The sequence below is a fragment of the Eulemur rufifrons genome, chromosome 18 (assembly GCF_041146395.1).
Source record: "Eulemur rufifrons isolate Redbay chromosome 18, OSU_ERuf_1, whole genome shotgun sequence".
NCBI lineage: Eukaryota > Metazoa > Chordata > Mammalia > Primates > Lemuridae > Eulemur > Eulemur rufifrons.
Window position 1 is genome coordinate 1,045,811 of NC_091000.1, and position 576,716 is coordinate 1,622,526.

Here is a 576,716-nt window from a genome sequence, read left to right on the forward strand (position 1 = left end):
ATTTAGCTGAAAGTGGTTTACCTCACAGTTTCCCTTTAATTAAAGCTGATCTCTTTGTAAAAAGAGATTACTTTTTAATTTTATATTTTCTATCTAAAATAGGGAGCTTGGAGCATTTGCATGGTTGCCTCAAAGTTAGCCCTTTAAGAATAAGGTCTGTGATTTATCCACCTCGTAACAAAAGACCTGTCAGATTGGACTTTTACGTGAAAAATAGAGCTGTTTCCCTCGTCACCAGGGGTCCCTAGAACACAAATCACCTTTAAGTCTGAGACTCCCAAGCCAATGCAGCTTTTGAAAAGGTTTCCTTTCTTCTCTGGCCAGTCTGTTAAAGCAGCTAAGGACTGCAGGCTTCATACACGACTGTGGCCGTCTTAGGTGCCAACGCTGCATTTAAATCACAGGACCGTAATTGGCCTCCAACCATTTATTTTGAAGAGATTGATACGTTTTGTGGGTCTGAGTTTCCTGGGGCTGGAATACCTGATCACTCTGGTAAGAGTCAAAATTACACCCAGTGGGACAATAAAAGAACCAATAAAAGAACCGAATGCCTGCTTTCTGGGCAAACAGAAGACAAGTTATGTTTGTAGTTACCGATGCACTCGTGGAGACTCATTACCATGCGGATTATTTTTCTTATCTGAGCGAGGAAGCACCTACCTATTGTTGGAAACAGACAGTTCCCCTGCGCTGCAGCCTCACTCCCAAAACACACGTTCTCTCTCCACGTTCAACGCACAGCCCTGCCCGTGTGGGGACGGAAGACTGAAATCTCTGTGCTTTGTGTTCCTGTCTCACGGGGCCCCCTCGTTCTTCTCCCTTTGGGTTGGAGAGGACAGAAGCTGGTGTCAAAGTTTACCCACGTCCTACTCTTGCTAGTCTTTTTTCCTGGCATAAAATGCCGCTCGGAGGAACGGAAATGATGACATTTCCAGCTCTACGTGTAGTAACATCATTGTCATCTGGGCCATTAGGCACTACAACGAAAAGATCAGGCCCACATCCCTAAAGAAAGAGAAAGGAGTATTTTGCAGCGTGTTTTCCCTCCCAGTCTGCGCTTCACAAACACCTGTTGCCATTTGAGTGCAGCCAGAACACACGTTACCCACCACTGTTTACATGCTCTCCAGAAACGCCTTTGCTTATCCAGGGAGAAAATCAAATACCAAAAGGCAGGACTTTGATAAAAACACTAAATTTTTGAAAAGTGTGCAAAAAAAATTAGAGGCATAAGACAGATTGGATTCAAGGCACGGCGAACATTTTTTCTTTTTTCCTAGAGATTAAAGAGTGCTGGGAGTAGTTGGTCTGCTTTCTAGAAGGGTCTGAAATGAAGCCTGCATGGGGCGTCTGAGCCTGTGTGGCAGCTGTTTTCCGCCAGCCGCCCTGAGGGTGCAATCCTGGACCCGGAGGGTGAGAGGGGACATCCACGCGGGGCGCGGCCTTCTGCTCTGTGCGAGGTGGAGGCGGGGGCAGGCGCTGAGCCAGAGGCACCTGAGCAGGGAGGTGGGGATTCGGGAGAAGGGAGCCAAGAAGGGCCGAGGTCCTGGGTTCCGGAAAACTTTGTGACTCAAGACACTGATAAGGCTCAGTGAGGAAAAGCAGTGTCTGCTCCTCTTTGTGGTTTGATCCTCTAGAAGTTAGTTCCTTTAGTCTCTTACACAGATGGTTTCCGGCTTATGATGGTTTGACCTAATGAGTTTTCAAGTTTACGGTGGGCTTGCTGGGGGGAGAGCCCACGGGAAGTCCAGGCGAGCTGCACTTCCTATGCTGTGCTGTGTTTTTGCAGATAGTGGAAAACCTCCAGTGGAGGGCGAGCGAGGATTAGTGTTTGCCCACAAACCCCCCTAATATTGCTAGAACTTTCTTGGCCTATTTATAAATTGACATAAAATAATGCTGGAGACCCTTTTCCTAAACACATACCACCTTCAAGTAAGAATTAATGCCCACAAGTTCCTTAAAGAGATCAAATTATTTCATTCCACGACGATTCACGTGTGAGGACAAGTTGACCAAGCCTTATTCACGCCGGTTCTATAATTAGGCCCACGACGCCAGGCAAGGTAACCTCGACCTCAGGAGCGGAGTGAGTGGCTACAGGCCGAAGATACCACAGGTGAGGGTGGGCAGGGGAGGTGGGGAAAGAACGTGCAATTCACCAGCTTGAAACTATTTTTTCTGATGTGTTAGATAGTTTAGAAATACGCATTGTTTTAAAATAGTTACAGAGAGTATGTCATTCCTAGAATTTCTTTTAGCATGGTAATCAGGATGTGGATTGATTTCGGTGAATCACCTGAAAAATATATCTGAGAAAGTAGAAAAAGATGCACAAATGCTCCTTAATGCATGGGGTTAACCTGATAGAGCCATTGCAAATGTGTAAGTCAAAACTGCATTTAATGCACCTGAGCCCCTGCACATCCCAGCTTGGCCTGGTCTACCTCAGACGTGCTCAGAACACTCACATTAGCTACAGCTGACCACAGTCAGCTAACACGAATCCTGTTTTAAACAAAGCGTTGAATATTTCATCTCATTTATTGAGTACCATGCTGAAAGTGAAAACCTGAATGTGTATTGCTTTCACATCATCATAGTGTTGAAAAATTGTTAGGTCAAACAATCATAAGTTGGGGACTGTCTGTCGTTGAGGAATCCAATTTTTGATGCTTTCATATTTTTGGAAAAAAATGTGTATACTGTATTGCTTGAAGAAATGATTTTCTGGTGTATGCTTCTTAGTATAATATTTGTTTTATGTTATTGTCTGATGAAGGATTTTAGATCTTTAAATAATTTCTGATGGTCAGTTTTAATTAATATATTTGTTTTTGGCATGTTAGTCGTCAGTAGTGGGTTCAGTCTCATCCGTAGAACACCATTTCTTCAGCTCACACGCAAAGAATTAGCGAACGTGGTTGCAGGTGTGATATAGTTGCCTACAAACTCCACCGCTCAGTTCTACCGGCATCGTTATATCAGTTCGTAAAGCCAATTAAAGTGCATATGTTGAGAATTTTCTCTAGAGATAGGGAAATATCTGCTGGTGTGAAGAACAATTATAGTTGTTGCCTCTGGACGTTGGTTTCTGGAACTATTGCAACATGTGTCATTTTGATCTGTTTCAGTGTCACGCTGTGAATACACTGGTCAGCTTCTAGCAATATTCAGTGGGATTTAAATTAATAACCAGCTGATGAGCTGATATTTAAAAACAGATGGGACTCATATCTAACACAACAGAAAATTCTCAGCACAAGTCAAGAGAGGCAGTGAAAATATATTTTAACTGAGAGCACCCTATTTTAACCAATCTTAAAAATCAGATTTATAACCCCTAATTAAAATGACATGAAAAATAATATTATTAACAAAGCTAAGCATCCAATGGTAAAGCATTTCAAATTTCTGGACAGTAAAATGTTCACCTCTCCTCAAATAGGAACTAAGAAAATATTTTTCTACTCATGAATAAAAAATTATCAAAAGAAAATTGTTGACTATGTAAATATGTCACAATTTTTAATAGTTTCCAAAGCATGTTATATGTTATGAACTAATCAAAATTATTAGCTTCCTAAATGCAATCCATGTTTTCCTGATTTTATAGCAATACAATAGACTCCTTGAGGCTAAGATACTTGAAACCTTTTTCAAATATATGTATCTGTGCATACTTGGATTAAAATTTTCTGCTAGTTATTCTCAGATAAAATTAATAGAAATATACATGTTAAGACAAATAATTCACTTGGTCATCTTTTTTTTAAACATGCTTCCTGGGCAGTTACTATAGTAAAGGCATCATGGTAGAGGAAAACACAATAAACATGCTATAAAGTATTCTTATCAAACGCCAAAGAAATCAAAACAAAACTCCTAGAATTAACGTAAATGTTTTGTCTTCTGCCATCTTTTGACAAACACTTTGGAAGGTCCAATAGCACTATTTGAGAGCAGTGTTAACTTACGGAGGAGGCGTTTATGGGCAGTGTTACGGGGGTGTGGAATAGATGACCGGCCCTGCAGCAGGGACTAGGCAGGGGGTTTCATGTGACTTCTTGGAAGGGCGGCGAGTTCCTGGAGCTGGAAGGCCTGTCCTTGCCTACCTTACACCGTCCCTCCCGGAGCCGCGGGTGTGGTGGGAGTTTCCTTAGCCCGCTGGTGTGTTGTCACCAGGTTAACGTAACTAGCTGCCGGGTCAAGCAGCGGTAATGTCCTCGCTGTCTCGGTCGTGACGGCCTTAACTTAGTCGTCACCACATCCTGGTTTTGAGCAGGTGGTGGGGGCTGCTGGTTTGTGTTAAGAAGGGCGTGCTGGTTCCCTGCTTCACAGCTGTCTCAAAATGTGTCGAAGAAATGCATTTTAGGGTAAAATGTTTCTTAATTCCTTCGGCTCTATGAAACCCCCCTTTAAGATATTCAGTGCCTATAAAATGGGTACGTGTCAGGTGTAAGGTTAGGACTGCAGCCCAAACCAGCTCTAAATTTCTATCGCAAGTTCCAACTCGCAGATGCGACCGAGGAAGAGCTGTGGTCCCTCCTCTGCCCACCCTGGGAGACCACAGCGTTGTCCGCTCTGCCCTGGCTTTGGACGTTCATCTTACGTAGATCTACTGAGCACCAAAGAGAACTTCACAAAAACACCACAAACTGCCTCGCTGCCCACCTGCTCCCCCCTTTCCTGTGCACCCCCCTTTCCTGTGCACCCCCCTTCCCCGTGCACCCCTTCCCCGTGCACCCCCTTCCTGTGCACCCCTTTCCCTGTGCACCCCTTTCCTGTGCACCCCTTTTCCTGTGTACCCCCTTCCTGTGCACCCCCTTCCTGTGCACCCCCTTCCCCGTGCACCCCCTTCCTGTGCACCCCTTTCCTGCACACCCCCTTCCTGTGCACCCCCTTTCCTGTGCACCCCTTTCCTGTGCACCCCCTTCCTGTGCACCCCTTTCCTGTGTGCCCCCTTTCCCTGTGCACCCCCTTTCCTGTGCACCCCTTTCCTGTGCACCCCCTTTCCTGTGCACCCCCTTTTCCTGTGCACCCCTTTCTTTCAATGCAGACTCCCAGCCGCCTCTGTGGAGCCCGTGCACGGCAGGTACCTGCGGGCGGGCTCTGCTTTCCTGCACGTCTTCGAGTCTTGGCTTTAGAAACTTCCCTGAATGTGACTGTCACGTTCTGTCATCTACTATTTAAGTTAACGATCCCTGTGTCCCAAACGACAGGCTTTCGCTGTTTTCATGGCTGAGTAATATTCCGAGGCATAAACACGACGTGCTTCCTTCATTCTTCCATCCACTGTGGAGCTGTAGCCGGACACCCCACGTGTTTTGTAAGAACCCTCTCCCTTAACCAACTGCTTGAACTTGTGAGCTGTTGCCCAGAAACGGTGGACCTTCTGCAAGACAGAGCTGAGATTCTGAAGGCCCTGGGCAGACTCAGGACACCCAGACTCACTGTCCCCAGGCCCGTCCCCGCTGTAGCCCCTCGCTAGCTACACACGACCTGCCCCGGGCTGTGGCCCTCCTGGAAAAGCCCACGAGCCCCCCAGCCAGAGGGAGGTTTGAGGCAGCCTCTGCAGCTCTCCTGACAAGGCGCTGGTCGCACTAAACATCCTCTTCCTTGGCAATCCTGTTATCTCAGTAACTGGAGTTTCGTGCCACAAGCAGCTGAACCTTGGCCAACGTCCCCTCGCAGTTTCCGGGACAGAATCATTTATATAATTCCTAATTTTTGTGCACACTTTGCTCTTGTCCTTTTATGCCTTTTATTTACATTGGTGACCTCTACCCCCGTGACGTGGGTATTTCCAGCGGTGACAGTGTGAGGGCCAACACGAAGGAACAGAGTCATTTTCACCTATTTCCAGGTGTGACATAAACAGTATTTAATAAGACGTGATTTTATTTAATCTGTTTCACAGCACACTTTGGCCGATTTACTTTTGGTGACACTATTTTATGAAACCTACTGGTGACATAGTGAAGAAAACGTTCGATTTCATACGAAGCGAGGCTATTTTGTGTGGAAGAGTCCTGCACTGCCGTGCTGTGCTCCCATCTAAATACGTCTGCGCTAGTTTACTTGAGAATTATTATTAGAGCTTTTAATACTGAACAAGAAATAATAGCAAAAAATCTTGTCCCTGGAGACATCTGAATGCAAATGAGCAAATCTTTACACAAAAGAACCTGGCACAGGAGAACACAGCGTAAGACTCCCTCTATAGCACACATTAGCTTTTTCCAAAAATAACATTTTAACTCATTTTCTTCAGCTTCAATTATTTGTGGATTAACATAAATATTTTCAAATGAAATATTCTCCTTGGTAATTACGAGAGCTTTTCTAAATGACCAATTTCTTAGCCATAACTCATGCCTTATTGCTTGATGGACAGGATTTTTTTCTACAAATTTCTGCCAGGCAGAGCAAACAGTCTTCAAGCTTAGTTCCAGCTCCGGGTTATGTTTTCTTAATAGTGAGATGAGTGTGTTGATATGGAAAATGTCTCTTTAAGTCAACTGAATTCATTAAAAATTCAGTGTTTCATAATCTCTATTCCATTCATCATTTCAAAGAAGAGTTAAGTTCTTCACATGAAGCAATCAAAATCAATAAGAAGTCACGCCTGAAATCATGACTTTAAAAATTAAATATTTCTTCTAATCAAGAATGCTTATCTTTATCCATTCAAATGAAATTAAAAATCACCAGAAATCTCAATTTGGAGGCATGTTATGACAGAAACGGTTGGACAAAGTAAATCAATTTCTCTATTACACTGACTGAGAGGACGGAAAGGTTTTCTTGCTAAACTCAACACGGCGGCATCTTGTGATACCAGAGTCCCATGAACACAAGCGTAGGCGTCAAAATTATGTTTTGCTCACCCGAACTTTGCACATTTGCTCACATGTAACAATTATTTTTCTTTTTCTTCTTAAGCTATTTACTATAAACTATTTACTTAAACTATTTACTATTTACACTGATCTGCCTTTTTCTTATAAAAATATTTAAATATCATTAACATCATATAGTTACAACTTTTACTACCCTGCAGGTCACCTCTATTATTATTTACTTAATACTTTTTGGTATTAAAATTTCTTTTTTAAAAACTGAATTAATCTATTTACATAGAAAAATTTATAGCATGTCCATAAGAAAACTTAAAATGATTTGCAATAAACAAAAATAACTATTAAATAATGAAATAATGAAGACGAGATAGTATTATATTATTTCACTGAGGCATATTAAAAATCAGACCTATTTTTCTATTAAAAAGAAAATTAACAAGCAGTAGATATTTTAGGCTTGAAACAAATTGAGACTTTCTCTGTGAACAAAAGAAATAACAAATTTTAAAAGGAAAAAAATTTCTTCTTTATCTTTAATGTTACATCAATGTTGATTTATCCTTTGCATGTTAATCCAACAATTATGGAAACAGAAATTAAATAAAATGTTTGGAATAACAAGATCATCAGAAACATCAGAAGATTAATGTTCTTTATAAATGTCAGACATTCAAAACTGTAGACCTAAATGAAATATTCTCATGATCAGTTTTGTGTTGATTATAAATGAGTCAAAATTCATGTCTGAATCTTTTCAAGTTTTAGCAAAATAATCCCATATTTTATCTGGAAAATAGAACGCCAGGCTTCCAGAACTACTCTTCTTAGTTGAACATTATGCTTTATACGAAAAAGTTTAATGGAAACGATTTTTCCAATGGCAGTCTATGTAAAGTAAGCGTGTCGTGAATCTTGGAATGTTATAGTGGAAAAAGTGTGTTGAACTTATAAGACAACAAATACGGTGATTACATTTTAAATCTGAATTCAATGAAAAATAAACATGAACTCTTCCAAGAAATGAAAAGCAGATTTTTAGTGAAGTGGGTTTGGAAGAATGTTTGTTGGTGTTCTTTGTGTCACTGTGATATCGTTGACTGCTGTCGCTGATGGCAGCAAAAACGACGGTAATAGCTGTTTCTTTGTAGCTAATGTGAAGGGTAGTGAGTCTTTGATTAAGTTCTCAGCTTGACTGTGGTTGGTATATAGGAATGCTACTGATTTGCGTACGTTGATTTTGTAACCTGAGACTTTGCTGAATTTATTTATTAATTCCAGGAGTCTCTTGACAGAATATTTGTGGTTTTCTAGATATAAGATCATATCATCAGCAAAGAGTAACAGTCTGAACTCTTCTTTCCCCACTTGGAGACCCTTGATTTCCTTCTCTTGCCTGACTGCTCTGGCTGGGACTTCCAGCACTATGTTGAATAGATGTGGTGACAGTGGGCACCCTTGTCTGGTCCAGTTCTGAGTAGGGATGCTTTCAACTTTGCACAGGATGATGTTGGCTGTGTGTTTACATTTTTTTTGACAATTACAAGCATTTTGCACATTGGTTGGATAGAAATGAAATGCCAAAACACATTCTAAAACCGAATATTCATTAAAAAATGCTACTAGTGTCTGTTTGGTGTCCAGCACTGGTATTATCCACTACAGCTTCATGAAACCTGCTCAATCGATTACAGCGATGTCTACTGCAACCAACTGGACGAAATGATGAGGATGCTTGAGATTAAGCAGCTGAGATTGATCAATAGAGACAGGCCAATCCTCTTGCAAGAAAATTCTCGACCGCAGGTCACACAAACAATGCTGTTCAAACTACAGAGGCTGGACTTGGAAACTCTCTGTCATCCACCACGTTCACCAGACCTTGCATCAAATGACTACCGCTTCTTCCAGGCCAGTTCTTGCAAGGAAAAATATTCAATTCTCAACAAGCTGTGGAAAACACCTTTCCCGATTTCATTGCCACTCGCTCTCCAGGCTTCTTTGCTGCTGGAATTAGCAAGCTACTGTTAAGATGGCAAAACTGTGTGGACAGTTTAGGCGCACACTTAGATTAATTGTACTGCTTCTTGTTTGAGATATAATAAACTATAGTTTTGATTTGAAGTTGGACATTTCCTATTTATTGTCCTAAGTATACATAGCATGCTGTATGCATTCCCTCCAGTCCCCGCAGGGAAGAGGCCTGGGTGACATCAGCTTTCACTCTGCGGATCTTTGTCGTTTCACACGTTCCTCTGCACGCGTCAGCACTGGACACTCTGAATGCTTTGAAAGTGCATTAACTGTGTCGTTCCAAGTGCTGACCTGAAACCGAAGCGAGTCTCAGTTACCTATTCTCCAGCGTGAGCCGGGTTACTGCTCCCTTGCGGTGAAACCGGAGTGTTGACGGCTGAGAACGGGGCAATAACAATAAAACCAAAAGGTCATGCTAAGGCCAGAAATAATGAATTGAAATGAAAGTATATGATCCTGGCATTCATATAAAATAAAATCAACCATGAAAATTCACAGTGAGCCCGAGGCTGTGCCAAAGGTATAATGGAGAGAAGGCGCCCTAAACAAATCCCCCGGAGACCGGGCCAGGCCTCTCCGGATGCAGAATGAGTCATAAACGTCTCATGTTTGCTGAAATTACGTAAAATGATTGAAACAGCAAGTGACTCTCGCATATATTTAGTATTCAGTGATAATACCAGGGGGCACGTTTGTACAAAAATCTTCTTTCTGTTTCCAGTGTTGCAAACGCAGCGCTGTTCCCAGCACACATCCCGCTCCAGGCGTAAGGAACGATTTGTCCCCTGGCAGGTGCACGCAGGCATTGTTGGGTTGAACGTGCGATTGTTTCTTTTCCAAGAAATGTAAATTGGATGTTTTAAAGCATTTTAAGCTCACCTCTGCGTAGGCTAGGAAGTGGATGTTGTGTGATTCGACCCCTTTGCCAGGATAATGCAAAGTAAATCTCATTCTGCACCGATGTACGATTTTATCTCCGGAGATCTAGATTCAGCATTTCGGAATGTCCTGCGTTTTAGTCACTGTGACGTCATAATGAGTCTTGAGAAAGATAAAGGCAAATGCACACCGTGACATGTTGTACCAAAATAACAAAACTCAACAGCAAAGACAATATTTTAAAAGCAATCAGAAGGAAAAGACAGATTATTATACTTAGGAGTTAACAATCATGACAATTAGACCTGGCTTCTCACCTGAAAAAGTCTAAGCTATTATATAATCAAATATCTTCTACATGTGAGTTAGAATAACTGGCCATACAGAATTGCGTGTCTAAGTGTACCATCACGCGAGAAGGGTGAAATGAAATTGTTTGCAGATATAGGCCAAGAGGGGAAAAATCCCTTGCTGAAAGGAGCTGTACTACTAAAATAATATACTTCACAAAATAAGAACAGGGACCCAGAAATTAAGGGTGAAATTCCAAAGGGCACAGTTAGAGCAGGGACTGACGTGCGCGCTGGGGGACCTAAACACGAACTCGCAGCGCAGAAGGAAGACTGTGAGGACGGCCGTGAGGGTGAGGACAGCAAGAAATCGTCCCGGAAGCACAATAGATGTGACGTGTGTGTGGATGACAAAGTCCGGGACTGACAATGGGCATTCACATTCACAGAGATTTGTACTGTCAATAAATGGATAAAAGGGACTGTTAAACTATAGACTTGATTTAATCTGTAAATGTAAAAATCAAACAAAAAATTTAAGGATGCAGAATTTTCTTCTTCATTTTGACTTTGGCCAGGTTAATTACCATGTGCCTTGGAGATGAACAGAACAGCATAGACAAATGGCCAACAAACATATGAAAAAATGCTCAACGTCACTAATCATCAGGGAAATGCAAATTAAAGCCACAATGAGATCTTACCTTACCCCAGTTAGAATGGCTTTTATTAAAAAGTCTAAAAACAATAGATGCTGGCATGGATGCAGAGAGAAATGAATGCTTATACTCTTTTGGGGGAGGGGAGGGGCCTGCAAATTAGTACAACCTCTAGGGAAAACAGTATGGAGATTCCTCAGAGAACTAAAAGTGGAACTACAATTCAATCCAGCAAACCCACCACTGGGTATCTACCCAAAGAAAAAGAAGTCATTTTATGAAAAGGACAACTGCACTTGAATGTTTCTTGCAGCACAATTCACAATTGCAAAGGTGTTGAATCAACCCTAGTGCCCATCAATTCATGAGTAGATTAACAAAATACGATGTATGTACACCATGGAGTACTACTCAGCCACAGAAAAGGATGAATTAATGTCTTTTGCAGCAATTTGGATGGAACTGGACACCATTATCCTAAGTGAAGTATCAAGAATGGAAAAGCAAGCACCACATGTACTTGCTATTAAATTGGAACTAGCCGGTGGGCACACATGTGCATAGAGGGAAGTAAAAGTCATTGGGAATCGAGTCGGGGGTGGGAGGAAGGAAGGGGCAAAACTTACCCAACGGGGACCATGAACACTATTTGGGCGACGGGCACAGTTAGAACCCTGAGTCAGGCATCGCGGAAGCCATCCAGGTAACAAGAACATGTGTACCACCTCCCGCTCACCTCCCACTGTTCGGCCCCGTTCCTAACAGACCACGGACCTGTCTGCGGCCTGGGGTTGGGGACCACAGTTCTAAATGACACTGGGGAACAGTTATTTCTAAACTTCCAGTGAACTCCAAAATTAAGAATACTCAGGAATATCAACATGTACAGTACGAGGAATAAAAATTATAGCTATATTTCAATCAGTACATTGAACAGAATAATCTTACAAATTTAGGTAATATATGCATGTATGTGTTTGTATGTATTTTTTGCCAAAGATAAAAGATGGTATAAGATTAGAGAAGCTATTAATATTACCCACATTAGCAGATTAATGGAAAAACATCATATGTTTCTCATAGTATATGAATAAAATACCATTCAATGAAATTAAAAATCTTTTCATGATCGCACAAAACAAATTCACAGGTAAAATAATTAAGGATCTCAAGAAAGTTGGCAAAGCACCTTGAGCCAAGCGCTGGCCATTTTGCGCAAACGTCACGTGCCTGAGAAGCAGCCCTGTGTGTAAAGCACACGGCTCCTCATGCTACTTACTGTCTATTTGAAGTGATTTACACTAGCAGAGAAAAGACATTTCTGTCAATGTGGTTTTTCTGCCCATAATTTTTTCCATGGGCATAAAACTCACTAAAATCCAAACTATTGAGGAATAATAAAAGTGTTCATTATGTAACAAATTATCAAGATGTCCTTCAATACTAAGAATTTACCCAAGATAGTAATTTTGCATTCTCAACCCATTTTGCAAATATTTAATCTTGTGTCTTTACACAATGATCTATTATTCTATATAACTCAAAGATGCACGTATAAAAAGTTAGTTTCTCTAGTTAATCATGCCTTTTAAAATAAGACAGATGTTGAATTTTAAAATTGATAGGAAATTTAATTTGAATGTTGGTGACATCTTAGTAAATTTTCTGTCCTTTTTATCTGACCATGAAAAAAAGTTTATATTTTCTTCAAATATTATTTTATTTTTTGGGAAAGCTTTCATAATATGCCACTACTTTCTGATCATTTTCAGTTCCTTTTTTCAAATTCTTGTTTTAACCTGTGATGATTTCTTCCTTGGAACTTCCCTTTACTTTGATAATTTTGTAGAAAAGTTTCTGTCACATTGCTGAGAGACAAACTCCCCAGTGAATCTGTGAAATAAGGTAGCATTTTAAAAATACAGGAGTTTGGAAGCCAGTTCTCCTCTTTCATCTGCAGTTACATTTTCCACTTCTATTTTATATTAAATTAATATTCTTTGTTTTCTTACTTGATTTAAATCCTTTCTGTAAACCAAGTGTCACAAATGGCATGAAATTAAATTTATTTAACAAATATTTACTAAGAGTGGAGAGGAACCACTGCTTATTCCAAGAATGCTTAATTAAATCATTATCCTATAGCAAGAGTCAGATGTTACAAAGAAAAGAAAAAATAGAGAAAAGAAAAAAAGGAATAAAACTAGCATATAAGCTTACAACAGAGTGAGTCAATCAAATATAATTCCCTAATGATTCCTTTCCTAACATACCATTTCAGAGCAAGAATTTGTTTTGAGAAAATTGTTTTTACCCATCATTATATTTTCTCATATTCTTGTGCTATTCTTTCTGATAGCATGCAGTAGATATGAGTTCTTGAAATATTGATATAGTTTTCTGAATACATAAAAGTATATTAATAAAAATAGCGGGCTGAGTTTTAGCTTTCTTCCTGTGACTTTTAAATTTAATAATCCCAGTTGACTCTATGAAACTTAAACAAATCAGCTCAGTTGAATCTTAACTGTCATATGTATGTAAATATTCTTTGCATTCAATTTGCAAAAGGATCAGGAACTGAAGTGACCAAAAGTTGAATTTTCTATCCCCAAGGGACCTGTTAGAATAAACAAGATGTACGATGAGTATTTGTGAAACACATCAAAGATCCGGCACCCTGAGTGCCTTGCATTTCACTGGGTGGGAAAAAACACACACCTTTGTCTCTGCAGGGTGACATGCAATAATGTCAGTCATCTTCCTACGGTCAAAACTGTATACTATATATAACAGGGCTGTATTTTGAAAATTAAATATTATAATGTTTTTGGCCATTCATAATGTACATATGTCCTCAGAATCTGATAACATTAAAGTGTTCTAAATAAATGGGTTTTTTTTTTTGTTCTGTCTCTGCCATTCACAGAGAGAGTGACCTGGTCTTCACGTTCAACGGATAAAGAGAGGAGAAGAGAAAAAAAACAGTTGCTGCCCTCACAAGTGCTGGGAAGATGGACTCCGCTTACCACGTAGGTAGCAGAATAGATGCGTAATCATTTCAACAGAGAAATTCATTTCCACACCATTTAAATAGGTATGCCTCTCGACTGATACATTTCACTTGCAATAGTTTATTATTGAAAAATGTCACAGTCTTGCACACTTTTCTCTTTTATATAGAATGCTCAGAATTCTATATAATTCGATATAATACTTATATTGCAAAAACCATTAAAAAGGAGATTGAATAAATAAATCTGCATGACAGGGAATTCAGAGCAACAAAAACATTGGTTGTAGATTAATACGTAATACAAAATAGCATGTATTATATTAAAGATAGCATATTAGAATATATAGCAAATGAAATTAGTGACAAAATTATAATAAAATAATTATAACTAATGTTTAATAACCAAGGAAATAGACATATGTTGAGAAACTATTAAATGAGAAGATAACTACAAAATATTATTTTACCGTGTTCCAGTGCCAGTGGAGACGGGTCTGGGTGTTGCGAGTGTCGTAGTGAAGAGAGACGGATGGGGACAAAGGCCCCTGCAGTGTCTGCCACAGAGTCAGTGGGGACAAAGGCCCCTGCAGTGTCTGCCACAAAGTCAGTGGGGACAAAGGCCCCTGCAGTGTCTGCCACAAAGTCAGTGGGGACAAAGGCCGCTGCAGTGTCTGCCACAAAGTCAATGGGGACAAAGGCCCCTGCAGTGTGTGCCACAGAGTCAGTGGGGACAAAGGCCCCTGCAGTGTCTGCCACAGAGTCAGTGGGGACAAAGGCCCCTGCAGTGTCTGCCACAAAGTCAGTGGGGACAAAGGCCCCTGCAGTGTCTGCCACAAAGTCAGTGGGGACAAAGGCCCTGCAGTGTCTGTCACAAAGTCAATGGGGACAAAGGCCCCTGCAGTGTCTGCCACAAAGTCAGTGGGGACAAAGGCCCTGCAGTGTCTGCCACAAAGTCAATGGGGACAAAGGCCCTGCAGTGTCTGCCACAAAGTCAATGGGGACAAAGGCCCTGCAGTGTCTGCCACAAAGTCAGTGGGGACAAAGGCCCTGCAGTGTCTGCCACAAAGTCAGTGGGGGACAAAGGCCCTGCAGTGTCTGCCACAAAGTCAGTGGGGACAAAGGCCCTGCAGTGTCTGCCACAAAGTCAATGGGAACAAAGGCCCTGCAGTGTCTGCCACAAAGTCAGTGGGGACAAAGGCCCTGCAGTGTCTGCCACAAAGTCAGTGGGGACAAAGGCCCTGCAGTGTCTGCCACAAAGTCAGTGGGGACAAAGGCCCTGCAGTGTCTGCCACAAAGTCAGTGGGGACAAAGGCCCCTGCAGTGTCTGCCACAAAGTCAGTGGGGACAAAGGCCCTGCAGTGTCTGCCACAATGTCAGTGGGGACAAAGGCCCTGCAGTGTCTGCCACAAAGTCAGTGGGGACAAAGGCCCCTGCAGTGTCTGCCACAAAGTCAGTGGGGGACAAAGGCCCCTGCAGTGTCTGCCACAAAGTCAATGGGGACAAAGGCCCCTGCAGTGTCTGCCACAAAGTCAGTGGGGACAAAGGCCCTGCAGTGTCTGCCACAAAGTCAGTGGGGACAAAGGCCCTGCAGTGTCTGTCACAAAGTCAGTGGGGACAAAGGCCCCTGCAGTGTCTGCCACAGAGTCAGTGGGGACAAAGGCCCCTGCAGTGTCTGCCACAAAGTCAATGGGGACAAAGGCCCCTGCAGTGTCTGCCACAAAGTCAGTGGGGACAAAGGCCCCTGCAGTGTCTGTCACAGAGTCAGTGGGGACAAAGGCCCTGCAGTGTCTGCCACAGAGTCAATGGGGGACAAAGGCCCCTGCAGTGTCTGCCACAGAGTCAGTGGGGACAAAGGCCCCTGCAGTGTCTGTCACAAAGTCAGTGGGGACAAAGGCCCCTGCAGTGTCTGCCACAAAGTCAATGGGGACAAAGGCCCCTGCAGTGTCTGTCACAAAGTCAGTGGGGACAAAGGCCCTGCAGTGTCTGCCACAAAGTCAGTGGGGACAAAGGCCCCTGCAGTGTCTGCCACAGAGTCAGTGGGGACAAAGGCCCCTGCAGTGTCTGTCACAGAGTCAGTGGGGACAAAGGCCCCTGCAGTGTCTGCCACAAAGTCAATGGGGACAAAGGCCCCTGCAGTGTCTGCCACAGAGTCAGTGGGGACAAAGGCCCTGCAGTGTCTGCCACAAAGTCAGTGGGGACAAAGGCCCCTGCAGTGTCTGTCACAAAGTCAGTGGGGACAAAGGCCCTGCAGTGTCTGCCACAAAGTCAGTGGGGACAAAGGCCCTGCAGTGTCTGCCACAAAGTCAGTGGGGACAAAGGCCCCTGCAGTGTCTGTCACAGAGTCAGTGGGGACAAAGGCCCCTGCAGTGTCTGCCACAAAGTCAATGGGGACAAAGGCCCCTGCAGTGTCTGCCACAGAGTCAGTGGGGACAAAGGCCCTGCAGTGTCTGCCACAAAGTCAGTGGGGACAAAGGCCCCTGCAGTGTCTGCCACAAAGTCAGTGGGGACAAAGGCCCCTGCAGTGTCTGCCACAAAGTCAGTGGGGACAAAGGCCCCTGCAGTGTCTGTCACAAAGTCAGTGGGGACAAAGGCCCCTGCAGTGTCTGCCACAAAGTCAGTGGGGACAAAGGCCCCTGCAGTGTCTGCCACAGAGTCAGTGGGGACAAAGGCCCCTGCAGTGTCTGCCACAGAGTCAGTGGGGACAAAGGCCCTGCAGTGTCTGCCACAAAGTCAATGGGGACAAAGGCCCCTGCAGTGTCTGCCACAAAGTCAGTGGGGACAAAGGCCCCTGCAGTGTCTGCCACAAAGTCAGTGGGGACAAAGGCCCCTGCAGTGTCTGCCACAGAGTCAGTGGGGACAAAGTCCCCTGCAGTGTCTGCCACAAAGTCAGTGGGGACAAAGGCCCCTGCAGTGTCTGCCACAAAATCAGTGGGGGACAAAGGCCACTGCAGTGTCTGTCACAAAGTCAGTGGGGACAAAGGCCCTGCAGTGTCTGTCACAAAGTCAGTGGGGACAAAGGCCCCTGCAGTGTCTGCCACAGAGTCAGTGGGGACAAAGTCCCCTGCAGTGTCTGCCACAAAGTCAGTGGGGACAAAGGCCCCTGCAGTGTCTGCCACAAAGTCAGTGGGGACAAAGGCCCTGCAGTGTCTGTCACAAAGTCAGTGGGGACAAAGGCCCCTGCAGTGTCTGCCACAGAGTCAGTGGGGACAAAGGCCCCTGCAGTGTCTTCCACAAAGTCAGTGGGGACAAAGGCCCCTGCAGTGTCTGCCACAGAGTCAGTGGGGACAAAGGCCCCTGCAGTGTCTGCCACAGAGTCAGTGGGGACAAAGGCCCCTGCAGTGTCTGCCACAAAGTCAGTGGGGACAAAGGCCACTGCAGTGTCTGCCACAAAGTCAGTGGGGGACAAAGGCCACTGCAGTGTCTGTCACAAAGTCAGTGGGGACAAAGGCCCTGCAGTGTCTGTCACAAAGTCAGTGGGGACAAAGGCCCCTGCAGTGTCTGCCACAGAGTCAGTGGGGACAAAGGCCCCTGCAGTGTCTGCCACAGAGTCAGTGGGGACAAAGGCCCCTGCAGTGTCTGCCACAAAGTCAGTGGGGACAAAGGCCCTGCAGTGTCTGTCACAGAGTCAGTGGGGACAAAGGCCCCTGCAGTGTCTGTTCACAAAGTCAGTGGGGACAAAGGCCCCTGCAGTGTCTGCCACAAAGTCAGTGTGGACAAAGGCCCTGCAGTGTCTGTCACAGAGTCAGTGGGGACAAAGGCCCCTGCAGTGTCTGTCACAAAGTCAGTGGGGGACAAAGGCCCTGCAGTGTCTGCCACAAAGTCAGTGGGGACAAAGGCCCCTGCAGTGTCTGCCACAAAGTCAGTGGTCGTGTCTGTGCTTTGTCGGGGGCACAGAGCTTTAGATTTTCATATATTATATTATTTCTTATTTTTTACTTTCCAAACATTCTATTATAAATGTATTAAAGATCCAACTAGCAAACATTATTTGTACAAAGAAGGAAGAATACTGTGACATAAATGAATTTAGGAATAGAAATTACTAGTTTGTTTTCTCTGCATTAAATGGCCCATAGAATAACCCAGCTTAACACTGACCCAATTCCTGTTTCTTATGTTGCTATTTCTGTAAGTTTGTTATAGAAATAACTGGTTTGTCCAAGATAAATACATGTTACTAAGTAGTCCAGTGTATGGCTGATAGGTTCAAACAAATTTTAAAAAATCCATGAGAAACCATGAGATAGGAAATATAAATGAAAATATATAAAGTGAGTCCTTGTAAAATATGTCATTTTATTATTTTTTCACAGAATATGTCCAATAAGTCAAGCTCATTTTCTTTTAATTTTAATGTTATATGATTCAGTAAAATATTAAACATTGTTTCCAACTGAATGTTGTAATCTAATACAAATGTTGCTGAAAGGGATTTGGAGGACTCTTTGCTCACCTCGTTTCCTCAATAAGCACAAACAAGGGCAGGGGCTGGCTGGCGCCTGTAACCCTGGCACCTGGGGAGGCCCAGGTGGGAGGATTGTTTGAGGCCAGGAGGTCAGAGACCAGCCTGAGCAACACAGAGAGATCCCTTCTCTACCAAAAAGTTAAAAATCAGCTGGGCGTGGCGCGCGCACCTGTACTCCCAGACCCTTTGGAGGCTGAGGTGGGAGGATCGTTTGGGCCCAGAGTTTGAGGCTGTAGTGAGCTGTGACTGGGCCACAGGGAGACCCTATCTCTCAAAGGCAAAACAAAACAAAACAAACAAAAAACAGCACGAATAAAACCATAAAGAAAAAACTATGGACACTTACTGGCAGGAATAGCAAGAGATGTCCACATTGATTAATTTCATAACCAATTTCCATATTCTAGTCTCTCGTTTTAATCTCTCATTTATTTTTTTGTTTCATTATTTTCTTTATAGCCTGTCTTTTCTGACTAGTGAAGGAAATAAAATCAAACATAAAAATTCACTGAGGAGCTACCATTAACTTTGACTGTATGCTAACGTGAGTGTTACTCTGTGGGCGTGAAGGCAGTTGGACAAGTGAAATCTAGGAAACGCTCTCAGAGATGAGCCAGGCTCAGATCTGCACGGCCGCTGGGACTATTCCGGGGGCTGGAGCGAGACTCGCAGCCACCAAAGATGGTAAATCTACGTTATGGTAAGAACTGCGCTGAGAACGGGAATCTCCACCCCACGCGGTCAGTCGGCCGAGAGAAAACCGCAGGTGGTTGAAAGCATCCGGGAGACAGACAGCTGCTGGACACGCCGGGGAGACAGCTGCCGGGACACGCCGGGGAGACAGCTGCCGGGACACGCCGGGGAGACAGCTGCGGGACACGCCAGGGAGACAGCTGCCGGGACACGCCGGGGAGACAGCTGCCGGGACACGCCAGGGAGACAGCTGCCGGGACACGCCGGGGAGACAGCTGCCGGACACGCCGGGGAGACAGCTGCCGGACACGCCGGGGAGACAGCTGCCGGGACACGCCGGGGAGACAGCTGCCGGACACGCCGGGGAGACAGCTGCGGGACACGCCGGGGAGACAGCTGCCGGGACACGCCGGGGAGACAGCTGCGGGACACGCCGGGGAGACAGCTGCTGGACAGACAGCTGCCGGGACACGCCGGGGAGACAGCTGCCGGGACACGCCGGGGAGACAGCTGCTGGACACGCCGGGGAGACAGCTGCTGGACACGCCGGGGAGACAGCTGCTGGGACACGCCGGGGAGACAGCTGCTGGACACGCCAGGAAACTAATTAAAAAGTTCCGGGATGAGCGAGGGGCTGGGAGGCCGAGCTGCGCTGGCCGTGCAGGACCACGGCCGGCTCGTTCTCCGCCAGGGAGAGGTCCCCGCTGTGACCAGGGCAACGACAGCCGTGCGGGAGCCCCGGCCACCAGGCGACCGACGCGGAGTGTCCCCGAGGAGCACCGAGCTGTGTCTTCCGGGCAGACACAGCGTGGATCATCGTCGTGACGGGTCAGCTCCCTGGAACCGTCTGGCGACAGCTTGCCGGTTAATGAAGGTTTGCTAATAGGACAGCTGAGAGCTGCGTGTTGACGCTGAGTCAAAGGTCGCATCTGTCCATCTGCTTGTCCTGAAACTACTTTGTCCTTCATGGCGCTGCGACGAGTTTTCCTCCAGGAGAAGACGCAGAAAGTGCACACCCGCGTTCGCAGCGGAGACGAGCGGAGGAGTTTCCCTCTGAGCAAGGCCTGGAGCCGGGCAGCACCATGTACGCCGTCCCGTACCAACCTGCGCGTTTCCCAGCAACGTCCAGGTCAGACGCGCAAGGAAACAGCGTCCTTTGACATACTTCATCTGCTCAGCCGGCCGACGTCGTAATGACCAGGGATAAGTTTCCTAAGCGGTCGGAGCCTTGAAAGTGTTCCCCACCAGGAGGTGAGCCACGGAAGCGGGATTTTTGATGAGCTTTAATTGGTGGTTGAGCTCGAGGAGTTATTTGAACTGAAGTTAAATAAGCAATTTCAAACATTTTAAGTCCAAAATGACCATCCATATCCACAAGGTCATTGAGCAAATTTACTCTCCTAGAAGCTTGGAGAAATGCAAACGCGCGGCGCGGTGCGGGGAGGCGGCCCGCGGCCGTCCCGGGTCAGTGAGCCCGGCTGCTACAAACCAGCGCGTGCCGCCTCCTGCCTCTCCGGAAAACCAGGCTTTGTTCGGCTGCTGGGCCAACCGGGCTGAAGAGACGCACAGCAGAACGTCGGGTAAAGACGGCGGAGAAAAAGGAGTCGCCCGCAGACACGTCCAAAAGGAACCTGTAGCCGAGACGCTGCGGACTCAGCGCGGGTCCGCATCAGAGAAGGCAACGGGCCCCGCACGGCTGCACCTGCCGCCGCCGAGAGCTGCTCTGCGCCGCCACGCGTTTTTCATTGCACAAATATGACTATCTTTTACGTCAATTGTAATCCACAGATTGTGAAATTTGTTTTAAATTAATGTGAAACAGCTAAGCAATGGGTATTACATTTTCAAGTGCAAAATGGGGCTACATCTGAAATCCCCAAGTTTGATTAGTGCTTTCCTAAAAATAGTAAATGTGGACCCGTCTTTGCTATTGATGGGAATGTTAGAGGCAATCGTGTGTTCTTCCTGCTGCGTTATATGGTAGAATAACTCGTTTTGCCCGTCTTTTGCCAGTTTTAATTGAGGCACGAAGCAGATACAATACTTAGGAAACATTGCTGGGTATGAGATTATTTTATGACGTAAACATTCTACCAGTCAGGATGGTTTGGCCCCGTAGTTGGAAAATCACAGGTGGTCTTCAAACTAGCCTTGACCTACACGACTCCAGTTAGCGTCATTGGCTTCCCACCTGCAGGCAGTGGACAGGGGCCAAAACCTGCCAGGCAGAAGCAGAGCTGAGGTTCTGCTGACCCTGCGGGAGGACGCACGGTGGACACTGTCGTGGCGGGGTATAACTGAAACACTTACGGATGGTCTGTGTCGCGTGTCTACAGGACTGACACCTGCAGGAGCATCCACTGTCTCTCTCTTGGAGCAGGTGGGGAAATCACAGACGACCTTCGCAGTCAGTGTGAGCAATCAGTCAGGTGACGCTGAGATACTCAGTTTAAAAGAACATTCAACATTTTAACCAGGGCTTTCCCATTCCTTTTGTCACAATACTAATAAAGACATAAACATGGATCTCTTTTAACAAAGTGCACACACCCGTGTACACAATCCTGAAAAGGAAATGAGGCCCAGGAGCGGGAAGTTCCTGGCTGATACGTCTCCGAGCAGGATCTTAAACGGTGTGTGACGGGCTCTGACGTCCCCAGCCTTACCCTGTCATACATCTAAACAGTTACCACCTTCCCTCCCGCTCGGACGCGCCTGCCCTGGTGGGACGCCCTCCACGTGTGCCGGCCGGTCTGCCAGCCGCCCTGCGGGCCGGGCGGTGCTGTCCTTTCTGAACAGAGGGCGAGAAGTGGAAATATTCACTGTGGCGAGTCATTTTACAACGAGTTTGTAACAGCAATGCCCAGGCAGCAGGCGCACCTGTTCTGCGGTTCCCACCACGCGACAGCAAGGTGTGCCAACTCGACCACCCGAAACAGCCTGTCACGATGCCTCTTATTTCTGTGGCCTTTGCATTTTTACCTTTAAGACAAGAGTAGAACAAATGGAACAATTCGAACAAATGAAAGGTTGTAACACTGCTGTGAATAGGAAAGCTTAATATCAGAATGTTAACTCTACTAAAGAAAATTTATAGATTTGCTGAATACCAACACAAATATTATAACAACTTATTTTTCTGAAATAAGACAGGTTGATTTTCTTTTACTTAATGTGTACATTTTGTTTATTGCTGAACGGGATGTTGTTTTGTATGCATGCATTTTTTTATGTAAATGAAATTTTCTTAGATATTGCATTGTTCGTCTTTCTTTTTTTTAAACGAAGCACGGCATTTTTAACACCCACCCCTGTCTTGCTTTGTAGGCATCTGATCCTCTGCTCATAACTGTGCTGCACGGTGGACACGTGCAGCATCTTCCCTGTCTGCGCTGCCAAGCAGAGCCGGCCACGCTGCCTGGAGCGCCCGTCCGCCGGGCGAGATGCTGTGACCACGCGGTCACGTAGGTAAGCATGTCTATGTCGATATACACCCAGGAGCACAACTGCTGACCTATAAATGTGCCAGAATGGTCTTCCGAATGGCTCCGTCGGTCTGCGTTCCTGTCGCTGGAATATTTGTGCAGTCCACACCGTTTCCATGCCGCTGCTGTTCGCTGTGCGTAGGTCCTGAATCGCAGTCGCCGGCCGCTCCGAGCTGGTCCTCTGGTGACCAACTGTCTCTCCTAATATTCCCCAGCAGTGCCAGAGTCATCATCCCAACACATCTGATTGTCCTACCTTCTCTCGCTTTCTCTTTCTATGAATCTTTTTCAAGACCTTTATAAATAACCCTGTAAAACTTTCCACTATCCTCCCTAGCTACTCGTCACCCACAGCCCCCGCCAAGCGCGAGTGGGCAGGTACGAAGGGCTGTTAACCAAGTCCTCGCAAACCTCTTGTATTCACAGTTCCGTGGATATTTATTACTTTGTTTAATAATTTATTGCTAATATTATTGGCACGTCCCAGGGAATATGCAGGTCAGAGCTAGCATGATGGAGAGCTAGCTGGAGATGGCCTCTTTCCCCATAAAACTTGCATTTTAGTTTGGGAGACAGGCAGTCAACAAGTAACCAGCCAAATCAGACAGAATTACAGTGCTCAGAATGCTCATGTCTATACATACAATATATTCACATTCTCTTCTTAATGTTTTGTACACAGTACCTTCTTCTAGGAGACTCCATTCCCTTTCCACGCAGTAATTCTCCTACCACACTGAAATTGTTTTCGTTTTATTTCTCAACTGCTGACTATTTCAGAGATTATAAAAGGGATGCTCACATTCTAATATATATGTCATAAAAATGATTCAATACATTTTTGCTGAAGTATTAATAAATAGTATATAAAATTTTCTATTAGGGCATAATTATATCTTTTATTAATTATTTATTTTATGCTTAAAGCTCTGCTAGACATTAGAGTGAACATATCAAAAAATTAGTTGTCCTTTTAGGACGGTTGTAATCTACTTGTAGATTCAACAGTAATCTACTTATAGACAGTTCATGATACAATATTCTAAATGCAAGAATATTGTAGAGAAAAGACATAGCCACGTATAAGAGTAGCAGAAGTGTCATAGATAAGCTAGAAACTGCAAGCTTCAAAGGCTGAGCAGAAATTACGCAGGTGGGAGATACAAGAGTACATTCCAGGGACGAGAATGGACAGGGGTTCCTTAAGCAAGGTATTTGAGAAACACAGTGAGCTTAGTTTAACACACTTGGACCGAGTGCCCAGTATGCTCTAGGTCTTGGCTTAATCTCTGTCCGTAAAATGACACACAGAATGTCTAGTTGTGAGACCACTGTGACTTCAATGCGTAATTCAGCATGGAGAGTAGAAGATAAGAAGTAGATCTGATTAAGTGTCCTGGGGTGTGTGTCTGTGTATGCGTGTTTGTGTGTGTCTGTGTGTGTGTGTTTGTGTTCTCCAAAAGCTGAGGAACAAAGCTGAGCCTGTCCTTTGTAGGTGACATGTTTGAAGCCAAGATGTGATAAAATCAATGAAAGAAAAGTGAGCTTTGTTTAAGCTGTGCACAAAGACTATTCAGTGTGGACAATTAAAGTGAGAGCTACCAGGTAGGCTACTGTTTTCAGTGGTAGAAACTTTTTACTTGATGGTGACAGTGGAAATAGAAAGAAAGGAACAGATGCCAGAGATATTTTTTTAAATGATATTTCCTGCCTGATAGGAAATTCAGACCTAAGCAAAGAGATGAGCTAAAAAGGCCTCAAGATTTGCATTTTTAGGGTCTAGAAATTGGTTACCAAAATCATATATACATAGATAACATTTTTTTCTGGGAGAAATGGTGTGTTTATTTTTATACCCACTGCATTGAAATGGAAATGTTCTGTAGTTAACTGAACATATGTGAAAAAAAGAGTTACAATAAAAGCAAAACGCCGATAAAAATCAAGGAAAAGAGTGGAGGGAAATCAGTGTATCTTACGCATCACTAGGCTGAAAGCATTTGTGAGCGCATCAGGGTTTTACGATCCTGTATAGACACATGTGCTGCTTACTGTGATATATTTAGTGCTCAGTTTCTAAAATTTATATATATTATTAGCAAAATTTCTTTCAGTAAAACTATTTTTAAGATTTAACCTAATCAAAAATTTAATTTATTAAATTAACTTAAAATGTAAATTTGCAGTCACCTTTATTTTGTCTGATTTTTTTAAATTTCCCAAATATTTTGAGTAATAATAAAACTTATATTAAGTAAAAATTAATAAAAATTAAATTTAAATCTGTTCTAAACTATAATGTCACTGGTTTAATTCATGTCATCATTTTTTTTTCTATTCAGTTTTGTACCTTCTTAGAATTATAGCAATATTTACTATGATACTTTGCAGGTAATCTTAAAAACATTCCTACCTCTGGAAAAAAAAAAAAAACCTTCAGGGCAGATTATATTATTTGTATGAATTATCAGTCAACTGATTCTGTATATCATTCACCCTAAATGTTTGACAGCTAATTGACGTCCCCTAGCTCAGCCTCCTTTGCAGAGTGCGCGACCCTCGGTGGTCAGTGAGACCCCTAACCCCAATCCTTCCCTCTGTGCCTCACGTTGTCCCATCTCCTTGCCCTCCCGACCCCACTAAATGTTGTGTTTTTTAATGGGCATACGCCATTTCCTTGTCATAATAATGTACTTAGCTGATTTATTACCAATATGTCAAAAATTACGAATGCTTTATTATTAACACCACGCGTGTCCTCGGAGATGAGGACCGGGACCAGGGGTGGGAGCCTGTTCGTGTTGGAAGCTGCATAACTTCGCTGGAATCAAATCAGGCCACATGCAAGAAACTTCAATTAGATATACTTAAAAAGGTACATTACTTTGGAAACATCTAACTACTACGTACATTATAGTTTCAAAAAATGAAAACTATTTGTTACTTTTAAGGTTAATTAGCCTTTTAATGGCTTTGTTGTGTCTGCTTTGTGTTGGAAAGCATTTGAATATTTGGTTGCAGCATGGAGGTCTGCAGTTTCAGTTGATCCGCTAGATGGGTGTCGGTCATTTGTGACTTTAAGGGCATCTTGATTTGGGTGAGGTAGGAGAATGTAGCTTCTCAGCAATGAGTGGCTGAAAAGCAAGAAAGCATTTTCCAGGCATGTTGCCAAAGGCGTGGGTATTCTACTATATTTTTCCATATTTCAGTTGGATCTTTCCTAGCATCAAACAATGACTTTAAAATGTCATCTACTGAGAGATCAATCAATTCCATCTGTAATTCTCTAGGTGTCTTGGTGATACTGAGTAAGTGAGGCTGAAATGCTAATTTGAGTGTGATGCCATGATCTGTAAAGTCAGTGAACCTTTCACTGTATTCTCCAATGGGTAGGTCTCTAACAGCCGCCCGTTCTTCAGATGATTCACATGTGTCCTCCTGCTCATCCATGACCTTTGCTACCTGGGGAAAATGTTCATCTGAAATTTCCTTTTGAAGAAGAAGTGTTTTGAAAAAAGATAACTTTTTTCAAAATGCTTGAATTTTTTTTCTCATATCATATATAGATTTAGTTTTACCTGGCAAAGAAATATTCAAGTTGTTTTGATTTGACATGGTTTGACACACAGAAATGCTGTATTCCTATAGAAATCTTCTTTCAATAATTCACATTGCTGATTCTGTTCTTGATAAAATTTATCTGTTCTTGTAGAGATAAAATTTGGGCTAACAACTGTCCCTGCGATAGTGAACGTACTGTAGAATGATATGGTAAACCCACACTGAATACCTCATCTTTCAACGTTAGCATGTTATGAAACTGATGATGCCATGTCGCATTTGCACAAATATAGTGAAAAATGCTTACAACTTGTTGCAAAGTGTCACTTAAAATAGTAGCTTTATTTATTTATTTTTTTATTTCAGCTTATTATGGGGGTACAAAAGTTCAGGTTACATACGTTGCCCATGTAATGCCCATCCCCCCGAGTCAGAGCTCCAAGCGTACCCATTCCCCAGACAGTGCACATCACACTCATCATGTAGCTATACCCCATCCCCTCCCCCCACCCCCCACCTCAGTCTGGTATCCAATTGGTGTCATTCCCAAATGTGCATTTAGGTGATGATCAGGGAAACCAATTTGCTGGTGAGTACATGTGATGCTTGTTTTTCCATTCTTAGGATACTTCACTTAATATAATGGATTCCAGCTCTCTCCAGGAGAACCAAAGAGATGTCATATCACCATTATTTCTTATAGCTGAGTAATGCTCCATGGTATACATATACCACAAAAAAAAAAAAAATAAATAAAGTAATAGTAGCTTTAGCACAGGGATTTTGCTGATGCAAGATACAATGAAAAGAAATGAAAGTATCTTGATCTGTTAATATTTTTTTAACTGTGCAATAAACCCTTCATGTTTTCCTGTCATGGAAGGTGTATTGTCTATACATACACTCACTAAATTTACCAAATTCAGTCCAACTTCACAACATTTATCTTGAAAATTGTTGAAGATATCTATTCCGCTGTTCTGTCCACAAGACTGTCCAAAGTGAGTAACTCTTTGTAGCAAAGAATATCTTGTGTTATGACCCAAATGAAGTATAAAACCTGTGCTGAGTCAGTAGTCTCAGTTGATTCATCCAAAGCGACTGAATAATATATATTTTCTTTTGAAGTGTTGCATGAAGTTGTTCTGTGAAGTTGAAAGCTAATTCATGCTGCCGATCACTTATCGTTCTCCTTGAAAGAGGCAGCTGTTTGTACTTTGAAACGTTATTGGGGTCTAAGCATCCTACAACTTCGAAAATGCACTTTCACAATTTCTACATCACTGAATGGCTTCTCTTTTTTCCAGAGTATATAAGCTAAGTTACAAGTCACTTCAGTGGCATTATTTCCAGGTCTTATTGCTACTTTAAAGAATTTTCTTTGCTTTTGCTTTTCATCTTTTAATTTCTGTAATATAAACTTTCGTGCCTCTCCCTCTAATTTAAAACATTTGTGGTCCTTGTGAGTATTGTAATGCTGATGACCACTGAACTACTTTAAAGTTGATATTGTAGTATCACAAAGCAAGCAAATCATCTTATCTTTAGCAGGAACAAGATGGTATTGCAATTACCAATCCTCATTGAAAAAATCTGTTTTCTTCCTTCAGTGTTCTCTTGGTCTTTGACATGATGGGCTGTTAAGCAGACAGAATTAAAAAATACTGTTGAGCTGTGCAACTATTCACAAACTCCACTTCAAACTGAAACACAGGCATGGTTGTCAACAGCTGCTAACAGACAGACTGGTGCACTCGACCCCCATAAGCCCTCGCCCGCCAGCCTCGTGCGTGGTGGCACCAGTCAGGTGGGGACGTTAGGACCAAGTCGTGAGTGTAGCAGCCGTCAGCTTAGCCCTCATGGCTTTGTAATGTTCCCCTTGTGCCACCCAATCTTGGGGGATCATTTTGTTGAAACTTATTTTATTCTTTGGTATTTTAAATACATTCATTTTAAAAATAAAATAAAAATGCAAAAGGCAAACAAAATGCATTAATAAAAATAAAAGGATTTGTTCTGTACAATTTGGATTCAGTCAAAAGGCTGCACTAAAGGACCTAGAGGCCACATGTGGCCTTAAGCCTGAGGGTTCCCCACCCCCGACCTAGGCTGTTCCCTTTGTCCCACTCGTTAGGACATTTAATTAATGCATCATCTTGAAACACACAGTGGAATACTCTTTTTCACTAACGTGTGGAAAAATCGGTTCCTGACTCAAGACATGGCAAGAGCTACCTTGCAAGGAGTCCAGGGGCTGTGGCTGGACAATAGTATAAACATCTGGACATGGGGTACACCTGTGCACTGCAGGCCACGAGGTAGGAGCCGTGTTGCCACCTCTGGGACCTTGTACGGTCGTAACGGGGAGACCGCGTGCTCCTCACACCGTGAGTCTCATTAAGTTTCCAGTCCCACAGGTAGTGCCGACCTCGACTATTGCCGGGTTTCGTCCACAGTGAGGTTTTCTGCCCATGCTGACAGTCGCAGTTCGATGGACCATCCGAATAAACATCGAGAACAGCGTCCATGACTATCATAAAACTAGACAATGAGAACTGTTTCTTCCATTTACTAGTCATCAGTATTAAACAGGAAGACACCAGTTGTGCTACAGACTAGTACTCTTTGGAGACAAAATGAAGTGATGGAAGGATTGAATAGAGAAGAAATGAATGAAGCGGAGTCTCGCCGCGCATCCCAGCGGTGTGAACTCCTGCGTGCTGGAAGGCAGAGGGAAGGGCCCGGTACAGAGATCAGGGTGTAAAATCCCAGAAGGGGGTGGCCAAAATCTAAGAAATGGGGATAGAATGAGATCTAGAGAAAAATAAGAAGTAACTAGCTTTATAGAATAGGGGAGAACAACATTTTTATATAGAGATAGAGGGATAGGAGACTAAGATGGAGATAAAATACTATTCTCTTTGAAAAATCCACTGGGATTTTATAAAAGAGGAGGTTAAGAAAAGATCTGGGAAACAAATCTTTTGCTTACTAAGTTTTTAAATTAGAAAAAAATGGAGAAAAATATTGTTAGGAAGAAGAGCTTATTTAAGACAGAATGAAGGTACTTTTTAAAAGGTCAAGTTTTTGGATTTGCCTCTTTAATCAACAATAACTGATCAAAAACAGTCACAGAAAAAAGTACAAGATGGAACGATCTAGAATGGGGGTTAGAAACAGAGTGTGTCATTAAAGCCCAGAGATTACAAATGCTGGATACCCCTTCATTGGGTTGAAATCCAGTAAACGGATTTATCTTAATGTATGAATAATAACTTTACCATTTAAACTGATTTTTAATCGGATTCTCCCAGTTTAAGACATGGAAAGAGATCAGCCGGGGGCAACAGTCGGAGTCGTTCTGTTCCGGAAGGCCTGCTGAGGGAGTGTTGTGTTGGGCTGATTGCATCAGAACCACACTGGGCTCTGTTGTTAATTTTAATGGACAAAAGGGCTAATCCCCAAAGAAACTTTGAATTTTTTTTTTGAGCTCTCTGATTTTAAGAAAAGTTGAATAGATCAAGATGGTGAATTCACTTTCTAAATTTGTTCCATTAAGTTAGTTGTTGGAGAAATCTGACTCAACAAATGATTTATTGCTGCTACTGATACAATAAAAACGTGAGATAAAATAATTCTTTTTTTTTTAATCTTTGAGATGGGGCTTTGGTTTGTCACCTAGGCTGGGGTGCGTGATGATAGGTCATTGCAGCCTTGAACTCCTGGGCTCAAGCGATCCTCCTAGCCCAGCCTCCCAAGTAGCTGGGATACAGGTGCATGCAGCCATGCACAGGTAATTTTTAAATTTTTTTTGGTAGACATGGAGTCTGTCTATGTGGCCCAGGGTGATTTGAACTTTTGGCCTCAAGTTATCCTCCTGCCTCTGCCTCTTAAAGTGCTGGGATCCGGGTGTGAGCCACCACGCCTGCTGAGATACAATATTCTACATATGTCAGTGTAGTCAGAGACACTGCTTCATAGCCCTCAGTTGCATTTTCTATAAAGTTGCATGACACACAGAAGATACTCATCAATATTTGCTTAATGAACGAACACTTCCCATACCAAATTCTGTGCTAGTCTTCTGTAACACACAATAGCTTTATGGTTTCCAGCTTCTCATTTCTTTTCTTTTCTTTTTCTAAACTGTGTAGTTTATAAATAATACAGGAGCAATTAAGGTGCACAGTGTTTCTGGCAATGACATTTTACATTAATTTGTACACTCTGTGATAGCTAAATTAATGATAACATTTTCTTGGGCAAAGAAAGTGTGACCTCGTACCGGAGCTTTTCTCTGCTGTTGTCATATATTATGGGAAGCTAAAGCAACGAAAATAATTAATTTTCCAATCTTTCTCTTTCACAAACACAGTTCTACTTTAGCCAAATTAGTAATTTTTAAGTAGTGTTAAAGTTATATAATTTAAGCTGCAGTTATTTTGCCTATAGCTGCTTTACAAGATGACTTGTGCTAGGAGAAAAGTCTAGAAGCACACATCACCTTAAGGAGTGATATGCTGACCTCGTTCATCCCTCCTCCACTAATTCCTTGTATGTGGAATTAAACTTGACTGATTTTAGAACATTGTTTTGGCCCTTATTACTTCAAACATTTCTTCTGCACTTCTCTCTTTCTTTAGCTTCTGGTATTTCAAATACATGTGTTATACCTTCTGAAATTGACCATGACTCTTGGGCATTCTGGGGTTTTTTATTTACTATAATTTTTATTTTCCTTTTTCTCTTTGCATTGAAGTTAGAGAAGTTCCTGTTGGCATATTCTCCAGTTCATTGGTTTGTTCCTAACCCATGGACAGCCTACTGATGAGTGGATCAGAGACATTCTTCATTTCTGTTGCATTGGTTTTGGTCTGTCGTCTGTCCTTGTACCCTTTCAGCTGTAATCTATGATACTATGCCAGAGCCCTGTTGGTTTGGGGGCACGGTGTTGAGGAGAGAAGTGCTCCATCGTCCCATAGAATGTCAATACTTTAGTCGGCTCATGTCTGGACTGTGACGTTCACGAGTCCACAAATGACTATGCAAAGACGTAGCTTCCCCTTCACCTGCGCGAGGTGTAGCCTCCCCTCTCTGACCCCCCTTTGGTAAGACAGGAGAGGTGGAGAGGACCCGAGTGGGAACAGCACCCCAACTCCAGCCCAGATGGAGATCTGGGAGGTCTTTTTGCTGGAGAATAGGACTTTGTTCTGGAAAACGATCATTGTGAGCCCAGTGGCCTCTGTTCTAGATGAAATCTCACGACAGCCCTCTGGATGTGCCTGTCTCTCCAGACTCAGGACAGGGTTTGCTTTGGGACATCAGTTCTCAGATGGGAACTGAAAAAAGCGTTGATTTTCAATTTTTTCAAACTTTTCTTATTGTAAGGTTGTGAATGATGACTTTCCATTCTCTATAAGACAGACCTCTGTACTTGTTACAAAAAATCTTATCTCTCTCTAATGCCCAAAACTGAATCATTAGGATCAGAGCTAGAAAAAAATGAATTAAAATTACAACCAAAAAAAAAAAACAAAAAACAAACATTGGTTATACTCAGTACATTTCCTTTTCTATTTTCCCTTCTCCTTTGTTAAGTGATATTTTGTTCGTGAATCAACCCTTTTGTTTCTGACTCCTGCTTCCTCCGAGGCTGCCAAGTACTTCATGGAAATGTATTTCTGAGGAAATGTATTCCCATCCTGCCTTCACATTTCAGACCAGCTTGGACTGAAGCAGGGTGTATGTCTAGAATGGACAATAAAAATTTGCTCATCGCACTTGCTATGAAAAATAGGCAAATATTTGAAACTTGGTTTTAAAACTTTGTTTTAAATTGTGCACATTCTATTATGTGATCATCTTAAAGCAGTTTTTCAAATTTTTTATATTTAAACAACGGTAATGTCCAAGGAATATGACATTTGAAAGTAGGAGATTAAATACCAGCAAAGCTAAACATCTCCCAACAGAGCTATGATATTTGACAGTTGTGAAATCTCTAAAGACATCTCAGTTCTATTTATTAGGTACAGCCGTCACGGTTTATATACACCGTGAAACTCCAAAGTGACTATTAACTAATGACAGCACAGCTTGACATGTGTGAAGGTAGTTACACAAGCATATAAGAATTAATAAATCTTATTTACATAAAGAAGAATGAATGTGAAGCTATGATCAATAAATAAATCTTAAAACACTGGGAAGAGGAACAATCTCTTTGGGGCACAGTGTGGAAATATTGCCACAATGAAATTATGCTAAATAAATTGTCTATTAAACAATTAGTCTCCCCTTCTATATATTAAAAAGGGATTGAATTGATAAAAAGAAAACTGTTATCGTAATATAGATCCAGCTGTATCAAAGGTAGTAACTGCTCACATTTAGAGAGTATGATGGGATAACTGGATATTCATATGCAAAGGAGTCAAGTTGCACATTTACCTTGTATTATATATAAAATTAACTCAAAACAGATCCAAGACCTAAATGGAAAGGCTAAACTATGAACCTCTTAGAAGAAAATATAGGAGGACATCTTTGTAACTTTGGATTTGCTAATATTTTCTTAGATACAACACAAAAGCACAAGAAACAACAACAACAACAAATATACATCAAGCTTCTTCAAAATTAACTTTTGTGCTGCAAATGATATCATCAAGAAAGTGAGAAAACAAACCTAAAAGCAGAGAAAATATTCAGAAATTTTATGTCCAATAAAGCTGATTAAATAAAGAACTATTACAACTCAATAATAAAAAGAAAAATGATCCGATTTTAAAATGAGCAAAGGGTTAGATTGGACATTTCTCCAAAGAAGCTATACTCAAAAACTCTTTCACAGGAAGCAGCAAAATCATGCAACCAATAAACTAAAATACAAACCTCAGCAGAGAAAGGACATAAAATACTGCACGAAAGGACTTCTGGGAGGAGCTATTTAGTAAATTGGAGTTGAAGGAGACCTGTTCATTTTAATCACAGATGTGCTCTGTCCACGGCTTAGACTAAGCTTGAATATTGATAGATTTAATGTTTCATGGTGAAACCCAGTGAAACTAAGAATAATTTTAATTTGATGGGTTTTTAGTTTGTTGAAACTATTGGTCATTTGAAGTGAGTTAACACATCCATTTTCTCATTAAGATCTCGTTGACCTGTGCTCACAGCTTGCTAAGAGCGGGCAGCCCAGATCAACTTGAGTGATTGTTGTTGGGAGCGTCAAGGGTGTAATTTTACAGCTGCTCTTACTCCTGACTCACAATCAAAGTAAGGTTCACTTCAAAGACTTGGGGGCAACAGCTTTGTCTCTAATTAAAACTCTAGACCTAAAAGTTTATAGATGTTAAAGGAAGCTGTTTACATTTACAAGGGTATTTTTCTGAACCAAATTAGTATCCGTGTAACCAGAAAATGGTTAGTCCAGCAACGATGCCCGAGGATTTTTAAAAATTGTTAGTATTGCTTCTTTTTCAAATTGCTTTAAAAAGATGTTTATCAGATTGCAGGGAGCAATTAGAACTATCTCATCTTCCTGAAAGCTGCTCTTTTTGGATAATGACTTCAGTATTGGTGGGCTCTGTGGGAAGAGGTGCACGACCTTTATGTATTTATGCAACTTATACATAATTTAATTGGAATAGTAAATATGAGCTACTTGGTAAAGCTATTTTTGAAGGGACAATTTTAAGAGATATTTTTCTGTGTATGGAAATTGAAGTGGGTGCTTATTTTATTTCCAGGGATTGAAAATGTGAGTGCTTATCATTCAAGGACTGCAACCGTTGTTTGTATCTGTAATGCAGAAGACACAACATATAACTCTCAAGGCTCCTGTGCCTTTGTGCACAAAAAGAATAGAGCATTTTGAGCATAATTCAACTATTGCCAGTCCTATTTCATTTCCAAGGCTTCTGAAAAAATTAGAGTCGGCCAAGTTTAAAGCCCATGATTTTACTTTCCAGGTTAAAAATAGCCGAGACATTTAATAAGGTATTATGTTCTACGATTTAAATTGTTGTCTTTTGTGACTTTTTTCTTACAATAATATGATGTAATATGTATGTATAAATGCAAAATTCTGAGACTACAAAATTCAGTATATCTTTCTCCTTTCCTGCATTTTACATTTTATGATGATATTAAAGGTATTGCCATATCACTATTTATTTTGTATATAGTTTTAATATTCATTTATTGCTTTCAGTTTTTATATTTCACTATTTGGTTTTGCAATATTCTGACATCAAGCCACTGTATTACAAATAACCCAATTCATACAATAAAAACGAGGTTTGTTTTACCTTAATAAATTTGACACCAACTGACAAGTGTCATAGAGCTACCCCTCCCATTAGCTCCCGGTGGGAGTCATATCAGTCTTCCCTCTGATTTTTTTCTTTAATGCCTGATCTTCTTGGAGGCCTCGGGGACAGGTCGTGGGGATGCGAGTCATGGGGACGAGAGTCCGCCCGGGGCCTGCAGCCTCTCAGCTCCTCTGTCTTGCAGAAAAGCCGCCGTTTCTGGGAAACAACTCAAAAGGTGCAGCAGTTAGTGAGAGAGAGGATAAGACAGCATACAGGGCCACTGACGCTTGTTCGTAGAGCCTGTCACGGCACTGTCACTGTCACTGGTGCTCTTTTCCAACAGACCCCTCTTTCTTAGTCTCTTTGTGAGATATTCTGTAACTATGGTGTTTTCTACAGTTTTCACCCTTGGACTGCTACACTCTAGGCGCCAACCTGCACAATATCACCTAGGTCTCTGCTCTGATCTCCCCAAACCTGATGACACACGCACACACCCACATCTCCAGCCCAACTCCCCTTACTGGCTTCAGATTCATGTTTATAACTTTTTCCTGAACATTTTCCACCGATGTGGCACACGCGTCTCAAACTCAGCAGGTCCACATCCAAGTGCCGTGTTCGCGCAATCTCCCTTCTCTGCAGCAGGATGCGAGGCTCGTGCCCCTACAGTGTCCTTCTCAAGAAACGACACCCCCTTTCCTGTGGTCACTCTGGACACCTGGGGTTTTTTTTCCCCGAGTTTCCTCATCTCTTTGACCTTCCCAGATCAAAAAGATGACCCGACCTTTCCCCTTGCATTTCCCTAACGTCATGTAAATACCATTCCTACGCGTCCTATGTCACTGCCCTAGTTCACGTTTTCATTATCTTTTACCTAAAATCTTCCAGATTGTCTGTCTCTAATCCTGCCACTCTATTTGTATTCAAAATGTCCACTCATTAATTTTTCTTTTCTTTTTTTTTTTTTTTTTTGAGACAGAGTCTCACTTTGTTGCCCGGGCTAGAGTGAGTGCCGTGGCGTCAGCCTCGCTCACAGCAACCTCAGACTCCTCGGCTTAAGCCATCCTCCTGCCTCAGCCTCCCGAGTAGCTGGGACTACAGGCATGCACCACCATGCCCGGCTAATTTTTTCTATATATATTTTAGTTGGCCAGATAATTTCTTTCTATTTTTAGTAGAGACGGGGTCTCGCTCTTGCTCAGGCTGGTCTCAAACTCCTGACCTTGAGCGATCCACCCGCCTCGGCCTCCCAGAGTGCTAGGATTACAGGCGTGAGCCACCACGCCCGGCCTAATTTTTCTAAAGTAAAAAAAAAAATGGATCATGTCAGTCTCATTCTTAAAATTCTTTCACGGATTAAGAAAAATGTATTTAAGACGACAACACAAATCGCTCTCTACCCTGTGCCAGGTTTGGGAACAGAGTGGTTGACCGCTCCGTACTTTCATAGTTCTCAATCCAGTGCTTATTCCCTGGGATTTCAGTCTGATGACCATGAAGTAGCATTCGGGGTGCGGTCCCCTGTGAGGACTCCATCACTGGGTCATCTGATCATGTCCTATTGGAAGCCGCTCCCCCACGTGGGTGCTCAGGCGGTGAGGACTCAGGAAACACGTGTGTCGTGGCCTTGCTTTCTGTGTCACATCCTCGAGTGCTTCTTTAGACCGATGGTCTAAGCTATAACGACTCAATTTTAGAAAGCTTTTACACCAGTTTAACATAACTGAAATCGAAGTGCTTTACATTTTCTAACTGAAAATAAATGATTAGTCCACTTTATATAAAGCGGTTTTAACTATTCCTTTTTGGGGGGAAAAAAAAGCTTGCAAATATTCTTGCATATTCATAGCTCTCCTATAATTATGGGAAAGACAAATTCTTTCATTTGTCTTTATTAGGTTGAATAAAGGTTGTTTTGCTTATAATTATTTTAAAATATGGCAAGAATTTATTTGCATATCAATAATTGCATTTTAATTTTAAACAAAAGTACAGATTTCTCATGCTATGTATTTGACATCTTAATGTTGTCTTAACCTGTGGTCCAGGATTCCTGTGAGTGTAGCTATGCCAAGAAGTTCTTTTAGTCTTTGCTAAGGCATGTTGTTAAGTTTAAGTTTATATTTTTGGTGGAAAAATATGAAGTGATAACAAGAACTAAGGGATCATTTTTCTAATATTTTGACTCGAATTTCAGATTTAGTTTTGAATTTAGAGAAAAGGATCACACACATTAACTGTAACTTTTTATAAAAGCAAAGACTGGGTGTCAATCTACTGTACCGGGACAAAGGAAACTGAGTTTCTGGCATCTGAGTCTCCTTTTATGTCTCTGTATTAGGGAAGTTAGAACTTTGTAGTCTATCTACTCTAACATTCTACTTGATGCATATATTCTCTTTAAATCTTTGCTAAAATTTAATCTCCTAGGCTGTACAGGTGTAACTTTGGTGATAGAGACCATCTAATGCTAGCTATATTTGTCCATATTTAATTGATAGAAAATTATTTTTGAAAGGAATTACAAATGCACCCTGTGGTCACATTCGTTCCATGGTACTAGTCTAATCCATATTTTTCCTCAGAAATTGAATAGCATCCCTGTTCTACATCAAAAGTATTCGAAACTTTTATAACAGCTATAATTTCTGTCTTGATATTCTTTTTCTTATCCAAACAGCTCCAATCACATCAGGTTATTTTACACATAAAGCATTTTAATCTCTTTAACTATCCAACCTATTCTCCATTTTATGTGCTTTTGATTGGCAAAGACACTCTTAAATTATAACACCTGCAAATGAACGTACTTTTTAGGGTCTGGTTTAACCAGTAAAGATTAGAGTTTATATAACATTTTTCTCTTTCTGTATCATATATTAAAAATATGATTACATCCTCACTCTGAGTTCAAAAGAGTTATCCTCTAATATTCTTCCATATCCATTTTTATTTATTTTAATGGCCTTTCTCCACATCTATGATTCTTAAAATGGTCCATTTGTAAATTGACTTAATATAATTTAGATTGCCACGCAGAGAATTACTTGACTCAGTTCCAAATTAAAGTGCTGGGGAGAAAATGGAAGCTCTGGTAATTTTACATTGCTCTACCCTGAACCTAGCAATTAAAAATAATTGCCGCGTTTTCTATTTTTTAAGTTACTCAGTCTGGATGTGTCTGAGTTTCTGGCCTGCTAAAATAAAAAGGAGAAAAAATACATTACTTCTAATTTTTACAAAGATTTAAAGTAATAAAAGTGACCTAATTTGGGTAATATCAAGTTTCCTGCCTTTTAAAGTTTTGTTCAACATATGCTTTTACATGCTTCAAAAGGCCTTCATTTTAACTAATTTAGTTTCAACTAGAAATCAGTGGTGGTTTATGTGTCACTACAAACATTCCAGCAGCGATAGGCCGGTCGGCCGTGCTGCCGGCGGGGTTTCAGCACCGAGCGAGGGAGTGTGGGAGCCACTGGGCCCCGACAAGCCGGGCTCATTGATAACTGTTACCCACTAACACGGTCCCTGTCCCCACACAAGATAGCCAGTAAAATAAGTCACCTTCCTCTAACAAATCGGTAAGGCTCCCATTTGAAGTCACCAAAAAGCAAAAAGTAAACTAAAAACCAACTATTTGGGCATAACCTGAGCCAGGTATCCTCTTCAGGTCTGGGATTTTCCTGAGGCGTGAGATTTAGTGGAAGCTCAGCCCGTGGGAGCGTTTAGATTTTCCTGTAAAGCACAAACAGCGTGAGTAGGAAAGGACGCTATCATGCAATCTTGAGCGTAACCATTAGTAATAACCTGTAAATATTAGCCTGGGTCCTGATGCATATTTCTATTTCTTTTAAAAATCTTTCATAAGAAAGAATGTCTATAAATAATCCACATACCTTAATTATATCCATATGTGTTGCATGGCGTTTTCATGTGTTGAAATTTTCTTTATATTTCGATTTCCTTTAAAAAGCTTTGATAATACCATTCCTAAACTACCTACTGCCAATTCTTGCATTTTTTAAACTTCATATGTATGCAGAGGGTGGAAATAAGTGCCTATAGCTGAAATGAAAGAACACAAAGTTCTAGAAATAAATGTTTGAAATGCAAAATAGTCTGGTCCTTTAATCAAACATTTATTAAGTTCCAACATAGGCCTGGCACTCAGTGGGACTCTAGGTCACAGTGCGTACAGCCAGTGTCCACGCCAAGAAACGTGGGTGACTCGTGTGTGATTGGTCTGAAATATTTTAAAAAATGCTTTTGACTTGGCTTTTTTATTCCAATCAAACTGATGATTATTATTCTATCCATATCTATTTTTGGAGCTGAAGAAAAGATTGAAGTAGTATTGTTTTACATATTTTTAAAAGAACAGAAAGAAGTCTGTTAAAAATGAATGGCATGTTTGATTATAATAATAATGACAAATAATTATAACAATAATAAAACAATATGTATTATCTCCTTTAAACTTCCAAACAAATCTATAAATTTGGTACTGTTGTTATCCCAGCTTTTGTAGATGATGAGAGTGACATGGAGAATTTAAAAACACACTCAACATTTCCCAGCTAAGAGGTAGAAAAGGCTTCGAGTCAGCCTGTCTCGCTCAAGAGTCTCAGCGTTTAGTCACTATGCTATGCCCAGTCCTTATTATAGTAAATATGCTAAGGTACTTGTTATTAGTATTAGTTGTCTTTTTATATTTATTGTAAATGTTCCCTCATTTGTTGTCTTTGATGAAACAGATATTAAAAAAATACTTAGGAAGGCAGTGAATAAAAATTTGAAAGTTGTAGACAAAAGGTAACAATTTCAAGTTCAGACTATGAAATCATTATATGTATATTATTTTACTTTGATGAAAGAAATATCAAAGATTATGATTAAAAAGAAACTTCAGTTTAGTCGTGCTTTGGGTGGATCTATGAGATTTTAGGTGGAACTTCTCATTTTCTAGTTTTACTCCACAATCATGTATTTTTCTGAAATTCATCTATGTTGCATTTTACATAAAACATTTAACTTCATGTAGCTAGCATGGGGAAATCATGCAAGTGCTGGAAATAGCAGGCAAATTGAAGATTTAAATTGTAGCTTTATTTTTCACATCTTAAGCTAACTTATAGAATGTGAACCCAATCACTTGCTTAGATTTGCTTTGAACTTGGATTAAATACATTTCTAAAATGTCTTTCCTGCTCTAAATGTAATTATGTTTCTTAATGTAGGCTGTTACTTTTTATTAATGAACAAAAAGATATCCTTAATAAATGAGCCAAAACCTTAAGAGACACCTCACCAAAGAAGATACACAGATGATAAATAAGCATGTCAACAATACTGATTTGTCTTCAGGGAAACGCAAATTAAAACAATGAGATGTCACTGAACACCTCATAAAAGGGCCAAACTCCAGAACAATGACAACAACAAATGCTGGTGAGCATGTGGAGAAACAGACATCTCAGCATTGCTGGTGGAAACGCAAGATGGTAGCGCCACCTTGGAAGACAGTTTGATGGTTTCCTAAAAAAATAAACCTACTCTGACCACACAATGTAGCAATCACGCTCTTTAGTATTCCCTAAGAGAAGCTGAAACCTTAGGTCCACACAGAGCCTGTGCACAGAGGTTTAGAGCAGCTTTATTCACAATTGCCGGGTCTGGGAAACAACCGAGACGTCCTTCGGCAGGTGAATGGATAAATAAACCGTGGTGCAGCCAGACAATGGATTATTCATCAACACGAAAAAGAAATGGGCTATCAAGCCATGAGGAGACGTGGAGGAAATTCAAATGCATATTAACAAGTAAATAAGTCAATCTGAAAAGGCAGCGTACTGTGTGCCTCCAACTGTGTGACATTCTGGAAAAGGTAAAACTAGAGAGTAAGAGGATCGGTGCTTGCCAGGGGTTAGAGGAAAGGGGCCGGATAGTCAGTGAACAGAGGACTTTTAGGCCAGAGACGCTGCTCTGTGTGACGCTCTGATGCAGTGGTGGTGCAGGTCATTGCCAATGTTCCCGAATGGAACAGGCGCCATGGAAAGTCACCCCTGCTGTAAGCTACAAACTGAGTGACAGTGACGTGTCAATGCAGGTCTGTCGGCTGTGACAGAACGTCCACTCCTCGGAGGACGCTGGGAAGGGGGGCTGCGTGTGTGGGGACCAGGCGTGTTCGGGAAATCTCCACACCTGCTGCTCAAGTTTCCCCGGAACCTCAAACTGCTTTGAAAAATAAAGTCCATTAAAGTGAAAAACAAAGATGATTAAAAATATATTTTTAAAAAGATATTGAATCTATTGTAAAGTTAAAAAAAGTGGCTGAACAAAATTGGGTAGGAAAAGCAATTAAACCTTCATGAGAAATGGGACGAGGGTGTCAAATGTGAGAGAGGCAAGCTGGAAGCCGCCGGAGGCACACGCTGACACAGCCACCCTTTCCCGCTCCTGGCTGACTGTTGACAGAAATAAGGTCACACAGAACGTTTAATCAGCTGTTTGCTATTGTCATTTACTGTATACGCAATTGAGATTTATTATCTTTTGTGTAAAAACATGATATAGTATACCTATTGTCATTGTAATTATTTTTTTAATATTTTAAATTTTTAATTATAAATCAAGGTCTACAGCTGCTGTAAGATTTGAATTTAAATATTATTTATGTTATGAATGTGAAAAATTTATACAGAGTCAAACTATTCATATATAAAGAAAACAGAATGGTTAAGAAAGAACAGACAGTTAATGTCCATGTCATCTGGTGTTGATATCTATTGATTTCATCCTTGCACTTAATTGCTCAATGAAAGATTTGAAGAGGATGAGAAAAACACTTAAAATAAATTGCTTTGAAAAACATAAAGTGTTTGAGGCAAAAAATAAAATAATATAGTATATTATTAGGTCTGTATTCAGTCTTCAAAATCATTAAAAGCTAGTTGAAAATGAGGCTACATAGAGATTTTCCATCTTCATGTGTTTACTCAGAGTTATTGCCTCTATCTTTAGATTGATTATTTTATATTTTACAATGCCTCTAGCCTACTAAGATTATTATATAAGCATTTTATAAAAATATTTTCTGAACAAAATTTGTCTAGCTCCATGGAGAAAAAAATTTAATAATCATGAATAACTAATCTTTTTAAAAATTATAATTATGCATGAGAGAAACATTTTTGCATTGGAAAAATTATGAGGCAGCATTAATTTAGAATATAAAGATAAAGAAACCAACTTGAATGACAACATATTGAACTATTTTCTCCAATTACATTTTGGGAGTTATATAAAGTGCTGTGCATTTGCCTATTTTTATACACCAATCATACAGAGAGGATGCTCAGGAGAGGAGAGGAGAGAGTAGAACAATAGAGGAGTTCACATTTAAAATTAGAGAATCCATGAGATTTTGGAAATACAGATCCAAGATGGCACAGTAACCAATTAACTATGAATCTCCTCAAAACATGCAGACATAATTTCTAAGAATTTGTTTAAGGCAGATAATATTAATAATGGAAACTGTACATGCATAAAACAAGAAATAAAACTGTGCAGAAAATTCATAAAATGGTTTAAACTTAGTACTACATAAAGTGCTCAGCGTATGATGTGGGCATGTCAAAATTATGTGGAGCCACTTTAAAGATGATCCCAGGCCGGGCGCGGTGGCTCACGCCTGTAATCCTAGCACTCTGGGAGGCCGAGGTGGGCGGATCGTTTGAGCTCAGGAGTTCGAGACCAGCCTGAGCAAGAGCGAGACCCCATCTCTACTAAAAATAGAAAGAAATTATATGGACAGCTAAAAATATATATATAGAAAAAATTAGCCGGGCATGGTGGTGCATGCCTGTAGTCCCAGCTACTCGGGAGGCTGAGACAGGAGGATCGCTTGAGCTCAGGAGTTTGAGGTTGCTGTGAGCTAGGCTAACGCCACGGCACTCACTCTAGCCTGGGCAACAGAGTGAGACTCTGTCTCAAAAAAAAAAAAAAAAAAAAAATTATAAAGATGATCCCAATGATCGAATCTGAAAAGAATTGAGGAAAAATAATGATAATAATGGATTATAACCTTAGGAAAAATAAATAAGTACCCATGAGTGAGTCTGTGCTGATATAAAGAAATAATTAAGTGAATAAATGGGGGTGAAGGAACGTTCTTCCTTGCAGTAGAATTCCCATCAATAAATGAAGAGGGAATATGAAAATATACAATCATATGGCTCAAGGGACATCATTTAAAAAAACACAAGATATAAAATCAGCATTTAGTGAACATCACCCTTATGTTTGCTGTAGGCAAGAATTATCAATAGATGCTAAAATTAAGGAATGAAAGTATGATAAGAAATAGGTTAATTGCATAGTTTCAAATGATCTCCTAAGAAAGTACTTATTAATTACAAAGGGAAAAATCACAGTAGAGAAACCTGTTAGATTCCGCCTTGACTAAATGATCAATGCTAACTTCACTGATGACGGGAACTATTCATGTAATACAGTGCTTGATGTCATGCTCTGAGGACACAACATTACATGTGTGGTATCTGCACAATCGCAATTTATTCATGAAAATGAGCACAAATTTAGGGACGTCTACAAAATAACTGGACAGTGTTACTCAAACATGTTAAGATCGTGAGAGCCAAGTCTCCCCCTGGTTGGAGCAGGTTAAGGAGCCATGAACCTGGTCTCAACGTGGGACTTGGCCCTGAACAAGGACATTAGCAGAACAGCCGGTAGGATGAAGAAAGTCTGTAGATTAGCTAATAGTACTATATTAATGTTAGTGTCCTGATTCTGATAAATGAATTAAGGCTTTATAAAATATTAACATTTGGGGAAGCTGAGTGGAGTATACAGGGAAACTTCTTTTATGGCTTCTGAAACTTTTTATGATTTTGTAATTATTTCAAAATGTAAAGTTAAATATTAAACAGATTTTAAAAGCAAATAATTTCTTAGTAATTTTGGCTTTGAGAGTCCAATATTCTTATTCTTTCTTTTTGAGGTATTATCGACACTAGATTTTTTCTAAGCTACCACAAAAACTGTTAATTTATTCTGCTAACTAGCCAATATAGGACAAAACAATCAAATGAATAAACATATTTTTGAACAGTTATTTCTAGACATTTCAGTATGTGCTGTGAAAATAAAAAAATAGAGGCTAGTCTTCTGTCCTAGAAAAGCTTACAATTCAACCAGGAATATATAGGGTATGTATGTTTGCAAAGCCTAATGATGCCAGAATGTAATATTTCAAAAAGTGCTTTTGGTGCACAGAGAAAGAAGAGGTTGCTACGCTGTGATAATTGAGGGGAGCGTCAGGTTCAAGTTGATTTTAGGGAGGCAGGATTGGCATTAAGCTAAACGTGAATGCAGGCTCATAAGGTTTGGAGCAGGGCGTCACAGACTCCGACAGGTTCGGAAAACTGAGTAGTCCACTGCCGTCGGAATGAATATGCTTTTAACATAACAATTACAATGACTACATGTATAATTTATTATGTAATGACTATATCTATCCTTAGAAAATAATTTCATCATCACAATAATCTTATGAGGCATTTTTAACCATTCCATTCACTTTTACAAATGAGAAACAGGCCAGAAAGACGGAGCGAGTGGTCGGAGATGAGCGGTGGAAACGCGGTCTGACCCCGGGACGCGCGTTTCCTGGGGACGAGAGAAGCCGCCGAGATTAGACTTGTCCCTGATCTGGGAGACGTGTCCCCGAGAGGATGAGTGTCCTCAGAGGCAGGAGGGAATTCGTGTGCTGGATGCTTGGTAAGCAATCACGCTCTTTTGTCTGAGCTGCGTGGCAATCTCGCGCTGGTGTCGGTGGGTCGTTCAGAAAAGAGCGACCCGGTCTCTCCAACGCCCCTGGCTGCTGTGGCCCGAGCCACGTGGACGCCATCACCCCGAGCACCGTGGGCAGACAGGCCGTCGGCCCCGGTGCCTGAGGACCCGGGATGAGGCGGCCCCTGCGACTGGGCAGGAATGGAGGGCTGGGGAGTGCTGAATCTGGGGAGAGTCTGGACCCTCTCCGGGCCCTTCTGACTCTCAGGAAAACTCCGGGAACCGCGGTCACAGGCGTCTCCAGTGGAGGGACAAGGTTTGTGAGTTCAGTTCTAGACATCTGGGTGCGAGATTCACTTAAGACAGGTGTAGGAGCCAGGTCAACTGTTTCATCGCGAGAACGTGGTCTGGGCGTCCGCGAGCAGCGCGCACAGCAGCCCGGGCGCCGCCGGACACGATCCAGTTCCTGCAACCCGGTCCGAGAGCCCCACGGGGTCCTGGCCATCTGCCCAGTTGTCACCCGCGAACATTCACGTAGCAGTGAAACGGGGTCGGATGACCGAAGGACGCCAGGGCGGGAACTCAGGGGACTCACGGAGCGTCTGCAACAAAGTCTGAGACCGGGACGACCGCGCGGCAGGGGCAGGACACGCAGCCCCCGCAGAGACGCGCACCCCGCGCCGGTCTCGGGCTGTCGCTCAGTCACGCGGACTGACTCTGTCCTTAGCCTGTTGCACACCGAGACATGGTGACGCCACTTGGTTTCCGGGCGACCAACGTAGACGCCGGCTGAGGACTTGTCCTCCGTGAGTAGCTCTCGCCTTGCAGGTTGTGTTTCGTGGACACTCGCTGGGTGGACGGCGAGGGACGCCCCCCGCCAAGGGGTTCTCGGAGAGGCTCAGGGGACACCCGCATGCCGGGGAGACTCAGGTCATGCGTCTTCCCACTGTCCAGCCACAGCGGGTCCGTGGTGACGTCGGAGCCACAGGAAGGTCCCACCCGGGCACTGTAAGACCAGCCGCAAACGGTGACCCGGCCCTCTCCCTTTGCGCCCGTCCTTTGCTCTCCCTTTGCTGCGACGCTGGGTCCACTGTCACCTGTGCGCAAGTTCTTGCTCTGTGACCTGTATCTTGCTCTTGCTCTGCAATCCCATCCTTCTCTCCCCAGTGAACCTGGTTTTCGTGCTTGCCTCACTTTGGCGTGTGTGGTCATTCTGCAGCCATGAGTGCGCCAAGAGCCGATATTTTCAGCTGAGCCCCGACACTTCCCGCAACCTCCCTGGCTGCCATCGACCCGTCCGTCCTCACGTGACCCTCTGAGGTCTCCTGCCCTGCGCAGCTGGACATTCCGAAACCTTCGCTCGGCTCCTGCGTCCTCCTGAAGTCCAGCGACTCCCTGTGCGATCTGCCCTTCTGTGTCGCCTCTGTGGACATCACGCTCCACTGGAGCCTGCAGAGGACGGTCCCCTTCTCTGTCACTGGGTCTGACTGCACCACCTCAGTCAGGGTAGAGCCCGGATCTCCCTACAGGTGAGGCGCGTTGGTTATTTCTGGGCTCTGCGCTTGTGGCACCCGCCGTTTCCGTCCATCACCGCTTCTCCACTGACTCTAAAGCCCTCTGTTCCCGCTGTCTTTGGAGTGACTTGCCACCTCCAACCCACGTTTTCGGGAGGATTTCTGGCCACCACATTTTGTGTAAGATGCCATCCAAGTTTGCCTGTTATCCTGGTTGTTTTACCTGGCGTTTAGTAGGAGAAGATTGAAAAGAAGACTTCTGTGTTCTGCTGCTATAATGGGATGGCCTGGAAAAAAAAAATGTCAAAAATACTTTTGTCTCTTTAAAACTCCCCCCACTATTTTTGGGAACTGCAGCCTGGCCTGCATTCCCGAGGTAGGTCAAGTGCTTTGTTATAAGAGGTAACTCAGACATCCCAGGCTGGTGCCAGCCCCCAGGTGGGCCCCGGTGGTGCTTTGTCTTTGGCAGGGAAACACAAACACAAATTAGAATAGTTGCCCACAGCAGCCTAGAGCTGAGGGCATTCCTTCAAAAGCTCTGTATTTCTGCTTATGGGGTGGGGGAGGATTTGGATTTTGAGATGAGAAGGTCTGTCGTTTTTCCTCCTGTGCTGGCAAAGTAATACACCTCTCTTTCCTTTTCCTCGAACCATTTGTTCTCGTTCTTCCAATGTGGCCTCGAGGACAAGTGCCGAGTTTTCGTTAACACTGCCAGAACCTGAATCTCCACCTGAGTGAAATTTAGTGATACATATTGTCCTGGGAAGTTACACTTGCAGCAAGGTGTTCAGGATTATTTGATAAAATTGTACATCAGTAAAAAGAATTTTTAATCTATAATCATATTGTATTTCTATAGGACTTTATTTTATTAATATAAATTGGACTTTTAACAAACTATGTTTTTAATGAAGATGAAAATTTTGAAACAAAGTCAAAGTGCTTCTCTATAAGTGTGTATAGGATGGCGGGAATTCATTCATGCGAGTATTCTACGCGTGCTTGTTTATCAGTAGGTGCTGAAGGAGCTCAGGAAATTTCACCCGAAAATATGACAACTTGGTATGAAGAGTATTTTGAATCCCAGGCCCTTCGAGATCTAAAAGCATTGGAAGGGTGTTTCCCTCTACCTGCGTAAACTGGACTAATCCATCAAAAGAACAATTGACTTACCTTCCTCTACCTGTTTTCTCAACATATTGCAGGAAAGAAGATCAAGAATGAAACCAGCTCTGGCCCAAATCATTTTAAACACGATACCTGTCTCTCATATACTGCTTACCTGTCCTACTCATCGCTCCTCCCCTCTAAAAGGTGTGTGTAAAGTATCTGGATTGCACTGGGATATGAAGTAATCACTCTGTGATTCTCCCCATGCACATGGCAAATAAATGAACCTCTCTCTCTGTCATTAATCTGCCTAATTGGGTGTTGATCTTTCAGTGAAGCTTTGGGGGAGAGAGTGTCCCCTCACCCCTAAGATGAACACAGGAATGACAGTAAAGGAAACTTAGCAACACATACCAAGTCAGTATTTGACAAATAAAAACTTTCCTACCACTTTTTCAAATATACCTTATTAAATGGAGCTATAAGGTATAAAAAAAACCAATTTGCTTTTACAGAGTGCTGAAGATACACTCTAGCTTTGCTAATGAGCTGACATCATTTTAACTAAATATTAAAAGCATATATGTACTTAGAGAAATCTGTGTCTTTTATCATACTGCCTGTTTCATTTTTTAAAGGAAAATCACAGTTCAGCTTCACCAGTTCTTTAAAAATAATTGCAACAAGAGGAAGATTGCAGACCAGCATGAAAAAAAAAAAAAAAAAAAAAACGCAACAAAGAACAATATCTTTTATCTCCTGTCAGGAAGCAGTTTTGAAAACAAATCATCAGCCTAGTACAACTTCAGAGGAGAAATTGCTTCAGCAGGAAAAACCCGAAAGCACATTGTATGACTATGTGCCAGAGCATTATGTCTAAAAAACATGTGAGGTGTACGTATGCACCTTAATTAGAAAATACTTTATTACTAAAAATTTCTAACAATCATCTAAGCCTTCAGAGACTCATAATCTTTTTTGCTGGTGGAGGGTCTTGCTTCGATGCTGCTGATAGTGCTCTGACCTTACAGCTGGGCCAGCAGAAAGTAGAGATTTTTTATGCTTACTCCATTCAGAGTGGAAACTCCGACTCCAGAACATCTGCTTTGAAGAGGCAGGAAGAATTCATGCCATACTTTTTCATGAAGATTTGTAGATGGTTAACTTCAATCTGTAAATGCTTATTATATATTATTCTCATTTGACCCGTTCAGGTAACCATTGTATTCTGGTTCTAAAAGTAATACATTTTCGCCATAGAAAATTCTGAATGCAGATCTAATCTGTATTACAAACAACTGTGGTGCAGGTCACCATCAGACGTGTGAGAGGGAGGGGGAGGAGGAGGCAGGGGGTGGAGGGAGGAACGGGAAGGGAAGGGGGAGAGAGTGATGTAAGTGGTGACGTCAGAATTCTTCTCAAGGTAAGAAAGGCACCTCTTTGCTTCGTATTAATAATAACAGATCGTAATGTGATAATCATGACAGGGACAGGTAAAAACCACCACAGAACTATAACAAATGCTGATATAAATTCAGCACTTAATATGTATCAAGACTTTCTTAGCAGAGTAAAATAAAATCTTAAAAGAAACAGAAATGGAAAGGATTCATTGAGATACCATGGCTCCATTAACACGATTGAAGGCAAGATTCCCCACCCCCCAAAAAAAAGATTCCCTGGAGGAGGTAAGGAATGATGAATTTTAAGAATTTGATGTCCAGCACTCAACATTTAGCTTTCGGCTATGTTGCACAGCCATGTAGCCACCTTTCCCCCCTCAAATTAAATACCTTACCTCTAGCAGTTAGTCCAGATTAACTTGAAGAAAGAAGGACTTTGGGCAATGTCCAAAAAGTGAAATATAGAGATCCAAAGGTCACAAGAAAATTAAGAATGCCTTCCAGAGACAACCTGTGGTTACCGAGTAGGATGCCGAATTTTTCAGTAAACATTTAATCCTTAAATCACCTCAATTACCTAAGTCAGTGGGGAGAATTGGAGATCATAATTGGAGACAATCTAGAGACTGGTGTTCAAGTTATCATTTACGGTTGACTTTGAGCAGAGGGACGTTCCCACAGGTGCCAAACAGAACCAACAGGATTCACTGTGACATGCAGCAATTTGCTCCCTCTCCTCATCAAGCTCAAGCCTGCTGTAGGCAGAGGTCTACGATCATGGAATGGAACTATCATTGGTTCCTTTTTTCTCCTTCACCTTCTGCTACTGTTGCCTAACTGAATTCAATAATAAGAAGATAAAATTAAAATTTGAGCAAAGGATCTGAATAAATATTTCTACGAAGGAGATCTACAAATCTCCCGTAAACACACCTGAGAAAATGCCTGGTGTCATCAGTCAGGGAAACTAAATTCAAAGCCCTGTGAGATACCACTGCACGCCCGCCAGGGTGGCGAGAATCAGTGTCAGATGGCGGCAAGTGCTGAGGGCGTGGAGAATGTGCCCCCCCATCTCAGGGCGGATGTAAAATGGTACAGCCACTTTGGAACATATTCTGGCAGATCCTCAAATGATTAAACGCTGAGTTACCACGGTACCCAGCAGTTCCACTCCTAGGCATCTAACCCCCCAAAATGAAAATATGTCTCTACAGGGAAACTTGTACCCAGATGTTTATGGCATCCTTATCGTAATAGCCGATAGCTGAAGACAACCTAAATATTCACCAACAGTGAATGGGTGAACAAAATACGATATAACTATACAGTGGAATGTTATTTAGCCATAACACGAATAAATTATTAAAACATGCTACAACATGGATAAACCTTGACTACATTATGCTAAGTGAAAGAAGCCAATCACAAAAACCATATACTGTTTTGATATGTATGACGCATAGTGATCCGATTAGGGTAATTAGTAAATCCATCATCTCACCAATGCTTTGTGTTGACAACATTCAGTATCTTTTTTCTAGCCATTCGAAACTACCTTATAAATATATGTAACTATTATGTATCAATTACAAAATAAAATAAAAAGTTATGTACTCTATGATTCCATTTATATAAACGTCCAGAACTGGTAAATCTGTGAAGACAGAATGTAGTTCAGTAGCGGCTGGGCTGGGTGGTGCATGGCCTGGGGACCAGGGAGTGGCAGTGAGCTGGGACAGGATTTCTTCCTGAGATGGTGACCTGCTCTGCAGCTGGCTGTGGTTCTGGTTTCACATCCCTGTAAATACACTAAAACCATTGAATTGTATGCTATAAATGGGGGAATTGTATGGTGTATGAATTATTATCTTAATAAAGGTGTTTTTTTAAAGGTTTCTGTGAACTGTGCAACTTCTGCCTTTTTTAAAAACAAGAAAACTGGAGTGTGATCATAGACTCATCGCAGCTCAAGGCCACGTGTCAGTGCTCCGGTGGCGGCAGGAGCTGGAGAGCAGGGAGGAGACGCAAAGTCTCACCAGACCGAGAGTCTGTTCTTGGGACTCAAGGACCAGGACCCGCCATATCAAAGCAGCAACTCATCATTCCAGCAAAAATGAAGCAAATTGATAGTCAGAACTAGAATTAAAACAGAAAAATAAAAATATTAATAAATAAAAGCAGTCTCATAAGGGATGTGAGGGAGACGGAAAAAGTTAAGGAACAACTTTAAATTAGATAATTTTAAAAAGCTGAAGCCTGAGAATACTCTTTCATTTTGATGTTTTCACTAAAAACGTTAATAAATCCATATTTGAATGATCCCAATGAGTCACTTACTTTGTTTTAATTACTACTTGTCATTTTTAATAAATATAAACTAAATGACTGGAGGACTAGTCAGGTGCAGTGATACTGAGCACTCGCCCTCGGTGATGTGATTTCACTTTCAACAGAGCAGAAACCTCACTCAAAATGAGTTTAAAGGGGAAAAAAGGCCTCAATTGATGGAGTCAGACCCTCAGTCTAGTCTCGCGAATTCCAGGAAGAGCGATGTGCGCCCCACAAAGCGAAATGGGAAACGTGAGGCGCTCACTCGGTCTGTGTTGCCTTCTGTTCCCCGCTCTTCTGTTTCAGCCAGTCGTGGTGTCGTCCAGCGACGACCCGTCTAAACCCTGAGAAGCGCCGTTGCGTTGCCACACAAGGAAGTGAGAAGGAACAAGAATAGATGCGCACTGCAGATTTCGGAGTCTGTGGATGTTTGGATTTTGCCTGGGCAACGAACGTAGCAACAGACGCCAGAGCCGCTGATGAAAGAGCAGAAGTCACCGGCTGCTCTCTGGTGCCCGCTGTTGCCACGGCAACAGCATCCTGCGCTGGAACGGAGCTGGGATCCCGGCTGCGCTCTGTTGCTGCGTCTCCGTCTCCGGGAGGGCACGAGGCCGCTGGGGTGGAAGCACCATAGACGGTCTTAAATTGAAGAAATTCGGAAGAGGATCATAACGCTTATTACAGTGGAGGGGTCTTTAAAATATGGACTCAATAGGAAGAAAATGGAATTTAAACACATTTAATCAGTGAGGCAAGATAAGTAAGAGAAAAGAAATTTGCAGATCATGTGTCATCTATTTCTACGCCTATGACTGCTCGATGGAATCCTCATCACTTGAACGACAGTAAGGGATTCTCTAACCCCGCAGGGGAAACCGACGCAGGGTGCCTGTTTTGACCTTCCAGAACATGTTCTACAGCTCCCTTCTGTGGCCGGCCGTCTGCTGAATGGAATTACAGTGCTGCACAATACACTCTCGAGGGAATTTTCTATTTGTTCCAAACGCTTTTTTGGAATAATACGTATAATTATGAGCTGTATACTGCCTTTAGAATACTATATTATTTTCTCAATTTTCAACGGTAGCCTAATTTCTGCCACTTTCAGCTCAGTGGATTTTGAATAAGAAACAGAAAGCACACAGCTTGGGTCACAGTGAAATGCCTTTTACCACTTCTCAGATATCTGCACCTCACCACACTGATGGCAGCTGCTGTTCTCGAATATATGTTCATTTGCCTCGTCATTTGATAAGTGAGCTGTGAGACTGGGTCAGATGGGGGGACGACACTAAGTGGTCTTTACTCCATACAATATGGACATGGCTACTCTCCCCCTGGAACCTCAGTTAAACCCAAATCTTCATCTACTGCAGATCTTTGCTGAATGTGGCTTGAGACAAACACAAGATGGTGCCAATCAGTCCCATTTTTAATTCAGGACCATGAATACTGACTGAGCAATAATGTTGCCTGGCAATTTGGCCATATTTCCTTTTCTAGACAATTATTTCACTTCCTCCCTTCTGCCTCTGGAACCCCTAAAATACCCTAGAACATGGTGTGAAATTCATTCAACCTCTACTGAAATTCGATCTAGCTATAAAAACTCTGGTTCCCATTGACTTTATTCTAAGACTGCATTTATGCATGGCCATGTATATATGAAAATATATGTTAATGCTGGTTTTCAAATTTATTTACTTAGGACCTATTTTGTTAGGTACTCAGTAAATGAATGGTGGTGATATAAATATAAGTAAATCACAATATTGCACAAGTGTTTCTCTTTGGATAAAACCGCTACCATTATAGTTCAGTTGGGGATAGCAATGTAGAAACACACATATAATTACAATAAAATATGGAGAATATGGCAAAGAATAAGTAAATATATTTTTAATAGAAGCCTTTTAAAGTCTGTATTTAGAAAAAAAAGAGATGGAGAATTAGAGGCAAGACATCTGGAAGGTTTTTGTTTGAATACTATGTATAGTTTAATCATAATTCAAGATATGGCATGCCAACATTTCATAGTTTATAACTTTAATTTTACTCGGAATTTAATAAAGAATGACTTACTTAAAAAGTAGAAGTTAAAAAATTTATAAACACAAAAACTTTGTTCATTATGTTACTCAAATTCTTTATCTTGAATATCCATGTACACAGTAACTTCCACCTGAATCTAGTGACATATAATGAAATAGAAATTCAATTTTTTCCTTGTAGTTGATAATAAAAATTATATATGTGATAGTTTAATTTTTTCTTGGCCACTGGAAAAGTCATTTTTATTACATAAAACTTATGTGGTGTCTTTATTATAGAATGTCTTTTGCTCTTCTGGGTAGATGCCTAAGAGTGCTATTGCTGGATCAAATGGTATTTCTATTTTTAGCTCTTTGAGGTAGCTCCAAATTCTTTTCCACAGAGGTTGCACCAATTTTCAGTCCCACCAGCAGAGTAAGAGTGTTCCCATGTCTCCACATCCTTGCCAGCATTTGTCATTTTGGAATTTTTGATAGAGGCCAATCTCACTGGGGTTAGGTGATACCTCATTGTGGTTTTGATTTGCATTTCTCTAATGATTAGAGATGTTGAACATTTTTTCATATGTTTGCTGGCCATTATTCTGTCTTTTTTGAAAAGTTTCTGTTCATTTCCTTTGCCCATTTATTGATGGGGTTGTTTGATTTTTTTCTTGTTGACTTTTTAAAGTTCTAGATAGATTCTTGTTATCAGCCCTTTATCGTATATGTAGAGAGTAAATATTTTCTCCCATTCTACAGCTGTGAGGTCATGGGCCTGCAGTGAGGGCCCTGAACTCAGTGTCAGTACCTGTCAATACCTGATGCTTTGCACCAACTATGCAAACCTCGCCCTTGGAGGGGTGGAGTAATAAGAGTAGCCACTTCCTGGGCTGAGATGCCCGGTGGCCCCAGGAAGTGCCCATCCCCCAGCCCGGCAGCTTATCTTCCCCTCTGGCAGGGCAGACCCCACCCTTGGGGGAGGGTAGAAATGAGAGAAGACGTTTTCTGGGCTGGGACTTGTGGCAGTCTCAGCCAATGCCCCTCCCCCAGCCCCACCAGGACAGACTCAGCCCTCGAAGGCAGGCAGGAAGGAGAAAATATCACTTTCCCTGTGTGACTTGCTTGAATCTGTGGGACTTTGGAACTAAGCAAAAGGGGACAGATTGCTGACTTAGTACAGTGGGTTGGTTTTGATCATCTGATAAGATCATAACACAAGGGCTTATCCTCGGCGCCCAGGCTGTTACCAGCTTAGGGGCTTGTGGTCTGGGAAGGGAATTCTTGACCAGAGTCCTTAGCAATTTCACCAGTTGACACCTCCCATCAGGAGCTGCTTCCCAAGTGTGGGGAAAGAGCCCTGAATAGCATATTAGCAGCTCTCCCCCAGCTGTAGATCAAGCAACCTCTGAAGTACACGCTCTTAGGCTCCCCGGTACCTGTTGCTCTTCTCACCCCACCTAAAGTGGCAACAAGGGCTCACGTAACCCCTGGGAGTGGCCTGACATTCCCCAAAGACTGAGGCACCTGTATATCCCATTCGGGGGTTTAGAGCTCAACACAAAGGTATCGGAATACCTTGATAATTAACCCCTCTACGCAAACTACAAGCAACAAGAGAGAGGGGAACCTCATAGCCCAACACACTATCTTCCACCTCAAACTAGTGGTCGGCAGTGGAGTCACACACACAAGAGTGATCCCACTCCTGGGAGTCTAAGCAAGGGATCCAAACTCACTAATCTCCTGTAGCAGGAGGGGAAGACAACAGGTCAGAGATAACCCAACAGGCTAAAACACCTCTACAGCAATAGAGGTCTCCAGACACAAAGTCAATACACACAAATCAGAGGCATTCTTATAAGCCAATAACAGTCAGGCCAAAATTCAAACAAAAAAACACAATACCTTTTACAATAACCTCAAAGAAAATTAAATATCTAGGAATATATTTAAAGAAAGATGTGAGAGACATATACAGGGAGAACTATGAAGCACTAATTTGCAGTCCCACCAGCAGTGTAAGAGTTGGGCAACCTCAGTGGAAAAGAATTTGGAGATGCCTCAAAGAGCTAAAAATAGAAATACCATTCGATCCAGCAAGAGCACTATTAGGCATCTACCCAAAAGAGCAAAAGATATTCTATAATAAAGACATCTGCACCCAAATGTTTATAGCAGCACAATTCACTATTGCAAAGACGTGGAAACAGCCCAAGTGCCCGTCGATTCATGAGTGGATTATTAAAATTTGGTATATGTATACAATGGAATATTACTCCATTATAAGAAACAACAGTGGTCTAGCACCTCTTATATTTTCCTGGATAGAGCTTGAGCCCACTATCCGCAGTGAGGCATCACAAGATCAGAAGAAGAGGCTCCACATGTTCTCACCATCAAATTGGCACTGACTGGTCAACACTACGGTGCTCACAGGGTAGTAATTTCTCCAGGGATTACGGGGGTGGGGGATACACTCACAACTGATAGACACGGGGAGCATTGCAGAGCGAAGGGCACGCCTCTAAACCTCGCCTGGGTGAGGCCGACGTAAAATGTAAACAAAATGTTTATACTCTCATGATATCCTGAAATTAAAAAAAAACTTATGTGGTGTTAAATGTATTTATTTTTTCACACTAGTTTCTGATTTATTTCTAAGTTTTGTATAATGAAATAAGCATTTATATATGTATACATATATACATTACCATATTCAAGAAGATTATCTGTATTATTTCGGATAACTTCTGAAATTGAATTCACATTTTTCCTTCTGAAAAATCCTAGGTGTGAAAGCGGCAACCAAAAGGTTAAATACGCTGCCCTAGTTGTTTTATGTATAGACAGAAAGAAAAATGCTAAGGTAGATGATAGATAGACAGATGTTGCATTTGCTGGTGTTTTGTTTTATTCATCACCCACAGTAAGAATTATGTTTTATATCAGGATTCAAACACACACGCACACACATACACACACAGGGACACTTACACATATAACAAAGGTAAGAATACCTTTATTTATTTAACCAATTAGTTGGTTAAATTATTTATCACTGTAGACAGGGTCTCGCGCTGTCTCCCAGGCTGGAGTGCCGTGGGGCCAGCGCCGCTCACCACAGTCTCAACACCCTGGGCTCAGGCCGTGCTCCTGCCTTTGCCTCCCGAGTATGTGGGACGACAGGCACGTGCCACCACCTCCCAATAAGTTTCCTTATGTTTTGTAACAACGCGGTCTCACTACGTTCATTGCCCAGGCTGGTCTGGAACGCCTGGCCTCAGGCAATGTTCCTCCCGCCTTGGCCTCTCCCAGTGCTGGGATCACAGGTGAGAGCCACACACCTGTCCTTCACCCCCTTTAAAGGAGTGTAGTGGGCAGAGCAGTGGCCACCAAACACTTCCACATCCTAATCATCCGAACCCGCGAGAAGGTTACGTGGCAAAGGAGAACCACATTTGCAGACGGAAACAAATTTGCTCATCAGTTGACTTGGAAATAGTGAGATTGCCCTGGATGACCCAGGTGGGTTCAATGTAGTCACAAGTCTTTAAAAGTGGAAGAGGGAGGCCCGGGAGTCGGAGTCAGAGAAGAAACTGTGACGGAAGTCCCGATCGGACGTGGTTCCCACGGCAGCACTGACACTTAACCCTCGCAGGACTCAGCCACGGGGACAGAGTGCAGCTCCACCCAGCAGCGAGTCCGTCCCGGAATCACCTGCCGGCTTCCAACAGCCCAGATTTCCAGCCTCGACTCCAGAGACTCAAGCCTAGTAGATCACGGTGAGCCTAAGCATTACTTGGGTCTTTGTGTTTTCCATTTTTTTTTAACTCTTCATGCGATTTTGATGCAATGAAGTCTGGGAACTAGTGGACTAGAACAGCGCAATTCCCCACGGATGCTGGCAGGAGGGTGGGGTGTGACAAAGTCACCAAATTTCCTCCGATTCTTCATCTGCATCTTGGGAACCGTCTGTCTAATCTAGTGACACCCTTTCAGAAATTTGGGAAGCGTCTAAAAAATTTGTGCATTTGGATCAAGATCCCCAGGTGAGATTTACTTTCTTTCCCTGATTTTACAAACACTGAACCAAAGCTTTGGTACAGGGAAGGTGAGAACCCCTGGGGAAAATAAGTTCTAGCCAAGGTTAAAAATAAAATCACACACTGGCCATCAGCCAAAGCAAAATGGGAAGCTGGCACGGGGGAGCTGGGAGGGTTCTGAGAAGGGAGCCAGCAAAGAAGGAGAAGAGCCCAGTTCAGCCTGCCGGTCTGTGCGGGGTCGTATCTAGGGCAGGAGTCGGGAGGCCTTTCAGGGCACCTTGGTGATTTCTTCTGAAACGGAGCAAGGCCTGCAACACCCCTACCCGATCATTCTAAAGTTGCAAGGGCTGGGCTGACACAGGAACGGCAGGCGCCAGACGGATTTCAGGTTTCTGTGGGAGAAAGTGGTCTTGGAGGCCGGCAGGGGAGCGATCGTTGAGGCTTGTCTTGACCGGAGGTGAGCAGTGCACTGAAGTCTGTTCCGTGCAGTAGGCTTCTTGCTGCAAAGGCATCATGATAACTTAAGCAAAATCTCATCTTGTGCCTCGTTCCAAGGTGCTGTGGAAAGAAAACCAAGGTTATATCATTTATTCATAAAATTTTACTCAAGCTGGGATTGCAGTGTAAAGCCCTTTATGAGAATAACTTTTTATCTGCGTAAAAAGATCTTGTAAGTTGTCATTGTTATTTCTAGTTCTCAGTTACGTAACAAGGAGAAAGATGTGTGAATAGGTGAGAGATGAGGGGCCACGCTGCCAGGCAGCCTCTGAGCCAATTTTGGAAAGATCATTTCCTCCTAATCGGAAATTTTAACCTGAGCCTGTCACTGCCAGGCGGGCAGGCTGCCCCGGGACACTCCGTCGGGTTGTAGAGACTGTCTGTGCGTTGGAGTGGTGAATTATGGGGTGGAAAGACACCACCCCACAGACAGTGGCTTGCAACAAAAGCTTAGCCCTTGCTCACAACACAGTCCACGGTCACTGTGGTCCCACTGCATGTCCCTTCACTTGGGGACCACGGATTTTCAGCAGCTTCTTCCTACAATGTAACCTTTCGTCATGTCACTGTGGGAGAAGAAAAGGATGGGAAACACACACACACAGAATCATACACACATACATGGAGACACAAACTGGTTTGGTTGTGTGTGCGTGTTGTATGTATATAATTAAAAAGTCATTTTAAGAATCTAACAAAATGATATTAATAGTTTCACATCAGGCCACTGTCCCTCCAGCTGTCACCTGTCACAGGAGACGGGAGCAGGAAGCCTGAGTCCTTCAGGACAAAGGTCTGGGGATGCCACCTGGTTAGCTGCAAACACAAATCAAATAACTGTTTACTTTTGTAGCTCCTTGAGCACAATATTTACACAGGAACCTCAGTGGACTCACATATTTCAAGAGGTTTCTTCTTGATATATGGGGCTCCTGTCCACACACCACCTGCTCAAACTCTGCAATGCAGCTAATGAGCCTTTTAAATCCACAGTAGAGTGGAGAGCAGACATAAACTTATGGCACAATTGTTTTTGAAATTTTTTATTTTTAAAAATGCCAACGATCTTTCTCAGAGTGTTTTTTTTTAGGTAAAGCTTATTTATAGAGTTTACTAATATTAAATAATAAGTATTTTTAATAACTGCTTTGAAATTCATGTTGAGTGGATTTACATTCATAACTGTATAGGTTTAGGTCCTGTTCTCATGTGTAGCATCAGCAGCAGCAGAAAGGAAATATATTAAAATTCTAAATTTTACATTATTAAAATTTTACATAAATTATATAATTTATCATAATTTTCTCCAAATATATCCACACCAAAAATTTCTGAGAGATAACCACATTAAGAGCTGTTATGCATCTAGGACTTCTGTCCTAGATGATTGATGATTTCAAAATCGTACGGTGGAGGTCCCTCGAGGCCGCTTGCTAAGTCCCACAGGGTGGCACCGGGTTACGGGTCACCCACGTATGTGGGAAACGCCATAGTTTCAGGGAAGTCGAGGCACAAATTTACCGAGGGATCTGTCGTGTTCTGTTGGTGCTGGTACTAACCCAGGTTTCGCCTCTGCTTACACCACATGCAAAATAAGTAAATAACATAAAATAGGTATATGGACAAATTGATTTTAGAAATTGAATTGTAAAGAAGGTTTAAAAATTCACTAAAATTTAGAAACTGGAGTGCAATCAACTCGAATTCGGTGATCTTGTTTCATAATTCTTTTGAACTTCCAAGGTTCTTGGCAACGGCTCTCACTACTTAATCAATACACTAATTGGCCAAGAGAACACAGACTGATTGGGGGAAAGTGGGAGTCCCGCACCAAACACAGGGCTCTGGGTTTGACTAGACTCTCACATTTTCATTCTTGCAGAAGACATATTAATAATTTTACTCGTGGCATCTCTATTTGCATTGCTACCAGCACTTTTCTGTGAAAAAATACTCCTTCTGTTTCTGCCCTATATAGGATATTTGATTCTTCAACACAATATTGATTCTAAACATCTAAAAGAATTATAATTTGTGGCTATTGATTGAAAAGAATTGATTTGTCAACTTATTTTTAGTAAGATGCTAAAATTCACACTGCTATCTTTCTTTTCTCTTTGGTGTCTTTAAAAATAGTTAGTTTTTTAAAAAGGCTATTGAGTTGATTTTTGCCTGCATATACAGTGCATTGCTAATGCATCACAATTTACATATGGAATTATTTGTAAAAATTCTCTAAATATCCAAGTGGATAATTTAATTTTAGCTGTTATGTAAAATCACTTTAAGATTTAGTGATTACTTTTGCTAATGCACACAGCGAAAGTCTTAGTTAAATTCATAACTCTTGTAAATTAACTACTTGAAAGTATTAAATGTATACATTCTTGCACCTCCTTGTTTCTCACTTCTTCATGGCCTGCAGTGATTTATGTATATGATGCCCACTCAGTAAATGTTTGTTACCTGAATGGATACAACGGTTTAATTCAAAGTATAAATTGCCACATTCTGTCTGTGTGGAACACACGCATGTCTCCAACTGTAACATATTCCAGGCTTGCTTTCCTGTAGGTCTCTCTCCCATGTGTTAGTGCATGAGGGAAAAAATCCCTGGCAGCTACTTCGTTAGTGATATAATATGTGCAGAGGTAGCAATTCCATTTTAAATTAAATACTAGTTGCATTAAAATCGTTTAAGAGAAAAATGCGATGTCTTTACAAATGTTATTTTATTTATTGCTATATGCTTAAGAGGCATTTAGGAAGGCTTTATTTTCTCTATTTAGAAAGGTTTGCATTCTCTTATTCATCTGTTGTATCCAAGAAATCCATCGTAATTATCCTTTCTTGAATCACATCAAAGAATATGGTTTTTGGCTCTTTCTCTTAACTCCTTTGCTTTCTATACCCGCTGCTTGCTTGTAAAACACTGCCTTTCATTGTCAATATGTACCAATGTGTGTGGTCTCAAAATGAATTTTAAACTCTTTGGGCAGAGGTAAAAATCACGTCTGTCCACCAGTAATCTAGCATAATATTTTTAACACAGCAGATGTTCAATTAAAATAACTTGATTCATTGATTACAAAAGATTGATCAATCTCCCTAAGAACTAAGACGTAGAACAAATCTTCAAATATTGGCAGTAACCTCTCTTGAAGCTAGAGTAAAAAGCTATATTTAACTTCCAAAGAATGGAGGTCAAAAGGAGTTTTGAAGAACAAAAATAAAATCTACTGGAAAATAAAATAAAATTTCTCACTAATCTTTCAGAGACTGTAAACTGCTAAGATACTGTAAACACTCTAAGCCACTCCATGTAGTTGCTGATGTTTTCTGAAGGGAGAGAGAGACATCAGTCTGGTAGATTTCATCAACCACATAGTTGCTAAGCAACTGATCAATAAGATGAAAATAAAGTACCTGTTCACAGGCATTAATATGATGGCCCTTAAATTATTCCAGTAATACAATTATATAGAAATACAAAATACAGAAGAGGAAAATACCCATTATATTTAAATGGTTTGAAGAGGCAGAGGAAGTGCAAGGAAAGGCGGCTGAAGAACCTGTTCCCACCCACTGAAACGGGATGATGGCTGTGTTTCATGGTACTCAGTTTATAACTGGAGTGATCTGTCTTTGTAACTACATCGAACGTACAGTTTTTCTGACCATAAAAGTGTTAAGAAGTATAATGGTTCTCCACTAAATCACACACAGGTATTCACACTGAAGCAGATTCTCTGAGCACATAAATAATTCCCTCTGAGACGTTTTAGTCTCTTCTGAAGAACTGTCCTAACTGACACATGGTTTCAGAAAGAGCCAACCACGTGCATTAAGAAATGGACAAGTGAACATGAAATTTTATATCGGCAGTGGAGATGTCCAGAATCGCAGAGAACGTTTAGCTTATAAGGTAGACGACGCTTTTCTGGGATTTGGGCAGTGTGAAGAAGCGGCGTTCGGCTGCGTCCTTTGTTCGAGCCCAGATGTGACGCCGCGAGCTCAGGTCTCGAGACCCCAGAGTTAGCTTTACTGTCTGTGACGTCTGGAACAGTTTGTGAAAGGTAAATAATAACACAACTGTCTCGTTAGATTATTGTGAGAGCTACATTTTAAAACATACGTTAAATTCTTTTCACAGAACTAAACATGCAATAAACGCTAACGAATATTAGTTATGGTGGCGAGACATACCAAACCTTCACTCCCTACTGTGTTTTATGTGTTCATCTCAGTAGTTTGACCTATTGTGAATTGTGTTAGTTTTTTGGTATATGTCTGCCTGTAAACTAAAAAAAGAAAAAAAAAACCCTGAAAATACCTGATACCCACATTATTTATCAGAACAACACTTAGAGCAATACAATGCACTTAGTTTGGTGTTACGGCAGAACTTAACTGAACCTGCACTTTTTAACCACGCCAATGACATAACCCCATAGTAACTAAAAGTATGCTTCCCTCTTTCTACTGGAAAATTTCCCTTTTTATAATAGTAAATACTATAATACTATTAAAAGAAATCATAAGTAATCATTTGTTTTAAAAATAAAGTCTAGGCACACAGCCACTACTCCCATGGAAAGCCAACAAGACTGTCACATTGAACACTGAAGAAAGCGCCGCAATAATAAAAAAACTTTGCCTGTCACATGTGATCCCCGTTTTGTGTCTATTTAATGCATCCTTAGGCTGAAGCCGTAAATTCTTTGACTTCCTGTAGCAACTTCCTCCTGAGAAAAATCAAAGATCTCAGAATGATTAGATAATTAATATGTATAGTGTGCTAGAAGCCATCAAGGATTCCAAAAAATCATTAGTATCTATTTTTAACTGTGCTTTAGTGAAGTGCAAAAATTAGCTAATCCATCAGGAGAACGCTTACTTTTACAGCTATTCTGACCTGGAAATATGTAGGGCAGAAGCTCTGAAACCTTTGGAAGTGATTCATCTCTACACGAGGACTTTCAAAATAGGCCAACATGTAATTCTGTCAGCATTCTCCGCTCTCAGAGTTCAGGAGTGGCGTGTGTTCTACCAAGTTAAGGCTCTGTCACTCATCGCTCGGCCTGGACGGAAGGACGGGGCGGTGGCAGGTGAAGCGCAGAGGCAGGGCGTGTGCTGTGAATCCTCTGTGTAGGCGCCCCGTCTGTGTTGCAGTTGCCGGTAGCAACCACCCTTTCCAGGGGTAAGACCTCCAGAGCCAAAGTCAACTTTCACTCTGTCCCCGTGATAGGAAAACTAGGGCTACGGAAAGGTGCGTCCTGGTCGAGAAGGAATTGCTAACATTACCCTCTAAATGAGTAAGCGGCACCCATTCAAAAGAAGCATGACTGGGGTCCTCAATGTGTGAATTTTCCCCATAATTGTCCAATTTTAAAGTATTTTAAGTTGAATTGAATCTTGCAAACAAGTGTGATAGGGAAAATTAAGATAAAAGGAATGGGGGAAAAAGAGTAGATCTTATAAACAAATTCAGGGGAAAAATAAAATCCAAAAAAAAAAAAAAATGCTTGGACATATCACAATCATTTTAAAAAAGGAAGAAAACAATATGTATGAAAGGGAATGGATTAGAAACTTCCATTAAACTACAGAGCTTCGTAAAATTGTTAACCAATGAAAGTACTTAAAATGAAAAAACAAAGGATTGAAAGTAAAGAATTTAGCACAGCTAGATGTCAGCTAAAGTCAATAAACTGAATGTCAGTAGATAGTATCTAATAATAAGGGTACAATGACACAAGAAATAGCCATGACAAAAGTACGTACATGAACGTAGCAGCCAAGAGCATGAAGCAAAAACTATTATATCACAGAGGAGACTTGACAAAAAATTTCATAAATAGTGGGAGGCTCTGATATGCCTCTTTAAAAATTAAACAGATAAAAATAAACAAAAGGTAAGAAACACATAAGAAAAAATAAATTCTATGTTTAATCAAGCTGAATTATTATTTATTTACAGAATCAGCCTCATATATCTTTTCTTTCCTATGTACATAGGGTTAGTAACAAAAACAAAGAAAACTAGCCAGATTCCAAATTGTTTTAATTAATTAATTAATTTGAAAGTAGACAGCAAGATAAATTATTAGCTCAATATATAATAAAATGAGAAATATGTAATAATAATTCACAGACAAAAATATTGACTGCTTCTCAATTAAGAAATTCACAGCTAGAAAAATCTTGGATCAAAGAGGATGATCAAGGTGAATGGGAAATAGATTCAAAGAGGAAATAGACAAACCTCGCAACTCAAGGAGCTTAAGCTCGAGTCAGCTTCGTGCGTGGAATCCCTGGTAACAGGAATGTTGCTCTGGACACGTCCCCGCCTGCGTCACACGTCACTTCAACACCCGGGTGGTGCAGGGTGGTCTTGGTGCTGCGTTCTGCCCGCACCGCCTGTCACGCAGGGAGGACTAACAGAATCAGCCGACAGCACGGCGTGCGGAAAACGAAGTGGCTGAGAGGCCACATGGATTCCATAATCCAGGAACGGGCTCCCAGTTGGTCTGAGTTTTCCATTTAACTTAGAATTTCAGTTATCTTTCCATAAAGTAATGGACTAATACAAATCACATGCAGAGAGGTCAACACGTATGGTGATATAGAAACTAAACGAGTTCTAAATCGGTCATGATCAGTTTGACTCTTGACAAGCCTTAGCTTCATCTTGAAGGACATAGAAATGTGCTAAACAAAACTCAGGAAAACTTCTACGGGTTCAGTCTAACGTAAATCAAGTGTGAATTGGGCATTTTGATATAACCTGAGCTATACTGATTATCTTGTAGATTATGCAAAACCACTAAGTTTTAAGCAGAGGAGTCATTGAATGGATTCACAATTTGGAGTTTCTGTGCCTAAAGGATGTGGAATCCGCCCAGCAAGGCACAAGCCTGGGGCCAGGCGGGAATTGTCACCCGACGCTCACAGCAGATGTGGGGAAGGCCCGGCCAAGGCAGCGAGGAGCAGGTGTCAGAAACACCTGCTACAAGTACCTTTATACACAGGGTGGCCCTGAAGACCTTGTAAAACAAAGAGGAATCTATTTTTCCAGCACTGTAATAATCTGATGATCAGGTTGGAGAGTATGCCTGTTACCCTTTAATGATCCTCAAATTGATCTGTATTCCACGCCCCGGTTACATTTATGTTTGAGTTTTATGGAAACTATCAGTGATTTCATAGGCCCAGAAATTCTTACCGAGCATGAGTGACTATATGGCAATATCATTAACCAATTTCAATTTAAACTTAGTATGTAAGAGTTGAAGGTTGTTAAAATATGAATAAACATGCAAAAATCCTTGAAAACTAGATCCTTTTTAATGATATATGAGAGATGGAAACAAATTGATCCACATCAGAACTTGTGTAAAACCCACCATTATTACCAAAATAATTATCAATTTTACCATTAATACATTTTAAAATATTCAGTGTTAACATCATATTTTCAAATATTTATCTGTGAAAAATCTGAACTTCAAATACTATCTCATCCGTGATAGGACTGACTTGTGCAAATGTCTTGGATGTGAGTCTCAAATTTCTCTCTGAGGGTGGCATAATCTTATTAAAAATTAATCTAGGAACATATTTAAAATTCAAATGTGTTTATGTAATACATCTAGAATTTATATACTTCTGCATCTGAAACAGGGGGAGGGAAATGCTGTATGAAGTATAAGGAACCGGCTTTTGGACTCTGCTGTCTGTGCGACCCCAAATCAACGATGCAGGTATCACTGCTTCCTCTGATGTTTCATTTCTTCAGGTGTTTCCTGCCTTTATCACAGGAAAGCTGACACGTGCAGAGATGGGAAAGCTCTCTCTGTGTGTGCGAGGAAAGGTCTGCGGTGCTGTGAGGAAATGGCCGTGTCCTCTGCAGCGCTGAGCACGATCGAGGGGAACACGCTTGTTCCTTGCAAACCTGTGTCACTGTGAAGTGCAGGTCGTGACTGACGCCTGAGCGATCGCCACCACCAAGGCGCATGTCAGAGTAACTCAGAACCTTTCCTGTGCATTGTCATCTACAGATAGACTTCTCACGGCAATCTGGCTGACAGTGCGGACGTCCGTGGCGCGGAGCTGCGCGTCAGACACGGCCAGGAGACTCGGTGCAGGGACTGGTTCTCGGGAAAGGGCCCCTGGCGTGAAAATTCGGCGGGTGAGATTCCAAAACCTAGGTCTGGTTCTCACCTTAACGCTTAATTCTCTGTTTTTCTTTTTCCCCCTCTCCTTTTTTAAATTTTTTTTTAGAAACAAATCAACTGTCCTCAAATTTCTGGGTGTACGGTGGTTTTCTGAGTGGATCCTTTAATGTTCTCTTTTATGCACCATTTTCATTTAAAACGTCAAGCTAATTAAAACATCTGAGCAAATAGTTTCTGGCTCCAAGACCATGCAAGGACTTCTGGAAGGTTGGATGAAATGTGAATACATTCATGTCATCGGTTTGGGAGAAACGTGCTTGTCCTTTTTCTGGCCTTGATATTAATGTGTTTCTGTGCTCAACAACCTTACGGTTTCCGCTCCCCTCTCTGAGAAGTCATGTGCTATGAGCTTGGTGTTTATTTCTCCATTTACAAGAAATGTGGGATTCATGATTCTCAACGTTTATGATTATGCAGAAGGTGTAGTTTATGCGTGTTTTTATTTGCTCTCCTTTGATTTTGATTTTTTTTTTTTTTTTCTCATTTGGAAATAGGAAGAGAAACTCAGATTTCTTCAGTTGCTGTTGCTTCTCAGGCTGTGCAGGAAGCCAGACGATGCTTCGTCTTTCTATATGTATTAAACAAATTGTGAAATACGTGACTTTTGTTTTCTCTGCTCTGAGCCCTGTCTTCCTACACTGCACACCTCTCAGATGATCTTAAATTCTGGTTTTCCCTCCACTAAGATAGATCAGTTCTCAAGGAAGGTGTGAAGCACCGCAGAGTGTTTACGATTAAGGCGCTTTTTCTTCTGTGGGTGGGCTGTGACGTTTAATCCTTTTCATTTTAATTATAGAGGTAAAGCCAAGGACCTGTGTTAAAATAATTTGGTGGGTCAGCAAGTAAATGAAGAAAGTGTCATTTGGGGCAGGTGAGGTTCCCGAAACTCCTGCATCACATCAGCTGCAACTACCGAGGCTCAGCTGGGAGCGGGTGGAGGTGATGGGCCAGGACGCCCTGTCTCACCTGCCCGCCTCCCTCCTCCCGCCTCCCTCCTCCTTCCTCCCTCCTCCCTCCTCCCTCCTCCCGGGACGACTCGCGACTCGGCTGCGGAAGGACCTGGCCCGGTCCCCGAGCTGTGACTGCTGCGGGATCTCTCGGGAATCTCCCGAAATGGGGAGAAACTTCCCGGCTGTGAAAGATCGTGAGCTCCGTGAGCAGCAGAGGCAGCCACTTTTCCTGTTTGCCCCTTTTTGGTTCTTGTTCTCCTGCCTCGGACGTCGCGTCCACCTGCAGTTTCAGCCGCGCCTGGTTTCCCTTTCCCGCGAGTCTGGCTTCAGTCCGCGAGGGCTGTCCCTGTCCTGCCACCGCGGCCGGGGACGAGGTGACCGAGCGACCGTCCTGGGCACGCGCCGCCGCCTTCCCAGTCCTGCATGCGGGTCGCGGCGTCCCCGGCCCACGGCTGGTGGCAGGCGGGACCCCCGCGTGGCCCCCTGACTGGGACTCGGGCGAGGTGAGGGTGGCCGGGGCCGAACAGGCGGACAGGAGCCTGCGCGCGGGGAGGAGGAGGAGCGTTTCCACTGCGGGAAGCCCTTTGTCACCAACACGACCTAAGGCAGGTTTAACTGCACTTATAATAATTTAGAAAAAGTAACTACTGACCAAATGTCATTTACAGATGGAAAATAAACAAGAATAAAAACTAAGCATTTATTTAAATTATTTATGTATATGTGTTACACGAAATACATAATTATAATTACACTTGCAGTTATATTTGTGATATCAATATTTAAGAAAGTTCACTTCTGCCTAATTACCATTCTGCACAATAATCATTAAGAATCTCTGCCGTATATATCAGCTTGGCTCTTTCGTAAATTTTACTGAATTACAAAAATGAACACAGTTGCTTAGTTTTTGTAACTTATGGCTTTTATTTTATCACTGCTTGAGAAGTAAAATACGTAGGTCTCTTCCAACTCATGATGGCTTGTTTTACACGCTTTTACAATGTTTCTCCCAATAAATATTTCAAATATAATCATGACATCACTACTTAATTTGTTGAGACACAATTTTTTTTTAAATGCAACTATATTTTTTCTTACCTAGAATTGTAGAAAATATATGATCAGAAAAAAAAATTGCGACTGGTCCCGGCAGAGGGCAGAACCAAGGAGACACGACCGTCTTCGCAGCGTCCCCGACGCCGTGGGCGTTGGCAGCGCCCAGACGAAGCTCTCAGAGCTCTTTCACAAAGATGCTGCGAGCACTGGAATCGCGCTGGACCCCACCTCCCGGCCGCCCCTCCGCACGCCCACCGCAGTCACGCCGCGTTTGGCACGCAGGAGCGGGCGGGCGTGCTCACTGTTAGGAAGCTCCAACCTTTGCTGTGTTGTCCCCTGTGGGCTCCAGTTCCCTCCTTTGAGAGAGAAAAAAGCAGCCCCTGTGGTTTTCACCTGGGACTTGGACTGAGAGCTCAGCCAGGCCTTTTCCTCTTACACATACGCGGTTTCATGACGGCATCAGAGCAGACCCTGTGGGACAGGGATGCAGGGAGACCCCTGTCACCATCACTGAGCACAGATAGAAGCAAGAAACTTTGCAAACCACACGTGTGACCCATCCCCCTCTCCCCCGTGTCACCTTAGTGACGCTGCTTCTTTGCGGACCATGCATGGCTTTAGTTCCCACCGTGACTCTCCCTTCTCAGTTACAGAAATTACTAACGATGCTCGTGTACAGAACGGCCCCTGCCTCCTGAAAGCACGCGGCACCCAGCAAACCTCTGCTTCCCTCAGCCCTCTGAACCGCCGCCCAACGCCAGCCGTAATCCTTCGACAAGTCCCACCCGACACGTCTCTGCAGCCACGTCTTGACCGCTGCCCTGGAGGGTGTTCCTGCTGTTAGCCAGATTTTGCCCCACGCATTTCAGGAACGTCAGCATTCCCTCGTAAACTCTGCAAAAGGCGAGCCTGGTGACAGAATGTGTCCTGAGGCAAACGCCCAAACTCCAGAGCTTAATATTTTCCCTATAACACCGTTATATTTGCAGGTCTTGATAAATAAATCTGCAGACACATGTCTTTAAAGGAGCTTTTTATTTATTTTTATTCGATTATCAGGGAGGGAATAAAGGAGAGGGGCCACCGAGACTCAGCTGTAGGCAAAAGGCAAAGGGAGAGATTTGCTTCAGGTGTTAGAGGTTTTTATAAGGAAGGGTGCGGTTCACAGACTGCAATGCGGGGGTGTGGAGCCCGAGAGGGAGAGGAATTGTCTCAGGGCAGCCTCGCAAACCGGGCGGCGGTGTCTGCGTCCTTCCACGGCCACGCAAACGGCGACAGTGGGCTGGGAGGGGCGTGATGAGTTCTGCGTTTTTTAAAGCGGCTCTTCAGGCCCGCGTCGGAATGACATTGGAGGGAGGCAGGGACCTGCTGCACCTGTGCAGGGACACGGGGGGGGGGGGGGTTGGGGGGAGGGAAGGGATGGGGACGCCAGACAGAGGGGCTGACCGAGTGTCTGGGGCTGGAGGAATGAAGAGTCCTGTCAAACGTTATATATTAGGGGACAGGGACGATGACGCTGACACCCACTCCGCAGAGGTACAAAAGCAGTAGCTCCGAGGTGAGGAGCTCAGTTTTAGACGTGAGAGAGGACGAGCCCGAGGCAGGTGGAGGGTCCGGCCCGCGGACCCAGAACCCAGCGGAGACGTCGGGCTGAGGGTCAGGATCCGGGGCTGGCAGCGCGGAGACAGTCACGAGGTCACAGCAGCGACTGTGGCTGCCCAGGGAAGGAGCTTCCCCAGGTGCTTGGACCCTGATGCTGTAGGAACCGGGAAAAATAAACGTGTAAGCCCAGTCCCCGCGGAAATACGCACGGAGCGGAAGAGAAACTGCACGTGCCCTGCCAGGAGGCGGTGAAAGTATATAAATTACATAAATCCTGGGAGAAGACCAGGAAAGAGCCCAGAGGAAAGGACGGGAGGGTTTCTAGAGCTCGGCTCCGAGAAGGGTCACGCTGGGAAGCGGAGCGCGGAGAAACCACGAGCGCGGCGCGCAGAGAACAGCGGAGCCGGAGCGTGAAGCAGGAAAGGCCGTGCCCCGTGCGGGGCCTGTCACCAGGTCGCGGTTTTGGGTCCCCTTCGCCTTGGCGACCACAGCAGGGTTGGGCTGACTCCCGCAAGACGCTTCTGAGGAGTGTGGCTAAGATCTGGTAGTTGTCGGGTTGGGGACTTAAAGGGGTAAATGACTCAAAGATAGCAAATGTGGACCATCCGTTATTGTGACTAATAGAATATAGCATATAATAATCTACAGAGATTTTCAGCAATAGAATTTATGGTATATATTTCAATAAGAGTGTGCATGATAATGGTCTCTACCATAAAATAAATAATAGTATATGAAGACATATAGCATATACAAATAGCATCTCTAGCACATACACGCACGGTATGAACATACACGTGTGCACATGGTGTGTGCATGTGTGTGATGCCTGGGTGGCCACAGAGGATGTCAGTCGTTTCCCGTCTTCACTTAGGTGTTCTGTTTTCTCCCGCACATTTGTAAGAAGTCTTCTGTCAGCCAACTTCCATTCCTTTTTCTGGAAATTTCATTTGTCCCTGATTGCTTTAAAGGTCGTCTATGTCCTTGGGTTTCAAAGTTTCGCAATGTGAGCGGGTGTGGAATTAGCATGGAACATTCTGGACTCGAGTGTCACATATCATGAATGTCCTGTCTTGCAACAGGTCTGAGAAGGGTCCATTCGCTGCTGCTTTGAAAGCCGCCTGTATCCTTTTGTCTTTACTCCTTTTATAACTTCTATGGGATATGCTCAATCTTATTCTACTCTCCACGTCCCAGTCTCTTTCCCACACATCCATTTCAGTCCTCTGTGTTTCATTCTAAACAAATCACTGATTGTCAGCTACACTGACTCTCAGTCGTGTTTAAACTGTTATTTAAACCATCCACTTAATTTTATCATTTCAATGGCTTTTTTTTTTAGTATCAAGATGTTTTATTTTTCTTTACAAATCTGGCCTTTTTGAAATATTGTCTTATCCTTTCCTTATATCTTACATTTTTACAATTTTGTCCTTATCATCATACATATTACTTTAATAACCTTGATTTAATTACTCTGTTATATGAAGTTCATATCATATAATAATTCATTATATGTGATGCCTTTTGTTTACCAGAGATTATTTTTTGTTATTTTCTGGTTCTAAATCATCCTCTTTTTGAATCTTGTATAACCTGGATTGAGGGTGAATCTGTCCAAATCAATTTTGCATTTGCTCTTGCCAGTGTCTAAAGCTCTTTCTGCCTTAGGACGACCTAATGTGTTATTTATTCAGCGTAGAGTTTCCCGAGCAAGTTGGTAGCATATATTCACATCACAGACTGACTGAGGGCACAGCTATAGTTCTGGAATTTCAAGGATCTCATGTAGGAAAGACACGCTTCCCCTGCATCTGCCTCCTCCAGGACACTGATTTATTTATATTCTCCTAGACCGTCTTTTACTGAGAGTGTATCCAATTTCATACAGAAAACTCAATCACAATTTCCCACCAACATTGCTCTGTGGGCGATGGGTTGGGATTTTCCTTATTTTCTTCTGAACTCATCTATGCACTCAGAGATGTAATAGTTTACCCAGCATTTTAAACTATTTTTTTAGTGAGAGCATTTCGGGGTTGTACAGTTCATGGAATAAGCAGAATTTTCTTGACTTAATTGTTGAAGTTGTCCTTTTTTTTCACCCAATGCTTGCAATTCAAAGCAATCTACGCTGCATAAGTTTAGTGTTCTACTCTCTGCTTGCTGAGCCTTCTTCAGTGATTTTTTTTTTTCCTTTATCCATGGTTTTATATTCCCTTTGATCCTCTACAGACATACATTTATGAGACTTTCTAGAACAGAGCGGACAGGAGTAAGCAGCAGTTTCTGCCGTCTGATGCTGAGTCCTGCTATGGGAGAGTTGACAATCGTCATCCGCCTTGTGCTGAAGAACACAGGCTTTCTCTCTGCCTCCGGAACCTACCGTGTTAGTAAGTCCTTTCCTCTCCCTACGTGCTGAAATGAGCCTCAATCCACCGCTGCAGTCTCCCTCCAGGCCCGCCATGGCGGGTGCCACTGGACCAGCTTTCCATAACTGCGAGCAGAATGTGGAAGATAGTTGTCAAGATGACTCGCAAACCAGTGCAGAGTTTGCTTTGAAGAGGGAGCTGTGAGGCAGAAAGAGTCAGGGCTGTTCAAACTGCTGACTCTACAGAAACGGAATGCTTTTTAATAGTAAAAAATATTGCATTCTTTTGGCTTTGCCATACAGACACCGTCAGAGTCAACGCCCACCGCAGATACAGCGCCACCTACAAATGGGAATGGAGGAACGGCAAGCTAAGACACAAAGTTATTTAAAAGTAGCTATGTAGCTACTCTTGTGTTAGTCATACTGGAAATGAGGAGGACAAAGGGCAAGCTAAATAGTCCTGCAGGAAGCAGAGAATCCCAGCGGCACAATGCCACGCTACTTGTGTCATGGGAATGCTACAGCCAACGACCCCAAAACGTCGTCCAAGAAGAAGCTGGTGGTGGCGTGGAGGGGCATGTTGCAGGAATGCTCCGGAGAGCTCAAATGTGAATCCCTGTTTGGGCCAAGGTTGCTCGCCGGGCCCTGACGGTCACTGCACACGGCCCGCCGTGGTTTGGCCATGTGACACCATGTGATTGTCTCCTCCTCAGTCACCCATCAGCACCATCCCTTGGAAAACTGTTTTTCTATCGAAACCCTTGAACAGGCCATTTTAGCGTGTTCTGTTTAAATCAAGTGCCAAAAGCACTGTGCACCTTCACTAAAATAGAAATATAATTGTTTGAATGTTAACAAACATAAAACAAATTGCTTCTTTCAGCAAATGAAAACACCAGCACCACCGTGGCGCTACCGAGGATTGTCATCGATTGCTATTAACGAGCTCCCTCTTCCGCCCTTTCCACTCCACTTAATCGGTTAGGAAAGGCAGGTCTGCTTATTTTCAAAACCCTCATTTCCCAACGGTAAATTGAAAACCCAGAAAACAATTATGGAAGAAGTGGCAGAGTAAGATGCAATAGTCACTCACGCCATTTAAAGTTGCTCTGAATATCCATTTTCAGTCGCCTCTTCCTCATTTCAATGCTTTGTACAGACGCCCTCAAAAACCTGGAGTCTAGAATTTGAAACTTGTTTTGACTAATGTACAAAGTTCCTGCTCAAAATACCACACAAAGGAGCAGAGTTCCAAAGCGTACCTTAAAATGTCTTCTCTTGTTTGGTTTTTCAATTTTTGCAATCTGATATTTGGATCAAAATCAGAGATCATTTATATTATCTAGAATTGTAAATCAAATTTGACCCATAGTTTTTATTTTACGTATCTCAGGAGAAATTTCAGCAAGTGATTCATAAATAGAGCAGTGAACTAGAGTTTTATCGTGCACGTATTTGGAAAAAATAAAGTCATCTCCATTTAATCATATTGCAGCTTTATTTTGAGAAAGATTTGTTGTGCTTGTTTGAAATTAGGACGCAGTGGAGCAGGGTGCAACGATGCCTTTCAGGTCAGTAGGAAGAACCTGCGTTCTTGTGTTGCCATCTCCACTTAGCATCAGGGAAGACACGGCCCCGCAGCGGAGAGCAACTGTCTCTTTAAGAGCTAAATCTTGTTTGTGCGCAACACTAGCAACAGCCCCCAGGCAACAATGAAGACGTTTTGGCAGGATTGCTTGGGAATTTGTCAGTGATTCTCATTGACATTAATGGGAGTTTTATAGGCGGTTTTACTCCCTTCACTTTGAAATGTGTTAGCGAGAGTTTCTGCAAGAGTGCTTTCCGCAGGCTTCCTGCAAATTCCATGAAGAAATACTTTCAACTACGGCTGCGTCTAAAAAATGTTGAAATAACTGTTGGTCTGGTGAATATAATCAAATATAAATCTAGGCATCTACACTAATCAAGCTGGTTATTTCAGTTTTTAGAAGTGGACTTTTCATCCTTCTCTCCCCTTCATTTCTTGGCTTTTGAAAATGGATGACGCATCCGAGGTCTGTAGGAGCTAATGGAACAGATGCACCTGCGCCGCAGAACTGGACGTAACACAGCAAAATGCAGCGCTGAAAGTTTTTGTAGTATTGAGCCTTGGCATTAGCCATCCACTGACCTATTCACGGTGCCCAGCGCCTCACCGGACACAGAGAACAGACTGGCACAAACCCAGAGGTCACTGTCACTCGTGGGGATATTAATCGAGCACTCACAGCACAGGCACATGCGAGATCACAGTGCGAAACGCGCCGTGGAGAGACAGAGGTGCAGCCAGAGGAGGAACAGGGAGGTCCGGCGAGGCCCTGGGAAGAGCCATCCCTGCGCTGGGTTTGACAGGTGAATTCGTGTTACTCTGGCAATGAAGGGAAAGAAGAAAACGTTTCGCAGAGAGGGGGTGATGCGTGAGAGGGGGCCGCAGACGACGACTGGGGCTAGCAAGGCCACTGCGGCTGGTGGGCAACGGTAGGAAGTCAGGACCGTGTGGAGGCCGGGACGGGGCAGAGACCAGACCACAGACGTCCCGTAGACGCTGCCAGGGAGGTCAGTGATTGGGATGCTGGAACAGTTCATTTGCTTCATAACAAAACTGAGTGGCTTAAAGAAGAAACATTTTTTTTTTTCCACAATTTTTGTTAATGAGGAATATGTGAATCAGCTTCTGGCTCAGAGTCTCTTGTGTGTTTGCCCTCAGGACGTGGCTGGGGCTGCCGTGGCTGCCAGGCTGGACTGAGAACGCAGGGCCTGCTTCCCCCGAGATTCCCCGGCACGACCACCGCCAGCAGGTCCCGCTGTGTCACCGCAGGGACTTTCCGGAAGCTGCTTGGGTTGGTCATGTAAATTAAGGCTGTGGTTTTGCACGAAAGCATCTAAGTGTGACGAGAGAACCGCGAGAGGAGAGGGTCTGGGGCTGAGTGTGAACAGGAGATGGATGTAAGTTTCAGATACAAAAGCATAAACAGACTTAGAGATTATCCACCCATTTATCCATTTTCTGATAAAGTAAACGCCAGCAACTGAGCACTTACTACGTGCTAAGCCAAGACGAGCGCCATGCCCATCGTTCACCACCGTGAGCAGCCTGGCACGTCTCGTTCCCCGTCTTCACGTGCCCTAACTTATGGAATATGCGGACAACAAAACTTGAAAATATAAATGTAAAAAGTGTTAAAATTGAGGTTGATGGAAGTGATCATATGAACAGACAAGGTATTTAATCACACCGCAGCTCTCAGAGAACAGTTCTGGAGGACGCAGGGAGACAGGCGCTCATTCGGGGTGCAGAGGCCGAGACAGGATCGTGTGGACGTCGTGGTGAGAATCGACTGTTTCCTTCAAGGGCCTTTGATGCCTCTGGAAATGGGGCAATGAAACTTTATGTTACGGTTCTAGCGAGGCTGTCGTCGCCTCTGCCCCCTGGAACTCCCAGGGACGGGCGTCTGGGCCGTGGTTGTCACGCTGGAACAGTCACCCAGACAGAGCCCCCATCTGGGACTCGAGGGGAAAGGGAGGCCCCTCTCTGGACGAGCAGGAAAAGGCATCTGGGCAGGTGCAGCCCGTCTCTCACCGGGTGAGAAGATGAAGGATTTTCACGTGAAGGAGGAGGCGCAACGTCACGGGGTGTGGGGAGGAGGGAGGATGGAAAAGCTGAGGCTGCCGGGGTGAACGCAGGTCTGTATCGTCAGCACAGATTGTTTGGAGACCGAACGACTGCCGTGATTTCGGTGAGTAGCTACTGGTGATGCTGGCAGAGGGGTCTGACGCTACTGAGTATCGTCAGGGCTAACTAATCACCGAGCGATAAAAGGGTAAACGCACATGTAGACATAGGTGGACAGACAGCTACAGATACACATGTATATAGAATTTAGCAAAAGGGAGAGAGCAGTGTGATACTGTAAAGAGAACTTACATCTAGCTGTAAGGTGGGAAAACCACCTCAGTAACTGGCCATGAATTCGGGGAGAGAAGCAGGTTGGGCAGGGCAGAGCGTCTAAGGGGAAGGGCTGCGTTGGCTCAGAGGAGAGAGGTTGGAGTGGACGCAAGTGCTGACTATCACGATTCAGTACAGAAGGTGATGGAAGGTTTAGAGAGTCCGGGGATTGTGGTCAGAGCAAGTCACGGGGAAGGGAGGGGGGTTACCTTTGAAAGGAAGAGGGAAACTGACCTCCACAACGGTTCGTTGCAGGGAGGAGGGAGTGTAGGAGACAGGAAAACCGACAGTTTGTCAGAGGAAAAGTCCTGTCCCAAACGTAACAGATAAGCAGATTTTTTATCCTGCATTTTGCAGCCTAAGACAAATCCTTAAATTTAACAGTGGCTTGTTTAAAATTAGACTTTAACTGCTTGGTGCTCTGCTTCCAATTTCTGTCTGATTCCATTTCATGCTTTCCCGCTAGTTGGCTCCACTGTGCACCAATGCTGGGGTGAAACTTCATGATTCTAACTTCATACACAGACGTGTCCTTTACATGTTTTTTCCTATGTGCTCTTTTCCTTCTGATAGAAGATATACTGCTAACTCAATCCCTCTTGCCAGTCATTCTTTATAATAACTTTTATGTGTGTGCGCGCACATATATAAAATGTGCACACTCTCTCTCACACAGTTTTAAATTTGTGAAATAAAACTTTCTTATTAAAAAAACCTAGCTGCTTATAAAAGTAAAATGTTTCATACCCTCTCTGACATGGCATCCTATTTTTCATACTCTCTCTCAAATGGTGTAATTTTGGTCATGTTTCTGTTTCCCTTGCTGCAAGTTAATAATGTTTGATAAGCACTTCCAATAAAATTGTCAATGAAATGCTGTTTTTAACGGATTCTGTGATTGAAGAGTAAGGGAGATGCTGTCCAATATCAGCTATGACGCTTGGATGGCAGGTCATTGACTGTGGAGTGTAGAGTTGATGTTTTAAAAAAGTAAAAGATACTTGAAATGATCCTGGGAAAATGAACTGGCCAGAGAAAAGTGGAGAGGAAAACTGTGGGTTTGCGTGAAGGGGCACTGGATGTTGGAGACCAGAGAAAAGTGGAGAGGAAAACTGTGGGTTTGCGTGAAGGGGCACTGGATGTTGGAGACCATAAATCTCGTCTTATTCTACTACCCAACCTCTGAAAATATTACGATTGTGCAACCCCTAGTCTATGGAAAACTTTAAAAGTCCAAATGCACTGTGAGCTTCTCCTGTGTTTAAAATGAAATGTTCCTACTGGGATAGCAACATATTTTTGCCTGTTTCTCCTTTGATGAACAGTAATATATTTCCACCTGTCTTCCAATGATAGATTTTTATTTGCACTCTAAAAACGAGATTGTTAGCATTCAAATTTCTCCCCTTTGGATAAAATGCTTTTTCTCCTTTGTCTTCTCCTTTAATCTCAGCATCAAATTGTGGCTGGGTAATTTAAATGGCAAAATTAAACTACCTTTCCATGAGCTTTCTCCTCTTTTAAGTTTTGTTAATAGCTGTCCCCTTTTTCCCCCTTTCCACTCTCTGTGAACAGAAGTTTTGTGAGTTCTAACTTATAAGAACCAGGAGAAATAAAACATCAGGTAAGGCCGGGCGCGGTGGCTCACGCCTGTAATCCTAGCACTCTGGGAGGCCGAGGTGGGTGGATCGCTCGAGGTCAGGAGTTCGAGACCAGCCTGAGCAAAAGCGAGACCCTGTCTGTACTAAAAAATAGAAAGAAATTATCTGGCCAACTAAAAATACATATAGAAAAAATTAGCTGGGCATGGTGGCGCATGCCTGTAGTCCCAGCTACTCGGGAGGCTGAGGCAGGAGGACCGCTTAAGCCCAGAAGTCTGAGGTTGCTGTGAGCTAGGCTGACGCCACGGCACTCACTCTAGCCCGGGCAACAAAGCGAGACTCTGTCTCAAAAAAAAAAAAAAAAATCAGAACAAATTTTCTAAAGATACTACAGACATTTTAAGGACTGTTATGAAATAAGCAAAATATTTTAAGGTGAGGAACATTTTTGAAAGACAATATGCATGGATTATAAAGGGAAAATCTTAACAATAAGCTAGAACAATGGGAAATCAAACTCTATTATGACTGTTTCATCCAAAGGAAATAAAGGTAGAACTTTTTTTCTGAAATAATTATATACAAATATCAGAAAACAATAGCATCCCAGCCATGGTGTAATTTGTGACTCTATTTTCTCGTGACTGCAAGATTTCAATTATTCTTATTATCATTATGTTCCCAGCGTCATGGCAACTGAAGTTCATCAAGTGAGTCTCCAAGAGAATATCAGATGAAAGAAGACCGGCATGTATTAGATCATTAAGTATGGACTATTCGCTTTCCTCAAGTACTAAGTTTGGCAGTTGCATCTCTCTGACATTTCACTTTGACACTTGTTTTATTTTTTTATTGTGAAGACACATCCTCATTCTTTCTTTTTTTCATTTCAGGATATTATGGGGGTACAAACATTTTGGTTACATGTAACGACTTTGCCTCACCCAAATCATGATTTGAGGCATGGCTTTCCTCCCTACAACGCTCACCGCGTCCATTAGTTGTGAGTTTACCCGTCCTCATTCTTTCAAACACACAGTTTGGCTTGTGATTATTGATCAATTTTTTTTTTAGAGCAATTTTTGTGAAACCATGGATAAGTCAAAAGTTCCTGTTATTTTCTAATATGAGTTCCATCGTGGAACAAATGCAGGGCAGACAGCTTGAAATATCAACAAAGTGTGTGGGAGGGATATGGCTAATGAACACACAGTACGTGGATGGTTTGAGAAGTTGTTTTGGTGATTTGAATCTTGAAAATGAGACCAAGGTGGATAATGATGAGCTGAGAGCTGTAGTGGAAGCGAATCCCTCTCAACCTATGTGTGAATTAGCAGCAAGGTTTGATGTTACTATTCCAACAATATTGGACCATTTGAAACAAATGGGCAAGGTAAAGAAGCTGGGTAGATGGGTTCCACATGAATTAAATGAGCATCAGAAGAGAAATTGTCTTGAAGCTTGCCTTTCTTTGCTGTCATGACGTAAAGGTGAACCATTTCTATACCCTATTGTTATGTGTGATGAAAAATGGATTCTTTTTGACAATTGCAAGTGTCCAGCACAATGGTTGGATAAAGATGAAGGGCCGAAACACACTCCAAAACTGAATATTCATCGAAAAAAGCTCCTGAAGTCTGTTTGGTGGTTCAGTGCTGGTATTATCCACCACAGCTTCATGAAACCTGGTCAGTCAATTACAGTGGCTCTCAAGGACGGAAGGATAGAAAGCAAAGGCACAAATATCATTTAGGAATCATATGTCTCACAGTAACATTTCTTCTTGGAAAGTAACACTAGGTATCATTTATGAAATGATTACTGTGCCTAAATACAGGGATATGTGAAATAGATTTTTTTCATTCCCTTTTGTAAATTGAAACCTAATCCTAAAAAAGCTCAAGTTGCTCCAAGCCACAGAGCTAATAAGCCTGAGAATAAACACTTGACTACGTAGTCACTACGTCTGAGCCCAGGAGATCTGGCTCCAAACGCTCTCAGCCATTAAGTCACGTGCTGCTTCCTCACCTGACCTCGAGCTTGTAAACCGGAAGTAACTACGCAGATTTAGAGGTGTTTTATTATTGTTGTTGAAATTTTATTTTGTGAGATATCCTTCTAAAACCAACTCCGTTATGAGTATTTGATCCTTAAGAAAAGACTTGGAGAATAAGGAAAGGTGTCTGAGGCAACAAGCTATTTTTGAGTTTTCACCAGGTATTGAATTTTAAGAAGACACTTGGATGTGCTTTCAGTTTTCATGAAGCTATTCTAAAGTCCAGCTTTTGTGCATGGGACGATGCCACCAAATCAAACTGAAATACAGAAAGCATGTAGATGTCTGTCAACTATTCGAACAGCTCATCAACGCAGCTGATCGTTTCTCAGACTGAACTTGAGCACCTGCTCTATCGACGGGCGGAGACCTGGGCTGGAAGCTCGTGGCGTGCGGGCTCCTCCTCCCACCTGCGTCTCCTGGGCTGTTCCACTCTTATTAACATTCGGAGCAAAGAAACTCAGGTGAGCTCAGTAAGATATAATTAATTAGAGAGGAGAGGGCTGCTGTCAATTTTTATGACTGCAACAAGTATTCGTACGGTACATGACAAAGTAAATCAGATTGGTCTATTGGCATTTCAAAATTTTGTCCTTACATACCTTAATCACATAAAAATTGCCAACACTGTTGACTTTAAAACTTCTTGGTAGGATGTTTCAAGAAGCCTGAAGCAAGCCTAGCGAGGCTCGGAGCAGCAGCCGCACGGTTCGGGGAGGAGGCTGATGCCGGATGGGGCTGCCGGCCAACGTCAAGAGCTAATAACGTGGATGGTATAATTTAGGAGTTTTTTCCTTTCTAAACATTATTTTGCTTGTTTACATCTTTCAAATAAATAAGATTATCTAACCCTATTAAGTAACAATATTTCTATTTGAAAATAGTTTCTGTTAAAGTAGTACATTGTAATTTTCTGAAAGTAGTTCAAAGCAAGTTCAGTAATACTGCACATGTGATTTGCCTACCTGTGCCATTGATGGATTGCGACGGAAAGGAAAATTTGAAAACAAAAACAATAAAAGAACAGCAGCTCATTTACATAGAATCTCTGAGTTGTTCAAGTCAATTTTCTTTTGCCTTTTGGCGAATGTTTTTGATGGGCTTCAGACGCAGACTGCATTTCTATTGGCCAAGACAGCGGGCTAACAGCTGAAGATACAGCGTGAGGGCGAACACTAATAGCAACCTTGAAATCAATCACTTTTACGCCTGCAATAAGGCAAAGCCATTTTACTAACGGATCACAAAGAGGGTAAGAACACGACATAAATGTGAGTCTAAATTGAATGTAGTGAACACAATTAGCTCTTCAGACTGCACTGTTAATGCTTATATAAGCTCTTCAACAGATTGGAATATCTGACTGTGCTTTTAATGTTTAAAATGGATACTTTTAAGTGGCGTAATTTAAATTGTAGAACTCAAAATGTTTGTGTCCAAAAAGGCATAGTTCCTATTAAAGATCCCTTTGTTTATAGTTCCCTTGTCTTCTGCATTTTTCTAAGGATATTTCTGAATAGAGCCTTTCATTAGAAGTCTTTATTGATTGCAAAATAAAAACCCAGAAGACACACACATCTACCCAAAAACCAATTCCAGAGGCCCAGACAATGCCTGGTGGCGTATAAATGACACTCTTGAAAATGCTTATGTGCACCGACATAAACAGGGCACTCAGTAGATGTAATTACAACTTTTACAACCGTCTAATTAAACAGCACATCCATCATATGCATTGTGTGCGTTGCTGAGAGTTGTACAAATCGACGTGGAGCAAAGCAGCCGCGAGTCCTTGCTTCCTCCCACCTGCTGCTCCTGACTGTAAACAGGAAGCAGCCTACGGAGAAAAAAAAATCTTTCATATCAGAAAGTGATAAATGATATGATTTCCTGTTCTCAGCGCTTGTTGGCCAAGACCAAAAAATCGATATGTGCATTGTAATTATCGTGCATTATTTCCCTGGAACTGATTATCCTGTGACGTGAATCAACACCATTATTTTCCAATTTAGACAAAAGAGAAGGATGACTTTTCTTAAGATGATAAAGAAATGAGTATGTTGAATAGGTGTGCAAGACGGAAAAACTAATTTAAAATGATAACTTCCATCACAATCATGGTCGGCTCTTTCTCTGCGGCACAATTTTCCTATAATTTAAATAAAAGGAAAAGAATGAGTTTAGTATTCACATGTTTTGACCAGTAAGGTCTCAGTTTTGATTTGGGATTTATTCAGATGTTGGAAATTTGAAAAGAAATGCGTCCCAGCATTATGAAGAGCCAGCAAATCGACGAGTGACTTGCAAACTGTAAGTCAGCGCTGTGGGCTGACTTACACGACGGTCCCTGCGTGCACCGTCCCAGGTGTCCGGTTGTCCGGAACTCCGGGGTGGGGGAGGGAGACTGGGGTGGGTGGGGAGGACGGGGGCAGGGACGTGACTCCCAGAGGAATTCCAAAGCTATCACCCTCGTAGGGAGCTGTGGAAAAGCAGAGGTGGGGAGATAGGGCTTTTCTTACCTGTGGAAGGTAAACCATGATTCTTTCTTTCCTCTCTAGAGAAAAAACAAGAAACAAACAAAAACGAACGTAGCCTTTCGCGTCAGTGCCACCGTGGACAGGACCGTGGAGGCAAACACGGAAAGGTTGTCGCCGCTGGCTCCACCGAAACGCCTCCCTCGGCCGCCCCGGGGGAGGAAATGTAGGCTTCTCTGCTCACTGACTTCTCTTTTTTATTGTTTTTAATTTTTAAGGAAACATCGTTGAACATTTTTATGGGGTACATGTAATATTTTGACAGAAGGGTACAACATGTAATAGTCAAATCAGGGTAACTGGGGTGTCCATCACTTCTAACGCTTATCATTTCTTTGTGTAGGGACATGTCAGTTCCATGCTCTGGCTCTTTCGAAGTGCACAATGAATTATTGTGAACCGAGTCCCCCTACCGTGCCACTAAACACTGACTTTTCACTGAATTTATCCAGTTTGTTGAGAACCCAGCAGTATTACTAGTCAACCATGGCTTTACACATTACTTACAATGCCCTAAAAGGTCATCTCTCAACGCTCTCCTTGGAGCAAACATCTGAGAAGATTCAACTCCGCCAGGCCAGGCAACCCCAGGGGCGGCAGGTGACTCGGTGACTTCTCCAGGCTCCCGAGCTCTGGGTAGGGGCCCCTCTGGTGTCACCCGTGGACGGGAAGCCCAGGCAGGACCACACATCAGCGGGAAAGCTTTAGGACAAAGCTGGGATTCTGCCGGTAGATTTGTTCATTTATTCCTTGAGACATGGAAAGATACAGGAAAAAACAAGATGGTCAAGAATCATTGAGTTCTGCAAACTTGTTCACCTAAATTCCTGAAATTCTTTCCTGGCTCAGACAAGAGGTCAGCAATTTTTTACCTCCGTTTTTTCTGCCCCACATTGTGCAGCTGGAGTGAAAAGTCGGAGAAAAGTCAGGAGAAATTCAGCAATCCGAGCCGCGTACATGCTCTTCAGACGGGAACGTACACTGTGAGGTTTCACGCTCTGAACACTGATTTCCACAAACACTTTTGTGATCGAAGATGTGTTTCATAGAGACATATGCCGAATCCAAAGAGTAGGAAAATGGATTTTTAAAAATAATTTCTGCTCTTACATTCTTTTCAAGTTTAGTGACACCCTGGCACATTGCCAGCTATTCTTAAAATTTTGTTTGGCCCTATTATTACAGATGTTTGCATACCTGAAATTCTTGTATATTATCCGTATCTGTGTTTACCATACAAATCTCAATACTTCTCGCAAAGAATTTAGAGATTATTCTTGAAAATGTAGTATGCTTGAGTGAGTCACAGTGAAATCATAAGAGGAACGCCTGGTAAGAGCAACCCGAAGAGGTTGCCAATTCCAGTAATTCTTCTTGGCAGAAAATACATATAAAATTGGGCAAAATTTGTCCAAAACAACATTCAGGATACTGGAAATTGACCAAAATTAGAAAACAAATTGAGAAGCTTTTATCCTGAAAAACATAAAAGCTGCAGCCTGTGTTCCTCTTGCTGGGGGCTGACCTATCACCCCACGCCCCACCCCCAGTTCACCGTGTAAGTTTTTAGTTTTATCAGATTGGAGCTGGCTGGAAAACACAGCCACCTGGGCGCCAGAGATGGAAAATTCAGTCCGGAACCAGAAATGTGAAAAACGATGGCTTTGCTAACTACAAGTGGCAGGTTTTGTGGCAAACGTCAGGAAACACTAAGTTTGTGGTCCTGGTTCAGGGCCACAAAAATAGCCCAACTGGGTATTTAACACGGAGATTCTGAAAACTGAGGGGCCCATTGAAGGGGAGAGACATGCTTGTCCCCTGTCCCCGTCTCATGGCCAAGCTGCACCTGTCTCCTGGACGCACAAGTGAGTGTCCACACACTGAGATGCGAAAGCCACCTCGGAGCAGCCCGCGGCACGCCCCTGCTCCCAGCCCCCACGCCGCTCAGGGGCACCGGGGACGCCGGGGTTCGTGGGGTCTCTGTGCAGCCTCTGCCTCGGCAGCAGCCGATGACGGGACCCTGCGAGGGGGTGACCACGGGAGGTCCCCACTGCACCGAGAGAGAAAGAAAACGTAACCCCGAGTCGTCAAACACCACCTGCGTGTCCGGCTGTCATAATGGAACTATACCTGCCACGCAGAGAAACGGAAGATTCTTACCAGTGTCCAGGATAAAGTGCCGTCGGTTCAACCTGACTCGAAATGGACTTAGAAGTGAGATCTGGCAAAGATTTTAAAGCAGCTGTTATAAACCTCGTCAAACAACACCCAAAAGGAGGGAGATCATAAAGATCAGAGCAGAAATCCAGGAAATAAAAAAAGATAATTAATGAAACCAAAAGTCGATTTTTCAGAAAGTTCAATGACATGGACAAATTCTTAACGACACTGACGACTGACCAAAGAAAAGGGAGAAGCAATAATCGCAAAGATCAAGAATGAAAGAGGGCGTCTCATCTCAGCCTCACAGTGACTCCGTGCGGTGTGCTATTTTCCTGTTCTGCATATGAAAACACTGGGTCCTAGGGCCTGCCAAAAAATTACCCAAACTGACGCTAAATTAGAAAGAAACGGTGGGAAAACTGTGCAACTATTATATGCCTGTTACTATTCCAAGCACTAGAAATGGAACAGAGAATGAAAGAGCCAAAAATTGCTGTTCTCATGGAACTTACATTCTCGTCAGGGAAACAAGAGAAAGAATGTAATTCTCTCTCTGCTCTCTCTAATACAGCAGATTAAAAAGGAACGAGTGGGACAAAAACCGACGGAGCAGAAAAGACAGATGCCAGGGGGTGGAAGGAGGGAGCGCTGGCCGCTCAGACAGGAGGTCGGCGGAGTATCTAGCGGGGACCGGCGGGAGTGAGCCTGGACTCGGGAAAGCAGCTTCCAGCAGGGCCAGGGGCAGGCTGGGCTTGTTCTTGGCAACTTCTAGGAGAGAGAAGAGCACGGAGGAGACAGCGCAGCCATAGACAGTCAGGGACGGATCATGTCAAGGAGTCACGGGAGGGAACCGATGACGTTGAGCCTCGTAAGCTAGTGGGACGCTCCTAAGACCAGCCAGACAGTCTGACCCGAATCCGAGTAGAATGACACGGAGTCCTCTGTTGCACAGACTGAGGAACACCACAGGGGTGGGGCTGTGTGTCCCCAACGTAACTCAGGAAACCATCCGGAAAGCTGTTGTGACAACTTACGTGAGAGATCACTGTGGCTTGAACCAGGGCCATAGGCTGGGAGAGACAAGAAGTGACAAGATTCTGGAGGATAATTTTATGCTAGAGACAAAGGGATTTCTGGTGGATTAGATACAGGATGTGAAAGAAAAGGACAGTCAGGAAACTCACTAAGGATTTTGGTCTGAGGAACTGGATAATGGAGTTGCCAATCACTGAGATAAGCAAGATTCTTGGAGGAGCCAACCCAGAGAGGAAACCCAGGCACATGGTCTTGGAAATGTGAAGTTTGGGTGTCTGTTAGGTATCTAAGTAGAGATAAGTAGAATTTGATATATGAATCTAGAGTTTAGGAGAGAGGTCTCTTAAATATATAAACTCAGTAGTTGTCAGCATGTTGATGGTATTTAAGACCATTTGACTAAATGAGTTTATAAAGACAGTGGGAAACAGAAGTCCTTCTCATCCAAAAGAGACAGACAGAGAAGGAATGATTAAAAAAAGAGACGAAGAAGCAATCGCTACAGAGTCATGAGGAAAACTAGCCATGCTGTCCTGAAAGACAAATGCATTAGGTATCTATTGGTGTATAGCAAACTGTTGTAAATCTCATTGGCTTAAAAACAGACAAACACGCACATTTCCTGTTCCTGGTTCAGGGGATTGACGAGTTGGGCTGGACTCTGCAGAACGGCCTGTCTCTACTCCAAGCAGAATCACCTGCACACAGTCACACACGGGACATCACCTGGGAAGGGGGCATGGCTGAGGCATCCGCTCACGAGGCCGCCCGTCTTTCCAGAAGCCAGACTGGTCTTGTGCCCGTGGGGGAGTTGCCAACACAGAGAGTGGACACTCTGCGATGTTTCTTGAGGCTTTTGCTCAGAACTCACACAATGTCTCTTTGTGGTCAAAATGAGTGTGAAGCACAGTTCAGAAAAAAGGACTGGAATGAAAACCGTTTTGCAGAGAGCCACAAAAAATGTGTGACAATTCTTTGTGATCCAGCAAGTGAAGGAAATGGCAAACTGTCTAGTGTTATATCAGGTGAGAGGAAGGCCAAGAGTGGACCTCGCATTAACAAAATTAAAAGCTCGGCCAAAATCCTCTAGGAAGAGAATTAGACCAAGAGGAATGAGTGAGGACTGGGTGTTTAATTATTTCTTGTGTGTCAGTAATGCATATCACCTGAGAACTTTCACAGCTTGGAGAAATTCTATGCAGAACCAGGGGCTTTTAATGATATTCCATTTAAAGACAACAGTGACTTGCTCACATTTTTATAGGATTTTTGTGTTCAACTCCCACGGGTTCCTTTGTTAATTCACCAGGTAGCAATTTGGTATTTTTTAAGTGAAAGAATGTTACTGAGAAGTATATTTTTAAACAAGTCAAGGGCAACACCATGACAACTAATGTCTTATGCTCTAAAATGAAAAGCTTAATGGTAATTTGAAAAACATAAGTGCTTGATACACTATACATGTGTTATAACGGAGGGCTTAAAATTTTAAAACCGAGAGAAATATAAAACGTTTGAATATATAAAATTGCATCCTTTTTTTTTTTTATTTAAAAAAGTGCTTGTATATGACCTGAAGAGTAGCGAGAAGTTCACTTAAAAGAACACTAAGTAATTTTTTCCATTAAAGTAAAATATAAAGAAACTGCTTTTAACACTATTTTTCAATTGAGTGAAATTTAGTGTATGATAATGAGGGGCTCTTAGATGGCAGTTGCTACAAAAAAAGAAGAAAAAAAAAACCCTTCCTTTTAGAAAAACTATATCCTTCCTTACATTTGGGATAACTAGAGGCAAATGATATTTTGAGGCAAGACTAAGTACCAGGAGAAGGCTACTGTGTATAAGTTGTGCAAAGCAGTCACTATTAAAGCATTATCATGTTTTAAATTACATAGTTAATATTTGCAATTACATAACCAATACTGATTAATGGCAGAAATACAAATTAAACAATGCAGACAATAAAAAAACTTTTACAAAAATCCCACTATTGCCAGATAATCAGTGATAACATTTTAAGTAAATCACTTGAAACATGTTCCCATTCAAATATAAAGTATGTCTGATTATATATGAAGTATATATAATTAATGTTAAAATTAATGTGCTTGCCCTATAATAATTTGGATTTTTCACCCAAACATATATCTTGAATATACAGTCATTATATTATTATAACATACTTTTCACTTAATTGATATATAATAAATTATTTTAAAATCTGTTATTAGTTTTGGTTTTTGAATTTGATATTTTTATCATTTTTCATTTTTTCAAATAATATAACAAACAACTTGCATATAAATATCTTCATAGGATATTGAAGTCTCTTATAAGAATAAACGTCTATATCTGTGATAAGATGTGCTCAAGTTTTTGATAAGTACTGCCAATTTGCTGTTACTTTTACTTCCAAAAACAATTTGAGAAAAATTTTTACGAAATGCAAGAGAAGATTTGATTTTATAATCAATAAAAATGTAATCTATGCCAAGTTCATTTAAATGTACTGTAAATTTAAACATATTTAGTGTTTCACTCGTGTTGGTTTTATGAATTTCTAAATCATGATTTGGTAGTTCATGTCCTTAACCCATTTTCCTCTTGAGGTGTTTGGTTTTCCTTTTGACTTATTTTAAAAATATAAAGTAAGAATCTTATCCTGACATAGTAACTTGTAGATTAATTTTTCAGCCTTTTCTTTGGTTTTGAGTTTGGGCATATTTTTCTAAGCAGAAGCTTTTAGCAATCTTACCACTCCAGTCTTCCGCGTCTCCTCTGCAGTCTGCTGAGCGCTCGTCGTCCACCTTCTCCCCCTGCAATTCGAGATTTGCACATTCTGTTCCACTCACAGATCGTGCTTCCCTTAAAACTTGTGTGGCTAGTGTCTTCTCACCTTTTAGTTCCAGCTTAGAAATCACCTCACGTTCGAGCTCCCACTCATTATTTCCAAAGTGGGGAATCCTACAGTCACAAAATCATCTATCTTCATTCTACTTCTGTTCTCATTTATAGGCTCGTTTTAATTCATAATGATTTTATTCTGTGTTAAAACTTCGCTGTCCCAGGTAAATGCTCGCTCTGAGAGGGCAGAGATCACGTCTGTGTCAGTCACTATCAGACGGCAAGGGTTCAGCGGTTTTGCTACATAGCACATGTTCAACAATATTTATTACCGCAGGAAAATATTTTTCACTACAAAACTATTTATGTATCCTCTTACATTAAAATCTAATCATTTTATAATTTTCTTTTGACATTTAAATCATGAATCTTTTTATATTTTACTTTGCTAGAAGTCGTAAGTAGGGCCATAACTTTCTTAGTCAAAATTTAAGAAAAATATCACATACTTTACATATTTCTTTCTTCATTGATGTAAAATGGCAACATGGTTCATCTGCTGTGTTCCCTGGGATTGGTGCCATTTCTGGACTTTTATATTTTGTTCCGTTGTTCATTCCATGGGCAGCGGCTCTCAGAAAGATAAAACCAAGGGAATTATAACCAGGAAATGTTCAAAAGAATTATGTTTGTGGACCACTCAAATAGTCTGAGACTGTAATCACCTGAATATCTGGAGCAAACGGTCACCCCGTGGCATCAGGAGAGAGTGGAGCATCCTCACCGGTCGCCCGGTCCAACCTACTGCCTTCTTGCGTCTTAGGTAATCCCTGTCCCTCGACGCCGGGGCTTGCTCAGTAAGCTCTTGAACAAAGTGACCACGTGTTGGGAGCAGTTACCCACCATCACCATGAGCCTAAACAATCCGCAGAAATGAAAGACACCCGAGAAAGTTAATCTTCCTAGGTTGTCCCGGGCACAGATCTTAAGCCGCAGCAGACAGGCACCCACACGCCATGGGGCTGTCATCACAGACTGGACCCACCAGCGTGTCTCCGAACCTCATCACCAGGTCATCGGTCTTGGGGCAGTTGGCTGCTACCTGCCCCAGACTCAAGCCACAAGGGTCACCACCTACATTAGGTTATTCTGGGAGATACCTCTCACATGGATTTAAGCAGTATCTATCAGACACAAGAAGGTGCTCATTAAATCTTAGTAAATACTGTTACTAGTATGAGTCTTACGAATAAATAAATGTTTGTTATTTTGAAAAATCTTAATAAAATGTTTCCATTGGAAAAATTAATTCATTCAAACATTCAACAGATGAACTTTCTTTGCAGTATAGATAGACTGTAATAAGCCCAAGATCCTAAATACGCCACCTGGGCGGCAGTTACCCATGTTAATTTACGAGAGCTAGGCTTCCAATTGCATCTGCTTTTTCTGTTTCCATAATAAAGGAAAATGTTTATTCAACAGGGTTTTCATACAGGCAAACGCTCTCTTCAGTGTAGAAACTATAGATCCAGTTAATATTCTATGGATAGTTATGGACATTCTCACTTTAGTTATTCTATTACTTCATTACCAGAGAGCAGCAGGGTCTTGTAATATTTTATCTTTGCTTCTATAGCACAAGTGAGCTTCCGTTTGGCTATGGTTATAAATGCAACTCTGCTTTGGATTAACGGTCGATGCTCTGTGCCAGGCATTCTGCAATATCTGAGCCGTTACCTTAGGAGGCCTGGCCTGGGCGTAACCACACACTCTACGGTGCAGAAGGAAAGACGAATGAACTTGAAATCATAGAAATAAAATCTGTACAAACTGAAACATAGAGAGAAAATAATTAAAACTTATGAACAGATCATGAACAACCGTAGAATGATATACAGTGTTTTAACAATGGGTTATTGGCGCTTTAGAGAAAAAGAAAAGAGAGAATGAGGTAGAAAGTATATTCAAAGAAATAATGAATGAAGTTTTTCCAGATTTGATAAAAACATCATCCAAAAATCTTAAAGTCAAGCAGAATCAATACATAGAAAATCACAACTAGGCATACAATACAAGAGCCATGCTACTAAACACAAAATCAAAGAGAAAGTCTTAAACGCAGTCAGGGAAAATAAATATATAATCTTTCTACAGAAATAATGACACAAACAATGTCTGATTTCTTAGCAGAAACAGTGCAAAGCAAATGATAATAAAACAATATATTTGGAGTGTTGAAAGCGGAAAAAACCCTGTAAAAACAAAATTCTATGTCTGATAAAAGTATTCTTTAAAAATATTCTTCATTTTCAGATAAATGAAAACTGAAAGAACTCCCTGATGTCATACCTGAATTATAAGAAATGTCAACCATCGCTGTTCATGGCGAAGGGAAGGGCCCCCACGCGGGGGTCCCGGTCTCCACGAGGGGAGGGCACTGTCGGGTGAGACTTTCCCCTTCCGTGAGGAACCAGGAGACACACGAACCCTGAACTGCAGACCTACAGGGGATGGGAGCTGAGTACTTGGGAAGTTAAAACCAACTTGCCAAAATCTAGGGGTTATGCAGTGTTAAATGGCAAAATTATGACTTTCTGAAAACAAATAAGTGAACTGGCTGCAATTAACTGCTCTAAGGAGTGATTTTGTAACTGAATGAATTTAATTGTTTTTGGTTAATCTTTATCTGCTTTTTTAGAATAATTTTCCATTGAACACAATATTTTCCTATAATAATCAATAAAATATGTTATTACTAAATTTAGCTTTGTACAGCAGAAAACATATATATATATTAAAATGTAAAAGGTGAGAATTACCCTCTTGAGAGCAACATGGTTACAGAAACATTTCTTGGTTTAAGAGAGTAACAGAGCAAATGCGGAGCGTCAGTTGCTAGGCTGTTTTTACCTCCACAAGACACACATAGTATCTCATTCTGCAGTTTCCACCGTTCCTCCGGGAATTTCCAATTTTTCCTTCATTTGACCTGCTTCCTTTAATTAATAATAAATTACGAGGTGGCCATTAGTGTGAGTAAAATTCCTATGGAATTGGTAACGCAAGCATCATAGTGACGTGGAGTGGCTCCTGGCAACACGGTCACGCACAGGTGTGTACACCCTTGGCGTGTGAGGCACACCGCACACGGCAACGCGATAACACGGTGCGATCTTTAATCCTCGCCCTCAATAAATAGCTTAATAGTAACGGTGCCCCAGAGACAGGAACTGGAAATTGGGTAAACATGTTAAGATCCATACAGGCTAGAGTAAACTTAATCAAAATATTGACACTATTTATTATTCAGCATGTCACTTTTCAGCAACACTAAACAATTTGCTTTAAGATTCTGTCAGAAACTTATGACAAAATCCCTGTCTAATGGAATTGCCAAATAGAATTCTAAAGGCTGTTCACACTAAGTGAGATAACAACTCTCTCCCAACTCTTCCGAGACTTCCTCTGTCGCTTCTGAGCCTGCCACTGTCCTTACGAAAACCTGTGTCACCTGTCAGACCTTAAATTTTCTCTCTCCCAACCCACTGGGCTCCAGCCACGTGGCTTCCTTGATGTGCACTTGCTCCTACCTTAGGGTCTTTGTGTTTGTTCTTCCCTCTTCCAAATGCATCTCTCTCTCTCTCTCTCTCTCTCTCTCTCTCCACCCCACACATACCCAGCGCCTTCATTCTCAGACCATTATCCGAATATTATCTTCTCAGAGAGAGAAATTTCTTAGTCATTTAAAAAAAAAAAAACCTGTTTCTTCACACTAATATTTCTCTGCTTATTTTATTCATAGAATTTATCATTCTATAATGTACTAGGTAGTTTACTTTATTGATATGTTTATTAATTCCCTGTCATTTTCTTTCTCCTGACTAGAACTCGAGCTCCGTAACGATAGAGATTTTGACTGCTTGTTCATTGCTCACATCCCTACAGCCCACAGGAGTACCTGGTATGTAATCAGTGCTCAATAAACATTGTGTGAGTGATTGAATATTAACACGCTGAATTTAGCTTACTCATTTCTTCGATACACTTGAGAAATACACTGCATTAAAAAATATATATCAAAAAATTCTGCTTGTTTACAACTCAAGAAAATATCAAGTGGCAATGCAATAGCATGTGAAATGTAATGAATTTAAATAATGAGAGGATATTGAAAAAGTATTGACGGTCAAAAGTTGCCCTCCTCAAACAGCTGATCAGAAACAGAGCAGAGATAGAATGAGAAGGAAATCAGAATGTGCTTTTGTGTTGAGGAGAGCAGACCTCCTATGGGATTGGTTATACAAGCGTCATAGTAATGTGTAGTGGCTCCTGGCAATACAGTTATGAACATCACATATTCCTATAGAATATGAAGATGTTATAGGATAAAAAAGGGGGATGACTTATATTTGAATTTGGAAGAAAATAAATTTGAATAACAACACAGAAATCACAGGTGGGAGGAGGAGGAGGGGATGGGTATATTCGCACCTAATGGGTGCGGTGCGCACCGTCTGGGAGACGGACACGCTTGAAGCTCTGACTCAGGTGGGGCAAAGGCAATATGTGTAACTTAAACATTTGTATCCCTGTAATATGCTGAAATAAAAATAAATTAAAAAGAAATAGTATATAAGGTAGCAGACTGTCAACTCAAGATCATGAGGCCACAAGCCCCTGTGCCCAGTAACCGTCCCTTGTTTCTGTACATGGTTAGGCTCCCAGGACAGTCTCAGCAAGTCTTTAAAGAGTTGCACAGATCGACTTTGTAACCTTAGTCTTATCTGCAACAAAAAAACTAGGGAGTGGTGAAACATTTAGTCAACAATGTACTGTTCACGTCCATGTGCGGCAAAAAAAAAAAAAAAAAAAAAAATATCAGACATTTTGTGTTCACTTTCTTCTATCTTAAATAGCTGACAATTATTCAATCAATTATGTAACTATCAGAATTGAACAGTGAAAGGCTTTAAGAAAATTGTCACAATTTTGGTTCATAAAAATTACTGAACAAGACAGAGAAGCAGGATGGATTATGGGCTACATTGTCTTTTCGATCCAGAACATACTATCAATATCAGAAAAACGAGACACAGAAGAGTGTGCTCAGGCCCCCAGGGAGGTGGCAGGGCGGGGGGAGAAGTCTTAGTGCAGCCTGAGCTCTCCGGCCCCCACAGGAGGATGAAATTCCGAGGCTCAGCTGCAGCCTAGTCAAAGGATTCATTTTAAGGAAAACTACCAAATCTCTGAAGTTCGGTGTTTTAAATGCTTCCTCTGGCATGGGCAATATCTTGAGATTTTCTACAGGTTATAATGATAGTAGTCATGCATTCAAGTCCACGGGAGGTCCTTAGTTCTGTTAACATTTCTTTTCAAAGGAATTATATTTAGCTTTCAGGTGGAATGAAAAATCAGGAAGAATTGAAAACTGAGTGCTTCCATGAGGCCACTTTCTAACTTTGTGGCAACGTGAACAATTTTTGCTTTGCTATCAGGCAAAAGTATCCTGGGGGAAAATCCACGTGCTTCAGCGTGGAAAACTGAATAGTCGCTTGCGCTTGGGTACTGTAAGTTCTTCCAAGCACAGAGAAGTAAATATTCGCTGAATTAATCTCAGCAGGATTTGCAGAGTCTAAATAGAACTATTCAAGTAAAAGTTTATAAAGAAAAATTATTTAACACCATAAGTTAGCATAAATTTATGTGGTGAGTATATTTATATAAATTAGTAGACTTAGTCATTTACTGAAAAAACTCCTTAAACAAACGGAAAATTTTTATATTTGTTTCAATAAGAGTATGGTGTTTGTATTTTATGCCCTCAGAAATCTTTCCCTAAATAATTCCAACAGGGAAAAAGTAGTTAAGATAACATGTAACAAATTACTAAAGCTCTGGGACTCTTTGATTACCACGTTAAGGAAAATGTTTGATATTATTAAAGGTTTCCTAGTATTTTCCCACACTGTGTTTGGGGTCTGATGGAATTTTGTGATTATACATTTCAGTGCTGAATAACTTCTTTTATTATTTAACCTTTTATTTGGAATAATTTTAGATTACCAAAAAGTTGCAAAGATTGTACAGAAACTTCCTGTCTACCTAGCTCAGCCAGCTTCCCCAAATATTAGCATTTCATGTAGCTGTCCTCTACATTTAATAGTATGTTGGTCACAGCTAAGAAATTAACACTGGTGAAATACTGTTAACTAAACTACAGATTTTATTTGCATTTCATCAGTTTTTTTCCCCGGACATCCTCTCATTAGACCCCAGACTCATTCCAGCAAGTCCTGTCTGTTCGGTCCTTGCCAACCTGTGAGTTTGTCCGTCTTTCCCTGCTTTGGGGGCCGTGACATTCTGAGGAGCCCTGTGTGGACACTTGGCAGAATGTCCCCTCAGTCTGGGCCTGACCGACGTTTTCCCACACGAGCCTGCGTCACAGGTTTGGGGAGGACACCAGGCAGGTGCAGGGCCCTGGTCACCGCGTCACGTGAAGGTGCACGGCGATGTTACGTGTCCCTGGAGACGGTAACATGGATCACTTGTCTCAGTCTGTCTGTGCTAACAAAATACTTAAGAATGGGTAATTTATAAAGAACAGAACTTTCATTTCCTCACAGTTCTGGAGGCTGCGGTGGTCAGGGTCTGGTGGCCACTTCCTCGTAGATTGCTCCGTCTCCTCGTCCTGACAAGGGGGAAGGGACAAAGGACAGCAAGAGCACGGATGCCATGTGCTCATGTGGCAGAAGAGCGGATGTACAAAAGGGGACTAGGCCGGGCCCCTCCAGCCCTGTCGTAAGGCACCAACCGGGCGGGACCCTCACATCTAAGCCATTTCCCAGCAGCCTCGCCTCCCGGCACCACCGCAATGGGAACACACTTCATGGGAACACACTTCCACTGACGTAGTTTCAGGTTTCCTCACCTTAAAGGGACTATGTTATCCTTTCCATCCTCTAACTAAATCTAGAGAAAGGAATTAAACTCTAAAATCCTGGAGGAGCAAGTAACTGCATAGCTCACTTAGAAATCTTCCATAAGGAAGATTTGCCTACTTTTCCCCATTTATTCATTTATTCAATCATTTAAAAAAATTCTTTGGGCCAGACTCCTGTATCATCGTTATTCATCTTGTTGCTTAAATCACTTTGGCTTTGGCCACTGGGGCTCTTTCAGACTGACACACGTGTCTTTTTGACACACTCATCCCTGTTCCTTACCTTTTCTTCTTTGTTTCTTTGAGAAAATCTTTATTTTCTAGCACAAAAAACACTCCAGGGTCATCTTGTGATTTTCTTGCCCCAACCTGAGGACCAGCCAGTGCTCCCAGGTGTCTGTACCTGAGCACGGTCTCTACCAACCGAGATCTGGGCTGACGAAGGACCGTGGTTCCGTGCCCTCACGGCCAACAGAGCAAGGGGACATGCGTGGCGGACAAAACCCAGCTTACACACACGTCTGCGTTTGTATCTCTCTGTCTACATGTGTGATGCGTGCTTTCCTCCCACCTCACCTTCTCCGCCTTTGACCGTCCGCAGCTCTCTTCCGAGGATCTTGTCATCGCGGTAATCTTGTAATCTTGTCATCTCGGCCCCCGGAGAGCCCAGCTAGTCCTCCCACCTCAAAATCCTAACGTGGTCATACCTGCAAATTCTTTCTTGCCACATACAGCATCATTCTTAGGTTCTGGAGACTGGAACATGGACATTCTGGCGGGAAAGGGAAGAGAGCGATTATTCAGCCTACTCCATACCTTTCAATTCTGCAAATACCCAGGAATGTCTTCTTCATGAAAACAGATGAATGAGGATTTAAGTGAAGTATTATGTACCAGTGAATAGCTGAAAACACTGAGACATCGGTAAATGAAATATCTTATATTAAACGTATAATATGGAATACAACATTTAAAAAACTATAATAGATTCCTATTTACTCTGTACTGAGAGATGCCGACAGTTTGTTATTGAATGAAAAAAAATCAAATTAAAGAAGGCTATTTATACTAAGACAATTTTTCTGGAAAAATATATGTTTATGTGTGATTTGTGCATATATAGAAAAATGTCAAGAAATAGACACGTCAGCCATTAGGATCAGTTGCCGCTGCGGGACTCAATTTGATGTGCGGGGGGCGGGGGGGAAGTTTCATGTTTGATTCTGTACTCTTGACTTGCTTGACTTTTAAAAATGTATTTGGTAATGACATAGAATTGTCATCTGCTTTTTATTGAAAATAGTCACATAGAACAATAGCAGCCGGTGCTCATAAAACAGTTTTCTTATCTAATACAAAGGGGAATGGCCTTTGCATTTCTTCCAATTGTCGTTACAAGAGAACAAAACCAAACAAACCATTTCAATGTTTTTTTCTTAATGGCTTAAAAGCCTCGCTCAATTTCCTCTAATGCTCTCCAGTAATTGCTACCTGATATTCTGTGACATTTTTGAAAGCATTGAATCTGTAGTTGTATATATGCTTCCTTTTGTCTCTCAAAGGAACAGAGGGTGAAATCCAGGGAACGGTGGTCTGTGGGGACAGCAGGTCACCGCAGCGGCTTCCGTGGTGCTGAGGTCGCTGGGACATAGAGAGAAACGTCAGCTCAGTCTCAGTCTCAGCCTCTGGCTGCCACGTCTTCAATCTCCATCTCAAAGCATCTGCCAAAGCAGCTCCCAGGCGCCACCGATCAGCTTACAATGACATGTTTGCATTTTGAGGGGCGACTCCTCAGAACACCCTCCCGTCCGTTCAGCTCCTTTTCTGGTCATCTGGCGGACGACCCCCTGCTCCAAGGCGCAGCCGGGAGCCGAGAGCAGGAAACGTCTCGGCCCCTCTCACCTCCTCAGTCGGGCGCCTGTCCCAGCTTGGTGGCCACACCCGGCACAACCACACCTGGCAATTCTGAGCAGCACCAGGACCTACGTGTCACGGAGAAGCTGTGATGAAGAGGAGATAGTGACCCAATGATTCAAGATTTGGGGACTGATGGATGAAATGTTTAAATTTCTAGGACTTTGAGACCTAAAATTAAAACCATAAATCTGGCTGATGTAGTGATGATTCATACCCCGGTTATTAAATTACCGGAGAGGGGCCAGATACGTGCGTGTGCACATTTTGGCCTGAGAGAGAGGTTTATGTTTTGCATGGAAACGTGAGCTGTCGGCTGGGGTCATCTCTGACACGTTCCCTCCATGTGACGACATGCGTGCGTGCTCGCCGACGTACATCTTTGAAGTGCATTTGACTATGGGGTCATCTAAGAGTTAGAAAATGTAAACTTATCAGAAAACAAATAGTGCTGCTATGAATTCTGTATACAAATATTTGTTTGAATATGGTTTTCAATACTTCTGTGCAGATACATAGGGGTGGAATTGCTGGGGGACACGGTGAGTCTCTGTGTAATTTTCTGAGGAGCTGTCAAACTGTTTGCACGATGGCTGCACACCGTTCTGCATTCGCCCCAGCAGCGTGTGGGGTTCCGGGTTCCCTGGATCCTCACCCATGCTTGTTACTGTCTGTCTTTAGATGACAGTCAGCCTGGTGGCTGTGAAATGGTGTCTCGTGGCTTTGATTTGCGTTTCTCCGATGACTCATGTTGCGGAGCATCGTTTCACGTATTTGTTGGGCATCTGTATGTCTTCTCTGGGGAAATATCTATTCAAATCATTTGCTTACTTTTTAATTGGGTTATTTTTCTTTTTATTATCCAATTGTAAGCTTTCTTTATATATTCTGGATGCAGGTACCTTATCACATGCATGCACATATTTTCTTCTGTTTTTTGAGCTATCTTTGCACTTTCTTGATGTTATCATTTGTAGAACAAAAGTTTGTAATTTTGAGGAAGTCCAAGAAAAAGACTAAGAGTCTGTTGCCCAAACTGGGTTCAAGACCTCATCTCACAATGGCCGTGAATCTGAAGTTATCCTGTCACGCACCCGCCCAGTCTCACGCAGTTCCCACCTTGCAAGACTTGTCTAAAAATCAGTTACCCAGTCCTTACCCTAGAACCCCACCCGTCTCTGCTTTCCCTCTTCAAGGTGCTGTTAAGAATCAACCAAGATTATTTTTCTTTCTTCTTTCAGCAAATCCAACAAAGTAAGCTTTGCTTGCTCAACAGTATTTCTGATAGTGTTTTGCTAAGCAGAAAGTTGACAAAAGCTGTAATTACACAGATCAATAGTGTATCTGTAGGATACCAAGATAGAAATAGAATTGAGAAGCAATCCCTTCCACAACAGATACAGTAACAATAAAATGCTTAGAAGCAATGTCCACCAGAAAGGCACAGAACCTGTATAAGTAAAGCAATAAAATCCTATTGAAAGACAGAAATGAAAATCTCAACAAAAGCAAAAGTATGCCACCTGCTTGGATGGAAATACTTCATGGAATAAAAAGACAGTATTACTTTCTCCCAGCTTATCACAGAAGTTATATAAGTTTAAAGGAGCACAATAGTTTTTTTTTCTTTTTAATTCAGGAAATCTGGCTGGAAATTAGTTTGAAAAATAAAAACTGGGAGGTGCATTTGTCCTGCCAGATACCAGCATCCACTGTGAAGGCACCGCAATTAGATCCAGGTCCGTGATGCTGGGAGTGGGGAGGAAGAGCAATTCCCAAATTGCTGGTGGGTGCATGTGCTGTGGCAGGCTGTCTGGAAAGCAATTTGGTAACATTATTAAATTAAAAATACATGTACACTTGGGCTCAGCAGTCTTACTCCTGGGAACCTTTCTCACAGAGGTAAAAGCACAGTGGCCACAAGGACATATTTACTGCAGAAATCCCCACAGTGGGAACACTAGAAAACTTCGGAAATGAACAAGGAGAAATGCCTGAAGGAAAGAAGGCAAATCCACTCCAAGAATACCAGGCAGTCCCTAAAAAGAATCCGCCAGAACAGCACTTCTCAGAGAAGTTTCATCCAGGAAACCTGCATATATACACACGTGTTCATTTATGTAAATATATATAAAGTATACATGTGAAATATAAAGATACGTGTGTTATATAGGTCTATAAACATACACTTATATATATAAAGCACAAAGACATATATTATATAATTCTATGGTATAACGGCCAAATTAGCCTGTTATGTGTGTTTTGATACATGCATATGCACCAATACGCCTGTGTAAGTCGTGGTCTGTGAGCACGATCAGTTGCACCCTCGCTGCACCTGCCCAGCTGTGGACACGTGACAGGGATCTGCCGGTGCCTTTGCAACAGCTCTCAGCCTCGGATTCTTTACCTGTTGGAACAATGTCTATCACACAGTTTCAGACTCTGGAGGTGACACCTTCGAGCACACAGCACAAAAATACTGAGAGAAGGAGGGATTCAGGGTTTGTAGTCACATTTTGCACAGAAGCTAAGAGTGAAGACGCTCTGTTTCCGTGAGGGTTTGGCTTCCGCGACTGTCAATTTCAGGACTGCTTGCCGAGTGTCACCACCGAAACAGACACTTCCACATCTAAGTGTAATTTGACAGTGTTTTTATATTTCTGACAAAAAGTCGTTTGATGCTTGAGTCTAATTACGCAGAAAATCATCTTTCTCGTTGTGCGTTCCAGTGTCAGAAGCAGCTGCCACCCAAACAAGCGCAGGCACTGATATAAACACAGTAATTGCGTAGGGTGCACATTTTAATCAAAAGGCAGATATTGGACACATAACAGGGAGTGACTAAAGGTTCCAAAAACAAAAGTAAGAAGAGAACATTTACAGGCATTATATGTAAGAGGTTAAGGAATCTGTTAATAGTCTAAATTTAATAATGAGTAAATGAGTAAGAAAGAAAACAACCGTGAAAGAACAGAACGGACGCAGGCAGGGTAAACATGGCGATCGGCCCCTCTGGTCACTCGGAGGGTCTCTGGGTCTCGTGCAGAAGTCGTCCCCTTCTGCAGTGACTGTCTGGACCAATGTTCTGGGTAAAAGGCTACATCCTCCCAAAAAATTGACTAGAAGCTTCTTAAGGGCTCTGGTCTGAGGTCTTCAGCAAAGACAGTTCAAATTCATATTTCTACCTTTAGTTGCAAATTTTTAAGTTTTAAGAGGAAAAGGTTTTAATTTTCTTCCAGTGGGTTAAGAAGGGAAAGCAGATATTTTTCATGGGCTTAATGAATAGTGTGTTAATGCTAAATAATGATACAAAAATTGTGAGATATTTTATTCAGGGTCATTTTATTATCATGGCCTTTTCCTGGAAATTTAAAACAGTTACCTTGAGTGCTAATTTTTGGAGTATTGGAGCCATATATCATAATGACAGGAAAATGTACCCTCTCGGAGTATCTAAGTAAAATCTATTCAACCATTTCTGTTATGAGAACAAGTCCTGAAGAATATTACTTTACACTATTGTAGACAATTACAAGTCTATTTTTATAGCTTTCTCATCAAGAATAAACTAAATTGACTGCCTTGTTCAAATAAAGGAAAATAGCCATAGTCACTATAATTAAAATATGACTAATTTGAACATCTCCTTACAAATAGGGTGAATGTTTCTTGTGAAAAATTGCATATTAATAATATACAATTTCCATGTTTTAGTATGTAAATTAACTCACTTAGCTATATTGTACTAACACAAACTACTTACCAAATCTACCCTCTCACTGATAGTTTCAGATATTGTCGAGATCCTCTGAAAGCGTTTGTACTATTTCTATACAGTTGACTATTTTTCCTATAATACTAGAAGAGCTGTTAGCAAATGGACACATGTTTTCTGGTTCAGAAGAGCTAATTCTCTGTATCAAGATTTCCCTATGTTCTTTTTTGCACTAGAAAAGCACACCTTGGGCTGGGTGTGGGGGTGCACGCCCGCAGTCCCAGACACCCGGGAGGCTGAAAGGGGAGAACCCCTTGAGCTCAGGAGTCTGAGGGGCTCAGTAGTGCACCATAATCACACCTGTGAATAGTCACTGCAGACCTGCCGGGACAGCATAGTGAGACCCTCACTGTAAAAACACGAGAGTACCTTGGGCAGTTTTCTAATAGTCTTCATTTTCAGACAAAGAAAGTGTTAAAAAGTCAGAAAAAAAGACTATAGGACTCCTCTGGGACAGGCACTCACCAGATGGGCTTTATCAGGGCTCAGTTCTTCAATCCTGCCCCGCCCCAGGCCCACCTGGGCCCTACCTGGCGACTGCGCGAAGGTCCCGCCCTCGGAGCGTTAGGGGCCCGGGGACCCGCCCCAGCGTCATCGGCACCGTCTGTTTCCCCTTGTCAGCGCCTGGCCCCACGGGGGCTAGAGCCACATGGAAAAGAAATGACATTTTCCGCAGGACACTGACGTGTGGCTGCGTCTCCTGCTGCTGCCGTCTCGAGAGAAGCCACAACTCGCCCACGGTCCCCTTTGCGACGTCGACTCAAAGTCTCCTCCTAACCCAGCTGCTGTGCGACACGGAAACGCCACATTCGACTGAAAGGCGTCACCATGAAGGGCACCGCGGCAAGGTTCACCGTGAACGATCCCTTCGCCTGTGCTGAGCACTCTCCAATGGACGCATTCGTTTATCCAAGCCACTGTTTGCAGGATGCGAATTCTCCACTCCATCAGGGGCAGAGAATGGCACTCCCAGAGAGCTCTGTATCCATTTAGATCTGCCACTTATTGAAATACGATGTTCTTTTACATAGGACCGATTCAACCCGTGAAGGTTTCTGAAGAACGTCGCACGACGCGGTGTGAGCCAAGTCCCCGGTGGTCACCCGCGACCTCAGCGCCGGAAACGCGAGCAGGCGACTCGCACCTGCCGCTCACCGTGCGGGAATCTCCGCGTCTCGCTCTGTGCTCTCGGGATATCCGTCAAGTTACAAGTTCAATGTTTTTTTCTTCTTTTCTCTCTCTCTCTTTTTTTCATTATTTTTTTTATCCTTAATTAAATCTCATCTATATTCCATGTCTCAGTGCACTGGTCAGACCTGGATGAACAATATTTAAGACATAATTCCAGGACCAGAATCATTTTATTCCTGATTTTAATGAAAATATTATGTGAATTTTTCTTAATAATATATTTAATTTGACATATAAATACATTTACATATTATAAAATATCTCTACTTCTATTATTTTAACTTCGAAAAGGGAACTGAGCTTTTAAAAGTGTTTTTAGCAGCTCATTTAATCTATTAAGAACATAACATTTTAAATGCTGTCATTTAATGATGCCAGGCATTGTGTTTATTTTTCTGTAGTTATATTCCTCAAATTATATTTTAATTAAATTTGGGATACTCTTTGCTTTTTTTTAATTTTGAGATTTTCCATTGTGAGAACAGATAGAATATTGATTTTAATATCATTGCAATTTCCTGTGTTTTCAAAAAGTTATTGAAATCTTTACTGTAAATTTCTCATTACTCAAAAGCTTCCAAGTAATTAGAAATATTTTGAAAAGTTGGACACAATTTTCAGTGATAATATGCAAATACTACATTTACTACTATCACAAATCTTGTGCCAGAACACCAGATTTGTAGAGATCTTGTAGCTTTTTATTTTTTTAATGTGCACATGGAGATGGGCTGATAAACGCTGTTTATCAGCCATGGAAGCAGAGGCGTATTGGACTGTTTTATTGTCATTAACATTTCTGAACATGCTAATTTTATGTTAGACAACTGGCTAGCAGATGGATAACAGAAAGACAAAACTTCAAAATTATGCATAAATATTGTCACAAGATAGAATGGGACAGGATAAAATAGCAGAGATAAGTAATGGAGACAGACCCCAAGGGATAAGTCAATTTATTTACCCTAGAAAATTCCTTTAGTTGTTTACTATTTCCAGAAAATATCGTTTTGATTTATTATTTCTGAGCCAAAATTTCAAATATTAGATTTTAAATAGTACCTTACTGTAAAATAGCATGTATGTCATAGGACAATCACAGAGAAATAGATTCCCAGTTAAGGGCCTGTCATTGAAATTAAACAGTATTTTCCTGAACTTTTGCTTTCACATCAAACAGAGATTTTACATTTATTTTTTCATTCACCTAAACTTGTGAATCACATTATGATAAATTTTACCAAAAAAAATTTACAGTGGCGACTGTCATGTGACGGCAGAGTAGGAGTTCTCTGGCTTCACTCTCTTCGCCCTGCTGCCCCCTCCCCCATCCAACTGTCAACTGTTCAAAGGCAACAATCCCACCCTGAATATTCCAGAGCTTGGGAGGGAGGGTGAGACACCCCCTTGAACCACGAAACTGAGCCTCGACCAAACAGTGAGATGACAGTTGCCTTTGACTGTGCCACCACCTCCCCAGGACAACACAGCACCACGGACAGACACTTCCCTGGACCTGTTTTTTCCAGGGGAAAAGTGAGCTTTTCAGCCTCCCCAGAATTCTGAGACTATTCACAGGATGCTCACTTTTGACACATCCTACAGGAAACGCTGGGAATACTGGCGGGCTATATCACCTGAGGTCACTTAAAAACAAAGAACAGGGGTGGGACCCACAGTGACAAGCACACAGATCTTGGTGGCTGCTCTGCATTCCTGCCAATGGAGGTGACACGCCAGAGAAGCCATCCTACACCGTCACAGTGCAACAACATGCCACGGTCCACAGGTCTCCCAGACCCTCATCCCTGGCCTGCTTCCCTGCAAAGTCCGGGTGCTCTCATTGATTACTTCCAGCCACCCACTGTGCCAGCCATTGAAGCCACAAGATTTCAGTGGGCTGCACCGGCTGCAGCAGTTCTTTATTCTTTAGAGACTAAAGAGGCCTCGTATAAAACTGAGCTCAATTCTAAATACAATAAGAACAAGTGGGTATTTGTAGCCAGGCAGCAGCGTGGGGGTGTCATAGGATGAAAAAGTACTAGGAGGAAACACGGGGGCATAAGGGGAGATTCTGGCTGAGCCGACCTGTTAGCAACAGGCTCTTGCAGAAAGCAGCCATGACCAGACACCCCTGTGGGAGGGTGGGGGCGGGAGGGGGAAGAATTTGATCAGATGACAGTGATCAGATGTCAAGAGTGGGGTTTTTCCAAACTGCCTTACCAGAATTTTTGCTAAAACTGAGCGATGAGACCCAGCAAGGACAGACATGGAAGGTCTAGTCCTGTGAGGCTCAGAGGAGTCTGACCAGAGTCAGAGCAAGGAGAGAATCTTTGCCCCCTGGCATGGCCATAGATCAGACTGCAACCCTACAGGTGAGTGTGTGATCTCCATGAAAGAACGGAAAATGATGCTCTGAGAAACCTCTTTCTATGGCCCAGTGCCTCTCCACCTTAACCCCATAAAACCCATATGACAGTATGATTTCAGGAAAAGCTCCCCTATGAATCCCCACTTGTTCTAGGAATTGGCTTAGCCACAAACACCTTCCACCCCAAGCACTAAAAACCTGCTTCTTTTGAAATGTCTCCTTGCAGCCAATCAAGGACTGCCAATATACCCTTAAAACCAACTTGATAGAGCACTCACCAAATACTCTTTCACTGTTTCCTCCTTTGACTCTGTGACACGTCCCTTCCTTTGAAATACCTTTAACCACTGCTGCAACCAAGTGATCAACTGAAGTCTAAACCATCGTTGTTAATTTTGTCTGCACAACAGTGCTATTTTTAACAGTCGACACCTAGAACAACCATATGTCTCTCAACTGGGCAATGGATAAATAACGGGAAGATAAATCAGTATCCACACAATAAATACGTGGTTAAAGGAAATTCACACACTAAACTCTACCAAGCAACGTGGATGCCTGGGATACTATGTTGGATCTCACAAACACAACGCCAAGCAAAGTAAGCCAGACACAAAACAACGCACACTGTATGGTTCCATTGAGATAAAAATTCACACACGGTGAATTCAAAGTCAGGATTGTGGCTACATAACCGAGGGGCAATGGTTGAGAGACAGCAAGGGGTGGGCTTCTGGTAATACATTTCTAGGTCTGTGTGCTGGAGGGACAGTGTTCATTTCATGAAAATTCAGTAAGACAGAAATCAACTATAAGTGCGTATTTCTGTTTACATGTGCATATTATAACTCTACAAAGATATTTTGAAATGCTATCTTCTCCTATTGCCATAGGCTAGAGAGTTCTGCATGCCTCCCAGGACATTCTAATGTGAAATAAAAATATTTATTTTAGGAAATAATTTAAGCAGTACTAGTTTCCTCCACTCACAGAAAAGGGGACTTGGATTTCTTTGGAAGATTATCAATGTTAACATTAGTGTGTTCATGGCCAAGAGAGGTGCATATTCAAAATATTCTAGTCTCAGTTCATATTTCCACCCCACCATAAAAATATCAATACCTTCGAGAAGAACGAGTCAGATGAAAATAGAAGTGTCCTTCAATCTACTAACATTTCAAAATACTAACATATTTTTTTCCTCTAGCCACAATTACTATAACATTTCTGTTGAATAAAAGCAACATATTGAAATTGCAGGTTCAAGATTTTGGGCCAAAACAGGTTACACAAACAGAATTCAATAAAGGGACACTCATAGCTGTCACCAATAGACTATTGTTTCACAGATCTGTGTTACGTTGGAACAGCGTTGTTGAAAGGCCTTGCTAAGCAACGGGCCTGAATTGTCCCCCTGTGTGTTCCTGAATATCTCATCTCCCAGACAACCAGTGGCTGACGCACGCTGGTCTACCGCGGAGGTCAGAACATGGCGCCCACACAATTAGCATTTCAAGGTTTCCTGAGTTATTTGTACAGATTTACATTCAGCTTTTATTTACTAGATATAGTTCCTGGGCATAAAGAGGATAAAGTTATAGCTAACTCTAAACAAAACTATATTTTAAAACTTTAGAGCTTATTATTATAAAAACGCCATCGAAGAACTCAACCCAGTTGGCAACACCTTGCTCCACTGAATAATGTAATAAGTAAAAATGATCAACAAGTCAAGTTAAAATTTAATGTACTCATTTTTATTAGTACCAAGAAGTGTTACTTTTACTTGTGCTCCTTCCTAGACTCCTCAGTCATTCGCATGTGTGTCTGGGCTCTTTATTTTGGATGTCGTTATTGTACAGCGATGCTCTCCTGCTCCGACGAGAACTGGAGCAGCTGAGATACCGTCACAGCCACTTACTGTTTTGAAAAGGAGGAGTAAGTTCTGGACCTCGGCATTGTTAGAGAATATGTTGACAGCGGATGTCACTTGATTATATTAAAGACTGGGGACCCAGGAAGACACAAATCCTGTGCGAACAGCTGCCCAAACACTGCTCTAGAGACATTGCTGAGAGAAATCTATGTAAGCAAATGATCAGAGTATAGAAATAAAAGTAGCTCTTTTAGTCTTATAACAATTCAAACTTTAGAACTCAAAAACTATATAAACATCTAGAAAACTGAAATAATTATTGACTAAAGTTAAGGTGAGAGTTACGAGTATCTGGCACTCCTAAGAAAGGTCGTTTCACTAAAGTCAGGTTAAAGGGACCAAACATGACAGCCATCAGGAGAGCGAGGGCGTGCAGTGGGGAACACGTCCAAGTATCAATGAGCTTCTTAAATTCAAGGGCAAGATTGGATGCACATAAACACGGGAAAGAGAAAAAAACGCAGAGCACACCCCTTTGTCAGTCCCTGTCACCCAGAGCCCTCGTTCAGCTCCGTCAGCCCTGGGCAAGCAGATTTCCTCTCTAGTAAAGATTTCCCTGAATCCAGCTAGTTTAGTTCTGGCTATATTGGGGTTCTGATAAGAACCACAGCTTGAAACACTAAAGGGTTCATCACCAAGGAGAGATACAATACAGCATATTAAATGGTTCAGAGCTTGTGCTTTGGATCGAGGGACTTTTTCTCTATGTTAAAAATCCCGTAGGCATTTATTATAATTTTCTAGATGGAACATTTTTAATTAGGATTCTGGATGTTATTACTACTAGCTTATTCATAGACCTAAGACTCACAGCAAAAAACAGAATTAAGCTTGGGTTTATAGGAACTTCTAAAGCTACATGTGAACAAAGAAACAATTGCATGTTACTACTTCTTTCTCTAGGTATAGAGCCCTATTGGACTTAGATGCATAACATCTGAGTATCGTTTTATGCAATCACAAAAGACAGGAGACGGAAAGATCAACTCCTTCTCTTTTATATACTGTTTATTGAAATTATCTAATCTTAGCTGGTTTCACCACGTAATGGTCAACATTCTGGACTCTGTAATAGTCTGATCTAGAAAAATAATACTTTAAAATATGAGCATGCCTGCATTTGGTCATCAATTTTGCAATTAAAAATCCCATGGAAACTGGTTCATTTCCCTCTCTCATTGACTATACAAAATGTTTTAATATATTCTTGTGTGTCTTGTCGTAGATTGCAGTAATAAACCATTGTCAAAGCAAAGCACGTGTTCAAGAGCAGCTGGCGCTAGTGCGCGGCAGACAGCACCCTCCACACCTCCGCCATGTGCTCTGGCGGCTGCTCTGACCACAGAGGAGCCTACAGAGGGCTGGGCGGCCGTCACTGCTGCAAGACGCTTCACCCCAGCACGAGTGCTTGTGCTCAGTGTCCGCACAGACCAGCCACCCGGCACCCGGCACCCGGCCACCCGGCACCCGGCACCCGGCCACCCGGCACCCGGCACCCGGCCACCCGGCCACCCGGCCACCCGGCACCCGGCCACCCGGCCACCCGGCCACCCGGCCACCCGGCACCCGGCACCGGCCACCCGGCCACCCGGCACCCGGCACCCGGCACCCGGCCACCTGGCACCCGGCCACCCGGCCTCCCGGCCACCCGGCACCCGGCCACCTGGCACCCGGCACCCGGCACCCGCCACCCGGCCACCCGGCCACCCGGCCACCTGGCACCTGGCCACCCGGCACCCGGCCACCCGGCACCCGGCACCCGGCCACCCGGCACCCGGCCACCAGACCTCATCCTGTGCAACAATTCTGTCCCGCACTCTCCTTATCCAGTCATTCCTACAGTTATTTCATAGGTCCCCTTATTGCCAGAAAATCCACCACTTCCAAAATCTCTATTTCGAATATCCCAGCCTCACTTACACTTTTCATGTTCCTGCTCATTTTCTCTGCGTTACCATCCCAGCAGTCTTGGACTCGGCTGGATTTGCAATCCTTCGATTGAACCCCTTGGCCACACGTCCCCATGCCTTGTGTCCCCCCTTTCCCAGCCCTGTCTCCGGGGCCCACAGCCACCTGAGCACACTGGTGCTGCGTGGCCCACGTCTTCCTAGGCGACCAAAACACTGTCACCAGGCACAGCCGTCCAAGGGCTCAGACGCTGTCTCCCAGGCACTGGCCGAGGCCGGCGCTGGAGACGGGTCCTCACGGCTAACGCGCGGGATTCGCACCCAGGCCGGCGGGCTAGCCCTCCCCGGCACACGGTTTGTGTGGAGAACTGCTCAAGGTTACCTGTCCATTATGTACAATTCTTTCTTCAACTTATTCCAATGTAGCTTAAAGTAGTAGACAATATTCAAAAGTTAAAATAAATAATAAAACCTTCTATTAAAAGGGGCAGCATGAGAAATGCACGTAGCAATGCGTGAAACCCAGGGTGAGCTTAGTGCTAGAAAGCAAATACAATTTGAAGCTAAAAAGTAAAATTGAACAACAGTTTAAGTCTAGCTTGCTGTGCCTTTTCAATGTTTGTACATAGGGGTGAAGGAAAATCCGGTTAAAAATAACAAAAACAAAACCAAAAATAACATGTACGGAATAAACCAGCAGCGCAGAGACAGGTGCTGGGACCACGCGCTACTCATGTTTGTCCACAGGCTCTGGTTTGCCCGGGAAGGTCTAAGTTCTCAGTTCTTTAAACACCGTTACTAATACTTCCCCCTTTCACTCTTAGAAACAGCGTGTTCCAGTTGATAAGTCACAGGGCCACCGCGGGAGCTGCCGTCTCCGTGAGACACAGGGACGGCGACCAGACCAGCTACGCCACCGAGCACGGGGACAGGCGGGCCCCCCGCTGCGGAAGAAGCCTGGGGGAAGCCGCTGTGGGCCACGTCCTAAGGGGCAGCCCATCCTCATCACAAACGTGACTCAGCCGTCAGCGAGAAGACACAGACGGAGTCCGGGCAGCAGACACAAAACCAGCCGTCTGATGAGATCAGTGCACGGCTCCAAAATCCCTCCAACCGATGCGTGTTGGAACGTGGAAATAGCAGCCAGACCAGGCAACTACAAAACCAGAATATTGCAAAAATACGAAAATAAATCATTTCCCACAAAATGAGTTTGAAAGCCAAAATTCCATAATAAATAAGGTAATACTAAGAAATATAAAACTATGACAATTTAAAACCCATCAGGAAACTGTCCAGACTGAATCTCCCTTCCGTGAGCTAAAGCATACAGTTGGTGCTACGCAGTGTTCCTAGACAGCCCTCAGTGACATAAAGCAGAAACCCTTGGCCAAATGGATCTGAGAAACTACACAAACTGGATTTAGTACAACACCCTTTTACTTCCAATTTTATTATAGCCTAATATTTAAGGTGCATTTAATAATTAAAATAGATTTGTGTATTATTTGTATAGTGTATGAAACAAATTACCTCAACATTTTTCAGCTTGAAATACCCACCACTTACTATTATGAAGTGCCGGGAATGGAGGCTTGGCATAGCCGTGTGCTCTGACTCGCGGCGGCAGTCTAGCTGTTGACGGGTGGGTAGACACATATCTGTGATATTGAACTTGTATTTCAATCCATAGGTTCCTAAGCTGTCTGAGAATCTGGGATGACACTAAGGCTGGCAAATCCTAATTATTACCACCAAGTCTTTGAGCCATAATAGTAGCCAAAATTTTAATCTTCCATTTAAATTTTTCTACCCCAAAACCTCATTAAATAACAAAGAAATCTTTCTTATACAGGTGTATCTCAGATGTGTGTTTTCGCCTATACTATATACATACCTATGATAAGATTTAATTTATAAATTAGATGCAGTAAGAAATCAGTAATAACTAATATAAAATAGAACAATATAACAATATACTGTTTACAATTTCATGGATAGATTTATTCTTATTGTAGATCTTAGAAACCTCACGATATTTTTCTTCCTTTCCTTATTGAGAACTCTTTCCTTTTTCACTTAAAGGAAGCGCTTTAGGATTTCTCTTTGTTATATCCACAGTACCAGCATCACGACTTTTGCACTGACAAATGCAATATCAATGTCAATTGATACTGACAATATCAATGTCATTGTCCACTATTATACATCTGAAGGGAAGTATGGGTTGTCTTTGAATAATGGGGAAAAATAAAAACGGCAAAACATTTCGGGTTTTGTGGCAGCACTTTTTTCTCACATATGACAGAACAAGGTCGTTGGTGAGTGAACCTCTCATTAACATGCAACTACACAGCTTGCGCAACACAAACTATCAGAATAAATGAGCTTCAAATACATTCGTAGAAAATAATTTATGTAGAAAGATATTTTATATAGAAAGATATTTCCTAAATGCCCATGGTGGGATCATGGAATATAATTTATTTATTAATATTATATATGGAGGATAAGAGGAAATACCTGATATTTTTATATTCATATGGTGTGGAACTATAAGATGAAGGATTTCTTAAGCTCATTAGTTTGAAATCTAGGTGGTAGGAAAGCAAAAGAAAATAGTAACAGTGCCTAAACAAGAATTTTGTATTGCTGGAATCTGAACTCTGGTCCCTTACAGATACTGTAAGCGGGTTTGTGGATTTTGGGGGTTTTGTTTGTTTGTTTGTTTTTACATAACTCACTGAAATTGTCTTGAAAAAAGAGATTTGGCAGTAGCCAAGGCTCACAGTTTTTTCAATGATAACATCACCTCAGGTAGATGACCAAAAAGTATAAAAAGAAACATAAAGAATGAAAAGAGTTAAATAAATATTTTCATGGAGTACCTCAGAGTTTAAAATAATTTTTAAAAAGCTCCTCATATGTTTTTTCCCAAAGCACTTTCCTGTAACTACTCCCAGTGATAATATGTGTCGTAGACAGAATAATGGCCCTCCAAAGAGGTCCACATCCTAATCCCTTGACCCTGCAAACATTTTGCCCGTCTGCCATGAAGACTAATGTGCAGATAGAATTAGGATGGCTACTGCGGTCTACATAGGGCATCCTCCTGAACTATGCAGGTGGACATAGCGCTACCACAAGGAAAAAGAGGGCGGATCGCCGAGGCCTGAGAATGAGTAGACTCCCTGCTGCTGTCTTGGAGGTTGGAGGACAGGGGTCCTGGCAGAGTGAATGTGCTTAGCCTCGAGAAATAGTAAAAAACAGGACAACAGATTCTCCGCAGAACCTCCGGAAAGCAGGGCGGCATTGGCAACACTTTCGTTTTAGCTCAGAGAGACCCGAGCCAGGTTTCTAACCTACAGAACTGTACGACAGTCATTTACATGGTTTAAGCCACTTAGTTATTTAGTTCGTTAGCAATAAAATCAGAAAGCACTAATACTAACCTGTTGACTTCCCCTTAAATAATTCAGATCGCAAACTGTGGTCTAAGAAAAGCCAAATTTTGATTTAAGAAATAAGTAAATATTACAACCAGATCTTGTCCTCTTTGGGGATAAAGTTACTAATGAGGTCTTTAGAACAGCCCTTGATATGCATCATTAATCTTGTAGGACTTTCATCTTTCAAATATACTATTTTCTACCCCCTTTAATGCTAACTCACATGGGTTCACATCAAGTAAAATCTGTGTTTATCATTGAACTTTAAAAGTTTTTTTTGAAGTATTACATTTTCTTTCATGTTTATTTATCATTTAAAAATATGAAGAATGTTCTCACTATATGATTATTCCAGTAGGAGAAAATACTCCCAAGAAACCAGCGTATGTCCCCAAACATATTAAAATTAAGAGAATTACTTGAAAGGCATACATTTTATTATAAAAATGTTTATAGAAGGAATTAATAAAGATGCTATTTGACTGTTATCTGAAAAAATATCTTTTCTCTAAAATGTATATTTCTAAGGCAACATTAAAGCCAATTCTGTATCACAGGCCTGCCCGTGTTCCTGCAGCTTGTCCATGGACTCAGCCATGCATGGAACAGCGTTATCCGCGACGGCCGACGTCTGAAACAGTGACTATTGAGTGACTATTCTCCAGCTCATAGCAGTTGACCTAACTTGCTGAATATTTATGCTACACTGATATAGGGTAGATTAAATCTTTCATTTTTTATCTTTTTGTCAAACCTTGGCTATACTTAGCCTTTTACATTTCTATATAAATGTTAGAAGCTCCATGTCACTTTCAAAACTTTCTGAGATTTCAATTGAAGTTGCAATGACTCTGAGGTCCCTAGCCAGTCTGTCTAACTTGTTTTTAATTGTTATTAGGAGTCTTCTGATAGTCACTTTATACATTTTGTTCCGAGTATTTAGTTGTAACTAACAGGAGGAATAGAATAGAATGCAGTTGTTCCATCTTGTCTTGATCCAGGATTACTATCAGTTAATATTTTTAAATATCACTACACAGAAAGTCTTTCAAAGAAAGGCATAGCATATAACTAAATGACTGGCCGTATAATTCCATAAAAGTCTTTAAATATCCATGGCTGAAGTTTACATAAACAAATGAAAGGACAAATGGTAAATTGGAGCCAGTTAACATATATAATAAACAATAGATGTCTATAATATCTCAAGAGCAATGTAAAATAAATAAGAAATACATGATATAATTTTAAAATAGAATAAATTATATTCATAAAAGTAAATAAAATTAGCAATATCGCTAAAATATAAGTCACAAAGAAATTGAAAGCATTAATGACACACCACTTGTCACCTGTAAGACTGATAATGAAATATTTTATAACACTGAATCCTGGAAAAGGAGTGGAGAAACGACTACACTCACAGAATGTTAGTAAACATGAAAATGTCTAGAGGGCATTTACACAGGGCAGTTGGGACTGTTCTGACTTTCAGGTAATTTTTAAGCCAGCAGTTCTCCTTCCAGGAATTTATCCTGCAGATATGTACATACATGTAGAAATAAAATGAATAATGTTATGCACCATAGTATTCTTTGTGATAAAGAAAAACTAACAATAACATTTATGTCCATTAATAGATAAATATTTTATAATTTATTTGTTATATATCGCCCCTGTATAGAAACTCTGTCAAGGCAGAAAGAGTATTCCGTCTTGCTACTGTATCTTTGCTGTTTGCGGCCATGTCTTTGTTTGCTACTGTGTCGTCAGTGTGTACATATCGACTACACGAAAGGAACAACCAATAGGGAAGGTACAAACCACCGTCGCACCCTGCAAAGTATATGCAGTGATTTAAAAGAAGGTAGACATAATCCCACAATATAATATAGCATAAAATTTTCAGTTGAAGAAGAAAATTATATATCCCATTCTAAGCCAGAAAATTCGTTAACAGACACGTACATATTTATGTGTTATAAAATTCCGTATACTGACACACATGAAATTTGTAATAGCGACTACTCCTAGAGGCAGTTGGGGCAGTATTATGAGGTTTCCTCCTTACCATGTATTTCTATACAGTTTGAAGACTTGTAAGTTAAGTATTATTAGTTGTGATAATGAATCTGTGACTGATGTCACTGTGTTTAGACAAACTACACAGTGAATCTTGCTTCCTGCTACAGACCCAGCATCCCCGATCACATTTGAAAATCTCTCAACTTTCTGTTTTCTAGACTAAGAAAATCTCACTTTGAAAAGAGTCAATCACTTCAACCAGAATGTTTTCAAAATACAGTTTCATCATCTCTAAGCAGAGGCAGTTTTAGAATAGACACATCCATGAGTCACGTAAGATGACTCTAGAAGTGTATTTCTCTTTGCTGTTTCCAGCATTCATTCACAATAAGCCAAGAAGACAAATTAAATAAAATCATTTCAAATTTGGGGCAATATCAAAAAAGCAAAATAATTTGGTTGGTACTATACATAAAGATTAAATACACCTTTCAAATGTCCAAGTGCAGGACTCTAGAGTAATCTTTAGGTATCCCTGCCTGAGGATATATAAAATGTGCAACTGAGCACACAATTGCTGAGACTGAACACAATCGCTCTCTTTTCATGCAGTAACAGCTGCAGCAAAACCAGCAGGACGTTCTATCACAGCACAGGCGGAGGAGGAACCCAGCCAGGTATTCAAGTGCAGTAAAACAGAGAGGAGTTGCTGCCACAGCAAAGTGTGATTCCTGAAAACAATGACTTGCAAACCGAGCTGCACATAACGTCTTGCCCATTTTTTATTAAGAATAAAAATCTATCAGGTCAGCATGATCGTCTTAACGACACAGAAAAAATATAAGGGGAAAAATGGGGTTAGAAAGAATATGTGACTTTTAAAATAAAATGAGTACCTTTAGAATACATGAATATAAAGCTATAAAGTAACTAATACAACCACTAGAAAATTCTCATGCTAGTTGTCATCACATCTTTTTATTAATATTAAGCAAAAAAGTGTCATCAGTATACGCAGGGCTTTTATTCATTGTTAAATCTATTTTATCCCAAATTAAGCTCCACTGTAACTAAAATAGTTGTGATACCCACACGAATGCTGATTTCGGGATGAATTGTGTAGGACTGTGCTGGTCACGCTCAACAAATACTCGTTGAATAGACAGAACTATTGTGTATCTAGTAAGCTTTGTTTTTCTTATTTAATACAAACTGAAGATCCTTTTTCTGTTATTCCAGCAAACCTCCTAAAATGAAGATAAATACAAACTGAGGATCCTTTCTCGATTATTCAAGAAGAACTTCCTAAAATGAGGACAACGCATTGCAGTGGCTCCTACGGTTTGCTCCAGATGTCCCCAAGCACTTACCCTCCGGCTGCTACAGTGTGGGGTGCTCAGCGCTCACCACTGAGTCCGACCCTTAAGTCGCCAGCGGTTGGAGGACATCGCCGCCCCGAGTTAACTCCTCAGAGGCTGCCAGCGCCCAACACTTGTCATTGTGGAGGCTCAAAACCCCGAGCCCTGCCTTAATGCAAGACCGCGGTGAAGAGCCTTGCCAGCTCCTGAGGCCTCGGTCTCTAGCGCACCAGAGTCGCCCTTCCCCTCCCCGGGCCCGCCGTCCTTCCCTGGCAGGTGCAGGTGAGCTTTCCAGAAGCGCACGAAATTAAAGCCTTGCACCCTCATTTTGCGCACAGACCCTCTTTTCTGAGGAACCAGACTCAGACCGTGGGTCTAGAGTGGTCTGAGGAATGCTCTAAACTGAGACTGGGAGCTGGAGCGCTCTCCTACCTGTGGACGCTGAGCAATCTGCCGCCTGTGACACCTGGCGGGTGGCAGCCGTGCAGATGTGAAACGGGAGGAGACAGCAGCTGAGCAAGCGCCCTGGAGGATGGAACTCGGGCAGCTGCAAGGGGTTGAGAAAGTCGTAATCAGGACAACGGAACCAGAGAGCTGCTGCGGAGTAAAACTGATGCCTTAGCGGAAAACAGTGGAGGGCTCCATGGCAACTCAGGAAAAGAAAGTAATTTCCTGCAGCTGGGAGCAAAGCCATCTGAAGAACAGGCCAGGACATTACCTGGGAAGAGAAGACCGCAGCCTGGTAACTTTGCCACGCAGGGCTCGGCCCGGGAAGCGAAGGACCAGCACCTGGGAACTTCCCATGCGGCCGTAGGACTCAGTGCCCTGGCAAGCCTTGAATCCCCAGACGCCCCGGAGTTCTCGGGCCAGCAGAAGTGGCCCTTCCCTCCCTGGTAAAGGCTGTGAGGATTCCAGCTTGCAAGTCACGCGTGGCCTTTGCCCACCAGGACACACACTCCACTCACTCTCCTCGGTGCCAGACCGTGACTGGTTTGCATCCGTAGCAGAGCTGTGCTTTCTCGGGCCGCCAGGAAAGGGAAGCACCTAAATCCCACAGTGATTCCAGGATCGAGCCGACACGTACCGGCTGCGTAAGCGGAGAAACGACGTGAAGGACCCGACTCCTCTACAAACTCGAGGGGACACAGAGCTGCACAAAGGACAGTTTATGTGCGTGAGGGCACACTCGTGGTGCGGGACTCAGCATCCCAGGATGCACCTGGAAGTGGGTGCTGAGAAGCTTCTGGGATGGTTGTTGGAAGATAACAGAAAGCAGCTGAGTAGCCTCCAGGAGCAAAGCAAAGGAGGATCACAGCCCACAACCACGGTTCTGCCAACCTGAACCAGCCTGAAAGCCCACTCTGAGCCTCACAGAAGAGGGAGCCCTGGGGGACACCTTGATTTCTGATGGTTGAGACTTGATCAGAGAATGCGGCTGCACCACGCTTGGACATGACCTACAGAAACCAGGAGATAATACATGGGTATTATGTTAAGCTGCCAAATTTGTGGTACTTTGTTATGTAGCTATAGAAACATTACACAGTCACTCCAGGGCTTCCTGTCCCTTTCACTATGAGACCTGAATGTTTAGAGTTTAAGGTGGAATCTTCAACTATGGACACAGCAAGGTTCCCATTAAACTTCAAGCTATAGATGCCAAGGAATCCCACGTGGAAGGAAGGGAGTCACCAGTGGTTAGTTTCCACGATCAGGAGAAGACAGAGCTGTCACTGCACAATAGGGGTTGGGAGGCCACACCGGGTCCTGTCACTGCACAATAGGGGTTGGGAGGCCATACCGGGTCCTGTCACTGCACAGCAGGGGTTGGGAGGCCACACCGGGTCCTGTCACTGCACAGCAGGGGTAGGGAGGCCACACCGGGTACCAAGGTTGCCCAGGTGTATATCTTATCTCTTGGTTCTCCTGTGTCCAGTCTTGTTGGCAAAGGATCCAGTAGAGCAGCCATGGTTTGCTACTACTATTTTGAACAAATTATTATCTATTAGATCAATTGAAATAATAAAATGCAATTTGTTTATAATTTAATTATATTTTCTGTCACACTCTTCCTTGTTTATGGAGGTTTGAGTTTCTGAGGTATATCATTTTCCTTCTCTCTGAAAAACTACTTTTAATAATTCTTGCAAGGCAGGTTCATTGACAAATTTTTGTTTGAGAAAGTTTTTATTTCTCTTTTACTTTTGAAGGATAATTTCACTGGGTTTATAATTCTAGGTCAGTGTTCTTATTTTCTTTCAATGCTTTCAATATTTTACTCCAGTTTCTTCTTGCTTGTATGGTGTTTGAACAAAAGTCCGATTTCATTCCTTTTGTTTTGTTTTGTTTTAGAGACGGGGTCTGGCTGTGGTGCCCAGGTGGACAGCGGTGGGAGGTCACAGCTCCTGCAGCTTCAAACTCGTGGGCTCAGCAGGCCCCTGTCACCAGGCCCAGCTAACTCACTGTGTTGTGTCATCTTCTGAGATCCCTGGACCTGTGGTTTGGTCATTAATTTTGAAAAATAAGTAGCCATTATTACGACAAATATTGATTTTGCTCTGGTCTCTTCTGCTTCTGGGTCCCCACTCATTGCACACGTCACAGCTTCTGTAACCTTTCTGCAGTTATTTCACTTCTTTTTTGTCTTTTTTTTTCTTTTCAGTTTGGGAAGCTTCGTTTTCAAGCACACAGATTCTTTCTTTGTCCATATATGATCTGATAGGCCCATAAAAGGCATTCTTCACTTAAGTTACAGGTTTGCTGTTATTTTGGTTTTCTTTTTAATTCTAGGAGTTCGCTTTAATTGTTTCTAGAACCCATTTCTCAGCCTACATTGCTCATCTGCTCTGCATGTTGTGTAGTTTTTCTATTCGTGCTCCTGGCATGTTACTCATAATGGCTTTAAATTTCTGGTCTTATAATTCCAAAATCTCAGCCATATTTGTGTCTGGTCCTGGCATTTACTTTGTCTCGTCAGCCTGCATTTTTCTGTCGTTCAATACACCTTCCATGTGTGTTTGCTGTGCCGGAAGGTCTGAGGCACCGGGTGAGAGAAACTGAGATAAACAGGCCTGAGCCCCCGGTGTCCTCTCCTCGGGTTGGCAGTGTTTCTGTCCACAGCAGCTGTGTGTGTCCCTGGCTACTGTGTCCTCCAGCGTCCTTGTTTTGTGTCCCTGTGGTCTCTGGGTCTCCTCAGAGCCTGTGCTGTCTCCACTGTAGCCCCTGCCAGCGCCCGGGGCTGTGGCTGTGGTGGTGACGCCAGGAGCAGCTCTGCGGCCCTGCTGGGAGGACTCGGCCCTTTAGGGAGTCTGTGCCCCAGGGCTGAGTCCCCGAGTGTCTCTCGGGGCTTTCTCACCCCTTAGGTGAGGCAGAGATTCCAGAAGGTGCTGGAGCTGGGTGTTTCCCTTCTCCCAGGTAGGCTGTGAAAAACCCAAGTGCTGTAGGCTCTTGCCAAGGGTTTCCCTTGTGGGCGTGTTTTGGTTAAGAAGTAGAGAATATTCTGGGTTTGTCTCAAAAGGGTCCCTCCGACGGAGCCGCCTACCTTTTACCGTCGAGCTTGCGCACACCGGGGTCCCCATTCCCGAGTTCCTGTTCCCTCCGCTCCGGCCCCGGGGACCGTTGCTGCTCCCAGGCTTGTTTCAAACACGTGGTTCCCCACTTGTTCCAGCACCTTCTCCCCGTTTACCCGCCTCTCCAATTTCCACGGCGGCACTTTCCCCTGTGACCTCAATTTTCTGACAGATCTAGTAAGAGCGGTTGATCTTCAGTTTGTTCAGCGTTTTTCTTGTTGTGAAGACAGAGATGACGGCTTCTGTGCTGTTTACATGTCAGACAGAAGCCACCGTGTCCAGATTTCCTTTCACTACAATGCGACACGTGCAGCGGCGGCTCCCCGGTGCCCTTCTGTGACCCGGCGCCAGCTCTGCCTGGCCGTGGTGTCGTCTTAGTCAGGGCAGCGTCTGGAACAAACTGCCCTGGACGTGAGGTTTAAATGACACAGACGAATTCCTCACAGTTCTGGAGGCCGGAAGGCTGAGACCCGGCCCGGAAGGATCAGTGCCGAGAGCCTGTCCCGCAGCACACTGCCGTCCCCGCACCAGGGTGCCAAGGCCACGCACCGGCTCCACCCTGTCATCTCACTCCTCCCAAGGACTCCACTTCCTGACGCGGTCACTCCGGGAGTTGGGGTTTCAACACATAAACCTTAGGAGGACATAACATTCAGTCCAGTGCACTCTGCCCCAGCCCTTCAAAATTCATGTTTTTCTCGCATGCAAAACACATTTATTTCATCCCAACACGCCTTGATGTTTTAACTCATTCTGCATCAACTCTGGAGGCCGAAGTCTCACGTAGATACCGTCTCAGTTAGATCCGGAGGAGACTCCAGGTGCTTCATCCTGAGGCAAAAGGTCTCTCCAGCTGAGAACTGTGAAACCAAGCCAGTTATGTGCTTCCAAAATACAGCCACGGGACACGCGTGGGACACACGTGGGACAGGCGTGCCTCCTCCCAGCGGGACGCCGGGAAGGATGAACGGGCCGTGTGCTCTGAGCAGGTCCAAAACCCAGCACCGCAAACTGCATGAGACCTTAAGGCTCAAGAATAATCCTCTTTGGTTGGAAACTCTGCTTCCAGCCCCTGCAGGTGGCTGTCCCACCTCAGAGCAGGTGGGACTGGGTCCACTTATGGCAATCGGTTCTTTCTAGTGTGCACCTCCTAACTCTTCCAGCCTCGACCCTTCAGAACCTTCACCGAGATCCAAAGCTGATCCACATTTGTAGGTCATGGTTACATCGGCACCCTCACTGCTGGGTACCAGTCTCTCTCTCAGTCAGCCCAAACTGCTCCAAGAAGCTACCATAGACCAGAAGGCTTAGGAAATAGAATTTCGTTTCATGCATTTCTGTAGGCTGGAAGTCCAAGGCCAAGTGCCAGCGGGATCTGGCTCTGGTGAGGGCCCCTCCTGGTTCCAACTGCCTTCTCCTCGCTTTCCCCGGTGGGAGAACAAGGACGAGAACGCTCTCTGGGGCCGTGTTACCGGGGCACCAATCCCATTCACGGGGGATTCTGCTCTCAGGACCTAATCTCCTCCTGAGGCCCCACCTCCTCACACCACATTGGAGGGCAGCATCTCAACATATTAATTTTAGAGGACACAAAACAAGCCATCCGACCGGGCGCAGTGGCTCACGCCTGTCATCCTAGCACTCTGGGAGGCCGAGGTGGGTGGATCACTCGAGGTCAGGAGTTCCAGACCAGCCTGAGAAAGAGCGAGACCTCGTCTCTACTAAAAATAGAAAAATTAGCTGGGTGTCGTGGCATGTGCCAGAACTTTAGTCCCAGCTACTCAGGAGGCTGAGGCAGGAGGATCACTTGAGCCCAGGAGTTAGAGGTTGCAGTGAGCTACAATGACACCCCTGCACCCTACCCAGGGTGACAGAGTAAGACTCTGTCTCAAAAAAAAAAAAAAATATACAAAACAAAAAAACCCCCCTAAGCATTAATTATATACATACATTTATTATGTATGTATCCATATAAAACATATATCATAAATTTTTATACATTTAAAAACTTTATGTAAGCAATTTTATTGTGTATAATTGGCTTCTTTCATGTCACCTTGTATTTTGTAGGTTTCTAACATGTTGCTGCAATTTTTGTTTTCTTTTATTAAGAATTATGAAAAATCTGAGATGTTATACTACTTGCAAACTTTTGAATCAGTATGCCACAGTTTTATAAAATAGTTGCCAGAGACAGGATCTTACTATTCTCAACAGTAGCAGAGATCAGAGTATACGACACACTTTCTGTACCTGTTTCTTAGGCCCTGACACTCACAGGGCAATTCTGAAGTCCAGGTGACCTTTGCACGTGCAGTAGCTGTGCCGCAGGGAGGGACCCTGAACCCAGGGAACCCGACTGTTTTCTAACGGACAGTAATTATGCCTCACCTGTGTTCCGAAGGGACATTATCTCTATCTTCTAAGACCGTTTACTACACAAAAATCCTTGAAAAAAATTATGACACAATGACAGTCAATGTCTGCTCAGAAACAGGTAGAAATATGAGAAACCCATGGAGAACTCTCTCCTCAGGATTATTGTTTGCATGATAAATTTTGATTATTCATTAAAGCTATTGCTAATTTTTATTAGCAATTTATGACTTATTATTTTCATATAGAACGCTGCAACTAACAGTCTCGTATAAATCATGAACATACTTACACACATCTCCGCAGGGGTCTGCCTCCTTAGTAGGACTTTGGCTGTTCTATGTGCTTTTTATTGATATATAGACATGCTATTATATTGTTTAGTTTTGGTTTTCTTTTTATATATTGAAATCATATCCACGACTTGGTTGATCTCTCATAGGATATCGGTTATTTTGTCAATAGACATTTTTGTTATCATCACGTGCCCTGAGCCCTGGAGCAGGGTGGCTCAGCAGGCTTGTGCCCACCAGTGGTCGTGAAAGTGCTTCCTGATCGAAGAATTTCATTGTCAGGTAAGACAAGAACAGGTGGTATTATTTACTTTGTGAAGTTTACAATGCATATAAGCATATGAAGCTTTGAGAAACTTTGTTTAAGAATCTACTTCAATTCTGTTTTTCTCATTATTTGCCAAGTTCTCTGAATGAATTGTTTCCTCCAGAATGACTACAAGCTTTTGGTGCAACCAATTTTTCATGCTACATATTTTGGAAAATAGTACATTAAATAATTTTGTATTGAGATTTTTGCTATTAAAGGCCGTCTTCTGGGGAGAGGGTGTGTGTGTGTGTGTGTGTGTGTGTGTAGCTATGTGCGTACACACATCCCCTGATATGTGTGTGTGTGTGTGTGTGTGTGGTATGTTACCTCCGAGAGAAGTTACACTTTTCAAGTCTCTCATTTTAGCTTCAATAGGGAAGAAAATCTAAACTCTTTTACTAAGTAGCCATTTATAGAACTTCAGTTTCAATCAAGGAAAATGAAAAGAAACAGAGCAAAGTCCTAGAACAAGAGAGCCGGTATTTCCTTTACCTCGGATCCCAAACACATTGGCCAAGATAAAAACAGCCTCCTGCCCCTGCTATTACCTGTGATAGCGAATCCGTCCCTGCACAATGCCACAATGCGTCCAGAACAGTCTGTCCCAGGGCGGCGGAGGCGATAAAACACGGGCAGGTGAAGCATTTCAGCTTTAGGACAAGAAACGGCAGAGACGGGCTGGGCAATCTCAGACAACAAAAGGACTAAAGAGAAAAATTTCATCGCTTGTGTTTGTTCCAACTTCGCCGGTGCTTTCTCTATTTTCTTAGAGTTCCCATAGAGATGAGAGAGGCACACAAAATGATCCTTTTCTAAGCCACACAGAAACAAAACAGTTATGGAAACAAAGAAACAAAAAGAAGAAAGAATTTAATGTAAACTTGTGATGATGGGAAGCCAAAGAAAATTCCTTTTCTTTTGCTCATGTGATTACTTGGAATGGCAGTAATTTTGTTAAACGCACTTTTCTTCTGATAGCTTCTAGGAAATAGCCTTGTACTTAATGTTTTGTTCTAAGCTTTGAATAATGAAATTTTCTAAAATAAAAAAATTCTGTGGAGAGCTATCTAAGTGCTATTTTAGAGTGAAAACACTGATTTTTTTTTTTACTGAGTAATCTCTTTTTTAATTATAAAATTATATATATTTGGCAGAAAATTTATAACTTACTTCAAGACACATAGAAAATGTTTTAAATTTCCTGTGAGTACCACTGAGAGAAAAATTCACCATAAATATCTCTGATCAGTGTGCACGCGTGTGTGTGTAGACGTGTACATAGATACTTATTGTTTCTCTATGATATTCTACTATTCTACCATATCAAATTCCTGCTTGGAGGCATTCATCTTGTTCCAATTTTTAAAAAACTATTTAAAATTCCTATGCAAGTATAAGTTTAAATATAAATGAAAAGACTATGTGCTCATTATTTCCTCCCCCAGAATACCAAAAACTGGAATTTTCTGGATGTATAGGTAAGGTAAATGTATGACTTTTGATGCAGCAAAATTGAGGGTAAAATATTTAAATTTATTTTCTTTTGTAGTGAAGAAAATAATAGGTTGAATTATCAAACATAATGATTATAGATAGCTTGAATACTAACAGTCAAATATATCATTATAATCTTTTCATATACTTTTATTTATTAATTAGAAAAATAATTTTAACATATGTGCAATCATTTGGGGTATTACAATAATCTTATATTATAATAAACAGTAAGAAAGGGAAAAACAAAGTGCGTAATGAAAAGGCCCTTCCTTTTTTCCTACTTAATGTAAAAGGAGTGAAAACGCATATTTTGATATCACTTTAGACTATGTAAACAGCTGAATTAAAGGACTTAGTCCAAGCTCCAGAGTGCACGTCGATGACTTAGAATTCCCATAGAATTCCCAGATTGCATTCTCTGATCTCGTCGCTGGACATTCACTATTTTAAATACTTTCTCACAGTTTCGTAGGAATCCTAGTTCTACTTCCGAAGCTTTAACACTCAACCTTTGGCTACTACTTGATCTTCCGACTATAACCTAAGCAGTTATCTCTCGCTCTCAGCAAGCCCTCGAAAAGCCTAAATTCTGTGCACAACAGTGGATAATTCACAGACATGGTGCATCCCAGCGTGGAGGAACGTGGGCCGCAGAAGCAACCCTGCCACCTGGACACCTTCGTGACTTACAAACTGCAGTGGAAGGCCTGGCTTGGAACATTGTCACTATCGTTCATTATATTCTGTAATTGTTAACCACTAATTATCCACAGCAACCTTCAATTTCTACACCTAAAGAAATGGAGATAATTTACCCTTGAAAATGCGTGTATGTGTGTGTCTAACATGAGTCGTTGCTGACTAAATATGGTTTCCCTAAAATTCTCTTATGTGTAATTTGCTCAATTTGATTCTTAAAGACAATCTCGTGAGGTAGTTAGGCCTCCTCTTACTCTCATTAAAACTGTGTTGTGAAGAGGAGTACACTGAGGCTCAGAAGTGACTGACCCCAAGGATCCAAACTCTTGGATGGAAGCCACGCTCAGAACTTAGCTCTATAACCTCAGATTCTATACGTTTTTCACTACAGCATTTGTGAAAGGTGCATCTGGAAAGCATGATTCATTCGTGCATTTGTGATAAATTGACAGATATCATGTCAAATTATTATGTCGCAGGCATGCTGGGCGCGCAGTTCCCCTTGGTTGGCCACAGATGCCGTGGTGCCAGGCTGCAGGCTGGAGACACGAGGAGGCTCCTGAAGCAGAGGTTTTTACAAAACCACCATGTAGAACCACTTTAAATGATTACACTTCTTCCTCCCCTGCTGTCCCGTTTTCCAATTAGTTTCGCTGGATACGTGCCCTTTCCCTCTAGACCAATCTGTCCCTGGCCACTGGGCAAGGAGTAGACAGAGTGAGAAGCTAATCTATTTTAGCTAACAAATCCATATTTACAAACCTTTACTCTCAATTAGCTTTGAGTTTATGGGAATGGGTAAATATAAGCCTGACAAATGTGCATGAATAGCAATAAATCAGTGTTACATTTTACCAGTGATAAATCTGAATCTTTAAATGACCAGATGGTTAAAGAGAAACATGAGGTTAGTAAAGGAAGTTTCAGTTGGCACAAAGCACATGAAGCATTGACAACATGCTCAGCATAAAGCCAAACAGAGGTCACATTTTAAAAAGTCTAACGCTTTTATATTTTTTTCCAATCATTCTATGGAACTAAAGGAAAAAGTTCATAGACATTTAAGATTTAGTATAAAGGCAGCTAAGAGATTACCAAATCAAGAGACGTCTATTCAAAGGTAGGTATTTATTTAATACTAAAATAATTCCTAGGATTATCATTGTGGAAAATGCCAAAGTGGTAAGCTTTTACAAGTCAAATATTTTAGGAAGGCAGTTTTCATTATTATTACACAGGAATTAAGCTTAACCTTGTGGAAAAGCTATGAGTGTGGGGTCAGAAATGTCTCCAGTCTGGGGCTTGACATGAACTAGTGGATCAGACATCTCACCTAAAATTTCTGAGTTCGGATTTTTGTCATTGGAAATGGAAATTACACATTCTGCTTCACATATGGATTATTTTTTATAAGCTTTAGATCCCACTGGTATGTACAAGTGATTGATCCTAACATATTTTCACTGCTCCCTCATGTTCCCACTCTCCTCTGCAAATAAGTTCCCAAAGTCCTCTCATATACCCTTAGCTCTTTTGCCTTCGGTTCTCTGTCTAATGCCTGCCTGTTGGACAAAGCAGTGCTTCAAGTTCAGTCTCCTCCTAGCCCATGCCTACACCTGTGCAACCCAATATAACAAAGCTATGCTGACTATCTCACTTTAAATGCAGGACTTCTAACTTCAAATTGGCTATAATTGCTCACCAGTAATTTTGCCACAAGCCACAGTTCATGCACTCTCCTCACATAAATGATAATTTCACATGTCTCTCTTCCCAAACCTCTTAAACTTCTAAGCCCATCTTCACTCTTAGGTGATGAGCTGACATCCAGTTGAGTCAGAAAACAAAAAAAGCAATTCCCACAGCCTCCTACTACGCATCTACACACCACCACTACCTGTGCCCGTATGACCTGCCTTCTATTCCTCTGCTCCCTGTTGAACCTCACATGTCTCTCTAGCTGTTCTTTCTATTCTATTCTCTTCCTTAAAAGAGTTGTTATCACTCACTGGCCCCAATTACATTTCACTCCTTATTTATTCTTGAACATTTCCTTGTTAGATATTGCCCCTGAACCAGCTCTTGCAAAATCACCAAGAATTTTGAACTCCTGGCCTTAAGCAATCCTTCCACCTTGGCCTCCCGAAGTACTAGGATTATAGGCATAAGCCACCATGCACAGCAGAAGAAAAAACAAAAAGCATGGAAAACATGTTCAAGAGAATAATGGAGGAAAATTTGTTTGGTCTTGTTAAAGATTTAGACATCAAGATACAAGGAGGTCATCAAACTCCTGGAAGATTAATTGTAAAAAAGACATATCCAAGACACATAGTCATCAGACTGGTGAAAGTCAAAATGAAGGAGAAAATCCTGCAAGCTAGAAGATAAAAGCATCAAGTAACTTACAAAGGAAAACCCATCAGACTAACAGCATAATTCTCAGAGGGACCCTTACAAGCTAGAATGGAATGGGGTCCTAGCTTTAGTCTTCTTAGACAAAATAACTGTCAGCCAAAACTTTTATATCCTGCAAAACTAAGCTTCATAAATGAAGAAGAAGTAAAGTCTTTCCCAGACAAGCAAACACTAAGGGAATTTGTCACCACTAGACTTTCCCTTCAAGAAACCCTTAAAAGTGTTCTATAAATAGAACAGGACAATTAATACCCACCAGTGCAAAAACACCTGAATGGAAAACTCACAGCTCTTACAAAACAGTAACAAAAGGGAGAAAATAAAGCAACTAGGTAGCAATCAACATGATGACTGGTATAGTATCTCACATATCAAAATAACATTGAATGTAATCAGTCTAAATGCTACACTTAAAAGATACAGTTTGTCAAAATGGATAAAAAACACAACCAAATATATGCTATTTCCAAGAAACCTATTTAACTTGTAAAGATTCTCATAGATTTAAGGTAAAGGGGTGGAAATAAATATTCCACAAAAATGGAAACCAAATGTGAGCAGGAGTAGCTATACTTACAGCAGCTATAAATCAATAGCTGTACTGATATCAGATATAAATCAACAATGATATAAAAAGTCAAAGATGGTCATTATATAATGATAAAGGGGTCAATTCAACAAGAAGACATAACAATCCTAAATACATATGAACCTAACACAGGAGTTCCCACATTCATTAAAAAAAAAAAAATGCCGCTAGACTTAAGGAAAGAAATAAACAGCAACACCAATAACAGCCAGTGATTTCAACACTCCACTGACAGAACTAGACAGATCAGTGGGTCAGAAAATAAACAAAGAAACCTCAGACTTAAACAGGACACTAGAATAAAGGGACTCGACAGACATTTACAGACTATCCTACACAAAAGCGGAAGAATACACACTCTTCTCACCAGTACATGAAACAACAGATCATATATTAGGCCACAAAACAAGCCTCGCTAAATTTTAAAACATTGAACTCATACCATGTACTTTCTCAGGCTACAGTGGAATAAAACTAGAAATCAAGTCCAAGAACTCTCAACATTACACAAGTTCATAGAAATTAAACAACCTGTTGCTGAATGATCCTTGGATCAATGATAAAATAAAGATGAAAAAAAAAAAATCTTTGAATTGAATGACAAAGCTGACACATGCTACTAAAATCTCTGGGATATGGCAAAGTAGTGCTAGGAGAGATGTTCATAGCACTAAATGCCTAAATCACAAAGACAGAAAGATCACAAATCAGAAAGATCACAAATTAACATCCTAATGTCACACCTCAAGGAACTAGAAAAATAGAACAAACCAAACTCAAAGCTAGCAAAAGACAAGAAATAACAAGGAACAGAGCAGAACTAAGGAAAATGGAAACCAAAAAAAAAAAAAAAAAAAAAAACCTAATACAAAGGATCAATGAAAAATACTAGTTATTTGAAAAGATAACATAATCGATAGACCACTAGCTAGATTAGAAATAGAAGAAAAAGATTCAGATAAGCTCAATAAGAAATGAGAAAGGAGACATTACAACAGATACCACAGAAATACAAAATATCATTCATGATTACTATGAAAACTTCTATGAACATAAATTACAAAGTGTAGAGGAAATGGACAAAATTTTAGAAACATACAACTTCCCAAGCTTTAATCAGGGAACCTGAACAGAACTATAATGAGCACTGAGATTGAAACAGTAATAAAAAACTCCCCTCTCCCATACACCAAAAAAAAAACAAACAAAACAAAACAAAACAAAAAAAAAAACCAAAGCCCTGGACCAGATGGATTCACAGCCAAATTCTACCAGACCTACAAAGAAGAATTGGCACCTATCCTACTGAAACTGTTCCATAGCATTGAAAAGAAGGGAATCCTCCCTAATTCATTCTATGAAGCCATTATCACCCTGATATCAGAGCCAGGAGAGAACACAGCAAAAAATAAAACTACAGAACAATATTCCCCATGAACATAAATGCAAAAATCCTCAAAAAAATATTAGTAAACTGAATCCAACAGCACATCAAAAAGATAATTCATCAGGATGAAGTGGGTTTCATCCCAGTGATGCAGGGTGGTTCAACACATGCAAATCAATAAATGTGATTCACCACATAAACAGAATTATTAATAAAAACAAAAACAATATGACCATCTTAATAGATGCAGAAAAAGCATTTGATAAAATCCAGCACCCCTTCATGATAAAAAACTTCAACAAACTAGGCCTAGAAGGAACATACCTAAAAATAATAAAAGCCATATATGACAAACCCACAGCCAACATCATGCCAATGGGAAAAAATTGAAAGCATTCCTTCTAAGAACTGGAGCAAAACAAGAATGCCCACTTTCATCACTTCTATTAAACATAGTTCTGGGAGTCCTAGCCAGACCAATTAGGCATGAGAAAGAAATAAAGGGCTTCCAAATTGAAAAAGAGGAGGTCAAACTAACCCTGTTTACTGATGATATGATCTTATATCTATACATCTGACAAAGGACTAATATCCATAATCTACAAAGAACTCAAACAAATCAGCAACAAAAAAGAGATAACCCCATCAATAAATGGGGGGCAAAAGATATAATCAGATTTTTTTTCCAAAAGAAAATATACAGATGGCCGATAAACATGAAAAGATGCTCAACATTTACTAATCATGAGGACAGAGTGCAGTGGTGTCACTGTAGCTCACAGCAACCTCAAATTCCTGGGCTCACATGATGCTCCAGCCTCAGTCTCCCGAGTAGCTGGGACTACAGGCACCTGCCATGACATCCACCTAATTTTTCTATTTTTATTAGAGACAAGCGTCTCACTCTTGCTCAGGCTGGTCTCGAACTCTTGAGCTCAAGCGATCCTCCCACCTCATCCTCCCAGACTGCTAGGATTACAGGTGTGAGCCACCTCTCCCCACCTGAAAAAAAACTTTTGATTAAAGAAAAAATGACTAGTTGTGTCAGATTATGAAAGAAGATAATAAAAGATAAACTTTTAGTCTAGTGAACTATAGATAGCTAGAAGAGAAATGAATTTTATTTTCCTTGATTTGGTAGAGCCATTCAAGTATTGATAGTTTCTTACTGTCCTATGTCCTTTCCAGAATTCCAAACTCTGATGTTTTGGCTGAAGCCAAATGATCAATGAATTATAATATTTCTTTATTCTCAGTGACATATTACTGCAAATATAATGTGTAAGATCTCTTTTCACAGAAAATATACTGCAATCTAGGAATGATAAGACCATAATGGACCTAGACATCATTATACTTGCGGTATTTGTGAGTTGATTAGCTACTTTTTATAGCTATAGCCCCAGAATCCTGTGGGCAAAAGACTACTGTTGTAGGCAGATTAATTGAAGCAGAGCATGTAGGAGTTCAGATTATCAACAAATCTTTTGAGCAAACATTAAGAGGTTAAGGCATGTACTAGGAGTGTTATCCCAACAATTTGACACACATCAAAAACCTATCTGAACACTAGAACTTATTCCTTCTAACTGTATTTTTGTACTCATTAACAAGTTTTTTTCATTCTTCCTCCCCCCTCTATAAATATGCAGTATTATTATGTATCAATAAAAATGATCCAGCCCTAAAAAAAAAATCATAGGCTAACTTTGAGTCAGTGGCCCAAGTTTGACCTCCTTGCCTTCTAAAAATTCAGACTTTAATTAAATTAGTCAAAACATCTTTAGATTTTATAATAGGATCACCTTTAAACCAGATGTTGCTACGATTAGTAAAATTGTATATTCCTAACAAAACCACTAAATATTTTTCCCCTAAAAAATTATCAACCATTATGACTGTCTCCTTCTTATATTATATCTCTTGGTGTAACACTCTTAACACAACAACTCTGTAACACCCAATGAAGGAAAATCTCATGATTGTGTATCTATGATTAAAGAATTGTCCATGCTCAGTACGCATTTTTTGTACATTCCAAAACTCAAATATGACCTAACATATTTGATTTGGTGGCTTTTATATTAAGCATAAAAAGGAAAACCAGGGTTCACTAAAATAAGTAGTATAATCACACCTTTAGAGTCCAGTTTCTTACCAGAAGCTAAATTGACTGAACTGCTAAACTTGGGGGCATGTGAAACTGCCCAAATAAAATAGATCTACACCTCAGTAACAAGTATGATTTTAGGGCAATTCACTGCCTTGAAATGATATAGAAACAAAGAAATTGCTCAAACTCCTCAGGTACCATTTAAAAATGAACAAGTACACAAATTACTTGACATTCTGATGCTTCCTAAAATAATTGTTATCATAAAGGTAATGTCTCACAGTAAGTAAGGGACTATAGGAGCCTCTATCTTACGCAGTACCCAGTGTAGACTTACTTTACAAATACTGTAAAAATTATATAAATACTGTAGAAAGTACTTTAGCAGATTTTTATCTTAAACTGCCTGCTCCAGCTAACCTGCATATAAAATACTTTCTTACAGATCAACAAAACAAGTAGCAAGTCTGTGGAAATTTGTATTAATAGATACACGAAATCTAGACTGCCAAAGTCAGAAAAATGCCACACGGAATGACTGAGTTGGAAAAACTCAATTCAAGAGGACAAGATCTGGCAAGACCAGAATGGTTAATTTATAGCATCAGATAAAGCCTCAAAGTGTCTTTTGCCAAAATATGTCTACAAAGAAACATTTAGAAACAAATTTGTATGGAAATCACCCCAATAAAACAGAGCTTCAGGTAGCGCACATGATCAGCCACAGTGAAAATTAGAGAGATCTACTGGGGGGCGTGCACGCGCGCGCGTGTGTGTGTGTGTGTGTGTCTGTGTGCATATGTGTATGTGTGTTGGATTCTGGACAGATTTTGAAGATAAACCCCACAGAATAGACGGAGAAAGAGAAGAGAAGTTTTGCTCTGAGCTACAGGCTGAAGGTTGTTGCCGTGTACTGAGTTTGAAAGACTGTGAGAGTAACAGGGCTGCAATGAGCCACCAGAAGTTTACTTTAGGATATGATAGTCTTGAGAAATACTAGACTTAGATGATTTTTAATTAGACAATTCATGAGAAGATTTTAACACCAAGTCAGTGGCTGATACACCGTCTTGGCATCCAGGAAAGCAGAGCTGGCCGGTGGTGTCCATTTGGGGGTGTCGACATGTATTTGACATCAAGGGGCTGGACGTGGTCACCAAGGGAGGGAGTGTAGTCAGGGAGGTCTAAGAAGGGCGCCCTGGGGACCTCCACTATTTAGAAAACACAGGGGAGACCTGGCAAGTAGGACCAAGACAAAGCGGCTACAGAGGTAAAGCAGAAACACAGGTGAGAACGTTGCCCCGGGAACAAAGGGAAGAAATGGTTTGGAGGCGCAGAGAGACCCCCGTGCCGGCCACAGCTAGTCCATCACACACGGCAGCAAACGTCCTTCGCAGACCAAATTTTGATACATAATTTTAATCTTATTATTCAGTCATACGTAATTTCTAAGTCTCATCATCTTTTTTCTGTGAATCGTGAGTTATTTAGAAGTGTTTGTGAGTTTCCAAACATATAAGTATTTTCTTTAATATTTTTCACTTAATTGCCTGATAGTCAAAAGACTGAGCCTATGTTCCAGACCGACATTCGGCCAGTACCACACGACAGCAGTACGTCCAGTTCTCCTTCACGTCCGAGGGTCCAGACTCCTTGAATTACGAACGCGGAGCCCCCTGGTAAGGGCGTGCTTCTGACTGTGTTGTTACGAGTCTAGTATTCAATCTAATAGGTCAGGCGTCTGTTTCAATTGTTACAGTTGATAATTGTCACAATTATCAAATTGTGACACAATTATCAATATCACAAATATTCAATATTTGTGAATATTACCTTTGTCTGTATGAAAATTCTTCTTTAAATTTTGTTGGGATTTGCTTAGTGGTATGGTGCATGTTTAATTTTTGTAAATAACCTAAATGTTCTTAAGAAGAAGTATACTCTACAATTATTTACATTCATACTTTATATGCGTTCATTAGATCAAGCTTGTGAAATGTATCCAGATCTTCTGTAACAGTTGACAGTTTTTGTCTCTGACCTATCAAGAATAGAAAGAGTTGTGGTGAAATATCCCACTCTCAGTTGCTCTCTCCAGTTTGTGCCCTAGAAAAATAACACAATGGTTTTAACTATGGATTAGACAAAACCGGAGGGAGAGTTAGCGACACGGGCATAGTATATTCAATAAGCTCTAGGTTTCCTTCCCATGAACCATGCAAGTATTTCATGACAGCGAAGATAGTCCTGGCCACACTGAGATCAACCTAGAAAATCCCACATTCCCTTCAGGGGTGATGCGGAAACGTGGGAAGAGGAGAGCCAAGAGCCGGGGCTCAGGGTGCTGGTGCACAGAGGTGCTGTCGGACTCTGCGGGTGTCGGGATTTGGCCTTTGGCTTTGAGCGAGTTAAAAATACTTTAGCTGCACCTTGTGAAGATGAAAGATTAATTGAAAAATGCTCAGACACAGATAATACGCCTCTCGTATTATCCATCATGATATAGAAGCTGAGAGACAAGATTTATTCTGTCCTACTATAAAAATTATTGGCTTTGGCCAGGATAATAGAAGGTAACCGACACTAGTGTCTTAATGCTAAACCGAAAGCTCTGCCTGTGGTTTTAATTCCGTGACGACGAACTCCACAGAACGCCTCTCTCCGGCAGGACGCATGGGGCAGATTGTATCTCAAAATGTTTCTCTGTCTAAATATCCAAAATAAACATTCAATAATGTCACCATTATTATGCAAAATCAGAATGATGTGGAGATTCAGGTATAGGAAAGTACGGCAACATGGTACTTACAAAAGCTTTTACCGAGCCAATTTTCATTCCTACAACATGAAAACAAAATCAATTCTGCTTAAGATAACATAAGCGATGCTATAATTGAGACAATCTTTATAATACGGCTGGTGCAGTGGCAAGAGAAAATGCAAGCCATTTTTATTTTGTTAGAAAATGGCTCAAAGGCAAAGAGATTCCAGCCCTCGGAGACGTGCAGTGACCTATAATGAGGGCAGCAGCCACGGAACAAGAAATATACCAGATGGCAGCGCTGTTGCCTGTTCAGACACAGGTCACAGAACAGATGATCTGGGACTGTCACATTTAGGATGCATGGAGGGGTGGCTCTTAGGAGATAAAACTAACAGTCATATAGCACCAAGAATATCAAAACTATAAGTAATCTTTCCTCTTAATATATAGTACTCCACTTGGGATTAGAGTTTCTTATAAATATGACTCAAACCATCACTAGAGTTTAAAGTTCTTAAAGAAAGGGAACAGATTTTTTTCCAATGTTATAAAAATGACAGTTATAAAGTAAGTATTCAAAAATATATATTTATATTTGAATAGAATTAAAATACATTAGAAAATATCAGAGTACATTCATTAATAGAAATCAATTTTCCATTGTGTCAAATGGAGGTTTCCCAAAGAGGCTTGAAGAGAATTGTATCTATAGCTCACCAAAAAGTATAAAAACTGAGTAAAATTTGAAAACTGCTCTTTCATTACATTGCTAAGCAAACGAGGCAGCTAAGACAGGGTGTGGGGGTAAGAACCAAGAGGCAGGAGGAAAGGGAAACTCACTTACGCGGGTTAGGGTTAGGGTTAGGGTTAGGGTAGGTTTATGGTTATGGTTAGGGTTATTAACTGCCACTTTCCCCTGCATCATTTTCCATAATTTCCCTGGAAGTTCAGTGGAAACTGGCACACAGCTGTAGGCACGGAAGGCAAAGGCTGAAACTGAGGACTACCAAGACGGCAGGACTTGGAGAAAATGCCGGACAAGATGGATCATTGGAGGAGTGAGTCGCGCAGTCTACTCAGGCTCATTTTCAAGGCGTTTGATAAATCTTAAATTGCTCCGGTCAGAAGAAACATCACAGAAACATGCTGCTCAGAGGCCAAACAAGAAGCCTGACCTTGTGGCTGTCTCACAGACCCAAGAAAACACACACACACACACACACACTCTCTCACACACACAGTCTCTCTCTCTCTCTCTCTCTCTCACACACACACACAGTCTCTCTCTCTCTCTCACACACACACACACACACACTCACACACACACAGTCTCTCTCTCTCACACATACACACTCTCACACACACACACACTCTCTCACACACTCTCACACATACACTTTCTCACACACACACAAGATGGCGTTCAGGGTAAAGGAAGAGGGTGTGCAGAAAACACTCCAGAGACGTGAACTACGATGACGATGACACAGCAACACAAGCGAAGCTCGAAGCCGTCAGGCCGAGACACAGACCCCAGGCCCAGAGGAACCCATTCAGTGTGGTCCGATGTGAGACTCAGAAAAGACAAGGGAACCTGCAGTGGCAGCCGCTGGCTGCCTGGGGCCAGATGTGTGTGTCGTTGACTGGGAAAAACCATAAAAAAAATCTGAGGTTCATGGAAATACGATGTGTACTGATTTTTCTAGCAGTTACTGAGGCACATAAATTTTCAAATCTCATTGAAATTTACACTTAGAGTAGTTTATTTTGTTAAATGTAAATTATACCTCAGTAAAGTTGATTTTTAAATGTATATAAATGTATTTATATGTAAGTTATACATGAGTGTAAATATATGAATAAAAACTGAGTAAAATGACTTTTAAAAATAAGGTTTACAGTGTAGAAGAAAAAATAACCCTTAAATTCATCGTAGTTACAACCCTTTTGCTTTGCTAAAAGGCAGTCTACTAAATATACTGCTAGTTTTCATCTTTTAATCCATAGTTGTTTTGCATGCCAGGAAAAACAAAAGGTACAAGGCTAAGATTTCTATCAGTTAAAGCCAATAATGGCAAAACATCAACTGAGAGAAAACATGTGGTTATAATAAATATTAATACAGATAATAACCCGAGGGAAGGAATGATGTGTAGTTCACATGGCAACCAGCTGGGATGTTGGGTTTTTGACCCTTCCAGCCACAAAGCCATGTTCGTTTCCCAAGGAGACCCACACGTCGAGGCAGACTGACAGCTTTCTTTTGCAAAGTGAGAGTGTTCCAAGGCAGTCTCGTGAGGGCACAGTGAACAAGCAACATTGTCGGACCGTGATTCAATTCAACTTTGTCCTGCTATGCAGAAAGAAGTGAGTAAAGCAACATAATTCCACTTTACTCTCTAAAATCTTGCAGTAGAATTCCCCCTTCCACCAAGCATTTTGAAATCAACTCATCCAACGGTATCCGCCTAATGTCAATCAACAGTAAGCAAAGTTTAATAAAACATTCTCCCCAGCATCAGCTCCTACTCCAAATAATACTCAATGTCAAATATTTTCTTGATATTGGATTTTATTTCAAGTCTTTCGGGCTGACCCACACCCTTGCCTTTACTTGGTAGTGGGAGACACGCTCTGTTCTCCATAACCGAAGCCCGATGGATACGGTGGGTGGGAGTTCCTCCCCGCACGCTCAGATGGCTCCGAATCTGGCAGCCAGTGTATTCAGCACGCGCGAGGTCTCAGGGGAGAAGGAGGAAGGAATCTTGGTGGGTAAAGAAAATGAAGGTAACCACAATTCGAAATGGCAGCAGGTGGGTAAGCTAAGTATAGCCGGGAAGCTTTTCTGTCTTGTCTCATTTATTTTCTCGCTTTTAGTCAAGTTGACAATGTCACCACGAAGAATGAGAAGGGAAGAAATTGAAGTATATTAAAATAGACACACTAAATTCACCCAGAGTAATAAAAATAATATTTCCTATTCAGTTAATGAAATCTGAAAGAAACATAGTTCCTCTACTGAATAGAAAACACAGCACTTCCACTCTTTGCTCGTCAACCCAGAAGACTTCTCCTCCTGCCGCAGCTGTACAATAACAAGGATGACGAGCATTTGCTGGGAAATCTTCCCGCGGACCATTCTCGGCCCGTGTTCTCGGCCTGACCGTGATGCAAAATCACAGCTTCGGAGCATCGTGCAGCAAACAGTCTGCAAGGCTGGCAGGGCCGGCGCCTGACGTGTCACTCCGGACAGGTGAAGGGGAGTGGCCGCAGCAGCCAAGAGAACTCTCTGGAAAAGCCGTCCAGAGACTCAGGTCATCCGATGGGACAAGCATAAGGAGGCCACAACCACAGCGTCCCCGCGGGGCTGCGCCAGCCGGGTCCTCTGCCTGGGAAACCTGTGGGTCCTGGGGGGGAGGGGACGAGTGGCCTGGCCGGCTCCCTCTCGTGCTGTGGGCCCCCTGGGGACAGTATTTCCACAGCCGTCAGCGATGAGCCACGTCCTTTTAGGACCTGAAACTTAGGAAATTTGAGAGCCTTGCTCAAAAAGTACTATTTAGTATCATAGATACTAAGGGCACATGTAAGTAAACCTGAAGCTTAAGTTGCATTAACATGTCACCAGATCTATCTGTGACAGCCGGTCCTGGGTTCTGTACCTGTGTGGAGTTCTCCGGAGCGGGTGCCCGGGGCGGAACAGCGTGCTGGGCACCACTGAGATCGCCCTGCTCCCCCGCCACGCGCAGCCCGGGACGACGAGTCAGTGTCGTGATGGGTTAGAAGTCAAGGTCACTGCCTGAGAGGGACACTTCAAGGAATTCAGGGAAGCCTGGAAATTCTCCCAGAAGGTTCCAGGACAGAAACCACCACATACATCGTCCCTGTCCCACGTCATATGTCACATGTTCCCTTCCTAACAGCAGGAGTCTCCTCCTGGAGATACGCACGCCATCGCCCCACGTCCCCTGCCAGCTCCTCAGGAAATGTCCGGCCACCGCACGCTCCCCCACGCCCTGTCCCCCGGTGGGTGAGCCACCTGCACCTTCCCTGAAGAGAGGACAGCTGGGAAAGGGTCCCTGTGGCAAGAAATTCAGTATGATGTTGCATAGGGCAGAGGAAATAAATGTGGCCCTATTCAGTGTGCCCTTGTCAGACAGCTGGGGACAGACGTGTGCCCTTGTTGGCGTCCCCCCACCCCGAGCACAGGCGCAGATGGCGCAGCACCCCCCACCCAGACCACGCGGCAGCGTTACCGAGGGAGTCACAGGACAGGAGCAGCAGTGACAGGTGTCGGGGCCCTGGGTTTCCGGAGCGTTCCAGGGTAGTGCAGGGGCTCAGTTCCAGGCGTGGGTTTTGAGCTACAGGACTGGAAACGCACTGACTCGACTTTGTGTGCGATCAGGGTCCAAGATATAATCACAATATGACACTGCGGAACCTTCCGGCCTCACGGTTAAAGGCAGCTGGCAGCGCCTCATCTGCAAGCATCGGAGGGCCTGGCAGGAGCACCGCGTAGCAGCCGCGCTGTGCTGGGATCCACTCCCGGGTTTGTGCGCCAACCTCCCCTGGCAGGACTGACGGTGAACCCCAAGCTTTATCTTCGGTTGGTATTTTATTTTATTTTATTTTTTGAAGACAGGGACTCGCTGTTGCCCAGGTATGTGTGTAGTGGTGACATGGCTCACTGCAACCTCAGACTCCTGGGCTCAAACCATCCTCCTGCCTCAGCCTCCCAAGTAGCTGGGACTACAGGCGTGCGCCACCACACCCGGCTAATTTTTCTAATTTTTGTAGATAAGGAGTCTCATTATGTTGCTCAGGTTGGTCTCAAACCCCTGGCCTCAAGCCATCCTCCTGGCTCGGCCTCCCAGAGTGCTGGCATTACAGGGGTGAGCCCCCGCGCAGGGCCTGTGTTTGATGAATACTGGTTACTGTAGCCACTCCACCACGGCTGATGCATGAGAGCTTTGCAGGGGGTGACCCGTCTCCAGGGACCGAATCCTACGTGTGTTCATGCCACCATTCAGTCTCGCAGCTGCTATGGCAACATCACCCATCCTTCAAATACGCTGATTTTTTTCCTAACTGATCATATCTCCATATCATAGTACAATGATAATTTCAATTATATTTTAAAATATTACATATAAACATAAAATAAAATTGAATCAATTTTACATAATCAATCTACTATTTGTACTTGGTAGAAACTAACCTTAAATGCTGAAAGTCTCACGTGCAAAGCACGTTTAGCCGCAGAGTTGGTTCTATCTCCCGTCCTCGCCGGGAACAGGGGAGGCGGGCGCTGGCCGGGATGGAGCTCCCAGGGCCCGAGGCCGGGAGTGTGACGGGCACAGCGAGCGAACAGCTCCCCTGGGTGGGGAGCGGGAGGTCTGCACTGCGAGTTCCAGGGAAGGGGGCTGAGGAAGCAATACGAACTGAAGTTTGCAGTCGCTAAGCACGTGGAGAGACTAAGCCCTAAGTGAAGTGTTTCCAACAGGCAACGGCCCGCAGGTGAAAACACAGCAGGGAGTTCGCCAAATTAAGTCAGGCACGAGGGCCAGAGTCTACGAGGGCTGCCGGTCTTTCCTGGGGTGTCTGTGGCAGAACCTGTGGGCCGAGCAAGAGCCACAGGAGCTTCCGTGGACAGAACCGAGTCATCTAAAGCAGCGACTGTGGCCTCTTGCGATCGCGGATCCCGGCAGCGACCCAGACAGAGCCCTGGGCCGACCCGCCTGCTGCACACTCGGAACTCGCGGGGACCAGAGCGGCCCGTTACCGTGGAGCTGATTTCTGCCTGGCCTTTCCGCTTTACTCCTTGATCAGAAAAGAAGCAGTAAAACGAAATTGTAAATTTGTCCCTTCGCTTGAGGAAAACGTTTTGGTTTTCTGAGTTTAGGGTTTCCAACTGTTGCAATCTTCAAAGGAGAATTAAGTTAAACTGTTTCAGAAGAGGAGAGAAGGGAGGTGTGTGTTGAATTTAGAGAATAGTCTGACACGACCACGTGGAAGGAGCGAGGGCTCGGGAGACGGGAAGGCAGCTGACTGTCTTCTGACCGTGGTGAGCACGCCCCGCGATGGCAGGTAAACTGAGGACAGCTGCGCGTGTATTTGGCACCAGAAAGCGAAGCCTGCTGGGGATTCGGGACTCAACGTCGACGTGAAGGAGCATCGATAGCCCAGGAAACAGGCATTTCATCAGCGACTGCGAAAAGGACGCAGTTCGTGTGTCCCAGCTCCGAGTGTCGCCCCTGCCCCGCACCGGGGAGGCGTCCACTGCGCTGCCCGGACAGCTCAGATCTGTTGCCAATCAGGCACACGTGAGGAGGAGAAACTGAGGCAGGAGTCGTGCTCCCACAGTTCCTGTTCCTTACTGTGCAAGTCTGGTCTTACAGGCATGTAACCACCCACTGCAGTCTTGGCAGAAACCCGTTTTTCTGATTTATAAGGTAGTGGCTGTACAGCGGGGAACAGGGGCAAAAGCTCCGGAACGGCAGGACTCCTGCGGGCAGCAGCCTGTGGCTCCAAAGCCAGCGGCGGGGCCGGTTCTGTCTGGGGGCAGCAGCGCCTGGTGAGCCGCGGGGACCGGACTGGAAGTCTCTCCCGAAGTCTCCGTCTCCGGCCCTGGCAGTCACTCCACACAACATTGACATCCGGAAACAAAGCCCTTGCAAGGACTCCACTCTCGGCCATTTACCTTGAACCACGATGAAAAGGAATCCCCAAGTGGCCGAATCGGGTGTTTCACCAGGTGGGTAACCGGGATTGAGTCCGCGTTTGCTTGGATTTTGTGCGGCGAGTCTGCCGTTTCCGGAGCCCAGGTGTGGTGGACGGGGTCACCTCCGCGTGAGATCAGAGCTTTGCACGCGGCCAAGGCCTGCACAGATTCCTCTCCAGCCTTGTGCAGAGACCCTCGGGTGAGAATTACATGCTACAAGGAAAAATCCTGTAGAACAAAACACGAACAAATTAAAACCTTTCTTGTTGGACGCTGCCTTAGGACAGCCACCACCGGGAGAGTCCGTGCGCAGCCGTGCGATACTGCAGACAGAGGCATGACCTAGTGGGAGCGGAGCGACCGTTTCCTGCAGTCACAGCCCGGGGGGACCCGGAGGACGGAGTGGGGCGGGTGGGCCACGCGTGCAGATATCAGAGCGCAAAATCTGAAACAAACGCTCCGTCCCGCTGAAGAGCTCAGCTTTCTGACGCCACGCCGGGAGCTTTGCCTCCGCCGATGCCGAGTGGCCCCCGGTCCCACGGCCCCGTCCCCGGCTGCGTCCCCGCGCTTGGTGCTGACCCTAACCCAGCTGCCGTTCGGTCCCTGCGCAGGTGCCTGAACGCGACTCCAGCCCTGCGGGGTCGAGGGGGCCGCCCACCGTCCCGGGCCCACCGTCCCGGGCCCACCGTCCCGGGCGCACCTGTCCCGGGCGCACCTGTCCTCCCCGGGAGTGGGGGAGGGGCAGAGGCTGGCGCGAGCCTTGTGTCACCTTCTTGATTTGCGGGGTTTATTCTTAAATTACTGAAACCCACGAGCGCGTTCATTTCCGAGCTGAGGGTCCCACCGTAGCCGGAGCGTCCCGGGGTCCCGCTGGTGCGTCACTCGCAACCTGCGATCCGGGGACAAAGCGCGACGCGCAGCGTTTCCCAGGACGGCGGTGAAAATGCTCCAACTGTGACCCGTTAAACCCCGGCGCCCACACTGATGTCGCTCAAGTCCAAGTAGGAAAGAAATTTGATGAATAAATGAAAAAAAAATGAATTTCAAATCATTTTGAATTAATAAATCCACAGACTCATGGGGTAAAAAATAAACAAAACTAAAAAAATTTTTATTGTTCTGCTAAAAATGCCCAATGTTACATAAACTGTTAGAAGACAGGTTATCCTTTTGAAATGGAAAAGGTGTAAATTTTAGCACAAATTGATGTTTTGTGACTATGCAGAGACGGGTTTCGATATCCTTCTCGATTTTCTTCTAATGACCACAAGAACCTTGATTCACTTACTGTATTTGTACCGCATTTTCTCTGTATAATGCTGGGAAATATTATCCAGCACTCAGATAATATCGATCATTGAGGAATCTTAAAAAGAACTGGAGTTCTGACCGCATTTCTATGACTAATGCTACTAAACATTCACGAGTTCGCCAGGACTTACCTGCTGTCCACACATGGAGCTTAACTTCTCCTGTACCTTGTTACGTGTAATATTTATAATTTTATTGATGCTCCTAATCCATTTACTTTCTCTTGTTGTGGGAAGATTTTCCCAATATAACATTCCAATTATTATGTATACTTTTGATTTTATAAATTAATTAATTATAAAAAATGTTTTGTTCAGCATTACACAATATGTCGAAAGATCAATCCACGGCATGGAGGAAATGGTAAGAACAACAAAGATATCTGATCTATAAAGTTTATGAGCAGAGCAAGTGTTGCCCAATGGAAATATGATGAGAACTACATGTTTAATTTTTAAGTTTTTAGTAGCCACTTTTTTAAAAAATTCATAAAACAGCAGATGAAATTAATTTCACTATATCTTATATAATTCCAATATCCAAAATATTGTCATCTTAATATGTAATCAATATAACATTTTATTGAGATATTTTACCTTTTCTCAATTCAAATTTTAAAATATGTATTTTGCACTTATAGCATATTCCAATTTAATGTCAATTTTTTTCAGAAATACTCAATTCTTATTTACATTTCCTGAAACTTACAGTTGAAAATTTAGCTTCTGGGTACCCACTAACCTGTTCTAACCATTAAAGGTTTTCTCATAATGGACCGAGATACAAAGTTTCACTTTATTAATTTCACACACACTGACAAACTTCCTTAATCATTGTAAAAGAATTGATTTAACTTTGAAGCTGTCTTATACTTTAAAATTCCAATAAGTCTAGATATTTGATCTAACATAGCTACAACACTATTCATCATGATAGAAATGATTATTTCTAGCTGAAATTATTTTTAACATATGTAGAAGATTCAAAACATCCATGCCATGAGCTTGATTATTTAGTCTGCAAATTGACATTTCTTTGTAAATTTGGAAGCCCTTTTTATTGGAGACTAAACACAACAATATATTAATTGGGCAGTGTTTCTTGTATCACTTATCTAAGGTTAAGTCTTTTGAATTTTCAAATTTTGAATCAATTAACCTTTGATTTTGTTAAAAAGGTTTCATATGCTACAGACAATTATTTGATGACTTAATTAAAAATATCTCAATTTTTGTAAAATACCTTTTTTAGTCTTTTCATTGTAATTTTTTAAAAATTCATAACTGAAACCATTTTTTACCATATCTCTACCTAAAAATGATTTTCATTTTTGTACAAGAACTGCAGCTTTATTTTAGCTGGCCAAAGTTACAAACTGTTCATATAATTCTGATTTTAGACAACTTATTTTGTTGATAGTTTTTTTAATGTTGAGAGGAAAATCCTTATCAAATTCATGATCTATTTGCTCTCTTAATGTCTCAGAATGTCTCTTAATATTTTTCCTTATGTCAACTTTAACATATAGATTTCACACAACACACACCTCTTCAATTTTGCTTTGTTGCACTAGATTATAATTATCTTTATAATAAAATATGCAAAGTACATTCTCTCTCTCTCTCTCTCTCTCTCAACTTTGCTGGTAATAGTTCCAGCTTTTGCATCTCCATTTGATTTTTGCATCAGTTATTTCTTTGTTTAAAAACTAGTTCGCCACACTTAATCATACAAGCTGAATCCACATATGTTTACACATGTATGGTGTTACAAATGACACATGTCCCTAATATGCACTAGAAGGCTTCAAAAATATCTTATGCAGTGACGCAATGCTGACAGTGAGATGTAGTCCATGGAAACAATAAAGTCATGTTTAACAGAGAGAGATTTTACACCGTGTAATAGAGTTCTCCGGAAAGACAGAACCGGTAGATGCACGTGTGTGTAGACGGGCTCAAGCAATTACGGAGCCTGGGCGGTCCCAGGACAGGCCGTCCGCAAGCCGGAGCCCCTGGGACGACGCTGGCAGCACCGCCCAGGCCAGGACTGAAGGCCTCAGAGCCGGGGAAGCCAACGCTGTTAACTCCACACCTGAGGCCAAAGGCCGAGAACTCGGGGGTGGGGCTCGGGGCTGCTGGGTTGGCGTAAGTGCTGGAGGCCAAAGGCTGGGAGCCTGGAGCTCTTGCCCAAGGACGGGACGAGAAGAGTGTACCCCAGTTCCAGCAGGCAGAGACACACACTTGCCTTTCCTCTGGTTCTGATCTTTCTGGATCCAGCAGACTGGACGGAGCCCACCCACAACGCAGGCGGACCTCCCCATGAGTCCCCTCGACCCCCCAGGCACACCCACAGAAAGGCTTTCCCAGATTTCTGGGTATCCCTTAATCTAGCCAGGTCGGCCCCCGAAGTTAACCATCACACACGGCTCCAGTATCACGATTCAATCAAAATTAAAGACGCAGTTGTTTCTCAGATGCATCATCTCAGTCCGAGTCCTCAGCAGGCGCCTGGGCTAGTGATGGCTGTACTGGACAGTAAAGATTCCAGAACAAACCACAAAAAGACAAGGTATTCTAATTTTAAAGCAAGTTTTTAAACTTTTTTTTTTTTTTTTTGAGACAGAGTCTCACTCTGTTGCCCAGGCTAGAGTGAGTGCCGTGGCGTCAGCCTAGCTCACAGCAACCTCAGACTCCTGGGCTCAAGCGATCCTCCTGTCTCAGCCTCCCGAGTAGCTGGGACTACAGGCATGCACCACCATGCCCAGCTAATTTTTTCTATATATATATTTTAGCTGTCCATATAATTTCTTTCTATTTTTAGTAGAGACAGGGTCTCGCTCTTGCTCAGGCTGGTCTCGAACTCCTGAGCTCAAACGATCCTCCCACCTCGGCCTCCCAGAGTGCTAGGATTACAGGCGTGAGCCACCGCGCCCGGCCAAGTTTTTAAACTTTTAAAGCCAGATTCTTTTTCTTGGGTTGTTTGAATGTTATTTTACTTGAGGCAAGATAAAAAACCAGAACTCGCGATATCTGTATCCCAGCTGTGAGGAGAGACACCCTCCGTGGAGATGGAAGGGATGTGAACACCCTTTTGCCAAACATGTTGACAGAACTATCGTTCCAGAGAGTGTGCCAGTCAGTGAGGGCGACCAAGGAGGATGTTGGCAGTGTCCATTTCAAATACCTTCCAGAACAGTTCTAACTTGGGTCTGCGAATATTTTCCAGGAGTCACAATTTCTCCACTAAAATTTTATTTCCCTTCGTATCAAGTTATAAGAAATGATCCATTAAAATCAATATAACACTAATTGAAATACCTTATTTATCATTTCCATGATAATCGTGTACATAACCCTCTTTAGAACCTAAGTAATCAATAATCACTGCACATTTTCAGTTTTTATTTACTGTACAATTTCAGTTTTTATTTTTTCATTTGTATTAAGAATTATGTTTTGACAAGGAATCCCCTGAAGCCAGAGCCAGGAACTGAAGCTGTAGTATTTTGTGATCAAGGTCTGGCGTATGCTGTCAAATGTCCCTGGGAGAGCCGCTGCCCGCTTAACGCAGGGCCTTGCACAGCTGTCGCAGTGACATCCGCGTGCCAGCTCTTGGCGCTGTGCGGTGGCTCCACCCACAGCCGTAACACTCCCCGTGGTGCGGAAGAAGCACTTTGGCATAACTCGGAAGATGCGGGAACCAAGGATGAGCGTTGAGACCAAGGGTGTGAACAGATGTCCTCGTTTCGATTGTGATGCTCAACCTCCGGACCACGCTGTCCTTGGAGAGAACGGCCACTGTGACTGCCACAGCCGGACCCAGACCACAAACCTGCACAGCAAACACCCCCTGCTCTCAGCCTGGCACCCTCGTCACATCCTTCAACCCACGTCACCACAGCGCACAGCGCCGCAGCCGCACTGCCCGGGGACCTGGGGCTGCTCTGCCGACACCGTCGCTCCGCCAGGAATCGCATCATCACAGCTTCACTTGCAGCGGATCCCCGTGGGACACAGACTGCAAGAAGATTGTCAAATACTTCAATTTGTCATTCTGTCACCCAAGTCTCCTTTTCCCTCAGGCCCAAAACCACCGTGTGGACGGGCCCTCGAAGGAGCCGGAACGGGGAACAGGAGCTCGACGCACATCCAGACACTTGGCCACGTGTCACAGAGTGTCATCGCCCTAAAGCGGGTAAACTTACTAAAAGAGAAATGTGTGACACCAGAGGGTGAAAACCGCCTTTTATATTAAGATGCCGTCTCTCATCTGGAAACATCCCGAGGTGCTTTTTCAAGATGTGCGGTTTGCGTTACTCCCCCGCACTGAAATACACGGACACAGTGATGGTCACCTCTCGGCAGCTGAAGCATGTGTTTGTTTTAGGACAGGTAACACTGTTTTTATAACTTCCTGCTCCTTCAAGGTCATCCCACCCTCCGTACTCTGCCATTGCTCCTCCTGAAATGACGGCTTACATGAAGTTCACGTGAGTCATTGATGACATCTCGCTATTAATCTACCACTTGTTTTAAGACCTTTTGTCTGTAAAGACCAGAAACTGTCTTAAGTTCCAGAAGGGACAGATTGTCTTAAAGACACGTGGGCATCTATACGGAGGACAGGTGTGTGGCTGAGGTCACGGAGGGAAGCCGTGGCGGGGACGGAGCTCGTGGGCGTTGCGGGCGGGGCTGGGGCCGAGCCGGGCGTGTGTCACTCTGAAGCTCCACCACGGACGTGAGTCACTCACTTCCACTGACTGTCGCCAGCTTCTCTTCCCTCCGACAGGTGTGTATTTGTGCCTGATCTTCACTGAGTCTCGTTCCCGGTGACTCACGACCATCACGACCTCACGTCACCTGCTTGGAGTACAGGCGGTAGCTTCCCGTAGCTTCCCAAATTCACGAGCAAGATTTGCCTGCCCTAGTCCATTTATTTTTACAAAAGGCCCCCGCTTGACGGAACCTTTGTCCCTCGTTCCCTTCCACCACCCCAGCCGCCTCCATCTGGTCTCCTCATGCCCACAAAATGCAATCTGCAGGTCACAAACTTGGTCTGGTCACTTCTTTAATGAAAACTTCCCAGTGCTTTCCTCAGAACTTTCATGGTAAAGTCCCAACTGCTCAGGGGACTTGCTAGTGCCTGGTGACCCGGCCTGATGCCTTCTCCAGCGTCCCCCCCCAAGCTCCCCCTGGCAGCCTCCCCGCACCACGCCCCCCACCGTCCCCGCTGGTCCCTCGTCCTGGGCCTTCACGCCAGCTGCTCCATCTACCCGAAACGCCTCCGCTCTCTGCCCCTGAGCGGATCTTGCTGATTCTTGAGTGCCTTTGGTGACTTTCTGTTACTGCAGTGATCACACCCTTTTCAATGACTCATCGTGCTGCCCGGTCTTCCCTCCGAGAGCCACCACTGTGCTCCTCTAGGGCAGTGTCTGCAGCTGCCACCACGGCCCGTCAGAGGCCTGGCGCGTGACGGACACACAGATGATTGTTGAAGAAATGGGCACAGACGTGTGTGCGCAGCTCGTCACCAGAGTGAGACCAAAGGGAGGACAGGTCTCGGAACAACCAAAACCGAGGGCCACCGGGAGCAGGAAGCTGGATCAGGTAGTGGCATGGGAGTGTGGCCCGGGCACGGAGCTGGGAGCACGCGAGTCAGCACAGGGACAGACCGAGTCGGGGAGGACCAGCCCCGAGACATCACACGGGAAAACCTCGCTTCCCGGTGTTAGGACATCCAGCTCGTTTTTGGTTATCTGTATTATAAATAGCACAGTGTTGCTCTTATTGTAGATACATTCTTCACATCTAAGTCATTTTTTAGACACATATTTAAGACGTTAGATGAAACATATCATCTATCCTAGAAATACTCCATGTGTACTTAAGCAGAACGTGTAGTCTTTTGCTGCTGGGTGGAATGATCTTAATGTCAGTATAGGTTTATTTGCTCTAAAGTGTAATTTCAACGTTTCCTTTTTGATCTTCTGTCTGGGTGATCTATCCAATATTGAAAGTGGGGTATTGAAAATTTCCTATTATTTTTGTGTTTCAGTCTCTGTCTCCCTTTGGATCTTTTAATGCCTGCTTTAAGGGGACGTAAGCTCACAGCAAGAATTCCTAGCGCTGCTGATGCCGTATTTCCAAGGACACAAGACAGCCTCACAGTAGCTTGAGGGAAACACAGACGAAAGTAGAACAAGTGAAGTGGAGAGAGAGAGTGCCCGGAGAGACGGGAAAATGTTTATAAAATGCGGCGATTTTTTTTTTGTTCATATTATTGATGGTTTGCGTTTGGTTTCTTTCATTTGTAGCCTAAAGAAATTAATAGAATTTGCTTTCAGAAATTATTTTGGCCTTAAGATGACTCTTTAGTTTGTGAGAATAATAACGTTTCCTTGAAATAAATGGTTTGCTTCAGTTCAGTTTCTGTCCGTTAGGTTTCAAAGTGCAAGAGCGAGTCTCTCGCACTCATACAAACGACGAGCAGACTCTGGCGTTGAGCTGCGCAATGAACGAAAACTGTTGTAGCTGTCGGGACGCTGAAGCTTCCACAGGGGACCGACGATCGACTTTCCAGTGACGGAGCACTGGGACCCATTTGAGGACATCAGAACATTTCCGCGTAGACCTCGCCGGGGTTTAGCGTGTTCCGCAGAGTAAATACTATCGTATTTCTCAATCTCTGCTGATGGAATGGATCATTAATGCTCCTCATGTTTTAAAACACGCTCACATTTTAACGAATTCTGTTTTCTGTAACATTTTTTGTAACTCTCCAAACTTGAACCATTGTGACACAGCTCTCCGCGAAAGCGTTTCCAGAGCCCGGCGCTGTCGGCCGTGTGCCTGTCTGCAGCGGGTCACCTGCCGGCCGCTGTCCCCAAGCGGGCTCCTCCCGTCGGCTGTCCCTTTGGCAGTTTGCATCAGCCTCGTCTCACTCCTTCACGGGCTGCATCAGCTTCATCCAGCGTTTGTATTAATATTTATCATTGGGGTTAAAAAAAGCAGCAAGGCATTTGCAGGTCTTTGGGATTTAAATTCCCGTATTGTAAGTTCCGTGAGGCGGGTGCTGTAACTTGCTGTGGAGACACGGAAGAGGAGGACAAAAACTCTGTAAACCGGGTGGTGGTTCTTGGAAAAGGCTTGCTGGCTAACGTGAGAACTGAGCTGAGGCTTCATCTTTTGTTGGCTTGAAAATTTTCTCTCTTCCTGATATATCCAGGGCTTCCCTAAGAAACTGGATTAAATACTATTTTTTATAAATTTGCCAAATGCTCTTCTCCATGAAAATATACTTCAACATCACTATTGCTTTGTAGTTAAGAACAGTGAGGATTTCAGTTAACATTTGTTTTTATAAAATTATATTATAGAAGTCAGCTGGGTGCAGTGGCTCACGCCTGTAATCCCAGCACTCTGGGAGGCCGAGGAGGGGGCATAACTTGGGACCAGGAGTTCAAGACTAATCTGGGCAACAGCAAAATCCTGTCTCTACAGAAAGTTAAAACAAAAACATTATAGGCACATGCCAGGTGTGGTAGCTGTGCCTATAATCCCAGCTACTCGGGAGGCTGAGGCAGGAGGATGCCTTGAGCCCAGCAGTTGGAGGCTGCAGTGGGCTGTGATAACACAGCTGCACTCCTGCTGGGGTGACAAAATGAGACTGTCTTAAAAAAAAAATCAAACAAATAGACAAAAGGAGTCAGACAATTCAAATTATTATACTAGAACCACTGCCATGTAGGTTTGGTACATCATTTACCAACAGTTTCACTTCATAGGCATCTATATAGAAATATAAAATAATCACTCAGTATTTTATTTTAATAACCAATCACTTATTCACTCATTAATTTATGAAAGAGTTAACTCAGAACTCAATGACATCACAGCACATGCGGTTAGGATTAAGCAGGTGGCACCACTGGCACCGCCAGCTCGGTCTGTCGACCATCAGGAATCAACGTGCTCGTCAGGCAGCGGCGACCTGGTCACAACCTGGTCACGGCCCGTCCGTGGGAAATGATTAACAGAGATGCTGTATTTTTAACTGGGTACTACAGCACCTATTACAGCATGCAGCATCTATTATATGAATTTAATTTTCATTTTGGGATTTATTATTTGTCATTGTTTTCTTCAGCATGAAGAATTAAAACGGAGACTGATATTTATAAATGTTCAACAGGTCTCCCTTACAGCCTGTCCTAGACCATGTTCCCAATGAACAGCACTTGGCATGGGTCCCGCCAAAGCCAGACATCGTCAGCCTGAGCTGCTACGCGGACAGAGTGAGGACCACGTCTTCGCTGGCATTAAGGAGGCTCAGGCTGCGGCCGCCCTGGGAAGACCGCAGAGCTGCGGCGTCACTGTGTTTCCATCTCGCACGACTCCCGCCAGACCCCGCACAGCTGTTCCCAGAACCACGCTAGAGGGCTCGTTATTATCCAGCTACAACCAGTCATGAAGTCCCTTCTATTAGGGACAATTATTGACACAGCCAGAAACTATCGGCAGTCGTTTGGTGCCCACGGAACATTCTTCAGGGGTATTTGCCAAGGTTTTCCTGACACCCTACGGTTTGCAATTTTCTTCAAAAATAGGATTAAAAGACAAATGAGAGTTCCTCTCTAGTCAAGAAAGAGGAAACTGCTCAGTAAAGCTGTTTCCAGACTGGGTGCTGGGCGAAGGGCCGGCTTCCCTCACGAGCCAAGGGACCCGGTCAGCCTCACCCGCCCAGACGCACGAGCGACGCCACTTACCGTGCACGCGTGGCGCGGGAATCCTTTACGTGTGTCCAGTGACAAGTGTGTACAATAATTACTGTAAACATACTTAATGTTATTAGCCCTCTTCTATTTCGCCTCACTCTAAATTGCCAGGATGAAACTGCAATACATAAAATTGCAGTTTTATTACAAATAATGATCCTTGTAGGAAACCCCAGTGAAAGGTAAGACCAGAAGATTCACAGACACCGACATGGAAACAAAAACTTATTCACATTATCGCAAATTTTCGAGACTCAGCTGAGACTGACACGGACAGTCATCGCTCCTGTAACTGTGACGCTGGTGACAGACGCACGTTTCAGTTAATAAATCAACGGTCCCAACAGCGCGTGGCTCACGCGGCTGGACCAGGTCTCTGGTCTCGCTCACGGGGGGAAATGTGACATGTGCAGCAACTACTTTGCTGTCGTGTTATTTTATAAGAAGAATGTGAGGTCTGAATTAGAGCCTTCTTTTTCTTAATTTTCCCACAAAGATAACTCACAGGGAAGGGCACTTTCCCCTTATCTTTTACCTGCATTCCTCCACATGGTCGGATTAGTTCTCAAGCAGTATCGGTTGTCTGCAGTGAAAAGGAGCAAGTGGAACACATTATCCTAAAAGAAAAAAATGTTAAATATTTACATGTCATATTACGAAAAAGCTGTACCTGGCTGAATTAAACTGAAAAGCAGTTTACCAATAATGGCCTGTTATTATGCTAATATTTACTTATATGTGAAAATAAAAGTTTTCAAATTTGTTACAGATGTAACATGATTCCTAACCTATTTAATTGCACTCTTTCTGCGTCTACTTGAGAATGTCAACTTGTCCTCGCCACACTTCTCATTGTTCCATCTCTATGTTTTCTCCACCCAAAAATGATAAATTATTTTTAAAGTATAAATACCATTTTTCATAAATTTACGGGTTTTTTAAATCTAATAAATTTTAAATGACACTTGGATTTATGGTATTTAATTATTGTTTTTATTTCAACTCTGGCACTTGTACATCTTACCCCCCAAGAGACAGAAAAACAGTAATGAAATGTGGCAGTATTTAACATCCCAATCAAAAAGACACACTGGAAATTGCAATTATGGAAAAATTATATTAAGAAGTTTTTATTAACCACTGTTTTGGATAAGACATTGAGGGTAGTCAATGCTTTGGCAGGGTTAGCCATTAGATAGAAAGTACATTTCAAGAGAGAATATTTATGATACCTCAAAAGAAAGTATGATAAAGTATTAACTGTATTTAGTCAGTGCTACCTGGGCTTGTGCTTTAGTTTCTATACTTATGTCCCTGGTGACATTCAGAGGTCACCTAATTTCCCTGGACTAGAGGTTTCCTAACAGACAAAAAACCATACCAGGCTCATGGGTCGGCAGAATCAACATTGTTAAAATGTCTATATTACCCAAGTGATCTACAGATTCAATGCAATCACTATTAAAATGCCAACATCATTTTTTGCAGATCTAGAAAAAATAATTCGATGCTTTCTATGGAACCAGAGAAGACCCCGTATAGCAAAAGAAATTTGAAGCAAAAAGAACAAATTGGGAGGCATCAATTTACCAGACTTCAAGCAATAGTACAAGGCTATAGTAACTAAAACAGCATGGTACTGGCACAAGAACAGGGACATAGACGAATGGAACAGAACTGAGAACCCAGATATAAAACCATCCTCATATAGACATCTAATCTTTGACAAAGCAGACAAAAACATATACTGGGGAAAATAAATGGTGCTGGGGAAACTGGATAGCCACACGTAGAAGACTGAAGCAGGACCCACACCTTTCACCTCTCACAAAAATCAAATCACAGTGGATAACAGACTTAAACCTAAGGCATGAAACTATGAGAATTCTAGGAGAACATGTTGGAAAAACTCTTATAGACATTGCCCTAGGCAAAGAATTTATGAAGAGACCCCACAGGCAATCACAGGAACAACAAAAATAAATAAATGGGACCTGATCAAATTAAAAAGCTTCTGTACAGTGAAGGAAACTATCATGAGAACAAACATACAACCTACAGAATGGGAGAAAATATTCGCATGCTACACATCCAATAAAGGGCTGATAACTAGAATCTATATAGAACTCAGGAAAATAAGCAAGAAAAAAATCAAATAACCCTATCAAAAAGTGGAAAAAGGACATTAACAGAAACTTTTCAAAAGAAGATAGACTAGTGGCTGAGAAACATGAAAAAGTGCTCAACATCTCTAATCTTCAGGGAAATGCAAATCAAAACCACAATGAGATATTACTTATCTCCAGTGAGAATGGCCTTTATGAAAAAGTCCGAAAACAATAAATGTTGGAGTGGATGTGGAGAGATAGGAACACTCATGCACTGCTGGTGGGACTGCAAACTAGTGCAACCTCTGTGGAAAACAATATGGAGATAGCTCAAAGAGCTACAAGTAGAACTACCATTTGATCCAGCAATCCCACTACTGGGTATCTACCCAAAACAACAAAAGACATTCTATAAAAAAGATATCTGCACTTGAATGTTTACAGCAGCACAATTCACAATTGCAAAGATGTGGAAACAACTCAAGTGCCCATCAATACATGAGTGGATTAATAAAATGTGGTATATGTATACGATGGATTACTACTCAGCCACAAAAACAATGGTGATCTGGCACCTCTTGTATCATCCTGGATAGAGCTGGAACCCATTCTACTAAGTGAAGTATCACAAGAATGGAAAAATAAGCACCACATGTACTCACCATCAAATTCGTATTAACTGATTAACACTGAAGTGCACGTATAGTAGTGATATTCATCGGGTGTCAGGCAGGTGGGAGGGGGAGGAGGGGATGGGTATATTCACACCTAATGGGTGCGATGCGCACCTTCTGGGGGATGGACACACTTGAAGCTCTGACTCTGGTGGGGCAAGGGCAATATACGTAACCTAAACATTTGTACCCCCATAATATGCTAAAATAAAAAAAAAATTAAAAAAGATAAGCAGAGGAAAAATAAATAGAAGTAAAATAAAATATTTTAATTTTTTTGTTCCAAACTGATCTAAAAGATAAATATTTGTTTGAAGTAATAACAGTGGGTTGGGCCATCAAGACCATAGGAATAAGTGAAATGAGAGAGAGCAATAATACAAAAAGTAGCCAGGAGAAATTGAAACTGTTTAGTTATCAGATAGCCGCATTACACATGAAGTGTTACAGTGTCATTTGAAGATGGACTTATATTTAGTTAAAAGTGTTTACTGTAAAATTTAGGGCAAGCACCAAAATTTTTTTAAAGGAAGTGTAATTAACATTGTATGAAGAAATAAAACGTAATCATATAAAATGTTCAATAAAAACAAGAGATGACAAAAAAAGAATGGAAAAAAAAAAGAATTAAGAATAAGAACGCTGCATGCTACTATGTGCACTCTGGAAAAACCACAGAGGACCAGTTTAATTTGGTTACAAGATACTTTATTTTGTAAATTATACATAAACAGTAAAAAAGAAAATGCATTATACTTGTAGTATTACGTAAAGTCAACATTAAAGTTTTTATTTAGTGTGTATAAATTAAATGGAAAGAATCCACCAAGTTTGCTTCCAATAAACTGTATACCAAGAAACCAGCTGACCCACTATTGAAATTAAAGATACCAACGTGTAACATCCAACAGGTTTTTCCGTTTTTATTATGGGCACAAAACCATTGGTCTGATATACTGAAAAGTGACAGTGTGCCAAAATGTATACACAAGTAATTAACATGCTAACTTAAACACAAGGATTAAAGTAATTTCTACTACAGTTAAATTTTAAATGCTACTCTACACAATAATCATAAACAAGTCCACATGGCAATTATGTAACAATAAAAAAGAAAGAAACATATTCCATGTTCTCCATTCCAGCAGCAGTACCTTTACTGATAGTTAACTTGTTAATTAGGTGTGCTTATGTATTGTCTATTATCCTATATTGGTATGCATGCTAAAACCTCTCTATTTCTATTTTTGCAAGGCACCATACAATACGATCTCTAAGTTTTAGCACTACTAACAAAAATGGCATAATGCTAAGATTAAATGCAAACTTTAATCTAAAATGGTAAATAAAATGAGAATTAAGAATTGAAAATTTCACCTTGGGGCAAATGACACACTTTTTGTGAAAATATAGTTTAAATAAATTCTCTTTATCTTCCTAATTTAAATTTTTTACCCTAAGTTGCTGGTCAGAAAGATAAAAAAAAAAAAAAATCTCAAAAGGTAAAGAAATCATGCTGTTAAAGAATATCAAAAACATTTACATGAGACTTCCATCAAAATTAAAATACATATGAGAAAGGAAAACTAAATTTTTAGCTTTCAGAATCCATGGTTTTCCATGCTTGCCACTTTGTAAAATATCCCATCATATCCCTAATAATTTCATAACTGGAAACTCCGAGATCGATGTAAACACAGCGGAGGAACCTGCAGCTGTCACTCTGCTTTCCGAGCGTGTGGTCTCTCTCAGCCACCCTGACTCGCTCTGGGCTGTGAAGATGCTACTCTGGAAATGCAATTAAGGTCATGCATGATTTTACAAAATCCTTGCGGCCAAGGTCACTAACAAGTTATTGTAAATATAACTTAGACTATTTTTCATGAAAAATAACACATACAATCCCAAGCACTGGCTGTCATTTTGTTTGTGTGAGATTTACAAAGTTTTTCTTATGAAAAATTTATTTCAGTAGATCTTCAAAACTTTCTTTTGTCTGGCTAGACTCCATATGCGTTTTCTTTTCCTGTAAGGCATATAAAAACTCAAAGCAAATGATTCTTATTTAAACATAAAGTTCTACGACTTTAGCTTCAACATTTGAAATAATTATACAAAATATACGTGAGGTTTAGAATCATTTTGTTTTGGGGGCAAGAAGGTAATTCTTAGCAGGCTGTCACTTTGTAAATACTAGAAATGTAGAATTTATGGATCTCGTCCGCCATCGATCAAATGTACCCATCGTGGTCGTCACCACCATCATCATCGTCCCCTTCATCCTCATCATCATCTTCAATTTCATCTTCATCGTTCATAAGATCGTCTTCAGCATCCTCATCATCCGTCCATTCATGGAAATCTCCACTCGCAAAATCTCCAGAGATCTCAAGATCGATAGCTTAGAGAAAAGTAGACATTACCTTTATTTGACAGAGTAGTGGGACAATTTCTGAGAGAGGCAAAATTCTGATGAAAATTGAGAAAATTAAAAAAAAAACTAATTTGTTCTTCAGCTTATTTAACAAAGATAAGGAAATATCCATTCTCTGGAAAACTTTCATATGTTAAAACACTCGTATTTTAAAATGTGTGAGCCCGCGGTGGGACCCCGCTGAGGAATGCTACGTAAGTTTTCCGTCCAGTGACAGTTTTTATAGAAGTTCATGTCGGACTTTAAATCTTACAAAGTATTTGAAATTTCTTCTACAAGTGTGGTAGGAGGAATAATTTTCTCCCCAGATGTTCATTTCCGATTAACAGAAGCTGTAACTATGTCACTTTACCCATAAAAGGGCTTTTGCAAATGTGACCAAGGCCAGGACGTCAAGCTGGAGAGATTATCTGGGTGGATCCAAATTGTCGCTTGGGTCCCTGAACTCAAAGAGCATCTCCCAGGTAGCGTCAGAGGGGGACACGCCACAGAGGAACGGCCAGAGATGCGGTCTGGTTAGTTTGAGTTTGGAGGAAGGGTCCCTGGCCAAGGCAGGCACGGAAGGCAAGAAACAGGTTCCCTCTGAAGCTTCCAGAAAGAATCAGCCTGCCTGGCCCTGTGGTGTCTGGTTAGTGACACCCGTGTTAACCTCTGACGTGCAGGACTGAGAGATAATAAATTGGTGTTGTTTAAGCCATCAAGCGGGCATCTGTTACTATGACGGCAGACAACTGAATAATGCAGCTAGTCAACATTTTAAAACATATTATTAAATTTTTTAAATAGCTATTCATAGTCACTGAGGCAATAGTGCACATATATCTCAGCACGTGTTGACTGCCATCTCCTCAAATGCTAGTTGGTGTTTATTTTCTACTCTGATATCTTCATCTATAACTCTTTGGTAGTTATAATATACCCTATTAATGCCTATTAATGTAATTGAATGTTTACACATTAGCTAATCTCACAATACCACACAGTGAAATTCCTTTCTTATGTTAAGAAATGGTGTTTCTATTTTCTAAATTCATATATTTTCTTAATTGCAACATGCTAAGAATATTCAGAAGTTCATGTTTCCCAAATAATTTATGGTTCACTTATTGAACTTATTTCCATATAATTTTCATTTACAACATAAAAAATAAAATTCCTCATCCATCACTGACATCACCGATAACTGAAGTAATTAGCAACGCAACTACGTATTACAAAGACATGTTTAAACTACATTTAAACTACATACTACAGAGACTATTCACGACCTCTTCCTACTTAAGACTATAGGTCAGAAAACCCAAACCAAGCTATTAAAAATGTTTTCGAATAAATGAAGCAGAGCAGGCATTGAAGCATTAAATGAGATCACTTTTTATTCTGTACTGTTTCTCTTTTCCTAAATAATTTTAGTCTACCATCCTGAAAATTGCACGAAGGAGATATCTAAACATTTTCTAAAATGCAGGACTAAGTACTTTATTTTCATTTGTGATCATTTTTTGTATTATTTGAAAAGCAACCCATTAATTCCCGGTGTGTGTGGGGGTATGTGTAAAGCTAAGCGGCTTTTGCTGTGAAACTCTCCACAGCACAGACAAAAATGCTGATTGGAAACTTGCATTCCGGAAAAATATTTGATGAAGGGCAAAAGATACCACTTTTAAAACTTGAAAATGCATGTATGTGATGCTCAACTTGTTACATTATTTTTTAGGTTTATAGATAAAGTTTACGTTCATACTAAAAAACTAGAATATTAGTTATAATATAATTATCCTTTAAACAATTAAACCACATTTTTCTCACCCAAACATAAGGAAACATGCTCACATAGCTGCCATTTATGGAACTTCTTTAAAAAGCTTCATTTTTCTTTAGTTGGTGAAGCCTCCTATTCCCTAAGTCGCCCTCTCCAGAGGTGCCATCTGGGGACGGGGACAGGGACGGGGACGGGGCATGCACCGGGGTTCGCTGACTGGAGTGGAAAGAATGAAAAAGTTCTTCCCTTCCTGAGAGGAAAAGAGGTATCTAGCAGCTTTCTGAATCTGAAGTAGGAAGGAACCCAGCCTTTAATCATCGGCCCTAAGATACACCCATTGTCAATACCATCTATTGTCTCCGCAAGTCCTAACGCGGGGAGCACGACTTTCCTCCCTCGCTCCCTCCTGCGTGACCTGCGGTCCCTGCACGCGGCAGGTGCTCATCAGATGCCGGATCAACCGAGTGAGGCTCTGAAGTACCTAATCCGGAGCCCGGGATGCCGTGGAATAACTTCCTCTTACCACAGTCCGCGACCCCGTTGATCCTGGACCCCACGACTTCGTTTCCGTATCTGTCGACGCACCAGCACTGCCCAGCGCTGCCGTGGCACTGCGTGGGCTTGTAGTAGCCGTCGCCGTCACACACGGGGACGTACTGCCCTGCGGGACACAGACACACACGCGTTCCGTGAGTCACCTGTGCTGGTGCCTGTCTGGACGGGCATCCGTCACGCACCCGCTACCCACTCGAGACGCACACATGGAGTGTCCACGCTGTTCCAGGCCTGGCGCCAGCGACGCCCCAGGAGAGGACAGGCAGGGTCTGGGCTGTCACCAAGCTGGCCATTGCCGTGATGAACTGCTTACACTCCATGGATCTGTCTCTCCTGTTAAGCAGGTCACTGTCCTACTATTCCTCACTCTGGGAAAGGCAGTGTGTTCAGAGGCGCAGCAGGAACTGAGATCTGGTCGACCCCACGCTCATACTAAACCACCCAGGTCACTCAGCCTGCAGGGTCGTCACCACCGTGTCACCGCCAACTTTCTTTTGAATTCCCCAAATTTCCCTCCTGACACTCCAAGCCCTTTCCACATCAGTCTGTGTCTCCCCCAAATCCAGGGGTCCCTCTCTCCACGCGCTGTCCCCCTCCCCTCTCTCCTCCACGTGGGGACTAGACTTCAACATGATGCCCAACATACAGCCTGCTCTTCAGCTGAAGGAGTCCCGTGACTTCTCTAACGCGCATGTGTGTGTGTGTGTGTGTGTGTGGTCATTGCACGCTTTCACCACAGCACTGTGGTTGTCTCAGTGTTTGGAAATATTTACTTTCTCCTTATTTTGACTGTTGTATAAACAACATCCCTTAAACCCAGTGGGATACTGGGAAAGACAGACACACACTTTCATATCTATAAGAACTAGCATAGGGCATGGCACATTGCTACAGAAAAATGCTTAATTAGTAATTTAAAAGTGAAGTCACATCCTTCAATAAACGCTCCAACACTAGAATGTAAGCTCGGGGAGAATAGAAAATTTTGTTTTCTTTTTTGACCATTTTTTTTTTTTCTGTGACCAGAAGCATTATAGTTATTTGGTGAAATAAAATAAATGAACAAATGGATAAAGTATGAAACTCATTCAGCCTTGCGACCACATGAGATCATAATTTTACTCTCTCAAAAAGCTTAAAATTTTTATATAGAGATGATTAATTTAGTTTTAAAATTATCATTCCTTTGAAAACTTTGAACAGCTGCTCTTTCAGTGAAGTAGATAGATAGACTATCGCCAATATTGAAAACTCAAGAATAGCTTCTGTGGATTTAAGGCCAGCAAAAACAGGGGAAAAATTCAACTTTGCTACACCTACATCTTTAAAAACTGCCATGATTTGACTTATTCAACATAAAAATATTATGATGTGTGGGTAGTGGGACGATATAATTTCTTCTTTATGTCAGTATACTTTAAAGTAAAAGAGGACACCATGAAAAATTATTCTAGAACTGCAGACATCAACCAAGACTTAATTTGCAAACGGAACATGTGGCATCTACTTCTGTATAACTACTGACCATTATCCCACCCAAATTAGAAGAAATATTTACGGCATTTAGTACTCTCTAATAATGATTTTCATTTATATTAGGACAGAAGAATGAAGATGACGCCTTCCTAATGGGTGCTAAGCGTGTTTTTTTTGTTTTTGGTAGTTTCAAGTAATCAAAGCCTGCATTCTAGTAGATTTTTGTTACTAATAGACTTTGATCAAGTGTAAAATATTTTTCAGTTGAATTCGAATGGCTTTTCCCATTTTACATGGCTAAATTTTGATTTGCTGAGTCAAACTTATATAAGAATGTATTATTTCTACTTGTCAGCTGTGATAGCTCATGCACCTTGTAACAGAGTTAAAACAAACATGACACATTGTAGCATTTGTCATCAGTAATTTTTCATATCTAAAAATGTCTTATTACAAATGATTATGCTTTCTATTTTGTTGCTAGACAAACATTTAAATATTTCAAGGTTTGGGGGAAATTTGAAATACCTCTATCTACCTACCTATCTGGTCATACAATTTACTTACTGAGAGTAAGGTAGTAAAAAATACTCATGAAAAACACTAAAAAGTCTGTTCAAATTTCCCTGAGGTACTCATAGCATTTTTTTATCCAATTTATATAAGTACTTGCCTTAAATAACATGTACATTTATATATATTTATATATATGCACACATATATGTATGTAAATGTATTTGCTATCAATTGTTAACCATAGGATTGGAATTGAATTTTCTGCTGATGTTTTCACTTTAGTGTTGCTCAAATCTCCTTTTTTACTTAATAACTTTCGAAATGAACATTATATTAGGGTAATAAAATAGACATAATATCTTTCAATAGGTAAGGTAATAAAAGTAAGTTTAATGGCTTTCAAAAAGTTCATAAATTTTGCTGCTGAAATTTAGTGCAGTCTGCCTTTGTTGGACTAACATTGATTTGATGTCGCCGTGTCCCCGGGGCTGTGTGTGAGCGGTGAGGCCGGGAGCGAGATGGTTACTCACCCGGGGGCTGCCGTGCCCCCTGCCGCTTCCGGATGCTGCCGAGCTCCGTGTGGCAGGGCGGGTCTGCGGGACGGCACAAGTGTTACTCCAGGGATTGCGGTTAAACTATTGCTAAGTATCAAAAAGTAACTGAGGTCGTTAACTGCCTTACATAACGCGTTAGTTTTCCATATCAAAGACTGAGAATCATTGCTATAGTTTAAAGCAGCTTCTTCATTCTCTTAGAGGTCAAGGATTTTAAAAAAAGCATTGACAACAGCAGGCGTTACCACGTTAACCTAATTCCTAGTGTTTTTCTTCCTTCTAAATTTGCATGAAAATTATACTTTTCATCGTTTCCTTAGATTCTCAAAACTTTATTATACTATGAGATTTTTGGCTCCCTGTACACACTTCATATAATGATCATCTGATTGATTCTGTAAGTGTGATTCCAATTACAGGTTACATTTGCATTTCCCAGCACACAAGGCCGCACTGAGGCCTTAGCATCCTTCTGACTCTTCACTCTTCCAGAGGATTAAGACACCTTTTCCGCTGGTGAATTTCTAACAAGCTAAGCCATTTTGAAAAGTCTGAAAGACTAAGTCATTTTAACACCAAATGAGTGAAAATAACTTTATGGTGAATGCCCTGGTTCATTCAGCTCATCTTATAAGATCACAAAATAGAACATTAAAACTCCACAGTCTAGTGATAAAAAACCCATTTATTTTACACTGTGGGCAAAGCAGATAGCAAATTAATTTTAATGATTACTTCTAATATCTTTGTTCTTATATCTCTGTGTGCTTCTTGGTGGTTAATAATGGAAACTATAATGAAGTGCATTAATATGAAATATTAATTACTATTTTCCATCTGATTTAGCATGTTCTGCATGTCTAGTAGAGTCATTTTGTTCAACATGCTGCTTATTTGCTCTGTTATGAAACACTTGAATTAGAAAAAATCTACTAAAATAATTGGGGCATACTGTACTTTTTTTTTAATCCTGAAGGAATCGATACTATAAAACGTGACCCTCAGGTCGACCTTGTGCACCTGTAGGCGTGTCGCCTTACCCTGCTGCCTCTGGAAGCAGTAGCACCACTCGTTGTTGGACACCAGGCCGTCCTTGTAGGTGTCGCAGGAGTTGAAGAAGGCCCTGGTGCACTGCTCGCTCTTGTCCAGGTAGATGCTGCCCAGCTCCGACTGGTCCAGCAGCAGGTCATAGTTGGTGTCGAGTCTGTTAAACATCCAGCCCAGTGAATCCTTGCAAATCGGCAGGATGCTGGTATCAAACCCTAAAGGCAAAGGCAGAAAATGGCTAGTTAAGTATGAAAGCCGTCATAAGCAGAAAGCAAAACAAATGAGCATGGTAGGCGGTCAGTTAGGGCACCTGCTGACTCGTCAGAGACGCGGGGCTTCAAATTCATCGTGAGTGAATTGTTTCAAAGTCAAGTGGATTTATTGATATCTGCCTTCCAGAGTAGTTATGAGAATTAATTAAGTAGAAAGTACCTGGTACTAATTATTCATTCAATGGCAGTTACTATTTCAATTATACATTATTTCTGTTATTTTATTGTTCAAGCTTCTTCCTGAAAAAACAGTGCATCATGATAAATGTCTTATTAGACATATGTCAATATTTTTAAACAATATCCTATTAAAAAAAACTGAAATTAATTTTCATTCCAGGAAATGAAAATACCGTTTTAGCAAGAGCATAGTTAACACATCGTAAGTGATAACTTTAATAATGCCCTCTGTCTTGGTAGAAATATGATAAATGTGATATTTCACATGAACCTGATGATCACAGAAAGGAAAATTGTCGTGAGTTACAGAGCTCCTGTGTCTTCTACCCTGCTCACGGCAATTTTGACAGTGCCCGTGTGTTGCAACGGGAGCACGGGTGCACCGGACGGGGGCATAGAGCGATGGATCCACGCCACCCACTGTCAAAGACGCTTTACCCAGGCTACGGGACTCGGTAAGGCTCACCCTAAATACCATCAGATGCAAGATCGGTGTTTTGAATGATTTAAAAATATTTGCTTTCAGCAGTTTTTACTTTTCAGGTTTCAGCAGGCTTTAAACATTTTTGCCAATGTAGTTTTCGTCTCATTTGCTATTTTCCACTCACTACGAGTGACAGCAAACTAATAACTCAGTTGACTAGCATAGAAGAAAGGCTGTGTGTGAAGACACGGAGACTCTGAAAGCTGAGGACCAAAAGGATTTAATCTTTCGCAGCAGGGGCAGAAGAGTAGTTTAAATGTTTAGAGTGGAATTCTCTCTCTCATGTAGTAAGATTTTATGTTCAGAATAATCATGAGAATTAATTAATTTTCAGAAAGCATCTGGTACCAATCTAGTTACACAAAATCTATTTTGATAGTTTTAGTTTGTTATACTGTGAGTTACCAAAATACTTGCAAATAAAGATATAGATACTGAGGATTAATAAGTACATACGTACAGACTCTAGGAGATTTGGGGGCTTGGGAAATTTATAATTTCACCACCTGTTGGAATTTGTTTTATTAAAATAATTTATTCAGAACCTATTTAGTGCTTTATATCTGTGCCTCACAATAGTTGACAATGGGGATAAAAGGTATAAGAGGTGTGACATTATCATACAAATATAGAGAAAGAATTTTACGGATTTTTTCCTGGCCTGGTATTTTCTTTGTAAAATTGTAAATATTTGTAAATCTTTGTAGAATTGTAAAATTCTCTGTTATGTCTTACTTTCTGCAGATATCTTTTCTTAACCTCTTTGATGTTGTCTTCTTTCCTGATAGTTCAGATTACTGGTCAAAACTGGTTCAACATTCTATATTATTTTGAAATCAAGGTATTCATTTATTGAAAACAGAATGTAATAAAAATGACAACATTTCACTCACTCAGTGAGAAGCAACCTACTTGTTCATGATTCCAAAATTGCCAACGCTAATAGTAATTCCCATTGTTTAGAATAATATGGTTCCTAAAGAATACAGCACCTATAACCAAAACTACTAACCAAACCATAGTTCCTAAAGAAAGAAGCTAACCAAAGTTTGGTATCCAGCGGATCCAACTGAGTAACTGCCCAGGACACAATGCGATGAACAATTTCATCACAGTACATCATTGACTTAGTACATTTACTTTACAATTATACTTTTAATCTACATAGGATTACATTAATTTTATAAAATATAAAAATATATAATTTCTGAAAAATTCAAATATCTAAATCTTAAGATAATACCTTCATAAGACTAACGTGTATAATTACATTTTATTATACAGAATTATAAAATAAAAGAAGAAAATGCCAGATGTCTCAATAATTAGAACCAAATAAGCAATAATCTGGATCTTTCATTTTATTACTTGAAATGAGAAAAGAAAATTTATCTACTCTTTCTAAATCTTTTGTTTTCAAAACGTGAAGTTCTCTGCTATACCTCGGAGGAGGCTCCTAATTGCATTAAAATGGGGCATTGTTTTGAGCCCTCTGATCCGAATTCAATCTTCCCTGGATGTGAAGACAGCAGGACACAAAGTGAGCAATATCTTGGTGAGAAATTGGAATGGATCCACTTACCCTGGAGGCTCAAGTAATTCTATCACTTTCTCTGAGTCAAGAGAACATTTGGTGTAAAGCAAAAAATAAGACATTATTTTAATCCTAGTCAGGCCGTTAATCTGAAGATTTTGTGTATGTCCTAACACCTCTCAAGTTGATGAAGGAAAGGTTAATACACTATCACTTCCAAAGAAATATATATTCTTGATTACAACTATATTTTTGAAAAGCCTGACTGGGTATAATATTTTTGTTATGTCATTTTTGAAGATTTAAATAAGCCAAAATCAAGGTATATAGATTATAATAGGCACAACAGATACTTACTGAAAAAAGTATCAAACCAGTATTTTCATGGTAATGATAATAGGATCAGGCTAAATAGCTTCATTTCCGTCAACTTCTTATTATAAAACACACTTTAAGATTTCTGCCATCTTACTTTCTTTTCTATGGCCATTCGTTTAGTTTTCAATGGTAGCTCTAAAATATATTCAAACAGATAATATTCAAGAAGCCTGATTTTTTATAACAGTAGACTTAAGTTGTTAAAAAAAATGAAAAACTTTGTCAATTTGCTTAATTTCTTCAAAATCTATGACATTCTTGGCCTTTTTTGTCAAATCATTTAACTATGAAATATTTACACTATCCAAGATTCAAATAAAAACCAGTTCTTCTTGAGTAATGACTGTCCAATTCTTTATGCAAAAGATTGTGATAAAAATTAGCTGATTAAAATCTCAGGTTAATATCATATTGTGTTTGAGAGTTAAGAATAATCACTAAAATAACTAGTAGGAAAAAACCCTACTATTTTCACCATATTTTAGAGTTTTGGTGGGACAGTAAGATACTGACACTTAACTAAGGTGAGACGCAGAGCAATGTTCATTTGACACCCCGCCTGTGAGCCTGCAAGTCCCCTTTCTTTATAGAACTATATTCCACCTTTAAAGTTCACTGTCTTTTAAAAAGAAGCAAAGTGTCTTTCTATTTGAGCTTCACGAGTCTTCGCCCCTTACTCCAACCCTGCGACTGTCAGAATCTCGCCCTCCTGGAAACCGCGGAGCATTGGGCAATGGCCAGCAGGCAGCCACAGACCGCGTTGCCACTCTGACACTAGGACGTCGTCTAGATGGTCTGTGACCAGATAGTAACCTGCTCATTAAACACATTCTTATTTACACCCTCCTATGTGCCAAGACTTCTAACAGCTGGGGGTTCCACAGGGGAAAGTTCCTGGCCCCGTAAAGCTTGCCTTTCGTTTGGAAGAGAGGGACAATAACCTGGCAAACGTCTGTATCTGTCCATGTCAGGCAGCAGCACGTGCTGCGAGGAAGCCCCAGCGGCGTGGGCAGCGAGAGCGCCCTGGAGTCGCCTGCGGACGTGACCCACAGAGTCTGACGGGAGCCTGCTCCCGGAGCGGACTCCGGGCTGGCATCGCTTTCAGCAGCATAAGCAAGCCTGCGGCCGCGTTCTCCGTGCTCTCCAAGTCCATTCAACTCCAGAGAAACTCTTGCCATCAGTCTACTATCTTAAGAGCGTTTCACAGCATTTCTTAGAGAAAAGCTAGAAAGGGCAATAACATTTACGAGTCTGCACAACCAGCCGGGCACCTGCCGAGCGCGGGGCACGTCCCTTTCACGCCCCTCCAGGTCTGGGAGGGACCAGAGCCCGAGCTCCAGCCCCAGCAGAAACTGGACAGCAGGAAGTAAAAACATTCCAGAGTGAGTATTGGGAGGACGGGTGTGAACATGAATCATTTTTAAAAAACTTAATGTGTAAGGGTCTGGAAGAAACCTTTTCCGTACCCTAGACCTATTGTATTTATAAACATAGAGGCAAATATACCTAATTATTGTTCTATTAAAGAAGTTCAGTTTGAAAGCATCAAAAAAAATTACATCTAGCAAAAATGTAACTAATCCAAAAATGAACCTGAAAAACTCCCCTACAGAATAGGGAAAATACTATAATTTCTTTCTGAAATTCCCAAGAAGAGGTATATGAACAGTCATCACACATTCAAAGATAATTATTATTTCTAAAGGTAATAGCTTAATTATACTTTTATATTAAATTCCTTAAGAACATACATAACATTCACAACTGCAGCAGGTTGAGCCTGCAGACAATCCTTTACTGGGCAGAGAGCAAGCCGGCGTTTCAGGACACAGACCATGGGTGGCTGTGTCATCTCACTACGTGACGCTGAGAGAAACTGCACTTTGAGGACGACGTGAGAGAGAGGACGGGCCACGTCACCACAAGCCACGAAGGTCACACCTGGCACTTCTCTGTCAGCTGACATGTGCTCATCATGGCGGCCCTTCCGCTTTTCTCGTATTTTACAGCAAAGACTCCAATCTTTGAACGATTCAGCTCATGTTTCAATATCCTTCTTATATGCATTAAATGCAAAAAATAATTTATGCGAATGAAAATAATATAAAGTGAAAAGTTGATAAAATTATGTAACAAGTGCCCTATTTCAATTTTTATGTCCTATTTTCAAGGAATTTTAAAAAAGACTTTGGAAAATTATACAGGTGATGAAAAAATTCTGTAATGATCACATGGATCTTATTTTTTCTTCTGTGTTTTGTTTCCTTGGCTAGTTCACACAGGGTCAAATTCGAGACTTCAGCAAAGCAGTCTTTAAAAAGCTACAATTTGGGGGAGTCCCACTGTGTTCTCTAAAAATCTAAGTATTCCAAAGTTCTTTCCTTTATTTCCTGTATATTCTACTCTTTGCCACTTTGATGAAACACTGAAACATATTCCTATTCTTTTTGTTCTTCTGCAGGCAAAATACTCTCTGAGATGACATTTCTTTTTTGACCATCATAGTTGGTCCAAATGCTTTATTTCCATGACAAATAGTGCAGGTGTGTGATTTTTGTTCCACATCTCCATAGTGGGTAAACATTGAAACGTGTGTTCTGCTCTAAGTGGCCCATTGGGAATAAAACCTCATGTCAAAGACAACATCAGCTATTAAATTTAGAAGTCTTACTGCTTCTCTCCGGCCGCAGTAATGCTTTTGCCTTCTTGCTTTGGCTGCCACTTTCGTGAAGGGCCTTGAACCAGTCCCGCAGCCTGTTTGCCACTTCCCTGAACTCCAGGTCGCTGCACGCTAAAAACGGAGAGAAAACACACAGATCTTGAATAATAACTTGGTACAGCACCAGTGCTATTTCTCCGATTATTCCAACGAACTGAAAGATAACAATGACTTAAAGTAAAAAATGTAATATAATGACTGATTGTGTCGCAGCTTTTTCAAAACTAAAAGTAAATACTTGCTTCAAAGATAGCAAGATGTGATATGGTGATCGCATTCTGTTTAATAAAGGGATATGATTAGCAGAAGCCCACTTCCCGTCTGCAGTAGAATATGACACGTGGTTGCGGATTCTTATTGTTAACGTCACACATATCGGGGCAGGATATTTATGTGATCAACACTTTTGACATGGTAAGGCAGTGGGACATCTGAGAAGATAAAGGGTTGAAAATCCAAAATGAATAGTATACATTTGTTGTTGGCCATACCTATCATAGTATGCGGTGATCTAGAATCCCTCAGTGGTACACTCCCAATATGTACAAGAAGGCACATGTATATGTACACACTGTTGCTCTTTATTTAGTTTTATCCTATATATTTGTTAAGCACAGAAAAGGAAGGGCTGTATTATTTGCCATTTGGAAAGACTGTAAAATATTTAAGAAAATAATATCATTAAAATATGTAACATATTTAAGAAAATGTCATGTTTCTGTTGTAAAAAGTGAAATATTAGGAAACTGACATTTTGAACTATTAACTTCCTATTTTTAAAAATATTGTTATTTACCAATTATTATATTCTTTAAAATAGTCTATACAATAAACAGTAGCAGAATGCATTAAGTGTGAGTCACTAACGTTAAAATATGGCATTCGATTTCAGTAATCTTCTGTGAAAATATTTTGAAAATATGAAAAAATCACTTATTCACATTGTTTAGAGAACATTTTTACTGCAGACCTGTTTCCTGTGCACATTGCAAATATGCAGTTTCCTCAGCTGACAATCATACCATGATAATGCTCTTCTGGCTCATCTTGTTAAAAGTAATAACTTATGGAATGATACAATGTTATATCTAATACACAGCACACAGGTTACAATATGTATCATATATCAGCAGTGTGGCCTGGGGCTCCAGCACCCCTTCACGGGGTGTGCCGAAGAAAACCGAAAACCTACTTGAAGAAGAGAGACTTTTCTACATACATGCACACACACATCCATGTTTATGTGCATCACGTATCTTGAGAAGGATGTATATGAACATAGCAAAACAATCTTCGGATAGGGGAACTGGAAGGGGAAGTGGTGTGAGGGAATCTCACTTGTACCAGTCACCTCTTTTTCCTTTTAAGTTGTGTGCTATATAGCTGTATTAATATTTAAAAATAAATAAAAATTTAAAATTTCTTTAAAGAAATAATTACAAATGCATCCAACCCTTGACCCAGCAACTCTCTTTCTTCAGAGTGACCGTGCAGGTGTACAACACGTACACAGTTAAATTGTGCTGTGTTATTCACTCATCACTGTTTAAATAGCAAGTGTGTTAGCAATATAGCCGTCCATCATGTGTGTTATGGGGATGAGACCTGAAGGAGGACAATTAACACTTATTGATCGTATTCATTAAATCAAACGCTCGAGGATCAGCTTCTTTCATGACACGTATCAGCTTAGGGATTTGTTCTGTTGCCCAAGTCACCGGGCTGTGGCAACCTGATACCCTTAATTCAGAACATGTTCTGTTATATTAAACTGGAATCTTTTCCTACAAGAAAAGCAGCATTTCAGCAATATATCTACACAAGAGTACTGTGTATCCACATCCCAGATTCTTAACATTTATTACTCAGAGAGCATCACGCACAGTTAGAATTGACGGAGAGATGTCAGGAACAACTCAGCGGCTTCCGTAAGCCCAGGACACCTTAGTTATGGAGGTCCCAACCTGCAGCAGTCATTAAGAACAACATCTTTGTATAAAACTTTTAAAGACATTTTTATACTTTTTCAAGTTAACTTTCTTTTGCCAACAATTAACTCATTTAATATAAAATTGACAACGATTTATCTGAAATCAGTATCCAAAGCAGGGATTCTGATCAGAAACTTTAAACCATACCCTTCCTGAAATTAATTAAAGCTGATAAACATAAAATTAAAAAATTCAGAAAGCTGATACATTTTATAATTATTAAATTGTGTTCATTAATTTTGATTATTCATTTTTCTTTTCATTGTGTATCTTAAAGTGGACATTTTTTTCAAGTCTCAAGTATTTACATAAGTTCGTACATTTTAACAGGTACCAAATATTCTGCTTATTACAAAAAACTGTTAAAATGCCCCTGATTCACTCACACCGTCCTAACGGAATGTTTGTGTCCCCCAAATTCACATGTTAAAACCTAGTCCCCGTGCGATGGTATTAGGAGGTGAGGACTTGGGGAGGGGGTTAGTCTTGAGGGCAGAAGCTTCACGAGCGGGTTTAGTGCCCTCAAAAGTGGTGGCAGTGAGCTCGCGCTCCTCTCCACCTGTGAGGACACACGCGAGGAGGGCCACCCACGCACCAGGACAGGACACACGCGAGGAGGGCCACCCATGCACCAGGACAGGACACACGCGAGGAAGGCCACGCACGCACCAGGACAGGACACACGCGAGGAAGGCCACGCACGCACCAGGACAGGACACACACGAGGAAGGCCACGCACGCACCAGGACAGGACACACGCGAGGAAGGCCACGCACGCACCAGGACAGGACACACATGAGGAAGGCCACGCACGCACCAGGACAGGACACACGCGAGGAGGGCCACGCACACACCAGGACAGGACACACGCGAGGAGGGCCACGCACGCACCAGGACAGGACACACACGAGGAAGGCCACGCACGCACCAGGACAGGACACACGCGAGGAGGGCCACGCACACACCAGGACAGGACACACGCGAGGAAGGCCACGCACACACCAGGACAGGACACACGCGAGGAGGGCCACGCACGCACCAGGACAGGACACACGCGAGGAGGGCCACGCACGCACTAGGACAGGACATACACGAGGAAGGCCACGCACGCACCAGGACAGGACACACACGAGGAGGGCCACGCACGCACCAGGACAGGACACACGCGAGGAAGGCCACGCACACACCAGGACAGGACACACGCGAGGAAGGCCACGCACACACCAGGACAGGACACACGCGAGGAGGGCCACGCACGCACCAGGACAGGACACACGCGAGGAGGGCCACGCACGCACCAGGACAGGACACACGCGAGGAGGGCCACGCACGCACCAGGACAGGACACACGCGAGGAGGGCCACGCACGCACCAGGACAGGACACACGCGAGGAGGGCCACGCACGCACCAGGACAGGACACACGCGAGGAGGGCCACGCACGCACCAGGACAGGACACACACGAGGAGGGCCACGCACGCACCAGGACAGGACACACACGAGGAAGGCCACGCACACACCAGGACAGGACACACACGAGGAGGGCCACACACGCACCAGGACAGGACACACGCGAGGAAGGCCACGCACGCACCAGGACAGGACACACGCGAGGAGGGCCACGCACACACCAGGACAGGACACACGCGAGGAGGGCCACGCACGCACCAGGACAGGACACACGCGAGGAGGGCCACGCACGCACCAGGACAGGACACACGCGAGGAGGGCCACGCACGCACCAGGACAGGACACACACGAGGAGGGCCACGCACGCACCAGGACAGGACACACACGAGGAGGGCCACGCACGCACCAGGACAGGACACACACGAGGAAGGCCACGCACGCACCAGGACAGGACACACGCGAGGAAGGCCACGCACGCACTAGGACAGGACACACATGAGGAGGGCCACGCACACACCAGGACAGGACACACGCGAGGAGGGCCACGCACGCACCAGGACAGGACACACGCGAGGAGGGCCACGCACGCACCAGGACAGGACACACGCGAGGAGGGCCACGCACGCACCAGGACAGGACACACGCGAGGAGGGCCACGCACACACCAGGACAGGACACACGCGAGGAGGGCCACGCACGCACCAGGACAGGACACACGCGAGGAAGGCCACGCACGCACCAGGACAGGACACACACGAGGAGGGCCACGCACACACCAGGACAGGACACACACGAGGAAGGCCACGCACGCACCAGGACAGGACACACGCGAGGAAGGCCACGCACGCACCCGGACAGGACACACGCGAGGAGGGCCACGCACGCACCAGGACAGGACACACGCGAGGAGGGCCACGCACGCACCAGGACAGGACACACGCGAGGAGGGCCACGCACACACCAGGACAGGACACACGCGAGGAAGGCCACGCACGCACCAGGACAGGACACACACGAGGAGGGCCACGCACGCACCAGGACAGGACACACGCGAGGAAGGCCACGCACGCACCCGGACAGGACACACGCGAGGAGGGCCACGCACGCACCAGGACAGGACACACACGAGGAGGGCCACGCACGCACCAGGACAGGACACACGCGAGGAAGGCCACGCACGCACCCGGACAGGACACACGCGAGGAGGGCCACGCACGCACCAGGACAGGACACACGCGAGGAGGGCCACGCACACACCAGGACAGGACACACGCGAGGAAGGCCACGCACACACCAGGACAGGACACACACGAGGAGGGCCACGCACGCACCAGGACAGGACACACGCGAGGAAGGCCACGCACGCACCCGGACAGGACACACGCGAGGAGGGCCACGCACGCACCAGGACAGGACACACGCGAGGAGGGCCACGCACACACCAGGACAGGACACACGCGAGGAGGGCCACGCACGCACCCGGACAGGACACACGCGAGGAGGGCCACGCACGCACCAGGACAGGACACACACGAGGAGGGCCACGCACGCACCAGGACAGGACACACGCGAGGAGGGCCACGCACGCACCAGGACAGGACACACACGAGGAGGGCCACGCACGCACCAGGACAGGACACACGCGAGGAAGGCCACGCACGCACCAGGACAGGACACACACGAGGAAGGCCACGCACGCACCAGGACAGGACACACACGAGGAGGGCCACGCACGCACCAGGACAGGACACACGCGAGGAAGGCCACCCACGCACCAGGACAGGACACACGCGAGGAAGGCCACGCACGCACCAGGACAGGACACACACGAGGAGGGCCACGCACGCACCAGGACAGGACACACGCGAGGAGGGCCACGCACGCACCAGGACAGGACACACATGAGGAGGGCCACGCACACACCAGGACAGGACACACACGAGGAGGGCCACGCACGCACCCGGACAGGACACACACGAGGAGGGCCACGCACGCACCAGGACAGGACACACGCGAGGAGGGCCACGCACGCACCAGGACAGGACACACACGAGGAGGGCCACGCACGCACCAGGACAGGACACACGCGAGGAGGGCCACGCACGCACCAGGACAGGACACACACGAGGAGGGCCACGCACGCACCAGGACAGGACACACACGAGGAGGGCCACGCACGCACCAGGACAGGACACACGCGAGGAGGGCCACGCACGCACCAGGACAGGACACACACGAGGAAGGCCACGCACGCACCAGGACAGGACACACACGAGGAAGGCCACGCACGCACCAGGACAGGACACACGCGAGGAGGGCCACGCACGCACCAGGACAGGACACACACGAGGAAGGCCACGCACGCACCAGGACAGGACACACGCGAGGAGGGCCACGCACGCACCAGGACAGGACACACACGAGGAAGGCCACGCACGCACCAGGACAGGACACACGCGAGGAGGGCCACGCACGCACCAGGACAGGACACACACGAGGAGGGCCACGCACACACCAGGACAGGACACACGCGAGGAAGGCCACGCACGCACCAGGACAGGACACACGCGAGGAAGGCCACGCACACACCAGGACAGGACACACGCGAGGAGGGCCACGCACACACCAGGACAGGACACACACGAGGAAGGCCACGCACGCACCAGGACAGGACACACGCGAGGAAGGCCACGCACGCACCAGGACAGGACACACGCGAGGAAGGCCACCCACGCACCAGGACGCGGCCTGCATCAGTCCCTGACTCTGCTGGCGCCGCCTCGATCCCGGACTTCCGTTCTCCAGAACCGTGAGAAATGAATTTTTGTTGTTTATAAGCCACCCAGTCTGTGGGATTCTGGAACAGCAGCTCAAATGGACTAAGATGCACTGTATCGTACTGAAATCTGGAGGGCGGGGCACAAACATTCAGATGACAGTGCTCTTCTAGAAGTTTGCCTGGAAAATGAAGATGAACTGGAAATTTAAAACAGAAGGTGTATGTGAATGCATATGTACACACTTATACACACACATATGTTTGTGTGTACACGAACTTACACACACATAACTGTTTTATGACAGAATAAAACGCACATAAGTCTCGTTCTGGAGAAGGTTGGAGCTATTTTAAACTTTTTTTCTTAAAAAATTCAGTTTAAAAATTCCTCCAGGCATTGTTATAGCGAGACAGATAGATTTGGAGTGGACCCTGTTATAATGCAATAGTCACGTTTCTTCTGCACAAAAGTGCAAAATCAGGTAAGCTGCTCTCTGAATCCTCTCTGACAAATAAAATACACACACGCACAAACACGCATATATATCTTAGAGAATTATTCCTTACCTAGGCTTAGTTCAGTCTGAGCATGCTCTATATTAAAGTTACACTAAAAATTTTAAGTAATAAATTATTAAAGTGAAAGCATGAGTCCTCAGCATGCTATAAATCACAGTTTTATTAAAACATGAGCTACAATTTCTATGGCCATTAAAGAATATTGATGTTCACAAGTGCATTTCAAACTTTGCCATTCATAAATAATTTGCTTTTTGAGGATCAGCGTAAGGATGGGGGTGCACTGTACTGAGGGCCTTTTATGCAGACGTTAGACAGAACACGTGGCGTGGCTGAGTCTCTAAGCAGGCGTTTGGGCAGCAGTAATACATGATTCATTATACTCTGACAGCCAGTGGCATCTGGGTTATAAAAAGGTCTCTCAGAAAAGCAGGAGCAACCAGGGACAGGCCCAAGTGACAAAGTGGCATTCTAGGAAAACATCTTAAAGATGACAAACTTTGTTGGAATATTTAATGTCCTGCAAAACACAGATAAATCCATTTCTGTCCTGAGGATAGGGCGAGAATGAGTATTAGGCTGTGCCAACACTTTTTAAACTGAAACATCTGAGTCAATGTATTTGAGCCTTCAAATATCTGCTGATCTTTTCTGCTGATGGAACATGGTACTGAAAGCTTAGACTTGTCTATGGCATTTAATAACAACATAACCTAAGTGCTATTAAAATTCCATGTCTGGAGTTATTACTAATTTGCATTTCTGGAAAGAGCAATGAGACATACTTACCTAATTTGTCTGAGTGTATACAGGATTGTTTACACCTTTTGTTAAATGCAGATTCACTGCAGCGTGGATCAGAGACGCAGGCTTCCTCTAATTTTAATATCTACCCTCTATTCTCAAGGAAACCACAGGACATTAAGTCATCAATAAAACCGAAAGGAAGGGGGCTCACTCACAGCTTCTGTGGGACGAAGGGGGGATTAAGGTCGCTTTTATCAGCATATGGGTGAATGCAGCATCGCACTGTGACCTTCTGCGGGGTTTGGGGACACCGCTGGCCCGTGGTATCCAAAGATACTGATTAACTTTCTGGGGCTGCCATAGCAACGTCCCACAGACTGGCTGGACTAGAGGATGGGAAGTTATTTTATCACAATTTTGGAGGATGGAGTCCAAGGTCAAGGTGCCCACAGCTTGGCTTCCTCTGCAGCTTCTCTTTTATTACATATTTTTTACTGTTATGAAAAATATTGATTTTTTTATGTTAAAACTCTCTTTAATTCCTAGAATTCACCCAACTTTGTTGTGATTCCTTTTTTAAAATAGTGTTGGACTAATTTATTATTTATTTGTTGTTTTTATAAGCATAATTATGAATGAGAAGAGCCTATTGATTTTTTAAAAACATATTTTGTAATCAAGATAATGGAGCACATAAAATAAACTGAAAAGTGTGACTTTTTTGTTATCCAAAGATGTACGAATAAAATTAGTGTTTTCTTTAAACATCTGGGCCTAGAGTATCATTTGTAGAAAAATATAAATTTAAAATTCTACTTCCACAATAGGATTGAATTATTTAAATTTCATATTTCTTCTTTTGTCAACTGAAGTAAGATTTTTTTCCAAGATTTGTCCAGTTCCACTTTATATTTGAACATTGAGAACGGTTCACTGTGTCACACTCTTACTTCTGATGACCCTATGACATTGTCCCTTCTTCGTTCGTGACAGTATTTTCATGCTCTTCATTCTTTCTGCTTCACTGTCAGGTTATCAATTATTTTAAAATTATCAAATATGCAACTTTTGTCTGTTGTAATCCTTTCCATTGCATTTTTACTTGATATTTTTATTATTTATGTTCTTATCTCTATTATTTCCTTCCTTCTTATTTGTTTGGCTTTCACTTGCCCTTTTCTTTTAATTTCTGAGATAAATGGTTTGATTACTGACATTCTGATTTTATTTTATTTTTTTACATCTATGGTTTTCAGTCTAAATATTAATATTTCTTCTTAACTTCTGACTGAATTCCATCCCATAAACTATGATATTTATTATTTTTCCTATCATCTAGTTTCATGTTTTAACTTCCGTTGGGATTTCTTCTTTGACTGGTGCACTATGTGGTAGCGTACATTTCTTCATGTGCACACACGGAGGACTTTAGTATTATCCTTGTTATTAATTTCTAGCTTAATTGCACCAATAAAGAGAACACGAAGTGAGTTCGGTAGGAGAGAGATGGGGTTACTTGTATAGAATTATACTCAGGTAAGAGATTTATGATCATTAAATTTATTAATATGGGGCATAATGTTGACCTTGAAGCAGCCATCCCAGGGCAATGATGGAAAATGATTGCCATTATTTGCAACACACTATCCTTATTCATAGTAATAAAATTACCTTGCTAATTTTCAAAAGTATATTTTATCATATTTCAAAAAATCTCACTTTTAAAATGTACCAGTTCTCAAGGATCTCTGAACCTTTTTATTATTACTTGGAAACAGAGTAATTTAGGAAAATTCTTTCATGTTGTTAGTATCATTTAGATTGAGATCAACTAGATTGGAATATAAGAATATCTAATTCTTAGTTGTTTCAGAACACACAAAGCTAGTAAGCCATAGTCAACTCTTTAAAGATTCATGTTTTGCCTATTTTGTTTTATACCTTTAAAAATATTTAATTGGATGATTTAAAAAATCTAGAAATGTTAGTTTCTTAATTAGGGGTCCTAAGCAATGTTTTCTTATATTAATCATTATTCTAAGTTATGAAGACTTTTAATGTGGAGCAATATTCTTGAACTTTGTCAATTATAAAAATGTGTATTTTCTCTGAATTGTTATTCTATTATAAGTGGATTAACCTTTAAATTTTTTTATTTTTGGTGATGATCAGAGAAACCAATTTGCTGGTGAGTACATGTGGTACTTATTTTTCCATTCTTGGGATACTTCACTTAATAGAATGGGTTCCAGCTCTCTCCAGGAGAACAAAAGAGATTCTGTATCCCCGTTATTTCTTATAGCTGAGTACTACTCCATGGTATACATATGCCACAATTTACTAATCCACTCGTGTATTGATGGGCATTATTATGGGTACGTAATAGGCATATATATATTTAGGGGGTGCATGTGATATTTTGATACAGGCATATAATGTGTAATGATAAAATCAGGGTAACTGGGGTATACGTCACCCTATCATTTATCACTTCTTTGTGTTAGTAACATTCCAGTTCCACTCTTATAGTTATTTTGAGATATACAGCAAATTACTATGAACGAAAGTCACCCTATTGTGCTGCCAGACACTGGCTCTTATTCCTTCCATCTAACTGTATTTTTGTGCCCATTAACCATCCTCTCCTCATCCCCGCATCCCCACTACCCTCCCGGCCTCTGAGAAGCATCACTCTGTTCCCTGTCTCCATGAGTTTGATTTTCCTTGACCCACTGTACGAGATGTAGCATTTAATATATGCTTCACTTTCAACTAGGTCTTCAATATTCTGATAAATACTATTAAAATCAAATTTAAATTCAAACTAATCAGCCTTATAGTATACGTAACGTTAATATTTGTATTTCATTCACAGAAACATAAAATAAAAGTGGTACATGTGATTTTTCCCTAAAAGAAGTATGCAGATAACTAGAGATCTCACTCACTTGATAGAAATTGTCACACTCAGATAAATTCATTTTAAACATTTTCACTTTAAATGCAGGAAGAGATTCCAACTGAATGATCTTAGAGAATTTTGGTGAAATGTTGTATTTTTAGAAATAGTGTTTTTATTTATAGTGCATTCCTATTTTTATTAGTTTAACTAAAATATTCAGAATATATTAACAGTATGATATTGAACTTTTGTGTGGGGGATATTCTCATACTGAATCATAATTCTTCACTGAGATGAATTAAATTTATTATTTAAAAATATTAAAAGGATATATATATTCAAAGCTCACACATACACACATATGGCCCAGCACAAATGCATGTAGAGTAACAATACATCATGTTTGCTCTAAGCTCATTGGACACAGGCTGCTATGAAGGTACTGTGGGTTTGGCGGGTGTGGGGGGCAGAGTAAACTTTAAAATTAATAAATATCAGCATTTTGATTTCCTCTCTCCTTAATGTAGCATAATGAATTTTCTATTCCAATGATCCCATTTCATGAGATAATTAACACAAGTACTATAGTTATCATATCAGGGAAACCAGCTGCTTATCCTCACTGCTTCAAATTAATGTCCCATACACACGCTCTGCCCATGATTAATGTATCATAAACCCCAAAATCATTTAAATTAAAATACATTTTCATCAAGTAAATCTGATCTCATTGTCTCATCACAATTGGGAAGACCACTACTCAGCCTACAGGACCAAGACTGGGGGACCGCACAGACAGAAGGAGCCGTCAGTGTCCGGGGCGGGTGACAGCCGCGTCCGCAGCACATCCTCACACGGCACCCCCGCCACACCTGCGACCCCAACCCGAGACGGACCGGGCAGCCGGCGAGGGGAGATCCAAGGACAAGGTGGGCTCTGAGGGACGTGTCTGCACTGACATCAATGTTCCATTTACTTCAAATTGAAGAACAGAAACTCTAATAACAGTATGTGGCAACTAGAAGTTTATTCTCAACTATTTATTCATTTAAATGATCATTCATTTCGATGAGGAATTATCATCAGAAGAAGGAATACTCAAAAATATAATTAGGATAAATTAGGGTAATATATGTAGTTACAGGTGTTATATTTTATAATATATTACATATTATATATCAATTATATTAGGGGAAATAAAAATAATCATATGGATATATTTTAATTGCATATATATATGTAGCTTGGTAAAAAGTGGCTGCCACAATGAGTATGGAAAGACTTCTAAAATTTCATTATGCGTTTTTTCCCCTCAGAATTCCTAAGCTATAGCTCATGTTGGGGCAAATATTTTCCATATTTGGGAATTATTTCCATACTGTCGGAGTGTAGCTTAGATACTGATCTTATTAGTAATGAAAAATTACGCATTTATCTTCTGTGATTATTAACTTCCAGATAAATTCTCTGGTCTTCCTTAAAATACCTACATGTGTTGAAAATGACCTTCTAAAAAGCTGTGCACATTTTTAAGTTTTTAATATGTGTTAAGTCTTATAATAGTCTTTTAAGATAATCATCCCCTACAATCAACTCTCTAAGGCATTATTCCCATTTTAAAGATGAGTAAACTGAGGCTCAGAGTATTTACATGTTAACCTAAATCCACACATTCAGCTAAACTGCCTTACAATGTATCATATCTTATATTAAACGCTTTGCATTTCATGTTGTTCTTACTATTATGCATAGTTACAATAACAGGTGTTAAAAAAATAACAGCATAATCTGGTAGAAACTATTGAATAATTCCTCTAAGTTAAAGTAATTATCTAGAAAATCAATTTAAACAATCCGTTTTAATTGCAGCTCATCTTTTCCTTTTCTCTCTTCTTTGGAAATGAAAGTAATTCATTTCAAAGTCATTTGAAGTCATTTTCATATAAATAGCCCACATTTTTCTAAGATTTTTTATCGTTCAATCTCTTTTTCAGCTTTACAAAATGAATTGGCTTTGTTCATAGATGCTATTTCAACTGGGAACGTGTAGGTGATTTTTAGTATGTGTTGTTCGTCTAGTCTGTCTTAAGTTTCTTTACATATCCTGGATAATTGGTGCCATAAGCTTTATTATTCATGGTTCATTTATGCCAAAATGACTCAGGTGTGTGGACGTGTTGACCCTGGGGATTTTTAATTAATTTCCCTGCCGTCCAGTCCCACGCGCACAAAGCACCCCGCATGCATCGCAAGGCTGCGATCCCCGTCCGCTAAGTGCGTGTGTCCCCCGCAGCCGCGGCATGGCGCGTGCACTGCAAGGACACGTGTCCACGCAAACACTGCGTGCTCAGGCCGGTGCGTAACGAATTTTAAGCCACAGAAATGCCGGGCGGTCCGACAGGACGTGGAGGAAGCGCGTGGTCCACACTCTCCTCCCAGCCTGAACCCAGGAAAACCACAGAAATACAGACGGACGGAAGCAGCTAAGGAAAAGCCATCACAGGTCTCCCGGCGTCCCGGCCTTTCTGGCACCAGGGACGGACCCCACGGAAGACACTTTCCCACGGACCGGGACGGGGAAGGGGCGGGGTGGCGGGCGGGGGAGGGGTGCGGGGCTCGGGCGGCCACGCGGACGGTCCCCGATAGCCGCGGATGGTCCGGTCACCCTTGCGCGCCACCGCGAGCAGAGACACCTGGCTCGCAGGTGTGAGCGGGACCCGGCCCCGCCCGGATCCCACCCCAGCCTTGCCCACCTCACGGCGAAAGTGTAGGGTCCAGAACTCGAGGGTCCAGAACACGGGGGTCCACAACATGGGGATCGGAACGTGCGGGGGCTCACACGGCACCTGCCGCGGTTCTGTGCACACAGACAGGGGACCCAGACTCAGGGCCAAGGACAAAGGTCACTCTATTGCTCACAGCAATGGGAGCAGCCAGGGCATAATCACGGTCTTACCATTTCCCTGAGACCCGAGTCACACGGTGTGACAGGGCCCAGGTGACACGAGAACGGGTGGCGCCTGTGGCCGCACCGCAGGGAGCGACTCTGCGCAGGAACCCGCGACTGCGTGACTGTGCGCAGCTGCCCCTTTCATGGGGCCAGAGCCAGCTCTTGTCTACCTGAAAACCGGCGCTGTCTCAGGTGCTGTTAAGAACCGATAGGGCCAAATCACACAGACCGATTCTAAGTGAAGGCTGCCTTCAATACTGAATCTTCTAGAAATTATTTCATTGCTACCAGCTTCCTAAGACCACCTCCTGCCTTTGGAAGGAGACAACAAGAGGTGATTAAGATTTGCTGTGTTTACCTGAGCTAAGGTGTGTACCTGCCCGGCAGGAGACAGGCACCAAAACAATGGCCGTCAGTATAATTGTTGATGGCATTAATAAATGTAGTGACATTTAATAAGCACCCATGTTGTGCCATGTGCTTGGACTCTCTAGTAGCAGGTTACATTGTTTACGGTGACACAGAACTGCCCTTGGTTACCACTAGGCTTTCCCAGGGGAAAAATAAAAGGCTCAAGTCAGTATTCAAGAAAATAACAGCAAAAACAGCTAAAACAGCACCATTTTAAATAAGAAAAACAGGACCATACATTCCGACCAGCTTGACCCTTGGGCGGTTACCTGCTCCGATTAGCAGTAAATCTATAGTTTGTTGAACCAACTGTGTTCCCCACAGACTACACGCCTGACACACGCTTCTAATCTGACAGTGAAAATAATGGCCCTTTTACACACTCCACTTCTCATGGAAAAAAAAACCAGAAACAAAAACAAAAACACTATGGCAGATTGTGAATAGATTCAAGACCCCATTACGAGAAACATATGCCAAACACATCTATTTCAGAACCTCTCTCCTTTTAAAAAAAAACTTTTGGTAGTCCATAAATGTAAAGTTTAAATTTCCCCAAACCATTGAATTTGAAATTTTATTATTAAAAAAAAATACTTTAGAAAAATACATAAGCAGCATAATTCTCAACAGTCCAATTATTACCCCTCATTTTGTTTTTTATAATCAGAAGCTTAATTAGTTTTAGTAAAATATCTTCAGCCTTTCAAAATGTATTCGTTGATATGTCCAATAGTCTTTTCCTTACATATATTCTAAATGCTATAGAACTCGACTGAATATTGTTTAATATCTTACAAACTGAAAAATACAGAGTGATTAGTCACAGGTTATAAATTTAGTGCCATAATATATGATTTTTTCTATAGTTTCATATGTAAATAATTAATTTTTAGATGCCAAATTTTTCAAAATTTCCTTTGTATTCAATTAGAAAATCACATCTTTTTCTAAACATAATTTACCTTGGATTTATACATTTTTGTCTGTCTCTTTCCAGAGAAGAAAAATATTTATTGTCAGCAATACATAGGAATTAGATAATATTGTGTAGCTTATCACATTACGTGAGCAACAATTTTTCCCAGTTATTGCTTTACACCAGGAGTTCGCTAATAGTATCATAGTACTTATCTCCCAAGGCACACAGATTATTATTCTCATAGGGTTTAATCATATTTCTAGGATAAAGAGCTTCCTCTTTGACATTGTGGTGGTGGCGGGAAAATGATTGTTTTTCATCATGGAAGTGCAGAATAAGCATTTATATAGATGGATTCGTTTTTCACTTTAATGCATTAAGAACAAAAATGCCTACAGAACATGAGACCCCACATACACAGTGACTCTTACTCCTGGACTTCCAAATGATACGTTTCAACAAAGCAAGTATTTCTTTTGACCATTGATCTTTTATTTTACTCAAGCTTTTCCAAAAGGCTGGAATCCTCCAGGAGAAATAGATCTCGCTTTTAATAGGGAGCGACAATGTCAGACTAACACAGCCGCTGAGAAGATGGAGGGTACACTGACTGCCTCCCTAGTAAAGAACTTTATCTGAAATATTGAAAATCTTGTAAGGCTGTTTACACAGGATGATCTTAATGAGCCAATTTAAATGATTTACATAACTGACACCACATGTCTGCTTTTTAATGCAACCAGTTTCCAAAGAACTTTAAAGGAATAATGTGATCTCACCACACACACATAGACATGCACCAAACACAAAGGCATGGATTATATTAGATACTGTTGATGCATTATATATTATGTATCAGATTAGCATGGCTCAATAGAATCAAAATTGTTGCAATTTTAACTGGAGATTACACCATTTCGAGGTCAGCAGGAAATTCTAAAGATCACCTTTGTAAAGAATACAGCTTTCATAACTGGACAGATGACAAAAATATTTGTACTCACTGACATATTTCCTTTTGTAAATAGGGATGACAAATTTTTTATATATTTGAGGCAAAATGACTTTTATAAATATCCTTTTATTTTTTCTAACTTTCTACCTTTGGGATTTGAAAGATTTCTTTAAAGGGAACTATGAATCACTGAGGAAGGAAATTGGATATGATGCAAACAAATGGAAAAATACATCATGCTCATGGATAGGCAGAATCAACATTGTTAAAATGTCCATGATACCCAAAGTGATTTACACATTCAATGCAATCCCCATCAAAATACCAACACCATTTTTCACAGATTTGGAAAAAATAATCCTACATTTCGTTTGGAACCAGAAAAAAGCCTGAATAGCCAAAGCAACCTTAAACAAAAGGAATAAATCTGGAGGCATCGCTTTATCAGACATCAAGCTATACTACAAGGCTACTGTAACCAAAACAGCATGGTACTGGCACAAATATAGAGACACAGACCAATGGAACAGGACAAAGAACCCAGATATAAAACCATCACACATTTCCATCTGCTCTTTTATAAAGTATACAGCAGTATACACTGGGGAAAAGAATCCCTATTCAATAACTGGTGCTGGAAAAATTGCATAGCCACATGTAGAAGACTGAAACAGGATCCATATCTCTCACCACTCACAATGATTAATTAAAGAGTGATAAAGCTAGGGCATGAAACCATAAGACTTCTAGTAGAAAATGTTGGAAAAACTCTTCTAGATATTGGCCTAGGAAAAGAATTTATGGATAAGACCCCAAGGGCAATCAGAGCAACAACAAAAATAAATAAATAGGACTTGATTAAATTAAAAAGCTTCTGCACAGCCAAGGAAAAAATCAACAGAGCAGATAGACAACCTGTAGAATGAAAGAAAATATTCGCACCCTATGTATCCTATAAAGGGCCAATAACCAGAATCTACAAAAAAACTCAAGCAAATCAGCAAGGAAAAACCAAACAACCCCGTGAAACAGTGGGCAAAAGACATGAACAGATGCTTTTCAAAGGAAGATAGACTAATGGCCAATGAAGACATAAAAAAATGCTCAACATCACTAATTATCAGAGAAATGAAACTCAAAACAACAATGAGCTATCACCTAAACCCAGTGAGAATGGCTTTTATCAAAAAGTCTCAAAACAGTAGATGCTGGTATAGATGGAGAGAGAAAGGAACATTTATACTCTGTTGATGGGACTGCAAACTAGTACAACCTCTATGGAAAACAGTATGGAGATTTCTCAACGATCTAAAAGTTGACCTACAATTTGATCCAGCAATCCCACTACTGGGTATTTACCCAAAGGAAAAAAAAGTCATTTTTATCAAAAAGACATTTTCACTCGAATGTTTACTGCAGCAAAATTCACAATTACAAAGATGTGGAATCAACCCAAATGCCCATCAATTCATGAGTGGATTAATAAAATGTGACATATGTACACCATGGAGTATACTCAGACATAAAAAAAAATGAATAGTACCTTTTTCTACATACAATCTGGATGGAACTGGAGACCATTCTCCTAAGTGAGGTATTGGAAGAATGGAAAAACAAACACCATATGTACTCACTACTAAATTGGAACTAACTGATCAGCACTCATGTGCAGAGATGGAAGTAAAACTCAACAGAAATCAAGCAGGTGGCGCGGAGGAGAGAATAGATGAAATCGTATGTAATGGATACAATGTATACTAGCTGCTTGATGGGCACAGTTACATCTTTGACACAAGCAATACAAGAGGAACCCATGTAACCAAAACATTTGTACTCCCATAATATTCTGAAATAAAATAAATATTAAAAAAATTTAAAAATTCAAAACACATTGTTTAAATGGTAATTGTTAACTTTTATAGCTGGTTTCAAAATACTAATATAACTATTAAAGCAGAAGTGTATAAACTGCCTCTAACAGTCTGAATTAGTGGAACTATCTTGGGACTAGATGCAGTGAATTTTGATTTTTAATCTCAGTCTCTGAACTGGTTATTTACCTTTTACTTTTATGGCTTCATCCTTTTTTCTTTAAAGAGCTAAGCTCCTATCCAAAGTCCCTAAATCTCAAAGTAAAAGTCTCAAATTATATGAAACATTTAAAATGTTATCTATTTAAATGTTGAAATTGGTTGCTGGTATTCCTAAAAATTAAATTGTATGTTTTTATTTATTCAACACACAAAACAGTAATAAAGGAGGTACTAAAATAAAACTGGCAACATGTGAAATTAAAGATCAAATGTAATATAAACAAAGAAATATTTTATTATAAGAATGAGGCCATTTTCTAAGTTGTTTCCTTTAATTTTATATCATAATATTTCAAATACTAAGTCATGTAAAATTTTTCCTATGTGTCCATCTCCTTGTATTTTATAAACTGTTTTCCTAGAGACCATATATTTTTTGAAGCTGAAACAATAACCGTTCAAGGCCACAAGAACACTATTTAATTTGCAATGCAAAAAAACACTAAAAATATCCCTCAAGTTTTCACTCACAAGTTTCCAAAGCATTTCACAAGGTGGGTAAGGGAAGGAAACAGAAGTTGTGCAGACCCCTAAAGTCAGCCATAGACAGGATCACTAACACAATTAGCCACAAGTGAAGCACAGTATTTCACAAAATGTAAAGCAGCCTTTTAAAATAATGTTAGGTTGATAAATATGACACTGCTGATATTCTATGACTTTTATCTACAAAAACCAACTTCATATATATCAACTCAATATATTTAGTATTTTTCACTGGCATTCTAACCATTGTGGATACACTGAACTCATACCTAAATAACCCCTTCCCAAAACAAAGATAGAACCGTCCTACATTAGCCAAGCATAGAACGTTAGAATTTTCAGTGTACTGGAGTTCATGTCTTGTGCAAATTCTCAGGGTCAAAAGAGGTTTCTGATGCTCATATGTTTCCTAACAGCACTTCAACATGGTGATCTGTGCACAGTACACTCTGAATAAATATGTGATTGGATTTGGAAGACAAATATATTCTACTTTCAATTGTCCAAATCCTGATTTAACTAACAGATTATGTTTGCTACTATTTGCTCAGCTCTGTTCACTGAGCAGAATAATTAAGAAATACCTAAGTAGTTTCAATAAATTGGATTCTTTGACTCTATTAGGAAAAGTTATAAAAATGCATGGCCTCAACATCAACTATAATTCATTTCAAGATTTCTGTCAATAATATTTTTTTTCTTTTTGGAGACAGAGTCTCACTCTGTTGCCCGGGCTAGAGTGAGTGCCGTGGCGTCAGCCTAGCTCACAGCAACCTCCAACTCCTGGGCTCAAGCCATCCTCCTGCCTCAGCCTCCCGAGTAGCTGGGACTGCAGGTGGCACCACCACACCTGGCTAATTTTTTCTATTTTTAGTAGAAATGGGGTCTCGCTCTTGCTCAGGCTGGTCTTGAACTCCTGAGTTCAAACGATCCTCCCGCCTCGGCCTCCCAGAGTGCTGGGATGACAGGCGTGAGCCACCGCGCCTGGCCTCTGTCAGCAATATTTACAGGCTATCCTTTATGTATAAAACATTATGTGCTATTTGGGTATAACTTTAAATGTGATTCCTAACACAACTATGTCATCAATAGCATACTGCTGAAGCAACCATTTAAACGGAGAGGAGCTGAAGATGGGGCTGAGAGCATCGGGCAGGGCAGATGTGGTCCCTACTCTCCTGGTTGCCACCACCCGTATCTAACCTTCCTTTGTTCCTTCACTGCGTGCATTACGCACCTACTATGTGCCAGGGAAATCTTGCGTCAGAATCACTTGGAGGGTATTTAAAATACAAAATTTGGGGTTCCCATTTCCTGAGTTTCTTTTTTGTAGAGGTAGGAAGGGCCTGAGAATTTGCATTTCTAATCCTAACCAGTTCCTGAAGCTTTCCCGGGCGACGCTGACCCTGCAGGTGCGGAGACCACACTCTGACAAGCTCCGGCAGGGCCAGACTTGGAGCGTCAAGGAAGACAAAGAACCTTCTCAGCGTTTACCTTCCGTGGAAAGGTCTAGGCAAGTAACATGTCGAACGGGCGAAGCTGGAGGACATCGCGTAAGTGGAATAAGCCGGGCACGGAGAGCTGGCTGACAGCCGGACTCCCCGGAGTTCCGAGCGGGGCGGCGGCCGGAGCCGGGCGGACCGGGCAGGCGGGACCGCGCGCAGCGGCCCGAGTCTCGGTGGGACAGGGGGGACGCCCTGTGATCCGCCGCACAGCACGCCGGCTGCAGGTAACAGCGATGTGCTGTGTATGTCAAAATAGCTAAGGCAGTGGATTCTTAACGTTCTCACCACCAAGTGAGACATATTTGAGGATTTGCTAATTGGCTTGATTGATCATTCCATAATGATATATCATACCCCATAAATATATGTAATAATTTGTCAATTAAAAATAGAATAAAACAAAAAATATATAATAGAATGGAAAAAAGAGTGCCTTGCCCATTAGTATGTCAATAAAAGTTAACTCAGTTGAATTCATATACACTCTAAAGCAGTATTTCTCCTGGGCAGTTTGATTTTCTAATGCTGCGAGTCCGCGGTTGGGCTCCCGGGCGCTGCGCTAACCAAACACGAGGCACTGAATCATCTGGGAGTCACATCTGGGCAGGTTTCCAAGGTAAAATGAATCAGTCATGCACACGGATTTCTCCTTCCAACTCTAAAATGGGTAAATTATATCATCTATACATACAGAAGAGTTATCTTTTACCATTTTAAGAATTAGTTTCTCTCCTGTTTTTTGAGCTCACTCAGCAGTCAACAGGGGTGACCCGAGCTCCTCAGGGGACAGGCCTCCCTCTCACGGGCCCCAGGGCCCCCCAGCGAGGGCCGAGCTGCATTCACACTGGGGGGTCGGAACATACCAAACAGGGGGCACCGCCGCGGAGAAGTGGGTGCTTTGGACAGAGACCTTCAGAGAACAACCCCCTGGGAAGTCCTGCTGCTCCAGCCTGAATGTTTCGCATGGATAGGGTGAGGCTTTCCCTTCCCCGTCACTGAGGTCCCAGGACGCCCCGGACACAACGCCTTCAAGATATCACCAGAGACTGGAGTCCTGGAGTCCTCATCTTTCCTGCAACTGAGGTAAAACTTGGGAGAAAATTTAAAAGTTAAATCACCACAGGTGATTTGAACATAACTTAAAAAAAAAAAATTTCTGGGGCTGTGTCACAGTTACAATTTCTACCTTTTCATCTTTCCATCTCCAAACAGAAAATTATTCTAATAACGTGTTCACGTTCAGAGGAAATAGCACAGGAATTGTCTGCCAGAAAAGATAATCACAGTTCTTCAGGAAATTGTTTATACAGTTAGGCTTTAGCCCTTTTTGCTCAGGAAAAAAAAAAAAAAATAAAAAAAAAAAAGGAAAGAAAAGAAAAGAAAAAAGTGATCTGTATCACTATTTTGTTGGAATTATCTTCTCTTACATTTTCTTGGGAGTGGCATTACAATGGAATGAATTGGCTCCAACCTATACTCTGGAAATAGAACCCACCCGGAATAACAGTTCTTTTGGCCAGCATATTTGAATTCTAGTATTAGCAAAGTTGGCTTCCTAACCTAACTGTGTAGCACATAGAAACGTGTTTATGTGTGTTCCCGCAGCAGAGCACCTGTGTGTGGAAGGCACTCGGCAGATTCTTCTAGTCGGGCGTGTTCCTTCCATGAGTCCCACTGGCTGCTACAGACCCACCCTCGTATAGGATAGACAGGAGTTGGCATCTGGGAGCACCGAGTGGGACCGCTCTGCTCAGGATTTGGAAGGATCGCTGCTGTACCAAACTCCTCGTGGGCTCCCAGAGCTGTGAATTTGGTCCTCGCTCTGTCTGCATGCCCCACGCTTCTATCCCCACGGGCAATTCCTGCTCCTGTGTCAGACGGAACTTTCCACATGCCCCTCGGATTTCCTCTGAACTCCAACAGAATTTAATCTCCATGTTCTTATAATACTTATTTGCCTTTCCTTCATATCACAGGATTTATGGACAGATTGACTAGCTTATGAATTTTTGGAAGAGAAAAAAATCTACACCTTTCTTAAAACTGTAACTGCCAAGGTTACCTAGCTTTCAAATATAGATTTTTAATGAATATAAAAGAGGTAAATTTGAACTCCCTGCAAATATTTTGTATTGAACATCAAGTATAATATATGTGAAAATATATGTGAGATGAATAGTCATTTATTAAAATAAAAAATAGAACTATTCAGAAATTTTATTAGAAGATAGCGCAGAACTACCAGCTGAGATGCTGCATAAGAAAAAATTTAATATCTTTTAAATAAAACAGATATATATATAAAAGCACTTTATTTCCTTCCTGTTCACTGTGGCCTCTTTTTACTGCGTGTATAAAATTCATAAATTGTGGGTGTATATTATATATATTTATTATATGTATACATATAGTCACAAGCCACATAACACTGCAGTCAATGGCAGATTGTACATATGATGATGGTCCCATAAGATTACGATAGAGCTAAATATTTCTGTTGCCTAGTGATGCTGAAGCACAATGCACTGCCATGTCTATGTTAATGTATGTTTAGATGCACAAATACGCATCATCCTGTTACGGGTCACACAGTATACACCGCAGTGACGTTCTGTGCAAGTCTGCAGCCCAGAAGCAACAGGCTGTGCCACATGGCCTGGGTGTGTGGCTGTCCACTGTACCATCCAGGCTCGTGTGAGGACATTCTACGATGTTCATACAACAATGAAATGACCTAACGACACGTCTCCCAGACTGCATCCCCATCAGTGAGTATTACACAGATGCACATCCACATACATGTACATACAGAAGGCCTGGGTTGGTATATAGGCATAAATAAATAAATAAAATAAACACCAATATTATTTATTTATTTATTTATTTTTGAGACAGAGTCTCGCTCTGTTGCTCAGGCTAGAGTGCCGTGGCGTCAGCCTAGCTCACAGCAACCTCAGACTCCTGGGCTCAAGCAGTCCTACTGCCTCAGCCTCCCGAGTAGCTGGGACTACAGGCATGCGCCACCATGCCCGGCTAATTTTTTTCTATAAATATTTTTAGTTGGCCAGATAATTTCTTTCTATTTTTAGTAGAGACGGGGTCTCGCTCTTGCTCAGGCTGGTCTCGAACTCCTGACCTCAAGCGATCCTCCTGCCTCGGCCTCCCAGAGTGCTGGGATTACAGGCATGAGCCACCACGCCCAGCCCAGTATTATTTCTAACAGAGATTTATATCTTAACTATATTTATTCCGTGGGAGCAATTACATTCTATAAAGTCAACTTGAATTTAAAATTGCACAAATGTATTTACCCTTCTTTAGTAATCAATTATGAAGAAAACAGACTAGTCTGGAATATTTCAATGAATACTTTACAAACAATAGATACATCACATGACAAATAGTAACTATTTTTAGTGCCATAGCATTTTACCCTTAATTATACACATATTCCAGTAATATGAGCTCTTTAAAAATTCATGCCTCTTAGAACCAAGTAGAATAAAATGGTTAATATGAATTGGGTAATTTACCCATTGTGCCTTGGGAATATAGTTAAACTATAACTTTTCTTTGTAAAGAAAGATGGCAAGGGGAATGTTTTAAGTATAATTAGCACCCAGGGGGGTTCTTTGTACTAAATAGGATACATCTTCAGAAACAAAGCATCACATTTGAAAATAGTACTTTTCAAAGACCCTTACTCTAGCAAAAACCTACACTGTCAACAATAGCAGAACTATCCTATTTTTGTAAGTAATATGCAAAGGAAGTTTATAAATGTATTAGTGACAAGAACAAAGTATTTACTAGTCTCTATCAAGAAGAGCAAAACCTATTTAGGCTAAGCAAAGTGGCTAGCATTTATCTTATAGAAAATGCCAATGAGATATAAGAGAATCTATTAATAATCTAATAATAATAATTAATAATCTGTCTAATAATAAAACTAGAAGCGATTAAACTAGTTAGCAATGACTGACAAACTTCTGGTATTCTCACAAATTTGGCATGGTAGGTGGCATATCAGCTAAAAAGTGGTAAGTCAAATAAAAACAATATATTGGCAATGAATTTCTAGGACTCTGCAGGGAAGATTATGCTTGGAGTGACTCACCCTGGCACGGATGCTCAAGTGGCCAGTATGGTACTGTTTGCTTTAAAATCTTTCTTTGATATCATAGTACCAATCACTTCTTCCCTGTGGTGGATGCATTTTCAAATATAATCAGTCAGGAAATTTCTCCATTACTGAAAAATTTTAGCAGGCATAGATTTTTTTTTTTTTCACACTACCACCAGGGGGAAACATGGAACACAGTTTTAAAAAAAAGGAAGAGCGAAAGAGAGTTGAAGAGAGCCCTGGCTTAGATAGTTAATGAGACTACTATTAAAGTTTAAGTGCTGCAAATAGAAATAGTGAGATATCTATTCACATTGTGCAAAAGCTTTCATAGAAGAGTGCAAGCAATCTATAAACAACCTGGTATAAATAAAGTAAACTCATTCAATAATAAAGAATCAGGAAGACAGAAGATGAGGACCAGCACAGAGATATTTCCCAGCACACATATTACTGAGGGTTAATAAGCACATGATGGGAAGAGACCGGAGATTTCCAGAGCCTCCCATTATATCCCTTGCTTAGGATACATACACACACGCACGCACACACACACACACTCATTCCTATGCATACAGGAAATAGAGCCTCATGTTGAATTGTTTTATAAACCTCATAGAATTCTCATTGTAATATGGGCTTGGTGATTCTCAATCCTTTCTGGGGACAGTATAAAGTCTGAAATAAGACTATTATTTTGGAAACTATTACACATATTTCATTGGTAATTATTGGTTTTGGTTCTCTGGGCAAATAGCTGGAGCATTAGTTCTCCTGTCTGAGAATGAAAACCAACTGAGATCATCCAAAAGCCATAGCTCTGACTCAATGTCTCCTAGGATAGTGTCTACAGACAGACCTTTCCATAAGACAAATGCAGTAAGCACTGAGCTTGATTGGTTTGACTTAGTACCAGAGAGCCCAATCATTTAAAGGTAATTATAAGAATTTGTCCATTTCCTCCACATTTTCCAGTTTGTGTGCATAAAGGTTTTTGTAGTATTCATAGATGACATCTTGTATCTCCGTGGCATCAGTTGTAATTTCTCCTTTTTTTTCCTGATGGAGCTTATTAAAGTTTTTTTCTTTTCTGCTTTTTGTTAGTGTAGCCAAAGGCTTGCCAATTTTGTTTATTTTTTCAAAGAACCAACTTTTTGTTTTATTAATCTTCTGTATAGTTTTCTTGTTATCGATTTCATCTAGTTCTAATTTGATCTTATTGATTGCACTTCTTCTGCTGGGTTTGGGGTCAGTCTGTTCATCTTTTTCCAGCTCTTTGAGTCGACACAGCCTCCCTAGGCTCAACCAAGAAAAAATAGAATTCCTGAACAGACCAATATCAACTACTGAAATTGAAACAGCAATAAAAAACCTTCCTAAAAAGAAAAGGCCTGGACCAGATGGTTTCACACCTGAATTTTACCACACCTACAAAGAAAAACTGGTGCCTATCCTGGAGAAATTATTCCACAACATCAAGAAAAATGGAACTCTCCCCAACACAGTTTATGAAGCCAACATAACCCTGATACCAAAATCTGAAGAGGACGCAACAAAAAAAGAAAACTACAGACCAATATCCCTTGTGAAGATAGATGTAAAAATTCTCAACAAAATCCTAGAAAACCGAATCCAGGTGCTTATCAAGAAAATAATCCATCATGACCAAGTGGGCTTCATCCCAGAGATGCAGAGATGATTCAACATACACAAATCTATAAATGTAATTCGGCACATAAATAGAAGCAAAAACAAAGACCATATGGTCCTCTCAATAGATGCAGAAAAAGTATTTGACAAAATTCAACACCGTTTTATGATAAGAATGCTTAACAAAATAGGCATAGACGGGGCTTACCTTAAAATGATACAAGCCTTTTATGACAAACCCACAGCCAACATCATACTGAATGGGGAAAAATTGAAAGCATTCCCACTTAGAACTGGAACCAGACAAGGCTGCCCACTTTATCCACTTTTATTCAACATAGTGCTGGAAGTCCTTGCTAGAGCAATTAGACATGCGAGTGGAATTAAGGGCATCCAAATGGGGGCAGAAGAGATCAAACTCTCACTTTTTGCTGCTGATATGACATTATATCTAGGAAACCCCAAGGATTCAACCAAGAGACTCCTGGAATTGATAAATGAATTCAGTAAAGTCTCAGGATACAAAATCAATACACACAAATCAGCGGCATTCATGTATGCCAATAACAGTCAAACTGAGAACCAAATCAAAGACTCAATACCCTTCACAATAGCAACAAAGAAAATAAAGTACCTAGGAATATATTTAACTAAAAAGGTAAAAGACCACTACAGGGAGAACTATGAAACACTGAGGAAGGAAATAGCAGAGGACGTAAACAGGTGGAAAACCATACCATGCTCATGGATCGGCAGAATCAACATTGCTAAAATGTCTATACTACCCAAAGTGATCTACAGATTCAATGCAATCCCTATTAAAATACCACCATAATTTTTCACAGATATAGAAAAAACAATTTTATGCTTTGTGTGGAACCAGAGAAGACCCTGTATAGCAAAAGCAATGCTAGGCAATAAGAGCAAAATGGGAGGCATCAATTTACCAGATTTCAAACTATACCACAAGGCTATAGTAATTAAAACAGCTTGGTATTGGCACAAGAATAGGGACATTGACCAGTGCAACAGAACTGAGAACCCAGATATAAAACCATCCTCATACAGCCATCTAATCTTTGACAAAGCAGACAAAAACATACTAGGGAAAATAATCCTTATTCATTAAATGATGCTGGGAAAACTGGATAGCCACATGTAGAAGACTGAAACAGGACACACCTTTCACCTCTCACAAAAATCAACTCACGGTGGGTAACAGACTTAAACTTAAGGCGTGAAACTATTAGAATTCTAGAAGAAAATGTTGGAAAAACTCTTATAGACATTGGCATAGGCAAAGAATTTATAAAGAAGACCCCAAAGACAATCACAGAAACAACAAAAATAAATAAATGGGACCTGATCAAATTAAAAAGCTTCTGCACAGCCACAGAAACTGTCACGAGAGCAAACAGACAACCTACAGAATGGGAGAAAATTTTCTCATGCTACACATCCGATAAAGGGCTGATAACTAGAAATGTACTTAGAACTCAGGAAAATCAGCAAGGAAAAAATCAAACAACCCTATCAAAAAGTGGGCAAAGGACATGAACAGAAACTTTTCAAAGGAAGATAGACTAATGGCCAACAAACATATGAAAAAATTCTTAACATCTCTAATCATCAGGGAAATGCAAATCAAAACCACAATGAGGTATCACTTATCTGCAATGAGAATGGCCTTTATGAAAAAGTCCCAAAACAATACATGTTGGCGTGGATACGGAGAGATAGGAATACTCATACACTGCTGGTGGGACTGCAAATTAGTACAGCCTCTGTGGAAAGCAATATGGAGATATGTCAAAGAGATACAAGTAGATCTACCATTTGATCCAGCAATCCCATTACTGGGCATCTACCCAAAAGAACAAAAGACATTCTGTAAAAAAGACATCTGCACTAGAATGTTTATAGCAGCACAATTCACAATTGCAAAGATGTGGAAACAACCCAAGTGCCCATCAATACATGAGTGGATTAATAAAATGTGGTATATGTATACCACGGAGTACTATTCAGCTATAAGAAACAATGGTGATCTAGCATCTCTTGTATTATCCTGGATAGAGTTGGAAGCCATTCTACTAAGTGAAGTATTACAAGAATGGAAAAACAAGCACCAATTTGATGTACTCACCATCAAATTGGTTTCACTGATCAACACCTACGTGCACATATAGTAATAACATTCATCGGGCGTCGGGCAGATGGGAGGGGGTAGGAGGGCATGGGTATATACACACATAATGAGTGCGATGCTCACCGTCTGGGGGATGCACACGCTTGAAGAGAGCTCTGACTTGGGGGGAAGGAGGGGGCAAGGGCAATATAATATGCTGAAATAAAAAAAATAAAGGTAAGGATAAAATTAAATACCTGGATAAGAGAGTGTCCTGAAGGTAACTCTATCAAAGAATAAAAGAAAGTCTCTGTCTCTATCTCTCTCCTCTTCCTGTTTCTGTATCTTTCTCAATGTCCTTTATTTGCAACACTAGAGACATTTTTGCTTAGACATACTTCAATAAAAGCACATCCTACTTTATTTATTGAATTCCACCTTAAAATTCTAGGTCAGCACTTCTTAAAATGGCAAAAGAACCTATTTCAGTAGACATTTACATATAATGCGAGTGAGCATTATATTTAATGCCTTGAGCAGTGTGTTTGTTCAAGATTAATGTTAGAGGAATTTCCTTTGTGCTGCAGGACCCATTGCCGGCTGTGCCATTTACGTGGGCTCTCTCCAGCCTGGAGCGACACTTTGCCAGAGAACTGGCCTCTGAACTCAAGCTGGCCGTCTACGACATCCTGGACTTTCTGAGAAGCTGGCTGGACATTTCTCCTCCTGATTGGACATTCTCACTGCATTGAAACCGCCAGAAAGTCCTTACACAAAGGCGAGCGTTTGGCAGCAGCTGAAAATCTTTCAGCACTTGTCTGCTGTGGGACTGGCCTGGACACGCCTCTCTCTGTTATTGTAATAATCTGCCTTTACATCTGCGGATTCATTGGCTCCACCTTGGTCATCCCCAGGTAATATTTTGTGCCCTTTCGCCTGTCTAGACTCATACAAGGTATCCTAGCCGGCCTGAATGATGGCATTTGTTTAATAGATACTCTACTTAATCAAATTAACTTTTTCCTTGGTTCTGTAACTCAGCCGTGTTTTTCAGCACAGCAACTTAAACCCGGTGAATGTGTATACATTCAGGAGTTCATGCAGTAGGGAGGTTGAAATTGGATCAAAAGACAGAAATAGAAGCCTAGACAGTAAGTGCAGTGATTAAATTTAGAAAACGCAGGTGGGAGGCAGGCTTCCTGTTCGATGCACTTGATATGCCTTTCGTGGCTTGGGATATTTGAAGGTAACCAAGTTAGGATTCTTAGACAGGAAAAAACAAATATATTTAAAAATAGGAAGGCAGTAAAACTGTTAAAAAAGACTTGAATGTAGCAAATTAAGTAGAAAATAACAGAATACATTTGTCAAGTTCATGAGCTCATATACAAGTAACATGACATTGGGAAAGTAAGAGAAAATAACCAATTTTGGGTTATAAGTTAATTTGGGTATTAATTTTATGATCATATATTACAATATAACTTGAACTTTAAACATTTTAAAAAATTCTCTTTTAAAATCATTTGTTATGTTTGCTACATACTTAAAAATTGGGATAATCACTTAATCTTCCTGAGTAGCCGTAAGAAAATCTGTAAAATGTTTATATTAATACTACACAAATCATTTTAAATATATATTGATACTGATGTCCCCTTTTCCAGCAGATAAGGCGTGTGGAAATGAGCACTGAACCAGATCTTTACCATTTCTTCACTTTTCTTTTAAGGGGTTTCAATAGACGTCTACTACCTACCACATGATTTCCATGTGGACCTACTGGTTTCATTTCTATTATCATTTATAATTTGTGGTCACAAATCATATTTTTGCATAGATGGAACTGTTCCTTTCAGCGTATTTCTGTGGCTAGGCATCAGACACCCTACTTAAATTTATTTTACTGAGTTATGTAGTAGTAGCCAATTTGTATAAATTATTTGGGCTTTTGTTCCTTTAATTAAAAAACAAAAAAAACCTTGGTTATAATATTTATCTCCTAACTCATAAGATTGCAAGGAGTATCAAATTATAAAATGTAGTAAAGTATTACCTCTAAATCACTAAAAAACACATTTGTTCAATTATTAAAATCTCTGGTCACAATTTTCCTTTATTAATTAATAAAATCAATAATTGCAGCTAAGTTAGACAAAGGTAGAGTATCATAAACATAGGACAAATTTCTAGGAGAATCAGTCTATTGAAAAAGTTGTTTCAAATACATCTGTGCAGTGTTTTTTAAAAAGTGTGACCACTTTACTGTAATACTTAATTAGATGTGCTGGTTACTCAGAATTATAATATTTACAGTGAACCATATGATATTTTGATTTCACTTTTACTTAAAAAATCAGAAACATTTATAATAACTTCCTCTTCTTTTGATCAAAGAATGCATGTCTACTCTGAAAACATAATATTAGAAGTCCAATGTTCAGCTTATTAACTCATTATTATTAACTTATTAACTTATTAAATAGAAGACTCTTTACCCCTTTTTGTCCAAATTAAATATACATGGTGAATCAGAAAATGTAGACAAAATATAAATACATGAGAAGAAAATTCTAAAGTTCTGGAGAAGAAAATCTAGTGAATAATATGTGTAATATTCTGGAAATTTAGGTTTTCCTGCAGGGATGACTAAAATCACTGAGATCTTCCCTGTCTTTGTTGAACACACAGCATTTAATATTACTAGAACATAATTTAATGGCTTCATTCAAATCCACATATGCTTTATTTGGCCACTTCTAAGTTACTGGACGTTAAGTTTTCTCCAGATTCCTACCTCAAAAACCTTTTTTCTCCAGTGGCTACCTGTGTTCAATAATCATTTTGTGATTTTATGCTGACCATTTAAAATATAGGCTCAGAAATGGTAATACTGGGTCAAAGATTCTTAATGTTTCCAGCCTTCTGATGAAAGTCAGTTTCAGAATTTTTACATATTTATACAACTTTTTCAGTTCTCTTTTCGCCACACCTTCCCAAGACCAGGTATTATTATTTTATAACAAATTTTACTGTTAAAAAATTTTATTATTTATTAGTAAATCATTATTTTCTTAATTTGAATGTTTTTAAATATGTATTATTTTCTCTTAAAGTTCTTGTGCATTTTTTGTTAATGCACAAGAGATTTTTCTTTCTTGAGAAAGAAAGAAAGATTGAGAGCTAAAACTTGCATTTGCTTATGATGTCAAGCTGGTTATAGCCGGTATAGAGAAATCGCACTCATTTCATAAATTATTACCTCCCTGATCTTCCATGCAGATCTTCCTGAAGTTTTTTTTTTTTTTCCTTAAAGTCTGTTGGGGTTTACAAAAAAGATTATATTATTTGCTAGTAGCAATGGGATTTTATCTTCCTTCTAATCTTATTTATTCTTGTTTCTTAAATTATCTGCCAGGATTTCCAATAGGAATTTGAGTAAGGATATTCTTTTATATATTTCCTCATCTTAAAAAGAATTCACCTAAGTGATGATAAGCATTATATTTGTTATAAGATTTGGTCTAAATAGGTTTTTTTTTTTGAAAATTCAGAAAATCTAAAACAAATCCAGAAATCAGTCTCCAGTGAGTACCCAGAGAGAGCTCATGATATAAAATAATTAGCATTGTCAGTGAGTTGACATATAACAAGTTCACAAAAAGTTCTCAAGTCTATTAATGAGTCAGAACATCACAACTGAAACAATTATTTAAATGCAACAATTTCAGTATGGAAAACAGATACATATTCAACAGAATATAACAGAAAATGTTCCTCTAACAAAAAATGTTTATAAAAATCCAATAAAATAATGTAAGAGAATAATCACTTTCTCCCCATCATTATCACTATTATTATTATTACAACCACTAGTAATGTTACCATCATAACAATCTTGTCTCTCAGCTGAACCCTGTACAGCTATTGCTTACCGGTTGGTTCAGAGGGCATCCTGTGCCCATTTCCTGGGGGAAAAGTATTTCAAGCTCCCTAGCAGGACAGAATATAGTATTAATTTATGGTCAAACGAGGAGTATAGTTGACAATTTTTATGAAAACTGAGTATTTTGGAAGACTATATTACTGAGAAGCATTATATATCCAATCAGAAATGAGCTAACGAAACATCCGCAGAAATAAATAGCTTTCTCTGTAGGAAAAGGTTTTAATGCTCATTAACACATTATTACACTGCTAACCCCATATCGCATGCCCACATCATTTCTAGATTGATCACACCTTGAGGTAAATATAATTAAACACATGATCCTGCCATTAAAACAAGTCACTTACCACACACAAAACTGAGCTTTGGATAAAGACAGTGATGAGCACTGAAGTTCTAACTAAATTAGACCATGATGATGGAGCTATAGAGAGTGAACAAGTTGAACCTCACTCTTCACAATCTTTTTTTTTTTAAATTTCAGACTATTGTGGGGCTACAAACACTTTGGTTGCATATATTGCCTTTGCACAGAAGCCCCTTATGAGAACAATAAAAGGAGATGCCTGGTGAAGGTATCTTTTTAATGCACAGTTTGCAGAATCTAGAGTGAAATTATTTAATGAGATTCTGTAGAATAACATAGTCTACATCCCTATTTCAAATTACTGTGTCCTCTGACATTCTGGATGAAGGTTACAAAAAACTATAATGATGAGAACAACAATAGTTGTTCAGATGTACTGCTACAAGTGATTGTCCTGTCTTCTGCCCGCCCCCACAGGCTTTAGTATGCACGAGAAAGAGGTAGAGAAGAAAAGACAATTCTATACTGGGGAGGAAAAGGAAGTATTAATTAAATCTATAAGTTATAAAGGACAGGTTTGTTCTAAAACAGTAAAAAGGAAGTCTGAGTGGCAATGTTTAAGTTACTGTAATTATCATAAAAGTCACTGCTATTATTTAATAGATAACTTAATGTTGAGATGGCTTATATGGATAGTATATTGGGAATAAATTTCATAATTTTGGAAAAGTTATTTGGATAATGGTTAAGGTATTGATTAATGGACTGTATTAAATAAGTTGAAATCATTAATTAAAGGTAAAGAAAACTGCTTAATGGTTTTAAAGATTAAACAAATGAGTAGTATATGCTAATATAAAGGTAAAAGAAGGTAAAATAATTATATTTAGGCACAGTTACAAAATATTAATAGTAGGCATATAAATTAGGGCATAAAAGTATTATAATTTTTTTCTTTTCATTAGTATGGGTATATAATAACTGCATATATTTATAGGATACATGTGATGTTTTTATACAGGCATGTATTTGAATTAATCAAATCAGGGTTAGTGGGGACCTCCGGCATTTATCATTTCTTTGTGTTAGGAACATTCTAATCCCACTCTTTCAGTTATTTTAAAGTACGCACTAACTTGTTGATTACGGTCACTTTGTTGTGCTATCAGAGACTGCCATTCTAGCTAATTATCCAGCTATGTTTTCGCACCTCTTAACCAGCCCCACTCTATCCTCCCCTCCCAGCTACACCACCCTGAATGAGCCCGATCTCCTCCTACCATGTTTTCAATGGTAATGGCAACAATCTTAAGCACCACATACTCATTTATGAAAGGAAAAACTGAAATTGAGAAAGACTTTGTGTTGAAGCAAAAATATCCCTAATTGCCAAAATATATGTGTGTGTACATATATATAAACATATATACACACATACCAGAAGTCTGTTTTAAATTGAACTACTTTTATATGTATATGATATACACATATGGTATACATACCATATGATTTGGTGGATTAAGAAATAAATGGCATTATTTAAAAAGTAATTCTTGAGGAATTGAACAGCTTTATTCGCATTTAAGTTGTAATTTTAAGAAAATAAAACTACACATTATCACATGATATTGAGTTTTTGTTTATATTTTTGTTTCTGAATGCTTTAGTTACACGTTATGGAAACAAAATGTTTAAATTAAATCTTACACAAAATATACATCTTACACTGAGTGTCATCTGGAATAACCTGAGGTTATAAAGTTAAATTTTCTTAAAACCTATATCTAGATACTCTCAGGGGAATGATCATAATATTCAAGGGCAGACCATAAAATAAATCTAGGAAAACTCAAATTCCTCTGGGAAAGAGTTAATCTAGTTTATAAGCTTACTCATCCTTTCTTCTATTTATACATCAGAAAAAAACGAACCAATTTGTTAAAAAAGTCAAACTACATCCATATAATTTTATTCCTTTAATCCCACAAACAGCAGCAAAACAGTGACTACGTTCTACGTGTAAATTCCCAAACTATTGGGAATTAGGACCTACCTAAAGCAAATACAATGGTCTCTGGCCCAAAAAACACAAACTGTCTCCATTATCTCATTTTCTGTGCTCTAATGCCCTGGCAGGATTTCATGTTTTCACATTAGCGGCTTTAATGAAATTTATCGTTTCAGTAATTGAGCCTAATTTTTTATAAATAAAGTTTTTAAGAATGCTATGCTAAGAAAATCAATTAAAACAAAAGTTCTCATTAGAAGGGAGAACTGTGAGTTGGTGTTTCATTAATTATTCAGGAAACCACAAAGCTGCTCCCAGGCTAACGGAGCGGAGCTCCCACCTGACCCAGGAGCAGTCCCGCGGACGCCGGGGCCTCGCTGGGCCTCGCTGGGCCTCGCTGGGCCTCGCTGGGTCGGCAGGAACAGTTACAAGGACAGCCCCGTCAGTTTTGCAAAATATAATCTGCAGATAGTTTGGTCTTTTGAGGCAAAGCAATCAGAGTTGAACACTTGCCAAATTACATAGCCAAAAATCTTAAAATAGTAAGCGTCAGGCCATCCAAGCGAGCCAGTAAAAGTAAGATCCTTGGCTCTCTTCTCTCTTTCAGAGCTGCAACCCAAGCCCTCCAGGAGAGCAGCAACTCTGTGCATTTCCAGGAAATCTGGGTCAGGAGATAACCACATTAAAACACTTGCGGTGTCCACAGAAAGGAAACGCTGCCTCATCCCTGTAAAGGTTTACTACTGCATCTCAGCCTCACCTTTCTGTGCAGAAGACGCTGGTCACATTACACGTCAATAATTGCACGGTGATAATGAATACGTTTCTGTGGTGTTTTATATTTTAAAAATATTCTCAGAGGCTTCCAGTTTCAGGTCCAACATGTAAAAAGCTTAAAAGTCACTCCCGTACTTTTAAGAAAACTTCAAGAAATTGAAAGATACTGACTTTTCGTTGCAGGCAAACCACACGGAGTCTGGAGTCGGCGATCCACGGACACAGCGCCTGGGATTTGCCTACTCAAGGCGGAAGCTGGTGCACCTGTGTCAGGTGAGCACTTCCAGGTGCGCACTTCCTTCCAGGCGCGCTCCCGGCTGAGCGTGGAAGCTCCCGGCGCAGCCACGCGGAGGGGCTCGCACTTCCACAGCTTCTCCCCCGGGACCCTCCCAATGTCCTCTTTAAGATTCACGGCTACTGCTAATTTTCTTTAGATTCTTGACCAATAATTTCTATACTCACTCATGTCCAATAATTATTACCATTTGTTAATATTTCCTGACCACCTTCCGTAGGCGAGGCACTGCAGAAGTTGCTGGGAGCGAGGGCTGGTGGCCGGGGCGTGTGTGGAGCCAGGAGCCAGGGGACAGATGCTCGAGGGAGGGCACAGAGGAGGCCGAGCGGCGCCGAGAGCGAGAGCCCGGTGTGCTCACTCAGGCCGGGAGAGCTGGGTACCGTTGGCCGAGCGATTCCCGAGTGTCTCCTGTGTGCAGGCACATCTGGTAATAGCTTTCGTTCCAGACTATCGTTTCAACGATGTTTGTGCATCACACGACCTTGGGAGGTCGCGACAGTGTCTCCCTGCAGGGCAGAGGACACACCTCTCGCTGTCCAGGATGGCAAGTCAAGGTTGGACACATTTGCTACGGTCTCCTTACGTGAATGGGGCTCCCCAGCGGGGACCCGACCCCGCCGTGTGGACACGTTCTCCCCGGCTGCTCTGCCCCACCGTGCGGCCTGTGGTCACGGAGCACGGATGCAGACGCGACGTGTTGTGCGTAACAGCGTCCCTGCCCCTGACGCAGGCGTCTCCTGCAGGCTGCCAGCACCACGGCACATGGCCACATGGCAGGCCAGCTCGCTGGGGTCCCGGTAGGGAGCGTCCCAGGTCCCTTAAAAACACAGGTCCCTGACAAAGTTACCATGTAGATACTGTACCAAGAACACAGTGTTCACTTATTCCATTTAATCTTCACAGGTGCCCAGCGGATTTCATCTTGCCCGTATTGCAGAAGCAACTGGAAAGTAGAGCATCTCACTGACCTCCTCAAGGTCAAACGCAAGCCAGCGTCCCCAGCGTGAGCACCGCGTGTGGGACAACTGTGAGTTCACCTGCTAGAATTAACTCACTCCCTGGATATTTGGGTTTTAAAAAGACGGCTTTATAACGATCACAATTTTTAGAAAAGTAAATTGTGGAACTTGATCTGGTAAATGCCATATATGCAAAATGACAGAGAACTAGGCCAGATACAAATTTAATATCTTATTGGAATAACTAATCCCTAAAGTAGTAGAATTTCAATAAAAAGTATTTTGCCTGACCTAGTTAAGTAATTGTATAAATATCTATGAACAGACTGAAACATCAGAGGGTTGTGCTATTGTGTCCAAATGGTAAAGCATTTTTCCTTAAACTAATAATTGCAAACCTTTATTTTTGTGGTGCTTAAATGTGGCCAAAAGCTATAAGAAAATGTTCTGATAGAGAAGTGGCTGATATACAAAGTTTTATTAAAAACATACATAGATATTTGTCGTATTTATAATATGTAAATCACTAATAATATAAAAGGATTTATGATATGTTGTCATGACTTTTGGTAATTAATGTCACTTTTCTGTGATATCCTTGCACATTTAAAAGAATAAGAAGCTGAAACCATGTGTTATTAAAATATTTACTTTTGGAAAAAGTTAAATCTTAAGTCAGTTTTATATATAGTCTTGTATTTTCTAATAGGTACAATTTTTCAGTCTATAAGTATACCATTAATTTTATTGGGCAATAGTTTATGATATTATTTTTAGTTATTCACACAGCATTTGATATAATGTAAAAGGTATTATTTCTAGCAACAACACTAGAAGTTAGAAGAAAAAAGATCAATGCCTTCAAATAGTGAGGGAATAGGACATTTTATCTGGTATTGAATTCTTAGCCATGCTATTTACCAATCCTATAATAAAAATAAAGAATTTCTGATACTGAGGTTCTCAAAAAGTCTATAGTCCACAAACCTTTTTAGAAAATATTAAGGGGTATAAACATAGTTAAGAAAACCAAAGAGACAGTCTAAGAAAGTGGAAGATACTTAATCCTGAACACTGTGGACATGGAGCAGGAGTGGGATTGATGAGCCTGACAGATGAGCCTGCTGCCAGCTGAGACACAGCTCTGGCCTGGAGCGGGAGAGTAGAAAGGTCCAGAACAGACATGACACGTGGAGGGCAGGTGGTTTCTAAGCAGCAGGAAGCTAGAATGTTGCTTGTCACAGTTCCATAAATTTGGTTGGTAGAGAAAACACTTCCAAAAGAATTTAAGCAGTCTGCTCGTGGCCCAGTGGGCGGCAGGGACTCCTTGCTACGTGGGATCCCATTGCCTCGTTGGCCCCACAGGGCGATGCGGGTGCCCAGTGGCATGCTGAGCGCTCCGTGGACATGGCATCACGGAGATGCTGAGCTGGGGACAAGCCCACTCCTGCAGGGACTGGTGGCAAGATGCCCTGCAGGAAGGCATCACCCTAATCGCCGTGGAATGTGAACAGACCTCCTCCCGGGAGCCAGGGCCTTCACTGGAATCAACGTGCCCCAGCCTGAAGGGAAGCCCATTCCAAGAGTGTTGGCTTGAAGAGACAGCCCAAGACTCGCAGAACACCGTGGAGAAATGCCTCTCTGCCTACTACTGGGAATGTGGGTGCATTTTCTTACCATTTAAGAGACTAAAGAAGGTTGAAAATATGGTAATGGCATTTTGTTCTTTCATCTTGATGAAAAAAGAAAGCTACTTAGAAACTCCATGGAAGAAAGTTAGGAAACTAAAGAAACAAAAACTTATGGCCCAGAGAAAAAATCAGCATAGAATAAATACATATACAAGTAAAAGCAGAAAAAATATATAAAGTTAACTAAAATTTAGCATGATTTTAAGTGACAGTGCTGAAAAGATAATCTATTTGATCTTGATGTTCTCATTTTATCAGCACAGGATTTAGGGCCTTAGTGGTGATGTGCAGATATCCACAGCACAGCACATTACAGCGTGGAAAAAGTATCTACAAACAAAATATTAATAGTATTTGTTGCAATAGTATTTGCTGATTAACATTTGCAGTGAATCTCCAGACAAATCCTGAAAGACCTGTTTTAGTTAAACAATAGCATTTAGGTGTGATAAACATAAAACACATCGTAGGCAGAGAGGTCAAGATGAATGAGCCGAGGTGTCATGGGACCACAGTTGTCTGGTGACACTTTTCTGAACTTGATGGAACAAGAAGAAATTTTTACATTTATTATTTGAAGTTAAAAACTTACCACAGCTTTAATAGCAGTTGACTATCATCATTGGGAGGTTGAAGTTGAAGTAGAGAAATAAGCTATATCTTATTTTTCAAAATAGGCAGTCAGTAGATATTGTCTGTACCTGACATATCATCAGTGAGGGACACACGAGGGCAAGTTGTGACAGAACCAGCCAAAGGAGCTGAGCACAAGGGGGTTAAAGTGGTCGTCTGCAGTCGATGCAATGGATGTTAAGGGCTGGTGCGAGGAGCGGCTGATCTCACGATACCTTGATTTGTACTAGTTACTATTCTACCATGTGCACAAATTATATTAAAGTGTCAAATCTCCTAATAAAAACTGAAATTCTAAAACTTTCAGAGGCATTTTAGACTTATTTATTGTGATTCCAAAATAGATTACTCTGTGGCTATTTTCTCTTGTATTATTAAACCTCCTTTGATAATTTATTACTGTTTTGGGTGAATTCTACTATTAGGGTTGAAATATTTCCTTTATGGTGATAGAACTGTCACATTTTCAGTAAAGATTTTCATTATAAAATAAAAGAAATTAGAGCTCTCACCTTCAGAAAACCCTAAGCTAAGAATAAATAAATATAAATATATTCCTAGGTAAATGTAATGTAAATTTAAATGAAGTTAAGTGCTATCAAATCCTGGATCTTTGGTGAGGACAGACAGAAGGACAGACATAGAAAAAACTATGAAAAATGTAAGTACAGCAAGCAGGAGGTGAGATGGGTCCACATCCCATTTGATTGCACATTATAAAGTAAAATTCCTCATCATCTCGTCATTTTTATTCAGAGATAAACCCTACTTCCATTATTAGAGTTTATTTGGAACAAAGAATATATTAAAATTCTTGAACAGATTTTTTGTTTCTGGCATTAACTTCATTACAAGCGATTTTACATTTAACTGATGTTAGTAATTTCATAAAAATAACAGAAATAGTAATCATTTTGCCAATAGGTGGAAATTTGGCATGAATATACTTGAAAGAAAATGTATAAAAGAGATTAATTAGTAATATATTAAGTAAATTATCTATTGCTACCGTAACTATCTTCCTCTATTACCATGGAAACATGAAAAATGCTACCGGGGCAGATACAAAGAAAACATCTAAAGAGAGAAAATGAAAAGATGCACGTTTCCTTGTTGGCATCTCAGAATGTTTATTATGTAATATTTTATGAAAATTTGGCTGCAGAAGATATACACTATCCGAAGTTGGCCAAAAGTGTAGGCGACATAATCCAATAAATTTTTAGACTTTCAAGATGCAACCCAAAATGATTTAACATTGCTTCTTTTAAATGTGTATATAACTCAGTTTGCACCCAGCTTGTTCTTAAAATGCAACGCCATTCTTTATCTATCTCTGCTTGGTAAGTAACATTATACAAATACTGTAAGTTATTGACACATGTCACCAACACTGTATGTTGTTATTGAGCGAACGTGTGACATGCGACCGCGATGGAAAGAGGCCCCGAGGAGCTGGTGTGGCAGTGTGACCCAGGGGCAGTGAGCACCGCTCCAAACCCTGCTCTGACACTTGCCAGCCGTGGAGTGGAGGCTGGTTACTCAGCTCCACTGCGGTTCAGGACAGGCATCTCGACACTGAGGACACAGACAGAACCCACAGCACGGGGTGTTGTGAGGACGGATGGAACAACACGTGCAGACACCGGGAGAGGCGTCAAGCGTGTACTCACAAGGGCTAAATATGTCAGTCCAGCCCTTTTCCCCTGACATTTCTAAAAATTTAAGTCCAAAAAATTTAAGAGATTTAACCAAAATTTACAAAAGTGGCAAACCTGGGTGAAATTCAGTCTCTTGATTCTGAGAAATAACCATGCGAGTGTGCGGTTAGAAGACAGGGGGCGGACCTGCACTGTGTCCTCCACCAACGTCCCCGGTGTCCCAGCACCCATGGACACGATGGAACACGTGGTTTCCCTGCACGTGCCCAGCCCTTGGGGTTTCACGTTCCCTTTCTGTTTTGTCCTCTTTCGTCCAGCGTTACCTGTTGAAATCTTTACCCGTGTTTTCCTTCTCCATAGCTATCCCTGCTCAAACTCAACATCTCGAACAGCCAAGGGATGTGAGTGTGTGTTTGGATGCATGCTGGAGTTGAAAATATTCAAAATGATGCCATTTAAAATTAATACAATTTAAAGAGATTAGGTATATAAAACTATAATAGGTACATATTAACAAAACCCCAAATCATAAGCAAAGTAGCTTGGACTTTGGAATACCCAAATTTGAAATAAAAACAAAATGCCAATTAAAATAATCTTTTAACTCTAACCAGTCAAATGAATGACCAAATGGAGCCCTTTTGATATGTCATATGCCACTGTCTACTGTGCTTACGCGCCACAGCTGGTAGACAATTCACGATTTGTCTAGGGCAGACAAATCCTCTGAGTTTGGACTTACCAACTGCAAAACAAATGCTTTCCACAATTCTACGATCTTTTCCAATGCTCTTAATCTTCAGTTCTATAACTCCCTCCTAATATTTAGGGTTGCATTATGCATATATTTACGTACACAAACACATATACACACACACATATATCCACACATGTATTCCACAGATTTTATATACACACATATATTTGAAATAAAATCTGTGGAAAATGATCTATTCATAGCCCATACTCACAACTATGAATCTCGTATTTTCCTGCCCATGTAAATTATCAGGGGCCTTTAAAAATCAGCTGAAATGTTAATATCCTTTGAATGAAGGTGATCTACCTTCCAAATAATACTTCTTTATTTGTAGTTGAGCAAGAAATTGAAAAAAACAGGGGGGAGGAAGAAAAGGAAGAGATCCATTAAAGGGACCTAAAAGTACTAAAGTACTTTGCCATTTTAAATTGATGAGGTAGAAAAGTAAGATCTGTACAGCTAAGTTACTGACTGAAAAGGTACACTTACCTACTTATTTAAAGTCAGAATCCAAGGTTTTAAAATATGCAAATTATCTGTTTTTCTTGACTGTATACTTGGACCAATTTACACACATTTGTTACTGAATACATTAGGGAAATACAGGAGGACTTTATTCATACTTAATGAAGGAATTCTGTTTTTATTAGTTTTAATACATTTCAAGTAGATTTAAAGGATTCATTCTGCTCTTAATAGTGAAAACATACTAGGATGCCCATTTGACCTCAAATCTTGGAAGTCGGAAAGATTTAAAAAATGTTGCATTGTTGGTAGTTTCTCATTCACTTTTTCCAGGACAGAGATGATAGTAAGTAGAATTTCCTGCCCTGCTCAGTCTACCTAAGGCATGCTTCTAATGTAAATGACAGCTGCAAGATTAGAAGGGACAGTGAGCTCGGTTTTACAAGACTCTCGGCCTTTGGCACTGCGTGGAAATGACATTCAAAATTCCCTGTGTCGCTTCTCCACAGCAGCTAGCAAAGTCCCGCACTTCACCCCGACAGTTTGTCAGAGCGGGATTAGTTTAAATGCTTCTTGCCTCTCTTTCTGCGCACAACTGAACACAAATGATCTTTATCCCGTGATGATACGACTTTTTAAAAAGTTACTTTCTTGATATGTTGATATAAACACTGTCCAGAAAATCTGAGTAGCATGAAGCATAATTATTGTTTATCCACAAGAGATCCACTTCTCACAGTGCTACCTTGCTACGTAATGCACACTGAGTTCCTCCTGCAGTTGGTGGGACATTCTGGTAAACTGACACTCCATCAACATACCTTTCATTCAGAAGGCGTCTAAAACAGGCAATCTCACTGAACAGAAAACCCTGTTAAAAGTCTGGGATGTATTAGAATTATGCACTTATTAGGACCTATTTCTCAAATGTTTGTCTTAATAGCCTCCAGTGAAAAGAATGACACATGGATATTGAATCCGGTAGGATTTGTTTCACACCTGAGTGATTTTCAGAGAAAGGTGTGCCTTCACATTCAGTTGTGTCTTCAATCTAGCTGAGAAAATGGATCCATTTACAGTAGGAGTAAGGAAGGAACAAACATCAAAGAACCTCAGTTAAAAGAAAACCATGATTAGCTTTTGATTATTTGGGGGCTGCCTAAGCTATTCAAGGTGGGGCCGGAAGTGCTCGTGTGGGCCGTGGTGAGGGGAGTGGACCGGGGAGACGAGGGTTTGGACGACAGAAGGAACAAGCTCTGAAGCCGGCCCTGGGCTGGGCTGGGGCTTAGAAATCAGGACTGGGAGGCAGCTGAGCATCTCTCTCTACCAGCCGGTGGCATTCTGTTCATGGCCTAGTGTTTGGGCATGAATTTGGCATTAATTTTCAAATCAATTAATTCATTTTTGATAACCTGACTAATTGCATTACTAAAGACAATGCTATAACATATGGTTTTACTGTAAATTTTTTATCTTAAGTTATATTTAATGTGTTGAAACCAATAAAAGGGGCGCAACTGAAGTTCACAAGTTGTATGTAAAATAAAAATATTCATTATGAGATGGTAAGATGAAATTAGAAGTCTACATGTTCATGAAAATACACAGATTATATTCAATACATTTCATACTAACTACATATTTTTTCCTATCCACACATCCATTCTTCATATTTTTCAGGGAACAAAAGGCAAAAACTAATTCTCCACATTCATAAGGGTGCTCAGTAATAATTCTTACATCACGAGGGTCGAACAGTCATACAATATATGGTAACTGTTGATTGACAGTGCTCTGTAAAACAGGTTTTGACTTAAAGAAAAATCTATTCCCCACACTTTCTTCTTATATATAATAACGCCATTCAAATGACCATAAATAATCTTAAGAAAAGTCAAATTATATATTACAATGCATATCAGATTAAATGCATTTTATTATTTTATTATATATCAAACCAATAAACATAAAGATTTAAAGACTTCATCTGATTAAAAGAAATTTTCATTTGTGAAATACATCCACAGGAAATTATGCCCCCATGAAAACACACTGTAAATGGGGTAGACATGTTTATTTAAAAGGATTAGTAATAATTGACTGAGCAGTTTCTCACCTGATTAAACTATTTTATCACTTACTACCATATCATCGATCAGTTTGTTGCTGTAAAAAAAATCTAAAACACATATTTGAGACACAATAATTTACAGAAGGCGCTGTGTTAGGTTTCTTATATACGATGAGCACAGGAAAGAAGTACCTAGCTGTCGCTATGAAAACAAATGGAAATCTATAGAAAACCATCACTTACTATAATAAAGGATGCTAAAGGGAAAAATCAACAACAATATAATTACTATTGGGTATTGTACAAAAGCAAACTTTATTGTATATTTAATGACAACATTTATTGCAACACATTTTAATAGAGAGGGATGAATGTAAAACTATAAATAAATTTTCATCACTTACCTCTCTTAACGTTTCTGCTCGTACTGGTGGGCTTGTCCGAGGGACATGGGCAATGCCCTTCGCATTTGACTGAGATCTGCTTTCCCAAGACACACACCTGATACTCTAGTTTGCACTGTATGAAAGAGAGAGAGAAAAAACAAATCAAAGGTATTTAGTTATTTCAGTAGAAAGTCAGGAAATATTGAGAGAGAAAGATAAGTTGTTATGCATATAACTTGGACAATTTTCCACTAGATACCAAACCTCCAATACTAAGAGACAGTGTTACTCATTCACGTGCAGCATCACCACTCCGTACGGGAAGCAGGGACACAGCTGCTTTGGCTGTCACTTTGGTGAGCAGTTATCGAGAAATATAATAGACTTAAAACTTATTTTTAATTCATCAGCTCTGAGACACGAACTGAGTAGAGAATTAGAATCAAATGGACAGAGAGATGATATAGAGCTTGAAAATGCATTTCTTGAACCTCCTTTTAAATATATGCTTGATTTTTAGTTGCTTGAGGAAGCATGCCTTGTCTCTCTCACTGGACTCTAAGTTTCGGTACAGAGACCTCACGTTGTCTTCAGCCAGTGGCCTGCACGGCATCCGGTGGCCTGCACGGCATCCGGTGGCCTGCATGGCATCCGGTGGCCTGCACGGCACTCCGGGCCAACCACTGTACAGTATGAGTTTAGGAAACGCTTGTGTGGTTACTGTAGTTTCCCACAATAGCCCAACACACACACAAGCACACACAGAGCAAACATACATCTTTATATATAAAATAAATAAACTCAATATTTACATACAACCTTTATATAAGATACTATATGTGTGTATACATTTCATATATGTTTGTGGTATGATAATCCTTTTAGTGCCTGTCTAATCCTCTCATGCAAATGATTTTTCACCTGAGTTCCCCACAGGTCCTACATGTGGAACTTGTACAGTCATAACCCCGTAATGTCACAGAAGACTACGTCTACGAGTCCCTGCGATTATTTGTTTTACTGAAAAGAGCACAGCACGCCTCTCCTCAGTGCTTGCATGGCCACAGGACTAGAAGCAGTTAAGGCAGTGACAACAGTGCACTTGTGACTATGTCACACCTGTTATGGAAAAAGACAAATAATATAGAACAAAGAGGGCTATTACCTGAGTTTGAATCTTACGAGCGCCACCTCCTAAAAGTGACATACGGAGCTAGCTTGCCAAATGTTCTTAGCCTCGATTTTCCCGTAAAATAATTGGATAGTAACTCCTAACCTACAGGGATTTAAGGATCAAATAGCCAGTTTCTCCCAGCGCAGTAGCTATCATGAACTAGGCTCTCAGTAAATGTGAATAAAAGCTAAATGTAATTAAACAATCAAAAATATTATGGCACATGAGTTTTATATTTGTTTATTCTTCAGTTTTAGTTTGGTTTGGCTTGATTTCCTTTGTAAACATTAATCTTTGTAGAATTTTAAGGCTGAATTTAATTTATTTTTAAGATAATATTTTATTATGACATGATTAAAAAATTATAAACCTACTCCATCTTTTAAGGGTCAATAATTATCTTCCTACTCTAAAAGAAATTGGTCTTGCTAATTCTAAAGTAATATGATTTCTTTAGTGGCTACTTCCATAATTTACTCAGAGCAAATTATTTTAAAATTAAATAGGGTAGACTTTCTGGCTCCAATCGACAAATGCACCAGTGACTAATTTAATTTAGCTTCAGCTGATACCAAAAAGAACTGAATGCACCCAGTAACTAATTAGATTATTCAAATCTCTACAACAGTTTATTTTTCCTTGTCAGATAACTCTTTAATGGACAGGCAAAATCCTAACTGGCCCTGCAACAAATCATTAAAAATGATTGAGCACTTTGAACTTGCTTGTACTATCGTGTTGGCTCTTTTGGAGGAAAAAAAACTCTTTCAAAAGTGACATTAATTTTCACTATTCAATGTTTCAATAATTGAAAAAAATGATTTTGTCATGTAAAATCACAGTGGATTTTAAATATAATTTAAAAGTCCAATATCTAATCAAAAGTAGAAATAGTTAAAGCAATTATGAGTGCTTTGATAAAAACCTAATGAATTATATGAAACTTTGAGACTTCAAATTTAATATTCTGTATTGTAACTTCTGTTAATATTTCAGAACTCTGAACCAGCTCATAGGAAAATTCTGACTCATGAAATAATTTAAGAAAAGTTCTAGAACTGTAAGTGGTATATGAACAAAGCCAAAAATAAATATTAATTATAGCTAATATTGGATTTTACCATTTGAAAATATGTTAGCTCCCTTCACAGATATGTTATGCCGCACTCATTTACTTTGTAAATGTGGTTTATTTTAGCAGTTTTTTTTTAATATAAAGAATATTAAAGTCTGGGTAAAAATGTGAATGAACAAAAATATAAGAGCTATTAGTTTATTAAAAATGAGAATCATATTTTCTTCTCAAAACTTGATGATACATATTTTTATATTGTTAGGCACTGAGAAAATAATTTGCAAGAAAAGTACATAATCTTTATAAAAATTTGATTAAGTTTTCATCATATGTTTCTTTTTGCTATCTTTGGCAAAATTACAATCTAAAAATTTCAAAGCTGTCTTTAGGATTTGCATGATATGATAAAATTATAGCTTTACAAAATATTACTTTATAAATGAAATAATTTCTCTTTCAGAATGATTCTACTGAACATCTTTTTTCTCTATGCTTTTCTATAAAAAGCAACAGAATCAGATGCGTTGCAAATAAACTCCATGTATATAATCATATGAATCTATCTTCCTGTAATCAGAAAACTATTTAGTTTTATTTACTTAAAGACTGATTTTGGAAAAAAAACTTCATGAAGAATTTTACTCAAAGGATATCAGGGCATTAAAACTGCTAGTTTTAAACACTTTTTACATATACACACTGATTGCATTTCTAATTAATAATGTCCAATTTTCTTAATTATCACAAAGCTGAAATATTTATAAAGGTATATGTGAACTAAAATATCACATAAAGGGCATGCTTATTAGTCTATAATTACCAAAAATGCAAATAATGTAGAGAAAGACATGATTAACGCACTCCTGATTCTCTAAGCACCCTGAGTGTTGAGAACACTTAAGTTACGAGTTACTGTGAAAAGCCAGGCTGCAGAGCGATTCTGACATGCATCACAGAAAGCTGTTTCACAGTCGTCTGTTTAGTAACAGGATCCAAGAGGAAAATATGATCCTACCATAGGAGAGATATGCAGCACGCAGAGGAGACCCCAGCCATCTGGGTCAGCAAACACTGGGCTGGACTATTACCACTTTTCAAAATGATTCTGTCACTGTGGCCATGGCACGCGGCTTGGGCCAGAGGTTCTCAGCTAGGGGTAAGCCCCCTCCCCTTGCCCATGGACCTCTAGAGACATTTTTGGTTGTCACAGCTAGGGGTAGAGCGTGGAGAGCTTGCTGCCAGCAGCTACTCGTTAGAGGCCAGAAATGCGCTAAACACCTCACAATGCACAGGACGGCTGCCTGTGCCCCAGCAAAGGATCACCTGGCCAGACGTCAGTAGCGCCCACTTGGAGAAGCTCTGGGTAGGCCGCGGCTGCTGAAAGACAATGTGAGGCTTGACTAGACTCCCAAGATCCCTTCCATATTTCCCTGAGGGATTTTTCCCCTTGGGCATTCACTAAAGTAATCCATATAAAACAAGAATATTTCTATAAACAAACGACCAGCGACAAATACTTTAATTATCCAGAGAAACCAGAAAATGTAAATAAACTAAAACAACAAAATACACACTGACGATGGCCTACTTTCATTGAGGCTCTGTTATATATCAAGCACTGAGTTACTCTTTTGATCATCAAAATAGGAGGTATATTTTTTGCAATAAATTTTACAAGCAAAGCTTAGAGAGCTTATATAATTGACCAAAAACATATGGATGAAATGTGATCCAAGCGCTACTTTATAGTTCTTCTAACATAGAACAAGTATATAGTAAGCAGTAGAAATAGCAATAACATTCTTTTTCTTATTGTAGCAATACTAATTTTTATTCAACTGAAAAGTATCATTTATTCTCTGTTTTAATCTATCCTGGATTGACTAATGTATTGCATCTCTTTAATGCCCTACCCAATCAGTATCAAAGACATGATCTGGACTCTAATGAAAGTAATTCCTCATACTCAGCTGTAGTTAATGCTTTTCCAAGCACACACAGTCCACTTCGGTTCAGGTCCCCACTGTGGTGTTTCTTGTGCAAAAAAGAAAGAAAGAAACAAACAAACAAACAAAAAACCAGGAAGAAACTAAGACTTCATTCAGCCTTAAATCCATCCACTCATTCATTCCTTCAGTCTGGACATAGCATTTATACAGACTATCAGTGTTTGGGAGAGAAGTCTGCAGAACAGACACAGAAGCACCGACTTTTCATTTTCCTAAGGACATATGTTACAATAATTAAGGAAATTCATAAAGTTACATAAACCCTTTAATATCACTGTATTTTTGTAAAAGACAATTTTAACATTGATCAAATGAAAGAATGTTATAGTCTCAAAATACATCAACATGAAAATTTAGAAATTAGTATCACAGAAACTGTCCCAAACTCTTAGAGAGGCAACCACCGACGTGCATGACTCAGGCGTCTGCAACAGGCCAAGAAGACAAGCGCGTGTCCGTGCCGAGGCTGACGCCAGAGAGGCGCGGCGCGGACAGAGACTGCTGTCATCGTCACCGCGGATACTCGCCTCCTGGAGCAGGCTCAGGCACTCAGAACATGATGGAGATTAGAGCACCAACCCTCAAAAACACAGTGTGCTCACTTAACTTCAGCACGCCATCTTCCAAAGGTAATCATGATTCTTAAGTACAGTATACTTCTTAGTATAACATAAATCATGACTATAAATCATTAACATGAAATTAAATTTTTTCAATATAATAGAAGTTGAGGAAAAATGATTTAGGCAATGCAATAACTCAGAAGCAAAGCAAAGGGCCCATGTCATAGCAATGTGACGTTGCACACCTGTTTCTGACAGTCTATCTTCCAAAATAAAATTATGTCAGCTCAAAGTGTCCAGAGGAAGGTAGGACACCTACATGCTAGGTACTAACAGATACAGCATATCAAACTTCTAGTGATTAGATGTCAGAAATCATCTCCCTTTCACCTGTACATATAGTTACTGGAATTAAATAATAGGCCGAAAATATGAAAAAAACGAATGACAGGAAATTAGAACACTAGAGTGTTGAAACTTAAAATGGAATTTTCTCAAATTGCAACAAAGATAAACGCTTCCTCTTTTAATACTGACATTGCTCTAACGCACACCTCGTGTTCAAGCCTTCAAAGGCAGCGATTTGGAAGGATGCCACTGTGGTTCCCAGCCGTGGCTACACGTAAAAACCACCTGGAGAGCTTTGAAGCTTCAGATTTGTGAGGCTCAGTCTCCAATCAATTTAAGCAGCATCTCTGCGGCGAGATTTGGGAACTCCGGTATGAAACGGATAAGCTTTCTACTTGCCTTCCCTTGAAACACACACACACACACACACACACACACACAGTGTTATAAACACTGCTCACTCCTAAGGAATTCACCATCGTTTAGTTTGATCGCCAAGCACTGCATGACTGACTACGACAGAAAAGCGTTCAGTACCATCCACTGCTGTCCTCAGGGGATTTATATTATCCCTGCCCTGCTCGGCTCTAAAACATTAGTATTATTTATTGACTTGTGCTCATGGCAAATGTAATATACATTGCACATAAGAAAGGGGAAAAACATCCCTGGTCTAACACAGCTGCTGTATTGGAGAACGATTCCGGGTTCTTCCTGAAGCTTGACCACACATTTTTTTATGTCTTTCTCTACAAATAAAGCATTTGTGACACTTATGCAAGTAAATATTAAAATAACAAGTCAAATATGGATTATTTAGAAGATTGACTTTGTTACCAATATTAGTAAGATTATATAATTTATAAACTATGCCTTTACAGTGTCCCTGGTACACAAGGAGAACAGCGAGGAAATCACACGAAAATGGAAATAGGCGTGAACTAATCTGCCGAGGATTGGTGTGTTGTTTCGTCGTGGGTAAGAATACAACCACGGTGTTTCTGAAATGCTAAGTAGCTCTAATATCATCAAACAAGGCCTCCCAGATAGTCTCAGCAGGTAGAAATCACTTATGATTGTGACTTGGTGTCCCATGAAATTAAATTGGGAAAGAAAGAATCACCTGCTAGGAGCATCCAAAAAAGAGTCCCAAAGAGTCAGTGGTCGATACCGTCAAGTTAGCACTCTTTGGGGACGATGACACCCTAGGCACAAATGCATCAGTCCTTCCTGCATATATTTTTCTAATGGAGAGAAAGACATAAGTCTACCTTAGCTGGACGCCATTCAAAATTCCAATCTCTCCACCACTGACTCAGCGTGTTCAACCATCAGTGCTCATTTAACAAAATTAGGGTTGCAATTTGCTTCCCCCATAGCTCTACCTACCAGTCTGAGATTACCATCTGCATCCTTCACTGTAACTCAATAACAGAGTACAATGATTTACATGTCATTGTGTGGGGTGTGATAATAAGAGATAGAGTTCTCTTCCTTGTGCTGACAACATGAATTCTCTAACTTGCAAAGCTGAGGTCCTGGACCACAGTAAAGTCACCAAGACAAAGGCCCTGTGGAGAAGACCCTGACACGCTCCCTCCTGTCCTCGCGGTAACTCCAGTTCTACACGTATCTTTAAAACTTCAGCAGATGGACGAACAGCAGCTTCACGAAGGACACACAGTTGTCCCACCTCGTATGTGGCGTGTGTATATTTAATGACTGACTTTATCTGCCTTGTTATTAGAATGCTTTCATCAAGATGTGTCATTATAAAATGCAAATGGAGGTTATAGGAAAATATTTTCTCGGACAAAGTACAGTTTACAAGCAGGCATCTAGAAAACCAAAGCATTCAGAAAGTTAAAAAAATCTTTGGGATTAACTTTGCAGTAAGACAAACCAGATATGAACTTAGGCAAGGTTATTTTATAGATCTTGTGTACATTTGCCGATGAGAATATCCAAAGTGTTCCTCGGAGAGACGTCAGCATGTTTGATTATAGGGAGGCTCCCACGGGGGACACTTCAGAGTGTGCCATTTTACTTCTCTAAAGCCTATTTTTAAAAAATCTAAATCCATAAATGTATCTGGCCCCAAGGGTTTCAGATAAGAGGCTGTGAGCCTGTACGTTTTTTCCATTACATAATCAAAGAAAAGTCATCAATGCCTTATTTAGGCAAAGTCCTTAAAAATTTCTAAATATTTTACAATAAGTGACACCCAGTTGGGAGGCAGAACATGCAGAGGAGGAAGCAACAGCATGGAGTCAGAGACGACAGCAAAGTGCGGCTTCAGTGTCAACTAAACATGCGAAATCTGCCAAGCTCCTACACCTTTCGGAGCCTCAGTTTTCTCATCTGTTAAAAGGGCTTTTTGGAGGCTTAAATGAGATAATATAGGAAATAACATATGAGATAAAAAATAACCCTAGTGACAGATAGTAACAGCTATTGTTACAATAATGACTATTGATGCTATCACACAGCACGCTGACATTTCTGACCCCTGTCACAGTAGTGACAAAGGAAATGTTGGCTTTAATATCTGAAGGCTCAGAGTGTTTACAGCTTTTGTATTTCAAACTGATACAGAAAAAACAAATATGCATTGAATCATATTCCAAACCAGTGAGATTATTCATATTATCTTAAAAGTTAAATAAATTATTTGGATGACCACATGAGATAGCTAATAGTTTAATAATTTACTAATAAGTATATATGACTTATTTCATACTGAATGTCTCCAATTGTCTTTACCTGGGAGGAGTAGGTGTGGCCGTCTGAGCCACAGACAGGGCTGGTGTAGACGGCCGGGCACTGCTTGCAGGCAGAGGACAGGGGACCCCTCCGTTGCTTATGGCCGACTCCTGCTTCCTTCATGCTGTTGAAGAAATAAGCACACTTATTTAAAAATATACATTTACAAAAAAAAAAATATATATATATATATATATACACATTTACATTAGCACATTCCTTTTCCCCACTGTCTTTCCAACTCCTGGAGATACAGTCGGTAAACTGTATTCTCATCTTCAAGGCATTAATCCGTACAATGTTCTTTATTACAATCCTTTGTTTCGTTATCTCAAGGTTTGCTTCTAATAAAACAGGAATAAATTCCTTAAATACATTCTGCTAGTGACAGATAGACTGTAGCTATAGTTCATCATGTGGACCCTTCTGTTTTAATCGCGGTTGAGAAGTGTGTGTCCGACAGCCCCAGAAACAGGCACAACACGTGCTTGGCAGTGAAGGATTTAGGTATCTGGCGTCTCCTAAGAGTCACCTCTTATTCCATTAGGAACAGTATCAAAAATAGACACCGAATTCACGACGGGGTGTCTGAAAATAAGAGCAGCTTACTTTTAGAGAAAACAACAATAAAGAATGACAATTTTCCAGCATCTACCAGTATTTAGCGAGGCAAATTACTAGGCTTAGCGAGAGAAAATTCCCTTTTATTTTGTAGAAGTGTCTCAAAATAGATCCATTTGGCTTTGATATAGAATAACTTGGGAAAACGCATTCTCTTTTGCTACCTACACTTAGCATTGTTTCCCAACTTTGATTAAACTGCTTTATTTCTCTATTTGTGTGAACAATTCACAGAGATATGGGAAAAGGGCTTAAAAACAAGGAAAAAAGCAGTAAGGAATTTATACAAAAACATTTAATATTTAGAAGTCCTCTAGTAAATCAACTTTCATTCACTAGAATTGTTGATGGAGAGAGTGATTTGATGTCTCTGTCAGAATGAGAATAGATATGTTGCTAGAAACATTTGTTTCCTTTTAGCTTTTTATATTCTCTTCCTGAACAACAAAAACACAAAACCAGTGGTCCCAAAAGACTATTAACAAGCATTGTAAGGACTTTCATTCTAGGGGAAGAAGTTCAAATTATGTGTTTCAAGTTTTGGATGGGCATTAGACAGCTATTATCCCCTCTCTCTCAGAAAGATTTTAATGAAGACTTTCTTAGTTCCAAACATTTTCTCTTTATTTCAGTGTTGTACATTCTGCCAAAAGACCACATTAAAAACTGGCCTTGCTACAGAGTTCATCTCATAACAAATACAATGAGAAAAAAAAACCATGGAGTTTTTCCTGATTAAATAATTGGCATAAGAACCTGAGGGGAAGTAAAAAGAATGACTGAAATATCTGGAAGATTATTCTACACCACTTCAAGATGTATAAATTACAGAAATGCAGCAGAAAGAAATTTAAAAAATTAGAACATTCTACTTGTTCTGTACTTTCACTTTGTGTAATTAAAACAAGACAAAAAATTATGCAAAATTATTTGTTCTTCAGATACATTTGGAGAAAGTATTACCAAGTTTGGCTTCTAATCCATGAAAAATATTTTATTAGAACAGACTAGAACTGTAGTGAGAAGTATGATGTGCACATTCCTTTTGCTCATGTCTATCTGTGCACACAGCTCTGTCTCCTTTTCTCTTCACCTGGCTCCTGTTTTCTAACATACAAGACCTTAAAAATCCTAATGAAATATGGCATCTAAAAATTTTTATGTAAATGAATTTCTTTAATGAATATAAATTTTTATGACTTATTAGAAAACCTTCCACATTTAATTCTGAGTAAATAAATCTAGAAATTAAATCTTTAAACAATTTGAAGATTTATTAAAACCCCTGAAATTGAAACGAGCTCTTAAAAAGTAAAATTATATCGTGCTTGTAAAATAAGTTTGTTTTGAGGTAAAACAAGTTTAGTCATGCTTATTTCCTTCAAATTGAACCTTGCTGAACACTAAATAAACCTTTTTGGGTCCCTAAAGTATACTAATAAAAATAGCGTTTTTTGATGCTGGTCAGGATTTCCTGAAGCGAAACATGACCCTCCTGGTAGCGTCATGCACATCTGCGTCTCCACTGCAACTCGGGGCTGATGCCAAGCTACACAGTTTCCTAAACAGATAGAACATTTAACTACACTTAATTTAAATAAACAGAATATTAGATGAATATAAATTAGCCAGAATTCATGTTTTAATACATGCTCTTCATACCATATAGAGAGAGAACAGTGAATCATGCATTTTTTACTATACCTAATAAATCCAAATGAAAGCACTTAACCCTTTGTCATCATAGGACAGTTTTTAAAAAACATACTTTATATTAAGCAAAATGCAAAATGGTTTAGAAAATTTGGGCCTAAAATTTTTTTTTTTTGAGTCTCAATTTTATTTTATTTTATTGTTTATCTATTTTAATTTTTTATTTTTAATTATTATGGGTACATAATAAATGTATACATTTACATTTTAAAAATAACAGTGACAAATACGCTGCTCAAAAAGAGAAATATTTTACCTAAAAGAAAATGACTAACAGTGCAGCATTTCTCAAAAGACATGAGAAAATATCCTGTTTGAACATTCAAAATGTACTTTATACATCAAAATATGTCTTGATGATGAAAATCCTTTTGATTTTTGTTTGATTATCTTAACAGACGCAAATATTTCTAGCTGTTATTCAAAAAAAATAGGCCTGACAGCATGAGCAGAACCACTTAACAATTAAATTCTGCATTTTATTCAAGAAAACAGTCATTAAAGGCCATCCAAAGTTCAGGGAAACAAACATAACTTTTCCTCCATACATTGTCTTATGTAAGTCATTCCTGTTGGCTTCCTCCTTGCTTACTGCTTTGTTGGAAGAAGAAAACTAGATAAATAAGAAAGAAGCTTCCCTATTTTGCTTGAGTCTGATTTATAGGATGAAACAAGGGCTTAAGAGTATAAAACCTTCACTATGCATTGGCTCTGACGGTATTTTTCAAGCCAACAACTAATTAATAAAAATACAAAGCTACATTTTTTTATCCCATCGCACTTTTCCCCCATCAGACTATTTGTTCCCTGAAAGAGCATACTTTCAAGCGTGTGTTGACTCTTTATAGTGTAATCCAAAGCAGGGCCAGACTCCTAGACAAGGATCTGTTCCCCAGAAAACATTAGCTCAGTAACTTGTACCATATGTAAAATACTCTCCAAAAAGACTTTCAAAAAAGTTTTATTATTGTTATTTATAATATATTGTTACTTACAGTTACAAGTACTTACCAAGTTCTAGGAACTGAATTAGGCACTGTTAAAACTCCCAGTCTAGCTTTCCCAATAACTTCTCATCCTCTAACACACAAATGGTACTTAGGCATCTTCTAGATACTGTTCGTTTTTTTACTCATGAATGTACCCTACAGTATGTTCAGAAACCATCTTAAAATCTAGGAGCATCAGAGGGACAGAGGAACTCATGGAGTTCAGATTTTATTTGTAGACACAAAGATAAGAACAGCTTGACGTAGGGTTTTCCTATGGTCTGGGAAGTGATAGCGACTACCTAGGGACTATCTTGTCACCTTACACCCATGGCACCATTTTGGTCCCACATACGCCCTTTGTAATCACACCCCTCAATATTACTCACGAATTCTAACCATCACCCTTTGACCCCACCTTGTATTCAGATTTCCCTAATACAGGGTCTCTTTCTTGTTTGCACGACATCTGCTAAACCAGGAGGAGACAGGCCTGTGCCTAACACCTACTCCTTCCTTGCTTGTGCTGTTTCTCCCAGTTCTGAAGGTTGAGGGATGATGGAGCCACTCAAAGTGAAGGCCACCTTCTGCAGCTTAAAAATGTCCCTAACCTCTGCTGAGCCTCTCCATTCACGTGCAAGCAGAAAGCAGCTGGGCAGTGACAGATGTCATCTAAGCACAGCATGGGACTGCGTACAAACTGGATTTAATCACAGCGTCCTCTGGAGCCACCACACCAGACATTCCAACTCTGTGCAGTCTGCCCAACCACGTGCCTGAGTCTCCTTTGGCTAGGCCCTACCCCGAGAAATAGGGTGTCTGAGATTGGAGAATATGTCCGTTCCCCACGTTTGCTGTGATAACACACCAAAAACCTGCTGGCCTAAACAACAGACGTTTAACCTCTCACAGTTACAGAGGTCAAAATTCTGAAATCAGTGTCACTGGGCTGAAATGAGACGTCAAAGCCGTGCAGCCCCAGATGCTCCGGGTGACAATCTGCTCCTGCCTCTCCCGGCTCCGTCTGCTGCTGGTGTCCCTGTCCCTGGCATGTGGCAGCATCTCTCTCTGCTCCGTCTGTGTCACCTTCTCCTCTTTACGTCAAAACTCCCTCCGCTTCTCTCTGGTGAGTACACGTGTGACTGCGTTCCAGGCTCACCGTGGTAACCCAGGACACAGTCCTCCTCTGACGGTCCTTGCCCACAGTCCTTGCCACTAAGGTAACATTTGCCCGGATGCCACATGGTGTTCACAGATTCTAGGAACTAGGTGTGGACTTGTCTTCGGGGTCGTCATCTAGCTCACTACAAAGAGGATACTTGGGAAAGAAAGATTATAAATTTCTGACAGTGAAGGAGCTTCACTGTCCCTAGTTTGGAGAGAGGCCTTAATCAGCCCTGTGCATAAATTCACAGAGAGAGTGTATTTTGCCCTCTGCCCACTCTACTCAACTCCTACACATCTGAAGGAAGAATTACGGTCCGGAGCAGTACCTTGGGACTCAGACACTGTCCATCAGCAGCCACAAGACTGTCCTCCGCTGCAAGTGTGCCCTTTGTCCTAACCATGAGCCACGGCCAGACCTGTTCTTCTCTCCGCAGAAACCACTGCAGGCTGTCCAACAAAATGTGCTCAAATCCATCTCCTTCCTCACCAAACTGAAGCACTGTTTTTACTTCTTCACTTTACTGATTTTCAGGGAGCCTATACGAGTGTCACAGCTATGGAGAATGGAAAACAATAGTACCCATTTTATGGGTTAAAAAATAAAAATAGCAGTCGTATCAACATGTCTCATCTGATGTCCAACTTTATTGGAAGAACAGAGGCCAAAGACGGGCCGTTTGCTTCTCTGTGGTCCTCTGCATGTGGCACTCGTGGGCCCCGGGGCAAGGGTGAAAGGGAGCAGTGGGAGGACTGGCCTAGGTCACGGACAGGGGAGGCAAAGGCTTCACGGCTCGCGGGGCTGGCACGGGAGGAGCCAGGAGAGGCCAAAGGAATCTGTTTCCGGAAGTGCCATCCACAGGCCTTGCTCATGCCCAGCTTATCCTGCTTCTGAACTCGGCCGACCGGCCTCTCCAGTCTGACGTGCCCTCCGCCCTCTCCACAACGTCTGGGCACTGTTTAGTCCCAGTCCACGGTTCTCTCCCCAATATCTTTCCTTGAGCCTGACACACAGCAAGTACTGAATAAATGTCATTAAATTAGTAAGTAAAAGAAGGAAGGATGTAAGGAAGGAAGCACTATGGATGATTTCCACTTTTTTATCTTAGCTTTATGTCTACTCAAAAAGTAGAAATTCTATAGCATTATTTTTCCTCATTGAATAAACTTTTTATAAATGATTTAAGTTCTTGGTAAAATTCATTAGCTTGCCATTTTAAAAGCCATTCAATTAGAACAGAATAAAAATAATAAACTTGCCTCTCAATTCCAACAAGAGACATTTTTCCTGAAATTTATTTTATGCCATCACGTAAAGGAACATGAGAAAGCATTTTATGTAATTACCTGCAGGGGGTTCAGTCTATCAAGGACACTTCCAGCCTTCTGTGTTAGAATTTCTAGTGTGCTCTCCATTACTCACTTAGGAAGCAAGCACTCAGGAAATTAAAGACTTGGCTCTTTGCAACCGTGAGTGGAAGAGTGATTTATATAGGCTTCCTCCTTTTAATCCTTTAATCCTTTAAGAACACGGTTAATTTACTGCATTTTTTTGGTTTCTCACATGACTTTTTAGAATAGTAAATTCCACTTAATCTAGAAGTTCATGCTAATTTCCCTCTGGAAAATACTTACCACGGTCTCTCTTGCTCTACTGACGGCTTTTCCCTGACCGACTGGAGGCAGTAAGTGTGCTGTACACTGAGAGCACCCCCCGTCTCCCAGCTCCCCCCACAGCCTGCGAGGGGTGGGAAGACGGCTGATGATTTATTATGTTTGCTGAATGAATGGCTGGCCAGTGCAATTACTAAACTGAGTAAGGTTAGTTGGTCCCAAGGGGAGGCCCCGTGGCTAAATTAAACTGACCTGGAAAACGCTCTCCAAGGAGGTAGTCCCAGCCTTCCCCTGCTGAAGGGAAGTGCAAGTGGGTAAACTAACCCAGGGCAACTCTGTTACAGAGTTTACATCAAACAATCACATGTGTTCTAATCTCTAGTTTGTGTTTCCTCTTAGAAGTTTGTTGTTGTTGTTTTAACATTGATTTGATACAACTAATGTTTGGATTATTTAGGATTATTTTATTCACTTCCCAACAGCAGATTAAAGACAATTTAATGGTAATCTTGACCCTGAAACCTCAGTGGATACGCATGACTATGCATCCCTGTGGCACGTGTAGAGAAGAAACTCTTTGAGCGGTTACGGAACCGACAGTACACAAAGGAGTCACCGCAGCTGCGTAACAAGCACATCATGTGGACACTGGAACTGGACTTCATATATTGCTCTTCCTTATTATTTACCCAACCACTTGAAAGCGAGAAACGATTCTTAGCTCTCAGGCCCTACAGAAATAGACTATCAACAGGATTTTGTCCACAGCCCTAGTTTTGTGATCCTCCTCTAGGAAATAGTACGGCTACAACATAGAGGGAGCCTGTCCCCAAATCTGCGAGGAGGGAGACCCCTCCCCTGCCCCTAGGAACACACTTACTGGTTTAACATGTGTATAAGAAAATTGTTTTTTGTTGAGCCCTACTACTGAAATTTGGGGGTAAATATGTTACAACATAACATTACCATACATAATACAAATATCTGAAGCAATCTAGACGTATTAATATCTAAAATGCATCTTAACAGAGTCAAAAAATGAAATAGTAGAAAATAATTTCTAATATTCTTGGTTTCAAGTCAGATATTAATTTAATCATTCCAAGTAAATTTATACTTTTTAAAAAAATTGTGAGCTTCCCAAATTTCCAAGCATAGAACCTCAATATTGAATTTGAAAGTGTGAAGAAATTAAAAAAGGAAAAATATAATTCTGACCAAAATATACCTTGAAGTCAACATTGTGCTTGTGAATTTCCTAAGGTGAAAGGTGAAAGAATTCTGACATCCATTCTTCTTAACGGGAACCACGTGAAGGCATTAAACTTATGTTCCAGTTATTTCATTTCATTTCATAACTCACTTTAAAAGAGTATGCAGAGATATCTATGTCCCACTGAAAAATAAAATAACCTTTTTCTTCTTGAACTTACATACATAAATTTATACAACTACTTGAGTGAATGATTATTAGACAGATTTCTTCAAAGCTCAGAGAATTTTTATAGGAGGATTATTGTGTGAATAGCATACTCATCACAAGAAAATAAATTATGACATAATAATCCCTTTGGTGAAACTAAATTTTACAAACTCTTAGACTGGGATGAAACGCAGATGTTGAATAAACGGTAAAGCTTTACTAAATATAGAACATGAGAAGAAATTAAAATGCAGCGTATGAATTATTCATTGAGTTTCACATTCAATAGCTACGTGAACCCGGTAGGTTCTTAGGAATGTGTCAGCATACGCAGAGCCACAGAGCACATACGGTAAACCTATGGAACTTCCGCTTTCTTGAAGATACGAGGAAAATTACACATCTTTTAACAGAAAATGGCCACTTTTGGGATTTCCTTTAGGTTATGCTATCCAGATCCCATTTGAAATAATTTTGTGGGGAAGTTTGAGATCTGTTCTCTCTGATGACTCTTTGAACTTAGTTTTTAAGCTTCTATCTTTGACGGAATGTAGAAATGCCACCTCTATCCCCTGCAACCCAGCTGTGGCAGAAGGGACTTCAGCTCCCACCCTTCCCTACGAAGCCTGCCCTCTCCCTCTGTGGGGATCCAGAGACACGGGCACAGGTATGGACGCTGCAGTCATTGTGGACAAGAGTATCCCTAGGTTCTAGTTTAGCAAGTTAGTAACTAATAAACTCTTAACCCAAACTCTGCAATCATTCTCTGTAATATGGGGACACACTTAAAGGAACAATAGTCATATTTTTGAACATAGAAAAACAACAGAGGGAGTCTCTCTCTCAAGTCAACATTTTCATCAGGTATAAAAAGGAAAAATGCAGTGATTTCATTTCAAGATTTACAGTGCTTAAATTCCCAAAAAGAGCTGTGAGGTGTTCAATGGCAGTGGCAGAAAGTTCCCTAAAGAAATACCCACATATATATTTCATAATTGCAAGTTATGACAGAAAATCTAATAGAGGTCAGGTAGACAATGTGGGTCTAACTGTGTGCAGATGTAACGCAGCATAATGCCAGAGAATTTCCCCAATGGTAGCACTTTACAACCTTGAGTAGTAAAAATAACTCATAAATTACAAAGAAAAAGCACCCTGGACTTCCATTTGATTTGATAGGTGTTCTACTTTTACTTTTACTCATTAAGATATTATATAATGATAAAAAGTGACCTTTTACTTTGCTACACATAATATTTTTGAAAAATGATGCAAATAATGCCTACCTTGTATGCAATATGTGCATGTCTTGAAGTAACTCTATAGCCTCCAAAGCACTTGTGGCCAACAGATCACAAAATTCCAAAGGCAGAGGTTCTTATGGCATGAAATAATTTTTGACAGCGAACTAAAATTCTCTCCACACTCTCACATTTATTTCTAATCTATATTTAGATATTACAAATTTTAATGAAAAAGTTTTACCATCAGCATTTGAATGGTAAATGATCTTATACAATTAGATTTTTTAAAAGATTTGTTAATTTATCAGTGAAAATAGTATAGCATTGTATCACACATTGTTGTGATTATCAATGAAATCAAATATCTTTTAAAGATAATTTTTATCATCTTTCCTCCTATTATTAATTTATATTTTTGTCCATTATCCATTTTTTTTCTATTTGGGTTGAACAGAACTTTTAAAAAATATTTCCAAAATCAATATAAAAGGAGATAAGCAAGAAATATAAATATAAAGAAATATATGCCAAGGAACTAAGTTACATTCTCAGGTTACATTCTTCTTGAGACTTATATGCTACAGAATAAATATACAAACTTCTGTTAAAGACCCACTTATCCCAATAATGATGTTCAATTGTTTTTATTATGTCTAATCTTTTATTAAAATAAAAGTAAATGTTACCGTGTCATCACTTCTTTTCAACATTGTACTGGAATTCCTACCTAATACACTAAGATGAGAGAAAAAAATAAAGGTAAATAGGTTGAGAAGAAAGAAACTGATAACATAAGTGTCCTTGTTCACTGAAAACATAATTTTCCATGTAGAAAATCCAAAAGAATCAACAAAGAAACTTCTAGAACTAATAAGCAATTATAGCAAGGTTGTAGGATACAGGGTTAACATACAAAAGTCAATCATTATCCTATATGCCTGATATGAGCAAGTGGAATTTGAAATTTAAAATATGGTACTATATATGTAAGCATCCACCAAAATGAAATACTTCAGCATAAATATACCAAAACGTGTGCAAGATCTATATGAGATAAACAGAAAATTTTGGTCAAAGAAATCAAAGAAGAGCTAAATTAATGGAGACATATGCTATGTTCATGGACACGAAGACTCAATATTGTCAAGATATGAGTTCTTTCCAATTTGATCTAGGCATTCAGTGAAATCCCAGTCAAAATCCCAGCAAGTTATTTTGTAGACATTGATGAACTTATTCTAAAGTTTAATTGAATTGAAGAGACAAAGACCCAGAATAATCAACAAAATATTCAAAGAGAGAACAAAGTTGGAGGATTGACACTACCAGATGTCAAAATATACTACAAAGCTACAGTAATATCGACAATGTGGTGCCGGTGAAGGATTGATGACCTTGGGTTTGGCAATGATTTTATAGGTACAATATCAAAGGCACATCCATGAAAAGAACTGATAACCTGTATTTCATTAAAACTACAAATGTCTGCTGTGTGAAAGATGCTGTCAAGAGAATAATGAGAAGACAAGCTATAGACTGGGAGAAAATATTTTCAAGAGAAATATCTGAGATGTGGAAGCCTAGCTGGTGGACTAAAAGCAGCCTGCACAACACGATGAAGAGATAGCCATCTTCGGATCAGTGGTCGGAGTGGACACACTTTGAATCCGCGGAGAGGAGATGGGAGTGAAGCAAAGAAGGCGGAAGTGGGAAGAGCTGCTCGGCAGGACCGAGGTAGTTAGGAAGGGCACCGAACCAAAGGGACAGAGGAGAAAGTCCCGTGCTCCATGCGTGCCCTGAGGATGCTGCAGCCAGAGCAGCGGGGGTCCATCCACCACAGCAGACTCTGGGCTGACACAGAGGCTGACCGCAGCCCGTGCAGCTGTGATGCTCCAGAGAGAAGCTACTGCTGGCTTGCAAGCCCTGGGCAGGCACCACGGCTGGTGCTGTTGTAAGATCCCAACCTCAGAACACTACTTCTGCCCAGGGATCATATCTGTGACTGCTGTAGCCACCTTGTCTCTGTGTCAGGGGAGAGCAGGGGGTCCTGGTGCCCGTGCAGCTGTGGGCAGGTGATGTGCCCCCAGCTGCCATCACTGGGGAATCTGGGCAGAGCGGGAGGCCATGGCTCGGTGCCCTCTGTTGTGGTCTGGGCAGTCCCACTCAACCGCTCTTCCTGAGCAATCCAGGTGGAGCACGTGCCTGTAGCTCTCGGCACCCACCGCCCACTGTCTGGGCTGCTGGGCTGCTGCCACCACTGCCACTGGCTGGGAGGCCCTGACCAGGGCGAGAGCCAACACAGCCACTGCCTTTGGATCTGGGCAGACTGCATGCTGCAGACTCATGCTGGCCCATGCAGGGTGCAGTACTCAGGGTGCATGCCCTGCCCCGCAGTTGCCCTCAGCAGCATGCTTGGGCACTGTGCCCTGCAGACCTGCTGTTTTGTTTTGATTGTGGTTGCTGCTTTTAGTTTTATTATTAGTAAACAGAGAACGTTGACTAGATCCTGTTGCTTGCAATTTTCTAGGGTGAAAGAGGAAAGTTGGAAAGACTTTAATTCTTTATTTCTTTCAAGCTCCCTTTCGATATCCTTGGTATGCTTTATTTCCTTACTATCACTGGGTTGGTAACATGGAGGTTCTGCTCTGCCAGTCTGTTCTGGGACACAGAATGGAGTTAAGAGATGGTAAATTTTGTCGACATGACAGTTAGTTTGAGCCCGATGCTAGATGCACAAGAGTGTGGCCCACCGATGCCTGTTCAGAGATCTGGATCTGGAGTCTGCAGGGGCCACGTAATTGTCCTGGGCTGTTTTTAAGACTAAATCCTGTAACAATGATAGAAGCAGTAACAGTGGTGGAATAATCTGACTCTTCAGTGTCTTCACCTCATGGCCTTAGTGACCCTTTTGCTTGAGTGAAATTGCAATGTTCTTTGAAAGTTTAAGGGTAGACAGCTGAGGTTGGAAACATCAGACTCAACACTGTGGCGTATCAGCTCTTGAATCAGTAACAAAATAAATATAGATTTTATTTTATTTATTAGTCAAGTTGGTGAGGAAGTTCCTATTGATAATATTAGCAATGTACACATACAACTCTTTCTAAAGAACAGGAGAATCTGCAGGGAAGTTTACTGATAACATGACAGAATTTTAGACCATAAAAAATGTTAGTAGTATGAAGCTGCAGGAGATGCCAGACAGGTGAAGAATGAATGATATCGTTAAAGCAAAGACTTTCAGAGCAGCCTAACTAATGGTCATCGCCCCCTGTGCTGAGGCCTGCTGGTCTACCTTAACATTTCCAAATGCATGCTGCTAAATTAATATGTTTTAAAGTTAGATACCAGAGTGTATGTTACAAGAATGCAAAATAATGAAAGTCTTGCTGAAATTTATGCTGGGCTTCATATAGAAGATATGAACTTTTCCATCTAATAGTAAAACCAGGAGAGATCCCATGGTCACAGGGGTGTGTGATGTTAATTCACTAGTACATACAAAATACAGTTGGGCAGCAAACAGCTCTTACATATTAATGTAAAGCTGAAGAGCAGTTGTATGATTGAGATACAAACCAGATGGACATGAGACATTTCACAATGGAAGGCCTATATTGCTCATAGCAGTTGTGTAGTAGTAATGACAGTGGCCCCAGTGAAGTGCTAGGAGCGTGCACTCTCGCGATGCTCACGGGGTGTGCGGAGCGGGATGCGTCGTGACTCCCCGTTCTCTGTTGGAGATGCTCAGGTTCGGAGGAGCTTATAAGTGAAGCAGATGACGTTGAACAGTCTTTCTTCCTCCAGGGCTTATTTTAATTGTTTTTAAACAATCATAGCATACTTGTTAAAGTACTTGTGGGGTGTTTTATTTATTTTTTTTTATTTTTAACTTTTTTTTTTTGGAATTACCAGTATAGAAACACCCTGGAACTACCTTTTGAAAGGTTTGGGGAAGATTTTTCTTTTATAAGGATTGTGGAATATCTCACAGAACTCCAAGAGAATAATTTATTCAGGCACCAGGAATAAAATTGAGCCAGGAACTTGAATGCCATCAGAACTCCTTATATCTGCATATTTTTCCAATTTTCTCTCTCAAAAGGAAATGGCATCTCAGTTTCTCTGCCCTTGATGACCAAGTTTATATATCTCCACTGTCCAGAGACAAGCTGAGCAGGTCAAGTGAAGGACCCATGTTTTATTTTTATGATTCCTGCTAAGTTATCCTGCAAAAGTTTTCTTCAGTTAATACTTTAATATTCAAATTTTGAGAGTGGCCAATTCTGCACATTCTCATGTAGACCCTGTGTATAGAATTTTTGTACATTTCTATGGGTGCAAATGTTTTCTAGGAAACCATGTTTAAAAATTTTGCAGTTTTTTTTTTAAATTTCATGGGTGAGATTCACATATTTAAAAGTTTTTTTGGCCGGGCGCGGTGGCTCACGCCTGTAATCCTAGCACTCTGGGAGGCCGAGGTGGGCGGATCGTTTGAGCTCAGGAGTTCGAGACCAGCCTGAGCAAGAGCGAGACCCCATCTCTACTAAAAATAGAAAGAAATTATATGGACAGCTAAAAATATATATATAGAAAAAATTAGCCGGGCATGGTGGTGCATGCCTGTAGTCCCAACTACTCGGGAGGCTGAGACAGGAGGATCGCTTGAGCTCAGGAGTTTGAGGTTGCTGTGAGCTAGGCAGACGCCAGGGCACTCACTCTAGCCTGGGCAACAAAGTGAGACTCTGTCTCAAAAAAAAAAAAAAAAAAAAAAGTTTTTTTATTTAAAATAATGATGTTTTAAAATTTTGTGAATTTCATGGGTACGAATGCAATTAGATTACTTTTACTTGACCAAGGGTGAATTTTTTAAATTTTTTTCTTCTCCTTTTGGCTATTACTATTTCTTTTATTGTATGATTGTATCATTTGCCCATCTTTCCATTTTTATCAAATTTTTTTATGTTACGGATATATTCATTTCAGCAAATGTAAAACTCTAAACCTACAACTGCCAGAGTATCCACCCTTTGGACTGATCCTAGCCATGCCCGTCCCAGTTCTCCAGCTTTCGTGGGATCTAGTTACCTGACATGAGACGCGTGCCCCGCCCGGCCCTGGGTCTGTCTGCAGCGCCATCTCCACCTTCCTCCAGCTATGCGGTTCACGTTCCTCTAAAAGATCCACCAGGTCGGGTTTCCTAAAACCCAGTCACTCCTGTGCCTTTCACTGCAGTTGTTTTCCTCCTGCCGTCCCTTACACGTCAATATTCTCACACGTCCCTCCATCACCGGTGTTCACCCTACTCTGGACACAAGCGCAGTGTGTCCCCGTCTGGTCCCAGCGTGATTTAACTGAGCTGACTGAACTGGGCAGGACCTCTGTTGTCTCTGCAGTTCCAGACGAAAGTGTCATCCTCAGGGAGGGGCTGACCTGCCAGGTGAGTTCTGCTCCTTCCGCGGCCTTGCTTGAGTGGCTGTGTCCTCCACTGTCGGACTCTGCCAGGGCTGCTGCGATGGATTGTTCTATGTTCTGGGGCAATGAATATTCTGAGACAGCAGACACGTACATCCATCCCTCAGGGTAAATTCCAAGTGCTTTATGTTCTGTGAATTGTTTACGACGCTCCCCACCTGAAGTTATTTCTCCCTCTTCTATGTCTCATAGAAATTTATGCCCCGCCCTGTGGCCTTTCACTGTGATGAGTGATGCCCACCACCTGCGAGGGTCCGCAGCTCTCCTCGGCTTGTTCTATCTTTGCATTCGCCGTATTAGCCCGCACCGAGCCTCACTTTGATGTTAAAGTATAAAAGTTCTGAATTAATATAAGCAGAATTGTTAGAAGAGTAATCCTTGAGTCATCGAGGGATTTCACTTCTCACATCAAATATTTCTGTATTGCTTGATATTTTCACAATGGGTAACACTACGTTCATAATCAGAAAAATAAAAATTTATATGTGCTTTATAAGGTTTGCACTCTGAGTAACATTATGAAGGAGTTCCAAAAGTCATTAAATCTCATTAGACTAAATGTTTCAATTATTAGTCTAATATGCTTTTATTGTGATTCATTTTGAAAATGACCATAGAGGGAAAATCGAAAAATGTTAGTGTTTTTATGCCTACTCCCTTAATTAAATTCTATGTTTACTTTCTTATCATGACTATTTCCTTTATTCTTTTGGCATATATTATATACAGTGCACATAAAACACTCTTATTGTCTTTGTAATAGCATTATTGCTCATTAATAAATAATATCTCAGACACAGCTCTAAAAGGTCTAAAAAGTACGGTTCTATTGTTAAATGAAGATGGCATTTTACATTTTTTCCAATTCCGTTTTTCTTGCTTACTCCTCCATAGTCCTTGGCAATTTAGTCTTTTCACTCACTTCCCCAGTTAGCTCATTTTTCTCAGTTCTCTCATAAGCGTTAATTAGTTGGAAAAAAGTCATAGGCTCTATTCTCTAACTTATTCACATATTCCTTGATCACTGCCTATTCCCTTCTCTATTTTTTGCTTCATTAACTTAACAGGGGCCAGGTAAACAATGTCAAATGAGCAAATCATATTTGCAATGAATACACAACACTTCACACATTCTCAAATCATTAAAAAATAATTAATACTACGCCTAAAGCATCAACTGGATGCTTGTTAACTTTTATAAATAAAATTAATCTCTTTGCAACTGGTTGTGATTGAATATAAGACATTATCAAAGATATACGTAACATTTTTTAAACTTGTCACTCTCCTCCCATCCCCAGCACCTCCACTGGCTTCTGTTGGAGGCAGGAGAGGTGGCCCGTCTCTGCTGTCCCCTCCATGCGCAGGCAAGTGTCCTTCCTACACATCTGGGGGAGGAATGCAATTCTCCGTTATGGGCATACAGCAGTAAACACAACAGAAATCTCAGCTATTGAAGATTTTATTTTCCAGTAGAGGACAAAGAAATTAAGCAAAATAAATAATTTTCTACTTAACTATTACCTTCCCAATTTGGACTTTCATAATCGCCTTATTTAAAGCTGGAGTCTTTCCCCACCCACTCTGCCTTTGCCTGTCACTGGTGATTCTCCATAGCACTTTGTCACCTTCTGTGTACTTTATTAATGTCACGTAGTTAAGGTAATAGGGGAAATGATCACTCTCATTTTGGGGGGTTTTGTTTTTTGGCGTTTTTTGAAAAAGCACCGCGTGGCCAAGGACCAGAGCTGGGTCAGGGAGGCCCATCGCAAGCGACTGCAGGACCCGTGCAGGTCCCAGCTCTCTCTCAGCCTGTGGTGCACACGTCAGCTACCCCGGCAACCTGAGTTCTGAGCTTGGAGCCAGGGCTCTTGCTCTGTCTTCTGCCCATCTGCTGATGCCTGATGCCCACCTGATGTGTGATGCCCACCCGATGTGAGGCCCACCTGATGTGTGATGCCCACCTGATGTGTGATGCCCTCCTGTGACGCCCACCTGATGTGAGGCCCACCTGATGTGTGATTGCCCACCTAATGTTGCATCATTAAATCAAATAATCTATTAATTGACAAGTAAAATCTGTAAAAATGTAAATCAACTAAGGGATATTTACCTTACGTATTTCCAGTTCTTTTACTTCATCCTACACCACACGTAACCCGTCAGCAAATTCTGTGAGTTCCGCCGCCAGACGTGCTGGAATGCAGCCCACCTCGTCACCGCCACCCACGCAGCTTTGCTCAGACCCCATGGTGTCTTGCCTGCCTTGGTGGAGCTGCTCCCAACGTATGGCTTTCTGTTTCACACCTGTCTTATGGCAGTCTTGTTTCAGTCTACACAGCTGAAAGAGTGATCCTTTAACTCCTCACAGTAACCCTGTGTTCAAACTCTCTAATGATTATTCTTGTCACTCAGGGTAAAAGCAAAAACCTTTGCAGTGATAAACATGGCCTTGTTGAGAGCTGTGCGAGGTCTGGGATTTTACCCAGACAAGCGAGCCTGTCACTCTTTCACGGATGCTGGCAGAGGACATGTGATCCCTGGGTTAGTTAACTGGGACTTTACCACCGACAGCAAAGGCAATCGCCAGAGCTTCGTATGTGTGCGGTTCTCCACGTCCCTAAGTTCCGTGGGCACCGTAGGACACCAGCTCACGAAGTGGCTCAGTGCAAGAGAGGAACGTTGAGTTTGGGGTCTTATTACTTTCATAGTAAGTGGAAGCAAGCCTGCTCTTTGTTGAGGGCAATATCATCTCATACCTCAAGGTTGTTTGCTGGAAATACAACACTACGGAATAGTTAAGGTAAGGAGGAGTCAAGGCCTAACTTTTTATTATATGGCTCACATTTTCCCTTTCTTTCTATGCATTATTAAGTCCTATGAATAGTATGCACTTTTACCAAACTTGTATGCTGACAAATTAGCCTGTTTCTATTCCGTGGATACAGGCAAAAGACTCCCAGATCAAAGACAAAGGACTTAATCACCCCTGACACACAGAGCAGCACAGAGCAGTGGCCTGTTTATTAGTTCCTGTTGCTCCTGCTCCCGTGGGGCAACGTGGATGAGCCCAGCCCGATACCTACAGGAGACAGAGTCTGAACTGCACGGAGGAGGCACGTCCTAAATTGGCATGGGGTAGTTGCGTTCAGCTGACACTGTAAATGAGCCAGGCTTCGGCATCAGGGCTAATTTAGCACTTTGACAATATTCTAGAAGTGTGATCCGTAAATTCCTGGAGATTTCCAAGACCCTTCCAGGGGTTCAGCAAGGTCAAAATTCTTAAATAATTTAATAATAATGTGTTCACATTTTTTCAATGTGTTAAAATTTTCAGTGATGTTGCCAAAGCAAAGTGAATGAAATTTCCAGTTCTTTAGTACAAAGTAAGGCGGTGACAACAAACCACCATAGTGGCCATTTTATTCTTCACTGCTGGGGAACTGTGCATAAAATAGCAGTGTCACTTCAGAATGTTTTTGAGAAAGTAGGAAAATACATTAATTCTATTATCCCCAGCCCTTGAGTATGCTTCCATCTGTGTGGTGACGCTGGAAGATGCATCAGCAAACCTTCCACTGCAGAATGAAACCAAATGGTTGTCACCAGGGGGACACTGTGTGATGGAGTCACAAACGGAACTAGCCAGTGTTTGTCATAGAGTAACAATTTTTAATGAAATAATGACCAACAGGAAACGGCGACTGTTCAGACTTGGCATTTGGAGGACGTATGTCCAATAATGAATGAAGTGACTCTGCCGCTTCAAAGGAAACACCTGGGCAGAAATGATGGACGGCATGGACAGGTAAACCGAGATACATCCCGACGGACTATCGTTCAGTCCCCGAAGGAAATGAGCCGTGACGCCACGCAGAGGCAGGCAGGGGACTCAAATGCATGACAGTGACAGAAGCTAATGTGAACGAGCCACACATCGTGTCATTCCAGCCGTTTGACGCGCTGCAAATGGCAGAACTGTGGAGACAGTGGAGAGATGGGTGGTTGCCCGGGGACGAGAGAAGGAGGGGTGGACGGGTGGAGCGCAGAGGACCCCAGGGCAGTGACACCGTGCGGTATGATACATGTCCTGGCACACGTGTCCAAAGCCCACGGAGCGCACAGCACCAGGGAGAACCCTCATGTAAACTGAGGATTTGGGATTGTGACGTGTCAGCGTAGGTTCATCAGTTGGGACAAAGACCCCCTCTGGGGTGGGGTGTCGACAAGAGGAGGCTGTACATTTGTGGGGACGGCCGGTGTGCGAGTAATCTCAGTACCTTCTGCTAATATTGCTGTGAATACAAACTGCTTTAAAAAATAAAGTCCATTTAAAAAATTGGCAGAAAAAGATGTTTGAGTTAATCGTGGCAAACATTTTCCAAAACTGGTGAAATACACAACTTACAGATCCAAGAAGTCCAGTCAAAGTCCAGAGAAAAATTACACATTCCATAAAGGAGAATGATGACAGAAATAATGACTAAGTTGTCATCAGAAACAATGGAGGCATGAAGACAATGGAATGACATATTTAAAATGCTCAAAAGAAAAAAAAATGTCGAACCAGAAATATTCTGCAAAATTAACTTTTAAAATTGAAGGCAGAATAAAGACATTTCAGAAAAAGAACACAAAATTCCTTGCCAGCAGAGCTTCCACTACAAAAAAACCCTACAGGGAGAGAGAAAGGGATGGGGAGAGGGACAGAAAGAGAGAGACAAAGAAAAACAGAGACGTGGCAACAATAGCGAAAGGTCGAGTGTCGGTGTGTGGAGATGCACTATTGCATGGCTCTTACATTGCTCCGAAATCGCTATAATATCACCTCTAACTGGTCTGTTTATATTTTAGGTATTTCAAATTTTTAGTAATAAAAATGCATGTTCTTGTAACGCATAATTAACTTTGCAATTCTCTCAAGTTTTCCAGAAAAACGGACAATTCTTTAGCCCACTAAAATGCATTAGGGCTTCTTCAAAAAGGTGTTGAGGGCTCAAAATGTCTTCCTTATCATTTTGCCTTGTGCAAATTAAAAACGACGCCTTGAAACACATCGTGAGCACAGGCATTTTCTGGCCTCTAATTTCAATGTGTAAGTTACACAATTAAGGAGAAAGTTCTAGAAGTGTCTGCAAGACATCACATTGAGAAGGGAGAAAGGTCCAGCTTTCTAATACAACACACGTGGGCATGATGTAGCATCTCCAGATTTTTCACCAACATGTCAACAATTTTACTAACATGGACTTTTATTTTGCCCTCTGGGTCTCTTTGCCTCAGTGGCATGTTGGGGGTGTGTGACTATTAATAAGAGATTTCCTTTTGAAAGTGATTGACTACTTTAGAAGGCAAATGTGAGAAAAAGGAGAAAAAAATCTTTAACCGGATTTGGGGATTGCCTGACACCTTGTACTTACATTCATTTCTGTGTTTAATGTGTCCCTATTTCTCCCAATTAGCACAAAACACAGCGTCAGGTTTCCCTTTTCTCCTCAATTAATAATGACAGATATCTTAAAGTATTCAGTGACGATAAATTTTTCATCTTAATTTTTTAAGAATACCTTTTAATTCCTCAAAACTAAGTATTGGATTTGAATCTGAAAAATGACATAAACCAAAACATGAAATGCTTAAGAATATAACTCCTGTAATTCAGCTAATACTCCAATAATGCAATAAAGTAATGTATTTTGTAGGTAGGTATTTTCCTGAAACACACAAGACGTCGGTAGCTTCATCTTAAAACTGACCTCAAATATTAGAGCAATTTTCGATAATGGCAGCAGCAGAATTTTCGTGTGAAATTACTAGTAGCAGGTACGTACTACTGAAGAAACATTCCAAAATGTTAAGGGCCAGTATCTTTAGAATAAAGGAATACAAGCAAGGCACAAGGTACAATTTACTTTCATTTTGCAAGAAAACCGGCGATTCCCACTGGTCTTGACTTGGTGCGAGAGGGAATTACGATGGGTAGGACACCAGCATTGTGCTAACCCAGGTTACAGGACAGTGACGGCACAGGAAAGGGGCCCGTCGGCCCACTGCAAGTCACGGCTGTAGATCCAGCCTCTGTGGCCCCTCACTTCCTGGGCAAACACACACTGATAATACAGCAATTTTTCCGAACTAGCAGATTGATGGCACAAATGACTCAGCGAAACAGAAAGCCTTCAGCAGCCCCAGAAGGGCTCGGCACGGAAGCATGATTGAGTGCTTCTGCACAAAACCACAAATCACAATAATGAATCAGATGAAAATCTTCAATAAGGAACTTAAATGCACCATCTGGCCGCCATCGCTCAGCAGTGTCACAATGAGAGATGATGACACGCAAACAGCGCTCTGGCAGCCTCAGCGCAGCAGCCTCAAGTTAGCTCCCTGTTTTGACAGCACATCAGAAGGAAGAACTGACAAATCAAAAGAACATCACCCACTTTTTAACACTCTCAGAGGGGAGGAAAAACAATGATTTTCACATCAATAGCTCTCAAGATGATAAAAAGTATTAAAAAGAACTTCTGTAACCCTATGTTGAAAAATTTATAACCTATTGAATACATGGCAAAATGTGCTTAGTAATGCCTGACATTGTTTAGAAGGTGTTTATTTTAAGGTAAGTACACGTGGGTTATTTTTTAAATTTTTGATCAACTATGGAGCCAATTACACTGCAATCCAAGTGATACATTAAATGATATAAAATACTTGGAAATATATAACAATGAGCAGAGTAGTTTTAACATATAGAATAACTATGTGCATGACATATTAATAACTGATTCAAATTACACTTGATTTCCATCATACCAGAATTAATCTTGTAGCTTGAGTAAACTGTACTGGAAAGAGTGTGCTTTTCTCATTTTAAAGTACAAAGAACAGCTTAGGCACCTTCAGACATATGATAGATATGTCATTATTTCCATGATGCAAGACCCATAATTATTAAGATATGTCTCCAAAATATACTCAACACAGCCACAATGCAGAGCAAAGGATTTCCTAACTGTGGAGGGGTCACCCCTTAGCTAGGTGGAAAGTACTGCTTTACTGCATTACCAGCTGTTGTCACTGCAACAAGATGAGGTTCTGCAATTAAAATTCTTAAGCATTATCAAATGACTTAATAAAAAGAAATACAATTAGTATGCAATGTAAAAGAAAACATTTTTCCACTATTCCTGGATTAAATTTCATGCTAAATAAATTTTCTCTAAATACACTGTCTGGAGACAATGTGAGTGGTTTGATCACCAGTTGATTTAATCACCACTGGAAAAGATGGATTCAAGACTGAAAAAGGATAACTTCAATGGAAATGCAAGTTATTTTTGAATTTTGAAGGAAAATAAAATACCTTTTACCAAGGAAAATTATGATGTGAGCCTTTGGAATACATAATGTATGTATACATTTTTAAGGATACTTCAATTATGGAAATCAGTTGGCTACAGCTAAGAAATGTATCTGATGAACAAATATCACCTATTTATATGTCTGAATTTAACAGTACTTTAAAATATGGAACTAATGCCTAAGAAGTATTCATCAGCTAAAGAGTAAATTGAAAAATATTACCAGTGGCAGAGCCCACCAGTTTATCTGCTTCATGAGATAAATCGGAAAAGTCATTGCAAGATCTTCCATCAAAGCCCCAGCAGTCCTTTTAGGAAAATTTTAAAACAAGTGAGAATATTATTTTTTACATTGATCATGCAAAATCCACTGAAAACAGTAATCAAATATCCACCAGTGTCTACTCTTCAGGTTAGAAGAGTTTTTTTAAGCATATGAGAATTGTGAAATTTGGAATTTGAGACAGGCATTGGAATTGTATTTCTAGCTTTCAAAATTTATTAATGCTAAAACAACATGATAATAGTTAAAACAATTTGCAAATAAACATAAAATTCATTAACGGTCAAATCATCCGTATCTATGTGCGTATTATTTTTTGTAATGATTATAATGTGTACAAACTAATTCCATAACAGATGTCTGTAATACCTAATAATAATCTGTAACATGTATGTACCATTTCTTTTTTCTTTACTACAGAATTTCTCTCTCTCCCCCCTTCCCTCTCTCTCTCTCTCTCTATACACACACACACACACACACACACACACACTCTCATGGTCTCTAATTTCTCTTCTACCAAGTTTCTTCAACCCTCACCACACCAAAACCACTTTTGTCCAGGGTACAGATGATGATCGCATTTCACATGACTAAAAGCCAAATGATAAACTCTCAGTCCTTGATCTGACCTCCGGGCAGCGTCCGACACCACCCAGTGCTGACTGAAACATCGCCTGGCTGAGCTTCCGGCCCCGGTCTACGTGCTCCTCTAATGACCACCCCTTCCCAGGATCCTTGATTTGTTCAACTTTCCCCTGTCTATTAGTATCAGACTGTCCCACTGCTCAGCTGGGGCTCTTGTCCACACACACTGCCTTGCTATCACTACTCAGTTACATACGTGTCTGTGTTGGAGTTTGAATGCTCGTCCTCTCTGACACTCACGTTGGAAACCAGTCCCCAATGCAATAGTATTAAGCAGTAAGGCCTTTAAGAGGTGGCTGTGTCACAAGGGCTCTGCCTTCTTGAATTGTCTAGTCCATTCATGGATTAATGGATTAATAGGTTAGAAATTAATGAGGTATCTCTGGAGTCGGTTCACTATCTAGAGAGCAGGTCTGTTGTGACATGGCAGTGCGGTTCGCAGTGTGGCTCAGCGCACCCCCCTGGCCGGGGATGCCTGAGGCCACGCTACGGCACAGCGTGGTGCTCTCCACAGACGCACACCAGATGCAGTATTTAATTTAAGAAGTCGGAGCCAGGAGCGGTGGTGCACAGCTATAGTCCCAGCTACTCAGGAGGCTGAGGTGGGAGGATCCCTTGAGCCCCAGAGTTTGAACCAGCCTGGGGATAGCAAGAGCTCAGCTCTAAACAGAACACACCAAAAAAAAAAAAAAAAAATTTATTTAAGAAGTCATTTGACTGGAGTTGGGACTATACTAAATGACCTTGATATATTGCATGGGTTTAGGATTATGTAACTTTACACTATGAGTTGTCAAGCACTATAGTACTCTATGTTTGAAATTCTGTTTCTGGAATTTTCAGTTATCTGTATGGCAAGAAATGTGTGATAATTATCAAACAGGGAAGAGAGGACTAGTTGTAAAAATTTATAATCAGAGCATTTTCTGATAATACTGCAGCTTTCGCCAATCTTATAATGAAATTGCAGAAATTCCAGAGATATTTTGTCTATTACTTTCACAGTTATGTGTAATATGCACTGATAATGAATACTTGCATTTTCAATTTCAAAATATGTATTTTCAAGGATATTTGGAGGGTTTTGGAATCAGATAAGTCTGAATGAGAGTTCTAGAGTAAGTCATTTAAACCTAACGCTTCTTGAGCGATCGTTCCATTGATAGTGAAGCCAGATCGCCCAGCCGCTGCCTCCTCCTCCGGAAATCGTCCGGTAGCCGGGAAGGCTGCCAACGCTCTCTCTCCTCTTTTAAGAAGAAGGATGTAAAACGGATTTGAATCAGTATAGCATTACATCAATTTTCTCTCTTCACAAAACTGCAAATGCATATGCTCAAAGATTTTAAATTCCTTTTAGTAACACAAGCTTTTGACTCAAGTCTAGCCATGATTCAAAGTATTGCTGCGAACTGCTAAAAAGTCTCCATTGACTCTTTAGAAACAAAGGACGAGTCATCTGTACAGAGGAAGCAGATATCGATCCAGGGTTGGTTTCTGATTCATCTGCCATCAAGTAATCACAGGGATGTTTTCACCAGTGTTGGGCCAAGAACCATATTAGCAATATAAGGAGTGGCAATTTAACAGGTTAAGACAGCTGAACTCTTATACTCCAAAAGTCTTACCCTCTTTCCAATTCCTTTTTAATTTTCTTTCTTTTTTTATGTTAGACGGAAGGATTCCTGGGACCTATTTCAACCCAGGAGCCCTACCTAAGGCTCAGACTGGGACATGGCAAGCAAGAGGTCCAGTCCAGGTGCAGAGAAAGGACAATGACCAGCTACCAAAGCGAGGCCTTCTGAGTCCCACAGGAAGAGGGTTAACAGAGCCAGAACAGGACTTGGTGCTGGAACAGCACCCAAGCTCAGTTGTGAGGACAAGGTATAAGGTCAGAGTTGGATAAACAACACAGAGGAATTTATTTTGTGGTCTTTGTTTTGGGCTAGAGTCTCCTGATATCTCAAAGATATGGGGAAAAAGAAAAGAGATTAACACTTATGTGCACATATAATAGTAACATTCATCAGGTGTCGGGCAGGTGGGAGGAAGAGGGAGGGAATGGGTATATTCACACCTAATGGGTGTGGTGTGCACCGTCTGGGGGATGGACATGCTTGAAGCTCTGACTTGGGCGAGGCAAAGGCAATATATGTAACCTAAACATGTGTACCCCCCTAATATTCTGGAAAAAAAAAACCTAAAAAAAAAAAAAAACACTTATTGTATACTCACCATATGCTGAGCTCAGTGTAATGCATTGTGTACAAATGACCACACATGTTGACAGTTTAAAAACAGTAATAAACCATGTAATGTAGCTATGAAGGAAGAGGGAGAGGAAGAAGGAAAGGAAGACAGCTCTATTTGCTAGGAATGACCTCAAATTGAGAAAATACATACAACAAACACACACATGCATATGCACACACACACACAGTGAAAATAATGGGAAATTAAAGAGAAAAAAAGGAAATAATATAATGCACTTGTTTGTAGGTCATTAAAACCTTCCTAAAAACATTAAAAACACTGTTTGCTTCCAGGAAAAACTGGGTGGTGTGGGACGGGCTGGGGGGGGTCCCTGTACATACCGTAGCATAGCCTGACTCCTGAAACCTGACTGTGTCCTCATTCAACAGCGACAGGAACAATCACAGTGATCCCGACTTAAAACACTGTGTGCTGAGAACGGGGATGAGTTATGCTCCCTTTACCAAACAGAAGGAGTTCGGGAAAAGGTCTCTTTCACAACTGAAGAGCTGCAGACTCACACGCACCTGCACACGTTTTCTTCCTCATTTCTGTACGATGAGAAAGTGCCCCTCTTTCTCCTACAGAACAACTCCCCCAAGACCCCCCACCTCCCACTGCTGCAGAGACTTTGGTCCTCTTTCTCCCGCAGTGCGAACCCTCCCGTTGCGTGAACCCCCCGCCCATGAAACCAGTCCCTGGTGCTAAGCTCCAACCCTCCCGTGAAACAAACAAAATGGTTCAAAGCCCCCTTATGATTTTTTTTTCCCCTTATGATTTTGAATGGAACATTCCCATTGTTTTCTCCCTAGAACATAATTTCTAATTTCCTATTTTCTCTTCACTCCTTCAACCATTCTCCTCTGAATGCCAATCCCACGTGGTCAAATTCAATGGGTATTTTTTCTTTCTGTGATTATCGCTTTCAGCCTCTCTGCAGGACAGACAAGGCAACAATGCTCTTCTCCTTAAAATATCTCTCCCAGCTCCGGCTGCACCAGGGACTCCAGCTTTTCTCCGACTTTGCTAGTTGTTGCCTCCCAGTCTCCTTTCCCTCCATGCCGACCTCTGTATAGTTGAAATTCCCAGGGATTTATTCTCTTCTCCTGTTCCTTTGCAGTTTCTCCTTAAGTGTTCTCATCTATCTCCTCGCCTTTTAGTATCCTGCATGTGTTGAAATCGATCCTCAGGACAAACTTCTCTGGCCAGTGAAAACCCGAGTTCACAGCTCTGCTGGACACGTGTGGGAACATACTTCTACACCGAGTGTGTTCCAGACACAGCTGTAGGTTCTTGTTCCTCCTCCCTTCAGTTCCTCAAACGTGCCACGTTTTTCTTCCTCAGGGTCGTTGCACGTGCTGTTTCCTGCACCTCGCACACTCTTCCTCCTCTGCTTTTCCTGCACCCTCCATTTAACTCTCGGCGTTCATGACTTGAAGTTATGTTCACACCGTCAGAGTCTGACAGCTCCAGTAGCTTGGATGTCACGCCAGCCTCACCTTCATGGTGAACTTCACAGCACGTACTGTGTTCATGTATCTCTTCTTCACTTAAAAAATATCGTATTAGATTTTAGCCTCTGCAAGAGCAACACATGTACCTTATTTATCCATGAATGTATCCGGCCTGACTAGAATACCTGGCATCTTGCAGCTAATGAACAGTCATGACGTGAATGAATGAAGAGGTGCAGTTGTATCTTCTTTAGTTTTCATCCATCAGTGTCACCAAGAATGTGCCCGACTGGGTCAACTGAGAGCTCACCGTGGTGGAGGATGTCCCAGGCCGTCAACGCAGAGTTTACTGAAAACACAAAACTGTCCTTTGGTGATTTGATATCTATTATTCTTCTGTCATTTATATAGAAAAATCGGAACACTTTTTTGCAATCCTACACAATAACAAATACATTAAACAGTAACCCCTGTTGGTGAAAATAACAACTTTTTAGAGTTAGCCACATATATGATTGTAAATAGATTACGAATTTTACTCATTGTAGAAAATGCAGTTTGGATTCTTTAATTATGTTTACATTTCCATGCACCATCTGAAAGAACTATACCTTGGAGTCACTGAAAGGACATGTTAAAACTAGTAGAGACGGAAGATGCAAAACTCAAGCTGTGTTTATTTTTCAGGATGTTATGAAGCACGTGGTGGCTCTGTGTCCAGAGAGGCCGTGTTCGCACTCGGGTGCTGCGTTCCCAGGAGCCAGGGTCAGGCCAGTCACGGACAGTGGTGAGTGGCGGAGCCTGTGATCCATCAGCCCGCCTGCCCAGCTTCCCTCCGGAGGTGACTGTCCGGCGAGTACAGACAGAGCGCTTGTTAGCGCGGCAGGCTGTACAACTACATAAAATGGATTTGCAGTGTAATAATACAACCATCAACTTGTAGGACTTTTTTTCTCATACAGAATTGAGTCTATATTCAAAAGAATAAAACTTAGCTGTGGTATGGTAGAAAAGAGACGGTTTTAATAAACACTAATTCCATTCCTGCTGGCTTCTGTTTTTGTCTTGTCTACTTGGTTCTGATACGTTGTATAGCATAGGACTTTAGGAAACTAGAATGTATCATTCATTTTTTTCACATGCATTTTACGTTTATATTTAAAGGCATATTATCTAACCCCAACCTGTCCAGCCTCTAGTAACCACCATCCTACTCTCTGTTTCTGTGAACTCAGCCTTGTTCGCTGCCGCGAGTGGAAGCCTGTGCTGCTGGCCCTGCCGAGCCTGACTCGGTTCATGTGACTCTGTCCCCAGGCCCACCCGCGCTGCCTCCTGGGGGCCCATACACAGACGGAACCGCCGCTGGATGGGAGGAACAGGGTCCAGCACTCTACGGCACTGTCGGTGACGCCCGTTAGCAACAACTTATTGTACATTTTCAAATAGCTGCTGCAAGAGAAGATTCCGGATGCTCCCGACACAAAGAAATGATGAACGTTTGAGGTGATGCTTATGCTAAGTTACCACGATGTGATCATTTCACATTGTGCACATTTATCAACATATCACTCCGTATCCCACAGTATGTACAATCATGACATGTCAGTTAAAAATAAAATAGAATATTCAAATCACAGAGCTTCTGAAAAATGTGTATTGTCTCCACATGGAATTCTGTAGCTACTGATGTTGAATTAATGCTGCTTGAAAGCCAAGACTGTAGTATATTTTATTATTAGTTTGTATTTCCCACAGTAGCTAGCACGATGTCTTACATACAGTAGGTGCTTAATAAATATGCATTGAATTGGAAATGTTTTTCCTCCTTTACTTGAATATGATAAAGCAAGAAGAAATATTCCTAATGCAGTAATAGTTTCTCTTAGAAAATAGCAGAAAAATTAAGAAACAGTTTCCTCTGTCAACAATATGCTAATCGTCTTTAGACAATTAAAGGAATAATACAAACTAACTGAAGCAGCTGTACCTCCACCCAGAGGATACTTAGAAATCTAACACCACAAATGCATTTAAATTCTTTTTTAAATTATGAAATCATGTTTGCTCATATTTTCCTTAATACTCTATTCATCTTTCTCTCGCAAATGCACTAGATTAGAGAGCAAGGTTGTGTGGCTCTCCAGGATCATGAAGATCTGCGGGGAATAGGTCACTGGGATCTAAAACATTGAAAACAGCAGAGAATCAGAGACAGAATTTGATGAACTGTACAGCTCGATCCCGACAGAGCTTGTCTTTTCCTCCCTCTTGCCACTGAACCATTTATTCAATTTCTGGGTGGGTCAGACATCACTATTGAATCTGTAAGTGCGTAACACTTTGTATTAAATTTGTAAAAAAATACTGAGAAGTTATATTTTGATTTGTTGACATCTCCTTTATTAAAAAAAATCTTGGTATAACAATCAACAGGAGGAATGTTACAAAATTAGATTTAGGTAAACATGAGGGATAGATTTTTGACTATCACAATGGCAGAAACTGGATAAACGGGCAGTGTGGAAATTCATTCCCCAGGGCACAGGCCGCCTGGACCACGTACAAAGCCCTCTCTCTCCTGAGACAAGTCCTCAATTCACAGCTTCCTCGGTTTTGCCTCGTAGCAGCAATATTGTCTCTTCTACACAATTAACTGTAGATTCTGAAATGTGTATATTAGTGTATTTGTTAAAGTTTCATTAAAAATTAATGTTTACCCTTTCTAATAATTTTGACTTGCAACAAGAATTCTTTAACTTCTGTCTTTAATCCTTGAGCTTTCAGTTCGCTGCACGGTCTTGCTGGCTGCAGTGACTGGTCTGGAAGAACACGGGGACCTGGTACTAAGGAGCTTTCCAGAACACAGCCTGAGGGTCGTCTACATTTAAAAAAATGAGATACTTTAACTTCCAGAAGAGAAGCCCAGGGGTAATTTTCTTTGTAAGTGACAATTTCATTATTCTTTACATTTATTAGATCTTTAAATCACTACTGAACCTGGGATAGAAACTGACTTAAACTCCGGCTTATTTTCTCACAGGGTAGCTTAGGATTGTTTGAAACCAAGAACCTAAGAAATTCCTCACAGTGAGAATTCGGCATTGAAACAAGCATTGAAATAGGAAGATCCAACACTTGCAAAAACCGTCGTCTGGCTCTAAGTTAGATTCATTCTGGCCAGATGAAGGCAACGATTCACATCTTCTTGGAGACCCATTGTTTTGAACACATGAAGGTTACACTGGAAACTTGCATTTGAGTCAAACTATAATATTTTATTAAAATGGATGGTACTTTCTAGCTATATTACACATTTCCCTTTAAGGAAAAACTGTTCAAAGAAAACATGTCAATTTGTACTCGTTTTTTGGTTTGTAGCAAACATTGAGGACTCAATAATGTGCTCAATATTAGAATCTCATTTAAAAAAAACCTACAATGATCGTGATCCTTGGAGATGATTCTGTAATATCGTGAAGTTTCCATGTCTGTGGCTATAAAATAATCATAACACACCAGTATATTTTGTGCACTCAGACTAACACAGCAATATATAATTAGGCGCAATGGTAGGTAGTTTTATTTTCACATTACATGAAACTTAAAGACCAATTCTTTGAGCAGGGATTACTTATTCTATGAAGGTAAATGGGAGAAGGAGATACATCTTATTTCTCAATGGAAAACTGTAATCTTACAAATATTAGAATGCCAACATTTCCACCTTGGTTTAGTGCACTCGCACAAAGGAAAGGATAAAGGTTAGGCTGATGTTATATTTTCTTTCCCTAAACTCTAAAAGTTTAACATATATTTCCCTTTTTTTTCTCTAATAGTGTGTCAAAATATATAAAATTTTCAATCACAGAATCTGGAAGTGAAATAATTTCACTTTAAAATTAATTTTTCCAAATTCCCCAAATCTATGAAGCTGTTATTCCTGTCAGTCTTCACGGCTTCAAAGCCAAAGTAAAGCCCTGGCGAACAGAACACCGCAACATCTGATTCTTACCATGCTTCCCTTGCTCAATAATCTCTTTACTAATATGCATATAATTATCAGGTGTCAACAATAAATTTTAACAGTAGTCAAAAATTTCTTTGTTGTCGTATTTCCCACAGTATCCTCTGCTCTTGGTGAAGGAAGATTCTAGGCAGTTACCCACCCTGACACGTAGACACTCGCTGCAAAGTCTTCTCCTCAGCTGGAGAAACTGTCTTCCTACATCCTTGTGACTGAGGTGGGACTCCCAGCGATGACACCGCACACTCTGGTGAAGGAGGACCACATGTCCTACGAGTGCCTGTCACAGCGTCCCACCCGCCTGTCCACTGTGATTGGCCAGAAATCTGCACCTTGCAGGGTGAAGTGCTTGTGTTTCCAGGCCATGTGACCATTCATGATTTAACAGCACGTGAACAAAGAATTCATGAATCCTGTGATGTGTCTCATCACAAAAGCAGGCGCATGATTCATGACCACTGCTAGCAACGGGAGTGGGGAAACCACGGTAGCAACGGGAAAAATCCCGGTCGCCTAGAGGAGCAGTGCCAGGGTGTTATCAGGATGCCGTGACAACCATATGGCTTTGTTCTGTTCTCACATAGTGATGACAACAAGTACAGGGCTATTTGCAATTATTTATCACAGATTCACAACCTCCTTCACCTCCTGCACGCACACACACACACACACCCCCACCCCCCAAAATAAGATAACCAGTTCACTCACGAGACTGTTTGGTTTGACTTCCCAAGGGCACTCTGTGCACCACCACCCCTCGCCCCATCCCCAGGGCACCCCAGCCTGTGCCCCCAAGCGTCCCTCACCTCACGCATCGCGCCCCCTCCTCCTACCCGGCAGGACCTGGACTTGCGCTGTGGCCCCTCACAGCACCTGCAGTGATCGCCCGGAAAGGAAACTCATATTCTCGTGTTCTTACGCGTCTTTTGAACAAAGCCCTCCCACGGCTCAGCCAGTACAGTTAGGACACAATCCAAAACCCTCACGTGACTTCAAAGTGCTGTAAGATCCGAGTGCTGCACACTTCTCGGACCTGGTGTCCTCCCTCTCCCCTGACCACGCTGCCCTTGTGCTGGGTGACGGGCAGATGTCAGGTCTGCTCCTGCTCTAAGGTCTTTTCATCCTCTGCTCCCTGAGCTTGGCTCACTCTTCCCTGACATCTGAAAATGACTCATTTCTTTTCACTCAAGTAATTCCTCAAATATTATCTATCTGAGAAAACGTCCTTAACTGCTCTGTCCCTGCCCCTCCCGTCAGTCACCTTGTTATTTATCACTATCTTAAATTATCCCCTGCATGGTTTCATGTCTTTACTGTCTGTCTTCCACTTCAAAATGTGAAAGTGACAAGATTAGAGATTTTCTTTGTCCTTAGGACACTGCAATCCTAATGCCTATAGCATGATTGGCTTATGATAAGTGCTCAATATGGGCATTCAGTGATAAATGAATTATAAACACATGAGGACAGTGGAAAGCGCAAGTAATACGAGAACAAAAAACTAGACAATGAACTTGGCAACAGAGACGTTACCAATGCCGTGAACAAGTAGTTTCACTGCTTTAGCTGCATAAACATTGTATGTTTGTAAGTTAAGTAGTTGCAAGTTAGACAAGGTAAAAGTCTCTATAGAAAGACTATATAACTTGTTGGAATTTTTTATAATGTGCAGTAGATGGAAAAGCAAATGGAAGACAAAGGAATACAAACAAATTTCGTCTAATAGATTTGCCTGCAAATGGCAGGGATTGCACAATGTGAATCAGAAGGAGACTGAGGGTAAAGAGAGGATATGTAGTTTTGCATGTTTGTCTTTTAAAAAATCATTATAGAAACTTGAATTTGTTTATATATGCTAAGCAATAAGCTGGCAGAATCAGAAAGATTGAAGATATTATACAAAGCAGTAATTATTACAGCAAAGATTATAAAGACAGTAAATGATGGCTTTAGAGTCCTACAGTCTAGAACACAACTGAGGGATCGGGGACACGTAAGAGAGAACGATGAAGGCTGCTGACTACGATACCCACACAGCAACAGTAAGAATGGCAGAAAATGTTCTCAATGTTTCATGAGCATTAATTAAACTGATATCTCTGTAAGTTAGTAAACACAATGTCAGAGAGACCCAACTTGATAGTTTTTATCTTCCTTGTGAACAAAGATGTGAATTCACTCAATGGGAACAAAAGAGAAAATGGCATTTCAGGAAGCCTAACATGAACAGAGAGTTACAGCAGCAGCCCCTGGACAGAGAGCAGAGAGGGGACTCAGGACAACAATCCGCAAGCCTGAGTGCTCCAGCTAGGAGGAAAGGACATTCCTTTGTGACAACACCAGTGCAGCCACAGGTGTCAGTGATAGTGTGCGGGGGACGGAAGACTGGATGTTAGTCTTACATGCGCTAATAAATAGAGAGCCTGTGATCTGGACAAGGCAGTTAGGCAGGTCACTGTGGCACCAACTAATGGGAGACTTTGAATCCAACAGTCTCACGTTCAAGCCCTGGTCTCTCGTTTAACACTTGTGTAGCCGTTTTAATGCACATAAGCTGAGTTTTCATGCTTTAAACTGTAAAAGAAGGATAATTGTAGTAACCACAAAATAAAGCACTATATGGAAAGTACCTGCAAAATTTCCTAGTAAACTGTAAGTGGTAAGTACTTAGGTATTGCTGTTCCTACAATAACTGTGAGTGGTAAGTACTCAGGTATTGCTGTTCCTACAGTAACTGTGAGTGCTAAGTACTCAGGTATTGCTGTTCCTACAGTAACTGTGAGTGGTAAGTACTCAGGTATTGCTATTCCTACAGTAACTGTGAGTGGTAAGTACTCAGGTATTGCTGTTCCTACAGTAACTGTGAGTGGTAAGTACTCAGGTATTGCTGTTCCTACAGTAACTGTGAGTGGTAAGTACTCAGGTATTGCTATTCCTACAGTAACTGTGAGTGGTAAGTACTCAGGTATTGCTATTCCTACAGTAACAGTGAGTGGTAAGTACTCAGGTATTGCTATTCCTACAGTAACTGTGAGTGGTAAGTACTCAGGTATTGCTATTCCTACAGTAACTGTGAGTGGTAAGTACTCAGGTATTGCTATTCCTACAGTAACTGTGAGTGGTAAGTACTCAGGTATTGCTATTCCTACAATAACTATGAGTGGTAAGTACTCAGGTATTGTTATTCCTACAATAACTGTGAGTGGTAAGTACTCAGGTATTGCTATTCCTACGATAACTGTGAGTGGTAAGTACTCAGGTATTGCTATTCCTACAATAACTGTTAGTGGTAAGTACTTAGGTGTTTCTAGTCCAATGATTCTCAACCTCATCCTCCTTATTTTCATAGTCATAACAATCATTGAGTGCTATGGATTGAATCTAGGATTGAATTAAATTGTCTCTAAATAACTTTCTAGAACCCAAATTACATTATTTTAGTTCACGCAAACCCTATATAAATATCAGTTGATCTAACGCTAAAATAGAAAGAAGGAAAACTAGAGAAATGATAAAGAATGTATTCTACCTCTACAAATATATCATCTGTTTGTATTTTGTCACTCAAGTGCCAATATTTTAAATAATTACGCGCCTGGAACTATGTCTGGGATTAAAAACTTAAGCTAATACAATTTCTATTCTGTTTTTAATATAAACATTTATATCACACACAAAACCCCTCTAACTTGAATGAAGCCATGTAGTCTGGAATAATTTTTTATAAACGTATGGAAACTCCATTCAGTGGTTCTTGTGTCTTATATGCCACAGTTTTATCCGTGAAAGGAAATAAAGTGTTTTTACATTTGAGAGTGTTTGAGAATGAATTATGGGGCACTGTGAGGGCGTCACACTGGGATGTCGCTAGTGTCGATGTGGTGGAAAAGGTCGTATCTGGCTAGCTTAGGTCCCTAGCAGACAAGTTCTTCAAAACACTCACACATCATTCCGTGCTTTTAACCCACGTAAAACTTGATGAGATAATGACTAAGACTCCATCATACGCTTCTGCAATTTTTCCACCATTAATGTAATTCTCAAACTTTCTTGATAGTAAATTTCAAATAGATTTATTAATTAGGGTAATACTACCCACTGTCATTCCTCTTAAAATCTCAGTGTCTTCATGTGACAGAAGTTTATTTTTTCTTTTAATTTCTTTTGATATGATAGGTAAATGAGGCTATTTCTCAGATGATGATTCTGGAAACTAGTTTATTTTTATCTTACGGCTATACCATCTGAATTATTCGCTTCCATCCCACGGGTGGTGAATGGAGGAAGCAGTCACACCATTTCTTAACCATCTGGGCTCTCAGGGGACAGATGTTCCCTCCGTTCTGGTTTGACAGGCAAGAGCCGGTCACGTGATCTCACAATGATGTAAGGGCCGGGGAGGCACCTCCCAGCCGTCAGCCCCCAACCCACCCACCGTGGGAGCAGAACAGTCCTGTGTCCTACGGCTACATATGGCCGTCTCTGCCCAAATATGAGTATCAGTGAGTGCAGATTATATATTCAAAATCACAATGCGAACACAGAAATAAACAGGAAGGAAATTTTAACACTACATGGGACCAACATTAAAAATGTTCCATTTTAAAGAAATGTAAAGAAAATAAGTAAGATAAAGCAGTAATCTGGGAAAAAAAAGATTATTCAGACTGAAATTCAGCAGCATAAGACTCTAAACTCCCTAATTATTTACCTACATTAGTCAGCTTCAATAAAAAATGCTTTCAACAAAGTTTAAAAATTAATATGCTGCAGCCCTTAATGTCCATTACCCAGAAACACTACTGTCTCCCTGCCAACCCATGGCTGGCAGGAGGTCCCACTGTAATTTACCCAAAATGTTGGATTCTTAACGAAAATTCAGTAGCAGAAAGTTTGAGTTTAATATTTAAAATGTCACATTAAAATAAAATGAATTCATTAAATGAATTCATAGCAATAATCACTCCAATTGATCACTGGAAGTCACAGTATTAAGAATGATAATATTAAATTTTCTAAAATTCTAAGAATTATCTGGAAAGATAAGTATTTAGAATGAGAAATATTAATTTAATGAAGGGATTACCAAAAATAGAAACACGAAAAATACTAATTAGGTTCATCATAGCATTTGTCCATCAAATACTAACTACTTTACAAATAATAGATTTAAATATCATAACAGTGAGAGTAAATAAATTATGCCCATTTTGTTATAGCTTGAAGATCCAGTACTTCTTCTCCATTGTTGAGCCTCTTTTATTAAATCTCCTTATCTTGTGCTAAAACTATCCTCTTGTCTGAAAATATTGCTGCAGCTCCAAAGAACGCTATTGGTACAGTCACATTATTTTATTAAATAATTCACCGCTACTTTTTACCATGACTCGCCACGTTACAACTTAGAGACAAGGGCAGTATACCGACACCAGTACCTGCAAGCCCTCCGTCATCGAAGACACACACGTGTGCATTTATTCTTGACACTGAAAAGGGATAATGTGACTTTTTCCATGTCAATTTTAAATCAAGAATAAACCATAATAGTTGAAAACTCAAACTTACTAATGTCTAAACAGTGTCTTTTATTGGTAAGAATGTGATAAAACAGGCACCAGCAGACCTTGTTTACGGTGGAGACACTGGTACACTCTTCTTGGAGGATGTTTGGCTATATCGATAAATATCTAAACACATTTTCACCTTAATGCAGCAATTCAACTGCTAGGAATTTATGGCAAAAATACGCACACTCACATATGTAAAGATTCATGACAAAGAGTGTTAGATGCAGCACTTTAATAAGAAAAACTAGAACCCTAATGTCCGTCAATAAAGTATTGGTTAAATAAATCACGGCATCGTACTGTGATGGATTTCTTTATGGCCACTTAAAAGAATGAGATAGAATGCACGTGCCGAATTGCAAATGTGTGAAATATTAATATATAAGTTAAAACAAAGCACAGCGACGTGCATGAAAGATACCGATTTGGAGATAATTGTGTGAATGTGTGTGGAGGTGATTTCTGGAAGTGTGGGGGTAGAACTGAGTTGTCCGAGGAGAGAGAAATGCAGTATCTTTCGTATCATAGGCATTGTTAGCTTATTCACATGTTATTTCCATAAGTGTTTAAATTTTTTTTTTTTTTTTAGTTTTTTTTTTTTTTTTATTTTTTGTTTGTTTTTCAGCTCATTAAGGGGGTACAAAAGATCAGGCTATATACATTGCCCATGCCTCCCCATCCCCCCGAGTCTGAGCTTTAGTTATGTCCATTTCCTAGACAGTGCACATCACTCTCATCATATAGGTGTGCACTCCTCCCCTCCCCCCACCCCATCCCCCCCAGAGAGAACTTCAAACGTGTCCATTCCCCAGGCAGTGCGCATCGCACTCATCAAGTAGGTATACACCCATCCCTTCCACCCAGCCCCGACCTCTGTCCAATACCCAATTGGTGTGAATCCCAAATGTGCACTCAGGGAAACCAGTTTGCTGGTGAGTACATGTGGTGCTTGTTTTTCCATTCTTGGGATATTTCACTTAATAGAATGGGTTCCAGCTCACTCCAGGAGAACCAAAGAGATGCCATATCGCCATCATTTCTAATAGCTGAGTAATATTCCATGGCATACATATACCACATTTTGCTAATCCAATCATGAATCGATGGGCATTTGGGTTGTTTCCACATCTTTGCGATTGTGAATTGTGCTGCTATAAACATTCGGGTGCAGGTGTCTTTTTTATAGAATGACTTTTGTTCTTCTGGGTAGATGCCCAGTAATGGGATTGCTGGATCGAATGGTAGGTCTACTTGAATCTGTTTAAGGTATCTCCACATTGCTTTCCACAGGGGCTGCACTAGTTTACAGTCCCACCAGCAGTGTATGAGTGTACCTGTCTCTCCACACCCACGCCAACATGTATAGTTTTGGGACTTTTTGATAAAGGCCGTTCTCACTGGAGTTAAGTGATATCTCATTGTGGTTTTGATTTGCATTTCCCTGATGATTAGAGATGTTGAACACTTTTTCATATGTTTGTTAGCCATTTTTATATCTTCTTTTGAAAAATTTCTATTCATGTCCTTTGCCCACTTTTTGATAGGGTTGTTCGATTTTTTCTTACTGATTTTCCTGAGTTCTAAATAGATTCTTGTTATCAGTCCTTTATCTGATGTGTAGTATGTGAAAATTTTTTCCCATTCTGTAGGTTGTCTATTTACTCTTGTGACTGTTTCTTTGGCTGTGCAGAAGCTTTTTAATTTGATCAGGTCCCATTTATTTATTTTTGTTGCTGCTGTGATTGCCTTAGGGGTCTTCCTCATAAATTCTTTGCCTAGGCCAATGTCTGTAAGAGTCTTACCTACGTTTTCTTCTAGAATTCTAATAGTTTCTGACCTAAGGTTTAAGTCTGTTAACCACCGTGATTTGATTTTTGTGAGGGGTGAGAGCTGTGTGTCCTGTTTTAGTCTTCTACATGTGGATATCCAGCTTTCCCAGCACCATTTATTAAATAAGGAATCTTTTCCCCAGAGTATGTTTTTTTCTGCTTTGTCAAAGATTAGATGGCTATATGAGGATGGTTTTATATTTGGATTTTCTGTTCTGTTCCACTGGTCTGTGTCTCGGCACTTGTGCCAGTACCAGGCTGTTTTTAGAACCACAGCCTTGTAGTAAAGTTTGAAGTCTGGCAAATTAATACCTCCCAATTTGTTTTTGTTGTTTAATATTGCTTTTGCTAAACGGGGTCTTCTCTGGTTCCATACAAAGCGTAAAATTATTTTTTCTATGTCTGTGAAAAAAGATGTTGGTAATTTAATAAAAATAAAGAAAGTTTTAGAAATCGATATCACTTACACCACCTTTGTATACTATTTTTTACCCTTTTATGTTTAGCAAATAAACAATCATTATTTTTCTCAGTTCCTTCAAAATAATAAATTAAAACAATATAAAAATAGATTCTATGTAGAAGAACTAGAATAATCATTATTCTGAATAGGCAGCTGGTTTTAACTTTCTTATAGACAAAAGGTTGGGATATTTCTTCCAAAGTAAAAAGCACCTATTTAACCTATCATTATTAATACCTCTCTTCCCACAATTCAGAAGCCTAAGTCATGTCATTTGACTTTGAACCTGAGCATTTTAATCTTCATCTCTTGAGGATGTTTGGTTAAGAGATATAATCATCCATCTAAAATAGTTTTTTAAAAGTAACCATCTTCATTAATTATCCAATTTTTCCTCTCTTCCAGGGTCTACACTAGCTTCCTGTCCACTTTGGAAACCACATTCATCAAGCAATTTTTGAATCTTCCTTTGTTGTAATATTTTTTCTAATTCGTGCTTTTTTCCCTGTGCAAGAGACATTCATGAAGCAAGAGTTGGACGGCAGAGACAACGGCTCACACGAGAGCGAATTCCGCATGTCCCTTGCTCAGAGCGTGCTGCCAGCTGGGTGCCACGCATTCCTCGTGCCGTGGTGCCTGCGTCTCCTGGCTGGCTGCTCAACCTGCCCCCTTCTGTTACAACCATAGTTATAAACCCCTGTCCTCACAGCTGAAATCTTATATAAGGGAGTTAGAGATCTACGTAGAGGTACAGTAATTAAAATCTTTTATACAGAATTCAAAGCCGGTATCTATGGCGAGCGGAATCGGGAAAGAGCTCCACTCCGACCCAGAGCCTCCTTCCTCCAAGCAGGAGGAGGGTCTGTGCTCAGCAGAAGGAGCCGCCCAGCCCCCAGGCCCGTGGGGAGACAGGAGGTACCTGGCGGGACCCAGCAGACGTGTCTGAAGTCGGGCAGGACAGTCCATACCCAGGACACGTCTGGTGCACGCGACTCTCCTGAGTCACTGATGCTCGCACCGCCCACCTGGGGTCAGCACCGTTTTGTAATTTCTGCTCTAAAGCCCCTCTTCTTTTTGGCGTGGGCGTATGAGCAATGGCAAGGGACATAAAGTAGAAATTCATTAAGGGCAACAACTCGTTCAAATTGAGCTTTCTAGTCATCTCGAGGCCGTCTGAGATACGCTGCTTCCTTGCTACCTCTCTTTAAGCAGCTCTCTCACGTTCCCCCAGCACGGACGTGGCCCACTGTCCCTTTCTGTCCATTCTGAGCTGTCAGATCATGTCCCTACTTCTACCTAAGGTAGCCGTGAATTCCATCTCCGTAATCACAACACGGGTCAACTGATTTTCTCATATACTGTGTCAGCTGCAGCCCAACCACTCAAACGTTTAAATATACAAACAAATAATTATGATATGGGCAGATTTAAACGTGTGTCTAATGTACTACGAGCACAAAGGCACAGGAGTATTTAATTGCACCTTGGGATGGGAGATCTGTGAGGGAAAGTTGAATAGAGGTTTCTCAATAATTAATGTCTATTGAGCGCTTACATTGTAGAAAGTGCTTCACACAAGTTATGTCTTTAGTTCTTACAAAAACAGAGGGAGATAGTATAATTATCACCTTTATCTTATAAACAAGAAGTCTTGGAGGGCTTAATTTGCTCAAAGTTATTCTGGAGAGATGGAGATGGAGACAGACTTTAAAACTAGTCAGTCTAGCTTCCGATTCTGTCCCATGAATTTGGGATGCTAAAAGCCTCCCATGATGCTAAAAGCCTTCTCAGAAATGGAGTGTTTGCCAGAAGAACAGAAGAAAAAATGGGCAGAACATTTCACAGGGAAAAACACAGACATAACCAATGTCCATTATATTTTGTAATTATAAAATGTGCATTTTTAGAAAAAAAGGCCTGCCAATGGATGAGGCACTGTTCTAATTGTTTTTGTATATTAGCTCATTAATATTTAAAACAACATCACAGAAGGTGCCATTTTATGATGCCTACTTTACAGTGGAAAACTCTGAAGCCCAGAGAGTTTAAGAAACCTGTCCAAGGTCACACAGCTAAGGAGAGCGGGGCCAGACCGTGCAGTCAGGCCCTCTGGCTGCAGCCTCTGTGCTCTGACACACCTGCAGTGCTCTCTGCAGAGCGAGTTTCCCGCTGGGACAAGGCTGTGATGTGCCAGGGGGCGGCTGCAGAGGAAGCAGTAAAGCCACCTGGCCCAGGTTACAAAAGGCCATGAGGAGGATTTGGGGCTTTGATGGACAGGTCCCTGATTTTCAGCTGGAGAGGAAATATGTCCCAATAATGATAAGGTGTGCTCTGCACTTCAAAATAAAGTCAATGCTGTGACTTATTTTTATATTTGAGAAACATGTTTTTTTGTTTGTTTTTGTAATGCGTAACACCTAACCCGAAGCTCGACCAGGTCACACTGACTGATGGAGAGGTCTGATCTAATTAATTCAATTTCCTGCTCATGAGCAGTTGCCAGTTAGTGGGATTATATCCCCCCGAGGGTGAGAACAGAGTAACAGGAGAACCCAAGAACTGCAGGTTCAGCGAAAAAGGATGTGGTTTAGTTAAACTATGGTGAGAAACTATAGATTATGTAATAGATATTCAGACATTTTTTAAAGGAATATAGGGTTGTTTAAGACAAGATGAATTAATGATTCTACAATGCTTAGGAGACTATCTCATTTACATAACATGCATTATAAGCGTCACGCAAAGACAGCACAATGCAGCGAGAGCACAGGCCCGAGGACCGCCGTGGCCGGGTGCAACGTCCCGGCGCTGACGGAGCAAGTGAGGTGGACTCTGTGTCTCAGCTGCTGTGTCGGTTCAGTCAGGGCGACTGTCGCCCATCTCACCTCCTGCCGCGGCTGTGGACGAGGTGAACTGCGCGTCCACACGCGTGAGTGTGCGTGTGCGTGTGCGTGCGTGTGCACACAGACATGGAGTTGAGTCATTATCCGCAGTTCAAGAAGAGGAAGCAAACGATGTTATGCTATCTCACTACCCAAAGTACTATGACCATTTTTAATGTAATTAATTTTAAAAGTGTTGCCAAAACCTCATTATCCTAACTAAAAAAACATATGGATAGTTAAGTACTCATGCAGACATAGAAACATCTGTTCATAAACATAATTAAAATTTATAATTATAAAAAGAGCTATATTTAAAAAAAAGCCATGATTTCAAATCTTAAATCTCTCGCTATCATCATTCTATCTAACTAATCTCAAGCGGAACACCTGGAATTTCTGAGCTTCAGTCTCTACTTCTATAAAATGGGCTTAGTAACCCTCAGTATAAAGCAGTAGGGTTGTTGTAAAAGTGAAATCAATTTAAGTAACTTAGTAAAGAGCTTTGCATGTATTAAGTGTGAAATGGATACTGGATTCATTCTCCCTGAGGACTCTGTCAATACATTTATAGCCCATAGAGGTTAAATCTTTCCCAAGTATAGAAGCATTATATTAAAATAGTTATGATAAGTTCGATTCAGTTCAGCAAATATTTTTGGAACTCTACCGTAACTTAACCCCTGGGATTGCATCTCCCCATCTTAAACATTTCAACATCAGAACAACGAAAACGCAAATACCATAGTCACGCAATTAATAACCATATAAACAAATTTGGATGTTTTCTTAAATATAGTCACTATAAACCATGAATCTCAAGAGTGCGTAATTAAAATAGAGGCGTTTTAGGAAGAGCTTTCTTTGATATCTATTTTTGATAAGTAGCATTTAACTTCGTTTCATCACTTTCTATGTAATGCCTTCTGAGGGGGCCAAAACCATTTCCTTTTTGGTTCTCTTTCCATCCTTCGGTGTAAATGAAGCAGAAGCTAGCGTGGCTAGTGCTGTCCTGCACAACTTCTTCACCCTGGCCCTGTCTGGCCGTGCCCAGCCTTCTCCTTCCCACAGCCGCAGCCCTGACTGGGGCCCGGAAGGCTGATCTGGAAACAGCGTTAACTATCTGCAGCTGCACGGGCCTGGGGCGCGGAAAACACCGGGCTTCTTGCTCACAACACACAAAAACAGTGAAGCAAAACCCCTCAGCTGTCGGCATCTGCGGGTCTTTTTCCCAGTGTGACAAGATAAAAAGTGGATCCTGTTCAAGGCCCCGGAAGCTCATCATATATTCTGTATTAAACCGTCTAATTAGTTTGTCACGTTACCATATTGGAAAAGTGCGCTGCGGTTCCAGTTCTTTCTCACTGTTCATACGACTATTCGGGCATGACAGTGGCAACAGAGTTAGCAGGAGAACACAGGTCCCACGCTGGCTGGAGGCCAGTTCTTCACAGAAAGAAAGCCACGAGGAGACAATGTCCAAGTACGTGACTTGACGGGTCCACATCTGGACAGGACACTGTCCTCTGCAGTGGCTGTGGTGGCCGTAGTTTTATAGCTAGTCTAGAACCACATGGAGCTCCCAGCCATGCTGTTTCTCAATTTCAGAAAACAATTATCGTCATTTAAAAGCACTGAGGAAGGAGACATTTACGAATCACTTCAATTATTCACAAATCCAAGCCAAGGGCCTACAAATTTCTTAAACTGATTATTACAGACCACCACTCACTGCATATTTTATTTCCTCTTCTCCTTTGTATTCTGCAACTCCTGTATTCGTTCATTCTCCCAATACATTTATTTAAAAATATTTGTTGATTGGCTTTCTACACCCTTCCTAATTCACTTTCAACAATAATGCACCAGGCACACAGAAACAAAGTTTAGACCTAGCTTATCTAGAGAAATCATTTCAATCGGTCAAACTCTTTTCTCAAAATTTTCCTCCCTAAATGTTCTGCAAACAGCTGTTTTACTGAACTCAAATGCCAGGATCTGAGTATAAAGCAGTGGATAAGACACAGACCCTCCTTCGTGGAACTTTCAGTCAATTGAAGGAGATTAAAGTGGACGAGCTATTACAACTGTGGGATGAGAAGTTCAAGGTTCCAAGGTGATGGAGAAATGGGTGTGACATCTAGTCTGGGCAGAGGAACTTGAAAAGGCCTACTTGATAAACAGGATTCCCCCTGAAGAAACAAGCAGCAGGTTCTATTTCCTTTCTCATTTATGAGATCAAGGAAGAAAAATAAGTTGTCCCTTTAAATGGAAGAAAAGTAGCAATTTCTAATCTAAATTATGTATCAATAAATGGACAAAATTAATTAAACCCTCTTTCTCTGCTTTCTCTGCCCACCCCCAAAATACACACACAATCCTCAGGTCTAAGATCTAGACGGTTTGTATTGGCCGTCTCTACTGATCAGGCTGCTTGGCAAAGCTCTTTCCCTAAGTGTTGTGTAAACTTCGCTACGTACCGACACGCTCAAGGCAGCTAAAGCATATCAAATATTAATCTTAAAATCAGTTTGTTGCAAACTGGTTATTTATTTATTGAGTATAGTGTGAACTAGGTGCACGTTTTTAGATAGTCTCTCTCAGAAATAGGACAGGACTAAACCCTATTCACACCAAACACTGGAGTCCCCCGCAAAGTGCGTAGCTGCCCACCCGCCCTGCGCCAGAGCCAAGCCATCAGTGTTCTCTAGGCCAGATGCTTCAGCTGCACATAGTAAGGACGTTTGGTTACTGGCTTTTGATCGTTTTTATCATGTTAAGGAAGGTTTTTGTTTTTTTTCTGTTGTTTAAGTCTTTGTTTGATAATGTCAGAGAAGCAGTGAGACAGCAAAGCTGTAAAAAGCATAAACTCTGGGGTAAGTAAATACAGATTGAACTAACGCTCTGAAAATTCCTGGCTTTGTGATCCTGAGTCAGTTACTTCAGCCTCTCCCAGCGTCCGTTCCCAGCAAGCGTCAGAGCAAGTGAGTCTCTGCCACGGCGTGACAGTGACGGTGAGGTCTCCAGCCATTCTGACTGGGGTTCAGGGGTCCTGGGAGGAAATAGCAGATGAGCCTCTTCCACGGTGTTAAATGTGTGTGGATGGAAATCTTCCCCAGGGACCCTGGAACTTGCTAGAAAACAGGTTTTGCTTTTATAGGAAATGAACTGGCTTAACCTCTGCAACTTAGGTGAGAGGTCATACGTGAATTCCTTTCGACACCAGGCTCTGATTGATTCCCCAAGTAAAAATGTTCACTCCCCCCACATACACACATTCACATACTAATAATTGTAAAATATGATGATTAATTAACAGGAATTACAAGAAATTTGAAATCCCGAGGAAATAAATAGAAAAATAAGTTTTTGCCCCCCCCCCATTTTGTTATCCCTTTATAAAATTGACATCACAGTCACGATTGACTGGGGCTATGTTACTGATTGACTTTGTGAAATGAAGTCATTTTTGGTACACTGACTTTATGAAATAATGATTTCCAAGAGATCTTTCACTCTGCGTGTCTCTGAACTGTCGTTTGCTTCCCCTTCCCTCTCCCACACTGCCCCAAGGACACCACTGGGACGCCAGGACTCCGGGTGCTGAGTGAGCACCTTCCCAAACCCTCTGCTTTCGTTGCATCAACCTGCCTTGGAACTCGAAATCCGCTGCTGTAGACTCAGCGTCACGGAATAAATGCTCACGCTATCCATTCGGCATGTAAAAGAGGGTGTTAGGTATATGTGCTTTTACATTAACACGGAACATCAATGTAACCTTGATATTTGCTGTTTTCTAGAAATGCTACTTACATTTTCATTCTCTGACATTCTTATTCTCTGATTGTTGGTGTATTTGAATAATAGAATTTATATGCAATTACACTAAAGCCAAAAATCCAATTATTCTCTGAGAATACCCAAATAGCAACATTTCCTTGCTCATTTGATTTAAAAGCAATACATGAATTAGGTCCACTGCCATAGAGAAGAGTGTTCTCTCAAGGAAAATAACCTTAAAACGTCATGAAAGAAATGAATATACCTACTTGCTTCACTTTGGATTGTGTCATGTTCCAATCCTTAAGGCTGAGCACCAAACTGCACAGGCTATTTCCAACTACTGATCCTTCTCAAAACGCAGCCTGCCTTACAGATGGCAGTTCTGATTGTTCTACAAGACACCTGGATTCCTTCCTTCCTCTCTGGGAATTCTGTGCCAGCCTCCAGGAAGGAATGCCAGGACCGCTGGGGCCAGGGCTTCCGACAGAAGTGTCCCAACGTACTCCAGCCCCAGATCTCTATTTTGCGACTTTTAATCTCTTTTTATAAACATCAACCAATTCATTTTTCCCCTTAAACTTTGTTTCTAACTCTCCGCTGAGGGAAACAAAGATGTCTGAGTGTCCATAAACAGAAATATTTAGAGGGCATCCAAGCTGTACTTGTTTCTCAAACTAGCAAAAGCACAAATATCAAGATATAACATTTTAATCTTATCTTTACAAGACCTACTTTATTTAATAACATATGCCTAGAATTCTACAAGCAGTAATCCTGACTGATGACGATGTTTAACCCAAGTGGATCATAATTGTATTAGCCAAGCTTCCGAAACTGTTTCAACAAAGCTCTGCATAGACGATTAGCAGGCACTGCCAAATGTTTATACCCGGCAGCTAGTCCTGGTAAGGAGCACTGCTCAGTCAGTGGAATTTAATTCAACAATGTTTACCTGTGCGTGAGCCTCCGGTGACTAACGCAGACTGCGGTCTGGGGGTCTTGAGCGATGCACACTTTATGACGGCTACATTTCATCTTTAAGCACGGATCTTTAGCTGGATCTAAAGCTAAAAAAAAAAGTTGTACAGAAAATATTAAAATAAGCTTCAGTAAAATGGAGGCATCTAAGCTCACCAAACACAATTGGATCAAGCCATTTAAACAGCATTTAGCCATAAGGTTTTTTACATTCTTCGACTGTAGAGAGATACATAACTCAGTTGCAGTTTAGTCTCATCCACTCCATTCAGAGGCTGATATGCACCTACCTCCAAGAACAGAAAATGTGTAATCAAAACAGAAACTTTAAGACCAAAATTGTCTATAGTTGCTACTACCGTCTAAGAAGTGAAGGTGAAGAAATAAAGTTGGAGGGTGTTACTGCAATATTTTATAACAGTAGAAAACTACAATCCATGCTTCTGCTTTCCCTAGAGAGAGGCTGGCGGGTAGAGAAACAGAATGATGTCAGCGGACATTCGTGAGTCTTTGGATATTCAAGAAAAGTCTAGAGCTGTACCTGGGGGGCTGGCTGAGTGCGGCACAGTGAGAACTGAGGTGCTGCAGTTTAGACTGTGCATCACATTTGGACAATTATTTCTTCAGACAAACCTCTGTCTTGCTGGCTGCCGGCACAAAGACTATGTGATACGTTGACAGGTTTTGTAATGAGAGCTTTATTGATGTGTAATTCACAAACTATACGATGCACACATTTAAAGCTTACAGTCAATGGTTTTTAGTATATTTACAACTGTAAACTTATCACCACAAATTTAGAATATTTTCATCACCATAAAAACCCAAACATATCCTCTAGTTATCACCCCCTAAGATTTCTCCCCTGACCCCAACTAGTACTAGGCAATTGCTAATCTACTTTCTGCTTCTAGAGACTTGCCTATTCTGAACATTTCACATGAATTGAATAAATAAAATACGTGGTATTATGACTAGCTTGTTTCACTGGGCACCATGTTTCTGAGGTTCATGTTGTAGCATGACTGGCTACTTCATTCCTTTATATTTGCCGGATAATATTCCATTCTATGGACACGCCACATTTTACTTATCTATTCACTGGCAGACAGGCATTTTGGTTGTTCCTGTCTTTTGGCTACTGTGGATAACGCTGTGATTGGTGTCATTACTGGTTATGGTCTGTGATATTCTGTTGGGACTTATTGATGGGGGAAGGCCGGGGGGAGTTGACACAAATAAGGAAAAAGCCCTGAGTGTCCAGTTTGGGTACCTGGCAAAATCGAGAGAAAGAAATAATGGAATATGGCAAACTGAAAAAATTCAGTGCATGGAGAAAGATGGAGCCAGAAGAATGTGCATTTGGAATACGCAGAAGTATCTGGAAGGGCCACGGTTCTGTCTGCTGGGCATAAAATGTGGACTTGACCTAATATTTTTTAGATCTTAAACCTACGGGAAACTCACGCTTGTTTATAAATCAAATTTAGCTTTATGAATGTGGTGATTTTAAGTATATTTAGTCACTAGCCTATATAAGGCGAATATGTCTTGAAAATCAATGAATTATTAAAATATGTATGTAAACTATAAATATGCACATAAACACATTTTATTGTTTTAAAAATACCAAGTATATTTCTATAAAACTCTTGAGATTTTAAATAAGCATAAGATTTAAAATAAAGAATACTATATATAATGATGAAATATTAACTAATAAACCTATTATTCCATAATAAAATGATCAAGACATTAAATGCATCTATTTAGAACACAAATGTTTCAGATTTTTTGTACTAAAAAGTTTTTTAATAAACAATTATTAGATTAATTATAGCTTCATGTATTTAAACATAGCTTTAAAAATTAAAATAAGTTATACTATTTTCTATAAAATATTGAATATACTTAGTTCACTATAAAAATTAAAATTACTACAACATTTTCATTATACTATCACAGTTTAAAGCATCATTAATGAAAAAATACTCTCTTCAAACCACTGTCCTTGAAAACTATGGCCTCTTATTATACAACATAACAGAGAAATACACAATAACAAAAAAGGTATTAAAAATGCTTTGAGCCATTTCTAATCCTTAGACTATTTTTGATTTCTAACTATTAAAATCATTTATAAAAATTTATTAAAATTAAAAAATTCTGCCTAATAACTAAACAATGTCATTGCTACCTAATGCTGTACTATATATAAATATATATATATATATATATATGTCACACCCTCATTTTGAACGTATTTAATCTTGGACATACTATTCTGCAAAAGGAGTGATTCCATTTTGAAATAAAACACTATCATACATATAAAAGTGTCATGGGTAATGTAATCTAATTACAACTTAAATGCAGACTGTGAATATTTTAGCTATTTTTTCTTTACCTAATACAATCTACATTAGGTAATTTTGAAAAGTTCCACGACCCTCTCACGTTGTGTCTCTTTAAGGAGAGCAATCGGAACTCACAAGCTGTGGAACAGTGAGAGGGGATTATCAGAACACATTTAACACATGAAAACGATACGGTGAGAAAATTTCACACACGATTCTACACGAATGATCAAATAAAGGAGCAGCACCGGCGATCATGAGGTAGAAGACATAACAGGGGGAAACGAACATAGAGAATCAGAGGCAGAATCCACAGTGACAAAAACGGGCACTTTCTGTGCATGTGGTTTCAACCATCTGTTTCATTTCGTAAAACTCTCATTGTTGGCAGCTTAAAAACTGCAAAACATCACATGCTGTAAATACAGATGCCTAAGATTTCACTCTTGAAATCATAACAATAACACAACCAAATTCCTCTTGGCCGAAGCCCACGGATTAGAGTCAATCCTGTGCCTGAGAGAGTCTGGCATCAACCCGCCATCGCCCCCTGCTGTCCCCCTCTGCCCTGTTTCCAGTGTGACGTCTCCCGTTCTCTCAAGCACCCAGTGACACCATGTCTGGAAAGATCTCAGCGAGTACGCTTGAGTTTAGCGGACCAGTCCCTTTCTGCACTCTATCTCTTACAGTCTTTCTGAGTGACGTAAACTAACCCGGGACCTAACAAATAAGTGTTTTGTTTTAGGTAGGAGAGTGGCACGATCGGGTTTTTATTGAAGAAAGATCACACACAAGAATTTGGAGATGATCTGTGATCTGAAGTATATGTGATTAAGACAGGAAAACTAGTGAAATGTTTGGGAGATAAAGAGTAGAAATTTCATCTAGGGGAACTGGGCGTTAAGATGGAGAGAAAGAGACACATTTTAAAGACATAAAGGGCACATATTCAACAGGACCCAATTATTGATTGGGTATGAGGAGAAAGTTTTTCAGAAATAAAAGAAATGGTTATTGGTGGCACCACCAAACGAGAAATAAGATATATTGGTGGCAAGGAAAAAGAAAATACAGCAAGTTTACTTGTGTGTGTATTTACGAAATGCCTGTGGTGACATCTTGACGGTGACACTCGGCAGTCACCTGGATATTTGGATCTAGCATTCCAAGGAGGGGTTGGGGGAAGATGGCTCTTTAGTGGTCACCTTAAAGAATGTAAATTATTAAAAATATTAATAGTCTTTTAATCTAGTTAGATTTTTAAGATGCTTAATTTGAAGGCATATTGTAAATAAAGGAAAGAAGAAAAACCTATTTTTATGGCCAACTCTCCTATCCTCTTCCCCAAACCCATTTTTGGTCGGAAAAGAGAACGTAAGCACCATCTCTCTGTTTTTTCTCATGCCGGCAACAGAATAATGAACAGTGATTTTCTTGGACTCGTCTCCCTCTCTCCCATCTCTGCAGGAAGCACAATAAGTCTCACACTCACAGTCCCTCTATGTACTTGTGCAAACCCCTACTCTTAACCAGAGATGATCAGAAAGTCCTTAGACCTTAGAATTTCAGTGTCCTTTAAACAGCGGTTCCCAATGCCTGGTCAAGGCCCGATACGGGGCAGCGGCCTGTTGGGAACTCAGGACGGGGTGGCACAGCAGGACGTCAGCGGCGGGTGAGCCAGCGCAGCGCCATGTGCATCTACAGCCGCTCCTATTGCACGCGGGGCCACCTGAGCTCCACCTTCCCCACGGAAAACTGTCCTCCATGAAACCTGTCCCTGGCTGTCTCTGGTGCCAAAAACGTTGGGGACCACTGCTTTAAAATACTGAAATATAACCACAACACCCAAAAAGCTCCGACAATTGAAAGGTTTTTTGGTTTTATTTTTTGGGGGGGGGGACTAGAGCATGTATCTGGGAAAAACTCATTTGGTAGAGAAAAATACTGCTGTGAGTTAATGCAAATCAATTTATGGCTTTAACTTGATTTAGTGTTTTACTTCAAAAGGATTACTATATTTTATTGCAGGATGATGTGCTACAGAATTATAACTTTTTTTTTTTTAAAGGAAATGCACGTGGTAGCATGAATTATATGACACACAGATCATATTGCCTTTTAAAATATGAAAAGTTCAAAATTCTGTATGCATCTGTCCTAAGGATTTGGATGATATGTTATATAGGCATGTAATAGTTGTAATGTAGTCAGTGTTTGCTATATGCTAGTAAAGATCTTTTTTTACATGCAAAATATCCTTAAGACTATTTTCTGAAACATGTGTTATCATCTTAGTTTGAGAGGTCAGGAAATAGTAGTTCAATACAATGTTTGTCCTAAGATGTAGTGCTAGTAACTAGTAGAACCAGGACAGAAACCCACACCCTTGGAATTACAAAGCCTAAATGCTTTGCCACTGAAGAGTCCTGGTTCCTGAGCTTCCAGTGAGACTGAGAGTAGCTGGCCCAATGTCCCGTGGTCAGCTTACCTTCATATTCTCCATAACACAGAATAAATAGATAAAAATATTTTCTGTAATAATATTATTCAGAAAAATCAGCAAGAAAAAAATGAAACCACCCTATCAAAAAGTGGGCAAAGGACATGAACAGAAACTTTTCAAAAGAAGACAGATTAATGGCCAACAAACACATGAAAAAATGCTCAACATTTCTAATCATCATGGAAATGCAAATCAAAACACAGTGATTTATCACCTAACTCCAGTGAGAATGGCCTTTACCAAAAAGTCCCTAAACAACAAATGTTGGTGTGGATGCGGAGAGATAGGAACACTCACACACTGCTCTACTCATGGAAGAGGCCAACAGTTCCGATCTCAGGGCTATTTTTTCACAAACCAACCCTAGGCCAATGCTGGTTGGACTGCAAGTTAGTGCAACCACTATGGAAAGTAATATGGAAATAATAATAATAATAGAACTACCATTTGGTCCAGCAATCCCACTACTGGGCATCTACTCAAAGGAACAAAAGACATTCTATAAAAAAAGACATCCGCACTAGAATGTGTATAACAGCACAATTCACAATTGCAAAGATGTGGAAACAACCCAAGTGCCCATCAATACATGAGTGGATTAATAAAATGTGGTATATATACACCATGGAGTTCTACTCAGCCACAAAAAACAATGGTGATCTAGCACCTCTTATATTATCCTGGATAGAGCTGGAACCCATTCTACTAAGGGAAGTATCACAAGAATGGAAAAACAAGCACCACATGTACTCACCATCAAATTGGTATTAACTGATCAACACTTAAGTGCACATATAGTAAGAACAGTCATCGGGTGACGGGTAGGTGGGAGGGGGAGGAGAGGATGGATGGATATATTCACACCTAATGGGTGCAGTATGCACCGTCTGGGGGAAGGACACATTTGTAGCTCTGACTTGGGTGAGGCAAAGGCAATACATATAACCTAAGCATTTATACCCCTGTAATATGCTGAAATAAAAAAATAATAAAATAAAATTTAAACACACACACACACACACACACACACACTATACAGTAAGACAAGCAGAAAAGACAATAATATTGAATAGTACCAGAGTATTTTGGTGTGGTTTTATTCTGAGAGTTCCTTCCTGCAGTTCCATCTCTCTCTAACAGATCAGTTCCATGTACAATTACTTAGGACCTAAAACTGTGCTCTGAAAATTCCAGAACTGAGAAAGTCATTCAACAAAGCCTATAAGTCATCTATTTAATATTTAACCTGATTTTTACATTTAATATTAAAGCACTACCATTTTAATGCAAAGTACAGATTTTGGGAAACCCTTTATTCCATCTGTTCATTAATTTTTAGCTAGTTGTAAAATATGTATTCTATGTTCTATTTTAAATCTGCTTCTTTCCACAGGCACTTTTCTAGACAGGGGCTTTGTTTCCCAGGCCTATGGCTACCCCAGCACTGCCTTTCTCACACCTGCTGAGTCTCTTACGACTCGGCACTACCGTGTGCCGCTGTGCTCGCACCCACGGGTTCCTTGGAAGATGCTGTTGTCCCCTGTGCAGAGATTCCTGTCCCTGCAGGCGTACTCCAGGGGATGTTTGGTTGTAGTCATCGCTAGAATTCACAAGCATGTTCTCCATCACCACAGCCTCCTTCCCACTGCTCCGTCCACGCTGCATCTGCTCTAGCACTATAGCTCAGTTCTCAGCGATTCGCAGACTTAATGCAGATCAAGGAAACATTAATACCCTGGCTTGGGCTCCATTAGTGCGTGACCAATACAATACATGTGCAGTGGTCCCCAGGTATCCGTGGAGAATTGGGTCCAGGACACCCAAGGATTCCAACGTGTACCGATGCTCAGGACCCTAAAATGGCACAACATGTGCATGTAACCTACACACGCCCTCCTGTATGCTTTAAATCATCTCTAGATCACCTATAACACATAATGCAAAGTAAATGCTATGTTAATAGTTGTTATACTGTTTTGCTTTTTTGTTTTTACTATTTTTCATTTTTGTGTTTTTTTTTTCAAAAATTTTTATCTGTGGTTGGTTGAATCCATCAGAGGCAGAACCAGTCTATACTGGGGTCTGATTATAATCTCATTTAAGCAATAGGACAGTCCTTACTGTAAGCCCTGTGAAAGCTTAAAATGTCTGGCTTCCAAGAGGTTAGTTATATGGTGTATAATACAAAGGCACTGCCCTATGGAAAACTAAAATGCTCTTTATTATAACTTTAGACAACCCTCTTCTTCTTCCATGGTAAGAAGGGTATTGACTAGGCTTTATAAAGTTAAAATAAAAAAGTTTAAATGTGTGACAAGCATACCTGTGTGAAAGGGAACCTCTAAGAGCTCACCGAGGGTGCTCCTGTCACCAGTGTGCCTCCCTAGCGGGTGGAGGGGCCAGGCCCGTGCATAATTATGAATATTAGCCTTGGCCAAAGTCTAATGACTCTAGGCATTGGGAGCTCTAAATATCAGTTTAAGGTACCTGCTTGACAACTTTATTTTGTTTTAAGAACATTTATGTAAGAAAGCCAATTTTTTTGCAAACATGCTCCTAAGTGTTGTTGAAAGGGAAAAGTTTAAAAAAAATTACTGCTGCTAACAAAGTATTAATATGCATAAGGTTAACAGAAATTGGGAAGGGAGAGAGGACATTTAGTGAAGATAAATTTTAAAAATATAAATGTATTTACTTTTTGAGCTTGAGAAGTAGCAGCAGTCTATTGGTATTATAATAGCAACATTGTTTTATATCTAAAAATGACATCTTTCTATATAAATTTGAAGGTTTAAATATCAACATTTTAAAAGTACCTAATTTTTATAAATGTAGTAGATCACAAACAATTTTAGGAAGATTGATATTCTACTGATAGTGTTTTATATGTAATTCCTGGAGCATTTTAATCCTATTATAATACAAATATATACTTCCATAATACTTAATTTCCAAATATAACATGATTAAGTAGTATTAGAACATTTACTGTTCCTCTTAGCAATATTTAAAAATATATTTTTAGAGGTAATATTAGCATGAAGCCATAAAAATTGTACCATAAAAGGGTATGGTAGAATATCTCAAAATACAAATCTTATGTATTCAGGGATTGTATAATGATGTTACACAATCTTAACTTTTTAAGCAGCTTCTCCCCTTAAAATGAATTATTAATTTAGATAAATTCTTACATTTATCTCTTTAATCAAGTAAATTTTGCTTATGTGCCAACTACTCTTATAGAATGTCTTTTGTTCCTTTTTTCCTTTATAAAATACACTTCATATCTACCTCAGAATACAAAATATTAATACATAGCCAACAACAACAATAAATCTTTTATTGTTGGCTTTCTAATAAACAAGTACATGGAAAAAACTATAGCTTTCAGTGAATTCAGTCTCTTTGGAACACCACCAACCTTATAAATACTAATGACAGTCCTTCCTACGTTTGCCCACCAAGAAGTTCAGAGTCAAATGTCAGGCACGCTGTTAACAACTGCACACGCAGTGTGAGATGCATTTTGAGTGATGACACGCTCACCGTTTTACATGCGTGCTTTATTTCTTCTTCCCCATCATTTCCTCATTTTAATCTTGGTTTATGTACATTTTAAATAAAAGTCTTTTTATACTCTCCATTGTGTTAAAATCTAGTTCATTTTACGTTTCAGTGAGTGGCATTCAAGGTTGGGATGAATAGCTAAGGAACAGAAAAAAAAATTAGGCAATTGCTATTCAAATTAATTTGACCAATAATTATTTGGGGCTGTCCTTTAGTAATTAAAGATGAAAATCTAAAATAATGTACGTAACCAAGAATATCAGTGAACAGAGGAAGCTGTTATATAATTTATTTAGAGTGAAGTTGCCAACTTTTAAAAATTATTGGGATTATAATATGCAAATGTGTAACTTTCCTCATATGAGCTGAAAACGTGTTTTATACACATAAAATTCAGTTTGCCTTTACTTTCTGGATATTACAATATTTTATCATCAAAGTTTTGTATTGCGGCAAATACATCTGCCACTATTCCAGGAAACATATAAGCAAACATTCCCTTCTCTTGAATTTCAGTTGGCAACATAAAGCATATCTAGGTGATGAGAGAGCTCTTCAGTGCCTGGGGAAAAAAAATCAAGAAAACGAAGAATCAGCTGGACATTTTTTTGTGATGTAAGAGCAGGTGAAGTGTGAAATTGAGAGTTGTATTGCAATTCTGGAAGAATTTTGGAAAAATCACATCACTAAATAGTGAACTCAAAACACATACCCTCCATTCACTTGCTAAAATGTTTCTTTAAGCTTAGCTGTGGGTCACCACATAAAATGAACAGACAAGTAACTACAACATGATTTTTAAAATTTTCTTAATAGTTTAACAATGAAACATTAAATGTGTTTTTGTTGTTCTCAGAACAGTTCATGCCACCATAACTCTACGCTATAAAGCTGCAGGAAGAAGTGGTTTCCTAGGGAATTTTTTAAACTTGCCAGGTGTCATAATGAAAGGCTTTGCAAGTGAGCGGCATAGAAAATAGAGCTAATGTCTGATAGGTAATTAGTCTTTTGACAGCCCATTTTGTGGTGCTAAAAGTAATTAAATGCAGCAAGTCTTTGGAGTGACTTTCCTACCTTCAAACCTCACTACCACTTTAGTTATGCAAAACCTGTCCACTCTAACTCTGGTCTCTCCATTGTAAACATTAAATGTGAGGTCTACCTATTGGCAGATTCAGATGTAATTGCTGGATTGATTTATTTTGTAATAAATAGGTACCGAAATACCATAGTTTTTTATTTCAATAATATCCTATCTTATAAATGTTTATTAAATGTAATTGACTACTACATTGACAAATTGAAGTTAATGAAAAACCTGAATTTTATTCTACTGCTGTTCTACTCCAGTTAAAATATTGATGAAGATTGTAAAATACCATTCTCATTAGTTCTCTATCACTCTTTTTCTTTTTCAATACATCATATTGTCTTCTAAATTTCTTATAGTGGTAAATACTAATAGCACTTCCTTTATAAAATGGAAAATTGATCACTATCTGTGCAAAAGCCCACTATTTTTACTGACACAGCCCTTTCAGTCAGCTTACACCTTAGACATTCTAATCTGTAATTTACCCAGGTGCAAATGAAAATTTCTAATTGCTATTTACTAAAGGACTACATCTTTAGCACTGTTCCATCAAATTAATTGTTTGCCATATCTGGCAAGCTAATATCCCAAAGTGCCTAATTTAGAAATCTAAAGACATAGGGAATTTTTGTTGACTAAGGTACTTACCCAAATATTCAAAATATTCAAAAAGTATCTGTAGTCACTTTCTTAGAGTCGTAAATTGATGATACAATACAATTCGATTAGGCTTGACTAAATCATTATAGCAGAATCCAATTTTAGAAACCACATGGAAACCTATATAATTACAAGATGTGCCCCCATGATATAAAAAATAATGGTATCAACAGAAACAAATGACTAAGATGTTAACTCTATAAGTAGTTTTTGATATTAATTACTTGAAATTTATTTTTCTGACTCAGCTATTAGAAAATGAATAGAAAATAATTAGAAAAATACCATACAATAATGAAACTGAAACATGAAATTCTAATGTACTTTAGGATTGATCACTGATGAAATAAAGTTAAGAGGATACAATATTGCTGCGTATCATTGTTCAACTTTAAAACTTATACACACACCACTTGAAAATGGTGGTTTGCATTGCTCCATTACCTCACAGGACACAAGACCTTCACTCTGTTGTGTATAATCTTCCTATGAAGAAACTGAGATATGTCACCAGGAGATGCAAGAAGAAGGAGCAGGAATATTTGCGGTTTTGAACTTGCAAATTTAATCATTCTGAGAAATACAGCTGGGGAAAAGTGACTCCTAGGTTCTAGTTACACCACTGCTGTCTCTACTTAAGCTGTCGACAAGCCCGAGAGATCACAGGATTATCCCGTGGTGTGGAACAGATCTCTCTTAGGCTGAGATGTAGTACAGAAAACCTATGAAACAAAGGAAGAATAAAATAAAAGCTTCCCATTTTTTTTCTGCCTGGGAGTAAATGAGGGGAAGACAGAGAGGGGGAGACGGCAGACGTCACAGCACAGCAGCAGAAACTGGGTCCCCAGCTCCCTCTCCTGGCTCCAGCCCAACCCTGGGCACTGCGGAGGGGAGCGAGGGTGAACCACGGGACAGGTGGGATCATCCGACCCCACGTTTGAACCGTGACACAGCGGCCACTGCACAGACACACACATCTTAGCAGCCCTGGGGCGACACTGCTCGGTAGGAAGGACCCCGGGGCTGGGCTTCAAGGCCACCTGCAGCTCCTGTGCGGCACAGTCACCGACCGACCTGACAGCCACCGGGCTGGCCAGGGCACTGCTCTCCGGGACGGGGTGGGGGGTGATCCTGCCACCAAAGCCCATGGGAGGGCTGGGGGGCGGGGAGAGGCCAGGGCAGACCACGGGCAGTCAGCGCCCAGCAGGGCGAAGCCCACCTTTCACCCCGCGCCGCCCACCACACGCCCAGACTGTGCAATCTCGGGGAAAGAAAAAGTAACGAGGAGACAGCTGAGAAACTTAACAACCAAATGGGATTAAATCGAATTATTTTATTCAATTGTTATCTAATTATTGAATTAAAGTACCTGATTATCCATTTATTTTTCTAAATTCTGAAATCAGCTGTTTGCTATTGTTGAAGACAAAATAAGAAAGGATTAACATGTAAGAATTCCTATAAATTGGTAAAGGAAAAATAGCTCAGACAATATACTATTTTACATCTAGATGTTATATGTATTTTGGATATAATTCATCCTATATGCTAAATTTAAATTAGTTTTTATTTGAAAATACAGAGCATGGGTTTTTGCATATGAAGTTTGTTTTCAAGCTTTGTGGCTTTTACTTTTGAACTCGAGAAATCTCCATTTCCCAAATGTGACATTTTGAGGTGAGCTGAAGAAGATCAGAAAATACCTTATATGTTATGATTTATGCAGAATTTTCCAGCCTCCTAGCACATAATTTTCTCCCTCAGTCTCTAACCAAATCATTAAATTCCCAAATCTTTTTTCATGTTCCCCCTGCCTAGAATTTGGCCACCCCCTCACCTTGATTAATTCTGAATTATTCTTGACATTTTTTTGAAATGTCATTCTTCATGAAGTCTTCGCCAACTCCTTCACACAGAATACGTCATCTTTGCTTCTGATGTGACCTTGTAACACCCTGAACAATTTCTTCATGTCACTCTTCACAATATGGAACATTATCCACTTGTTTGATAATGCTTCTGATTAAAATGTAACAAATTTCCATTCCATACTTGCACTTTTCACCCATTTTCTCATTAATTTTGCCAATGTTTGCCTGCCAGAGTCAAGACTGTGTTGTTTGGTGCCCATGACCTATAGCCCTTGATTTTTCCCGGGGCACAGTTCCTTTTATTGTTAGGTAATGTCTCTTGCTTCGCATTTTATTTTTTGTTTATTTTTTTGCTAGTATATATAATTCATCCCTTTATTATAAAAACTGCTGTGTTGTTTTAGGTCCTTTGTTTTAAAACATATACAGTTGACCCTTGAACAACGTGGGGGTTAGAGGGTCTTCCCCCTTGCAGTCAAAAATCTGTATAATGTTGGCTCCCCAAAAACTTAACTGCTGACAGCCTGCTGTCCCCTGGCAGCCTTACCATGCCGTAAGTAGCCCATTATCACACACTTTGTACGTTATATGCATTACATACTGTATTCTTACAATAAAGTAAGCTAGAGAAAAGAAAATTTTATTATGAAAATCATAAGGAAGGGAAATATATTCACTATTTGTTAATCGAAAGTGAATCCTAAAGGTCTTCATCCTGGTCCTCTTCATGCTGAGCAGGCTGAGGAGGAGGAGGCAGAGGAAGGCTGGTGGCAAGGGCAGGAGAAAATCCGCGTGGACGTGGACCACGCAGCTCAAACCCGCGCTGTTCAAGGATCGGCAGCACCTAAGTGCTGGTTTTTGTTTTCTTCGATGTGACCACTGGATTGCCTACATTTCCATTATTGTGATCACCGCATGTTTGGACTCCTCGTCCCCTTATTTTACATTTTATTCACCATGCTCCTATTTTCCTCTTTGCTACCTTCTTTTGCACTGGTAATCTGCTCTTTGCGCCTGTCCTCTCTTATTTTTTTAATTGAATAAGAATTTGTATCACTTACGAGTAAGTCTGCATAGGTATGATCAAAACAAAAATAATATTAGTTTAAGCAAAATTATTCTTTAAATAATTAAAGTTATTTGATTATTTATGATAACAAAATAATAATAAAAGCGTAAGCTGCATAGGTCAAGTGTGGCGCTACAGACTCGAGTGCCTCTCATCTCGCTGTCCGCCGGCCCGGGCACCGGCTCACTAGTCACCGCCCATGATGACCTCTTGAGTTCCAGGGACATATAATTTTCACAAGTTACCTACGACGTTCCCCAAAGCACGCAGTGTGGCCCTGGTCACGTGACCACACTTTCCCTCCAAGGATGCCGTCGGTGCGATCCTCAGTCCGGGCAGCCGGAGCCCAGCGAGCCCCGCATGTTCCAGCGCCGCGAGGGCAGCAACAGCGCGGAGGCCACACACAGTGCCGCCACGCACAGAGGGTCACAGACACAGTCCTCCAGTGGTGACATTCCGCACTTCACACACAGGGCACTGCCAGGTTTTCACTAACGAAGCCAAAGTTTTCAACACCTGTTCTCAAAAACAACACTAGGATCTCAGCAATCTTTAATCACTCACCAACGACCACCCACGTCAAACTCATTATTGATTTCTAACATTTTGGTTCAAACATTTTAGCCATGTAGCATTAGTCTCTGGCCTTTTATTTTTAGAGTTAAAAGTAATTAACTACCATCATATATTACCGATTTCAGTTAATTTGTCCAAATTAACCACTATTTTTTGCATTTTACTCTATTCTCAGGTATTATTTTATTCTTCTTTGAAAGTACATCTTTCAGTAGTTCTTTTAGAAGGGGTCTGACAATAAAAATTCTCTTTGTCATTGTCTGTCATTGTCATTATTTTCCCTCACTTTCAGATTATAATTTAACTTAGTGCAGAATTTTAGACTATGATTTACTTCCTTCATTGCTAAAGGTGTGGCTCCATTTTCTTCCCATATCTACTGTTAGTAGTAAGATAATTTACTGCAGGTATAATTGCCTTGCCTTTGAGATAATCAGTCTTTTCTCTCTGGCATATTTATGATTTTTTTCTTTATATTTTCTATTCCTCAGTGTGATGTAGGTGTGAATTTTTTCAATCTTCCATGCTTCCGTGACAATTTTTGCACATATATTGTACATGGTACTTTTATTCCCACCCCGCTCCCTCCCCACAAGAACGGAAACTACCCAGATACGTGATACTTTCAATATGAAAAATTTTTGGTGATATTTTTAAATATTGTCACTTTATTTCCATTTTTCACTTAATCTCAACTTCTGGAACTCCTGTTAGATGTATGCTGATTTAACTATTTCTCCCTAACACTAAACTGATTCTTTGTATTTGATTTCATTTCTTTCCATCTCTGCCGTCCTATTTCTGTGCTTCAATATCACATATGAGTATCACAATACCATATCTTAGAGGTTCCTATTTTTGTTTTCATTAATTTTTTGAGACGGTCTTGCTCTGTCTCTCAGGCTGGAGTGCAGAGGCAAGATCATAGCTCACCGCAGCCTCGAACTCCTGGGCTCAAGTGAGCCTCCTGGATCAGCCTCCTGAGTAGCTGGGACCACAGGCGTTGGCCACTATGCAAAGCTAATTAAAAAAAAAAATTGTAGAGATAGGGGTCTCTCTGTGTTACCCAGGCTGGTCTCAAACTCCTGACCTCAAGCAATCCTCCCACCTCGGCCTCCCAAAGAGCTGGGATTACAGGCGTGAGCCTCTGCCTGCTGTTTAGTGTTATTTTAATAACTATCTACCTACTGATCTATTACCCGTGGAGAAACATAGATACTGGAAGATTGAGGAGAGAGAAGGACAGAGACATTGATCTATATTTACGTTCTCTAATTAAATCCTTTTCATATATAACTAATCTCATTTCATTTCTACTTGCTTTTGATGAATCTTTTCTTGTTCTCTTTAATGCATATTATCCTTATCTTTCTGAGCATGAACACTATTTTTTTATTAATATTAAGTCCAGATTACCATATTTTGTTCAAATTGCTTGTGGTGAATTTATTTCTTAGTAATTGAGTTTGTTTCTTGGCTGCAAAGCACAGGTTAATCTTAGCTGCTCTGAACTGGCTCCTTGTTTATCTCGAGGTATTGACTGTTGGCCAACAGAACAAAACGTATTAACTAAGGCCAGAAAATGACATTCTGTAGCAACAGGTCTGAGTTTTTTGGAGGGTGTGACATATTAGCCTGTCAACATTATATAGCTAAAATAATTCGATTTGTGATTTGTACCTAGTTGTGCGAGGACTGGCTCATTTTGGTGCTTAAAGCCTGAACATGTGATTTTAGTGTGCTGCGGGGACATCCCCCAGTCAGAGAGCCCACCACCAGCCCCTGAAGTTGGTGGCAGATGGTTTCTGAATCGCGCTCCTAACCCTCGGTGGAGGGGAACTCTGCTCTAACCTCTGTTTTCAAACGGCCACCCCAGTGCTAAGTTCCCTGCAAGGACACTTCTCATCCCTGTTTCCCAGCAAGCTGAGCTGGGCACCGCTGTGTGTCAGACCCGCGTCCGGCACCCACAGCCCAGCCGGGCCGCAGCTCCGCCTCTCCTCCACGGGAGGTGTGTCTCGTGTTGAGAAAGACGGTAGCATTTTCGTTTTTCTCTCTTCATATTTCATTTGTATCATATCTCTGAAGCATAAATGACACATTAAGTTTAAAAACCACCAAAAATTAATTTCAGTTTAATCTTCACCTCAATGTTCAGATAAATTCATATATTTTTACATACAGATTAATAACATCCAATGAATAAAAATCTGGTCTTATGTTGATTTTTTAATCTGTATGGAATCCTACTCTGTTAAAGGTATTATACCACCTCTATTAGAGGTATGAAAAAACAAGATAATAGAATATAGTTATTATAGCCTAAATATATATTACTAAATTGTTTTAGTATATGAGCCAAAGGGATATTCACATTTGCTGAATAGAAAGAGTATAAATCTACTTGATATTATTAATTATCTTCTGTAAATACAAATATCCCTCCACTTTACTAACGTATTTTATTCCCTAACAGTATAAGGTCACAAATCGCAGCTGCTGTGATCAAAGCACTTAAGAACACACCACACTATCAGTGTCACGACGACGCACTGCTCGGTGCAAGGGGCAGAGGACAGTAAGACGCACTTAGCTTATGCAGCCGGAAGTTTGGTCTGAGGACGTTTGCTCACCTCCAGCGGATTACAGACCTGAGCAAAGAAACACCAGAGACAGAGAGGGCTGGGTCTGAAGTAGAATACTATTACGTAGAAATGGAGAAGAAAGAAAAAAAAATAAAACCTGAGATTCATTCACCTGCCAGCAATCTTTCCCTGTCCTCCTTGCAGGTCCTTTCTTTTCCTTTGGGGACCTGCCCCTGCTCACGTCGCTGTGGTTCTATCCCAACGACAGAAATGAAACTCCCCGAGTTATAAAGGGAATATGTGACCCGAATTCTGCCAATCAGATTCAGCTCCTCAGGAATTTGTGTCTGGACCTCGTATAGAGGAAGTGAGGTTAGTTATTCCTTTATTTGAAATATTTAGAGTCCCTTTAGTCCTTCCTGCTTGCTGAGCCTAGCCAGGGCTGCCTTATTTTGTTTGCACTAAAAGACCAAAATTTATATAAGTTTAGAGAGAGCAACTGCTCAATTACTTCAATCAATTAATAGAGAATATGAATGAAGAAGAGGAAGAGGCTAAAATACAGTCCAAATTCACAAGCCAAAGAAATCCAAAAAGCAAATACTACTAAATAAAATTATGATTGTAGGGCAAAATTTTGTTTTGGGAGATGGGCAGTAGACGAAACGATAAAGTGTCCAATTTTTACACATGATTTAGTGCATTAATATGAAGATATTCAGTTAATTATATTAATATTTCATTAATATAAAAATGTTATCAGAGGTCTACAGGCAAAAACGGAGGTGGTGAGATTTCTAGGCATAGCAAACTGGGTATCAGGAAGAAAACGGAACAGGAAACTGTGGAGTGAAGCTTGGAGGCTGCCTGCTCTTGGTACATAGGTACACGACTTCCAGCCAGAAGTTAACTAGCTTCACAGACCACAACAGCATTGAATTTTGGCTTCTCCATCAGCAACACTGCATAATGGATCCGTGCAATTCCTAAGACCATACGAAGTATCTTACGTTGCCCTCAGCTGATACTATGTGCTCAGGCACCCTGCTAACTGATTGCTGAGACCTCAGCATGTAGAACACACATGTGTGCTTATGGCTAAAGTATCCAAGCTTTATAAAGAAAGAAAATCTGTCATTTTACTAATATATAATTTTGATTTTATTAATTATCCTAGGGAAAAAAAGGCTTAGAAGAAAATTCTTCAACTTAAATGACATTGTGACGAATACTTATTCTGTATCCAGTTCTAAAAATTGTAAGTTGCATTTCTAATTAGGTCCTGGAAAACACTAAAGAGCTCAATTGTCATTGTCTCTTAAGATGCTAATGAGGTAGTGAAGGCTGGTTATTTTATTATTTGGGGCTGATTTGGATTCATCCTCTTTAGTTTCCTGTAAAAACTGTTACATACGGACACGAACTCTTCAGTGACAGCTAATGGCTCTGTTTCTGTTCGGCAGAGACACTCGGCAGGGCTGCCCATTACCGCCACTGTGCTTTGATTCAGCTCAGAGCCACTGGCAGGATACAGTAGTCAAAATATCATGGTATCCTGACATCATCATTATAATAAACATTACTACTAATTTAGGATATAAAATCAAGAGTGCCAAACATTATTATATGACTTTTTAAAACTAAAAAGGATTCTTGCCTAGTGCTAAAGTAATTTACCATTAGGCATTTTTAAGAGTGTATATTTTTAAATACTCAAGGTAACATCATGTCTGGGGAGAAAAAGAAATTTGTATGTTGTCCTTAACAAGTCAAGAAATTATATTTACCAAATAATAAATGCTATTAGTCATCATCATTACTGTTATTATTAAGGATTTCCCATGGGCTAGGTGAAGTTCTCGAGGCTTGATCTATCTTATTTAGTTACCACACCAGGCTATGAGGGGAGAATTTGTCCCTATCTGCAAAGAGGAAAGTGAAAGTTAAATTGAGTGGACAGAAACAAACGCCGAATAATTGAAATAACTACACTGTGTCAGTAAACACACGGCGTGTGGTCCGCATGCCCCTTCCAGGGTGAGCCTCAGAGCCATTCTCAACACAGCACCGCGGCAGTCCTCAAAGCATGGGGATTAGGATGCTAAAGGAATCTTTCTTGCTTGCCTCTGCCATAATGTTACCAAAAATGGCCATCGTGCCTAGATAATTTTTTTTTTATTTTTTGTAGAGACAGGGTTTTTGTAGATTGCTCCGGCTGGGCTTGACCTCCTGGCCTCAAGTGATCCTTCCATCTCGGCCTTCCTAAGCACTGGGATTATAAGTGTGAGCCTCCACACCTGGCCTCCGTAAACTGTCTTAATTCTCCATTTAAATTTACTAGATTAAGGCTGTCTTCTATAAAATTATTATAAACTCTTTGTTTTCTTCTGATAAATGTATGTCAAATTCATCAGCTGTGTAATCTCATTAAAAATGTCTAAATAAATTGGTAAATTTCTTAGATACTACTGGACTTCAGAACTCCCTTCTATGCCATAGAAATTCCATGTAATATAAGAAGATAAATATTAAAACAATAGCCACTATCTTCTTTCTGAAATGTCTCATAATTTAGGGATAACTTTCAGAAAGAATCTGAATATTGGAACTAAAAGATGTCCAAATTCTCAAAGCCCTCAGAATTCTAACGAAGTCTATAAAGCTGTTTAAGTGTTAGCCAACCAGGAATAGGTGAAAAGATAATTTATGTACATATATATAAATACTATTTATTAATTTTTCATGTGCTAAAAATCATTCTCAAACAAGGTATCAGACTGAGCAATTAGAGATAAAATGTGAATCCATATACCCAAGTTTTATCAAAAAAAAAAAAAAAAAAAAAGAGAGCGAGAAAGAAAGAAGAAAGAAACTGCTGAATAACAAAGAAATTATCCTGGGCATGGGAGAGACATGGCTGATAAGGGTCATCCCTGCATTTCTCAGCACGAGATACCCAGTGTCTTTTGCTTAATGGAAAGATAGAGATAAGGTTTAAAAGCGCAGTTTGGTGCTGACTTGACCATCTAATTAAAAACAAGGCTGCAATGTGGAACCTAACCTGGCAGCATGGGAATGACTCCGTTCTTATCAGCTCAGCAAGACTTAAGTCATGTTGTGTGATTAAAACCGTAGCTCTTACATGTGTATTGTCAATAGCCAACTTTTTATAAAGAGGCCAACAAGATCTCTATCTGGTGAAAATTTCAATTTGACTTAAACCAGCAATGCCCTAGCTAGAAAAATCACTGGTGTTCAATACATCTGCATATAAAGCAATGTTGAATTCGTTTGAAAGGACATAGGTGTTTCAAACAAATCAACAATAATGTAGTTTTCAGGGGAAATGAGAAGGGGAGGGTACTTGAATAAAAAAGTAATTTATCTCCACATAGAATATCTAAATCTTGAGACTCTTCATATATTAAGCAAATATTTTCTCAACAAATACATTTGTGCTTAAGTGTCTTCTTAAAAATGTATTAGTTGTCAGATTAACAAGTACCCATTGATAAAATATACTGTTTCAACAAATTACTTTAAAACCTTACAGGAACCTACTCAGTGCAGGTGTGAAGCAACCAAACACCTAGATAAGGAGTAGAAAGTAAGGGAGGAACTCTGTGAGCCTCAAACTCAGGTCAAATCCAAAGAGAAGGAAAATGCAAACCGTGGTGAAGTCTTCGAGATGAAGGTCAAAGAAAAAAATGCTATTTATTCTACAAACTGAGTAACTCACAGACGTAGCAGTGCCTTTTTGCTGCTTGTTTGTTTTACTTTATGCCTTCCAGTATTTCTATGTGATTATCATAACACCTCGCTTTGACCCCATTTTTAGACAGAAGGTCAATATGGAAAATGGGGCATGAAAAGCAGCTGAAATAACGTAACATGGGATTAAAACCAACATGCTCTAGGGCAGCACAATGGAACCTCACCTGCCAGCTCACTCAGCAGGAGTCCCCACAGGACCCACCTTCCTTAGGCAGAAGGGAATTAAAGAGCTCCAGCGTGACACTCTCACGCGGATTAATCATGCACCACCCTTTCTGCAAGGCCACCTCGGGTCATGTTGCTCACATGGGGTATCAGGCTGCCGTCAAACCCCGAAAGTCAGTCTCTAATTTCTACAGTCCTGGAACAAGTTCTCCATCTTTTTTCCCTGCCAGAATCCTTGCTGTGAGACTCTTCCCAGAATCCTGCCTCCGGAACTTGACCTGCCTTCCCTTAGTCAAATGCTCCTCTCACCCTGAAGGATGAGATGTCCCGTCTGTGAACACCAGGACACGGGCCAGAGAGACCTGCCAACTCCTGTGCCCACTGTCAGGAGTTCTGCAAAATACCGTTTCCTGATTTCTGCAACCCCAGATCATTCCGTGCAGGCAGCCAGCTTGTCTCCACCTTAATGACTCTCACTTCCTCTTCCCTTAGAAGAATCAAATTCTTTATCATGGCTTACATATAAAAATTATGTTTGAACTTTGGCTAAATGCAGCTCCCAATGATTCTTCTTTACGTCCATATTTTAAATTTTTATGGAAGACCATATAACCTATCTTGCTAAAAAAATATTTAAATGAAAATCTACCTACTGATGTAGTTACCCATTATAGAAGATGATATTTCTAATAAGACATGCAAATTACCTCAACTAGTTGAGTTCCTGTTTAGTATTTTTATGATACATAAAAATGTATTTCCCTGGATATTTGAGACGCATCATTTGGCTTCATGGTGGCCCTGAACTGCTTATCTTCTCTGTTCTAAATTAAGTGAAAAACACCCAAAGTTTGAGTTTCTTCTCCTTCACACATGTCACTTGTCTTCTTTGACCTTATTTCTTTATTTATATCCCTACTGCAGTCTTGTGTCTAATCACACTTTTAACCAAAAATAACTTTTCATCCTATTTTAAGCCAGGTACAGAAGGAACACAAGAAACTACTTTAAAATATTCTTGCTGACAGTTACTTGGGGTCCTTTTAGATTGTTATTCAGTGGCTGTCAAATGAAAGACTTCAGGAAGAGTAGCTAATGCCTGCAGAATATGGTGTCCTTTGAAATATCATAACTTTTAAAGAGAATGATCTAGTCTTAAACTGTATTTGCCCTTTTGTTCTTCTCTGCTGACTGCAATTCACTGCAATGAAAATATATGACTAGAGGCTCAGCAAAGGTGTAACATCACATTGTTTATATTATGTTATATCCTAATAAAAGTCATTATGACTCTCTAGATGGTTATGGTTGTAAAATTTTTAAATATATAGAAGGATTAAAGAGATGGATGCCCCGTAACCCTGTTATGCCAACAACAAAAGAATATTTTGGGAGAAGCATATTGCTTGAGTATTTTGTAATTTTTGTTTCAGAGATCACACTGAATGTTTGTTTCTCCCTGAGTGAGATTTTTGGATCTAGTTGCCTATTTCATTCTTACTGCCTGAAAAATCTTGACCTTTATCAAGTGGTAATGTAAGCTGAAAACTTTAGAGTATAAATCATGCATTTTTTTATTTTATTTCCCTCAGTGGAAATCAGTGCTCCTCTTCTTTGCAATAGGAACAATAAAAAGAAAAAAAAAATGGGAACAAAATAAAAGCAACATAAAAGGGAGTTCACGTGAGACTTGAGTGAGATAATATCTAAGTGTTCATAGTATGTAGTAAGTGTTAAACAAATGACAGCTAATATCATTAATGTTTAGGCTCGAAAATTATTCTTTAACAATAAACCATTATTATTAACCTGTTAATAAATTATCAAAGGCTACATGATATCTTGGAAAAACACAGGACTAGTACCTAGAAGGTCTGAAATCTAATCTCAGCTGCATTTATCAATACTTGTGTAACCTGGACACATTAGAACCTAAGTTTATTCCCAGCTTCTTTATGTGTCAGAAGTAGCAACAGTCTCACTCGCCTGCTAACTTGGAAAGATTTTTTTGTGAGAGTTAAAGGAAACAATGTATATGAAAAATGCCATGAAAATGCTCTAAAAAGAGAAGAATTACTGCTAATAAAGAAATGAGTCTAAGTGTTGGTGTTCCCTTATGCAGTAGAGTGGCCATGGAAAATAATGTAGTGTGTATTTCAAGATAGCTAGAATAGATTTTGTATATTGTCACCACAAATAAATGATAAATGTCTAAAGTGATAGGTATGATATTTACCCTAATTTGATTATTATACTATGTATACAAGCATTAAAACATCACATTGTACCTTAATAATTTATGTACATATACATTGTTAGTTATAAATAAAAAATAAATTTAAAAAGAAATAGCTAAATGTAAATTATAAATTAACTATAATTGAACATAACTACTCAGTAATAAGCATTCATTAAACAAATTCAACTGCTTGTCTTTGAGTAAGACAAACGCATATTTAAAAATCCATTATTCTGCCTATTAGACTTTTATTTAGTCCTTTAATTAGATATGTCAAGTGTAGAAATAAATATCCCAAAATAGCTTAGGGTTCCTCACCATTAGGTGTTACCTACGTGAGGCATAATTTTTTTGTAGATGTTCTTTCTCAAGTAGAGGAAGTTGACTTCTATTCCTAGTTTGCACCTAGTTTTTATCATGAATCAGTGTTGAATTTTGTCAAATGCTTTTTCTGCATCTGTTTATATGATTGTGGTGATTTTTTTTCCCTTCACTAGACCCTCGATGTGGTGGATTAATTGATTTTCAAATGTTGAACCAACCTTGCATCCCTGGGATAAATGTCACTTGGTTGTAGTCCCTAGTTCTTACCTATACATGGCTGGAGTCTATTTGCTAATATTTTATTGAGGATTTTTGCATCTATGTGATGAAAGACACTGGCCTATAGTTTTCTTTTTGTGCAATGTCTTAGTCTGGTGATGGTGGCCTCAAGATGGATGAGGAAGTATTTACTGTTTCTTCTATCTTCTAAAAGAGATGGCAGAGAATTGGTATAATTTCTCTTTAAATATTTGTTTGAATTCACCAGTGAACCGAACCGAGTTTGGTGCCTTCTGTTCTGGCAGGTTATTAACTGTTGATTCAGTTTGTTTAACACATGCAGCCGACTCAAATCTCCTGTTTCATCGTGTGCGTGTTTCAGCAGATTATGGGTTTCAAGGAGTTGGTCCGTTTCAATAAGTTATCAAACGTGTGTGTAGGTACATTGTTTTTGTTCATAATATTCCTTTATTATCCTTTTAATGTCCATGGAATATGTAGTTATATTGACTCTTTCACTCCCGATATTACCAATTTGTGTCTTCTCTCTTTTTTTCTCAGTAACCTACCTAGAGGCAGGTCAAGTTTGATGATCTTTTCAAAGAACGAGTTTTTGGTTTTGTTGTCTGTCACCATTGAGTTCCTTTTTAAAAAATTTAATTGATTTCTGCTCTATTATTATTTCTTTTCTTCTTACTTTGTATTTAATTTGCTTTTCATTTTCCAGTTTACTACAATAAAAGCTTAGAAGATTGATTTGAGATTTTCTTCTTTTCTAATATACACATTCAGTGCTAGAAAATTCCCTGTAAGTACTGCTTTTACTGCAGGGCACACTGCTTGCTAAATTGTGTTTTACATTTCATTTAATTCAAAACACTTTAAAATTTCTCTTGATATTTTCTCTTTGACGTGTGATATTTAGAAATGTGTTGCTTAATCTCCAAATATTTTGGAATTTTCCAGCTATCCTTCTGTTATTGATTTCAAGTTTAATTCCATTGTGGTCAGAGAGCAGATATTATATGATTTTTATTCTTTTAAATTTGTTCAGCTGTGCTTTATGTCACAGTGTGTGGCCTGTATTGGTGAAGGTTCCATGTGAGCTTGAGAAGAGTGTTTGTTCTGCTGTTGCCGGATGCAGCAGTCTACAGTTATCAATTATTAATATGCCCAATTGAATGATGATGCTGTTGAGTTCAGCTATGTTCTTACTCGTTTTCTGCCTGTCGGATTGTCCGTTTCTGATGGAGGGATGTTGTCTCCAAGGGTAACAGTGGACTCATGTATTTTTCATTGCAGTTGTCTCGGTTTTCGCCTCACATGCTTACCTGCTCTCTAGTTAGGCACACAGGAGGTAAGGACTGTCACATTTTTGGAGAACTTGCCCTTTTACCATCATGTAGTGTCCCTCTTCATCCCTGCTGTTTCTGAACTTCACAGAGCTACTCCCGCTTTCTTTTGATTAGTGCTAGCCTGGCATGTCTCCATTCATTCACGTTCAATCCATATATGTCTTCATATTTAAAGGAGGCTTCTTGTAGACATAGAGTTCGATCTTGGTTTTGATGCACTCTAACCATTTAACTGGTGCATTTAGACCACTGACATTTGCAGTGATTACTGATATTGCCGGAATGATATCTACCATATTTGTTACTGTTTACTTTTGTTGCTCTTGTTTTGTTTCTATTTTACTTTCACTTTTCTGTCTTTTGTGGTTCTAATTGAGCATTTTATATAATTATATTTTTCTCCTTTCTTAGCATATTAATTACACTTCTTTTTTACACTTTTTAGTCTTCCTAGAGTTTATGACATATATTTATAACTTGCCCATGTCCAACTTTAAATAATACTATACCACTTCACAGGTCATGCAAATACCTTATTATAACAAAATAGTTCTAAGTCCTTCTTCTCATTCCTTTGCTGTCATCCATGTCACCTGTATATCAGCATGAATAAGCATGTATATAGATTGATACATAAGCATACATAACTGAATACATTGTTGTTATAATTTTGAACAAACTGGTATCTATTAAATAACGAGTAAAAAAGGTATTTTATCTCCACTATTCATTTTTCTATAGTCTTCTTTATGTAGATCTGAATTTATAAATTATATCACTTTTCTTCTCTCTGAAGAACTTCTTTTCACATTTCTTGCAGGGCGTGTTTACTGGCAACAAAGTCCCTCAGTTTTGTTTGTCTGGATCAATCTTTACTTCTCTTTCAGTTCTGAAGGATGGTTTCACAGCGCACAGACGTACAGCGTGGTGGTTTTTATCTCTCAATATTTTAATTATTTCACTCCACTCTCTTGTTGCTCGTGTAGCCTGTGAGGTGAGGACAGATGTACTACTTTTCTTTGATCCTCTACAGGTAAGGTGTTTTTTCCTCTGGCTTCTTTTGATATTTGTTCTTTATTTTTGATTTTCTGAAGTTTGAACATGATATGCCTAGGTGCGGTTTGTTTGGCATTTATCCTCTTGGTGTTTTCTCAGTTTCCTGGGTCTGGGCTTGGTGTCTGGCATTAATTTTGGAAAGTTTTCAGTCATTATTTTTTCAACTATTTATTCTGTTGTTTTTTATCTTTCTTCTCTTTCTGATATTCTTATATATTTATTTTAAAGATTCACTGTATTGTCAGATGGCTGCACACAGTGAGCGTGACATAAACAGCGATGGTCCAAAGAGGGCTGGTCACTAACACTCGGTGGAAGCAACAGGGAGTTGCAGGGAGACAGGAGCAAGACTCAGACACAGGACAGCAAAATGGAGAAAAACAAACGTCTAAATGTGACCCTAGAGTAGTGTATACGCTATTTACCTACAATGACGTGGGACACTGTAGGGGACACATGGAAATTCAATGCGCTTGGATTCTGATGAACTTATTGTCTCAATCAAGAAGGCACATGGACTCTCCCAAAGCAAAGAGTAAGTGAATTCTAAAGCTGTTATTTCTGGCTGTGCCTTTATAGTCATAAGAAATGTCTTCAGTGGGAAAACAGAGTTTGAGTTTGACAGATGACATCTGTCTGCAAATTTAACAACATGTGACCTCTAAGAAGTATTTTAAAAATACAGTAATTATAAAAATAATTTGACTATAGAGAAGTTACACTAAGTAGAAATTTACAGCTTTAAGAATCAGGAAATACGTTATTTTGTTTTTCCAACAACTTGATAAAGCACAAGATAATACAAGTTCATGCTGATTGAGATGTAGTAGTAAATTCCTGCATCTCTCAAAAGTTTTAATCTCTGTAACAAGAAGGACAAACTATGACTTTTAAATTATTGTGTGAAGTTCCCAATCTAAGCCACCAAGAAATATGCATAATATGAATTTATGGGTTGTTTATATTGAAATTATTGGATTGGATTGTTTATGAAGTTTTCAAACTCACTTAATAGTTTCACTTTAATTTGAAAACACTATAAAAAATTAGGTTCTAACTGGCAATAAGACTACAAATTTCTACAGGCATTTTAACCTTTGTCCTCACTGGGGATTCTGCCACATTTGCCTTTTATTCCATAACCACTGCAGCCACACGAGCAGGCTGAGTGCCAGCTGAAAACAGGTTAAGTAAAGCCATTTCTGAGCTCCATATATAAGGCTTCCTCTAGAAAGTTATAAGTATACCAAAATACTAGGCATTTTCTTAACTAAAGCATATATGAGACAATTTCCTGAAATATATGTATTAGTTATATTGCTTTAAAAGATCTAGCATTCACAGCCTGAGCATGGAGGCTCACACCTGTAATCCTAGCACTCTGGGAGGCCGAGGCAGAAGGTTTGCTTGAGCTCAAGAGTTCAAATCCAGCCTGAGCGAGAGTAAGACCCCATCTCTACTAAAAATAGAAAAAATTAGCCGGGCATGGTGGCGCATGCCTGTAGTCCCATCTACTTAGGAGGCTGAGGCAGGAGGATTGCTTGAGCTCAGGAGTTTGATGTCGCAGTGAGCTATCATCATGACACTGCGCTCTACCCAAGGCAACAGAGAGAGGCTCTGTCCAACACAAAAAACAATCTAGCACTCACTAGTAGAAACAAATATGTTCAATTCTCCACCTTGTAATTATCTAAGATCTTGTAAACAAGCATAGTTCTAAGAGTTTACATACTGGATTATTCAGCAATTTACAGATATACAAAAGAGAAAAACAATCTGTGAGATATTTTTCAAAAGTAAAAGTACTCATGATTTTGTACTATTTTAAAATAAGCGTCAAAGACAATTAGAGATGCTTAGTATATATCATTGCATATTATTTCTGTCATTTAGATAGATGATAGGAAAACTAGAAGATCCTGACAACTGGATACAACTGAATGAATCCAGAAACTTCAGCAGTTAGAAACTCTGTAATGCAACTGAGATTGAAGAATTAAGTAGTCACTGTAGTCTATTCATTTTTATTTACCCTTGGAATTCTGGTATAGCTAATTACACAATAAGCATCAACAATAAATAATGATGATAGATATATATATACATATAGAGAGAGAGAGAGAGAGAGGGGCGTGTGTGTATATACAATTTGTTTACTTGTAATAAATACTGGCGTTGAGACATAAAAATATAATTCATCAAGTTCTCAAATAAGAAATATTAAATGCATAATCATTTATCTGATATTTTTCATATGAAAGCTAAGTTCTAAATTTATGGAAATGATCAGATATGCAAGGATAAAAGCAGAGCATATTCAACACATTTCAAGAAAAATTAAATTTCTAAACATCTCTATTTTTGAAGTTTTTATTGCCTTTAGTTATTTCCCTTATTAACAGTAAAAGAAGATTCAAAACTGAATTATTTATATAAAACATTCATAAGTAAAATTGGTACAATATTAGGAAATTCTGAATTCTTTAAGATAGTAGCTTCTTTCCACAAACAAAGCGCACCGTCTGAAGGTTGGATGCACATGTTTTTTTTGGTTGTTTTTTTTTTTTTTTTTGAGACAGAGTCTCACTCTGTTGCCCGGGCTAGAGTGCCGTGGCATCAGCCTAGCTCACAGCAACCTCAAACTCCTGGGCTCAAGCAATCCTTCTGCCTCAGCCTCCCGAATAGCTGGGACTATAGGCATCCGCCACCATGCCCGGCTAATTTTCCCTATATATTTTTAGTTGTCCATCTAATTTCTTTCTGTTTTTTTTTTTTTAGTAGAGACGGGGTCTCGCTCTTGCTCAGGCTGGTCTTGAATTCCTGAGCTCAAACGATCCTCCCACCTCGGCCTCCCAGAGTGCCAGGATTACAGGCATGAGCCACCGTGCCTGGCCTGGATGCACATGTTCAATGTGGAACTTTTAGAAGGTTTATGTCAATGCACACACACACACACACACACACACACACTGTACTTGCTAGTACCTAAGTGATCACAATATATAACAAGAACTAGTCAATGACGATTTTGAAATACAAATCCAGATTATATCACCTCTTTTATATATGGACAATAAATCGGTTAGAATATGAGTGCAAATAGATATATTTTGACCCAAGTAAGGCTTTTTATAAGATTTGGTATAAAATATTAATTAGAAGCAGGAAATGATCCTCTAAAATGTAGATCCTAAGTGATGTATTATCAGATGACTGTTCAATTTTTAATTTATCCATAAGATCATTTATGAAGATCAAACATTAAAGAGGCAGGACTTTCTTTACTGCATAGTGATCGGACACACGCACTCTAAGTTGCAAGACCAGTATGTTAATAGCCGCAAAACACATGTATTTCTTCTCTTCATTGTATATATGAATTGATTAGGCCAATAAGACTGGATGTGTTTAAGAAAAAAATAAAGCAGTGAAGTGAGAATCACGGTCAGGATACATCAGTGAAAAGCAACTTCCAAGAAAGTATTCCACAGGAAGCTTTCACACATCCCTGAAAGCTTCTTTTTATCTTACAGGTATACTATGAGTTATTTCCAAGCAATAGGAATACACCCAATCCACCTGCTCTTAAGTCAGTTTAAAACGCTATATTCCTATATTCTAAAAATTAGCACACAACTTACAAACACCTCCCTTCCTCTGTAGTGGAGCAATTGTAAATAAGATTTGATGTCTACCCAACGACCGTTCAGCTACCTGTGTTCACCTGTGCCATTTCTACCACAGCTTCTCATCAAAAGGGTGTCATCTGAGTATAGGCAAACTGATTCTAAAACAGTATTTCATAATAAAAGAGCAATCAAACCCACTAATACGAAATTTCAAACCCCAGCTACATCACTTAACTAGCTTTGTGACCGTAATCAATCTCTCCTAGCTTCACTTTAATCTGTAAATTAAAGAATGTGTCCACTTTTTAAAGTTAGCACGATGATTGTCTTCTGCATAACACCTGCATTTGTGCGGTGTTTGCCCCATGGAAGCAACAACTTTATCTTTGGGGTTTTCTTGCTTCTCTCGATCGATCCATTCTTAAAGCCCTTTGGCACCTGCGTCTGACAACTGATCTGAAAAGGTGAATAGATTAGTTAAAATTCTCTGACACTTTGAGCTGAATTCAAAAGAACAACTCTTTTGACACAAACTTCTCAGTACTACAGAACAGAATAACTGAATCACTTTGATAAGTCATTGCTAGTATCCTGTGATTCTCAACTGAACCTAAATACACAACAAGTTGTAGAGTTTACAAGATAGGTACATTCATGCCTATCAGGTTGGATATTATCTAAAAAAAAAATCAGAAAATAACAATTATTGCTGAGGATGTGGAAAAGCTGGAGCACTGTGTATTGCTGGTGGGAACATAAACTAGCACAGTTGCTATGAAGAACGACAGGGTGGCTCCCCTTACAGTTAAACAGAATTACCACATGACACAGCAGCTTCGCTACGGGTATATAGCAAAAAAAGAAAAAGAAGAAAGAAAAAAACCCAAAAACGGAGACATAAACTTATTTGGATAGCAGTATTATACACAATAAACAAAAGCTGGAAGTAATCCAAGTGTCTACTGATAGATGAAAAGATAAACAGAATGTGGTGTATACAAACAATAGTATATTATTCAGCCTAAAAAGGTGGGAAGTTCTGACACCTGCTACAACATGGATGAGTTTTGAAAACACAATGCTAAGTGAAAAAAGCCAGTCACAGAAGAACAAATACTGTATGATTCCACTTCTATGAGATATGTAGAAAAGTCACATTCATAGAAACAGCAGGTGTGACGGTGGCTGCCCAGGGCGGAGGAGCTCGGGAGCTACTGTTTAGCAGGTGCAGGGTTCACTTCGTGCCCATTAACTGGAGACGCTCCTTAACCGGACGATGGAAAGTGCTCTGGAGAAGGAGGGTGGTGATGGTTGTAAAACGATGTGAACGTACTTAGTGCCACTGAACTACATTCTCAAACATGGTTAAAATGGCAAATTTTATGTTATGTTTATTTTAGTGTAATTTTTTAAAAAGTAAAAGACAAAACCAAACCAAACACTACCACAAACACACACAGCAAGTGCTAAGGCCCTGCCCTAGATTAATTACCTCAAATGTTCAAGGATCAAGCCCATAGCATTGCACTTTTTAATTGAGTGCAAAGTAATTCTCTGCACAGCCGTGACTGAGAATCACTGCTCTGGCCAGTAGAGGTTCCTGTTGAAAATAGGAATTGTTATACGCATCCACAGCTTTCACTCTTTACAAACTTCGTTACTGCATTAGGTTAACAAGGTTTGAGATAAGAATATTGTTTCTTAAATCACTGAACACCTCTGAAGTGAATTTGATCAATCTCTTGCTCTATAAATTTGACTCAGAATTTAATAACCCATGAAGTCATTGAAAATAAATATAATTTGCCTTCTTGCACACCTATGTAGGCTACTGTGATATGAAGCAAATCAAGTATTATATGTTAATCTCAATTTTATCTCATGAGTTAAAAACACAGACCCCTATATAATCATTATTGCTCTATGGAGGAAGTACCACTATTTGGCATAGAACAAAACAGTCTATGATTTTTGGTTGCTGTATTTTATGGACGATGGTGTAAAACAAATTAAATACCATCATCACATAAAGAACTCAGAATTGGATACAAAAATAAATTTCTCCTTTAGAAGCTTATGTAGTTTTTATGTACTAAATGTGACAGAGTAACTGAGCATGCACTGTTGGTTTCTAGGTTGAGTATAATTTCTTAGTGTGTTTTCCCTGGGAATGCAGAGGGCCTCCATGATCAGTGTGGCCACTGTGGGTGAAGACAACCAACGCAGGATACAAACTGACATGGCTATCAGAACTTTTAATGCCCTAACAAGGAATTTGTCCAAAAAAGATACAAAAATCCTAAATCAATTCATGTGACTTGCTTAAATAATGGTTCAGATCAAATAACGAATCAGAATTCACATTTTTTAACGATTAAAATCAGTTTCGAAAGTACTGTAATTATGTAATCATCTTTGCATATTTCCAGCACTGAATTTCAATTCTGGGAACACCAATTTTTCCACTAGAAAAATGCCAAAAGGTCCCAAGCTGTTAAACAAAGCAGCATTGTAATACCACCATGCCTCTATTGTGAATCACAGCTCAGGCCTATCTATTGTTTCAAAATACTATCCATAAACACCATCTAAGAACATGAAGAAAAATACTCATGTAAACAAGAAAAATTAATCTAATCGACACAACATGTGCCTTAGTAAGTATAATAATGTATTGAGGAAGAGGAAGATAGCTGGGGTGCATTTTCTCAAACACTAGTCTTTTTCAGTTTCAGGAATAGTAACAGCCGTAATGCCATGAACAGCTTTGTTCACTGGAGAGAATAAAAGCTCCAGATGAAATCTCGGCAGCTTTTCCTTTGTAGCCAGAGACTGGCTGCAAAGGGACTTGTCAGGCTGTGGCCGTTGTTACGTGTGAGATGTTTTGCAAATGGATGGAAAAATGACGCAAATCAGATACAGCCCTAAGGACAGGTCCTGAAAAGACGACACAGTGAGAGTTTATGGCTGAGCATATCGTCGCCCTTTTAGAGAGCCGAGTCCTTGCCACCTCCCCATCCTCTAATCCCAGAAAGCCTGGAGCATTCAGTTACAGGTTTAGCTGTCGTGGGTCTATCTCGCCTGGCCACATTCGGAGTCACTTGAGTTCAGGGATGGTTTCCTTGCCACCTCCTCTTCAGGAACCTTTGTTGAATTAAACGCATCTACAGAACCAGAACGAGTCAGGCCCTTCCCGAGAGGCCCCGATCTAGAAAGAAAGCACACACTGAAACCGCTGTGGAAACCTCAGGTGCTGACCTCACCACAGCCACACCACTTGCCCTAACTCCACGCTCCAGCACTCTGCAGGAGCGGGGAACACATATCAGAAAAGGAAACTGATGTGTGCTGAAATCCCTGGTTCTATGTAAATTCAACTTCTTCATTATTAATCTATGGATCATGATGCTGCCACGGTAGGTATCAAGCAGAGCGACTCCAAGCTGGTTTGGATAGCAAAATTAAGGAAATATAGAAAGTATATTTTGCTTCCAAATCTTTCACCTGAGAGAATCTAGATATCTATCACATGTTGGGAAAAATAACTTTTGAATAACAGGTGATCCTCGTAGATACAGTACCTCAGTCCAAGGGGATTCTCTAAAGGACTGTCTGGAACCACCGCTAACAATTTTAGCCACTTATCTGTTACACACCAGAATTCATCCAAGGTCGGAAACAAGGCAGTAAGGTCAGCATGGTACAAAGGAAAGGAGAGAATATTTGTTTTCGAAGTTTACAGCATATTTATCCAAAGTGTTGATTAAATTATTTAAAACCTTTATCACGATACCACTCTAGGCTCATTCATGCATTTCCCCTTTCCGTTTATTTGTTGCAGTAAACATGATAAAACGTATCAGTTTTATGCCTTAGTCCCAAAGATGCACGTCCTCATTAAAACTATTTTCAGTTGATTTCTGTTGTGTCAACTCATGATCGGCCACACTGAGGAAGAGCAGTGATGGCACAGGAAACCCAAGGCGAAGAAACTCAAAGACTTATTTCTGCATCGGTGTCCTTTCCTTCACCGTGCAGCCTAGCCAGCACCATCAGCATAGTTTTACTTAAATTCATTTGCAAACATTTTATTTTCCCAACACTTTTACAATAGTAAATAGTACAATAGTAGAGGTTAAGAAAAAGCAAAGTGGAAGTGTGATTGATGAAAAGAAGCTTAAATGAGACGAAAAATTTCTCAGAGCTAAGCAGAAAGGTAGATAAGGTTTATATGAACTATCGGTTGATTTTACCTAAAAGCAAGTTTGCAAGAGCAAATGTGTCTGTGCCTGTGTAAATACGTATCTGTCTGTTTATGCATGCATGTAATGTGTGCATGTTTATGCATATATGTAGAAAGGCGTTATGTGCTGAGAAGTTATAAGCATTAATTAACATTGTCATTAGTGGTACTTTAATTTCTGCATATGTTGTGGATATAGAAATAGAAGTAAAAGATAACTTTAAGATGGTTAAAATTGTATAAATGCCAGCATAAAAAATGTAATGACAAGATAACTTTTTCATCACTCTTTTTAGGAAATATGCAAACTCCCCAAAAAAGAAATAAGGGAAAATCAACTTATATTGATATCAACTTATATGGATGTCCATAAATCCATGAAAACATAACATATTTAAATTATAAACACTCATAAAAAGTTTTATAAATTATCTTATGTTCAACAGATCAATCAGCTTTTGAAGATAATACCTGAAGGAAGAGTCTGTCAATAAAAAGAACAAGGAACATACTAGAAACTAACATATCTCAAGCCTATTCTATCCAGATGGCGCACATGGTATACCTTACTCAGAGCTAGGTGGGAACAGAATAATCTGCTCACTCTTCAGTGTGGTCTGCAGATGAGTTGACTGATTTGACTCAAAGCCAAGAACACATACATGTATCCCAATCTAATTTTATTATATATTTTCCTTTTTTAATAAAAAAGCTCCATGTATATTTGTCAACTATGTGCATTTAATAAATCAAAACTCCGGATCTGATGGTATACAAAAATTGTTTTACCATATAGAAATAAAGCTAACCATTCTATTTCTAATATTTTTTCCAATGAATATATACTTTAAAGCATAAACTTGAAAATATCATTAGTTTGCCATTATTCCATGTTAGTGCCATCATACGAGTGGTGGTATCACATAGCAGTTAGGATACAGGGTTTGGGGTTCAGAATGGCTGAACCCAAGTTCTGACTCTGCCACTCTGCAGGAATTTAACCTGGGCAAGAGGTAAACCTCCTCAATTCCTTAACATCCTCATCTACTTGCAGGGTTCTTGTGATGATTCAGTGAACATATATAAAATACTTAGAATAGTGACTGAATATAGGACATTCTTCATGAATATCAGGTATTATCATGTCATGAGTTCCTCCCTGACTGATAAATATATTTTTTAAAAGTTAACAGGTTAAAAACCTCTTTGAAAATTAAAGTAAACCAATACTGCAGAACATCAGGGTTTGGAAGCTTCTCTTGTATAGGAATCTTTTTTTTTTTTTTTTTTTGAGAAATAAATAGCAATTCAACACATTACCATGCATGCAAAAAGGAAAAAATGAAAGTATCTTTATGAGAACTGGATGCACCAAGTATGACAGATTTAAGTGTACATCCATTCCATGGCTAACTCCCACTTTTCAAGGTTTATGATTCCATCATAAAAATTCATTTACCAGGAAAGCTAGCAAATATATCGTAGTCTGAATGTCATTATTTTTTTATTGCCTCTCTTTTAATGCACTGGCTTGACTTATTAGGAATAAAGTCAAAATTAATTTTTTTTAGAATTTTAAAATGTTTATTCCACAAATAGGCACACTGGATAATAACAGTGAAATCACATGATGTGTATAAGAAAGAAACTAATTCTACAGGGGAGACAGGATACGGATGGCTGTTTCATTCTCCAGGTTACTATCAAAGCTGATGCCCGTCTGTGACGAGGTCCACACAGGGTGGTCCTCACTCCGAGAGGCTGGCTGCTGTAGCAGTCACCCCAAACACGCAGTCAGAAATTTGGAGACACAACAAAGTACCCTAAGCTCCCTTGAATAACATATTATGGCTCCATCATTCAATCACTTACTCAAATATTCTTAAAATGCTTTCTACTTTTAAATGGTGCTACTTCATGGAGTATTGTCCTTAGCCTATGTAAAGTAGAAATTTCTTTTGTTTCAAACTTTCAAAGGAAGAGTCCCTGGTTCTAATAATATGGAATTTAGTAAACAAATCTCCTTAGTTATGTATGTGATTACGGTTGCATTGAGTTTGGTGCTCCCATCCTCGTTGCACACACAGGGGTGTCTTCATTCCCATTCCCTGCTTTTTCTTCTTAGGTAAATTACCCAGAACTGCAAGCTGTGTGTACAGAGGTGGGGGACCCTAATTTTGGATAAGGCTTTTCCTTTTGGGTCTTTTTAAGATCCCAGCTGAGTCTAATTACCAGTTTTCTCCATTTTAAATGAAGGCTTTTATTAACTGGAAAAGAGGCAGCAAAACCATTTGTTTTGAAACTTTGAACAAATAAATCTAATGCCCAGTGAATGCACTGGAAAACTAGATCAAGTGACTTGTATCTACTAATAACAGTAAACATAATACAGTTCAAAAGCCCAAATCAGTAATCTAAAACACATATCGAAAAATAAAAGACATCCTAACATAATCATGATACCTAATTAGCTTATTTCTAACTATATTATGGTGAAATGAAAGTAATTACTACATGCCCTTTTCCATTCATGTAAACTCTCCTATTTAACATTGTAAAATCCAACCAGACGATAAAAACCATTTTTAAAAGCACAGTGATTATAAATATGTAAAAGTTTCTATTTTAAAACAATTAGATTCTTACCCTGATCGAAGGGCTTTCCTGGACTCCACGTGCGGAAATAATCATCCTAAAGGGGAAAATAATGTGAATTGAGCATATATGAGTACTTAGAAGGTAAGGATTCATACAAAATCTAAAATAAAGTATGAAACACAAAAGCTGTATACAAACCTCTACTTCCTGCAATGGCAAGCAGCAAATTATAAAACAAATAAATAAATAAATAATAAAAAAGAAACAAGAGAAAAAGAATAGTTATCAAAAGGGAAAACATTGTTTACAAGTTATAGAAAAGTCTTTCAATAAATGTGTTCATTTTCATTTCAAGTCAATGGTTGCTATAACAATTTAACTATTCTTAGTGGCCACTTCTGCTAAATATTATAATGCTACACTTTCAATTGCAATTCAATGTGTAATACAACATGCAGATAATTACCCTAAGCTAATAAGCTATAAAGTATCTTAGCAGTTTCCAATTATACAACTTCATTTTCCACTAGTACAATCGTAACTGGAATCATTAATATAGCAGGGAAAATACAAGTGATTCTGCAATAGCCCATAGAGTATAAATATACTTTATGCAAATCATTCACATGTTAATTGAATATCTAAGGAGTTCATCAAAATGCAATTGGGAGCCTAAGAAAGAAATGCACACCTAATTAAACCCTGCCTAAAGTTCAAATCTTTAACATGGAAAAGAATCGATACAATATATTTACAATATATTTAGTAAATGTGACTGCACAACACAAAAGTGGGGCAAGGCAATGTATAAATTTTAAAAGAATTCAAAAAGCAAAGCCAAACGGACTGAATCTATTTTACTTACTGTTTTTACCATTCTGAAAGCCTTATAAAAACACCTCATCCATATTACCTTTTATCATAAACAAAAAAGGTGTCACTGTTCAAATGAATACATTGTCTTCTCTACAGTAGCTCACTGCCACCCCACCTCCTCTCTCCTCCACCTCCTCAGCCCGAAACCTTCACCACCTGGAGAACCCTTCCCATCCTCTTTGCTGGTGATTTCCAACATATAAAGAGGGAAATTTAGCACACAGTTTAATTATGGAAATAAACACAATTCTCCAATTGTGTTTAAATTTAAGCAATTTAAAATTGTTTCAAAAGTTATTATGACTAACAATTTACTACCACCTTCTGCACTCCCACCCCACCAAATTCAAATGAAATAAAAAATATGAAGAAAAAAGAAAAGAAAAACCACAGAACACATCTCTGTTGGCCTGATATTTATGTCCAGATAGGATATATTAAGAAAGGGGCAAGTTATGGCAATCTATGTTAATAGGTTCTGCACTAAATTATCTAGGATTAGATTAAAGGAGAATAATGCCAGTGGAGATTAAATAAACAATGATTAGGTATGCATTTTTTAAAAAGACAGAGTCTCACTCTGTTGCCTGGGCTAGAGTGCCGTGGCGTCAGCCTAGCTCACAGCAACCTCAAACTTCTGGGCTTAAGCGATCCTCCTGCCTCAGCCTCCCGAGTAGCTGGCATTATAGGCATGTGCCATCATGCGCGGCTAATTTTTTTCTATATATATTTTCAGTTGTCCTGCTAATTTCTTTCTATTTTTTTTTTTTTTAGTAGAGACAGGTCTTCCTCTTGCTCTTGCTCAGGCTGGTCTCCAACTCCTGACTTTGAGCGATCCTCCCACCTTGGCCTCCCGGAGTGCTAAAAATCTTTTTAAAAAAGCAATTATAGCAAGATAGAATTCTTAGAAAACTAAGTTTTCAAATTAAATTACTCCACTAAAAGTCTCAAAACTTAAGCTAAGGATCATAACATGCTCATTTAACACCTTTTATTTTTTAAAATACATGTTACTGTTGGGATGATGAATATTATTCGTTCCAAACAGGAGAGGAGTTGAGCAGCTATGTTGTTAAGTCTCTCCTGAGGCATAACAGAAAGCTAGACACGCACACATGTGCATGGAGTGCTGGATTTGGAGACAAGCAAACTGGAATTTTAACTCTTAGCTTTAACACTTATTAGCTGCATCTCTTAGAAAAGGTGATAACCTAGACCTCAGATCTTTGAGAATGAAGTTGGAAGAATAATCCCTACCTGTCCAAGAGGGGTACTGTGAGGATTAGTTATAAACTCTGTAAAATGACGGCATAATATCTAGCATAAAGAAGGTGCTGAAGCTTAACAGCTGCTCAGAAGGGTCAAGTTCATCCCTGTTGCTGTCTTTGGGCAACACCACTGGACAAGCTCTCATTACTGCTGACCAAATCCTTTTGTTTTTATGGTTTCTTAAAAACAGCCATAAACTCCTCATATTTTTGAAACTGATGTCTAAACTGCCCCCTCCAAAAAATGTTAAATGTTAGGTGCAGTGAACTTTTTAAGAGCCTACATTCATGACTGTAGTTAATACAAGAGGGAAAGTGTTTCTGATACCACCTCGGACTACTCCGACTTGGTACAGCTACAAGTGGCATCAGCCACGAAGATGTGGGTAAGTTTTTAGTGCAAAAGTGACTCCATTCATGTAAATATCACAGAGCCTGAGAAGATGGCGCAGGTATGGAACTGACATTGAAATCAGATGACGTGAAAGCAGCATGTTTGACGTGACGCAGAACGATTGTGTCAAACACTGGCAGATACTGAACACCTGTAGAGATGATCAGCAGTGAGGGGAATGTATATTAAAAAAAGAATATGACAGTAAATTTTAACTTCAACCACATTTAATGAACTTCCTTCATAATAATACAATCAAATTTGGTTAGTTGGGGCCCTAGCTATATAAAAATTCTAAAATCACAATGTCAAACATGAGTCTTGTTCTTTTGGTGATGTCAAGGGAAACCTTGAAGTCTAGGCGTTGCGGGCATCTGATACAGGACGGAAAAGCAAAGTAGTTAGCCCCCTAAGTTATTTTTAGACATACTCTTTTTGTTCTCACATCATGAGACTTTTTTTTTTTTAAACAGTTTCACCTCATTAAATCTTAGGAATTTTGCCAGGATGAGAAATAAAAGTATTTTCATATAAGTGTTCATTCAGGTGCAATTTCTTTTGTTTCAAAAAGCTTTCTGTGAATATTGGTCATTCTCAGGGTTCAACTTAGATCCAAAATGAGCCGACCAAGGATTTAGAAAACAACTGCAAGAGATGCCCCCAATTGGAAGAATTTACACTGAGATGATTAAAACCAGTCCTGGGTGTTTCAACAGGCACGCTGGACTCTTGTCACTCATTCAAAAGCTTATGCTAGTGAATTACAGAGACTGTAGGAATTTAATATTATCACCTTGACAATTTCTTATAATTGGGAAAGCAATAACTGTCAGTTTTCCACTAAATATAGTCTACATAAGAAAAATTAATTTGCATATTATATTATTTAAACTGTGTTTTTCCTTGTGGTTTTTATGTTGTACCTTTTTCTCTAATTTTAAGTAAAATACATATTTAATGTAGAGCACAGTTTCTCAAACGTGGTATTATTGATATTTTCAGCCATACACTCCCCTGCTGTGTTGGGGTGGGAGAGACCCTGTGCACTACAGACTGCTGAGCAGCAGCCCTGACCTCTGCTCACCCAGACACGGGCAGGATCCTCCCCTGAGCTGGGACAAACAGAAATGTCACCAGCTATTGCCTAATGTTCTCCAGGGGGAAAAAAATCACCCATTTAAGGACCACTGATGTAGAGTTGTTGGGAAATACAGAAAGGAAAATGAATCAAAATATCCTGCCACAAAGGGACTTCCACAACAGGTTTTTCACAGTATGTTTTATAATATCAAAAGCATATCATACATTCAATTTCATATCCAGAATTTTTTGTAACATTTTACTGAGATCATTTTATAGCTTTATTAATTTTCTCAATATATTTAATAGATAATACACTTTTATGGATTAATTTATGACCTCATATCTCTGTTTTCATATTGTTTATAGTATTTTGCTATAATAAATAACATATTAAATGTCTGACTCAATTTTTATTTTCTTATAAATACAAAAATAAAACTGTAAGTTTAGGAAGGTGACCAGGGGAAATAAGCACATACCCTAGAACAGAGAAACTGGTTTCCTTTTACAGTAACTGGTTACAACCAGGCTTTGTCCAAAAGTGGGTTGGAAGAATGTTTATATCCACAGATCAACTGTTGGGTTCACTTGGACACACACTGCCACATCTGTGCTGATAAATTCTCCCAATGTCTGAAGAAATAATCTGTATTGCCATGAAACTACGTCAGGGACTGCACAAACACACTTGCAGACTTTGACACAGGATCAATTGGGAATGAGAGAGTGTAGAAGACCAAGAGCTCCATAAATGCCCAGGGATGAACACAGAAAGCTCATGCTCAGGCGTATCTTAGCCATTATTTAATCCACGCAAGCTGTTTCCGTGCATATGAAGAGCTGTATGGGCGATAAAATCTTACTGCAGTATATGTTTGAAAAGAAATTATTCACAAAGTGTCATGCTTTTAAATAATAGTAAATAGAGGAGACCCCATTGAAGTCTACTGGACACAATTTTGTCCTATTTTCCCATAAGTATTTTGTAATTTATATTAACAGTTATAAAGTATTTTTAAAGTATAGAAAAAGTATTACAAAATTATAAAATGAGATACACAGGATCATACTTACGGAGGTACACTTCAAAAATAAAATGAATGCCAAAGTGATGGTTATCAGTGGTAACTATTTCTGATATCACCCACTCATATCCTAACCAAATTCAGTCCGGTTCTAGGTGGGGCATAGAATGTTCTGGTCAATCTACACCAAAACAGTTTAGAAGATAATATTTCCATAGTACTTCTCTTCCCTACCCAAAGTCTGATGTCGAACTATCTGGGATTTCATATAAGACAGTCATCCACCTGGAGTACAATCCTACAGCAGATTCAGCCGTGGTGCTGCCAGCCACACTGACTGGCACGTTGTTATTACAACGAACATCTCTGCAATGAATTCTCCCAGGAAGTGATGGCATCAGCTCCACGCCACACTCAAAAAGGAGACAACCCCTTACAACAGTACTGTCTTAGTTTGTATTCCAATTTACAGAGCCACACCTGATACTACATTGTTTACTCTAAGGCATTTAGAATTCTATTTTATTATATTGATGCTTATTAATTCTATTTAATGAGTGACACACTACTTAAATATCCTTTTTTCCTCTTGTCCAAAAAGTATTACTTCCATAAGCAATAACGTTTTATCAGTGATCTCATTCATATAACAATTGTCTGAAATTTCAAATGAATTAAGATAAAAAAATAAAAATTTAAGAAAATGCAAAAAAGAATAATTATAAAGATTTAAAGATAACTTAATCTGTAACAAATTTTCAAATTCTAGCTTACCAATTTCAATTAATGTATCAGAATGAAAAATACATATGGAGGAAAACAAAGTGAGCAATATGATAGGTCATTTGGAAACAGGGCAAGATTTTGGAAGAAGCGAAGTCTAGATGTGAACCTTGTATTTACCACTTACTCTGATATTTCTTTTTTTTTTTTAATTTCTGGATATTGTGGGAGCACAAACATTTTGGGAACAAGTTATGACTCTACTTCCCCCAAGCCAGGGTTAGAGGCGCGCCCACCCCCATACAATGCTCACCACATCCATTAGTTCCACCCAAATAAAGCCAGATACACTTTCTTCTCATCAGCCCATGGAACTTTCTCCAAATTTGATCACATACTAGGCCACAAATCAGACCTCAAAAAATTTTAAAAAATAGAAATTATACCATGTATCTTCTCAGATCACAGTGGTATAAAATTAAAGTTCAATTTCAACAGAAACACTCACCACTTCACAAAGTCATGGAAATTAAACACTCTCTTGCTGAATGACTATTGGGTCAAGGAGGAGACACACAGGGAAATCAAAATATTCTTTGAACTAAACGGTAATGGGACACAAGTTATCAAAATCTGTGGGATACAGCAAAAGCATTCCTGAGACGAAAACTAATAGCATTAAATACTTACATCCAAAAAACAGAAAGCTCAAAAATCAACAAACTAATAAACCATCTCAAGGAACTGATATTTCAACTCTGACCTTAAGTTTTCTTTTCTGAACATTGAGACCAATAATGTTATTAAGCTCTGTAAAGATTATATAATATATGCAAAGTATTGTATAGTTTCTAGCTCAAACTATACACTTAAAAATTGGTGCCTATTACTATTATAACCAGTGAAACATTCTATTAATTTCCATCAATCATTATGATGCTACAATGAATATCTCTATTAAATCAATATCATGTGAAAATGAAATATCCGAATAAAATACATGGTGTATAACACATGGAATAGACTATGGGAGAACAGCTTTTTCACAAAACAATTATGACCCTTGACCACGGATCTCTGAAGCCAAATGTACATAAAGTGTGACTTTATTAATCCTCCAAGGTCATATCAGAGACTCATGATGTTATTTTTTTCAACTATTCCAATAAACATTTATTGTGCTGCTAATAGATGCTCAGGAAAAAGGAAATTCAGTGATACATAGCTTGTGACTTCCAGGAGCTCAGAATCCAACGTGAAAGGCAGGTGCACTCAGAATGGACTAGGCATGCGCAAAGAGCCGTGTCCAGAGCGTGGGGAGCAAGGACAGAGAGCAAACAGATCTGCAGCGTTGCAGGTGAGAGGTCGTCACAGGGAAGCTAATTTGTAAACATGTTCATACAGGACATAGAAACCCTGAAAGGTAGCTTTACAAGGTTTCTGAAATAGTCTCTGGTCCTCCGAGTCCTGTAGTATCGGAGCAGATAGTCCTGCGACAGCCTCCCTCACTTGCTGTGCTCACCTGGCACCCACCGCCACAGGTGGACTCTCAGCCTCTCCCCCCGCTCGCAGCACGGTCTCGTGCCTTGCTTGATCAAGGGTACGCGGCAGAACGGCATGCAAGCCATTCGAAGACTGGTTTCCGGAAGCCTTTCATCCAGCCCCCGTAAGAAAAGCCCGAGGCGCACGGGGAAGCCGCGAGTCTGCATCCCCCCTGAGCTCCCAGGCACGCTGCAAGCAACCGCCAGCCTGCGAGAGCCGCGTGAGCCTTCCAGAGACTCAGGACTCAGCACCCATCTCACCGCAACCACTTCAGAGACTCAAAGTGAGAACGCTCCGCAAGTGCAATCACAACACAGAACCACGAGAGAAAATAACAAACTGTGGCTTTAAGCCACTACATTCTGGGCTGGTCTGTTGCAGAACAATGAGTAGCTGGGAAGCTCCAAAGTCATACAATTAGTCAGTGGTGAAAATGAAAATAAATACATACACACGACCACATGAGATCTCCGAATCAGGCTGAGCATGTGTCCCCTAACAGCATGCCTTAAGACATGCAGGTACAGAGCCTCCAGTCGGCCCTTGCCCCCAGGTTTTCGCTGTGACTATCAGTGAACCCTTGTGAAGCCAGTCTCTACTGAGTATGTGATGCTGAACGTTGGCTTTGGCCTTAGCACAGGGTCACAGGACCTTGCAGAAGAACCTCAGGGCAAATCCTCAGGAACCGTCCAGCGCCTTGGCTCTGTGCATGAGTGTCGGTCTGGACTCTAGCCGCCCCTCTCTGGGACTGTCCTCTTTATGCACTGACTTCATTTCTCCTCCTGGACTTTACCCTGAATCCAAACCCACTTTTGGGTTTGACTTCTCCATCTTGACCCACTGGCCTCTTTTTTTTTTTTTTTAACTCTTGTTCCTAAGCAACCACCACCACTGCCCAATTTCTTTTTCCACAAGCCAGCAAGAGACGGAAGGGTCCTGTTCTCAAATTCCACTTAAATAGGGTATAGTCACAAACACATCAAAAATAAGAGGGAGGGAATGTTCCTGACCCCTAGCCTTCTGCAGAGAAGGAACGATTGGGCCAGTGGTCCGGCAGTAAAAGGCCGTATTTTTTACCAAGGACTAAGTCAATCAGCAAAATATTTATATTTGAAGAAAATATAAAAGACTGAAAGACTCCTGATTTTTAACCTTTCTACAACTATTGCATTTTTCACTCAAATCTTCCTAACCAAAACAAAGTATAATAAGCTATTATTCTACTTATTGACAAGCACTTGGCTAATCTTTATACGTGTACACAGAAGTAAAAATAATATGATGATGACTGTGTGAATTATGAGGTATTGGTGGTAAATTTCCTAGGATTTCTGAATCTTTTGATTATGATCCCCCAAATCTTCTCATGCAAAACTTTAGAATTTTCCTACTAAAATTAAGTCTTGCTTGCTATAGTTCAACAGCTCAGCTAAATTGTGAGGCATTGCTAGTTCTACGGCTAAAAAATAGCAGTGGAAATCTGTTTGTTTTTTGAAATGTGTGATATATTATGACAGTCTGATTTACACGTCCTGTCCTGTTGCGGGAGGAATGGCTGGCATAATAGCTAACCCAACACATTCCACAGACGAGGAAACTCTCCCGTGTAAAAACACCGAAGCCACGATTTGATCACAAGATAGAGTAAGTAAGGCTTTGTCATGGTTTAAAGGAATTATCCATAGGAGACAAACTATCTCTTTCAGGGCCCCAAGTGTCACATTTATTACCCAAGTGGCCCTCATTTTTCCACGCAGCGTGCTAGCATCCTGAAGGAATTCATTTGTAACACTTTGGTGAGTCCTTTATTTTTTAGAGAGCATTTTATGCTCCTGACTCACCAAAGATTAAACACATAAATAAAATTACACTGTGAGAAGGGACAGTGCCATTGAGATCATTCCTCAATTGTCTCTGAAAATCTCTGTAAATTGAGGTTAGAATCCTTCTGAATATGTAGAGAATGTGTACTGATTACTGTTACATTAACATACAAACTTGTGATCCATTTGCATCAGGGAGAGGCACAAAAATTACTTTGCTTCAATAAATAAAATAAGGACATTTAGATACCAGGAATCTTCATTGTAACTATAAGGACACTAACACCTATAAAGAAATTGAGAAAAACAGTGGCTTGAAGACATTGCTCACTTACCTATACAAGGAACCGTTACGAGCACTTCACTCGCAGTATCTGCAAGAGGTAAGTGATTCTACCACAACTCCCACTTACAGATGCGAAAGTGAAGCGGGGAGAGATTAAGTCATCTGCTAGTTTACACAAATAGTTAGATGTACAGGTGAGATTTGAACCCCAGAAGTGTAGTCGAGAGTCTGCATTCTAAACCATTTTGGTATACTATGGCTTATGGGCCAGGCCCACCACCTATTTTTGTAAATAAAGTTTTATTAAAATACAGCCACACACATTCTTTTACATATTGCCATATTTGCTTTAGTGCTTACGACCACAGACCCGCAAAGCTTGAAGTATTTACTGCCTGGTCTGCTACCGGCCTGTCCTGTGCTCCACTGCTTCTCATAAAAGAAGGCTTATAAAATGTTATAACACAATATTTAATGGAAGAGTTCTCTATTTCCACATAGGAAAACTAATCTTCTGTGGTGGGGGGAAAGATGTTTAATGTTCAGAATTTGCATAATTCTATTCTAAAATCTTAAGGCCTATTATTAAGCCTTTTCTGACCATCAATATATCATCTAACTTTGGATATAATCTACAGATGAGTTTACCGTATTGACAGAATAAGAAATCACAATGTATAATCTGGAACCAAGGAAAATATGATTATAAAAATCTTCATGATGGGTACTATATAAAAAAAGTCTTAGGCATGGATGCAAATGTGTGTTTTCCATTTTCATGATCCTCAATTTAAAATGTAATCAAAGGCTAAATAAAGGTAAAATGTCTCTAGGTACTAGAAATGTGCTTCTACTCCAGATTAGTAAATCAAAACTTCAGATATTGTTTAGTGATTGGAACAAAGTAACGACACCAATATTTCCATATTTAATTTATATTATTTGTAATTTTTTTATAATTTTCCATATTTATAATACATAAATATTAACATATTTATATATTAAACATTAACATATTTATATATTAAACATTTTGATAAATATTTATAATAGTTCCATATTTTACATTTAGTATTTATAACAGCATTATCTTAGTGTTCATAATTCATAATTTTTAAAACTTCTATAAACTAGATATTGAATATAGTTCAAATGTGAGACTGATATTATCAAATGTAAATAAAAAATAAACTTAAAAATATATAATTTCTAAATGCATATCAGTTTGATTAAATCATTAGCATATACAGTCAATGAAAATATAGTACTATTCAAAAATATAAACTAAAAACAATGTAAAATACATAAGTTAGTCATCATAAATAAAATCGAAATAATATTTATCTTTTTTAGAATGTGCTCTCTTAAGAGACAAAGTGCATTATTTGTTTCATTATTGAGTCAAGAATGCATTTCTATGTTTTTTTTCCCTCCAGCAGCAAAAATAAGCCCTTTTGGATTCTATACTGGTTGGGTATTTATTTGGGAGTATATATTTATAAGTGAACTTCAATTATTTCCCTCTGAGGCTTTATTGTGATTAATACCTGGGAATACTTTTTTTGAACATATCTATTTTTAGATACAAACTAAAAGCTGTTTTGTTCCAAGTTTTGATTTTTGTTGTTTTTAAGCCATGATTTTTTATTTACTTTCGAAGACTATCATCTTTTCCTTCCTCTTCAGCATTATACACATTGAAGATGTTCAAAAATGACCCTTTGCACAATTCAAAAATTCAGTGTAATGTATATTTCTTGGGGTTTCTCTCAATAATTAAGCTTTATTAAAAAACACTGAGTAATAACACTACCAAATTATCAACACGCTTGTTTTTAAAAACAGCCCAGTAAACCAGAAAGCCAATGGAAGTTGAAATCATTAGTAAGGGATTATATGAAGGATACTGGCTAGAACAGTCCCCAGGAATCCACTTGCACCCCTCTGCACTGGTAGCAGATGAGGCAGCCCCCTTTTTTTAGAAAAGGTATATTAGTTGTCTATAGCTGCATAATAAATTATGTGAAAATTTAGGAGCTTAGAACAACAAACAATACCTTACTGTTTCTGAGGATCAAAAATCTGCACATGAAAAATAAAAATCTGAGCCTGGCTGAGCTGAGTGTGGCTGCCTGGGCCGCCCCACGGCCGGCGCTAAGGGCCACGTTCTCCTTCGCAGGCCAAGCCCAGAGAGGATCAGCTTCCAGTTTTTCAGGTATTTCTTGGGGAGATTTTGTTCCCTGCTAAGTTCTGGAGCAAAGGCCCCAGGTCCTGCCACATCTCGGCTTCCCCGGGTGTGAGAACACCACGGGGATGAGGGAGGACGGTCACACAGAACAGTGTCTCTTCCTAAACTAAGCTCCAAATGACGTCCCATCACGACAGCACGTGCCTGAGAGCTGAGCCGCCAAGTCAGCCCACATTGAAGAGCAAAAGCACGAACAGCAGGATGTGGGGACTTCAGGGACTTCAAGGCCCTCGGAGGGTCGCTGCCGTGGAGGGAGGGGGAGAGGCTGCTGGAAACACGCGAGAGACTCTTGTCCTCGTCTGACACCAGAGTATTTCATTTTCCCATTGCCAAGATTTTCAAGGAAAGGAATTTCAAATCTCACTCATTTCTTTTTTTTAATTTTTAATTTTTATGGTTATATAAAAGTTATACATATTTATGGGGTATATGCGATAATTTGATATGAACACACAATGGATAATGATCAAATCACGGTGATTGGAATATCCATCTCCTCCGGCAGTTATCATTTCCTTGTATTAGGAACATTCCAATTCCTCTCTTTTAGTTATTTTGAAATATACAGCAAATTATCATTAACTATTGTTGCCCTATTGAACATTCATTTCTTTTATTTTCAAAATTCTGTAAACTGTGGATGACTATACTATGTGGCAGTGCTTCAAAAGCTATTTGTCTTGAAGAAATGGTTTTATTGTTCCCAACCAATTGTAAAATAAACCTTTCATAAAATGTAATAAAATTAAGTACTAAAGAAATGAAAACAAAGACATACAAAATACAAAAGCAAATTCATTGCTATTAGAGTTAATCAATATAAAATATTACTGTGAAAAGTGTTTCAATGCTGACTCTCAATTTCTATGCTCATTGCCCACAGGGTGCAGAGCTGCACCAGCGTGTGACCACTCTTGGAGCAACACTGATATGTGTGTGTGTGTGTGTGTCCTAAACGACACAGAGGAGCCAGGTGCGGTGGCTCCCACCTGTAATCCTAGCACTCTGGGAGGCTGGGGTTGAGGTCAGGAGTTTGAGACCACCGTGAACAAGAGTGAGACCCCGTCTTTACTGAAAATAGAAAAAATCAGCCTGACGTGATAGAGCACATCTGCAGTCCCAGCTACTCGGGAGGCTGAGGCAGGAGGATGGCTTGAGCCCAGGAGTTTGAGGCTGCTGTGAGCTGTGATGGCATCACCGCACTCTCGGTGGGGCAACAGGGTGCAACCCTGTCTCAAAAATACATAAAAATAAAAAATATCAATAAATAAATAAATAATAGATATAGAGAAATGTAGTTAGAGATGTCTCTCCCAAACTTCATGCCTCAATGTTTCTGATTAAAAAACTGTGAATTCAAATAATAAAATATCACATCTCCAAAAGGCTGAGAATATTTTAGCTAATGTGATAGCTGGAAAAATTACATTAATTTTTTTGTTTATGATAATGTGAGATAAAATCATTAACAACATTTTACTTCTAATTTTCACGGGATTTAGGACACATCAGTTCTTCTCTCTCACCTTAGTTTATAACCATCAGGCAACTATCAACAAATGTAGCCATGGGAGATACATGTGTTTGCACATTTAAAAACTTACATGAAAATGAATCAGTGCTAAAGAGAAAGGAGCTACCAAGCCATTAAAAGACATGGAGGAAACTTAAAGGCAATATTTCTAAGTGAAAGAAGCCAACCTAAAAAAGCTGCATACTGTATGATCACAACTATATGAAATTGTAGAAAAAGTAAAACTATTGAGACAGTAACAATACCAATGGTTGCCAGGTGTCTGGGGGAGGGAGGGATGAATCCGCAGAACACAGAGGACTTTCAGGACACGGAAGCTATTTTGCATCACATGACAATGGTGAATACACGCCTTTATATCTCTGCTCAAACCCTCAGATATACAAGATCAAGAGTGAACCATAATGTTAACTACAGATTTTGGATAATGACGATGGGTCGATGTGCCTTCACCAATTGTGACAAATTACACCCATTCTGGTGGGAGATGTGGGTCGTGGGGGGACAGGAGGACATGAGCAATCTCTGCCTTCTGCTTGCTCAGCACTGCTGTGGCCCTGGAGCTGCTCTAAAAACAAGTCTGTTTATATTTAAAAAGTAACATTTTATAACATAAGTAATATTATACAGTGTGCATTTTATAGTTCTAATTTTATAATAAACTAAACACAATAGAAAATTTTTAAATAACCCTCACACAACACACACTAGAAACCAGTATAAAAACTGTACTTTTGTGTTCATTAATATCCTCTACAACAATAAACTATCTACAGAATTATCAACTTTTTAAAATAGTACAAACAGCTTATTTTCTTAGGTGTCCTCTAATTAATTAGGCTAATGCTCCATTGTGAGACTTTTTTTTTTTTTTTTTTTTTTTTTTGAGACAGAGTCTCACTCTGTTGCCCAGGCTAGAGTGAGTGCCGTGGCGTCAGCCTAGCTCACAGCAACCTCAAACTCCTGAGCTCAAGCGATCCTCCTGTCTCAGCCTCCCGAGTAGCTGGGACTACAGGCATGCACCACCATGCCCGGCTAATTTTTTTCTATATATATTTTTAGCTGTCCATATAATTTCTTTCTATTTTTAGTAGAGATGGGGTCTCGCTCTTGCTCAGGCTGGTCTCGAACTCCTGAGCTCAAACGATCCGCCCACCTCGGCCTCCCAGAGTGCTAGGATTACAGGCGTGAGCCACCGCGCCCGGCCGAGACTTTCTTTAATTAGCCAATATAATAGACAAAATATATTAATATAATTAGCAAGCCAAAAGATGTGGCTTCAGATATCAGCAACTAAAAGTAGAAACATTTGAAGTTTTATATAGTCCTTTAATAACTTAGCTTGCTATTTTATTTTACATCCTTTTAGAAACACACTATTAAATATGAATTTACCATAGTTATGCCAAGTCCACACAGAAGAGACTGAAATGAAAATCTGATACTTATGGGTAAAACTATGAATGGAATTTAGTTGATATTTTAAAAATTGCATTAAAATATATCAATTTAGATGAAAAGGCAAAAGCTTGTAAGGGAAGACTTCCCACTTCATTTTATATTAAGTGATATACTAAATAAAGGCACTTTAAATAATGATGCTCCTTCAGTATTTTATTTTATGATTTGAAAATATCAGTTTTGAAAGGATAATCATACTATACACACACACTGTTTACGATTCCTTAGATGCCAATAATCCCGCATTGCCTACCACTTTGTACTACTGTTATCTCATCCTTAAAAACAACAACAAAAAAGCTACAGCCCAAATGCAGAATGTAGAAATGAAACGCATAAGGAAATGTACGAGATGTTCTTATCTAATTGCATCTTGTAGCTCAAATTACCAGAACATTTTTAAGAGAACAAGATTCCTTTCAGAATAATCTTGTGTATAGAAAGACAATATCTATATTGTATGTGTTTTAAGTTTTTTTTTTTAAAGAAATTAGTTTCCCAAACCTAAGTTATAGTGCATAAAATTCTGCTTCCTTTTTTATGAATAAAAAATGAATACTTTTCTAATATGGCTCAATTCTAATGTTTAACAAATATTTGGTTTTATTGGTGCCCTGCAGTCCTCATTTGCAGTTCAGTAAGGCCTAAAGTGAAGGGAGGTTTGAATGTAATGGAAGAGAAGATCAGTATTGGCAACTACTGTAATATATTTCGTATATTTAGTTTCCCTATTTATTGTACTTCATGATCGTAGGTGAGTCCATCTGCAGAAGGAAGAAGGAAAAGCAGGGAGAGGCTGGGCGGTGCTCATGCCTGTGACCCCAGCACTGTGGGAGGCCACGGCGGGGATCGCTTGAGGCCAGGAGTTGGACACCAGCCTGGACAACACAGGCAGACTTCACCTCTACAAAAAATAGGGAAAGGAATTAGCTGGGCGTGGTGGCAGGTGCCTGTAGCCCCAGCTACTTGAGATGCCGAGGCAGGAGGATCCCGTGAGCCTAGGAGTCCCAGGCTGCAGTCAGCTATCAGCACACCACTGCGCTCCAGTCTGGGCGACAGAGCGAGCCCCTGTCTCTAAAGGAAAAAAAAGAAAAAAGGAAAAGGAAGGAAGGAAGGGAGAGGAGGGGGGTCTTAAATTTAACAAACATTCATTTAATACCTTTAGGTGCCAGCCACCTTGGTAGCCTCTGACCACTGGAAGATGAAAATACATAAACACGGTTTTTGTTCTCCTGCAATTTACAGTCTATGGAGAGACATTCATGGTGACGACATAATGTGGCTACATACCAAGTGCTAAACCTTCCTCAGCTTGGTAAGATTAGGATCAGAGGACAGGCCACAAAAGCTGTGGCTTGAAACGTGGCAGCTGTGATGCTTCCTGCAGAAACACCAGCCAGTCAAAAGGTGCAGAGACGAGAAAAAACACTCAAGTCTGGAAACTGCAAGTAGCTCAGTATCCTCAGATCACTGGGTAAATGTGTACCTGTGTGTCAGAGTCACTGGAGCACAACCGTGTGTGTGTGTGTGTGTGTGTGTGTGTGTGTGTGTTCAGGGCGGCAGGACCATGGGGAAGGGATGGGCTGGGCACGGGGTGCGTCATGACGACAGCAGGTTGGCTGGGCAGGGCCGACAGGCTAACTCATTGCAATCAGGTCTGTTTCTTCCCTTTACCTCCAGATTCAAAACGCGCCTCGATGTTTTCACGCTGACGTGGCTTCTGGAAAAATCAACACATTACCATACTTGCATGAGTCTGGGCTCTGTCTAGGTATTAAGGTATCATGGAATAGTAATGATAATGACCACAATCTAACATAGTGCTTACTGTATACCAGTCACTCTTTGAACACTGTGGTCACCCTGGGACTGAGGTTTCATCCTTCTCTTCAGTGTCAAGTGGAGGAGAGGCTGTGGTTTAGTGCCATATCCAGGCACTGCAGACACTGCACTCAAACCCAAACGGGCTTCTGGAGTCCACGTTCTTAAATGTTTTATTAAGCTTCAATTTTCTAATTTTTAATTTTATTAATTTCTAAGTGCAAGTAGAAATCTGCTATGCAAATAATTTAAGAATCCCAACCTAAATTATTATTGCTCATTGTTTCTTTAGCTAGTATTTATTGTCCTGTGTGCTGCAGTTCTAGGCAAAATGGCCAAGTGTCCCATCTTCCTGGCACATAGAGCCTGCCTCTGGGGCTGTGTGCACGACACCTTTCTATGTAATATTTATGAATGAGAGAGCAGTTCTACAATCAGTGGGAAGATCTCTGCTTTTCTAAATTTATATTATCTTGATGCTTACATTTTATTCTTTGCTCCTTCAAATGGCATTTGGGCAAATGCAAAAAAAATAAAATGGAAAAAGAAAGATCTCCCTAGCATTCATAATAGTACATACACAGAAATCTTAAATGCAGGCTCAAAGATTCTGTCAAATATAAAAATGAAACATCTGTGAATGTCTGAAGTACATTTTTAAAACAGAACTAAACCTTCTTGCTTCCCTCTACAAAATGTGCTAGTTTTCAAAACTTTCAAAACTATTAATGACTTTTCAAAGCTTCCCACAAAATTGTTTTGTCAGTATCCATTCATGAGGAACGACCTATATCCCTTGGTGGAACCTAATTTATGTTCCTTGCTGTGTTTTCTTTGAACATTCTTGAATTTAATTATCTGGAATAAACTGTTCCTCTTGACAAGAAATACTGTTTCTTGGTTTTATTCCACGTCTATAGAAATTTAGAATCACGATCCAGTAGAATGGGGAAAATCGTTATAGACTAAATATATCAAGAAAATAAGTGTCCATGGAGCGTGGTGGAAAAGGCCATTTCCTTAGTTTTCATCAGTGATTAGATGCCAAGAACACATAAGAAAGGAAAAAAAGTCAAGCAGAAAAGCCAAGTTCTCTGTGAATGTGTGATTAATATCGCTAGTCAATTGAATCTTGTAAGCAGTTCAAAATGTTGTTAATTACAGTTCAGGGAAAGCAAATTCAATATCAAACACTTTAAAGCAAAAGTAAATGGGATTTGATGGCACTGGCAACTGTGATGTGTTTTGAGCAAGGCTGAGCTACTTCATACATTAGCATAGTTGTTTACGGACTTAATGATATGATATTTAAAATGTACTCTAATGTGGGTATTAAGTTAGATCAGAACCGTGCTTAACAGTTTCAGGGTGGGAGGCCATATGTGCCATAAAGATAAAAGGATTTAGACAGTTGGAAAAGCAGCAAGTACAAAGATCCCCGTAATGAAGAATGCAGGAGGACCTGCTCTCTGGGGCAGCAGGTCATCTCTCACCGAGCAGAGTTCTTTCAAACGCAGAGATGGCGAACTGCCTCTTACAGATGCTCTCCACTCCCACCATTGTCCAAACCTGACCACTTTTCATGAGCTTGAGCCTTGGATAGAGCTATATTTGTCCCTCAAGGTCAACTGCTTAGTATTTAAGATGTTCCACCTTCTAAAGCCAGGGGACGGGCAATTGCCGTCAGTAGGGTCCCCGCTGAGTGACCTGTGTTCTGTCGTACCAGTGGCCAAGGAAGTGGTGTCACCTAAGGAGGTCAGGCGACACTAGGAATGCCACCTGCAAACAAGTCTCCAACTTTCCCAGCAATTAGTTATTTGGACTGATTAACTTTCCTTTTAGTCTGCACATGTTCCCTGGGCACATGCCGCATGTCTTTCCTAAGAAGCAATTACAGGAATGCTGAGCAGCGCTAGACTCTCAGTAATGGAAACCAGCTTCCTCCCATCTCTGCCCCAAAGGAAAACGGAAGGACGCAGGGTAACTCTGTAAGGTCGGAGGTCCTTTTAGGAAAGCAGAGCTCTAGGAGTGATGTCAAAGCAGAGTGTTTAGATATCCACAGGGCAGCGTGAAGGATCAGGTTAAAAGTGAAATTTAGAAGGCTAAGCAGAATGACAAAAACCTCCCATCTGCCATGCAATTTTGCCTCTGGTTTTGGGAGTGAAGCCACATCAGCTACCTCTACCTCCCTGACACTGAGAAACAAGTGGCACGTTGAATTACCTCGTGCCAGGGAGGGGAGGTGGAGGCACACACATCAGACATCCAAAGGAGACCCTGGGATTGCTGTATTCTGCGCCAACTTCTCGTTCATTTGCCTTGGTGACGACGTCCCATGTTCTAGGGCAATGCTTCTTTGAAGCTCACCCCATAAATCCCTGTTCCGGCCCCTGGGCTGGCTTCTGAGGCCACGCGGCACAGCAGGAAATTAGGAATAATACAGACACGGGTAAAAGTTCCAGCTCCACCACTCACTGGTGAAGGTCACTGAAAAAGCTACACATTTTTAGCTTCAATTTCTTCACCTGAAAAACTGTGACTAATGACACCTTCGCAGGGCCTTGCAGCTGTTACCATATGGAACACGTGAACGCACCAAGCCCAATTTCCGGCATTTAATGAACTCTCAGTAAATAAAAGGTTGCTGCATTCTTTTTTTACTATGAAATAATGTGAAATAAAAAAAAAATCAGTGCTCCCCGGTTAACACGTTAGCGTTTCAACTCTTCACTTATCTGCTCACTCATCCATGTAACTACAGTTCAATATATGGAGGTGCAATACGAGAAGAGGGCAACACTCATATATCACTTGGACACCCCCTCCCCCCACACCCCACAAAGAAAACAAAACCCAGGGCAGCAAAGTTCGTCCACAACAGGATCGAGTTCCGCCCATTGAACTCCCCCTCTGGGGACCTCGAATGCGGACTGTGCCGAGAACTGCAGGTTTGGCAGCAGCAGCCGTGGGAGCAACGTAGGGACAAGGGGAGGTGACGACAAAGCCAAGTCAGGGGACAGTCACATGGACAGGTAAGTAGAACCTGTGGCTAATATAAGATTGTGAAGGAGAAAAAATATATACAGAATGGATAAAGCCATGGGAATACAGAAAGCAGACTTGAGGCATCAAAATATAGGAGGAAAAATAAAAGAACTATCTCATATCCTGAATGCTGTTCCCGTGCCGGCCTCCCTAACGTCAAACTATGGCATAGTTCTTGCCCCTCCCGTGAATCCTTCAGGCGCCTCTCTCAACACGTGAGCTCTTAGGTCCGGCACCCAACACTTAGGAGACCTGACGAATCTCCATCCTCACAGAGGTCTTGCAGATGTGTCAACTGAGTGCTAACTTACTTTAAAACACTTTGGCATGAATAGTTTGCAGCACACATATCTGCAGCCTAACTTTTGTATAAAAGGTGATTAGCATTTAATTAATTGACATTTGAAGTCTCCTAAACAGGAATCAACATTCTAGAGACAACAATGGAGTCACTGCAGATTTTGTCATGAAAATCTACATAGGAAAGTTTGTTAATTAGTATAAATTATAATTATTAATTAGTCATTTAATTGCATAGAAAGAGCATGAGCCTCAAATCCCTTGTGACATCTGTTTGATTTTGTGTCATTTCTTTTACAGAGAAAGCTGCCCAATATGACCAGAAGATCGGCTGGTTTTGCCTCTATATCACAGTTCCGAAAACCACAGCTGACAGGCTCAAACTGGCCCAGTGCCTGTTTGTAAAGAAAGTTGCACTGGAATAACGTGTTTACATGCCGCCTGTCTGTTGGCTGCTTTGCAGACTTCAACAGCAGAGTTTAATAGTTGTAATGAGATGATATGGCCCAAAAAATCAAATATATCTACCATATGACCCTTCACAGAGGAAGTTGTCTATGCCCAGCTTCACATCACTGCATCCCCCTTAGCAGGAAATTCTGCAAGTAGCTTCTCAGTCTCTGACGACTGTGATCAAGCACATAAGAGCAGCCATACGACTGCTTTGTGCTCGTCTATGAAAATGCATTTGGACTAAGACTTGGACAGAATTTGGACTAAGATTGTCTTGTTCTCACCTCGTGGTGACATTGTAGGAGCAGAGACCTACGGCTTGCGTTGATCTGTGGTCCAGTCTCAACAGCAGTAACACCAGTCCCCAAATAGTGCCTGGCTAGAGGTTTTTCCTCCCAGATGAAGAGGAAGGAAGGAAGAGAGGGAGGAGGGAGGGAGGGAGGGGGGAGGGAGGAAGGGAGGGAGGAGTGAGGGGGGAGGGAGGGAGGGAGGAGTGAGGGGGGAGGGAGGGAAAGGAACTGGAAGGAAGAGAGGAGGGAGGACAAGCACTGCACCACCCTGACCCCGCTGTACCCCCCGCTCTCTGACTCTCAGACGCGCCACGCTGCTCTCCTGCTGGACAGTGACAACCTCACAGAACATTCACGTCAGAAAAGGTCATGGTCAAGACGCCAAAGTACCAAACAGCCCCCTCTTTCACTAAACAAATGACTGCTACTTTTTTTTTTTTTTTACTAATTACGGCTTTATGGTCACTCTAGAATGTTCTCCCTGTGGATAAGATCTATTGAGATATCCAGTCATGGAATTGCCACCCAATTTCTGTCAACACTCAACCCAAAGCAAACCTCCACCTCCTGGGCTCTCCCTAAGATCACCGACCGACCCAAACCCTGCGGCAGGTTCTCTAACACAGCCTCTTGCTGAGACACCCCACGGTTCCCCACAGCGCACGCTGCGGCGGGTGGCAAATCCGACTTGCTCAATCTCGGCGTTCCCACGGTGGCTGGGTGACGCACACTGGCCTGGCACTTCCATTCCCAACACGCCCACCTACAATAGCACCAACTATGCCACCGTCCTCTGCACACAGACTGCTCACCTGTGTGAAGTCCCGTGTTGCCATGTTGTTAGGACAAGTCCAGCTCTTCATTTCAGGTTCGTTTTATACTTAACTCAGGGCAGGCTTAGCTTAGGACTTAGGCTACTACAATTGTCTACTTGAAATGCTCTGGACAAACTGGGTTATATGATTCAGCAGAGTATTGAATCTGGACGAATGATGTGAAACTCCTTAATAAAATTTATATTAATATCAATTTTAGAAGGATAGCGATAACAAAGGAGGATTATAGAAATTTATACAAGTTCTTTGTCTTTTCTTTGTTCACATTTCCTGAATATCAATTATAACACTGAAATCTTAGTTTCTTTAACTGCAGAGCTTTTAAATCTAAATTGCTATGTTACATTTTCAGCTAAGATCACCAAATACATCACCTGGGTAGGCTAACTGAACATTTTTCATGGATATGAAGTATCAGTAACTCGGCTGATTATTTAACAGAAGAGTCAGACATTTTTCAAGGTCATGTCAAGTGTGGAGAACAAGCCTCGGTCTGTGATACGTGAAACTCAGGACGATTATCACAGTACAATCACTGGGCTCAAAGGCCATGGTTCATGAGAACATGCGCTGCTGATACACTTGGACAAGAGCACTCAATATTAGGTCTCTCAATTTTGGGTTATAATTAAAAGTTGTTAAAAGATATGTGTTGTCATTACCCAAATATGATGGAAATTATTTCTATCAACCTCCAAATTCAAAAAGCATGTAATAGCATTGGTTCTACCATGAGAAATTATTCCATGTTTTTCTCCCCCATCACTTTTCTTTCTTTTCAATTTCAGTTTCTCTACAGTATATCCTGCTTTTATATGTTTTTTCTCTTTTATATTTTCCCTCTCTGAGAATGAGCCCACTGTCAGCACTCAGCGTCACTGTGCAGCCCTGAGGCCAGCACGCTGCTGTCCGCCGAAATCTGGGTGGAACCTGCACGGTCCAGGAACGTTACCTTGACAACTGTTTCTGCCACCGTCCTGACCTATGTGGACTGCGTGGCTGCACACGTCATGGTGACGACTGGTACTGTCTTTGGCCTTGAAATTGCTCTACACCTCCTTTCCTAGGAAGCAGGAGCTTGTTACATAACAAGTATCTTGTAGGTGCAAACAGCCCCTGGAAGCTCAGTGTGACTTAAGAGCCCTATTAATGAAGAATCTGTTTTTGCCCTGCTCCCTCTGCTTCTGTCCAGGACATCCAAGGTGGGGGGTTCACTTGACCTCAAGCTCGAATGAGCGAATCACTCGACACAGCTAACAGCGAGAGCAGTAAAAACGCTAATGTCATCCAGTGCAGGCAACCAATCTGTCAGGACCAAAGGAAGTAACAGACCCAGTTCCGTCTTCCCTGGTTTGCTAGTTGAATCTAGAAAAAACGTCCTCTGAGTAATGATGGTAGGAATTTGAAATACTTAATCTTGGAAGAGAAAAGACTTCAAAGAACAGGAAAAAAAAAATGAGGTGGGGTGGAAAAAAAGCTCAAAAACAGTTTTCATTTGTTGTTAAATTGATTATTAAATTGTACATAACTCTGGCAAACACCCAGAGACGTCACCTGGCTGTCTAAAGGCAAAAGTTAAATGTAGCCTGGGAATTCTACCTCCAGTTTCAATGTCGTTTCTGTGACCATTTCCAAGAGGTCATGAGTATGGGGACTTTGGAATCAAATAATTCTAAACTGAAATATCTGCTTCCTAAATTAATAGTGATTTAACACAAGTCAACTATTTAATGGCTATACGTATCGACTTCTCATTTGCCAGAAAGTGTGAGGGCCAACTTGGATGATCAGGGTGAAGATTAAACAGTATAACTTATGTAAAATTCCAATTGCAAAGGCTGACAGAGTAGAACTCTTTAATTAGTAGTTACTGATGATGGTGGTGATGAGACAACTATTATTAAGACCATATCAATGATTGATATTACCATAACAATGCCAGAACTAGGACCTCTCAGAAGTTACACTGAGGCAAATTTTTCCTTAACATGAGCAAGAATTTTGTTAATTTTCAGAGAGGATCTTCAGTTTCTGCTTTTCTAGCCATTATGTTAGGATGTAATATTTCAAAACATGTGTCATCACTACCCTCTTGAAATACGGGATGTAATTCGTCTGACATCTGTAACAAATGTAACATACTGAGTTTAGGGTAAAAACCACTGATTGGAAATTTACCTTATTTTAGTAGTAGTGGCAACAGAACATACTTTATTCACAAATTTTATCCCAGAAACATACCTATGCCTTCTCCCCTAGGTGCTTAGACACATCTTACAGTGTTTCACTGCAAGGTAAATGTTGGGAATTGTTCCGAATCACTTAGCACTGCTCAGGATAAGTACATGCTATCTGAGATTGTGCCTGAAGTAAGTCACTGGAAGTTACTGAATTTATTTCAAGTTATCATATATAAAGTAAATACCATTATTGACATGAAGATGAATTTCCTCGTGTTTCATTTACTTTCCGTACACTGGAGAGCTAAAATGTACAATCATGATAGAATCCCACAACACATTGCTTTGGAACAGTGTCTGTTTATAATCTAAACAAAAGCCTTCTGCTTTTAGCTATCACAGTTGTGCTTAATAAAATCAGTCATGTAAATACAGATTTTTTTGGCTGTTGTTTTTATGAAACCAGGAAAAGATAATACTAGATAAACAAAAACTGATAACATATACCGCCAATATACTGACACAAAGGCAATTTATAAAAGATATCCTTCAGAAAGAAGAAAAATTATTCCAGAAGGAATATCTTAGAGGTAAAAGGAAAGATGATTCTTTTCTTAATTTCCCCTCAGGATGCTATATAATTAGCACCATTTTAGATGCACAGGAGAAAAAATAACATGTAACGGATGCCTTAAGGCATTTGTAAACTTTAGCTTACAACAGAATCACCTAGAGGACTTGTTGTAACATGAACTTATTATTATATATAATTTGTTATAGCAGAAACTTCTGGGCCCAACCCTCGCAGTGTAGATTAAGCTGGTGTTGAATTAGGCCTGAGCATTTGGATCTCCTATGAATTTCCAGCTGGTGCCGATGCTGGTGGTCTGTAGCACGGTGGGCATCATTGCCTGAGGGTTCAGAGCACATCGGCTTTTGCAACCTTAGCGGGACAGGCCACAGGCTCCGCTGTCTCTTTCCAAACGTGGAAGTGTAGGCTGTCTTGCAAATAAAACCTATAAAACAATCTATTTTCTCTGAACGAATCACTTGAATGTGTAGGTCAATTCAGGCATTGTAACCCTTCACTCTCAAGAAATCCCATTTTATAGTAGCTATTACCTACATCTTACGATGAATCCCACCTTCTCAGCTCTTGTAATTACATTAAACAGGCTGTAAATATTTGGTTTATTTTAGGTCATTCATTTATGTTCCTATACACTAAAAAATGTAGTAGTTATTTTGTAGTTACTGTATACATCACAAACCAAGCTTATTAATTGTGCTCAATAATTCACGAATTTATTCAATATGTACATACTGAATTTGTACTTAGTTATGAGGTATTCATGTTATATGAGTGAAAAAAATAGACAAACCGTGTAATGTGTAAGTTACAATAAAGATTTTTAAAAAGCTGAAAAATTTATATATCATTTGAAATAATATAACTACCAAAGAAAACCAAAATGCAAACAAAAAACCACGAGGAGTGCAAGGGAATGAGAATGTCTAGGACGCTGCAGTGTCGACGGGATGTCCAGGGACGGCCTTCCAGAGGAAGTAGCGTGATGTAAGGCCTCCTGACATCCATGGTATTTTTTGAATTCAATTTTTCAATGTTTTACCTGATTTTTAAAAATATCTGTTTTTGTTTTGTTTCTTCAATTCCTTTAGCTCCTATACTGGGGCTAAAGTTATGAAGAAGTTCTGAACTCTCCATTCTCTGACTGGTTACTTCTGAAAGTTTCCATGCCTTTTGAACAGTCTGAATCTGAAGCCTTAACAGCTCCAGTTCAAAATATGCTCATCCAGTGTACTTGGGAATTCTTAGACATTTAAAAAAATAAAAGTATACATATTTTACCTCAAAGTCCATTTTACTGAGGTCTAATTCACAGACATCATATTTCCCCCTTTAAATGTGCACAGTCATGCAAATGTCACCAGGAGCAATACGGCGCAGCTGCGTCACCGAGGACACTCTTTCACGTCCCTTTGCAGTCAGTCGCCTTTCCCCGGGCTGTGGTCAGCACTAGTTTGCTTACTTCACCTACAGTCTTACCTCTGCCCAGTGTTATGTAAATGGGTAATAGAATATAGAGCTTTCAATTCTGGCTTTTTCTTTTAGCATAGATTAATCTATACTGTTCCATGTGTCAGTAGTCTGGGTTTCATTGCTGACTAGTACCCCACTGTGCGGACGTGCAAAGCTTTCGGTAGCCACTTGGCAGTCGGGCACTGGGTAGTTTTCGGTATGGGGCAGTCACGAATAAAAGTTCTATGCAAATTTGCAACAAGTTTTGTGTGGGCATATGTTTTTACTTCTCTTGTATAAATACTCAGGAGTAGAACTGCTGAGTCATATGGTAAGTGTAGGTTTAACTTCACGAGAAACTGCCAAATTGTTTTTCAAATTGGTTGTTCCATTCTACATTTCCAAGGGCAACGTGTAAAAGCCGTAGTTACTTTGCTTCCACACCAGCACTTGGCATTGTGCATTTTTTTTTCTTTTTACTCTTTTTTTTTTTTTTGGTCATTCTAATGATGCATAGTGGTATTTCACTTTGCTTTTATTTGCATTTGCATCCTGACTGATGATGTTGATCAACTCTTCACGTGCATTTACCACTCATGTTTCCTCTTTGTTGAAGTCTCTGTAAATATTTTTATGATGTAGTATTTTTTCATCTCTGAGGCACCAGAAATAGATATGGATATTTTAAAAAGCATTTTCTTATGTTCCAAATATAATTGAATTTTTAAAGTCCAAAAATAACCATTGCTAATTACCATTACATTTTTCTAATGAATAACACAGATCTAAATAATGAAAAGTTTCAAAGTAGAAATGATAAAATATTGGCTTTAAAACTTAATCAAAATCAGCTAGTTATGATCACATAATACGCTTTTATTACTATCACTGTATATTAATGTTGCGTATCAGGCCAAATACTCTACGAATGAACTATGACAGTTAAACACATCATATTTTCAAGCATTTCACACTAAAGTGGTGCAAACTGTCCCCTAAGGACTGGCCCTTAGATGCCCAATAAAAAATTATATTCCACTTATTGTAAAAAAACATTGAAATGTATAAATACTTATATAATATACCAATAAATACTATATTATCGACAAGGAACTGATTATGAGTACCAAACAATAAATTATGGTTTCATAATCAAATATTAAATATAAGTAGGATCAGAGATTTTGAAGATTGACATGAAATGATGCCACTGTAAATTATTAATTATGTTACAAGGTTATATTCACTCTCCAAGCTTGATTTCTTCATTTGTAAATGGTAATGATATCTACCTCAGAGGGTTTTTAAAAATATGAAATCACTCTCTAGACTGCATATTGATATTTAAATATTAATATTGTATCTATTAATATATAATTTAAAACATGAAAGTCACAGCTCCCTCACTAGGATATAATTTTGCTTATTAGAGAAGTGGACACAACTTTTTGTGTGTTATACGCAGTGTTGCCATCACAAACAAATATATATTCTCATCAGTCACAAAAATAATATATACCACTGTGAGCAAGTCTTAAAAAAATAATATAAAAGCTCTCATTTTTGTGATACTGTGGACAAATATTGAAATCCTAAAGAATGAAAAAATAAAAACCAACCATCTATCCATTTTTCCCTACCCATTATCTAATTCCTTATGTTCTATGAACAACAATTTATAATGTAGATTTGGCTGAATATTATCCCAAATGAAGTTATGTAAACTTTCCCCTTGATGAGAGAGAATGGTACGGCAGGAAAAGGAAAAACATATTCAGGATAAAAGAACACAACTAGCAAGAGAGGGAATGAGGAATTTAAAAAGAAGAAAATTTTTTTCTCCAAAAATACTGTTAAGAAAACTTACGTTAGCCTATTATACTAAACATTGATTAAGTATCAGTGCTGTGCCATGAACTTTGGTAGGTAACAGGAATGATAAGACCGGGACATTTCCATGAGAAGGTTAGGTGGACCGAGAGGCGTTGCTTCCATAAAATACACAGCTGCTGCACAAACTATAGGAAGATTACTCCTACATGTGTTACTGAGCTCTCACGAAGTCTCCAAGGGCAAACACACATAATAAACACACACAGTGTTAAATTAACTCCCTTAAGGAAACACCGAAGTTGAACTACTTTGGAAGAAATGACAAATTTCAGAATCTAGAATTTCAGGAATTTTAGCCACATAAGGGAGACTGCAGAGTAACTCCGTATTTGAATTAATCTGAGGAGTCGAACCAGAGGCCCCCAAAAAGCCAAGACGACTAAAAATGGGCATGCACATACAATGAAAGATTGAGCTACGAAAACAAAGCAAAATAAAAGCACACCATCTGCTAAAGTTTGTAACCACTTTCTCTCACATGTATTAAACCACTTTCTCTCACTCTCTCTTATGTATTAAAATATATTACTACAACTTTCTGAGAATCCCCAAACTTAGAAATTCAGTTAAAGTGGACTCCATTCGATTGTGAACCTAAAGCAAATTCTAATATTTTTTAAGATACAAACAGGACCAATCCAGGTTCCTGAGTATTCCCCCAAATTAAGTTCAACCAATTCATATTTAAATGACAAAACATGAAGACACAAGCCAAAATGAACAAGGATGAGCATAAAGAAAACACAAGTCACAAATAATGAAGTTGAAGTCTTAAAGAGCCAAGATTTCACATATTGTATTATGAGGTTAATAATATAAAATGTCTATATAATAAAGGTACAAAGAGAAATACATTTCATAAAAAAGGAAGCAACAAAGGACTGTGGTACAAACAAAGGCAGATCTGAAAACAAACCAAATAAAATATTTTAAAATAAATTTAAAAATTGGAGACATTAAAATCTAATGGAGATGTTAAATAGCACATTAGACACACTTGGAGAGAGAACTGGTAAACTGGAAGCCATTGAGAAAACCTCAATTGATGGATAACTGTATTATATTCATGGATTAAAAAAAACCACAGTGACTTTAAGAAAAATGAAATTTCTTTCCAATTGGTAATCCAAGGTAATTGTTGTAAGGTTGGTAGGGGGCCGTGTGTACCCTCTCCCATGCTACAAACCCCTCTGCCCTAAACAGTGAGTCAGCTCTAATCCTCTGTTTGAACAAACACCTAGCCTCACCAAGTCCAGCCACATCCTGTGACTGGCAGCACACCCAGCCCCCAGGCTGTCTACCCGACCCAGAGATCTGGCAGCCCGGGAACAGATGCCTGCATGTAAGGGAACTTTCTATAAGTCGGGGTGTTCACCGACAATCACATTCCAGTGCATCGTTACATAAATAGCCTGAGAGAACAGGTTATCCATAAATAAATAAAACTAAATCATGATCTCACATTTAACAAACAGAAATATTTTCTAAACTTAACGTTTTTAAGCTAAAAACGAAATATTGAAATTTTTGCAGTGCACTTAGAAGACTATCACCAGGACTTCAAAAGCAGCAGGGTATCTTTAATAAGAAACAGGAAGTTCTTACCAGGAGGAAATACTGATTAATTTAAACGTATTAAAATTCAAAGCTATGTAATCAAAAGTAACTCATTAATAAAAATTATAAAAAGCCACCAAGTAAGTTATTTGCATCATTTAAAAACTTTATCTAGAATTTTAAAAAGTGGCAAATGAACATAAACTACAGAAAGAGATAACCCAATGAACAGTAAGCAAATTTCATAAATAGGTATTTCAGAGCACAGAAAAAATTAATGGCCAAAAACATTTTTTTAAAATTCTCAAAGTTAATAAATTAGGAAAATACAAATTCCAACCATAAGAGATACCACTTGAGCTCAGTAAACTGCCTTTTGAAAAAACTGATAACGCCAAGTATTGGTGTATATGTGGAACTCATAATATTAATATGACTGTGCACTTCTAAACGTGCTGATATGCAGACTCCACGATGCAGTGTTTTGCTGCTAGTGCAATGGCCTAACAACGTTCTCAGCAGCATTGTTTGTAGTACTAGGAAAATAGAACCACCTCAAATGTGTCCACCAAAACCTAATTTTTCAACGATAAATTTCCATTTGAGTTTGTGGTCCTCGTGAATTGGAGAGTGTACTGAATTTGGGAACCTGCACTTAAGCGAAGACAACCTCAAAAGCATTAGTAAAAAAAAATTGCACGGTTGGCAGGGGGGTTGTATGAAATGATTCTCAAGGCTTACCCCGCTTTTATTTACTTTCATTAATTTATTTAAGTCCTAAACATTAAATTTATAAAACATTCCCTATGAACCACCCACTATCCTTGGTTCTTTGTGAGAATTAGAAGCTAACCCCAAGAATTTTTGCTCCCATTTTATTGTCGGATGGTTTCTGTGAATCACATGTGTCTCTTGTACGTGGCCTCAGATGCCCTGACCCCTGCCTTCCTTGCAAGCTGTCTCTGTTCACGCTCCTCTCCGCCCACATGGCAACACAAGTCCTCTCGCTACCACCCAGAGTCATAACTGTTGCTATTCTAAAGCCTCATGCTCCTTCATTAGGCCTCAATGCACGTCATCTTCTCAGAAATGTGTTTTCTCCCACCCTTACTCAATCGCCTATCACTCTCCATCCATTTAGACTGTTTTTCTTTTCCAGATAGCACTTATACCCGAAATTATATTATATATTCATTTACTTAGCCGTTAGGAAATCATAAAACAAAGCACACTCACAAAACATGAGAGATATATTGCTTTCATTGCTAACCAATAAGCATTGATTATTCACAGTAGGAACTGGACTAATTCACCAAAACAAACAAAAATGATTCCATCTAAGATATTTTATATGATTATGATACAACACAGCATGTGCAATAAATCAGAGTAAGTTTAACAGTAACAGACCATGGTGCCAGAGGCGCCATCTCCAAGTTATGACTCATGAACCAAAATGGATGTTGTTGATAGTAGGAAAGAACTGACACAATTAAAGAGAATGAAGATTAACCACCGAATCAGCAATTTTTTAGTATTTATTTACAGTTTTTATTCTATAATGTTTATAAAACCTACAAATGATTTGGTAAGAGAAAAATGTAATGCATGGACATATAAAAAAACTACCATTGTTTATTTGGCATTTTAGGGAGTATAAAAAGTGAAAAGGGGGCCACTTTTTGCATCAGGGAAATTTTCAGAGTAAAGATAATAACTTTAGAAACTGGTTGTGAAACTTTTCATTCAAAGGACTGAATGAAAACTGTTCTCTCTTACTCTTCACTGTCAGACATTTCACTGCTTATCAGCATCTTCCTCAGTACCTGCAGAAATGAAGCAAAAGGGCTACATCTGTCACCTGCATAGAACAGAATCGCGAGTTCACAGAAACAGTGACCAGAACATGGAAAGGGGGGGCTGAAATTCATCTTCAAGATAGTCTGGATTTATATTCTCCAAGTTGTCACTGTTCCCAATTTCTGCAATGAATTTAGAGTTACCTAAATGAAAAGGAAGATCAAAATCAAATCACTGCAAGTTTCAAATGTGTTTTATCAAATAAGATCACTGCAGTAATTCTGGGAAGAGAAATCAAAGGGCACCAGGATGAGAAGAGAAGGCCTTGCGGGGCGCGTGAGGGACGAGGGCAGGCTGAGACTGGTGGGTACAGGAGGACGTCAGGAGACAAGCCAGAAGCACATCAGAAAGGGCTGTTTATGTTTGGGATACTAAAGGGGAAACCCCTTAGACTAGAGGTTAAAGTTTTCATAAAGGAGGAACTCTGTATTCCTTTTATTATAATCAATTATACTTTAAAGTATTTTCATAAGCAAAATGATGCACATTTATCTACCATATTCTTAAAATAAGTAAGAGTTTGATCTATGGCCTTTGTGGAAAAAAAAACTGTAATAAGTTTCTTACTCTATGAGGTATATTCAGATGTAACTATAGACTAACCAGGAGATTGTCATCACTCTGTTCAATAACTCTTCAAATCCTTTCCACAGAAATATTTGGAAATTACTGAGCAACATCATACAATCGTGCTACAAAGGAAGTTCAACCCCAGGCTTCTAGTAACAAAATCAGGTATAAATATGTAGTTTCTTCAAATATTGTTTACATGACAGGGAGAAAGAGATTATTACACAGAACCAGCCCAGGTGACCATGGACGCTTAGAAACCCTGACCCAGGAGAACTGACAGCACAGCTCCAGTCTGAGTCTGAGTAGACCTGCCCCCGCTGTGAGTTCTAGTCCAAGTCCAAGTTGAAAGGCAGGAAAAAGCCATTTTCAGCTCAAAGACAGGCGGAAAGCAAGCTTTCTCAGTCTTTTATTCTATTCAGGCCTTCAAAGAGCTAAATGAGGCCGTCCACGTAGGGCCAGGGATCCGCTCTATCAGGCCACTGACGCAGATGCTGATCTCATCCAGAAACTTCCCAACAGACACACCCAGCTAGAACAACGGTTAACCAGGTGTTTGGGAACCCTCGGCCCAGCCAAGCTGTGGATTTATCCATCACAGACAGTTTTAATTCTTTCTGTGGCTCTGCATAACTTTTATTTCTCTTTTTCTTATCCTATTGTTTTGTCTCACTCATTGCATTAGCAGGATGCTGGGAAAGTGATGAGAGAGGGCGTAATGCGATTGTTTCTGATAATAAGGGAAAGTGTCTAGTTTCACACCATTAAGCATAATGTTAGCTGCAGGGTTTTTGTGGATATTCTTTAATCAAGCTAAGGAAGTTCCCCTCTATTCCTACTTCGCTGAGAGTTTTTATCATGAATACATGTTGGAGGTTTTCAAATGTTTTTCAGCATCAGTTGATAAGACTGTAGGATTTTGTTCTTTAGCCTGTTGATATGGTGGATTGGTGTCCAAATTTTGGAAAACCTTGTATACCCAGAATAAATCACACTTTGTCAGAGTGTGTACTTATTTTGTGCATCATAGATTTTGACTTGCTAATATTTTATTGACTGTTTTTGCACATATGTTCATTAGATATACTGGTCTGTGGTTTTCCTTTCTTGTAATGTCTATCTGATTTAGCATTAGGGCATCATAGAATGTGCCAGAAAGTGTTCCTTCCGATTCAACTTTCTAGATGAGATGGTGGAGAATTGGTATCATTTCTTCCTTAAATGTTTGGTTAAATTTACCAATGAAACCCATTACTGGTTCTTTCTTTTTAGAAGGTCATTAATTATTGATACAATTTTTCATATATATACATAGAGAGAGAGAGCAAGAAAGAGAGAGAGAGAGAGAGGTCTATTCAGATTATCTAATTTTCCTCATGTGAGTTTGGTGAGTTTTTCTTTTACAGAACTACAGAACTTGTCCATTTCAACTAAATTATCAATTTTGTTGGCATAGAGTTGTTGACAGTATTCCTCTATTATTTTTTTCATGGCCATGGGTCAGTAGCAATGACTCAGCTTACATTTCCATATAGCTGACCTCTTTTTCTCTCTCATTACTATGGCTACAATTTTACTGACTTTTTAAAAAACTATTTAGATATTGATTTTTCTCCATTGTTTTCCTGTTTTCAATTTCATTAATTTCCACTCCAATTTTGGTTTTTTATTTTCTTCTGCTTGCTTTAGGATTAGGCAAGGTAGAGAATACAGTACTTTCTCCAGTTTCTTAAGGTATAAACTGGGATAACTGAATTTAGAATTCTCTTTTTTGATGATATATAATACCATAACTTTCTCTCTAAGCACTTTTTTCTGCATGTTACAAATTTTGATAGATATAAGTTCCTTTTTATTTAAAGTTATTTTTTAAATTTCTCTTGATATTTCTTCTTTGACCGTGTGTGACTGAGAGATGTGCTGTTCAATTTCCCAGCATTTGGGGATTTTCCCAGCTGTGCTCCTGCTAATGGAGTCTAATTAATTCTACTGTGGTCTGGGAATATACTTCGAGTGATTTCTATTTTTAAAATATGTGTTAGTTGTGTTTTATGGCCCAGGGTCCTATATGTCACAGTGAGTGTTCCACAGGAGCTTGGAAAGAAGTATTTTCTGCTGACGTTTGATGGCGAATTTTACAAATGTCAATTGGACCACCTTGATCAATAGTACTGTGCAGACATCTGTATTTTTACTGATTTTCTGCCTGCTAGATTTATCAATTACTGAAAGAGGGATGTTGAAATCACCAACTGTAGTAATGAATTCATCTATTTCTCTTTTCAGTTCTGTCAATTTTTACCTTACATATTTTGACATTATTATTGGTGCATAGAATTGAACATTGCTATGTCTCCTTAGCGAATTTATTCCTTTACCATTGTGTAATTCCTCTCTTTATCCCTGTTAATTTTCTTTGTTCTAAAGTGGACTTTGTCCAAAATTAATACAGCTACTCCAGATCTCTTTTTATTCGGGTTAGCAAGCCATGTATTTCTCCACCTCTGTACTTGTAACCTATGCGTTATATATTTAAAGTAAGTTTCTAGGAAACAACATGTAGTTGGGTCTTAGGTTAGTAATAGCTATTTTTGTAACTGTTTTCTATTTGCTGCATTTGTTCTTTTTAAGCCCCTCTTTCTCTGCCTTCTCTGGTTTTATTTGAACATTTTATATCCTGTCTTGGTATATAAGTAACATTTCTCCTTTAGTATCCTCGTTTTTGTCTTCCCTCTTGACATTGGGCTTCCCTCAATATTCCTCCTCAGGAAGAGTCTGCATTTTGCATCTCTTTTCACTGTGATCTACTATCCTTTTCAGGAGCCCACTGCTATGATGGTAAGGTACAGGTGGAGGGGAGCATTTGTTACCTTCTGATTAAATCTCGGTCTTTTAGTATGCCCGTGTCTCATCTTAGGTGTGACAGGAAAGTTAGAGTACCTGTCGGTGAGAGCAACGTCTTTATCCCAGACTTGTGACAAGGCTCTTGTACAGTCTTTTCTCCTGGAGACTAAGTCTTGTTGTGGAGAACGTTATGGGCGTGTCTAGCAGTGATGACTCTTCCCCTCTATCTGCCTCAACCAAGAGGGAATCTTTTTCAGAGCTTCAGTGTGAGAACCTGCTGAGTTACTGGAGGGAAAACGTGAAACAAAGTGGGTTACTTCCCCCAGGACTGCAGACTTCTAGGGGGTTCTCTTCACTCAACCTCCAGCAATTTCTCTTGATTAACACTTAAGTGTTCCTACAATTTTAGGGATCGGTGGCTCCTACACCAGGTAAGGAGATCTAATCTCCATTTATCCATTTAAATAAATTCTATCTTTTTGTTACTTTTAAAATTTTCAACAATAATTCTCCCCTTGGTAAAATATTCAATATTTACAGGACTAATCTTGATGTACATATAGCTCATGTTGTCTCACAGTCTTACTTAAAATCTTTAAGCTCTCGTTACTTACAGGACAAAGCCCAGCCAATTTCCCACATTATTTTCCTCTCTCTCTTTCACATCTTTGACTCCAACTCAGCTGAGCTTCCTGTTGCTGGCATTTTAATTTATCCTTGTTCTTGTCTCTTGCTTAGTAGAGCCATTCTTACCCTCTGCTACTGTCCCCAATTCCAAACTATCTCCAACCCTGGATGAGCAACCTCGTGTCAATGGTTCATCAAAGCCTCTCCAGGCCCCCGTTAGTAACTCCATGCCTCTCGTTCTAAATGGTGCTGACATTTCATCTACCCTCTTCTGACACATGGTTTCTTTTCTACCAAAACTTATGCTTATTTATCTCATAGATTATTTCTTTTACTAGAATTTACGTACCTAAAAGAAAGGGATCAGTGTTTAATTTGTCTTCATAAGCTCCAAGTCACCAACTACTATAAGTCCTTCACAGAGGATATCTATAATAATTATGTTCTCAATCAGTAAAAATATAATGGTAGTTTTTGATTCACTCTAGGGAATTTTTTCCCATTCATTTTTATTCTACCTTCCATAGTTAACACAACATAACTGTGAATCTAGGTTAATGAATTAAAACTAAGAAAAACTTTAACACTGTAATACTTTTTCATTTGCTAGTAAATAATTTTATTATTTTTAATTCATTTTTACTTATATATTTAAAAAATACTGGAATTAAATATAACAGATTTAACATAGCATATATATCTCCTGATTTTCTACTAAAGTGATCATAAAGGCACAAATATATGGATATACAAGGACAAATATAATGTAGACCACAGCAGAAAAGACATATCAACAAAATGTTTGTTGTTGAAAATTAGATGCATATGTGATTACGGATTTAGCATATTAGAGATACATGTGAAATTAATCCTGTAGAAGGTGGAATTCATGAAAAGCAAACATATTTCACAGACACGGCTCCAGAAAGGCTCAGGAATTGGCAGCACATACAGGAAGCTATGCATACTCACATGTTCACATAATGAATGTAAAGCTTCTCTCGATCAGAATTTCTGTTTTATTGCCCTCTGAAACCAGCAGGTGCACAGATAGTGGCCATTTAAAAATTGTTATGTTTTTCTACTTATTTTTGTAAAATCTAGAAAGAACATTGGGTTGGCATTTAATGGATTTCAGTTCAATAGCGTCTGTCAGTATTTGTAATTTGTTCTTCTCTCTGCTTAAATTTCCCATTTTGAATGATTAACGTACTATTTCAAAGGGAAAATGGTATTAGATACTATATTTAAAAGTATTTTGGAAAACAGTTAAAGGTCTTATCAAAACTGAAGTATAATTTGACATATTAATTTCTTTCTACATGACAATTCTGTACCATTTGGTCTGAGATCTCACAGTGATTATAACCTAATACTAGACTTTACTTTTTATCTCATGTGTTCAGAAGTTATTTATTCTCACATTTTGCATGAATTTATGCTTGTGCTACAGAAATATAAGTCTACTCTTTTCAAAAGTAGTGAATAACAAGCCCTACTACCAACTGACTTCTTATAAAATATTTTACTTCCATCAATAAATAATGCAAACCAAGTTGGAATTTTCCAAGCTTTCTTATCTCAGTGATTTCAAATGCCATTGAACACAGGCAGCTATTGTCAGATGTCCTGTCTCTCTCTCTCTCTGCCTGACCTCTCCTAACCAGCTGTCCATTCAGCAGCTACCGACCTCTTCTGTCGCTGACAGTGATCATTTCACAGCTTGCTTAGCGCAATGATGAAAAAACATCCTGGAGGAGCCCCTTACACTTCTTCTCTCTCTGTGTCTCTCTGTTTCTGTCCTGTCTGTATCTCTGTCTCTGTCTCTCTCTCTCCCATGCACACTCTACCTCATTCTCTCTCAGAAAATTATTTCAGATTTATTAGTCAATGTAGAGTCAACCTCACCTTCCTGATCCTATCCCTTCTATATCCACAGTGTGCAGAAATAATTAGGATATAAAATATCAACTCAAAATAAAAAAATTTACTTCTAATAAAAAGATTAAAATAGTCTCAAAAGAGTTTTTAATGTTTCTGTTTTATTGTATGCTAATTATTGCAATATTGGTTAATTCATGAAGAAATGATCTCAGTTAAGCAAAATGTCATCAATCAGATCATTTCATTTGCAAACCCAATTATTCCCCAACAAGTAATCGGTGGAATTTACTTTTAAAATACATTTCTGAGAAACAGAGTATGTTGCAATGTCATATGAATCTTTACAGTTCCTCACATTTGCATAATGACTTTCCAGGATTTAATCCCTACTCGTGGCATCTTCACTCGCAGACTCCATGCAGGTATGTAACGCCCCACGCCTCTCTGCAACCCACTCGCAGACTCCATGCAGGTACGTAATGCCCCACGCCTCTCTGCATCCCACTTGCGGACTCCATGCAGGTACGTAATGCCCCACGCCTCTCTGCAACCCACTCGCGGACTCCATGCAGGTATGTAACGCCCCACGCCTCTCTGCAACCCACTCACGGACTCCTGTGCAGGTACGTAACTCCCCAGGCTTCTCTGCATCCCACTCGCAGACTCCATGCAGGTATGTAACGCCCCATGCCTCTCTGCAACCCACTTGCAGACTCCATGCAGGTATGTAACGCCCCACGCCTCTCTGCAACCCACTCACGGACTCCTGTGCAGGTACGTAACTCCCCAGGCTTCTCTGCATCCCACTCGCAGACTCCATGCAGGTATGTAACGCCCCACGCCTCTCTGCAACCCACTCGCGGACTCCATGCAGGTACGTAATGCCCCACGCCTCTCTGCAACCCACTCGCGGACTCCATGCAGGTATATAACACCCCACGCCTCTCTGCAACCCACTCACGGACTCCATGCAGGTACGTAACACCCCAGGCTTCTCTGCATCCCACTTGCGGACTCCATGCAGGTACATAATGCCCCACGCCTCTCTGCAACCCACTCGCAGACTCCATGCAGGTATGTAACGCCCCACGCCTCTCTGCAACCCACTCACGGACTCCCGTGCAGGTACGTAACACCCCAGGCTTCTCTGCATCCCACTTGCGGACTCCATGCAGGTACATAATGCCCCACGCCTCTCTGCAACCCACTCGCAGACTCCATGCAGGTATGTAACGCCCCACGCCTCTCTGCAACCCACTCACAGACTCCATGCAGGTATATAACGCCCCACGCCTCTCTGCAACCCACTCACGGACTCCCGTGCAGGTACGTAACACCCCAGGCTTCTCTGCATCCCACTTGCGGACTCCATGCAGGTACATAATGCCCCACGCCTCTCTGCAACCCACTCGCAGACTCCATGCAGGTACGTAACGCCCCACGCCTCTCTGTAACCCACTCGCAGACTCCATGCAGGTATGTAATGCCCCAGGCCTCTCTGCAACCCACTTGCAGACTCCATGCAGGTACGTAACTCCCCACGCCTCTCTGCAACCCACTCGCAGACTCCATGCAGGTATGTAACGCCCCACGCCTCTCTGTAACCCACTCGCAGACTCCATGCAGGTATGTAATGCCCCAGGCCTCTCTGTAACCCACTCGTAGACTCCATGCAGGTACGTAATGCCCCACGCCTCTCTGTAACCCACTCGCAGACTCCATGCAGGTATGTAATGCCCCAGGCCTCTCTGCAACCCACTCACGGACTCCCGTGCAGGTACGTAACACCCCAGGCTTCTCTGCATCCCACTTGCGGACTCCATGCAGGTACATAATGCCCCACGCCTCTCTGCAACCCACTCGCAGACTCCATGCAGGTATGTAACGCCCCACGCCTCTCTGTAACCCACTCGCAGACTCCATGCAGGTACGTAACGCCCCAAGCCTCTCTGCAACCCACTCGCAGACTCCATGCAGGTATGTAATGCCCCAGGCCTCTCTGCAACCCACTCACGGACTCCCGTGCAGGTACGTAACACCCCAGGCTTCTCTGCATCCCACTTGCGGACTCCATGCAGGTACATAATGCCCCACGCCTCTCTGCAACCCACTCGCAGACTCCATGCAGGTATGTAACGCCCCACGCCTCTCTGTAACCCACTCGCAGACTCCATGCAGGTATGTAATGCCCCAGGCCTCTCTGCAACCCACTTGCAGACTCCATGCAGGTACGTAACGCCCCACGCCTCTCTGCAACCCACTCGCAGACTCCATGCAGGTATGTAACGCCCCACGCCTCTCTGTAACCCACTCGCAGACTCCATGCAGGTATGTAATGCCCCAGGCCTCTCTGTAACCCACTCGCAGACTCCATGCAGGTATGTAATGCCCCAGGCCTCTCTGTAACCCACTCGTAGACTCCATGCAGGTACGTAACGCCCCACGCCTCTCTGTAACCCACTCGCAGACTCCATGCAGGTATGTAATGCCCCAGGCCTCTCTGTAACCCACTCGCAGACTCCATGCAGGTATGTAACGCCCCACGCCTCTCTGCAACCCACTTGCAGACTCCATGCAGGTACGTAATGTCCCCACGTCTCTCTGCAACCCACTCACAGACTCCAGAAAGAGAGAAAAGAAAGAAAAACATCAAGGCTTCACCATCCCTTTGTACCATCATAGACCTGGTTTCACACAGCTCCTGCCAGGTGAAATGCAGAAATAAGAAAGCAGTGAGGTTGGAGGAAGCTTCGCAAAACTGCTTTAGGAGGAAAACAAAGAAAAACCATGTGGTGTTGTCAAAGAGAAATCCCCTTACGAGTCCACCTACCACACAGGCTCCCTGGATTCTGTTCAAACGTCACTTAGCAGTGAAGGCCACGTACTAGACCTGCAAGTGTAAATCAGGAACTACCCGGAGGTGGCCTGTGTGCTTGTCTTTACACACAGGCACAGCCAAGGACACCGGATAACTAGCTTGTCTCCTCTACGATCAGGCTGCTTCGGTATCAAGTGATTTGCCTGCTTGATCATATTGATTTTGTATCTCAGCAGCAGGTAGAAAGAATCAATGTGAAAAGGTCGACATGTCAGGAGAAGAAGTGCAAATCTTAGGCCAATTGTTGCTGTAATGAAAAATACTCAAAGTCAATGACAGTGACAAACTAAAGCCAGCTGGGTTTTCTCCACCTCAGTTTAGTCCAGGCCACTGCGCTTTAATTACTGACTGACTTTGTAGAGCACTGTCACTTGGAGTCTCACTTGACAACTCTAAATCTTTTTCTGCACAGTAACCTCACATTGTGCTTTTTAGCCCTGTGTGTTGCAGCTACACTTGCATTGAGGCGGAGGAGGGGTTTGCCTTATGAAATTTTTTACTATTTACTATCTTTTAGGTTTTATTCCCAATCAACTACAAGGCTGCATAAGTTAGAAGCCCATAGTCTGGGGCACAGTTGTCATTCTCGCCACACAATCGCAACACGCCCTCTAATTACCAGAGTAGGAGCGAGAATGTGCATCTGTTAGGGTCTAAGCAGACGGCACATTCAAAGGATTAACTGGTAAAGTTTTAAGTAAGAGACTACTGAGAGAGTAGACGTCAGGATTAAGGGGACAGCCAAGAGCAAGTTAAACGCAAGGCTCAAGCCACAGCAGTGGCCTGTGACCCACCCTCTGGCCTAAGGTGCCAGAAAGGAGTAGGGCATGAAGATGCCAGAACTCTCCTCGCAGGAGCACCCGGCCCCGCAGGGGGATGACACCGCAGCCCCTCTGGCCATGGGGCGCTGGAGCCTCCCCGCAGCGCTCTGAGGCGGCGCCTCCCACTCTCCAGACCCACCCGGAGTGCGGCGAGCGCGGTTTGCAGAACCTCCCCAGGCACAGGGCAGAGAAGACGACGTAGAGAACAAATCTGAAACAGCAAACTGAAAATAACCAGCACAGAGCGGTAGGAAGAGGGGAAAGTGCCATTTTTAATTGTTTTCAAGAGATGAACAAGTCATAGTGAATGTTCGCGCCCCAGGAATGGGAGACGAGCTTATGGCAGACCAAACTGTGCTCCGAAACAAACTAGAGAAGCGAGAGGGTCGTCCAACAGACACACAATCGTGTCTGCGCGGGGAGGGCTGGCCAGGGAGCCGGTGCTCGCAAGGTCAAGACGCGCCGAGGAAGCCTGGCACCAAGGGCGGCTCTTCACCGACAGGCAGGCACGGGCTTCCCAGCGGAGAAGGCTGCTGAGACAGGGAGTCTGCGCAGAGTTACCCACCATGATCCAGAAGCCCAGGGACTCCCAGACAGCCCAGGCGGAGCGCACGAGCCCCTCAGCACGGAGAAGACGGGTTAGCTCAGCACACGCTCCTGCTCCTCCGAGGCTCACACCCCCACCCGCAGCGCAGGGACAGGAAGACCCGAGGAAGCAGGATGGAGAGGAGGGGATTTGGGTGTCATTTCCAGCAGCCACGGTGTGGCAGGGAGATGAAGTGTGGCGGGCAGGGCTTGGCAATGCACAGAGTCCCAGTAAATGCCCAAGACTTTCGCTTGAAAGTCCTCAAAATAACCCGGGGAGTGATGGTGTAGCAGGAAAGAATCAGGTCTTACAGGTGCTAAAACTCAGCCTGGGCACAGCTCACACGTGGGTGGTGTTAAGGTGACACTAAAGACCCGTTGCACCCAGCGTCCCACTTTCACACTAAGACTCCAGCATTCACAGACAGTTAACAGGCACAGCAAGAGACCTGACTAAGAAAACAACAGACAATACAACTAGATGTACACATTAAAATTATGAGATACTGATGTTAAAATAATTTAAATTAATGTGTTTCAAAAAACAATGCAAAAGATGTTAAATTTCCCCAGGGAAATGGGGTCTGTAAAAAGAAGCGAACTCTATAGACACGGAAAATATAATAATTGAAATTATGAACAGTTCAATAGGTTAGATTAGACCACAGGTTGGCAAACTACAGTTTCTATGGCCCAAATCTGGCCTACTCCTTGCTTTGATAAATATTTTTTATTTAAATACAATTATGCCCATCGAGTTATTAACACGTATTGTCTCTGGATGCTTTTGTGCCAAATACAGAATTGTCCAGCTGTGACCAGGACTGGACGTCCTGCAAAGCATGAGATATTTACCATCTGACCTTTCACAGAAAAAGAATGACCCACGGAATGGGCAGAGAACATGTGACTGGAATATAGCTCAGGAGAAATTTCCCAGGATTAAGCAGCACCGAAAGAAACTTTAAAATGAAAATAAAGTAGAGAATATAAGATAAAATAGGGGCCATGCTAACAGGATCCAATTTGTGTATAACTGTCATTGAAGAACAAAGGGAGACAGTGATTCTGCTGTAATACTTTAAATAGTGGCCAAGATTTTTTCTGAAGTGGTGAAATATGCTATCGATTCAAGAATTATTATTCATGTCATGTAGGGGAATACAAACAAATAAAGACCACCTAGACACATTAAAGTATAAGAGAAAGAGAAAACATCAAAAAGTAAAATGCAGCTAGGAGGAAGTGGCAGAACAGATGTCTGCCATCAAAGGGGCAACAGCACAGATTAACAATTAACCATTCTCAGCTCAAACGAAGAAAGCCAGAAAACAATCGACAGATGTTAATAACAGAAATTAATGACTTTAAACATCTTTGAAGTCTTGAAAGAAAACGATTGCCGTGGCCCGGCCCAGGCAGGGGAGTGCACAGAGGCGCCCGGGCCTCCCGCAAGTCAGGCAGCGGCCGCTGAAGTAGGAAACCCCAGGGGGGCGCAGGGACAGAGCGCGGTCTCCGGTGACCCCAAGGACTGATGGCTTCAAAGTACATATTTCTGGAGCTGCCGATGCAAAAATCCCAAGGCAAGTCCTAGTCTCACTCTATGAACATTTGAAACCCGTGGAGAACTGAGTCTGATCAAAAGAAAACAAACTTTAGTAAGACCCACCCGGTGGTGCTGTGAGACCCAGCACGAGTACAAACCAGACTATGTCACCACCTTGGTGCTGGACAGAGCAAGAGAGAGGAGACGGCCCCTGCCTCAGTTACTGCTGTTCTTCTGCATCAGTAGAGGCTCTAGATCCTTGTAGGGGGGCCGACATTTCTCCTCGGATCTCTTGAATGAAAAGTCATTTCAATATACAACATCCTCTCCTGTTTGCCAGCCTGTCTGACTTTTGCTGAGCAATAACGTCTTGAATGTGATGTTTCTTTCTATGTATATATGATTATAATTAATCCAAAATATGAACTGGCTAGATCCAGAAGCTTACACAGTATAATGAGAATCACACATCTTATTTAAGAGCTTTCTTACCAGAGGATCTCAATAATCACTTATAAATCCAGTGTAATTATTTCCCTACTTTTCTTTGGTTACTGCTCCATTAGAGTTTAAAGAATGCTTATCTCTAAAGTTCACCCTTAAGTAAATTCATCCTAATGATACCTAGAAATACCCCCATTACTCATTTTAAAAGCTGGTGGAGTGTTAGAGTTGAAATGTCCCGTGAATAGTTTATATCTTTAGAGATGGTCTCACTTAGTTTGACTGCGTCTATATTTTATGATTGCTTATGTAGCATTTTCAACTTTAAAATTCATGTCAATGAATCCTTCTGAACACCAGCTGCTATCTCAGTTAAATCTTAAATAGACAAATTGCTCATATTTCATGTACAGTTATTCTTGAAAGAGCTTCATCAAAGTGGCATTATGCTCTGTTTTACAAGTATGTTAATTTCTTTTTCTACAGGAAAAAAAGGACAGCGTGGCAGTTGTTGCTCAGGAAGCACAAATGCTGGTTTCTTTGGGCTATTCTGTTACTTTCTTCCTAAGCACTCAAAGGTCAACAGCAAATCTATGAGAGGGGATTTCATATAATCCTCACCAACTTTCGAAGTTTTACGGCCCCTTCTTTTCTACCATCTCCTTCAGAGTCGAGCCCCTCTTAGCTGTGCTTTGACTATTTCAGGCTCATGCTGGGCTCACGGTGACCAGTCCTAGCGCCTCCTGTTCACCCACACGCCCAGCAGTCTGGGCTGAATAGGCAAGTTCATCATGGTCCCCAGTAGATGAAAGGCGCACAAGTAACTATTATATGCAAAAGCCAGCTCCCTGCAATTCTACGTTCTCAACTAGAAGTGGGCGGGGGGAGCACCCTTTCATTTTGACTATGGAGAACCACAAGGATGCTTTGCAATGGCAATTCTGGAGTTAAATAGAACAACAATTCTACTGGGTTTGGGGGGATGCAGGCTCTAGGGTGGGTGCAGAACAGCGCCTCAGCAAATGCTCTCACGCACAGGGTACAAACACAGGGACGGGGCGGGGGGGACTCTGGTGAAAGGACAGAGGGAGGCTGTGGAAGAACTCCTGATAAGTACATTTTAGAGCAAATGCTGTGGGATCAGACATCCCTGGGCCTGATAAGAAAACATGTTTTGATCATTTTCATTCTAATATTCCCTAAAAATTAATTTTACCAGTACATAAAAGGTTACTGAAGTATTCAGAAAGAATAACAAAGGTCTGTATCTTATGATTTAACCAAATAGTCATCTCCAAAATAATTTGCATTGAAGTCATTTAAACCATCATGCTACATGATTATATAGCGGAAATAACAAACCGCAAGGGAAGGTCTAAGAGATGACATCATCATGGACTTGTTTGCTTGGTGCACACCATAAACATGATGAATTTGAAGTGTTTGGGTAGGAAATATTATGCCTGTAATTTACCAGGGTACCCACTATTCCCTATTATCTTATATATACAACAAACAGTTTTCATCCCCCAGCTGAGACCTAAAGGCATGTGGACTGTGATCTTGTATGATCGTCACTACTGTCAAATAACCTCTTTTTAATTACCAACCCCCTAAAGGTGCCAACTAAGAAAAAGAAAGCTCCTTCCTGATGAAAATAACTACAATACAAAAAGGTTAAATGATTTTCACTGAACTATCTTATTTTGAAACAGTATGCCTCTTAAATTATGTATAGGGTAGGTGTTATGTTTCTATAAAGAAGGGTCACAAAAACTGTGCACATAGTGTTTTTGTATATGAAATGCAAGTTTCAACATGACACCTAATTGTAACAGGCACAATAATATTGTAGTTGACAATATTGACTCTGGGTCCAGGCTGCCCTAGTTTAGATTCTTGCTCTGTCACTTTCTAGCTATGTGACTTTGGACAAGTTACTGAAATACATCATGCCTCAATGGTACTAAATATAAAATGAAGATGATAGTACTTTATCCTAGAGGACTTTTGCGAGCATTAAATGAGCTAATATTTACAAAGTACTTTGCACAGTACCTGATACACAGTAAGGCTATACTAATTTTAGAGATTAATATAGTTATTATTTGTACCTCTGTCCAAAGGCCATTTGTGTAAACAAGGGGAACCACGTTGATGCTTCCGGCCATCACGTTAAAGTAATAATGACTTGATAATCGGGCACTGATTACTAGAACACTTTTTAAAAACAAATAGTTCAATCACTCAGTGTTTGTACTTGGTATTATATTTAGTAATTTCTGTTAGCATACTTAGTCAAGAAGATAATACAGAAAATCTTATTTGTCCTTGAATTTAGGATTTGTGACTGAATTTAATAACTGCACATTTTCACAGATGTTACCTTATAACAGGAAATATGATTTTAGAAGGTTATAAATTTATTCACTTTAACATGAGTGCATTTTTAGAAGTTTTTTTTTTAATATCACAAATGGCTATGCTCATGTGAATGAAGGGTTCACTCACGTTCTTTTAAAATTTCTACCTGACAGAGTAAAGACCTATTAGTCACAATGTTACCATTTAAATTAATTTCAACACTGGGTAACATCATAGTTCCAATGAAGATTAATTCCCTCATAAATTTACAAGTATCAAATTTCTATTTATTTTCAAAATATTAGAATGCCTAATTCTGCTAGATTGTTGGTACTTCTCATCATTCATTGGATTTAATAATAATGTTAACATAATCACTCTGCAATCCAGAAACCACACTATTGCACTGGACAGTCTGACAATCAAAGTTGAGTTTTTTCCTCACTTAAAGTTAATAATGAACAAAAGACACCTATATCTAAATCTAAGCTGTATGTAAACCATACACAATTCACATAAATATGAGAATGGTTAACGTGGTTCTAGGATTTTGACACTCAGCAAACCAGACTTTTCCAGATTAAAGAAGCGTCTTCCTTTCATATAAACGGCTCGTATTTCTCCAGATCTCAGGGTGGATAATAATAATAACTTCTTCATAAAAATTTCTCTTTCAGCCGGTTCTCATCTTTCTTCCTGTCAGCAGCCCGGCTGCGTTTCCCTGGAGTTTTGTGTTACAGTGTTAGCCCAGAGGTCTCAGAGCCCATTAGCGTCTCACACAGAGATCTCTTCCTGGTTCCAAGCAGGAGAGTGAGTGTGGATAAGATTAATTTTCCCGCCTTAGAGCTAAATCGAATGATTGGAAGCCACAGTGAGAGATAAGAGGAAAACACTGAAAGAGACAATATAGAGCAAAATTCTATCTGACAGAATTCCTTGTGTTCTGTGATTGCATAACAACGTTTCACACTATTTATTTCTAACATCGGATAAACGTTATCAGTAGGATTCATGTTCACCTACCAGTTCCACAGTTTCTCTCCTTAGTGAGCAAAGACAGGACAGTGACAGTCTGCTGTTTGAACACTGTTGTCAAAACACAGTTGCTCAGAAACTGCTTACAAACTGGGGACCCCATGAAGCCACACCCTGAGAGATACTAATCCAAGTAATTCTAACATACTGATTCATATCAATACTATCTGTAACAAAAATATGGATGAAATTTATAATTACTACAAACTCATTTAGAATTTCTGAGGAACATTAAATCATAAAATAAATTCTCAGTGTTTTCACTGGTAGTGCTAAAAAACAATAAACAACTCAATAAAACTTACCCACTATTGCAATGTCTTTTCCAAACACATTTATTTATCTTTTACTCAAAACAGTACCAGCCTTAGAATAATGGTAACTAGAACTTGACACCATATTATCAAATAATTAACTAACAACAATATATTCAGAGTTTCACAGCTAGAGAGATGATGAAAAAATTAAAAATCATGTCCTCAGTAACACTAATGTTGTGAAAGCAAAAAAAAAAAAAAAAAGAAAAGAAAAAGGTAGACTGGGCAAGGAGGGCAGATTGAAGACAGTTAAAATACATTATCCCAGGCTTTAAGAAGCATGATATCAAGTGAGGGAAACAAAATACAAGAATGTAGAAAAGCTGAATAGCATTAATTTTTTTTTTTTAATTTCAGCTCATGATGGGGGTACAAAAGTTCAGGTTATATATATTGCCCATGCCTCCCCAACCCCCCCGAGTCTGAGCTTCAAGTGTGTCCATTCCCCAGGCAGTGCACATCGCACTCATCATGTAGGTGTGCACCTATCCCCTCCCCCCAGCCCCCACCTCTGTCCAATACCCAATTGGTGTTAATCCCAAATGTGCACTCAGGGAAACCAGTTTGCTGGTGAGTACATGTGGTGCTTATTTTTCCATTCTTGGGATACTTCACTTAATAGAATGGGTTCCAGCTCTCCAGGAGAACCAAAGAGATGCCATATCACCATTATTTCTAATAGTTGAGTAATATTCCATGGTATACATATACCACATTTTGCTAATCCATTCATGAATTGATGGGCATTTGGGTTGTTTCCACATTTTTGCAATTGTGAATTGTGCTGCTATAAACATTCGGGTGCAGGTGTCTTTTTTATAGAATGACTTTTGTTCTTAACTAGTGTGGAAAGCAATGTGGAGATACCTTAAACAGATTCAAGTAGACCTACCATTCGATCCAGCAATCCCATTATTGGGCATCTACCCACCTCACCTTTTTCATCCTGTTATGTTAGTGCTAGAACGATCTCTCTTCCTTATATGCTTTTTGGTCAATTCCATTTGTAAACCCAGGCATTCATTTTTTTGTGTGTGTGTGTTTTTTTTTTCAAATGCAGTATTTCTTCCTTTCCTTGTTGTTCCATGCATAATGATATTTTAAAAAATATGATAGTTAAAGCATAGACTGCTATATATGATCATAAAACATGTTGTTAGGAAATGCACTTAAACTCATGGACTTGAGAATTTGAAGCCTATATTTCACTATGAAGGAGTCTAGGTAAAAAATAAAAATATAAATTTGCTATAATGGAAAGAGGGAAACTGCCAGTTTTGAAACTGCATAAAAGGGTAGGATATATATTATTTAAAGTTGTGCCAAGATTTCATAGGATCAAATCGTAAGGTTTTTGGGTTTATCTCCACTGATCTTCCAAAGTGAAAATCTGGAAGCTATCTTGTCATGAGGGGGTGTTTCAGTGACATCCGGAGTTAACAATATAAGGATAAGGCATATTTCCAAATATGTTTTCTTAAAATAAAACTAATTAAATATTTTGAAAATAGTTTTAATTTTTAACTATCAAATATAAATGTATTCAAATTACACATCAGAATTTGGGAGATTTTTTACTTTGCTAGAAAAAAGCATATCTTATATAACCCCTGAGTAACACAGACTACAAGAATAAGACACAAAGTTAATACAGAGAAAACGAATATGCCAAGCCACTAGGTACAGCGCCCAGATGTTTCTGGGGCTCACGCTCATTACCGATACTTTAACCTAATGAGGAATTCGTGCAACTTCAAATGATAGAGGGCATTTAATTTGATGCCTTTGTACTTAATTTAAACATCTTTCCACCATCAATTTGCAACTAAACACATTCATCTGTGTAAAATCCATATTATTATCTAAAAAAAGACTTAACTAGTCCAAGTAAGACATTTAGACATTTACAAGGTATAACTAGCAATTTCCCTACTAAAAAGCTACGTTAAATCAGTTTTGTCCAATACTCAATAGATATATAAAAATTACAAGCAAAGGTTTGAACTATAGAATACTGTATTATAAACAGGTCACTAGAAAAATTTAGATTATAGTATCCTTCAAGATAATAAAACTTGATCTTTATTTAAAAGATGTTTTAACTACAGAGGGAAGTATTATTAATAAATAGCTTATAGACATTGTTCATATATATTTTCATTAAGCAACTATATTGATGTCAGTCACAGTTGAAGGCTCTAAAATTAATGGTGAGCAAAAATCAACCAACCCCAATGGAGCTGATATTTCTAAATTTTTATTTGTCAAATAATTCTAAGATTTAGGGTATTTTTCAAATATTGCTAAATCAGTTTTACACACACACACCCTGGGACATGCACAAGATCTCATAGTGAATGACAGAGCCAAGATTACTTTATATTCCTTGTTTGTGGCTAACGTTTTGCCACTTTCTTCATCATATTGAAAATCAAATTATTAAAAATAAGTTTTTAACAAATGAAGCTTATTTTTTATGTTTCATCTAATAAAATAAAACAATTTTAACAAAAATAAAATTTTAAATTTTTAAAAAATTAAAAATGAACCAAACATAAGATAAAACCATGTGCTAAACTGTGGCATTAAAAATCAGGAATGGTTCAGATAAAAGATCTAATACTTCCACCTCTCTGATAACTGTAGACCATTCTGCTTTCAGCACTTTGTGTATGGTTTTCTCAGTCTTTTATACCACACCTCTCAAATGCTACCAACCCTTTCATGAAGGGCTCCAATTGTTTTCTGATTATGCCACTAAGTTGTGACCACTGTAGGTAGAATGCAAAATACACAAAAGAACAGGGGACAAAATTTAAAAAAAACATACAATCCACAAAAATACCTACCAAAATATTTTGGCTTAAGTATTTTAATCTTTTATACTATTACATATTAAAATACCCGTGAGTTTTGATACAGAAAAGTTTAACACATACTATCTGTTCACCGTCCCAACGCGAATCCCCTGCTGGTTCTGAGACGACACTAGGCCCAAAGGTCCAATACCCATATTTTCTACTAATTTATTTATGATATCACATTTTAATATTTAACATTTTAAATAACCTCAAGTTTATTTTAGTGTTTGTTTTGACTCTAGAAGTACAGTAAATTTATCTGTTCATAAACGCCCCATGACCCCAGCAGCTGCAGTGAGGAGTCATTGTTCCCCAGGGATGTTAGACAACCGAAATGTAGGCAGCTCGCAGGCTGTTCCTCCCTCCTCACCACTCTTCAGTATCTACAGACCCTACGGGATCAGCCATGACAAAGGGAGAAGGTTCTGGAATCGGCTATTAAGAAAATCATAAGAACATTCAGTGTTAACCTCAGACCACCTCTATCATATCCACTATTTTTTTTCCTTCAATGTTAAGTCTTGTTCACTGAATTTCTATGATCGAACAAGATTCTTTTCAACACTCTTAGTATGTGTTTATATAGAGAGCAAAACTTACTGAAGATTTATTTTATCTTTGAGAAAGATACATACAGAGACCTGTAGAGGTGAATGAAAAGCAATAGTTAGATCCAGGAGTTCATTCACCTCTTTTTCCAGCTTTGATACTTAATAATTGCATTACATGAGTGGGAGAAGGAGGGACTGCTTACACTGCCCTGGCCTGTGATTACTCTATACATTTTCCCACCTGCTACAAGAGTCTAGAGAGAAAAAGTCTTATGTATCCAGTAAATAAAACTATAAAAAGGTTCATATCAAGAAGACAAGGTTGGAAGAAAAACGAGAAGTGAGTGCTGTGCCTTGCTGCATCCTAGCTGGTAACAAAGAATTGTTGTAAGAAAAAAGTTGATTTGTTTTGGGGAAGACACTGTAACAGGGAGAATGGCCTGGAAAAGCGTAAAAATGCTTTCTGTCTCTCGCAATCCCCCCGCCCCTTTGGGAATTAAACCTGCATCCCTGCCTCAGGCCGTGGTCGGGAGGGGCAGGGGAGGGTCCTTTGTTCTTGGTGCCACAGGAGATGGGTCAAAGGAACTGTCTGTGTGGGGGCCACAAGGTTGTCTTGGCAGAAGACGGGATGAATCAGAGCCATGGACTATAGTTGAACAGCAGGAGCCTGAAGCTGGAAATGTCCCCTTGAAAGGCTCTGTCCTCCTGCTCAGAGGCAGGATGCTGGTACTTTAAGACGGGAGTCTGCCAACCTCCTCATTTGCCCGCAAGTTAATACATTTCTTTTTCCTTCTTGTCAAACCACTTGTTCTCATTCTTCTGATGTGGCCTTGGGGACAAGTGCCGAACTTTTGCTAACAATACCCTTGAAGATGTTATTGTTTGTTCAAAAAAGAAAAGAATCAACGCAAAAGTGGACGGGAGGAAACATGTCGGGCAAAGTTTTTGTTCTGGGTGATTTTTCACTAGTTCTCAATTTGTTCTTTCTTCTCTACAGCAAATATTTATTGTCAAAGGACTTACTGCACACTCTTCAGTTTCCTCCCTTCTTTCTCTTTATCCTTCTATGACATGGAAATTACGAATGTGGAAAGTGGGAAAACTCTCAACGCTAGACCGGGCAACCGAGGCACGCGGCCTACACGAGCGCTGCCGTGCCCTGTATTTTTTCTGAGTACCGAGAAAACAACAAAGAAATGTTAGGTATGATCTTTGCCCTCGTGCTGAATAACTTTAGTTACTCCCTTTAAAAATTTTTTTCTTAAGCAATCCCTATCTGCTATAGAGAAGGGCGCTCCTGGCTAAAAACCGTTCAGCTACATGTCATTAAAGATTCCTGTGAGGTCTCCATAAAGGGACACCTGTCAAAAGAAACATGTTAATGGGATACTACAAACTGGCATACCCTGGGCTTCAATTGTGTTTAGAAGGAAACTGTAGGTTCTTCTATTCCTTGACATGCTCATTAATACATAATTTCCCACTGATAATTCATACACCAATATTTTCAAATCAACTTGAAATGCTAAATGCTTATTAGACTTATTAGTGTTGACCCATCAACACATGGCCATTACCACTGCATGACACTGCTTTCTCTTATTTAAGATTCTTTTAAGAAGTACATGTGTCAGGATATCTATAAACTACTAATCAATTATTAATATTGTTATTTGTAAAGTATGAGTGCCTTGATTATAGCAAATCTTCCACATTTGAGAGATATATACATATACATGTGTGTGTACATATGTTAATATATATAAACTTTAGTTCTGCAGAGACCTGAGTCTGAGTTAGAGCTCAGCCACTCACTTGCTTTGTGACTTTGGGCAGGTTACTTAACTTCTCTAAGCTTCAGGTATTTCATTTAAATGGCTATCATGAGGATGAAATGGGGTGATTTGGGCAAAGCACCTGATTGATAGTGTTTAATAACTGCTCAGTATACATTAGCTGAATTGTTCTCTTGATGTATACGTCAAAATTTTATTTTTCAAAAAAATACCCACGCAGTAGATTTTCTATAACTGTTAAAAGTAATGCATATGTAGAAGAAAGTATTTTGATCTGTTTTCCTGGAGCATTTGGGGACTTGAAATCCTATCCTTGAATTTGGCAATAAGAAGCTTATTACTTTTCTTAGAAGTATTCTATATTTGAAGAGTGGTTAGTATGAAGTCCAGTTTGTGGGCTAGGAAGCCTATTGATAAATTTTTAAAATGTAGAAATGAATACAGTTAAATTATTAGAGAAGTTTGGTACAAAAACTATTGAGGAAATAGATGGTATTTAGGTGACAGAAAGAGAACAGATACAGTTTCTCAAAAGAAATCGTATGTGCAACTAGGAGAGGGAGAGAAAGGAGAGGTTAAAATTAGAAGTGATCTGAGGGTGAGATATCTTGACATAGGGCAAAATGGGTGGAATGTGAGCAAAAAGTTAAACTTCTTGAGAGAAGCACACCAGCTTTGCAGTGCTGAAAAGTACATGGGTATGCACAGCAGAAAAACGGAGGACCATAGGCTTACGGGCAGTGATAAATCAGTATCGTCTTATGTGTGTGAGGAGGGATGAATATTTGATGGACAAGTGAGGATGCAATCTGTGGTCCACAAACGGCGAATGAGACTGTCAAGAGGTTACCCGGTTTATCAGAGTGGAAATGCTGACTTAGTATTTGTAGAGGTGGAATTTTCCCAAGTGGTCTTAAGGATGGTCACCTGTGGTCAATGTTGGTACACGCACTGTACCAAGGTGTTCAGGTGATGCAGAGCCGCCAACACAAATGCCCAAATTACTGTGGAAGATAAGTTTGTCCTTTAAGGGTATATACGATCTGAGTAAAAAAATCAAGAGAGTTGACTGCCTTATTTTACCTTTTCAATTGAGGCAGTCAAAGATAATATTGCATCCGAGCTGTGTCGGTGACACAGCGAGACTCTGTCTCTAAACAAACAAACTAACAACAAAAATAAAAAAAACCTCTATGTCCAGGCCACACCCAGGATGTGCTCAGCTGGACTCTCTGGGTGGGTCCCAGGCATCAGCGGCTTCTAGTGCTCACCAGGCGGTTGCTGAGTGTAGCCAGGTTGAAAGTCAGTCCGCTGAGGGGTGAGGCCCTGAGGTTTCCCATGCTCTCACCTAGCGCAGGGCCACACAGGCTGCCTGCAGCTCCTGGGCACAGCAGCTCCTGCAGGCTGCGTGCCTTGGTTGCCCGGTCTAGCGTTGCGTTTTGAGAATTTTCCCACTTTCTACATTGTCAATTTCCATGCCATAGAAGGATAAAGAGAGAAAGAAGGGAGGAAACTGGAGAGTGTGCAGTGAGTCCTTAGATATCGTTCCTGCAACCCTGGAAGGTGCCTGGGCCTCGGCAGGAGCAGGCGCCCGCTACGCTGCCCCAAGTGGGCCATTGCTCCGCTAGCGACTGCATCTCGGTACCAGAACAGCCTCCAGAGTCACATAGGGGAGACAGGCCCTACCAACAACCTCTGTTTTGGTAGAAAACACAATAATAATTAGTCTCAGAAATTTTTACTTAGAATTTAAAATACACGATGAAATCCTAAGACAAATTAATAAAGAGGAACAATACAATTTTTAAACAGGGAGGTCAAGTATTTTGAGATGCGAATCTAATAGTTTACATCATTGTAAAATATAGCACTGTGTGTCCCAAAGTAGCCATTATTTATGGAAACATCCGTGAACAATTTCACAATTTAAGATAACAAGCTAAGCATACCATTAGCATAGATGACACAGAAAACCGTGGAGCATTTGTCAGATGACCAGAAGTTTCCGTGCACACAGGCTGGATTACCCCCAGTAGCTACACAAGGATGAAGGAGCAGCAAAATGATTAACAGGAGGGACATTACAGGAGAAGTGACCAATGCTGATGTTCTACATATACAACAGTGAACCACGGAGTGGTTTCTCAATCTATCAGATGTGGAGAGTATAACTAATCAAGACAGTTGAGTAGAATCTTTAAAGACTCATTTCCCTGACAGTTCACAAGAGATATCTGACAAATCTATGTGATAAAACCATCACTTGAACACTTTAAAATCATCTAAGCTTGGACCAAACTGAAATTCAAACTTTTTAAATAATCATCATGCACTTAAATTTAAATAGAATATAAGTATGAGCAGTTGTTGATAGCTGAGAGCATAATTTCCCATTTTGAGAGGATAAATCCTCTTTAAAAAAGTAGGAAAAGTTAAACATAAGTAAATGAACCATCACAGACTTCCAAAGTAGTAAAGTTATTTACTTTAATATCTACCTTAACATAGTGACTAGGGTATCTTATCAAAATATGCTTTTCAAAATGTGGTACAAATTTATTGAGATAAAAATTTAATCTTCTCCTTAAGAAGGAATGTTTTATTTGTTTATCATTTCTCTAGCATGAACTAAGGTGAAATCATCTATTTGGATATTTTAACATAAATATCCAAAGTAAAAGAAAAATCCAATAATATCTAACACTTACTGATTAACAACAGTGCTAGATACTATGCTAAGCTCTTTAAAGGTGTTTAATTTTATTCTCAGTGTATTTAATTTTATTCTAACAACACCATGGAGGAATATTATCACCCCCTCTACAGATGATGAGACTGGTTTCACTAGGGTTGGAGGACTTGCCTACGGTAACAACGCACAGACCGAGCCAACCTTTCTGCCCTGCGCTCAGCAGTAACTCTCGAAAAACTCCGGGACACATGGAGTTGTCCCCGGGACAGTGAGTGGAGGAACGCTGAGCTTCAATCTGAGACGTTCCTGGGTAGAAAACCGTCAGATTATATAAATCAAAGAGGATGGCTTTACAGCCACTGCTGTCCCGTATGAGACTATCTGAAGTTTAATCAAATTAATTAAAATTAAGTTAAATTTTAAAAATTCAGCTCCTCTGCCACCCTTGCTACATTTCCACGTTTCCAGTGCGCCACAACCACATGTCGCTAGGAGCTACTGGACTGCACACTGCAGACACCGAGCACTGCCACTGTCACAGGACGTTTCACGGGACAGCACTGTGGACCATTACCTTAAAAACCCTGGAGTCAGGAAGTGTAGCATGGTCTTGGGCTGCGTGACTTTAAGTTTCAGCAATACTTTCCTTAACATATTTGATGTCTATAATCTAACATAGTAAGTGCAGCCTTAGCATTCAAATGACACAATATGAAAACATAAAAATGAGCTTTTTAAAAAGCAATCAATTAAGAAATACAATTACATTACTTGGCAATATTCAGATTACAGGTGATAATAACCAACTTCAAATTAATTTAACTGGACAAAAACGACAAGATATAACTGGGTTTCAGGGAAAACCAGAACCCGGGCTTCAATGACTGTCAGAACTGTGCGTTTCTCACTCTGCCTCCTCTGCGCACCGCGTCACGCCCACCTTCTGCCTCAAGCGCCTAGGGGCTGCTTTCTCTCCGCTAAGAATCACAGATAGCATTTTATCATATATTAAGTTTTTCTTTTACATTTTGATAATTTTTATTCCAATAAAATTGCTTTCCTTTATAATACCAAGTATTTTATAGTATTCATTTTAAAACATTTTTTCCAAAAACGGGTTCATAGACTTCCCCAAAGCTATCCTTGCCCCCACCCACATACACACACACACACACACACACACACACACGTTTATGAAACACCTGCATCTAGAAAAAAAATAAAATTATATTCTCTCTGACCTAACTCCAAAATTCCCGGAAAAGTTCTGAGCGGCCCAATTTGGGTCAGGTTCCTGTCTGGGGACCAGAGTGAAGTACCATAAATACACGACACCATCAGAGTGTCAGGGGAAAGAAAAGTCATAGCTGGCTGACTGTTTACGCTCTCAGTTCCTATGCAGCTGCCATAGATTTTAATAACTAAGCAGAAGAAACAAATTACCTCAGCAGAAGTGGGGGGAAAGTTTATTCAACATCCATTTTTAGTACAGTTCTGTTCAAAAATCCTCCCTGCCTATGATTACCTGGAATTCAACAAAAATTGAATATTTCTATCATGTTTGTGATAGATTTTTTCCATAAATCAATCTTCATGTTACAAAATAGCTACAGATTTTGAGGGCATCATTATAGAATATCATTTTTATTGGAGTCAATGACTGAGAATATAAGCCCTGCAGAACAGCAGCTCCGGAATCTGATCACGTGAACCTAACAGGAAACCACTAGCACAGTGACAATATACCACAGTGACAATATAGCATAGTGACAATATAGCCCAGTGACAATATAGCATAGTGACAACAATGTTGCACTTTTCCATCTCTCCTGCTTTCTTGGCACTTGATAATTGTGATGATGGGAGGATTAAGCAGTAATTAATTATTCTAGTGATTTCCCTTGAAATTATTTTAACCTAATACCTGTGTTAAATCGCCTATCCAAGTAAATATCTATCACCTTCACGACAGGAAGTAATACAGCATGTCTGGTAATATTTTGTAATTTGTTCCAAGATTTTTTATGGATCTAGTATTTTAAAATGCGGAAAATAGAACAAGACTATATTCCCAACTATTTTCACTGAAGTTACAACAAAAGCTTTAAAGAAAACAGAACACACGAGATATAGTAAAAATTGCTACATAAAGCAACTCAAAATGATTTTTCAACTTATTAAAGCCCCAAACTCCTAGAACACACTTTTAACTCACTTGGGTTCCACCATTTTCACAGAATAAATTTAAAATCATCTAGCAGGGAGCATTAAATGGGGACTTTGTTAATAAGAAACTATGGAAAGGTTTGAAAAGGTCATAAAAATAAATAATCTAAAACTGCAGGGAGAAAACCATTGACTACAGTATTTAAAAGATACAATGTTGCCATTTCAAATAGAAATATTATGAGAACCATATGTGCAATTTTAAATCCTCTAGTTGCCACATATAAAAATTAAAACAGGTGAAATAAATTTTAACAATATATTTTACTTAATACAGTTCATTATTGCAACATTTAGTTAATACAAGAGTTGAGATATTTTACATTATTATTAACACTGTCTTCAAAAGTGTGTGTTCTACCTTACATTCCAGCACAGTCTCGACTTGCGCTGTCCACGCTGCCAGCGCTCAGCGGCCCCTCCTGACCAGAGCAGACAGGGAGAGGCGGTTAACGGGAGTCAGGATACATCATGACGATTTTGTTTCCTGTTTCCAACTTGAATCCACAAAAATGCATGAAGTTAGTAACTTAGAACTCTCTTCTTCTAAATCATCCCCACTTATGTTGTAATAACATGAGAAATGTCTGCACACGTGTGTACACGTGCACAACTCTTTCTGCACCATAGATAGATGCTTACAGGATAGGTGTAGCTACAATTCAGTGCTGTGGTCCCTTGGAAGTTCAGGCATGTGAGAAGATAAACAGCAACTTGATCAAGAAAAACTATGAGACATAAAAGATTTTTAATTATAAAGAATGTAAAATACAGATTTTTCTTGAAAGCAAAATCATAAAGCAAAGAATTTGAAAAATAAGATACCATAATTCACCAATATCTGCAAAATTTCCCTATTGCATTTATGTGTTTATTTATGTAAGTTTCCCTAATAGAGTGCCTTCCCTGTTCCATTTAAAAGAACCTCTTCCAAATGTGCCCTAAAGCATAACCAGCTATGCCAATACCACTGTAAGCATTTACAGCTCCCAGCATTTCCTGTCCAAAACATCTAAAGAGCTTAAAATAGAAGCACAGACTTAAATTGATCACAATTGTTAAGACTCTTCCACAATTCAAGAATAAAATTACAGGGCAAGATTAGAGAAGGATAATTACTTGAACTGGAATTGGGCCAAATACTGGTTTTCTACTCAAAAGGCTCATTGAAAATGTTCTGTAATTTTAAGCAAATATGATACTGCAACTTAACCTGAGATTCTGAGAGTAAAGGAAGCAGCTCTGGCATGAGAATTACTAACAAATCTTTGTCACCACATTGCTCTGGAAAGGGTCGTGGGGGGTACAGAAAATAGAATTTTTGAAACCATTCTTTCCAAATCTGTTCTTTGTTTTTCCCAAGTTCTGATTTAACAACTTGAGAAACAGATGATGGATCAAAGAATGACAGAGGAAGAAAGTGGGAGAAAACCCAAAATTACAAAGCTCCATCAGTTAGCTGTTACGTCTTTGAGAACAACAAGGTTTCTCAAGGTTTGACGTGACCTAAGTCTGATGTCATGTCACGACTTGGGGAGCTAAGAAGTTAAAATATGAAGCATACAATAATTTAAAGCAATTTACAGAATTCAGGAGGTTTCTTGTTTTTGGTTTTCATTGTATTCATGGAAAGTAATAAAATAAAACTTGAATAAAGTTTTTAGAAATGTCCTTGACCAACCATATATAAAATTTAAAATTTTGCATGACTCTGTGGATTGATCAGCAGAAAAAAATGGGGGAGGGGACATCTGACTTTGAAAACCTCTCGGAAATGTCACGTTATGTCCCTCATCCTGGACATTACCAAGCACTTTCACATAGTAAAGGATTTTTAAAATCCCACAATAAATAGTTGTTCGAGAACTCTTTTTTAAAAATCCTTTCTTATGTAACATTAGTAAACATACTACACATCTAGAGTTCTAAAAAGCACACTTCGGAAAACATTATATGTGCAACTATTGTTAACGCTTAAAAAAACAAACAAACAAAAACCCTTAGTTTTGGTTTCCCTGCTATTTCTCCAGTCTGTGGAAATCCACGGTTCATTCTGTCTATATTTCTTTTGTGTCCCATAAATTCTACTTCACTGAAAAGTCTTTATGGAAGTGAAGAGTTTGCAATAAGCATTGCGCCAGGCATTATGGATTTTTGTTTGGATAATAATTCAAAGGTCTCCTTTCTACTCTGTGCAATTTTTATTTTTATATGGCAAATATGTTTGAGTGATGGACAATTAAGTGTAAAAATAACTTATAGCATTTTAGGTCCCAATATTCACATAGATATCTGAAGTTGAAGATAATCGCTACCAGGCAGAGGAGGAAATGGGGAAGAAGAATGAGTACAGGCATAAAAGAAGAAATCTCAGCCTACTCAGTTGTAGCTTATCATAATTTTTAACTCTACCCCAAAACTAAGTGTTTTGTTTTTTAAATATAAAAATAGGGCATACACTATAGTCTTTGGCAACAGGTCACAGAGATGCACAGCCCTCATCTTGTCATCCCCTCCAAGAATGGTCTCTCTTGTAGCTTTAAACACAATTGTTTAAATAATACTTGAAAAAGATGTACAAGTACCCAGCCTGGCCGGCAGACGTGAGTGTACATGTCTGTAAGAAACGCAGTGGGTGTCACCACCGCCCTGCCGGCAGCCATCGGTCACACACCTGGTTCTCGCGCTGCAGCAGCAAAGAGTGTTGTCAGGATGTGTCACTACACAGGGGACCACTCTCCTCACCAGACTACCTTTCTAGCTGGAACCAAGTAAATAACCTCTGAGAGTTTCTACAATATGAACCGACTCTCCAGTGGTTTTCTTTCAGAATGTAATGTGCAATAGTTATTAAAAAAGCCTGAGAATATTATAGTTTTCACATAGTTCAAGTGAAATGAACTCCATTTCCTTGAAATAGCACAGAAGAAACAAAATGGAGAGTAAAATCATATCTAAACACATTATCTAATCTTTGCATCTGAATTTATATTCCAAATCCTTATGATAGATATCACCTAGGATCTTTAAAAAAATGGAACTGAGGTAAAAAGTCATCAACGTTTTAAAATTTTGTTTATTGTCTGTTCGTTCCATGGGAGGAGCTCAGTAGGGGTAGAATATCCACTCATGCAAATTGGAAAGAAGGAAGAGCTAGTTAACCAGAAAAATGTTAACACATGCATAGTTTGAAACAAAATTTCAAAAGCAAACATGTTAGTTGAGCTCCAACATTAAGCACATACCAAGATGATATTTGTTAACAAAAGCATGAGAACTAGCAGGATAGAAGTCAAATCATCCATCCACCTTGGGTGCACCCTTTATAACGGGTGGTAAGTTATTTAACCTAATTAAACTTTGATTTTCTCATCTGTAAAGTAATGGCTATCTCACATAATTACTGTGACTATTAGAAGAAATAATGTCTGTTAAGCTTCTGTTTATCCCAGTATGTACCAGGAAGATTATTATTATAATAATTAACATCTGATAGTGATGGGGCCTAGGACGTACTACCCAAATTATGGCACCCCGGCATTTGAGGAAATAGCGGAAACAGGAAGGTCTCTCTCTACCCCTCCCCCTTCACCCTGCGGCAGGTCACAGGTCTTCATTCCAGAGACCCCTCCCCACAGCTGCAGGGAAGGGGCATCCCCACCTCTGAGGACACAGAAAAGACTGAACAGACAGGCCTTGCTGAGCCGCCCACCCACTTATGGACATCAGATCGTACCCTTCTGTCCCCTCAGTCGTCCTCACAACCCTCTACTGCATCAAATCTCACATAAAACATACAGGTTTACCTGTTTCTTCACTTCAGAAGGCTCCATGTCACAGTAAACTGACATTAAATAAATCTGTGTGCTTTTCCTTTGTTAATCTGTCTCTTGGTATAGGGGACTTGGCCAGGAACCCAGCAGTGTGCAAGAAGAGACATATTTTCTTGCCTACACGGGGCATTATTTTAAGCGCTGTCCCTGTATTATTTCATTTAACACTTGAACAACGACCTTCAAAATCTCTGCTGTCCCTGTAGTAGTCACTACCCTCATACGGTTACCTGGATTTAAACCATCCAAAGTGAAAATTAGTTTCTCAGTCACACTAGACACATTTCAAGTCTCAAGAGCCACAGGTGCCTAATGACAGCCTCATTCCACAGCACCGAATATGGAATGTCCCATCATCACAGCAAGGTCCATCGGACAACGCTGCTCTAAGGTACATTATTACCAATCACCATTTGATAGAAGAGGAAAGAGTCACAGAGGGGCCGGAGCTAGAATACAGTCACGGCACTCCGACTGCACACTTCTGCCTCCGCCAGCACAGCACTGGCCAGTAAATGCCAACTGTACTCACTCTCAATTGTTTCTTACATGGTTTTAAATAAGAGTAATTTTTAAAATCAAATATGAACATGTACAATATTCATATAATAATCATGCTAAATTAAGTTCACAAGAAAATTGCATGCAAAATTATAGTGTAAAAATTATACTGGAGGACAGGATCTATAGGTGGCCTCTGAGGTAGCAGTAATTGTCTATTTTTATTCTCTTGGTAGGTTACATGGCTTTTTATTTATAACTATTGAATAAAATATAAAATATAAATATCTGACTTACACTTTTTCCATATTTTGTTTTATAGTAAATATTAAAATCTGTTTAATTGAATTATTTTTCAGTATTATTTAATTTCTTTTAGCATTTTTATTATAATTTTCAGTTAAATGTAGGTTTCCTACTACTTGAGCTGAATCCTACAATTAAAAAGTAGCTTTTTTTTCTTTTTTGCCAAACCTAAATTTTAGGTAATCCTCATGTTAAATATGAAAAAAATGTCATCACATGAACACATGTTATTGATATAAGATTTTCTTAATCAGCAAATTATCTGATGATAACTCAAATAAACAATGCATGTGATTCAAGTTAGTATGATCCAGAAAAAATTGTGGCCTTAAATCTGAAGATAAACTAGGTCTTTGGATAAGAGTTATGATGGTTTTACATGGTATCACTGGTTTCATAGCTTATCTATTAGAGTCTACAAGGAAAAATTACCCGTTTATTGTATAAAAGTGAGACGTGATGAAATCTTAGAAATTTTATTTGAGGACTTGTAATGAAAAATAAGATCCTGGGATTGAGGTTTCCAGATCTCATTTTTTCCAGAACACCAAGCCAAGAAATAATAACAAGACTATTCAGAATCTTGTCCAAACAAGCACTGCCCAACACTGCAGTTGGGAATGGGAATCGCAGCACACTGGACCTTGATAATGAACTAATTCCGCCCCCATGTGACTTATCATTCCTATGTTATTCAGGATAAGACACTCTAACCAATAGAATATTTTGGCATATTCACATATATACAAAAATCATTGTATGTGATTTTTTGTTTTATTTGTATACAATTCTATTACTCTACAATTTAAAAGCATTTATTGGTTCTAAGTCTGTGTATTTGTATTTGGAAAAAAATCATATAAAAAGATGACAGGAACAGAAGTTCTAAACAAGAAACAAGGTAAAAGGTCTTTCTATGTTAAATTTGGTTTAATTCCTAGAAATTAGATACATAACCTAAAAACATACATAAACCAAAAATATTAAATTTAAGACTATATATAAATACCATAAGATGCAACTTTCTAATGGAGTGAACAGTGTGCGGTAGGCCTGCGGAACACAGAAAAATATTATAGATCACAAAATACTGTAACTGCACCCAAGAGGGAGTTAGCAGAGATTCAAGAAAAATCCAAACAAATGTCAATGGACAGGTATTATATCACCCTGAGAGCACACGTGGGCTAAGGAAAGATGATCTGTTGACAGGGTGGAGATTCATGCACTGAGGGACGAGGAGTGCTGCGTTTTCTGCTGTTAGCTTCATCTGATAATTGGCGTCACTAGCACAACCCATGAAAGGGAAAGAATCAGACTGGACTTATGAAATTTTAGTGGTTTAAATATCATCTCACTGAGAAGGCAATAAACTCTGAGAAGAGACAAATTACTACTCAACACAGATAGCCACAGACAACAAAGAGAAACTCATAACCCACATTCAATGAAATTCTCTGGTGAAAAAAAAAACAGGGAAAATATTACTGTTGTAAAACTTGTATTTTACCAAATCCAATATGGCTATTTGCTTTGATATTGCACAGAACTAGAAATGTTGCATTATTTTAATATTCCCTGAACAAAAATAGAACATTTCAGATGAAATATCTATTTTAAAATCAGAAGTCAATATCTATGATTTTAAGAAATTAAAACATAACTGAGTATTCCATAGAATCCAATAGGCACAATTCTTTTCAGCTGCAGCTCAAGGCTGTACCATTTTTTTCTTACTTCCTGAAGTACGTGGCAGCCAACAACCCTCTCTCTGTGTACTGCACCGAAAGGTAAACTGATCTGTCAGTGACACTGGTACTACAACCCTCTCTCAAGAGCAGGAAAATGTTGAATTTCTTACCAGGCTGTCAAGAATTCATGTTCACGTGCTCTTACTGCCAGAGTTTTCTGCATTTTTATAACTCTGGTTATAAAAGCACCTGTAAGCCTTTCCAGCAATTAGTTTCCTGGGGACTGGGTAATAGTGTCCTGTCAGACAGCTAATATTGATGACAATGGAAGGCAAATGGTCTGTTGAAATGTGGCCCACCAATCATTAATTTCACTCCTCAGCAGGAGAACAGCAGTTTACATATTTCTTTTGAAAGCTGTTAAAAATGTGTGCATGAGATTTTGAAAATGGCAATAGGTTTAATATACCCAGGAGTCTTTTTGTATCATGATTCCATAGTGGCATGAAATATAAAGCAAACCTATTCTGAGTGTTTTTCAAAGGTTTCAATCATAAGAAACAGACTGAGTCTTTTCATAATGAATTACACTTACCATGGAGTCCCATGTCCTAAATATTTTTAAAGAATCAGAAAAAAATTAAAATTCCAGTATATTTTCAGAAGTTTATGGAACACCCCAGCTCAAATGCCCTCATATGACATTTCATTTTATTTTATTTTTTGTGCTTGCTGGGCAATCTGAACTCTGTAAGTAACATTCCTGTCTGCCCCCATGCAAATTCCACCTTGACACCTTGTACTCTTTTCAGTATCTTTCTCGATTAAGAATGGTACAGTCAGAATGGAAAAACAAACACCACATGTACTCGCTGTTAAAGTGGAACTAACCGATGAGCACACACGTGCACAGCGGCAGTAAAGCTCAGTGGAAATCAAGCACGGGGCAGGGGAGAGGAGGGTACAATGAACACTATCTGGGTGACGGCACACTTCTACCCCTGACTCAAGAATTACAAAATGATCCATGTAGCCAAAAACATTTGTACCCCCATAATATTTTGAAATTTAAAAAAAGAATAGCACAGTTAGATTATAAAGAAATAGAATGGCTCATCAATAATTCCAGAAACAAGTGTACAAAAAAATATTTGCAGTATTGAAACTTGAATTTTTAAAAAATGATTTCAAATAGGGTAGGAATTTCAGGAGTATAATCCCTTTGCCACTGTGTAAACTGATTGAGTTCTGCAGTGGAAATCAGGGTGATTTTAGTAATATTCCTGTTTCACCAAATACCATTAGTAATTCCTACACATGAGACATGATTTAAGGGTTGCGATTTCTTTCTACAAGTGCCTTGCAACTCAATATAATTATATTCAGTCAAACTTCGTTTCTCTGTTAAAACATTTTTGGATAAATAAATACTTTTCCAATAAATCATCAAATTAGAGAGTATGGTATTATCGTTATTATGAAGAGGAGAGCACAAAATAAAAATAATTAATATTTTTTTGCATTTCTTAGCCTGAATTCTTTCAGTCTAAGAAATACAAAACCCCACTTTTGATGATAAAAGATGTATAGTGAAAAGGTACAGCAAAATTAAATCAAGTCTAACTAACAACCATAAGATCATTTAATTTGACCTGAACCATTCAACGAAGAAAAGTTGTTCCAATACCAAGTAGATGAGAAGACTCCATTTAATTTATCAATAAATAATTATAATTTTGCACATATATCCATAAATATACTATTACAGGTGGTGGAAATTCAGGAGTCTGCTCATATTGGTCCCTTTAACACCAATAGTGTTAAATAGCAGTATATTTAATAGTAGTAGACTAGTATTAAAATTCCTGAAATTCAATTCCAAAGACTAGTCATTTTTCATGTTCATGCCCAGGGTCACCATTTGTGAGAACTGTTTCACTGTTAGTAGTATAAATAAACGATATCGTCTAACTGATGTGTTGCACATAAAATGCCAGAAACAAAATCGACTTCAATTTTACCAGCTCTAAGAGAGTTTTGAATGTCTGATATCTTCAAGTGACGCAAAGCTCTAACTATGCAGCAGGTGCCGGTGATATACAGGGGCGACATATCATTCATCAGCCGTTGGCCGCATGGCCCTGAGAAACTACACACTTTCCCCCCGGCAATTTCCATGGGGGAGGCACCGACCCAAGCACTGTCCTCGTATTAACTCAGTCCTCACCGCTGCGCTCTGGCCACCCAGCTCTGCCAGGGAGAGGCTGAAGCACACGGGAGCAGTGGTGTCTTGCCAAAGTCACCAGCCAGAAAGTGACAGAGCTTACCTTGGAATCCAGGCAATTTAGCTTTGAGCCCCAGATTTAAGCTGTCTCTATCGATTTTATAAGTTTACCCTTTTATAAGAAAAGTTGATAAAGAAAACAATCAGTCATCTAAAACCTAAAAATACCTCAGAAAGAGCGCCATGTGTCAGAACGAGGAGCTGCCGAAAGCCCCAAGGTGGAGAAGAGCCGGAGCTCACCTGTTCCCACTCTGCAGGGCTCACGCTTTGGATTATGCCACTTACTGGTTTAGAAAATCAGACACAGGACAGGGGTCCCGACTTGCAGCTAAGAGGAATCAAGGCAGTTCTAAGGGTTTATGATTTCAAAAGAAAGGCAAATGGGGTGAGAGGAAGAGGACAAAAAAAGAGAGAGAGACCTGCAAGCAACAAAAAGCAAAGACACAGAAATTATCGGGAGGAGCAAACGCCACGTTATTTTTCATTAAGTACTGAGAGCAGATGACTTGACAGGGTGAGGCGCTCAATTCCCCAACTTCTCAGAACACTTTTGCAATGAATAAAAATCTGACTTATTACAGTGATAAATTGGAAAGGGAGGACTTATCTATTTAACAAATGATTTATTTTGATTATTCTAATTAGCCAGTTATACATAATGGTGTAGAATGTACACAGCTTAAAAAGAACTTAAATTATGCAGTTTTATAGGACCACAACTATTAAATAGCATGAATGCCCAGCTCATCATTAGCAGCTAAGATGACACAGAAGTCTCCCAACAGAAAGCAGTTGGCCTTCAAGAGTGCGCACTTGTCTAAAGCACATAACGCATCTTCCAATGGGAAAAATGTGTAAAAGGTGCTTAAGTTCTCAGGCTAATCATAAATGGCTTAATTAGGCCTGATTTTAGCTGACATATTAATATTTACAATAAAGTAGGTAATAACATGATAATATGCGCATTATCCAAATGACAAAATTCATATTTCCTCTTAAATGTTTGAGTGCTTGAGAAAACAGCATAGATTTAATTAGAGGAAAATGAGGAGACAGGAGAGATACTCCAAAAGTAGACCCTCAGGACTTCAGAATGTTTGAAAGTTAATGCAACTGTGTTTTGGTAATATAACTTTGCATTAAAATTGGTGGCATTACTTTTCTTTAATATAAAGTCAGCTCCATCTTGCTGGGCATCCCTCTCATAATTGATCTATTTCTGTTCCCTTGTCTGTGGAACATGAAAGGGAAGAACAGAAAGATTAGAAAGCAAATTAGGAAGAAAGAAAAGAAAAGGAGGGTATTTTTCCAGGTAACTGAGAAGCAACAGGAGAGACTGCGTACAGGGAGAGCGCTGGAGGCGGGCGCAGAGGGGAGAAGACCTGGAAGGAGGTGAGCACACGGGCTTGGGGGCACGACAGAGACGCTAACGGGAAGTGCAGCAGAGGTCCCGGCCTGCGGCGGCTCCAGGCAAAGACGTCCCTACAGGCCAGTCCGCGATGTCTGCGCAGTGGTCGGTGGGGACAGCCACCCGAGACTGACGGGGAGGGCCAGCCAGAGGAGGGGACATCTGTGTGTCTGCAAATCTATTATTCCTCTCCCTAAATCACAACCAAAGTTTACAAGTAAAATTTCTCCACTAGACAATTGTTATAAACCCCACTGATTAAGTATTTCTCTTTAAGCTGAGAGAGATGGTTACACTGAATTGGAGTTTGGCAGTTTGGAAGTGAATGATCAAATATCATGTTTCATACCCAATAAAGAGCCACCTACTTTCTAAAATGGAGCATCACTACTGAAAGCAAAAGCTTTCGGATGCTGACACAAGCTGACAACCCACCATCCCTGGCTGTTTATTGAAACGGGATTCCTAACAATGATTTATTCCTTTCTGTAGTTCACATGAGTACACACTGATGTGAAAGAAAGCATATTTCCTAAAGTACGCTGGGAATTTCAAACTAGTGCCCCCAATTTGTCCAAATCAGTCAAATCAGTTAATTTATATTATACTCAATTTATAACAAGGGACATATTTTGTATGAATTGGTTACAATCTAGAATGGAGGTTTTAAGAAGGGAATACATATGTACATGTGTGTACACGTATGCAGACATACAAACATACATACAGATATATCAAACCCTGCAGGCATTTCATTCTGGAAAGACTTACTGGTTGACAGTTCACCACAGGTCTCAGGAGATTTAGCAAGATTTCAGAGCTCATACTTTTTCAAGAGAAAGTTATTTTAAATAGTCTTCCATGTATAAAGTATTTAAAAATTTTATAGAATCGATTACAGGAATACATTCTGGTCTGTTATTTCTTTTTCATTTTCTTAACTTAATTAGGCTGGGAATTCACAGAGCCACAGGCAAATCAACTGTCTTCCTTTCTCTGTCCTCCATCAGCACCAGGTACCTAGAGCAGGGCAGTAGCCCAGGTGTGTGTTTCACCGGCCTTGAGTAGTATTGTCACGACTTCCTACCTTCGTTCCCCAGGGGTTGCCTGTGAGCACTTCATCTGCGCGGAAGCAGCACTCCGTTCCACGTCGCCACGAAAGCTGACACACCTCTGTATCTCTGCTTTCCGTTACTCTCTGCTCCCCCATCCCAGTGGGCACCAGCACTATCGTCACGGCTTCTCAACATGTATGTAAACAGCCTGCACGATACTGCCTGACACCTCTAAGTTCTTTTGCATTTTGTAGCTTTTCTTTCTGGTACTTTAAGCCTGTACTTCTAACTACTGGGTAAATTTCCTGAAATAACTATTTGTCTTCCCAGCCACACACGCACCCCACATCTAGCCAGTGCTCGGAACCTAAAGGCTATTTCTTAGACACTCCTCCTAAATTTCTTCATATGGGCTTCTAAAATCATTTCGTAGTGACAATGACAAAAGAAAAATGTTTTAATAGGAAGAGTATTCCCGCTCCTGTCCTCAGCGATGGGCACTGTGCTTGGCCCTGGGTGACTAACAATAGCCACTGTCGACTTCAGGAACCTCGGGGTGCAGTGGGAAAGGCTGACAAGGAGGAGGAGGGCGAGGAGGATGAGGACAGGGGTAAGAGGAAGAAGGAATCAGTGATTATAGCCTAACGTGACCATTGCAGAGACAGAAGTACACCTGGATTCCAAGAGCCACGCAGGCCTGAGGGGTTCGGGAAATACGTCATGGATGGAGTTGCAAGTTGAGGAAAGAGCAGAGAAACCAGACATTCCAGGCAGAAGGATGAGCTGGATGGAGCAAAGGCAACATGCAGCGGGTTCATTTCCACTTAAGTTTCCAGATAGATATTCCCCGTGATCTTCAGTATTTGGCTACACGTTTTTGTTACTGCTTCTAATAGTTAGCTTCAGAGATAAAACAACAGCATTACGTTCATGGCTTCTTTATGAAAGAGCACAATGGAACATCCAACCCAAATAAAGCATACAATTATTTGATACTGATTTAAGCAGAAGTCATAAGATACTGTATTAGTATATGATTTGCCCATAAAAGGACTATTTTTAATTCATATAGCAAACAGCAATTTTATTGGAAATTTTCTTTAAAAATAATACTATGTGCTTTTTGAAAGGACAATAAAAAGTGTAAGATTTAAAACACATAATCGTACATATGGAAAAAATGCATTTTAAAGATGCATTCTGTGTTTCAGGGAAACAAGGCACGAGCAAAACTACTAGTTATAAATGCAGTATAGTTTATACTCTAAAGTTTTGAAAAAATCAAATAACTTCACTAAAGCCAACAGAGCTGACCACAGATACAGAGGGATTCACAAATACTGATGTTGCACATTCCAGGGAGGCGGCGGCTGGCGAAGCGCAGCGTTAGAGGAATTCCCCAGACCAGGGAGGCCAAGCGCCAGGAGGTGGAGACGACACAGAACCGGGAGGGAGGGGATGAGCCCGGAGCCTGTGGGGAGAACCAGGGCTCCCAACGCCAGCTAAATCCGAGATGCTGGCAAGGCAGACAAGAGACTCTCAGGAAAAACTCCTTCAGATAAACGGGTACGGAGTAGGACTACTGGGCTCCATAAATGAGCTTTAACAGTTCTTCAAACTGTTTGAAAGTTAGGCGTACTTAAGCATGCACACACATCACACACACATATATGACACACACACATACACACGAAGACATGCATGCTTCTTCGGTGAAAAAACACTTTTTTTTTTTTTTGTAATATACATTTTCTAAAGAGTCCTTGAAGTTTTAAACCCCAACGACCAAGGACAAATGTAATGAAGGTCAGATTCTTGTTAAGTATGATTGGGTCTGCTTCCTCTGTAGACACAGCTGCCACTTGCTGTATTGGACAAGCTTTTCCACCCAGCACCTGCAGAACTACCAGGGACGCTCAAAATGACGCAGCAACCCTGTGCTTATGCGGACCTCACGGGAGAACACGAGTGACTTAAAGAACTTCTAATACCACTCAAGGAAATTCTTTATAATTATAAAAGGGAGCTGTTTTTAGAACTATTAAATTGTCATTTCCCATAATTGAGGTTGTATCCCAGTGGTAGAATCAGTGATACCACTTCTTATTAAACCAGTAAGTCCTGGTCCCTCTGTAACACGGCACCTTCCCAATCACGCTGCCTTTTAAAAGAATCACTTACCAAATGAAAGTTATAGTTAACGTAATTCGTAGATGCTTATGTTTCTGAGAGTATAGTTATGGCTCTCAAATTCTAAGATTTTAAGTGTTCATAACAATGATTCTTGATTGTTTATGTCCCCCAAAATTTATATGGTGAAGACCTAACCCCCATTACCTCAGAATGTGACCTATTTGAAGATGGCGTCTTTACAGATGTCATCAGGGTAAAGTGAATTCACTAGCGTGGGCCCTTATGCCACATGATTGGCGTCCTTATAAAATGGGGAAATTTGGGCACAGAAACACGCACAGAGGGGAGATGACCAGAGGCACAGGGAGAGACAGCCGCCTACAGGCCAAAGTGAGAGGCTGGAACAGATCCCCCCTCACAGCCCTCAGAAAGAACCAACTCTGCTGACACCGTGATTTTGGACTTCTAGCTTCCAGAACTGCGAAACAATACATTTCTGTTGTTTCAGGCACTCAGTTCGTGGCACTATGTTTTGTCAGTCCTAGCAAACTAACACAATACTATCAATAAGAATAAAGCTATTATGTTATACTAATTTCCTACTGCTGCTGCAACTAATTGCCACAAACTTAATGACTTAAACAACATAACGTCTTCCCATTCCAAAAGTCAGAAGACTCACGGGACTAAACTCTAGGTGCCAGCAGGGCTGCATTGCTTCCGGAGGCTCTACAGGAGAATCATTCCTCGCTTCTACTTGCTGGAAGTTGCCTGCATTCCACGGTTCATGGCCCCATCATTCTGACCATTGCTTCCAGGATGAAAGGTCTTTCTCTGACTCTGACCCTAACACCTCCCTCTTATCATGACCCTTGTGATTAATGACGCTGGGCCCACAGGATAATGCAGGATAATCTTCTCATCTCAAAACACTTGATCACATCGGCCAAACCCCTTTTGCCATGTAAAGTAACACATGCAAATTCCAGGGATTAGAACGTGACCATCTGTCTGCTGAACAGCCATACTGAGTGATCAGCTTGCAGAAGCAACCAGCTAAACACTTCACCTTAATTTCTCATTTAATCTTCCCATTTTATAAAGCACATACCGTTAATCTGCCCATTTTACCTGAGGATTTCAGATGTTGTATGTTTATCCAATGAATGATTCTACTCTAAACTTTCCTAAATTATACATTAAATGTCATTTTTTGTTGGGAATATGTCTGTATTGTCCATATATATAATGATTTTTTTGCAATAATACTTCCCTCCCTTTTAGTTCTTGGGTATCAATTTGGCACATCCCACTCAGTCTGGTCCACTAACGGTGGAGCAGCAGAACCTGGGTGACGAGCGTGATACACAGGGGGGACTGAAACTGGACGGGGTGGAAATACAACTGTCCTTAACTAGGTGGGGACATCCTCAGCTTCTCCCAGAGACCGGGCCAAGGGGTGCCCGCGGGCAGAGCCCTGGCAAACCAACCAAACGTGGCTACTTGGCACAAAGCGAAGTGTGGGCCCCCGCAGTGCTGGTGGAGGGACTGCGTGTGCTCACCGCCCTGTCTCCAGCGTTGCTCATTTGCTGAATGAATCAGTGATGAAGATGACAGCCAGTGCTATTTTTTCAAAATAGTTCCAATTTCAGCATAAACCAGACAATATTCAACTAATCTCTACTAAATTGGTGAAAATTTCTGCCATCTTCAAGAAATGAAAGGGACGGATATTTAGGGAGGCACCAGTTCTCACTGGCTCTTCTTGGCACCGGGAGAAAAGGGAGCTGCTCACCTGGGGCCCGAGCGACCTGAGAGCGGGGTCTGGCAGAGGACGGGAAGTTTCCAAGTGACGCACCTGGAAGAGCACAGGTCTCACGTCCCAGAAATAGGGACACAGGGACACTGACAGCAGCTCTCTTTTTCAATCAGACATATTCTGAGTGCTTTTCACATACTAATTAATTCTATCCTCATAAAAACCTTATGAAGAAACCGCTATGATGATCACCACCACTGACATGCCCTCCAGGCAGAGACCACAAAGGAAACACCTGCAGTTCAAAAGTGGGGTTCAGTCCTTGTCGCAGCCAGGGATGTGCATGGACGACCGTGGGGCATCTCAGAGAGTGACTGGAAGGACTTGTTAGAGGATTTGGGCTTTGATAAGGTGACTTTGGGAAAGGGCTTCAGAAAGCTGGTATTCACTCTAGCTACACTGGCAGGGATAATTCTACGACTGGGTGTATTAACAAATATTTTCTAGGAGGAAGGCAAACTAAGAAAGCAGCAATCACTCATATCAGCAGACATCCTGTGGCTTTTACAGTGACCTTTTCTTTTGTCAGCACTTAGTCAAAATTACCAACTAATCTTATCTTGCCTTTATCTTATCTTTATCAAAGTCACAGAATGACCTTGTCTGATGCTGATGTTCTTCAAGATTTTTTATTTCCAGTAAGAGAACACCAAGAGCAGCTATGACTGCCAGGCCAGCTCCCGACAGCACCAAGGACAGCTGTGAGTTTAAGTTCATTTCCCAAATATCAGGACTGCTTTCCTCTTTCTAAATCTCCATTATCATCGATAGAGAAAAAAGAGGCCCCGGAAGTTTCAGTAACTCACGACGCCTGCCCAGCCAGGTGCAAAGCAGGGATGTGAGCCCGGGTAATCGGGTTCCAGATTCTCAGCCTTCGGTCACTGTGCTGTTAGCAGCCGGCAGCAGCCACAGTGACAAACGTAATGCCACATTTCCCAGCCCGGAGCTCACCACAAAGATATTCTGAGAGGTAGAATGCCCGGGATGCTTTCACAGGACTGAGTGTCTACTTCTGCAAACTTCTGTTCTAAATCTACTCTGTGACGAGTGGCACCTGTGACGAGGGTTGCACATCTCAGCATTTACATTCAACCTTCAGCCCCTGAAATAATAATTTAATGTTCTTCCATTTAAAAAATAATTTTCTCTTATTGGATTCTTACCATGGATCGAGCATTGCCATAAGATGAAAAGACCTCCTCAGTGTAAATCACACGGGCAATTTAAAATACGGTTTTCAATGAAATTACTTTTAGTCAGTCACCAAACATCCCCCCCATGTCACCAACAGCCCCAAGTCCAACTTTTCTCCAACTTTTATGTCAATATCTATTGGAATAAGTTAGTAACACATGCTGCTTATTTGGTCAACATATGTTAATATTACCTGTTACATAACTTAATTCTACAGAAATTTTTTTAACATTTAGAGACTGATGTCAGAATGTTTAAATATTTTTTTTCTTTTCATTTTGTTCAAAGAGATATGATAATGTAATGAGCAAAAGATTTTCAAAAAAATCATGGTATAATTTAGGAAATTAGTGCAATTTGAGAAAGTGGATGAGAGCTATGATTCCAAAGAAATAAAAGATAATGTAAATGTAAAATATATATAAAATTATAATAAAGCACAAGATATTTCAAATTGCTTTATTTTTATATCCCATTAAATGCTTATAAGGGAATTATTTCATAGTTTTTAAAATGTCAATCTTAAAAATGTTTGCAATGATGTCCTATCTACTTAAACTTGATGAAAAATTTTCAATGTCAATTTAAAAATTTTGCAAGCAGAAATTTATTTTCCAGAATTACTTTAGAAATTATCTGAGTAAAATGTTTAAAGATGAGTGATTTACACCACTGCTCCTTGCGCAGGACAGTTTTTCTTACCAGAGTATAAACTGAAACTGAAACTTAAGGAGGCTGGGGTAGCAACTCTTCTGTGTTGACAGGCCCTGATTAGATACCATTATGTTTCATTCCCTTATTCCAAGAATCTATTTTCCTTAGTTTCTTCTCTAAAGGCCAAGGTAGAAAATTCACAGGCTGAGAGTCTCTACTGTGTTTATGGCAGCCACAGCCAGTGAGCTGGGCCAATCTGTTTCAGGCCTGTGCCCAGCTCACCACCTAAACAAACAAACAAAAACAAAAAAGCCCATAAAAACCACAGACAAGCCCTAAGAATTCATCAGGGCAGGCACAGAAGTCTACATCTACTTTCCATTCTTTCCCTGAGCAGTTTTGGTCCCAGAAGCCTCTTTGAGTTGCTAAAATGATTTCCCAGAGGAAGTATTTTTTTTTATAATCAAGTGACTTTTATTCTGGATGTTCTATTTTCTTTATCTAATTTAGTATGTATGGAGTCTTAAAATATTTATATAAAAATTTAATGTAAAGCCATGACAATTTACACTGATTTCACCTGCTATACTTTAACCTTCGAAAGAAGTGGCCGTTGCACATTTTGTTATATGCAGATCAGAATGATAGCACATTACAGTAATAAAGATCTTTTCATTCACACTATATAAGAGGTAGGAGTCTCAGCTGTGCCAGAACTAAACTTTAGATACTTCAGTTGGGAGAACTAAGGAGAGATAGCTCGACCTGCATTTAAAATGGGCATGCTTGCCGGGCAGTGCAAAGGCAATTTATGTAACCAAAGCATTTGTACCACCATAATACTCTGAAATAAAAAATAAAATAAATAAATAAAACCACCATGAGATACCAGCTCAAAAAATAATTTAAAAAATTAAAAAAAATAAAAGTTATTTGTATCTACCGATTGAGTTGGAAGCTTGTAAGTTTTCTTAGAATGAAATCAAAACATCATGGTGAGAAATAAGTCACAGAATGGCTAACAAACTAGGATTATCATGCGGTGGGTTGGGGAGTGGGGTTCATGCGCTGAGGAGGGTACATTGCAAAAACAAAGGTGGCTTTCCTGGGAGGAACTGCCCCGTGGAAAGGGGCGCAGTTTACAGCTGGACCCAGTGGCGGAGCCTGAGGTCCGAGAGAAGCAGTGCTTCTGAGCAAAGTCATTGCACAGTTGTTTCAACCCAGCCGGCCTTCCTTGGGACCTTGGGAGAAAAGAGCCAGGTGAGGTTTGGAAAAACAGTAACGACTCAGCGTCTTAAAACACTGCTCTTGAATGCTTCTGAGTGGACAGGATTCAGAGAAAGGGAACATTTGCAATGGAGAAGTGGAACTGAGGATGCTGCAGTTCATTCAGGGCGGCACCTGCCGCAGGCGCACCTGAACACTGAGGACGGCCCTCAAAGGCAGAAGCCGTGGGGGTCTGGCCATGACAGGAAGATGCCCACATAAGCCTAGAGTGAGTGTTAAGCCACAACCAGGGGCTCAAGCTTCATTATCCATGAGGAGAAAACGTAAAATAAAAAGACTCTTGAAAGAGACATATATAAGCAGGTTCTATCAGACAAGAAATATTGAGGCCTGTAAGGTGGTCTCATTTTTATGTTCAGAATGATGAATCACAGTGACAGCTTAGCATTTATATTTTAAAGACCAATAACCTGGCTAGTTTCACACACACACACACACACACACACACTTATAAATATATATCTTGGCCACTGGAAAAACAGCTAAGATTTTGACTATGAATCCAATAATCTAGGTATTTAAGAAAAGCTAGATTGCAATAAGGAAGGCATGGCCTAAAGTTTCTAGAATAAGAACATCCATATAGAAGACAATGTTTTGCTTTTACTATAAAAGCATACGTTACAGAAAAATTTTCAAACTACTGTAAATGGAGATGTTGCCATTACATCAAAATTTATAAATGTTTTCATTATTTAACTTTAAATTAAAATTATTTTGGTGTCATTTAGCTTTTTATAATATCTTGGTCCATATTGAATCCATCATATAATGATTCATGATTATTTTATTAATTTAAGGAGATCTCAACTGCTTCCATTGCTTTAAATGCAACTATAGGTTAATGACTTTCCAGTTTTCACCTTTGTTCCCATTTTGTCCTCAATATTCCAAACTCTCAAATCTCTACACCTCTGACAGATGAAAAAGTCTACAGACGTCTCAAACTTAACATGCCCACCAAAGAACTTAAAACTTCTCTGTGAGCCTGCTCCTCCAATAATCTTCTCCATCTTGTTAAAAGGCAACTCTGTTCTTAAAATGCAAAAAGCCCTGGGTCATCCCCGCCTCCTCTCTTCCAAGGATTCATCAGCGAATCCTGGGACACCTTCTCTACAATGTATTTCCAGTCTGACCACTTCCTGGTGTCTGTACTGTTACTGGGTCACAGTCTGCAAGAATTTCCTAGCTTGACTCCGTGTTTCTGCTCATTAGTCCGTTCTCTAGATAATTTGATCAAATTATTGCTCTGTTTAAAGCTTTCCGATAGCTTCCCATCTCTCGAAGACAATGCACCCTTATGTTTGTCTTCCTTACTATCATTCAGACTTTATCTGCCGCAGTTTCCCCTCCAGCTTCCTTCATTCCAGCCACAAATGCCTTCTTTGTGTAACCCAAACTCCCATACTCCAACCCAGCCTTTTCACTTGCTTTGTCTTCTAATCAGAAAGCTCTTCAATTAAATATACATTGAGTTCTTAACACTTCCTTTTTTTTGCAAGCTACACTCAAAAGTTGCATTTGCAGAGAGGTCTCTTTTTGATCATCTCATACGTTAAGGTATACCTTCTTCCCATTTTAATTTTATCTGCTATATTTTTCTTCATTGCAATAACCACCCAGGTTATAGTCATTTTTCTTTGTATTTGTCTTCTCCCACTAGATTGTAAGTACCACGAGGTCATAACACTCTCTGTTGTGTCCACTGTGGTATCCCCAGCACATGTGTACCACATGTTCAATAAAGATTCATTGAATGAATTAAATAATGGCAAAAAAATTAGAACTTCATGATTTTTTCCATCTATTTTCTTCTAATATATCCATCCTTTAATGACTTTCTAAATAACTCATTGTGCAGAGTTACAATTCATAAAATTCTAGCAATTTTTTCTGGGCTTTTTAAATTGGAAATATCAGTATCTCCATTTTTTTTCCTTTTCCCAAACAGATACTTTAGATCACCTAAAGGCTGGCCCTTCCACTGGGGGCTGCACCTCTTGCTCTGGTACGATGGACCCAAGGTTTCACTGCTGACAATTTTAACAAGGTGTGAGTTGTTAGAGACATTTCACAGGGCCCCTTCCACTTCTCTCCTTCCAACTGGGGCAGGGACCCTGTTACGAAGGAGGGTCATTTTCACTCCTACGAAGCGTCCAGGGCTCCGTGGAGCGTGCTCCTGGGTCCTGCTGGCAGTGGGGTGTCCGCTGACATCCTCACCGCAGGAGGAGGAGCTGCTGAGCCACCTCTGTCGCTGTCTGTCCACAGCTTCCGTCACAGCTGTTATTCTCCATGTGCTTGGCCTCTTTCCCTGGACTGCTGGTGCCCGCCATCCCAGCGTCCTCTGAGGCCTGTGCCTGTATGTGTGCAGAAACTCGGCAGAGGCCCTCTGAGCTCCTTTTTCCTTTCAATAAGTGAATCTCAGCTTCCCAGGCTCAAGTCCCAGGTGGCAGTGCCACTGCTGTGATCACATGTCCAGCCCCTGGTTGTCCATAAAGCTGCTCCCATCAGTGAAAAAGGTCCCAGTCTTGCCCTGGCATGGGCTGATCCGACACGTCCACCCTGCTAGAACACAGCCTCCAGAACCTCTAACCAGTCGCGCTGCAAAGGCTCATTCTCTCTGGCTGGCAAAGGGCGGCAGGACTGAGAATAGACACACTCACAAGCAGCTGTTCCTGCCTGGAGGCGAAGAGGCCGTCCTCTCACAGTATTGTCCAGTGGCTTTGACATGCCCCTGGCCGTGGGATGCCTCTCAGCATCTGCGCATCAATAGGACTCTAAGGCTCCTTCCTTGTTTGTCTCTGTACGGGGGCTTCACCATCAGTCCGAAGTCTGGGATCCAGACGCCATTCCTGGGAACACCAGGGTAAGCACTAACACAAGTTTACACATCTGCCCGATTGCAGGTTCCACAAGTGCCCTGCTCAGCTTCTATCACACCAAGCGGGAGAGCACATTTAGACCCAAGTGGCAACACAGTCCCAGGATCCTGCCATCTCAGTGTAACTGAGAACCATGAGAACCCTTCAAGTTCCTCAGCTGCCTGCCTGGCCCCTGCCCCACCGCCCCCCAGTCTGGCTGGTTTGGCTGGTGCTGGGCTGGGGGTGGGCTGCAGCTCGGGGAAGGAGCCCCCCACCAGGCCACTCCTGTCCACACAGGCTGGCACCAATACAATCCCTACTGTCAGCTTTTCCCGGGCTCCTGTGGGGACATCTGGAGGCGGGGGCTCCGGCTCCCTCCCTCGCGGAGTCCTGGACTTGGAAAAAAAGCATTTTCTCTCCTGGGGGCTTCTTGCTACCTGGAGGCTTTTGCAACTTTTGGGCAATGTGCCTTTCAAGGTCCTTCTTCTTTACAAAACGTCAGCGTTGGGGGGCTTTCTCGCCCATTCCTTCTGACTGTCTCCAAGGACCCTGCAGCTGTTCTTGCACACTCAAGCTGCCTATCTGATCCTGCTGCCAACTGCCCACCTGGCTACGGGCTCCCTCTGGCCCAAAGTGAGTTTGCTGCAGGAGAGACCATTGCGAACCCCGAGTCATAATTTCCTGGGTGTGGTACTGTAGAGTTAGCTCAGGCGGTGGCCACCCCAACCCCTCCCACGGTGCCAAGATGGCCACGGTGGTCAGCTTCCCTCCCCTGCTGTGCACCATCCGGCAGGCACAGGCCCATCCTCCCTCCTGCCAGATCTGCCCCAGGCTGGGGTCCCCCTGGCGCCTCACCCTGGCTGGCTGTGGGGTCCTCTCATTTACCAAATATCATACAAACACAGATCACTTTGTATGCCAGAAACAATGAGTTTACCTCAAGCAGAGAGCTTGAGACAGAACATTTTAACTTTATAGAGGCAGGTCTAGCATTTGCACTGTGAATTTTAAAAGAACCAACAGCTCAGAATAAACCACAGACCATCAACCATCACCTTCCCTCACACTCCAGACAAGTGGTATCACAATAATCTTTACACACAGGTACAAAAATTCACCAGACAAAATCTCACAAACACTACAGGGGATTCCCAACACAAACAATCTAAAATGCCAAGGCCTATCAATCAAAGGGGAATTTTCACTTAACGGCCGCTTCTCCTCACACTCCATCTCAGGGGACTTTATGTACAAATGGCCATGGCTGTCATGACACTTCCCAAATCTTTTTCCTTCTCATCAACTCAGTTCAGTTGTGGGGAACCACGTCTACTTCAGGGAGACAGAGATGTGAGTTCCCTGGAGCTAACACGGGCTCCAGCAGCTGCTGCAGCCGTCCCTTGTCCTCTCACCCCCAAAAGAAGTTGCTCCTGCCTGTGAAGACTCACAGCTTTGACCTGGGGCTGCTCCATACCTATTCCAGCAGCCACGGGGTGCCATTCCACTGGGGCGCCAATGGGCCCCACCCAGGAACACCAAATTCTGTTACCAAAAGTTCGGAACTTGTCCCCAAGTCCTCATCAGAAGAACAAGGACAAGTGTCTTGAGGAGAAGAAAAGAGGAGTTTATTAATTTGCCAGCAAATGAGGAGGCTGGCAGACTACCATCTCAAATACCAATGTCCTCAATTTTTTTTCTGTTTTTAACAAATTATTAGAAAACACATAGTGCCTAGTCTGGCAACCTTAACTTTTTCCCTGGGATATCAATTTTGAATGTATGCTTAGTTTTCTAGCATTCAAAATACAACCACAGACTGTAATATCTGTCTAGTTTTCCAGCAGAGTAGAAATGATGCATACTTGGGTTTAATAATGTGAAGTCAGAACTAACATTACCTCACCATCTGATTCTACCCAACCCTCTTACATTTATGTATAAGCAAAAGAATGCTTGATGCCAAAAGAAAGACAAAAACAAAGGTCTACTCTTAAGTCTCCTGATCAAGGCTATTAGTTTTGCAGGGAATTTATTATTCCAAAATATTAATTGACAGGGTTCAAGTGTTTTTCTTACATGGATGCCTTGTATAAGGATTAAGTCATGGCTTTTGGTGTGCATGTCTCCAGAATAGTGTTCATTTTACCCAATAGGTAAATTTTTACCCCACACTCACCCTCCCACCGTCTCCCTTTCATGGTTTCTCATGTCCTTTATATCAATTTTTGACTGTATATACCCATTGTTTAGCTCTCACTTATTAAAGAGAACATATAGGGATTAGGATTTCTATTCCTGAGATACCTCAGTTAGGATAATTGTCTCTAGTTCCATACAAGTTGCACAAAAGACATTATTTCATTCCTTTTTATGACTGAGTAGTACCTCATGGTGTATATATATTTTCTCCTCATGTACTGATTTATTTGCTTTATCCACTCATGAACTGATGAGCACTTAGGTTGATTCCACCTTTGCCATTGTGTATTGTGCTATAATAAACATTTGAGTACAGGTGTCATTTTGACAAAATGACTTCTTTTCCTTTGGGTAGACACCCAGTAGTGGGATTGCTAAATTTAATGGTAGGTGTACAACTATTTCTTTAAGGAATCTCCTTACTGTTTTCCATAGAGGTTATACTAATTTGCAGTCCCACCAACAGTGTATAAAAGTGTTCCTTTCTCTCTGTATTTATGTCAGCATCTATTATTTTTTGACTTTTTAGTAACGGCCATTCTGATAGGGTAAGGTGGTATGTCATTCTTGTTTTAATTTGCATTTATCTGGTGATTAGTGATTTGAGCATTTTTCATATATTTGTTGGCCATTTGTCTATCTTCTCTCAAAAAACTACTGTTCATATTTTTTGCCCACTTCTTGATGGGGTGGTTTTTTTCTTTCTCAATGATTTGTTTGAATTCTTTGTGGATCCTGGACAATAGTCCTTTGTCTAGTGTATAGTTTGAAAATATTTTTTCCCACACTGTAGTTTGTCTATTCACTCTTTTGATTATTTCCTTTGCTGTGTAGAAGCTTTTTAATTTAATTAAGTCCCATTTATTTATTTTAGTTGTTGCTCTATTTAACTTTAGGGTCATAAATTCTTTGCCTAGGATGATGTTTAGAAGATTTTTTCCTACATTTTCTTCTAGAATTGTTATGATTTAACGCCTTACTTTCAAGTTTTTGTCCATCTTGAATTAATTTTTGTGTATGGCAAGAGATATGGCATCTTGTTTCATTATTCTGCATGCAAGGCTATCCAATTTTCCCAGCAAAGATTTATCAAATAGGGCTTCCTTTCCCCAATATATATCATTGTCTTCTTTGTTGAAGATCAGTTTGTAGGTAGATGGTTTTATTTCTGAATTCTCTATGCTATTCCATTGGTCTATGTGTCTACTTTTACACAACTATTATGTTGTTTTGATTACTATATACTTGTAGTATAATTTGAAGTCAAATAATATGATGTCTCGAGATATGTTCTCTTTGCTTAAGATTGTTTTGGCTATGCGGGCTCTTTTTGGTTCCAAAGGAAGCTTAAGATTATTTTTTCTAGATCTATGAAATATGAAGTTAGTATTATGATGGGGATTGTGCTGAATCTGTAAATCACTTTGGGCAGCATGGACACTTTAATGATGTTGATTCTTCCAATCCATGTGTAAGGGATGTTTTCCCATTTGTTTGTGTCATCTGTGATTTCTTTCATCAGTGTTTTGTAGGTCTTATTGTAGAGATCTTTCACCTCCTTGGTTAAATATCTCTCTAGGTATTTTACTTCCATCGTAGCTATTGTAAATGGTATTATATCCTTGATTTCACTCTCAACTTGACTGTTATTAGTATATAGAAAAGCTACTGATATGTGTACCTTGATGGTGTACATTGTAATCTGAGACTTTGCTGAATTTATTTATAAATTCAAGGAGTCTTTTGATGGTGTCTTCAGGGTTTTCTATATAAAAGATCATCTCATCAGCCAACAGGGATAGTCTGTCCTCATCTTTCCTGATTTGGATGCCCTTCATTTCTTTCTCTTGCCTGATTGCTCTGACTAGATTTTCCAGCATCATGTTTAATACAAGTGGTGACAGTGGGCACCCTTGTCTTGTTCCACTTCTTGGAGGGAATGTTTTCAACTTTTCCCCATTCAGTATGGTGTTGGCTGTGGTTATGCCATATATTGCTTTTATAATTTTGAGGTACATTTCTTCTATGCCTACTTTGTTGAGGATTTTTATCAAGAAGGTGGGCTGAACTGTATCACGTTTTTCCCCGCATCAATTAGTTTGTTCATATGGTCTTTGTTTTTGCTTCTGTTTATGTGGTGAATCATGTTTATTGATTTGCATATGTTACACCATCCTTGCATCCCTCGGATGAAACCCATTTGATCATGGTGCATCATCTTTTTTATGTGCTGTTCAATTCTGTTTGCTAGTATTTCGTTGAGGATCTTTGTATCTATGTTCATAAGGGATATTGGTCTGTAGTTTTCTTTTTTGTTGTTGTTGTTGTGTCCTTTCCTGGCTTTACCTTGGACAAAGATCTTAAATTCTCAATATTACAAATTTAATTATCATTAATATTATTTTCTTTTTTACCTTATAACTTTTTGAACTAATTTTTGGTAACTGGAACATATATTTACCATTTGTTTGTAGAAAAATGACATTCAATTTAGATTTCATTTATATAGGCGGTTCTACTAAATATATGAGAAAATATTTCTGTAAATTAAGCACAATTTTACCTTCTAAAAATAATGATTATTTTATCACTATTTTGCCAGGAAACTTTTCTCTCCTACATAGATTACAACTAATAGGAATCTTAACACAATATTCTAATAAGGAAAACATATTCAAATCTTATAAATGTTAAATACAACAGCCTATAATTATATTTAGTTGTAACTACAGTTACAACTAAAGCCAAAAGAACATCAGTAATTTAGTTTCAATAAGCCAAGAGAAAGACAAAACAGTTTTTGTTAACATTGTGCTTCTGATACTTGGACATTAGATGACATGCCACCCTCTGTTCAATATCGCTGGAGAAGTAGTGTTGTTTTGTGAACTCCTAATACATCAGTTTTCCAAGTAGTACTTAAAAATATTAATTTTAAATTGAAGTAAAATTTTATGATGCTTAATCAGAGTTGGGATGGATGAGTAGAGTGTCATTTGTACTAGAATGGAATGGAATGTGAAAGGCATATGAATTTGAAGGAAAGGTGTTATTTCAAAGATACTTCACAATGCAAACACTGAAAAGTATTTCAATCTAACCTAGTATGGAAATTAATAATGCTTTCTGTGGTTTGGAGGCTAGAAGGAAAACTTTCATTCTTTTTAAGTCTTTATGTTCAAAATATCTCTGCTTTTCTTAGGGATTTCTTGTTGCCCTATGTAGAATACAAAATTATCTCAGTTCTCATTTTGTCTCTTAAATAGACAGATTATAAAATCTGAATGGATTCACCAGGCATTGCTTAGAAGACTAATAATTTACCACTCTATTTTTATAGACTCAGCAGGTGCAAATTAGAGACACCCAAACAATTTAAAATAACTGAAAGAATTTTGTATTTTTAATTTTTCTGTAAGAATAAAAGCAAAACACGTATCATGGAGGTAAAAAAGACAGACCTTCATTGAAATTCCTTATACTATTTTGACACTCTCATTTTTATTTGAATGCCATGTGGGCAGTGAAGGAGGCACCCCCACCTGCTCAGAGAATAGGACCTGCAAAGGTCTTACACCACCCTTGTGGACATCCATCAAAATCAGTCAAGCAGCCACCACTAGAGGTAACTGTAGGAACCCTCTGTTGTTTATAAAGGACAATCTGCTTAGCAGGCTTTAAAAATACCTTCGAATTCTAGTGCTAACACTTTTCAGTGTCATCACCCATGATTCCTTATCATTCACTCTTTATTTATGTCACACTTAATTTCTTATAGTGATGGGATATGCTGTGTCCTTTCCCACCTCTGTACTTTGCACACGCAGAACCTGTCAGCCATGCTTCCTTCCACTCATCCAACAGGCAAGCTCTGCTCATCCATCACAGCACAGATTAAGTGTCATGGACTCCGTGAGGCCTTCACTGAATCACCGCCCCCTACAAATGTAATTTGCATGTACTTATCTGACTTCCCTTGTCACGATGCATTCTAACCATTATTCAACATGCCAATCTCTTCAGCTACTGCAAGGATTCTTTTGGGAGGAAATGGCACATCTTGGGTGGAGGGCTAAAGGTAGCAAACACGATTATTTAAAAACAAAACAGTCTTTTCCTTTTCTTTTCATATATTTTCACTCTCAATGGTTGTTTATTATAAATTTTATAAATATTAAGAGACAAATGCGTGTACTTAACAAAGAGGGCCTTAAGGATTATAAACAGGTAAAGAATGTTTTTGAAATGATATTATATTTTAGCAATTCACTATTTTCCAAAATGTTTTCTCATACATTTGATCATTTGATGCTTATAAAAATCCTCTAATTTTCTGAAAGAACAAATACTGTTCTCATTGTACAAGTTAGGTAACTGAGTCATACAAATGTATGTGATTAACTCTACATCAAATATATATGTGTAGAATGCTCCCTCTCTACATATATTTTTTGTTTTAATTTCATATCTGATCATATTTCTCAGCTATTGCAGATACTTCTAATTCATTGGAAAATGACAGATCCTACATATTTCAAACAACATGCTTAATCTAAATGTGGTTTAACTGTCAAACAATGCATGATATTTTCAAGTTCAATTTAAGTTATAAATCAATAATCACTATAAATCAAATATCACTATAATAATTTACTATAGTGATAGAAATAATGGCAGAATTAACATATATTATGAACTTCACAGGTACTAACGCACAACCCTCCTACACACTATGCAGCAGGTGCCAATATCATCCTTCTTTTACAGCGACAGAAAATGTGAACAGAAGATAACTTGCTTAAGGTCACTTAATAGTAAGGGGTAGAAATTATTTTTTTTTCCTAATATACAGAATTATTTGTAGTCCAAGGATTCTAACAGCCATGCCAACTCCTATATATGACACCTCCAATAATGGAGACATTGCACTCCTGATGTTGATTGCCTCTTCATTTGAAGGAGAAAATGATCGTAGGGAATGAGAAAAATTGCGTTTTTCCTAGATGGGATAGCAAATTTTAAATTATCTTTCTCTACATAAAATGTAAATATTTGTTCATGTAATCTAATGAGCCAATTGCTAATACTGTCTTAGATTATATCAAAGACCAAGTATATGCAGTGCAATTTTTGCCTGCTTTGAATGGACTTTTACTGGACTATTAATGAAGAGAGGTCTAACTATTAATAAGTCTTAACAGGCAACGTTATATAGTTAATCAAATCAGCTTTTCATACTATTGATTTATAGAAATGCCCCATATATTTTTAGAGACAGATATGATTTCAGAAGTCAAGCAAGGCTTTGCCCTAAAGGAAAATGTAGACGTGTTAGTTCACATTTCAAAAGCTGCCTCGCCTCAGGAGGGCATCTCAGTGGTCAGTAGCAGCTGCTTTCCAAGGAGATGCTGTGATCTGGGTTTATGGCTCTCACCTGTTTTGAAAGACAAAGCGGGTCTTGCCTAGAGCCATAGGTTGCCAGAGCTGATCAACAAAGACAGACCACCGGGGAGGAGAGCTGATCAAATAGATATGCTAAGAGCTGATCAAACAGATATGTTGCCCAAGCCGGGCCCAGGGCCCAGACGAACTATGTGTTTAAAGTGAATAACATAAGGCACAGCTCATGTTGACTTCTAAAATCTCTGTTCTAACTCAAAATAACCAGAGCCACAATGTCTCTGTTTTTGCTAAAGTAATAGCCATATCATAAACCTAAGAAGATTTTATAACTCATTGTTTACCTAGGTAGAGTTAGTTGAATGATCTGTAGTAGCCTTTTAGAAGACTTTTGACCCTGAACCAAACTATCTATCATTGTGTAAATCCCGTTGCCCTTGGCAACTGAGAGCCTGTATCTGCCCTATAAGTATCTGTGTGAAACTTCAGTCTTGGTTGCATTTCCACGAGGAGTGTAGCTAACTCCCAGCATCATACAGTTAAGATAGATTAAATAGTTGTCTTTCTTCAAGCCATATGAACAATGTTCTTATCTTTCTAATTATTTGCTAACAGTTTTTAGAAACCAAAGTAAAAACAAAAAACACTGCCATATTAAAACTACATAATATTTAAACAATGCATTTGAGTTTCAGGAATGTCTTTTTAAAAGTTATAAAATGTACATTTTAGAATGTAGTAAATGTGGTATTTTTCTTTTTAACAGCAGACAACAGCATGCTTGTATAATCATTGGTCTTAAGCCACTTTCCTGCGCTTGGATATGCAGATAATGATGCAAAGCAGAGACATCAAATCTAGTTGTGTCACTATTCACAACAGTGTCCAAGCAGCTATAAAATGGAAACACCAACTCCAGCATCATAAATCTCTGACCACTATTTTCTGTTCAACTGTTTACTTGGGGTCTCTATAAAATAACAACTTACATTATAGGGTTGTTACAAACAGATAACACATGACAAAATCAAATCCAATATATGCTTCTCTGCTCCTAGAAACTAAACTCTGGGTGATGCTCACTTTTGGATCTTCAAAACTTTTGTTTCATCTATTTGACTTTTTTTTTTTTTAAGATTTACTCCTATACCTCTCAATATCGACAAAGATCTGGATTCAATAACATTTTGATGATTTTAATATAAGCTATTCCTATTGCTTCAGTAAAAGTTACATCTGTATAAGAAAACCATTTTATGTAACCAGAGAACCAATAGCCAAGGGTCACATTTCTTCTCCCATCACATCACAGTACAGAACAGAAATTTCATTCAATTCGACATACATTTAGGATCATTTCAAAGTTGATAAAATGCATTTTTTTGAACTTGCAGATAGATATAATGTCACTAGAAATCTTGAATTCTCAGATATTACAAATATTGTGATAAGGTCAAGGCGTTCTAGAAATTTACAGTGATTTTTGAATTTTCTTCTAGATGTATGACAAAATACAAAAAAATGAAACACAGAGCCTTAGTCCAAATGAATCTAAGAACTACGTTAGCATGTTTGGTGGGGCTACTACAGCTGTCGTGAGGAGGCTGGAGCACGGTCTGTATCTAAGCATTTTCCAGATGTTCATTTGCAATAATTTCAATGCACTTAGCAGCACATGCTTGAATCATTTAGGCTTTGCACGGACGTTCTGGTGTCAGTCTATGCTCACTGATGGCAAAATGGTAAAGTTACTCCTGTAGGTTTCAGTTCCTTGCTAGGGAAATAGCTCTGCTCCTCTTCTGTACCTTATTAAAATAAACTCAGCTACTAATACATGAGAATTCTTCATTTTTATTCTTGGCATGAAACTGTTTACATGTGTAATTTCTTCCTTTGTGCAAAGGCAGATGTAATGCTGTGTCACATGGAGTCCTAATGCCATATAAATATAATTTATTCAAAATTTGTTAATTATTCCAAAATATTTTTTTGCTTTTTATATTAGGTCATTAAATATGAAATGTCTGAGTTTGAATCAAAAGTGTAGTTTATTATAGCTCAAACAAGAAGCAGTACAATTAATCAAAGTATGCGCCTAAACTATCAACACAGTTTCGTCCACCTTAACGGTAGCTTGTTTATGCCAGCAGTGAAGACACCTGGAGAGCGAGTGGTGATGAAATTTCGAAAGGCATTTTCCACAGCTTCTTGAGAATTGAATATTTTTCCTGAAAGAAGTGGTCCAAAGCCTGGAAGAAGCTGGTGCAAGGTCTAGTGAATACAGTAGATGGTGGGGAGTTTCCAAGTCCAGCCTGTGTCGTTTGAGCAGCATTGTTTGTGTAACATGTGGTTGAGAGTTGTCTTGCAAGAGGATTGACTTGTCTCTAGTGACCAATCTCAGCTGCTTAATCACAGGCTCTTCATCATTTCGTCCAATTGGCTGCAGTACACACCCACATTAATCGATTGACCAGGTTTCCTGAAACTGTAGTGGATAATACCAGTGCTGGACCACCACACAGACACCATTAGCTTTTTTCGATGAATATTTGGTTTTGTATTGTGTTTTGGCACTTCATCTGTATCCAACCATTGTGCCAAATGCTTGCCACTTTCAAAAAGAATTCATTTTTCATCACACATAACAAAAAGGTATAAAAATGGTTTGCCTTTATGTCATGACAGTAAAGAAAGGCAAGCTTCCAGATGATTTCTCTTCTGATGCTCATTTCATTCATGTGGAACCCATCTGTCCAGATTCTTTACCTTGACTATTTGTTTCCAATGGTCCAATATTGTTGGAATAGTCATGTCAAACCTTGGTGCTAGTTCACATGTAGGCTGAGATGGATTCACTTAAACTACAGCTTTCAGCTCATCATTATCTACCTTGGTCTCAGGTCACACCCACATGGCTCATTTTCAAGATTAAAATTACCAGAATGGAACTTCTCAAGCCATCAATGAACTGTTGTGCTCATTAGCCACATCCTTCCTAAATACTTTGTTGATATTTCAAGCAGTCTGCGCTGCACTGGTTCCACAACAGAACTCATATGTAAAAATAACATGAATTTTTGACTTATCCATGGTTTCACAAAAATTTCTGTAAAAAAATTTCGAAAGATAATCACAAGCCAAACTGTGTGTTTGAAGACTGAGGATGTACCTTCACAATAAAAATAAAACAAGACGTATCAAAGTGAAATGTCAGAGATATCAAATGTCAAACTTAGCACTTAAGGAAATCGGATATTTCATACTTAATAACCTATGATGATATTAAAGTATATATTCTGTTTTGTTCATATCATTAAACTACATTAAGGGTAACAGTAAAAATAAAGTTCTAAGTGATACTGTAAAAGTAACTCTCTCCAAAACTTAGAAACCTTAAATACTTAGCAAGAAAATTTTTATTTTATTGTGGTTTTTCATTTTGTCTTCTCACCAGTATCAACTGCTACTAAATGTTAAACAAGAAAATGGAGCTGTAGTTTGAAACACAAACGCTGTTTCCAGAAATATTCACTTAAATATAACAAAGGAAATAGAAATCTCTTTATTTCATGATCAATTTCAGTGATAATTATAAAGCAAATCATGGATTTAATATAACTAAATTCAACTACCTTTTATTAGTAATCTCAGATTTTGAAATCATAAGAAAAGCTGTATTTCATTCTTGAATCTTTAGAAATTTTACAGAAGAGCACTAGAAAAAGTGTGATTACAATTTTTGGGGGGGTAATAGGTAATAAAAACACTGCAATTATATTAATTCACTTGATAAAATTTCAAGTTCCATAATACATCTCAGACTATTTGTGCCTTCTCAATAGGTTTTTATCAAATGATTGTTAACATATTTTTATTATAAAGTCAGATTAGGAAGTTACCTTTCAACAGATGCTATTTCAGAAAAATAGAGAAGTCTATAAATTTCACTTTTCTCTAATATTACAGAGAATGAATCAATAATTCGAGTCTTAACAGAAGTTCACCAGAGTTTCTTCTTACTTAAAACGTTTCTGATTTTTAGAAAGTTTGAGTTCAGACAAGAGGCAGTGAAAATCCTTTACCTAGCTTTGAATGCTTGCCGTGGGGCAGCTGATTTCTCTGATGACTTAGGGCGGAAACCCAGCAGCCTACCGTTGAGACCTTCACAGTAATTACAGATCAGCACTGGCTGCTTGGAAGAGTAAAAATGTGTTGTATGTGACATGGCAAACTCTTACTAATATTCTTTCTTCTTTTTTTCACTATAGTTCAAAAAGTATAGTAGTATGGCAAAAAAGTACTCTCATAAGGTAAATGAGAGTTTAAATGCGAAAATCAGGTATTTAAGAAAGACTGTCTAGAAGTTGGAAGTGAACGTGTGTTCCATAACTGCCATACTCCATAAAAACTCCTAGGGAAAAAAATAAGATAAAATGCTGTGTTTTCAATTAACAGCATAAACGTGGGCTTTGGTGTCTATATTAACTACTAATTCCTATACTTGATCTAAAGAGAACGGGTTGCATCCACATTCACTTATCCATATATGAATGTTTTATGAGAATTCCTTCCACGCTCCCAGAGTGCAAGGCACAGACCTCTTAGCAAGCACGGCTCTTTCCACTGCTGACGCTGCATCTCAAAGATGCATCAGAGGCTCATGGAAAAGAGAGATTGTATTTGACTGTGGAAATCATGGAAGGCGTCATGGAAAAAAGAGAATATAGAATGAAAAATGAGAATGCCAGGAAAGAGATAAATAATAGGGCAAAGGCCTTCCATTTCAGACAAACAACTCATTGTGAGGAAGCCACAAAAAAAAAAAAAAAAAAAAGAAAGAAAGTATTAATAGAAAATGTGCCATGAAGATAGATAATAACTCAATTTGATTGGTGTGAAGAACACATGAAAGAGGAAATAGGGATGAGAAAGAAAATATGGTTTGGAGGTAGGGAGTAAAGAGTTTTTGGATTTGGAAGTAGGAAATGTGAATTTGTTTGGTGCTGACGTTGAACAGAAAGGTCCTGCGGAGACCTGTCTGTCATCAGCGAGACCTGGCCTCCTTTCAGAGACCTCACACTGCAGCACTACCTGGATGAACTCATCACCACCCAGGATCTGGCTTCAGCCCTGAAGCCTCAGACACCTGGTTCTGCCAGCAGAAAACATGTGGAGGGGGACGGGGGCTGGTACATTCTCTCCCTGAGGCTGAGCTACATTAAAATCAAAAGTTTGCTGGGTGAGCTTAGAGATGGAGCAGGGGAATTTTTTGTCTTCCACTTATCACAGAGCATTAGAAGAACCTTAGAAGTGACCACTCTCCTCCATGAGCACTGACAAAGCTTGCCCAGGTGAATGGCCTTGTCTCTGTCTCATTTCAGACTCCCGCTGAGCTGTCTTCCTCCAACCATGTATTACAATACTTAAAGAGCTACATTAACTCTAACACACTTAGGAACCACAGGATCTTCCTCTAACAAGACTAGACAAACACATGAACTGGTTCACTGTGTGAAAACTGCAGTTTATCCCACCATAGATAATCCAAAATTTACAAATTTTTGGCAGGCAACTTGTAGTTGCAGCTATATGCAGTCCTGTAATACATTAAAGCATGAATGGAAGTTTTTGAAAAGAGAAACGACAAGATTAGAGCTATAATTTGGGAGAAATTAATTGCTCAGTAAAGCATTAAAGAGGCCTGCAGGCAGAGAGAAGCCTGGAAACATGAAGATCATCTCCAACTCTAGCCTAGGAGAGACACAATGAGCATCCTGCCCGAGGAAGAGGGAAGAGGCTTGGATTTGAAAACCACTGCAGATAAGATCCTGATAGGGGCCGGGCGCGGTGGCTCACGCCTGTAATCCTAGCACTCTGGGAGGCCGAGGTGGGCGGATCGTTTGAGCTCAGGAGTTCGAGACCAGCCTGAGCAAGAGCGAGACCCCATCTCTACTAAAAATAGAAAGAAATTATATGGACAGCTAAAAAATATATATAGAAAAAATTAGCCGGGCATGGTGGTGCATGCCTGTAGTCCCAGCTACTCGGGAGGCTGAGACAGGAGGATCCCTTGAGCCCAGGAGTTTGAGGTTGCTGTGAGCTAGGCTGACGCCACGGCACTCACTCTAGCCTGGGCAACAGAGTGAGACTCTGTCTCAAAAAAAAAAAAAAAAAAAAAAAAAGATCCTGATAGGAACTGCAAGTGATTTGCCTGGGAGCAACGGGAGGAAGACCAGAGTCCAAGATATCTTCAATAATAAATTTCCTATAATTGAAAGAGTATTAAAAAAATTTTTTGCACAGCTTTAAGTTAAAGATTCTGTTCTGTAGAATGTACAACTCCTCTGTACCCGTGTTTTCAATAATCAAGCACAGAACTATGAATTCTCTGAACATTTTATGCAATGTTTGTGTATTTAAACATTTTCTGGAAAAGGGGATCATAGATGTACACAAATTCTGAGTTTCTATACCTCAAAATAACTAAGGACTTTTGGCCCAGAAGATTAGCTTTGGAAAGGAATCAATTTAATAAAGGTAGTAACACTTCATTATGGTGCAGAAGTAAACACTCATAAGCAAATGCCAGTATTACCAAAAAATCCCAAAATAAATAAAGCAAGCTCAGAGACTAGAAATAAACTACTATGCCAAACTTAACATACATGTACAAATTGCCTTATTCCAATGGCTTGTTAAAAAAACACTGTGAGATGAAACTTATGTTGTTATTTTATTTACCTTTTATTAATGAAATTTAATTCCAAAAGGAAAACCAAGGCCTGTTAAAGAATAATTTGAATTTCCTTCACAGGTCAGCCAACTTTATTTGCAAAGTTATTTCAGTTAAAAATTATAATATAGTTGCCTCCACCCCTCGATCCATGGATTTTAACATCTGTGGATTCAACCAACCATGGATAGAAAATATTCAGGGAAAAAACCAGATATTTGTTTCAGTACTAAACACGTGCACACTTTTTTTCTTGTCATTATTCCCAAACAATGCAATATAACAACTATTTTACATAGCACTTACATTGCATTACATGTTATAAGTAATTCAGAGGTGATTTAAAGCATACAGGAAGATGCGCATAGGTTATCTGCAAATTCTGCACCATTTTATACCAGGGACTTGAGCATCCAGGGAGTCTGGTATCTGCAGAAGTTGGGGGGATCCCAGAACCAGGCCCCCACAGAGGCTGAGGGATGACTGTATATTAAAATATTACAAAGACTTGGAAAATATGCCACTTTGAATCTGCATAACACACGTAATTCTATTATCATATGTTCTTTACACAGTTTACTTTGGTTTCTATGTGATTTTGACAATATTGATTTAAGAAAGAAACTTGGTAATGAGTATATAATCTAGGCCCAATTTAAAAATCAACCTTAGATATTTTTACATAGTGAATGGTTATATGTGATCAATATTGCTACATTCCCATAAAAATTAAATTGTGGAATTTTTATTATGCCATCTATGAGTGAGTTATTTAAATATATAATTTCATTTAAGTAAAGGAAAAAAAGGTAAAACCTAAAAAATACAATACAGAAGAGTTTTTAGTCAACCACAAACATGAATTCGAAACATCACAGTCTAGTTCAATAATAAAATAGTAAAAATTAAATTAGCTTATTCAAGTTCAATAGCTAAGAAGCAGCATGTTTTTTAATTATGCCTCCTAAATCATGAAACTACCTCCCACTTACAGACACTGCTCACACATGACCTATTTTTGGAGTCCAAGATGGCAGGTTTGGGAGTGAAGAAAGTTTAAAGTTGTTCACGGGCACATATGAGAAGTCAGGAAATTGCCTTTAGCTCAAAAATGACTGTGTTCAACAGCAGAGTTTGTGTCTGAGATCACGTAGACAGAAACTGGGTCTGGGTGATGCTCAGACTCGCACTCAACTTCTGATCCTGGTTCCAGGAGCGGCAACCACATGGGAGACCAGCGCCAGGGGCTTCTGTCACCTTCGAGACTGAGGCAAGCTCCCTCGAGTACCCTCCCAGATCCAGGCATCAGAGCGAACTGTGCACGTAAATAAAGGGGCGCCCCTTCCAGAATAAACACAAGACTCTGGGCAGCAAAGCCAGGTGGCTTTTAGCTACTTGGAGCAAACAACGCACTTCTGAAACGAGATTTACAGATCTCATTCACCGACCTATAAACTGCCCGTGGTTCTTAATCATATTCAAAACTTGATGAGTGATATCCATTAGAAAATTTTTTTCAAATATATTTTATTCCCCAAAGATGATATGGGATGTCTTCTATCTTTACCACTATTTTGCTATCTGAATTAAACATGCTTCTCCCCCATGAGCAATTTTCCCATTTTTAAAACTTTTACCTAGGAAAATATGTGGACTAAAAAAAGAAAAAACTTTCAATTGTGAAATAGATGATTTTAAACAACAGCAGCAGCAGCAAGCAAAGTTAGCATGTTTAATCAATAAGAAATTCCGTGGGTAATGTGTTAAATGTGCTGATCTATGTAAAAATATTATTTTCCCTGGGGTTACCTTCAAATTTTACAGACAGCTTCCAAAGTGGCACTTCCTGGCCATTAGTGTGGAGTGTGCCTTTAATTCACACACTGCCAGTTAAGTGCACCAGCTCTTTAAAACTATACGGTGCGTAACATCTCAACCCCAAGAAATTATATTTTATGTCAAAGAGAAATTTCTCAGGTAATACTAGGTTAATGCTGTTGATACAATGTTCCAGAAAAGTTTTGCCTCAGGGAATGTTCATTTTAGATGAATGTGACGGCCTCAGGGACGTCGGCGGAGAACGTCGGATGCTGCCAAGGGCACCTCAGGCAGCCTGACTGGAAGACTCGAGGTTGCCGACAATTCCGTAGTAGACTGTATGCCACGGAAGGCCTATAAATACTCTCCTGATAGTCTAAAACGAGTTCTTCAGCAGATGCTAATACCATGTGCCAAGGCAATTAGCAAGCTCATATTTCAGAATATCCTGCTTCTACTATCCTATGTAAATATTTTGAAAGTCACAGAGTAGTCTGGGGATAGAAAAGTCAAAGTGAGCTGTGACTAAGGGACTATCACGCTACTATTTTTAGGAGCTACATCTAGTAAGTATTTTGCCACATTCAGGCAGACAATGCCTTGCAAAGTTTTCTGTATCTGGAGACAACCAAATTAAGTTGTTGCATTTTTGGTGCTTCTCCTTTCATCCTTGCTAAATGAGCTTTTCCGTATCCTAAGAAATCAAAAACTCACAGAATTAGCTGGAACTCTCAACATAAAGATTTCAAGTTGATCGTAAGATTTATTTTAATTTTTATCAGAGAATATCCTATATAAGCATTTATTTCAAATAAATACTTATATAAAACTTACCTTTAAGTAAGTTCAGTACAACTTTAGTAAGAATAAAATACAGAAATCATTGACTTTTAATTCACTCTATATTTTCTTCAGTATGGCAGCTATTAATAGTTAATTTTGCTCTTTTGCTACAAAATACCAAATCAGAGAATCCATGTACAATGATATAGTTCATATTTAATATCATAAATCAAAGTCTAGATGGAGAAGTCTTCAAAATATATATAGACAACAAAATTATTTTAAAAACTAGATATATTCCAACCTATCTTATATATTCTTTTTCTTTTTTTTATAAAAAGTCAATAGCACTGCATCACTCTTTGATATTCAACATGGAAAACATAGAAAACTAAGTGATCTACTACGAACAGATTGGTAGGGTTTTTCAGAACCCATTCAACACTGATTACACTTATATTACACATTATATGTTAATGATAATATAATAATTTGTGAATTCCCAGTATTTAATTGAAGCAAATAATCCCCTTTCCTTTTCCACCTTTACCTAATTTAAAAATGTGATGAAGAAATAAAAATCTCATCATCAAAAAAAAAAATCCACAATTACAGTATTTGGAAGTTAGGCACAGTGATACCTGACTAACAGTTTTCAAAGATGTTATACTTATAAGCCAACAACAGCTATTATAAGAATATATTAGTATTTCTCTTAACAGCCATTCTTTCCCACCTAACATATTCAGAACTACACGGTGATATAAATAAAACTCACTAATAAAAATGTCAGCAATATGCTGCTGCCTAATGTAGTATCTCTACAGGGATAGACATTCTTTGAACAATATGTGATATGCACCTACTGGCATTTGTAAGACTAATGAAGGACAAGGAACTAGAAGTTTTCTATTGTAGCTTTGAGATACACTGATTATAGCAAGAATCACTGTGACTCTGTATAAAAGATAATAAATTCTAACAAAAATTCAAAATCTTTATCAATTTCTTGGTCCAGTAGATAAGAAAATGAAGATAGTCAATGTGACCATTGAAAAGGACCAAATATAACATTTCAGAAGATCAAGAACCAATTTGAGCTATCTATAATGGCTCTTTCAAAGTGGTCAACTGTTAATAAATAAGAAAAACAAATAAATAAAAATCATCTTTGGAGTTAAAGAGTAGGTTCAAACTTCACTAATCATGAGCAAGCTGACCAAGCTTGTTAAAAGCCAGTTTCTTCTTTTGTGAAAGGGGATGAATGACCTCTTCTTTTTAGGTTGTTAAAAAGATTTTACAAAAAAAAAAAAAAAAGGAATTTAAAAATAAGCAAAGAACTTGAGTAGATATTTCCTCAGAGAAGATACACAAATGGCCAAAACAGGCACGTGAAAAGAAGCTCAACATAACTAATTATTAGCAAAATGCAAATCAAAACCACAATGAGATATCACCTCTCACCCATTAGGTTGCGTACTATCAAAAAAAAAGAGAAAATAATAAGTGTTGGCAAGGATGAGGAGAAACTGGAACCCTTGTACACTGACAGTGTGAGTGTGAAACTGAGCAGCCACCAGGGAAAACACTGTGACAGTTCCTAAAAACACTGAACACAGAACTACCACGCGATCCAGCGATTCCCTCCTGGGTGCACGTCTGAAAGAGCTGAAGGCATGATCTCTCAGGGATGTCTGCTCACTCGTGTTCACGGCAGCACTGGTCACAGGAGCCGAGAGGCAGAAGTAACCCAGTGTCTACCACAGGTGAGTGGATAAACAAAACGCGGACTATACATGCCATGGAATATTACTCAGTCTCTAAAAGGAAGGAAATTCTGTCACATGCCACAACACAGATGAAACTTGAGAACATTGTGCTAACTGAATTAAGCCAGTCACAGAAAGACAAATACAATCTCATTCCACTTAGATGTCTACAGTAGCCAGATTCACAGACACAGAGGGTAGAATGGCGGTTGCCAGCGGCTGGGGGAAGGGTGAAACGGGGAGTTGCTTATTGGGATTAAAGTTTCAGTTTTGCTATGGGGAAGTTCTGGAGATTGGTTGTGTAACAATGCGAACATACTACTGAACTGTACACTGCAAAATGGCTACTATGGTAAATTTTATGTTATATGTTTCTTACCACAATTTAAAATTATATATATTAATATAAATATTACAATAAATAGGATGATATACTTAAAGTGCCTAGCCTATAACAGATACCCAAAATTGTACTTATAGACCAATAAGTATTACCCTTCTCATGTTCAAGGACAAGGGCCCTGGAGACGGATGCCGGTGTTGGGGAGAGCTCTGATCCGCACTTACTGGCTGTGTGGCCCTGGACCGCAGGGTCCTCATCTACACAACGAGTTCATACCTGTCCATCACTGCAGGGATGTCACTAAATAATGCACAAAAATTAATTTGCATATAACACTCATGGCATGTAATAAGCTCTATAAAATGTTTGTTATTATTATGTTATTTTCAATTTCTGGACAAGAGTCTGTTACTACTTCCTATTTTACTACTATTTTTTTAGTATTTAACCTCACTTGACATTTTGAATGAGTACATTTTTACCATCATCATCCTCTCTAGCCATGAGTCAAACAAGTACCCTATCCATATATAAAATACAGAAAATTCATGCATTTAACTTATTTTAAAAGACATTTGCTTAGAGTAACAGATATTAAATTAAAATCTTCTAATTATTTCTAATTAAAGTGCCTAATAAAATTGCATTTACTTTTTAACTCTGAGTGCATAGTATCCCTAAATCTCTTTTCCATTTGTATTATTTTTGGCATCTTGCTTATTATACATATTTTTATTGAACAATTAAAGATATTTTATTTCAACATATTTTATTACCACAGTTGGTTGGAGTCTTCAGAGAATAAGACTCATAGAGAATATCCATTATAAAAAATAGTATGAAAAAGTTATAATATAGTTTATTTTACCCAGCATATTCAGAAAACATTGATAAAGATGTGGTATTATTTTATTGATGAAATGCTATAGCAACTATCTGAAAATAAGAATATTAGCATACAGTTGATTCCTAAATTCATATAAAGATCTTAAAAGAATGCTACGGAAAAAGAAGCAATTCACATATTGCTATTTTATTGTGTGTAAAAAATATCCATATATACCAAATATAAGTTCCTTTTCTAAATTATGTTAATAGTAAACCAAACTACTAAATGTTCAAACCTAACCAAATAGTATAACTACAAATTGCTGCAATAGTAAGGTACTTAAAACTTTCTTTTTCATATTGAAATAATGTAATTAATCAAAAATGTTTTTCCTAATGAAAACAGTTATGCAAACAAAATACTGAAATTACTCTATTTTATGATGAGTGATAATATGAGTTAAAAGTATTCAAAGCACACAAGCTATGTACAAAAAGGAAGGAGTCTACCTCACACAAATTCTAGAAATTATTTTTATTTTTTTAATATGATACTTTTTTTAAAATTTCAGAATATTAGGAAGGTACAAATGTTTTGGTTACATGATTTGCTTTTGTGCAGTTTGAGTCAAAGTTATGTGTGCTCCTCACCAAGACAGCGTGCGTTGTACCCGCTAGGTGCCTACTGACCCGTTCCCTGCCCCCCACTTGGTTTCCGTTGAGTTTTACTACCAGATATGCACATGAGTGTTGATCAATTAGTTCCAATTTAATAGTGAGCACATGTGGTGTTTGTTTTTCCATTCTTGCAATACTTTGCTTAGAAGGATGGTCTCCAGTTCCATCCAGGTTGTTACAAAAGGTATCAACCAGTTGACCATTATTTTCATGGCTGAGTAGAACTCCATGGTGTACATATACTACATTTTGTTAATCCACTCATGAATTGATGGGCACTTGGGTTGATTCCACATCTTTGCAACTGTGAATTGTGCTGCAATAAATATTTGAGTGCAGATGTCTGTTTTATAAAATGTCTTCTTTTCCTTTGGGTAAAATACTCAATAGTGAGCTGGCTGGATCAAATGGTAGGTCTACTTTTAGTTCTTTGATAGACTAAGGGCCAATAAACATGTGAAAAAATGCTCAACATCTCTAATCATCAGGGAAATGCAAATCAAAACCACAATGAGACATCACCTTACCCCAGTGAAAACGGCTTTTATCAAAAAGTCCCCAAACAACAGAGGCTGGCGTGATGTGGAGAGAAGGGAACCCTCATACACTGCTGGTGGGACTGCACACTAGTGCAAGCTCTGTGGGAAGTAATATGATACTTTTAAAACCACTAAATGAACTAGTGAAATATCATGGTGCTATTTCTAAAGAAGGAAATGAAAAAAAAAATTAGGTCATTATCCTTAAATTCTAAATAGAAAGATCGACAAATCTACTATATGTGTTCAAAAGTGGGAGACAAGGTTTCTGGGTAGGGCTGTTATTTCCTTGATGAAGTGAACAGTTTGTGAGCAGGAAACTGAAGGCCAGATGACTTCCCGTGGGACGATATTGGGGAAAATATCAACCCTTTGGGAGAGATTACATGACAGTAAAAGCAAAATCATTTTGTAAAGACGTTTTACCTACCTCTTTACCTTCTATATCTGTAAATTGTACTATTATTAATTTAACTAGAAATGTAAAAATAGTAAGCAAGCATTATAAAATAACTACTTGTAAAATAATCACGCCATGAATATATACAATAAATAAATAAACACTAAAGTTTTCATTTGGCAAATATGAAGAAAGAAAAAAATCAAGGGTCTCTCAAAAACACCCACAAAACCTGACAGACTAACAGTGCCACCTGCCAGCTGCGCTGAGGCCTGAGGCCCAGAGCTCGGCATTCCGCTGTCGGCAACCTCTGCTGTCAAGAAGCAAACCGGGAGGGTACAGCCTGCAGGGCTGACAAATCGGACTTGCTGCACTTTCTATTTCTTCACTGTCCCGTGGATACTAGGGCCAAAAAGGTTGTTTTCCTTGACTCCACGACTGGGGGCGGCATGACCCCAGCAGGGGCAAGGTTCGCAGCGTCATTCCAGCGCGAAGCACCTTCCTTCCTCTGCGTGCGTGGAGATGCAGTCCTGGCTGCGAGACAGCATCCTGTTCTTCAGTTGAGGGCGTGAGAAGTAAATTCTACTCCCTCCTACTGAGTTCACAAGAACGTTTCTGACCTGTGACCACAGATCTAGAGCTAAAAAGGTTTCACAGGACATGCCCTAACGGATTTCCATAAAGGAGCACAGGACTGGCCGTCGGAGGCAGGCTCTCCTTAATGGGGTAACTTGCCGGATGCTCTCCTTTGGTTCTGACTTTAAACGTTTCCTCCTACAAATCAGAACCCTGCTCCCTGCTGCCCAACTCCTGCACTCAGAACCTCAGGCACCCGGTGCCCTAGTTCTGCCCTGACCAGCAGACTCAGCCTGTCCCTAACGGCCAAGATACAGGAATGACATGGAATCGTGGAGGAGATCGAAGGCAGAGCCCACCAGTCACACTGGCACTAACGCCTAGCAGAGGACCTGGAGGGGGGACCGAGCATATGCTCCAGAGATTTACATGATGGGAAGAGCACGGCTAGAATACACTGGTTACCAGCAGTTCACTCCCAGACCAGTTACTGCTCTCGTTCTTCTCATGTCAATCCTTCCCTTAGAGATTAAACCTCCCAGTCTCCCTTGTAGCTAGCGGTGGCCACAGAACCAAGTCCAGGCCTGTGGAAGTCATTACTGATCACTTTTGGGTCAATTCTAGGAGAAGCTGCTTGTCCTGGACTTTCTCTTAAACCTTTTCTGTTAGACAGGAATGGCCGTGTATGGAGAACCCTGCTGGAGGCAGCAAGCCTGGAAGCCCAGGCCTGGACGGCCGCTGCTTGACAGGCACATGGTCAGGAGATAAAATTCCATATTATTGATAATTAAGGTATTCTGATTCACGGTTTCCTTCTTGCAAGCACTTGGCCTGTCTCTAACTGATACACTGGCAATTATAAGCGAGGCAGCAATGACGGAAATAAACCTGGACTGTCTGTGAAATCTCTGGACTTGGCTATGCAACCGTTCATTGCAGCGCCATAGCTGAAGCAGAGAGGGAAGATACCCATGTGTGACGGTACCTACTAGGAAGCAAAACATAAAGACTTTAGAGCAACAAACCTATTTGGTCAAAATAAACTTATGGAGGTTTCTTCCATGGGAGAAAAAGAGAGAAACTCCAAGAAAAGCACTGGAAGAACCGGCAGAGGGAGCGCCAGGTTATATATTGTCACCATCTACTGCTGACCATTCTAAAATCGAGCATAACAGTTTGGGCATAGTGTTTCCATTTTGGTGTATTTTGGTAAAGCAGTTTAGTACGTGAAATCTTATACTTTATAAAAATTGCATTTTTATTTAAATTACAAAACTGTGGCTAGTTCAGAAATGAAATTGGTCAATGAAAGATAACACAGTACTAAAAGCCTTTAGATAAGAACTTTCCCATTGGCAATGCAGTTTGAGTTTAATGTTCCTTCTTTTGGTAAATATTTGCCAATGCCAGCTCTGAGCCAGTCATTGTGCTAGTGCTAGGTGAACTGTAGGATTTGGGGGGAGGAGAACTATAACCTACAGCCATAAGGGAGTTCAGAGTCTGGTGGGGTGTCCAAATCTGGAACCTAGGAAAAGTAGAAAAAGTATAAAAGATTTTCATAAGTGAGAAAAGACATAAAAATATTCCAAGAACTTACAGGAGTTGGATAGTTTGTGTAGAAGTCAAAGATCAGTCTTTAAAAATAAGTACATAAAATAAAATTCTGACCCAGATCACGAAATCATGAAAACTGAAGTTGTGTAAGAGCATAAACTGCCACTCTGAGTCAGAATCATGAGATCTAAAAGCATCCAACCCAGGAGTCTTTTCATAAGAGTAGGAAAGTGCAGGAAAAGAAATGCTTTATAGCAGTACACGATGTTCCTTTTGTATATCTAGCTAAAAAGTTTAAATATATAACCCCAAGCAGGCTGACTTCCCATAAGAAGCATTAAAGGACACTGTGTCCACATATGCAACAGCAAATGAGATCATCTCGTCAAGTTACAAGATGCATAAAACCTAACCTGGGGGTGGGGAACTAACATGTCTTAACATTTTGGGGGTGGACGGATGTTGGCTTTCTAATTAGCATGTTATGTATAATGTGTATATAACTATATATATAACAAATTATATATGTACCTATAGTACAATACATAATTGCCTTGATTTTCATATTTTAATCTAAGACACATAAACACACATATAAGGTAAATATATAATACATATACATTTATGCATGGATCTACATACATATAAACATATCTAATATATACACAGAGATAGTAATTTATTTATCAGTTCATTTAGTTGCACTTTCCTAATAATTTACTAGAGGTTAGGAGAGCGAGAGAGTCAAAAGTATCGTTTGCTTCCCTATAACTTCTGTTAGGATGAACCCCATGGAAAAGTGACCACGTTTTGTAGTCATTTCAGACCTTCTGCTGGAGTCTGATAATGTTTTACCAGCTCTACGTAAGATTCTCTCTCTAGGAACTGTAAGATCAGTGGGCATTCTCTGATCTGCGCCTTCACCATGCTATGCCTGACTGGATAAAACCAAAATCTTAAGTCCTGACTGGTAGGCATGGCAGTGGTGGTGATGGCAGGGTTAAGACATAGGGATGTGGAGTCTATACCACAATCGTGGCTTAACGAGGACTCAGGTGACAAGGACAGGAGTCAGGATGCTCCAAGAGGCCAGCCCTGGCTGCTGAAGTTACTTACTGGCCCCAGAATTGCCAAAGATGGCCTATTGCTCCTCTTAAGATGTCAATCGCCTCTCTCTTGATTAAATCTCCTCATAACTGAAACAATATGTATAATAGTCCAATTTAAATGCTATTGCATGCTATAGTCTTCACCAGCTCTGACCTGCAAATATGCACACTACGTTCAGAAGCTTGTGAGAACTAAACATAGTGCCCATAATCATGGAAAAAGCAAAAGAGAAAAACACTCATGATAATGCTCCGAATTAACTGTGAAGAATTCCCAAGAAAAGCCTATCTTCTTGACTATGATAAAATGCAGATAATGATTACCACAGTTACAAATACTGTTTCACAGTGAGAAACACTGAAAATGGATGTTTTCATAAGAATTGGATATCCATTACTAAGAAAATATTCCTGAACAGAAAAAAACAGTAGTTTACTTTGCTAAATTTATCCAAATTATTAATAATTCTTTAATTTAATTTTGTTTTTTACATATTGCTGACAAGTAAAACGGTAAAACTCTGCTGCCCACTATTAAGGTACCACAAAGGAGGAACCCTGGGTGCCAAGGACATGCTCCCTACTCAAGACATACAACCAGGGTACATCATAATCTTAAAAATATACTGAGCGCACATTTTTTAAGAGTCTCATCCTTTGAATTGTAATGCCTTACAAAGCCACAGAGCATTTTTATCTGGAGTAGGTACAGAAAACAACTGTTGTATTTGCCTTCCAACAATAGCAAGTTGATAGACTCCTAGGGACCTTCCACCCTCTGTGGCCCAGTAAGTACCAGGAAATGACTCTCGGCACACTCAAGAGCCTCAGCTCAGATGAAAAAGGGAAATACAAAGAACAAAGAAATTAAGAAAGATTTATTTATTATTCAATATCCCCAAATCAGCCCTTTTTAAATAGTCACCTTATAACTTGAGTGCCTCTGAGACACTTCGACCTGCATTACATTTTGACAATATTCTACATGTCCTTTATCTTATATTAGGGTTGAATTTTAAAGTTAAATTGTGGGTCTTCATTGTCGCTTTCAACATATCTAAAGTGAATTAGCAATCACTTAAGGAATAAATGTAAACTGAAGTTGATTGTGGTTTTTGCAATACTAATTATTAAATCTACGTGCAAAACGAGCCCCAGGTACTTTTACTGAAAAAGAAAGATACTCTACAAGTATTTAAATTTCAATTTAAGGGTATAATCCTGATTTTATTATATGATTTACTGACAATTAGCATGGCCATCATTACTCCTTTTGCTAGACTTTTATTATATTGCTTCCAACATACAATATTTGAAGGTTTCTCATATTTTATCTTTCTGTCATTTCATTTTTAATTAGTACATGTACTTCGGTGAAATCAATAATAGATAAAGTTGATAATGGTATTATATAGTGCATTACTGCTTAATTTATTGGCTTCCAAATTCCAAAATTATTTATTGCATGATAGAGGGTATGGTTTAAAGTTATAAAATATAAATGTTTGAAATATGCAATATATGAGATATTTGATCTAATAATTCAGTTTCCTCATAATCTTCCTGATTTTTCGATTCTCCTAATATATAAGTAAAAGTGAGATCAGGGAATCCTTCACCCCTGCCCCAGGAGAAGGATGCGGTACTCCCACAATCCTTTTGCACTTGATTTTATCACTAACCAACAGAGCTAAAAAAAATAGAAAACAGCACGCAACCAGTATATCCACTAAATATATCCCATTGCTGAGAGAGGTTTTTTGCTTGTTTTATTGTTAAAATCATGTAATTATAACCTGAATATAACATGCTGGTCCTATCTACTGTAGTTATTTTTATATGTGTTGACTTACCTATATCTTTAGATTAAGTTAAACTTTTATTTGTTTCCTAAAACATATGGATTAAAATTTCTACTAGAATTTTTATACTAATAACCAAACATATTACTAATTTTCAAAATGTTGAAAGCTCTCTATGTCTATAAAATTACATTGTGTGTAATTGGAAGGACAACAAAAGTAATAGAACTTTATTCAACTTTACTGCTAGTATGGATAGTCAAAATTATATGAAGTTTCTTCTATGTTAACACTGAATCATTGTAAGTTTTTCTTTGGTTTTATTCTTTCTCTGTGATTTATATTGAGAAAACTGAGAAAATGAGCCATATAGGTAAGTCAACACATTTAAAAATAAGTACAGTAGATATATTCATCCACTCTCACATAACACTTCCTATCCATGCTCCTTGTTCCTAAAGCTTTATTATAAATAAAACATGTTTACTATTTATATTATACATAAAATACACAAATGATAACATTCATTTAAAAATCATTCAATTACAATATAATGCAGAATTGCATTGTTAAATATTATTCAAAAGGAGGCACAGTTCAAACTTTCATTGAGGAGTTACTTGTAAATTAATGTTAATTATGTAAAACAGTCACTTCTAAGAAGGAAGACAAGGATTACATTCAGTAATAATTATGATGTGGATTCCCAAAGCTTTTTTCCTAAATGAAATTAATTACATTTTTAGGGAAGAAAAACACTAAAGTACGTCAGTTAAATTGTTTCTTAAAGAATAAGTTCAAATTTCTCTGTCTCTTTTCCCTTATATAAACTGAATGTGTAAATCATTATTTAAGATCTCCATGATCATGTAGACATTTACAGGCAGATTGATGCAGTACAGCATTATCTCAAGCAATGCCTTATAACCATGTGATTCAGCTGAAAATGAACTAAAAAATAAACAACATCCTGAAAGATGCAGAAAAACATTAAGCTAATGATTTCCCAAAAGGGAAAGAAAATATTTAAATAGCAGTGGGGTGGATGATCTAAGTAAAAATTCTGTGTCATGCACTCTGAGTTATTATTTGAGAAGTCATGCTGTCAGCATGCATTTTATCATTTTAATAATAAGCAACAGGTGGTTGAACGCAGAAAAATGAGAGCAGTTATCTTCTCCATGCCCTCCAGAAGTCATCTTTTCAAAAATGTAATTGTCTTACTAATATGGTAATGCTAAAATCTGATGTAAGTTTTTCAAAAAAGGCATTATATTTTTGGATTGCGTATACTTCAAAACAGGTATTTGCTTAAAATATCTCAGTAAATCCTTTATTTAAATTTACATACAATTTTGATGGACTTTTTCCTTGATATCACATAAGAATACTTGAAAATAATATAGCAATAAAATGCTGTGTCTCTATAGAAACTGGCTACATGCATTCTAAAATATTTAGTTCCGTGCTAGGTAACTCAGCCTGTCTCAACATTTACAAACTAGCCAAGTGTATGTAGACTGTCACTCTTAACAATTCAATAAAGTAATTTGAATAAAGTCAGAGAGTATCGAGATACTCAAAATTCAAAATGTATTTCAGAGAAGAAAGCTTTTACCCCTGCTCTGAGGGACGGTACAGTACTTTCACAATTCTCCCACTGACAATCTTGTGGACTCGGTGTTTTCACTGCCCAACACAGCTATAAAATATGGAAAACAGTGTGCAACCAGTGTACCTACTAAACATATCCCGTTGTGAAGAGGGTTTTCTAAAATTCATTTTAAAAATATTTTAAAGTAGACATTACATAATGAAATATCATAAGGTGAAGCATTGTTCACATGCTGACAAAATGTTCAATATTTTTTCCAAATCAGGGCATGATAAACAAATTCTCTCCAGGTTTAGAAATACCTCATCCATTAGCTTGCCTTTTTGGTTGTATTCAATATTTGTTTAAACTTAAACGTACAAGGAATTTGTTTTCATAGGAGCGTTCATTTGGCAATAAAGTGATGTTTAAGCTTCGTTCATAAAGCATGGGACCATTATGTGTTATCATTTCATTTTTCACCCCATGTACCCATGCAGAGCACCAACTAGCTAAATCTAATTTTAAAGTAAAAATGAGTGTTTCTGCAGGAATCGCTGTGACAGATTCGGCTTGCCAGTTACCTCGAGGGGGGGAGTTGGGAGAAGGGTGGAGGGGGCAGGATGGAAAGCAGAGGAAGCTCCCACTGGTCAGAGGACGAGCTGATGGCAGCAGGGCGCTCACCCCACGCAGCGCACTGCAGAGGGGCTCCCGGGACAGCGTCTCGGATGTCACTGAGAGGGCTGGCGGCGGGTCTGTGGTCGCCCTCCCGCCTCCCTGGCCTCCGCCGACATGGTGTGCGGGGGCGGCACCCGCCAGGGCGGCCTCCTCCGGGACAGCCCAGTCCGGGTTCAGAGGAACCGGCCCACTGGGCTTCGTGCGGGCCAGGTGGGATGACCGGCGCCCGGCACGGCCCCCCGCAATAACCCTTCCGGAACCCCCGGAGCCTGCACTTTAACTCTTGCGTCGCTGTCGCCTGCAGGACTCCACGCCCCATCCCGCAGATTTTAGGGCAGCTCACGCTGGAATGAAAGGTGATCGAGGGCACCGCAAACACGTTCCGGATGAAAGTTAGTGTGGAAGCACGGATGGGCTCGAGGATTTTACGTGATGAGCGGAGAGCGGGCGTTTATAAATCTCACGCCTTCCTCCCCCCGCCCCAACTCCTTAATGGACCATTAGGAACCGGATCGATCCCATTCACTCTAGCAGCCATTCATCGCGAAGGCGCATCTGCGGCTGACCAGTGCCAGAAACGCCGTTCAAAAGTTGCAAGGGTAGAGCCCGCACTTCTCAACCCTTGGGGGGTACCCGGGGGTGGGCGGGGAGGAAGAGTGGGAACGCGGGGAGACCCGACCCCCGTGCAGCCAGGAGCACGGCCGGCCCAGCAGCCCGGCGGGGACCCCAGGGCCGCGAACCCCCCCGCCGCGTCCCCGACCTCCCCGGGCCAACGGCGCCCCCAGCCCTGCCTCCCCGGCGCGTGTGCCCGGCAGGGCGCGGCACTTACGTCTCGGAATTTGTTCCACTGCCCGACTTCCCGGTCGTACTGCGAGACCGTGGTGAGCCACTGCCGATCGTCCAGAAAATTAGCGCCGTCCGCCCGCCCCCCGGCCGCAGCCAGCGCGGCGGCAGCCTGAGCGCACCACGCGGCCGCGCACACGCACAGCACGGCCGGCACCTGCAGCATCTGCGACAGGAGACAAACGGAGGGTCGGTCAGACGCGGGCAGGGGCAGCCCCGCGGCCAGGGCGTCCCCCGCAGGCTCCGGGCAGGGCGCCGCGCGCGCAGAACCGCGAGGGAGGAGGGTGGGAGGGAGGCCCAGCGCCGGAGCTTCCCCGCGCATCACCTTGCCGGGAGCGGCCGAGCCCGCAGCGCCCGCCGGAGACGCAGCCGCGCTCTGCACCGGCTCCCGCGCCGCCGCCCGCGCCGTCCACTCCGCGCCCCGAGCCCCCCCGCCCCGCGCGGCCCCCGCCCCCACCTTCCCCGCGCCGGGCCGCGGCGGCTCCGCTCCCGCGACGCGGCTGCAGCGCGGACGACCCGAATCCGCCCCACCTCCCTCCGGAGGCGGCTCCGTGCGCCCGCGACAGCGGCTCGTCCCCGCTCCCGAGCTGGCCAGCGCCAGCCGACCGCCTCCCGCGCCTCCGCTCCGCGCTGGGGGCGGGCAGACGTGGGAAACGAGCGGAACAAACTTCACGCATCACCAAGTCGGAATCCTGGGACCTTCCATCCCGGGAGCCGGACCCGAGCTCCGCCCTAAAGCAGGGCCCTGTTAAGGTCCTGGGGGAGCGGTTTAATTTCATGGAATTTAAAGTTCCTTGTGCACAAGTGGATTTTTACCGAGCACAAACTTTGATGTTAAAGGGTTGAAGTTTCTTTTTTCCTTTTTTGAAAAGAGAATCATTACCAGGTAGGCTGTTTGAATACACCTATATTTCCCACATACTATGGATGCATTTTCCCTTTATTTAAAAAGAAGAAAGAAACAAACTCCCCGGCAACTGTATTTTAGAACCTAGAACCGGAATCAAAAACTTTAACACCTACTGTCTCCCTCCTGCAATAAAGGGACTTTTGAAGTCCTAACACTAATTTTGTTTTCCAGCCTTCATTTATGACAACATACTCGGTTCCCCGTGCCTTTTCTACGTATTCTAAATAAACTGGAAAGAAATAAGTAATCGGCCCCCTGTAAAGAGAAACTTAGAGAATCTCTCTCACATGTTTGGAAGATTTAGGTGAAGTGAATATTCCACATAAGTCAACAGATTCCTGGAAGCTAAAAGACCTCAGTAATGTTATGCATCTCTATTTGAATTGCTAGGTATTTCAGCCAAAACTACGTCCCAGACCTACCACCTTTGAAAATTTCGTGTAGCTTCTAAAATTCCAGGAGCTATTTGAATAGCAGCAGTACCTTCTACTCACATTTTCCATATCAATCTCATATGACATTGGGTAACATTTTTCAAACTCAATTAGAATAAAAATCAAACATAATGATTAATATTAATTTCTAATTTTGAAATGTAAGATTTTAAATATATATGTATATGTATGATAAGAACTATATACATGTATGTAACATGTTTATAGGAAAGAAATTGCTATTTTTAACCCAGAAAAAGATATCTTCCTTAATTTCCCCCATTTCTACTCTGATGAATGACAGTAAGGAGAGGAAGAAACACAGAAGCTACAAATGCAATTCATGGAAGCCCTGGTTTATGTAAATGTATGTCAGATAACTTTAAGAACATGGATATGTACTAATTCTTCAAAAATACATCTATGACAAAGATAGTCACAGGGGCATGTTATATATTTCAGCACATTCAAATTCCTGCTTAGACATGAAAACAATGGTAGTTGGCCCATCCTCCACCATCACCTCCTCCTGGTCCCTGGTCCTTTAGGCCTCTACACCCTCATTCTCACCTTTCTACCTCAAAATCTGAAGAAGTACTTTCTTCTCAACTTAGTAAAAATATATCATTTTGTTTTAAAACCTCATTATTTTAAAATTTAAATCCAATAGCGAAAACACAGAAATTGTGCCTTAGGTGAAACTCTGATGCATGGGGAAGCCAGTCATTTATAAATTAAAAATAATCTTCTGACCTTTGTAACCTACCTTTAAAAAGGATGGATGCTATTTGCTACAAAATGTTTGATGAGAACTGATGATCCTCTAGTGCTCCCTCCATACTCCTCAGCATCCATTATGCACTTTAGTAATTGCTACCCAAGGCTAACGTGGTTGCTGTTAGACTTATAGAAGCACATACACTTATTTTTATAGTCTCATCTCCCCCAACCGGAAATCCATCTGTTTTGTGGCTGGCCTTACCATGTTCATAGAATGTTTTCACATCTAGCTTTCACTGGCAGCTTCCCAAAATGCAGCTCCACATGGACTGCTCCAGGTTGCAAAATTTTTTGAAGAACAAGCACTGACAGTTGTGTCCATCTTTTGAGAAAAGCTTCTGAGAGTGCCCTAAACCCCAGATCTGACAGTGCGGTACAATTCACCAGCAAATTACAAGTATGAAATCCTGAAGTCAGAAGAAGCAGAGTGAGCCTGTCTGCAGTGTGTCTGTGCGGCTCTAGGGTGGTCTACTCACCCCCACTGCTAACAAGAGTTCCTTAAGCCTCTCCTTCCAAAGCCATTGCCATTGACTAGGCTAAGTGACTGGGCATGTTTGTAGTTAAAGTCTCCTAAGTGTAATGTTGTGATGTTATTAATCACAGGGAAGGCTTCTCTGTCAGTTTCTCTATATAACTGAACAGTTTGGGTCTTCAAAGAGCCTGCTTTCAAAGTTTAAATAATCCTAGAAGCAGTCACACTTCGGTTAACACCCTGGTTATCACTTAGCACCTCAGTGGGGATGAATTGAAAGCTTGCTGAGAGCAAAACACAGCATGGAGGAAGAGGGGAAGAGAATTAGGTGGGAGGTAAGTTGCAGGAAGGATAGTTAGGAACCTTGCAACTCCAAGTGGGTGGGTACAGACGGAGGTACTTCACTGACTGCTTCCCAGTTTTATTGAGAGCCAGTCTAGGAAACTGGATAAGCAGAAAAAGCAGAAAGTGGGGTCCTCTGGGTGGGGTGGGTAGAGTAAGACACTGGTGCCAGAACACCAAGTAGCAGAGCTGGGACTTGACTTTGTGTTTCTGATCATGGGAACAAAATGGGAATTCACAGCAGGACACAGATCTGCACATTTCCGGCCCCTTTGAGGTCACTTCCATCATGTCATGCAAAATCATAGTTTATGTACATTATGGGGTCAATATTGGGGCCAATATTGGGGTTGCTGCCAGCTTGAACTTTACCTCCATATTTGTGTCTTTGTTTTTTAACTCTTCCACTACTAAACATTTAGTTAATAAAGCCACAAATATGTATTATCAAATATATGCAAGACATTTTTGGTAGATTTTTAAATATTAAATCCATCTTTTCTATAGGTATCCTTGCGCTCATTTTCGAATTTGCCACACCTGTAGAAAATCAATGCTGAGCATGTAGTGACCAGGGGTCCATTTCTAACCATCTCTGAGGTTGAATCTATGAGGACATTAATAGAATTCCATTTCTTTAAATGCACATGCACTCAAGCACACACACACAGCTGTCTTTCATAGGTTACTTTCTTTTCCAACTGTTATAAAAGCATGCTACTCTGTTACCCCTAACCATCATAAGGATATAGAGGAAAGTTCCAAGTTATTGCACAAGTTATTGCCAGGGACAGAGCCAGGCATGATGTCTTGTAGTCTTCACCACCTGCCCAAGAGCCCACGACCCCACTGCTAGTAAATACAAAATGAGGATTTTGAGGTTCTATAAAGTTCTGAAGAATGATCATGCTATACTGTTTCTACATTTTCCTCTCTCTACGGGGAATGTCTCTGTTAGAATCATCTTCTGTTCATGTTCTTCAATTCTGCTGTCCCGTATCTTTCCTTCCCCACCTGTTGCATACTTATTTACCTCTATTTCAGTAAAAGCTAGGACTCATCTATGATTAGAGTCAGGAAATGAGAAAGTGGTTAAATCGGGAAGCTTGGTAGGTTAAGGCAAAAGCCACTTCATTCCCATGCTGAGCACCTCAGTCCCTGTCTCAAATGATCTCTCTCTGTCCACTAGGACCCTCAGCCTCAGTAGCATCAAGCCAAGAGCCCAGCAAGCAATCCGGCTGCTCTGCTGAGAAGGAAATCGACCAAGCCTGCCCCCCTCTCTGCATGCAAAAATGTTTGCCAATGGAGCACATGTTATTTGCCTTCCCTTTACAGCCAGCTGGTGGAAGGTAAGGAGAGATGGGCATTAAGGGGCTTCCAAAGTGCTTCCAAAGGGCTCACCAAAAGCCGTGGTTTAATAATAGACCAGTAATCCTAATAACAAAATTTGGTCATTTCTAAAACATCTCCTTATAAGGCCAGGAAACAATACATGATCTATAATAGACAACCGTCTAAAGTGGTGCCTTATGCCAAATCAATCCATGAGTTTCAATTAAGCATATAAAAGAGGAAAAAATAAATAAAGCAAAAACCCTGGGCATTAAAAATTCAGGAGTAAATTAAGGACCTGCTGACACCATCACAAAAATAAGTCATGAAGGAGCATTCTGTGTCTTCATTTTGGAACTGTATTTACTGACGCCATATGTCTTATAGATCATTTGTTCTTCATTTAGTAGAAAGTAGCAGCAGTTACTAAGATTTGCATTGGGGGAATCGAAAATAAACAAACAAACAAAAAACCAGAATGTAATTGCTAGCATAGGATGTTAACAGGCTTTTGTTGTTTGTTTGTTTGTTTTTAGAGATGACCTCATTTAAGCAAACTGGCAAGATTTTAGACCGCTAATTTAATAAACAGGCCCTTTTGTGATTTAACTGAATCTACAACATGCAGTAGATAAACAAATTTTAAAAGCTATAATGGATACAAGCAGCACATCAATCATTTCAATTACTGTAATTTCTTAAAAAGGCACTTTTTGACATTTAAACCAGAGAATGAATCTGATTAAATTAATCTATCACTGAGTAGATGACACTGGGAAGTGGCCAATAGGGCAATTAAAATTTGTTTTTTCTTTAAATTCAGATATATTCCTTTACTTCTTTTTAGAAAAACTGTTAACAATTTTAATGATCATTAATTATAAGTATACAAACTTTCTTGAAGGGTAGAAGGTACTGAAACCAAAAGGATAAAAGACAATGTTTAAGAATATTCAAAAAATAATTTCACTCTATGTATATGCACAGAAATATATACATTCTTATATTAAGATTATTAAATTTAAAAATCTGCATTTGAAAAACATTTTTAAAAACACCTCTGTTCTTGAGATTTATATGGATGTGTTTTAAAAATTTTGTTAGACCTACATGTTTATTAATTTAGTAATCTTAATATAAGAATGTGTGTGCAATGAGCTTATTCTTTGACTCAAAATGTTATTTAGTCTGGTAGGATATTATGTTCTAAAATGACTGTAGAGTTTCTAAATCAAAATCTACGAAGAACATTGTATGTCTATCTTTGTGAATTTTGCTTTTTTGCTTATTTTTAGCTGACTAGTGCCAAACAAGCTTCATGTATCAGTATCTATTAAATAATTATTAGTTAACTATTTTCAGAAAATAAAAAAAAACTATCCCCTATACTAACTGCTATTGTAAATCCTTTCCACTTAATTCTGTCCTCCTGAAAAAATGAAGCATTCTCTCTACGCAAGGCAGTTGTACTGAGGAAGGGGGATTATGATAACTGTCCATCACACTATGTCGAGCACCCTGTTCCCTGCAGCATAACTGACAGTGAAGAAAGTATTTAACTAAAAAGTAAACAAAAATGTAAAACAATTCACAAATAATGTAAGTTTGTCCTCTCTTAAAGTAAAAAGCCATTCTCTTGCTATTTATTTTAAATGTATTTACTGATCACTCTCTAAATGTTATGCAGTAAGCTTGAAACTGGGGATGAAAATATGGATAGGCTGCCACATGATCCCATTCCACGAAAGGCTCACACTCCTGGGAAGAAAAACATAAATTGATAATCTAATGAGACCATGGTGAGTGAAGATAGGAATTACGTGGGGCAGGTTTCTTCCTGAATTAACGTGAGGACACTGAAATGTGAACTAAATGTCCTATGTAAGTGAAAAGTTTAAGGTCGGCTTGCCCGCAGACAGCTCAAACAAAGCCAGTGGGTTCCTCCACCATAAACCAGCAATCAGTGGCCTTCCCACACGAAACTCCACCCCAGCAAACTCAGGTGCCTCACAGCCTCCAACAATGGCCACGGCACTTAGAAAGCTCACCTCTCCAAAAGGAAGAGATTCTTTTCCTACAGCTCACACACAAGAAAGGGGAGTTCCTCCACCTGGCAAGCTTCAGCAGTTCTCTTTTTGAATCACGTTGGCTCTGATTTGGTTACACAGGCAAAAGTGGACAAATGCCTTGTAGCAAGGGGAGAACGCAGACGATGATAACCAAACACTCAAGCAGCAGCGGGGAAGAGTTCCTACCAAACCTTTGATCCGAGAGTGGGTGAGGGACTAGGTCCCCAAAGGACAGAAGCTCAGAGCACTGTTTTATCAGTGGCAGGATCAAGGGTGGCAAATGTGACACATTTCCACCAAAGATCTGCAGGGGGTCATGCAAGAGCAGAAAAACAGGTCTTTTAAGATACAAGACTCCTGAACCTTAAAGAGCAAGAGCTCTTAGCCGGGGAAGTATGGCAGGAGTAACCCGTCTGTGGAACCAGCAACATGGGTAAAATCAGAGAGCTGTGAAATAACACAGTATTCACATTTTAAATCTTTTTGTTCTTATCTAGAACATCATTAATATATAGCCACAAATGGAAAAGACAATGATATACAGGGGAAAAGTCAAAGCAAAAAAAATTCTCTCTTAAAACACATTTTTTCAATTTAATATGCCCCACTTAGCTACATAAAATGCTTTCCAGCGCTCACCAACACTGTGAGATTCCCCCTGTGAATCACGCAGACGCTTCTCTTGTTTAGAACATACAGACACATGGGATGACACAGGTCAGTAATGCAAACATCCTCCTTTCTGTTGTAGTGAAAATACTTTTGCTCTCTTTTTATTTTTTTTAAACAGGCAACACTAATTTAAAAGATTTACTGTACTAATCAAGCTCTGGGATGCAATCAACAACGTACAACTCAGTGCAGCTTAGGCTGTTCTCTGAATTCAGATATTTTTCTGGACTTTTGTTCCAGGAGCTTTTTAATAACAGATTTAATTTCTTTACTTGATATAGGACTATTCAAGTTATATATTTGATCTTGGGTGAGTTTTGGTAGCTAGAAGTTTTTAAGGAATTGACTCATTTCTTCTAAGTTTTTAGACTTATGAGTGTAAAGTTATTTGTAATATTCCCTCATTATCTTTTTAGTGGCTACAGGATCCATAGTAGTTGCCTCTGATTTATTACTGATATGAGTGATTTGTTTCTTTTTCCCATGTCTGTCTTGCTAGAATTTTTATCATTTTTATTATTTTTTTGATAAACCAGCTTTTTTCATTGATTTTCTATATTATTTTATTTTCAATTTTATTGAGTTTTTCTCTTATATTTATTATTTTCTTCCTTCTTTTTTGGAGTTATTTTTCTTATCTTTTCTAATTTCTTAAGGTAGGAGATAAGATTATTAATTTGAGAACTTTCTTCTTTCCTAATTATAAGCATGTTTTGCTATAAATTTCCCTCTCTGTACCACTTTAGCTGCATCCCACATACTTTGATATGTTTTGTGTTCATTTCTATTCAGTTCAATGCATTTTTGGTTTCCTTTCAAACTTCTTCCTTGACTCACAAATTATTTAGAAATGTGTTGTTTAATTTCCATATGTTTGGAGATTTTTGTATTGTTTTTCCATTATTAATTTCTAGCTTTATTCCATATGGTCAGAGAACATACTCTGGATGATTCCAATTCTTTTACATTTGTTGAGATTTATTTTATGACCAAAGATATGGTCTATCTTGGTTGCCTTAGATACTAAAACATATTAATTCATACTTAACTTATAACAGGCTACTAATATTGAGGTTTTATCTCTTTGAACAAAGTGTAGAAATCTTAACTCCATTTAGGTTTAGTTTTTAAACATAATAGTTTTGAATATTTCCTCTCTATACCGGGGACACCACATTAGATGATGTCATAATTTTTGCTTCAACCATCCAATTTGATTTAAGAAATTCAGGAGAATAGTCTGTTTTATTTGCCCTTCTTTTTACCCATTCCAATGTTATTTCCCTTGTGAAGTTCCAAGACTTATTTTTTATCATTTTCTTTCTCATTAAAAAAAGTCCTTTAGCAATAGAATAGCGGGAGCTCCACCAACCACTCTGTAATCTCCACAATGCAAATCAGTTGTTGAGGATACTGCAGGAAGGATGGGGTAGAGATTGCATTCAGAGTGAGGAGATGACCAATTTTCAGTCATTGCATGAGGTCAGGGAATAGCTGGAGAAATACTTGGTATAAGAAATATTTGTACAGAAAAATTGTGGCTCAGATGAATGGATGACTAAACAAATGTAAAGTATCTTCTAACCTAGAGTTTTTGAATCTACATAGTTTTTAATCTGCCTAAACATCTAATTAGAATATCTCAGCCCCAAAGAAGTAATTCATCCGCAATATCTTTGCCACCTCTTTGTTAGGATTTCCTTAAGTGATGTGACACACCCTAAAGTCAAACCAATATACAAATATCTATCTGCATGAACATTCACACACACACACACACACACACACAGACATAAACTCAATTAGTCCCCTCAATTTTCTTAGTCAAGCAAATTTTATTTTGATATCTGACCCACTGATAATTTTTAAATCCTAAAATGACAGGTCATTTCATATTATTTATAATAGTTACTTTATTCTAATTACTGTCGCTTGCTAAGATATATTTTCAGTTTAGTGATTTAGTGTGGTTTTCCGAAAAACAGAAACAATTCCTCATGAAATTATAAAAGGCTTATTTTTAATTATTGTAACTGTAAGATATATATTTACCCTAAAAATTCTAAAAATAAGAGGTGGAAAGGATGTATCATAAAGTCTAGGAAATACTTAGACTTTTGAATTGTAGATTGTAGAGACAGAAGGCAACAGTCCAGCCTCATTATTTTATGAATGAAGAAGCTGAAGGCTAAAGAATAAATATTATCCCAAACTGTAAGTCAGTTACCAACAGAACCCCTTGGGTGTTTTATTTTCCTAACCATGGTACAGTGGCAACGGTGTAGGTGGACTGCTGGTTACACATAGTGGATCAGACATATGCATTTATCTCTGGTCCCTCAGAAAGCTTCAAGAATGTTAATAAAAGGATAAACATGTTATAAATGATATGGACAAAAAGAAAAGGAAAAGGTGACAGCAAACTACAGGGATCTATAATATTTATAAATCAACTAAATAGTAATGCTGGACTATCACCCCAGGGCCTTTTGATTTCACAGTCCATGAACCCTACATTACATTAAACAAGATGTTTTACTCTAAATAACCTTCAGTAAGAGGAGCTTGGTTCTCAGCTGTGTCTGCTTATGTGTGAAAGTCAACACCTACTTGGGGCTCTTTCCCTCTTCTAATTAGAAAATTAGACTAAGCAATGTATTTTCAAAGAAGAAGTACATGAACACATTTTACATTCGAACACAGTAACACAGAGCACACAAACCCTTACACACCCAGACACAATTCACCTTTACTGCACTGATACCAGTATTCCTATTACCTTGATGTTTTCTATATTTTTATTTCCAGTTGTACTTCATTTTTGTTAAAGCAGAGTGACTAATAAATTTTATAACCCACTGATGAACTTGACATATAATTTAAAAAAACACTTAAGTTGGCTTTTTGTTTTCCTAATCAAACTGGTGCAAGCTCTAGATTAAAAAGATAAATCATTGTATATACATAGAAAACTGTCCCTTTTCTCCCTCTCTCCATTCTATTTTTTACTTGTATCTGTTTCTTCTTTTTTAATTTTACTTTTCACTTCCATGTCTCTCCATTATATGTTTGTGAGCACTTTGTTTTTCCCACGTTAGGTGTTCCATACTGGCCTCCCCGCTCCTTGATCTTCTCTGCACCCACCCCCGCCTGCACACACGTGTGCTCTCAGCCTCCCCCCATCCCAGAGAACATGCGTTGTAATTTCGATGTACACACTCACAGCTTTTACCTTCGTCAGATGGAGTAAACACTTTGCTAAGAGTTGAACCATGTCAAGAATTGCAATTATTTTCTTTCTATAAAATTCTTTTCTTGGAGTTAATAATTTTCTCTTTTGGTCTTTGAGGTATTTAACACCTTTAAACTTACCACCAATTTTCTAAATCCTCTCTGAGGATGTCCAGAGAAAACAGTTTTGCCGGCCTTATCTTTGTGAAAAGATTGAACTCACAGCCATGGGACAGCTCATCCGCACAGTGTCTCTTCCTGTCCCCGATCCCTCTTTCCTGTGACAGACCCCGATGTCCACACCCTGCACCTACTCTGGCTTGGGGACACACCATCCGGTACATTCCCCAGGGAGCGTGCGAGGGAGCACAGGATCCTCGTGACCGTATTTCAGGACTGATTTTTATCTGCACTCTCTTGGTTCTCCTTTGCTAGAATGCTTTGCATTTGTTTTCAACTTCTTGAACTTTTTTTTTTTTTTTTTAAGTCTTTGGCCCATTTTTATTAGTCTCTTTGCATTTTTCTCTATTCACAGAGAAAATAATTTCCCTTTTCTCTTTGAGAAGGTAGTTCTGGAATATTAAGATTTTCCTTTCTGCTACATATACGTGTATATATATATATTTTTTTCCTAAGAACTCTTTATTTCCTCTAACAGTTTTCATTTTATTGTACTCTCTTTTTGATTGATGGTTGCAATATTTTCTCCAATCTTTCCAAGGATGCTAATTATAGTTTTTGAATTATTTCTTAAATCTACACAGACTTTGTTCCCTCCACGTTACTTTCTTCTGTTTTATATCTTCCTTTCCACCTTTTATACCATATGCTTTCCCCACGTGCCAGACAGCTCCTGCATTTTGCTCATACGCTGACTGAGTATCGCGGGCAGCACGTTCGGCCTGTGCATCCCGAGCGTCCGCAGGGCAATCTGAGGGCCCGGGGCGCGCCTGGCACTGGTGTCCCTGGGCCTTGCCCGAGCCTCCCCATTCTGACGGGAAGCCTCCACGGAGGCCTGGAAGCGAAGCCCCCTTCTCAGGGTTGGCGGGTCCCGGAAGCAACAGGGGAGAAGGGGTCGGTTCAGGGCAGCCCCCACTCACCTGGGTGAGGATCGCTGCCCGAGTGCAGCTGACCCTCTCAGGAAGCAAAGCGCCTTCCGTAGGGCAAGGGGAGGACAGGGCCAGGGAAGGCCTCTGACAGGGGAGGACAGGTGAGGGGAGGACAGGGGAGGAAAGGCGGCTGCGAGGGGAGGACAGGTGAGGGGAGGACAGGGGAGGAAAGGCGGCTGCGAGGGGAGGACAGGTGAGGGGAGGACAGGGGAGGAAAGGCGGCTGCGAGGGGAGGACAGGTGAGGGGAGGACAGGGGAGGAAAGGCGGCTGCGAGGGGAGGACAGGTGAGGGGAGGACAGGGGAGGAAAGGCGGCTGCGAGGGGAGGACAGGTGAGGGGAGGACAGGGGAGGAAAGGCGGCTGCGAGGGGAGGACAGGTGAGGGGAGGACAGGTGAGGAAAGGCGGCTGCGAGGAGAGGACAGGGCCAGGGAAGGCCTCTGACAGGGGGGGACAGGTGAGGGGATGACAGGTGAGGAAAGGCGGCTGTGAGGGAGGACAGGGCCAGGGAAGGCCTCTGACAGGGGAGGACAGGTGAGGGGATGACAGGGGAGGAAAGGCGGCTGTGAGGGAGGACAGGTGAGGAGAGGCGGCTGCGAGGGGAGGACAGGTGAGGAGAGGCGGCTGTGAGGGAGGACAGGTGAGGAGAGGCGGCTGTGAGGGAGGACAGGTGAGGAGAGGCGGCTGCGAGGGGAGGACAGGTGAGGAGAGGCGGCTGTGAGGGAGGACAGGTGAGGAGAGGCGGCTGTGAGGGGTGGACAGGTGAGGAGAGGCGGCTGTGAGGGAGGACAGGTGAGGAGAGGCGGCTGCGAGGGGAGGACAGGTGAGGAGAGGCGGCTGTGAGGGAGGACAGGTGAGGAGAGGCGGCTGTGAGGGGTGGACAGGTGAGGAGAGGCGGCTGTGAGGGGTGGACAGGTGAGGAGAGGCGGCTGTGAGGGGTGGACAGGTGAGGAGAGGCGGCTGTGAGGGAGGACAGGTGAGGAGAGGCGGCTGTGAGGGAGGACAGGTGAGGAGAGGCGGCTGTGAGGGGTGGACAGGTGAGGAAATGCGGCTGTGAGGGAGGACAGGTGAGGAAAGGCGGCTGTGAGGGGAGGACAGGTGAGGAGAGGACAGGTGAGGAAAGGTGGCTGTGAGGGGTGGAGAGGGCAAGGGGAGGAGTCTGCAATGGGAGAACAGGCGAGGGTTGGCGGCTGCCAGGGGAGGACAGAGCAAGAGAAGGCAAGGGAAGGCGACTATGAGGGGAGGAGGGGGCGGCCGTGAGGGGGGCGGGGCGACGGGGGGAGGGGGAGGGGGCGGCCGTGAGGGGGGGCGGGGCGAGGGAGGGAGGCCGTGAGTGGGGGCGGGGCGGGGCGGGCGGCCGTGTGGCGGGGCCCACAGCGCACACTGTCAGCCACTCTTGTTTATCTTCACCTTCTCCTCGCTACCCAGGAAGTCGCTGGGGCCGCTACTTTTGGAGCCTTGTGCGGCCCGGGCAGAGTTAGTAGGTTTGTTTTCTCCCCTGCTGCCCGTCCTAGGCTCTGGGACTGGGTCTCCCTGGGCCATCTAACACCGTCACCAGGGCTCCGCAGTTCACACCGTCTGCTCGCTCCTCCCTTGTCGGATTGCGCATCTTTAAACATCTCTTCATCCTTATGTTATGGTAGTTTTATTGATTACTTATTTAGTGGGGGTGGAAGTTCACTGTGTGTATTCAATTTGCTATCTTTCCTGAAGTCTCTCAATGTAAAATTATTTTAAATAAAATAAAACATTTTGAGAGCTTTGAGTTTGAATCCGTTCTCCCTTTTTAGATTATTTCCCATTCATTAGTTTATGAGTAGAAAATGATATAATTCTCCAGAAATAATTATAAAGCTATTGACGTTTCAAGTTGTCAACATTGAGAATGAGATTTCAGGTTAGCTTTAATAATTTGGAAAGAAAAAAAAAAGGCTCGCATAGACCACGATGTGGAAAACAGGCCTGTGTTGTCCATCAGAGCCAAGCGAGCACTTGGTAAGCCTTTCTCACCTTGAACATGACAATACATTTGTATTAAATATTTCAGTGGTAAAACAACTCTTCCTGAAACATTTAATAAAAACCCTTTGCTATACAGGAGAATATTTCTCTTTGAAATCAGTCATGAAATGCCTCATCTTACTGTGGGGCAAAAAGAAATCACATTGAGGATTTGGATATTAATAATCAATTAGCATTACTACTCTAAGGTTAGAAAACCAGTAAGTTCTACTATGTGAGTTCTTCAAGCAAACATAATTCCCTGCTACTCTCTGGTAAGCTTTGTAACATTTTTATCAGTATCACAAATAACTCTCTTATTCTTTGTCACACTGGTGTCACCAGACTTCTTTGACATATTGGCTCAGATGGCCATTAACACAAAGCAATCCCTTGAGTTCATAAATTGTGATAAAGAAAAAATTGTTCATTAAGTTAAAACAGAAGAAGAATATTTGCTTCAAGGGATAAAAGGAATAGAAGAGCAATGGATAGTGAATTTAGGAGCCATGGATATACAATTATTTCCAAAGCCAGAGAGATGCATTCATGTAACATAAAAATTCATAATAAATGAATGAAATGCAAAACATTTCACACGCTCAAACGTCGAAAATGAGCATAACTTAATCAATTGGTAGGTTCAGACTGGAAGAGTTAGGGTTAGGGTTAGGGTTAGAGTATGGTAGGTGTGTGGGAACTTTTGCTCCTGAAGCTGGAAAGGCCGTGTCTTTCATAGCCACAGTATTACTGATGACAGTTGTGGTAAATATATTACTTTAATGTCAATATTTATGGATGGAAGAAGCTTTTCAACATAATTAAGGTTGCTCGAAAGGTTTAATAATTATTTTTCTGTGTGGTTTCTTCAAATTCATGCCTGCTCCTAACATTTGCAGGGTCTGGGGCAAGAGTACAAATGGAGGCCGCGTATTCTATGTTATTAAGTTATCCCCAGCCCTGTCTACATTCTTATCCATAATCTGCTCCTTGGGGACCACACCTATGACCTCAAGACTAAAAGAGACATGCTCACCTCTGAGCCCCCCGGCTACCACAGGAGCAAGCGCAGCAGGGCCCGGAGGCAGGACTCAAGCAGTGACTGCCCTCCCCGAACTAGAAAGACAACTGAGCCTGCTGGTCGCAAATTAAGAAGTAAAGGTTTATCCACATTATTCGATATTAAAATAGTAACTATTAAAATAACTAAGGAAAGAATCACTCCTTTCAAATTATGAAAATTATACAAAAACAAAGATTATATAATTATGAAGAGAAACCAAATGAAGAATCAAAGAAGTTTTGAAAATAAAACAATACAGAATACTAAAATTAGATCACATCTTATGGTCAACTAAATTGGTTATGCAATATAAGTAAATGGGATCAACTTAGTTTATCTTTTTAAGGAAAAAATGATCAGGTTTAATCTCAAAGACCAAACTGTTAACTACATACAAGAGACTGTCAAAAAGAAAGTAATTCAAAAGGGTTGAAATTAAAATGTGAGCAAAGTCCAGGTAAATAGGAGGAAAAGAAAGTGTGGGTTGATATATTAATATCAAATATGAGCAAAGTTGATGGAGAATTTTTTTTTAAAGTTATATAAGGCTAGGAAGGTTTTCTTGGCATGATGATGGGAATATTTAATATTATCAAAATCACTCTCACAAACGTGCAAAATTATATCAAATCGTATCATGTTAAATATGTAAACTAAACAGTAAAGACAACATTTAAGAAATTAATAGAACTTTTATAATACTAGAATATTAGCTCATATTTCTTAGCTCATGGTCAATGAATGAAGCAAAATATACCCATATAAAAGGGGTAATAAAAATTTATAATAGTTGACAAAACGTATCAATTAGGACTAAGCTTGATTGACTAGATCATAGAAACCCAAATTAACAGTGTATTTATTTAACTAGTATGTAGCACACAATAAAATCCCAGACATAAGCATCTCTCCTAAGGCAGTTCCATAATTAATCAGAAACTAGAAATTATTCCAGCTCTCTGAACCATTCCAAGGTAAAGGCCCTCATGCTATCCAAGACAACTGTTGGAATTGCAGACACTATTTTCAAACAATAGAATTGAGAAAGAAACAAAGAAGGGTATGTGGGTATATTCTCTCCCTCTTTAAAAAATCCTTCTTCAAAGTCACACCAAACTTCTTATCAGTGGTTACTGGGCAAACGTAGGCAGGGGCCCATATTCAGCTGCAAGCAATGTAGGTTTTTAGCTTTAGCAATGTGCTCAGCAAAAATCAAGATGATTCTTATTAAAGGAGACAATGAGAATGAATATTGAGTGGTGTCTATCTATCTATCTATGACCGATTGTCCTTTGTGTATCGATATGTGCACGTGTTCTTCCATGCTTGGAAAATACTCAGCCCATTCAAAACTGAGCCAAGCTTCTGTTCCATCAGCTTAAAGCGGTTAGGTCTTTTGGGCAACATGCCATCCACTGCATCAAGCTAAGATAAGGCTGCTCATATCTTTGCCATCAGCTAACATACATGAGATCTGCCCTCAACACATCTAGGCTACAGTGATGGATGAGTAGCAGGATAACCAAATAAAAACTCCCAATTGTAAAAGGGAAGTGCAGCATTTATTGGTCAATAGTGTTGGTCCATCAGGAATTGCCAGCACTAGAGCTTTTCCCTAGAGAACTTACTGATCTGATTAGTCAGTATAACTGTCGCTATCTCCTCTCTGGAAGAAAACATCTTGTTATCTTCTAAGGTTCTCCCCTCCACCAGGTCAATTTTTGTCCCCCATCCTCCACAGCCACCTCTAAGGCAGGTGTTGGTACTGGAGAGTGCTGGGGCCCAGGGAACGATTTAGGGACCAACTGTCACACATGGCTTGCCGCTGCCCAGACAAGGAGCTTTCCCCAGAAGAATCATGTCACTAAGCTATTGTTCTTCTCAGCTGCATGTACAAGTAAACAGAACCCAGAGGTATTATTTTGACAGAGTTTTTAAATCTGGAAATTCTTCTCAATACTTACTGTTCTTTTTATGTGTCCTGTTCTTTCAAATACTGGTCACCATCTTGAGATCCTCTGACACAACAGCTTCCAAGAAGGGCTCAGTCATACTGTTGACGGAGAACTGTCATCAGACTCTGAAAAAGACACAGAGTTACAGCCTTCATCTTTGCCAAGGCACCTGCTGCACTGCAGTTTGTAATTACTTCATTTTGTGGACGAGTGTCCAGCCCTTCCAATCTGGGAGGCTACACGCTACTGGAATCTCGGTCAAATTAGGTTTTTGAACAAAGTCATTAAAGCTGGGAAACTACTTACAAAATGTTTGGTGATAAGTACAAAGGTACATCAGAATAAGAGACTCACAGCTGTGCAGAAGCTTTTTAGGTCTATATAGTCTCACTTGTCTACTTTTGCTTTTATTCCCTGTGCTTTTGGTGTCATATCCAAAAAAAATCATTGCCAAGACCAATGACAAGAAGCTTTCCTCCTATGTTTTCTTTTAGGAATTTTACAGTTTCAAGTTTTTAATCCACATATAATTCTTTAATTCATTTTGAGCTGATTTTTGTGTATGATATAAGGTAGGGGCCCAATTTAATTTTTTATATGTGAATAACCAGTTTTTCCAATACCATTTGTTGAAGAGACTATCCTTTTCCCATTGTATATTCTTAGACTTCTTTTCAAAAATCAGGTGACTGTATACCTGTGGGTACATTTTGGGGCTCTGTATTCTGTTCCATGGTCAAACTTCTGCAGAGCAAAGGAAGTAATCAGAATAAAAAGGCAACTTACGGAATTTTCAAACCATGTCTCTGCAAGGTGTTAATTTCTAAAATGTTTAAAGAATGCTTAAAACTCAATAGCAAAAAACTCTCAGATAACCCAGCTAAAAAATGAGCAACAGACTTAAACAGAGACTTCTCCAAAAGAGACATTTCTTTCTCCAAGAACATTTCTCCAACCATAGACATTTCTCCAAAGAAGACAAGCCTGGCACAGAAGGACAAATGGACAGCGTGATTCCACTCACATGTATTTATTTGCTAGAAACATGATGAAGCCTAATCTTTAATCTTTATCTTTAAAAGATATGGAATCAATATAAATGGACTAATTTTTTGCATTATGTGACATATTGCACCATTTATGTTTAGTTGCCACTAAACAGCATGAATATTTCATAAATTTTATTTAATACCTCATACTGAATATTTAAGTAAAAAAAGTGTAAAAAAATTCAGTAAAAAAAGTGAAGAAAATATCCACCACTAAGACTAAAAGAAAGTATTGCTTTGAAAAATAACCAAAAAAACAACAACTAAAAAAAATTGTTTGGGAACATAGAGTCAGCTCTAAGAACTACTTTTTAACAACCAAAAGCACATCAGAAAATAAATAATTTAAAATTTCACTTGTTTTAAGTGTTTCTAAGAGATTATGTCTCATTCATTCATTTACATCATCCCTATAATTATAGGATTATTTCTATTATTTTAATAAACTTTTTTTAGAGTAACATACATATACTCAACAAAAACAAATATTCACTAAACTATCTAAATGTTGAATTATTATGGCTAATCTGATTATCTTGGGAATTCAACTATTAATAAAAATAAGAAAAGTACCTTTATTGTAATACATCCCTCAAAACAATCCACTATTTTGATTTATGTAATAATAGATTAGTTTGGCTTTTCTTGAACTTCATATAAACGAATCTATATAGTAGGTACTCTTTGTGTCTAGCTTTTTTGTCAGCACAATGTTTTTGAGATTCATCCATGTTGTCCTATTTAAAAGTAGGTTACTAATTTTGATTGCTGAATAGTATTTCATTGCACACATATATCACAATTTGTTTATCTACTCTTCTATTCATGGACATTTGGATTGTATATAATTTTTGGCTATAATAAATAATATTGCTGTGATCATTCTTGTGCAATTCCCTTTTTTAAAACTATTTTACGTTCCCCTTGGGTAAATATCTAGCAGTAGAATTCCTGAGTCAGAGGGTAGATTTATTGAACATTTCACAAAGCTGCCAAACACTTCTCTACAGTGAGTGTACGTTTTACACTCCAGGAGAAGAGTCTGAGTGCACCAGTTACTTCTGTACCCTGCCAACTCTCCATGTGATTAGTCCTTTTAGTTTTGACATCTGGTGGGTGTTTAATGGCATCTCATTGTGGCTGTCAGAATGATAACTTAAAACTCAAATTAGTTCACACCATCTCCTCTTTCAACACCTCCAGGGACTTGGTACTTCCTGCTGTTTTACAAAGCAAAGTCCCTACTTCTCAGCATGGCAGGAGGGCCTTCCACAGCCCCAGAACACGCTGTGTCCAACTTTCAGTCTCCTCTTTGTCTGTTTCCTCCCTTCTACTCTTGTTCTGTCCCCAGTACAGAGACTGAAGTTTCCCTGGTCACTCGGTGCCCTTTCGCGTCTCTGCGCTTTGGTGCGGGCCGACTCCTCCCCGCTGGAGGCCTCTCCTTCTCCACCCTGGGAAAACAGTTTGCATTTGATGAGCTCCGAGGCCCCTTTCTCTGAACCTTCTGCTTCCTCCGTGCAGGGCTGGACACTCCTGCTCCACACCCCTCTGTGCTCCCGGGAAACAGTATCTCGTACCCATGTTTCTATGGTAGTCTTCATACCTTAGTTATTTTTTCATGTCAATATCTTCACCAGATGACTACATGGCTCTAAAACAGGAGTTTATGAATTAGCGAACATTGCATCCTAAGCTCCAGAATAGCACCGATCAGTCAAAACCTATTTATTAACTGAAACGAGTAACATGCTCACTGTCTTCTTTAGCCTCCATTGTGGGAAGTGAGCCCCTGCCTTTCACAAAGAATGGAGAACAAAACATTTCTCTTTACAGGAGTAATTTTTGAGGTTTTGTTTTATATTTAATGCCTCCAAATCCACTCTCCAAGATGTTCTAATTTTTAATTAGATTCTACGTGTTTGCTATCAGCTCATTCAAAATAGACATTGCCTCACTTAAAGTGGACTTTATTTACGGAAGTGCGAGTTTAGGCATTTTAATTGGGTCGCCTGAGTAAGAGCATTGGTAATCATTTATTAAATTATATCTTTAAGATCTTAGGCTTTTTCATATATTACATATGTTCAGCAAGATATGTATGTAAGTGTTGGTTTCAGGGTATTTACAGTATTTAATGAACAAACTTCCTAGTACTTCTTGACAGTTTTAACCAAGCTAGTTTTCTTAATAAAATGTCACAGAAATTCCATTTATTTTTAACCTTCATAAATGTTAATGGGTAAAGGATAAATGAAATGCACTTAAGTAATATATTGGTGCAGTGTCAAAAAACCTGACTCAGATTCCTTGAGCTGCCTACATCTTCTCCCCCGTTGTTCCTCACTGGCCTGTTGTGCCTCCCAAACTGAGTGGTCAACACACCAGAAACTAACTTTCCAAATCCAGTGGCATAGTCTTACCCCATGAGATCTGAGAGTCTGAAGAAGAATCTCTGGAGAAGACATTCCTCCCTGAAAAAAAAAAGAGATGTGTGAGCAAAACTCCCCCATCTGCCCCGAGTTGGAACAGTGATGGGTGTCGTCTCTGGGAGTGTCGTCCCTGGGAGCTACTATGCGACTGTGAACCGGAGCGTGAGGAGTCAACGCACTGTGCGTGTCCAGCCCTCGCCCTCGTCGGTGAGAACTTCTCTTCCACACACAAGGATGAGCGTCTAACTGAAGATTCACAAGACATGTTTTGGCTCAGGTTCGTAATTGACCGTAACCCTGATTCAAGCGGGAACAATCAGATTCTCTCTCACAGAAGTTAGGATATGGCAAGAGAAATTGGCCACTGGGAGAAATTCCCGCCAGTGTGGGCTGAACACCACAGTGGAGCTGTAAGTGCAGAGTGTGATGTTGAGGATGCCAGTGCTGCAAAAGTCGGTCATCAGAGAAAAAAACAAATGAAATAAATATACAAATTGTTACCCTGCTTAAGTTTGCCATAGTGTTTGTTTCCTTCTAATATCATATATATTATTCAACATTATTTTTATTGATTATTTGTCACCTACAAATGGAAACTTAGTTTCATATTTGTCAGGATTTTTTTCCCACTGATAGGTATAAGTGCTAAGAAACATGCCTGGCACATACAAAGTATCCAATAAATAATTTTTAAATAAATTAATAATTATTAGTTTCAAATTGGGTCTATTTCAAAACAGAAGTGTTCCTGTCTCTCTGCATCCACGCCAACATTTATTGTTTTGAGACTTTTTGATAAAGGCCATTCTCCTGGAGATAAGTGATATCTCACTGTGGTTTTGATTTGCATTTCCCTGATGATTAGAGATGTTGAGCATTTTTTCGTATGTTTGTTAGCCATTCTTATATCTTTTTTTGAAAAGTTTCTGTTCATGTACTTTGCCTACTTTTTGATAGGGTTGTTTGATTTTCTCTGGCTGATTTTCCTGAGTTCTATATAGATACTAGTTATCAGCCCTGTATCGGATGTGTAGCATGAGAAAATTTTATCCCATTCTGTAGGTTGTCTGTTTGGTCTCATGATAGTTTTCTTGGCTGTGAAGAAGCTTTTTAATTTGATCAGGTTCCATTTATTTATTTTTGTTGTTGCTGTGATTGCCTTTGGGGTCGTCTTCATAAATTCTTTTCCTAGGCCAATGTTTATTTCAGTTTTTCCAACATTTTCTTCTAGAATTCTTACAGTTTCATGCTTTAGGTTTAAAAACTACTTTTTATTAAAAAAAAAAAAAAAGGCACACAATGAAATCCTTGCCCTTTTTCCTGGTGTATTTAATAAAAGAGTGCCCCCTTGTGTTTCTGAAACTTTATACAACAGCTAGGTCTACTAATCTTGCGGAAACTTTTTTTTAATTAAAAAAACCCCTCTCATCCTTAAAATACAATCAACACTTTATTTTTGTACATGAAACTGCTTTAATTTTAAATTTAAATTTATGTTACTGGAAGTAGACTAAAGTGCTTCATGGGGATTTATTAGAAAGCAGTGCTAAGAAAATCCCCAAGCATCCAGGACTCTGGCTGATGGAATGCATGTGCTGCTGCTGTTTTCCATTTTTATGCCCATGTAGGTGGCTCTCCACAGACAGAACACTTTCTAGAGAGCAGAGCTGCTGAGCTTACACTGATTCGAATTTCCTGACAGTGCAGCATAGCTTTGACGTGTTGCGTGCTTGTTCTTCACTATGGACATAACGACACAGCAGAAAAGGCCACATGTTCCTCACAGTCCTCTGTGAAACTCCCAAAGATACCAAGAGGGGGTCGTGTACATGGAAGAAACAGCAAAGCTCACACTGGGGGTGACAGCGTCATGACCTTGGGAACTTTGGCTCATGCAGGTCTGAAACACTGGAGAACATCCCCAAGTAGCATTAAACTGAGTGTTGTACCAATGAGAAAACTGTGCAGTTAAGTTAATGGAAGACTGGGGATTTTATGCAAAATTACTAGACTAGTCTTACCACTGTTTACACTCAGTCAATAATTTATTAGCAATGTAGCCAATTAAATTCATAGAGTATCATATTTCTCTACAAAGACAAAGATCATTTATATGTAATAAAATAGGTTTGGTCTGAAATAACTTGATTTTCCACTTCTAATTATTTAAAAAGATTCTTATCTCTCAATTTCCTCAGTTAAAAGATGAAATCAAAGGATAAGATTATGGTTTGGGTAGAATAAAAGGAATATTGCTACATCAGGGAGGCAGCAGAAACATCAGCCTTTTCAGGTAAAGCTAGTTTGCCAGAGGTGGACCAACTTTGGTAGAATTGTGATAAGCACTGGGAATATGAATGACTATGTTAATGATACTCTTCAAACTACTCAGATTACACTGTCATCAAAGAATAGAACATGTGCATGTGACAATACACAAAAAAGAAATCTGTTTCTTGTAAACATTTCCTCAGACCTGAGTTTCTCAAGAGCGGTGGAGGCAGTTTACCTTTAGAAGATATTTGGCATTGTCTGCAGACATTTCTGCTGTCATGGAGAGCGGGGAGGTGCTGCTGGCATCTGGGGCGCAGAGGCCATAAATGCTGCTGAACAGCCCACAACGCACAGGTAGTTCCCAGTAACAGAATTGCCTGTCCAGACAGAGAAACTTTCTCTAGACCTGGCACTTTCGAATTAAATGACCTGTAAGCCTTTCTTAACTTTGTGTGCCACTCCTAATTCTTCCTTTGAAATCACACTGATGTAGGATGCTTGTGATGGGAAGAAGCTTGCTTATTACTATTCCTTTCTTACTTAAAAAAATTCTACCTATTTGTCAAATCTCCTAACAGTGATTTTTAAAACAATGTGTATAAAGAAAAAAATATTAATGAATTTGTTGACTCCTAGACTTTGCCACTCCCCTTGTATTCTATCCCCCTCTCCCCTGCTCAGGTTCAGGTATTTGGGGTGGGTCCAAAAACCTGCACTGAAATACGATACTCAGGGGATTTTTCACACATGGGGTTACAGACCACATTTTGAAGAATACTGCTCTAGATTTCTCTGAAGATGCTCATCAGTCAGGAAAATATTATTCCTTTATCTTTATGCGACATTATTTTACAAATTCAAATGCTAAATATGGGGTCTGCTTAAACTTATTTTTCTTTCTCTCTGAGGGAGCCAGCTTTATCTTGAGCAAAGGAATGTGTATAGAAGGGCAGGGAGATAAAAATAGATTTTTATAAAAGTGCATTTCATTACATGTGAGAAAATAAAATAATTTGCTTTTGCTGTGTATTTTCAGTGGTCAAAGTTTATGGGGATTTGGGGCAGAGTCCAAGGGAACTTCGGAGATCATAGAGTAAGGGATGACTCTGAGTACCTTCCAAATGTTAGAGAAAATTTTAAGATATGTTTCAATTGGCCAATAATTGTTCATGGCTTTTGTTTTCTAGCATAAAACAAAATAAGACAAACCCACCTAATTTCTCTACTCAATTAGTAAAAAGATGAAATTATAGAATTTACTTGCAAAACTCTAAGGAATAATTTATGTCTTTGTTATTTCACAGACTATCACAATTGTCATTAACATACTCCAACCTGTGATATATCAATTTCATTCATTCAAACTCAGAGCATGTGGCTTAGATTTTATAAATATGCTGAAGATATTTTAAAAAACAAACAAATGAAAAACACTACCAGAGCCAAGTTCAACTACAGGGTGGAAAGTTCTCACCTAACTGATGAGAACAATTGATCTAGAGTGTTTTCTCAACTGAGATAAACAATGAGCAAGCATTCAGAGATTTGGATTAATCGGCATAATAAACCTTGAAACAATGCCATTACAAAGGAATTTAGCCTTACAGCCTACTATATAATTTAAGATTCCATCTGACAAATGTATTAAGCTGAACCAAAAGGCGAATTCCTAGAATTCTAATCAACTCGCAGCAAAAACTAGTAATAAGCCTACTCATTTTGCTAACAGAATTATATACATATAAAAAAGCCTTTGTGATTATGAATTAGAAGACTCAATAATATTGTTCATTTTCTCCAAATTAATCTAAAGAATCAATGCAATTCAGTCAAAAATCTTAAAATCTCAGAAAGAAATTTCATAGAAATTAACAAGCCAATTTGAAAATTTTTATAAAAAAGCAAAATCTACCAGAGTTAAAACAATTCTGAAATAAAAATACAAACTTGTAAAACTCACACAATCTAACTTCAATATTGTCTGTAAAGCTGTAATTATCAAGACAGTGTGGTATACAGACTCACAGTCTATTCATATAGCCTGTGAGGTTTTGTTTTGTTTTTTTTTTTTAATTTTTAAATGTTTGGAAAAGAAAAAGATAAATATTTGAGACCTGCAAGCCCTAACTATGTACTATTTGGCCCTTTACAGGGAAAATATCCTAACTGATGGTACAGGCAAACGAATGGATACGTAGATCAGCTGAACTAAACAGAGGTTCCAGGAATAAACATACATGTCATCAACTGTTTCAAACCATGGTGCAAAGGCAAGTCAATGCAGAAAGGGAGTTTTTTTCCCTTTTCTGAAAAGGCTGCGGGACCAATGGGCTATCCATGTGCAAAAATAGGAACCTCAATCTGTACTTCACAACACATACAAAATCTAAATCACCCTTTATCATACATAGACTGAAATGTAAAACCAAAAACTATAAAAATTCTGGAATAACATATACTAATAAACTATTATTACCATGGTTTGGGCAAATATTGCTTGGATAAAATATCAAAAGCACAACCCACAAAACAAAATAAAAAAGACAAATTGGATTTTGAAATATATTTTTTAGACAATGCGGAGGCAAAACACAAAGTAAGAGAAAATATTTGCAAATCACCTATCTGATAAAACTGAATTTTAGTAAGAAACTATAAATAAATAGACAAATGATTTGAACAGACAGTTTACCAAAGAACATGCACACGTGACAAATAAGCACATGTGGAAAAGCTCAACATAACTAGTCATTAGAGAAATGCAAACTGAAACCTAATGACTACCTTTAAGCACCGTGTAGAATGCTTACAAAATCTAAAACTGACGATATCAAATGCTGCTGAGAATGTAGTAAAACTAGAGCTCACATACATTGCTGGCAGGAATGCCAAGTTTCAGAGCACTTTGGAGAACATTCCAGCAGCAGTATCTTAGCAATGACTGATGCAAAGTGATCAGCAATCATAGAATTAATTCTTCAGTATTACCGCTATTGTATAGATAGATAGGTGGATAGATAGAGCTTCATGATGTTTGTGCAAACAAGTGCAACTGCAAGTGTTAGGTATATAAACATTCAAGGAAAGGTCTATGCAGGTTAATATTAACTTTATTTTTATAAATATTTATATATATTTTCTATATATAAATACTGTATTGAAATTGAATATTTGTCAGATTTAAATTTGTGTTTCCCTTGGGTAGGAGAATCAAAGAAACCTTAACATTTCATTTAAGCATATAAATTGTTAAGGTAAGTTTTTTCTTAAGAAGGGGCCAGCATAATTACCATTCGGATTAAAGAATATCAGTTGGGCTATCAGTGCTAAAATCGACTGAATCATTTTTTGTGTGTGAACAAATCTGGATTTTTTTGCCCCAAAATTAACACCTTCCAAAAATCATGAAATAATTCGTGTAGTCTCTCCAGAGTTACAAATAATAACTGAAATGGCACCATTAATATATGAAAGGAATTGCAGGGTTTATCTTTCACCATAATAACTTCACATTTCGGACTTTCTGAAGTTTAACTTACAGGGGAGAAAAGATTTGTGTTTCTTTTCAAACTTAGACCTACCGTCTTATGTGCCCATGGACATTTTATTTTTGAATTCAATCTTGAGGAAAAGCTATATACCAGCATACTGGATTTAGGGTTTCAAGGACATAACATTCTGTAAGTCTTGTTTATAGCGTATGCCAGTTTTGTGAAAGGCAGTGTTTCAGTGCTGGGTCACTGGCTGGAACTGGGATCGTTAGTGAAGGAACTGCTCAGGCCTACCTGAGAAAAACCTCTCAATCAAGCGCATTTTCACTGGATGGAAGAAGGAGGATGACACTGGTCACTGTCACCCTGGCGGGCGCTCGTTGGTAATACTGTCTGCGTCTCATGTGTCACTGCAGCCAGCCCCACTTCTGCGTCCCACTATGTCATACATTAATACATCATCCGCTCAGGTCGTTCATGTGATGGAAATATCTTGTTTGAAATAGATATTGTATCTAATTTTCTTATGAAATTTAGTTTTAAATTATTCCCTATACGGAATGAAAGTATGAACTTAAAGTAGATGAAGCTGTTAAGCATAACAGTAAATAAGACAGAAACCATTAATAATGTTGAGTTAACATTATCTGTTAAGTTCTTTATGTGTGTTCACATGCTAGAAGCATACAAAGGGAAAAATGAAGACGTGATCATTAACATGTGCACTGGAGAGCAATGTTGCCATGAAAAGGCAGGTCAGACTCTTCTATTCATACATATTTGGATACTGAGGATGATTTATATGGTTCATAGAGTGCCACCAGCTTAGGGGTTAATGTTACAACAAGGCATATATATTTTTATATATATATACATATATATAATCGAATCTATGTTATGCCCATCTTGTACAAAGGAAACTGGATTTTGGTTTACATTTACATTATGTTCTTATAAAAATAAATAAGACAGAGACTCAGAACTTCTGCTTAGTGTTTGGCTATTTCTCCAATAACCTGGTTACAGAAGAAGTAATATGGGAGGAAAAAAATAATGGTTAAAAATTAACATAACATTAGCTAAACTTACTCAAATCTGTTTAAACCACTGGGAATAGAAGTTTACTATGTACAGAGAAATAAGAAAGGAACAATTCCATGATAATAGATCCTACATGTCATCATTTGTTACAAAATGAATATATGAATGAATGTCCCACGTGTTTTATTGGCTTAAATAGGCAATCAAATTCTAGAGGAGGCCTTGAACTATAAACTAACATAGATTATAATAAAATATATTTTACTCAGTTAAAAATTACAAACTGTTAAAATAAATTTCCATTTAAGCCCTTCTTTTGTAAAATAGTTTCAAAAAAATAGTTTTCAAAGGTAGCTTTAACACATTTACTGGAATCTCCTGACCAGTATGAACAGGTTGAGATGTTTAAAGACAAAACAAAACAAGCCTATTTATTTCAATACTTGAAAGCCATAGCTTAAGAAAGTGCTTCACGTATTAATTTTAGAAAAGGCAATCAATGTGGCAAATCAATTTCTCTTACCATGTACCTCACAATTAGCAGCTAGAATTTATTTACTAGATTATAAAGTTTTATAATTTAAAATGAAAGTATATGGATACCAATGCTAAAATTAGAAGTCATTTGATTTCAGGTTGTACATACTACACTGACTCTTTTGTTATGGTTTTCTGACCACCAGCCTTTACCACTAATTGTTCAGTGTACTTGCTGCTCAAAATAAACATTCATCAAACAGAATAAAAAGCACATGGTTAAGGGTAAATACTTGTTTTATCTTTTTTTTATTTCCTTTGGAAGGTGCCTGCAGTTCTGTAGGAAAAAAAACACACACGATTCTAGAGCCTTCTGCTGGTTTCCATTTTCTGCTCTTTGAGTTTCTATTCTCTTTTCTGAAAACCTTTTTTTTTTTTTAAAAAAGGTGATGTTCTTGAAATTAAGCAGGAAATTTAAAAAGCCTTCTGTGTGGTTATAAGAAATGAATCAATGGAAAGGAATGTCAGAATGATTACTTGAGATGTCTTGGATTTTGCTTTCTGAACACTGATTGATATATTACCTTCTATTAACTTCACATCTTTTCAATTAAAATATGAAAATCATTTAGATTTCATTGAATTTTTACAGTATTATTCTACAATACTTAGAATGAAGTACCCAAATAAAGTATAGAGAGGTCTAAATAATGTGTTATAGGAGAACAATTTCATGAACTAATTATGAAGTCATGCTACAGATAAGCAGTAATATGTAGAAAGGGAAAGATGGAAAAATGTGCCCTTAACTATACTTTTTTTTTTTTTTTTGGCTTCATTTCAAAGCAGAATAAGTTCACAATTCTGAATGTTTTCTATCTGGTATTAGCATGTTATTATTTCTCTAAAAGCAAATGTATATTTTCTTCCAGTACCCAGCTGCATAAATATACTTAATAAAAATATGGAAAAAATATATTTTTTCATAATGGACTTCTCTGAGGACCCTCAAATAGGTTCAGGAACATAATCCATTTGACTCAGCCTCTGGGTCATTTGCAACTGTATAGTCACAAAGAGAGGTACGTGCTGCCGTTAGCCAGGCACTCTGTGTTTTCCGAAATTGCATTTTGCCACTTAAAATTTTGTAAGACCAATGTTCAATAACACTGGCTCCACAATACCAGAACTGAGTACTTTCAATGAATCCTCAATGATATTGAAAAGGTCACAGATTTTTCTCATGCCAACTAAGTATATCCTTTCCCTTCTTACTCCCTGAAATTGGCATATCAGACTCTCATTATATATTCACTGTTAATAACTAATAACTTATTTTAGGATGTTAATATTTGTATTTAAAGTCAACTCACTGTTTGTAAATCAGAATGTTTAATAGACATGAAAATTCGTTGAGGGCAAGAAACATATTTCTTTGTCTTTTTCTCCCTGTCCCTTTTCTTCCCCTTCCTCTTCCTTTTCACATAGAGTAGGTACTTGATGAATATTTGAAACCAATAAAAAAAAAAAAACACATAATGAATAAATGACTTGTGTTCCATAGCATTAGATCTCACATAGCCCAAACAGTTGGGTTATATTGGTTCCCACTTTAAACCAATTGTTATCTTAGGGGTGGGAGATTCACACCCTTCCAGCTACATTTGTACCACTGTGTATCCTTCACGGGCAGGATGAGATGGGTTCTTATAAATCACTATCCTTTGAACAATTGTTTTCTTTATAGTGGGTCTTGGACATTTAAAACAAAAACAAAAGAAAAGCTATGCTTGTCTGTCTGACTGAAAATAATTAAACGTGTTCACCTAACTCACCAAAATCTTCATTGAGACGGGTGTCCGCAGTGGACTGAGGGAGAGGGGGAGGCTGCATCTCACGCTCTCTGATTGGTTTCCCTTCTATGGTCCTGTGTTCTCTTATCTGTGCTCAAACTCCTTATCATGATGGGTGATTCAAGGAGGGGTGACTACCAAAGAGATAACATTCACCCCCACAGGATTTTTTGCATTTCTCAGCATTCATCATTATTTACGTTTTTAAGTTTTTTACTTCCTGATACCAACATTTAATAATAATTTGCTAGTATATGCTATTACTACCAGTCACTGTTATCTAAGTAAACAGCTGCTATAGCCTGATGGGGGGAGACAAAGCAAGGGTAGGATACCAGTCACGACCTTGCCACACAGACACAGGTGGTTCACCTCGTCAGTGTCACTCCTGCAGGTGACTGTCGTGACAGAAACTGCTTACCTACGGGATTCTCAGACAGAGTGGTGTTTACAGAGTTCTGCAACCTAACTGCATGATGAGATAGCAGAGTTCATACACTATTGTCATCCTGAAAAGAACATCAAGGAATCAAAGACATCCACAAAGGAAAATGAGCCTATAGAAATAAGAAATGGAAACTGCAGAAAAATCAATAGTAACAGTTCACTGAATAGTACTTTGAGTAAACACAATATACAAAGATCTTAAACTATAAAATAATTGAAGCACAATGTGTTTTTTATATCAAAGTGCCAAAAATTCTTCAAAAATAGAGAATCAGGAGAATATATAGTAATAAATCTAACAAAACATGTGTAAGACATCTACACAGGTAAAAACCTTACACTTTATTTGGATAAATTAAACAATATCTTAAGAAAAGTTATGATATATTTATAGATAGAAAGACCTAGTATTATAAAAATATAAATTCTACAGATTCAATATAATTTCAAACAAAACACCAGTTGCTCTGTGTGTGTGTGCGTGTGTGTGTAAACTGACAAAATGATTTTAACATTTATATTAAAATGCAAATGACCAAAAACAATTCAAGGCATTCTTGAAAAACAAAATTGAAGGATTTATATTGATATTTATCAAAACTTATATGAAGTGGTAGTAATTGAACAGCATGGTCTGGGCAGAAAGATAAAAAATAGATAAAGGAACAAAATAAATTTGATAAAGCGTCCTACATATGTATAGACACTGGATAATAATACAGGTGACAATGCAGTACAATAGAGAAAATAGTCTTCCTATAAATTACTGGGTCTATCAGATACTCACAAAATGGAATATGTAAATGACTAATAAACATATGAAAAAGGCTTAAATTCACTTGTCATCAGGGATACGCAAGGTAAAACCATCACACTCACCAGAAACGGCTAACACGAGAGCCTCTGACAAGCCCAGTGCTGGTGAGAACACGGAGCAACCCGAACTCCCGCGGCTGCTGGTGGGAACACACAGCACAACCACTCTGGAAAGCGGCACTATCTGCTAGAACTGAACACATGTGTAGCCCTGACTCAGTAATTCCTACCACAGTCCTAAAGTGCACGCTCAACAGAAATGCATAATATGTTTACTCACAAGATGCCATGTGTAAGAATGTTTATATCAGGATCATGAGTAAGATACAAAATCTAGAAACTTTCCACATGCCTATCAGATGTTTATCAAGAGCAGACTGGGTGAATAAATTCTCATATATTCAAAAAGTAAAATACTATATGCAGTAAGAATGAAAGCACTTCAACTGTACACAATAACATAGATGAATCTTATAATTTTGAGCCAAAGAAAGTCATTAAAGAGTAAATATTGTATTAATTCATTTATATAAAATATAAAAGCAGGCCGTTAGAAATTGGGATAGTAGTTACTTGAGAAGAGCAGTTTCTTAAAAGAGTTCAACAGAGTCTCCTGTGGTGATGAAAATGTTTCATTTCTGGGTATTGGTGTTGGTTACACAGACAAGTTCATTTATTATAAGTTCATCAAACTGCACGTACATGAATTTATGCTCTTTTATGTGTGTATGTTATACATCAATTTTAAAAGATTGGGAGAATATTCCTAAAGAATATGTAAAGTATAAGTCAACAGGCAATTTAAAAAAATGTGCACATATTATTGAAAATAATGTGTATTTATAAAGCGAACAATGGCTACATGAAAAAACTGTGTCGAGAAACAAGCCTGTGAGGACTGACGGATTCCTCGGGGCAGGCAGATGTTTCTCTACGTGACAGTGCCGCAGACCTGCTGTGTGCGGAAGTGCCACCACCTTCCTTTCCCCTGCGTGGCCTTCCCTGTGCCCTGTGTCTGTCACCACGACCACTTCCTCTGCAGCCAGCACTGCTCAGCCCTTCTCTGCCCCTTGTGAGCCATGGTCGGGTCCTCTTCCCTTTCAGTCACCAAGTCCTGTCAACTCCACCTGGCCATGTCCCTGACGACCACTCTCCCACGGCCACCACTCCTGCCACAGTCTGGCTTCAAACTCTCACTGGAATAGTCTTTTTCATTTTGTCCCAACCACCACTGCCAGATTGTGTTTTCTGAAGCACAGATTGAATCCTATCACCCCCCCTGATAAAACAAAACTGGTCCTCTTGGTTAGTAGCCCTTGCAGAGAAGACCGTCACCAGTCTGAACCGTTTGCTGTATCCTAAGCGAGCTTCTTACTTTCCCATGTCTACTTTTTCTGTGCTTGTTTTTCCATTGGGGAGATTCCTTGTAGCTATTTACTCGTAACGATTTAACTGAATTTCCACTATTTCATGATTTGGATTTATCAACTCGGATCACTATCATGACTCTATGTTCTTTACACAAATTTTCTCCTTTTTGACTCATAATTCATTCTGCCTTTCCTGCTACTTAGTTACATATCTGTACTCTTTCTCTAGACTGGCATAAATTAAAAGGTAAGGAAGGACCCTCAATTGTCAAAATATAGGTCTAAATTCCCCCTTATGATCTCAAATATCCCTGATTTTTTAAAAATAATTCCTATTCTTTAGGAATTAGATGTTTCAAATTACTTTTAATTGCTTTCTCTTCAGTGTTTTCACTTGTTACTTGCCTTCATCTTCTTAGTCGTCAGTTTTTGGATCTTCTTGAGCATGTCATTTTCTTTATAAGACACGCTTCCGGCTGAATGCCAAAACCTGACTCTATGTCGAACTGCATAAAGTGCTGTGGAAATATTACTACTGTCATATGAACTGTACTATTTATAAAACTTGTTAATTTTATCGTTTTGTTAGGAGGTGGTTTTGATCCCTTAGTAAAAATTCCGAGCTTTCTCTACCTCTATGTCCCCATGTAAAAAGAACTAGTTGCACAATTCTATTATCCCTTTGCTAGTCAATAAATTTTCTTCAAATCTTTAAAAAAAAAGACTCAGATAAAAGCTGTTCTCACTGGAGTTAAGTGATATCTCGTTGTGGTTTTGATTTGCATTTCCCTGATGATTAGAGATGTTGAACATTTTGTCACATGTTTCTTGGCCATTAGTCTACCTTTTTTTGAAAAGTTTCTGTTCATGTCCTTTGCACACTTTTTAAGGGGGTTGTTTGATTTTTTCTTGCTGATTTTTCTGAGTTCTATATAGATTCTAGTTATTGCGTTTTATCAGATGTGTAAAATGTGAATATTTTCTCCCATTGTGTAGGTTGTCTGTTTGCTCTTATGATAGTTTCCTTGGCTGTGCAGAAGCTTTTAAATTTGATCATGTACCATTTATTTATTTTTGTTGGCGTGGACATGGAGAGATAGGAACACTCATACACTGCTGGTGGGACTGCAAACTAGTAAAACCTCTATGGAAATTAGTATGGAGATACCTCAAAGAGCTACAAGTAGAACTACCATTTGATTCAGCAATCCCACTAATGGGTATGTACCCAAAGGGAAAAAAAGACATTCTATAAAAAAGACATCTGCACTAGAACGTTTATAGCAGCACAAGTCACAATTGCAAAGATGTGGAAACAACTCAAGTGCCCATCAATATATGAGTGGATTAATAAAATGTGGTATATGTATACCATGGAGTTCTACTTAGCCACAAAAAGCAATGTTGATCTAGCACCTCTTGTATTATTATGGATAGAGCTGGAGCCCATTCTACTAAGTGAAGTATCGCAAGAATGGAAAAAGCACTACATGTACTCACCATCAATTGGTATTAACTGATCAACACTAATGTACACATATGGGAAGTAACATTCATAGGGTGCTGGACAGGTGGGAGGGTGTAGGAGGGGATGGGAAAATCCACACCTAACAGAATTGGTGCACGCTGTCTGGAGAATGGGCTCACTTATTGGGTGGTACAAAAGCAATTTATGTAACCAAAAAGTTTCCCTGTAATACTCTGAAATTAAAAAAAATAGGAAAAAGGAAACAATCCAAATGTCTAGCAATCGATGAACAGAGAAACAAAATTTGGTATATTTATACAATGTAGTATTATTCAGAAATTTGTAAACCTCAAAAATACTCAATAAAATTTATTTTTAAGTAAACAAAAGAATGAAATACTAATACATGAAAAAAAAGACAGAGTAGAAAAGATAAATGTGTTTTCATGCTTTGACCTAAAGTCTAGCAATCATTTTCAATCTTGATTTCACCATTCAACATAGTAGCTATTATTCCAAATTTAATATTGTGATATACTTGCATTTTATATCTGGATCTAAGTAATTGATTAAAATGTAGGAGTGGGCCAATGACAGAGCCCTTGACTTCTGTCTAGTTTTTTTCATTGTCATTGGGTAACGGCCTTTTAATAAACCTATAATTAACTATAAAACATTCCAACACTCATAATAGCTATTTATGCAAAATGTTGCAGTAACTTTAAAATAACATTTTTATATAGTTTTTCTAAATTTTTTCATTCAAAAACCCCAAGGAGAAAGGAAAAGTAATTATCTTTATAGTCTTAACGAATGATATTTAGAATCTAGTTATGCTTTGCTATTTAACCCCATAATCTAAATAATTTAATACAAATTAAAAAAGAGAATATGGGACTAATATAAATGTCAGCAATTATATCTGGCCTTTACAAATTTTTCCTTCGAAAAATTATGATATTTGTCTACATTAAACCTGTCAACTCTCTCATTCCCATGTATCTTCAAATTCAAGTGGTATCCAAACCTGAGGTCACTTTTGCAAACCTTTGCCCCCATGATCTAACTCATCTCACCTGGTAGTCCTAAATTTACTTAAAGGCTTGTGGTGAACTCTTACCAGCTCCTTCCCAAGTATGAATTTACTTCCAAAGCTATTTTTACATTGTTCTGTTCTTCCAAGTTGAAGATTATCTTCTTAATTAGAAAATATAGAAGCTAACTAGAAAGGGGTATTTTTTCCTTCTCTGTCATCTGTTAATGTATTGGCTATCTACTGGACTTACTCATTTCTTATTTTTCTTTTACGTTTCAAGCAGAACTAAGGAAAAAATGTTGTGCTTAATTCTTAATGTTTTATGTTCTGAATTTTACAATTCTAATAAAATTATTATGATTATCTTGGTGTTTTGCATTTCCTCTTATTTATGGTTTCTTTATTATACTTTGTTCTTTCAAAGTGCATACCTTTATAAAGCAACCTGGTTGCTTTCTTTAAATACCTTCATATATACATATATATGTATTTTTTTAAATCAAGATTTTGTTTATTCAAAATTTAGATATATTATTTTACAACTTTCTCATTCATCACATTCCTTTTAAAGGAATGTGTAAATAAATATTCCTTATGTTTTAAAATTTTATTTTTTCAAGATTTACTTTGCTAATCAAAGTTATTGGTATTGAATGAAGAAAACAGTCAGAATCGCAGTAATGACCTTATGTGACAGCCAGGGATGGAGAGGAGAGGGACAGCCTGTCCACCGAAGGCCTCTGGGCAAGAAATTCATTTAATCCTTCCAGGCACTTTCCAGGTAATTGGAATCTGTCAAAGAACATGACAGGCAAGTCCCTGCTTTCACGGAGCTTACATTCAGACGCCCTGAAGGGAAGAGTATGAAGAGGATATCATTGAAAGAGGAGTATGTTTTAGTGTTAACTCATCTTTTACAAATTTAACAGAGAAGCAGCCTTTACAACCAAGTGATGCATTAATATTGATTGATTATACTTTTATGTAGTTTAAGTATGTCCTGAACTATGAATCAAATGTCAACTATCTGTTTTGATTAAATATAAAGATTGATTAGATGTCTAAATAATATTATAATCCAAATTAAGTAAGTTTACAGAAGAATTTGCTCATATTTAGGTCCAGATGAATGAAATCACCATACTACTTAGATCACACATCAAAAAATGTATTTTCATAGAAATATTCCCAGCAAGCTCAGTTCCCTGGGCTACCCCTAAAGATAATTTAAATATTCTACATGAATTCAAAAGAAGAGCAAAGGTAAACACAATTAGGAGAGAAAATTTTCACTGCAGTTTTCGATCTACTGTGGGGACATTATACCAGAACATGAGTAAATATTTGTATAACTGCATGCATTGAAGCATTAAATCATTTATTATCCCTGTTGGTTTATTTGACATAAGTGACAGATATGGATACACTTAGTCATTAATAATTTTTAATCTATTTGTCTTTCTTGGGAAATTGGCGACTCTGGAAACTGAGGTATAGCAATTAAGAATGAACGGGCAGAAAAAAGTATTCTCCAAGGACAGAGCATAGGCTTTTATTTCTTAGGCACTTTTGCAATGCACAAAGCTTTCTAAATAGGAAATTATGCAAGCATGCATATGTCATGCATCTTTTAACATAAATATAATCAGAGTGATTTGATTTTTATTTAAATGTTATTAAAATTTGATTAAAATTATCTACGGCAATTTATTGCTCTGATAGTTCCAAGATCCTATTTGTTAAAATATACTTCTTCTGAGGAAGTAATTTAATTTTCAACCTGATAGTTCAGTTCATTAATTACACTTATCTTCAAAACTGAAGTTCTTTTGTAAACATGCTGATGTGATCATATTGAGAATCTCAGACTGAATAGCTTGTGGACAGTAATTCCTATCATAGCTTCTAGACTTGGTTACTACCATATTTATATTTAAAATGTTATAACCCAATGCTCCACTGCTATTTCCCACACAGCAGAGTGAAACTAGTTTATATTGGTATTATGTTCAATATTTTTCTACTTTAATTTTTTTGTATTTGTTAGGCCCTTATAAAATACTTCAAGCACATATCAATTTTTTAAAAAAATCACAGATATTTTGTGTTCTTTATATCAGCCTCATGAATGTCCATACTTCTATTGAAGAAATATTTGTAGTCAGATATTACCAAGTCTTCAACTTATATTTTTTGGTATAATCACATTTACTATTATATTCAAATTTTTTGTTTTGTTTTTCCTACTAACTGATTTACTAAGGTAGTGATTTCTATTTGCTTTTTGGGTACTATTATAATAGTGATTTTAGACTAAAGTACAAATTAAAAATGTGAATCAGAACGTAAATAAGAATAACCAATTCATAAAAGACATAATTGTCCAAGTGTTTATGAAATTTTACATTGTTACTGGTGGTCAATTCACGTGCTTTTTGTTTTTATTTGTATGGCTTTCTTTATCTCTGATATTATAATTACATGTTTAATAACTAACCTATTGAAATATATATTTGACATAGAAAAGTGTTTTGTTGATAATTTATAAAGTAGATTGCTGTTAGGTTTGACCAATTATATAGTATCTTTTTCATAAGTTTGTATGCAATTATGCAAAAAAGTATACATGGTTTTTTGAATTTCTAATGGATTTAGGACAAAACTCTCAATTTTGTGTAGCTCTTTATACTTTACAAAGTGTTCTACACAGAGTATTTTATTCCATTCTCCAAAGAGCCTCGCACGTATCTTACTATTCTATGTTCAGTGACAAGGGAGCTTCATGTCCAACTACTACACCGTAAAGCTCCTCCCAGTTTCCAGTCCTCACACCTGCTCCAGAGCTACTTATTTTCAACACACTGTCCCTCCATGCTTGCAATGAAGAAAACCGGTTGGAGAATGACCACTCATGTACTAAACTGGAGGAGGATGTAGAAATCCTAAGTAGAGTTTAGTACTGTATTCCGCTACTAAATTTAGCTCTGAGCCTTCCAGAATGAATGAATGCAATATGATGTACTATGTCTTTTTCCTTATCTACTCAAGAAAAATTTCTAAGCATAAGGAAATATTCCTGATATGAATACATTTTTGCCGTTAAATCATAAGAGTAATTTTCCATTTGGAGAGATACTTTATATTAGAATAACGAGTAATAGTAATATTTTGCGTTCATAAGAAACGTACAAATGTACACAGACTGATTTTTAGACTCTGTGCCCTGGCGCCTGCGTAACAGACCCACGAACAGAATCAGGGACGGAAGTTAGGGACGGACCAGCAGTCTCCTTCCCACCAGGGCTGACGCGGCCCCTCGGGCTGCGCCTGTTCAGCCCGTCAGGAGCAGAGACTGGAGACGAGATCTTGACCCGGCACTGTCCCCACAAGACCAGTGGGCCACTTGGTGGTGCGAGGACATCACGCCCGTCCTCTGGAGGCGTGGACGCCGAGTGTTCCCGGAACGGCATCCGCACTGCATGTGGGTGTGCCCCGCCTGCCGCCAGGGCTGCCTCCTTCATCGCTGCCCACGTGTCCTCACAGAACGACCAATCATCGCCAGGGAGCTCACGTGGGATTGGCTTAAGGCGATTTTATGGGCCACTCTGATCTTTCCATTCTTGTACTCCCTGACGCAACAGAACGGAACACTGGACTAGAGTCACAGACTCCGCTGAGGAGCTGGTGTGACAACGTCCTGCGGGGGGCGCTGTCCTTGAGGAAGCAGTATTTGCATTCAACCAGTGATGGATATTCTGAGCCCACCCCAACCCGACAGGGAAAATACGTGTCCTGAAACACGGCTTGGATGGAGGAGAGACGCGGGGGGAAAGCTGCATGGTTCTCCCACGGGCATGACTGCGTCTCCCAGTCTCTCACGGTCTTGCACTTGAAAAACACTGGTCAGTTATTTTAACAGGAATCTCTCAATTGGGGTATGTCTGATGTTTGCTCAGGATTTGATTGAGGTTATTTTTGGCAAGAATATCATAGAAGTGTGGATTTTCTAAATTTACCATATCTGAGTAGACATAATGTTGAAATGTTTTATTACCGATGTTAAACTTAAGCATCTGTAGAAGGTGGTATTTGCTAGATTTTCCCACTTTATAAAATTTCTTTTACATTACTACATTAATCTGATTTCCTTCAGGTTATTAAAGGAAAACATGAACATTTTTGTCTTGAAATCAATAAATTTCTTTGGGGAAGAAAGATTACACAAAAGATTACACAAACATCATATTTTTTCTTAAGCTTTTTGCCCGCTTATTTTAGCACACAGTATTGGACCTTGACATTATCACTGTGCTGTTCTAGGGTAATATCTTGCATTCCACCTATATTTATTAATTTGAATTCTTCTGTAAAGAAAAGCTGTCTCTTATCCTATATTTATTTCTTCAATTCATTTATATTAGTATAAACATGGATTTTTTTTAATGCTTTATAATGTTATTTATCTTGACTGATTGTGATCTTCTTGCTCAAATTGTTCTAGTTTTGGCCATTGGGGGAATCTTTTAGATCAGTACCTGTGTTCTTTCAATGTGCCTCATACTTTAAAAAAAAAATGCAATTTTTATTTTAGTACAGTTTTAGATTTGCAGAAAAATTGTGAAGATGGTACACTTCCCCTGTATTAACATCTTATACTAGTATGGGTAAATGTGCTAAAATTAATGAAAACATATTGATACATTATTATCAATGAAAGTACATATACTTTTGTTGAGATTTCCTTAGTTTTTGCCCAATACCCATTTTTCTGCCCCAGAATCCCATTTACGGGATCACTTACATTCAGTAGTCTGGTCTCCTCTCACCTGTGACCTTAACTATTTTAAGAAGTCTTGATGACATATTTTAAAAAATATCCCTTTCTTGGGATTTGTCTGCTGTTTTTCTCATGCTTAGACTGGGTTTGAGTCTGGGGAGGAAGGTCACAGAGGTAAAGTGCCATCGTGTCATATCCAGGGCACACGCTGCCAACACGGCCTTCACTGTCGATGTTGACCTCGGTCACCCGGCTGATTGTGTTTTTTGGGTCCCCACTGCAGAGTAACTCTTCGCTCACCCTCTTTTCGATACTGTACCGTTTGGAAGGGATGTGCTGTGAGCAAGACACACTGAAAGAGTCAGGAGTTAGGCTCCACCTCCATGAGAAAGGAGTTTCCACATAAGCTATTTGCAATTCTTCTGCACAGATGTGTCACTTCTCATTTATTTTTTCAATCACTTATTTATAACAGGAGAGTCAGAAGTCATGGATATTTGTTCTATATTTTGGGTTAATCTAATACTATTTTATTTTATTGCTTAAGTTGCTCCAGCTTTGACCCGTAGGAGTTCTTTCAGTTGCTCCTCTATGCCGCTGACGTGCCCTCATTGTGTGTGTGTGTGTGTGTGTGTGTTGAGCACTTCCTTACTTTCTGACACTGCAAGAAGCTTCAGGCTCATCATCTTCTACATATCCTGCCCAGCCCTAGAATCAACTGTTTCTCCAATGAGCTCATTCAAAGCCCTCTGTGGCCTGTGGCCTTCACGAGTGTGTCCTGGTGCTGTAGCTCTCCTGTCCCCCATGTGACGCTGGAAGGCTACAGGGGCTTGGAGTTAGAGAAATGCTCTTTCCCCAGGTGGGATGAGGCTCTCGTAGAGCCTCTTCCTCTGCAGAGTAGGTTTTTCTTATAAAGGATACTCTGGAGTATTTCACAAGGGTTCTTCTTCCTCCCCCGTTGTCAGAGCTACAAGATCTACCTGCTTCTCACCATGAGAGCCTCGCATAGTTCCTTGAGGTACAATCCACAAAACTGTTGGGTTCTCCAACATCACAGACTCTAGAAGTTTCTTACTCTCACACTAGTCTGCACTCAGCTTCTGCAATTTGCCTAACTGACCGTGGGGTGTTCCTACCGGTCCACTGCTCTGGCAGCCTCTGCTCCAGGTGAGCAGATCTCAGGTGTGACTCTCGGGATTTGCAAGTCTCTCTGGATTTCGAATCGGTTGTTTGCCCTACAGCTGCGATTCTCTGACTGATCACACCTTGATGTGTGGTTTGTTATGGTTTTTATTTTTGCAAGAACAGGAGTGGTGACTTCTAAGCTGCTCACATGCTGGCCCTGAACCGAGAGGCACTGGCTCATCTTTCATTGGCACTTCCTCACTTTTTGCCTTCTCACGTGTGATCGAATGCATGTTGTGAATTTTTTTATGATGGTTATTTCAATTTTCAACTCTAAAATTTTCATTTCAGTCTTGTTTATAGCTCATGTTAATATATTTTATTCCTTTTTAAGTCATTATGATAACTTATTTTTAAATTATCCTGGATTCTTCAATTCTGTGAACATAATTATAACATTTGATTCAAACGTTTTTCTGTTAGATCCAACTTAGCTCAGTTTGCAGTGGTTTGTACTGATTGCATTTTACCCTGATTATTGGTGAAGTTTCGTTGCACATCTCATACGTTTTTTTTTGGTTATTGTTGAAAACTGGACATTTTACAGTATGTATTTTAGCAATATCTGATTCTGATATTTTCCCCCATGACTTATTAGCTGAATCTGACTCCTTGCTGTGAGCAGCCACTGATGGCTCTCCTCAATTTTACTAAATCTTATTTTTATTTTCTAGCCTGGGCTTTTTAGTAACCTGCTGTGTGTCTGCATGGCTGAGGGGTTAGCTAGTCATTGGGAGGAGGCTGTGCTCAGATACCGCCATACTATAAAGCTCACATCCCGTGCTGAGGGATCCGTGTGTGGTTTGGGGAGTGCACTCAAAGTTCAGCCAAGTTTTATGTCTGCCTTGGCTCACACTTTCTTCCAGCCACTGACAGTTCCTCCCTCTACGGTCAGGAAGGGCTATTTGGACAGCTTAGCTGAGCCCATCTATGACTCTTATTGCCTGGATCTCTGTTAATTTTTTGGCCGGACTACTGCTTGTCCCACCTGGAACTACCACCGCAGGTCAGCAGTGATGTGTTTTCCACATTTATTTCCCACTGTGTGTGCTCCTTGCTTAAAAATGACGCCAACCATTAATTTTGCCCAGTCTCCAAAGTGAAGTCCACTGTTTGTAGCACAGAAGCTGCTGGGTCTGTGGTCATCTCTGCCCTGGCACCAGCTCTGCTCCGTCTGTGCTGCAGTGAGGATACCCCAGCAGCCACCAGCATGACGACTGTGGCCCCTGGTCACCATCCCCACTGCTTTCAGCAATTTTTCATGAAGCAATGCTTCTCAGCTACTTTGTCTTTCATCAATTTCTAGAGCACTAAAGAATAGTTACTTCTGAGACTTCTCTTCAGTTGGATACTTGATTTTTGGCGAGAAGATTCCTGTCCTCTACACACAGTTCTACGTGTTGTTACATCCTGTTATCTGTTCTTGGGGACCAAATCTGGTTGGAAATTCTGAACATGAGAATACAAGTGGTAAACTGCTAAAATCACTGCTGTATAATCTATCTGGGCACTGGTTTTTCTTCCTGTAGTGGTCACATTTCTTAAGAAGACACATACAATTTCTTGCCCAGGGGGTGAAATAAGGGAAGATAACTTTGGTGATTTAGATCTGGAATATAATATCCAAATATTCCTCCTGTCTTCATTTTCGAATTCTTTATCTCAAGTATGACTGCTGCCCTGTAGTTTACAGACTCAAACTTGGAAAACTTCTAGCAAAAATTTGGAATGACACAGACTTTTAAAAATTCTAAATATATGTAGATGTTGAAGGCATTGAAAGAAAATATTACCTACTCAGGGATAAAACTCAGGCTGGCTGATAACATGCCACTATGTAACACTAAAATCTCTGAAGAAAAAATGAATCTGATGCCATAGTAGTATTAAATTTTTGTTCATACATGAAGTCAACTAAAGTATGTAATCTAATAGGCAAGGATTCAGAAGATATACTTACAATATGTTAATAGTTACACTAAATAAATTTTTCAAGATAGTCTTTAGCCAATTTAAAATTAGATAAAGGACAAGAAATTTAAAATGGGGAAACTGTTGAATAAAACATCTCATGGAGCTTCTTTTATTCAAGTTTTGCCTCAAATTCAGAACCTACCTGTGTGTTCTGTGGTCAGGTGCCCTGGCTAAGGTGGTCTTCATTTCAGTTATCACAGCACTTGTGGCATTTGCACCTGCTTTACCTCAGTTCACAGGGAATCTTTTGCCAGGTTTAATGGTCAAAAAATAGTTGCATGTTATGCTCTATTATTACTTGAAAAAATTGCTAAAATAGTTATACATTTAGGACACTCTGCTGGGAGAAATAACAAAGTATCTCCTTATACTTTTACAGAAGCAGAAAGCAGCATAATGATAGCGTGGAGTCCTGGAGATACCCATGCTCTACAGTCGAGCGTGTCAAATGCTGGCTTCCAATCTAGGCCTGCCACTGATTTTCAGGACCTTGGATTTTGTGGTTTTTCTCATGTTCTATCTTTACAAACTAATACAGGACCTAGCATAATAGGTACTCAAAAAATAATTCATGAAGAAATGAATATTATGTAATCACTTTATGCTTCACTACTTCACCTATAGATAGGGAATAATATATATATTATATATTTTATTGTATGTAATATGCTGTTGTTACATTACACACACACACACACACACACACACACAGGAACGGGCAACGTCCAGACTTCAGTATATCTTCACTAAATGTTAGCTGCTACAAATAGTTTAAATGTTTGCATTATTAAAAAAAAAAACTAAAATATTATTTTCTGTCTTCAAAGTTCACACCAATATGTCTTTTAAACTTAAAAATACTAGTGAAACACTTACTTGCAGCTGCCTTTAATAAGCCCCTTCCCTATAATCATTCGTTTTCTTGTATCTACAACTGTTTCTTTAATAAACAGTGTTTTAAAAAGCACATATAGGGTATAACAACAATATGAAAATATGCATAAAAAGCCATAGTGACATTCCAAAAAAGTTAACAGTAGTTGTGTGTAAGGGGATTCTGGGTGTTTGCATTAAAAATTAATCATTGAAATTTTTCAAAATGTTCATGAAGGTCAGTTGTAACTTTTATAATCAGAAGAAAACTATTTAAAAAGTAGTAACACAGATTTGTTTATACAATATGAGGAAATGCAAAAATATGTAAAGATAATATGCAAAAATATGAACAATTTAAAATAGGAATTAAAGATCTACAGACAATTTTTCTTCTAATGTTATTCAATTTCTATTATGATTTGGTATTACCTTTATAATAAAACTATAACTTAGTTTTTCAAAGAAATACTAGGAATTTTATATAAAGTGATTGGGTGGGTGAGAAGGTTCCAGATAGACAGGATGATGATAGCTTTTTATACTTAGAAAAGAGGAACTTGGAGCTAGGAAAAGGTAAGAAAGGTGATACTGAGAGAAGAGCAGAAGTGAATGGTCTGGCAAAGTACACTTGAGACAAATGTACACAGCTGAGGAAAAACATTCAGAGTCTTGCTCTTGTATTCACATTGGCTAAGATAAACGAGATGGAAGTAAATGAGTTGAGTGGAGTCTTCTGGATTTGCTTTTTCTATGCAGCCCTGACAAACAAGTGTAGGATAGCACGTGGCCAATGCTGGGTCTGGTGAGGGCATTTTAACCCTGGGCATTATACGCCCAGTATCCAAGGTCTATAAACTTTGCAAAAACGTCCAGAATTCTTTGAGACTTAAAAACTTGCACACATACATATAAATATCACACACAAAGTATGAAATATACTATTTTAAATTATGAAAATTTAAAAGCAATTTTTAAATAATTTAATTCAATGTGTACTAATGAAATATAAATAGGTTGATAAAACAAAATTTATATCATAAAACAGAATGATTTATTTTTAATACAATTTTGATTTAAAAAATCAATTTTAAAGTTTTCCAGCAAAACTGTGTTTAAAGTGGGATATTTGTAAAGTTTAATATGGTTGACATGATATGAACAGGGGTTTCAAAAGTTGTGGTGCCTAAGGCTTGCAAATTTAAAAAAACAGTCCTTCCAGAAGTGCGGCCCAAATTCCCTGATACCAAGTATCAAAGTTCCCAGGAATCAATGAAACTACAATGAGCACAAGAGCAGGAAGCCGCGTCCAGCACCGCGTGCTCTCTCGCTGGTCCCTCCCAGAGGTGTTCATTATCTTGTCTGGGAAAACGGAGCCCTGACGTGTGGTTCAGAAAAGGTCCGTATTTTTTTACACTTCCTGGATACGTGAAAATAGTATTGTGGTACTTGGTTTGGAGAGTCTCAGGGAATAACAGATGGAGTAGACTTATGAAGCAAATTTAAACCGATATATTCTGAATGCAGGAAAAGTAGTCTTCCTGCAGACAACAGGAAGAATTTGGGGCACAGATAGGGGAGCCTCAGCCTCTTAGGAACTGGCAGTTGAAAAAAAGATTGATTCCTCAAGTTCCGTGGAAGTTTCATGAAGGTGTAGAAATTAAGTAGGCCAAAGACGAGATTTAGCAATACCAGGGAATGAATTGAAAATACATAACTTAAAGCAGCAGAGTCAAAATTGTGTACATATGCACATAAATGTGCAAATACGTGTTTCTCAGTCATGTTGCATGAGGGAAGGACGATCATTCCTCCGCATTTAGTTCATGTGATTATCCTGAAACCTACTACTGAGTGGCAAGACTTAGCGTCTCACGCCAGCAAAGCGGACGTCTTATTTTACTTACTGTGATGACTGCCTTTTGCCACCACCTCCTGCTATTACAAATTGCCATTGGTCTTGCTGTATTTGTGGACAGCCACATAGACAGTGAGTGCAGAATGGCACTCTTCCACTACGCTAACCGATATAAACTGTGATCTAATTTATCTCGTAAGGACCTTGAAACTAGACACACACGCTAGGCCCACGCGGCGCAGTCCAGCCAGTTATCTCCAGCAGGAATTGCCACAGTGCCCGTCTGCTCCGAGTGAGGAGCCTTCTCTAATTGCAGTCTGTCTGCGTGTCCTTCATAACATTCCACTTGCCCTTATTTCAAAGCTTTCCACAATTTTTTAGCCCACCAAGATCAAACTCTGAAGCCTGTGAATTTCCTGTCATTACACGCTGCCGTTTATTTCAGGATGACACAGCCACAGATAGAAGAGTAGGGGGAAGGAAGTCAACACAGCAATTTTGAAAAGGAGCAATTTTTGGAAAGCTGACTGCATATAGCCACATGTGTCTCGAAGATTGGTTAGATATGGAGAAATCAGAATGCAGAAGAAAAAAAAAGATGTTTCTTAAATCTCTTGGTTTTCTGTTTGATTTTTAGCTCAACATTACCAAATAGTCATTTACTATTCTATTTTTACTATGTCATTTACCATTGAAGTTGTATAATTTATCTCTGATCTTAGTTTTGCTTGATAAATTTTACCTAAATATATTTCTTAACTAAAGTCAAAATGTTAAAATTAAACAAATAGATATTGAGTGCAATTAATGAACATGAGTATCTTTTGTCATTTGGTACACAAACACATACAATGATGCCATGTTCTTTGAATTCTGACTCCTGGGCTTAAAATTATCCTTCACTATACTACCACCATTTTGGGTCTTGTGAGAGTGATTTTCTTGTCTACTCTCATCTTTGGACATAGCTGCTTCTTTGTGATACAGTCTAAATTTCCCATCATCTCCAGTTGTCATTGTAAGAATAGCAAAGTCACCTTGTTCATTTATTTTCCACATATTTCCAATGTGATTCATAATCAAAGCTTAATTCTTCAACTTGGAGTCATAAGACACCTGAAGTGTCTTGTATTAAAAAATAATGCTATACTTTCTAACGAGATGGCAATGGCCTAGGTTTTATAGAATTTGAGATAGACTGATAAATGCAACTGTCAAAAAGTAGGTGAGTGTGCACTTAAGATTTGTGCATTTAATTGCAACTAAGTTTTGTATCAAAAGAAGAACACTATAATCAAATATTGATACCTACTAATGATATGCATGCTGAGATACTGAGAGAGAAGGACAATGATACTTATAATTTGCTCTGGGATGCATAAAAAATAAGATACATTAATGAATGGATAGAAAAATGATAGATATATGATAAAAAGTACAGAAAAATGTTAATGGTAGAATCTAGACGGTAGTTATAACACTGTTTACCGTAAAATTCTTTCCAATTTTCTATGGGTTTGGTATTTTTCATAATAAAATGTTAGAGAAAATAACACAGTGTTTCATGTTTTGAAAAGAATCCCTGCTTTGATCATCATTGTTATTTAAAGACATTACCGGCATAAATTTCACATTTTGGTTTCCTGAAATGATTTGGCTACTTAGTCAAATTTTGTTCAACGTTCTTTTAGATAAAAGTCCCAAGACAACAAATGTTGGCGTGGATGCAGAGGGATAGGAACACTCATGCACTGCTGGTGGGACTGCAAACTAGTACAACCTCTATGGAAAACAATATGGAGATACCTCAAAGAGATACAAGTAGAACTACCATTTGATCCAGCAATCCCACTACTGGACATCTACCCAAAGGAAAAAAACACATTGTATAAAAAAGACATCTGCACTCGAATGTTTATAGCAGCACAATTCACAATTGCAAAGATGTGGAAACAACCCAAGTGCCCATCAATACATGAGTGGATTAATAAAATGTGGTATATGTATATCATGGAGTTCTCAGCCACAAAAAACAAAAACAAAAAAACAATGGTGATCTAGCACCTCTTGTATTATCCTGGATAGAGCTGGAGCCCATTCTACTAAGGGAAGTATCACAAGAATGGCAAAACAAGCACCACATGTACTCACCATCAAATTAGTATTAACTGACCAACACTAAAGTGCACATAAACTAGTAACATTCATCGGGTATTGGGTAGGTGGGTGGAAAGGGGATGAGTATATTCGCACCTAATGGGTGCGGTGCGCACCGTCTGGGGGACGGACACGCTTGAAGCTCTGACTCAGGTGGGGCAAAGGCAATATGTGTAACCTAAACATTTGTAGCCCCGTAATATGCTGAAATAAAAAAATTTTTGTTGACTAATAAAAAGCCATCTTTTATTACTTTTTCTTATGTACTAGATACTGTTCTAGATACTTTATATGCATTGTTTTAAATCCTCACTCTAACCCTGAAAGATAAACATTATTCTCATTTTTTCCCTGAGTCTCAAAGAGGATTCATACTTGCTTTAGAATATAGTTAGTATAGTTGCTTGCTTTAGTGTAGTTAGTATAGTTAGCAAGTAGTAGAGGCAGAATTCAAATCCAGCCTTTCTGGTCCTCAGGCCTGTATTCTGTCAGCCTGTTAGGCTGCCTCCTTAGTTCTCCTTTTCCCACTTAAACCAATAGGTACCAGCATGAGAATAGAATATTTGAAAGAAAGTTTTTAATGCTGTCTTGTCTTATGTTTTCTGTTAATAATAATATTAACTATGGATTTTTATGAAGAAATAATTTACTGAACACTTAAAAGCTTACATTTTATTTAAAGTCAGGTATCTACGCTATTGCTGTCAGTTCTTAATGCATGATTTGGAACACTGAAATTGAAACATGATTAAATCATTAAAACTGAGTAGTCACTTTTTCATCTTTCACTATCTTCATTCTCTATACAGTGATAAATGTGAACGTAGAATTTATGACTGAGAGGTGATGTCAGGTGTTTGACCATATTTTCTCACAAACTTTATTGGCAGAGAGATTAAGCATAGTTTCTCAAGAAATCATATTACGAAGATGGTTATACAGCAGTCAAAGATAATATATTTTATATCAATCTTTAATACACTGTCCATTTGTTTGTTTTCAAGTCTGGAAGCAGATATCATTTAGCTAGAGACAGCTTTTCACAAAACTGTCACCCTTTATGGTGTTTATACAGTTTCTAAACAGAGTCAATTTTTTTTATTTCTCTCTTTTGGAACTATGTTAAGCCACACAAAATGAAACAAATTGTAAAACATGATTTCCCAAATGAATTATCACATCCTCTATGATTTAATTTGTTCTGACAATTTTTGTAATGACAATGCAGCTTTTTTTTCTGACAAGTACAATTAGGTTTGGTGAAACACGCTTATTTCATGTTTCTGAGAAAGCAACTCAACTCAGACGGAGCAATCTCTATGACAGGATGGACAGTGTGAAAGAGAAAGGTGGTAAATTAAGTCAATTAATGTTGAGCCAGGACTCATAAAACATGAAACACAGCCATAAACCACTATTGTAAAAGTATGGGCAACAACCTGTTTAAAGTAGAATAGATTGCGTGATGGCAAGTTGCATTATAGATTCAGAGTTGAGGAAAACAAACACATTTTTTTTCCTCATCATTATAAATAATTTTAGTAGCTCAAGCATATAATCAGTTATAGGACGATGATAGCACTCCCTCCCAATTAAGTTAGATATTTTTGATGATGAATTTATATTTATTTATTTCTAGAGAAATGACTAAATTATCATTTAGACATATAGGCGGTTATAAAAATGGTAACCTATGTCCTCAATAGACTACACGAGTCTCCCTGAAGGGCAGGGAGTGACTAAGACCGCTGGAAATTTTAATTCTGGAAGTGGCATGCATCGATTTTATTAACAATGCGTATTAGGGTATGAGAGAGAAGCATTGTTAATGTTACTATCACTTGGCAGTTCTTTTCCTTCTAATGTATTCTTAAATTCTAGGGCATTGCGTATAGGATTGTTACTGCTAACTGATTATAGGAAATTTAGTGCCCGCCAGACTATTCCTAAAGATTCTCAAGGAGTACCGATTATTTATATTCTCTTTGTAATCTCTGTGCGGTGTACATCACTTCTTGTTTTAACCAGTAGACTCCAGCTTTGCTCCTGTTACTTTTGGGAAGTTTATTATAGACCCTTATTGCAGCATATTCTAAGCTCTCTCAGATCCATTCTTCCTCAAACACTGACACAGATGTAATATATTATTCTCTACTCACAGCTGATAAAAAACTAAGTTTCGCTGTTTAATGAAGTTTTACTGGAAGAAATTACAGCATAGAGCAGAAACAAATTAAAATTGAAACCCAGAAATCACCTCTTTTATGGAGGGTGGGCTAGAAATTTTATTTCATCTAGTTGTTGGTTTTGTAAAGAGTTCTGTATACTAAATTATTTTATTTATTTACTTAAATCGATACATCACACTGCATGTTTCATCATTTCCGGTGGTGTTTCCTCTCCTTAGGGCACAGTCCGCAGGCCCACGACTTGTAGGCAGGCCTGTTCTTCCTCACCCCGGAGCCCTTTCCCCTGATTTGTCTTCCCTCAGAAGGCCCTGGCCAGAAGAAATCGCATGTTTAATGCAACTCCAAGAAGATCTGCACTATGTGAAATGTAAAGGAAGTTCATCAGACAGCTGGAAAATGAAATCTGAGGAAAATCTGGATCTACATACAAAAATGGAATGCATTAGAAATGGTGTAGATGAAGGTAAATAGGCAAGACACTATTTTCTTATTTTAACACCTTTAAATGATCATTGGTCTCTGTGAGGTAAAGTAGTAACAATGTGTTGTGGGCTGTATAACTAATGCGGAAGGAGAAGGTATGTTAACAACAGCACAAGGGATGGAGGGTGTGACAGTACTGGACACACAGTCCCAGCACCTGATGGCTCAACTTATGACTTTTAACTTGACAATGGTGCAAAAGTGATACACAGTCAGTAGAAACTGCATTTCCAATTTTTTTTTTTGACAAAAAGATGTCCATATTTTTATTTCACGAAAAGGGAAGATTTTTACAATATTAAGTATTCTGTGATTGCATTTTTATAAAAACAAAAATGAATATGTCCGTATGAAAAGCATTTGGAAAAAAATCTTTTTTTGATACGAACACCCTTTATTACTTGTCAAAGGTGAATGGATGTCTGTTTCTTTATTCTTTTTTTTCTATTTCAGGATATTGTAGGGGTACAAACATTTTGGTTACAAGTTATGACTTTGCCTCACCCAAGCCAGGATTAGAGGCGTGCCCTCCCCCATACAATGCTCACGGCATCTATTAGTTGTGAGTTTACCCACCCCCGTGCGCCCAACCCCCAGGGAATATTACTACCGTGTGAGCACCTTAGCATTGATCACTCAGTGCCCATTGGACAGCCAGTACATGTGGTGCTTGTTTTTCCACTCTTGTCATACTTTACTTAGAAAAATGGGCTCCAGCTCTATCCAGGATAATACAAGAGGTGCTAGATCACCATTGTTTTTGTGGCTGACTAGTACTCCATGGTGTACATATACCACATTTTATTAATCCACTCATGGATTGACATGCATTTGGGTTGTTTCCATACCTTTGCAATTGTGAATTGTGCTGCTATAAACATTCAGGTGCAGATGTCTTTATTATAGAATGTCTTTTGTTCCTTTGGGTAGATGCCTAATAGTGCTATTGCTGGATCAAATGATATTTCTATTTTTAGCTCTATGAGGTATCTCCAAATTCTTTGCTACAGAGGTTGTACTAGTTTGCAGTCCCACCAGCAGTGTAAGAGTGTTCCTATCTCTCCGCATCCTCGCTCAACATCTCCAATCATCAGGGAAATGCAAATCAAAACCACAATGAGATATCACCTAACCCCAGTGAGAATGTCCTTTATCAAAAATCCCAATTTTGAATTTTCATTCTTCCCAGGCTAGAGACACGCAGTGGGATACTCTCCCGTGCTGCTGGGCGTGGCAGCGAGCCACAGCACCCAGGCAGCCAGCGCTCACAAGGCGACACCGAGCAGTGTGCTACAACAGCAGAATACACAGTTTGTCCCAGTGAACCTCAGCATCCATTACAAAAAACTGACAATATTTTAGATAGATAACACATACACACTCACTAAACTATTTTTCTCTTTGCCAAATACACAGGCAACTTTTTATTTGCCTTGAGAGTACAAGGTGGTATATAAATAACTGACCAAATGTGTTGGACTGAACTTGAAAATGATGCACAAGATAAGAGGTACAAAAATAAACAAGGGATAAATAAAAAAGTGAGAGAAGAAAGGGTGGTGTAATAGAAAAACAAGGGAATACTCTGTGCCAAATGATTGTGGCATGAACCCTCTTCTCTCCACCTAAATGGTGCCCGTGGGTTTCTGAATGTGACTTGCACTTTCTTTTTTTATGCTAGTTCCATTTGTCATTTCATCTTGCCTAAATCTAACATGCTCTTCAAGTTGTAAGCAAAAACTCTTCTCTTTTGAAGACATTACTGAACAAAAACACGAAGGAAACTCACCTCTGAGATACTGTAGTTCATTTAGCAGTATCACGTACTTAGTGCTTTTAGTTTACTGTTGGCATTGACACTAACTTCAAATGTAAGTGCCTTATGAATAAGGGATGAGAAAGAGCTTTGGAACTGTTATACAGACATTTTCAAAATTATATTACTATCGTTCGCTTTTTATGCTGTTTTTATTTCCTGTAATATTTAATTTGCAATTATTTGTTCTCTAATTCATAGAGCAATTTTTCATAACATAGAGTGATGCAAAAACAATTACTAACAATGTAACTGAACATTGGTAATAGTTTCTTTGTCAAAACTACAGGTAGAAAATAGAATTTCAGTAGCACTTTGCAAATACTGATTATAACACTATTACTTTCTTTAAACATTTTCATATGCTCTGTCTTATTATATACCCTTTTCATGCATTTAAAGTTAATGAAGGCAGGCTTCCTTAATAAAGTGAACTTAAGTAGAATTTCTATTTTTTTTATTCTATTTCTAAATCTATTAATTATTTCTCAAAGCTGTAATAATTCAATAAAAATAATTTCAGGCCAAATTCAATGATTAGCATTAGATTTTTTGTCCTGTTACCTTAATTTACAAGTAAATATTATAAAGAAAATTTATATAAAAGGTAACTAACTAAAGAAAATCATGATTTTCTTTGCTTTTATAATACAAACGAGGTAATAAAAAGGGTAATAATGAAATATCTAGTTAATGAAATTCTTTGCAATACTTTATGCTCAGTTAAAAATAAATAGAAGCTAAAAAATTCAGAATTGTATGACAAAAGAGAGAACTAATATTTAATATGGGGGACTAAAATAAGAAGTTAGATTACACACACATATATCTTTTTTTTTATTTCAGCATATTGTGGGGGTACAAATGTTTAGGTTATGTATATTGCCCTTGCCCCACCTGAGTAGGAGCTTCAAGCATGTCCATTCCCAGACGGTGCACACCACACCCGTTAAGTGTGAATATACTCAGCCCCTCCTCCCCCTTCCCACACACATATATCTTTTAAAATCTCTTAAAAGGAGAGAAAATAAGTAAGAGGGTTTGCCACTTCCATTTTAAAGAATTCTTAAAACAGAACAAGCAAACATCTGATTGAGAACTTAGAGAAAGAAACAAGTAATAAAAATAACAGAAATAAATATGCAGGATAAAAGGATACAATGGTAAACAGAAGTTCTCAAATACAAATATGAAAATGCAACCAAAAATCTCCAGTTATTATTAGAAAAACAGCACCATGGTTGAGAGGCAACCAAATAAAATAAACTGAAGAACCAACATTGAAGAAATAATATTGACAAAAACAAATAGAGGATTTAAAATAAATAAAATTAATGTTCTAGATATCCCTATATCCATAAATTAAGTAACTTGATATGAAGAAGTGCATTCTGGTAAGTTAAGAGACTACAGTTGAGAACATCTGAAACGGGACACAGTCGAAGGGCTACAACAACCCAGCCGGCCCCGCTCATCATGGTTCTACTTTCCACGGTCTCGGTTTCCTATGACCAACGGCCATCCAAATACAGTAAATGAAAAATCCCATGAATAAATACATCATAAGGTTTAAATGTCATGTCGTTCTGAGTGTGATGAAACCTTGCAGCCATCCTATTCTGTCCTGGCCCCGTGGGGAATCCGCTCGCTCTCCAGCACATCCCGACTGTATACGATACCTGCCTGGTAGTGACTTAGTTACCGTCTGGCTGTTGGATCAAGGGACCATGATAAATACAGGGTTCAATACTGTCTGCAGTTTCAATCATCCACTGTGGGTCTTCCAAGTATCCCCAATAGATAAGGGGGGGACTAGTGTTTATCTGATTGAACAACTGAAAGGCTAAAGAAAAGCATGGCTCAAGAGAGTAGCATAAAATAAAAATGACTTAAATATTATAAAAAAGAGAAAAATGTTTGCAGCCCAGATCTCTAAGTTTAATAGATAAAATAATCATAGTCATGATCATAATCATAAAAAGATTTTGCCCAGCTTTCAAAAAACACAAAACTCTTAAAACTGAAAAGACCAAAATGACTAACTGACCTCATTAAGAAAAAGATAAGGAGAAGACATAAATAATATAGGAAATAAGGATTTGTATTTTCTGTTTCCACACTGGTTCCATTTATCCTTTTGGCTTTTCTAAATCTTATGTGTTCTTCTAGATGTAACAGAGGAACTTTACAAAAATCACAAGCAAGTATTTTTTACAATTCTAGACATATAAATTTTAAAACCTAGGTGAAGTTAATAAATCTATAAGAAAATATTTACCAAAACTGATTATAGTAGAAAGAGAATGATAAAAAGATCCATTTCCATAGATAAATTATAAAAAATCATCAACATTTTAACCATGGATGTAGGGGCTTAGAGTAGGGGATGGTGAAAACTACCAGGTCAGAATGGGTTCTCAGAGAACTCCTACCTAATTTTTAAAGATAAAAAAATTCAAATGCTATTTATATTGTTCCAGATCTCTGGAAAATATGGAAAGTTTTAAATTATTTTTATGAAGCAAGTATACTATTAATTTTTAAGGCTGGTAAATTCTGGAGAAAACATTACCAAACAGTATCACTTGTGAATAATGATGCAAATATTCTGAATAAGGTAACAGCAATGTTAATCTGGAGTTACTGGGTATAGTATTCCTCACATGTCATTTAGAGCAAGTTTTTCAATAGTGGTGATCAATTCTTCACATATTTATAATTTTTGAACTGCTTATTCAATCCTTTACCACGAGTGGTAAATTCTCCAATGATTGTAGATGGGTCTATTTATCCCTTCAGTTCTGTTTGTTTTTACTGCATAAATTTAAAAGCACTGTTATTGTATGCACACAAATTATTTATTGCTATGTCTTTCTGATGAATTGACCCTTTCTGCATCATGAGGCAGCACGTGAACACTGCTTGTCTTGAAGTCTACTTTGGTTATACTAGTATGGGCACACTAGCTCTCTTGTGTATTGTTTGCCTAGTACATTTTCCCCATTTTTTTAGTTTCAAATACTCCATGCTTTCATATTTAAATTGTCTCATAAATACTATAGAAACCAGTCTTTCCTTTCAATCTAGTCTGAAAACTCTGCCTATTAATTATAGATTTTTGCTTTCTTTTGGATTTAGTGATTTTTATATTAAATATCGTGTTTTATATGCTTTATTAGCTTGTGAAATAATTTGTTTTAAATTGAATATTTGCTGAATGTATTACAATGTGCACAATTAATTTATCATATCAGATCCAATTTTAAATGAATATTATACTACTTTATATACAATTCAAAAACTTGCAAATGTATAATTCCATTTAATATCCCACCAGCCATTTGTGTAAATTATTTTTTTTAATCTTTTGTATGTTTTGTTTATTTTTATTTCAGAATATTACGGGGGTACAAATGTTTAGGTTACATATATTGCCTTTGCTCCACGCAAGTCACCCCCAGACGGTGCATACCGCATGGTGTGAATATACCCATCCCTTCCTCCCCCTCCCACCTGCCTGACACCCGATGAATGTTACTACTACATGTGCACTTAAGTGTTGATGAGTTAATATCAATTTGCTGGTGAGTCCATGTGGTGCTTGTTTTTCCATTCTTGTGATACTTCACTTAATAGAATGGGCTCCAGCTCTATCCAGGGTAATACAGGAGGTGCTAGATCACCACTGTTTTTGGTGGCTAAGTAGAACTCCATGGTATACATAGACCACATTTATTAATCCACTCATGTATTGATGGGCACATGGGCTGTTTCCACATCTTTGCAATTGTGACTTGTGCTGCTATAAACATTCAAGTGCAGATGTCTTTTTTATAGAATGTCTTTTGTTCTTATGGGTAGCTGCCCAGTAATGGGATTGCTGGATCAAATGGTAGTTCTACTTGTACCTCTTTGAGTTATCTCCATATTGCTTTCCACAGAGGTTGCACTAGTCAGTCCCACCAGCAGTGTATGAGTGTTTCTGTCTCTCCACATCCACACCAACATTTATTGTTTTGAGACTTTTTGATAAAGGCCATTCTCACTGGAGATAAGTGATATCTCATTTTGATTTTTGTTTGTATACAAAAATCTCCATATGTAATAAAATTAACTTCTAAAGTCTCCTGTTTTTTTAACTTTCCTTTAATTAAACCATTAATGTTCCCAAACTACTTTAATCACCCATTTCTCTTGTTCTGTTGATAACAGCTTTTAGAAATTCCTTTCTGAATGGCCAACAATTACTTCACAATCTTTAACTACAAAGTCCTTTCTTCAGTTTACATCTTCTATGACTTTAATCAGGACTGGGTTAATCTTGAAACTCCCTTTCCGTGACAGTTACAACATGACATTTTTTCCCTAGGGTTTGTTGAACACCTTTTTTTCCATTGTAGGCTGTTAATTTCCCTTCTACTTTCTTAAGGTAGGTCACCCATCAATATTGCATTTCTCTCTTTGCTAGCTCATTTTGTAGAGTTACTCCGTATTTTCAATCATCACTGACCAATTTCCCTGTTGATATCACTGATACCCCAGTACAAACTACCAAATGCATGTTGAGAGTTTCCATGGGTATTTCATCAGTTTTGAGTTCAGTGTGTCCATACCAGACTAACTTTCCCCCATTCCTGCTCTTGATGTCTCTGTTTTCACCAATTACAATATCTTTCTTGAGCTCTCATTACTTAATGTCTTAAAATTTCCCTTGACACGCCTCTCTCCCTAACCTTCATCTATAAATCAGAGGTATTTTAATTCAGAAACCTGTCTCCTATTCCCCTTCCTGGCCACCCCTGGTACTATTCTCCAAACAAAACAAAGACTCACAGTTGTCTGTTTGCTAAGTGCAAATGCCTCAGACTTTGATTAGGATCCTATAGACAGCATTTCGCCACACTCTGCATCAGCACAGCCTTCAGGCAGACTGAATTATCCCCTTTTGTCTTGGCCCCGTACCCTTACTGCTCTCTAAATGAATTTCTGTATTTTTTATTTTTGTTTGTCGAAATTCTTCTCATTTTGCAGTTGGTGTTGAAACTACCTTCCCCATGAGGCTTTTTCTACTCTTTCACCGGGATCTGCTCTTCCCTCTACAGCGATGGCTGGGCTGCAAGTCTCAAGGGAAAATGAAGAGTGGTGATTAGTAGAACTGAGTACTCTCTAGAAAACCTGCAACGATAATTACAGAGGTCATATTCACACCTTTCAATTTTACAGAGAGGCACTTGTTATTAATTGATAAAAAATACATGCATTTTCCCACTCGCTGTTTTATCTTGTTTTACCTTTTTGCTCAACATTTGTATTAATAATTTGTATGTATCTTTCCTGATTGCCAGTATCAGCTTTGACTGCCTTAAATTTAAAACTTTCTAGGGCAAAGACAATCTCCATGTAATGCTGTCCTATGGGTACTTGCAGCCTCTCAAGCTATTAGGGACATAATTAGTATCAGTCAATAAAGCAACTTCCTGCTCCAGCAATTCTTACTGTTTTGGCAATGCCTGGGAACTACAGATAGAAGGAAAATACAATTTTCATCATTTTATAGACAGTCAGAAGCAAGGAAGTAGAGGGAGGCTTTATAGGAAACATTTCTGGGTATACTGCTTGGCTTCTGATTTACTGCATTCGTAGAACCCCGGGACCTAGAAACTTGCAACTGGCCAACAGGCAGACAGAATTCTACTGCCAGCAGAAGTGGAAAACTGCTGGAACGCTGTGAAAGATCCTGGATCTTCATTTCTGATGTTCAGTGAGGCAGGATGTAAGAACAGCCGACATGCTTTTTATTCCCAGATTAAATGACTTTCTTAATAGAGAATGTTTGAAGCCAAATCACTTGGATAGTTCGGATAATAGACTTTTGCAAAAACAATAAAAAATTTATGATTATAACAAAATGTACCTTGCTTACAAGAATTGCTGAAGGATTATTAAATCCCTCTCTATCTACCCTACTGCTGTCTTCTTGAGAACCCCAAATGAAACCCAGGTAACAGTGATGCTTGAAGCCTTGACATTATTACTATAGTATAATTGGGGTTAAAGTAAAAAAATAGAATTAAGATATAGTACCTACAATCTGTATTATTATTTTTATGTATTTAGCATTTATGTAAGGGAGAATTAAGATATTAAGCGAAATGTTTTCAGTCATAACTATCAGCAGTAAAAAGTAGTAATAGATACAAAGTTAATGGTATAAAGTGGTAACTGTTTTAAAAATTGTTTTCTTCTCCCTAACTGAAATCAATTGCACTAAGAGAAATGAAGTACTTTTTTACAATTTGGGAGCATGTTAAATTGTAATCTTTCTAAATGAGCAGATCATTATTACTTCTCCAAAGGAATAACAGAAAGAAAAACAGCTTCTGTTCACATGTGCCCTGTCGTGACCTTAAACTTATCGAACATCATCCCTGAATCCTAGATTATTATCTGCTGTTTAGCAGTGAAATATAAACAAATCTCATCATTTTTTTTAAGTTCCACACTTAGCTCTTTCATGACACATTAACTATGATACGCAGAAAAGGCAGGGTGCTAATTACTATAGTGATGTGATCCATTTGCTAAATGATGAGAACATCAATAATTCATAAGAATTAGCTGCTAAAACATTTAACGTCAGACAATCCAAGCCTGGCAATTTGGATACCAATCTTTTGTGTCTACTAGTTGGCATTCAGACACTTTCTTTTCATTATGAAATATAAATGCATTTTCCTTCTTGCAGCAGTTTATATCATAAAAGACGGCAGATGTATAATATGTCTGGTCTGATTGTCTGAGGTCCTAGGCAGGCCCACAGACAGTCTGCAGATGTCTCCTACTTCATGAAAATCAGTCTTACAAAGTTGAAAATGCAGACTGAGTATCATCTGCTAAGAAGAACCAATTACACAAAAGAAACTGCAATAGCACAAATACCAAAATATGGAATAGTTTTTTACTTAGAATAGAGGACAATTGACTCTTAATGTTATATTGTGTTATTAGACTGAGTCCAGTTATTAAGTTACTGATGTCTCAAAGTTTAACATGTCACCAACCCATTATATCTATCACTGGAATTTTATCTTGACTTATTACTTTAATATCTGAAGTATGCTTACATATTCATATAAGAAAGTAATTTTAATCATTTCCCTAAAAGTCTCATTTAAAAGACAAAAATGCTTAAATAGGCTCATAAAACATAAGTAACAATAGCAAATGATGAGCTTTTCCAAGTGCTTAGCAATTTTGAAAAGTCAGAATACTAATAAATATATATAATATTATCAATGTTAGTAACTGTGACTGGCAGTGCTTACTAAACTGATGGTTGGAGTCATGAGACTATGTCCTAAAAAAATTAAGATAATAGTTGCTTCAATAGCTTTAACATTAAAAATAAGAGTGGTGTTAACTGCGATGAATATAATTTCAGTTATAAAAAGAGGAAGGGAGATTTTTAATCTTCTCAATCAAAGGGAAAATCCTTATATAGCTGCACAACACTGAAAAATTGTTTTGGCAAAGGGTTCCTTAATGCCTCAAACAAAAATTAATGATGGTCTCATAAAATAGTCTTAGTACACACAAGAAAGTGAATAGCTTAAATCCTAAAATCCTTAAACCACCAACGTGTTAGTCCAAATGGCTTTGCTCTAGCTAAATCCAAACAGAGTTCTTTATTTTTCATAATTCCCACTGTAATACTTCATTAAAATTTTGATTGAGTCCTAAAGATATAAACCTCCTTTAGACAAATCTTTCTACTGACACTTTTTGTTTCAAGTACAAATAATTTTTATCTCTTTTTGTACCTTGGTAGGATGACTAAAAGGAATTGGTTTTAATATTATATAATTATGACATTTTTCTTGCCCTTCTAATGAGAGAAATGTTATTAGTTACATCACCTTCCAGCATAATTTTGCCTTTTATCCCATTTAAAATTTTTTCCAATTAAATTTTCATAATATCAAGGAAAACGTTAAACTGAAACAATTTAATTTTTATATTATAAGCATTCCTTGTAGTAATGAAAACTGTCATATTTCACTGAGATTATAGCTTCAACTCCAAAAAATTTAGAGTGATTATATTATCCCTCAATAAAGAAATTTTACCTTTTTCCTATGGGAACTAGACCAAGGAAAACAGAGTTCTAAGACCACATAAAGTAAGACCTAGATACAGGCACTGGCTGCGATTGTATTTTATTGGAAAGCACTAGGTGACCATTTAATCATATCCAGAAGTCAATCAAGACCAGTGATGGGACTCACTCTTCCTCTTTGCAGAGCTGACCCTTAGTCACCCTGGGGAGGGAGGAACTGAAATCACGAGGGCAAGTCGCAGAGGGGGCCGTGCCCAGGGCACCCACAGGTTTGGGCTGAGGTTACAAACACCACCATCTCTTTTCTTTCTTTGTTTAGTAACAGCTTTTAATAAAAATAATTGAAATATCTGTTCAGCATCACCAACAGGTTGTTTTCACCCTTTACTCTTGCAGGAACTAGACTGCCCCCTCACTGCCTCCTGCCAGGCCCTTGGAGACCTTTCCCTCAGACTCTGCCATCAGCGAAGCACGCCAGAGGGAAATCAAAGGCAGGAAGAGAGGAGACGTGACTTTCTTCCTTTTTTCTAGCAAACAGCAGCAGCTCTGGGCTCCAGCCACAAATGTCTGCTGTCCCTCTTCGCATCAGCTGCAGGAAGCTCCCGCTCAGAGGTCTGATCCAAAGTAGAGTAGGACTCTCCCCTGAGCTCACAAATTCTTGTAATACTCACTCTTTCCTTCTGTTTCCTCAATTCTAAGGTAGTAACTGCTGTAATCTTTAAACTCCAGATCCTCTAACTTTTGCTCTTTTAGCCTTCCAACACAACAGTTACCAATTTCCTGCATTAAATCTTCTCTGTTTGAAATACTTACTGAGAGTTTCAGTTTCCTTAAATGGACCCTACCGTGGAGCCACTGAAGGGGTTAAGGTCATGTCATTAGAGCTGTGTTCTGAGTAATTTTGTTGGAGGCATCGTGAAGAAGAGACTGGAGGAAGAAACAGTGCAGACATGACTGTTTCCCGTATGGAGATTATTTTAATAGATCAGAAGAGAGATTGGCGAGGATGATTGTGATACAGTAATGGAAACGATCAGATAGATTCAAGATGCAAGATACTGTGTTGATGAGATCTGGTGATGGATCAAACATGGGGCATTAGAGAGCAAAGTAAAAAATGGCAAGTGGCCGGATTGAGCGTGATACCATTTGCTGAGACGAACCGCTTGCTGAGACAAACATTACTGGAAATTAATGAAGTCTGGAGGTAAAAGCACAAATGCACTGTTGAAATAATAGAATTTGGATTGCCTGCGCGTCATCCTACAAGAGATATCCAGTGGGAAGTTGTAATGTGAGTCTCGTGCTAATGACAGAAAAGATCTGAACCAGGGAATATATGGTCACATACAGGGTGTTTGTAGGCAGATGCTGATGTTATGGGTCTGGACAAGAGTAGAGAGAATGAAGAGAAGTTCCAGGACCCAGGTCTGAGGAACCGTAGCATTTACCGACCCGGTAAACACGGGCGAGACTTCAAAGTAGAAAAAGAAGTATCTGGAGTGCTAAGGGGAAAACCAGGACGATGCTGTGTGAGAAGAGATGATAAAGGAAATGCTTGGAGAAGGACGAAGAAATCAGTATTTTCAGTGGCTAACGAGATGAGATTTACAACAAGAAGCACCGCTGGTTTGAGCTGGTAAACAGTGGTAAAGCAGGGAAGCAGGGAGTTACTAATGGCTAAGGAAAGCTTCGTCCTATTTCGGAGGAGATCATGCATATAGACTTGCCTTTGGAATCTGGTCACTATTTCTGTATATCAAATACTTTCAAAGCAAGGGAAGTAATTACAATTACTTGTGACATCTTTCTAGCCACAACTGCTCTTCTTTCAATCTCTGGCTTGTCTTTGTTTCTCTCATAGAGGTCATTTGAATTGACAAATTACACACGAATTCCACTGTCTGGTAGCACGTACACACTACATTTAAGTGTTTGTGATGGAATTGATAATTATAGTTCACAATTCACAGTTCACAAAGGGAGTCAGAAATAAACTCTTCCTTGTTCAGGCCGTAAGAAATCATGACCATGAAGATAATCGGGTTCTCCAGGCCAATGGTATTTTGATTATTGGAATCCCTGCCTCTTAAATAGGAACAAGCCTTCTTATTATCATAAAATTTTAACAGTGCATTAGCTCCAGCCCATACTCTCTTGTTTCTATAGCCCTGCCTTAAAAAAAAAAAAAATGAAGCTTGTAGCAATTCTCCATGAGCACAGACATTATGGAAATACATCATTACTGAGTGAATTTCCATTTCAATTTTGTCCACAATTACCACCTTATTGAAAATCTATGATGTAGTGCTACACAGGCTGAAGCACGACGATTAAACTGAAGCAATATTCATTGATCTTTAAGAGCTTTCAATACCTGGAACACAGGTTATTAATAGCACAAATTGACTGCTCAGGTAAATGAACCAGCAGTTTGGCAATGGTTTTGCCAATTTTTATCTAAAACACATTTCTTAGAAGACTTAAAGAACCTTATTTAGTTACTAATTAGCTAATACACATAACTCTCGATCTGGCATTGAGTCAAGATTTCAAGTGTACATTATATTTTTACCTTTGTACCTGCAAATGGTGCTATTGAGCCGTCATGGGAGGATGTGAGCTGAGAACCGCTCTTCACAGTGAACAGTGGATTTGTAACACAGTTCGCGTCTACGTCTTTACATCTGTACAATGAAATCAGGCACCAAGTACTTATTCTGGCTCTGCCACTCAGCTCACTAGATGGGCAAGTTGTTTAAGCCTCATTTCCTTACTGGCAAAAATGGGTATCTAAATATTACCTACTTCACTGAGGCATTGTGGATATTAAATAAGTTAATGTTTATATAATTTAAAGCACAGAATTTGTCCTACATTTAGTAGTAAATAAATATTAGCCATGCTCACTTGCAAAGACCTCTATATTATATTACTACTCATTGGTCAGAAGCCACACCTTAGTTAAAAATTTTGCCTTTGAATAAAATATAAACACAATTCTTTTAAATAATATGCATTCTTCCATTCATTCAACAAATTTTTTTTTTTTTTTTTTTGGTGCTTACTCTGCCAAAGATGATTTTCTATCCATTAAAATTATGGCATTGAGCAAGAAAACAGTCACTGCTCCAATGACTCATATAATAAAGGGAAGAAATTAAAACCAAGAACACCAAGTTTCCAAGGAAGAAAAATAAAGGAAGATAAGGGGAAAGAGAGTAGATGGGGCTGTCAGTGGAGGCGTTTCTGAGGAGGGAATATTTAGTGGAAAACTTAATGAAGCCAGGGAGCATGCCACACGGGTACGTTGTGAAAAGCGTTCCAGGCAGAAGTGAACACCAAGTACAGAAGTCCTTTTTCTCCAAAGAACAGTCATTAACACTACGCAAATACTATGCATTTTTTTTTGTTACTCATCATCATTACCCTGACTGGTTTTTACTCATCCACAAAAATACGGAGCCCCACACGCACGACGTCTGCCCACACAGATGCAGCTGTGGGCCTTGGGCCATGCTCTTGGTCTACTCGCATGTGTGGCGAAGCTCCCCTGATGGACAGGTAAAAATCAGAACAGGGGAGAACAGGTAAGGTGCTTAATCACTGGCCACTTGCCAGGCCCTGAGTTGAGCTCTTTTACATCCATGACCTCATTTGAACCTTAACACAACTACATGAGGGGCTTCTACGTTTATTCTCATTTCATGGCAGATGAAACAAAGGCAACAAGGAATACGAAACTGAACTGCAGTCTCATAGCTAAAAGCAGAGCTTGAATTTAAATTCAAGCAATTTGCAGGTATAATTTTAAATCTATTCTCAGAGAGTGTGTGTGTATATTTATTAATAGCATGGTAGTATTCCTGGAGAATAGGGAATACACAATCTAAAACTAAAGGTGATGATCATTATTATTTTCCTGTAGTTAAAATCTCCATGAAGAGTAATGACTTCTCAGAATATAGTCAATTCTTGATTGTCCATACTGGAACATGGGAGGAGATAATCAAAACTAGCATAAAATTTTAAAGTCACTTATATTGATTTAACTTAATTGATTTCACTTAATTATTTTTAATGTTATTTCATCATTATTTCTTGATTGCACTAAGATAAAATTAACTTTTAAAAAATTTCAGAACACACCTATTAACTATTTAGGACAATATATAGAAGAGAAATCCTCCTATTTTGACATATTTTATAGAGTTGAGAAGAAATTCTAAAAGCTACAATTCCTATAATTGTGAGGTAGGAAACACTGCTACTCTAAATTGACCAAAATGATGTATTTGACCCTGTTCTGGATATTCTTGTGATACCTTTATTTACAGGTGTTTCTGGGATTTTTTTTTAAATTTTCTTCTAAATTCTACATTATACTTTTAGATATTTTTAGTTGTGGCACTTATATCATCTTCCACTTAAAGATGATATATAACTCTTATTAAAGTTATTTGGACAATCAAAATGGGTCATACACTCAACATAAGAAATCAATACGGTAATTTTTAAGTAATCCATGGTAATTCACAGATAATTCTACTGCTTTTCTTTTGAGTATCATAAGCTGACTCAGAGGTGATTTCAAATAGCAGTTTCAGATATATTTATTTTCACTATGGTCTTGTCGTTTTAATGCTTTCTTTTCATCAATGGACTCTTGTGATTACTGTTCCCTTAATAAAATATACAGATATTTTGGAAGAACCATTGAATCCTTGTACAATTATGCCAGGATAAAGTAATTTGCCAGACTATAGAAATTATCATTTCTACTAACAATTTATTTTGACCGTATTTAATGGAATTTCCTTTAAAGCAGCACTTTTCAATTAGGAAGCCAGCTATATTCCCAAGTGATTAAGATGGTAAGTTTTATGGCATGTGTTTTTTACCACAATTTAAAAATTCAAAATTTAAAAAAAAGAAACAATTAAAAACACACAAACCTGAGTTCAGCTCTATAAAATCATCTTTGAAATAAAGGAGGGGTCATTTATAACCGAATACACACACACACGCACACACACACTCTCACTCTGACTTTATTTACACAGGTTCTATATATCTATGCATGACCAAATATACACATTCTACTGCCAGAGATTCTAATATGCAACATAAGCAAAGAAAAATGTTTTCGAGGCCATCTTCTTGGGAGGCAGGCATTGTGGTGATATGGAAAAACGGGGGGTGGCACGTGAAGATGAAGGCAGAGACTGGAGCATCACATTTACAAGGCAAGGGGTGCCAAAGATTGCCCCGGTCACCAGAGACAAGCAGAGAGGCAAGGGACAAATTCTCCCGCGGAGCCCCAGGAGGAACCAACTGGGACTACCGTATTTTGAACTTCAAGCCTCCAGAACCATGAGAGAATAACTTTTTGGGGTGTCAAGCCACCCTTTGGTGGTGTTTTGTTACCGCATCCCCAGGAAACTAATACAACACCTTCTACTTCTATATGGATGGATATTAAACATGAACTTCTGATGCCCCACTTCAACTTGTTATACTCATGAATACTTATTTTATTCAATGACAGATTATAACAGGATCTATGTTTTAACTCTTTTGTTTCTGTATCAAAACAAAAACTCCAGTTTTTATTAACAGAAACAAAGGTTCATAGTTCATAGTCATGGTCACTTATAAAATCAATCAGCATTCCTACTTCCAACAGCTTTCTGTTTCTGCCATGCTGTGAGCTGAGAAAGCAGAACTGGCTGATGAAAATGTGGTGTTAACACAGAGAAAACATGCTGTGCGTGTGGACGACGGCTTGTGCACATCACATGTCTTGTTGTTTAGATGGAATACCCACGAGCTTTTACACTTACGTCTATGAAAAGTTCTGTTCATCAGAGTTGACACTACCAGACTCCATTCAGTAAACTTATTTTTGAACTATAGGAACTATATTAAGTTCAGACACTTCCAAATAAATCATTACAATATACATTTTTGATTTTAGAATTTCAAGATCACTTTTTTTAGACCAAACTAAGCCGTAAAGAATGTCATCACCTATGAACAAGGACAGTGCCATGCTCTTTCTCAAAAACTTTTATTAATAGAATAAAGCATGATATAAATTGTGTTTAGTAGCAGAGTTTCTCCACCCACTAAAATTTTGAGATTCCTATTTTTCCTGCTTCAGTCTGGCAAATTTTATCCAGCAAATTCCAAGAAATTCAATGATACAGTATACAGTCCTTATCAATATTTTAAAATGTTCCCATTCTTGGGATATTATAAATATCCAGCTTTATGGTTTGGGGACACATCATCTTTCATTTTGTTGGTATTTAATGACTGCTATATGAAATTATATTAGATAAATCATAAACAGAATTTTGCATATCTAGTTTAAAAATGTAGAAAAGACAGATGGACAGATGTTACCATTAATTATTAATTAGGAAAAACCTTTCAAATCCATTGTTTCTCACAAATTTTCTGATGCTGTACAAGTTTTTATATTTCTATATGCATTTTCATGTCATGACCATGTTCAACTTTTTAGATGATTATCAGCCTGTAGGTTGAGATTAATATATCAACTTAATTTCTGTCTTATTTGCTTAACTTTTAAAGAATTTACTGTGGGTGCCTCTGACTACTTGGGAAGCTTAATATCTGTAATATACACTATTATTTTTTTTCACTTGAGAAATTTAAGTTAAACTTTTCAAGCCATGAAAAAAATAAATGAAAAGCCAGAAACTTTCCCTTTCTTTACCAAAAAAAATAAAAAAATAAAAAGAAATAAGAAGCAATGGGTTTACTCATTTTATAAAGTTAATTTTCAATTTTTTGAAATCAATGACATTTTAAAACACATTAAATATCTACGTTAAAAATTAAAACAAATATCTGGTGCACAACCACTGCTTGATCCAGAGAGGGAGAAGGGTACAGCAGAGGGAGCTGCCTGCTGTCACTGCCGCCGTCTGTCCCTCTATTAAGCTGATATTTTGGGAACTGCATTAACATCTGGAGCTTTTGTGTGTGGAAATCAGCCTGCTATTACAACTCCACGCTGGATGTGATGAATCTATTCAGCCTCTTCACCAAACTGTACTGTACATTCTGAGCTATTACAGGGCATTGTAGCAAAGAAAACAAGACCCATATGTGTGCAGCTTAGGAATAAGTAAAAGGAAAAATTCTTCAGTGCACAGTACAGAAAATCTAAGAACGAGAGTTACAAACAGTACAGGAGCTTTTTAAAATTTCAAATGTTCACATTCAATTTCTCGCGCATGACAGGACCTTGCTTTGCATGTTGATGAGCTATAGTAGTTAACTCCACAGGGTTAGAACCAGACTGCCTGCCTGCATGCAAGGCAGTCTCTTGGATCTTAGCATGTAAGGTCTTTCAAAAGAAGCTAGAAATGAGACACATTTAAACAGGCAAAAAAAAAGTTGACTCTGTAACATAATTTGCCCTCCCACAAATATCTGTGAGACCTGTTTCCAGCTATTTGGAAGTGGATCTTAGAAGTTTGACTTGAAATTTATACATATTCATTTTTTCTTCTTTTTTAAAAAAATGTCATTAGACAGTGTGCATGCCTCAGCAGGAGCCCAATGGATGAGTCAGAGCTCTCAGAGCTATTAGTAAGCTTTGGGGAATCTTCATCAGCAACGTCCCAGTGGGGGCAGAACGCACGCCACCATAGCCCACTGCGTCCCCAAAGTATTCAGCACAGTGAATATCAATACATTGATTTTACTTTCTATCTTCTGTAAATAGAGTCAATTTCTGACCAAAAAAAAGTTTGGATGAACATTGAGGAAAATGGATTTAAACTTGAGAAGGGTGAAGAGTTTATAAGAAAACCCCTCATCACTTTGAGTGAGCTCAGTTTTCTCCAGGTTCACACAAGGACTTGTCAGGGCGCTGAGACACCTGAGCAAGGAGGTCACCGGCAGAGGCTCTGGGTGAGCAGACAGAGCGGTGCTGGAAGACGCCTGCTCTGATGCTCTGAAGGCCATGGCAGGTGCATTACGTAACCACATGTCCGCGACCCTGACATCAATTCCCTCAAGGACTCTAAATCCAATTATTAGATGGCTGATCTGTGAGTGCCTAGGAGAGGAAGGCAGAATCACTCAGACCCAGCATGGGCACACTAAATGCAATTCATGTCACACTAACCTCATTTCTTTTCTTTCTTTTTTTTTTTTTGAGACAGAGTCTCACTCTGTTGCCCAGGCTAGAGTGCCGTGGCATCAGCCTAGCTCACAGCAACCTCACACTCCTGGGCTAAAGTGATCCTCCTGCCTGAGCCTCCCGAGTAGCTGGGACTACAGGCATGTGCCACCATGCTCAGCTAATTTTTTTCTATATATTTTTATCTGTCCATATAATTTCTTTCTCTTTTTTAGTAGAGATGGGGTCTCGCTCTTGCTCAGGCTGGTCTCAAACTCCTGAGCTCAAACGATCCACCAGCCTTGGCCTCCCAGAGTGCTGGGATTACACTCGTGAGCCACCGTGCCGGCCTAACCTTGTTTCTTTTTACAGGCAGGTTTGCTAGAATAGCAGATAGGGGAAAATATATGTGCATATCAGAATGCAAATGCCTGAAAGAAAGGACCATGACAGATCTGATGGCTTGGGGCCTTAGTTCTTCTGTTATGTAAGGATGTTAGCAGGGACCTGGCTTAGGAACTCTGAGTTAGCTCAGGGGTAGACTGGCTGATGACAGCCCCGAGTGCCAGAGGCTCTCCTTCCTTTTAAAGCCACTCTCTGACTGGCCAGGTGCTGCCATTGGTACACAGTGGCATAGAAGGTCTTCCCATTTTCCCGTGAATATGGCCAGGGCTGGGCAAGGTGGGAGCATGTTGCTGGAATGTTGATTACGGTGCAAGCCCTCCAGCTCTGTCTAGCCTGATCTGTAGGACCAATGCTCCAAAATCGTGTACACACTGTGACTTGACTACCTTTAAGATTTCTTTCAAAAAATATCCCAATGTATACATACCCACTTCAGAACTAGAGCTGTGACTACAATCCCTTTGCAGGGACCAGAACTTGAGAGAAGTTCAGGTAAGATCCATTTCTTAATTATCTATTACATGGGTATCCAGTTTTAGTTCTTTTATGTTTTTATTTCTTCTAGTAACTCCCTTTTTCTCTTTTCCAACTGCTTTTTTCTATGTGATTAGAGCCTTAAAAGCATTTTTTTTTTCCTGGTTCTGTAACTATCTTATCACTTGGTTTGTTAGAACAGCCTAATTTCAATGTTTAACTCTCAGACTCATTCATTTCTAACTGTGGTCTCACATTCAGCTCAGAACTTTCCCCAGGCCAGACCACCGAAATGTCTACGGCGGCTTGAAGCAGAGCCAAGCAGGTACCATCAGACTCCCGGGTCGGGGCCCCCTGCTCTCTGTTCCCTGGGCGTAGGTGCCTTGGGGGTAAGGACAGAGACAGAGATGGCAGGGGTCTCCCTGTGTGATGAGCTGGAAGTCCGCGGTGAGAAGAGGGCCATGGCCTTTCTCTGAGTCAGTCAGTATCTGTGTATGTGGGTGACTCATTATGCTGTGGTCTCGGTGAATTGGGGTGCTGGAGTTTTCTGAATCAAGGATGGGTTTTTTCTTTGCTTTTTTAGGCCTGAGAATCCCTTTTTCCAAAGAGGTATTCCACGTGTCCCTTTGTCCTCCTCGGTTGTGTGTGCCTTGTCCCCTCTCCTAGACGGGCAAAGGAATCACCTGGCCTTGCCGTTGTCTGTGTAGACATGAGGCCCCTTCCCTGCCACCGTCCTCTAGGCTCCTTAAGAGAAAGCCTCCAGGACGCCAGGCCCTCTTTGCACGTCACCCGGGGCAGCTGCAAACTGCAGTGTGGGCTCTTTAAGGAGGGCTGCACATGGGCCACAGAAAACGTGCCACCTGCCTTCAGAAAGCTCTGGACTAGAAGGCGGCACCAGCCTCTGTGCTCATTTGTGCCCCTGAAATTCAGAGATCTCTTATTAAACCTCTCACTCTTCTTTACTGACACGTGGGATGGGACAGGAAGGGACAGCCCACCACTGTCTTAGGCTCCTACAACGCCCTCGTGAACACTTTCACCACCCTGCATTCTGGTGGTGGCCGGAGGTACAAGCTGCAGATCTGTAAGTTCCGCAAACCAGCAGCATCTCTCAGGAGAATGACATTTCTCCCCCTGGGAGAAGGATTTTCCTGCAATTCCTTACTCACTTGACTTGAGGAAGGGCAAGGCACCTCCCTGCCTCCCCCATGGGGAAGGGGCAGAGTAACTTCTCACGACACGGTGCATTTTTCCCATAAGGCTGACAACCACCCAGTCTCCCAGGCCCCTTTACCGGCTGCGTGAGGGTGGGACATTGGTAAGCGATAGAGAAAGTTCTGGCACCGACTAGCCTCAAATGCTAGCTATTCAGTGATGCCTCTCTGAAGCTCAATAATTTGCCTTTAGACATGATTCCCAGAAAAATGTGTATATAAAATTTTCTATCATCAAGTGGCTTGGTTTCCCTAACCTCTCACACGAATACACTGTAGCATCCCGAGAGTCTCCTGGGAAGCGTGGGCAGGGCCCGTCTGGCTGCCTGACCCTTTGTTCCCCAGTATTGGTTTCTCTGGCATCCAGCATTGCAGATTAAATTTAACAAGCAACTTGGAACTTGTGCTTTTCAGAAACACTGCAGAGATGTGTCATTGTATCAATATTTTATAAAAGATCTGGAGCAGATATAACAATTCTGAATTGAAGAAAAATTATGGATAGAAGAGACACAGGGGGAAAAATGATTCAAGCACCAGAGAAAAAGAATGGTATCTCTTAGGGTCAGAGCTGCTCCGGTTAATGTAACATAATAATAAAAGAGAGTTGTTACAAATCCATTGTCTTTCTGAAACACTGGAGAGCTGTGGGAGGTAATAATAGGAATCTTTTTAAATGAACCCATTTCAAAGGATATTGTTATTTCAAAACAATTCCCAAACACTGTTTTTTATTAGTGCTTCAAGCAAAGAAAAAGATTGTGATTTGTGAAAGTTTCATACGTCATTTATTAGCGTGAAAGCAAGTTCTCTGGACACTGTGGATGTCGTAACAACTGCTCAGGTGAGTGGCAGCCCAATGGAGCGGGGAGAAATAGCTGATGTTACAGGGAATAGCTGTGATTGGCGTTCTATTGAAAATATTTTAATGGAATTTATAGAGAAAGAAATTTCCTGAAATACCTTTAAGATGGAAAATATAACGAATCAAATTATCCCAGTTATTGCATATGGAGTGGGTGGCTTCTGACTTGTATTTAATGCCAATTATGACAACCAAAAGCTGACTCTCTAAGGGAATCATCTGTAGATACATTGTGAGGGACATTATACATGGAGGAGTCAAAACCATGCCAAAACTGGGATTCAAAACTCTGATTCACACAGCAAGTGAGGGGTGCAGAAGTGCCTAGACGCCAGCCCCGTGGGCATATCGAAAGCTGACAAGCACCTTCTTTTGATTTGGGTGACACCTGGACCTTGGCTCCCACAGCAGAGGCTGGTAGAGAGAACTGAAATTACTATTTGTCAAATGATGTATGAAAAACAACATTTTTCATAAATATGCAAATTTCAGGCATCAAAGTTTAATGTATGAAAGTATGGGTTACGTGAAAGTCAAGTGTTTGAAAGTCAGGGACATTTTCCTTAAGATATCAATTGTAATTCTAATCCAGTAAGAGGTTTGGCTTGCAAAAAGTATTCCTTTTGGCTTTTAATGTCTTAAAATGTCTTCTAGTTTTACTTATTCCTCAGTGTTGCCAGTCAAACAACTATCCAGTATTCCGAGATCCTTACCATTTCAAGTTCTTTCCATCAGTCTCTGCTTCTTTATCATCCCCTTGCTTTACTTTCCCCCCAAACTGATCATTTTCCAGGACAGAACTATGCAATAAATGGGTTTAACGAGAACACTCTGAGAAGGTTACAAAAGACCACTTTTCTTGACTTTGCGTAACTAGCCAGGCCACGGCAGACTTTGCCTTGTTTCCCCCTTGCGTGGTTGTGGGCACTCTTGAGGTCGGCACTGCCCGGGCCCCACACGCGCTCACACGCTTGCTTCTGCAGACATGCAAAGGTCACCTCTTCCACAGCGTTAAAGAAAATCATTTCTCACAGACGTTTTGTCTCCACATATGACTACAGAGACCCTCCAGCATGTTACTGTATGTTTTCTACCTTTGGTTGCTCTTACTATTTAGCAGCTATCATTAAAAATTCAAAGCACTGGATCAGAGACGCAGGCATGGATGTTTTTCACCCATTTATGGCAGTACACAGCAGTGGGAAAATGGGACTATGTGCCCTTAAGAATAATCAACTTCAGTTTCTTTAACAGCTGCACATTTTGATCAAAGCATTATATTAGGAGGTGTTTTTTTCTATAGCTTTTATTTAGGGACATAAAATTCCTTGGAAAATGAGTTAAAATGATACAACTTTATAGGCATATGGAAACACAGAGAAACACAGTGACTAATGTATACACTTTAAACCCTGATTTCTGTCCGACTACGAACCTACTGTAGGCATAGAATGAGTAAGGCTGAGCTGGCTGTGGCCCTGCCTGCCAGCTTAATTAATTAATTAATTTAGGATTCCAATATATTAAAAATCACCCTAACCTTGGTAACAAACTATTATTTCCATTATAAAAGTCTTATAGTCATGGGCTGGTTATGATATGAGAAACCATACTACTTTCAAGGCTTCTATGTGCATTATCAACCTGTATATTCATGCCTCATGAACAATATAATCAGATCAGAACTGTAAAGGTCTAGAAAGAGTAGGAGGAGGTCCAAACAAGATGCTAAAAATTATTCTTCACTATAATTTATTAATAGCCTTCTATCTTAACTAGTAAGAACTAGGACCTACACAAAAATATTAAAATATATATACACACACAAATAATACAAATACACACATTTATCTGTTCTGTTTATTCCTCCACCCCAAAAAACGTCATGGTTCATGGTTTCCTAAGAGCTCAAAATCTTAAATAAACAAACGGAGTTACTTTATTTTTTCATGAAAAATTGACACTATTCTTGTAAGAAAGTTCTAGAGGCACCAAATGGTAAGAGTTTTGTAAAACACAAACTTTATCCTGCCTATAACTTAAATTCCAAGCCACCTTCTAAATATTTAACAACAAAAAAATTTCTGCAACATTAGATAAGGAGGTCAGCAATGACAGTGTTTACGTGGGAAAAATACTGCTTGGAAAGTTGTAATCAAGTCTTAACTGTTCCAATGACTGTTGGAGACCTATGACATAAATTATCATAAACCTAAGAAAATTGGCTCTGCATATCAAGCAATAATTCATAGCATTTCCATTTAAAATGCTGGATAAGCCGTTTTACTTCGTAATACAGAAACTAACCTTTGTAAATTGCTTCAAATACTGAAAAATGCAGTAAAATCTATAGCAAATACCATATCATAAAATGTAAGTGTATAATGTATACTCAACACCATTAAAATTCCAATTAAAAGTAAAGTACTATTTAACAGAAAGGTATGTATTTTCATAGTAGAGACTATTTCCATCAATATACATACAAAAGACCATAATGACGAAAACTCCAGTCTTCATCTACTCTCTTCGTATTCTCAACACCAGGATACGAAGTGAAAGTCAGAAGAGAATTTTCTACGCTATTCCAGACTTGCTCTCCAGTCAATTCTTATGTCTTGGCTACATATATATTTTATACCTTGGGGTCCTTTCGACTTTCCTATTTTTGCTTATAATGTATAGATTCAGGATTTTGTTCAATATAACCCATGTGATATAACCTTTTTTTCTTAAGTGAAAAAGGAAGTAGATTATGGAGAGCTTTGACAATCATATGAAAAAACTTTATCTGAAAAGGAACAAATAACTTTAAGGCAGAAATGAGCAGAATTTGTATTTTAATAGATCACATTACTTTCAGTGTGATGAATAGGTTAGAAGAGAAGGAGATTTGGCACAAAGAAGGCCACCAGCCGTGTATTGTAACAGACCAAAGAAGAGATACGGGATATCTTGCAATAAGATATGTTAGTGGAATTAGAGATATATAGACATGGTTCAGGAGGTATTTTGGAAAGTAAACTAAAGAGCTTTTGTGTTTATTTAGACGCGCTGGGGACAGCAGGGTAGAGGGAAACAAGAGTTCCCAAGTTTCTGGTTGAGGCAAGGGAATAATTTTGTCATTGACCAAAAATAGAATACTATTAATAAATAAGCAGCAAATTTTGCAAGGGGGGGGTCTAAAAATTGATGAGGTCACTGTTGGACATGTAAAAACTGTTATCTGTGAGACAGTAAAATAATCTCCACTAGGAGACTGAGTATACTGGTCTGAAAGCTTTGAAAAGATGATGCTGGGTGCAGACTGCAGTCATGGGCATAACAGCAGTGACTGAACCAAGGAAATCGGTAAGATCAGCTACTCTCTCTTGATAATGAGCATAGAGTCATCCAAAGACAGGAGCTGAAAGGCTCACATCTTTCTAAATAAAATATTTAAAATATAAAAAGAAAATCAAAATCTCCACGCCAAACCCCCAACTCCTATGCAAAAGAGAAGGTACAGGCCTCAGGCCCCACAGATTAATCGCTAAGGAAATTCCTTGCTGAGCTCCTGTAAACAGGGTGTGCAAACTGCGACTGACTATATATGTCTAGCACCTAAAACCAACATCTGTGTGATTCCACTAATAATAAATCGTGAATTTATCTTTACAGGTAACAGAACTGGAGACACACAGAATCACACATTCTTCCACCTACCTCGGGACAGCTACATAATTGATGTTTCCTTCAATCCCCTTTTCTCTTCTAGTATTCCCTTTATTTTACGTAAAATGCAGATTTCTTGGGCCTCACAAGCATGTAACCATTTACCCCATCGACTCCCTCCTTGCCTTTTTTCTCCGCTCTGTGTGCCTTCTAATGCTTAAGGTTCCAATTTCCCCTTCAGAAAAACAGCTACAGGTCCTCCTATGGTTTGTGTTTTTCCTGGGCATGTCCTCAATTTGGCTTAATAAACCTCCACTGATTATTTGCCTCAGTCACTTGTTTGAGTCCACAAATGGTGACCGAAGGGACCCCTCAGAGCAGAGCCCCCTGTGACTTGCCGGGCATTCTCTAGGCAGGGCAGAGGTGCCAGCCAGAGGTTTACGCCAACCAACTGCAAGCTTGGCTGAGGCCAAGAGGGGCTCTCTCCCAAGGTTCCTGGATCTCCCAACATTTCTGGTTTGAGATCCCAGGTGCATTTTGCTAGGAATCTCCTCTAAGGAGCGGTTCTCGCTTCCATCATTCCATCAAGCAGGTGGTTCTCCTGCTTCCGTGACGGTGGAGACCAGCCTGAGCCCCGTCTGCGGGTGAGGAGCTGGTCTGGGTTTTGCTGGAGACTCTGACAGCTGGAGGTTCAGGTTTATTGTCTGTCCACTATAACTTCTCCATGTGCTTAGAGATCTTAGCAATACATTAATTGAGCAATCACTTCTTTTTTATCTTTTTCTGTTTTTGGTTTCAGTCTGTCCTACATTAGATATGACCAACTAAATTATGGAAAATGAGGCCTCTAAAAACAACTGAAGCCCCTGTAGCTACAATACACTGGCCAGTCAAAAAAAAAAATAACAATAATAACTTACCCCAAATATATTTCTTTGACATATTTTGAGATGGCTGCTACAAAGCTGTGCTTTGTGGGGAAAACTTTAGGTCTGCAGAGAATCTCCATTAATACAGCCAAAAGCTTCCTTATCCAAACTGGAAAAGATTAACTGAGAATCCCACACCTTTACAAGGTTTAAAAAGAAACATTTACTACCTATTTTCCCTGAGGACTACTAACTGGGAGGCTTTACTTGCATAACAACAGCACATTTGCTAGCCTCTTTCTCCTCTTCCTCCAGAACCCCTTTTGCTAGGTTTTCATTCTAAAGACTCCCAAGTAACACATTAAAAATTGATTTAAATGTCTTTTCCTCCAATTAATCAACTTGTCTCATGTCAGTGATTTTTTCAGTGAATGGTTATGGGGAAAAGGGCTTTATTTCCTACAGTTTGAAGTTGCTCTGTTCTTCTGAAAAACTGCAATAGAGAAAAACCCAAGAACCTAGTCACCCAGCAAAAAGGGTAAAAAATTTTCTTACCAGCCCGAGACCCTACTTGAGCAGATGGTAAAAACCACTGTTTGTCTGTTTTGATCGATGGGAGAAAAAGGATTTATATGACCAGTCTTAATGCAGTAACTTTTACTACTTTATAATATAAATTAATATTTTTTGATCCTTTTTGCTCTAAGAGATCCTTTTTGCTTTGTCTTTCTGAGTTGCTGCATCACCAAGAGCAGCACCAGGTCACATTCCCTCCCATCGTGTTTCCTGTCTCCAGGTGATCCCTGTACCACATGGGGCTCCTTCCCCTTGGTCTGCACCACCCAGGGGACTCCAATTGCTGGGACTGCATCTAGTGGCCAGCATAAAAATGGCTCGGAACCGAGATTTTTTTTTTTTTCTGTTCCAAGCACGGCAAGCTCTCAGGAGTGTTTGTCCTAAAAAATCCCATTAATAAGGGGCTTTTGTCATCTCAATCATAGCCTATTTCTGGGAAAATGAGGTCTTTGGGGTTGTTTCTGCTCTGAAGAAAATGTTGGATTAAGTCACTTTGGAATAAGCACATCACTGGAAATTAATGGCCAAAAGATAGATCCTTTAAACGATGAATTTTAGAAATCTCTTTTTCCAAACAATTGTTTTACTTGGATTAATAGAGGAATTGGGTTAAAGAAAGGACACATAATTGTGTTGTAGCTAGCCTTAAAACTCTCTTGCAGAATTAAAAAGCGAAATCTGACGTAAGAGATAAAAATCCTTTGCACATGTGCCCTGTGGGAAGGGCTGCCCTCTGTGGCCCAGGGGTCAGACTTCTGTGCCTCTACCCTGCAGCCTGGGTTTGATTCCTGCTCAGGGAATAAGTCTGTTTTGGTTTGATATTTGTGTAAATGTCATTTATTGATCCCTTCCTTTCCACAATTTTACATTTTCTCTTTAATTTTATGTTTTCTTCTGTCTGTGGGAGGCACACAGGCCTTTGGGGCTTTTGTGTGTGAACTGTCAACTGAAAAGCTGAAACCCTAGAAAGCACGGTGACTGTCCCCTCTATACCTGCTCCCCTTACCTTTACCTCCCCTTGCTCCTTCCTCTCTGCAGTCCTCAGCACCACAGAAAAGACCTAGAGAGAATGGCCAGTGACTCAGACCCCTTAAGGAACTCAGAGAGAAAAAAAGGCACCACTCACCCCTTTTGGGGGGTTTCTGTTTTCCTTATGGAGTATGAAGAGTGGTATCTCAGGTATAAAACTCTACTCTCTTTCATACTGTGCTACCTGATCTCTTTGACTTTTAAAGCTAGCAGAAATCACTTTGTATTGTGAGAAAATTTGACCTCGGTGTGTGGCATGGCCAGGCAAGAATAACAATACTGGCGGCAGCTGAATGCACTACAAGAGGTCTCTCCTTTCTTTGGGCCACAGATAGGAAAGGGTGTGATTTAAACACTTAGAGAAATGTCTTTGTGAGAAAGTGTATTGTAAAAGCATTGAGCAGCTCACTCTCACCTGTCTAAATGAACCTGGTCTCCTTATAAAGTCCTCTGGCGAGTTTCTGTGGCTGTGTTGCCCTGGCATTCACCTCTGTCTTCCACTAGAGCACCCGTCCTCCTGCTCGGAGGGGCCTGGATTTTCTCTGTGTGCTTTGAGATAAGGATTGCCATCCTGTTTCCTCTAAAACTCAGCGAAGTCTTGGGCTATAGCTAAAGCAAGTAAATTCTAACTTGCTCTGTTAGGCAAGTTTTACCAGTCTCATAACCAGAGTTTTCAGATCAGGACTACAGAGCATTCATTTATGTATGTATGTATCTGCATGTGTATGTCTTTATTGCTTATGATACCAAACTCTCTTATAAGTAAATGTTTTTCAAATTCATGTGGCTTTAATAATCTTTAATAAAGGTATTTTTAAAGTTATCCATAAAATAAAAATATCTTCAAAATTCAATTTAGACATTTTTGTCTGAGCCTACTGGCTTAGGCTATTTCTGCTGGATGGTTTAAAGTCAAAAACCTGTTGCTTCTATGACATTTTTAAATACTTGCTCAACGTGTCTAGAGCTTATGACTTTGAATTTAAGTCTTTAGGCTACAGTGAAGTCTAGAAAAAATACCAGCCTCTCTTTCCTAGCCCACCTGTGCCTCTTGGCACAAATGTAGTTTGATTATATATAAATAATAATGTGTACAAAATGGGTTGGGTATTATTGTCCTTTTTGGTCTATTTCTATTTCAATACAGATTGATCTGTTTTGACTTAAGTAATATACACTATTGGAAATCTAGGTACAATTAGAGGGTAAGACGTTCTGAAAGATGCCATGATTTACTGAAAGAAAAATTATTTTTTGTTAAAGTTTTGGGAAATAAAAAATATTTCCTGGACAGTATTTGGAATATCTAATAGACATGAAGGAAAGCACCTTAAAAACTTCAGCCTGCTCTTTTCTTATCTGCTGCATTAGAATTCTGTACTGCATCCAAACCCGCACACTCCCAGGCCTGGAAGCCGGTTTTGCTCCTGCTTTCTCTCCAGAATCACATTCCCTGGGGACCATTTCCCCCTCGCTGAGCTACATCTCAATCAGTAGACAATTCACCGAGGAGACTCAGTTTGAATTCTTGCCTCATCTAGTCACACTCAATTGAACACAGAGGCCTGTGATCATTAAAGGCGGCCTCCTTCTCCTGACAGTTTGGTGGAAGCGGTCCAGAGCCACTCAGGGCCTGAATTTCATATTCCCTGGAAATGGAGCTGCACACCGTGCTGTGACCTTTTCCTGTAGGCTATTTTCCCTGCTGCAGTTTTAAAGGTATATGCACATCAGAGAAATTTCACTAAGGACAACTGCATAATAAAATGTGATAGGAAAGGTCATAATATATGCCAGATATTAATTTAATTCAGATAAGGAACTCTATATATTATTAAATATTCGGGATTTGGAGACAATGGATACTGATTTTTCTTTGTAGTGATTTAAGTAGATGTATCACTTGAATTTTCAAACTGTTTAGTTCTTATTTGGGAAAATGGAAATTCTAAAGTTTTCTTTGAGGACCTAGAGAATTGGCTTTATGTATAAATTCTTTGATAAATCTTACTTGATTATAAACTGTAACTCAACCGTACCTATTTCAAATTATTTATTTATTTTCCACCCTTTTTATGTACCATGGCTGTGTTAGTCTGTTTTGTGCTGGTGTAACAGAATATCTGAGACTGGATAATTTATAATGCACAGAAATTTATTTGGCTCACGGTTCTGGGGCTCGGAGTCCAAAATAGAGGGGCCACATCTTGGGAGGGCTTTCTTGTTGCATCATCCCATAGTAGAAGGCAGAAAAGCAGGAGAGCGTGAGAGGAAGAGAGCAAGAGAGGGCCAAACCCACTCTTATAACAAACCCACTCCCTGGATAATGACATTAATCCATTCATAAGAGCAGAGTCATCGTGACCTGATCACCTCTTAAAGGAACCACCTCTCAAAGCTGTCCTGCTGGGGATAAAGTTTCCAACACATGAACTTTGGGGCACATGTTCAAACCTTAGCAATGTCCTTGACTAGTTCTTATACGGTTAGATTTTTACCATTCCTAAATTATTTCCAGTGACACAATTAGCTACTAGTGGCACAACTTTAATTCTTCTGGCCCTAGAATATTATTGTGTAAGCAAAAAAGCAACTTATTATAGTAAATAAAGTTACTCCTTATGTGCTTTTCTATCCTTGAAGACTGAAAAGCCAATATATTTGTAGTAGTTGTTTTTCACACCATCGAGCAGTTAAGCTGAGGAAAAGATGTAGATGTTGTGTGTATTTCAGGAAAGATATTTAAGAGAAATTAGAAAGCTAAAGACCTTTTCCTTCCCTAATTTAGCATATCATATCCCATTTATAAGATTATTCCCCTGCCTAAATGGGAGAAAGTAGGTACACGCATTTGTATACGAGTTTCCTGGGCTGATGGAAAGGAAGGAGAGATCAAGATCAGAAAAAAGGGGCACAGGCCTGTCGCCTCCAACGCGTGCTGCTGAATACAGGACCCTCGCTACAGGCAGAGTCAGCAAAGGAAGCAGTGGGTTGGGATTTTGTGTGACTTTTATCAAATAACAACTTTTATGCCAGGTTTCCTCTAAGATCAGACTGACAATAATATTCACTTTAAGGAAGGATTGGGATATCTTTCATTTGAAACACTTTGTAAGTTATAATTGACATATACCCTGTCAAGGTAATGTTATGTAAAATGGATAGATTCTTCGCAAGAATCTATACGATTATATAATTCCTTGAGCTTTTCTCCAAAATTATTGATGAGGTCATTCACACACACACACACACACACACACACACTGAATGAAAGCAAACTCTACGTGAATGTGAGAGAACATGGGAACAATGACCACACCATCCATAGCACAGCTGAGGAAACTCTAGCAAAACATAAACTATACGTTGAAAAAAAATTTGTTTCTTGAGAAGATAATGATTTCTCTAAATTCAGCTTCCATTTAATATAACACAAAGGAAACATTAAGTAAATAGCAGCTTTACACATGATGGGTCTAAGTCAGATAAAAAGGAAATAAAATTGGAGGAAAAGCAGTTGCAATGTGATGCTCTCTGAGCCAGTCCCTTAGGGAGACAAAGAACTTAAGCAAATTTCACAAAGTGGTATAGGAATTGCATTAAGATAACTAGGTCTTATAACTGACCTAGATCCATAAATTGAGTTGTAAATAAATTTTAGGTCTATCTGTAGGACTACACTAACACTACACTCTGATGGCTCCAATGGGATCCTGCTTCCTGGCACACCCACGGCTGCATGAGAGTCATCTGGGTGCAGACCAATATTATAGATTCCTGCCCCCCACCCAGAACCCGCTTCATCAAAATCTCCAGGGGTGGAATACAGAAACATGCTAAATGCAAGTTTAGCAGTTTCCCCAGGGTAAAAACAGATCAAGGTCACAGGAGAGGAAGGGCCACAGACAGCACAGAGCAGCTAAGGTAATGATATGCAAAAAGTGCTCCTAGCCCGCAGGCAAAAATCAGGCAGAGAGGATGTCTGCTGTGTCACTGCTCTCGGTGACTTTCAAAACATCATATCAAAATGGATAAATCCAGTTCTTAAACCACGTTCTTTCATTTGTGCAACTTGATTATTTTTCTGGTGCTTTAAAAACATACACCAGCATTATCCCTGAAGGCACTGTTTATACTGAGAGATAAATGTGGTGCCTTATTCATCAGCAGGAAAAACAGAAATATGGAAAGAAAAGGGAAGGAATGTGGTGCTAGTCATAATATCGACTACTCATTGGACATTTTTCAGTTTACAAATCAGTTTTTCAAACACACTCTGAAATGATGCTGACGGCAACCTTTTGAGGTTAAACTACCCTTGGTTTTCTCTGTGGGTTATTGAACTAGAACTCAAGTTCTACGACTTTTGTTCGATAAATATGATTGGTGTCCCTAAACCATCTGTCATAAATATAAAAAATTATTTTGATTGAATATAAATGCAAATGGATCAAAGAATCTCTTTTAAAAAAGAAAAGGTATATAACTGCATCTTTACTCAGTATACTTTTAAAAAATATAATATTACTGGATTCTGCAGTTTCAGCAAATATATTAGTCCTTTAGGAATAAGCACAGATGAAGAGAAAAGACATACACAGTTATTCTGAGCACTAAAGCACTCAGAATTGGCCCAAATGGAAAATAACATTATGCATATATGTTGTTAAAGACTGAAAATAAATAACAAGTCCACAGGGGGAAAAAAGAGAATAAAGAAAATAATGTAGGATTTAACTTGGTTTAAAGGCAGAAAGTAGGTATAGGTGATTCATGTTCATTTTGGTACCATCGTCATGAATATCCTTTTTGCAAATGTCCCTCATCCTGAAGCAGTGAGTCTGAGAAAGTCTTGAGACTGAATGCTTTCTCACTGCTTTTCTTGGTGGCTCTGGATTGTATGAAAAGTCAGCAACACTGAATTTCTGCCAAACTTGCAGGCCAAGTGCTGTAATGGAGAGAACACTGGGCCAGGAGTCAACGGATCAGGTTCTAGACAGGCTTCTGCCACTTGTAGGCTACAGCATGTATATAATCTCATGGAAATGCAGCTTTGTAACTTGCAAAACGGTGGACTTGAGCAAAAGTATCTGTCAATGCCCTTATAAATTTTAACATCTTTTCAAACCATAGATTCAAGCAGACTGAGATGCCCAGCAAGTTAATACTCATGAATCTATCTGTTCTGTTTACATATTTTGTTTCAAAACATGCTAAGCATTCCAGTTGTCATCCACAAGTTTAAGTTCAACAATCCCCACCCCCACGCAAAGATGCTCACAGCCTAATCCCTGCGACCTATGCATATGCTCCCTTACGTGGTAAAAGGAGCTTCACAGCGTGATTAAATTAAGGGTTTTGAGATGGGGAGACTGTACTGCGTCCTCTACTCTCTAGAACCCACCCTGAAATGTCTGTGGAATAAAAGTTTTAGAGATAGCTTCACTAAATTAAGAGCGCTCTGAAATTTTGTCTAGTTAGCACCATAATGGTTTAAAGTGATAGAACCTGAACTCAAATAGGCTCAAGTAAAATGTGGAATTCATTTCCTCAAAAAAGCCACAGGAAATGTAAGAACAATTGGAACCAGAGACACGAACCTCACCAGGACTTCTCTTTTCTCTGCTTTTTGCTGCCTATTAGTTTGATTTTATTTTCTGGAGGCAGAAAACAGCAGTACTCTTTATTTTTGGAAATATTAAATATCATGTGGCCACCTGTAGCCCCCAAGTTTTCTAAATTATAACTTCAGCTCCAAAGTGAGATTGAATAACTTTCTCAGGTCTAGATACAAAAATACAAAATCCAAGGGACATACTCAGACTGGGTGGCACAGGCCGACCACAGCCTGGAAGCAGCAAGTCCTTGTCGCAAGTGGGAAGGTCATGTTAGAACCACAGAGAGAGGTTCTGGTAATCACACAATCATGGGAAAATATGTGGTCATGATCTGTGTGTGTGTTTGTGTGTGGGGGGGGGGTGTCAGGTGAAATTATTCTCTAAGCGGCTCAGTAGACAGCACCACCGTAACCAACTCCGGCTAGAACCAAACCCACAGGTTCCAACCGAGGTAGACCTGGTTGCTCACTATGCACAAAGCCAATTCTTGAGACGAGGACTGTCAAGGGAGAAAGAGAACTTATTACGGATGACGTCATCTGGGAGATGGGAGAACTGCCTCAAATCCATCTCCCCACCCAAGGGAGGGTAAGGGCTTTTATATGGGGTTCAGGAAGGTGGCTCTGTGTGTTGGGGAAGGTCATGTTGGAAGCAACACGTGCAGAAGGTCAAATTCAGAAGCCACAGATTGGTGAGCACTGGATGGTGAGTCTCAGTGCTGTTATCTTGCAAAGAATCCACCACTGCTGGGAGACAACTCGAAAGGTAAAAAGATTAGCTACACAGAAAGATTATAACATTCTCGTCCTCGTGCCCTACGGGGCTGGGAATCAACAGCATGAGAAAGCTACAGGGAAAACGTGTGTGGGGGTCATTCTGTGTTTGTTCATGGAGCCGATTATACTGATCATGACCACTTTGTGCTTCAACATTCACATAACGGTTCTTCAGCGTACCCTGACATAAATCCTGTATCTATTACCGTTATAGCATTTGCTACTCTTTTTTTTTTTGTTTTTCACTATATGTAATATTTAAAATCCATGAATTACAATTGACAATATTTCTGTGTTTAAAAGCCTGTGTTGTCCAACAGAGGTGGAAGATGTATACAGTGAGCCAACAGAACTGGCTTTGACTCTGTTCTCTCTCTCATTCTGTGAGGTCAGGGAAATTATTTACACTCATCTATATAATGCAGAAAATAATATCTACTTTGAGTATGGTGAGAATTAAAAAAGACAAGGCAAGTAAAGCAGGGTTATTATGAGGTTCAAATGAGATTAATTCCACTGCCTTGTGCACTTTCACCTTTTAAAAATAGGCAAAAAGAATTAATTTAATTGTTCTTCAATGAGCTATAGTCTGTCTTCTAATATTGAGCTAGGTCCATTTAACTTGAGTTGGCTACTTGGCTACTAGGTTCCGAGAAGAAAAATCCATAATTCCCAAGCACAAGTTCAAAATTTTCAACCCTAAATTACACATTACTATAACAAAATTTTGAGCAAAAATGTTGCTTCAATTTCTTATGTAATGTTAGCAGTGAAGTATTGCCATTCTTCAGCCTGGAAATAAATTTGGAAATAATTGTTGAAATAGTATTTCTTCTATTACTACAATTACCATTGTGTTGACTTGATTATGTATTTGCCAGAGTCTTCCACAGTGTTCTTGTACTTATTTTCCTAACCATAAGCAGTTCTGCACCCTGCTGAAGACGACACCAGTCATCTTCACAGTCAGTGATCTTCTGGCTTCCTGTAAGATCAATTTTACATCCATTGCTTTTCTGCTTTCAATATAATTTCTGAAGAAAGTTGACTGTATATCTAACTGTGCTCACACATTTCTGAAATAAAACTCCCTTTCTCCTAAAAATGTTATTCCTTCGCTCTCCCATTTTGTTTATATTTCAAATAATCAATTACCAAGTTTTTTGATTTTATATTGGAAATAATCTGATGTCTGCCCTACAACTCCAAAGCAAAGTGACTTAAAAATAACAAATATCACTTCCAACCCACAGGTAGCTTCCAACTCACAGCTAGCTGTAACTGCTAGGCTCTGCTTACTACTGGTCCATATATTTTTCTTTTCTAAGACCAAGGCTAAAGAAACAAGTATTCCTGGGACATACTATGCTCACTTCAAAAGGCAATAAAACAACTGGGTCAGCCAAACCACACAATTACACGAAGAGCCTCTGCTTGAACATAACATAATTCAAATCCAATTATGTTTTATTGGCTCAAGCGTGTCACATGGCCAAGCCTAAAAACGGTCATGGAAGTATGATCTGCCCAGAGAAAGATACCTCACATTTTATTCATTTATTTGCTTATTCATTCATTCATTCATAGACAGGGTCTCCCTCTGTCGCCCGGGCTGCAGTGCAGCGGCAGAATCATAGCTCACTACAGCCTCAAACTCCTGGCCAAAATGCTGGGATTGCAGGTGTGAGTCACTGCACCCAACCTACCTCACTTTTTATTGCAAAGAGCATGGATACATAATTTTCTTATAGGAGAGGGAGTGAATATTTGAGAGCAAAAATACAGTTTCCATTCTCAATCTCTTTTTTTTTTCTTTAACTAAAACTCCATTCAATTCATAGTTCTCCTTCCAAAACAAATATTACCGGGTCACTTTTATATTTAAAATTTGGCTTTGTCTTCGGGTGGTTTACAGAAAATCCGTAATCCAGTTTTCTTAATGCCACATATAAGATCCTTCAGAGTCTGTTCTTTAACAAGCCCACGGCCTCATCATTGCCACTCCGCCTTGGCTATCCCAGAAGTTGAGTGACTTGCTCACGTCAATACTTAGCAATATTTAGTGCTGTGGACTGGCATGTAGATAGTGTAGCACATCAAGATGTAGTTATTACAAACAAAGTGAGAATCACACTTGAAAAAAGACTTCTAGCTTTAGTGAGCCATTTAAGTCTCCAAAGTTTAATCACTCTCTAACAGGCATTTTTTAGTACTTTCAATCCATTAGATGGGGATATTGAAGACATTTTCACTAAGATCAGAAATAAATTTCTTGCTCCACTTCTAGAAACAAGCCTGTTGTGAGAAGAGATGATGGGTTCATTTTATCAGAAGCTCTTAGGTAGCATCAGTGCTCTCAGCAGCCACAAACTCATCATCTTACTATGGTCCATTTACAGAAAAAAATGCTTTAAAACTGCCTTTTTTTTTTCTGAATGGAATTTGACCTGGTAAACTGGCTCTTCATCAATCATAGAGCCCTGCATTTTGGCCCATATGCTTAGAAGAGGATTATAGCGGTGCCAGCAAATAATCTGTATATAAATTGGAGTAGCTGGCATCCTGCCTTGGGGAAAATTTGATCGTAGCTATTAGGCTCCTACAATAAAGCCGTGCTATGAGAAAATCATTGGCTGAGGTTAAATATCTGGCCATTAATCAGTTTTTAATCACAGTGTCTGTGATGGAAAATGTATTATCTCACAACCTGGACACGGCAGTGTAGCAGTTTGGCATTAAGTAAAAAGAGGCGTCGCTCTGAAGAGTTGCTCAGATTCCTCACTCTCACCTGACGGTCACTTGGAGTACCATGATGCCAAGATCAGGGACAGAGGAAATGAATGGGACAGAGACAGTGAAATGTTCCAACCACATCTGTGATTATTTTACTGCTTCTTTTACAATTTAAAGCACACAAAGACTCTGAATATCCAATGACATTAATTCTATGCCTTACTTTGTTTTCAGTTAGTATGTAATAGGTACAACTGTAAGCCAAATTAAATATATAAAAGGTTTTGTTTTATAGTTAATTGATAATTATTTTATGATTTCCAAAACAAAAACTTACAGATAAGGTATAATCCAACTCTTATGTGAGACTGTCACTGCTGTAAGTCATCCCAAACCCACCACATACGGAAATGTTACTAGTAAATTGAATAAAGGGAAATAAGAATGTGTGAAATAAAATCATGCTGCTAAAACAGTAGTTTTTGCTTGTTTTGTTTTTTAAAGGGACAATAACAAATTGAAATTTGCCTGTGTGTGATATGCATATAAAGTGTTGGCACCATTGGAAGTCAACTCATTATTAAGCATGATACCGTTAAACAGGCTCATGGATGTTATATTGTAAAATGACAAAAACGTGTAGTTAGTAAAATTAAAAAGCTTACACTTTCGTTTGGTCAGCAACGCCACCCCGACTGCCCCAGCAGGCCTGACCTGCACCGGCCCTTCCCATGCTCGGCCTCTCCTGTCACTGGGCTGCTGTTCACTGTGGGACCCAGGGTCTCCTCAGCTGATAGGCAGAAGTGGAACTTCAGTGGGGAAAGGAACAGAACCCTGGCACAGCTTATGGCTGATGGGAAGCGGTGGTGTTCCCGGAGATGTCTGGTATGTTAAAATGCGCAAGGGGCCTATCTTATGGACGGCCTAGTAGAAATATGTTAAGAATGAAAAACAAAAATTTCGTCCCCTGAAGCAACATAAACCTTCTAAGTAACTTTAAGAACACAAATGGTATTGGAAAAGAGAAGATGACATAATGTGTACTTGACATCACTGGAAAATATATGTTCTCTGTAATTTTTGTTGCAGGCAACACTGTGTATTAATGAAACAAGTGTATGAACGTTCTGCACAAAAAGCTTGGTCAATACACAAAAGACTAACCAGATTTTTGTTGCCCTACGAGACTGCAAATCTAAAATTTGTTATTTTTGAAGGTTCAGAATCTGTGCAAAGTTTCTTTTATATATATCTGTGTGTGTGATGCAAGATAATGGGTATGATAAGCAGAAATAGTATTTAAAAATATGTCTTCATTTTGTGCTTAGCCTTATATTCAAGCATACACCCCAAATTATCGAATCTGACATTTTAAATGCCTCTGAAGGCAGTTCCACTTTGCCCTGCAGGCAGAAACCAAGAAATAGCCCTTGGTCAACTGTCCAAAGAGATAATGGGGAAATATGTCACTATACAAAATAGATCAGTGGCATAGTATTCTAAGTAATTCTATTTTTAGCCAAACTAACTCCTTGCTATTGTGCTAAATTTTTATGTCAACAAATCTCACTAAGAGAAGTAGCCAATTCCACATTTACCTTGTTGGCTGAAATCCAAACGGTAGCTGATTTCATAACCATCTCCTTGTTTACCAGGGAGCAGATGCCTTACAAGTTTGGACTACCCCATAGCTAGCAACATTCTGAATGACAGCCCTTGAATTTGAGAAAAACCATTAATCTGACCCAAGTGAAGAAATGCTTGCATAACTAGCAACGGGGTCAGCAGATCTGCTTATTTTTAACCGTCTGTTTAACAGCCTCTGAACTCTTGCTTTCTTGGCTACATTCCAAGGCTGCTTGGGACTTATTGAGACCCACATAGCAAATTGCAAAAAGTTGCTACAGGTCACTGACCCTACCCTAAAGCCCCACTAACTGGCATGCCTTCCTGATTGCTGAGAATAATGTTTTGATGATGATTTTGTTCTTTTGGTCATTAGAAGGAAGTTGCCACTTGTTCACTGAGAGGTTGTTGGGATTATGTTCATTTTCGTCAACTCATAAATCCAAAACTGCAGTGTCTGTAGGCAATGAGGATAAACTAATGTTTTTACCCTTAGCAGCTGAGCCATGAGAAAAGTCTACTTTTATTATTCTGCTGAAATTCTCAACAAGATTTATCATTTTTATTTAATAGACATCATTTCCCTCCACATTTTCCCATATGTCCATTCAAAGGGGCTACTAGACCTACATCCTAACCACATACTGTTTTGTTCTTGTTATCTATTTAAACCATGGTTCCATTTATTAATCAATCTTTGAATATATCTGAGTTTTATTTCTAATTTCTCATCTCACATAACTACAGTTTATGGCATTAAACATAATTTCCATGTCAAAGCACACCAATTATAATATATTCACTTTGATAGTAACATTTCATATAGGTTGTACCACTGGGCTATTCTCAGAAGTACTTGTGGGTGGATTTTTACATATAATTGAAAAAATTCAAGGGAAAACCTTTCTCTGTGCAGCCACACACAAAGCACGCTTACCTTTAGATTACATCCACATGCTAGTATGTAGGTACGCTGGGAAGTGATTGACGATCCTGCCAAACTCTCTCTGAGCCTGCAGGATATAGATGATACCTTTAAAATTGGCAGAAACCTAATTAATCTTGCATGAGATGCAAACCTTTTCTCCTTAACCTGATAACAGTATGTAACAGTAGGAAACCCACAATTTTTGTGATAAGGGAACCCAAGCGTGAAGGATGCGTATAAAAATATTCAAACAACAATAAAATTACCTTTTTCTCTGCCATAAAAAAGAACGGAAATCACACCCTGTCATTCTCTGAGGTGTTTTCGAAACACTACACAGCAGGCTTTTTAAGTACTGTAGTTGATCATAAAAATCACAGATCAAGTTAAGAAGCATTGTATGTGTTTGTCTTTTTAAGTTGTTTCCTTTATCAACTTGACACATAAAGCCTATGGTGCTTAAATTGATGTTTACTTGAACTGCTGCTGAGCAATCCTTCTTCCACCCTGTGGGGTATCAGGGACATCTTTTAGAACTTCTTGAGAAACTAATGTGCCTCCTCTAGTTTAAATCATGACCCTTGGCTTTAGTCATGCTATCAGGGAAGGATATATACTTTTTTAATGGTAAAAGCATGACACTCATACAAATATAAAATAGATGTATGTTAATGACTTTGATTAAATTACCAATTAATGAGGGAAATACTGAAGCACTACAATTGGTTCTGAGGAGAATTCATAAAGCCCCACATATATTAGGCACTCAGGAATGCTGAACTGAATCTACAAACAGATGCAAAATCTATAAATATCCACAAGGAACAGTCAATTGTTTTTCACTGTACAGAGTTTATTTGCTATATATGGACAAAATCATTTAAAATATGATCTTTTTTTATAATTTGGTATATTTGCAAAATATCTCAGAGAAAATGAATGGCAAAGATAGAAGATAACTATCTTTTATGTTCATTTCAAAACTGTTCATAAATTTTCCTAATTTTATGAAATATACAAAGGAAATAGGAACAACTTATATCATGGTTAACAAAAGTATTAGGGGGAATGTGTATTTCCAAGCAAAAGACTACAAGCGTTGAATAACTGCAGAACAAATACAAGATTTAAAGGACTCATTTTACAGATTAGCAGTATAACTTGTGTTTGCTGCAACCTACATAAACAGTTTTGGACAGAGGACATTCTAAAAATCTTAATTTCATTCTCACTGGAGATAAGTGATATCTCATTGTGGTTTTGATTTGCATTTCCCTGACGATTACAGATGTTGAGCACTTTGTCATACGTTTCTTGGCTATTAAACTGTCTTCTTTTGAAAAGATTCTGTTCATGTCCCTTGCCCCCTTTCTAACAGGGTTGTTTGATTTTTTCTTGCTGATTTTCCTGAGTTCTATATAGGTGCTAGTTATCAGCCCTTTATCAGTTATGTAGAATATGAATATTTTCTTCTATTCTGTAGGTTGTCCGTTTGCTCTCATGATAGTTTCTTTGGCTCTGCAGAAGCTTTTTAATTTGACCAGGTCCCATTTATTTATTTTTGTTGTTGCTGCGATTGCCTTTGGGGTCTTCTTCATAAATTCTTTACCTAGGCCGATGTCTATAAGAGTTTTCCAACAGAGCGAGAGAACGCTCATACACTGCTGGTGGGACTGCAAACTAGTACAACCTCTGTGAAAAGCAATATGGAGATACCTCAAAGAGATACAAGTAGAACTACCATTTGATCCAGCAATCCCACTACTGGGCATCTACCCAAAAGAACAAAAGACATTCTATAAAAAAGACATTTGCACTCAAATGCTTACAGCAGCACAATTCATAATTGCAAAGGTGTGGAAACAACCCAAGTTCCCATCAATACATGAGTGGATTAATAAAATGTGGTATATGTATACCATGGAGTTCTACTCAGCCACAAAAAACAACGGTGATCTAGCACCTCTTGAATTATCCTGGATAGAGCTGGAGCCCATTCTACTGAGTGAAGTATCACAAGAATGGAAAAACAAGCACCACATGTACTCACCATCAAATTGGTATTAACTGATCAACACTTAAGTGTACATGTAGTAGTAACATTCATCGGGTGTCAGGCAGGTGGGAGGGGGAGGAAGGGATGGGTATATCCACACCTAATGGGTGCAGTGTGCTCTGTCTGGGGGATGGACACGCTTGAAGCTCTGACTCGGGTGGGGTAAAGACAATATATGGAACCTAGACATCTGTACCCCTGTAATATTCTGAAATTAAAAAAAAATATTAAATTCCATTGTTTGAATTTGGTTACAGCTGCAACTGAAATTTCTCCATTAAATAATTTATAAACAATTATTTAGCAAGAAGATGGATGAGGGCTTGATATCTTTGTTTTCTGAATGTTTTCAATAAACTTATACAGTAACTAGAGAACCTGAAGCAAATCCTGTGAGAAATTACACATTTAGGGGAAAAATAGTTAAAAACCATTTAAAAGGTTTCCGTGTGTAGTCACACAGACTTTAGGATGAGCTCCTCGGCCGTTTCTGCCTCCTGTCTTGTTCTCACACACACCACACACACACACACACACACACACACACAGGCAGACACACAGTTTGACTGAAGGTCATCAGTCTGTTTTTATTAATGGTTGATTTGGGACCCCATTTGCTGAAAAAGTCACTCACATTATTCTAGCCATATTTTGTCTTTTCATCTATTCTTGACCTATTTTCCACCCTTCTTACTCTGCCCTCTGCCCTAAGAGGCTGACCTGGGTTACAGCTGAAGACCTGGTTTCTGTGCTGTCCGCCTTCCGCTTCAATCTCCCACGGGACAGCACAGTGAGACACTGGAGGGGGACAAAATGAGTTCAAAGAGTTGCCGCTCTTGCTCTCTCCCTGCGAAGGCCGTGAAGCTTCCGGTGTCTCCGGACCAGAGGCTCTGTCCCTCTCGAGGCTCTGCTCTGTGTCCCGGCACCTGCCTCTGCCCTGGACGGCTTCAGGGTCTTGCAGTGGCTGCGTCATTATAAACATTTAGAGTACTGATAAATTCTAAGAATATGTTTAATTTGGGTGACTTTAAATATTTCTACTTCTGTTCCTTCCTTTCTTCACCTTCTTGTATTCCCATTCCATATAGGTTATACCTTTTATAGTTATCCCACATTTTTGGCTATTCTGTTCTTTTGATCTGTTTTGTTTTTATTTTCACTTTGCTTTCCAATTTGGAAGTTTCTATTGAGATTTCCAGGAGCTCAGCTATTCTTTCCTCAGCTGTGTCCAGAATACTAATAAGCCCACAAAGGCATTCTTCATCTCTGTTGCAGTGTTTTTGATCTCCAGCATTTCTTTTTGATTTTTTCCTTAGGATTTCCATCTCTCTGCTTACATTGCCCATCTGTTCGGCATTCTATCTGCTTTATCTACTAGAGCTCTTACCACATTAACTGTAGTTTTTTAAATTCTAGGTCCGATAATTCCCACATCCCTGCCACGTCTGGCTCCGATGCTTGCTCTTTCTCTTCAAACTGTGTTTTCTGCCTTTTATTATGCCTTGTAATTTTTCCTAGCTAGCTGGACATGACGTAATGAGTGAAAGGAACTGCTTAAATAGGTCATCGGTAACGTGTTGGTCAGGTGTGGAGGAAAGTGTGCACTCTGCAGCCCCCTGATGAGCTCTGCCTCTTAGTGGGCCTGTGCCTCTGGCCTGTGAACTTTGTAAGCCAGCCCCACCCCACCTTGGTGGGACAGGATGGCCAGAGCATGCTGGCATTGGGCATCTCTCTTCTTGCAAGTTGTTTAGGCTCTGATAAATCCCCAACTGTTTAGGATATGGTAAAACAGTTTTCTTGAAAGCAGTTACTTTTTCCCTGCCTTTGCCAGAGTGTGAGGGGATTTTCCTCTAACGCTCACTGTGAGAACCCGGTTAAGCTACTGGAGATAAAGCTCACCAAAGTGTGGGATCCCCTCCTGGTGGGTCCTCCTGGAGTTTCTGGCTCCCAGACTTGTCTACCCTGAGCCTCCAGCCATTTACCAACTACAGGTCAGGTTTTTCCACCCCCAGCAATGGTTGCCATGGAGGTTTTTGGTCTTTTTTTTTTTCTCTTTCTCTTGCATCTTGTGATTCTGTGTCCACCTATCTGTCTCAAAATTTTAAGGGCAGTGATTTGCTCTGTGGTCTTACTTCTCTGACAGATCTAAGAAGAGTTGCCGATTTTTCAGTTTGTTTGGCTTTTTACATGTTGTTAGGATGGAGTGCCTTGCATGCCAAACTGAAAACCCGAAATCCCATCAGTGATTTGTACCATGACTGTTCTTTCCATATTCATTGCTTAATACTATCAACTGCAAAACAGGCGGCGCTGGAGCCAACAGCTATATTTCAGCGTCTGCACAAGTTCCTTAAAGATAATTAATTTCTCAGCTTTATTTTATGCCAAGTGTCTTTTTGTTACATTTCAACAACCAGTGAAATTAAGTTTTGTAAATATTAGGCCTTGAGAAGATAACCCCAAAGCAATGCTGAACTTTAGAAACCTCAGCCCCAAGGACAAACAATACTTTTCACTCAAAACTCCAACTCATTTGAGGAGGTCACGCTTCTCTAATGTGCTGTTGACCTCTTCAGACTTCCTCTGCTCTCACAGACTTTTAGTTATAAGTCTGTAGTCAACTCTTTCACAACCGCATACATTTTTCAGGTAAACATGTCCAGACTTCAGATTAGCAGAATCATTTCTTTCTTATGAACTTAAAATATTTTCTAGTCTTGTCATCCTATGCTTAGGTATATATATTATTATGTGCAATTTTCTTACACAGGAAACCACCATGGGACACACCCACACACGCACATGCGTGTGAATGAGAATGGAAGCACTGCTGCCACAGGTCCAAAGAAAAGCTAACCATCATCTGTCTGCCACGAAATTGAATCTCATACTTGGTTTCCTAATTTAAGCCCAAACCCTTTGGATCACACATTCATTCATTCTTTTTTTTTTTTAAGAGACAGGGTCTTGCTATATTGTTCAGGCTTGACTTGAACTACGGGACTCTAGCAATCACCCAGCCTCAGCCTCCCAAGTAGCTGGGACTTCAGGTCTTTGCCACTGCACCCCACTCAAAACAAATATATTTTTTAAGAGTTACAATGTGTCAGGTTCTAGGGATAGCCTGATGAACAGAATGAAACTGTAACTTTCTTATTAAGCTTATAGTCTATAGAGGAAGGTTGTATTAACCAAGGAAGAAATGATTAATATTGAATACGTGCTACTGGATGAGTTCTTTAGGAACAATAAGAGGAACACCTAGGAACAGGTTTGTCTGGAGCTGGTGAGATCTACATTAATACATCTGGAAAAGCTGTATCTATCCAGGTGACAGTGACGGAGGATCGTCAGGGAGAGGCAAAAGCTTGGTGAGTAAGGAAGTGACAGTGGCTTTTTACATTTGGAGCAGAGTGTGTAAAAGCAGGAGTGAGGCTGAAAAGGTAAGAGGGTTGAGATGATAAATAATGTTATAAAGAGTTATGGAGGACTTCCTTATTGAAATGGACAACTGTTGAAGGGTTTTGAGTGAAAGAATATTATGATTAGATTTTCAGTTTAGAATGATGGCTGTGATCTGAGATAGGGTAGAATAGACTGAAGCAGCAAAGTATTAGAGGTACAGATAGCATCCATGAAGCGTCTGCAGTGATCACTGCAAGAAACGCTGGACAAGGAACCGTACTCGCACCAAGTCATCACCACTGGGAGAGAGAACACAAATTCTAGGGACTCACAGGACCCCGTCCCAAACTTGGGTCCTGGCTTGGTCAACCTAATGAATGGTAGTGTTCTTTCTTTTTTCTTTATTTCTATTTTTTATGAGAACACAAGAAGAGTAGATAAAGTTTCCAGTTCTGGACAAGATGGAATAAACATATTCCACCTTATTTTTCCTGCTAATTACAACTAATTACAAAATAAAAAAGGGAACTATGTATGAGAAGACTCTGAAAAGGGAAGAAAAAGACCAGGAAAAGAACAGCCCTATATGACAAAACCTTTGTCACCACACCTGCCTTATTCCAGGAGAACACTACTCAAACGCTGTGCCCCGCTGCCGCCCCACTGAGTGCTGTGGCCATGTGGTTATAAGCAGAGCCTACCCAGCTCTTCTCACCTGCAATGGCAAGTGAATCCCTCTCCTTATCCCTACATGCACTGCAAAGACCATGGGATGAAGCCCTTGCTGGCTTTCCAAGCCTTGCTGGGACAGCAGATGGTAACAAAGACAGCTCCCGTCTTCCCGGATAGAGAGTTGGGAGCTGGAGAAAAAGATGCCTTAAATCTGGGCTTGAAGTGCCAGTAAGACTCTGGGGCTGTGTATAAAACAAATCAGACATGACAGAGCAGAACCTGCAAACTGAGCCACTCTATGAAATAAAACTAGGCTTTCAGATTGGTCTCCCAGTAGGACACCAGTGAAGTAGACCAGAATTGCACGCACATTTTAAGTAGTTTTTACCCAGTATAGATAATAGCAGACTGAACATCTAGTTTCCCCTTGTTTCTTCTGTTTATCATCTATCTGTCATCACCTGCCTGTCTAGCGAGACAGCTATCTTGATTTTGGAAGTATCAAGAGCCAGGGATGCCAGGAAGCGTCCATACTGAAATATAAAAAATTCAGCTAACGATGAACAGTGTAGCAGCTTAGGCATTTCAGACTTCCAGAGAGTGTCAACTGTAAGGAAACTTGTATGTTCATACTAGAGTTTTACTAGGTACTTTGCTTTTTAATGGTATTGGCCATGCCTGAGTTTCATGTAGACTTATATTAAGGAGGAAAACTTCTAAGTGGAAAACTTCAATCCATTTCCCATTCTATCAAAATTAATGGAATATGGTCAATAAATACCAATACATTAGAGTTACTAGACATGTTTCAGTGGATAAAGAAAATACTTTTGAAACTTTAATATCACTTGACAAGAAATCTGTTTAAATGAAAACATTGCAAGTGCAGAATGATGGAAAAAATATGTCGTTTTTCTCGATTAACAACATCCACAGTCTTTCACAGAACACCCACAGGAAGCCCAGAAACATAATGGGAAAAGTGCAAAAATCTATCGAGGGCTTTATTGACTCAGTTATTCACTGAATCACAGCAGATATAAATACTCTCCTTGCCCTTAGGGCTGCCTTCAAAAATGCTTGCCTGTATCAACTTAGACTGCAAAATAAATAAAAAAAAATAAAGCATCAGTGACTGTGTTAAGCTACTGCAGGCAGAGGTTGAAAAATAGTGCAATAATATTCTAAGTAGCTGACCAAGCTCAGAGCTCGTAGAAGGAGTGACAGGTGGTGTACACACCCCTGGGCCCTGACTCACTGAATGCCAAATAGCACTTACTCTACCTGGACTAATAATCAACAGCAGCCACGTTGTACCACACACTTCTTGTATTTCTCATCTGCGGTTTCTCTTGCAAATGTCATTTTAAGAATCTTATAAAGAAATGAAAATGATTAATTTATACTTTATCATGGATTTTAAATACTATGTTAAAATGTAAAACCACTGAATGAAGTATATATTTGTTTTTATTTCAGAATATTATGGGGGCACAAATGCTTTGTTACATAAATTGCCTTTGCACTGCCTGAGTCAGAGCTACACATGGGAGCTACCAATTTTTCCACATACCTTGAGTTTAGAAGCATTAAGATGTTATCACATGGTGCAGTAATCTGTGTGTGTGTGTGTGTGTGTGTGTGTGTCTGTGTCTCTACTGAAGTTTCAGCTGTTTAAGAGCAGAGGGACACATATTTCCATTTCAGTTTCTTTAGCACCTGCCACAATAAATATGTGATAAATGAACAAAAAGAAGGACTGGACAGGTGAACAATGTTATTATTATCAATAAACATTTGTTTTCTGGAATTTTAGGGGGGAAATACTCTGCAGCTATATCCTTGCCAAAGGATATTTCAGAACTCAGAGAGGTTTCAAATTTAATTTCTGAAGACACGGCCCTGTTTTGACACATTTACCAAGCCATAAGCTGCTAGGATTACAGTTTTAAAGTGGATAAAATGAGGAAACTTGATGTGAGTCAGCTGAAGTTGGGGATAGGTATAATCTAACAACAACAAAAAAGGATGCAGGAGATTTCTTAAACTGTAATTGTTTTAAGATCCAGAAAATATTTTTAGGGATTGAAGAGAGAAAAATGTGGGGATTTAACCTTCAGATTTACAACATAGCTAGGTAATTACAGCAAGCGAGCATAGCAGGGTCTGTGCAGCCTTAAATTATCTCCAAAAATTCCAATGAACCAAACTACTGGGACATTTCCATAGGAAAAGGATATCCCTTCTCTAGGGGAAAAAATGCCAGCTTTCCTGAAATCAATCAATCTGTCATCAACAGATTTCTTGCCTACTTCAACATGAAATTCCTTCTTGAGGGTCTGTGAAATTCCAAAAGCAACTATGTGTTTGGTTTTGGAATCAAGCGGTTCTGAGGTGCTGGGTCTGAGGAGCAGAAGGAGTTTTTCATCCTAATCTTTCCCTTCCTGTACATCACCCACACCCACCTCCCTACGTGAGAACGCTCGTGTTCCTGCCGCTGCTCTGCTGGCTGCTGTTAGGATTTACTACAGATCCACTGGTAGGTGATGCTGAGACATTTTTGTCAACAGCTTTGCTCTTCGGATACAGTTTTCCTAATTTTTCAAAAAAATTTAATTGGCTTGGTATTTTTTAAAAATGTTATGTTTTCGTCATCCTGACAATGTTGAATTTTGCCTGAGCCCTGTGCTCCTGGCAATCAGTGAAAATTTACGGAACCCCCACCTCAGCCCACCACACACAACCCTTTTATGCTTCTTGAAACAGCTTAACTGCAGGAACCACCCTTCTCGCCCGCTTCATCCTGCTCAGATAAGACCAGAAGACAACTCCCTTCATGCCCAGGGCAAGGTCAGAACACACCCTTCAAATCCCCACTCTTTGCCTCAGAAATGGTGAGCTGGACCATCTCTACCCATGACCAAAATGGATAAAACACCTACTAACTTGACTTGATCCAGCTTGAGTTAAGCTTCTTTCCTTCCTTTAGACCCTGAACTTTGACCCACCCTTGAGCACCGGAACACAGGACAATCTCTTCCCAGTTGCTCCTCTGGAAAATTGGCTTACCTTGGGAGAAAACATCAATCTGCTGATCATCTCACGCCCTCATAACAAGTTCTGGCTAGCACTGTTTACACCTTCCCTACACAAGAAAATTTTTCTGTCTCATCTTTGAGATGCTTGCAGAGCTCACGGTAGGACATTTCCCCCGTTGTAATAATCCCCAGCCACTATTGCAACAGTTCTCCTCTCTCTGCTGCAATAATCCTTTTAAACAAAATCTCCCTTCTATGCCCAGGTTTATTTTTATTTGAGAATACAAAAATGTTTTATATAGAAAATGAGCTGTGGGAATAAGGCAGACACACTAAGTGTAGGAACTATACACGTCAGCACCCAGAGTGTCTATCAGGAAGATATTTTAGTCAAAGCTTTTTGGAAGCGGGAATGGATGAGCTGGACGGGGTGCAGCACACGGAGGCAGGCACCATTGCGCTGCCCTCCCAGCAGCTGGTGTGTGGACAGAACGGGAGAGCAATGGGAACATCAGCTTCATCTGGAGGAAGTTTCAAACTATACATTTTTGCATATCCCCCCACCACTCCAGACTGTCATAGGCTCCCCTGAGGTCAGCGGGTCGGTTAGTATCACTTAAAATCCCTGAGTATGCCCTTCCCCTGAACAACCACTCCTCGGAGACATGGGGCTGCCAGAAGGATGCTGGGGGCCTCAGCTCAGGGAGGAACATGGGCCTCTGGTTCTGCCCGTGGTCAAAGGCTTGATGAGAAAATGGACTAGTTGAAATGGGACAGTGGAACAGTGCTAAGGAAAACACTACCTCCAGGACTTGCTTATTCATAACCATAGGCATATCTGATAAAACTGCAAAACAACTTCTATCACCAAACATCATTTGTGAGAGACCTATAAATCTCTGATGGTCATTAAGAGTGAAAAGTAATAATTTCATTTGCAAAAAAACCTCACAGCAAAAATTAAAATATTTTTCCAATTGTTTATATCCTGAAAGTGTTAAACTTGTTTGAACAACAGATATTTTTGTCATTAAGATATTTATAATTTTATTGTTCCAATTACCTTAACACCATTCACAATATAACTGATTCCTGACTATAATGCCTCGTGTCAACATAATCTGTTGATATAAAAATTTGTTTAATTGCAAAAGTATAAAATGGTCTACATAGAATAATACTTAATATTTTGGCATTTCTTGAATTTAAATGTAAAATTATTTTTAGTCTTTTTGGTAATAGAATTCTCTGACATTTCCTAACAGTTTTTAAGGATTTATGAATTGTTTACAATGAAACAGTGAATAGATTATACTATTGACCACATATATTGATTGAATAAAGCATATTGTTAATTGCAGGAGGTAAAAGTTAACAATAGATAAGAAATGACTTGATTTGGGATTTTAGTCTTAAAGGAATACTTTATAACAAGGCAAATTTCACAGTACATGGCAATAATTGTAGCAGTGCCCACAAAATTGTAGATTACAGTTAAGATCACTTCTTAACATTTTCTCTGATAAGTATGTCACCCTAACTATTCTGGGATTTATTCATAATGTTTAAATATAAATCTCCCTGTTCTCAGATTACCTTGTACTCATTTCTACTTTTCATATTACAGCACTATGCCATGTTATTTCTAAGAGGAAGAAAAAGAAATCTGTTCCTAGGGAAGTAATTATATTAGCAGACCCTGCTCTCCTCACTTCCAATTCACTAGTTGCACAAATGGGAAGAAAATATTAACTTACCCAAGATGGCAATGACTTCATGAAGTTTTTATTTTCTTCATAATAATTAACCCAACCTGCTTTTAATTTTTATCAGGTGTGCCCAGTGATAGATTCAAATTGTTTGCAAATCTCACATTCTAATTTGATCCTTTGGGTCTATCTCGGATGCTCTATCTTAGGCCAGTATTACCTATACCGGAGGAGCATGCAATGGCCAGATTCTACAGAGAACAGTTTTCATGCACCACCCAACGTTCCCATTGCCAGATGTAATAAATTGGCTTAACTGAAGAAAGAATACCTACAACTCCCATGACTGAAATACTGGGGCAGGTCTTCAGTCAAGGCTTGAGCAAACACCCCAGGACCCGGGTTGTCCTTCTCCTGGCTCTAACTACCGCAGAGCCGTCCTCACGCTGGGCTCCTCCTGGCAGCCCCAGTCAGCCCCACCCAGCATTGTTTTCACATGACACTCAGGAAGAAAAACACATCTCTTGATGTTGTGGAGCAGTGACAAGGCTTTTCCTTCCTCAGCAGTCTCAGTGAGTGTTACTGCCCTTGCACTGCTAGGACTGGAGATGGAAACAAGCACGACAGCTTGAACGACGATGATGAGCAGAGACCACCCCTCCCTGTGTGAGAGACATGGATCCTGTCGCATCTCCACGGCTAATGAGGAGGGAGGGGCGTTGTTTCTCAAAGGAAACTAGGGTACCAGGAAACAGCCAAGGCAAACCTGCTGGAGTCCGCCACCCTGCAGACCTGCCACCACAGTTACACTTTATGCACTGTCACCTCCCCGCCAAGCATCCCACCCCCGAAGGCTACTCCTATTTAGAGCTCACGGTTCTGGCACCGTGATCCATTATTCAATTAACCCCGCTAGGACCAATGATCCATTGGTCTTGTCACCATTTTGTTTGTCACTTCTTGTGACCTCCCTTTCCTTCTGTCCTTGTTTACCTTTCATGTGAAATTATTATTAATATTATTAATACCTCAATGTATAAAAATGTGAGGAAATGCAATTGTTATTAATAATTAGCTATATTTAACCATTCTACAATATATATACACTTCAAAACATCATGTTGTACACAATAAAAATGTATATTGTCTGTCAGTTACAAAAATAATAAAATATAGTATTTGTTCAAAAGGACTTAATTTAGAATTTGATTTGGAGAAGTTGTAAAAAGTGTCAAAAGGTTTAACATACTTGATCACACATCACTGGGAAACAATACCAAGTGACAAAAGATTTTAAAGGCAAATACAAATAGTTATGAATAAAACTTAGATCTTTTAATATTGAAAAGACTAGTTTTCTTAAGCCATCAAAGGCCTCATAAAAGACAACATAATGCACATAAAAATTATCTTAATAAAATACAAGATGTTTGTTTAGTAGATCAACTACTTGATAGTTAAAAAAATTTTATAATATTTTATCAAATGCAGACCAATACTTCAAGAAAAATGTCATTTAACATGAAAGATCACATTCTAGTTTTTTAATTAGTGTACCATTAATACTAATTTTTAAAAAAAAACCTTGTAAATAAATAAATTCAATCTCAGCCAGTTTTGACTTTATAAGATTCCTCTTCCAGGATTTCTTTTCCACAAATCTTTCACTATCTTTTTATAAAATCCACCAGGTTTTTTCTTTTGTCTATCTCATTCTGAAATAATTAGTCATTCTACTTTTGTATAGAATTACTCTTTTTTTCTCTTAACAAAAATACAAATTTGTACCTCATCCCTTTTTTAAAACACCTTAATTTCCTTGCTTACTTTCCATACAGAGTTGTTTTTCTTATAATATCTAGTAGTTTTAGTTCCATATATTAGTTAGAATATTTAATTCTTAATAACCTTAATTTTTAGTAAAAACTAGCAAGTAACTGTGAACTGTCTGTCACAACCAACATTCTATACATGAACATCATTTAAAAATTTCTAAACACATATGCTTACTCATGGTACAATTTCTCTTGTTTAGTAACAGACTCAAATATCTTTAGTTCTGTTATACAGCATAAAAACAAAAGATGTCAAAAGTTAATAAACTTAAACTTATGTTCCACAATGAGTGCTTCAGTATTTTATCTTACTTGGAAATAATCTAGGTTGTTGACGAATATGTGTCACTTAATTTAACTTAGAATAACTTAAGGCTTAAGTTACCAAAAAATTCTTGACACTATTTTTAATTTTATAAAACATAATTATTATTGAAAAAGTTCTTTATAAACTTGTATCCCACTTATATTTATTTAATTCACTATTCTTAAAAGTTATGCTTTCATTACTTATGAAAATTATACGAGACACTAAACAAAGCTAGACATCATCTTTTATACATGCCTGATTTCTCTTGTTAAATCGGGCATGAATAAAAAATCACAGAAGCAAAGAAACTAAAAAGTTAAACAGGACTCTTCCTTCTTTTTTCTTTCTTTATTTATTTACACTGCCATGACTTCTAGGCATCAAGCAATTCATTTTTATTGCACATTTTGTTCTTAGTTTAGATTTATCATTTTATGATCTTAAACATATAGTAGGGATAACATAAGCTTATTTGACTAGTAAACCTAGGTAGAAAAAATTATATGCCTACATTATATTTAATGCTGACCATTCTGAATACATTTCAGTTTTTATTTTACCAACAATTTTAAAGCTAGTTTTATTTATCAAGTATTATTCTAGGTGAAGTAACCTTAAAAAAAACTAAGGTTGCTTTTATACTTCTGAGTGTTTTGTGAATATCTAATTTATACGATTTGTCTCTAAGCCAATATGAATAGAACTCTTTCAAGGAATTTTATAAATTAATTTAGTAATATCATCTGGAGGTAGAAAAATATCATATGTACATAACATATTATAAACCCACATACATAAACATATGAAAACCTATAGAAGGATGCAAAGATAGCATTGCTTTCATTTTAAAACTCTGTCCTGTGCCAGGTACAATAATACAAAACTCAGTAGTTTATAGGAGAACATCAGGATACAAATTATGTTTTAGAGAGATGGAATAAGTTAAGATTAACTTAGTAAAGCTTTTCACTAACATTTATGGAAAAGATATTCAAAGATTTTCTTCATTTGCTCAATTTCTACATAGTTCCTTTTTCTTAACTTTTGATGAAAGTCATCTCTTTGAAGTTTGTATTGCCAAAAAATATCTACCACCTTCTAGAGGAGACATGGTAGGGAATTTATGTCTCAAGGGCACAGAGGAAGAACGTTTTTTTCATGGAAGAACTTTGGGCATATTTACCTGTTATGTGAGATTAATTTCACAGTTACTGTTGACTAAATTTTAGGCAAATGACTGAGGAGAAATCTAGCAGCTGACATCCATTCTATTTCCAACAAGTTTTTTCTTTTTCAGGTAGTTTCTGTCAGAGGCCCTTGAATCCCTTGACAGCGGAGGTCCCTAAGGTTTGGGTGCCTAAGGGGCTGGACTGGGAAGGAAAAAGGTCTGACGATGAGGGACAGAGAGAGGCGGGAGGTAGGAGCTTGAAGAGAGACCTATGGAAGGATTCAAGGAAACTGGATGGAGGACTAGAGGTGAGAAAAGTGGGAAGGAGGCCCAGAAGCAAATGAAAAGAAGACATCTTAGAGGAGCCGGTTTGAGATCTTAAGCTTCCCAAAAAAGGCCAATGTAGGTATACATTATCTGTCTTTTTTGTTTGTTTGTTTGTTTTTTGAGATAGAGTCTCGCTCTGTCACCCTAGGTAGAGTGCAGTGGCGTCATCATAGCTCACAACAACCTCACACTCCTGGGCTCAAGCCATCCTCCTGCCTCAGCCTCCCAAGTAGCTGGCACTACAGGATGCCTGGCTAATTTTTCTATTTTTAGTAGAGACGGGGTATCACTCTTGCTCAGGCTGGTCTTGAACTCCTGCGCTCAAACAAACCTCCTGCCTCAGCCTCCCAGAGTGTTAGAATTACAGATGTGAGCCACCACACCTGGCTGTTACACATTATCTTTAGCAAACATGATTCCAACAAGAAGGAAAGCAGACAGAGGGGGCAGAACGTACAGTTAGCAGGGATTCAAAGAGAGGTTTCTGTTGGCTAAGAAGAACCCAGGGGAGAGGCCTGATCCAGTGGAGAGAACAGAGTCTTTAATAATGTCTTTAATATATTTTGATTATTGGGTTTCAACTAAGCTGACTTCTGACCATAGACATCTTAAAAAATTACCTCCTAGCAGTGTTGAACTCACTTTACCCTTTTTACATTTGTCAAAGGTACTGATGAAGTGGCTCATAACCAAACCAAATAAGCCTTTTATGATGCAACCAGGGATGTAGGAGGCATCCTCAAAAAGAATGCAAAAAGATGCAAAGCTCCCAAAAGCCAGAACCATTAACAAAGACAAAGGAAAGGTGACCATCGTTCTTGAAAGAATACCTGTGTTGTTAAATAACAAAAGTTGAGATTACCACAGCCCCCTATGAACTGGGATATTTATTACAGACTCCCATGAGAGCTGGCACCTTGGACAGAGAACGTCCAACTCAACGCCGCCTGAAACAAACAAACGGACACTCGCGCCACCTGGCTGACAGAGACCAGAGGACACTCTCATGCTCACAAGGCCAACCTCTCAGGACACAAACAAGGCCAACAGGAAAGAGACAACTAAAGGATCAGTAACAAATGGGTAACTCTAAACCAAGTTTATACAAGAATCACAATCCAATCATTTTCCTGTTAATCTGAATCTGCAAAGGAAGCGACAAAGAGAAAAGTTTACCTCTGTCTCTTGACCAGGCACTGCAGACACAGATGCTGGTGAGCTGAGGTTGGTAAGAATTTTGCCTTTTACCAGCTTTTTGTCAGTTGTTCCAGGATCTCATTTGCAGGCTCCAGAGTGAGTGGGCTTCTCTGTCACCCCACACTGGGCAGCAGAAACTGTAGGGATGCACAATTTCTTCTCCTCATTCACACAAGGTTTATGGCGGAAACTCCTATAACAAAAGACAGATAAACAAGAGTAAAACGTTCGCTTATTTAATACAGGCTTTACAAAATTTGCTTAATGTAAGTTTTATTCCATCTATCTAAAACATAATTTGGATCCTGATATTCTTCAGAAATGGAGAAATCTGTGTATTTTTAGGGACAGAGGTATTCTTGGAAGACAAAAGGACACCATGCAATGGTAATAAAATGGGGGAGCTTTGCAAGGCCTTTTTGTTCGGATTCTTCTTGGTGTCCTTGCAGCTTCATTTTTTCCTTTAGGTACATGGATGATCCCTCTAGAATGAGGGTTTTATGACCTACTTTAGAGGAAGGTCAGAAAATTCTTATGGCTTACTTCAGGGGATAATGTTGAGAGAAGGTCAGAGAGACTTTCTTGCTTCTGCTGTTTCTCAAACCAAGGTGGCATATTTTGGGGTAACATATCCTGAACTCCATCAGTATAAAAATTATCATGTTGAATTGTGACTATGTTGGCATTCAACTAGCTCCTTTCATTCTTTCTTTCATATACTTTCTTTAAGCCCAGGCTAGATGTAAGGTCATGAACTTAGAATCTACTACAGATCAATGTTACATATTTATTCCTTACCTCATTATGCGCCCACTTCTCTGCGCAGGTGGAAAGACTGAGATCATGAAAGACGCAAGTGATAATGGGGGGAGGGTGTGACGTAAGCCATAGCAACTGGGTACGTCTAGGGTGCTAAGATTTGCTAAGACTGAGACTTCGAATAGAGAAAACAGAAACGTCAGCATCAGCAAATTACGACTGCAAGGATGAAACATTATCGCCACTGTTCTGCGGAGTGTCAACCCCACTTGTTAATATGCAATCCCGACAGTATGGAGACTGCGCAAAATTGATTCAGAGCAATCTCATTATGGACTGAGCACTATTGTCAAATGTGTCTCTAGAGTATTTTTTCCTGGCAACATCTGATCCCTTTTGAAAACTTAATAGATTTAACACTGCTTCCTCTTCTCCCATCTATTAGTATCACTCACATTTTGAGAAATTAAGTTTCTTGTGATGCCTCTCACATATAAGTTATGAAGTGATGATGAGTTATGAAGTGATCAATTCACAGACAGGTATTTGAAAGGAGCAAATGCTTGAGAATAAAGATGATTTATCTCTGGAAATATATCTTACCTAGTGTTCTCTATCATTGTTCTCTACAGAAGGATAGGTTTTTATAACAAACAAAAAGTAAGTATTCTGATACATAAGAACTATACAAACATGATTTTATTACAATTTCATATTTTCCATTTTGATTTTTTTAAAATAATATAATAGAGTTGGAGAGTGCCCAGTTTAAGAAAATGGATTACAAAATAAATTTTTAGACTTGGTTATTTGAAAAGAATAAAATAATGATTTATTAGAGGGTGTGGATAAAACTAATACTCCAAAATTTATGAAGCAAACTGAACATAAGATTATCTGGTTTATTTGAGTGAGGGAAGGTGGTGTTTTAAGGTAAAAGAAAATGATTTTGGAGTTAGGTAATAATTTATATGATTCACATCAACTTGTAAAATCTGGCATATTGTGCTTAATAAATATCTGAAAAACATGTTTGAAAATCGTTAATTAGAAAATTAAGACATATATCTAGGTATATATGTAAAGGCTCAAATAATAAATACATTATGCATTACATAGCTTGTGTCAAGAAATACTATCCTACAAATTTATATTGTATTGTAAGTTACCCTCTGCAGAGGAAGAACTTATAATTTAGAGAAGTTTCCTTTATATGTAAGACTCAATAAGTATGTAACAGTATATTATAATTACAAAGAAAGAGAAAGGAGGCAGAACTAGAAAGAAAATGAAGTTGTTTAGAACAATGTTTAAGTTGTTTAGAACAACTTAAAAATACTGATGATTTGATTCTGACTTTCTGGAATTTTAAGAAGTCAGAAATATATTAGCATATGGAAAGGAAGTTTTGAGACTAGAAAGACTGCATTAAAGGAAGTTCTATAGTAAGAAAACATGGTATAGGGAGAAGGTAGATGAAGTTTCAGGATACAGAATCAATATACAAAAATCAGGGCCGGGCGCGGTGGCTCACGCCTGTAATCCTAGCACTCTGGGAGGCCGAGGTGGGTGGATCGTTTGAGCTCAGGAGTTCGAGACCAGCCTGAGCAAAAGCGAGACCCCATCTCTACTAAAAATAGAAAGAAATTATATGGATAGCTAAAAATATATATAGAAAAAATTAGCCGGGCATGGTGGTGCATGCCTGTAGTCCCAACTACTTGGGAGGCTGAGACAGGAGGATCCCTTGAGCTCAGGAGTTTGAGGTTGCTGTGAGCTAGGCTGATGCCACGGCACTCATTCTAGCCTGGGCAACAAAGTGAAACTCTGTCTCAAAAAAAAAAAAAAAAAAACAATATACAAAAATCAGTATCATTACTACATGTCAATAGCAAACAATGTAAAAAAAAAAAGAAAGAAATTCCATTTATAATAGGTACAAATAAAATAAAATACCTAGGAATAAACTTAACCAAAGATGTAAAAGATCTCTACAATGAAAATTATAAAATCTTTAAAAAATAAATTGAAAAAGACACAAAAATGGAAAGATATTCCATATTCATGAATCTGAAGGATCAATATTGTTAAAAAGTCCGTATTACCCAAGGCAATCTCCAGATGTAATCCATCTCTATCAAAATACCAATAGGATTCTTCACAAAAATTGAAAAAGGAATCCTAAAGTCTATATGGGACCATAATAGACCCAGAATAGTCAAAGCCATCCTAAGCGAAAAGAACAAAGCTGGGGGCACCACACTACCTAGATGCAAATTATTTTATGAAGCCATAGTAACCAAAGCTTGTTGGTACTGGTATAAAGACATACAGACCAATGAAACAGAATAGAGAACCCAGACATAAGTCCATGTATTCATGGTCAATTCATCTTTGACGAAGGTAATTAGAACATACATTGGAGAAAGGCAGTCTCTTCAATAAATAATGTTGGGAAAAATCAATTTACAGAATTTTCCATTCTTCCAAAAGAAGAAACTAGACTGCTATCTCTCACAAAAATCAAATGAAAATTAATTAAAGACTTAATGTAAGACCTGAGTCTATAAAACTAGAACATTTTAGGGAAATGCTTCAGGACATTCATCTGGGCAAAGATTTCTTGGGTAATATCTCAAAGGAGAGGTAGTCAAAGAAACAATGGACAAATGGAATTGTATCAGGTGAAAAAGCTTCTGCACAGCAAAGGAACCAATTAACACACTGAAGAGAAAACCTACAGAATGGGAGATAATATTTGTAAACTCTTCAACTGAGAAAGTATTAATAGGCAGAGTATATAAGGAACTCAAACAACTCAATAGCAAAAATCAAATAATCTAATTAAAAATGGGAATAAGATCTCATAGACATTTCTCCAAAAATAAAACATACAGATGACCAACAGGTATATGAGAAAATGCTCATCATCACTACTCATTAGAAAAATGCTAATTAAACCAAAATAATATATTATCTCAGCCCAGTTAAAATGGCTTTTATCCAAAAGGGAAAAATAACACATTTTTGAGAAAATGTGGAAAAAAGGAATGGTCATACAGCACTGGTAGGAATGTAAAGTAATACAACTACTTTGGAAAACAGTAGGGAGAGTCTTCAAAAAACTAAAAATAGAACCATCACATGATTTGTCAACCCCACTTCTGGGAATACACCCAAAATAAAGGAAATCAGTCCACTGAAGTGTCATCTGCACTCCCCATGTTTACTCCAGTACTAATCACAATAGCCAAGTGAATCAACCTAAGTGTCCACAATAGATGAATATATAAAGAATATGTGGCACATATACCCAGTGGAATATTACTCAGCCATAAAAAGAACAAAATCCTGTCCTTTGCTATACCATGGATGGAATTGGAGAACATTATGTTAAGTGAAATAATCCAGCCACAGAAAGACAAATTTCACATGTTCTCAATCATGTGTGGGAGCTCCAATATTGATCTCACAGAGATAGAGAGTATATTTATGGTTACCAGAGGCTGGGAAGGGTAGCGGAGTCTGGGGGACAAATAGAGGATGCTTAATGGGTACAAAAATGCAGTCAGGCAGAAGGAATAAGATTTACTGTTTCATAGCACAATAGAGTGATGACAGTTAACAATAATTTATTGTATATTTCAAAATAACTAGAAGAGTGGAATTGGAATATTTCTAACACTAAGAAATGATAAATTTTTGAGGTGACGGATACCCCATTTACCCTGATTTATTATACATTATATGCTTTTATCAATATATCACATATACCCTATAAATATGTACAACTATTATGCATTAATAAAAACAAAAAGAAACTATCAAGTAAGCAGAGCTTTTTCATTTGAAATTAAAGAAAAAGAAAATTATGCATATGGAAAACAACGCATTGAAACAATGCATATTACACTGACAACCATGTTTACCAAGGGGCAAGGGAAGGGATGAATGGTGTGACAAAAGAAAAAAACTTTTGACAAACTAAATTTAACAGTTTATTTGAGCATTGAAGGATTCATGAATTGGGCAGCAATCAACACCAGAAGAGAGCTCTGGTGGGCAGTGAGTTTTTACAATCTGAATACAGACACAAATTGCTCCACTGGTTACAGCCAGGGCATTTGCCTTATTTGGAAACAGTCTGACCAGTTAGCTGTCTATGACTGACTGATGCATGGCTGCTTGTGATTAGCTGACACCAGCTATCTGTTATACAAAACATACTCTTTAGGTTTCAGTTCATTATGTAGGAATTCAAAGTACAGAGACAGCCCATGTCAATGACTTCTTGCTTATGCAATAGAACAGATGATTTGACTGTACAGGACAGAAAAAAATTTTCACCCATGGCAGCGTTCATGCCTGAGGCCTCCATAACAAAAGACAGATTAACAAGGGAAAAGTGTATAAATTTAATTTAGGTTTTGTTACATGGGAGCCTTAAGAAAGTAAGACCCAAAGAAACAGGGAAAATAGCTTTTTTAGGGACAGTCATGCAGAAGTATGATTGAGGGACAAAAGGGTGTGATCTAATGGTAATAAACTGAGGGAAACTTAGCAAGAACTTAGTTTGGATTCTTCTTGCTGTCTCTGAGATTTTGAGGATAAAAGCATTTCTTTTCTCTGGATCTATGGAGGACCCCTCTGGAATGAGGGCTTTATGATCTGTTTTCATCAGAAATTCAGCTAGGTTTTACAGCCCACTTCAGGGGATTCTTTCTATTTTCTGTGGCTTGCTTCTGCCTTTTCCTGAAATGCCAAGGTACCATAATTTGGGATGGTGTGTCCTGAACTCCATCAGGTCTTATCTACAACTTTAGAGTTTTGTCAGTACAAATGCATTTGCATATCTATGTTTACAAAAATACAGAAAAATATAGCCAAAGAGTGCTTGGTTTGGTTGTTCTCTTTTCTGTATTTTACACAGGTTTACACTACTTAAAGCATCATGTAAATAGCTGTTTTGATTTTTAAAATGTAATTTAAAGCAACAATAATGAAGAATATTAAGATGCTTCTGCTTTGTAAGTGCCAAGATTAACATCAAGAGGAGGATAAATTTAATTCTGCTCTTTCCATTTAGATAGCCCACCAGAGAATGGAACAATGCTCAGAATGTTTTGCTGGACACTGGAAGATTTTACTTTCAAAGCTTTTTTCTAGGGCTTTGTTTTGCTAAAGGTTGGAGTTCTACAGTAAATGGATCTCTGCTTAGTAGAACCATTAATGAATTTTTGCATAGGTTATAGTATCCCCAGAGCTGAGTCTGTGGTAGGGGTAAGAGACTCTTAAATTATTCTGCATAACAAAGTACGGAAATTGTACACTTCAAAGAAACTAGAGAGGGGGTGGAGGAGGCTTGAGATGGGAGGGTGAGTTCTCTAAAAAAAGGTATCTATTATTATTATTAAATTGCATGCTGCTCTGCACTGGAATTCTCTGTAATACCCTTACATTTCCAGAAAATGTCTGCAGTATACAACTACTTTTGTGAGGAACTGGTTTTTCCCCATGAAAACAAAATTCTTTTGTGAAGAAAAATCAAAGTAAAAGAGTCTTTGTTTCTTGTTTTTGTCCTTGTAGAGAGGAAAAGCAAGACCAGCTGCCAATGGTGAGCTGAGAGTCATGCCACATATTCATCAGAAGCAGATGATCAGAACAAGAGATCATTAGAAGACCTCAGATTAATACCAGTGATGTTGTAGCGGGAAGGAACGTTGCATTTTCCTTCTTTGAAATTCAAATATTAACATTGAAGGTGGCTACTCTCTTGACTATACATAAGAATATAATGTTTGAATATATATATTTATTCCTGCAAAAGGAAGGAAGAGAAAGGGTGGCTACATACCAGTATTTGCTAGTTCACTACACAGAGAATCAACTTGCCAGCCCTACCCACACATATAACACCTGTCAAATAAAAAAATAAATCCAGACTCAGTACGGGGAGGAGTTTATTGGAAAGGGTTATTGCAAAGTGGCAGTGGTTTGTGCAAGGGACTACTGATACATTGAAAACACTGTGGCCATAAGATCTGCAAGGGTCTTGAGAATTAGTAAAAAAGTGGTTGTATTTTATAGCGAGGAAAGAACTGACATAGGGAAATAGGACTCAAGGGTGGCATGATCTGATAGTAGATCCAAGAATGTTTTACCTGAAGGCCAGTCTTTTGGGGGGGATGGGTTCTTAAGGTGGTTAAGGAAAGTCTGTTTGCTGGGTCAGGCTGAGGGTAAGCCCAAGTTCAGGGGCCTGAAAGAAGAAAGGAAGTTTAACCAAAGTTGTGCTACTAAGTATTTTGTTCCCATTGATCAGTGGGTACTGACAAAGAATCTCTCCTTAACCAAATGCTACTCAGTCTTCTTCTGAACCCTCTGCTCAACAAGGCCTCACCTCTGGACTTCCATGTTCATCTCTTTATGGTCCAATATTAGCAGAATCCTGCTGGAACAGTTGAACCAGAACTCCCACTCTTGATACCTGATCACTGTCAATACATGATTCGGTTCCTCAACCTCCACCACCCCCAGGTGATGTCTGAGCACCCTGGCCTGCCTTCAATAAGAATCCTCTTAGGTCAGTTTATCCACAATCCCCCTTACCTCTGATGTTTCCTAACTAATAAAATTAAGTACTTCTAGAATTTTAGACATATTTGTCCACAATTCTCCTTTACAAACCATGTGTGAAATTCAGTAAATCTCAATTAATTCTTTACATTAATATGTTGTTTGAAAATGCTAATTAGCTCATCTGTAGAGGATAAGTTCAGAGATATTTCATATTCAGAAAGTTATGTGGGGATTTTATTTTCTCTTCTATAAAAAGTATCTATTATTAAATTCGGGACTTTTCATCCCTTCTATATAAAAATAAGTAAAAAAAAATGAAGTCATTTGGTTGTTCTAAAATCAAACATGTAATCAGGAAAAAGTATAGAACATTTTAAAGTAAAATCAATGATTACTTTGGAATATTAAAATTTTAGAAATTATAAGATATTAGTATAATTTTATTTATAAATATCTGTATCGGGGCATTATATCATGTATAATGAATTAGCAAATTGCTGAGTAAAATTTAGATATGGCAGAAGCCACGTTAATTTGCATATCAAATTAAGGTATGATGAGAAGGGAACAGATGACTATTTTTCTGTTTTGATTTTAAATGTTTGCAAATGTGTGACTCTGTGTTGCTTCTTATTGTGCATATTTGCAATGGATTTAAATTCAGAAATAAATCATCTAATGAAGACATCTAATGAAGGGAAAATAAAGTCTAATTTCTAAAAATGCCAACCTGTTTATGCAGTATAAATATTCAACATGGATTGTTTTGGCCAAGACATTGATATTAGAGGAAATATAACCTTGGAATCCCTTTTACCCTGATCTTAGAATTTATCTTTATTCAGTTCTGTGGAGCCAATTCAATGCATTCATTTATCCCCTTCATAAGAATCTGTTGAGTTCCTACTACATATCAGACATTGTATTGTACACTAGAGCATCTTATGGAAAAGATGTATAGAACAATGTCTTACTGTTTATTGTGCATTCCATATATTGTTATGAATGTGTAAATTACAGATGGTTGGATGAATGGAGAGATGGATGGATGAACTGAAGATCTCAAGAAAACACATTTTCTATGACTTCTAAAATGCAACACGACACTGTTTATCCTTGTAGTGAGAGCATCGCCTACAACCAGCAACAGACCTCTGTACACCCTTTGTGGGTCTCAGCCTTTGGCACAGCACTTGAAGCTCCTACAAATTATGATCCCTCAGTGGTACACTAGGTGATCATTTGATTATTTACGTCTTCATTTATTAATTCTTTATATCTTTATCAACTACTCTGTTCCAAGAATTTTGTAGAGCCTTGGAATCCACGTCTTCATGGATCAGTTTTGTAAAACACAGCCTTTGGGCAAATAATTGAAGTGTAAAAAGAGTATTAGAACGAAGTCTAGGGAAGTACAAAAGCTCAAGTAACCTTGAGGAAAAAACATAAAAGGATACCTGAAAAAAAGTTGGAGTTAGCTAGAGGATACTGAGGTTACGAGTCTATTTGGAGTGGTGATCAATGTAGACAGCACTTTCCAAAGCACACCAAATGTGAAATGTCAAAGGCAAGACCTAAAAGGAGGTTTGGAAATAAATGTGTAACATTTAGAACAATGGTGATACGGTGCTAGAAAAGGTTAGAAAGCTAGGCTAGGATCTCGTCACAAGAAGCCCCAACTCTGCCACCTCTTCTACCATGGAAACTCCGTGAAAGTTCCATGGTGGAAAGAACCATGCCTATCTTGTTTGATACTGGGTTTTTTTTCACCTTAAAGTTTAGTAAGATTTACCACCGCTTTCTACATTCTTACTTCGCTATTCAATCTTGGTTTTCTAAACGGAGAAACCAACTAAGTGGCCTTACTTTGGGCTCAACCTCAGACCCTCCCACAAGGTCCTCTTCCCTTGAGCAAACAGACGAGGGGTCACCCGCCACTGCAACGCTTGGAGAGACCAGCAACTCCCCTCTGCCCGGCCCCATGAAGCACAGGGTGCGTTCGTGTCCGTGTCCCAGTTAACCTCAGGTGCACAGAGCTGCAGGGCCCCAGGGGTAAGAGAGAGGCTATCCTCTTCGGGTCACTCCCGCAGAGGCTCGGTCGTGGGAACTACACCTTGCAAAGTGTGCCCAGGGCAGTGACGGTGACCCGTTCTGGGTACCGGGCCGCAAGCAACCTCTGGCATCTCCCAAACTCAGGCTGCAGCAGCCACTGACATGACTGGAACTTGCCTGACTTCGCAAAACCACAGCGCCCGCCGCCAAGACGACCGAAGCTCGGTCACCATGCTGCAGCCGCGAGGCGTCACCCCGGCAAGGAACCGCGACTGCATCCTCGAAGTCCGGGAGAGAACAAGGCCCAGCTCAACGCTGCGACTTTGAGCCTCCACACACGTGCGACCCCAGGCGCCGGGCGGTGACGTCACGCAACAGGCCATGGAAATAAGCCAATCGCTGACGAGCTGATGGGTCGCTGCCGGAAGTTCCGCGTGGCTCCACGAGTCTCAACGCTCGCGAGAAGCCTTGTTTGATGCCATCCTCTCATTTCCTAGTAGAGCGCCTGGCGGAGTGCGAGCTCTCAGTAACTCTCTGTCAGGTGAGAAAGACATTTTGGATATTATTTCACCTGAGCAACTAATTTTAGATTGAAATAATTAATTGGTACAGCTCTATTTGTCGGTATAAACATATATGCCTAGAAAGACGATTATTGACGTCTAGTTTGTGTTTATCGAGGTTCCATAGTCTGCTTCCTTCACTTGTAAATTGGTTGTGTTGCTGTAATAACTCTTAAAATGAAATTAAAAGATTTATTTCATTTTCTGTTATATAAATATATTAAAATCTGATACACATGTTTCAGAGGCTATTTAAGATAATGGTACGTATTTTGTGTATTATATTTATAAATTATTTACCATACTGCTCCCATTCACACCCAATTTCAAGGTGAAAAATTATTCTCTTAGACCAGTCTCCCCTCCATGTTTTAAAGCTTCCAGTACAATTTATTGTTCTATAACACAAAACAAACATTATGCTGTAACTTTTAAATGCTAAATTTGTTTTGTGTCTGAATGTTTCATGTAAATTTTTGAGACAATATGCAGCTTTTTACTTGCTTTCACAATTATTTTTTAAAGTGCTTACCATTATAAAAGTATTAATAGCCTATAATCGTTGCCAGAGATTAAATGCTTTAAAAAGCTATAAGTTCTTAACCAGTGATTCTTTGGTGAACTTCAGAGTGTGCATGGCCTCCAAGATATTGCTTGTAAAATGCTGAAGGTCTACATGTGCATTCATTTTATGTAGTCGACAGGGAAAGTTACAATATCTTCTATTACATTCTCTAATGGGTCTGTCACCTTTCATAAAAAGGTTAAGAACCACTGTTGTAAATAAATATGTTTTTCTCCAAGGTTTCATAAACGCACAAAATTTTGCTTTAGAAAATTGACTTTTTCCCCTCGTGTGTTCTTATAGCTGATTTCTCACTAAGACTGAAGCAGAGCAAGAGCAGGTTGAACCAATGAAGCCAATTCCACGTTTGGAAGGTCTGGCAATTGCTTTCGTAATGTACAGAACCATTGATCCCTCTGGTTTTTAGTTAATATTATGTTCCAAGTTGGTCAGAGAATAATGATCTTTAAGCAGATGTTTTTAGACAAGTGACTTGCATCAGCTTATCCATAATTCCCATGAGACTATAACGACAAGAATGTTATTATTAATGGTAATTACCTATCAAGTCCACTTGAAGCAGTCTTAAATAATTAACACATTATCGCTTTTGCAGAGTTGTCTCTGCAGTGACCATATAACTCTCTTTGTACACCCAGTCTGTTCCTTTTCCTTCTCTTGATTGTATAGATCATTTTTTTCTTTTTTGACTAAATGCTAGCCACCTGCTAGTATTCTTTTCTGAAAAGACTTTCAGAACCTTTTAAAAACTACATGGATAGCCCATTAACCATACAGCTGTTCTCTGTTGTCTGCATGTAGAAAGTGAGTTTGAGTAATAAATAGAAGAGAACAAAGAGCATTTTTGCTTCTTCCATACTTCTAGAGTATACAATCTTAGCTCCTGTGGGGTCGAAGAGGAGGAACTTAGGCAGATTATATAGAATATAGCATAAATACATGCTAATATTATTTTCCAATCATTGTATAGTAGTATACTTTCAGCTGTTTGAAGTATTTTTATAAACAAAAATTACCTGTTAGCATTTAGAATCTGAAAGCCTGCAGTTTTGGTTTCCTGGTTTGAGGGTTTTTATTATAAACTAAAGTATTTTTATATAAAGTTTCTACAAGGCAGTGTAGTTGTAGTAGGTCTCCATTTGCCAAGATATTACAACTACTGCTTATAAAGCTAAATATTAAATAGAGTTATTTGAATTCCTTGCCACAATTAAAATACATGGATGTAAGAAGGAAATTTTTCTTCAGCACGTAACATAAAATCAAGTCAAAGGAGACTGGACATGTTCAGGGTGGCATGTTATCATCTCATCCTAGCTAGAATGATATTATCAAAAAGACAAAAAAAAAATAACAAATGTAGTGAGGATGCAGAGAAAAGGGATCTCTTATACTCTGTTGGTGGAAATGTAAACTAGTACAGCCACTATGAAGAATGGCATAGAGGTTTCTCAGAAAACTACAAACAGAACTACCATATGATCCAGCAAACCCCCACTAGGCATTAACCAAAGGAAAGAAAATCTGAATATTGGAGAGACATCTGCACTCTCATGTTTATTACAGCGCTATTCACAAGTGCCAAGATAGGGAATCAACCTGTGTGTCCAACAGCAGATACATGAATCAGAAAAATGTGGTGTGTATATATACAATGGAGTACTATTCAACCAGAAAGAAGAATGAAATTATGTCATTCAAGGGAATATAGATGGAACGGGAGGACATTATGTTAAGTGAAATAAGCCAGGAACAGAAAGTTAAACACTGCTTATTCTCACTCATGTGAAAGCTAAAACAATGTTGATCGCATGTATCAAAGGATACCAGGGTAGGAAAAAGGTAGGAGGGAAGGAGGGGATAGGGAAATATTTATTAAATGATACAAAATTACAATGATAAATGTTTGAGATGAAGGAAATGCTAATTACCCTGGTCGGATCACTATACATTGCATACATCAAAACATCACTATGTACCCCATAAATATATATAATTATTATACATAAATTTAAAAAAATCAAGTGAGTAATTATATGATGGCCAATATCAGTGATTATCTAACCTCATCTGTTCATGGAAGAGCTTTCTTCAGATGAAAATTTGATGATTTTTAAGTTTTAAGGGTAAATAATATGTACTCATAAATATAGAGTGTGGAATGATAGGCAGTGGAGACTCCCAAGGGTGAGGATGTGGGAGGGGGAATGATGAGAAATTATTTAATGGGCACAAAATATGTTATTTGGTTGATATGTATGCTAACTGCCCTGACTTTACCACTAAGCAATCTATGCATATAACAAAATTATACTTGTACCCCATAAATTTGTACAAATTTTAAATAAGTAAAAATAATATAAAACGTATAATGTGATATTATATGTAATAGTACACTACCCAAATTTAATGATTTTTACCTTTTATCATACTTATATCTTTTTAAAAAATAGAATCATACTATTTTTTTTGAGACAGGGTCTCCTTCTTTTGTCTAGGCTAGAGTGCATTGGTGTCATCATAGCTCAATGCAACCTCAAACTCCTGGGCTCAAGCAATTTACCTGCCTCAGCCTCCTGAGTAGCTGTGACTATAGGCACATATCACTATGTCCAGCGAATTTTTATTTTAAATTTTTTTTTTTTTTAGAGATGGGGTCTTGCTATGTTGCCCAGGCTGGTCTGCTCTCAAGCAGTCTTCCTGCCTTAGCCTCCCAATGTGCTGGGATTACAGGTGTAAGTCACTGTCCACAGCCTTAGAATCATAATATTCAATTAGCTCTGCGTTTTTTCTTTTTCTTTTTGATAAACTTTATTTTTTAGAACAGTTTGAATTTTACAGAAAAATTGAGATGATGCTATAGAGAATTTTTATAAACACCACACACAATTTCCCTTATTGTTAACATCTTACATTAGTATGACACATTTATTACAATTAATGAACCATTATTAACACTATGTTACTAACTGGAGTTCATATTTTCATTCAGATTTTTGAAGTTTTACCTAATGTCCTGTTTCTTTTCCAGGACCCGTCCAGGGCACCACATTACATTCAGTTCATGTGTCCTCAGCCTCCTGTTGGCTGTGGTATTTCCTTAGACTTTCCTATTCCACAGTTTTGAGGAGTACTGGTAAAGTGTTTTGTGAAATGTCCTTCTCTTGGGATATATGTGATGGTACTCTTATGATTAGAATGGAATTATGAGTTTGGGGGAGAAAGACCTCATAGTAAAGTATAATTATTCCTCAGTATCTGAGGAGGTTTGGTTCCAGGCCTCCCTGTGGATACTGATGTTTAAAAAATCTCACATAAAATGGTGTAGTATTTGCATATCGTCTATGCACATCCTCCCATATACTTTAACTCATCTCTAGATTACTTATAATACCAAATACAACATAAATTGTATGTAAATAGTTGTTATGTTCAGTTATTTTTAAATTTTTATTTTTTTATTGTTGTATTTTTATTTTTATTGTTTTTTTAAAAGTATTTTTGATCTGAGGTTAGTTCAATCTGCAGACTCAGAACACACAGATACAGGTGGTCAACTAACTACCACGCTCATCACTTCATAACGAGGGCACTTACTGGCCCCAAGAATAATGATTGATGATGTTAGCCTTGATCACCTGGTGGGGAGCTGTTTATCAGGTTTCTCCCTCCACTCTAAAGTTACTCTTTGCCCCCTCTCCACACTCCACTCTTCGGAATGAAGTCATCATGTGAAGTTTAGTGGGGGCAGTTGGGCTCTCCCTCGTTGAGAGCTGAGAATCTGTATAAATTATTTGAAGTTCTTCTGCAAGAAAGATTTATGTCTTCTCCATTTATGCATTTATTCGATTGTTTTATATCAGTATGCATTCATGGATATTTATATTTTGGGTTATAATCTTTTATTTATTTCGTTGCTCCTATTATTCAAACTTTGGCCTTTTTTCAGGTGATTCCTGTGTCCCTTTGATTTAACTTCATTACTACAGCTTCTTTCTTTTCTTTCTTTTTTTCCTTTCTTTCATGCTTGCTTCCTTTCTGGTAGTAGAAGACGTTCCAAGGTCATTTTGTATATATCTTGTGCAAGTTCTAGAATCAGCCACTTCTCCAAGTAGCCCTAACTCTGCTTTCTTCACTACCTTATTTTTTAGACATATTCCAGGTTTATTTATGTAGATATAATTTATTTTATTTTACTGTTGTATAGTATTAGATTTTATAAGTATGTGATAGTCTGTGTATTCCTTTTTATTGTAGGTTTAGGTTATCGTCAAATGTTTATGATAAACAATACTTCAATGACTATCCTTGAAAATGAGATTTTGAGTTAATGCATAAGTTCCTCAAAGTTAAAATCTAGAAGAGAAATCAATGGGTCATGAAGTCTGACCATTTTTAATTTTATTAGAAAGCATCTCATTGCATGGCAAAAGATTATGCCGATGTACTCTCCTTTAGTAGAGTCCTGAAACTTCATCCTTACAAATCCTTGGCATTTTTAGACTGTTTCAACTTGATATGTGAAAAGTGTCTCTTATTGTTATTTCATTTTGCAATTCTCTAATTTTGGGTGGTTAAGCATCTTTGCATACATGCTGTAACCATTCCTGCTTTCCGTCTATAAATTGCTTATTCATTTTCCTAGTAAATTTTTTAATTAGCTATTGATATATATATACACATTGTATATATATACACATTGTGTATATATATATATCAGTATATACATTGAAAATATAAAAAAAATTTTCCTTTTGGTTACTTGTATTACTAAATTGTAGCACTTTTGTAAAATTATAATTTTAATATAGTAGGATTTAACAAGCCGCTTTGTTCATGGTGTACAATATTTTTCTTGGTAGTGGGGGAAAGAGGGTATGTTTAGGAAATGTTTCTCTGTCCCAAGGAGGTCATTAAATTTATCTACATTTTTAGTGAGAGTTATGAGGCTTTGTTTTAAAATGCACTTATTTATAATATCTTTTTTAATTTTTAAATTTTTAGTTATTAGGCATATATATAATAGTTGTATATATCTGTGGGGTCTGGTGATGTTTTGATACAGGCATACAATGTGTAATGATCAAATCAGCATAACTAGGGCATCCATAAACTCAAGCATTTATCATCTATTTGTTTTGAAAACATTCCAGTTCTATCCTTTGTTATTTTAAAAGGTAACAATAAATTATTAACTGTAGTCACCCCATTGTGCTACCGAACACTAGATTGTATTGCTTCTAACTGCATTTTTGTACTCATTAACTATCCCTATTTTATCTCCCTCTCTCTGCTACGTTTTCCAGCCTCTGGTAACCATCATTCCACTCTATCTCTACGGTTTATTTTTTTTTAAATTCTTAGTTACCACATACCAGTAAGAATGTGTGAAATTTTGTCTTTCTGTGCCTATTTTATTTCATTTAACGTAATGTCCTCCAGTTCCATCTATGTTACTTAAAATGACAGGATTTTGGAAAAGGAGAAGATGGCTGACCAGAGATGCCAGCTGCCAGGTCTCTCAAGGAAAAGTTCTAGATGTAAAGGGCGGGGAAAAAAAAAAAAAAAACAAAAACTAAGTAACATGGATCAGGTGTGATTCTGAGGGAAGGGTGCCAGAACCCACAAGAGATTCCATGGGAAGAAGTTGTGAAGCAGGTCAGGAAGGAGCAAGATACTGGCAGAGGTCGACCCTGGGAGGCTTGGAGTCCAGTGAAAAGGGTAGGTGGGCAGTTTGTTTCTCCCTCCCTCGGTCTCTGGCAGTCAGGAGCCCCCCGAGCTACTGGAGAGCCTTTCTACTCTCACGAGCCCCAGAGCTGATGCCTGTATTCTCTGGAGTTTTTTAGTGCAATAGGAAAAGCCATACACCAGCTGCTGCTTCTGGTTTAAGAATGTTCCCCATGCTATTAGGCCGTTCACTGTTTTGTTTAAAAAACTGATATGCTGATATTTCATTTAGGGTTTTTCATCTATTTTCACACAACAGTGTTACTTCCTGATTTTCTTACACTATCTTTGTCAAATGTTCATTTTAATGTCTTAATAGGTTATTAAAATGTCTTAATTAGATATCCTAATTTTTCCAACATTTAGAAAAATCTGTAGAATATAGGAACTACTGGTCTTGATATTTTTGCCCAAACTCGCTATAAACATCATCTAGGCCTCGTAATACCATCTAGTTATTCTATTCACATTTTGGTAATTAATTTTTCTAATAAAGCATCCATTTCATCTGTTTTGAAAATTATTAGCTTATATTCCATCAAAAAATTTTGGTATGATCTTTTAAAATCTCTACTAAATGCGAATTATATCACTTTTTTATTTCAATTATTGTTTACTTATGACTTCTCTTTTCTTGATGAGTCTAACCAGATATGTTTTATTTGTGTCTTAAAAGAACATTTAATTTTATTGAACACTTCCTTTTCCTTTGTTTTCTTTTTCATTAATATTTATTTTTTCCTGAGGTCTGCTTTCTTCGAGTTTACTGGTTTCTTTTTTGTTTTTTTTCCATTTTTCTAGTTTCTTGTTTTGAATGGCTTGTTTATTTTCGGTGTAGTTGGAGATATGAGTAATGCTTTCAAGGTTATAAATTTTCCTTTAAATATTGTTTGAATTTGTATGTTACATACTTTTGGTACATAATCTGTTGATTTTCAGTTGTACATACTTAATTTTCATTGTGTTTTGTTTTTCAATGCAAGAGTAAGTCAGAAGTGATTAATTTTTAGTTTTGCTGTATTTTGGCTTTCATTTCTGACATTGATTATAGTCATAGAACAGGGTCTTATCCATCTGTATTCTTTGCAATTTTTTGAGTCCTCCTTTGTGGTCTTGTATTGAGTCAATTCAAAACTAATGCTAAATAGGGGCTACAGAGTAATGTTTATTCAATTTGAGGGAGGTGGTCAGATTTTATACACATATTCCAAAGGTTTGTTAGTTACCTCATGTAAATACTTGCCAACATGGCCAATTTTTATCTCTTCTATCTATCAGTGTCACAGTAGGAAGTGTTGAAAATATTTCTCTGTGATTGAGAATTGGTCAGTTTCTCCTTAAAATATTTTGATGTTTGTTACATTTGAGATCATGTTGGTAAGATTTATTTAAGTATCCTACAGAACTTTTTAGAAAAATGCATATTCCTGAACCGTGAGATCTAGACTGAAGAAGAGCTTCAGGGGTTTGAGGTTGTGTAGTAAGTTCCTAAGTGAAGGAATGTAGAACTTAATTGTTGCAGTTTTAAAAATTTTTCTTACTAGATGACCTCATCCATACTAATGATATTAAAAATATTAATATTCACAGGTACATATTTCCAGCCCAAACTTTTACTTTGAATTCCAGATATGCAGTACTCTTGGCAATTCAACTTAGATGTTTCATGAGCATCTCAGATTTAATATGACCAAAATTGAACCCTTAGTATTTGCTGCCCCTCCAGTCTTTCACATTGCAATGAAGAGGACTGACTTACCCAGCTGCTCAAGACAGAATTCTCAGATTCTTCCTTAATTTACCAATCTCCTTTAACCCACCCCCACATTCAAGAGCAGGTACCACTAAACATTTCCATAAAATATGGGTCATATTTGTCCACTTGTCTTCATTCACAGTTCCATCACACTAGCCCAAATCACAATCATTCTTCCTTTGGACTATTGTGATAGTTTCATAATGGTCTCTTACATTCTGAAAAAGAAGTATTTTATAAGATAATGTTTTATATTTTTAGTTCAGTAGATATAATTAATTCTCCAGTGAATTCCCATTACAATTTTAATGAAACCCACACCTCTTATGGTCAAGGTCCTGTGTGAGCTGGCTTGTGGTCCCCTGTGTATCATCATGAAGCTCTGTCGTCCCCCAGCTTTCTCCTTCCCCTGAGTCAACCATGCAGGTCTCCTTTGATTTATTCTTACTTATACTCTTAACGCCAAGGCTGTCTCCTCTGCCTGGAATTTCTTTTTGCTCATAACCTCCACCTTTTGCAACTCCCAGTCCTCCTCTATCTACTTGATACAGAGTTTCATGCTGTTTCTACATTAAAACCTTTCCTCTCCCGTCACTACCTCGGTTCTACCTATTTAATGACACTGTAGCAACCTCAAATTCTTCTTCATAAAGTCCTTGTATTTGCATGAGTAATTACTTAATACGTATGATCCCCGAGGCCAAGGATCCTCTTTGCCTGATTCAGCACTCTTATTGCCGGTGTCCAGCAGAGCACCTGGGGTGGATAGGTGATGGGAACAAATACATAGGTAAATAAATGACATGAATAAACAGTGAGCAGAGGTTTCCAGTGTTTGATGGATTGTCTGAAACTTATGAAGGGAAGACAGGTTTGAGGATGGTGGAGACGTCTTGTTGCAAGTAACATAAAATTCGTTTACATAGACTTTGTGTATATGTGTATAATACAATATTATATATGTATGTGTATAAGCATATACATATGTATACATATATTTCAAATATGTTACTAACAATATTCATCTTATGTATTGTATATGAATATACATACATATATATTGAGATCTATTGAGTGTGTCTGTATCTATTATGTTTGTTTCTGTGTCTAAGGACAGAGTAGACAGAAGCAGATTGTGTGTGTGAATATATGTGTGTTTGTGTGTGTGTGTATATATATATGGGGGGAGAAATTGACAAAAGACAAAGTTATTTCTCTATGTAGATTTTTAAAAAATTAAAAACTATCAGGAGATAAAATATTAAACTATGTATATCTTTGATTTTCTCCTGAAACTAAATTTAACAAGTATAATCATTAGACCAAAACATAGCAACATTGTGATGCCTATTGACAAATTGCCTTTCAAAAAATTTTAACATTATGCACTTTCTATTAACAATATATGTAGGATACAAAGTTGGAAATACTTTGTATTTCATTTTTCACCTTTAAAGATCTTTGATAAGTGAATAGGTATTATTAGTGCTTTAAATTTTATTTCTTTGATGAATCGAAGGCTGAACATAATTTGATATTTATTAGAGATCCTTATTTCTTTTGAAAAGCTTTTTTCTTTCATTCTCATTATTGTTTTTTACTTTTGTATGTTCATTATTTCTTAACAATATTTAAGAATTCTTTACATATTTGGGTTGTTTATATTTTGGTGATCATGTTTAAAATTCCTTTAGACATTTTCTTGTTACATAAAATCTATTACGTCTTTATGATTTAATTCTTCATGTTTAAGGTTAGAAGGAGCATCCCTAGTTGAAGATTAAATATTTATCTTTATTTGTTTCTAGTACTTTTAGTGTTCATTTTTTGCAGTTAATTTACTTTTATATCTTATTTAATAGCACTGAGAGCCAATGACAAATTCTGGTAAAACTAGGAATTTGAATATTAGTGTGGGTCAGCTAGTAGGGAGTTATTCTTTACATTCAAAACATTTTAATAGAATAATGATGTCTGACGTAAATCTGAGGTTTTGAACTATATCAAGGAAAAACAATGTGGTATTTATTATATAGCCAGCTTAAAGATTCAATTTGAAGTTGACTGTGCTAAGTGGAGGAATTCTGTAGAAGGTGGATTTATTACACCCGTATCTCAACAGCGTCTCCATTCTTCCTGCGCTTATCTCTTTCATTATTAAAATACATTTCTCAGCTTATCACTTGTTTTTAGATGGTCGGCAGTCAAACAAAAACTAGAGACACACATTTGGTTATTTGTTGGTAAATGTGGAAAGAAGTTGCACAGTTTTTTGAAATATGATAAAAGTCACTTTAATATTCAAAGACAAATGGATAGTTCAGAAATCCTCCAGATGTCTTTGGATTGAGCTTTATTTTGGCTTTGTTGCTGGAGAATATGGAGTTTAAACATGTAATTTATAATTTATAAATATATAAAAAGAGATAATTGTCATTTTATATAAAACTTATAATAAAATTTCATATTCACCTTTCCTTTCTCTTATGACCCTTTATTTGCCAGACCTTCGCAGGGCTATGAATTATTGTACTGCCTTATTCAAAATAAATAAATTCAGGTTATCTGGTAAAAGCAGATGCTAAAGCTAGATTCAGTAATTATCACATAAAATGGAGCTATGCATATGGATGACTTTATCAGGTAAGACCAGGTACTGCATATTTATCCCTCCAGCCACAATGGCTTCATATTATAAATTTATGACTTCTTGGTATCCACTATATAAGATGCTTCTAGAATTCTCAAATGAGAAAATCTTACCTCTGTCTTTCTTTTGGGGTTACGGTGTATATTTAAATATATATGTATTTGTACATATATATTTATGTATACATTTATATTATTTTCAGCTTCTAAACCACAACAACTCAGGAGATGGTAATCCTACATGGAAAAAAGAAACAAAGAAAAAGGCTCTCTAAAACTGCATAAAATTCAAGATGTTCCTGCCAAAGGATCATTTGTGTCTGGAGGTTAACAAACATGCAAATTAAAAATGCTGAATGGAGACACATAGCACCTCTACATAAAATAAGAATGTTTGGTGGTGACCTTGAGGCATAGCATTTTAAATATTTCATGTACTTTTCTTCAAGGGAATCAATGTAGGTAAAATTTGTAGAATCTTACATAAAATCTGCTAGGGTTTCTTTACACAGGGCAAAATAAGGAATTTTTAAAAAGTACACATTCAGTCACTTCTGCCTTATCGTACTTGGAAAGTATAAGCAATGGCTATTCTTAGGGTGTAGAAGGGGGTTCAGAAACATTTGGGACAAGAGATTTTTCACAATATCAAACCATTCTTTGTACTGACTGTATGAATTCCAAGGTAACTGTAGCCAAAGGGAAGATGACTATTGCTCATTTTTTTCTTCTGTCCTAAAAATTCTGACAGTCACCCCGTTCCTTGCTTTCAGATAATGACCTCGTTTCGTACTTCACTGAGAAAGCTGAAGAAAACAGAGACAAGCCCCTGCAGACTGCCCTTGCTCTGCACACCCCCACTTGCTCTGCACACCCCCACTTGTTCTGCAACCCCCACTTGTTCTGCAACCCCCACTTGCTCTGCAACCCCCACTTGCTCTGCACACCCCCACTTGCTCTGCACACCCCCACTTGCTCTGCAACCCCTCCACTTGCTCTGCAACCCCCACTTGTTCTGCACCCCCCCACTTGCTCTGCACACCCCCACTTGCTCTGCACACCCCCACTTGCTCTGCACACCCCCACTTGCTCTGCACACCCCCACTTGCTCTGCAACCCCCCACTTGTTCTGCACACCCCCACTTGCTCTGCACACCCCCACTTGCTCTGCACACCCCCACTTGCTCTGCACACCCCCACTTGCTCTGCAACCCCCCACTTGCTCTGCAACCCCCACTTGCTCTGCACCCCCCCACTTGCTTTGCAACCCCCCCACTTGTTCTGCACCCCCCCACTTGCTCTGCACCCCCCCACTTGCTCTGCACCCCCCCACTTGCTCTGCACCCCCCCACTTGCTCTGTACACCCCCACTTGCTCTGCAACCCCCCACTTGCTCTGCACACCCCCACTTGCTCTGCACCCCCCCACTTGCTCTGTACACCCCCACTTGCTCTGCAACCCCCCACTTGCTCTGCACACCCCCACTTGCTCTGCACACCCCCACTTGCTCTGCACACCCCCACTTGCTCTGCAACCCCCCACTTGCTCTGCAACCCCCACTTGCTCTGCACCCCCCCACTTGCTCTGCAACCCCCCCACTTGCTCTGCACACCCCCACTTGCTCTGCAACCCCCCACTTGCTCTGCACCCCCCCCCACTTGCTATGCACACCCCCACTTGCTATGCACACCCCCACTTGCTCTGTGCTGCATAACCATCACTATGGAACTTAGATCTTAGTCCCTCTGTCCACTCAACCAACTCTGTCCTCTATTCCTGCATCAAGATTTTTCTTCCTAATAATTCATATCAACATATGGTTATTTCTTTCATCTTAAAAAAATCTCTTTTGACTTTATTTCCCTCACCAGTATCACCCCTTTTTTCTTCCTTTTTTATACAAAAGTCTGAGCTGTTCATTTCTACTATTTCCCAAGTTTCTCACTGCCTTCTCTCCTAAAGCCACTCTAGTTAGATTTTTGCCCACCACCCTGTAATAAAATTCTGACTCCATATTTTGATTTTTTTTTTTTTTTGACAGCTTTTAAGCTTTATCCCTTCTTCCCCATTTGTGGGCAAACTGATAAGAAAGCCCACGTACTATTTGGAAGTTTAAAACCTTGGAAGCTGGGGAAAGCCTCCCCCTGACCCCCTGAGGCCACCCCCTAGCCACAAGGTAACCCCCAAACCAGTCTCCTTTCTTTGTTCTATCATTTGCATCTGTTTGGAAGGCTTTCTCTGCTCTGCCCTGTGACGGGAACTGTAAACCTTTTCATACCCTCTTGGTCTGTGTATGGTGTCATCAGGACATCACACTCCCTGTGTTCCTGTAACCCCTGGACTGGACTTTTTCACATTCCTTTGCTGGTTCCCTCTCACTGCCTCCCGCTTTAAAGGGCACGTAACCTAAGGCCCAGTTCTTGGATTGCTCATCTTTACTATTTATCTTCACTTCTTCACTTGTGCTGATGACTCTTAAATTCATATCTCTATCCCATATCTCTCCCCTAACAGTCAGACTCACAGATTCAACTACGTACTCCATATCGGCTACATACTGTCATGTTGCTTAGTGATGGGAATGCGTTCTGAGAAATGCATCGTTGGGAGATTTCATTGTGCAAACATAGAGTGTACTTACACAAACCTAGATGGTGTAGCCTACCACACACCTAGGATGTATGGTAAAGCCTGTTGCTCCTGGTTTACAAACCTGCACAGCATGTTACTGTACTGAATACTGGAGGCAATTGTAACACGATGGGAAGCATTTGTGTATCTAAACATATCTAAACAGAAAAGGTACAGGAAAAATGGTATAAAAGATAAAAAACGGCACACTTGTATAGGGCACTTACTGTGAATGGAGCTTGCAGGACTGGAAGTTGCTCTTAGGTGAGTCAGTGAGTGGTGAGTGAGTGGGAAGGCCTAGCGCATTACTGTACGCTACTGTAGACTTTATAAATACACTTATGCTGCACTTAATTTATGACAAATTGTCTTTCTTAAATCATAAATTGAAGTTATGTTACTGAAACTTTTTATTTTATAAGCTTTTTCTTATAAAAAATTTGACTCTTGTAATAACACTTAGCTCAAAACAAACACATTGTATAGCTGTACAAAACTATTTTCTCTGTTCATATTATTGCATAAGCTTTACTGTATTTTTAAAATTTTTATTTTATTATTTTTTACTTTTTAAGCTTTTTGTTTAAAAACAAGACATATACACACACATTAGCCTAGGCCTACACAAGATCAGGATCATCAGTGTCATTGTGTGCCACCTCTACATCTTGTCCCGTTGGAAGGTCTTCAGGCACAATTTTATGCATGGTGCTGTCATCTCTTGTGATAACAATGCCTTCTTCTGGAATATCTCCTGAAAGATCTGCCTGAGGCAGTGTTATAGTTAACTTCTTTTTTATAAGTAGAAAGTCTACACTCTAAAATAATGATGAAAAAGTATAGTTTAATACTTATAATACTTTTTATGTAATACACAAACCAGTAAAATAGTTGCATATTATCATTATTATTATGTACTGTACATAATTGTATATGCTATACTTTTATATGACAGGCAGCTCAGTAGGTTTGTTTATGCCAGTATCACCACAAATATTTGAGTAATGCTTTGTACCATGACTTTATACAGCTACAATATCACTAGGCAACAGGCATTTTTTAAGCTTCATTATAAAATCTTATGAGTCCACCCTGGTATATGTGGTTTGTCTTTGACTGAAACATCTTTAGGTGGTGCATGATTGCATCTCCTCAAGTCTCATGGCTTCAAATGCCAGTAACAGGCTGGTGCTTCTCAAGTTTATTTGTTCAATCTGAATCTCTGTCCTGGACTCTGAACTGTCTACCTGACATACCCACACCTAATAGACATTTTGAAAATGACATGTTCAAAACTGAATTCTTTTTTTTATTTCAAAATATTATGGCGATATGAATGTTTTTGGTTACATGGATCGCTTTTGTAATGCTTTGAGTCAGGGCTATAAGTGTGCCCATCACCCAAATGGTGTTCATTGTATCCATTAGGTAGATTCTTGCCCATCCCCTCCCTCCTCCTCCCCCCTGCTTGATTTCCGCTGAGTTTTACTTCCCTCTCTGCACATGTGTGCTCATCGGTTACTTCCAATATAATAGTGAGTACATGTAGTGTTTCTTTTTGCATTCTTCAGGTACTTCACTTAGGATAATGGTCTCCAGTTCCATCCAAATTGTTGCAAAAGGTGTTAATTCATCATTTTTATGGCTGAGTCATATTTCATGGTATACATATACCATATTTTGTTAATCCATTCATGAATTGATGGATACTTGGGTTGATTCCACATCTTTGCAATTGTGAATTGTGCTGAAATAACCATTCAAGTACAGATGTCTTTTTGATAAGATGACTTTTTCCTTTGGGTAAATACCCAGTAGTGGGATTGCTGGATTGAATGGTAGGTCTACTTTCAGTTCTTTGAGGAATCTCTATACTATTTTCCGTAGAGGTTGTACTAATTTGCAGTCCCACCAACAGTGTAGACTGTTCCTTTTTCTTGGCATCCATGCCAACATCTGTTGTCTTTGGACTTTTTAATAAAACCCATTCTAACTGGGTTAAGATGATAGCTCATTGTCGTTTTAATTTGCATTTCCCTGATGATTAGTGATGTTGAGCATTTTTTGTGTTTATTGGCCATTCGTCTGTCTGCTTTTGAAAAGCTTCTGTTCATTTCTTTTGCCCACTTTTTAATGGGGTGGTTTTTTCTTGCTGATTTGTAGATTCTTATTAGCCCTTTATTGGATGTATAGCTTGTGAATATTGCCTCCCATTCTGTAGGTTATCTATTTGCTCTGTTGAATTTCCTTAGCTGTGGAGAAGCTTTTTAATCAAGTCACATTTACTTACTTTTGTTTTTGCTATAATTGCCATTAGGGTCTTGCAAATTCTTTGCCTGGGCCAATATCTAGAAGAGTTTTTCCTACATTTTCTTTTAGGATTCTTGTGGTTTCACGTCTTTCATTTAAGTCTTTTATCCATCTTGAATTAATTTTTGTGAGTGGTGAGAGATAATGGATCCTGTTTCATTCTTCTGTGTATGGCAGTCCAATTTTCCTAGCACCATTGATTGAATAGGACTTCTTTGCAACAGTGTATATTGTTGTCTGTTTTGTCAAAGATCAGTTTGCTGTATGTTGATGGTTTTATGTATAGGTTCTCTGTTCAGTTCTATTGGTCTATGTATGTCTTTTTTTTTTTTTTTTTTTTTTGCCAATACCGTTCTGTTTTGACAACCTGCTGCTGAATAATTATTGAGTCAATAAGGAAATTAAGATGTGTTTATAATTTTGTATGCTACAATGTCAAATTCTCAAGTTGAACAACAAAGGGGACACAAGCTATCAAAACCTGTGAGATTCAGCAAAAGCAGCCCTAAGGGAAAAATTTATAGCCTTACTTGCCTACATCAAAAAGACAGCAATTTCACAAATTAACAATCTAATGAAACATCTCAAGGAACTAGAAAAGGAACACCAAATTAAACCCAAAGCCAGCAGAAGAAAAGAAATAACTAAGACCAGAGCAGAACTAAACAAAATGCCAGACAAAAAAATAATACAAAGGATCAATGAAACAAAAAGTTGGTTCTTTGAAAAGATAAACAAAATTGACAGATCTCTTGCTAGATTAACCAGGAATAGAATAGAAAGGACTCAAGCTCAATCAGAAATGAAAAAGGAATATCACAACTGATACCACAAGGGTTACAAAATATCATCTATAAATACTATGAAAATCCCTATGCACATAAACTCAAAAATGTAGAGGAAATGAAGAAATTCCTGGAAACACAAAATATCCTGATATTCAATCAGGAAGAAATCAAACTCCAGAAAAGACCCATAATGAACAATGAGATTGAAGCTATATTAAAAGAATATTTCACAATAAAAAGCCCTGGACCAGATGGATTCACAGCCACATTTTACCAGACCTACAAAGAAGAGCTGGTACCCGCCTTGCAGAAATTACTACACAACATCAAAAAGGAGGAAATCCTCCAAAACTCATTCTATGAAGGCAGTATGACCTTGATACCCAGACCAGGAAAGGATACAACAACAAAGGAAAACTGCAGACCAATATGCCTTATGAATATAGATGCAAAAATCCTCAATAAAATGTTAACAAGCTGAATACAATAGCACATCAAAAAAAAAAGGCACCATGATCAAGCAGGCTTCACCCTAAGAATGCAAGTATGGTTCAACATATGTAAATCAATAAATGTGATTCACCACATAAACAGAAACAAAAACCAAGACCATGTGATCATCTCAATAAATGGAGAAAAAACATTCAACAAAATTCAGCACCCTTTCATGATAAAAACTCTCAATAAACTAGGCATACAAGGAACATATCTCAAAATTATAAAAGCCATATTTGACAAACCCAGAGCCAACATCACACTGGATGGGGAAAAGTTTAAAGCATTCCCATTAAGAACTGGAACTAGATAAGGGTGCCCACTGTCACCACTTCTATTCAGCATAGTGCTGGAAGTCCTAGCCAGGGCAATCAGATGGAAATGAAATAAAGGGTATCCAAATCAGGAAAGAGGAGGTCAAACCATCACCTTTTGCTGATGATATTATCTTATATCTAGAAAACCTCAAATACTCCACCAAGAGACTCCTGGAATGGATAAATAAATGCACCAAAGTTTCAGTTTACAAAATCAATGTACACAAATCAGTAGTAGCGTGTCTGTACACCAATAACAGTCAAGCTGAGAGTCAATCGATATCATTTACAATAACTACAAAGAAAATTAAATACCTGGGAATATACTTAACCAAGGAGGTGAACGATCTCTACAAAGAGAAATACAAAACACGGAGGAATGAAATCACAGTTGATACAAACAAATGGAAAAATATATCATGCTCATGGATCAGTAGAATAAACATTGTTAAAATGTCCATACTACCCAAACTGATTTACAGATTCAAGGCAATCTCTATCAAAACACCAACGTCATATTTTAGAGATCTAGAAAAACGAATTCTAGCTTCCTTTGGAACCAGAAAAGAACCCAAATAGCCAAAGCAATCTTAAGCAAAAAGAACAAATCTGGAGGTATCACATTACCAGACTTCATACTATACTACAAAATTGAATTCTTGATTGTTTCCTCAAACATGCTTTTCTTTTAGTTTTCTTCATCTGTATATATGACAATTCCAACTTTCCAGTTGTTTGGACAAAAACACTGGAAAACACTAAGTTCTTTATTTTTCTCATGCTCCACTTCAATCTGTCAGTAAATCTTATCAGCTCTACCTTCAAATAATAGTGGTGTCGTAAAACTTGAAGCCTTTTCAATTTAGAAGGGCCACTTCAAGAAATAAATGCAAAATTTAAAAAATACATTTATTTACAAATGTGAATATTTATTTTCAATAATCACAATATAAGATAGAATTTTCATAGCTGACAAATACAAAAACATTATAAGATAAATATAAAATGATGTTTCTGTTAAGTAATACCATGAAGTGACCTTTGTAGCATTTTTTCCCTACAAATTCTGACTTCATGCCTTTGCTAACCTTTTCCTATGATGATTCTTAAAGTCTTGTTAAAGAAAAGGACAGTTCACTCTTCCTTATAGCAGTTTATTAAACGTTTAAGATTATATTTAGTTTGGAAATAAAATTTGTGAAATTTCACCTTCACAACCTACTTTTGTCAATGCTGTATAAGTATTAAGTTTATTGGATTGCTTGCCTTCTGGAATAATCTTTATATAATTCATATATGACACAAAATTTTAGGGTATCTCAATTTTCATGTAGTGATGTTTATGTACTTTTTGAATAGATGATGTTTATTATCCAGTTTGTCATTGATGCCCTTACGTTAGTGGTAAATTTTGAATTTGATGTTATTTTCATTGATGTATTTCATGAGGATGCATAAAAGATGTGGCTTCAAACATAGTTATACTTGCTATTTGTGATAATGTAAGTTTCTGAGCTAAAAAACAGAAATTATGGTAAATTCTATTCTGTGCTCTTCCAACAAAAGTTGTTTTTTTTTTTGTTTAAATTAAGCTGTGTTTATAGTTTTGTATGCTACAATGTCACATGCTTCTCTGACAGGTAGAACTTCTATTTTGCCTAGTCATCAATAAGAACAGAACTCTACATTTAAAAATTTGTGCATGTCATATTTAGAAGAATTTTCTACAGACTGACTTCTAGTTCAAACCTTTTTTCTCCTTCTTGCTCCACCCTCCACTTGCTGACATTTCACCCACTGCTCCCCATTCTAGGGGCAATGAGACATACTCACTTTATGATCCTCAACCTCCTTTGGAAAGAGCCTGTGCAGGAGACAGTCCCTAAAGCTAAAACTTCATTGGCATCACAGGAAATTTGCGTCCATGTATCTTACAAATCCAGACTCCTACAGCCGTGTCACCCCACTGCTGCCATCCCGGGGCATGTCACTGCCACTTCTCTAAATAGCTTACTTTCTGGTCCCCATGTTTCCCTCTTTGCTATTCCATATTCTGTCACTGTGCAGAAATGATAGTGAGTCCATTAAAACTAAATTGGCTCATGGTGCTCCTGTGCTCAGTATCACATTACAGCTTACCATCGCTCTAGGCGTAAAAGTCAAGATCAAGAGCCATAAGATCCCAGGATAGCTGATGGTTGCTTTTGTTGCCCTTATTCCCTACTCCTGTCACCTCCCTTACCCTGCTCCAGTCACACTAACCTCCTCATTAGTCCTTGAACACGGCCAGGCACATGTCTTCCTCTGAGCCTTTGCAGGTGGAGTTCTATCTGCTTGGGTGCTGATCTCTCACTTCTTTCATTCCTTTATTCTAATGTCGCCTCCCCATGGAGACCTTTCTACTGATTTTTATAACCTAATCATTGTCCCTCCTCCCTTTCCCCATTTTGTCTTTCTCCTTAACACTTATCACTATCCAACATGCACATATTTCACTTATTTAACTTGTTTTATTTATAGATAACATAATTATTTACAAGTTATTTATAATTAAATTATAAATTAGCTTGTTCACTCTTTTCTGTTTTCTTCACAAGAAATTAATTTCTATGAGAATCATGATTTTTGTTTTGTTTTATTTTGGTTTTTATCCTGGAATAGCAAAATATCAGAAGATGCATTTAAATTCTAGCCCTTATGTCTAAATCACAAAATATTTGTTTTATATTACCCATAAGTGGGACCTGACGATAATGTGCTAACCAAAAAGCAGTAAACAGAATTGCATTTCTCTGAGGAATGATAAATACTCTCATTTTATATTAAAGCTGGTAAAGAAAATGCACTTTTGCCAAAATGTGCATTTTCAAAATAGCTCTATGCTGATTCATAAAAATCAAAATAACACTATAATCTTTATAGTGCAAATACTGCCTCTACTTCTCAGCCATACCTTCAGTGAGTACTTTCTATAAGTACTTTGATTTCTTGTTTTAGCCATTCAAAGTTCCACTCATCCAATTAAGCCCCATTTCTAAGTCAGTTTTCTCAAAAGGCTTTCTTTGAAACAGTAGGATAATCTTTTTTCTCTTGGAGGAACCGGTTATCATATTTATACAATTTTTACTAAATAAATCATCTTTAATGAATTTCTAATGTATTTTCTGTTATTATTCTGAACTCTTACCAAGATGTAAAAACATGCAAAGTTAATAATGAAAATGTCTCCAGGACAAGAAACCGTGTTACTTGGGAATAAGTTTTATATATTAAATTAAGTTATTTGAATGTCTGGAAATGTTTCATCCTAGCTAATTTAGCTCTGGGAAAGACAAATGATTATTAATAATACTAGCTCTACCAGGACCCTGCCTTTTTGTATTCACAGCCTTCTTCCTGTGCTGTAAGAGAAGTGGAACACTCTACATAGCTTAATAAGTGGAAACCTTGTTAATGCCATTAATACCATTGGCGTTTTTTGTGTATCCATGTGGTGTTTCAAGACAAGCTCAAAAGTTTAAACTTCTTTTTATGAGAGGTTAAATTTTCAATATTATATTTTTATCACTATCAATACAGTAGTGTTAGCACTGTATCAGCTATACAATCAGTGATCAATAAATGCTGAATATAAATTACATGAAAAAAAATTCAGTGAATGAATGAATTGCCATCATCTTCAAAATATTCCTTACGTTCACCCAGTCATCGTAATAATCCTCACACCATCATCAATATTTAGGGCTGTTACTAAAAGGTGCGGGCACCTTTGTAGTGCTCCAATCAATTTTTCATTGTCTTTTACATTTTTCTCTCCCCATTCTCTCATTCTTTTCAATAGTTGAACTTCACCTGCATTGGTGCAGGATATAGCCACTCCATGCTATTGTGCATCCTGTGTTCTTTCACTCTTGTCCCCCAGTTAGTCTTAGTTCTGCAAATAGCTACACCTTTAACATTCATCACCAATGCTCATTTTAATATCTCTAGTCTATTCCTTAAGGAAGAGTCATAGAAACAAAAGCTCCTGAGTACTTTCATGTCAATAACATTTCACCTGTGCTCTTTATACTTAAAAGTCATTTTTTCCTGGATATAAAATTCTTGAATTATATTTCCTTGCACTGAGTTTCTTAAATCTGCCTTTTTCCTGCTGAAATAAGCGATTCTGTAGAAAAGTGTTATAATCCAATTTTAGTTTTCTTGTAAGTCACCATATCTTTTTGCCCAGATGTCAAAGGACCATTTTCTTTCTTTTAAGATTAAGTAATATTGTTTGAATACATTTTGGTCTTGGTCATTTGGGATCAATATTCTTAGCATGTGAATGCTTTTTCAATATGCAGGTTCAAATCATTTAAAAATATTATATAGAGAAGCTCTACTTTAATTGTATTATTTAATATATCTGTTCCCTTTGGTTTTCTTCTTCAGGGATTTATATTGTGATTATATTTGAATATTCTTTGAATATAGTTGAATATTCTTTGTCTAACTTTAATATTTGATACTTTTTCTCAAAATTATTTTTTACATTTTTATTTATTTTGATATCTTTTTCAACTTCTCTCTTAAGTAACTGTTGTTTTTGTTGTTCTTTTATTCCTTCTAATTTAGTCTTAATTTCTATAGTCACCTTTTACATTTTTAATTCTTTCTGAGTTCTCTGAGTTTTTAAATTCTGTATCTTCTTTTGACATCATATATCATTATTTTTCATGTCTTTTGGCTAATCTCAAGAGTAAGCTAAGTTTTTGATATGTTTTGTGGGTGATATTGGCCTTTCTGTGCTTGGCTTATTTCACTTAATATGATGACCTCTAGTTCATCCGTGTTACTGCTAATGAAAGAATTTCATTCTTTTTTATGACTGATTAATGTTCCGTTGTGTATATGCACCACGTTTTCTTTATCTAGTCACTTATTGATGGACACTTAGGTTGACTCCGTATCTTAGCTATTGTGAGTAGTGCTTCAATAAATATACGTGTGCAGATAATCTCTGTGATATATTGATTTCCTTTCTTTTGGATCTATACCCAACAGTAGGATTGCTGGATCATATAGCAGTTTTGTTTTTTGTTTTTTTGTTTTTTTTGAAGAAACTCCATACTGTTTTGCATAATGTTTATGCCACCTCACATTCCCACCAGCAGTATACTAGTGTTCCCCTTTCATTGCTTCCTCTCCATCATTTGTTACTTTTTGTCTTATTAATAATAGCCATTCCAGCTGCAGTGATGTGATACCTCCGTGTGGGTTTGATTTGCATTTCTCTGATAATTAGTGTTATTGAACATTTTTCATATGCTTAGCCATTGGTATGTCTTCTTTTGAGAAATGTCTATTTAGATCTTTTGCCCATTTTTTTAATCAAATTATTTGTTTTTTCCTTTTGAGTTTGAGCTCTGTATATATTCTGATAATTAATCCCTGGTCCGATGGGTAGTTGGTGAATATTTTCTCCCATTCTGTGAATTGTTCCTTCACTTTGTTAATTTTTTGTTTCATTTTGTTTTGTTGTGCAGAAATGTTTTAGCTTGATATAATCCCATTTGTCTATTTTTTTATCTTTTTAATCTCTATCTGTGTCTTTGAATCTAAATGAGTTTCTTATAGATAGCACGTGTTAGACTGTTTTAAAATCCATTCTGTCAATCTCTGTATTTTAATTGGAGAGTTTAATTCATTTACATTTAATGCAATAATTAAAAAGGAAGTACTGATTTCTGCCCTTTCATTCTTTGTTGCCTCTGGGTCTCATGTCTTTTGGTTTCTCACTCCTCCTTTACTGGCGACTTCTTTTGTATTAAATAGATATTTTCTAATGTACCATTTCATTATAATTTCTTTATCATTGCTTTTACTATTTTCTACTACTTATTTTTTTTTTAGTTATTTTATTAGTGGTTTTCCTGAGGTTTGCAAATGACAATTTATAACAGTATAGTTTGGTTTAGTAACAATTTAATTTCAATTGTGTATAAAAACTTTTACTCCCATATAGATTGAGCCCTTCTTGGTGCTATTATCACAGATTCATCTTTATACATTATGAGACCACCAACATAGATTCATGACTATTGCATTATGTAGTTTTAATTTAGATAAAATAAAAAAGGAATTACAAACAAAAACACATTTGTACAGACTTTCTTATTTACCTATGTAGTTACCTCTACTCTTACTTATTTTTTCATGTAGATTTGAGTTAATGTCTTGTCCTTGCACTTCAACCTAAAGAACTCCTTTTAGCATTTTTTGTGTGGCTGATCTAGTGATAAACTGTTTTTATCTGGGAATGTTTTAGTTTCTCCTTCAGTTTTGATGAATGTTTTGTCAGATACAAAGTTCTTGCCTGATGGTTTTTTTTTCTTTTATCTCTTTGAATATTTCATCCATGTTTTCTGCCTTCATGTTTTCTGATGTGAAATGAGTTGTTAATCTTATTGAAGATTTCTTGCATGTGATGATTAGCTTCTTTCATGCTGCTTTCAAGATTCTATAATTATATTTGGCTTTTTACAGTTCAATTATGACATATCTAGTTATTAATATCTAGTTATTAATATCTTTGAGTTTATTATAATCTGAGTCTATTAACTTTTTTGATATGCAGACTGTTTTTCATCAAATTTGGGAACCTTTTTAGCCACTGTTTCTTCAAGTATTCTTTTTTTCCCCCTTCTCTCTCCTTTCCTTCTTGGATTCTCATTGTACATAAATTGGTACTGAGACTTTGTTCATTTTTTTAAAATTCTTTGTTATTTTCTTTTCCTCAGTCTGGGTAATCTCAATTGATCTGTTTTCAATTTTGCCGATTCTTTAATGTGTCGGCTTGAGTGTGCTGTTAGACCCCTCTATTAAATTTTTCATATCAATTATAATACCTTTCAACTCTATAATTCCTATTTAAACTTTTTATCATCTTTATCTCTTTATTAACATTCCCTATTTGTTGAGACACATTCTAATACTTTCTTCTCCTTCCTTAGACATTGTTTTCTTAGCTCATTAAACATATTTAAAATGGCTGAGTTAAAGTTTTTGTCTTGAAAGTCTAACTTCTGGGCTCCCTCAGGGACAGTTCTATTGATTGCTTTTTTCTTCCTCAACATGGGCCATAAGTTCTTGTTTATTTACACGCCTCATCCTTTTTTGTTGAAAACTGAATATTTTGAATATTATAATTTGGCAACTCTGGCAATTAACTTTTCCTTTTAAAGAGATTTTCAAGGTATTCAAGATTCAGTTGCTTTCTTGAGTAAGCACTATTCAGGTTGTTGCAAGCCTTTGGTTAATCTTCAGTCTTCCCCAAAATTTATACTGACAGGTGTTTTCATTGTTTTTTGTTGTTTTTTTTTTTTTTGAGGAATATAATTTCAGAGTTTCTTGCTCCAACATTTCCTAATGACTAAAGTTTTTTAAATTCCTAACTTTTAAATCATAATTTAAATCAGTTTAGAAATGATTATACCTTTCTCAGGTAGTAATTTATCTGAGAGGTATATAGACTTTTAAAAAATATTAAATATTAATGTACTACAATTAAACTAAGCTGATATAAAGTCTCCTTTTTGTGATTTTAAAAAGATATTTTATTTTCATTTTTTATCCCTCTTGAAACATTTGTGTGTAGTATCTTTAAAGATCCAAGACTTCCAGTATTTTGAATTTATACCAAAAATTTTTAGAAAAAGTATTGCAGGATCCTTCTTTGCTAGTTCTTTTCAATCTAACAACATAATAGTAATAAGTATCAGCATATTAAAATGACTAATGAACAGGAGGATTAATTGTCTTCTATAAACTTTGAAATATAAGGCATAGTCGCTTAATAGACACATGGATAATCAAAAGAAGAAAAAAAAGGAACAAGCACCAAGAATGAAGAGTAATAGTTTTATTATATGTTGAAATTACTGGCTTACAAGAGAGAAAACATTTACTAGCAGAGGTTGTGAGATGGGTAATTTCCAATTTGATACTAAAGGGAACAAAAAAATTATTTTTCAAGGGTGGTTGACGTTAAGCATAGTCACTTATGAGTGTGATGATGAGGCAGAAACACTTTTCTTGTAATAAAGAGGTATTTCCATGGAATTATGATACTTGCAAGCAGCCAGTGAATAGTATTTTAAACAGAAAAAAAAAACAAATCCATTGCATTAAGTATCATTCTAAAAATCTAATATATATCTGCTGTCAAGTCTACGAAGAATGACTAAGTTTGAATAGGGACTACTGAATACCCTGTTTAAATAATGTAGCAAACCATTTGCTCCAGGGCTTGCTTTTTATTACTAAAAAGTCCTCTAGATATATAGGCAATTTAATTATGTCAGCTCAAGCAGTGTGCATAGTTACATCATGAAAAGAATAACTTAGACTGTATATTTTTATAAAATCACCTTGTCATTGTTTGGAAAAACAGCATGGTAGTATGATTTTATACTTTTTTGTTCAGACTTGCTCCAAGTTGATTAGATATTCAAATATTACCTACATGATTAACACAAAACTTATGAGATTATATCAATTACCATATATCAAAAAATAAAGGGACTGTAGAATTATTTATACAATCAGAATAATATAATACTGAACACACACACACACACACACACACACAACAATAAGGCATCATTAAGATCCCAATGGGATGAGAATTGAAGTGTAGAACATTTAACAGAACTATATTACTTTCTCAAAATGTGTTTTTAAATAAGTCTCCTTTGGGAAGAGTATTAAATAAGTACATGTACTTAGCAATCCCTATATATAAGTATAAAAGTATCATATCTTGGACAGAAGTAAAAGTTATGTTAAATGAACAACTGAATGCTCTGTTTTCCATAAAATATTAAACATCATTAGGAACAAGACCTTGTAAAGCTCAAATAAAATAGGCTCTGCTTATGAGTATGTTTTCCCATATATTCAGGGCAGTGAGAAGCTGTGTGGCTTCTTTGCAGTCCTGGCAGCCAGGCTGGGACAACCAGGATACCACATCCTCTCCATCTCTCTCTCCAGCTTGGGTTATTTTCAGAAAGGAAAATCGAAATAAAAAATATGCTTCAGGCCGGGTGCGGTGGCTCACGCCTGTAATCCTAGCACTCTGGGAGGCCGAGGCGGGAGGATCATTTGAGCTCAGGAGTTCGAGACCACCCTGAGCAAGAGCAAGATCCCATCTCTACTAAAAAAAATATAGAAGGAAATTAGCTGGACAACTAAAAATATATATATAGAAAAAATTAGCCGGTCATCATCTTCCACTTTTTAAAATTCTGGAGTCCTACATTACATCTGAATCTATGTTTTAAATACTTTTATTCTAAATTTTTCTGATCAAAAATGTACACAAGATGGGTGTTTTCAAATTTTTCAATATTCGAGAGTGGATTTTATGTCTATGTAGTGCATATTTTTAGGTACATTTAAAACATAATTTTAGTTATAATTATGCACTTCTTCTGCTACTGATAATTATTCAGGAGGTAATAAGGCATAGTATAAAATTTCTATTGACCTATTAAATCAACTAAGTAAATTTCAAGGAAATGACACTTGAAAAAGAAAATAAAAATGAAAGTAAAAATAGCATTAAAATGTGTAATCAATAATTTATCTTATATTTGAAAGATCTTTATTTGTTTGCATTTATCCAAGGTGGCCAAAATTATTTTCTCTCAATATAATCTTTAAAAAATAAAAACAACTTCAAGAAAAGTGCCTTGTCTATGATAAATTAACAGTATATTTGCATATTTATCATAGACAAGGCACTTCTCTTGAAGTTGTTGATGAAATAATAATAAGATATATACACTCTGCACTCATGCAGCTTACCCTTTGAGAAAATTTGAAGTCCATAGGAAGCAGACATGTTTCCTCTTCAAAAATATTTCAAATGTTTTAAGCCTAGCTCCCTGGACAATTTTATTTTCTTGATTTTTTAGCCTGAACATTTAAGTAAACCTTTTTTTCCACAAGAAACCATCACTCTCCTTGTTATTCTTCAAGAAGTTCATTGATGTTGAGAATCTATGGAGCAAATAAATAATCCTTTCTCTCCTCCTCAATTCAGAACCATTGAGAAGTATAACACAGAAAAGATGGAGCCTTGAATGCCAGCTCATTAGTTATACAGACTGAAGATACGGCTGTCTGTCCACAGTCAGGTGGGCTTTCTCACAACCAGCCCTGCGTTACATGGACACTCTCTAATACCACGGGCCTTGTCCAGGGTGGAGATGAACTGGTAGCAAGTGGCAAGGAACAGAGAAGTAGAGAACGTTTTAACAGCAGTCTGCATCTAAAAGGCAAATTGTAAGGGGCCAAGCTTCATGTTCAGTTTCTTCTCCCAAACTCACCAGTTAGATATGTCACTTCCGTGGGGACATAGGAAGGGAATGTGGTAGCAGAGAAGCTAGAATGGTTCTCATATATTTTTTCTCTTAGCTGGGAATAAAAAAAATGTTCTGTCTTATAAGGAAATAGTAGGAGTTGAGGGTAAAACCTGACATGGCTATGCACTTACTCTGTCAACATACTGGGAGACTATTAGAATGATTCATTTTTTCCCATTTATTGGTTGTTATTATCCAGGTACAACTGCAGTATCCACATGTATTTGAGAAAACATTACAATTTTATACCTTATATAATAGAAAGTAAATATTAGATATACTTTAGAAAATGTGAACTTTTAGAAAATGTGAACCATTAGAAAATGTGAACTTTTGCTTACAACCCAGATCAAAGTGGTTGTACAGCAGGGCATATAAAAATGGTTATTTGTTTTATAGGGAGGCAGAAAGCATTTGATGAATGTCATAATGTCAAATTTTGATACTGTTTTATAGTTAATATTTAACTTGGAAGATTTCATACATTTTACTCCTATTGTGAGAGCTACAGTTTACATTAAAGAGCGTAAACATCACATTTATCTGTTTTTAAACAAGCATTATTGATAATTGTTCCTTTTGTGTAAAGGAAAGCAAATCTCTTGCCATTACATTGTATAAACCATCTCCAATCTGAAGAGTCTATTATTAGCTCTTCTAATGCAGAAAACCCTTTACTGTAGCCAAAGAATTTTAGAAACTTGGAATTGGAAAGATATTGAGCATCACCTCATTCAAAACTTTCATTTTCCTAATGAGGCCGAGAAATCCAGTCAGTTGATTTTTACAAGGTCAGGTATAAGTTCATGATAGGTTAGGACTAGAACTCCATTTTCCTCACTGTTTAGTTTATTGTCATTGGTGGGTAGTTCAAGCTGTTTTCTCTTTGCATGGATCCAATATGCATAAATTTGTTGCCGCAGTTTAGTTAAATAATGCCAGTGGCCAACAACATGATTCAAATTGCAGTTTCTATGGTATACAAAGTGTGTGCATTTGCATAAAGTACAAACTTCACTTCCAGCTCTTCAGTCCACGAATCGTTACCTAAATAGCAAATGTGCACCATAGTCAGTAACCAGTCATGTCCTTCTTTCAAGTCCGTCCCTGATTGTCACTGTGCGTCTGTTGTCTGATGCGTGCACAGACAGCGAAGTCCATAGTTGTGTTGCCTCTTTGACTACCAGTGATAAATGCCATTTTATGGGAAAAAAAAAAAAAAGTATAATCAAGGGAGGAAATTGTCCAATCAAGACAAAAGTGCAGGAAAGAAAAAAAGTGAAATTGGTTACAATTAGAAGATTTGAAAATGGCAATAGCACAGCAATGGTAGAAGGAAACCTAGACCTACGTGAAGTTATGGCACAGACCATGTTAAGAAAGTATGATGAATATAAAAAACATGGTAAATTCTCTGTAACATCTTTTGTTTTACTTGCCCTAAGAATAAAAAGTTGCTCAGAGTGAAAACTGAGTGTTCATTTGTTGTGGTAGGCAGAATAGAGGCCCCCAAACATGGCAATGCCCTAAATTTTGGAACCTGTGAACATGGTACTTTAGGTGGCAAGAGAGACTTTGCAGATGTAACCAAATTAAGGGGTTGAGGTGGAGAGCATACCTGGCTTATATAGGTGGGCTCACTGTAATCACAGGCTCTTTATGAGAGGAAGAGAAGGGTGAGCATCAGAGAAGGATTAACAAGGTGTGCCCATCTTATCACATAGGTTCTTAAAGGTGCATGACCTTACCCAGCAAGGTCAGAGTGAGCTGTGACTAAGGAAGAGTGATCAGAGGAATGCGGTGTTGCTGGCTTTGAAGATAGATGAACAGGCTTATGAGCCAAGGGATGTTGGCAGCCTCTAGGAAGTGAAAAGACAAAGAAACAGATTGTCTCCTAGAGTCTCCAGAAAGGAGCCCAGCCCCGCAGACACCTTGATTTTAACTGAGTGAGACCCGTGTCAAACTTCTAACCTACAGAACTGTCTGATGATAAATTTGTGTTGTTTTTAAGCCACCAAATTTTTGGTAATTTGTTACTGCAGCAACATAAAACTAGTACACTTATACTTTGAATTGATGAAGTACGGCAGAAACTTTTACTATATGTTGAAAACAACTTTGTGGAATTCAAACAGTGCAAATGGAGCTATGGACTAAACAGCTTGCTGGGAAATGTTGACACTGCTGCCATTCCAGCCACAGGTGCTTGGTAAGGGCAGACTTGTCTTGGCGTCATAAATGAGGAAAATGGTTGTGAAAGGCTGGAGATGTCCCAGAGGAAGTGACAGCAGCAACATTTCACATTAGAGGAACTCTCAAGACATCTTTCATTACATTGAAAGCTAGAAGGATAAAATACTGGACGTGGAGCTATGCTTAGAAAGGAATGTGGCAAGATAGAGAAATGATGCTGATTATGAGAAGGCAACACTGTTCAAACTACTTATGATGAGCCTTTTACAAAGAACTAAAATACTTTAATTCTTAATGTCTGATACTTTAAATCACAGTGTACAAAATAAATCTGAATCTTACTATTTGATTCATTTTCCTACACATTTGTAACCAACAAGAGAGGTTTGAAAATTATGACTTAAGTTTGTAAAGGTCATGGAACAACTATAATGTTCCATGTTGGAATATTATCATTGATAATTATGACCACATGTTGCACAGTTCCAGCTTGTGTGATCTTTTTATGGTCTCGCACTACCAAGCAAAGCAAGGGCTGCCTGTATTTGGTTGTGTGAATACAGCACATTTCACTGTTGTATTTGATTCCTGATGGATATTTGAGTTGTTTTAATGAATTGTGTTGCTGTGAACTTTCTTCTACATGTCTTTTAGTGAACAAATGTGTACATATTTGTATATATAACACATGCACACACTCACAAGTAGTACTAGCTGCCATATTCCTTTTAATGGCTAAAAAGTATGTCCATGATTTTACATAACGAATTCTTTTTTGCTGAATATTTATGTTACTTCCCAATTTTGCTGCCTGTGTTAGGGACAGGCTTACAGTCATTCTACACTGAAATATCTGTGTCTATGGAAATTTATCTAGTCAGGCAAAGCATTAGCAAGCCTTTGATGGACAGATGTTTGCTGTATACTCCAATGTCAGTTTTGTGAGTAATTAAGTGATATTTTACCCTGTGTTTTCCTGGTTTGTCTGTCATTCATTTATTTCGAAATCAGGCAGGGAATCTAGGGTCACTTATTAGCTACTTAAACCTTAGCATTTGGAACCTTTACCAGGTACATTGAGAAACAGAAGAAAAATGAAATTTAACCCTCAAAATAACACTGGAAAATAAAGCCCTCGTGGGGACTTCACCAGGTGACTTGAACCATGACTAAAATGGGTCATTTATGATTTGACCTTGACAAGTTAGTTAAGTTTATGGTGGCTTATCCACAGATGAAGTGGCTCTTTTGGAAAAGACAGGGATATTTCTAACAGCCACGTCTTAGTAAGTAGGTCAGTGGTGGATCACCAAACAGGTAGACGGCTCAATGCGTTAACGAGTGGACTGGTGTGGCTTATGTTCAACCGCACATACTGCTTGGCCTGGAGATGCAGGTAGGACAAGACACTAAAAGAGCATTATAATGATGCTAAAAGCATACTATGGGAGGTTTTTAGTTCAATTGAAATAGTATATCAAAAAAGAAAAAAAAGATTTTAGTAATAATTTGTACACTGTTACTTGTGTTTTTCAGTCAAGTGTTCAGAATGACACAGTTCCATGCGGGTTGAAGAGCACTAGGAGGTGAAGTTGTGGCCGTGAATTGTTAGTGCTGTGTCTAGGAAGGCTGTGACAACACAGCTGCCCGGCATCCTGTTAGGTGTCCTCAGAGGGAAAGCAGGAAACGGGGGGGTCTCCTATTTTGGGTTCATTCATGAGGTTTTGCTATCTGTACTTTTTCCATGTCTTTATAATATTTTTGTTTCATGAAAATTACTCAAAATGATTTTGCAGTATTGAGGAGGAATTATAATCATCGCACACTCTTAACATCAATGATGTGTATGTATATTCATGTGTAATATTTAATCACCTTAGGAAGCACGTTGTACACTACCCTATTCCTCTTTGTTATGTCCTAAAATCTTTAACAAAGCTGCTTCCCAAGTACCTGGGCTGGTTGCCAGACTGCTCCTGGGTTGACTATCGATAACTCTGAGTTAAATGCTGAGCTCCAAATTCAGTAAGTGGCAAATTGAGTTGATATTACCAGAGGGGGTTTTGCAGTTGAGCTTGTTCAGTTCCCATCTTCTCTATGAAATAATATAATTGAATCGATTCCTACAGAGTTTATCTGGAGAGCTTCAGTGTCTTTCCTGCCACTGCGAGATTGACATGGCAGCTGTTAGGGCAGCCTTCGTGAGTGAATGTCTTACAGATCCTCCGTGTCAGGGTGTGTCCTTCTGTTCCATCGGGACCTCTGTCCTTCCTGACGCTTTAGCACACGGCAGCCTTTGTCATCAGTGCATCCAGCAAACAACGTTTTAGCGCACAGTGAATGAATCCCCTCACTTGCCAGAAGCCTATCAAGATTTTATAAATTTTGGCTACCAAACTTAGAGTATTGGCTTGAACTTTGTTTAGATTTACTGACACTCTATTGAGGCACATTAAAATAACATTGTTAAATAAAATATTTAACATTGGATTCAATTCCAAGAGAGATGCAAATGCATTCTTAGAACAATTCCTTTCCACTGTTAGGACTCTTGCCTCAGCCTTTGCTGTGCCAAGTGGCAGTTCATGAAAAACAGGATGACAACCCACAGACCTCAGGAAGCTTTGTTCTTACGCAGTAGACTCATAATCAGACGGGGGGGGGGACCTTAATGGGTAAAATTAAATAAAATGAGCAGTACAGCTTCCTGTACATTTATTCTTTCCTAACATTTATTTCATGTTTATCTTTCAAAAATTCAGTGACTACGTCACATACTCTATGTATATTTCACGATCTACTTTCTCACGGTTATTTTGGAAAGGCTTATGCACATTGCATAGTGCTAGCTTACTTCTTAGAGTCCAGTTCTCTTGAAGCCAAAGTTACTGTTTCAATATTGTATTGGCATTATTCGCTATGTCCAAACTTGCCCCAGGTGAGCAAGCAAATTCATATATATCCCAATGCATATTCAGGATGCAAAGTAGTTGTTTTTATATGAAAGCTATTGTGTATATACATATATGCACATATGTAATGTTTATGTTTGTATATGAAACATACTTGCTATGGCCTACATTTATGTCTCCTGTATTCAGATACCTAGAGAATAGCCTGTACTTAATATATAGGCAGTAAATGCCTTTTGAAAGACAAGTTGAATGACATGTGGATGCATTTACTCCTCTTCATGATATTTGAATTGCTTCAATCAATTTTCTTATACTTATCAATCATTTTTATTGAGCTTCAATCGATTTTAAACCAAAAGAAATATTGTAGCTTCTGTGTGAGAGCCAGTGTGTGCGTGTGCGTATGTGTGTGTGTGTGTGTGTGAACACTTAGCTCAGTAATTACAGATAGACTTCGTGGGAGCTACCTCCTTGTCACGCCATGGTCCATCCTATTTCTATTTTGTGTCTTTCCTGTTTTGTTTTGTTTTGTTTTGTTTTCAAAGGAGTTCAATTTACTACACTATCAGCTGAGTCCTCAACCTACCTTAAGAGACTCTATTTCTCTTTGAGTAGTTTTAATATTTCCGTTGCTTCATTTTATCAGCTTTACACCCCTATTAACTTTGCAAATAATGAAAGAAATGAGGAGGGCAGGAGATGACAGGGAGTTTCTGGAGTGTTATTAATGTGTTCCTTTATATAAGCACAGTAAATTAGTTAAGGTTGTAAATAACAGGTTTGGAAGTATTAATGCTTTGATTCTTATTATTTGACACTGAGTTCTAGAAGTTTACATATTAGGTGGCATGTCTTCCATTCTTCCAATCCGTGAAGAGTAAGAAGAAAAGTACAAATAACTTGTTTGGTCTTTTCTCGTGATACAGACATTTAAGTCATACTTTTCTCTATAGAGCTACAAATCTTGGTAGCATTTATTTTTTCAGTGTAACATACAAAATACACAATTTTAGTGAGAACTTGAGAAAGACTGAATATTCCTGGGCAGACTTGTCTTTGTTCTCTCTATGCCGTATGTGTGGTTTGGTCGCCCTCGTTTCAGGCAGCACCGCGCCCCCGCATACTCCGCTCCCCTGCGGACGCTGCTGGAAGGAATAAAATGGAGTCTGTGTCACCAGTTTATACCTTTTCCCAAAAAATATTATTAATGGCAAGGCTCATTTCTAAGAGAATAAAAGCTATAAAGCTGGCTTTTATTTAGTTATAATTTAAGACATGATCTTTCTGTTAAGTTCTTGGAAGATAGATACCCTACTGGGAAAAACAGTAAGGTAATAATAATTCCTATCTTCACATTCAGGCTCAACTATATACCTGAAAAGTGACATCGAGCTAATCATTTAACTTTCAAAGAAAGATATATTTTCATCAGTAATATAATTAAAAATGATACCCACCTCAAAATATTTTCTCAAATTCATATGTTAAAGTATCTCTTCTTTATATATGATAAACTGATACTGATTAAGTATTTATCTTAACTACTGAGAAGGAAATTGCATCAAGATAGATGTCAGAAAAATCAGCATAACTATATCGGGGAAAAAATATAACAAAATGTATGTTGGGGTAACACTGGCTTTTTAACTATTGATATTTTAAGCCTCGATATCTTTATCTGTAAATAGGGATATAACAAAACTCACTTTATAAGCTATAATTAAGATTAAGTGAGATAATATATGTAAAATTCTTAGCATAGAGATTGGTCCATGATTATATTAAATTTAGCTATTATTTTGTTTCATAAATTGTGGCTGTTCAGGCTGTGCTCTCTGACAATCAACAGATGGAAGCAATATCTAAAATCTAGGGATGCTGTTGTGCTGACTGTAAAGCCAATGATTAGTATATTTATAAATGTTGTTATGTTCCCCAAGATCTAACTTTCTGTCTGTATAAGACATTAGCATATGGAGGTAGCTGAAATGTCATGGTAATCTAAATAACTGAATAATATTAGAAAACACATATGAATCTTACAAACTTAATTAATGATAAAAGTGGTCTATACTATTCTAAATGGTGAGGATGTTCACCATTCTAAAAGGAATTTGGTTGTATTATCTGTCTATTGTAATAACTTTAACTAGGTTAACTGCATGATCCAACAGCTTCTTAAAATGGCTTAGCAATTCTATAATAAATTGTTACTTAGGGACTTAAAAGAAGTCCAAGTATGTTTTTAATTAGTATATCAATGTCATGTGCTTGTCAAGTGCTTGAAACAATTGTTAATTTTAATATTTTAAGTATTCTTTCTGAAATAAGAAAATATTTGATAATGAAGGAGAAATACCAATATGCTCCTTTACAATTGTTCACTTCAATGATAAAATTGCTGAATTGAATTGTTTAAAGGGAATAAAGATTTTAATTTCTTTCAAAACTGTAATTTTCTCAGGATATTCTAAAATTCTTAATATGGTGAAATGATAATCAAGCAGGAGTTTATTTTGATTTTCAATTTATGGAATTGCATATAGCTATGCAGAATATAGAAGTGCTTGGAGGATTAGGATATGTTTGCTTTTGGTAGGCTAAATTAAAGTAGTAATAAAATCAGTTATTGTAAAACTCCTTTATTGCTTTTTAAAAATATAATTTTTTCTGTTTTTTCAAAAGTTTAACCATAAACTACATACATATTGAAAGCTCAACTTTAAGAAATGTCAATTGGAAAATAATATTAAATGTCTGGGAGGGCTAGATTATCGCATGAATCATCTATTGTGAGGATAAATTTAGTCAGCTGTCAACCTTATGTTGTATGTATTGGGACTGATTAGGGTATCTTTTTAAATCTTTCACCCAATTTCAGGTCCGTGTTAAAAAAGGACATTACAACTTTTTGGTTAATTTCCAATTGCTTTAAATGTATAATTTTGACCTATTTGAAATTGTGGAACTATCTTATTTGCAAATCAATATTTTTAACGTGATATTTTAAATTTGGAGATAGATATTCTCAAATCAATGAAGCATGAATAACTAGGTATTACTTCTGAAACACTTTATATGTATTTTATGTTATAGATGTAGGCCATAGTATTTTAGCTCATTGGATATACACATAATAACAAGTATAGTATTATAAGGAAAATGTTACCATCTCAGCTGTAATATTTTGGCCTAATGTTAGAGAAGCCTGATGATTTGACAGTCATATTTCTTGTAAAAAAACAGAAATCATGAAAGCTATAAGGATATACCAGATCTAAGGTAAGTGAGAGTTCAATTGCTGTTGCTATGTTTATTATAACCCAAGCATGTTGAATCTGCTTCTGGAGCCTGTAATGCTCATGTAAATGTAATTGTTGAGAAGCATCTGACCACAGAATGGGGCTTGTCACATACCCCTGAGGGGCCTTAATGACTAGCAAATTATAAAAGCCTAAGGAACCCTGAGCCCAGTAATACTTCGTCTCAGATTCCCATGTGGTTCCAGATTATGTATTAGCCAAAATCTCTCTTGACTCTTTTTCTTAGGTCTAGACTAGAACAGTCGGACTGGAGTTGTTTTATCTCCTGTCTTTTCTACCCGTTTTCTCTCTAGCAGGTTCTCCTTCGACCTTCTAAACATAGATCGATATTGGCAAGAGGCCTCCTTCATCTTGGGACTCCTTCTCCTCAGGGGGGAGATGGGGATCCTTAGAATTATTCTGGAGTGAGGCACAACTAACTGTATTATATTATAAGCTTTTTTTCTTTTCAGTTATTGTTTCATTCCATACATTTGTTTAATTCTGACTTAAACAAAAAATAGCAGAATTTCCTCTCTGGTAAGAGTTTTGCCCTTACGATAAACTGGCTTAAAGATTGGGTGTGAGTTCAGTCACAACTGAAGCACTCCCTTTGAGTCAAGTTACAGTTGACCCTTGAGCAGCATCGGTTTGAATTGTCTGGGTCCACTTGCATGCAGAGTTTTTTTTGGTAAATATATTTGAAAGCTTTTTGAAGATTTGTGACAATATGAAAAAATTCACGAATGAATCATGTAGTGTAGAAATATTGAAAAAATTAAGAAAAAGTTAGGTGTGTCAGAAATGCATAAAATATATGTAGATACTAGTGTATTTTACCATTTACTACCATAAAATATATACAAATCTCTTGTAAAAAATTAAAATTTGTGAAAACTTACAGACCATAACTAGGTATTAGAATGACATGGTGCCATTTGCAGTCAAGAGAAATGTAAACAAACATAAAGATGCAGTATTAAATCATAACTGCACAAAATTAACTGTAGCACATACTATACGTGAACTAAAAATAAAATCTTAAGCCCCCTGCCACCGTTGACAAAATGGACCTTATAAGGGGGTATAAAGCATGATTGCACATGTGCACTGCATGTTTCTCCTTCATAAATGTTCGTGGATCCTCCTATAGCTTGTTAAATACGTACCTTTGGCCAGCCCACTCAGCGTAAACTGTCCGCACTGTCCCTCCCTTGAAGCGCAGGTGCCTGGCTTTTCGCCGGGGCCTCTGCTCTCCAACCTCCTGGAACACCCACCCTCAGGTTGCAACCCATTATGACAAACAGAGCTCTCCTTCCAAAATTATGAACCTCGTTATATTTTTTCAGTTAACATGTACAACAGTAATAATCTCGTGTCCATTTCGAAATAAATGAATTTAGCATAGGGACCATGGTAAAAAAAGAAAAGGAAATTTATGAAGGCATTGCTGCAGCTATGCCAGCAAGCACAAAAACCTTGCACTTTTTGTTAAATACCTTTTTACCTTGTATTGAAAATACTGCCTTTTATGTGGGTACAGGATTGCTGTAAGAAGGGCAGAGCTATAACATCAAACATGATTTGAGAAAAAGCAAAGTTATTATATGACAACTTAAAGCAAAAATAAGGTAAAGTGTCTACAGCCAAAGAATTTCAGAGAGCAAAGAATGGCTTGATAATTTTAGAAAGATGTGTGGCTTAAAACATGTCAAGATAGCGGGAGAAGCAGCTTCTGCCCACTAAGAGGTGGCAGGTAAGTTCCCAGATGCCATTAAGAAAATCACTGGAGAGTCAAGCATGGCGGTTCATGACTATAGTCCCAGTGACCTGGGAGGCTGAGGTGGGAGAAGTGCTTGGGGCCAGGAATTGAGACCAGCCCAGGCAACATGGGGAGACCCTGTCTCTATAAAATAAAAATAAAAGTAAATTATCCAGGTGTGGTGGCACGTGCCTGCAGGCCCAGATACCTGGGAGGCTGAGGAGGGAGTGTAACTTGAGTCCAGGAGTTTGCAGCTGCAGTGAGCTGTGATTGTGCCACTGCACTCCAGCCTGGGGAACAGAGAAAGCCCATTTCTAAAAAGTTTCTAAAAAACGAAAAAGAAAATCGTCAAGGAGAAACTATTTCTGCCTGAATACAGAACAGATTTTTAATTCAGATTAAGATGCCCTCTTCTGGAAAAAAAAAAAAGACAAGTCATTTATTAGTAAAAAGAGAAGCAAGCACAAGAGTTAAGGCAGGAAGGGACAGGCTAACTCTACTGTTTTGTGCAAGTGCAGCTGGGTTTATGATCAGGACTGCCCTTATCTAGAGAGCTGCTAATCGCCAAGCCTTGAAAGGAAAAGGTAAACACCAGCTGCCTGTAGTTTGGTTGTACAACAAGAAGTCCTGGACAATGGAACCCTTTTTCTGGATTGGTTTCATTAATGCTTCCTCCCTACAGTCAGGAAGTACCTTGCCAGTAAGGGGCAGCCGTTTAAAGTTCTTTTGATGCTGAGCAATGCCCCATGCAGAACCCCAGGAGTTCAACAGTGAAGGTGCTGGAGTGGTCGGCTTGTCCCCAAACACAGCATCTCTAATTCAGCCTCTGGATCAGGGGGTCATAAGGACCTTTAAGTCTCCTCACACAGGGCACTATATGGAAAGGATCATCAATGCTAAGAAAAAAAACCCTGATAGAGATGTAACAGAATAAATGACCCGAAAAAAGGCAAAAAAATGTTTTCTGTGTCTTTAAAAATCTCCCCCACTCCTGGAGAACTACAACCTGCATCCCTCCTCGGGCCAGTGGGCAGGAGGGGCAGGCGAGGAAAGGTCCTCTGTCCTTTGTGCTACAGCAGAAGCTCATGAACTGTCAGGGTGGAAGCTGGGTCCAGGTGGGCAAAGGTCACAAGATTGTCTTCACCGGGAGATGGGAGGATCAGAATCATAACTATAGTTCAGCAACAGCCTGAAGCTAAAAAGCCTCCCTTTAAAAGCTCTGTGTTTCTACTTATGATTAGGACACTGGCCTTTTAACACAGGAGTCTCCATCCTGCTCATTTGCTGGCAAATCAATAAACCTCTCTTTCCTTTTCCTCAACCACTTGTCCTCATTCTTCTGACGCAGCCTCGGAGACAAGTGCCGAGCTTTTGGTGACAGAATATCATGAAAGTCTGGAAGGATTACACCATTGAAGATGCCATCCTTGTTACAGAAAAAGCCATGAAAGCCATCAAGCCCAAAACAATAAGCAAATGTTGTCCAGATATTATGTGTGACTCCGGAGGATTTACGACAGAGCCAACCAAGGAAGTCATGAAGGAGAGTGTGGATATGGTAAAAACAGACAAACGAACAAAACGTTTGGAGGTGAAGGGTTTCAAGTTATGGGTCTTGGAGAAATCCGAGAGCTAACAGACACCACACAGGAGAAACTGACGGAAGACAACTTGATGGAGACGAGTGCTCTGAACAAGTGCAGGCCATGAGGAGGATGTAGAGGAAGCAGTGCCAGAAGACAAATTGAAACTGGTTTTGACTTTTTTTATGACGTGGACACTTTGATATGTTAACTTAAAAATCAGTTTATAAATTTGGAAAGGAGAGCTTTACTTTTTATAAAGAGTTAGAGACAGCAGGGTGCCCATGCTGACAGTCTGGGAAGCGTCGCTCCGGGCAGAGCTTGGAAAAGGGCATTTTGGGGGGTGGGGGGTGGGACAGGGATTTATGCCAAACAGGGTGGCCAAGAGTAACATATTCAGCAGGTTAGAAGAGGACTATGAATCTTCATAAAAGGGATCCTAATGCATGGGTATTGAACAAACATGCATGTTACATGTGATTTACATTTAAATGTGTCACCATTATAAATGTGTTACATCAAAAGGCCTTTTTAGGACACAAAGGCTCTCAAGTGACTCGGCCAGAACCAGGCCACGATCGCTAATCGTCTTATCAGGAAAAGGGTATTGAAATCAGCCTCTTGTCCAGTCAAAGCGCCAGTTACAGCTTGTGGAACAGGGGTCAGTCAGTCAAGGCCTGGCAGTATATGAGCTGCAACTTGTTTTAATATTGCTTATCTTAAGGACAGTGCTTGTTTAGGTACCAGAGGGAAAACAAAAACTTGTGGCAGTTAGAATATAGTTTATTCTTTAAGTCTAGACGTGCGTGACTTAATCCCGTGTTCATGGCTCCTCTTACAACCTGTTGAATATGTATTCTTGGCCAACCTGTTCAGCATAAATCCCTGTCCCACCTTTCTCTCCCTCGAAATGCCTGTTTCCAGTCTCTGCTACACCGCAGCAAAGAACCAGCTAGTCCAAAACGACAACAGGGCTGAGATGGGGAAACCCTGGTTTGTTAGAAATGACAAATTGTAAGTTCTCTAGTTTTTAGAATGTTCATTTCTAAGAAAGTGAGCATATAACCTTCTAAAGCCATTTGTATTCTTTAGTTATCAAAGGTTCAGTAATTGAATTTATTTCTAAATTGTATAGGATTATCCTGCATTTTGTATTAACTACCAGGCACAATAGTTTATCCCTTAAAAATCCTTAGTAATGAAATATACATAAGGATTTTTTGTTTTTGTTATTTTTTGTTAGTTGATTTGTCACTTAAGTACCTTATCACAATATAGCCAGCGTGTCAATTATTTGAAACGTGTTGATGTTTACTTTGTGTCTTTCCTGAAACTAATGGCTACATCACTGTTTTTTTCTATCCTCATAAAGCCAGGATGCAGTGCATGTGTGATGCATTCCTTCATCTCAAACCTGCTCCTCTTTTAGGCTCCCTCGATACCTGAAAAGACGGTATTCACTCAAACATTAGGGCCTCAAGTCCAGGTGTCTTGCTTGACTCCTCTCTAGCATACTCCATATTGGCATAACCTGTTGGAACTACATTTAGAGTAATCCAGTTCAAACACTTCACACCACCTCCACTGCTGCCCACTTAATCTTCATGACTGCTATCTCTTTTCGGAATCGACGAAAACATCCACTCATGGCTGTCATTCTTGCCCCCGTTTTTGAAAGGTACAGCAGTTCTTCCCACTTGTTGAAAACCTTTCAGTAGACTGTGATGCACTGGAGGCCCTTACAACACTCGTCCTAGAACGTGTCCATCAATCTCATTTTCCATCCTCTGTCCCCACACTGTGCTCCGTTGTGTTGTCCTTGTTATTGCTTGAGGAAGGCAAGCTCGTTCTGGAACGGGTCTTTGCACTTACTGTACAGCGATGACCCTCCTCGTCCCTGCACGCCTCTGCCCTCCTGCGGTTAGTTCTCTGCACAGATGTCACTTCCTCAGAGAGCTCCTTCCCACCCCTGTCACTCGTAACTGCTAATCTGTTTTGGCTTGTTTTCCACAGTTCTTCATCCCAACAGAAATTGTTTCTTACTAATGGTTTCTTCGTCGTCTTTTCCGTAGTAAAATATAAGCCCCTCAGGAGCAAGGACTTTACTTTATTCCAAGCCGTATGTCCCCAGGGAGTAGGGGATTGCCTAGTGTCTGCTAAATATTTGTTATATAATTTCATATAGTGAATAAATATTGATGAATGGCAGATAATTAACTCTTATGAAATTAAGCAAAACATTAACTAATTTAAGCTATATTTTATAGATTTTTACCAGGAAAACAGATTCTTAAAATAATCCTGTTTTGAAAAGCAGCCTTTTAACTTCAGTTTGCAAATTTCAAGCTGAGTTAAACCTATATTGGTTTTGCTGCTGTATTTGATGGGACTTTCGACCAATTTTGAGCACCACTGATTCATAGTGTAGTTTAACTAAATCAAAGAAAGCAAAATACAGTTGCTTTGTGCATGACCAATGTATTCCTTGGCAGTAATTCATCTGCACCAGCCAAAGCCACCTCCTGCTTCAAGAGCACAACCATTTTTTTCTATTTACTGCAACACATTATTCCAAAGCTTGGCAGTGATGGATAAGTATATCAAAAGATTGAGAATTTTGTGTGATATGTGATTGTAGACTATTCAAATAGCCATTCAGATAGCCCCCGGTCTTTTTTCAATAGGAAATTGTGATTTTTGTGCTGGTCAGGGATAAAGAAAGAATACTGAGGTCCATTTTCTGTGTAAATTAATATATTATTTTTAAATAAGAGTACAAACTAATCAATTTATACTAGATTAAGTAAATAAAGTCATGTTGAACTAAGTGTGTAGCTAAGAATCATAACTTCTAATTATGTGCCCATTACAGGGTTAAAAGTGAATTATTATTTTGTATTTTCTTCATTATAAAAATCTTGCACATGATAACAATAAATCCAAAATGCTCTGTGAAAAAGGCTGACACAGGTGAGTAACGAAATGAAACAGTGGCATTATTAATTGACCCCATGGGGCATCACCAAGCCTGTGAAACCCAGGACTGGTCAGAATCCCTGGCCACATCACCCTGTGCTCCTGTCTCCATGTCTGCCCCAATCCACGTCCTCTTGAATAGATGAAATCAGGAAAAGTGAAACAGCATGACAACCTGTGTGGAGAAAACATCATAAAATCCGTATCACATAGATTCAGTGTAGTAGATTTGCATGGCAGTCAGTCCCGTGTATTTGTCTTGGAAATGGAGGGAGAAGTAGTAGTTTGATTTTATGTAAGTGTTTTAGCTTCGTTCACTCATTTTTTGGTTTTTTGCACTGCAATTAGAGTAATTTTTTGAACACCAAGAGTCATTTCTGAAGAACAGGAAAGTGCTCAAGATACACAGGTCATTTACTCATTGATTTCTCTATATGGCTAACATCTGATGAGCTCTGTGAAGGGTCATAACCGTTCTGATGTCCCAAGTTACAGTTTTAACTAGTTAAACAAGGTTCTTTTCCTGAAGGATTCATTGTTGTATATATATGGAAGCTATTTCATATTGTGATAAGAGTTGAGTAAGAAATAAAGTGATATAATAAAGAGTAATTTGTGTTATAATACAGACACATATGTAATATGTGTTTTTAGGGGGTTTCTATTTTACATAAGGTGGTTTGAGTCTGAAGCGATTGCCTTAATTTATCTCATTATATAGTATGAGCTCTATCATTAGATGAATATATATTCATATGTTTATTCTTTCAAGTAGCATTCAGTAAATGTTTATTGAGGGCCTACTTCATGCCAAACACTATTCTAAGTGCTGTGATGCAGCTTATATGAGTTAGGGTTCTCCTAACTAATAGGAGGTATCTAGCTAGCTAGCTAGCTATACACACACACATTTATATCATATGCATATAGGAGATTTATTAGGGGTACTGGCTCATGCGGTTATGGAGGCTGAGAAGTCCCACAGCAGGCTGTCTGTAAGCTGGAGCCCCTGGGATGCTAGTAGCATGGCTCAGTCCAGGTTCAAAAACGTCAGAACCAGGAAAGCCTGCAGTGTAATTCTGTCTGAGGCTGAAGGCCTGAGAACGCCTGGGGGAGTGGGCATGAGCATGAGTGCTGGAGCCCAGAGGCTGGGGAACCTGGAGTCCTCATGTCCAAGGACAGGAGAGGAAGAACATATCCCAGCTTCAGCAGGTAGCTCGACACATTCACCTTTTCTGTGTTTGTTCTCTCTGCGTTGTTGGCCAGTTGAACGGTGCCCACCCGCGTTGAGGGCAGCTCTTCCCTGCCTGTTCCACTCAGACTCCCAAACTTTTTTTTTTTTTGGTAGTGTCATATTTCCCTGATTTTTCATAATCCTTGTGTCCTTGTGTTGGTGCCTGCACATTTAAGGAAATGCTACCTCTTTCGGCCTTTGCAGGTGTTCTTTGGCAGTGATAGATCTTCACTATTAGGTCTATCTTGGAATTATGGATGGATCAGCTGACAGCAACCCAACAAAGGCAGACCTTAGAATCAGGTTCTCTAATTAGGCTGGGCCACTTCCTATCCTCCAGGGTTGATTGGTACTGCTGGCTCTGTTCTGTCATCTGGTGAGACAACCAGCTGGTTTCTGCAATCACCTCTCATCAGGCAGGGTTGCAAGTTGTCTTCTCTGGCTGGGTGTTACTGTTGTTTGAAATCAGTAATGAGCAGGACTGTCAGCTGGGCTCTGAGGATGGGCAAAGTCTTTGGCATCATTTCCAGCCACACATGATGGGCAGGGCCAGAGGCTATGCTCTGTAGATATGCATTAACTTGGGCTTGTCTCCTAGCATAGGGTGGCCTTAAAAAGAATACCAATGCTTAATAAGGGTGGGGAGGCTTGATGGGAACTCAAGCCTGGCATAAAATTGTGGGATGTGCTTCCCCCAGAGCATGCTGTTTGCTGGTTTCTCTTGTATGGTGCCTCTGTTGACCAGAATGCAGAGCCACTGCCAAGATTCGTACACTGGTCACTGTGAGCCCTGTCCCCTTTCTTTGTTCTACCTTACCCCCAGTGGTCTAGCCATGCTGGAACTCCTAATTTTCTTGGTGAGATGAGACAGGAGTGAGCTTCCTGTGAAAGGCTCCAAAATGGAAGCTAAATGTCTGCTTCCAACTCTCTTTCTCCATTGTAGAGACAAAGGGCTCAGGGAGACCCTGTATGTCTGCTGCCGTGCTGGCTTGGGGAAGGGGTAATACAATCAAATAGAAACTATTCCTCTTTCCCTTCAAGTGCAGTTTTTTTTAAAAGCTTTGTGGTCCGGGAAGGTGTCTCAGCCTCACTCCTAAGTTCTGGGGTATTCACAAAGGTATTCCTGCCTGTGAATAATTACCAGTTGGAATTTTGCGGGAAGAGTGGAGCTGGAACACTCTTGTACTGCTGTCTTGCTAACATCACTGCTGCAGGAGATATTTTGCTTGATTTTTTTCCCACACAAAAATAAGAAGTGACTTATTGAAAATTCTATATCGTTATTTGAAAATTTTAATACTTTTTGGATCATATTACTGAGAATAAAAATAATTTTCAATTTTGACGTTTTTTTTCTAAGTTTCTGTTGCACTGATGTAGTAAATGTGTGTAATGATCTGTATTTGTGTTGGTTCCTCATGCCTTTTGTGTTTTACTCCAGTATGAATAATCATATAATATCGTGTGATATAGTAATGATTTAAATTCACATATTTTTATATATTTTTTCTTTCCTAACTTATAATTTTTAAAAAGGATTTAAGATTGCACCAGAAATATATTCAAGAGAGTCTGTTTTGGTCCTGAAAGTGTGAGCTCTGAGGCCACATTCATAATGTCTGACATCATTTTATCTGACTCCACTTTATAGAGCTGTTTGGCTTTTTCTCATTACTTATCTTCTCTGTGCATCTGTTTCCTAATTTACATAATGGAGATAATAGTATCATAAACCCTCAAAGGAACTGCTGGCACTTAATAAGCCCCCAATAAATGACCCAATTTATTATAAAATGGTAAAAACAAAGTAATCCATTCACATTTGCATTTTTTGTTTTATATACTATAGAATAAAGAAAAAGAAAATAGGTACCAAATGTAGGTAATATAAAAACAACCTGACATATTTAAATAATATTAATAATTAATGTTTAATAGCTGATATTTGAGGAGTGTTTTCTATATGCCAATCATTTGCCTAATGATTTTACATATGTCATCTATTTAAACATAATTATAATTCACTGGTGGTGCTTTTATCCTCATTTTGTAGATGAGAAAACTGAGGTATGGAAAGTTTGGGGAGCCTGCTCAAGGTTACTCAGATTAGGGCATGGATGTCAGTTTAAATGCATCGTCAGTATACCTCAAAAACTAAGAATCTTAGCCTTTTTGTGCCTCCCATTAACTGGCGACTAATATAGTTGTGAGGATATCAACCTCAGTTTCATAATAAAGTTTTAAGGGTAAGTCATCCATGGCAAAACAATCACATCTTGGAACCCTAAAGATATTGAGAAGGGCTTCTCAAAGCTGTGAATTCATAAAAGTGAGACTCTAAAATAATGAGAATAATTGTCTTTTAGAGACTTTAAAGTAACTTGTAATAATTTTTTTAAAAACACAATCTAAACATAAACAAACATAATTCTTAAAAAAATACTTAGGAAATAATGATTTTTTTTTTTTTTGAAGTAATGCTGTTATGTGTGGAAACATTTTGGGAAACTCACATTTAGGATTCATCAGAGATGGCATCTGAGCAAATAAAAAACATGGATCAGAGTATTTTCTACTCAAATCCCATACTGGCTGTGTTTTACGGAACAGTATTACTGACTTTGTTCTGTGTGTCTACACATCAAACTTAAATCTGAATAACATCATTTATCTTTTCTCTCTCTCTCTCTCTCTCACTCTCTCATACACACACACCCCAAAGTTCCTTGCAAATGACCTGGATTTGTCAACATCTAGGGTACTTAAATGTGGGATGACAGTGGTTCCAGACAAGATGAATTAGAAACACTTCTGCCCATTCATATAGGAAGTACAGCTAGAATACTGGAAATCATATAAAACACAAATATAAGAGGACTCAGAAAGGTGGAGAGGCCAGGCGCGGTGGCTCACGCCTGTAATCCTAGCACTCTGGGAGGCCGAGGTGGGCGGATCGTTTGAGCTCAGGAGTTCAAGACCAGCCTGAGCAAGAGTGAGACCCCATCTCTACTAAAAAAATAGAAAGAAATTATATGGACTGCTAAAAATATATATAGAAAAAATTAGCCGGGCATGGTGGCGCATGCCTGTAGTCCCAACTACTCGGGAGGCTGAGGCAGTAGGATCCCTTGAGCTCAGGAGTTTGAGGTTGCTGTGAGCTAGGCTGACGCCACGGCACTCACTCTAGCCTGGGCAACAGAGTGAGACTCTGTCTCAAAAAAAAAAAAAAAAAAAAAAAAAAGAAAGGTGGAGAGAAGGCCAGCTGCTTGGGACATTGGGAACCAAGGAATGACAATACAGTGACTTTCCTGAATTTCCCTTCTGCCTTATTTATCTTAGACTTCATGTTGGCAAAGTCAACGACCTGGAAATTTCTAAGGTAATAAGTCAAAAATCCCATGAAAAGCCTACTTTCTCTAGCTTAATGGCTAAGGATGGGGTAGTCCAGCAAGACATAAAGCTTTTAGACAGCAATCACCCTATTCCTGGCCAATAGTACTGTAGAAGTTGCAGTCCCACCCTCACCCCTATCAGCAAAGGCTGAATGGGGAGCCTAGACTTCCACCTTCACCAGGCTGTAACAAGACACTTTTGAAGAAAAAAATTATTTAGTGACACTTGTTAAAGCATGATAAGGAGTTCAGGACCATTTCAGTAGGTATAAGGAACACTGCAATGAGGTCTTGTCAGGGAGGAGAGAGATTAAGCTCATCTCTGGGAAAGTGGGAATTTATAGCCAAGGAGCAGAGTGGGGCCCTGTGGATAAAATATTACTAAGAGAAAAGATCAGGGGTAATGGAAATTCTGGCTAAACTAACCTAATAACTTACATCACTCAGAGAATGATGGAGGAGGAGGGACCTGATCAGATATCAAGGGTGATCAGAGACTGAGGATGGGGGTTTCATGCTAAACTGACATAGCAGAGTTCTTTGCTAAAGCTGGATTTTATAAGGAAGTACAGATTGGCTAGGAGGAGGTTCCGGGGCCCGACTAAAGTTTGGTCAAGCAAAGAATCCTTTCAGCTCTGCTAACTCCCTAGGGAGTGGTGTCAGAAAGGCTAAGTGGGAGTTGGAATCCAGTACTCATCCCTACTGGGCAGTAATGAGCCCCTCCCTTGTGATGTCAATGGAGAATAAGTGGGGAACATAAACTTTATTCCTATTGAACAGTAACAAAGCAGCCTTCCCTGTCCCCATTGGGGGTGTCAAAGGAGGCACAAAGGAGAGAGATCAGGGACATCCACCACCACACAGCACACTGAGGCTGCCGCCTGTCATGTCAGTGCAGGTAAGATGGAGAGCAGTAGTAAGACCCTCCTCCCCTCTCTGCCAGGATGGGGTCAGTGGAGGTCTAGTGTGGATCCTGAGATGCCGGCAGTAATGCACCCCTCTCTCCTCCTGTGGCGCCAAAGGAGATTGAGTGAAAAATCTGGGCTTTAATCTCCACCTGGCAGTAAAAAAGGAGTGCTCCTTTTTCCCTGCTGGTGCAATATTCTAGGAGACCTCCTAAAACAGGATTTACCTAAGACGTAGGTTTTCATAACATAATATCCCAAAAGTCCAGAACACAATAAAAATAAGAGCAATCAACAGATGCCAACACTGAGATAATACAGATGTTAGAGTGATCTGACAAGGGTTTTAAGACAACCACCATAAAAAACGCTTCAGTGTGTAATTCAATACTTCAAAAGACTGTTTGAAGCAAATGAATACATAGAAAGTCTCAGTAAAGAAACAAAAAAGTCTCAGGGAAAAAAAGGATATATAAATAAGAAGCAAATGGACATTTTAGAACTGAAAAATGTAGTGATCCAAATAAAAATCTCAATGAATGGGCTTAAGGGCAGAATGAAGAGGACAGAGGGAAAAATCCATGAACTTGAAGATAGAACAACAGAAATCCTGAGAGAAAATAGACTTTGGAAAGGAATAAACAGAGTTTCTATCAGTGACCCGAAACTCTCAAAAGATTCTAACATTTGTATCATTAAAGTCTGAGAAGGAGAGGGGGAAGAGGATGGTTTTGAAAATTTCCTAAAGTTGAAAAAAGATATACATTTACAGATTCATGAGGTTAAACAAACACAGCAGATAAACTCAGAGAAATCCTTGTCAAGACTCATCATAATTAAGCTTCTGAAAACTAATGACAAAAAAAATCTTGAAAGCAGTGAAAGATAAATAGCACTTTACCTATAAAAGGAGGATGGGCAATTCAAATGAGAGTTTTGTTTTTTTTTTTAAATCAGAAACCATGGAAATCAGAAGGAAGTGACACAGTATTTTTCAAGTGCTGAAAAAAAGAAAATTGGCAATCCAGAATTCTATATCAAGAAAAGGTACATTTATAAGAATGAAAAAAAAATTCTGAGATAAATTAAAAGTAGGGAATTTGTCACCACTAGATCTACCCTAAATAAATGGCTAAGGGAGATTTTTTTAACAGATAGAAAATGGTAAAAATAATCTTGGAAAATCAGGAAAGAAGAAATAATAAAAGAATAAAACTATGGGTAAATACCATAGACTGCCATATGAAACCACAAAAGACCCTCAAGTAGCCAAAGCTATCTTGAGGCAAAAGAACAAAGCTGTAGGCATTACACTGCCTGATTTCAAAATGTACTACAAAACTATAGTAATAACAATAGCACTCTACTTGCATAAAAACAAACATATAGACCAGTGACCAGAATAAAGATCCCAGAAATAAATCTATACATCTAAGGTCAACTGATGTTTGACAAAAGTCTCAAAAACACACAATGGAGAAAGGATAGTCTCTTCAAAGAATGGCATTGGGACAACTGGGTATCCACATGCAGAAGAATGATTTTGGGTCCTTATCTCACAGTATATATAGAAAATCTACTCAAAATAAAGACTTAAGTGTAAGACTTGGAACTCTAAAACTATAACAAGAAACCATGGGGAATACCTTCTTGACATTTTTCTAGACAATGATTTTTTTTTTTTTTGGATGACACCCTAAAAGCACAGGGAACAAAAACAAAAACCAACAAATGGGATTGCATTAAACTAAAAAGCTTACGCACAGCAAAGGAAACAATCAACAGAGTGAAGAAACAATCTATGATAATGGAGAAAATATTTGCAACCATGCATCTGATAAGAGGTTAATAGTGAAAATACTCAAGGAACTGAAACAACTCAATAGCAAGAAAACAACCCAATTTACAAAAATGGGTTCTCAAAGGAAGACATACAAATTGCCAACAGGTATATGAAAAAACACTCAACATTACTAATAATCAGGGAAATGGAATTAAAACCACAATGAGGTATCAACTCATTATCTGTTAGAATGGCTATCATTCTAACAAGTGTTAGTAAGGATATGAAGTGTTAGTAAGGATATGAAGTGTTAGTAAGATAACAAGTGTTAGTAAGGATATGAAGAAAAAGCACCTTTTGTACACTATGGGTAGGAATGGAAATTAGTATAGCCATTATGGAAAATAGTTTGGAGGCTCCTCAAAGAAATAAAAATAGAATGACCATATGATCCAACAATCCCACTCTGGCTATATATCCAAAAGAAATTAAATCGATATATTGAAGAGAGATCTGCACTTCCATGTTGGTTGTAGCATTATTCACAATGAAAACAAACTAAGTCCTCACTAATGGATGAATGGATAAATGCATGAGATACGTATATACAGTAGAATACTATTCAGCCTTTAAAAAAAGAAATTCCGTTATTTGCAACATCATGCACGGACCTGGAGGACATTATGCTAAGTGAAATAAGCCAGACACAGAATGACAAATACTGCATTGTCTCACTTATATGAGGAATCTAAACGAATTGCATTCATAGAAGTAGAGGATAGAATGGAGGGGAGACAAAGGAGGAGAAAAAATAATACAATAGACTGAATTTAAAACAATAAAAAGAAAAGAAATAGTGGGTGGACTGAGTGTTACGCTGTGGCAATAAATATTTTGCAATAGCCTCTTCAGAGGTGGGAAATGTTGCTTTGTAATGTTTGCCAATTTCTAAGGTATAAATTCTCTCACAAATGCCAATTTTAAGCTACCACTATGATCAGTAAGCGCAAGAGTTGGGAAGAAATGTGCATGAATGACTCTTGAGACAGTGCCGTCCGCTCCAGCCCCCCACTGGGCAGACCCTAAAGACAATGCTAAAAGTAATGCTTTAGCAATGATAGTATCAGTGGAAGTGCAACGTAATTGTTTTTTTCATGTGAAACATTTATTTTTGATGAATTTTGTGTTAAAAGTGTTTCTGTTATTCCATAGTCACGTCAAACAAAAATCCATTTGGCAAAGCACTAGATCATGTACACCCACCACACCTAAACCCTGTCTGCCACTGTGGCCCTGTATACTCCACAGAAGGAGACAACATTGACACATAAGCTGACAAACATGCCTCAAGTTAGATTTCAGGTCTTGGCTTTTCTGCCAGATAATACACTCAACTAAAGGCCCCTGGCCCTTAGAACAAAGAGTCACAGTTGGGGAACCTGACTATTCTCTGTCAAAATTAGTTATCATTTTTGTCACTGTGAATGATCAGAATAAATCTTGATGCTAGTCCCTTTCTCAATATGGAAGAAAAAATTAAGTTGCCTGAAGTATCTCCCATTAACACCAAAATTATCATATAAACTGAAATGTAATGACTGTGTATGGATCATAAGGTATAATAGTCACAGTTCTAAGTGTTATTACTGACGACAGGATTTAACTGGGTCAATTCTCAGCTTGTAAGAGCAGCTGGAAATCATCTCCAGTTGAGAAAATAGAGGTAGCATTATAGAAATCTACAGAACAACTACTAGACTTAGAATCACAGTGCAGAAATTGCAGCTTATTAAAGAGAAATGTAAAACCCCCCTTTGTCTCCTCCCTACCTCTCTCTCAACCCCTCCACACATGCAGATATAAACACACACAATCCAAGAACAGATGGAGTCAGAGATCCCTATAGCATAGAAATTGTTTATAATTTTTGGGGAGTGGGGAGGAATATCCTTTCTGAGTGCATTAGTTGCATTCAGAAATAACTAGTTAGGGTTTTGGAATACAAGTAAAGAATTCAGGATAAATAATCAGTCTCTTATACCTCTTCCAAGATAATTTTTAAAGTCATGACTGCCATGACGCCTGATTTTGTGGAAACATTGTGAGTTTTATAATTAAGCCTAATATTTGCAAGACCTGTATTTTCCATGTAACAGTTGAAAATATATTTTCTGCCCTTGTTTGCAAAACTGCCTGAAGTTCCTAAAACATTCTTAATTGTTCTCTATAATACTTAATAATTTTCTAATTTCAAAACAACTATTCTCCAGGTCTTGCAAGATTGTTCCATTTATTATCTCCTTCTCTTGAATCTTTGCTTGGATCAGTAAGACCCAGCCCTATAAATGGAAAACAGCCTTATGCTTATTTTCCCACCTAATATTTTAACACTTCTCTAAGATATATGGACCCCAGAAAGAGTTGAAGCAATTTTTTCAAGCTTTGAATTCTCTGTTATGAGTAACTTGAGGACCATGAAAAACTGCCTAAAACGACTTTTCTTAATTTGCTCTATTGCACTGCCTTCCTTTATTCAGGCTTCCAAGTGATCTGAATTGTTTTGATAGAATTGCAGTAATTTATGTGATGAAAATGATTGCCTAAATTTTGACACCCTCAAGAATGTGGACATGCCTGAAATACATGAGGAGAGTGTTTAGGTATGAATTCAACACTAACTCCCCAAATAAGAGAAAATCAAACTGAACATTGACTCGTAACTATTTCTCTCTGTGTAGAACATTCCAGCTCACTCAGTAGGTTCCATTCAGGAACATCCATGTGTGGATGCATGTTGGCAACTTAAGCCACTGCGTAAGCAGAGTTATTTTATAAGGTAATTATATTCATTAGCAGCCTAACACAGGACACAGAGTCATGCCAGGTAGAAAATAATGCATTATTAAACATTTGCAGCAAAAACTACATGAAACATCAGTTATGCTTGACTAATGCTATCCTCGGGAGACTGGGTTTTAGTATCTTTAGTTTGATTTTGATCTTCTAGAGTATGACTGTTACTTATAACTTGAGCCAACTTTGGAATCCTTGATTAAGGCAGCCCAACAAAATGTACAGCAGCAATAATGTTAACATTTTGTGTGTTTTTATTATAACAGATTGTAAAAAACCTAAATATCCTTTGGTATATTTATAGATACATTCCTCCATATGACTTAAGGTTCAACTGTGTGTGTGTGTGTGTGTGCATGTGTGTGTCAGTTCTTAGCAAGTTAAATCCTCAAATAAATAAACATGGATGCAATTTATTGGAATTCTAGAATTTGGGCCAAAGAGCTAATATTCTAGCTAATATTCTATGCATTTGGCTGATACATACCTTAGGGGGGAAAAAACGGCCTTAGAAGAATAGGCTGAAAAATGTAATTCCAATTTTAAGGCAAATGGATACTAAGTCTGAAGTAAACACATCATATAAGCACAATGAGGTTTCTGAAAAGAAAATGATAACATAATTAAACCACAATTCTTAAAATGAGCATGACCTTTTCTTTTTTTACTGATGCTTCAATTCTAGGCTAGTAAATATTAAACTAACCAATACGCGTTTCTGTTAAACACCACATTTTACCAAAGTGGTGGTTATTATATTAGATTGATTAGCTATTGCAAATTTGCGTACATTAAAATTAGATTTAGAGCAAATCTAGGATGCTTTCAAAAAGGTTGTGCATTTCACAATGCCATTTAAATTTCCACAGCTAGATTTTGAGCATTTGGTATTTTTAGAGAGCAATGGTCATGTAAATTCTAAAGGCTTAAAAGAGAACATAGCAATTATAATTCTAAAGTTACTCCTAATGTCTCCTACTTTGTTACTTTGCCCTCAGCAAGTAAGAAATAATGATGTACAAACAGTATTAGAGAGAATTAATATTTGGTCTTCCTAAATAATTATCAGTGCATTTGAGTATTTTATTGTGTATTGAAATTATCCTTGGGCTTAATTAATCCCATTTTGTACCCATAATATTATGCTATTTTACCTAGTAGTTGTCAGATTAATAGCACAATAATATGAATAAGCTTGGTGAGATAAACTGACAGCAGGTGTCAGCGGGCATGAGGGGACTGGGGTTGAAGCAGGTTTGTAAGATAAAATGAAGACTTTGTCTTTGGATGTCTTAGGTTTGTGATGCTTAGTTGAATGTAGCCAGTCAACTTACAGGTAATACATCAGTGAGATAATCTCTGTTTCTTCTCATCACTCATCACTCTCCTCAAGGGTCTCCTCCGTGAGTCGTCTCCATTACTCCCTAAGCCCTTACCTTTCTTTATTTTCATCATAGCAGTCAACACTACCTAGAATTACATTACTGATTTATTTGGAATAATAAATCAATGCACTAGAGTGCAGGCCCCATGAAGATGACATATTCTGCCTTCTGCTATATTCTTAGAATGCGGAACACTCATTTGTTGTACTTTTTGCTAATGTCTACTCTGATACTACCTTTTCTGTGCATGTTTATTTTTTACGATGCTTTCTGCAATGTTGCATGCTAGCTAACAATAACGAGAAAGCAAGGTGCACATCTGAAGCAGGCATTTTGGCATTTCCAGAATGTAAGGTCTCCTTCCATGTCCAGTCTCACGCCCACCCACTTGTTAGCCAGAGAGTGACACACAGCACTGTGGCTTCTTTCTGCCAGAGAGTAACTCACCCACCTCCAGGACTCGTTCCAATGTGCTGTAAGTTTTTTGTTTTTGTTTTTCCTATTAAGAGTCATGTTCAGGCCGGGCGCGGTGGCTCACGCCTGTAATCCTAGCACTCTGGGAGGCCGAGGTGGGCGGATCGTTTGAGCTCAGGAGTTCGAGACCAGCCTGAGCAAGAGCGAGACCCCACCTCTACTAAAAATAGAAAGAAATTATATGGACAGCTAAAAATATATATAGAAAAAATTAGCCGGGCATGGTGGCGCATGCCTGTAGTCCCAGCTACTCGGGAGGCTGAGACAGGAGGATCGCTTGAGCTCAGGAGTTTGAGGTTGCTGTGAGCTAGGCTGACGCCATGGCACTCACTCTAGCCTGGGCAACAGAGTGAGACTCTGTCTCAAAAAAAAAAAAAAAAAAAAAAAAAAAAAAAAATAAGAGTCATGTTCTATGTTTGTTTAGCCACATTAAATTTGCCTGAAGAATTTCATTAGGGATGTTTCTACAGAGAGATAATTGCCTTGGTTTCTTTCCTAGGTGTAAGCAGAGGATAAAAAGCCCTGACCTAGATGAGGACACTGAGATCTTGCAGGGAGCCAGTCTAGGCTGCCGTCTGGCGGGGGACACTTAGCTACAGGGGCTGAGAGGAGTCTGCACATCAGAGACTGTCTGAGTTCGCATCACTTGAGCTAGCAGGGAAGAAAATGCAAGCGTTTATAAGATGACCACAGCCAGAGCCCAGCCTGTATACCTAGTTCAGCAAGTGCCCTGGGCAGGAGGCCCAGAGCTGTCGAGGTTGGGACACAGAGTCTGAGATCCACTGCTGTGGCTTGGGACCCTCTGGCTCCTCCCCTGGGAGTGGGGAGGGGCCGGTGAGATCAGGGCTCTTGTTTAGATGAAATTGCCATTTTCAAGGGAATAGTTAGGCAAACAGATAACACACATTTCCTTTTATGACACCTATAGCGAAGATGAAAAATACCTCACATCACCATGAGTTGCTGAGAGGACAGAAAAAGTTCCTACTAACAAAACAAGAAACCCAGCTATCAAAGTTCAAGCAAAATTTCACTGCAGAAGAAATAGAATTCATACAAGTAAATAGAACTTGCCATCAGTTGCCCATTCAAATTCTAGGAAATACCAATGGTCAAATGTCTAGTATCAGTGAAGTTACTAAAAACAATGTGATTCATATGGCATGGGCTTTTAGTACCAAATATTAGAAATGTTCCTTTTGGAATTGGGGGCAAAGTAAATTCCACGTGAGTGTACTTTATAGGACTACTACCAAGAAAATTCTATATATTTACCTAAAATTTTAGACCTCAGATAATAGTAGATAAATTATATTTGGAAATAACTAACTGCTAACCGAAATGCAACATGAATGTAAAAATACAACTTTATAAAAAATTATTTACATGGTATATATTTAGATGTTGATGAAAAAATCTGGATTAATTGTTATTTAGGTTTTTTCAACCATTTCTATGATTGACGTTAATCATGGCATTTCACTTAATTATCTTTTAAGAACATACATTATTTTTCACAGCATATTTTCTGACACACTGAAAAAGAAAAAAATTATAAATAGCATCAGAGAGTGATTAGATATAGTTTGTCCAACAGCAGGACCAGCTGTCTGACTGTAGAAGAGGAGAAGCTGTTCTACAAATGACGTTGATTGCAGGATCCCGTGACACACGATGAACCAGAGAAACAGAGTGACCCCCAACCCAGTGAGTAGCCCTGAGCCTACTGCTGTGCACACTTGCGAGGGTACAAATTGCACATTGATGAATGATGTCTGGCATGTGAAAAACACGTTCAGGCCACTAGGCACTTAGACACCTGACTCCGGGAAGCAAAAGTTACCTGGTGACAGCTATTTTAAAAACTGCCTACATTTTAAGTAGAATTGAATTACAAAAGCAGAAAACAGTGTCATTTAAAGTTATCTATCTGTGTTACAAT

General features: G+C 39.5%; 1 protein-coding gene across 4 annotated transcripts; it reads right to left on the reverse strand.

Moving 5' to 3' along the window:
• Positions 1–154,159: 154,159 nt before the first annotated feature.
• SPOCK3 (SPARC (osteonectin), cwcv and kazal like domains proteoglycan 3) lies at positions 154,160–406,385 on the reverse strand. 4 transcript variants are annotated; one of them, XM_069493229.1, is made up of 11 exons: positions 406,194–406,373; positions 319,686–319,694; positions 299,004–299,049; positions 263,047–263,161; positions 217,305–217,428; positions 209,391–209,505; positions 165,792–165,911; positions 160,266–160,487; positions 159,202–159,264; positions 156,648–156,785; positions 154,160–154,329 (listed from the first exon to the last, which is right to left on the reverse strand). In XM_069493229.1, exons 1-11 carry the CDS (start codon positions 406,371–406,373, stop codon positions 154,160–154,162), a joined length of 1,302 nt encoding a protein of 433 aa, XP_069349330.1. The 4 variants fall into 4 exon arrangements, with proteins under 4 accessions (XP_069349330.1, XP_069349335.1, XP_069349331.1 ...); XM_069493234.1 differs by lacking the exon at positions 319,686–319,694 and having other exon boundaries at positions 406,194–406,385; XM_069493230.1 differs by lacking the exons at positions 165,792–165,911; positions 319,686–319,694.
• Between the last annotated feature and the right edge of the window lie 170,331 nt (positions 406,386–576,716).

Excerpts from the sequence above, each read along its gene's own strand:
- SPOCK3 (XM_069493229.1), bottom strand. The coding sequence starts at position 406,373 with ATGCTGCAGGTGCCGGCCGTGCTGTGCGTGTGCGCGGCCGCGTGGTGC. Across the intron at positions 159,265-160,265 it reads CTGCTTCCAGAGGCAGCAGG|ACCCGCCCTGCCACACGGAG; the intron begins GTAAGGCGACAC and ends GCCGTCCCGCAG. Across the intron at positions 154,330-156,647 it reads CAACGGGGTCGCGGACTGTG|CTATCGATCTTGAGATCTCT; the intron begins GTAAGAGGAAGT and ends CTTTTCTCTAAG.